We start from the raw sequence: 503,869 nt of genomic DNA, 5'->3' as shown, positions 1-503,869 counted from the left end.
TGGGCATTGTACTTTAGTGCCCATGATCTTGGCTGCTCCTGGCCTTGTACCGACTTGAAACTGCTCCATGTCCTTTGATCTGCAATTGTTAATGCAGCTCCAAAGTTTCTATTCCTATGAGTGACTTTTAATGGAAGCCTCGTCTGAGTCCTGTGTTAATCAAATGAAGAGTGGCGATAATTAAAAACATATATGATTCTAGACAAATATACTTGCACAACATACACACATCTTCACAATCAAATAAGTGCAAACATGGAGGGTGTGATCTAGTCATTGCTCTGCTGTAGACACTTGTGTCCTCCAGGGATTCTCACAAATCGACATGGTTTCCTTCGAAGCCTGAATCTGCAGCTGGATTGCTGACTTAGCCAAATTATGTGTAAAATCCCATGTAGGCAGACGCTGGTTCCCTGCTGGATTCACATCTGAAGTGAGTTGTATGCTTTGCTTCTTCTTGCAAAGATCTGAAAGAAGACATAGCAGAAGGACCAAAAAAAGGAAAAGGAATCCCTCTGTGTTACTTGTTAAGAACTTCTGCAAAAGTGGGTTCCCTTTCCACTTTGAATGCTTAGAATTGGCTGTTCCTGTTGAGGATTTGGGACTAGTGTAGCTTTTCCCAGACTTGATCCATCTAGATGTCTTGGACTATAACTCCTATCAATCTGCCCCAGCAAGTGTAAGAAATTTGTAGATGGGTTGCTGGCAGAGGATGCTCTGAATATTACAGAACAGGCAGTTGTGTGTCGAGACCCCACAGCCGTCCCCTCATTGAAAAATAAAACACCAGGACACAGATATCAGGTTAATGTTATTGGGCAATATTTTGGCCACAACTTTATTGATTACAGAATGTGAGCAGTATTGGCTTAGGCATTGAATGGACCCGACTATATCTGACTCCTGCCTGTTGCGCAGGGAGTCCGGTAAGGGTAAACCACCAGAAGGGGGAGCCCCATCGATGCAGACCAATTCGAGCTCCCCCAGGGGTTCCCATTGGGGTTGTGTCATGGCCCTAGCCCTGCCCCAGGCTTCGGACAAGATCCACACCCCTGGATTCCTTTAACAGAATACCCTTAAGGTTGGAGGGGCAGGTGATGGCCACACCTCCCCTCCCCCATCATAAGGTCCAACAATGCCTAACTGCAAAACCTTACAAAGTTGTGACGATTGCTACGAGGTAGGTGAAAACCAAATGTCCCATGCCAATTTTGCCAAGTGGAAAAATTCCTACCAGGCCCCTCGACTGAGGTCCATAGCAAGGCCAATGAAGGAAACCTGTAAAATAGGGAAGGAGGGTGGGATATTGAGGAAGTGAGCCAAGAAGAAGCCCTCCAGCTCATGCCTCTGTTTAAATTGGTCCCAGCCACGCCCACACCAGCCAGCGGATTGGCTGGCTGGCTGCCGACGTGGCCGGGATCTCCTGGGCAACGTGGGACTTCGCCCCCTGCCCCCGGAGGAGAGTGGGTGGCCACGTGGTCCACTGTAACTCCTCTCCATGGTCTTTTAAACTGAAGGGGGGGGTAATCTTTTTTTGTTACTATGTGATATATATTTGTGTTTTATATTGTAAACTGCCCTGTTATCCTCGGAGGAAAGGCAGTATAGAAATTTAATTAATTAATTAAAAAATTAATACTAATAAGAAAATAAAAGTATATATGTTGCAGGCTACATCAACGCTACAAAGTGTGGCATCATGCTTAGAGAGCCAACCCCTGATGCATACATATTAACAAACAATAGATACTTACATGTCTTGCACATTTATTCAAATTTCAACCAAGGCTATTTAGTTTAATTAATTCAGCAAAATGAATGAACTTGATCCAGTGCTGCCAGACTTGATCAAAGTCTGATAGTCATTTACACCTTCACTGCCCCCCTGCCTCCCACTCACCTCTTAGCACGACCCCTAGGTAATCCCATCATCCCCTAGGGGGCAGCATCGCCCACTTTGGGAGCCACCGCTCTAGAGCAAAACAAGGCTTGTAAGCATCAGACTCTGTTCATGCTGTCGTTTAATAAATATAAAAATGCACACAGTTTTTATTTTTTGCACACAAGACATGTACTGTAAGTATCTATTGTTGCATGCATACGTATGCATTTGAGAGCAAACTCTTCGTTTTCTCTTGCCTGAACGTATTTGTAAATATGCACATGGATTTCTTACCTGGCTCCATGTACCTGGTTTTATTTAGCGTTCTTTGGGAGCCAAGCACAGGCAGAGAAAAAAACATAAAGGTCATCATGTCTTGCAGACGAGTAGTCTGCCTCCCCCTGCCCCCCCTTACCTGTTTGCCTAGCTTTCTTTCTAGCCCTTTATATACATATATATTTACTCTCATGTCACTCTCTGGGTGTTCTTGTCAATCAAAGCCATCTACCTGGAAGGTTATTCAAACAAGAAACCATTTTAATATTCTGCATTAACTCGGTAATCAATGCTTGAAATGTGGAGCTCAGTAATAGTCTATAAACAGAGCAGGTAAATTTAGCTTGAAATAAAAATGATTTGGTGCTACTGGGTGCAATACAGCCCGCTTATTAAGCAAAGTTTATGGTAACAATTACCCGTTAATGTTTATGTCCATTTTAGCAACATTATACTAGTTCCCTTCTCTGTGGCGGAGGCAAAACTTAATATGCAGTGAACTATTACTCAGTTTAACATTCTGCTCCTTCGACTTCCTGTTGGATACGAATGGAAATTGATTTTCTGACACAAAGAGCTTCCTTTATGTATAAGGCACGTTTAAAATGAGCAAGTATCGCATTAGAATGTTGTCTGTTTTCCATCAATAACGCCTTATTTTCTTTGCAGTTGTGCCAAGACAGTCATCTTGCGGTGTTGTTGTATGTTCCTTGCTGACAGACGCTTGGAGCTGCCCAGGGCTGAGCCGGCTGGAGTCAGGGTTCCTTTGTTGATAAGACCCACCCTGTTCCTGTGATTATGATCTGCTTTAATTTTAAATTGTTGCAACGCGCCCTGGGACCTGCTGGTGAAAAGTGGGGCATACCCTCCAACATTTCTCCAATGAAAATAGGGACGCCCTATTCCATAATAACCACAATAATAATATTATTATTCAAAGCCCACCCATCCGACTGGGTTGCCCCAGCCACTCTGGGTGGCTTCCAACATATATAAAAACATAATAAAACATTAAACATTTTTTAAAAAATCCCTATACAGGGCTGCATTCAGATGTCTTCTAAAGGTTTTACGGTTACTTATCTACTTGTTTCGGGGGTTGCATAATTCCATATCCTCCAACATTTCTCCAATGAAAATAGGGTTGCCCTAAGGAAAAGCCGGACATTCCGGGGTTAAATCAGAAACTGGGATGGCTTCTGTAAATCTGGGACTGTCCCTGGAAAATAGGGACACTTGGAGGGTCTGGGGTTGTAATTTTGAATGAATGAACGAATGTATGAATGAATGGACGAATGAATGAATGAATTGATGAATGAAGGTTCAATTTTCCTTCTAACTGGACACCAGGAAATGGCAATATTAATAAACCAGTAAGAGAACATTTCAGTCTTCCCAGATACTTTGCCACTGATCTGAAGGAAGCTTTGCTTAGAATTTAAAATGGAAGCTCCAGTGTGAAACATTAGAATTGCAATTCATCAAGAAATTTAACTCAATTCACTTGGGTCTGAATTGTCTGTACTGATTGGCAGTGGCTAGGGATGAGAGGATATGCCAATTTTGGTTTCCCTCCATTTATCATTTTTGAATTGTAAGTTTGGTTCTTGACAATTCCACATTGGTTTGTGATTATTTTTTTTTTTAAAGTTCACATGAAAATGCAACAGAATTTCAGTGCTAACTTCTCTTAATATATACACTTTTGAAAAACAATTCCTCTAATATAAGCCATTTTTGTCTGTTAGTCTCACTAATATAAGCATTCATACGCACATTTTACCTCAGTAGATGCATTTTGTATATGTTACTTGGCTGAAGAACGCCATTGCAAAATTCAGAAATGTGCCCATTTTAAGGATGCTTGTGCTTCAGTTTGCATGTTGTTTCAGTATGTGCTATAGGTGAGAATGTGCACTCAGCTATAAATATGAACTGAATCCAATTTCTTCCCCTATCCCTAGCTGTGACTCACCAGTATTTCAGGCAAGGGACATTCGCAGTCCTACCTGGAGTTGCCAAAGATTGAACCTGGGACTGTCTGTATGCAAAGCTGGGGCTCTACCATTGAGTTATGTCCCCCCACAACCTTATGGGGCAAATCAGGCCCTTGAAGGTGGAGGCAGAAGCTTAGTGGTCTGGTCTACAGGGGGCCAAGGTCCTATAACTATTTCTGTAGCAGGGTCCCTGTCTTCAGTGTCCTAGAGCCAACCAAGGCAGCATTAAAGGTCACCAAGAAGAAGTCTCCCCACTCTTTGCACTGATGAGAGCCAATCAGAGTGAGAGGAGGCGAGTCAGTCATGGAGGATTGGCTCTTAGGGTCACCCTTGAAAAGGGACTCAGGAAGAACAACAACGAGGAATGGTTTTGTATGTGCCAAAGCTAAGCATATGGGAACACTTGGGAGACAAGGTGCTTCGGTTTCGAAAGAATGGCATGTAAATTCTGTTATTTGTAATGGAGCTTCAAGGAAAGCACCATTTAAGTCACTCCAGAAGAAGATATTGCAGCACTCTGAATCATCTGCCCAGGTACAGAAAATAGTAGATCTCGCTGGAAGGCAACAGATTGACGTCTGCACAGATCATTGCAGCATGTCCCCAATTATTAGTACAGTACTGCACAATCTTGGAAGGGGGTGTGGTTGTGAAGGGGTGTGGTTGTGACTATCATGAAAAGACTCTGCACTTTTGAATGGGCTACTGAACCACTGGGTGTGGGTGACTGGGACTGAGACCTCATTTGAGCTGAGAGGACCTCACCCATGGTGAGACCACCATTGTCTCTCATCCAAAAGAAGTCAGTGCTGGAATGGCCTGCTGTCCCAATGAAACAACAATTTATTCCATGTATTTGAGAGAGAACCCTGGCATTTAAAGAAAAGCAAAAATGGGTCCATTCCCTTGTGGGCCAGCCTGGACTGAAATCAAGCCCTGGGTCCACCTTTTGAGGCCACAACAAAACCTTAGTGCCACATTACGAAGGTGGGTGGCTCTCGCAACTCAGTATCTTGGCTTTTGCGGACAGGAGCAGTGTGGAGAGTTAGAATCCAGGGGTCACTTGTAGGTCAAGCTGCTTTGCTTAGATTAAATTACCTGCTCAGGGAGGAATACTTTAGCAGTTATACCTGATGGTGGCAGTAATTGTGCCTGAGATGGCACTACGACGGTTTGGCTCCGGCTGAGAACGAGGGTCTCCTGCTGTTTTGCCCCTTGCCACTATCTTCCTTCTGATCAAGGCACCAGCCTCCGGGGGATAGGAAGGAATCTTTCTTTTTTGTTATTTTTAATTGATAAGTGCAGTTGTTCCGCAGCAGAATGGGTCATCTGCCTGTGACCTCTCATTAAAATATACAGCAAAAGCTCTATTGTTGGGTTTCATTAATTAGAAAGCACTTGAGGAAGGAAAGGAGGGGACAACACAACCCCCCCTCCATTATAGCTAGTGATGTCTATACCAGAAAAGCAAGTGTGCTTGACAATTTCATCATTCAGAAACTGTTAGGGTAGCAGCTTACTCATTGCCCCCAAGAATGCATGGAACATGCATATGCCAATTTATCTACAGTTGCAAATTTGGAAATCATTGCTATAATTTAAATAAAAGCTGACCTTAGTGGAGAAAACTGAGCCCAGGTGGCCTGTTTGCCTGCTCAGTCTGCCACCCAGAACCTCATCTGCTCTATATATTGAAAGCAGTATCGTACCTCTCAAAGAATTATGAGAGCTGTGTTTCTGTTAAGGGTGCTGAGAGTTGTTCGGAGGTTCCTAGTCCCTTCACAGATCTACCTTTCCTTGGGATTGAACATTAAACCACTCTGAAAGCCATAGCTCTGTGAGTGGGGATTTGAACCATGCTCCAAGCCAACACTCTAAGCACTACACCACATTCACACGACATGTGCTTGGATTTCTGTGACCCATTCTGGAGGAATCCGACCCCTCCCATACACAACATCACTGATACAACTGGCCCACCCATCTCAGGCTGGTGACACACACACTGCTTGGGCCATACAATAAGTGGTACTTGGCCCCCAGACACCAGGTGAAAGCACATCAACCTCCTGAACCCTCAGGCTGTTCACCTGGCAACCAGAGCCTTCCGAAGCAACCTTTGGTCAGTCATCGTCTCGCAGCCTAAGCCAGATGTATGCCAAGCTTGAGCTCCTTGCAAGAAAGAGAAATGTGATCATGAAAACCATAACCCAAGTCCAGCATTCTGCTGTCCCATTAGCTACTCAAATGCCTTTGGGAAGCCCACAAACAGGGCATGAATGGAATAGCCCTCTTCCACTTGTGGTCCCCCACAACTGGTGTTCAGAGACCTCTGATACTGGAAACTATATATACCCATCATACAATTGTACAGTTGGAAGGAACCCCAAGGGCCATCTAGTCTAACCCTCTGAAATGCAGAAATTACAGCCTAGTAACCATTGATTGCCTCCTCATCTACGAATTTGTTTAATTCCCTTTGAAAGCAGTCCAACCTGGGAGCCATCACTGTATATCGTGGGAGCAAATTCCATATTTTAACTAAGTGCCATGTGAAGAAGCATTTCCCCCTTTGCCTGTCCTGAATCTCCCAACATTCAGATAAACTGGAGTCTTATTATTTTCCTGTATATCAGTTTTGTGCTGCTCTTCAAAAATAGCCCCTCCCTCAACACGTGGAAAGGCACCACCAGTTTATTGGCTTTCAAGGGGTTATTTATAAGCGCTCTCCATTGCATAGAACGAGAGGGGCTTTTACCGAGTGACAGTGACTTGATAGCTATGCAGAATGCGTTGCTCATTAAAACATTTTTTTAAAAAAATAATTTTAGAAATTCTCCATTTTGTAATTAATAGAAAGCTCTCTTTTCCTTCTCCTCTGATCTCCACGGAAGCAGGGAAACAGCGAAGAGACCTCAGGACCCAAATGAAGCCTGTAAAAAAGGCTGAAAACATCCAGCAACCTTAACGCCACAGCAGCCAGCTCTGGGTTTTCACGCTGCATTGCAAAGTGCACTGAACCTCTTTCAACTGTTGAATTTCTCGGGAGGGCTGCTCGAGCTGTACTGACACTTGGCTTCCCAGAAATAGATGCTCTGTCCTCAGCCACCACAATCGTGAATTGTGAAGTTGTTTGCATTTCTCCCTCCCTCTCCATCTGTTTAAGATGCTTTAACACATGGACCTGATAAAAGAGCAAGCTGGGTGTGGCTCCAGAGGACCAGGGCTCATGGAATCATAGAACTGTAGTGTTAGACGGGACCCTGAAGATCATCCAGCTCAACCCTCTGGAATGCAGGAACATACAGCTATCCTGAGTGCTTTTTCCCCTTAAAAAAATAAAATGGTTTTTGTGGGGGGTACTCTCATTTTGACTCAAGAAAAATCACCATTTTATAGTTCAAATTGGGAAAAATAAATACAGTAAACAGAGAAAAGTACAAAGATTCACAAAATGTTTTTTTGGGGGGATATGCGTACACCTGTGTCGCCCCAGAAAAAAAGCACTGGCTAGCCAACACTCTAACCAACTAAGCTATTCTTCAGAAAGGAAGGAAGGAAGGAAGGAAGGAAGGAAGGAAGGAAGGAAGGAAGGAAGGAAGAAAGAAAGAAAGAAAGAAAGATTTAATGAAAGACATCTAGTGTTCAAAATGCAACATATGGACTTTTCTCTTTCCGCCACTCCTTTTACCCTGTTTTTGCACCCTGGCCACCCACATGGAATTTGGTCAATGGCCACATGCAGCATTCTTCTTCTTCTTCTTCTTCTTCTTCTTCTTCTTCTTCTTCTTCTTCTTCTTCTTCTTCTTCTTCTTCTTCTTCTTCATACCCCACCCATCTGGCTGGGTTTCCCCAGCCACTCTGGGCAGCTCCCAACAGAATATTAAAAACACAATAAACATCAGACATTAAAAACTTCCATTAACAGGGCTGCCTTCAGATGTCTTCTAAAAGTCAGATAGTTATTTATTTCTTTGACATCTGATGGGAGGGCATTCCACAGGGCGGGTGCCACTACCGAGAAGGCCCTCTGCCTGGTTCCCTGTAACCTCACTTCTCGCAGTGAGGGAACTTATCTGCTCACTGCCTGCTCATCCCTTGCTGCCAGTAAACCCGGCTTGGAATGGAACAATTGGGAGCTACCTTTAATCTCTCAAAGGTTCCTTGGTAGCCACATCCTGATCTGCCCCACACTTCTTTTTGTCACTGAGAACCACTGTGGTGTAGTGGTTGGAGTGTTGGACTATGCACTCGGAGACCAGGGTTCAAATCCTCACTTGGCCATGAAGTTGATTGGGAGACCTTGGGCTAGTCGCTGCTTCTCAGCCTACCCTACCTCACAGTGTTGTTGTGAAGATGAGGAGAACCATGTATGCCCTTGAGCTCTTTGGAGTAAAATGTGGGCTGTAAATGTGATGAAATAACTAAATAAATGGTTAATTTATCAATATACCTCATTTCCCACAAGTAAAACTGTGCTCACGATGCACACAAAGTCTGCAAAATTACAATAATGTAGTAGCAATACATAGTAAGTCATATAATAGCGTGGCAAAATAAACTAAAATTAAAAGATGATCAGCAACGAACAGTATGTTTAACATGCATAAACATTTATGTCATATATATATATTAAGCAACTCGCTTCAGGCTGGAGGGTGGGGCAAGGCAAATGGGGGAAAATCTCCTCCTTGATGGCAAACACATCATATTTAGAGAGATGGAACTTGCAGATATATCAAAGCTTTCAATATTTGTGTGTGAGAGGGGAAGGGGGAGAGTAATGTTTTGAAGCAGACAGTGAGAAAATTGCCTTGTTGAGGTCAGAACCACCAGAGCCTCTGGCAAGCTGGCCTTGGATGGCAAGTGACAAAGTAGAGAGACAGGAAAAACTCTTAGTGGTAGCAAACAGCCAGATCTTGCTCTGTATATGATAAAGCAATTTGTCCATTGTAGGATTCACTATTGCTATAGGAGGACACTGATTCTGCAGAAAAAAGACAATCTCCATGTAAAATACTAATGTATTTAAAATATTTTAAAATGGAATCTCTCTCTCTCTCTCTCTGTCTCTCTCTCTCTCTCTGTGTGTGTGTGTGTATGTGTGTCTGTTTTAGATGAATCTGATGGCATTTCACATACTCTGGTGACCTGCAGCTTGCAAGGACTGGAGGATGGAAGCAGAGGAAAGCATCAGTATCAAACCTCGTTGAGAAAAAGGTCTGCCTTTCTCCTGCTCCTCGGGTACCTTCCTTAGACTGTCAGTTTGAAAAAAGCTCATATTTTCTTTTTCTTGGTTTGTTTGTTTTTTAAATATAATGTTCAGTCTTCACTCAAGAGACATGACAGGAACCAGTCGCTGTTCATTTGAAATGATTTTCATCTCCTGCATCCTGGAACGGACAGGAAAGCAGGTCTCAGAGGCAACTTCCACGTACCAGTCTGCTGTGCGTGTTTATCTGTGACAGACTTGAATCTTCAGGATGGTATTCTATCAAGTGACATTCCCAGTCATGGTGATGTGTGTCTAAAAATAGGTCATTGTCAGATAACTGGGAAGGGAAGCATGTGAAGTTAGAAACCAGGAAATGAGGAGGGAACCAGCAGAGTCTTATTCATGCTTGCCTTAAGGTCATTCTTAAGGGCCCCAAGCCGATGCAGCTTTACCTGGGAGTTAGACTGATTGAGTGGATTGGACCACATCTCTGAGTAAAGATTATTATGATTACTTTATGACTCACCCTAAAGTCCCAGGGCAGGTTGCAGCATTAAAGCTGCAGACAGTGCAGAATGCTGCAGCACAATTGCTGGCAGAAGTGGGGCCTTGGCATATAATGCCCCTGCTCAGAGATCTGTGCTGGTTGCCAGTTTGCTGCTGGGTCAAGTTCAAGGTGTTACTATTACCTATATAAAGTCTTGGGACCCACAAGATCACCTTACTCCACATGCGCTCACTTGACCACTTTGATTGGTGGATTTGGCACTTTTACAGGAGCCACATGATACCTGCACAGCATTTGTAAGAACCTGATTATTTGGTGTGGCAGCACCTACACTTTGGAACTCCCTGCCTATTGATATCAGGCAGGCGCCTACACTGTATCCTTTTTTGGCTCCTGCTGAAGATGCTCTTGTTCGGGCAAGCCTACCCAGATATTCAGAAAGTTGATGCGAGTTTTTGTTTGTTTGTCTATTGTGGCACTTTAACCTTTTCTACGTTTTAAATTATTGCTGTAAATTGTTCTTAGTGACAATTCTATTGCTTTACCTGTTTTGTAAACTGCTGTGAGGTTTCTCGTACAATCAAGCAGCTGCGGCAGGAAGGTAAATGGCATTTCCGTGTGCTCTGGTTTCTGTCATGGCGTTCCATTGTGTCAGAAGTGCTGGCCACATGACCTAGAAAGCTGTCTGTGGACAAATGCCAGCTCCCTCGGCCTGAAAGCGAGATGAGTGCCACAACCCCGGAGTCCTTAAAGGTAAAGGGACCCCTGACCATTAGGTCCAGTCGCGGACGACTCTGGGGTTGCGGTGCTCATCTCGCTTTACTGGCCACCTTACATGTGGCCAGCATGACTAAGCTGCTTCTGGCGTACCAGAGCAGCACGCGGAAACGCTGTTTACTTTCCCGCCGGAGCGGTACCTATTTATCTACCTGCACTTTTGACGTGCTTTCGAACTGCTAGGTTGGCAGGAGCTGGGACCGAGCAACGGGAGCTCACTCTGTCACGGGTATTCGAACCGCCAACCTTCCGATCGGCAAGTCCTAAGCTCAGTGGTTTAACCCACAGCGCCACCACCTTACATTTTATTAAATAACCAACAAAATGAAACAACTTTACAAACCATTGAAAACAACTTACAGTGATTAAAAGACACACCTCTAGTGTTAAAAGCCAGGTGTATAAAGAGTTGTGTCTTCAGAACCATCCGGAAGATGTATAATGAAGGTGCCAGATGCACTTTTGGGAAGGGAGTTCCACAGCTTAGGGGTCACCACAGAGGATGCTATGCATAGGATGACACTTTGCCGAGAGCGGGTCCTAAAAAGGACTACTGGAGATTAAGCCTCATTGAACAAAGGGGGAGGGATTCACTGGTCATTGATGGACATCCCATCCAAAGCAATGAGACTTTAGCAATGTATTTGGCAGAACATCAAACTTCACAAAAATAGGAGGAGATTTCCATGTCATAGTGTGCACATTTCTCTCCTAGTAGGCCTACTGTGGCTTACAGGATGCTGGGCTAGAGAGGTCTTTGGTCCAATCCAGCAAGATTTCTAATATTCTTAAGGAAGCTGTGACTAAGGGTTGTCTTCAAGACAGATAAGGAAAAGTATTTCTACATGCAGCACATAGTTCAAGCCATGGAACTGACTCCCGCAGAAGGCAGTGATGGCTACCAACTTGGCTGCCTTTAAAAGAGGACTGGACAAGTACACAGAGGATAAAGCTATTGATGGCTACTACCTGCAGTGTATATGCCCTGTCTCCAAGGTCGGATGCACTAATGCTGCCCAATGCCAGTTGCTGGAGACCACAGGAGGGCAGAGAACTCTTGGGCACAGGCCTTGTTTGCAGATTTCCCATTGAGGCATCTGGTTGGCCACTGTTAGCACAGGATGCTAGATGGGCCATTGGCCTGATCCAGCAGGTTCTTCTTCTGTTCTTATGCAATTAATCCCTACACAGAGTAAGCCCACTGAGATTAACACAAGTCACTGCCATTCACCTCAGTGGGTCTCCTCTGAGTAGGACTAGCACTGAATGCCACCCTAAGTCAGTCCACAAATAAACTTTTCTGGATTGGGTCTCTATGGTTTTAACCGCATCCCCGCTCATCTCATCCTCGTTTTACTGCCCAGAAACAGGTCAGGAGCAAATAAAATACCCCACACCTGGAAAGGGGCTTCAGCTCAAGAAAACAAACTCTCCCCCCTTTCTTGGTTTCATTTGAGGTATCAGAACAAAATATCCTCTTTCATAAAATACCACATTAGTTCCTTTCTTTGTTCCCTTGGATGAAGTTACAAAAACCCTCCTGCTTAACATTCTGTATTTGTGATTCTGCCGCCCTGCTGGACAGTTTCTCTGGCAGTAATGAAATTGGGCAGATTCCGGGGATGGCCTTTCAAGAAGTTTCCCCACTCATTTTCTCTCTCTCCAGATAATTGTTTAGCACAACCCTTTTTTTCTTCAGCTGGAAAACCTTCCCCTTCACAAATTGCTCTTGTGGTGTTTGGGGCGCTGTGTAAGGCTGGAACACAATGACGGCTGTTTTCAAGTACTTGCCAGCGCAAAGAGATATCAGGTGGAGTCAGAAGGATTGTACCCTTCCATTTACGAATGGGATATGCAGGCAAAAGCAAATGATCAAGGCTGAAAGAAAGGCAAAAAATAAAAGTGTGACATCTGGTGGAGAGAGATAATCAGTGGAGGACATCTTCAAGACCATTCTCTTGCAAACTTGGATGACTTTTCAAATTGGCACATGATCATCTGGCTCATTTGCATTTGTTTTCATACCTTTGAAAATAAGGAATGCGATTAGGTTGCCCTTTAAACCTTTTGCCTTCCCAGCCTATAATATGGTTTGTATTCACAGCAGATGTCGTGCTGCTTTTCAGAGCACCTTCGCAATGTTTCCCAAACTTCTGAAAGCTGACTCTTCTTATTTTCTGGGTTAAAGCGGGAGGCACGTTTGCGTCTTTCGCTTCCAAAAGGTTTGTTAGTTTGAGAGTGCGAAATAAGCACCCCACTTCACCACCTGTGAAGCCCATTTGCTGCCTTACAACAGCAGCAGTTTAAAGTCAGCTCCAGCATCAAGTATCCAAGTTGGTGTTTAGAAGCTTGGAGCGCAGTCTTTCCTCATTTACAGAACTGAAGGCAGCCTTCAGATCAAGAAAGGCAACACAGAAGCACAGAACATTTGACGACAAAATGATTCGAAAGAAAGCAATTATTTGTGATGCAGAAGCCCACACGAAATCCAACTTGTTCTTTTTATTGCTTTCAAGTCTTCTACTCGGTGTAGTAGGAATTCAGCACAATTTGTGATTATGTTACCCTTTGAGTAAAGGGGGAATAATTACAAGGATGGTTTCCATTTCCCGTCTTGTAAATAGGAATGGTGGCACTTCCATCCCCATCCTGTAGAATTTAAAAAAATAATCCCTGGAATCCACTAAGTGAGGCTGCCTTTATAAGTGTTAAGCCAGAATTCTGGCTTCATTAAGTGCCTTATCACAGCTTCGTGATCTCATTTTGTGAGACAGCTGGCCAGAAATCCAGGGCAACCAAATCTGAACTAATTTCCAAGAAGTGGAGTTGAAAAATTGGAGGGTGTTTTCTTTTTAAATGGTGAACTCAAGCTCTGGGCCAGGCATAGGCAAACTCGGCCCTCCAGATGTTTTGAGACTACAATTCCCACCATCCCTGACCACTGGTCCTGTTAGCTAGGGATCATGGGAGTTGTAGGCCAAAAAAAAACATCTCGAGGCCCAAGTTTGCCTATGCCTGCTTGGGCTCTTGATGTGTCTGATATGTAACTGGTTTTGTCTTTTACTCTGAGGATTATGATCCAATCCTGAAGAGTAGAAGATGGGGAACCTAAGGTGGTGGAACTGCATTGGCCAATCCCCTGTTGGGGTGCTGCTGGCAGAGAGGCAGTAAGAGCAGAGCACTTATTTTATTTACTATATCCCCTCTCATTTAGAACAGGTAGTTTCCATTGCAATGAGGAGAGCAGTGTTTCACATCGGGTCTCTCTGTTGGCCTTTGGAGAGGAAAATATGCTTCCTAGGGACTGGAGGATTGCAGGATTTGAAAGTTTTTGTGCTGCTATTTATTTGTTCCATTCTTGTATTTCAATATTGTACAGTGGTGCCCCGCAAGACGAATGCCTCGCAAGACGAAAAACCCGCTAGACGAAAGGGTTTTCCGTTTTTCGATGCGCTTCGCAAGACGAATTTCCCTATGGGCTTGCTTCGCAAAATGAAAAAGTCTTGTGAGTCTTGCGATTTTTTTTCCTTCCCCCTCTTTTTCTAAGCCGCTAAGCTGCTAATAGCCTTTTAGCCGCTAAGCCGCTAAGCCTTTAATAGCCGCTAAACCGCTAATAGTGCTAATCCTCTAAGCCGCTAATAGGGTTGCTTCGCAAGACGAAAAAACCGCTAGACGAAGAGACTCGCGGAATGGATTATTTTCGTCTTGAGAGGCACCACTGTATTCTATTCTTTCATTTCTTGCAATCCACCAGAGAACATGTTATGTGGCACATTACAGATGATTCTGATAGTAAAAACAACAACCACACCTGCATGTTCAATTTCACTCCAACTTATTTCTGAATTAATTGTTCCTTAGTCTTCCTTAGCTTCTTGTATCTCTGCTTCCTATCTATGAGGGTCTTTACTGCATCACCCAAATCAGTAAGACTGAATCCTGTGGCAGTTGTTTCAGCAAGGACTTTCCCATCCTTGGTCCATTTTGGTTCTTTATCAATAATCTTTTATAGGTCTATAGTGGATCACAAGGATGAGTTCAGCATTACAGTGGTACCTCGGGTTAAGTACTTAATTCATTCCGGAGGTCCGTTCTTAACCTGAAACTGTTCTTAACCTGAAGCACCACTTTAGCTAATGGGGCCTCCTGCTGCTGCCATGCCACCAGAGCCCGATTTCTGTTCTTATCCTGAAGCAAAGTTCTTAACCTGAAGCACTATTTCTGGGTTAGCGGAGTATGTAACCTGAAGCGTATATAACCTGAAGCATATGTAACCTGAGGTACCACTGTATTTATAATCTGCTGGAATGTGCCAGTAAAATTGACTGAAGTTGACATCAGTTGCTTAGATTATGAAGGCCGATTTGGAGGAGAAAACATATCTTCAGCATCTAATGCAAGTTTAACACTGTGTTTTTTTACCTTATTGACTCAGATTGCTCAGGGAGAGAGGGGATGTCTTCGCCCAGTGCCCATTACCTGATTGGTTTCCTCATGCAAAATTCCAATTAACTGAAGTGTTATCTGGGCATGTGCGATGACTGCCTGAACTGTACACACCTCAGATTAACTGTGCGATGCATTTTCAAATCGGATAGAAGCTGGTTTGAGGGAAAGCGCATGGAACAGGAGCATTTCTCAAGAAGCTACAGAGTAACAAGAATAAGCCTCCATTCTCTATCTAATCTTAAGGCCTAAGCCATTCTCACAAGAGCTAGGAGTAGAGATGTTTATTTCTTTATTTCAGTGACTGGATGCCTTTAAGTGACAATGAAGAAATGGACGTAAGTTAACCAGCCTCCATGCCAGCTCCTTAGCAATATCAGGAAAGGAAGCCTTGTTCTCCCTGACTGGAGATATTGAATCTAAAAATGAAAAAAAATTCCTCTTCTCCCTGAAAATCCAAGGAGGTACTTTTAACCTAACCATTTTCCTTCTATTGCTCACCCACTTCTTACAAGTACTGACAATGTATCTGCTGCCATCTTGTGGACTTTAGTGGCAAAGAAAGTCCAACATTTTATTAAGACACTGGCTCAGATACTGTTTCAACGGAAGTTAATTTTCTGACGTGCTCTGATTTGCAGAGATCTAGAGGACTGTAGGGCTGCACTAAATATTCACCCATTCACCCAGAGTTCTGCACTGGCTGCCCATTTGCTACTGGGCTTAGTATTTAAAGCCCGTAACAATTTGGGACTAGTTCATCTTATATACACCAACTTGACCACTTCAATCAATGTAATTAGCACTGCTATCAGTGCTGCTGAACACGATATTTTAGCGTAGTAGCAGCTACACTTTGCATCTACACTTTGGAACTCCCTGCCTATTGATGTCAGGCATGCGTCTTCACTGTACTCTTTTGGTGATGGCTAAAAACATTCTTGTTTCAACAAGCCAGTCCAGATGTTTAGAATGTTGGTGTAGGTTTTAACCTGTTTTTAGTCTACTGTTATTTTAATGTTTCGAAAGTTTTGAACTACTGTTAATTCTTTTGCATTGATAATTTTATTGTAAATATTTGTAAACTGCTTTGAGGGTTTTTCTTTACAATTGAGCAGTGTCTAAATCTTACGAAATAAGGAAATAATTTCTGGAAGCAATTAACACAGAAGTTCATGCTGAATGCAAACTGCATTTTGATAGATTTCTAGAAGCGGCTTTTACGTTGCGTGAAACGTGATACGAAAACTAACAGTTAGGGAAATGTTGGGGAAACAGAATAAACTGCTATGTGAAGGCAGCCTAAGTGTGATCGTCATCATTTTCTCACAAGCTCCTCCCAGGCCAAGATCTGGAGCCTCTTGGTCACACTGGCTCCTCATAGGCCTTATAGCAGTGGTTCTCAAACATGGGTCCTTAGCTGTTGTTGGACTACAACTCCCATCATCCCTGACCACTGTCCCTGCTAGCTGGGGATAATGGGAGTTGTAGTCCAACAAAAGCTGGGTTGGAACACCAGGTGGGCTTGGGGCTTGAAAGCTGAGCACAGGCCACGCCAGCCTTGCCTGACAGGCAGCACCCTATTTCTGTCAAACAAAGAAGGAAGCAAAAGAAGAGGTTCACCATAACCAAACACCTAGCGAGGCCTGTGTATATCTGGTGGGCTGCAGTTATCTTGATGGCTGAACAGCTGTGGTGGCACAAGCAGTGAGCATCACGACCTGTGTCTTTATCAGGAGGCCCACATCTCCCCTTCGAGACCCATTAATAGTTAAGTTGTTGAAGCGAAATGTTTCTTCAGGGATTCTGGAGAATAGTACCCAGGCCAGCTCATGAACCAATGGCCCTGTCAGAACGGGTGGTGCAATAAAATGTAACATTTCGAGTGTTTTGTGTGGTGTTTTATGAATGAAAATGTGCCACTGGATGCCACTATTGCTTCATGTTTAACACTAGAATGTCTTAATGCTCCTTCCTTCCTTAGAAATCTGCTTCCTTTTTTGATCCCTAATATCATAGTAAGGGATTTATTTGGTGTTTGGTAGGAGAGACCAATCCAGTCAGTTGTGGTGGAAGTGTGTATGGGATGACCTAAAATAATCTTCAGGTGGTTTATTTGCAAGCAACACTTCCCCAAGAGGGAAAATTCTGGCTTCGGAGCAAATCAAGCGCTTCTCTCTTCCAGGAACTGTGAAAGAGCAGTTGACGTAGTGATTTCTTTGCCTTCCCCTTGGAGCTGAGGTGGTTTGGGGGAAGCTTGGGCAAAGGGAAAAAGGAGGAAGAAAAGATGGGGCTGATATCATTGGTGGGGGTGAAATGAAATGGAGGAAGAGGAGGGATGGGGGTATGGCAAGTGGAGCAAGCAGGGGGCACCCCATAGATAGGCAAAATTGCATGCAAGTTATGTGTGAGCCCTAAGCTGTTGTTGGATTCCCTTTTGACTTGCTGTTTGAATGTTTTAATTTCTGTTTTATTTGAGTTGTCGGGTTCATGGTCTTCGTATTGATGTGCTCATTTGATGAATTGTTGTGTGCCGCCATGGGAACCTCCAGGTTGAAGGGCAGGATGTAAATAAAATGAATGACTGAATAAATAAATAAATAAATAAATAAATAAATAAAATGAGTAGCTGAGATTCCTGCAAAGCAGGGGATTGAGCTAGATGACCCCTGGGACCCCTTCCAGCGCTACAACTCTACGATTCTGTGATTCTCAAATTGGCACGAAAATTGCATGTGAATTTTTGTGAGGATTTTTTTTTTTAAAGTTCACAAATTGATGTGACAATGTGGTGAACCAAATATAAAGTGGGACAACGGAAATAAACCAAAATAGATTCACCCATCCCTAGAGAGGCAGCGTGGCATAGTGGTTAGACTGTTGGACTAGGACCTGGGAGACCAGGGTTCAAATTGCTGCCCAGCCACATAGCCCACAAGGTGACCTTGAGCCAGTCACTGCCTCTCAGCCACACAGGGTCATTGTGCAGATTCAATGAGTAGGGGAAGAACCACCTTGAGATTCCTCCAGGAAAAGGTGGGATATAAATGCAAGAAATAACAACAACTTACAGAGTGTCTTCTCCCCTGTCCACAGTCACCAGCATTTTTGATCTCTGAAATGGCCGCATCATATTGCGTGTTCCTATTACCCAACTCACCCCCTGTTGTTTTAATCTGGGGGATCTATGGCTGCTGCTGTCAGAAACACAGAGCAATCCAGGTGCTCTTTCAGGTGTTGACAGGGAGATGAAGAGACCGGAGGACAATAACAACCACACAGACGCACAAAAAGCTCTGCCTGGGAAGCTGCCGGAGAGCTGCGAGAGGCCCCTCAGACACAGCATGGACTCAGCCGGAAGGCTCTGGCACTGCCATGGAAACAGGGAGAAGACAAGAGCAGTATTTCCCTCAGGCAAGGAAGTCTAGTGGAGGATGTAGGAGGAAAAGCTTCAGCTGCTGGGGAAGGAATGGAGGGTTGGAATCGAGGCTCCCTGCTCTCCATTCACTTCTCTCACCTGCTTCTCCTGGTTATACTCTTCTCTCATGTTGCCTCTTCCTCCCCTTTTCTCTAAATTAAAATGTCACAAACACTGCCGCCTTTCCTCACGGGGATTCTCTCTATCCCCTTGATTGTTTGCGTTGCCCTATTCTGAACCTTTTCCCAATTTTACAATATCCTTTTTGAAGTGACCATAACTGGACACACCTTGTATCTCAAATCCCTTGGCTCCCGAACAAATCGGCTCCTGAACGATTGACACCTGGAAGTGAGTGTTTTGGTTTTTGCACGATTTTTGGAAGCTGAACATCCGGCGTGGCTTCCATGGCTTCTGATTGGCTGCAGGAGCTTCCTGCAGCCAATCACAAGCCGTGCTTTGATTTCCAAAAGTTTTGAAAGTTGAACAGACTTCTGGAACGGATTCTGTTCGACTTCCAAGGTATGACTGTATTCCAAATCACACTCCTTCTCCCTCTCAGTGACTCACACACCAGAGTGAGAGGTGAGTGAACAATATGCAGGCTGCAAATGGGGAGGCAGCCCAGGGAGCACTTGTCAGTGAAGCCCCTGCTGGAGGGTCGTCTTCAGGCAAAGATCCAATCCTGGTCTCCTTGCCACCAGCCCCACAAAGTGGAACATTCCTTTGGCTATGTTGTCCCCCCATCCTCTAGGATGGCCTCATCCATCTTAACCTTACATTAAATGCAACATTATTTTGATTGTATACGTTGCCATCTAACTTTGGGATGTTTTAAATTTTATTTTTATAACAACTCAAAATTTTTAAAACCTGCTATTTGTACATTGAAAACAGTTAAACGTTCTCCCCCTCCCATTATATTCATTACTTCTAATTTTTTCGCTGTTTCCCATTAACTTTTTTCATTCATAACTGGAAAAACTTCTGTTTACACTTTTGCCCCATCTCTGTAAGTGCATATTTAGAACATGTGTATAATTGCTTTGGAGCGGGCTCAACTCCACTTAGAAGTTTTTGTAAACTATTCTTATCTCTAAAAAGGGATTAAAAATGCACCGGTTCAAAACGCTTTAGGGAAGATTTTATTAAAGCTGAGCAAAGTAGGGGGCATTTCGCGAAAATATTCAGTAGAATAATAATAGAAAAAGGGCTCCCCTGTTGTTTCTTTTTCTCAGGGATCTTTGTGAAAGAGCTGGACACAAATGATTCTTCTGGGATCCTTTATTGGCTTGGATCATTTATGTGACCTTTGTGGACAACATTGTCCTCAATATACCCAAGCTCACTTTGCTTCTAATGGTATCTGGAAACAGTCAAATTATTCTGCCTGCACAGAAGCATGACATCATGGCATCCCATATATGATCCCTGATTAGCTGGGATGACTTCTGGAGGAATGAACCAGGTGGGGGAAAATTGGCTATGAACATGGGAGAACAGCCATAAAAAGGTAGAAATTAGGGGCCTGGGGGAGTTACACCTCAGCACCATGAAATCACTAATTTCAAGCAGAAACTTGCGCTGAATTTCTTTTGGCTAATCCCTAGTTTTCATGCGTTCAATGCAAGAGATCAAACTCAATTACAAATGGCTGCATCTTTGCAGAAGTCTATTAATAAAACCGACACATAAAGATTCCTCTTCCGGTGGCATTTTAATCAATCAACACTGACACTCCTGCATATCAATAATGGAAAAAAAGGCACAAGCTGAAAGCTGCGTCAACCTCCACATGTATCAGTCTTTGCTAACTTGGTGACCTCCAGATGATTTGGACTACAACTCCCATGAGCCTCAGCCGACATGTCTGATGGGAGCATGGGCATGCTGGCTGGGGCTGGTGGGAGTTGGAGTCAAAAAAATCTGGAGGTAATCAGGTTAGCAAAGGCTGGTCTGAAGGAAGACAGGAAATTGGGAAAGAGAAGAGGGGCTAAGTGCTTACTTGCTGGATGGCTGAATCAATGTGCATTTATCAGCAAGAGAAGGTCATATAGAACCTCAGGCTAGGTGGAAAAATTGAGCTGGGGGGTGGGGATTCTCTGAGCATCACTAGATTTGGGTCAGCAGACCTTAAAATAATTCCTTGGTAAAAACTTGTCAGTCCCAGTGGGTATGTTGGGATATTGAATGGTGGCAGAAAACAAATCCCATCACCACTGATTTAAGAAGGATATTGACAAGCTGGAATGTGTGCAGTAGAGGGTGACCAGGATGATAAAGGTTCTGGAAACAAAGCCTTATGCAGAACAGTTGAGGGATTTGGGTATGTTTAGCCTGGAGAAGAGAAGACTGAGAAATGATGTGATGGCCTCGGTCCAGTATATCTGAAGGAGTGTCTCCACCCCCATCGTTCTACCCAGACACTGAGGTCCAGCACCGAGGGCCTTCTGGCGGTTCCCTCACTGTGAGAAGCCAAGTTACAGGAAACCAGGCAGAGGGCCTTCTCGGTAGTGGCACCCTCCCTGTGGAATGCCCTCCCACCAGATATCAAAGAGAACAACAACTACCAGACTTTTAGAAGACATCTGAAGGCAGCCCTGTTTAGGGAAGCTTTTAATGTTTGATGTATTACAGTATTTTCATATTTTTTTGGAAGCCACCCAGAGTGGCTGGGGAAGCCCAGCCAGATGGGCGGGGTATAAATAATAAATAAAATGGCTATCTAAATAGCTAAAGGGTCTGTCCCATGGAAGATGGAGCAAGCTTGTTTTCTGCTGCTCCAGAGAGGAGAACCCAGAGCAATTGGTTCAAATGATAAGAAAGGAGATTCTGACTAAAGATTAGGAAGAACTGCCTGACAGTGAGAGCTGTTCAACAGTGGAGCAGAAGGTGGCCGACTCTCCTTCCTAGGAGGTTTTTGAACAGAGATTGGATGGCCATCTGTTGGGGGTTTTTTAAGCTGTGATTCCTGCATTGCAGTGGTTTGGACTAGATTAACCCTTGGGACCTTTTCCAACTCTACAGTTCTATGATTTTAAGAAGTGAGGCATGATATACATCTTCCCATTTTCAATTCATTTCATCTGAAGAGAACTCCTGGCTCATCATTGAAAGGAGTTCCCAAGACACTGCAATTAGGAGAGAGAGAACATCTAATGGGAAGGCTCAGAATGAACGTTTATCCTTTCCTTCGCTGCAATGCAAAATCAGAGATGAAAAGGAACATATAGAAAAATGCCGCAGAGCCCTAAATTCATTTTGTGACCTGTTTCTCCCCACCCCAAACGATTCTGCGAGGGACAGTAGTAGCACGATCCCTGCATTCTTGGCATCACGCTCAGAACCCTATTAAAAAGTCAGGCCCTCCAATCTGAAAGCACTGCCTGTCTCCAGCCACTTCATGATTAGCATTCATATTCTACAGGAATGTGCTGCTGGCAAGAGGTGAAAGGCATCTGGGGTGAAAAGAAATTAGTTTCATTATGCAGTAATTACAGGAAAAATTGTGATCGCTGACTTTAGTCGCCCTCTCCAGTTACTGCAGCGCTGCTGGTTAAAAAGATCTTGATCTATGCCGTTTGGCTAATGATCAACAGTTTTAGGAACGACATCTCCTGGCAGCGAGATCTTTGCATTATTCTCTCCTCCAGTTGCTGGGTCTTTCAAACTGTTGAGGACTAACACACCAAGGGCTTAGCCACACTTACCTGTCCTCCATGCTTTCCAGGCACATTCCATGCCTTAAAGCTCCATGTTAAAGAGTGAGTTTTGTGTGTGGAAAGCTCTGCAGCAAAAAGGGGGAAAAAGAGTGTTTGGACACAAAGCCTTAATGCAGCGGTTGGCAAAGTTTCTGTGGCTTGGGCCGGTTCACGGTGCTGCAGACTCCACAGTGGGCCAGAGTACGTGTGCACGAATGCATGCGCAAATGCTATTTCCAGTGCTCCTTCTGGTGCAGAGGAGGCATGCGCAGCTTCTCATTGGCTGCAGGAGCTTCCTGCAGCCAATGGGAAGCCGGCCAGTATCGCCGAAGGCGGTCCCTGCTCTGCTCCGCAACGGTTTTGCGCGGCGCACAGGAGCTGGCCAAGGGGGCAGCGGGGGGCCCCGAGGAGGCGGGGGTCCATGAGCCGGTTAAACAACCCCCATGGGCTGCTTGTGGCCCATGGGCCTTAGGTTGCCAATCCCTGCTTTAACGTGTGGAGCTGTGCCTCAGTAAGTCCTGGGTGTACATTATTCTTCACTGTGGAATATATCATGCCAGAAACAACTTAATGCTCATTTTAGTTTCCCTTGCATTCATGATAAATTGACCATCTCAAAATAAAAAAATTCCTTCCAGTAGCACCTTAAAGACCAACTAAGTTAGTTCTTGGTATGAGCTTTCGTGTGCATGCACACTTCTTCAGATACACACCTGTATCTGAAGAAGTGTGCATGCACACGAAAGCTCATACCAAGAACTAACTTAGTTGGTCTTTAAGGTGCTACTGGAAGGAATTTTTTTATTTTGACTATGGCAGACCAACACGGCTACCTATCTACTACTGACCATCTCAGAACAAGAACAAGGACAGGAAGCAGGGACCCAAATGTATTTTCACAGAGATAAAAAGGTGCTGTTGGAAAGGTATATTTTGAGATGAAAGGGCTGTTAAGGCAGCTTTCCAGAAAGCAAGGCCAGGTGCCAGTGGCAATAGAAATGATGAAAGCTCAGGGATTTTGATCAGGAAGTTCTCTTGACCATGTCAGTGGAGAATTTCTGTGCTGAACTGACAAGCAGATTTGCTCTGTGCAGCAGCCAGCTCAGTCTTCAGCAACCCTCTGGTACTTGGCAAAGGCTGAGGCAGATCCTTCCTTGCTCACCTTTGGAACCTTTTGCAACCAAGGGGATGCACAAAATGGTGGCAGAACCTGGCTGTCCTGGCAACAGCAGCCCCATTTGAAAGATCGGGGGAAGGAATGGTTTGTGTGAAACCCTCTTGTTTTTCTGCATGTACAAAATGGGAGTCAATAGGTTGCACCCTAGATTCCTCCCCCCTCCAGTGCGCTAATATTCAATTTATACAGGGCTAGAGATGGTGGTGAAATTTGATTCAGTTCTCATTTAAAAGTCGATATATCCAATTCTCACTTTCCAAAACAACGTGGGAACCGAGACACAACAATCGATTGAAATTTGCACTTATCGAAATTTTTCAATACGGTGTTTACACAATGTTTTGTGTAATGTTTACGCAATGTTTACACAAATGCATCTATTAGGGAGAAGCGTGCATAAAATGAATATATTAAGGAAAGTAATAGAATAGATTACTTGCAGAAACAAAACTGCATACAAAAATGCTTTTGTTTGGGGAAATTTGCACAAAAATGCTGATGAATTTTCATTAGGTTTTTTTTTTTAAAAAAAATGAGCAAATGTGTAGAATGGAATTTAAGTTGGGGAAAATGGGAAACAGAGATATCTGAAATTGCCAGATCCTTCATCCCTGTCTACTCCATGGAGGAGTATTCAAACGTCCAGGCCTTTCTGCTGCGCCAACCTGGAGCTGGCACAGCAAAAAGAGTAAGAGAAATCTCTTTCCACAAGTGTCAGCAATCAGCACAATATATTTAGTTTAAATTCATGCAATCCTAACTGAATCTCCTAAAGTAGGTAAAAAAAAATGGATAAAAACATATAACCACATGCATAAAACATCCTGTTTTATAAGACTATTGTGGCTACTGCTTCAGTAGAGGGTCCCTGCGCTCTTTTATGTTTCAAGTAACACAACTTTGGGATGTAGGAATCAGCGTCTGCATGAAAGCTTTTCCCATTAAAACAAATCCTCCACACTGTATATCTTCATGTTTCTTTGCTCCCCTGAGGGCCCAGCTCTGCAGGTTGCAGAGCTTCTCTCTCTTCCCAACATGAAGAGACTTGAAGGTACTCAGCACCTGGAAGGATCAGCCCAGTACTCAAATCACTACTCAAACACAACTTCCTTTCTTCAGTCCTGTTGCTGTTTTATTAGAGAACTTCTTTTCGTAACAACAACAAACGTCTTCTAAAGGGGTTCATTTCTCTTTCTCTTTCTCTGGATTGTTTGAGGAGCATTAAGAGAGCTCTGCTGGATTTTCAGCCTCGGTTGGGACTCAAACTGCTCCTGTAAATGGGCTTCAAAAAGAATTTGCTGTATTGACAGTTACAGCAAACCCTTCTGAATTTTGATGGATGGGCAGCTCTGCCCACCTGTCAAAGTTAGCATGTGTGTGTGTGTGGGGGGGGGAATAAGAAGCTAGGTCCCAGTTCCCAGCTCCTGCTGCAAAGTGATGGTGACAGATGCACATTTTTGAGGCCATCACCTAGAAGGCCCCCTCACAACACTCTCTCTCCCCAAATGTGAAAACATCAGAACCACCTGGAGGTCCTCTTCTACTGATCTTAATTCCTGGGCTGGTCTATAAGGAAGGAGATGCTCTTTCATATATTTGGAGCCCAGATTTTTTAAGAGCTTTCAATATCAATGTGAGCACTTTGAATTAGGACTGGAAGCTAATAGGCAACCAGTGCAGTTTCTTCAGTCCAGACGTCATATGCATTCTTGCATCCATCCCTGTCAAAATCTTGGCTACTGCATTCGGCAACAACAGCAGCTTCCAAACAGTTTCCAAGGGAAGCCCCATATAGAGGCCACTGCAGTAGTCTAAGATACAGGACAAAGCTCCACATTTTGGAAATCCCCCCAGGTGTCAATTCTGCCTTTGAAATCCAGGTAATGGATGTATGGCAGCTATAGCATGGGATACAGGAGTAAAGTCATCTTTGTCCAAGAGGGTCTAGAATTGGTCTAGAAGCATCTGGGACCTGGAAATAGGAACTCCTAAAAATGCATTATATTAGGGAAATGTCTTGCCAAAAATGTGTTTATTAGGCAAATTTGCATTAAAATGGTTTATCAGAAGATAGGTACACTAAAATGCTGGTGAATTTCTGTCAGGGGACTGTTTGTTTCTTAACTTGCAAACCGCTGCATAGATGTGGCAAACTGAACAGAAGATCGGAAAAATGAGAAACTGAGAGTAACCAAAATTGACAGATCCAGCCATCTGTAGTCATCTCGTGCTTTTGATTTAACCAGGGTGTTAGGTGGGTGTGCAACCCAGATGTGCTAAGAGGCTTTCGCCAAATCTCTTCCAGCTTTATAAGACAAAAGTGACACCTTGAACTGTGCTCTGAGGCTTGTAAGGGGGCAATAAACTGTTTGCAACCATTAAAAATAAAGGACCCTGATGGGCAGGAAGTGGAATCTAAATTTATTTGCTACTTTAAAGGCAACATTTGATATTCCCTGAGACTACATAGATTAAACTAAAGATTTATGTTAATGCCAAGGATTAAAAGAATTTTAATAGTGTGCATAAAGATGTAAATGTGCTGTGTTTCATTTTCTTGCAGATGAATGTGCCATAAGGGAGCTGTAGATGGAAGAGAATGTATTCATATCCTGCAAATTGTAACATCTGGCTTAATTTTGCACTCATGTGTTCATTAAATATTAGTTGCCTTCCATTCGTGCATCCTTGAAATCACACTTTAATATGGAAAGATTTCCCTTCACCCTCTGTATTCCCAGAAGGCAACTGAAAACAGCTCCATAAAGCAATTTTTTACTAACCATATTTTTGTAAAATCCTATTTCTCTGTCTTCTCAAAAAAGAGTATCACAAAACCACCCATATTTCTCATTCTGTATCTGTGTGATGCAAACAAACACCTACATTCTTGTTAGAACCTCCCCACCCCCAACCCCATGTGCGAAAGCCCTGCCATTGGATGTAGAAATATACCAAAGGGGGAAATAATAGATAAAATTATAATGGGATGGAGACAATTAAGGGGTGTATATATAACCAATTGCAAGCAGGGGTGGAATTATTTGAAAATGTCTGTATCAAGCTTATCCACAGATATTTTTTTCTAATTTTTGTCTTGCTCCTTCATCTCAATGAAAAGCGAACAAATTGTTTTACTGGTTCCATTAAAGATATGAACATTGATCACTGGTTAAAAAACTGAGCCTGGATAGCTCATTTGGTTAGGCTGTGATGCGGATAATACCAAGGTTGCAGGTTTGCTCCCCATATGGGACAGCTGCCTATTCCTGCATTGCAGAGGGTTGGACTAGATGATCCTCAGTGTCCCTTCCAACTCTACAATTCTATGATTCTATATGCATTATTACCGTATACATATAATATGATATGTATATACACATTTCCTATAGCAACCAGCACATAAACATAGTACTATATAAATACACTTAGGTATGGATACTTATCAAATTATGCTGCAGATAATATAGCACCACGTGGAATGTGACTCTTCCATATGTATATAATTTTCTGTATAATTTTGCATATAATTAGCCAGAGTTTTTTTATATATATAAAAAATGCACTTCACAACCCAACAATGCACTAGTGGCTTGGATATAGGTGAGTGCTTGATGCAAGAGGTGGTTTGGGGGACAAATCTTGATTGGATCAGAACCTCTAAATTCTGTGTGTAAACCCATTTAAATCTGATTTGTCTTTCTTCCCTAATTGTTAGCTATGTCCTATCTTACTTTCTTTTTGTATGCTGCGAGTATTCCATAGCTCTGCCTTGCATGTGCCATCAAGCTTTGCAGACTGAAGAATAAGTTGAAGGTGACAATTTTTCTTTATATTTATTAATTCCAAAATCATTTTTTAAAAACCCAACAACATGGATAGGAGTATTACTGCAAGGTTGATGATTCTTGAAAAACATAAGGGCACGTTGTGCTTCCAGAGTGTAGCAACGATTGTCCTGAATGTGGGAGTAAATTTAGGGTGGTTCTACATTAGAAACCTGTCTTGGTGTTATAACAGGTTAACGTCCCTGACTTTTGCCACAAAGAATCCTGGGAATTGTAGTCTGGGGTCCCTGCTGTCAACAGTCCCTATTTCCCACCCTCTCTGAACACATTTCCCAGGTTCCCCTGTGTGACCAGTGTAGGTACCTGTGGTGTAGATATGTCCTTAGCTTATTTGCCAATGAGTACAGTTTATTTGGAACTTATTTTACACAGACTTGCATATGGGGAACCACAACAGTAACTCCCAGTGCCTCTGCCACTGTCAATACAGATCTTCAAAAGGCTTTGAGTAGTTAAACATCAGATAATCCATGTAATAGAAATCGTAGCTACGTTGCCTTTGAGAAGGGGAGAGCTGTTTGAAATATTGCTGTGTAATTTGGGTGGTTGTTCTCTCTTCATCAGAATGCCTGTCTTTAAACCTAGGAAAAGTCAAATTTTGTGGCGCATTTATTAAATGCAAAAAGAAGTTAGCATCTTCCTCCATGGTTTCAAATTTACCAATAAAATCATAGTCTATCAAGCATGGGCTGCAGAGCCTGTTGACATGGTCCCAGTGAATATCCATGCCCACAGGCCGGTGGACATCAAGAAGATATTGAATGAACTCTTTAAAAGTTACCCCAGAACCTGTCCTCAGTGCCTCCTTCGTGGCATTGACGCGGTACCTTGAAATGATGGGTCTGCCAAAAACCGGGTGGTAGTAATTGTTGGGATGCTCAAACTTGTCTCGAAACGCCGAGACCAATTTTTCAAAAGGTTCACGGACAAAGAGCATCTTCGTGTAAGTGTTCAGCCTGTGGTTAATCCCTTTGCGATCAAACCCATCCAACCTTTTCAGATAATTCCCATAATGCACCGTGTTGTGTTGTATGACCTTGGTCGAGGAGGCCAGTCCATTGAGGACCATGAGTACCCTTTTCCAGTTGGAGCAACCGGCCTTGGGGACTTCGCAGTATAAAATTCGGTACTTATCTTCAACGAAGATCCTGGAAACGTGATAAGGGGTGATGATCCTTTTGTTGTTGCTCTTGTATTTCGAGCAAGTCTCTCTCATGATCTGCTTTCGCTCTCTTTGGGTCTTGTAGAGGCTTTTCCACTTGACGTCGTTCCTGTCCTCCGATTTCAAAATGGGCAGGTTGTGGAAGGAGCTGTTCACGGCTATCAGGATGGGGCTCTTTTTGATCACAAACCTCCTCCTCCGTTTATGAGTCCGGGCAGAATTAGCTCCTGCGCTTTTTTGGGAATGGTCTTTAATCACCACCAGGATGTTCTGCTTTCTGCTTGCACCTTCTTCCAGGGCAGCTCCATTGGGCACGGGGAGTAGCGAAGCCTTCTGGTTCGCGATTGGGAATTTGTCAGCAGCATACAGAGGCATTTTCCCGTCCTGATTGTTGCTGGATGTGCAGTCCTAATGGAAGAAAAGGCCCAAGAAATTACTAAATGAGAGAGCATTCATCACCACGGACAGCTTGCAGTGTTTAATGGCTCATGCTATTTGTACCGTTTTAGCTCAGCTTAACTATGGAAGGAAATGCATTGTCTTGCACGCAGCTTTGGTGCTGCAGTAATTATTTTTCACCTTTCTGCTTTTGAATGTATTCTTCTTAACTTAAGCATCACTTCTAGGGGCAAACCAGAAAGACTCAGCTAGGAAACAGTTTTGGGTTTTTTATTTTTTTAATTGTTTCTTACTATGTTAGATTCTCCTCCTAGTTTTATACTATAAACTGCTCTGTGATCCTCAGATGAAGGGCAGTATAGAAATTCAATAAATAAGTAAGTTTATGTGTGACCGCAAAAGGTTTTCCTCTAGAGGGTACCACCTGCTCACAGTTGTATCCCAAGGTATGCTTTGACACTGATTCAGTGCTGAAGTGGAAATACCGTACTTTTCTGTGTATATGATGCCCCCATGTATAAGGGGACTAAATTTAAAGAAAATGAGGGGAGATGGCCCAAAGTTGTTGAGCTTTTTTGGGGGGAATTGCACACACGCCATCACCCCAGCAGGGCCATTGCTGGGGGTTGGCAAAGTGGGCAACCGCTCCCCCCACAGCACTGCAGGCGGGAAGCTCCCTAGAGCATGGGCCTCCCACAGCTTCCTCCCTATAGCCCTATCCATGTATAGGACGACCCCAGTTTTTTGACATGATTTTTGAGTAAAAAATCCTCGTCTAATACACAGAAAAATACGGTAAATACTAGCAGTGTAGAACCACTTTGTATTGGGGCTGAATGATGAGATGAATGGGGTAATTTCATTCCTATCTATGTCAAACAGCAATGTCAATGAAGCACTCTGAGTCAGATGAGCACCCCCCTCCCAAGCCTCCCACTCTGTTTTTCTATACTTTCTTCTGTTTTGTACACCAGATTTCTATGTTTTTCTGTGTCTCTGTGTTTCTCTGCTCTCGGTCCATGGGCTTTGTGAGAAGTGAGGCTGTCTAAAATCTGCTGGTGGACCATCAAGGAGTGCTTGGTAATTTTTAAATTTTTGCTTTGTTCAAGCTGAGTAGCAGCAGATTTTTTAAATACTGTACAAAAAATCAACTGAAAAGCTTCCTTTAACTTGTAGATAAAAAACAACAACACCCACTGCTCTGCTTGCCAAAAAACCCAATCTAATTCCTTCAGAGCACTTCAGCCCCCACAGGCAGCATTCAGGACAGCCTCACCTTGAAGATGCAGTCTGGAGGATATCCGCTCCCAAACACAAGCAAGTACTGGGAAAGCCTAGCTGGATGATATGGTGCTGCTCCTATTTATTTCTAATTATAAGGTGAATTTGGGGTTTCCTGCTTGGATGAAGCTCCTTCAGTAAGACTAGAGAAACCTCACCATGATTTGGTGGCTCTTACCCAGGCATAGGCAAAGTCGACCCTCCAGATGTTTTGGGACTACAACTCCCATCATCCCTAGCTAACAGGACCAGTGGTCAGGGATGATGGGAGTTGTAGTCCCAAAACATCTGGAGGGCCGAGTTTGCCTATGCCTGCTTTTACCAGATGTGCCTGCTGCCATTCATTCTGTTCAATAAGGAGGGCTGCACTCAACTCAGTGGAAAGTGACTTTGTGCATGGAGAATATACCTCTTGTGTAACAAAATGGGAAGCCTTTGCATATGCGGAGCTCTAGACCATGACTCGGATATTCAAGTCACCCACACATAGAGTTGCCCAGACACCTTCACTGTGGGATAAGGGTGAAAGCTGGGCCACTAGGCTGAACTATTGCCTTCTGAAATCCTAGACATGCCTACTAAGACCAGTCGAGTTCTGTTGGGCTTACTCTCCTCAGCAATTTTGAAAGGAAAATTGAATAGCATTGCATACGAGAACTGTGCTTGTTCGTGTGCACAGTGAAGAGTTAGAAACTACTGCATGTGTTAAACCACTGTGCAGTTTTTACAGAGACAAGAAATTCAGATTTATTTGTCTCTTGATCATTCACGGAATCATATAATCGTTGAGTTGGAAGGGATCCCAAAGGACATCTAGGGCAACCCCCTGCAATGGAGGAACCACAATTAAATAATCCAAGACAAATGGTTTACAATTTTGACAGTAGGTTGAGCAGGGGAGTGTAAATGGATGAAGGACCTCTGCCCTCCTGCCCACCTTGCCAACAAGACCCAGCAGGGCTCTGAAAACAGGCTCAGCTCCCCTTGGTGGTTCCCCTTCCCCTTCAGGGTTGCAATTGCAGAGTGGTTTTCTTGTATTTTTGAAAGATTCTTTCCCCTTCAGTTGTATGGACTCAGTTGTTTTATGGAACTTGAAGGTCTGTGGCTATTTAATAAATGTGGACAACACAGCAGTAATGGGGTTATGTGTGTGTACAGCAGCTGTCAAGTCGATGGCAGTCATAGTCAAAACATCTGGAGGTTGGCAAGGGTTGGGGCATAGGATTGCAGGTTTACATGTGCAGTCTGGCCCCTCTCCTGTGCCTCATTTCATTTGATTTTTCTTGAATCGCTCACTCTGCCAGGGCTCCCATGCATTTCCAGTTTATTGCTCTAGAAAGATGTGAGCCATCTGTGCAGACGGGCTTTTAACCAAATTGACACCTACTGACACCATAAGCTGGTCATTATGCAGAGTTCAGGATCATTCAGGTTTGCAATATATCATGACTCTGCTTATAAACCCACCGCTAGCATGTCATGATCAGCAGATATCTGCAACTGAATTTCTCCCTGTGCCGGTAAAATCTGCGCAACGCTCCCATAAATGTCAAAGGGGTTTTTACAGGACAGCTCATGCTGTTGCAAATAACTAAGAGCCACTAGATGGAGCAATTTCACCAAGGTTTTTCATGCTGGCAATTCTAAAGGACTTAAAAGTGGGTTTTTATTAGTTCAGTTTGATACATAATGTGGATATGCAAAATGTTCCTAGGCAAAGTGCATCAGATTTATCCATCCTAACAAGCTACCAACAAAGCTGCATTGCACTGGCCTAACAAATCGAGAGAATTTAATAAGAACATCTGTATTCTGGGGAATTGTGATGCCTCCTGCCTTCTTCAATCTCTCTTCCTCCAATCATTCTGCCGTCTCTAAGGCCATTGCGCACATCTCCCAACACCCTGTAATTCAGATACGATTCAGATTATGCAGCTTCCCTAAAAACCTTTCAAAAGAGGCAACTTACTTTTTTGGGTTGCTGTGATCCCATGTTATATCTCAGACCTAAACAAAGAAAGAAAAGTATTATTACACGCAGGAACTTGCAACAAAATGTTTTCTCATGCCTAATCAGAGTGTGTGTGATCAGGATTCCAGATTGCCATTCCCTTACAGCAGGCGTATCCCTCTCTTCCTCCTGCAGCCCCACTTTTGATTTTATTTTTCAGCTGCCAGTCAACATTCTGTGGTTTCTGAGCATGCTCAGTCCTGTATTAGGCTACCCCCTTTTAAAAAATATATTTTATAAAATATATATTTTTGCACTTCCACAAACAGTGTGGGTTCCCTAAACACACTGGCACCTTCCTCTTGTTTCTCAGTCACCTCATTTTGCCTTCGATGAGAGTTCGCAGTTAGAGGGCATGATACACTCTGGAAGTGCCCACCCCATAACAGGCCCTTTAGGGTGGGTAACTGACAGGTGAAAAAGAAACCGGAGGTCCCAGCAATAACAAACACATCTAATTACAAAGAGACCCCAAGAAATGTACAACTTCTTTTTGCTGTGTCAGTGGGGTGTATCAATTCTTCCCCCTTCAAATTAAATTAAATTTTGAATTGTTATTATTATTGCTTCACAAATTTTCTATTTATTTATTTATATGTATGTGTGTGTGTGTGTGTATACACACATACATATAAATAAATAAATAAACAAACAAACACACACACAAATAAACACACACACACACACACACACACACACCTCACCCATCTGGCTGGGCTTCCCCAGCCACTCTGGGCGGCTTCCAACAAAAGATTAAAAATATATTAAAAAATGAGTCATTAAAAACTTCCCTAAATAGGCTGTGTGGACACCGTAACATGGCACTGAATCAAAACTCATTCACAGTTACGTCTATTAACTATTCTTGAATCTATATTTACAGATTGCTCCCTCATATAAAAGATCAAGGCAGTGTGCAAGAAAATACGCAAGGGCAATGAAATAATAAAATATCATAAAAACAATACAAATTAATCAAATGACAACTGGTTTATCCTGAAAAGCACAAAAGAGGTTTCTAAGACACATCTAAAAATGAGCTTCAAGCATGTCTGCTGAATCTCTGCTGGAAGAGTATTCCACAGCATGGGATCAGTGACCAGTTGTTTAGTGGCCATTTCAGCCCTGCAGAGTCCCTTCAGGACAGTCACTGCTACGCCCCCTCATAGCCACAGCCCCTTTTAAGAGTATGCAATAATAATGATAATTAGGGATGCACTGAAACAATCAGTGCAGATCTACATGTGCTGCCTTTCAGCTAGATCTACCATTTTCTGTGGAGGTACGCGGGGAAAGGTGCTCCAATATTTTCCTTCGGAGTGACTTGTGTTTTCCTTGAAGTTGCATTGTAAGTAATACAACTTGTGTGCGCTATTTTTGAAATGGAAGCCTCTTTTTGTTTCCAGTGTTCCTAAATGCTTCGCTTTGGCGCATACAGAACAATTCCTCAGCGCCTTCTTCAGAGTGACCCTAGGAGCCAATCCTCAGTGGCCAACTCGTCTCCTTTCACTCTGATTGGTTCAAATCAGTACAAAGGATGAAAGACTTCTCAGTGGATTCTGCAGGTCCAGGCCCCTCCCCCTCCCCGCCCTCTGTTGCATCCATATTGCTGCCAGCCAGTGGTGGAGCTTCATGCTCCGGCACCAGGGGGCGGAGAGCAGGTGAGGCAGGGCTGGTGCGCGTCCCAGGGGCAGGGCACGCTGCCCGCAGGAGTGTGGCCTGCATCCTGGGGGCATGGTGCGCCTCCTGCAGGGGCGTGGTGCGTGTCCTGGGGCTGTGGCATGCGTCCTGGGGGCGTGGAACGACGCCTGCAGGGGCGTGGTGCCCAGTGTGGGCGGTGGTGTAGCCACGATGACACCCCACCGGAATCACACTGCTGGGGGTGGTGTGTCCCCCCTGCACTCCTCTTCTTCCACCAGTGCTGCCAGCCCCCCCACTACTCTTAGCCCTGGGAGGAAAGCTTTTATTAGCACCAAAGGGAACCTTTTTTGGAGGTGGTGAGGGGGGACGACTAAAGGCACTGGGGGGACCTCTTTCCTGCCCTGCATGGCATGCTGCACCAACTCCCGAGGTTTCCAAATGCAAGAAAGCCCCTTGTTTTGCAAGCACATTTCTCACCCAGCCTCTTGTCATTTTGCAGCTCTTTGCAAACAGCATTTCCATCCTACCTGCACCTAATTATCCCAGAGTCTGGATCATCACCCAGGCCCATTCAAAGACACAAACTGGCCTGTATATAAATGGGATAATATTGTGCCAACAAATGTCTATCACGCAGTGGCAGCATCACACAAGGCAACGCTCCTCTACTTCTTCGGCTTCGCTGGCTGCTAGTCTATTAAAATGCAGGCACGGAGCGTGCTAACAAAGCCAAGATCCCTTATTTGTTGCTTGGAAGTGAATGCAGGAAGAGATAGAGAGAGATGGAGAGAATGTGTGACTTAAATTGCTTGAGGATTATGCAATCTGGCTGGCTTCTTTATGCATCTCTCTGGTAAGGATACGGCCACTTGTCACTGTCAGCGCTGCCTGAGCAAGCTTCAGTTTAATTAATGGGGCTTTGCAATCTCTAGACTTTTGACAAGGAGAACCGCGGGTCAACGCGCTGTTGCACAACAGCATGATAGCCTATTGATGGAAGAGCTAGGCTGCAGCTCAGTCCTATCAGACGTTTTTTAATTGGAGGCACTTTTCTTTGGTCTTGCTGCTGTGGGTGTGAAACCTGACCAGCGGCAGATCACACCTGTTACCCCTCCAAAGCCACATGAATCTGGATGACCCTAGGGTGTGGCTACAAATTGGGAGCTGCACCCAGTGTTACATTCCATGAGATAGATACCCTCAGATGGTACCACGCTTCTTTCTGATCTTATTTCCACTTCTTGCACCCCTCCACAACCACAGAGTCTGGAATTAAGCATCGTGACACATATGTGGCTCCCACGCAAAACAGCCGGTCTGCTTTGTGCGCTGGGTGTCAGTTGATGCCGTTATGCTGAGAGCCCCCCGGGAGGGAGGGACAAATCTGTCAATCTTCGTTTCTCTTGGTTTCTAATTTTTCGACTCTTTAAGTTCAGTCTGCCACGTTTCTGCATGAGTTTTTTTTTTTTTTGGGGGGGGGAGTCCTCACAAAAACCCAGCAGCATTTTAGTGTGCAGAAGTTTCTGGGAGTCAGAAACTCTGGCTATCTACTGAAAATTACCCACAGGTATACTACTACTACTATGTACTACTACTACTAAAGGTAAAGGTAAAGGTACCCCTGCCCGAACGGGCCAGTCTTGACAGACTCTGGGGTTTGTGCGCCCATCTCACATCTATTGGCCGGGGGCCAGCGCTGTCCGGAGACACTTCCGGGTCACGTGGCCAGCGTGACAAAGCTGCATCTGGCGAGCCAGCGCAGCACACGGAACGCCGTTTACCTTCCCGCTGGTAAGCGGTACCTATTTATCTACTTGCCCCCGGGGGTGCTTTCGAACTGCTAGGTTGGCAGGCGCTGGGACCGAGCAGCGGGAGCGCACCCCGCCGCGGGGATTCGAACCGCCGACCTTTCGATCGGCAAGCCCTAGGCGCTGAGGCTTTAGCCCACAGCGCCACCCGCGTCCCACTACTACTACTACTACTACTACTACTACTACTACTACTAATTTATTATTTATACCCTGCCCATCTGACTGGGTTTCCCCAGCCACTCTGGGAGGCTCCAAAACAGAATATTAAAAACAGGATAAAACATCAAACATTAAAAACTTCCCTAAATAGGGCTGCCTTCAGATCACTGGTGGAGGAAGAGGAGTGTGGGGGGAGCACACCGCCCCTGGCAGCGTGATCCCAGTAGGGTGCCATCACGGCTGCCCACTGCCCATGCTGGTGCCACGCCCCTGCAGGCGCCGTGCCCCGCCACCAGGATGCGCACCATGCCCCTGCAGGCGGTGTGCCCCACCCCAGGACATGTGCCCCGTCCCCGGAACACATGCCAGCCCTGCCCCCACCTGCTCTCCGCCCCCTGGTGGCAGAGCATGAAGCTCCGCCACTGCTTCAGATGTCTTCTAAAAGTCAGGTAGTTGTTTATTTACTTGACATCTGGTGGGAGGGTGTTTCACAGGGCAAGCGCCACTACCAAGAAGGCCCTCTGCCTGGTTCCCTGTAACCTGGCTTCTTGCAGTGAGGGAAATGCCAGAAGGCCCTCAGAGCTGGACCTCAGTGTCCAGGTAGAACGATGAGGGTGGAGACGCTCCTTCAGGTATACTCGGCCAAGGCTGTTTAGGGCTTTAAAGGCCAGCACCAACACTTTGAATTGTGCTTGGAAATGTACTGGGAGCCAGTGTAGTAGATGGTGCTCTACTTTTTGGCCACTCAGGTTTCTTGACAGCTTTTTTCAATAACAGCCTTGTTTGCCTGAAGACAGCCACCCATTCTGGAGTGGAAGGCATTCTGAGGCATTTGTTTTGAGGATGGGTGTCTCCATCCTTTACCATGGATGCCTTCAATGTGTTTATTCATTTGTTCCATTTCTAAAGTGACATCCATAAGTCAGGTTCCTGGGGTACCTTATAATATTACCATTTCAGCAATAATGATGCATATTAATAAAACAACCATTTAAATAATTGATACAAACACGGAATTTAAACAATCACCTTGTCAGAGCAAATGGGTAAGTTCCTTTGCAGCAGGTCTTTCCAGTTTTCATCAAAGATCTGGGCCAAAAAGTACATATTTTGGGCGGTGATGGAACCCCCCAGCAATGAAGCCATCACCCATACTTCCAAGGGGAAGGAATTCAATTAATGGCATGCTGCTTCAGGAAGGCTAAACCCATTGGTGGGACAATGAGATGGGCTTCCATTAGATGTCTCAGGAGATGCTTCCATCCCCAAGTCCCACAGTGGAGTCAGATTTATTTTCATCTTATTTTTATCTACCACAATCTCAAAGCATATTTCTTCCTCCAAAGAATCGCATTAATTTGTCCCTTACAGAGTACAATTCCCTGAACCATTAGCAAACTACAGTTCCCATCATTATTTAGGGTGGGGGGAGTGATGTGCTCTAAATGTGCTTTAAATGTAGGCTCTGTATGCGGCTACCCTCACAAAAGAAAGGCTTAACAGAATTAAAGTAAAACAAGGTGACATCAATAGAAGTTAACTTAAACTCAAATAGATTGCATTTCCCCCCTAGTTCTGAATTTCTCTAGCATATCACAGCATGCCCCTTCGAAAAAAGAAAGGCTGGCTTCTTTTAACAAACAGTCCCGCAGCTGGAAGGAAACTGTACTTGGTTGCTTAAAGGGAAAAAGAAAGCATTGTGGTTTTGTTTTTTTGTTTTTTTAAAATAACAATACCCTGAAGCTTTAAAATGTTGAAGGCCAGCATGATGCCACTGCCCCATTCCAGGTTTGAGGAATGTTTGAAGACTGTGGAAAGGTGGGAATGGTTTGGATAAGGTTGTAGTTATCGTGTGAGGTAAGGCATGGAGCAGGGGTGTGGCATATCAGGCTTCCCATGCCACTTGTTGGAGGAGGAAGCGAGAACACCTAACAGAGGCAGATTTTGGGCAGTGCGACCAGTTCTGCTGCACTGGGAGCCAACACCAGAGGGTGCTGCAGAGCTCTGCAACAAGAACTTAGTGAATTGAGTAAAATGGAAGGTGAGAGGTGGTGGTGGTGTGACCGAATTTTGACCACACACAGGTTACTTCAAAGACCAAAGTTTGCCACTGTTCCCAGAATCCCCCTGCGCCAGTGATGATCCTGAGCAGCTGCATCTGAATGCCAGCTTTCATCAGAGGAAAGGGAAAAAAGTGCTTTCTGCATCTCCTCCACCCTTCAGTGTCATTTCAAGTGGCCAGTGACATTTCCATGGAGAGGCTGTTTCACAATGTGTCTTTAAAATAATGATAAAAATGCCTCGGGAGAAACCGATGGAAGCCAGCTTCCACTGAACACGAGAACACCAGAAGAGCCTTCTGGATCAGGCCAGTGGTCCATCTAGACCAGATGCCATAAAGTGAAGCCTGCAAACAGAACTGGAGGACAAGGACACTTTCCCCTCCTGTGGCTTCCAGAAAGTGGTTCAGCTGCATTACTGCTTCCAGCCATGGCCCATCAATTTCAAGGGGTCTACTCTGAGTAAGTATTCTCTTTCCAGGGGCACAGACCCTGAAGCAGACACCAACTTCCTACGGCTTGGTGGGTGTCGCAGAACAGGTCTATAGTTACGGTCCTTTGCATGTCGCAATGGAACCCTTTTATTTTAAGATTCTGTGATGGGATTTTCCCGCCGCCCCCTAAGACATTTATGGTGACTGAGCCTGTGCACACATTACATTAACAGTGCAAGATGATCACAGATGAGGAGGCCTCTTATTTCCCTGTGCAGAAGCAGCAGCAGTGTTGAGGAAGGCCTGAAACACGTTTGCTGGCCCCAAAGAACTTCTTGTCCAGCAGATGTAATCTGCGGCTGTTTTCCTTTCAGAGCAAGTTATTAATGTTTGCTGTTTACTCAAGGCTTTTACAGCTTCCTTTTTTTGGTAATTCTCACAGAGGCTTTCCTTTTTATTGCATTCTTCCTGTGAGAAACGCTGCAGAGGATCTTTTTTCTTTCTTTAATAGAGTTTACTTAACATTTGAATTGGAATCTAGGAGCATTTTCTAGTGATGAAAAGTGGAGAGGGCAGGAATAATAATATTTAGGCTACAGTCCAAAGCATCCTTCTTGGGACCAAGCTCAATTGAGTGGATGGGACTAACCTCCCAGGAAATATTTTGTTAAGTTGCAACAGCGAGCACAGTGCAATAAGTCAAACCTTTTCAAACCCAAGATCTGGTTTCTTTTTTCTGAAACAGGGTACTCATTTCTTCTTCTTCTTTACTTATTCAGAAGTAATACTGAACCAAAATTACCATATTTTTCCATCTATAAGATGTCCCCATGTATAAGATGCCCCCTATTTTGGGGGACTCAGATTTAAGAAAATGGGGAGGGGAGATGTATCCGTGTATAAGACGCCCCCAAATTTTTGACATTATTTTTTAGGGGGAAAAACCTACGGCTTATACACGGAAAAATACGGTAAGTGCTTTGTGAATTAGCCTTCAGTTTATTCACCTCCAGCTCCCATTTCATGATTTGATGTCCTTCCAATTTATTGACAAACCACCATCTGCTATTGCAGCCAAACTGTGCAAGCTATGATTTCTACAAACCATAGTTTACCCACAAAGCAGGATTAGGTGTTGTCTGCAGGCTTGGTTTGCAGACAGATTATGGCTTCTGTTAAGCTTAGTTTTGTGGGTTGGTTGTAATAAGAAAATATAGTTTACTGCTAAACCAGAAGTGATGGAGGAAATGGGAGCATTTGCGGGGATGATGGAGGCAAAGAGCTGATGGGAGGGCACCAGTCCTTCTGGTCAGATCCACTGACAGGTGGTATGCTACAAAGGGCTTTCAACTGCACCAGCAAAGGGCATCAAATATGACTTAAGTGTTAGGCTCAGTGGCAAGCAGTGGCACATACGACCACAGGGGCAATGGAGAAGAAAGATCCTGCCAGCCCAGCCTCCTGGATGGAGGTCCTTCCCAAAGAAGGACTCTTTCATCCAGGGATAGCTAAACTAGGATCATCCAACTTTTGCTTAACTACAATTCACATCAGCCCCATCAACCTGTTTAAAACTGGTTACTGACTTCTCAAGGGTATCCCAGAGTGCTCTCACTGAGAAGATATACTTCTGTTGTAGACTGACCAACAATGTCTCTTTGGATAATCTTAAGATCATCTTGGTGTGTGCTGAGGGAAGCAGTGGTCCCAAGTTGCTTAGGGCCTTAGATTTCAACAGCAAAGCTCTGAAGCAGGCTCCATATCTGACAGGCAACCAGTGCAGTTGTTTCAGCAGTAAAGCAATGTGTGAGAAACTGGGCAGCCCCAGGGCTTCTAGCAGTTGCATATGAACTAGTTGCAGCTTCTAAACCAGATGCAAGAAGTAGTCCCTCATATAGTGCATTGCAACCATCTAAATGTAAGGTTACGAATGCATGGTCCACTGTGGTAAGACTAACTGGTTGCAGCTGGTGAACAAACTAAAGCTGGCAATGGGTGCTCCACTGATGTTGTTCTTAGCATTTCTTGGGGGGGGAAATCAGTTAAATTTCCCTTGCACTTAATTACACCCAATCATGCCATTAGGCATTCGACTCTGATTAGTAATCAGCATTATAATACTATTAACATAATTTATTTAATATTGTGTTTAAATGTTGTAACCCACCCTGGGACCCTAGGGTGAAGGGTGAGTAATTAATAATAATAGCAACAACAATCCTATTCATGGTGTGATCCTTGATTGGCTGGGCTCACCAATGTGATTAACAGGGGAAACAAAAGTTTCAGTCCCATCAAAATTGCTATTTTCTGCCTGAAAACAGAGCGTATTTCATACATGACACAAGTTAAAGATGGACTACTCAAAACATACATGGGCAAGTTTAATTAAAAGGCTTTGACAAGCTTCCTGGCAGATACCACAGCTTGTTTGTTTTTCTTGCTTACATTTTTAGGCATCCTAATGAGAGAGTGACATTTCCTAGACTTAATTGATATTTACTAAGAATTCTGCAATGAGAGCTGAAAAGCCAGTCTGAGGCTCTTCTGTCCCCCAGTCCCACCATGGCCCTATCTCTGGGAATATCACTAATTAGCATCATTAGCGTTCAAGCTCTGTCAGCACTTACCGTACTTGGGGTTTGTACTTAACACATTTCAGTTATTCTCCACTGTCACATTTGATATTTGCAGAAAGACAGCCTTCTGAGAAAGCATGACTCTAACAAGGCACTAGCCTTCCTTCGGGTTATTACTATTTTTATTACCCAACCGCCGGTCTTAACTGGAACCTGTGCAGAGCCTAGACTAGCTTGTGGAGGCACAGCTTGGAAGGGTGGGGAAGCAAATTCTCCCCTTTGGTCCTTCTTGGTACAGGCAGGCATAATGGGCAGAGTCATGAGCCTGGCTTCTTGCCAGGAAAGGAGCTGCACAGAGAAGCGAGTGTAAAAGCTACGTCTGCCACCACCTTTTGGTTCTGGGCATCCAATACCCCCTACTTTCTGTGGTCCAGCAGATACTCCTCAGCACGGCCTTCTGAGACCAGTTCTCCAAGAAGGATCGGAGCCACCATAACACTATGCTTCCCAGTCCCAAACCAGACAAAAGGATACAAGAAAAAGATCCAAAGGGTTGATGCTGTCAAAGTTGTTGAGAGCCCCAGGAGAACCAACAGGGTCAGACTCCCCACCTGCATGAATTCCCCAGCATAAGTCACCCACCAAACAGACCAAGGCTGTTTCTGTTTCAGACCTGGGTCTGCAGCAAGACTGGAAAGATTTAGTTATGTCTTTATATTACTTACTAGGGGAGCTCTGCCCCACTGCTTACTGCCCCATTGGCAGTATCCCGTCCTCATGGAGAGTGCTGAAAACCTCTCATGGGCCCCAGATGCTTGTGGTCTATACTAGGAGTCAGCTTGAAGGCAATGTTCCAGCAGAGTTTGGAGATATAGGGAGCAATGGTGGCATAAAGTCCTCCCTTTGCCCACTGGTGTACGAATGGAGGGGAGGCAGGGGAGCGCACCGCCCCAGGCACCATTTGGGGAAAGGATGGCATCACGGCCACCCCCCCGGGATGTGCACCGCATGCCGCGCCCTCCCGGGACGTACGCCGCACACCGTGCAATCCCGGACATGTACCACGCCCCTGCAGGCGATGTGCCACGCCCTTGCGCCGCTTGCCACGTCCCCAGATGATGTGGCACTCCCCTGGGACTCGTGCCAGCCACACCCCCGCCTGTTCTTTGCTCCGGGGGCTGCAGCATGTTGCCCCGCCACTGCCTTTGCCCTCTGGCAAGACTTCCTGGCTGCTGCAGGCTTTCCTTTTATCTGCTGGTTCCTAGTAGTAGCAGACAAGGAAGGGTTAATACTCCACCTGCTCTACAAACCACTCTCTCCTGAAGCTGCTCTGCACCAGTACTTTGGCTTATAGAAATGTGAGGTGCTATCTTACACCAGGTCAGACAATAATTTTTTTGCACATCTAGTGCAGCATCGCCTACTCTGACTGGCAGCACCTGCTCTCCGGTGCCTAAGCCTTTTGCAGGTGTTTGCTTGCATAGCTGAGTTGGCTGGTATTCTGCCATGGAGAAAGCGAGATGAGCCGGGTGGTGCGAGCCTCCCCTGAACGCCAAAGCTAGCTGGAATGCAAACTAGTCAGATGTCATTATTTTCCCAAACATCTGCTGGGGCCAAGAGGCACATCACCAGGCAGGCCTCCATCACCAAGGTGGCAGCTCCGAGGCCTCTTCCGGGAGGCATCCTCATCCTCCTGGCTGTCTTCCCCCTGCATTGGTGCCTCTGCTCTGCAAATGTCAGTCCCAAATTCTGGACTGACAAGTACCAAGCAGGTACTTGCCTCCAAGGCCCACTGCCATCCAGTTCACCTGCTGCAAGCAATCCATTTCAGGGGGATGCAACTGCCCATCAAAGTAGAGCCTAGACAGATGCAGAGATAAAGAAGGAGGCTGGGCCAGAGCTGTGAGATGAAGAGAGGCAGAATCCAGCCCTAGCTTCCTCAGCCAAGTGTGAAACATGCATCCTTTTTTGCCATTGCAAATGAGAATACTAGGGGGAATTCAAAGCTATCAGCCTTGGGTGTGTGATAGATTTTCCCCATTAAGACTCCTTCGGCTATGTAATCACAAGAATATTTTACATGCCTGTGCCCATCTGTTTGTGAATAAGTCCAGCTGAAAGCACCTGCCCCTTGCTTAAGCACCCGTGGGACTGTCACTCGCTAGGAAGAGAGAAATGGACCAGCTTTCCCCAACTTGGTGCCCTCCAGCGGTTTTGGACTATGACTCCTCATCAGCACCAGCCAGCACAGCATTTTCTCTAGAGCAACTGTATTCATACACCATGGTTTAGACCAGGGGTCAGCAAACTTTTTCAGCAGGGGGCCGGTCCACTGTCCCTCAGAACTTGTGGGGGGCCAGACTATATTTTGAAAAAAAATGAACGAATTCCTATGCCCCACAAATAATCCAGAGATGCATTTTAAATAAAAGGACACATTCTACTCATGTAAAAACACGCTGATTCCCGGACTGTCTGCGGGGCAGATTTAGAAGGCGATTGGGCCGGATACAGCCCCCGGGCCTTAGTTTGCCTACCCATAGTTTAGACAGTCACTCTCGGATTCTCCTTCTTTGAGGAAGGAGGTGTGAATTTGGAAGTCCTGGCCAGTTCAAAGGTTCCCTCTCTGACATGAAAACACTATGAATTCTCTACCTCTCACATAGGCAATATGGGAAAATGATAGGACCCATTTTAGAGAGAAAGAAAAGTGTGTCCCTCTCTCCACTACTTGTCACCAAGCGATTATTGATGGAAAAAATCTTGTCCATTCCAGCTCTGAGATACTCTATAAATGGCAAGCACACACACTCCCCCCAGTTACAACTTCACATCTGATTAAATAGGTTGTTGCAGATGAAAGCCTATGCCCATTTCACAGCCAAAAGCCTGTAAAATTTAGTCTCCAGGTGCCTGTGAAGGCTCCCCGCCCCTTCACATTATAGAAAAGTAACATGGCTTTCACATTTTATTATGTTGGTCAATGTATGGTAATTATGGTAATGGCTGTTTGTACTGCTCCTACCTGCAGAAGCTCTGTTCTTGCATGCTACTCCCGAACTCCATTCGCATTGCTACACTATATTACCAGTCAGACATTCTTCCTAGGCAGAGATCTTTCTTTAAAAGATGAAGCACTCCATTAGTCAAGTGTGTATTTTACACAAGGCAATTCAATATTGCTGCTTTTTAAAAATACCTCCTCATGGTATGCAATGGAATATTGATTAAACCTTAAGGCTGATTGTGGCAACGTGGTGCTCATGAGGCAACCACTTTTCAGTACCTACCTAATAATGTATGGTTGCAAACCTGGAGCCCAGCACTGAGGAAGAGAGACCTTGGTGTATCACAGCTCTGCTGCCCAGGTGTCTGTGGCAGGACATGGCGAGCATTTTTTGTTTTGTTTTAAAATACAAGTTTCCAAACCTCATTATAACCTTGTTTGAAATACGGATTTGCTCAGCTTGTAATGCCCTGGTGTGGTATGAATCAAGCAGTATTTTCTTTCAGAACACTCGTCTACTGCCTGGAATTTAAAACAATATCCTGCGCATACGTACAGAGTGTTTTTTAAATGCAACTCTACTTTTTGAGCAAGTCCTGGACACCGACTGCTGCTCAGTCAGAGCTCAGACTCTCTGAAGACTTACAAAATCTTCCGGAGGGAGGAGTTGTGTCTGAGCTATTTCTGAGAGACAATTAGTGCCTGGGATTTATTTAAAAATAGATGGTACAGGGCAGCCAGGATGACTTAGAATGCAGGGTGGGGCTCTCTCCCCTTCAAGTATTCTCCAGCGATCTACCTCCCTTTCAAGGGTTCTCCAGGGATGCCTCACTCCACCTAATGGTAAGGCCAGCCATGGCTGGAGAGTGAGGTTTGGTGGCCTGGAGGGCAAATTGGGTATTCTTCTAAGGCTCAGATTTTAATCCAAGTCGGAGAAGAATATGGGACTTGTAAAGCTCTCATTCTCCTTTTAGGTATGCATCACAAGCCCCCTAAGCTTGCAGCTCAGAGAAGTCAATCAACACCTATCTGTATCAGCTTTTCAACAATATCACTTTGCATCTCTGTCAAACTTTGCAGGAGGGAATCCCTCATGCAGAATGCTTGGCATCAGCAAGGCAGTGCTGGCTGTAGTTGATGGGAGCTGATGGTTGGCAGAGACTGTGCTAAGGTTTCTGGGTTTAATATAGTCAAATAGAGATTTGCTGAGTCTGTTCTCTCTTTGCCAGGAACAAGATGCCTGTTTCTTGTGTACACAAGGAGCTGTGTCTGGTCTACGATGCGTTTTCAGTAGCCACCCAATCCTTGGTGACTGTATTCTGTTCCAACTGTTTTCAATTTTCAGTTGTTGTAACCCAACTTGAGACCTGCTGGTAATAAATTTAATAATATGAATATGAATAATAATAATAGGAAAAAACTGGATATCCTCCTTCTATCAACCCTCAGCTTTTCCTTGATTAGGGTTACTTGCAATGTTGAGTACAAGCCAATAATCTCTTGCAGGGTGTGCTCACCATTTTCATTGGTTTGCGACGGTTGACTTAGCAGCCAGCTCAGAATTGATTGCATGCAGGGACAGTGTGGACGTTTCGGTTTTAAGAAAAAAGTAGAACTCTATCTTTGGCCCAAGTTGCAGAGTAAAATGGGTTGCTACCCTACTTTATGCTTTCTGATATACAGTAAAGGGTACACACAGGTTAATTTTGATGTTGTTAGAGGGATCAGAGTTCGACAGCGAGTCGAATTGTGATAGACTAACTTTCATGTTCTGTTCCCAACACATTTAATCTATAATGTTCCTTTACTTACAGTGCATCAATTAGGTTTATTGATAAATATTTTCCCTTGCATTTGCCAGTCAATACAGTCCACATCTTTGCGATGTACTCCCCTCCCCCATCGTTCTTTTTCTCTTTGACCCAACACAAGTTGTGGTCTTGTTACCTTGTGGTCAATATCACATTGAAAACAAATGTACCATGTTGCCTTGGCTTCAGCTGCTCTGGAATGCCTAACATACAGTGACAAGGAGAACACAAGAACATAAGATGACCCTGCTGGATCTGGCCACTGGCCCATATAGTCCGGCATCTAGTCTGGCCAACCAGATGCCTACAAGAAGGCTTAAGACAGCATTGCTGCCTCTGACCTTGGAGGCTGAACATAGTTATCATGGCTAGTAGCCACTGATAGCTACCATTCCTTCATGAATTTGTCCAGTTTTCTTTTAATGCCACCCAAGTTGGTGGAGACATGGGTTGGCTGCTCTGGAAGCAAACAAACCATATCAAAGCGAGAAAGGCAGGGCCTCAGGTAGCAGGACCCACAGGATCCACAAAGATGTCGGTCTTTCTTCCCCTCTTGTTCCTGATGTAGATCTTCACGCACCCCTTCTTCCCTGTTAGGGAGGGGGACACCATTTTGTGGTTCACCTCAGATGCAAAAATGTCTGCAGAAAGCGGTGAGTGAGGACTGTACAGTATTGGATCTGAGCATGATGCCTGAGCAAGCAATGACAACAGGAATAGATGGTGCAGGACTAGTCCCACCCCACAGAAGAAAGCATCTAAGTCCGAGCTGAACACACTTACAAGCTTCCCCATGACCAGGAACCAGCTTTGCTAACTGATTCTAAGCATGTTCAGCTGAATGCTTTTAATGGGGCACTTCAGAGCATCCTCTGCAAGGGAGGAAGGAGGGAGCTGAGCGGATCGTGCTGGTGCATGTGGGGATAAATGCGATGTTTCGGCACCTATTGAAGAAGGTTGCTTAAGCAGGATTTCCCAGCCACTTACTGAATATCAATTGTACAACCGTTGATGTGAAAGATAAAAGACAGGACAGATAAAATAAAGTCATTCTTCACTTAGTGCATAATTAAACTAGGGAACTCGCTCCCACAGGAGGCAGTGATGGACACCAGTGTGGATGGCTTTAAAGAGGATTGGGTAGAATCATGGAATATAAGGAGATCAACAGGTACTAGCATTGACGACTATGCTCTGCCTCTATAGTAAGGCAGCAATGCTTCTGAATACCAGTTGCTGGAAGTCACAGGAGGGGAGAGAGCTCTTGTTCTTGGGTCTGCTTGCGGGTTTCCCATGGAGGCATTTGGTTGGCCACTGTCAGAACAGGATGCTGGACTCGATGGGCCCCCTTTGGGCTGACCCAGCAGGCTCTCCTAATGTTCTTACATTAGAAGTGGTTTAATTGTTTTTAGCATTTGTAGAGATGGGTGTTGCTATTTTAGAACTTGCAATTTTGATATTTTTTCCTCATTTGTTTTAAACAACTAATCTTTATTATATTTATGATTATAACCTTTTTGTATACTGCTTCCATGGCTTCAGGATATAAAGCAGTCTGTAAAATAAATAAATGAGTGTTGGGGGCAGGATTTGACTCGGGGTGGAGAAGGTGTGGGGAATGTCTGGCCCTCCAAATGTTGTTATTATTATAGTAGTACCTTGGTTCTCGAAGTCCATTCGACTCCTGAAATGGTTCGAAAACCAAGGTGCAGCTTCCGATTGGCTGCAGGAGCTTCCTGCACTCAAGCAGAAGTTGTGTTGGATGTTCGGCTTCCGAAAAATGTTCGCAAACCAGAACACTTACTTCCAGGTTTGCAGTGTTTGGGAGCCGATTTGTTTGACAACTAAGCCGTTCGAGAACCAAGGCACCACTGTATATTTATTCATATCCCACTTTTACCCTAGACAGGGACTCAAGGAAGCTTATAGGTAAAGACAAAGAAAACAAACATAATTAAAGTGCAATTAAATGCTAATGGTCTGTCTGTCTATCTCTATCTATCTATCATCTATCTATCTATCTATCTATCTATCTATCAATCATCTATCTATCATCTATCTATCTATCTATCTATCTATCTATCTATCTATCTATCTATCTCTATCTATCTATCTATCTATCTATATCTATCTATCTATCTATCATCTATCTATCTATCTATCTATCTATCTATCTATCTATCTATCTATCATCTATCTATCTATATCTATCTATCATCTATCATCTATCATCTATCATCTATCATCTATCATCTATCATCATCTATGATAATCACAATGAAAACATGCTTGCTGCAGGGGCTGATGGGAGTTGTAGTTCAGCAACATCTCTGGAGGGCCAAAGCTTCCCCACTCCTGGAGTAATCTGTTATACCTGGGTAGAGAAGTTTCTGTAAAGCACTTTGAGGTGTTTTTTTTTAATGTAATCAAGCAGTATATGAAGCTTGTGAAATACATACATAAATAAAATTTCAGGAAATGCAAGGGAGATGTACACTGCTCACACGAAATATAAAATGGCATTAAAATGGGTGTGCAAAAAAGTGAATAAGTGTATTGCTCTGAATGTAAGAGTTATGAAACTCAGGACTCAGCTATACAGCTGCAAATAAAATGTTCTAAGTGTGTTATAAGTGCAATATACAATGCGACACTAGATGGTAAGCCTTATGGAAAATTCAATGTATTTTAAAAAACACTTTTAAAAAGCATTTTCAGAACGTTTTTTATATGTGTGTACATTTCACCCCACAGTCTTTCAGAAGAATATCTTGAAACCCCTTGTGTTAATCATTTATATAAATAATGTAAATAATTTAATTGCTGTCTTGTTTTAACGGAATTGTTTCACTACATATTTTAATTATGGATGTTTATATTTTAGCATTCTAAGGGGATTGCTGTAATGTGTATTTTAATTACGGATGTTTGCATATCAATGTTTGTTTCTTTGGTTTTATACCAAAGCCTAGCTTCTCTCTCCCTCTCTCTCTCTCCCCCCCCCTCTCTCTCATAGACCCAAATTCATAAAAATAACATCAAAGCAGTTTACCATAATGTGCTTCTACCTGGAATGCTATTATTTATGCATGGAGAACCTCCTGTTCCACGAGGAACATTGGAACTTTCTCTCTGCCACCTAAAGTTTTTACAGTGGTACCTCTGGTTACAAACTTAATTCGTTCTGGAGGTCCTTTCTTAACCTGAAACCATTCTTAACCTGAGGCGTGCTTTCACCTCCTGCTGCCACCGCGCCACCAGAGCATGGCTTCCGCTCACATCCTGAGGCAAAGTTCGCTACCAGGAAACCTACTTCTGGGTTGGCAGAGCTTGTTACCCAAAGCGTTCGTAAGAAGGACGGTACGTAACCCAAGATTCCACTGTATTATGAGATGAGTTACTTGTCTACACTGAATGAATCTGAACCTGTCTAGACTAGGCCTAATAAAGTTTTTATATGACTGTGTTGCTACATACAGGGCTATACTGGCTGAAGTCGATCTTTCTAAGAACATAAGAAGATCCTGTTAGATCAGGCCAACATTCTGTCCTCACAGTAGCCAACCACAGGCCTCTGAGAAACCCGAAAGCAGGACTCAAGCGTAACAGCATTCTCACCTCCTCTGGTTTCCAGCAACTGGTCGTCAGAGACATACTGCCTTCCACAGTGCACAATGGCATAGCTTTCATCATAGCTAGTAGCCACTGACAGCCTCCATGAATTTGTCTGGTCCTCTTTAAAAGCCATCCAAGTTGGTGGCCATCATTGCCTCTGGTGGGATCCAGTTCCATGACTATGCACTACTTGAAGACAGACTTTCTTTTATCTGTCCTGAATTTTGGGGGAGTTGGGGCACATGTGCAGTCATGTTCATTGCCAGTGCTATTTACCGGTAAATTGCTAGAAGAATAACTTGATTGTTGTTGGAAAGTACCATTCTAAACATGTGATACAGAGATAGTAAAACTGTGACCAACCTCTTTGTTAATGTATTTGCTAGTTCTCCTTGCATCTGAGTTATGGCAAATTCAAATATAGAAATTTAGTAGCAAAAAGATTTCAAATTTTCCTCATTTCCCCTACATTAAGAAGACGGTAATAACCACCCAGTTGACAGCAATGTGTTGGGCAAATGCCACATGGGTGAGCCTTGTAATGACTGTCAGGAACTTTAGACATGATTGCCAAGCTCTGCAAACGAAAAACTGGAAATCACCGAGGCAAAGCCTTGTTTATATGTGTCAGTATTCCTAGAAAGCTCCTGAAAGCTCCTGGAGAATGCCTTAAATATGAGGCCCCCACATACATCAAGATGTACAGGATTTGCATACAAGGAAGAAATAATTTGTCCCCTCCCCACCAATTTAAATTTAAATAGTTTGATCACAGGAAATGAGAAAGTGATTGTACAAAGCATGAATTTTCTTTGCAATTCTCCTAAGAGAACAATTCTTGTTCCTTCTTAACTGAAATCAAATGAGCATCTTTATTTTCCAAAACCAGCTTAGCTGTTAGCTTGGACTGATAGTTTATGACTTCTTCAGCTATATCTATGAAACAGGCACATTTCTTCTTTCCCCAACTGTGGTCTTGGGGAAAAGACTCCAAATCTTCTCTCTGCTTGGTAGAATACTTGGTTTTGGTGCCAGTTATTAGAACTTTTCTTGTTTAATGTTGCAGAGCAGCTTTCAAATCCAGCATAAAGTAAGTTTTCATAGACATAGAACTGGAATCAAAATGGAAAGAATTCTGCTTTCTGGGTAACATGAGGATGAGTGTTCCAAATGGAATATATTTCCCTCCCCATAAAATTCATTTATGAGGTATTTGTCATCTTTGCAGATTGATAAACTGCTTCACAGGGAAAGTTACCGAAGTGATGTACAATAAGATAAGAGAAGAAAAAAGATAAAATAGAAAAGATTTCAAATTTAGCAAACTAAAAGCAAGAAGAAGAAGAAGAAGAGGAGGAGGAGGAGTTTGGATTTGATATCCCACTTTATCACTTCCCTAAGGAGTCTCAAAGCGGCTAAAAATCTCCTTTCCCTTCCTCCCCCACAACAAACACTCTGTGAGGTGAGTGGGGCTGAGAGACTTCAGAGAAGTGTGATTGGCCCAAGGTCACCCAGCAGCTGCATGTGGAGGAGCGGAGATGCGAACCCGGTTCACCAGATTACGAGTCCACTGCTCTTAACAACTACACCACACTGGCTCAATAAAACTATTGTTTGCAGCAAAACAAAAATAATAATCTTGTAGCATCATAAAGACTAGCAAATTTGTTATGGCATGTTTGCAAAGACCACAGGCAGCTTCACCAAATGAAGGAAGTGTCAACTGGAAAGTGTGGCGTGGAGAAACTCTGAATGAGACGTTGCTTTAGCAATGAAGCAGCTCAGACTGGGAACTGATATGGATGCTGGAGGTCCATCCCTTGCCACCTGCTTCTATTTCTTACTCGTTACTCAGGCAATTCACAACTTAATGCACATTTAACTTGTGCACATTCAGCTTTATGAATTTGGCAAATTAAAAAATAAAATAAAAGTGGGCAAACAGGGGAGGGGCATCAAGGAAAAACCCACACATTTGGCAATCTCACCCGCCACTGAACCCAATGTGTTTTGACCATACATGATTTCGGCCTTATGCACTATCCCGAAACCGTAACCCCTGTGTAAATTGAGAGTTGCCTGTAATTTATTTCTATGCTGCCCTTTGCCCACAAAAGGCTCATGAGATAGTTTGAAGTCTGGACAGGGCTGAACCCTGACAGTACTGCTTTTATGAGTTTGGCCAGCTTGAACACTTATATATCTAGCTTGATGTCTCTTATTGACTGAATGGGTAATTCACCTGGAGAGTGAGTCTGAGCACAATGCTCTTGAAAGCCTCCAGAGACACAGAAATTCCTATGAATTTCCACTTGAAAAACGAGGAACTGTCATAAACCAAAATCAAGAGATTTGGCTATTCCTAGTTTCTGGGCTGTCTTCAAAAGCAGCTCCATGTCCAATGCATTGCTGTCATGCATCATTCCAGGCTCTGCGTGTTCCTTAGTTGTCACAAATCTATTTGACCTGGTTATCATGGCTATTCCCAAATATAAAGAAATGCCAGCTTTGTGTTGATTGATTGATGGTTCAGTTGAGGGGTTACAGGAGGGGGTAAATCCCACTGAGGCAGATCCTCAAAAGTGCCACAATTTAGTATAAGAAGAATTTTTCCCTAGACAACAGGCCCAGCCCTGGAAGCTGACCTAAGAGTTATGCAAAGAGTTCCTAGTTCTGTCTAAGTTGGCGAAGCAGGGGACTATGTTTGGTCCATGATCTCAACAGTGATGTCTCCTCTCTTGTGGTAGGACAAAGAAGGGAGGAGCTAGTGGATGTGAGGGCGATCTGGCTGTGACATCTGTCACCCCATTGATCGCCAGGGTTGATTCGGCTGATCTGGCTGGCTAGGCGGGTGTCCCCTTCCTCCCTCACCGCTCCATGTGCGTCCCTCCCGAAGCTGCGTGCTCGGTGGAAGAGGATGACCATCCCAGATAGAAGGAGTGTACCGTTCTTCGGTCAAGGGTATACGATAGCTGCGCTCCCCTGCTAGAACCTCCAAACAAGAAGGGAGGAGCTAGAAATGAGGTCAGCAGTCCTGAGCAGTCTAACTTCAGAAGGAAGGTCAGCACTGGTTAGGTCTAGGAAGCTTGGAGGTTCCACTCGCTATCCACCTTTCGCCCATGCAAACCCACTAGCCTTAATACAAGCTGAGCTGCATCCCAACACTTCCAACAGAAAAGGCAGCTCAGCAGCGGTGCTGTCCATAGGAAAAAACGACAACTGCCCCTCGCCCCCCCAGGCGGGATGAATTGCATTGAGTTTTGATCTGCGGTTACAGTCAACTTTTGGTAATGTGCTCAAATTACTTTAACGGCCTGCATCTGAAGGCGCCAAGTGGGTTTATGCTTTCACTTGTAGCCCATTATTTCTTTATTGATTTTTGCAGATCTACAGCTCTTTAAAATGTCATTAGGTGGATATAAAAAGGAAAATGCTGACGACAGCTCAGCTTACCCATACAGCCAACTATGAGCTTTTAAAATATATAAATAAAATAAAATTTTTGTATCGCAAGTACAGGGGGCTCGTCATTCTGCTGCATTCAGCAATCCCCACAAACCATACCAATTCCTCCAAGTTTAGAAGGCCTCCCTGGCCACAGACATACCTAGTGTTCAGGTACGTTATCTAAGCAATCTTCACAACAGTGCTGTAAGGAAGACCACTATTGTTGCTCTCTCTGCCTCAAGAGAGCTCTTACAGTACACAGGCTTGTTGGACTTACAGCAGAGGGGACCTGGGTTCAAATCCCTGCTTAGCCAGTAAGTTGACTGCGTGGCCTTGGCCAGTCATAGTCTTTCTGAATGACTTATATTGTTGTCGTGAGGGTAAAGTAGTGGAGGGAGTCTATGAGAGAAAGGCTGAGCTCCTTGATGGAATTGCAGGGTAAAAATGTAATGATGCTCAATTAAAAAAATAATAGTTCAGATGGCCTAGGCTTAGGCTGAGAGATAGGAGATTGGCTAAAGCTTCCTCATCAGCACATGGCTCATAGAGATGAATTTGGTTTGCATTAAAATGCAAGCTTACCTAATTCACACTTCCCAAAACCATACCTAAACCAAAATTCAGATATCATTCAAAGTTCTATGGCTTTCACAAACTAGTTTTGCAATGAAAAAAATGTGTACAGAGGTGTGTCTACTAGGGGAAAGTGCCCAGTATTGTGGAATACTCTATTATACCCCACAAGTATCCTGGGGAAAAATGGGATATCCTGTTTCCTCACATGAGAGCACCACAGCCATTTTGGGTGCTGTGATCTTGCACAGTTTTGTGCCGAGATCTCACCCCGAAAAAGTGCTCCTCTTCAAAAAAAGTGTATTGTGCAGTGCCATGCCAGTGTGGCCCTGAGAGAAAGCACAACTTCTGGGCTCTGTGATCTTGCGCTGGTCACATGACTCGTGCAGGAGCATGGGCAGGAAGACGTGTGTTCTGATTTTGGGACTCAATATGTTAGAAGGTATGCTCTGTCAATAGAGATTCAGCAGGCACCTTCTATTCCAACATTTAAATTCCTGCTGAAAACATTTATATTCTGTCAGGCTTATGCAGGCAGTTGAGAAGACCTTTCCATAATAGTTAGTCAATCTCTTATTTTAACTATTTAATATGGTTTCTACAGTATGGTTTCATGTACTATTGTTGTAATCCACGGTGATATTTTTAATGGATAGCGGTGTGGAAATATTTTTAAACTAACTAACTAACTAACTAACTAACTAACTGACTAACTAACTGACTAACTACAGTGGTACCTCGGTTTTTGAATGTAATCCATTCTGGAAGACTGTTCGAGTTCTAAAACATTTGAAAACCGAAAACTCAATAGCCGACAGCTAGGCCTCAGAGTCTTGCATTCAGGGGGAGCTGTGTGGCATGTTCAACTTCTGAGGCATGTTTGAAAACTGAAGCATTTACTTCTGGGTTTATGGCGTTCGAAAACCGAAATGTTTGTCAACGGAGATGTTTGAAAACTGAGGTACCACTGTAACTAATTATAACCAACTAAAATTTTATACCTCACCCTTCTTCCCAAAGGACCCCAGGGTGGCAAACATATCAATAGCAACATAATGAAAAACATTCCAAAAACAGAATACTAAGAATATGTTAAGAATACGTTAAAACTGCTCTCTCATCCAGTAATTTCAGGGTTGCCAAGAACAGTATCATCCAGGCATCAAATGACTAGGTAGGCAGGAATGTTTTTCAGATTCCTCCTGAAAGTCAATAATGAGTGAGACAGATGCATCTCACAGGTAGGTCTGCGGTAGATATTGGATTCAGTTCGCATTTATAGGTGAGCTTGCCTAATTACCACAGTCTGAAACAACATGCAAACAGAAGCACAGCCATCCTTTAAAACGTGCACGTCTCCAAACTTAGAAATAGTTCTCCAGCCAAGTAATGTGGACAAAAATGCACATTACTGTAACACACAAAATGCAGTATATTAGCAGAACTTGCTGGAACATGTATGTACATTTGGCAACATGGCAACTACAGCCACACCTCATATTACGTCCACTTCATGTTACATTCTTTCAGGTTACGTCCCGTGGCGACCCAGAAGTACCGGAAAGGGTTACTTCCGGGTTTTGCCATTCGCGCATGCATAGAAGTGCAAAATGACTTCATGCACATGTGCAGAAGCGGCGAACCACTACCCGCGTGTGCGCAGATGCGCTGCTGGAGGTTGCGTTCTTTTCATGTTGTGAACGGGCCTCTGGAATGGATCCCGTTCGCAACCAGAGGTACCACTGTATTAGGAAAAAAAGTGCTCTAAAAGACTATCATTATTTATTTATTTATTTATTAGTATTCTATAAAATTTATATTCTGCTCATATATATATATATATATATATATATATATATATATATATATATAAACAAATCTCAAAACAGTTTACAAATAGAATAAAACAATTAGATATCTCAGTAAAAAAAGTTAAATTAGCTATTTTAAACACTGAACAAATACTTAAAATCAATCATAAACCAAAAAGAGATTAAAGCACATATCTGGGTAAGCTTGCCTAAACAGAAACATTTTTAGCAGGCGCAGAAAAGAGTACAGTGAAAGTGCCTGCGTGGTGTCAATAGGCAGGGAGTTCCAAAGTATAGATGTTGCCACAGAAAAAGGTTGATTTCTTACAAGTGTGACATGAGAATTATGTGGCACCTACAACAGTGCCAGTTCTGCAAACTGAACCCTGGGGACATTTTTTGAATAAACAAATTGCAAACTGATGAGAAATTGAAATTGGCAGATCTGTTCATCCCTCCTTGTGTCTGAGATGAGATTTGAATGAGGCTCTTCCTGGCCTCCCATGATGCTCCACAAGCCAAGCGCAGGCCACCCACGGACACCAGATCAGCCCCTCCCCAAGCATTCAACTGTGGGTATGCAGATGGACACTCATAACAAGGACAAGTGGTGATGTAACTGGCGGTAGCAAAAAGCCTGCTCCTTTTCCTCACAGCCGTGAATTTTTATTTCCCCCAAGCGATCTCAATTTGATATCACTTTCCAATGCTGCAGACAAATCCTTAACCTTTTGGATGTACTCTTTTATAATCCCACATCGCCGGCGAGTCTAGGCAGTGACAAATTGCATTGTTAGACACAGTGGTTTCCTCTCCCTCTGATCTGGCCACCTCAGGTTGCCGGCTCGCTCTCTGCCTACGTAGGGGCAGGAGGCCTGATATTCACCACAGTTTGCTCTTGACAAATGCTATTATACTGTCCTCTAAAAAAGGGACAGTCATTGGTCTGTGGCAAGGAAAGAGCCATTCGGATCAGCAACACCAGAAGCTTAGCTGTTGAAAGTGATGGGGCAGAGGGGGTCTTGGGGTAATCTCAGAAGCATTAAAGCCGCCTTTGCCAACTTGGTGCCTTTCAGATGCTTTGGACTACAACTCCCATCAGCCCCAGCAAGCAGGTGTACAGCTTCTGCAAATCCGGGACTGTCCCTGAAAAATAGGGACACTTTGAGGGTCTGCTGCATCCATTTTGATGGATAAACGTGTTCATTTGGTCTAAAGCTGTGTTCATATTGTTCCTTCTTGACTGAACCCTGAGGGAAATTAGAGGGGATTACAAGAGCCACCATGAAACTGTCACAAGACTATCACCAGCTTAAGAGCTGATGAGGCAAACCGAGGGAGGAAGAGGGGTCTACGCACAAGCTATTAGCCCGAATAGCTGCCAACAAGCTTTTTGCTAATTGAGGTGCCCTTGTTCAAAGATGGCACAGACCTCAGAACACTGGATGCTTGAGGATGTACAACAGGGAAGGGCCTGTTGCCCTCAGTAAGGTAACTGCCCTCCTTCCCTACTTGTGAGTTTCCCAGAAGCATCAAGCTGGCCATTGTGAAAAGCAGGATGCTGGACAGCATGGACCTTTGGCCGTATCCATGCAGGGCCACACCAAGCCATTTCCCCATCTGAGGCAAAGGACAAGATGACACACCCACCCCATATATATTTTTGAAATGGAAAAATAAGGAAGTTGGTTTTTTTAATGCTACATTACAATACAGTGCTACCTCGGGTTAAGTACTTAATTCGTTCCAGAGGTCTACTCTTAACCTGAAACTGTTCTTAACCTGAAGCACCACTTTAGCTAATGGGGCTTCCTGCTGCTGCCATGCCGCCGGAGCACGATTTCTGTTCTCATCCTGCAGCAAAGTTCTTAACCTGAAGCACTATTTCTGGGTTAGTGGAGTCTGTAACCTGAAGCGTATGTAACCTGAGGTACCACTGTAAAACAAATCCAAAAAAGATGGCTTCCTCTATTCCGTGTACAGAAGCTGATTGAGATGACAATTGAATCTTACTTCAGTACTAGAAAATTGTTATCACAAGCAGACTGAGGGAGGGCAGACTGTGCAACACGTCTCTTCTAACAGAGGGGAATGGCCAGGAACTCAGCAGGAGGAGGAGTCAGGGGGCAGCTGTCATTGCCCCACCCCAAGCTTCTTCCACCTGAGGCGCTTGTCACAATATGCCTAATGCTAAGACTGGCCCTGACTCCAGTAGGGTTCTTGCTCCCACAAGATGGCCCCCAATCTGGTGTTGGGCAGCTTAGGAACCAACCCCCTTGGCAGGTTGCCAGGAATGGATAAGACAAGGAAAAGTCCTTACCATCTGCTTTTATCCAGTATTTACAGGGAGAGGCTTGGGAATGCAGCCCCATGGAATAATAGTGTTGTTCTGAGTAAATCTCCATCCCCCTTCTCTTCCACTTCTTCATTCATCAACAGCACCACCACACCTACGGCTGCTGCTTAGGGACATCTTTCTCCGATCCTGCTTGTGAGTTTCTCACAGGCCCCTGGATGTCCATGGTGAGAACAGGACGTTGGATCAGGTGAGCTTCCTTTTGCGTTCTGTTTAAGGTCTTCTGAAGTGGGGTGCAGAAGGACAACTTCTGCCGTTTGGGGTGAAACCTCCTGCAAAATGCTCCTCATCTATTTTGATTTAGGGATACCCCTGTGGCTAAAAACAATGCCAAGGCTGTCATCGATGAAGAAAAACAACTCTCTGAGGTCTAAGAAAGAGGTACGTTTACTATTCTTATTTTAAAAACTTAGAATCTATCCATTAAAAAAAAAAAGCAAACCCATTTATTCACATATCACAATGACTTGCGGCAGAGACTGTCTGCTATTTGTTAATTTATTTAGATTAGATGCCGGAATGAAAACCAAACAAACTGTCATCTTCAGACACACTCGGGCAATTAGAATGTTGCATGCATGATAGTTTTATAATTCAAATCAGAGAAACTTACTGAAGTCATAAATTAAGAAGCTCATTACATTCTCAATTGCGTTAATAGGAAAATTCAACTTACTGGTTTTTTAGTGAAGAATTTAATAATAAATCATTGAAAATGTGTCTTTGTCCCCCTCCACCCGTCGTCGTTTATTCTTAATGCTAAGATTGTTATGACATGTTTGCTACCTCTCTTTGTCATTTAAAAGAAAAGGAAACATTCAAACTACAATTAAAGGCAGAAATTTGAGTGTTGCCAAGGAGGAGCTGAATAATCAGCCTTTTTCACATAGTTTGGAGATTTGCTTCCCATGCAATTGGGATATTGGGGAACATAAGAACGTAAGAACATCTTGCCGAAGCAGGCCAGTGACCCATCTTGTCCAGCATCTTGCACTGGCCACCCAGATGCCACAGGGAAACTCTCAAGCATGATTTGAGTATGAATGCTCTCTCCTCCAGTTGCTGACAGGGTTGGTACTCAGAGATAGACTACCTCTGACAGTGGAGGCAGATCATGGCCATTGTCTGATCTGCTTTTAAAGCCATCCAAGTTGATGGTCATTGGTGCCTCCTGGAGGAGTGAGTTCTATAATTTAACTATGCACTGCTTGAATAATTACTTCATTTTGCATGTCCCACAGAAAACACATTTAACAATCATTTTTGTCCAAAGTTCAAAGTTTGGATTTGGCAGATCTGGAACACAAGAAGATGGAGTGGTTTTCACCAAGTCCCCCACTGAAGCTTCAGAACACCCACAATGCATTGCAACCATTTTATGATGCAGGTGGCACTGTGGGTTAAACCACAGAGCCTAGGACTTGCCAATCAGAAGGTCAGTGGTTCGAATCCCCGTGATGGGGTGAGCTCCCATTGATCGGTCCCTGCTCCTGCCAACCTAGCAGTTCGAAAGCACGTCAAAGTGCAAGTAGATAAATAGGTACTGCTCTGGCGGGAAGGTAAACGGTGTTTCCGTGCGCTGCTCTGGTTCGCCAGAAGCGGCTTAGTCATGCTGGCCACATGACCCGGAAGCTGTACGCCGGCTCCCTCGGCCAATAAAGCGAGATAAGTGCTGCAACCCCAGAGTCGGTCATGACTGGACCTAACTGTCAGGGGTCCCTTTACCTTTTTACATAACCTGCTGGCATCCTCTGTCTCACTCAATCCTATTTCTTGCCCAACCCTTTGTGTTTTTTTGATGGATTTCAGTTGCTAAAGTATTCTGGAGCCAAAGTCATAGGAGCCCTGTCCTGCTGGCCACTGAAATGGTCTCCTGTAGGGTTTATTGACTCCACTTTCTCTTACAGCTGAGCAGATCAATTGTATCCCCCATGTGCGGGTGAACTCTGGCTGGAAATTGCAGACGACTCCCCAAGATGAGGCTCCATTTTTAAGGTAAACTGATGCTTAAATTACGGAAGAAATAATTCTTAACCTTTTGCGGGAGGAAGATATTAAACAGAGGAGGTTGCAAGCCTTACAGCAGCAAGAGTTTAGCTTTAATTCAATTTGCTTCATTTCTTTGTGGTCTTTCTGAGACCACATAAATTAGACCTGTGAAACATGAATCCCAGTAATTAGGTACAAGGAAAGGCCCTTAACAAAAAGAAATGGGTCCAAAAGTCTGTCAATTCACAATTTACCACAGCCCAGTGCTTTTTTTTTCTTCTAAAAAAATGTTTAGGGATACTCTCATTTTGACTCAAGAAAATCACCATTTTATAGTTCAAATCGGGAAAAATAAATACAGTAAATGGACAAAAGTACAAAGATTCACGACTTCCGGGTTAGCGCGACCGATTAATGGCGGATTCCCTCTGAGCTCCGGAGGGAATCGGCTCCGTAGGATCGGGTCTTGCCGGTGCGGCGACGCAGGGACCCTTAAAAATCACAGGCGGGGAAGCCTGTGAACCTGGTGACTCGGCGGGCACCATTTGCGCCCCCCGACCTGTGAAGGAGCCTTTTTAAAGGCTTCGGAATGGGGGACGGGGTGAATGGCGCGGTGCTGTGAGTCGACTGCTTCTCCTACGGAGTGAAGCCGCATGCCATGGTCGGAGAGCGCTGACTTCTTCTTGTGAACAATTGGACTCTAAAGCAGCAACCCGTGAGTAATACGGAAATTGGACATTTAAAGAATTTTTGTTGTTGAATTAGGCACGATCGGGGAAGGCGTAAACGAAGTCAGTCTCCCCGTCTTATAAATAATCTAAAGCAAGGACTAACTAACTAAGGTCGAGAGGAATTTTCCCCTCTTGTTGGGCAAAAGATATTAATTCCACGATTTGGCATTTTAAGTAATCTCTATTGGAGGATAAGAGTTAATTTTTGGAGCTGAAGTGTCACCCCCCCCCCCGGACCCGGGAGTGATCCGCGAGAAAGCCTGTTGGAGAGATATTGAAGAGCTTGACAGCTGTCAAACTAGCTGTCAAGACGGAAAAAGCAATCTTTGTTTTCTGTCCCTGCTGGATATATTTGTTACAATTTGGTTACATCTTGTTGAAAATAAGGAAGAACCGATACAAACTAACTTGATTTTTGGATTTGAACTGGATGGAATACTAAGTAACCAAAATCCCTCTAGAGGGGGTTTTGGGATATTACAAGAATGGCTGAAGGAGTGAAAACTCAAGCTAAACTGGACAGAATTTTCTTTCTCTTGGGAAAGTTACAAGGCCAAATTGATGTTTTGGCTACTAATGTTGCAACCTTGGACTTAACAGTAAACAAGTGCATTGAATTTGATAAGGATTTGATCCAGGAAGTTCATGCAGCTGGAGAAGAGGAGAAAGTTAACTCTGAGAGTGTGGAGAAAGAGACATATGTTGCTTCTGAGGAAAGGGAAGGAGGAGATGTGGTGTTGCAGACGACAAAGGAGAGCCAGAGTCCTGACATGATGGCTACAAAGGAAAATAAGAATTGGATGATGGAAATTTGGTCCAAATTGGAGGCTGAAGAATGGAAAGATCTCTATATGTGGAGATCTGAAGATTCAAGGACTGTAAATTTGATCAAGGTGAAAGCTGGAGCTTTGGAGACATTTGGATTTGAAAGGAGTAAGAAACAAGATTTGGGCTCCACTTTTAAGTCTGGCAGTCTGGCTGGAGGAACCATTGTCCTTATTGGATTAGAGCATCTCCGAGATCTGGTGTTTAATATTAAGGACTATCAAGGTGCTGACCTTTAAAGCCCTAAACGGCCTCGGTCCAGTATACCTGAAGGAGCGTCCCCACCCCCATCATTCTGCCCGGATGCTGAGGTCCAGCGCCGAGGGCCTTCTGGCGGTTCCCTGATTGCGAGAAGCAAAGCTACAGGGAACCAGGCAGAGGGCCTTCTCGGTAGTGGCGCCCGCCCTGTGGAACGCCCTTCCAGCAGATGTCAAAGCGATAAACAACTACCTGACATTCAGAAGACATCTTAAGGCAGCCCTGTTCAGGGAAGTTTTTAACATGTGATATTTTACTGTATTTTTGGTTTTTATGGAAGCCGCCCAGAGTGGCTGGGGAGGCCCAGACAGATGGGCGGGGTATAAATAAATTATTATTATTATTATTATTATTATTATTATTATTATTATTATTATTATTATTATCAAAAAATCCGGCAGAGAGGAACTGAGAGACAATTAAGGGCCTCGGATGTGAGATCTCCAGGCTGATAGCAGACTAAGACTGTTGGACATTTGTTGGGGATCGAAATCGGGAAAGGGGATGGGGTGGGGTTTGGGGATCCAAAGGGTGTATAAATATAATCTGTCTTTTTCTTTAATTTGTTTTGATATTAGTATGAAAAGTGGGGAATTCGTGGAAAGGAATTTGGGTCGACTTTAGAAAAAAAGGATTTAAGAATGAGTTCTGAGGTATAAATCTTGAGGCATATAAGGTAAAATTGGTTTTTTTGTCAAAAATGAATCAAATATGAAAAGGTTAACTATTGTATTTTCTGTATCAGTATAGATATAGTGAAAAGGTTAAAAATTGGGGATAAGAACTTGTTGAATTTATAATCTAAATGGGAATATAAGAAGGGGATGTGTGGGGAAGTCAGGGAAAGATGTTAATAGAAAATAAGGATTTCAAATTGTATGTGTTTTTAATTTTTCTTTTTGTCTTTTCTTTTTTTGGTTTTTGATAATGGAAAACTTCTAATAAATATTTATATATAAAAAAGTACAAAGATTCACAAAATGTTTAGGGGTATGCGTACCTCTGTATTCCCCCAGGAAAAAAAGCACTGTCACAGCCCCTGTTTTCACCTGGTTTTCAGTGCAAAATTTCAAATTCAATATTGAGATCTGTTGAAATAATAACAGCGGAAAATTCCTAATTGGCCAAGCCTTATTTGCAATTCACAACTCCAAAATCTAGGAAGAGATCTGTATGCGGAGAATTTTGGAATGTTCTCTACAAACTGGTGGCATTTGGTTACGAAGCGGTTTGGGGGAGTTGCTGTAATATGCAGATACCGTGAACCTGGGGCTCACATTTGCATTAAGAACAGCTTTTAATTGGGTGCAGCTAGAAGATGGACAGTTATTGCAGATGGATACTCCAGTCTACAGGCAAGGTGCCATTTTAGAAAATGACAGCTTTAATCCCACAACCCAGGGCTACATCTCATTGCAATACAAAGTGCTCCGGATATCGTTTCTGTGCTGTCGTAAAATAATTGCTTCCAGACAAGCGGCTCCCCATCTACCTCAGTCCCCATTTCCTAAACTTCCTGTTTATTGTTTGGGGTGACTTTACATCTCATTATTATGTGCTGCAGGTGTGCTCGGGATGATTAAAGCCCAGAAGCTGGCTTTTCGCCCAGCCTAGGATTTAAGTGGTACTTGCTTAATTGCACACACTATTTCTGAGACTATAATAGCATCAACTCTCAAAGCATCTTCCTTCCCAAAGAAAATAAGCTGGATGTTGGTGAAAGTTCTCCAAGGAAAATGAGAGCTGCTTAATGCTGCCTTGCAGGGAAATTAGATCCTAGCTGAGTTCTAGGATTTCCCTTGTGGAAAACAATCACACCTCGTCTTGCCCATAACCCACGCGAATCAGGCAACGAGGGGTGATTGTTTTTGCTGTAAAGGATTAATGTAGTTGGATTTCTTTCTTTTTTCTTTTTTCTTTTTAAGTTATATTGAATTCTTCAGTATACAGTGAACACAATCTGTTCTAAAATGTAGCTCCCCCCCTTTTTAAAAAAGCTAATCAAGCATAGCAAATTTAGTTAGGAGGCATATGGAGTTGCAGAATGATCAAATTGCAATTATATTTTCTTAATATGCCAGCAATATTTAGCAATGATTCGAGGGTTAGGGTGGGGGAGTGGGCTGGGGACTTAAAATAAATACTGTTAGTATCCCAGTGATGTTCAAACAATTGTAGAGTTGGAAGGGAACCAAAGGGTCATGTAGTCCAGCTGCTGAAATGCAGGAATCCCAGCTAAAGAATTATTGACAGATGGCCAGCCAATCTCTGGCCAATCACAATGCCCAATCAGTTTTCTCTGATAGCCCACAAGCAGGACATGGGGGGCAACCACCTCCATCTCCAGGTAATGGTATCTTTAGTGGCACCCTGCCCCAGAACTTGGTAATAATAATAATAATAATAATAATAATAATAATTATTTATATCCTGCCCATCTGGCTGGGTTTTCCCAGACACTCTGGGTGGCTCCCAACAGAATATTAATAATAATAAAAAAGCGATAAAACGTCAAACATTAAAAACTTCCCTAAACAGGCCTGCCTTCAGATGTCTTCTAAATGTCAGGTAGTTGTTTATTTCTTTGACATCTGATGGGAGGGCATTCCACAGGGCAGGTGCCACTACCGAGAAGGCCCTCTGCCTAGTTCCCTGTAGCTTCACTTCTCACAGTGAGGAAACTGCCAAAAGACCCTTGGAGCTGGCATATAATGGACCAGTCTCTGTTTTGTACTTACAGCTATCTCTCTCCAGAATTTCTCAGTGAATCAGGTCCAGACCAAGTTTGTCCCCAGGTGCCACTGAAATAAATGTGGTTAATCATGACTAAATAAGTTTCACTGATTCTAGTAGGAGCCGTGTGTAATTCTCCTAGCCTGGATCCAACCTACAGTGGTACCTCGGGTTACATATGCTTCAGGTTACACACACTTCAGGTTACAGACTCCACTAACCCAGAAATAGTGCTTCAGGTTAAGAACTTTGCTTCAGGATGAGAACAGAAATTGTGCTCTGGCGGCGCGGCGGCAGCAGGAGGCCCCATTAGCTAAAGTGGTGCTTCAGGTTAAGAACAGTTTCAGGTTAAGTACTGACCTCCGGAACGAATTAAGTACTTAACCTGAGGTACCATTGTATTGTCTTCATGTGACCATTGGATAAGCTTCAAGTCTGCCTTGATAGAATTACAGATCTGTCATTATGAACTGACTGATATGAACTGAATTCTTAATGGTGTATGATACCACATATATAACAGCTTTGAGGAATTTTCTCCAGAACTGGTTTCAATAGAATAATGAAACCCATCAATACAGATATGCAACCACCATACATTAGAGGTTCATGCCTAGAATTATTTTCCCATTTGATGTCTACAGAAGATCAATACCCTGCAACTCCGTCAATATCCTGTAAATTTTTGATAATAATCCTTTTTGTGAAAGCACAGCCACGAATAATCTTTCAAAGTTAGTTAGTAAGTAAAACTTATTGCTGTGGGACTTCCGGGTTGGTGCGATCTGGAAATGGCGGATTCCCTCCGAGCTGCGGAGGGAATCGGCTCAACTGAGGACGGGTCTTGCCGCGCCGGCGACGCGGCGACCCTTAGAAACCGCAGGCGCTGAAGCCTGCGGACTGGAAGACTCGGTGGGCGCCTTAAGCGCCCCGACCCACGAAGAGCCTTTTTAAAGGCTGCGGAGAGGGTACGGAGGGTGGCGTGGTGCTGAGAGTCGATCGCTACCTCGGTTGAGCGGAGCCACGAGCCATGACTGGAGAGCGCTGACTTCCTTCCTTGAAATTCGGACTGAAAAAGAATAACCCGTGAGTAAGATGGAATTGGACTTTAAGAATATTTTCCTGTGAATCTGAGACGACCGGGGTGTGTGCTAAAAGGAAGTCCGCACCCCCCCTCTTGCAGACGATCTAAAGCAACAATAGAAGAACTAAGCTGGAGAGCCTACCCTTTGTGGGGTGAGTTAAAAAAGACATTAACTTCCAAGATTTGGCAAAAAGAAATTTTGAGCTGGAGTGAAAGAGTGGAATTTTAGAAGCTTCTTTTCTGTTGTATACAACCCCCCCTCCCGGGCCCAGGAGCGTCCTGTGTTTGAGCTTGTGGAAGAGGAATACGGAGTTTGACAGCTGTCAAAGCTGTCAAACGGACAGTTTAAAGTTGAAAAATTGTCATCTAAGATCCCTCTGGATTAAAATCAGTTATAATTGAACTAAAATTGTTGGAAACAAAGTAACAACAACAAGTCAGAGGATTATTGGAGAAAGATTATTAAGTAACCAGATTCCCTCTAGGGGGAACTCTGTGACATTACAATGGCTGTGGATGGAAAGTTACTAGTGGAAATTGAAAGAATGTTTCATTTGGTGGGAATCTTACAAGAGCAGAGTCTGGCTATGAATAAACAACTCATGACCTTGACCTCTGGAACAAGCAGCTCTGCTGAATGTATTGAGGACCTGAATGAGAAAGAATCTGCAGCTGAATCGGAAATGATAACTCAAGAAGTGGAGGAGACTAAACAAGGAAAAGAGAAAGCAAAGATGGAAAGTACCAACCAGAAGCTTACACCAGTGGAATATAAGCAAGGAGACTTTTGGATTACATTGACTACAAATCTGCGAAAGATGCAAAAGACGAAGGAGGAGGCCCCGGGAGTATATGGAATACAGGAACTCAAAATAAAGAAGAAATATGATTGGGGCCTCCACTCTGACTCTGAAGATGCATGGCCTGCGGAACTTTTGCAGCAGTTGTTTTCAAATGTCCTTGTGGGAAGAGAACCTGGTTTGATGGGGACAGAACTCCTTCGAGATTCGACGACCAGCATAAAGGACTACCAACAAGACCGGCGGAGAGGGACTGAAAGAGACTTGAAAGCCTCGGACGTGAGGAATCCAGGCTAAGAACTGTTATTTGGACATGTATTGGGGAAGGGACGAAAACCGGGGATGGGAGGGAGGGAAGAATAGAACTTTAAAAACACTCAGGACTTTTGGGTTTAGTTAATACGACTTTTATCTAAGACAAAATGGGAAATCGATGGAAGGGAATTTGAGTCCAACTTAGAAAAAACTTATATTTTTTTTTTATAAAAGAGGTAATATTAAGATGGTTAAGAGTAGAAATTTTAATTTGCTGACACAATTATGGGAATTGGGATGCATGAAGGGGGGTGGGGGGAAGTCAAGGAACAAGGTTAAGAAAGTAGGATTTTCTGAAATTATACATGTTATTGTCTTGTCCTTTCTGTGTGTGTTATGTTTTTATAAAAGGTGAAAAACCAATAAAAATTATTAAAAAAAACAAACTTATTGCTGTGACTTGCTGTTATAAGCAAACAGCGTATTAACCTGGGGGGCGGGCCTTGAAAGAGGATATATATACTCTCTCTCTCTCTGTGTGTGTGTGTGTGTATGTCAGCTTTTTAGATGTTGTATTTAGGACCAGCCAATGTTCAGATCCTTCTCCCCCAAATATTCACTACACATATTTAAAGAAAAGCAGGATAGAAGCAAAGTGGGTGTGCTAAGTGAGCAGTTGGGCATAAATGGAGAAAATGGGCTTCCAACAGCAAAGGTCAAAATGTTTGTCTGAATTTTGTGCTTGTTTCCTGTTCATATTCTGGAATTACTTGGGGTGATTGATTTGTTATTTCTGTTCCTGTGGGTGTGAAAAGAGAGGGCAAAAAACAAAACAAAACAAAACAAAACAAACAACAAAAAACAACAGTTGAAACGCACACACAAACACACTTCATTTTCAAGGAATGGATGGCTACAATGGCTATTGCGGATGTCTGAAAGAAAACAAAAAAATCCCAAAGCACCCCAATCCCCAAATATATAGAGGTGAAAAGCATACGAATCAGGATTCAGGGTGGGCCTCCAAAAGTTTGATAGCCAGGTCAGGTCTGGGATAGTTTGAAGAACAGGCTGGTTCTGCTTAAAAGTCAGGAAATGCATGCATTGGTGAAAATAAACCTTTGGCCCGTATTAAAGTGTGCTTTCTCTGTTCAAACAGCCGTAACATTTTAAGATCCTTGAATAGCCACCTTCTCTGTTCTAAACAATCCCTGGCCCAGAAGGCGATGTCATAACAGTTCCTTGGGGGGTGCCAGGATGCTCTTCCTCACTGTAACCGTTCCATCAGTCTGTGGCAGAGGAGGGAAGGAAAGGGATGCAGGGCCAATAAATCACTGGAACCGAGAGACCAGCCATTTGGGAAGTCGCCTGTCCTTGAACTTTTCCAGTTTAGATGAGCATAAGAAGAACTTGTAACTAAATAGGAATGGGCAAAACTGTCGATTTTATTTTTTCCAGTATTCGGTTCTCCACATTTGCACACCAGTTTATGATTTTTCATTTTTAAAAGTCCTCATGAAAATTAATCAGCAATTTAGTATGAATGTTTTTATATATCTATCATCTGCGGAGGGCCTTCTGGCGGTTCCCTCGCTGCGAGAAGTGAGGTTACAGGGAATCAGGCAGAGGGCCTTCTCGGTAGTGGCACCCGCCCTGTGGAACGCCCTCCCATCAGATGCCAAAGAGAAAAACAACTACCAGACTTTTAGAAGACATCTGAAGGCAGCCCTGTTTAGGGAAGCTTTTAATGGTTAATAGACTATTGTATTTCAATATTCTGTTGGAAGCCACCCAGAGTGGCTGGGGAAAGCCAGCCAGATGGGCGGGGCATTATTATTATTATTAATAATCATCATCATCATCTGTCTATCTATCTATCTATGCAATTTTTGCCCAACATGCTATTATTTGCATGCTATTTTTACTAACATATGCATTTTAATGCACAGTTTCCTTTGTATGTTCGCTCATGTACACGTTACTTAGCTGTATAACTGCATTGCAAAATGTGGAGATGTGCACATTTTTAAGGGTGGCTGTGTTTCAGTTTGCACATTGTTTTTCAAAGTGAGTGAATGCAAACAGATTTGATTTTCTTTCCCATCTATATTTTTACCTAAGCACTTGAACTTGAGTTTGCTTTCCCCCTCCTCCTTCCAAATATGATTTGCTTCATTACCCTTACGGAAGAAAATGCAGCTTTAACTCATTCCGCTGCCATTTATCCACACAGAGCTTGCTAACAAATAGCAACATGGACAACTGCCAGGCATTGTGGCTGGGGGATGCTTTGACACTCTCTCTGCAAATTTGTCACTTTTTTAAAAAAGTGACAGAGCCATCCCCATCAATGAAAGAGTTGGATGTTCACAGCATGGATTCCTCATTACATGATTTCTGCATGGAGGCAGCAACGTAATCACAGGCAAGGAAGCTGCTTTCTATGCATTGCACACTGTGCAAGTCGTCAGAGAGCCCGGACTATATGGATCAATTACTGAAGTTTGTGGGCACCGTTCGGCTGTCTCAAAGTGTGCCATAAAAGACTTCCACCATGGAAAAAAAAAATTAAGGCAATTTCCCCCAGAAGCCCCATACACATTTTGCTTTCTTCCCCCCTAGTGACTCAAGTATCTGACTTTTGAAAGGCCTGTGACAGTTTCATAAATGGCAAAAAGCCCCCTAGAATGTCATGACCTTCTTTTTAATTTCAAACTACGGCACAAGCCTCTGCTGCCTGCAATTAACAGGGAAAGGAAAACGGCACCTCAGAGATGGCACTTCAGTACTTGAATGCTGCTTCCATGCTCCCAATAGCAGGTGGGAAGAGAGAGAGAGAGAGAGAGAGAGAGAGAGAGAGAGAGAGAGAGAGAGAGAGAGAGAGAGAGATGGTTTGGTGCACCAAAGAGAGTAAGAATTTCCCCCAGACTTTTTTCCTGAGGAAAGGTGGATGCTTTAAGCCTTATAACAAGTTGCATGGAAAGTGTTCTTTCATTGCACCCCCTTTTCCCCATTTGGCGATTTTGGTGTGTGCATGATGCTTCCATCCGCCTGCCTCACATGCAACACACCTGGAAGCCTGTTTGAAACAACAGATGAAGAGGGACCTATATGGAAAGGCCACAGAGGACCATGTCTGCCCATCACCCTTGTTTCAGCTGGAGATTTAAAGGACCCATGCCTGGGGTAAGATGTGGTAGCCAGGGAAGGAGGTTTCTGTCCATTTTGGTGTTCTCAGTTCCTCATTTTTCCAGTCTTCTCTTCGGTTCACCCCATCTGCACATCAGTTAACTTTTAAAATCTAGTCCACATGAAAATCTGTATAGAACTTTGTGTGTATTTCACCCAATGGGAACACTTTTTCTATGAAGTTTCCCCTAATATTACCCCCTTTGCACATTATTTTCACTAATACAAGCATTTCCATGCATTCTTTCTTCTGTTAAAAACCTTTTTTGTACACCTGCTTTGCAACACAACACTCGGAGAAGTGCAAATTTGAAAGGATAGCTGCGCTTCCTTTCCCATGCATTGGAACTGGGGTTGTAAATTTGCTAGGCTCACATTCCAGGTACAGAGGCTGACAGGATGGGAAGGTGCATCTCACGTCAAGAATGGCAATGGCATAGCACCCTCTAGTGCACCTGAGGGATGCAAGCTAGTTTAGGTGGGACACAACAGGACTCTGATCTCTGATAGAGAAGAATGGCTGGGCTGGTTGCTGCCACCTCCCTCTGGCATCTGCCTCATTCTGCCTAATGGTAGGACCAGCACTGTCCATTTCCATGGCAGCACCCTGTTAAAGGATCTCACCCCACTGGCCCCACAAAATACCACTGTATTTCTGCACCAGGCTTTGCTCTCTATCCTGTTAAGTCTTAAGCTGTTATCTTGGGTTAGTTTATCTGCCCCATTTTATATACAATGATTTAACCTTTCCAATGATGTATTTTGCCTCTTGAAGTTACGATTATTTGCAATTGTTCCAAAGAGATATTTTGAATTCTAATGTTTATATTGTTGCTTATTTGACATATTGAGAGTCTCTTTGGGTACAATTCATTGGAAAAGCAGCAAACGAATGATGAAGTGGAAGCACTCAGAAACTTGGGAGGAAGTAATCATGTTCTCCTGGGTTTCAAGATACAGAGGCAAGGGAAATCAGGCCCACTTTCTGGTGGGGCTGGGTTGTGGTCTGGCCCCCTAGCGACTCCCCTCAGCGTCGAGGGTGGGACGGTGTCCCGCGTCACGCTGGGGGAGACCCTGGTCACGTCAGGATGCCAGGTAGCCAACCAGCTTGCCTGGGGGGCGTGGCCGGGGACAATTTAAGCCTCAGCACAACTCTGAGGCTTCCTCTTTTAGCCTCACGCCACGGATCTCCTGCCTTCCCTCCCTTTTTTCCAGGTTGCACCATTGGTCTTGCTATGGACTTTGGTTGGTCGCCATTGAGGGGCCTGGTAGGACTTTTTCCACTTGGCAAATTGGCACCAGCCACTTGGTTTTTGCCTACCTCGTAGCAATCACCACAACTTTGTAAGGTTTGGTGGTTAGGCATTGGAATAGCAATGTGTCGGGGAGGGGAGGGGAGGGGAGGCCATCACCTGCCCCTCCATACTTAAGGGTATTCTGCTAAAGGAATCCAGGGGTGTGGACCTTGTCTGAAGCCCGGGGAGGGGCTAGGGCCTTGCTGCGACCCCATCGGGAACCCAGGGGATGTTCAAGTCAATCCACATCGGCGGGGCTCCCCCTACTGGAGGTTTACCCTTACCAGACTTCCTGCAAGGCGGGCAGGAGTCAGATATAGTCTATTGATGCCAATGCCTAAGCCAATACCACTCACATTCTGTAACCAATAAAGTTGTGGCCTAAATTTTGCCCATTAACATTTAACCTAAATTTCTGTGTCCTTGTGCCTTTATTCTCCTGGGGGTGGCTTGGGGGCCTTGACATGCAAAACTGAGTGCAGTTGGACATGAACTCTGGACTTTAAGAAGGCTAATTTCGAAAAGCTGAAGTAGCTACTGGATGTGATCCCATGGTCAGAAATACTCAGTGAGAAGGGAGTCCAAGAAGGATGGGAGTTTATAAAAGGAGAAATATTGAAGGCCCAAACACAGACAATACCAACGAGAAAGAAAAGGGGGAGGCATCTGAGGAAATGGGTGTAGCTTCATAAAGAGGTTACAGAGGAACTGAGAGTTAAAGGCATGTATAAGAAAGGAAAGAAAGGGGAAATCACAAAGGAAGAATATACACAAATAGCTGACAGTTGCAGGTGGGGAGTTAGGCTGGCTAAAGCTCAGAAGGAGCTCAGGCTTGCAAGAGAGGTCAAAAATAATAAAAAGGTTTATTCGACTATGTCCAAAGTAAGAGAAAGAGCAAGCAAGTGGTAGCTCCCCTGTATGGGGAACAAGCAGAAATGCTATTGGGTGACAGGAATAAGGTGGAACTACTCAACATGTACTTTGCCTCTGTCTTCACCCAAAAGGAAAGTGATGCCCAACTTGGTGATAACAGAATAAATGATGTAAGGTGGGAGCTGCAGACTAAGATAGGAAAAGAGGTAGTAAGGGAACACCTAGCTACTTTAAATGGATTCAAATCTCCAGGGCCTGATGAGCTGCATCCAAGTGTATTAAAGGAGCTTGTGGATGTAATTTCAGAGCCTTTGTCTATTATCTTTGAGAATTCTTGGCGAACAGGTGAGGTCCCTACAGACTGGAGGTGCCCCCATCTTCAAAAAGGGGGAAAGGAAGACCTAGGTAACTACCGACCGGTGAGCTTGACATCGATACCAGGGAAGGTCCTAGAATAGATAATTCAACCGTCGGTCTGTGAGCATTTAGCAAATGATGCTGTGATTACTAAAACCCAGCATAGGTTTCTCAAAAATTAAGTCATGCCAGACCAATCTGATTTTTCCTTCTTCATGGAATTACAAACTTGGTGGATCAGGGAAATGTGGACATAGTGTATCTTGATTTCAGTAAGGCTTTTGACAAAGTCCGCCATGATATTCTTGTGAGGAAGCTGGTAAAATGTGGGTTGAACGAGGTTACTGTTAGGTGGATTCGGAAAAACTTTCTGACAGTAAGAACTGTTCAACAGTGGAACAGACTCCCACTAGAGGTGGTGGACTCTCCTGCTTTGGAGGTTTTTAAACAGAGGTTGGATGGCCGTCTGTCATGGATGCTTTAGCTGTGATTCCTGCATTGCACGGGGTTGGACTAGATGACCCTTGGTGTCCCTTCCAACTCTAAGATTCTGCGAATGGGTCTCTCTGCTCATCCATTCTGCACAAAGAGTGTATAGAATTTGTCCAAAAATACTAGCTTGAAATCCAGCGGTTGCTTACGTGCCTCGTGTCTAAGTCACAGCCCGGTTATTGATCTCCCCTCTTATGAGAAATTCAAGCTGTAGCTTTTGGCTCTTGCTGTCAGCTGCCCCGGAGAATGCAACAAGATACTTATTTGAAAATGGAAATAATGAATCCAAAAAGAGACTGAACTGACTTTGTTCTTTTCCCAGCTGTACCCTGTGGAGGTGTCTAGAGAAGGAAGTATTAAAGTTACTAAAAATAATTTCAGCGCCTGGTCGGTATTATCCTCTGGGACCACTGTAGTTTGCAGAGCTACACTGAGGCTTAACCAGGAAGGCCTGGTTTTTGCCTTCCATTTCCACAGAGCCAGACAAGCTAGCATTGAGGAAATAACCAGAATGAACATGACATACATCCTTTTAGGAAATATATTTGCTCCTCATAGATGGCAATGATAACCGTGACTTCATTTCAGAACTCAGTTTGGAGTGTGGATAAGGATGGCCAAATCTGCCAAGTTTAGTTGTTCTCTGCTTGTCAGCTTTCCAATGTAACGTTCAGTTTTCCCTATTTCTGCATCAGTTTGTGATTTAATCATTTATTTTTTTTAAAAAGAAATTTGCCTGACAATCTGCATCTGCATTTCCCCAGGTAGCCACCCACCTGAGCTGAGTTGGAAGAAGTAACCCAGAGAAATGCCTAAATCAGGCATAGACAAACGCCGGCCCTCCAGATGTTTGGGACTACAATTCCCATAATCCCTAGCTAACAGGAACAGTGGTCAGGGATGATGGGAATTGTAGTCCCAAACATCTGGAGGGCCGGAATTTGCCTATGCCTGGCCTAAATCATGGGGGTGGGGGGGGCCCACAGGAATCCTTTTGGCTGAATGGGTGGAGTAAAACACCAAACATTGAGAAGAAAAGTGCCTGTATATTTTGTTTAGACTCTGAGGGTATTTGAGACCCCTTCTTTCAACACACACACACACACACACACACACACACACACACACACACACCCCAAGCTACAGGAAGCCTCCATACTTTTTACTTCTGGGAGAGAAAACGTAAGAGGTAACATGATAGAAGTTTATAAAATTATGCATGGCATGGAGAAAATGGGTAGATAATTTTTTTTCTCTTCTTCCCATAACACGAAAACCTGTAAACATCCAATGAAGACTAAATATTGGAAGATTCAGGACAGATAAAATATTCAGGACAGATAAAATTCAGGACAGTTATTTTTCCATTTGCATTTCTGGCAATCAGTAGTAAAGAAAAAATACCCTCCTGCCACTTTTAAAGGGACAGTGTCACTGGTATAACCCACCTAGGTCAGGTTTCCCCATTCCATTTCTGGGTCATGAGTCAATCTAGTCATGTGTAGCTTTCTGAGCTATGATCATCCTCCATGTCTCCAATCCACTGCAGATTCCTTCCCTAGATGCTTCTCTCTTTCAAAATATCACCGCCTTCTTTTCCCCAGCAATATGCCTGACTGATGCCCTTGATTTAAGGCTCGTGTCACAGAGCAAAGAGGCATGCTTTCATGTGCCATTAATTCCTTATCACCTTTGCATTTATCTCCACTTTGGATATTGCTCCTTATTTGGTTCTGCTTGAACAAAAGATTCCTGGGACTTCTTCTGATTTGCAATATGGCATCAAGGGGGTTTCAGTTTGGAAATCTTCCTCTTCCAGACTGGGGGCAAATGGTGGTGGGGCTGCCATAATCACTCGACTTTGCTGCACATTCAGATAAAATAACTGGCATTCTTCACCTTGAATACAACACAAGTGATACCTTTGCCTTTAATTAGTGGAGGACATGGTTTATGCAGAGAATGGCAAATCGATCATTTGTTGTTCAGCAACACATTACAAATGAGAGAAGAAAGAGTGATGGCTGCCTACCCTCAACACCCCCATCATGAAAAGATCAAAGGCACAACAAAAGCTTGTATGCACCCCAAATTATCAAACCCAATCTTTGCTTGTGGCAAAATGACACAATAAGGTGGTTCTCAAACTTTCTAAGTTGCAGAGATCCCTTTCCACATTGATGTATCTGCTACAGAACCCCTGCAGCTTGCAGGGCATGCTGGGAAAAGTTCTGGAATGTACATGCTCTGTTCATAGAAGCGTCACAGTTATGCCTATTTAGCCTCAGCTGCTTCCTGTGCAGGTTCTGTATGCATTACAGTGGTACCTCAGGTTACATACGCTTCAGGTTACATACGCTTCAGGTTATGGACTCCGCTAACCCAGAAATAGTGCTTCAGGTTAAGAACTTTGCTTCAGGATGAGAACAGAAATCGTGCTTTGGCGGTACGGGGGCAGCAGGAGGCCCCATTAGCTAAAGTGGTACCTCAGGTTAAGAACAGTTTCAGGTGAAGAACGGACTTCCAGAACGAATTAAGTACTTAACCCGAGGTACCACTGTATAAGGAATGATCAGTAATGAAGACCAGCTGTCTTTCAACAGTATGTCCACCATTACTGATATTTTCATTGCAGAGTTCTCAAAGAACCCAGTGGTTCCTGGAATAGAATTTAAAGCCCATTGCTCTAATACAGAAAATGCCCCCACCAAATATGTATCCTAGGTTGCCACAATTACACCAGCCACCTACTTGAGGATGTTTAAAGTGGTGGTGCTGATGAAGGGGTAGAGATGCACCCTGCAACCCTATGCAATATCACAGGTGATTCAGATGCAAACTCATGTCATACGCAGTCATAAGGTTTAATCTGTTCTTGGTCTTCCTGCCTTCCACCCCAATTGGCACCAGTCACAACTGGATTTAAGGGAGTTCAAAATTCAACAAATTATGCACGGCATGGAGAAAGTGGATAGAAAAACCCCTCCCGCCCCCATAACATTAGAGGTCAGGCACATCCAATGAAGCTGAAAGTTAGAAGGTTCAGGACAGATTAAAGAAAGTCCTTCTTCAGGCAGTGCATAGTTAAATCAAGGAACTCACTCCTACAGGAGGCAATGATGGCCACCAACTTGGATGGCTTTAAAAGAGGGTTAGATAAACCCATGGAGGGTGAGGCTATCAGTGGCTACTAGCCATGATGACCTCGCTCTACCTCCACAGTTGAAGGCAGAAATGCTTCTGAATACCAGTTGCTGGAAACCACAGGCGTGGAGAGTGCTGTTATGCTCAGACCCTGTTTCTGGGCTTCCCATTCAGGCATCTGCTTGGCCACTGTGAGAACACAATGCTAGACTAGATGTACCACGGGCCTGATCCTGCAGGGCTCTTCTTACACCCTTCAACTCACAGAAGCCACAACTGTGCCTCTGACTGTCAGGGCCTCTCTGGGGCCTCAGGAAGAGGAGGTTCTTTCCCACCATCTGTTTCCTCAGACCCTTTTTACTGGAGAGGCTTTCTCCATGGCAAAGCACATTGCTGCCAGCTGTCCAGTGTTTGCAGAACTTCCCTTCATGTCTAAGACCAGCAGTTAGAAAAGACAATCCAAGTGAGTTTGACCAGAAAAAGGCAACAATGCTGGGAGATTTCAAAGTGGATGGAAGAGTGATCAACCACTGAGGGTGTCTCTCTTCACAAGGAGAGGGTTGGGTGTGTGGGTCAGCAGAGCTCCCCCACCTCCTCTCAGAAGGTACTTGCAGAAGAGACTGAAATAACATTCTGCAGCAGCTATCAGGTGATAATGGCTGGCAGTTACTGCAGGCTTGCCTTGGATCTGAACCACTGACCTGATAGATTAAAGGCCTCAAATCCCATTACAAGCTCCTGCTCCGGCAGGAGGATGAAGGGATCCTATCACCTTTGGAATTACTGACTGCAAAGAGCCGGTTCCGCTCCTCACACTTCTACTTGGGTTCAGTGATCAAGTTCACGATGGAAATGAATGAGTCAAGCTGAAAGGGGCGACTCGGCTGTTCCTAAATGTTTACTGCAGAGAAATGCCGCAAGAGTGCCACTCATTCCAATTAAGCTTAAACAGCTTGGCTCAAGGGAAGGAATGGCTAGTGGCACACAGCCTAGGGCTATTTCCCAAACCCAGCTCAGCCGTATAAGAAGAATTTCATCCATATCCAATACAGCAGTGGGCGGGGGGGGGGGGGAGACCTTTTTCAGTATTCCCTATTGCACAACTTTCCAGGGGCGACATGCCAGTGGTGGGAGGGGCCACAGGGGTGACTACAGGATGCTACAGTCAAGAGGCCTTGCTACATACAGGCCTCTCAAATACAGGGCCATTTCTTGTGAGTTCTTGGCTCTTCAGTCCAGAAGACAATGCTAGATTTGGATTTGGGATGGGCAAACCCGTCTTATTTCAGTTTCTCATTTTTCCAGTCTTAAATCCTGTACTCTGCATTTCCGCATCAGTTTGACTAAAAAAAATAAAAATCTCCTGGAAATTAATATACATGTTTGCATGCAATTTCCCCCAATATACATCTTTTTACAAACCCACCTTCCATAACATAATGCATTTTTATGAGTTTTTTTTAAAAAAAACACCAACATATGCACATATTCCTCAAATATTTGCATTTTTGTACACACTACTTGGCTGGAGAACCTATGCTGCAAAACTCAGAGAAGTATGGCTCTGCTTCAGTTTGTGTATTCTTTTGGAACGTGCGAATTAGGTAAGTTCCCATTTAAATGAAAGTTGAATCAGATTTATTCCCCATTCTTAATTTGGACCCAAATATCCATACTGCATGCTTTCCCTCCTTCCTTCTCCCCACCTCTGCCATGTTCAAACTAGCCTGCAGAATTTCGTTTAAGAATAAATGAACAAATGTTACGTCAAGCATTGAGAGGTCTTATTGGAGAGAACATTATATCTTCAAAGATAGAGCTCATATGTAGGTGCGGAACAATTGGTCTTTAGGATGAGTTTAAACAGCTAAAAACTTACATCCTCAAGCAGGGATAAAATGGAAAGCAACATTTATAGATGCATGGACCTTTTGGGGAGTCTGAATCACTTCTTGAGTACGTAGAAGAAAGTCTGAGCAAAATAATTTGCACACATACACACCAGCACATTTCAACCTCTATACTGCTTAAGAGCTGCCTTGGGAGTGTAGCCTGACAACATTCATTTTAGGTTGCCTGCTTTTATGTGAAATTGAGATGAGGACAAAGAATACTATTAGAAACTAATTTTTCCTAACTCTCTCATGAGGTTTTAATGTGGCCAGGTTTCTGCCTGCACACAAGAAAGTGTACTTCAGTCAATAAAAAAATGGTGTGAAAGTGAAAATCATCATCTGAGCAGCTCAGTAGATAGTGGGATGGTGAGCATGGACAGACTAATGCATTTTTTTTTCAGATGGCCGTGCTTAGCATGAATGTCTGTTTGTCACTGTTTAATGAAATCAGTGCACAAGATCACATACCTGTAGTGGTGTCAGCTTAATGAGCAAAACTTCCTGGAGTTGAACTCGGAGCCAAACATATGCCACATAGCACATAGTTAAACAGGAGACAGTGATGGGCACAAATTTGCAGCAGGGTTAGTGAGGGGTGTGATCTTGGTGTATGTGGCAAAAGGAGAGTCCTGTGGGCTGGATAGAGGTGTCTGGAGGGTCACATTTGGGCAAAGGTGAAAGTAGCAAGTGGTAGGGAGGGATTCAGAAGTTCACCTCTAGCTCGGAACAAAAACCGAACCAATTTTGGGACTTGGATAACTCATTTTGGTGGACTTTAATGACCTGCTGCAGTTTGTTTTTTTGCACCTGGTGCTGGCATTTCCAGTGTCAGCTGAACAGGTGAGACCCACACAATCTGCTGCTGTGGTTGCAAGAAATATCCTACAGGGTGGGATCACACCACAGAAAGCAGGCTTGGATCCTCATATCACCAAAAGGTTATGTTAATTTTTATTTTAATTTTTAAAAAAGAAATCTAGCCTTTTCCTCATCTTTAACTGCTCTGAATATATTAAGGGGTAAAGCATTCACATTACATGCGTGACTCCATCGTACCATGCTAATTGCTGGGGTATTGCCACTGAAATTGATGGAAAATGGCAGGAGCCCCAGTGAGTGATCTGAATATAAAATGAATCTTCCGGAACATTGGCCCTTAAAGTGTAGCTGAGCAATAAACAAATACATACACTAGAATCCTTTAGATGCAGGAGATAAATATAAACCTTATTTAATAGTTTCACAGGCGTTCCTAATGGCTTCTGCTGCAGCGGTAATGACTCAGAAAAATGGACAACGTTTGCATACTTCCATGCCCTCCCTGCATAACTCTTCTATGGTAACACTGAAAGGCAAACTGGCATAAAAGCTTTTAAAAGTCCATTGAGAGCAAAAAGGAGTCATTGTTAACATGATTAAAAACATGAATATTGTCTGGAAAGTATGATTAGGCAAGAAGGGACCCATCCATTTGGGCTCTCAGACAGGGAATGGTTTTCATGAGAGTGAAGTGTGGTTTGAGAGAAGTTACACTTCTGACAGAAGACTGACATATTTCTTTTGTCCAACAATTACTTCTGAAATAATGTAAAAACCTACAAAATCTGCTTAGTGCCATGGCTCTGGGGTGAAGCTCCCCACCTTCAGGGGATAAGGCTGGGGATTCAGAATGAAAGGGGGAATTTGCTGCAGATGTACATAACCAGTGAAACAATTGATTGATTAACTCCAGCTACAAAAAGCCAAAGATGATGACCATCTTTGCTGCAAGTCCATCAATACCTACCTACAGTCTCTTCGCGTGGAGTGTTGTTTAGCATTTTTTGTTGTGGTCAAGATTTAATTCTGGATATATTAATTTTGCTGTTGTTGATATTACTTTTTTGAATCTCTGTTTTTAAACCTCCTTATAACTTATATAAAGGGACGCAGGTGGTGCTGTGGGTTAAACCACAGAGCCTAGGGCTTGCTGATCAGAAGGTTGGTGGTTCGAATCCCTGCGACAGGGTGGGCTCCCGTTGCTCGATCCCTGCTCCTGCCAACCTAGCAGTTCAAAAGCACGTCAAAGTGCAAGTAGATAAATAGGTACCGCTCCGGCAGGAAGGTAAACAGTGTTTCTGTGCGCTGCTCTGGTTCACCAGAAGCGGCTTAGTCATGCTGCCCACATGACCCGGAAGCTGTACGCCGGCTCCCTCAGCCAATAAAGCGAGATGAGCGCCGCAACCCCAGAGTCGGCCATGACTGGACCTAATGGTCAGGGGTCCCTTTACCTTTACTTTATGACTTATATGGGGATTGTTTAATTTTGTTGTGTACATTCCGATATGTTTTTATTGGTTGGCTATGACTACTTTTGTCATATTTTTGTAATTACGTAAATCCATTTATGTAGTAAGCTACCTCGAGAATGGTTATAGCTATGGAAAAGTGGCACGATGAGGAGCATTTGTGCAAGAACCCTAACCCTTGCGTCAGTGCCTCTCCAGATCAAGGATGCAGTTCTGCCCTTCTCTATCTGACAGCACTGCAGCTCAGAAGCCCTAGTGGAACCACAGTCTCTTCTGCTCTGTGGGACTCAATAACTGCTAAAGCAGACTGGACTCCTTTGAATGAAGAGACTCCTGTCACCGAAGGCAGAGCTAGTAACTGAGATAGATCTGCAGCTCCCATTTAAGGCTCATTTGGAGGACGACTGGTGCTGAAGCAACATCAGGGATTTGCTTTCCATGGAGTCTCTCCAGCCTGAGCACTGCATGGAGCTGTCCATGGTACAAATGAAGTCTTGCTTCTGTACTGCTGAGACCATTGCTAAAAAGGGAACAATTTGCATCAGTGAAAGTGGGAGGGTTATTATTATTTAATTATTATTTATCGGATTCATGTGTCACCTCTGCAGGAAACTGTAGGCGACTTACAAAAATGTATAGAATCACAAATACCATAAATTTAAATGCACCACCGGATCTCAAAGCAGCCCAACCCCTCTGTTATAAACACAATACATAGAAGAAGATTGTTCCTGGCACAATAAAAGAAATATCAATCCTGATAGTACAGTGTAGGAGTTAGAATGCTGGACAAGGACTTGGGAGACAGGGACCTTGTACCTCTCAACCCCTAATTAACAGCACAGGGCCATTGTGAGGATAAAATGGGGGAGAACTATGTATGGCACCCTTGACATGCCTGGAGGTAAGGTGGAATATAAATGCACAAACAAACAAACAAACAAACAAACAAATAAATACAATCAGCTAAGAGGATTATATAATTCTAAAATCTTAAAAACTGTGATGAATAGTCTAGTCAGATGACTATATACAAACAATGAATTGTAATTCTGTGAGGGGGCTGGAGCAGGGGTCTCCTCAAAACTCTCAGCACCCAAAAAGAGCTACAGTTCCCATGATTCTTTGGGGAAGCTATGACAGTTCAAAGTGGTATGATACTGCTTTGAATGTATAGTGCAGATGAGCTCTGTATACATAGGATGAATTTGGGTGCCATCACTCCAGTTTTCAGTGTTTGTTGCCTTTTGCGGTGGTGGTGAGCACAACTTTACTTTAACAACTCTCACAACTGCCTGTGGTGACTGTGGACTTGGCAGAAGTAGGGGCTTCATAAAATCATAGAGCTGTAGAGCTGGAAGTGTCTGCAATGGTAATGGCCATCCAACCTCTGTTAAAAAACTTCCAGTGAAGGAGAGTCTGCTACCTATTGAGGTAGTCCGTTCCACTGTTGAACAGATCTTTCCACCAGAAAATTCTTCCTAATGTTAGTTGAAATCTTCCTTCTTTTGATTTGAATCCATTGGTCCTACTCCCTGGAACAGGAGAAAACAAGCTTACTCTTTCCTGCATATTCAGATATTTGAAGATGGCTATCACATCACCTTTCAGTCTTCATTTATCCAGGCTAAATATCCCACACTATCTCAACAATTCCTCATAAGGCTTGGCTTCTAGAATCTTCATGAAAAAACTACCTTATTTGCATTTCCCAACACAATACAGAAACTGGAATCTTTGGAATGTACATTTCTCCTAATTTTGTGACGCAGTTCTCTAACCATTAAAAAGGGTGCAAAATGCATAAACAGTATGAGGGCAAAGTGTGCATAAAATGCATATATGTGGAAATATATACAATGCCTTATATTAGGAGAAATTGCTTTGCAAAAAAGTGCATATCAGTCAAAACTACATAAAAATGTATATTAGGAGATATGTGAATTGAAATGCTGCTGAATATTCATGAGGAATTAAAAACATAATGATTTTAAACTGATGTGGACATGTGGAGAACTGAACTTCAGATCTGAAAAACGAGGAACTGAGAAAATTCAGAATGGTCAGATTCACCCATTCATGTCCGGAAGAGACTTCAGAGAAAGGGAAAAATCAGTTGTTTTGTAGGGGAAAGATCAAGAGAGTGGGGTGTCTGTGGTCTGGATACAGTCCTCCTTGTGGAATAGAGAGTTGATGCAACAGCTGCTGGTTTCTTAACAGGGCTGCACAAGATCTGCCCAGGTTTCTGTGAGCATGTCGAGTCAGGCACATGCTTGACACATCGCTGCAGTGTGCAGAAAACAACATTCTTGCCATTAAAAGCCAGATGGGTGGGAGGAAAAACAAAACCCACATGAAAGAAAGCAGCCAAAACAAACAGGTGATGGGGGCTGATTAATGCTGAAAGGGGAATGGTGGGATAATGGCGCTCAGCTCATTTGGAGCCTCTCAAAAGAAGCCCATTTTTCTACATCATGCGTGCATCTTCTTCCATTTGCAATACAATTTGTTATATTTTTTCATGGTTGTCTTGCTTATTATCCATGGTGCTTGCTTTGAAAGCAAAGAAATGTTTGGGGAGATAATTCAACACTCAGGATTTGTGCCATGTTGCTTAAATACATTGCGCTGCTGTTTCTGAGAATGTGGGAGGGATGACAGAGGATGGCTATCAAACCTTCAAACATGGAGAAAACCAGCCCAACAGAAATAAAGATTCTAGTCCAGTTTATCTCCCTGCTGGGATGCGAGGAGTTTGGAAATCGAAGTGAACAGCTTTTTCATGGGAAGGAGTGTTGGGCCAGGACCAGGGAGGTCCAGTCAATATCTCTTAGCCTAGCATACCTCACAGGGTTGCTGAGAAGAAAGAGGGAGGAACTATTTACATAGCTTTAAGCTTTCGGGTGGAAGGGAGGAGCAACAATGGAGTAAATAACTAAAAAACACTTCTAAATTGCCTGCCAAGTTACTGAGGGTTACACCTCATACACCTGGAGATAGGAAAAGCAAAAGCACTAACAGGACACCAGCCAAGAAAACAGGGCAAACAAGAAATACCCTTTCCCACCCAAATGTAACAGCCAATCAGCCTCTTTTCATGTGCACCCCTCCCCACACCCCCAAAATGCATCACAGAATCTCCTTACAGTTAAACCCCCTTTTCTGGCTGCTTCAAACCAGAGCGTGGCTTAGACTTAATCTATTAGGAGATATAATAGACAAATCTCCAAACGCTAAAGACATCGCTTCCAAACATCATTACAGATAACTTTATTATTATTCATGGCTTTGTAAATATGCCCATTAAAAGGCAGTTGGGGAATTTTGATTTGAAGTAAATACTGTAATTATTATTTTTTAATTCTTGCAGGTTTGCCCAATGAGCTGTCCACATTCTCCAGTTTTTCTTGCTAAGAAGCAACATGTGTGGTGGGCTGCAGTTAAAGGCACAGGAGTATTGCCAGTGCAAAGAGGTGGCAACCCTGGTGACCTCTTTGATGTCTGAAAGACGCAAGCCGGGGTGGGGGACCTTTTTCAGTTCAGTTCTCCAATGGACAACTTTCTCGGGGCCACAGGACTGTGGTGGGTGATGCAACAGGAGTGACTTTTTCCTAAATAAGTATGTTTTTAAAAATATGCATGTATTCATTTAACAACATTTTTATATTCCTTGGTTGTAAGTAGAGCCTCTAAGGAAGTGATCCTGTGGCCTGATCTGCCAGAATGAGCATCTTGGGGTGCAATGGATCTCCAGCTCAGCTGGCTGATTCCTGGCTCAGCTGAAGACATGCCAATGTCATAGAATCATAGAGTTGGAAGAGACCACAAGGGCCATCGAGTCCAACCCCCTGCCAAGTAACTTGCTTGTCCAGAATAAGCCCCCAAAGAAGGGGAATTCAGGGGACGTGGTGGGACTGGGGGGGGGGAAGGTTTGAGGGAAATTAGGCTGGATCCTAAGAGCATTTAGATCAGTCACGTGACCCAGCAACCCAACACTGAACACTGTTTTAAAGGCTTGTTTCCCGTCTGCCAGGCAGAGCAGTAGCAGCCACCACCCCGCTACCGTATCAGGCTTATTGTATTTTTTATCCAACCTTTTCCTCTAAGGAGCTAAAGGTGGCACACATGCTGTTTCCCCTCCTCATTTAATTCCCACAACCACTCTGCAAGGTAGGTTAGATTGGGAGGCAGTGACTGGCCCAAGGCCACCCAGTGAGCTTCAAGGCTGAGTCGCGATTTGAGCCCTAGTCTCCCAGGTCTCAGCCCAACACTCTCTAATCTAAACACTACACCCTGCTGGCTCTGGTTTGCATCTAGTGTAACTTTACACTGGCTTAATTCACAGCGGCGTGCTTTATGCCAGCTTCTTGTGCATTGAATTGCTCCCTAAGTGGTTTACCAAAAATAAAATAAAATAAAATTATATTGCAATGTACTCACGTACTCATATATGTTCTTTCTTTATAAAAAAGTCTTTAATGCCTTCGTTTTCTTTATAAGCTGCTTTTACATTTCTACAATATTGTACTTTTAGTTTCCTCAAAGTATAGCCATCTTTCATGCCGCTAGTATAACATGTTTAGCTGTAAGCTGTTAAATTAGCTACTGAGTATTGTTTTCCACAATGTTGTATGAATTGATTTTTTTTTGTATTTACTTATTGACGTTACGATTGTTTCTAATGTTCCTAACATGCTTTTCTTTTCGAACTGTTATTGCTCATCTACTATGTTGCAAGTTGTTTTGGGCACAATCTTGTGGGAAAGTGGGCTATGAATAAACAGATGATGATGATGACGAGGATGAATGTAATATGAATCAATTGGTGTGAGCTAGGAATGAAACTTTAGCATAAAAAAGAGCACCCAGCTTTCGAAAAAGAAGCAACACCAGCTTCCTCACAAAGCTTGGTATTCCCAACAATGCAAAACAAAACTGGCTGGAGGTACAAGTTCAGAACTCCCAGAAACTGTGCCTAGCCAGGCTGCTGAAAGATTGGAACACAACTGGTGGCAAGAGACCAGTAGTATAGTGGCAAATTTAGCAGGATCCTCTCCTGATCATCACAGACGCATCCCTCCTAGCCATACCCATTCACCTTATAATTACGCAATAAAAATCAGGAGTACATTGCAGTGATCAGTGCAAACCCCCATGTGTCGCCTTTCAGTTGATCTTATATTTTCTGTGCACAAACACGGGCAAATGGTATGCTCAAATATCTTCTTTCAGAGTTGGGTTGTGGTTGTGCTTTCCTTGAAATTCAACTGTACATCCAGAACTTGCACACTCTCCTCTTGAAAGTGAAGCACCTTGAGCTTCTAGTGTTCCCACATGCTTTCTCCAGAGTGACCCTAGGAGCCAGCTCTCACTGGCTGACTCACTCTGATTGGCTCCAATTAGAACAAAGAGTGAGATGATTTTTTTCTTAGTGGCTAAAAAAAGCTCCCCTTTCATGTTCATTGGGTGGTTCTAGGACATTGGAGAAATAGCAATGGGTCTTGGATTCCCTCCCACCGCCCAGGATGCTGGACCACTACACCTCTGTATAGAACTAATATCACTCTGTGAACAAGATAACAAAGCATGTGACTGAGAAACACATGAGCAAGTCATCCCATGATGGCTGGGGTGTGTGTGGTGGGGGGAGTGTATGAGCCTAGGCAACATCTCTGGGGCAAGATGTGTGTGTATGGGGGGGGGCTATGTATCCACCGGGAGCTGCATGACACATTTGATGCCATGGCCTCACTCTTCCTTCTCCTAGGCTGGCAGTCAAAGCCCCTGTTCCTGGCAGGGATGGGCAATTTTAGTTTCTCTCAGTTTCTCATTTTTCCCACCTGAAATTCACTTCCTCACATTTCTGCAGTCATTTGTGTGGATCTATTTTAATAAACAGTTATGTATGAAGTGTTGACTCCTATACACATATTTGCAAGCAATTTCCCCTATTATAACACATTTTTTGGTGTTATTTTCACTAATAGATGCATTTTCACTCACACTTTCCCCTAATATATGCATTTCTGTACATATCTGGTGATTGGATTACAAAATTCAGAGACAAATTTTGAAGGATGGCTGGGTTCATGTATTTGCTCAAGAAGTGCAAATTAGTTCATTTCTCATTAAAACATAAACAAAATCAAATTTCTTCCCCATCCCTAATCCCTGGTACCCTTGCCTAATCTCTGAAGATAAAGGACACAGCAAAGGGCCTCCACCTTGGAGAGGACAGACTTTCTCAACACCATTTAAAGCTCTCATTTGTGGAGGTTTTGGTTGCCACCATGGCTTTATGCTGTTAGCTGCTGGATGATAGGCAGAAACCCAACAGGTGTAACTATCAGCACTCCACCTGCTGATTTCCCTCCCCCCTCAACCCGCTGTTTGCCAATCAACAAATTTTAGTTGTAGCCTGCTGTGAAGTTGCAGGCAAGAAATGTTTAAAATAAATATATATCACACTGACTGAGCTGTTCTGCCCGGAGAGGGAGGGAGTGGAAATCCAAAGCGATGTGCCTATCTTGCTTCGCCTTCCACCGTGAAATTTTCAGCTCAAATCCTGAAAATTAGGAATTGCTTAGTAAATATTGTGTCAGCCTGGTTTCATGGAGAGTCATCTTTGCAGAGCTGTGTGTGTCTCTGTTTGTATGTCTGTGCCGCAACAGAGGGACACTGTGATATGAATGACTCTCCCATTCCCTTTGAAGCACACCCAGTCCCACAGCTGTCAGAACAATATGAAATGAATCTTGAAAGGAACACAGAGAAGGCGTCACAAACTCTCTTTTCTGTAAAATGTGACACTTTCCCTTCCAGGAGACTCCCTTCCAGCATGTTCAGTTCTCAGTCACTCATCTCACATTAAACAAGGGAAGCTTTTCCTGGAAGGAGAGTCTCACCCACTTAATTGCTGTGTGCCAGGCTGCCATTATAGCCACAGGAGCAGAGACAGAATTATTATATTTTTTTTGAGGGGGATTTATTCCAGCCCCCAACATGCAGAATCTGCTTTACTGGATCTGGAGCCAGCTGTGTTGGGGACTTTTTAGTTTCGAGAAAAGGTAACATGATACAAGTTTATAAAATTACGTGTGTCGGGATAAAGTGGACAGATAAAAGTTTTTCTCCCTTTCTCATAACACTAGAACGCATGGATATCCAATGAAGCTGAATGTTGGAAGATTCAGGACAGATAAAAGAAAGGACTTATTCATGCAGTGAATAATAATAATAATAATAATAATAATAATAATAATAATAATAATAATAATAATAATAATAATAATTTATTATTTATACCCTGCCCATCTGGCTGGCTTTCCCCAGCCACTCTGGGTGGCTTCCAACAAAGTATTAAAATACAGTGGTCTATTAAACATTAAATGCTTCCCTAAAAAGGGCTGCCTTCAAATGTCTTCTAAAAGTCTGGTAGTTGTTCTTCTCTTTGACATCTAATGGGAGGGCGTTCCACAGGGTGGGTGCCACTACCGAGAAGGCCCTCTGCCTGTTTCCCTGTAACTTGGCTTCACGCAGTGAGGGAACTGCCAGAAGGCCCTCGGCATTGGACCTCAGCGTCCGGGCAGAATGATGGAGGTGGAGAAGCTCCTTCAGGTATACTGGACCGAAGCCGTTTAGGGCTTTAAAGGTCAGCACCAACACTTTGAATTAAACAACGGAACTCAATTCCACAGGAGGAAGTGATGGTCATCAACCTAGATGCTTTAAAAGAAGGTTAAACAAATTTGTGGAGGAGAGAGCTATTGATGGCTATTTTCTACCATCACTGTTGGAGGCAGTAATGCTTCTGAATGGAAACCATGCTGCTGGAAACCACAGGAGCGGGGAGTGTGCTTGTTGTGCTCAAATCTTGTTTATGGGTTTCCCACAGGCATTTGGCAGGCCACTATGAGAACAGGACACTAGACTAGATGATCCATTGGCCTGATGCAGCAGACTCTGCTCATGTTCATGGGCCTGGGCCCCTGCTCATGCCTTCAGCTGACCACTGATCAGTTGCACATCAGGAGAGGTGCATTGCTACAGCAGCCATGGCCTGGCTGTGGAGCATTATTGCAGTCATGTTTCGCTAGATAGGCACATGAAGGGACTGAGGCTTACAGAACTTTCCTGTAAAATTTGATAGAGAGCTCTGTGAGAGCACTTCCTTTGTCTGCCTCAGCAGGAAGCTGTAACACTACAAACTTTATTCCTGCCAGGGCACTGCTCTCTCTTTAGCTTGCCTCTATGCTGCATGTGTGAGCTCTGAAGCTCAGACACCATTTCAAACTTAGATTTTGTACTTTTGTAACTTAGATAGTTTTAACCTACCTTCATTTTGCTACTGTAAGTAGCATACTACTTTTAATTCTTCACAATCCCCTCTCATGGATGGATTATGGGACATTCTCCATGAGGCCTGGTGAATGTGAATGTGCTAAGGGGCCAGCTGCTCAGTTTACACTGCATAATTCTACAACATTGTTGTTGTTTAGTCGTTTAGTCGTGTCCGACTCTTTGTGACCCCATGGACCAGAGCACGCCAGGCACTCCTGTCTTCCACTGCCTCCTGCAGTTTGGTCAAACTCATGCTGGTAGCTTGGAGAATACTGTCCAACCATCTCGTCCTCTGTCATCCCCTTCTCCTTGTGCCCTCCATCTTTCCCAACATCAGGGTCTTTTCCAGGGAGTCTTCTCTTCTCATGAGGTGGCCAAAGTATTGGAGCCTCCGCTTCACGATCTGTCCTTCCAGTGAGCACTCAGGGCTGATTTCCTTCAGAATGGATAGGTTTGATCTTCTTGCAGTCCATGGGACTCTCAAGAGTCTCCTCCAGCACCAGAATTCAAAAGCATCAATTCTTCGGCGATCAGCCTTCTTTATGGTCCAGCTCTCACTTCCATACATCACTACTGGGAAAACCATAGCTTTAACTATATGGACCTTTGTTGGCAAGGTGATGTCTCTATAACATTAATCGCAGCCTATCATTGTTCTGTAGACTGCTTTGTCTTTTAGGTGTGCTGCTCCTGGAGCTCTCTGGTTTTACCAGGGTTCAGTCCTGATGGTTGTAATTCCAGATGTGGCTCAGCAGCACTGACCTTATTCAACATACTCTTTGTGCACACAAGAGTAAACTGTGCTCCTAAAGAGCTCTGCTGCATGAATACTTAATGTTCTGTTTTATTTTCGGGAAAAGATACATCTAGCCACTTCTGGAGTTGGACAGTCAGCAGTTTGAAATGCATCTCTGCTCAGTGAATTATTAGATAACTATATCAAGTGTGCAGCTTGGTGCTACTACAGGGCAAAACAATATTGCATGTACTTTTCTTGTGTCCATTCCACCTGCTTAGACAATGAACAGGATCTTACTCTGAGGGTGAAAGAAGCTTGAATGAAACAAGGCCCAAGGCAGGGAAGACAGCTAGAAAGAACTTCCAGTGCCTTGTCTCTCTTGGATCTGTGGAAAAATTGAAGGAGTCTATGTTGAAAATATTTGGGTTGCAACCAGATAGTCATAATCAAATGGCTGTTGCAAACTTGCAGGCACATCCTAGTCTGCAAATCCACTACCAGGCAGAACGTTGCAACACAGCTCCTTCATACAGAGCTCGCAAGAGGCTGCAAATTCCTTACTCTACAGCAGGGGTGTCAAATCCAGGGCTAGTGGGCCAGATCCACCCCACAAGTCACTTCAGGTGAGTCACCAGCCCCCATACAAAATTTCAGCCCAGTCCTGCAATGGGGATGTGGTGTGTGTACTGTGGATATGCACACGTAGGTTTTTGTGTGGTGTGTATGCATGAGTGCGAGATGGTGTATAAACTGCTGAGTCTTTATAAGTCATCAGGAGGAGTCTGGAAGCTTGAAGTCTCTCAACAGCCCCACCCTTACTCACCTGCAGTCCATCCAACCCAGTTACCTTTTGGGTTACGCATGACGTGAGCAAGTAGTTAGCCTAGAAGAGAGCCAGTGTGGTGTAGTGGTTAAGAGCGGTAGTCACGTAATCTGGGAAACCGGGTTCGTGTCTCCGCTCCTCCACATGCAGCTGCTGGGTGACCTTGGGCCAGTCACACTTCTGTGAAGTCTCTCAGCCCCACTCACCTCACAGAGTGTTTGTTGTGGGGGAGGAAGGGAAAGGAGAATGTTAGCCGCTTTGAGACTCCTGAAGGGGAGTGAAAGGCGGGATATCAAATCCAAACTCTTCCAAACTCTTCTTCTCCACATACATGAATGGAAAGGTAGGATATGCACTTAGCCGACCAACATATAAATTATATATTGCAACATGTCAAGCTCTGCATCAAGTCAAAATATCCAGCTGCTTTTGGATTTGACAGAGATGGCCAGCTGTCAGCCTGCAGGCTGGATCTGTCCCCGGGGGAAGTTGTTCTGGCTGCTGGCAATCCAAGCAAATTTTATTCAAGGTGGGAGCGCAGAGTTTATAGATGGTTTTGCTTCTACAGAAAAGAATATTATTTTCAAAGCTGTAAGACAGTGAGATGTCCCACACATTTATTTTATTTTATTTTATTTTATAAGTGGTCTCTTGAAAAGCCAAAGGGCCCGTGTCCCATGACTGTGATGCTGACCAAAGAGCCAGAAAGGGATTGGCTATTCCTTCTATTTAGGAATGGACAAATCTATCACTACAGTTCCCCCAGTCTTAAATTCAGTTCTGCATATTTCCACAGTCGTTTGCAAAGATTTTTAGTGTAAATTTCTCCTAATGTACCAATTTTTGTATGCATTGGATACTAAAACACACATCTTTACAAGCAATTTCCCAAAATATAAAGCATATTAAATGATATTCCTAATAAATGTATTCTAATTTACCTTTAAAGAGATATTTTGACATCAAATTGCATTGGAAAAATTCAGATAAATGCACATTTCCATGGATATTTGTGCTTCACTTGGTGTATTGGGTCTAGAAGTGCAAATTATATTGCTTCTCATTAAAATGCAAACAGGATTAATTTCTCCTGCAGCCTACTCCCAGGTTACTGTCCAGTGCAGCTTTTCCCAACCTGGTGAGTTCTAGATGTTTTAGACCACAACTCCCATCATCCCTGACCATTGGCCATGCTGGCTGAGGCTGGTGGGAGTTGGAGTGGTGGTCCAAAATCTGGTGGGAAGCAGGTTGAAGAAGACTGGTCTGGGGAACAGTGTGGGCATCAAGGATGCAGAAGGTGAGTCCTTGGACATGAAACTCATGCAGACAAACCCATGTGCCTTCAAATGTGGCACATAGAGGAATTAGATGCAGCTGAGCTGTGCCTCTAATGCTGACCTGCTTGCTGCCTTCACTCCATTCTGAATGGTTCATCATCCTCAGCTGTCCTCTCTCAAGTGCCTAATAGACAAAGTAGAAACCATAACAAGGGGGGAGGTCAGAATAGTTGGGTGACAAGTCAATTCAGCGACAACCGAAGCCAGGAAAATCTATAAGGTGCTTCGGGTCATAAATACAGGCTCTGAAGGCAGACTTCTCTTTGAAGTGTGATGTCAAGGAGTATAATCTCCTTAAACATGTTGCCTTTGAAACACAGAATGAGCCTTCACATCCATTTTCCCTTCCTGTAATATGAACTGAGACATCAATGAAATGGCATTTCCCACCAAATCCTTTCTCTTTCTAGGCTACAAAAGCTATGACTATTGACTTCTTCTCTCAAGGAATTAAAAGCCACAAGTCCATGGCACAAATATGCATAAAACATACATATGCTAATTTAGATGAATAGAGGTTGCCCTGGAAGGAATGTGATTCTTTTTGTAAAAAGAAAGAAAGAATAGCATTAAAAAACAACAACGGAGGGAACAGTGCAAACTGCTCAGGGTCCCATAACAATGCCTGTGACTTTAAGGCAGGGGGTTTTTTTAGCCGGAGGGCCACAATCCCTCCTAGGCATCTTTATGAGGGCCACATGCCAGTGGTAGGAAGAGAGGAAGCCAAAAGTGAGCAGAATGTAGATTTTTAGCTTTGTAAAAAGGTAAAGGTAAAGGAACCCTGACAGTTAAATCCAGTTGCAGACGACTCTGGGGTTGCGGCACTCATCTCACTTTACAGGCCAAGGGAGCCGGCGTTTGTCCACAGACAGTTTTTCCAGGTCATGTGGCCAGCATGACTAAGCCACTTCTGGCGAAACAGAGCAGCGCACGGAAACGCTGTTTCCCTTCCCGCCAGACCGGTACCTATTTATCTACTTGCACTTTTTTGGGGGGGCGTGCTTTCAAACTGCTAGGTTGGCAGGAGCTGGGACCAAGCAATGGTAGCTCACCCTCCTAGTCAACCTTATGAGGGCCACATGCCAGTGGTAGGAAGAGAGGAAGGAAAAAGTGAGCAGAATGTAGATTTTTTACCTTTGCAGAGTAGGCCAATTTCTTTGCTCTCATACACCCTTCTTGTACCTCTGTCCAGCCAAGCCACAGGCATTATCAGAGTCCAAGGTCCCATTTCCAGTCAGGAAAAAACCCTCAAAGAGGCTGTACAGTAAGATCAGTGAGGAGGTGTGTCTTAGGAAGAATCCCAAGGGCCAGATAGAGATATTTAGCCCCTGGGTTTGAAGCTCTCCATCACTGCTTTAGGAGTTGGTCTGGGAGAGGGTAACTCACACTTCTTTGAGTCATATGCAAATTTATGTCATTTGCAAATCAAATCATACTCAACTTGAGGTGGAAGTTAATGTGGTTATTGGACATTGTGGAGATCTTCTCTACTGGAGGGCCATTGTCGTAGAACAAGGCTTGCTGAACTAGTTAAGAAATTGCTGAAATAGTTCCCCTAATTTCTGGGTGAATTCAGTTCATTTTGGGGTAGATTTCTATTTCCCCTTTGTGTTCATAAGCAGCAGGAGGCCTGGACACTTAGCTTTTCTTTTTCAAAGGTCAATTGAATCTCTGTAAAGAAAGTTAGAAGACAAAATGTGGACTCAACATTATAAAAAGCTTACTAGGCAGGTACAGATTTGCTTGGTCAATTACTGCTGCTAAACTATCAGAAGGAAGGAATGTGAAGATGCTTACTTTCTTCCAGCAGGAGCAGCTTGCAGTGAGAAGTACAGGCTGCCCATTCAGAAGCAGTATGAAGGGGCCCTGTGCACATACCAATGTGGACACATAGAGGGCCAGATTCAACTCACTAGTCCCATCAACAGAAGCCTGAGCAAGGACTTCTGCCAGAGCATTGGGGCTCCCCCCTGCTCCTCCTACCCCTCAAAATTGTCTCTGTCAGGAGTGCCATTGTCAGGAGTTGGGCTAGTAAGCATGACCAAATGGTCCTGTCGTGGATGCTTTCACTATGTAAGGGCGTCATTTAACCTACCCCTCATACTGTATGTATTTCCATGATATCCTTTAGCTACAACCCCTTAACCAACTCATATCGCCTGTTGTTTTATGTAAACCTCTATACATTTACTTCCTGCATGGAAAATAGAAATGGAAAACTTCCTGCCCTCCATCCTCATACTACAAAACCTCAAAAATCAAGATTAGCATGGGGAGACATTTACACAAAGCAAGCACATTTGTGCTGATTTATTTAATTTATTCTGAGAGCAAAAAAGTCACCCTCTTGATGAAATATGTTGGGCTTGGAGAATTTTCTGCACTTTAAAACAAAAAGAGAAATAATTAAGATGTGACTCTTGCATTGGATCCTATTGCAAACAATAAATCTTCACCACACTATAATCTTTGCTATAATGGTCTATTTAAGAGCAATGTTGTACTTCAACAGCAATAAAAAATGAGTTGCAAATTGTTTTAATTTTGCCTGCTTTAAAGAACTAAACAATGTTCACAAATATAGGGAAAGGCACCACGTCCATGTAAATGTGGCTTTATTTGCATAATATGACATTAGCGGAATATTTCCTCGTAGAATATTAAAGTGCTGAAATCCTGCAGCCAGAGAATTGGCTGCTTAATTTATACCAATGCAAATTTTTCAGATGCTCAGCCCCAAGAACAGCTCCTTGATTCTTGTTGCCACCTTATAATTAGCAGCAGGACTGCAGGCCACCCCGGGTGTCACCACTGAGAGGGGTGACAAAATGCCGGGCAGCACTCACCATGGAGCCTGCAGTGTGCCTGAGCCATGCGTCTCTCCTGGGAGAGACGCGGTGGCTTGGGAGCGCTGCCCAAACAGTCTGCCTGCTGCCTACTCTACCAGCTGTAGGGCAACTGAGTGGGAGGAGGCAGGCAGACTCCGGAGGCACCTATGGGTGGCTCGCCCCGCCCTGCTCTTGCCCCGCCCCTATGTCTGGGCAGAACGATGGGGGTGGAGATGCTCCTTCAGGTATACTGGGCCAAGACCATTTAGGGCTTTAAAGGTCAGCACCAACACTTTGAATTGTGCTCGGAAACGTACTGGGAGCCAATGTGGGTCTTTCAGGACTGGTGTTATATGGTCTCGGTGGCCACTCCCAGTCTAGCTGCCGCATTCTGGATTAGTTGTAGTTTCCAGGTCACCTTCAAAGGTAGCCCCACATAGAGTGTAATGCAGCAATCCAAGTGGGAGATAACTAAAGCATGCACCACTCTGGTGAGACAGTCTGCGGGCAGGTAGGGTCTCAACCTGCGTACCAGGTAGAGCTGGTAGACACCTGCCATGGAGACAGAATTGACCTGTGCCTCCATGGACAGCTGTGAGTCCAAAATGACTCCCAAGCTGCGCACCTGCTCCTTCAGGGGCACAGTTGCCCCATTCAGGACCAGGGAGTCCCCCATACCCACCTGCCGCCTGTACCCCCAAAACCATACTTCTATCTTGTCAGGATTCAGCCTCAGTTTGTTAGTTGCCACCCATGCACTTTGAGGCTGGCATCCTCGTCTGGGAGTCAGTCCCTAGGAGCACTGTGGGTCTTGCTTCCAAGTCAACCTGCCCAAGAGAGCCTGGCTGAAAATATGCTTGTGTGTGATCCTTGTGACTAGATCCTTGTCCTTCTGTGGCCTGCGTGGCCAATTCTAAGGCGGTTGTTTGGCACCAGGAAGTGACCATTATTCACTTTCTTAGCTTCCACCTCCTCCTCATTTACCCATTACATGTCCAAGTCAAGCTGGGGTCTAAGGGCTGTGGGAGCAGCTTCAGGTTGCATACGTATGAACTCCCTGGCTTCACTAAGTCAGTATTTAGAAGCATTGCTTCCTCCAGATGTGGAGGCAGAGCGCAGCCGTCATGGCTCATAGGTATCAACAGCCCTCTCCTCCAGGAATTTGTTTAATCTTCTTTTAAAGCCGCCACTGACACCTATGAGAGCGAGTACTGTAGTTTAACTTCCCTGCCACATATCTCTTTTCATTGCCTTCTTCCTTCCTTCACTTCAAGCCTTCTCCTCCATTGCACCCTCCTTTGAGCCCCTGGAGCTCTGGGCTTCCATTCTTTTGCTTACCACCACACAGCACCCTTTTTCAGCCTGCCCCACCAACCTCTCCTAGGAGGAACTTGGAGTTTTTGCCAAAACACATCTTTCAGTCTACCAAACACAACTCTACACGCACACACACACACACACACACCAGACTCTTAATCAGCCTACCCCAACCTGATGCCCTCCTGATGTTGTTCGAGCCCAACCCCCAGCCAGCGTGACCAGTGGTCAGGGATGATGGGAGCTGCATACCAACAATATCCAATTCCTATCCTAGCTTTAGAATCCAGTAGAACCCCCTTCATTCCATGTAATCTGGCATAAACATCTCACTTTGGCATCTCTGTGCCGCTTCCCTCTCCTGTACCAGAGTCTTCATTCCAGAGACAAATCTAGTTGACTGGCAGAACAAACTCTAGGTTCCAGCACATGGCCAGCTATCACCAGTTGCCTTTATTCTCCGGGGCAAATTCAGAGGCAGGCAGGTGATGGACTGACATCTAGAATAGTTGCATCAGGCATTTGACCTAGCTGGTAATTTTCAATTCCATCCCAGCCTTGTTGAGTTTAAACAAACTAGAGAGCCCTGCTTGTCTTCCCTTTTTATGTACGGATTCTGTTAAAATATATCCTTGGCAACTGTCCCCATTTTTCATGGTATGAAAAGGAAGCTGTTACAGTTTCCCAACCTCACTTTGTGCAATTTTGAAATGAAAAGATATTTTTCCCTGTCAAACTTCAAAAAGTCATCTCCCCCGCCTCTCCAGCTGTACCCCCCCAGCCAAAAAAACACACAAAATAAATCATCAAGTTGGGATTAAACAAGGCCAAGAAGTGAAGCATTTGTTTGTTTTATGAAGTCTGGGGAATTTTGATAATGAGCGCTTTAAAATATACGGTATGGAAGCCTTTCTAATTCAAGACAGATAAGAAATAATGGTTACATATTTCAACTTCAAAGACAAAAGTAACCTTTTATCACCTAATTTAACAGTCTCCCTTAGTAAAAATGTGTTCCAGGAATGGGGAATGTTTGTTAAATAATAAAACCCACTGCCTATGAATAGTCACGGTTTTTTTTAATTGCCATAATCAAAGTCCAAACACATTTCCATGCCAGCTTTAAATAGATCTGCCTAATGACAGCTCTTTCCTTAATGAGTATCAGAACAAAGGGAACGTATACATTTCTTTTTGTTTGACTTCCATCTGACAAAATATCTGGATTTACTTAATAGGAAGATGTGAGAAAATGGTACATCTGAGTGGCAAGGTTTGAAGTGGAGAATACTTTATGGTTAGAAAACAATTTATTTGGGGTTAGAATTAAGATAATAAGACATGGAGAGGAACTTCTTGATGCCAGAATGAGCAACGTTGAGCAGTTCCTGCAGTTAATACAGTACAATCACATCTTATGTGCAGAAGGTAAGGAGGCTACCACAGTGGCGATTCAAGTATACACACATTTTTGCATATAAACACAACCCCCAAAATGTAACCTCTGTGCTGTGACTGTGCCATATTTAAGACAGAAGCCTAAACTCCATGCCTTCACCTCTTAAGGCAGGGCTGGGGGACCTGGCCAGGCAGAGGTCCCCATTTTGGCCCACAAGTCCATTTCCCCCAAAGCATGACCATCTGCCCCATACCTGGCACCAGGTGATGTTAGGTATGGATACCAACATGGCTACAAAGGAACAATGGGGAGCCTGAAGTGAGCTCCTGATTGTTCCTTTGTTGGAGAAAAGTGTGCTCCCACTGCCCACTAGGTAAAAGGTAAAGGGATCCCTGACCATTAGGTCCAGTCGTGACCGATGGTTGCGGCGCTCATCTCACTTTATTGGCCGAGGGAGCCAGCGTACAGCTTCCAGGTCATGTGGCCAGCATGACTAAGCCACTTCTGGCGAACCAGAGCAGTGCACGGAAACACTGTTTACCTTCCTGCCGGAGCAGTACCTATTTATCTACTTGCACTTTGACATGCTTTCAAACTGCTAGGTTGGCAGGAGCAGGGACCAAGCAACAGGAGCTCACCCCGTCGCGGGGATTCGAACTGCCGACCTTCTGATCGGCAAGTCCTAGGTTCTGTGGTTTAACTCACAGTGCCACCCGCGTCCCACTACAAAGAGGTTATTAGCAGTGAAACCATTGCTAAAATGGATGCTTCCCCCTCCACTTTAGCAGTTTAAATTCAAACCACCAGGGCAATACGGGCTCCTCAGCTGATGGGCTGATGTAACTACATAACATGCCTCTGTTAAAGGAGGTATCTGGAGAAGGCCCTCTCTAGAACAGTGTTTCCCAACCACTGTTCTGCGGCACACTAGTGTGCCGCGAGATGTTGCCTGGTGTGCCGCGAGATGTTGCCTGGAGGGAGGCGGGCGAGTCGGGCGGCGAGAGGCGGGGCGGCGGCGGCGAGGAGAGGCCGCCCAGCGCGGGGCTCTCGCCGTCTGCCTGCCTGGCTGCCTGCGAGCTCGGCGGGCAGCGCCTCCGTCCGCAGCGCCCGCCTCGCGGCTCTCATTCCCTGCCCCTGCCAAAGCTCACCCAGCTAAGCCGCGCTCTCCATCCTGCCTCGCTTTGCTGCCTCCTCCCCCCCACCCCCAAAGCTTGGAGGTTCCCCGGCAAGGGGGAGGGAAAAAAATTGAAACTTACACTTTCGTGCGTCCCTCCCGGTGTGACGCTGCGCGCTGACGTCACGGGGCTGTAATGGTGGTGTGCCTCGAGATTTTTTTCATCAAACAAGTGTGCCTTTGCCCAAAAAAGGTTGGGAAACACTGCTCTAGAAGATCTTAAGACACCAGCAGGTTAGAATATAATGAGGTGCACTCTCACAAGTTCCAAGCTGCATTTTCATGCAAATGTCTCCTAATATACATTTTTGTATACCACGTTCCCTAATATAACACATATTTTTGTATGTTACTTTCACTAATACATGTGTTTCTATGTAAGCTTTCCCCTAGCATATGCATTTTTTGGGTAAACATTACTTGGCTGGAGAATTCCCTTGCAAAACCTGGAGAAATGTGAATTTCAATAGATGGCCGTGTTTGAAAGTTTCACATTTATTTAGTTATTAAAAGAGTATTTATAGACCACTATTTCATAAAGAATATGAAGGCAGCTTACAATAAAAATACAAAAATGTGGTAAAAACCATATTAAAAGGTTAAAAAAACAGACATCAATTAACCACCGTGGAAAGATGTATTCTTAATTGCCTGCAGAGACCTGGCAGAATAGAATAGTTTCCAGCAGGCATTTAAAAGTTAAAACAGAAGGTGCCTGCTGAATCTATGTTGGTAGAATACCCCACGAGACTGGGCTGGTGACTAAAAGCTCAATATCTTGTTGTATTTTAATATTTTGTCGGAAGCCTCCCAGAGTGGCTGGGGAAACCCAGCCAGATGGGTGGGGTATAAATAAATAAATAAATAAATAATAATAATAATAATAATAATAATAATAATTATTATTATTATTATTATTATTATTATTATTGTTCTCAAGTGAGCCTTGCCAGGTCAGGGAACAACCAACAATGCCCTGCAGATTATGACTGAGCTGGGATAAAGGGATTCAGGCAATGCCTGTGGTACCCTGGACCTAAGTTATTTCTGGACTTTGTAAATTAATATAAGGACCTTGAACCTGCCTCAGCAGTAAGTGGGCAGCCATTGCAGAAGGTTTAACAAGGGTGTTACATGTTCTTGGCCAGATGTCCCCATCAATAACCTGGTTGTCTCATCCTGTACCAACTGGAGCTTCTGAACCAGACCCAAGGGCAGCCTGACATAGAGCGAATTACAGTAACCCAGCCTTTAAATGTGAACTGAATTGAATTTCTCCCTCATCCTTAGCCGCAAGCCTCCCTGTATATCATTTGCGCTGCTATTTCCAGGCCGAACACAGTTCCCCTTGTGAGAGAAGATCAAGGCAAAACAGGATAGTTCTGCCTTCTCTCTGCCACCTGTTAATACTTCACCATCTTCCCTGAGGAGTGGCTACAGCCCTTTCTTGCTCTTCCTCTTGCTGAGATCATAGCCAAAGAAGCCCCTTTTGTGGCTTTTAACATCTCACACAGCTCATTCAGGTCTCTATACTGCATTACCCTCCATCATTACAGGTTCAGCCATCTCCATTGTGCTGCTCTTGGTTCTATGTCCTTCCTTCCATTTCAGCTCATCAGAGAACTCCCTGCACAACCACAGCAGCTTGTTCAAGTGTGTCCCATTTTCCCTTCTCAATGGGATATTTTCTGTTTGTGCCATGGGTATTTCAAAACCTGCCTTTCCACTCAAACTCTTTTCGCCTTCAAAACTTCCTATCCAGGTTTTTCCTCCCTGAGTTTTTGAAATCAATATTCTTAAAGTCTGGTGTATGTGTCTGTCTACACTCGGTTTTCACATCTCTTGCTACCACAAATTTGTTTCCCCTCAAGGGTACCCTCCACTTTCAACTTTACCAAAGAGTTCTTCTCTGTTGGTCAGGGTTAAGTTCAGGGTAACCAGACCTTTCTGGAAGGACAGATCGTGAAGCTGAGGCTCCAATACTTGGGCCACCTCATGAGAAGAGAAGACTCCCTGGAAAAGACCCTGATGTTGGGGAAGATTGAGGGCACAAGGAGAAGGGGACGACAGAGGACGAGATGGTTGGATAGTGTTCTCAAAGCTACCAGCATGAGTTTGACCAAACTGCGGGAGGTAGTGGAAGACAGGAGTGCCTGGCGTGCTCTGGTCCGTGGGGTCACGAAGAGAAACAATTTAAAATGGAAAGTCAGGCACCTGGATCCAGGAGAAAGAGGAGGAGGCTCAAAGTTATATGTGCACTCCCAACAGGCATGGAGTGAAAATCTACTCTCCAGCTTGTCCAAGGCCATAGACCAAACCAATTATAGTTTTATCAGGTTTCCCCACTCTGTTTTAGTAATTGATTATACTTTTACTGTTAAATCTCTACAACATTCAGAGAACCTGTGTGGCAGCTAATAAACATTGCTCATAAACAAAAAAATTACAAAAAATACATTCAACCCTTGGTTTAAATCAGGTGTATCTTTCCATGTGCAGAAACCTCTGACTTTTGCTTGGCTGGAATGTAACCTCCCATACAAAGGTAAGAATCATATTTGTTATTCCGCCCACTTTTGCCTCTGGCCCCGCCCACCACTGGCATAAAACCCAAGAAGGTTTTCCATAAGGCAGCATGGTCCTTAGAGCGAAAAAGATTCCCCACTCCTGGTTTAAATGGGCAGACCAAACTTCAGTGTGTTCTCCAGAGGGAACTCTTTTGCATGCACCAGAACTCCTGCACTTGAGCACAATTTCCTGACTGGGGCAAATGTTTCTGGAATGAACAATAAAGTATTTCAGCTTAATTTGGTGCTACGGAATGACACGAAAGCGTACATGTCTATATCCTTTTCAGCTCTCTGCCAACTCCTATTTAAGTTGTTTTAAAATGTGCTAGGAACAATGCGTTTTCAGAATTCCGCACGAGTCCTCTGCCTGGCCTTACAAATCCAGCCGATAACGGTCTCTGAATAATTAACAATTTCATCATATACTTTTAGATATTAAAAATGTGAAACATGATCATAGTTTCAGACTGCAGGATATTAATACCAAGGTTTTATTGAAAAAGTGATGTGTAATAGTTGTTAAATATAGACCTCTTTCGTCAAATGAGAATGTCCCTTCCCCCACATATTAAAATGATACCCTTGGCATGAAATTCCTTTCTCCATCATTAAAATCTACTTTAATTACAAAATGAAAGGGATAGTTTTCTATTTTGTCACCCGGCTTAGCCATTGACAAGAAAATAGCAGAGCGATTCCAGTAATTTAAGTCCTGCTGTGTTCAGTGGAACACATTACCAAGTCGCAGTGTACAGAATTGCAGCCTAAGAGCGGAATTATGTGCTTGATCTGGGAGCTGCAGTTAATGCAGAATGCTGCAGCATGATTGCTGACAGGAGCGAGACCCTGCTAGCATATAACACCTGTGCTCAGAGATCAGCACTGGTTGTTGTTTTGCTACCGGGCTATGCTCAGGAAGTTACTATTAGAAAATAAAAACCCTTAACAAGTTGGGACCAGTTCACCTACAATATTCTCTTACCCCAAATATGCCCATGTGGCCACTTCAAACTGTGGGACTGGCCCTGCTACAGGTGCCACACAATACCTGTTCCACATTTGTAAGAACTTGATCTTTTAGTGTGGCGGCACCTACACTTTGGAACTCCCTGCCTATTGATATCAGGCAGGCAGCTTCACTGTAGCCTTTTCGGCACCAGCTAAATATAAAAAAAGTTTACATAAGATGGTCCAGATGTTGAGAAAGCTGGTGCTAATCTGTTTTTGTTGTTGTTTAGTCGTTTAGTCATGTCCGACTCTTTGTGACCCCATGGACCAGAGCACGCCAGGCACTCCTGTCTTCCACTGCCTCCCGCAGTTTGGTCAAACTCATGCTGGTAGCTTCGAGAACACTATCCAACCATCTCGTCCTCTGTCGTCCCCTTCTTGTGCCCTCAATCTTTCCCAACATCAGGGTCTTTTCCAGGGAGTCTTCTCTTCTCATGAGGTGGCCAAAGTATTGGAGCCTCAGCTTCAGGATCTGTCCTTCCAATAAGCACTCAGGGCTGATTTCCTTAAGAATGGATAGGTTTGATCTTCTTGCAGTCCATGGGACTCTCAAGAGTCTCCTCCAGCACCAAAATTCAAAAGCATCAATTCTTTGGCGATCAGCCTTCTTTATGGTCCAGCTTTCACTTCCATACATCACTACTGGGAAAACCATAGCTTTTACTGTTTTTAGTTTATTGCTATTTTAACTTTTTGAGACTTAAATTATTGTTGTTAATTCCCCCCTTTTTTCTTTTTGGTAAACTGCTTTCAGGGTTGGTTTGTTTTAACAGTCAAGTGGTGTATAAATTTTGTGGGGGGGGGAACAAGTAATTGAATGCATGGTGTCTTATCAAGTGTATGCGTTACAAATTCACGTTTACTAAGATAAGGTAGATGAGAAGATGGAGTGTGGGTGCATGCAGGGGAGAATTAGCAGGTGGAAGGGGCTTTGGCATGTGAGAATCAGGCCAACCCTAACACTAGGCATTGTGAGGTAGCCACCTCAGAGGGCCAATCCTAGGAAACAGGTAGCAGATGAGCTGTGTGTGCCACATTGTGCCACCTTGGAGGACACAGTTTCAGTGCCATGGTTGAGGAAGCAATATCCCTGGTGCCCACACTAGTTGCAGAATGAAAGGGATCAAGTTCCTCCTCTGATAACAGCTACTTCCATCCAGTCACACAATTTGATGAGTCTCTATGTAGTTGCTAATAACATTTATTAACACCTGGGCAGTCCCAGCTCTGTATAATTAATTAATTGATCTGATGCTGATTTGAATGAGCTTGATAGACGAACCGTCACACTGATGGCAATGTTCAGAATGCACTTCAGTGGAAAGTCAAAAATATTTATTTATGGAAAATCGTAAGTCTCTGTTCTACAATCTGAAGGAGCAGCCCCACCAAAAGCCTACTGCAACCAAAGATTTATAATTTGGCATACAATTTGGACTGTTTGATTATATTATAATTTGGAATGTTTTAAATGTGGCTTTTATTGGCTTGTTAAAATGGGAAATTTATTAAATATTATTAAAAGCAAAACAAAAACAAAAGCCTACTGCAAATGTCGGGGACGCGGGTGGTGCTGTGGGTTAAACCACAGAGCCTAGGACTTGCCGATCAGAAGGTCGGCGGTTTGAATCCCCAAGACAGGGTGAGTTCCCGTTGCTCGGTCCCAGCTCCTGCCAACCTAGCAGTTCGAAAGCACATCAAAGTTCAAGTAGATAAATAGGTACCGCTCTGGCGGGAAGGTAAATGGCATTTCCATGCGCTGCTCTGGTTCACCAGAAGCGGCTCAGTCATGCTGGCCACATGACCCGGAAGCTGTATGCCAGCTCCCTCAGCCAATAAAGTGAGATGAGCGTCGCAACCCCAGAGTTGGTCACGACTGGACCTAATGGCCAGGGGTCCCTTTACCTTTACTGCAAATGTCAGGGATGAAAACCACTCCAGGACATATGAGCACCCCTGCTGGCCAAGCAGTGGTCAAGGCTGATCAAAGCATCTCATCTAAGTCTCAGTGGTGAATCTTTCCAGCAAGAGAAAGGAACAAAATGTGGAAATCTAAAGCCATTAGCAGGAAATACTTAGAAAGCCTTAGGAGAGGAAATGTAGCTGCAAGAAGCCTCACCACTGAAGGGGCTAAAAGCAGGAAATTTGAAGACAGAGGAGTATGAGTGGGGTGAACCTGCACGACAGGTTTTTAATGGAACACCAGAGCCCTAACAAATTTTGCTGGTGGTGCCATGAATGTTTAATGGTTTTTTTTGTTTTTGTTTAAATGCAAATGCAAATTTCAAATTAAACACTCTCCATATAAACCACCCTTCTGTACCTTTATGCCCAAAATACCCTCTTCCATCATAAGGTTGGAAGGTGATGTGGTTGAGAGAGATTGGCATATAAAAGACCTGCAGGTTGGTGCACGGGAGAGATTTGTTTAGGAATACTGCAAGTCAGATTCTGAGTGATTTAAAACAACCCTGCAGTATTGCCCAGGGGGTTGACACTCCTGTTGCACATTGGGAATACGAGAGGTGGGGAGAAGGAAAGTTACAGCAGCCCTGAAATGTGGGCTTCTGTTAATATTGAAAGTCAGATGTCAGGCTACAAGCAGTGGCAAAGCTGATGCTCCAGCACTGGGGGTGGAGAGCAGGCGGGGGCGTGGCACGTCACCTGCGGGGGCGTGGCATGTGTCCTGGGGGCGTGGCTCATGGCACGGCAGGGGTGGTGGTGTACGGTGCGTGTCCGGAGGGGGCGGCCATGATGGTACCCCGCTCCTCGATAGTGCCGGAGGCGGTATGCTCCCCCCCCCTCCGCCAGTGGCTGCAAGTGGTTTGAATGCTTTGTCAAAAATCCTCCATTCCTCTCAGTTTGCAGAAAAGGTCAGTCTTAAATTCCTCCCCATGGGCCAAATCAAGCAATCAGTTGCACACAGAAGTCTGACTGCACTGACATGCAGATTGGTTGAACTTTTAAGTGTAAACTTTTAAAAAATGTAAGCCTTAAAAAAAAAGCAGGCCTCAGACCACCTTGTGATAATAAAAGTAGTCTTTTTCTCTGTGTGTGCATTTGTTAGGTTTTAAAATGACAGATAACTACAGAACTGTAATGGATCGGACCCAGGAATTTGTACATGCCGAAGTGAGACAGACAGGACACAGAGTGACCAATCCATTCTTCCTTCCTATGAGGAGGTGAAGGATATTTGGAGTGACATTTTCAGTTTTAATGAGCCAAATGCTTGGGAATCCAGGACGCTTCCATTTTCACCTACACAAGACCTGTTGGAAATTATGACCTATTAATTTCAATGAGACTCCTGCAGGAGACTATCTTGAGGGAATCTGCCTGTGTATGGCTCACAACAATACAAAAAGGAAACGTTTTGCATCTCTGTGCACATATATATGCATATGCCACACACCCCTCCCCAATTTCTATTGGGCCCACCTGTTGTGAAGGGGGAAAAACAACAAACAGCCCTGCAATGTGTAACTGGATACATTATTAAAAGCACAAATTGAAATTTCCATGACATTCCTTTTCTCGCTCTCGGTTCCTCCCTCCTTCACCCACACGGCGCTAGATAATAATCTAGTTCCATAATGAAATTCATGCAGTTGGAACAACAAAGGAGCTACTAAAAGAAAAGAGAAGGTTGTCAGATGGCAAAGATTTGCATACTAATGAAGATTATGATGTTATTAATATTCGTGGTAGGGGAGGAGAGGCAATTCACAGTGCCAAATGACAGATCCTGATCCAACAAGGGAAAACAAGTTGGGGACGATCTACTTTTACATGGCAGCTGGATTTTCCTGCTCCTGGGGAGATGAGTCAATCCACTGTTTTGCAATCTATACTCTGTTTCAGGATTTGGGTGGGGTTGTATGGAGGTTAATAACTGGATACAACTCGACATGACACTGGATGTTTATAGGGGAGAACAAGTAGGAAAGCAACAAACACTAGGTCATATTTTTGGCTCAGTGGACTTCCACTGGGTGTGCACAGTGGTACCTCGGGTTACGTATGCTTCAGGTTACATACGCTTCAGATTACATACGCTTAAGGTTACATACGCTTCAGGTTACAGACTCCGCTAACCCAGAAATAGCACCTCGGGTTAAGAACTTTGCTTCAGGATGAGAACAGAATCGTGCGGTGGTGGCGCGGCACCAGCGGGAAGCCCCATTAGCTAAAGTGGTGCTTCAGGTTAAGAACAGTTTCAGGTTAAGAACGGACCTCCAGAATGAATTAAATACATAACCAGAGGTAACACTGTATGTCAAACTCTGACCCACAAGTGAGCTGTGGAGCTGGGGAAGTTCTGAAAAAGACCATGAAAACTGCTCCAGGGGTCGGAGGAGCTTGCATAAGAAGAAAGGTTGCAACATCCGGGGCTTTTTAGTTTAGAAGAAAAAAGGGAAGTGAGGATCAGTTAGAACTTGTGGACATCGAATGAAGCTGAATGTTGGAAAATTCAGGACAGATAAAAGAAAGTACTTCTTTTTGCAATACATATTTAAACTACAGAACTGGCTCCCACAGGAGGCAGTGATGGCCACCAAACTAGATGGCTTTAAAAGAGGATTACGTGAGTTCATGGAGAAGAGGGATAGCAGTGGCTACTGGCCTCCACTGTCGGCACTAGCACAGGCATCTGGTTGGCCACTATGAGAACAGGAGGCTGGACTAGATGGGCCTCCTTTGGCCTGATCCAGCAGGTCTTATGTTCTTATCTAGGTACATACAATTATGCTTTCAGACACCTCTTCAGATACGGTCAGCAAATTTGGCATGATGGTTCCTGAGATTGAGGAGCAGGTTCTTGTCTATGTTTGGATACAATTACATTGGACACCGTTTTGAATCAAGATAATGGACCAAACCATTCCAGACCATAGCGCTTTGGATACCTCTGAAGACATCACCACCAAATTTGGCATGACAGTTGTGGAGATCGAGGAGCAGGCCTTGGTCTATGTGTGGATACAGTCAGATGCCATTTTGAATCAAGATGGCAGACTGAAACTTTCCTAAGTGCACTGCTTTGGACAACTTTTAAGTTATCACAACTTTCATGACCCTTCAGGAGAAATCCTACTGAGAGAAGGACCTGATACTCTTCAAAGCAAATGCTACAGAGGAGCATATTGTCTGTGGGCAGAGAGAAAGAGCAGAGGGAGCTGGGGCCTTCAGGGGCAATGGTACCTCAACCTTCTCCACAAGACACAGAGGGCTCTGCCAGCCTTGAAGGTGCGGGCTGAGCTACCATCAAGTTTGGGAGAGTGCGAGCTCTGAAAGGTGAAGACTGGATGCCAGAGTGCCCATTGGGAATAAGGGGTACTCAGGAGTAAGCTGCTCCTCATGAGTGGACCAAACTCCCCAGGCAATCCAGAGGGTCTACAGCAGTGCTCTAGTGGGGTTCTGAAGGCATGGGGTTAAAAGTCTCCACTTCCTGTCATAGAGATGGTTCCTGAGAACGAGGAAGAAATTCTGGATGCCATTTTGAATCAAGATGGCAGACTGAACCTTTCAAAACTGCAATGATTTTAACCAAATTTGGTACACTTGTGTATTATACGTTACTCAACATTATTAGAATGAAAATACATAAGAACAATTCATTAATAAATGAGGGGGAAAGCCATTCATGTATCGCAATATATTTTGGTTTCTTGGAACTTCCAGCAATGCTGGAAGTACTTGCTGCTACTTAAGTTCTACAAAAGCTTAGACTGAGATGGTTATCTCCTCACTTGACACAACACAATAGCATTCCCATAGCAATATGTACAAGAATTGAATCCAGAGGGGTCCCCATGCATTGGATGATTGCAAAAGGTCACTTTAACAAAGAAAAAGCAAAGTTAAGTGCATCACACATCATTGCTATAGTCCTCTAGATGTGGGGGCGATGGGATATCTTTCCCACTGCCCAAGAGGCAAAAAGAGCTATGAACTCTCTTTGACTACATTATTGATGCATTTATTTTGAAGCTCTAAGTACATAAAGAAGTTAATCCATTGCATCAGAAGCCCCAAGAGGGCTGATGCATCTGAGTAGACGCTGAAGAAACCAAATGCCTATGAAGAGCTTGCCTAAAATGCAGAATCTTCATATATATTCTTACACATGTTGTTATGGGAATGCTTTTGTGTTGTTTCCTTTATTTTATTTTATAAAAATATTTACCCACCCTTTACCATAAAGTCCCAGGGCAGGTCACAATAATGGATATTCAATAGTAAAACAGTTACAGCCATTAAACCATGTGAAAATTATGAAAGATGGTCCCATATATGAAACAATTAACAACAATTCCCTATATAACAATAATTCCACATAGGAAAACACTTCCGGAACAGATGCTGACTGGGTGAAATACTACCACTTAAAAGGCTTGTTAGAAGAGAATGGTCTTCAATAGAGAAATCAACAAAGTTTGGCTCCAGGAATTAAAGATAATGAAGGTCAGCAGTTAAAGTTTGTAGCAAAGGGGTGGTGGCATTTTCTTGGCTCATATTTTGCTCTAACTACAAGTTGCACAAAAATGTTCTAACACGTGTAACTGCGGACTGCTAATAAAGCAAAATAACCGCTAGACAAGCTGATTGAGTCCTTGCGTCTGTACTCCAGTAACACCAGGGACCTAGAAGGTGCAGGGCTTGTCAATCCAACCCCTGCACAGTCTCATCAGGGCTGACCTTAAGGCAATTGGAGCAATTTGGCCAAATTGGGCCCCACATGCCGCTCCTAAGGGGCCCCCCGCAGCAGGGCAATCTAGATGGATTTTATTTATATCTAAGATTTTGCAGACTTTGGCTGTGAACTGGGGCCCTACCAAAATAAATAAATAAATAAATAAAGTTGCACCCCACTGCTTCAAATTGGGCCCCACTGGCTACTCCTAAATCTCATAGTTGCTGGGCCCGAGTTGCCCTGCACTTGCATGAAGTCTTGGGTTTACAATTTTAGGAGAGGGGAGACTGCGGCACTGGGGAGAGGGCAGGCTGGCGAGGCCCCCTAGATTTAGAGGCCTGAGTTGCCCCGCCCTCGCATGAAGTTTTGGGTTTGCAATTTTGGGAGAGGGGAGACTGCCCGCTGGGAAGAGGTCGGGCTGGCGAGGCCCCCTAGATTTAGAGGCCCTAGACTTCAGCCTACTTAGCCTATACATAAATCCGGCACTGGATCAAGGTGGCGGACACCCCTCTGCCACCGCCATTGCTGCAGCATCAATGTCCCGAACGTGTACTGTAGTATTTATTTATTTATTTAGCCAGCCCCCCCCCCCCGGCCGACCAGATTGGTCGACCCAAGGAGTGATGCAGCTGGGGACTCCCTAATGGCACGGGGGCTCGCCGCCACCACCCCCCCGTGCAGAGGGGAGAGCTTGTGACGAGCCTGCAAAAAGGAAATGGCGTTGGTGGGCAGGTGCTCGGGGGCTGCAGGAGATTGCTTTTTCAAAATTGCCTGGGGGCCCCCGGGATGGACTTTGGACATGCCTGGCATAGAGGAAGTCGACAGAGAAAAGTTTTACTCCCTTTCTCATAACACATAACATGGACATCCATTGAAGCTGAACGTTGGAAGTTTCAGGGCAGATAAAAGAAATAACATCTCCACACAGTGAATGGTTAAACTATGGAACTCACTGCCACAGGAGGCAGAGATGGCCACCATCCTGGATAGCTACAATGGAAGATTAGAGAAATTCATGGCGGGGAAGGCTTTCATTGGCTACTAGCCATAATGGCTATACTTTATCTCCATGTTCAGAGGCTGTGTGCTTCTGAACGCCAGCTGCTGGAAACTACAGGAGAAAGAACCATGTTCAGATCCCCACTCTGCTTTGAAACTCATTGGGTGACCTCAGGCCAGTCACAGCAGCGGTATTAACATACAGTATAGAGATGGATGGGTGGAAGAGGAAGTGGAATTGCACCTCTGGACTCCCTTCTGTGCATTCAGAGTCTGAGCACCTAAGCTCTCTCTCTCTGCAGTCTGGAAGCCTACAAAAGGGACTGTAGCACGAGGACTTCCGGGTTAGCGCCTCCGGCAATGGCAGATTTCCTCTGATCGGGAGGAATCCGCTCCGTGGAAATTAGGGTCTGGCCGCCACGGCGAAGGCGGAGACCCACTAAAAACCACAGGCGGGAGAAGCCTGTGGACGTGGGATTCGGCTGGCACCTTTGGCGCCTCCCCTACTCGCGGGGAAACCCAGTTTCGGGGATCCGGAGCGACGTGGGGTGAGCGGCGCGGTGCTTCAAATCGACTGCTTTTTTCACGGAGTGAAGCCGCATTGCTGTTACTGAAAAGCGCTGACTTTTTCCTGAGGACAATTGGACTTTAAACAACTACCCGTGAGTAGAACGGAAAATTGGATCTTTAAACATCTTAATTTGGCACCAAAACGGGAAGGTTTCAAACAGGAAGTCTGCCTTCCTCTTTTGTAAATAGATTGAAGTAAAGACGTTGCAAGCTAAAGTCTTGGAAAGCCTTTTGTAAAGGATTAAATCTCCATCGGTTAAAATTACTAAACCCCCTTGGAAGCAGGAGAAGAGGGGGTAAATTTTGGATCGCCTAAGCCTGCAGGAGAGAGAGTGAAGAAAGATAAATTACCACCGTTTTGAACCTGGGAACGGCCGCCAGTAAGATCGACGTTTTGGGAAAGTTCATTGACTGTGAATAAAACGTATGTTGACAGATAGTTAAATAAGAGGAATATATTGTTTCCATTGTTTCCTTTTGCACTTAAAAAGGAGCAAAAGTAACCGAAAATCGAAACTAACTTTGTTGCTGGATCTGCGTTTAAAAGGACAGATACAAATAGAAATTGTTTCCTCTAGAGGGAGCTTTTGAAACTGTTGCAGGAGTGGAGCTGGGGAATTTTCCAGCTGCAGAGATTAAAGACCGTGAGAATCAGAGATTGACCTTGGACAAGAATGTTGACAGAAGAAGCCTTAGTGATTGCATTTTGCAAGACAAGTGCTTTATTGGAACAGCTTCATGAGAAGACGGATGTGATGATTATTAAAATTGATAATTTGGGACAAAAAATGACTGATTTGGGACAAAAAGTGAATACCTATACAGAAACTACTCAGGAATCGATTCAGGAATCTGCTTTGACATGGCAAGCTGTGGAGAAGACGAGGGAGAAAGCTGTTGCTGAACCTCAAGTAGCACAAGTGGAGAGAGCCCCAGCCTTACAGAGGCAATTTGATGAATATAAGCTGTTGCCTTTTACGATTGAATTTAGAGAAAGCCAGATTTGGAGGGATGGAGTCCCGCTTGGATTGGAGAAGGAAAGTTGGATAGATCCCCTTATGCAGGGATGTTCTGGCTTTTGGGATCTGGATTTGGGTCAGGGGGAGATTGGAGTTGTGAGGGCTTTTAGCTTCGGAGGGATTTTGAAACACGCTCTGAAATATCTTTTGGACTTTAGTTCTGACTATGGAGAATGGGCTGACCTGTTGAGAAGGAATAAAGACATTGTTAGGTTGGAGCTTCCCCGAGATCTACTCCTCAGCGCCAAAGGAAGGAAATTAAGAACAAGATCAGCAGAAGATAAAGTAAAGTGCATGTATAAATATGAAGAAGATCTGCAGAAGGGACATGGAAAAGAGTTAAGAGCCTCAGACAGAAGATCACCAGGTTGATGGACCATATGGAATTGATAGAAAGGACTGACAGAATCCGAGACCAGGGAGAAGAGACAGTGGAAGAAGATTGGAAAAAAGTTAAAAATTTATTTAGAGAAAATTGTAAAATTAATGAGTGTTAGAAAAATGTTGGAATGAAATTATACGGCTTTAGTAGAAATGTTATAAGGAGTTAAGTATAAATAAGTTTTAGGGTTTTAATGGTAAGATAAGGTTAAAATAAATTAAGACAATTAAATGACAGAAAACAGTGAAAGATGGAAAGGATTTGCTGAAATGATTAATAACTAGAAGACAAAAAAGGGAGGTGTGAGGAGGTTGATGAAACAAGTTAACAAAAGACAAAGATATGGAAATATTGGATGTGTTTTTAATTGTTTTTGCTTTTGTTTTTGTTTTTGTTTTGATGTATTGTGTCTTTTGTTTTTTTATGTATTGTAATGTATTGATTTGTATTGTTTACTTTTTCTCTTTTTTTACTTCTTTCTGTAATCCTTAAACTTTTAATAAATATTATTTTAAAAAACAAAAACAAAAGGGACTGTGTCACATTGACCCTATGTGGGGAAATGGCAGTCAGCCACCCTCCTGCCTGCACAATTCTTATACCTCTCAGGATTGTGCTGACTGAATGGGCGGTTGCAGGGGGGGGGGAGGAAGAGGAACTTTATAAGCCACCCCTGCACTCTGTGAGGGAAGGGTAGGATAAAAATGCAAAAGCTAGCTAACTAATTGGCACTATGGTATCATTTGCAGAATAATAACAACATTAATACTAACATTTTTCTAAATTGCGAATGCAGTGGAAATGTATTTGTGGCTTTTGTCATGTTGGGAGAAGACTTTTTCTTGCATATTGTTTTCCTGATGAATTAGAGCCTGGCACATGAAAGCTGCCTTTTTTTTTCTTTTGCCTTTGCAGTAGCACTTACTTCTAATTTATCTCTTTTTCCTGCTTCTCCAGCAAACTGCAATTATTGTATGCTCCAGGAAGGGGAGGTGGACTTAAAAGCTCTCTGCTCAGTGAAGCAACAGAATTGTGTTTTCCTCCTCTGTCACCTTCACCCCATCTTACCAGACCTCCCCACTCCACATTCCAACTTTCAAAAGCAAAGCAATCCAGCTGCATCCTAACTGCTAGTCTCCGTTCAGCTAATGCATCATAGATGTCACCTCTGTCACCTGCCAAAATCACCTGATACCTGGAGTCAAATCCTAGGCCTGGGGTACATGCACATCTGTCTTCAAGGCAGCCGCACAGGTTTCCATTGGGGCTGACTGGGGCTCTTGACACCAGAATTAATGAAAAGTCGATGGAGCACTTAAGCCCCCCCCCCAACCCGTGAGCAGGATGGGCAGGAGTGTTCTCAAAGTCGACAGGGCAGCAAGCACCACACTACAAAATGAGTACAGAAGACCATTTTTTTCTGTCTTTGAAAGAATAATCTCCTCCTATGGAAAAAAAAATAAGATGAACCGTTTGGGATTGGAAGCTCTTGCAGGTTGCTCTCTTCATTGAAGAAAAGTCAACTGCCTGCAGTTTCCAGGCATCTGGAATTGGTCCTGGGCAGCTACCAATTTGCTCAAAGTTCACAGCCTCGCCATCACCTTGAGTGATGCTCAAATGATGTGACAAGTGTGCTCTCTTCTGTGGCAGAGCAGCTGTGTGTCTGTGTGTATGGAGAGAGAGGGGCAGATTAAAGGTGTCCTGACTGTGCAAGCCATTCAAACCAGCACGTCAGGTGGGAATATTTTTAGTAGATATTTTGTTACTGAGCTGCACTTTGCAAATGATGCAACAAACCCCCACACAAAAGCATTGTCTTTGATGTGCTTAAAACAAAATGAAACAAAAAGACCCTTGGAGAGAAGGCTGAAACAGCCCTTTCCAGATGTAGCCCCTCCATGTGTAAATGGGAAATGCTCTGATAAAAAGGGGCACTGCAATGAGGTCTGGAAAGGGTGGTTTCCCAAAGTGGTTTAACTGCCTGTTCCTCTTCACAGACAACTCTGGGAATCATCGCCCAATGAGGGGAGTAGGAGTCTCTTAAGAACTCTCAGTGCCCTATAACAATCTACACCTCCCAGGATTCTTTGGGGAAACATTCATAGTGTCATGATACTGCTTTAAATGCACTATGCAGATCGGGGGGCCGGGGGGCGGGGGCGGGGACAGTTTCACACAGAATGGACAGTGCAGGATTTCCACAGGGCAGGGAAGCATCTGTGTTTAGATAAGGGAAATTCAAGACTGGAAAACAGAAGAGAACAAGGCTTGGATTCATGGTTCACAAGGAACAACTGCTAAGCCACTGTGTCTTTGCCTAAAGGGCACAAGGGGCATTTCAGATATTCATAGCTGGGGGGCAAAAAGGTTTCAGCAGGAAGTTGGGTGAGATTTAGAGGGATACTCTGGTATAAATCAAAGAATCATTTTTCAAGAAGCACTGTTTGGCAACTAGATATTTTTAGCAGAAAATGTGACATGTATACTGAGTGCTATGCATGGAATGTGGAATAGATGTAGTGTGTTGTTGTTTTCTTTCTTTTTGACTTTTCATTGCAGTATGCTTGTGTCTTCTTGCGTGTCAGTTCCCCCCACCCGACTCCTTTGACATTACAGCAAATGCACCATAATGAATACAGAACTCTGAAGCACATTTTGAAAACACCTCTCATCAGTGGAATTTCAACTGTGCTACCTAGGCTGACAGGTTAATTGTTTTAGCAAGAGATTACCTGGCAGACTTCATTAACCAGTCTCAGAGAAGCACACCCGCAGTCTCTAATACTTTCTCTCTCCAGTTACAAACCTAGGGCAGCCTTCTCTAACCTGGTGCCCTCCAGCTGAGTCAGACTACAACTCCCATCAGCCAAAGAAGCTCAGCTATGCTGGCTGGGGCTGGTGGGAGTTGTAGTTCCAAACAAATGAAGGACATCACGTTAGGGAAGGCTGTTCTTCCAGTGTTTTAAATCGTGCCATATCTGGATTTTTCTGCAGTTCAGAAACAGGGTTCATTTATCCAGTCTAAACTAACAGAAATACTATTTGTGTTTCTTTATTCTGATTTAGGTATTTTTAAAAAAATGTTTGGGAAGGTGCATTGTCTGGAAACCTGAAGATGTGCTGCCAGTCCTTGTCATCATTACTAGGAGTTAGGAGAACCAGTGGTCTGACTCAGTATGGCAGGTTCCTAAGTTGTTTTGGAAATTGAAAGCTTTCAGGAAATACTTCCAGACACTCAATATTCTCATACCTAAGTATATGAATAATTTTAATTAAATTTAACTACCGTATTTTTCGCTCTATAACACGCACCCGACCATAACACGCACATAGTTTTTAGAGGAGGAAAACAAGAAAAAAAATATTCTAAATGAAACAGCGGATGTATGATTTTTGTGGTTCATGCTGTGGCCACAGACATGTGATCTGACGGTGAGTTTGGGGTAGCCCAATGCAAAAATCCTGAGGATCCATGTGGATCCATGCTTTGTAACCACGTTTTTGCACCACTGCGGCCCCAGGCAACAGTGGGTGCGTGATTTTTTTGATGCAAGCTGTAGCCATGGACATGCTATGTGATCTGATGGTGAATTTGGGGTGACCCAGTGCAAAAATCCTGAGGATCCATGTGGATCCGTGCTTTGTAACCACGTTTTAAGTGGGGAGGGAAGGAAAAGCACTCAAGGGACAAGGAACACGTGTGGGGTGGGTGGAGAAGGATGCTGTTAATAATGCAGAAGAGGGGTATAAGAGGAGAAGGCTCCTCTCCTCTCCCACTTTGCTCCTTTAAAGCAAGCAGGCTCTCTGTCCCTCTCTCCCCCCAACTCAGCAGCTCTTCTCCCGCTTTGCTGTTTCAAAGCAAGCCACGGAGGAGGGAAGGAAGGGGAACCATGGATCCTCTGCTCACGACTGCAGCAGATCCCCCCACCATCTGTAGGCATTCGCTCCATAACACGCACAGACATTTCCCCTTAGTTTCTAGGAGGAAAAAAGTGAGTGTTATGGTGCAAAAAATACAGTATAAGCTGTTAATTGCATCTGAGTTTACAAGTATGTAACCACATTCAGAGCTAACAAGGAGTGTTCACATGTTAGAGTCAATGGGTGATACTCAGCTAATGCCACACTCACACCATACATTAAAGCACTATGGTACCACTTTAAACAGTCATGGCTTCTCCCAAGACTCATGGGAAGTGTAGATTGTTACAGGTGCTAAGAGTTGTTCAGAGGCCCGTTCCCCTCACAGAGCTACAATTCCCAGAGTTTCTTGTGAAGAGGGATTGATTGTTAAAGCACTCTGAGAACTGTCACTCTAGGAGGGCAATAGGATGGAGGACTACCTGTATAGGCAAAGTGTGTGTTCTGGCTGATGTTGGAAGATGGAGAAACAGAGGCATGTTTTGCTCTGTGCTGGACCCAAAGCTAAGTCTGGAGCTTCAGTGATCAAGCTGGGATATAAGGCTTCAGGTGGTCTCTGAAATATAATGGATCTAAGTTGTTCCGAGCTTTGTAAATTAACACAAGGACCTCAAACCTGGCTCAGTGGTAGATGGGCAGCCAGTGCAGATATTTTAACAATGGTGTCACGTGTTCTTGGCCAGATGCCCCCACTGGCAAACTGGTCGCTACATTCTGCACCAGCTGAAGTTTCCGAACCAGGCCCAGTGGCATCCCCACACATAGCATATGCAGTAATCCAGCCTTGAGGTTACTAATGCATAGGCTACAGTGATCAAACTGATGAGGTTGGGATAATGGGTGGCACTGGAATATAAGACCCACCACATAAAGCCAGGGATGATGGAATCCAGCTGCCCAATCAGAATTCCATTGCATTGTCCTTCTTAGCAAGGTGTGCAGCAAAAGCACCCCTGGTTCAAGTTAGAGGTGCATGCGATTTTTTTTATCCTGACATTCATGTCCTGCTTTTCTTTAATAATGGACCCAAGACAGTGTGCATGTGGTTCATATGAGCTTCTAGCTAAACCTTAGGAAGAACTTTCTGATGGTAAGAGCTGTTCAACAGTGGAATGGACTAAACTGGAAGGTGGTGTGGACTGTCTTTCATCAGAGGTTTTTAAACAGAGGTTGGGTGACCATCAGTCAGGGATTCTTTAGCTGCATTGCAGGTAGGGTTGGACTAGATGACTTTTGGAGATACCTTCCAAGTCTACAATTCTATGACTCAGCTTCAGGAAGGACTCATGGGCATCTTCAGATCATATCATGTTCTAAATGTTTTTAATGACCCCAAAAGTGTGTCAGCCCTCAAGCTATCTAGCCAGCAATATTCCTTATCCACTGCTCAGGCTACTCCAAGCTTGGCCTGGTCCTTCATCCCCTCATAGAGATAAGAGTAACTGAACCACGGCCAAGATACCAGCACAGTCAAACAAACTTAACATCGGTTTGAAACAGAGAGACCATGACACATGCTAATAGCGAGAGCAACGAAAATAAATTGGTATGAGCTTCCAGCAATAACACATTTTAAAAATTCATTAAGCATTACTCAAAAGAACTTTATCTTTTTTTTTTTTTAAAAAAAGAGAGAAGCAGCTCCAGATACTGTGGAGAAATATTCAGACGCAAAGCCCATTTGGCATTAAATACACTATTTTGACCTTTAGCTTTTGAATGGCAAGAAGCGGGAGCATATCCATGGTAATGCTGCTGGAGTCTCATCAGCTTAACACACTCTCTCTTTCTCTCTCTTGCTCCCTCCCTCTCTCTCTCTCTCTCTCTCTCTCTGTGTGTGTGTGTGTGTGTGTGAAGACTGAGGACACCCTCTCAGGTCATCAGGCCTTGTCTATTACCTTTTGTGGTTTGGATCTTCCATGCAAAGGCCTTGAGTGGCCTCTCTTCAGGGCAACAAAGAAGGCACAGAAGATGTGATGGAGATGCCTTCAACACATCTTTGAGCATTGATCCATGTTCAAAGGCCAGCTCTCTCCTTTTCCCATCCTCCACTTGCAGCTAAAACTGGGAGTGCAACAGACAATTTTTACTTTCATTTACTGGTTAGAAGCTAATTACTGAGGAAGAGACGGGGAGGTGTGAAATTCTTGCTTTGCAAATATTCATTTGCTGCTCTTGTTTTCCCTGGATGATGTTTCAGCAACAGTTTCTTTTCTATGTTGCTGCTCTTTCCTGGGTTTGCCCCATTAATGATCCGACTCAAGGAGGGATCACATATTGACTGAGATGATGTCACAACCCTACATAACCAATCAGGCTTGGCTGTGTGATAAAACAAGACGCCAATTAAGGGTGAGGACATCAGAGGGCAATTTGATGCATCAAGTGAACATTTCTACTAGAAATGCCAAGAAATCACGGGAAGAGTCATTGGGATGGGATGAGCTTAATTAAAAGTGAATAATAATTCTCATCTGTCACATGAATGGAAACTTGTTAAAGTTGATTTTAACTAGAATTGAGCCAAAAAACATATGTTTAGCACCATTTCAACTGAAAATCAATTTCATTTTATGATGTGCCCTCAGAGTCTGGCTTTTAAAGTTTCAGGGAAATTTTTCTCCCTGAAACAAAGGACAAGATGATGCCCTCCCCATTCCATGTGTGGTAGCCAATCAGACTAGCAGTTGAATACTACTTGGTGGTGTCCTCTGCCATCACTGAGGGTAGCAGGCTAGTTTAGGGAGCACAGGGCAACCCTAATGGCACTGACCACCACTCCATGCATCTGCTGCATGAGGCAGCCGCCTCACTCTGCCTAATGGCAGGGCCGGCTCTGATGATGCAGTCCCTGTGCAAGGACACAGCTCAGAGAAGCCCCGAGCTTTGGGAGCAGGGGAATGGGGCAACCTCTGGGATTGTGCACCAAAATCCTATGCAGAGCTGCTTTGTAAGTCCTCCATGCTCTCCCTGATGATGCAACAGCAGACAGCTTTCGTTCCATCTATTTGGGAGTTTCTTGTTCTTATGAGATCAGGGATTGTGTAGCTCCTTCACTCCCCAAACTGTGTATTGTGGACCACCTCCAAAACTGTGCAAAAACCAGGAAGAGGGCCTTTGCACACCTCTTTGTGAGCTCTGGTCAGCATTCAGGACTTGGATGAAAAACAGAGAAACGGTGTTCAGGGAAAAACTCTCCATCACTGGACTTGAATGTTTCAAGAGAAAAATACAAGCTGACAAAAATATGGCTCTCATTTTATGTCCTGAACTGAAGGCTCTCAGAAATACTTTCTGAAAGTGCTCCCTCTTGGTATCCTGCAAAAGGACTGGCTTTATATGTTTTCAGGATGTTACAGTTTGTGTGTTTGCCATCTGGGGGGCCTTTCACAGGACATGTGGATGGCCACAGACTTGGATGGCTTTAAAAGAGGATTAGACAAATTCCTGGAGGGTAAGACCATCAATGGTTATTAGCCAGGATAGTTGTGTTCTGTCTCCACAGTTGGAGACAGGATCGCTTATGAATATCAGTTGATGAAACCTGTAGGGCAGGAGAGGGCTCTTGTGCATGGGTCCTGCTTGAAGGCTTCCCATGGGCATCTGGTTGGTCACTGTGAGAACAGGATGCTGGCTTAGATGGGGCCACTGGTCTGATCCAGCAGGCTCTTCTTATATTCTAATGTTCAGTTTATACATGCAATGAAGTCACCTTGCAATAAATATTCTTCTACCTCAAAAAGGTTAGCAGGTGTACATGTCATGCAAGACACACAGAGCGAATTTGGATATAACTATGCAAACTATGGCTAGCATGAATGCATGAGTGTGAAGGTTCTCAGAGACATCACAGCCACTGCACTCCTTCTCCAATGCTGCTGTAAGCTAAGCCTTGGTTTGACTGAGAGTTGTCCTTCAAACAAACCATGAGTTGTAAGCCCAAGAACAAACATTGGTTATAGCTCATGGTTTGTCTGGAGTGAGACAAACCACAAGCCCAGGTTTACAGGACATGCGAAGCCAAACTATGGCTGGATCTAGACACATCAAAAATGCAATTCACTTAAACGTGGTGTAAACTTCATAGAGGGAAATCCTGTTGGCGAAAGACAGAACTTCAGAGCGCCATCTGGTGTCACAGTGTTATAACTCATCTAAAGCACTTTTTCTTTGCTAATGTAGCTGAGTCCTATGTCTTAGCTCTCAGCAGCACAGCAGCAGAGGGACCAGAAGAGGACTGCAGCAAGCTGAACCTCCTCTCTGGCTTAGCACTACATGCAAACCAGCTCACAGTCACATACAAGTCTACCATGGCCCGTGCTGCTTGCCCTTCTTTTCCTCATGCTGACAATGCTAAATGGTTACATTCTAGGTTTGGTTATTGCCACCTTGGCATTTGCCCCTCTCAGATAATTGCGACTGTATAATCCCATATACTACCCTTCCCCAGTTTGTTGCCTTCCATCTGTTGGCTGGGGACTGGTGGTAGTTGTAGTCCAAAATATTTGGAGGGCACCAGGTTAGCGAAGGCTGCCTTGGTCATCTTGCCTTTCAGAGATCATCAAGAACCACATGCTCCCATTAGCCTCAAGCCAGATATTGCACAACCTGCTGCTGAACAGATGGAACAGTGTCTTATACCAGGAGGGTGACCTTTAATTCTTCCAAGAGGATCTAGCTGAACAGTAATTGCACTTGCAGTATAATCAGTGCAGAATTCCCAAGGCAGTTACTTTTAAAAGGGTTGATGTGTAAGCACTATTTTCAGGGTGTGTGCATGTGTTAAAGGTTTAATGCTGTGTAGTATTTGCTGCCTAACAAATAAACAAACAGAAACTCCCCGACTGATCAGTCTTATTGGAATTAAGTCTGGGTTGATTATCAAGCCGTCTGATCACATTTACCACCTCCAGAGAAGATGACGTTTGGGACAGAAGAACCATCATTTGTAATAAACAGCTGAACAATACATACTGAATACATGAATATTTTACATCCCCATTTGAGGATGCCTTGGTGCCTTATTAATATGAAAATGAAGACGATTCTGACCAAAGCACTGACCCAAGGGAAGTCTGTACAGTTTGCAAACACGATCCTGACATGGAACTCAGTGACAAACCACTCTGGAAGTGATTCCGGGGAACAAATATGCATGGCAATGACACCACCAAGGCCACAGATTCTGAGTTTGGGGAAAATGAAACAGAGCAGCTGGCCGCATCAGAGACAGCTTTCAGAGCCAAGATGACCTGCAAAATGACCTTTACTCTGAGCTACACAGATGTTCTTGCTAAACCTAAGAAGTTGAGACACCGTGCAGTTGTTTAATGAGCCGCCTAGAAGGGGCAAGCATGAAATTAGAGTTAAATGAGTTTGTTGTTCCTTAGATGTCTGTTGACTTGCTCTGCTACAGAGGTTTCCTGCTAATTTCAAGGGAGAAAAGCTTGAGACCAGATATCCATTTTGTCTGATCAAAGGCACAGAAGCAACTTGGGAAAGATGTCAGAGCCAATGTTCACTCTTCTGCAGAGACAGCTCTCTTGGAGAGAAGAGGAAACAAGCCCCTAGGTGGAAAGGTGTAGGTGGCTGGGGAATGGCGGGTGGGTAGAGAGATTCACAGGCATGCCTATGGCATGTCTTTTCCAGCACAGGGTCCTTGAGGTGAGTTGCTTGAGCTGGCCACGGAGCAGGCAGAAGCTCCTGCTCTGTCAATCAGCCATAGGCAGAAGGTTAAGCAGGTAATTCCTGAGGGATCAAGCTCCAGAATAAACTGACTTTCTCTAAACATCCTGTAGTAACATACAAAATAAGGACACTGTTATCCTCCGTGTGTTTCCATTCTCTGAATTTTGTGGTGGAGTTTTTAGCTCAAAAAGAAAAATGAGTATGTGGGTTTTATGATAAAATATGTTTAGAAATAAAAACAATCCATGCATTTAGATATGATTTTGCATGCTGGTTTTTTTTCATTTAGAAAATTTGCATATTATTGCAGCAACAGGGTGCAACAGACTTGTGAATGAAGACTTGTGGCTACAGAGCATCAGAGGATCTCTATATGTGTTTTCTTGCAAAAATAAACTTCCCATGAACCAAAAAGTGAAAGTGGGAAAAAGATATGTTTTTTATTATTTCCTGCCTTCCTCCAACAAACTTTTAATTCGTACTGCAAGCCCTTATTTTCCCTTCAAAGCGTTTCGATTGGAGATTTGCTAGAGCTCACATTGAAGACAGATACTGTCCATGGAGCCACTCAGAGGTCAAAGTACCTTCTTCAGTTACTGCAGTTTTTCCTTAGGAGGTTAGAGAATGTGTAACAGATTGTCAGATGAGATGGTTTCCTAGTCAATCTTTAGAGACCCTTCAGAGTACCTTCTTTTTTAGGGGGGGGGGGAGATATCTGAATGTTGTCGCTTCTCTATCATTTCCTGTGATTGTTAGATAGCAGGTTGCCATTTTTTTAGTAATTGGTTTTATTGAGGCTATGGGAAGAATTCAGTGTAGCGCTAAGCAGTTTGCGCCACCGGTGCAATTTCCCCTTTCCTCCCCCCTATTCACTTTTCTGGGGGGGTTCTCCCTTGTAGAAATCAAGGGCACACAGGGGGAGGCAGGGGAATCTAGCACTGAACTCATGTGTTTTATTTTATACTTTGTATCTGATTGGTCGGTTGACTATAATAAACACCTGACTGACATTACGCCTTGCAATAGACTAAAAAAATGTAGCTATAAGAATGACCTGTGAATCCATTTCACGGAGGCTTGTTGTGAGATAAAGGTCATGGTTAGCAGATGTACAACATGCCTCTCTCAACCATGCACTTCATTTGGGACACCTCAATAAAGGACAGACTAGTAAACATGATTAGTTTTTTTTAAGTCCTTCATAGACTGAACTTGCCCTTCCTAATAATGACAGATAATGGGTCTTCCTGCTCTTGACCTGCACATGAATTGCATGCCAGAGTAAAGTTTCTGCAGAGGGAGGGGCTTGCTGGGATATTCAAAAAATGAGATGTCAGTGACTTTTTTTGGGGGGGGGGGTTCAATACGAAGGGAAGTTGGTGAGGTACACCCTGGCCATGTGGGTAATTCTGCTGGAGAGCAAATCTGCCAATTTAAAATGACTGATTGCTTTTAGCTCCCATCCACTCACTCAAAGCTGTGAAGTCTTTCTGGTTTGGTTTTGAAGAATGCTCATTCTTTTCACTGGCTGCAGCAGGTAAGTATCCTAGAAGAAGCATGATTCAGTTCCTGAGAAGAGGGACTACACCTGAAATTTCTATCAAATTCTTCCCCTTCCCACTTTTAAAAAAGATTTCTGGGGGCAGGGGGTAGACATTGAAGTATCTAACACAAAAACCCACTGAATCTATTTGTCTGCAGTTTGACGGTTTTCTTACCTTTTGCATTTATGCAATTCTCAGACCAATTCGCTGCAAAACTGTGTGGGCCAGATCCCTAGCACAAAAGTCCCTGGTTTGGTTTATCTGTGGTTTGGCAAGCTCTATCCACTTTGGAGGGGCTACTAAAATTCAATCCACTTCTGTCAAAAAGAAAAATCTATATAGCCATTTTTTTTTTATTCCCCATAATAGTTAATGGGGAGAATTGAAGCTTCATTTTTCCTGAAGCTTATTTGGTTTCAGACTCCAAGCCAAACTGGGCATCCTCCAAAATGCCTGAGGGAAACCTGGAAGCAAGACCTGAACATTTTCCAGCAACCAATTTTCAGTAGCGTTATTGCTTCTCATTGTGGAAGCAGAGCATAGCCATCATGGCTAGTAGCCATAGATAGCCCTTTCCTCCATGAATTTGTCCAGTCCTCTTTTAAAGCCATCCAAGCTGGTGCCCATCACTTCCTCCTGTGGCAGTGAGTTCCATAGTTTCACTATGGGGTGTGAGAAGAAGTCCTTCTTTTTGTGTAATGCTGGTTGCCATGCTGATGGTAGAGTTGCCAAGACCACAGCTGAGGATGAAAGGATTAAATCCCTTCCACCCCACGCTTAGTATTTAATTTCAAATAACTCACAATGTGCTTGATTATGACACCATCAGTGCAATATGTAGCTGTATCCTTAGAGTAGATAGAAAGACAAACCAAAGTTCAAGTTCAAGGTAAGGTGATTCCAATTGTGACAGCGTGTGACGCCTTGAGGTTATAATGTTGGATTCAGAACAGCTGGGGAGGGCATTGCTTCCCATCTTCTTGAGCAATAAGTGGTTCCAATTTTCATAAACATAAGTCAAAACAAAAATGCAACACCTCCCTCTCACATGACCCCAGTAGCTGAGAAAATAGATGTGAAGCTTCAGTTCTACCAAGGGAGCAACTTGACATTTAAATCCAATTATCCCCTCTCCCCTCCCTGATGATGAAAATATATCAGCCAGGAGAAAGAGCCACTCGATAAATCTATCATATCCCTCAGATCCTTAAAAACTTTGCAACACAACTTCTGATATTTTACAGTCCTTCCTTTAATCCACATTTTTATGAAAGGAGAAAGCCAGCAGTGTTTAATAAATAATAGGAGATGACAAAAGGGAAGTCCATAAAAATCGAGCAGGACAAGTCTTCTAGGAACCGAGATCTTTCCCCCAGTTAAAATCGTTAAGTGGGATAAATGCCACACTCAGAAAAAGAGCTGTTCTCGGTAATGAATTAAACTGTCAATCACTCAGGGCACCCCTTCATATCATACTTTCCCCCCAAGCTCTCAAATTACCAGCTGAATTTCATTTATCAGCCTGCCCTATGTGGAACAGGATTAATTAAACTCATTCCAGTATTCCAGTAAAGCTTGATTTCGTACTGCACTAAGGAATAATTGACTCCAAATGAATTGGAAAGTGGGTAAGTAATTGTAGTTATTATTCTGATGTAAATATTAGCTCTCGTCTGACATTTCAAAAGATTTAGTGGCGGCACTTTAGTGATAACACAGATCATTACTTTGGCTCCAAAGGAGAGATGGCATGGGGAAAAGGGAAAGCTATTGCAATTAGTTTATGTACCTGAAACATACCTGTGTCATTTATTTCCATGTAGTTATATGGCCTGCAAAAACTTTCATTAACACCAGCTCATGATTTATAGCGATCAGTGGGTTGCATTAGCACCAGAGTAATGGATGGCGCACCTCTGGAAATATTTCAGCATTATAATGTTCTCTGGGAGAGCATCATAAATTATTCTACAGCTTTTCTTAATGCTGCCACCTGATGGATACTCCTCTGACTTCTAATTGTAATAGCTGTGTAACCAATAAAAATATTTGTCAAGATGGCAATTGGGGAATCAGCATCACTCGGATAAGGCACTGCTAACAAGATGGTTGTCTTGGCAAGCTAAGACTTCGGTGGCTAGATCAGCCTCTTCTCCAATCTGATGCCCTCTAGATATTTTGGATTACAACTCCTATCAGCCCCAGCCAGCACAGCTGGCTGATGAGAGTTGTAGACTAAAACATCTGGAAGACACCAGGATTAGGGGAGGCTGCAGTGAACCATCTACCAATCCCATCATTCTTCAAAACATAACTCTCCCATTCTTAAGAATTTGAAAAAATATGGATCTGAAATGCCAGTTTTGTGATTTCATATTTAGACATTTTTGTTGTTGCTGCTGGGTTGCCTCAGATCTGGTATATATTAAATGGAGTGCAGATGCTTTCTCCAAAAAGGATTTATACTGAGCCTTGTATTATTCATCAGCCGAATGCCCTGGTTGAGGTGCCCTTGGTTTTTCTGGGTTAGTTCACAGAATATGTCTAGACGCTGCTCTCCAACCTGTTATCTACAGATAGCGATTTGCTGTCATTCTTCTATGTGACGAGTGGAAAAGAGGTCTCACATGCATGTGAAACATATCCACTGGATTTTAAAGCATTTTCTCTTTTATTACAGACATCCGTCAATGGAAAATGCCCAATGGCTAGGGAAGGTTGAGGCAGCTTTGTGGAAACTCATCAGTACCTCCTCCCAGATTAGCTATTCTATTAATGACACAGCGAAGGTTAATCACATTCTTTTAAATTTTCATTGCATGAAGAAATAGGGGAGGTTCTTCAGACAGGGGTCAAAAGAAAATGTTTAATAATGTCTGGCAGGTGTCTCTCTTCAAAGCTTGCGTTTTGTGATCCCCTCCCTAGTGGCATCTCATTACGCAAATGGGCAAGGCTGCTGTCACCATATCTCATCAGGCTCACACTCCTAATGGTTTCTGAGTTAATGCAGGAGGAGGGAGGATAGAAGGTGGGCGGTGCGGCATTTGGCTTCTTTTTCTTAATTCTGCTACTGTCTTTGTGCTCCAAATGGCTAGAACGTTCTCATAAGAGCATAAGAAAAGCCCTGCTGGATCAGGCCAATGTTCCATCTACTCCAGCTTCCTGTCCTCACAGTGGCCAACCAGATACTACTCTCCCCTCCTGTGGTTTCCAGAAACTGGTATTTAGAACCTTTATTGCTTCCACCTGTGGCGGCAGAGTATAGATTATGACTAGCAGCCATCAATAGCTCTCTCCTCCACAGGAGGCAGGAGTGGATCCCAAGTTGGATGGCTTTAAAAGAGGATTAGATAAATTCATGGACGTGATCCAGTAGGCTCTTCTTACATGCTTATGGTTTTGCACTGCTGTTTTCTTTCTAAAAGAACAACAACAGCAACAACAGGTGGAGCTGTACTTCAACATGAGTGTCAGCAGTCCACCCCACTCTCTGCTTATTTTGAATTAATATGACCAACACCACCTCTTTCTGCCCCTCCAAAGCAAAGCAGTGTTAGATATTCTGTTTAACCTGGATGCAGTAGGGAGAGCCCCTTTTTTCCATGTCTCATGGCTTCATCCAACTTGCTGATTGTGCATATGGGCGACTGCTATAAATGAAGGGTGGAGGAGAATTTTGTTTGGTCCACAATTTAGAAGATGATTCTTGTGAAGTCTTAATGGCATTCTTTAGGGATACAAGTAGGCTAGCCTAATTGGCACCTCCTGGATGAATACAACAACCAGAAGGTACAGTGGTACCTCAGGTTAAGTACTTAATTCGTTCTTGAGGTCTGTTCTTAACCTGAAGCACCACTTTAGCTAATGGGGCTGCCTGCTGCCGCTGCGCCGCCAAAGCACGATTTCTATTCTCATCCTGAAGCAAAGTTCTTAACCTGAAGCACTATTTCTGGGTTAGCAGAGTCTGTAACCTGAAGTGTATGTAACCTGAAGTGTATGTAACCCAAGGTACCACTGTAGTTAGCTTTCAGATTTTATAGTTCTCTGAATTTTGTGATACAATCCTCACCTTAAATTAATGCTCCAAATGGGTGGGCTCTGCTTAGACACATGGGCTATAAGCTCTTAAATAGAAGTTAAAAAGCATGGTGAGGGGACAAGACTGACTCCTGGGGAACTCCACTAATTAGTTCCAAGCAATAACATTACTACCCAGTGAAACTGGCATTTGAGAGTAAGAATAGTTGAGAGGGGTGTTCCCAAGGCCATGGCGAAATGTCAAGCTCCCTTGTCATTTTTGCTGCTGGATCCTGGACAATGTTTATGTAATCTTGTCATATTATCATTATTATTACTGCTACTATTATTAATTTATACACTGCTTTATATTTTAAAGAAAAAAGTCTCAAAACATCAAATAAAACATTACTTAAGAAAGTCAAATATAAAGCATACATTCAAAGCAACATAATTAACAGGAAACTAAAACGTTATCTGAAAGATTTCAAAATAGAACATTACAAAGGAGGTCAACTACAGAATGCACATTTAACACAGCAAAGTTAACTGAAAATTATCCTAAACATTTCAAAAGAAAGTCAAATATAAAATGTACATTTAAAACAACATAATTAGCAAGAAAATAAAATATTACCATAAGCATAGAACATAACTCCTGCTGTTGCTACTAATCCTGCCAATGGCAGGCATACATGGCAGGCAGCAGCTGTGGAAGCTCAGGCTTGATATCCTGGGTCTGCACTAAGAGACAGCCAAGGTGGTCTCTGGCTTCTTCTTTTGTAGCTGGAGTCAATCAGAGTCCTGCCCTCTCAGGCCAGGTGGAAACTGGCCTTCAGAACAGGGAGCAGGTCTTCCAGGATTCACAGCCAAGATACTGTGTACCAAAATGTTGTTTTTCGTATGCTATTATATTTGCTATTTTGTTGTTTTGTTATGTTATAAATTGTTTTGCACTCTTTGGTTTTGAAATGTATTTCTGTTTACTTTGTTGTAAGCCGCTTTGAGCTTGACTTTTTTTTAAAATGGAAAAGTGACATACAAATAAAATGAATGAAGAATGAATAGAACCTTGTCATACTGGGCCTTCAACTTTCAACCCTTGCAGCTGATCCAGGAGGATATCGTGGTTAAAAATAAATAAATTGTGAGAGGCAAGGAGAACTAACAGAGTTGCATCCCTTCTCCCAACAAAGATATCGCCTCTCAGCTTCAACATCCTCATTAAGATTTAGTTGTCACTGGGGAAAAGCTTAGTATCTCACTACTTCACCACTTTTCCAGGGCCAGTGGCTGCATCAGCCAAGTGACCATGATGCAGTGGACAAGAGCATTGCTGAATGCTGCAGTGAGGAGATAGACATCCTTGTCAGTACACCTTTCAGCCAGTGTCAGCGACTGGGCTCAATAACTGGTTCTGCCCTGACTGGGCTAGGTGACTGGAGCTCTTTCAGAGACCTTCCAATCCTGGAAAACAGGTCCCAGTGCACTGGACCCACAACTGTGCATTGTGAGCACCAGACTCATGCAGAGTATAAATAACACGGAAGCTAGCTGTGAAGCATAACTCCTTTTATTTCTAATAGCTACTACAAAAGCAGAGACATCACCTTAAGAGTCCCATGGACTGCAAGAAGATCAAACCTTTCCATTCTTAAGGAAATCAGCCCTGAGTGCTCACTGGAAGGACAGATCGTGAAGCTGAGGTTCCAATACTTTGGCCACCTCATGAGAAGAGAAGACTCCCTGGAAAAGACCCTGATGTTGGGAAAGATGGAGGGCACAAGCAGAAGGGGACGACAGAGGATGAGATGGTTGGACAGTGTTCTTGAAGCTACCAGCATGAGTTTGACCAGACTTCGGGTGGCAGTGGAAGACAGGAGTGCCTGGTGTGCTCTGGTCCATGGGGTCACGCAGAGTCGGACACGACTAAACGACTAAACAACAACACTACAAACTAAAGAACTACTGGCTTGCATGAGTGTTACATCTCCCACTTAGCCATCTAGTCACTACATAGATAAGACTCTCTCCACAAGCAGAGTCAGGCAGTCAGTCAGGAGCGGAAGAAGAGAAGAGTAGTTTCCGCCCCCTCCTTTCCCAAAACATGAGATCAGGAGATTCTTGCAATGGGAGGGGGTGAAAATATCATGGGATGGGGATCCCATGGAGGATGTTCTTATCCAGGGGCTCTCCAACCCTTGGAGCCCACATTCCATACTCCCTGCCACAACACTGTTGAGGTTTAGATCCAGAACAGTTATCAACCACTGGACAAAAGTCAGATTGAAGTGGCTTCAGGAATGGGGTGAATCTAAGTTAAGAGTGTGATTGGCTGTGATTCCTGTGTTGCAGGCAGTTGGACTAGATGACTCTTTTGGCCCATTCCAACTCTACCATTCTGATTCAGAGGAGCAGCTGACACAAACCAAAATTGACAGATTTGTCCACCCTGAGTGAGAGCAAGGGTTGGTATTGCAAATCAGAAATCACTGGCAAAGCCTGTGATTTGGGCACTTCTGGGGGGGAGGGAACTGGGAGCAATTCTGGCTCATTTCTTCTCGCCTCACAACAACAACAACTGTGGAACAGTGCAAGAGAACAATCCCTGATGGATTATGCCCCTTTCCTGATAGATGGTGACCATTTCCAATATCACTATGCTGTGGGAACACAGGGAATAGTGGCTTAAAAATAAACGAATGTTTTGAACCTCAGGGAGTTCACGTCAAAGAAAAAAAAATGATAGGTTTTTATTCAGTGCTAAAGTCTATACTGCCTCAGGCCTTCTGGCTCCAGGCATTGAAATTCAACAGCAAATTAACATAAAGGAGACACAACAAACTTTGAAAGTGAGCGCTGTGTGATCCATTTCTTGCTATCGCGCCAACAAAGGGGAGAGAAGCCTGATGTAAGATATGGGATTCCCCAGATTTTAAAACTGTGAAGAGAAGAAAAGCTACACACAAAAGCATTTGTGGCTTTGACTGTGGCATCAATAGACATAAAAGAAATGATGGTTTGTTTTATCCTCTCTCTTTTTGCCACATTTCAAAATGCTTTAGATCTGGAATGCTTTAGTGTCTTCTTTGTGATGGTCTTAATTAAATCTAAAATACCAAAGAGCTGCAATGGCAAAGTCTGCTAATTTGGAAAAGATAATGCTATAGTTCCTGCGGAGAGTCTGTTTAGCAGTTTACATATTTCACAGTCTGAAAGTTGCCCTAAAGCCATCAGCAACTGGTTATTTCCTTCCCTCCTCACTTCTGAATATAAATTTGATTGTCAGTTGCCTGTAAAACTGTTGGCTGCTCCTGTTTAGGGGGACAGTGCTAGGGCAGGTTGGGCTGCAGGATTTGGTTAGGTTATTGTTTAAATATGAACTTACCTAATTTGTACTTCCCAAGCATATACATGAACAGAAACTCCACTATCTTTCAACATCCACATTTCACTAGATTTTGTAGCACAGTTTTTCAACCAAATATTAAAATGCATATGTTAGGGGAATGTGGGCACTGTTATTGTTGATTGTTGACATTCGTCTGTCTTAAGAGACAATGGAGTGTGCCTCTAGAGGTGAAGTCAAACCCCTGAATTAGCAGCACCAAATCTGAGAAGTGTGTATGGAAGTCCTGAGCTGCCCAGAGGCCCCCCCCCCAGCCTCTCTGATGTGGTTCAAAGGAAAGCAGAGCAATATGTTTGGCACTAGCTTGGCTGCAGGAGTTGCTGGAAGGAGATGTACATGGCACCATCCAACCGTCTTAGGGACTCCATTGTGGATTTGTGAAGGGTTTACCACTTATCCTTTTCTTCTCCTGAAGATATCCCGCAAGGTTTAGGACCAGAGTTTTCCTATTAGATGGGCTACCTTCCCAGGATGACAAACCCCATCTGTCCCTCACTTCTCTCTACAGCAGAGCTTTCCAAACTTGGTGACACACTTTTTAGACATGCATTATTTTGTGACACAGTAATTCAGTTTTACTAGCAAACTGGAGGTTAAACTAACCCCTTTCCAGCCCCAGGAGGAATGTGGGGAGTGTTTGCATAACACACCTACACACTGCAGCCAACACACTAACATGTTGCAACACACAGTTTGGAAAGCTCTGCTCTACAGCAAGTGCTGAAATCGCCTTCTAGATCCTTGGACCTGCTATTGGTCTCATCTGCTCAATCCACCAGAGCCTGTATTCACATGCAGGTGAAGTCCCTAACTCACTGTGGGTTTGAGACCCATTAGCAACCCACAGCTGATTTAGCCAGCCAGTCAAAGCCTTTCCTAGGGTGTAACAGCTGTTGCATGCTGACAGCTTCTAGGAGCCTCACATAAGAGCTGAGTGCAGGATGAAAACCAAAGGTGGACAAAATACCCCAGAAAGAGCATGATGTGTCCCCCACCAGAGGCACTGCCTGCCCCCTAATACCCCATACACCCCCAAACATGGGCACAGACGCATATATTTTGCAGCTCTTCTGTATACTCAACATATCTCAGTTTACACCACGATTTCCTTCCAAGTTAAAAAGAAAGATCACACAATGTTGCATTTGGTATAGTCACTCACCCTGAATATATTGTCACCTGTGCACTATAGGGATAAAGGGGAAATGTGACAAGACAAGAGAAGGACCAGGAGTCTCTTCACCCACAGAGTGGTCCTGACTACATTGTGGCTCCCCAGTTGGCATGACAGATGTACACCCCAGTGAATCAACAGTTGATTCAGATGGTTTTCTACTATCTATCCATGTTCTAGGCAACCTGCCAGTCTTACAATTTATACATGCATGGTCTTTATACATACATGTTTATTAATGTGTATGTTTATCCTTTTTTATAGAAAAGACAAAGGGGGACTCTTTCATGGGATGTTTTTCAACAGAGGTTGGATGGCCATCTGTCATGGATTCTTTAATTGTGATTCTTGCATTGAAGGGGGTTGGACTAAATGACTCTTGGGGTCCCTTCCAACTCTACACTTCTGTGATTCTATTATCTGCAGTGACTACAAAAATAAATTCAAAATGTCTGAGCCAATGGAAAGACAGTTGCAGGAAAGCACAGCTAGGAAGAGACATGGCCACCTATGGCCACATTTTGGGATGCTTTCTCACCAGCTGGTGAATATTGTAACATATGCTCTTGGGGGGAGGAATCTGTCCCCTTGCTTTAGTGTATTCACAAAATGCCATCTTGTATTTTCTAAGAACTGGGAGAACCAAGATAATTTGCCTTGGAAGTTGTGTAACATGTTGAATATGATCTTTAAACGGCTGCCTTTGATGGTGATCTCCTTCACCCAACAACTTTGAATTAAATGGGTTCTTTGGGATGGGGCAGGGAGAATTTTGTGATGCTGAGAAGTTAATTGGGTAGTTTGTCATATTGAACCGAATTGAATTCAATGGTACTAAGGATTGCTTCTTTTCAAAATGTGCAGGTGCCAAATTATTACAGAGCAGAGATCCCAGTTTCGTCTGATCCCAAGGAATGATGCCATGTTTTAATACCCTTTCTGTAACACCTTTTTTTGTAATGGAGTTGAGGAGACTCGTGGTCTTTATGCTTTACAAGAAGAGGTTTTTTTAAATATAAAAAAATCAGCACTCATATTTGAGTGCTTAGAAAGGTCGCAAGGTGACTCAGTGGCGTATCTGTGACTGCTGGCATCATTTATCTCAATTTGGTGAGGATTTTTCGGTCATGTAGTTCTGCATGGAACTCTCTTCCTGAATATCCATATGAGTGCTTTCCTTCTCCTTTCACATTCCTTCTCAAAATTCACATTTTCCCATGAGACTTAACCCCTTTGGCTCAAACAAGAAATTACAATGCATAACAGTCTCCCAATTTTTTTTTAAAATGAAAAGGTATCGTAAGGAGGCTGCAAATTTGATCAGAGGAGCAAGTCACTGAGGGGAAGAGGTACTTTACCCTTTCCATTCCTGCCATTGCTCGAACTCAAAGCAAATTTGGCCTTCCCAGTCTATTCTTTCAACCCATGTGGCTAGAAGAGAAAGTTTTTTTCCTCCCCTGTGGTTGGAAAACCAATTAGTAGAGCCCAATTTGGGGAAGGAGGAAAGGGTCAAGTCCACCTATACCTCACGTCAAATTTGCAGTCTCTTGAAGTTGCTTGTCATGTTTTCAGCGAAGGATTTCAATATCTGGAATGTTAGCAACTTGACCCTCAGCCATCATACCTAACTGTGATCATGTTTAAGTACAGGAAACTGTGCTTCCCAAATTCCTTGCCCTCTTCTCTCCTCCACCATCTCCCTCTGTAACCTTCTTTGTTCCTTGTTTTAAAATATGTGCTTATTAAATCATTCAAAACTTGGGGAAGACCCAGGTTCAGGTCTCTACTTGGCTCCAAGGACCCTGGGACAGTCTCTTATCCTAACCTAATGTCTAACCCAACACTACCTTATTGTGAGGATAAAATGAGAGGGGCCAAGTACATCACCTTGCGCTACAATGGATGAAAGGCTGGATAGAAATACATTAACGCAGACATTTGTGATGCTGGCTTTCCCCATGCCAAGAATGTGTGGCTGTACAGAATATAAGAGTTATGGGTGTGTATCAGCTCTATATAAATAATGACATACTTTGTTTGGAGAACATCAGTGCTCCACCTATGGTGTCCCACAGGCCACTACTGGCCATGTCATTTGGTCTCATATGATACTTCTCATGCTCTATGCACTGCCTAATCTTCTCACATGGAAAAAGCACCCTGAAAATCTTCACCGAGATCAGCTCCCTAGCAACAGAATTACTCCAGAACATCTACAAAGTGAATGATTAACAGCACCATCTTTTGACTTGGTAAATATGAAACTTCTAAGGGAAATGCAATTTATGGGCGAAAACAAATCACCCGTTCGTCTTGCAGGTTTGTATTCATCGCCACGCTTCAAGCAGCAATGGAGTTATAGGTGCATGTAAATTCTCTCAAGGAAGGGACAAGGTAGGAAGAATTGAAAATGCAACAGTGTAAACTCTGGCCTTGCTAAAAGAACCTTCTCCCCACCACCACCTCCACAGATTCTATAGACAAAGGAAAGTGGCCCCCAAACTTCTTTTTCCTATGGAAAAGATTGCTGAGAGTCTCGGCAGACCACTCCCCCCCCCGCCTGCTGTAGCAAATGTAAGGCTGTGTGCTGGATACTGCACACTTTTTAATTGTGTTTTTATTGCTCCCCCTTATATTGAATTTTATTTCATCATCATCATTATCAATTATTAAATCTATTAGTCACTTTTTTGCCACAGCAACTCAAAGCAACTTACCATATTTCAAGAAACCCCCCCCATACATATATTAAAACCAGGATAAAAACAAACATTCCACCCATGCAAAAAAGGCCATTGATTGTTAATAGCCAAAGACCTGATTAAAAGGGATATGTTCACCTGACATTGAAATTTGTATAGAATGTTATATCCTTTGCTTTACCCTTGCGATCCACCATCTTCCTTAAAGACATTTGCAAAGTTTAGAGGTGAATCACAATTTTATATATAAAGTGTGGCTCTTGTTCAGATGCCTTTGTTCTGTACAGATGAGACCAGCTGTGCCCCAACACTTCTAGTTTACTCCACAATTGTAGAGCCCCTGAATCTTTTGAGTTTCAAATGCCATGTAACTTACAGCTATCAGAATGTTATTAATTTTTTTAACAGGTAAAGAAAACACCATTAAAAAACACACCCAAAGCTAGTTAAATCAGGATATCATGCCCTATGTGAGATACTTAGCCTGTCCCAATACAATAAAAGAAAAATAGCTCAATATCAGAAATCGAACCAGCCAAAAAGTTTTATATGCTGTAGAAAACTCCCTGTTGTCTGACTTGGTCATATGTGTAATTAAGCAGTGCCATATTCTGATGTGAATTTGTCTGTGGTCCCCTGCTTTGTTCTCTTGCAATTTTTAGCATATTTGTAAGTTTTTTATTTAAAGCCATCTGCCACACCTTTTGGTCCCATGTTCCAAGAGTTGCCACTTCCAAAATCTGGCAATTGCCAACCTGGGCACTGCCAGTAATTATCCAATTAATGGTTCAAAATGAGCATTCAAGTTTTCACATTGAAATACATTCAATATTTTGAATGTTGTTCCCAAAATGGATCTCTCAGAATATATATATATTTTTAATGGAACCAAACAGGGAAAAATAGTTAGAATCTGACTGGCACTTTGCCACTGAAGAATCCCTACCAGTTTCCAGTCCCCGCTCATTCTAAGAGGCCTTATGCAGGAATCTTGCCTACTGCAATATACCCAATATTTTCTGATTTTGAATTCAAGTTATGCAGAAATGTTATTTCCCTCATTTGGTATTCATGTTGAACTGAACTGTTGACAGTGGAATGGTGAAAAGTTATTTGCTTACTCAAAGAGTGTCAGACACTGAAGGTAAAAGAAGTACCTCAGAGAGAGAAGGCAGCATAAATTATGGGTTGCATCAACTTTGCATAAAAGATATTAATGATGTATTTTTAAACACCATCTCTCTGGGCTGATCTTTCCTCCAACACTTCAGTCCCTAACCTAATAGAAGATGTAAGTCCTTGTATTTCTCCTTTTGACAGATGCCAGTGTTAGAAGCAGTATCTGTTTTTAAAGTCACTGTTGTTTGCAACTATTAAGCCACATTCAGAAGGAGAGCACACTGTATCCATTGTCATTTGACTTAAATGAATCCAGACACTGCCCTTGCAGAACATTTGTGGCTCTGCAGTTTGGTTGCTTGCAAAAATGGAAACAGAAACACACAAACACACACCCTAAAACCAATGAAATGGTCCAAATGTAATGTATGAAGTGGCTCTTGGAGCACATATATAAACCATCATAACAGCGGTGTCCCTTGCAACAGTCATGCATAATAAAATGTGATCAGTCACGTTTTCAAATGAATAGAATTGCTTCTGTGGCCACTAGGGAGCTGTCCATGGTCCTGAGGCTGGATTGCTTCAGAGCTGATGCTCTCTATATGTAAGCTGCTGCTCTGGTGCAACCCCATCCTATGCCATTTTCATGAGTCCCATGGAAACATCCTGAAGAGACTGGTCCGTCCAGGATAGTGAGTGGGAAGAGTTTGAGGAATTAGACCAGGGAGGGACCCAGCAGGCTGCACCTGGGCCCTGTGAGGAAACTGAGTTGTCTGAGGACTTAGTGGGTAGCAAGTTTGATCCTAGGGACTGCTGCTGGGCCAGTCAACAACATCCTGCCCAAACCCCTACTACACCTCCTGCCTTGGTGGACCATCCTTTTTGTCCACTCCTGCTAATGGGCCTCTCCTTCTTGCTGGTGAGCTCCTACCTACAGAGGAGGTGGTAGGTGGCAAGTCTAAATCTGATCTGGCACTGTCCCTTCCTCCATCACCTAGAGATGTTTGTGCCAATATGTAAACAAATGACTCAATAGAAGAATTTTCTTTTGCTTGTCCACTTTAAGGATGTGTCCTGCTTTCTGGGCTAAAGCATGCCTTCCTCCACCCCTTTATAACAGCAGTCCAAGGTGTGTGTTGACTGCTGGATCAACATCTTAGGTTGCTTAGCCATGCATCACACCTTTCATGCATATGATGCATGGCTTGCCCATGTACCAGACTGACTCAAGCATTAAAGCTTTGGGTAGAAAATGCAATCTGAGTTCAAGTTCCTTATCTAGTGGGAGCCAGGACAGCCATTCCTGCTTATGTGACGATATCCTGGAGAGTGGAGGAGGGGGTACAAGCTATTCCAAACTGCAAGGCTAGTGATGGTGGGAAGTTGTCAACAATAGCACAATCACACTGCGTAAAGAAAACAAGGAGGACAAGGAGGAGTCTGGTTTAATAGGGAAAGTGCTGCAGTGTGAGGCCACATGACCACAAAAAACCATTCATGTCTCCAAAGCAGCAATCCAAGGCTTGAGTAGGTGACTCACTGCTGATGTCCATGACTGAGCTAGAACACATGTTCCTGCCATGTGTACTTCTATGTTCCATATGGCATACAAAGATCCATCGGGTCTCCCAGCAATCCACAGTATCAACAGAGAGACTGAAACCTATGCAAGCAGTATATAAACATAAAAGGCCAGCAACACAAATGTTTTACAAACACATACAAAATCTTCAATAAAAATGAATGCCATGAATAACACCAGGATTTCTCAGGTTAATGCAACAAATTGCTTGTTTCTGATTCCTTTGTTGAAAATACGATATCAGATACCAGCTTAAAGCAATAATGAGGTCTCCTCCCCACAGGGGAGGATGAGTGCACCTCCTCAAACTTGTGACATTTTTTACAACATAGGTTGGGGAAACTCATGCCTACAATCCTCTAGACTTCTCTATCTGTCCCTTGGGACACTCCCCTAGCTGTTTTGGCTGGGAATGGTGGGCGATGTAGTCCAAAACATCTGGAAGGCACTAGCTTGAAGAAGGCTGGTTTATATTCTGGCCAATTCAAAACAAAATTGTCCATCTGCTCCTGATGGAAACAGAAGCCTCAGTAATGCTGCAGCAAGAGGAGACATCATCTCAGATATTTCAAAAATGATATAGATGATTAGTGTAACTATGACAAATGATACTGGCTTGCTTAGTGCTACTGTTTATGGCTGGTTTCCCACTTGCTTTAACTTTATTGAATTATGCATTGTAGATTCTTGTATTACTTATAATAACAAATCTTGACAATAAATAGAGTGATACTCCTTTGTGGTCCCTTTTCCTGAGCCCTGGATAGTATTGGAGCACACGAAGCTGCTTTCTACCAAGTGAGATGATTGGTCTATCTAGTCTAATTGTGTCTTCACTGTATGGCGGTGCCTCTCAGACCAACTGGAGATGGTACAGATTGAGCCAGAGACCTTCTGCATGCAAGGTATAAGCTAAAAACCAGACAGAAACACAAGTCAATGTTCGACATATCTGGAAGGGCTTGCCTAAACAAAAATGTGCTTAGCATTAAAATATATAACCTGGTAGGTTTGCTGGACTGAAAAAAAACACACCAATGCAATGTAACAATGTAATGAGGGTGCCTGCCAATCCCCAGCTCCAGCCTGCATACAGGGTTCCCTCTCCTCTTCGCACTTTCACTGCCCTCAGATAGGATGGAAATATTCAAGAGGTCATTTGCAACCAACTCTGTTGGGGTCCAGTCATCATCATCTTCTCCAATGCCATCATACTGCTACTCATCCTATCTCACCTGCTGCTGCTTATCAGCATCTAAATGGCAAATTGGCCCCTCTTTACTTGGAGCACCTGGAAGTTATCCCCAGCATCATCACCTCTCCTGTGTTTTTTGAACGCATTACTTTCAGTGTTCTGTTGGAGTTAATGTAACGGATGCTATAGCAAAGCTGATAACATCTTCCTCTTTGAATTGTCTACAAAGCTCCCAATGTAGGAGAGGACTAAAATATTCAGGAAATAAAAGTTTTGAAGCTATTCAAACGACTCTTGAGCTTAAAGCAAAGTGACAGGCTAAAAGCATTCAAGGCGGGGGACGCTTCTTCATTACAAGAGAAAGAAGAGAAAGCAGGAAGACTTTGAAAACAAATGCAAAGAAACCTGTTGGTTCCCCTCATGTATAATTGCAGATATCAAGCATTGTTTATAATGCAGTAATTCCCTTTCCAGACGTTGGTCTATGTCTGAATTTGATTGATCAAGATCTCAAATGACTCTGACAGAGATGACTGGAATATCTATCTATCTATATCATCTATCTATCATCTATCTATCTATCTATCTATCTACTATCTATATACTATCTATCTACTATCTATCTACTATCTATCTATCTCTATCTATCTATCTATCTATCTATCTATCTATCTATCTATCTATCATCTATCTATCATCTATCTATCTATCTATCTATCTATCTATCTATCTATCTATCTATCATCTATCTATCAATCAATCATCTATCTATCTATCTATCTATCTATCTATCTCTCTCTATCTATCTATCTATCATCTATCTATCTATCTATCTATCTATCATCTATCATCTATCTATCTATCATCTATCTATCTATCTATCTATCTATCTATCTATCATCTATCTATCTATCATCTATCTATCTATATCTATCTATCATCAACATCTCTCTTTCTCCCCCCCTCTCTCTTTCTCTCACTCACACACACACACATCTATCTATCTATCTATCTATCTATCTATCTATCTATCTATCTATCATCTGTCTATCTATCTACCCAGTGCTTTTTTTTCTAAAAAAAATTGTTTAGGGGTACTCTCATTTTGACTCAAGAAATCACCATTTTATAGTTCAAACTGGGAAAAAGAAATACAGTAAATGGACAAAAGTACAAAGATTCACAAAATGTTTAGGAGTATGCGTACCCCTGCAGCCCCCCGAAAAAAGCACACACTCTCTCATCTATCTATCTATCTATCTATCTATCTATCTATCTATCTATCTATCTATCTATCATCTATCTATCTATCATCTATCTATCTATCAATCATCTATCTATCTATCTATCATCTATCACAAAAACCTAGTAGTGCCTCTGAGTTCTGATCTGTCTTTTTCTTTCAACCTTCTTTCTTGGGGATGAGTTAATACAATTGGCTTTATTTATTTATTGCATTTGTACCCAGCTTTTTTTACTCCACAAGGTGGTGTATATGCTTCAGTTTCTCCTCATTTAATCCCCACAACAACCCTGTGAGGCAGGTTAGCTTGAGAGTTAGTGAGTGGCCCAAAGTCACCCAGTGAGCTTCCTGGCCAAGCGGTGATTTGAACCCTGGTCTCCTAGGTCCTGGCACTTTACCCACCACACCACACCGGCTCTCCTCTACAGCCATGTAGCTTTGAGCTGGAAACAGACAATAGCTTTTTAAGGAGCATTTATGGTAGTGGGTTCCAGGCTTCATATTCCATGGCACAAAGCAGGCATGAGCAGAAATACACAGTTCCTCTTCATGGTGAAATCATTCCCCTTCACCAAAACATTGCACTGGGCAGTGGAAGCTGAATTGCAGCTTTCCACAACCTGGTGCCTTCTAGATGTTTTGGACTTCAAATCCCATCAGTCCCAGCCAAATGAGATTGCACCTATTCCCCCCTAAACCTTCAGTCATTTAGGGGTCCTCTTTGCACAAAGCCCAATGGTATACCCCCAAACATATGTGCAAATGGGATTCTTGAATGCATGGAAGATGGCCATAAGACCACCCCATTCTAAACACCCTATTTCTCAATGACTGACTAGATGTGTATGGGAAGTCCACAAGGATTCCCAGCAAATGACATACAGTATATAGAGGCATGCTGCCTCTGACAGTGGAGGTAGAACCCAGCATCATGGATAGTAGCCACTAATAACCCTATCCTCTATGAATTTGTCTAATCTATTGCTAAAGCCCTCCAATTTGGTGGCCATCATTACATACAGGAATGGTTTAACTCATGTGTTGTGTAAAATATGCTGTGTGAACTGGATTTAACTTCTAAGAGGATGTCATCCTGATGTATCTTTTCACATTCAGTAATTGCTCCAATTCTGGCCACGTGGAAATTCACCCCTTGTCTTTGTCTATGACTTCCAAGCTTTTTCACTTCAGTTGTGTGGATGTTTAACAAAAACGAGGGCAGAAAACACAGCACACTAGTGATTTGAGAGCCCGGTGGGGAAACCTGACAAAAACCAGCCTGATTTTCAGATGCAAGTGAAGCATCTCTCTCTCATGATAATTGCATACTCCTTGTAACTGCGTTTTATGATTGTTGCTGACTGGGAAAGGGAACATTTGAGTTTCCTGGGCTAATCCCATTCCATGTGAAAAGATGCCCGACACAGCTTACAAGTCTGACTGCAAGAGAGGGAGTTGTAACAGTGAATTCTCAAAATACTTCCATGCTCAGGAGATTTCTGAGTCTAGATTAGATGGATGACATTTGTTTTCTGATTTTTTATTTTTTTTTAAGTGTGCATAGGGGAGGGATGTGATTCATTCCTAGTCACATTTTCTTATATGCACGCCTGTTGCTTAAGAATTGACTGGTTTGGTTTTTTTAAAAAAATATACTGAAGCTTGTAACTCATGCAGTTTAGGCTAGATCATGAGTAGGCAAACTAAGGCCCGGGGGCCGGATCCAGCCCAATCGCCTTCTAAATCCGGCCCGCGGACAGTCCAGGAATCAACGTGTTTTTACATGAGTTGAATGTGTTATTTTATTTAAAATGAATCTCTGGGTTATTCGTGGGGCCTGTCTGGTGTTTTTACATCAGTAGAATGTGTGATTTATTTAAAATGCATCTCTGGGTTATTTGTGGGGCATAGGAATTCACTCATTCCCCCCACCCCCGCAAAATATAGTGTGGCCCCCCCACAAGGTCTGAGGGACAGTGGACCAGCCCCCTGCTGAAAAGGTTTGCTGACCCCTGGGCTAGATTATAGCCCTGCCTTCTTCCTCTGTGCCGAATTTCTACTGTGGAGGAGTTTATTTCACAGAGAGGAACTTTCAAAAATATTATTCTCTTTCACCTTTAAGTCCTGCCCATTCTATGATGTTACTCCATTGTAGCGTGGCAGCTAAGATAACTCAGTTGTGAACAAGGAAGCCCCAGAGTCCAATCTTGCCTGAACCATACAACCAGTAGGGGACCCAGTGGCGGAGCTTCAGGGGGGGGGGCAGAGAGCAGGTGGGGGCGGGGCTGCCACGCGTCCCGGGGGTGTGGCGCATCACCCACAGAGGTGTGATGCATGTCCTGGGGGCATGGCACACTGCCTGCAGGGGTGTGGCGCTCAGTGTGGGTGGGGGGCAGCCGCGATGGCACCCCACCATCCATCTCCCCAGTCGGCACCCACACAATATGGAATAAGGATACTGTCTGGTCCTACAGGATTATTTACAAGGGTTAGATGGAGCATCCATGATCCACTTTCATCACTCTAAAGTGCTAATTATGAGCTGCCTATTTGGCCACAGGGCAAGATATCAATCTAGCAGAATAATATATGCTAATTATGATAGTGATTGTGCAAACTGAAAATTACAGGGCTGCAGCGTTTCCACAAGGAAGTGCATATCAGAGCTGATGCTGAAGCGCACCTCTAGGTGTCATGCCAGCAAGGACCATAGTTCAGTGGTAGAGCACCTGTCTTGCAAGCAGAAGGCCACAATTTCAGTCCCCAGCATCTCCAGATCAGGAACTGCTGCTGTAAGTCTTGGGTCTCTCCCCTGCCCCCACAAGACGGCTCTGGCAGTTAATTATTTCAGAGTTATTGGCACTTTAAAAAGCCCTGGTTGGAGCTACGCTAATTTCAGTCTTCCTCTGATGACACAGTTGCTGAAACTAAGCTCCGCCCCCTTTCCCCCAAGAGGAAAAATGCCACCTTCTTTTCTGGGTAGTTTTGCGCTTCTCGTTTAATCTCATGATTCTATGAGATCTGGGAGATTGTACTCTCACTAAATCTGTGTCTGCGTCGCTATCTGAGCTCTGCAGCTGTATTCCTGCTCTCTGTGTTTCTCCTTCCTCTGTGTGTAAAGGTAAAGGTACCCCTGACCGTTAGCTCCAGTCACGGACGACTCTGGGGTTGCGGCGTTCATCTCGCTCTATAGGCCAAGGGAGCCGGCGTTTGTCTGCAGACAGCTTCTGGGTCATGTGGCCAGCATGACTAAGCTGCGTCTGATGAATCAGAGCAGCACATGGAAACACCGTTTACCTTCCCGCCAGTGTGGTACCTATTTATCTACTTGCACTTTGATGTGCTTTCCAACTGCTAGGTGGGCAGGAGCTGGGACTGAACAACTGGAGCTCACCCCGTTATGGGGTTCGAACTGCCGACCTTCTGATCGGCAAGCCCTAGGCTCAGTGGTTTAGACCACAGTGCCACCTGCGTCCCGCGTACAAAGGTCCCCACTTCTCTTAGGAATTCTCTCTGTTCTTCCACTGTCTCTGTCTCTGTCCTGCGTGTCAGAGAGTCCCGTTCTCTGACAGCTGCCAGTTCAGTGTAGACAATGCTGAGCTAGATAGACCATGGTCTGATGGTACAAGACAGCTTCTTATGTTCCTATTCTACTTCATGAACATCCCTGAAATATTCCTGTCCCATATTTCTGTGAGAAGGTTTGACTGCTTTACTTTTTCCTCCTGAATTGCTTTGTTGGCCCAGGAGTGAGAGGCAAGAACGTCAGAAGAGCCCCTCTGGATCAGGACAAAGGTCCATGGAGTCCAGCACCCTGTTCTTGCTGTGGTCAACCAGATGCCCCTATGGGAAACCTGAAAGCTGGTCTGAGTACAGCACTCTCCCCAGCAACTGGTACTGATGCTGGAAGTAATATATAGCCATCAGGCATAGTAGCCATTTGATAACCTTCTCCTCCATGATATTGTCTAACCCTCTTTTAAAGCCACCCAAGTAGATGGTTCTCACCATGTCTTATGTAGCAACTTCCAGTTTAATTATGTGCTGTGTGAAGAAGTACTTCCTTTTGTCTGCCCTGAATCCTGCAACACTCAGCTTCCTTGGATGGTCCCAATTGTGGTATTACACAAAATGCAGAAAAACCTTCAGGTGCCATCCGAAAGGTGAGAGAGGGGGAGGTAACTGGTTGCATTGGAGGAGAACTTGACATCTTTCATCTAGGAGGAAGTCCCTCCAAATCGTCCTTCCACCTGAGGGATGCCTCACTGGCTTTGTGACACCAGCAGCCATTTTCCAACTCCCTCTTTCTTCTCAGGCCTACTTGCATGCTTGGTTATCATCACATTTCCTGTAATGAAATGGGCAAATATTGTTGTGGAACAGGCCTGAAAACAAATGATTGGGGGTCAATATGGACATTCAGGAGGGAGCAATAACCAGCACAGATGTTGCCTGGTTTAGAATGGACTGACAGTGCAGGATCAGAGGAACCAGGGACAGAGGCCAGGGATGGAAAGAGAGAGGATGCAGAGGCCAAGGGTAGAAAAGGCAGGGTAATACCAGCTTTGTGACCACATTACCACTCAGATTCCTGCACTTCGATGGACCAGGGACAATAATGAAATTTTACCACCTTATCCAGCATGCTCTGCTGCAAAAATACAATAAAACCCCTTCCTCTTTACTTTCTTCTGGTCTCAATTTTTTGCACATAGCACCTTCAGCTGGGAGAGTTTTCAGATGCTATGCTGACCACTCCTCCTGAATTTCAAACTGATTTTCATATCCTGCAGCATTCCTGGGCTTGCTTATTACCAAAATGTGCATTATCTGTCAGCGACCTAAAGTTACGGATGTGATTAACCACTCACTTACTTGGAGCAAGTGGAATCTTGATTCATTTAATTTAGAATAGCTAAAGCTGTTGACTGCTTGCCATCTGCTCTTTCTACCTGCTGGGGATGGAGATGCCATCACAGGTACCAAACAGCTTAGAAATTTCAGATAAAAATCTCTCCGGGTTCCTGCTTTGCATGTTGAGAGCCAGTTTGTTGGCTTTCAGAGTTGCTAGGGTCAGAATAATTCTCCATAAAACTATTTTTAGCCAGGCAGAGCCTCTGCAATTCCATATGCAACTATTGACAGACTCTGCAATAAAGAAGAGAAACAGGCAGTAGATATGGCATTAATATTTCAGTGTCTTTTATAGAACCATGGGGTTGGAGGGGCTCAAAGGCCATTTACTCAAAATCCTGCAGCAAGGTACAGCCATCCATCCGCCAGCTTTCTCATTCTCCCTGGCAGAACTAAATTGCACAATTTGGTTCACCACTACAGTGAACCTAGGAAAAGAAAAGAAAAGAAGGTCTCTGATATTTCAAACAATAGAAGCATTTCCCCTCACTCCACTCCACCCTTCGTTACTAAGTAATGTGCCTTGGGAAAGACACAGAAAACTTCTTATATCAAATCACACCCTTGGTCCATCTAGCTCAGTATGGTTACAAGTTTGAGGGTCAGTCTGGATGATGCCCTGAGTCACTTCCAGTTCTTGGGATCCTGTATCTATGCGGGTAGAATGTATGAGAGCCAGCTTGCAAAATCTGTCCCTTTGTCTAGGTAATGGTTTGGGCTGGTGATTAGCATAGCAAAAGAAGTTACACTGTGATGTAAAACAAATGGATGTGTCTCTCCTCCCTCACCTAGCTGATAGGTAGAACAATAGCCAGAGTTGCATATGTGAGCAGAGATGGAAGCAGGCTGGAGGCTGGGGACCCAGAGACATGCTTGCTCTGTGCTGGATCCAAAGTTGTGCCCGATGGAGAAGCAAGATCTGTTGGGTTGTTAATGCTGCGAGCCCCTCCATATTATGCTTAGGTTCTGTATATGTGCAAATAAAACAATATATCCTAAAGACACCATAGACACCTCACCCCACAATGACCCCAAACCACTGTTAAGCTACACATTAAGAAGTTCAAATCTCGCAAAGGAAGATATTGGCTTAACTTTTAGCAGGCACAAACATGGCGGTCTTTACTGCTTGACTGGATCACATTAATTTGGTTCTTCTTGTATCTTCAGCGTACCTATCAGGGGAATTTTTTTTGCTTGACACTAGCCTGCTCTGCCAATGGAAGCACTGAAGCAGAACTAACCAATGAAAAGGCAAAACAATGGACGCAGATAGTGCAGAGTATAAGACCATGAACATGCAGCCTTATTTCAGCTTCTCTCTCCCCTCATCTGGATCTGTTTAGTGCAGAAATTGGGAATATCATTCCCAATGATATTCTGTGTGTCCAGTGATGGATATTCAGTTCACGCCAATTCTGCAGTCTGCAAAGCAAGGGGTGGATATTTGAGTGTGCCTGTCTATATTTCAAAATGATTGGGATGAGGGCCAATCAACTGAAGCTAAGCTGACAATTCTGGGCATAAGGTAAAAAGTAAAGGACCCCTGGATGGTTAAGTCCAGTCAAAGGTGACTATGGGGTTGTGGCGCTCATCTCGCTTTCAGGCAGACAGCTTTCTGGGTCATGTCACCAGCATGACTAAACCACTTATGGCACAATGAAACACCATGATGGAAACCAGAGCGCACAGAAATGGCGTTTACCTTCCCGCCACAGTGGCACCTATTTATCTACTTGTGCTGGTGTGGTTTCGAACTGCTAGGTAGGCAGGAGCTGGGACAGAGCAATGGAAGCTCACCCCGTCATGGGTATTCAAACCACTGACCTTCCGATTGGCAAGCCCAAGAAGCTCAGTGATTCCAGGGCATACTGTTGGTGGATTATTGTTTGCCCAGGGAGGTGTATTTTCAACTTTTTCTGAATGGGGTTGCACTCTGAGACCCGGCTTTGTTTCTATGAAAGTCCAAGTGACCTCAGAAGAACAGAGGGCCTTCCAGCAGCAGAGACTATACACCAGCTTGCAGGCTTTCCAGCTGGATCTTATGATATGCATTTATACTATTCTGTTTAGTAAGTTCTGTGTTGCAAACTGCCCTGTAGTCTTTTGAAAAATGGTCATATATAAATCTTAAATACTGCTATTACTAATACGGTGTTGCTCAAGTGCTCCAACGGTTCAAGGCTATATTCAGCTTCTTCGTTTTTAGAAAGTTTGTTCAATGACAAGAGATACAAACTTTGCTTCTTGCGTTCTTTAAAAAAGTTGCTTCCAGCAGCAGCAGCAGCAGCATGTGGTAAAACATGCACCAACTTTTCCTTCTTTAACAGAGCTCAGCCTGTTGCAAAATACGTCTCTTTCTTGCCAAGTCTTGTCTGTTTGCTTGCAACAAATCCATCATTTTGATAACAGGATATAAAAGCAAGCCTTAAATAGAAACTGTCCTTACTTTAATCGGTAAAAATGCCTGGCAAGGAGATTCGGAGCTATCAACTGATTCATATTGCAGGTAAATTCTTGATAATTTCTAAAGCAAGCAAAAATAACTTTGGAGGGACAGAAGAGGAAGACCATTTGCAAACCTAGCTAAATCAAAACCTGGTATGCAGCACATTCTGATTAGAATGTAGAGGTGGCTGGAATCCTTGGCTGGATGTAGAAAAACATTCTGTTCCAGCACTTACCACCAGAGTTGGTTGCAACAGCCTTTGAAGTCAATCTGTTCATTCGCCTACACTGTATTTATTAGAAACAGCAAGTTAAAGCACTGGTGGCAACCAGCATCTAAATAAGTTCGAAATGAAGGTGAATTAGAAGGCACTGGTTATGGCTGAAGAGGATGTATGTTGTCCTTCCAACATCTCCCAAGAAATGCCAGTAGTTTAACTGAAACTATTTTTGCATCTTAGATCTCTTATATCCTCCCTAATGCTTTGATCAAGCAAGGGTCACCTTGGAATTTTTATAGGACAAAGTGGATGGGCTGCAATCTGAAGCTCAGTTGAAAGTCAAAAGTTGGAGCTCTTTCTATACACTGGGGGACACCAAGACCAGGCTCTCGAGCAAAAGGGACATGAAAGCACACGGAGGTCTACATGGATTCCTGCAATATATAGACCTTCCTCACACTTGCCATCACGATGGGCCTTTCACTGCAAAGATACTAATATGAGGCTGAAGTTTATTGTGATAATGTTTGTGATTGTGAGGTGCTTTGAGCACTTAGGAAAGGTATGACATAAACACAACCTTACTAAATCAGAATTATGAAGGGTACTAGATACAGTATTGATGAGTTTCCAGTGAATTAAATTGCTGGAGGTGCAACAGATGACTAATTTTTATATGTATCTGCTGTGTGTGAGATGGAAAGGGGTTCTCCCAGATATTGCCCCTAACTTTTCAAAAGCTTTACAACTAGGTGTAAAGGAATGTTATGCAGGAGCTCTATACTCAAATTCCAAAACTACATTGAAACTTAACTGTTATGACTGGACAAATGAATGAATGAAGTTAATGTGCAGTTTGCCAAATTCTGTTGCAATTAACCCATCATATACTCTCATCAATGGACTGTCACTTTGAAATCTTCTGAGGTCAAATGATGAATATCGAGTATTCTCAGAATATCTGCACGCCTAGAGAATATTTGAGGAATATTCAGAGAGGAAGATTCAGAGTTTTCATTTCCTTGGGGGCAATCTGCTTCAGCTCTAACCAAAAGCATCTGTAGAAAACTCTTTTGACAGTTAAAGAAGAGAAGCACAATGCAGAGAGACAGCCAATCACGTGACTACTTAATTCAGTTGAACGGGGAAATCTTGTGCCTCTCCCCCCAGTCCCTATATTTCCCCAGCCCCCTTTTCTTCTCTCACCTTCACTTCCAACCAACACAACAAACCCCTCCAAGCAAGTGTTTCTCCTTCTCCAGCTTCCAGTGGAAGCTGTCCATTAGAACAATTGGGGTACTGCACCACCAACCTTATTCTGCTCTCAGTCAGCCCCCACTTGCATACCTTCTGGCGACAGAGTGGCTGCCTGTCAGCTTCTTCCTCTGTAGTCTCAAGGTTGCCCTTGAATAACTCAGAAGGGGAGAGGATGGGGGACAAAACGAGAATGAGTTGACTTCACCTGTCACTGATTCTGGTTCCACCTGCTGCTTGGGTCTTCTTTCCTTCTTCCCTGCCAGTCTCAATGGGCACAAGCCACCACTGCCAGCCTCTCTGGTCTATTCGCCTCCTTTCCAGCAACTGGTAGTCGGAGATATAATGCAGTCTGTATGCCACACATATTTCCAACCAGTGCTTTTTCCCCCCTCTAAGAAAATGTTTAGAGGTACTCTCATTTTGACTCAAGAAAATCACAGTTCTACAGTTCAAATCAGAGAAAACAAATACTGTAAATGGACAAAAGTACAAAGATTCACAAATTGTTTAGGGGCACGCGTACCCCTGTGTCCCCTGTTAGAATTCCTGCTCCGTGATTGCAGTCATGGGATTGTTGTCTATCACATGACGGTGTATGTTTTGACTCCACGGTGTGGGAAGTGAAGGAGACAGGATGTTTGTTTTACTGTGTTCTGTGAAGTAGGACTATTGCCCTTTGTTCATTCTCTTTGCTATCTGATGCTAGAGAGAGAGGGAGCCATGTTGCAGTGCTCCGGGTGTGTTTATATGTAAATAAAGTAGATTAGTCAAAATGCTGAGTTGCTGAGGTCTGTTATGGAAACTGTGAACACTCTGCAGATCCCTAAGTGTGCTGATGTCTGTTGGCATCGGTCGCGGTGATGTTCAGGCAGAAGAAAGCTTTTGAAGCTCCCGAATGAACAACCAGGAGGGAGAGAACATGCCAGTCAGGCATGTGTCTCTGCCAGGGTCCTAATGGAGTGTAGGACGAGCTTCTGACATCCCCCCCCCCCCCCCGAAAATGCACTGTTTCCAACAACAAGAAAAGCTCCCATTTACAGTCCCAGCTGGAGGCTCCTCTTAATTAAACCCCTCCCACATTTGCAATTCCAACCACATGCAACATGTTATATGAGCCAATTACTTTCAAGTTTCTTTTCTGCTGTCCCTCCTTGCCCCCATATCACCATCCTTGTCTGGTCACCTCCCCCCAACATTGTCTTCAATATTTTCTCCAAGTTGGTGCCCCTGGTTACATGCAATGGAACTTCACAGTAAACACAAGTCACTCCAAATCATTTACCCACGTACGTGCACACAGAAAATAGTAGACTTAGCTGAAATGCAACACATGGAGATTGGCATTCATCAACCACAATCCATCCCTAAGTATAATTACTGTATAATTATAAGTTCATTGCATAATCTTAGAAAGTTGTATAAGGGGGTATGGCTGTGACTATCATGAAGAGACCCTGCACTTTTGAATTTGCCACAAAACTACTGGTTTTGGGGGAGCCTTGAAAACAACCTGGCTTGTTCACTATTCAATTTGGATCTGCTTGATCTGAGTCTGAAAGCAGTTTCCTGAGGTATTAAAGATTAACAATTTGGGCTGATTTTTTCTTTTAATGGATGGCTTTTGTGGCTGGTGGTGACCCCGTACTAGGCTGGCCTTTTTGTTTCTATATTTTCCACTCTAGGAACAGTAGGGGAGTCCAGCACCACTAAGTGAAAATTCCCTCTGTTCTTTTTTCTCTCGCCGTCCTTTCTCCTCCTGGCTCCTGCTGTCTGAAATTGCTTCGTGCCTATAACCAGGGCCTTTCAGCGGCTGTTTTCATGTCACTCGGCTTGATTTGCTGAGGATGTCAATTTTTATTTAAAATGACCCATATGGAACATGTGCAAAAGCAGCCACTTGGTGGGTTGCCCATAATGGAAAGTGACACTGTCAGAGTTAGTAAGTCATGTGAATTGACCTGACACCGAAAAAAACAATCGCAAGAAAAAATGCCTGTGAAAATCCATAGAAAAGAACCCTCAAGTGCTCTTTGGTAAATCAGAGGGTGGGGGAGTGATTCCAGTAATACAGGACGCAGAAAAACACTGGATAATCACAACAATCATAAGCTAAAGCCTATCGAAGATGGAGAACGGACTGCTTCTTGGTAGCCGAACAAAAATAGCAGGCCATTTTATTTACTTTCCATAAAATATCAGCACATTGCAGAGCCAGAAGGCATCTACAGCTAAGCATTCACTTTGTGTAAATGTGAGCATGTGCTTCGCTTACTAGTAACCTTTTTCTCCCAATGCCAGCTTTGAATTAATAGCCCACAGCTGGGCTTTACCTTTACTGTCCACATGAACCTGGAAGGGTTTGTTCAGGTAGCAGAACCAGCTCAAGCTTGTCATGGACATTATTGGAAACAAAGCAAAGTTCAGATCAGTGAGGGTTAGGGATTTTGTTTTTATTTGTTTGCCTGACTGTGATGCTCACTGAGCCCACTACCACTGAAAGTTCACCCAAAGCAACATTTAAAGCAAGCTTTGGGAGTCTTCTCCAGGTAAAACAACAGGAAGGAACCTCTGGCTCATGAGGCTAATTAGGTCTAGCGTAAACCCACAAGGCTATTTCCCCCCTATATAATTGCCAGGTGTGGGTCAGATGAAGATGCAACTCCTTGCCAAAAGTGGGGTGTGCAGGTGGCAGCACCTCTAAACCCTTGTGCATTTGCCTGAACAGTTTGATTTGAAATCATGCAGGCCAAGGAAAACACTTCCTCTGATGTCACCATGATGCCATGTGATTGGCAGGTGGAAAGCCCCACCCACTGGTCAAAATAGCCCACGGGGGCCCTTCATCAGGTCTATGAAGCAATGTAGAAGCTGACGCAGTGAGAAAATCATATTGACTGTTGACCTCTGAGCTTTAAAGCTGCATTGGGACTCAGGATAGATCCTGTCAGTGAATGACTGTAATCTGTTGAGAACTACACAGGTGAAGGCTTTCTCCACCGTACTCAGCAGGGAGATCCCATGGTCATAGTGCTCACCTTTGTTATTGTAGAGGGTCACAGTGCTGGAGTTGCACATGTCTTGTGGCATGAACCCTTATTCCCCACAGCTAATTGCTTGATACATCAAGTTGTGTAATTCTCCTTTCTTGCACTGGAGTTTGGGTTGGCAGGATTGACCTCAGTGGATTGCGCACCACCCAGGTGACCATAGTTGGCTTGGTGGGAAGGAAGTGGGTGACCTTCTTGGTAGAGGACGCATTGTGTCTTGTGTGTTGATTTCACTCTATGAATGAGGGTGAGAGACATGGGCTGCTTTTTCCTTGCCTCCTTTTATGTAGTCCCTTAAATGCTGATTTCTGCTGCTTCTTTCTCTAATATGCAAAATTGCCAGTGCTAGAAGCAGAAGAATGAAGTCATTCAGAACCACAGCAGAGAAGGGAAAGGATTCGAGTTGAAATAAGACTCCTGGGGACTCCGAAAGAAAACAGTGTGATTAATGTAGTCACAGCAACCTGCAAGAAGGAGTGAAAATCCCATGCTATGATAGGCAGATGACAGATTGTCTTCTAAAGTCTCTCGACGACACTGCCTATGAAAATACATTGGCACAGGATTGGCTTCCTGTAAAACATATATTGTTTCTTTGTTCAGTTGTTTTAGCTCCTTTGCAATGCAGTGCTTACTCAAGGCCATCCAGAAGGGATCACTCATTTGCATTTTCAAGGTTCACCTTCACCAGGAGTAGGGTTTCCTCTTTGGCAGGAACGAACAAATCTATTGATATCAGTTCCTCTCCATTTCTTGTTTTTCCAGCCTTAGATTCAGTTTGCTCCATTTGTGAATCAGTTTGCATTTTTTTAAAAAGTCATCACTGAAATTCATCAGCCTTTTAGTGCACATTTATCCTAATATATATGTTTCTGTATATGTTGAGGGGAATGTAAGATGAGTGCTTGATGTGCAAAATGATTGGCAATGTGCACATTCCCTGGGCCTCATGGAGAATATGCACATCATCTGGCCTTGAAGAGGGAAGTGTGCACATTTCCCAGTCAATGTACATAATCTCAAGCAGGTTTTGGACCATGTGTATAAATCAACTTAATGTTCTGCGTTCTACAGTCATTGTGCATAAGCTGCAACAGGACTTTGACTCACACGTACTGTATCATTGTCAGGATCCGGCTTCAGTTCATTGGCCTTATCTATCCTATCACTACCTCTAGACCCTAGCATGGCATCTGAACAGATGGTATCCTGATTCAGATGGAATGGAGAGATCAAACTGGGTATCGCCTGCATATTGATGCCCCCATGCTCCAAAACTCCAGACGGCTCTTCCCACTGGCTTCATATGGATGTTAAACAGCATGGGAGACAAGATCGAACCCTTAGGGACCCCATGGCATAAATGCTATTCACCCTAAGAGTAGTCTACAAATGCTATTCTCTGTTAACAGCCCTGCAGGTAGGAGTGGAACCACTGCAAAACATTGCCTTGAGCTCTACGTGGTCTTCCGTACCTGGAGCCATTCCAGAAAGATGGGACTGAAGACCACATAGAGCTCAAGGAGAAGCAACAAGGTAGTACTTCCCTTACCTCTCACCCAATAAAGATGATCTTTCAGGGTGACAAAGACTGTCTTGGTACCACACCCAGGCCTAAAGTCATGCCAAATGGGTCTAGAGAACCTGCTTCATCTAGGTACATCTAAACTTGGATGGCCATTGTGCTCTTGACCACTTTACCCCCCCAAAAGCATGTTGGCAACTGGGTGATAGCTATCCAACCATTCTAGATTTGGAGTGAGCATCTTTAGGAGGGGTTCCTTCAAAGTGGTGGGCATCACACCCTCCCACAGTGATGCATTGGACTATCCATAGCTACTAGCTCTGGTGACTTTGCCTCCATGGCTGGAGGCAGTAAATGCTTCTGAATACCAGTTGCTGGGAACTGCAGGCGGGGAGTGTGGTCTTGTGCTTGCGTCCAGCTTGCTGGTTTCCCATTGGGGCATCTGGTTGGTCACTGTGATAACAGGATGCTGAACTAGATGGTTCATTGGCCAGCAGGCTCTTCTTATCTTCCAGCCCCACCCACAGCTGCCATCCACCTCACCAGGCTTCTGAGGCTCAGCTGACAATCTGCCTGAGTTACATGCTGCCTTTCCAAGTCGTGTTCATCAAGGTCAGCAAGATTCAGTGGGTGGCTGCAATACTTTCTCGTGCTTCCAAAAGTTTTATTCCTTGCAATAGTGGGATGGCAGGAACCGTTAATTGCATTTTTAAGCTCCTTTGTTCCTCATAACATAACAGTTCCCCAAAGATAGATGCCTCTGAGCAGCATTTTCTTAACAGAATCATTTCCGCTATCTTATTCCCTTTGCAGTTTTTTCCCCTTTGCCCTTCCTGAAGCTCCTAACATTATTTCACTTTCATATCAACTTGTTTCTCAACTGACCCGGCGGAGATAAATGTCATCCAGTACAGAGGATACCCAAGACGGATATGAATTTTCATGACCCCTTTTCCCTTCAAATGGATGAGATTGACAGGAAAGCACTTTAGCAAGAGGGAACAGACTTAATTCCCCAAACAAAGGAAAGAGGCATTTGCATCTCTGACCACTTAAGAACACGTCTGGGTGAAAAGCAGGTCACCTTAAGGGGTGCACAGGCAGGAGATTATTACAATGGGCTTGCTAATGAAAATGAGATTGGGAGACGGGGCTTGAGCCCACCCCTCCAGCACAAATCTCATAATAATTAATGTAACGAACAAGGATTTCCATGTGGATTAAGCTGTTTCCATCCTCTGCAGTGTCCAGTCATCTCAGAGGTGCTGGGCGGATCATACTCTTTCATTTTGCTGCCATCTACCTGCCTGGTTCCTATTCATTTCAATTAGTGATGAGTTGGGCAAATGCTCCCCCAGGTGAGGACTTGCAAGTCACAGGATTCCAGGCACCTGGAATGCTAGTCCTGCAAGGCACCAAGTATCAAGAACGGGAAAGAAGAGAACATAAGAGCATGAGAAGCCTGCTGGATCAGATCAATGAACCATCTAGTCATGTGTCCTCTTCTCACAACGGCCAACCAGATGCCTGTGGAGATACCCACAAACAGGACTTGAGCACAATAGCGCTTTCCCCTTCTATGGTTCCAGCAATTGGTATTCAGAAGCATTGCTTCCTCCAACTGTGGAGGTAGACCATATCCATCATGGCTAGTAGCCACTGAAAGCCCTCTCCTCCATGAATTTGTCCAATCCTCTTTTAAAGCTTGTGGGAGTGAGTTCCATAGTGTAATGATGTAGTGAGTGAAGAAGTACTTTCTTTTGTCTGCTCTTATTCTCCCAATATTCAGCTTAATTGGGTGGCCAAAAGTTCTAGTGTTATCAGAGAGAAGTAGAGTGAGAAGGAGGAGGAGAGCTGCTCCCACCCTTGGCACATCTGCCGCAGAGGAGGAGAAGAGCAGCAGCAGCGAGGCGGCCACTGACACCACTTCTACCACCAAGTAAGTAGTTGGTTGGGAGATTAAAACCTGAGAATGGAAGAAGCGAGGGGGCATAAGAAAACAATTTTGAGTTGGTATTCCAATTTAGGGACCTTGCTAATTTCACCACTGATGCTGAAGGAGAAATTTAGGGATGTTTGAGGTTTTATTCTGTTTTAATATTCTGTTGGGAGCCACCCAGAGTGGTTAGGGAACCCAACCAGATGGGCGGGGTACAAATATATTATTTATTATTATTATTATTATTATTATTATTATTATTATTATTATTATTATTATTATTATTCACAATTCAACGTGTTGGTGCTGACCTTTAAAGCCCTAAACGGCCTCGGTCCAGTATATCTGAAGAAGCGTCTCCACCCCCATCATTCTACCCAGACACTGAGGTCCAACGCTGAGGGCCTTCTGGCAGTTCCTTCATTGCGAGAAGCCAAATTAAAGGGAACCAGTCAGAGGGCCTTCTTGGTAGTGGCACCCACCCTGTGGAACACCCTCCCACGAGATGTCAAAGAGAAGAACAACTGCCAGAGTGGCTGGGGAAGCCCAGTCAGATGGGTCAGATGGGTGGGGTGGGGTATAAATAATAAATTATCCATCATCATCATCGGTTTATACCATACCTTTCACACCAAGACAATCAATGGCCTGGAAAATAAGCCATATGAGGAATGACTGAGGGCGATGGGTATGCTTAGCCTGGAGAAGACAAGGCTGGAGAAGATGACGCAAGCTTGTTTTCTGCTGCTCCAAGGGATAGGACCAATGGATTCCAATGACGAGAAGGGCGATTCCAGCTAAACATTAGGAAGTAGTTTCTGATGGTCAGAGCTGTTTGACAGTAGAACGGACTGCTTTGGAAGGTGATAGACTCTCCTTTATTGGAGCATTTTCAACATGGATTGGATGCCAGGGCTTCTTTAGCTGTGATTCCTGCATCGCAGGGGGTTGAATTAGTTGAGCCTCAGGGTCCTTTCCAACTTCTATGATTCTTTTGCCAAACATTTCATTTCACTTCATTTCAGAGGTGGGAGGGGAGGAATTTCAGGTGGATGCTGCTCTTTCTACTCTGCTCTTCTTTTCTTTGTAAAGCTGCCAGTCAAGGGTATTTGCAAGACGTGACGGTGTATCTTAAATGGATCGCGCAGTGCCAGCTTGCATTAGGCCTCCTGCTCCACAACAGAATGTTAAGCATAACAAATTAGGAAGGTAGGAAACTTGCTAATAAACACAAATTGCATCAAGCTGCATCTGGTTTGCTTTATACACCTACAAAACGAGAGAGGGAATCGGGATGCCGTGTTTTGCTGTGTCTGTTGGAAAAGAAAGCAGGCCAAGACCAAATTCTCAAGGGGCAGGTAAGGAGAGGCTCAGCCATTGTCTTTATACAAAAATAGACAGTCATTAATACCATCTGTGACAACATGCATCACCGTCACATTGCCAGCCAGGTAGAAGGAGCAGAGCTTGCTCCTCTGGGAAACCAGTCACATGGTTCAGGGGCACAGAAGGCATCCTTTATTCACTTTGAAAGCAGCCTATTTATTCCAAGCCCCGGCAGGAACCATGTTTGCTGTATTGCTTATTAATAAACAGGGCTTGCTGCCAGAGCGGCGGAGGGTGATTACAATTGCGAGGGTTACCATTTAACAACCGTATCGGGAGAAAGGTGAGCTGCAGTCTGTGCACAACCTTTCCCATGGGAGGGGGGGAAGGGTCGTATCTCAGTGCTGAGCATCTGTCTTGCATGCAGAAGGCCCCAGGTTCAAAACCTGGCATCCACAGCTAGGGCTGGAAGAGACTGCTGTCTGAAAACTCCAGAGAGCCGCCACCACTCAGTGTACACTATGCTGAGCTTGATGGACCAAAGGATGGATGGATATAGATATATAGATGATAGATAGATAGATAGATAGATAGGGCATCATAGACCCACTTTTGCATCTATGAGGAATTGGAACAGGACAGAACTACACTTTTGTCCATCCCTCAGTATAAGACAGTTTCTTATAAGCAATGGTATCCACCTCCCTGCCTTTCCATGCGTATCCATGATCCAGATTCACAGGTGGGAATTTTTCAGGGGCTGGGGGAGGAATCCCAGCTCTCTTTCCATGTGCACTTGTGGCAAATTAGGGGCCCCTGCACATCCACGTCCCACCCCAATAACATATTCTTCAAGGCTAATAAGGGGAAGATAGAAACAAGGTCACTGGGACTGTTCAGACTTCAGAGCTGCACCTGATGATGCATCATTCATAATGCAAAGCGTGTTACCCTCGTATTATATCCCCTGTAAGCTTCACTTGCATTGTAAGGAAAATAAGCAGGTGGAACGTTGCAGAGGGGCATCGTAATGAGGGGAGCAAATCTCTTTGCCTGTTCCTCACAGGGCGGGGTGGTGGGGTGGTGGATGAGAGGACATATTTTGTCGCTGTCCAAACGAAAACATGGGAAGAAGCAAAGTCCTTGCTTATTGCCTCCCTCCTTGCTCATGATCTGCAAACGCAAGCTCTGGATTAAGAGGAGCAGTCTTGTTGCTACAAGGATTTTACAGCTCTAATACATGACACCCTTTCAGTCTTCCCTTTGCAGATGCTTGTTATCAGCAGCAACGCAGACGCGTCTGGTTTGGACTAATTATCCCTCAAACGCATGGAGGCTGTCTTATTATGATGCAAGACGGAATGAGGAACAAGGCGCGGGTGCCCTTTACTAGTCATCCCAAGACACCTGAGGACGGGTTATCCCTGGGGATGAAAGCTTGTGAGTGGCACCTTCTACACCTTTTGTCAGCAGCCCTTTGCCCTTTAATGGTTTCTGATCACAACTTCCACCAGTATAGACCAGCTTTTTCCAGCCCTTACTGCTGGATGAGGAACTTGAACTATGGACTCTGTTTCCATAGTTTAATGCATCAGGCAAATTGGTGTGCAGGCAAGGTCAGGTTATATGGAGCGGCAGGTACACAAGAGGTATAACTGCACAGCTAAGTGCAAGCCAAGATGTTGATCCAACAAGTGACACACACCTTGCACCTTCCTTTTGAAGAGTGGGGTGGACATAGCTCTTAGCATGAAGTATTGGGACTGGGCAAGCAAGTGGGCACTCATATAATAATAGAATTGTGGAGTTTATATATATTCTTATTAGAAATGACTTTGAGCCACTCTTCCTCTAGGCAGATGCCCCTGTTCAGTACAGAAGCATGTACAGAACACTTCGTAAATCCAATACACTTAAACAATAAAAGCATCATTCATAACATTGTAGACATATGGAGGCATATAAAAACATGCCAAGCAGACTGTCAAGCCAAATGCACTTTGGAAAGCATATTGTGAAAGCAAATACATTTAGAAATGTGTGTTTTGAGAGAAAACACATTTAAGATATATGCAATTCAAATGTGAGTTTTAATGCAGATTAGTGTGGGAATGAGATGGGAACCCTCCTGTGTAAACCAAGTGAATAGACTGATTGCATAGCTGGCCAAATGCTTAAATCAGCCACCTATATAGCAGAAGGCAGGCAGTGTGTTAGAAAACTGGCCTGGATGATGCAGCCCTTTTGTTGAAGCAATGTGTGGCCATGCCTAGTCTGTGTCCAAATGGGAGATGTCCTGTTTCAAAATTTCACACAGCAGTTTTTTCAACCTTTCAAGGGAGTGTGGGAGCAAAGCAAAGATTGCCTCAGAAAGCCAGGTGAAATTTCTCGATTATAAACATTCCCGGAAGATCTGCCTGGCTAGAAGCTGGTGTTAGAGAGCTCCCTGCCACTGGAAGCGAGCACGGGGCTGCCCCTAAATGCTTTTAGGATTCAAGGAAGACCCCTCATCGGCAACCTCTTTAAGCTACAAAAGGTAAATGTGAACGCACAAACACTTTGCGAGGTCCTGCAAAATTATGATATGTTGTTTTGCAAAGTTCTCTTGCTCCACAGAAAAGAGGTGGTGGGGCAAAAGGATTCTTATTTTGCAGGGAGTAAACATCTTCCCCAAAATGAAACCTAGCCCTCCTCTCTGTAGGCTGCCTTCAGTTCTTCAACGGAAGAATGGCAGGATAGAAATGAAGTAAACAAGCCAAAAGAAATGAACAGGTAATTCTTAGTATATCACTGTTCCCCCCACAACTGAATAGCCACAGATATTCCTCTTTCCTTCCTTTCCCCTTGTCATTTCACAAACAATGCCCCCCCGGATGTACCACCCCCCCTCCTTCATGCAATGCATCATCCACTTGGAAGATATGAAATTTACTCCTTACCATTGTATTTGTTTCATGTTTTTAATTACCCACTTCTCAGGGTGGACCCTCATGTTGTTTGCAAAAACAAATAAGGCCCGAAATAACAACAAAACAAAACACACACACAAATAACTAAGAACACCAGCAGCAGATAAAATAAAACAAACACCACCAAAATTCAACCACAAGATGTGAAGATGAGCATTTTGTTTGTTTTTAAAAGGGTGCAGGAAGAAAATGATGCAGGAAGAGGCAGATATCAGCGATTCTTTGACCTGATAGTACACCTTTGAGTGTCATGTGTGAAACAATAGGAGGGACTGTTGCCTTTCTGCCCTGCTTTTGCTCCTCCCAAAGGCATCTGAGTGGCCACTGTTCAACTCAGGATGCTCAATCTAATCCAGAAGTAGGCAACGCAGGGCCCTCCGGATGAATGTTGGACCACAGTTCCCATCATCCCTTTCCAGTTACATCTGGAGGATGCCACATTGTATGCCCCTTGATTTTATTCTGCTTTGAGAAACAGATTGTGTCATGCCTCAGTTTCCAGCAATACCCTTTTCCTGCCCTGTACCAATGAGATGGAACAAGCCTTGCCTGTCCAGTGCCCCCAACACCCAATATGCACTTTTAAAAGTCTGCCATTTGTACCTGGGCACCCTGCAGGAGGCAGCACCTGGGATTTCTATTCCTCCTGACCAGATGAGACATCCATTTATCCCTCGGCACTAGCGATTGCTACCTGCTTGCGCCAGGTATTGTCATGTGGGGCACAGGAGGGGTCCCACTCTTCCTCCCTGTTTATATAAATGAGTAACCGGTGAGCAAATGACAGGATGAGTTGCGCGATCACGGACTTGGTAAGCAGCAGTGTGGCGGTTGTCTTAGCAACCACCACATCCCACGGGTCCCCAGGCATCCCCTTCTCTAAGTTAACTCATGGATGCAGGGCCTCTCTGACATTCCATCTCCACATGGGCAAAAGACACACACCTGTGCATTAAGGAATAAAGAAGCATGAAACACAGAAGGCAGCCAGGCCGCTGCACATCTTATTATCTTCCATAAGGAGCTGTGTGCAATCCGAGATGAAATTGAAATGCTCTCGGGAGGAGGAGCACTTTTGAAACCATATGGAGCTTGCTCCGTCGAGCTCTGGGCTGCCACTGCAAAAGGAGGAAGGATTTTTGACCAGGTAAGAAGAATGAAAAAAGTTGAGCTCCAAGATTAATTATCTGCATATGGAACATTAAGTATCCAAATGGCATGACCTGTAGAGAAAGCAGAGGTATCAATAGGCTCAGGGGAACCCCAATATTTATTGTAAAAAAAGGGAGACCCTCACAAAACAATCTATTACAGGTGGAATGTGGCTCAAGCAATTTCCCCTAATATAACACATTTTTGTACAAATGAATAACTTCATTTTTATGCACACTTTCCCATAAACTATGCATTTTTGTAAACATTGGTTGGAGCATTGAATTGCAAAATTCAGATAAGTGTGCATTTTGTAGGATGGCTGTGTTTTGGTTTGCATATTGTTTTAGAAACCGCAAATTTGATAGATCCAGCTTTATGTATACTGAACTGAATTTATCTCCTGTCCCTATTCACTCTGACAGGAGCCCAGAGCAATCTTCCCAACTCCAGCTGAAACCACCTGTTTTTTTATTTGTTAAGTCATTTTTCTCACAGAGCGACCCAAAGCAACTTACATTAAAACCAGTTACAAACATTGGATAAAACTCTAAAAACACAGATGAAACAGATCAGGATCTACTAAAAGAGGCCACGAAACCACCCTTCAAACTAAGGTTTAATATCCCAAGTAAAGGAAAAAGTCATTGTCTGGTGCCTACAAGTAGGTAAAGTTGGCACCAGGCATGCCTCCCTGGGGGGAGCATTCTGCAAGTGGGGAACCTCCTCTGAAAATCCAAATCTTGGTTTGCTACCTTCCACCTCCCATGTAGGAGGCTCATGAAGAAGGGCATCAGATGATGATGATGAACACAGGGTCCAGGTTGGATCATGTCTGGAGAGGTGGTCCTTGGGGTCCTCAGCTGAATAAGGTCAAAACCAGCACTTTGAACTGAGCCCAGAAACTAACTGGTAGCCAGTGCAGTCATGCCAGAATTGGTGCTATATGTTTAGATCACCCTACTCCAGCCAACAATCTGGCCACCAAACCTGTATTGAACTCAGGCCATTGGTTCATCACTAGCAGACATTTCTCAGGCATCTCGGTTAGCCTCATTTTTTTAGCTGGAGAGATTCTGGAATTTGGATCGGACACCTTCTGTCTGGAGGCTGTGCACCCTCCCACTGGGCTTTCCCCACCCTCTGCAATAAGGTTCGCCAATATTGTAATGGCTCTTAACTGATCTATTATTAGACACAAAGCTAGGCAGAGTGTGTGTTTATGTTGTGTACAAAGGGAGAGCACACCAGTGGTATCACGCCATTTCTCTGTTTATTTTCCTGTAATTTGTAAATCATGTTGCAGCAACATCCTTCCAAATAACCACCCTCTTTGTGAGGGTGATTTGTATTTTCCAGCAAATCAAATGTTGAACAGCTACATGCAAAGATAATTCAGTTCTAATTTTGATCAAATTAGGCTGCTTTTAAAAGTGTTTTATGGGAAGCTCTCTCTGCTAAGCCAATTGAGCAAATTGCATAATTACTACGTTGTGCTAAAAATGTGGGTTTATACTAATTGTATTATAGATTCAGTTCTTTGGAGCCTTGCCACTGTACATGCTAGATTATGGCTCCCCCAGGAGCTGAATCACTTGGCACCTGATTGCACTCATTACTGCTGAACTTCAAAGCCGTAATGCAGCAAAAATTCAAATATTTAGCCTCAACATTCTATTTTGGGGAGGAAAGATAAAGTTTGCACATGAAATTTGTTCTGTCAACCATAAAGATGCATGTGCTGGGATGGGGGGAAGTGTTCCCACCATGGTTACAGCTAGGCCATTGTGCCCAATTCTTTTGATGGGGAACAAAGCAACCCTCCCCAAAATAATACCATTTTGTTTAACTGAATTAGATTTCCCTGTTCCTTCCCAATTTAAAGCCTTACCCCACAGAAGCAAGTCTCTGGCTCTTGATTTGTAGAGCCTCAATGGGAAGGAGTTCTACAGGTGTTGCTGGTGTTTCTGGGGTCCCACTCAGAGCCACAGTTTTTTTGGGTTCCCTTGCTGGATGAATCAGGCAAAGGACAGTGTCATTAAGAGGGCATGTTCCTGAGATATTTGGAATTGTAAAGGGACACCAAAATGTACTCCCTGATCTGTGGCAACTTTCAGTTGTTAGGAGATTTGGAGCTTATTCTAACCAGAGCATTTAATTATACTTGGGATGGCAGTGGTAATAGCCAACTGAGACAGTGTGGGGCTTGGGAAAGGGGTGGCAGAAAGAGATGTCATGCAATGGTGCTGCATGTGGTGCTGCAACTTTTGGCTCTGACTCTTGAACTCCACCTGGCTTGACATGCTTCACAAGGATTGTGGCTTCTGCTCAGCAGAGAGGGCTCCTCTTTTAAATTGTTCTTAATTTTTATCTGTGTTGTTTTAAATGAGACCATCTTGGTTGGCTGTGAGCCCTGGAAGACCTCCACCCTGCCTTGCTGACTTTCCCCCATCTGGCCTGGGAGAGTGGAGTGCTGACTGACTCCAGCTACAAAAGCTGAGGCTGTTAAACAAATTCTTGGGCTGGAGTATTGTTTATGGGGGGGGGAGTTGAGAGAGCTTGTTGCTGTTATTATATTATTGTTGTATCTTTAGATTTAGATCTTATGATTTATGTGGAAATTGTTTCCATTTGGTTGTGTACTTTTTGATGCATTTTATTTATTTATTATGGCTTCTGTTATGTTTGTAATTATGTAAATCTTGTCATGTTGTAAGCCGCCTTGTGCATAGTTTCAGCTCTGGAAAGGCGGCATACAAATAAGATGATGATGGTGCTGGTGGTCAGCTTATCTATGGGTAAAAGATACTTCATTGAAAAAAATACCCCCCCCCCTAAAATAAACAAACTTTGGTTGTGTTTGCAACTGATTCTGTTGACCATTGGTCAGATGGAGGGGTATTTCATCATCCTTCACCCTTCTCTTCTTCAACAGTTCTAAACTCTCTCCAGACAACTGCTTTGCTCTGTCTTCATTGATTTATTGCATTCCTATCCCACCTTGCCTCCAAGGGGTTCAAGGTGGGCTTCATGGTTTTCCTCCTCCCCATTTATTTTCCTACAACCAAACTGTGAGGTAGATCAGGGTGAGAGATGCAGTGTCCCAAGGTCACCCAGTCAGCTTGATGGCTGAGTGAGGATTTGAACCCTGGTCTCCTAGGTCTTGGGTCCAACTAATACACTACACTTCCTTTCTGCATGCTCCTGGCCCATTGCTCTGTCCCAGGCTAGTGGGGCAGCCAGAGTCTAGCTCTCATTGTCTCAGCAATGAACCCAACACATCTCTTCCTGCTGGTTCTGGAAGCTGGGAGAGGAAATGGACGGAGACTTGAATTAGCTCAGGTGGTCATTAATTCTAATGCCCGTGCCCTGTAAAGCATTAAGATGAGTGTGTATCATGTGGAAGAGAGTTTTATTTCCATACGGACAACCCCCACCTCCAAAAAACGTATTTTCTACCTCTCTTCACTACAGCATTCAAAGCAGACCCCCATAATGCTGGATGTTCCACAGGTGCTGCCATAAACTGCTGCTCTTGAAATGAATCTTCAGCAAAGAACTCAACAGAAAAAAATGGATGCGATATAATGAGTGAACTGTGCCAGATACAAGCCATAAAACTTTTTTTGCATCCTGGACATACATAACTTTTCCAACCAATCACTTCCACACAGTAAAATGTTCACAGATATGCCCTCTCCAGCTCATAAATTACATGCTGCATTTTTGGAGTGATGGATTTTGAAAAGCAGGAGGAGGAGGAGGAGAGAATAGTAAGCAACAATCCTTAAAAAAAAAACCAGAACAAAAACTTACTGGTGAGCATTTCCAGTTGGCAGTCCCCCAAAATGCAGAAAATGTACCACATAAATAGACATGAATGTTTAAATCTTAAACCCCTGCACAATTATTGGGTATATGTATATTTGCACAGCAGTGACCACAATGCTTCTGCAGTGGTACATACAACATTCTTAACTCTAGCAGGGATGGTCATGCTATCCTGACCTAAGGGCCACATTCACCCTCAGCCAAACATCTCAGGGGTCACATACAAACAGTTACAGCAGTGTGGGTTGGGGTGTACACAGACACAATGTTGGCAGGCACTCACATGTGCACACCCCTCCTCATAGAATCTTAGAGTTGGAAGGCACCTCAAGAGTCATCTAGTCCAACCCCCTGCAATGCAGAAATCTCAGCTAAAGCATCCATGACAGATGGCCACCCAACCTCTGTTTAAACACCTTCAGGGAAGGAGAGTCCACCACCTCTTGTAGGAGTCTGTTTCACTGCCAAACAGCTCTTACTGTCAGAAAGCTTTTCCGAATGTTTAGTCATAATTCCTTTCCTGCAACTTGAAGCCATTGGTTCGAGCCCTACCCTCCACAGCAGGAGAAAACAAGCATGCTCTCTCTTCCATGTGACAGCCTTTAATATATTTGAAGATGGCTATCATATCTCCTCTCAGTCTCCTCTTTTCCAGGCTAAATGTACGCAGCTCCTTCAAGTGCTCATCATAAGGTTTAGTTTCCAGACCCTTGATCATCTTGGTTGCCCTCCTCTGCACACGTTCCAGCTTGTCAACATCCTTCTTAAACTATGGTGCCCAGAATTGGACACAGTATTTCAGGTGTGGTCTGGCCAAAGCAGAATAGAGTGGTGCTATTACTTTCCATTGATCTGGACACTATACTTCGGTTGATGCAGCCTAGGATGGATAGCGTTAGCTTGGTTTTTTTTGCTGCTGCATCTCACTGTTGACTCATGTTAAGCTTGTGGTCCACCAAGACCCCCTAGATCCTTTTCAGATGTACTGCTAGTAAGTCAGAAGCCCCCCATCCTATATTTGTGCGCCTGTTTCTTCCTGCCTACACACAAAACCTTACATTTGTCCCTATTGAAATTCATTTTGTTAGCTTGCGCCCAGTTCTCCAATCTGTTAAGTTTATTTTGAATTCTGATTCTGTCTTCTGTGGCATTAGCAACCCCTCCCAGTTTGGTGTCATCTGCAAATTTGATGAGCATCCCCTAAATTCCTTCATCCAAGTCGTTTATAAAGACGTTACTGCCCTCTCTCCACTCATCAAACTACCAATCTGTTCTATTTTATTTTCTGACTTTTTTTTTTTGCCATGACCACCCAATTTGGCAAAGGTCTTGGGGGAATCAGAAAAAAAAGATGTGGGTTTCTTTTTTAAGGGGGAGTGGCAAATCAGACTGCCTAGCTGTAGCTTATGCAATTGGAACATTTTTAAAGCTACCTTTCCCCCTGTATTTAATCACACTAATTTTTGTATTTCTGTTTGTTTCCGTTGAGACTCACCTCTCATACCCAGCTGCTTAAGTCCCCTCCTGGTTATTTTACATGCTAAACCCTTTAAAATGAGTTTTGTTAATGAGATTATATCCTTAATTAGCCCACATCCTCCTTAAATAGATTGCAGTTCACCCACCACCCCAGCAAAGCTACATAGAGCTGCATTTGTTGGGTTTTGGATGCGATGCAGATTTTGTGCCGTTTCATAGCCACTTGACATGTTTTAAAGAGATCAAGCCGCTTGATGCAATATGGGATCATTTCATGGATTTGATTTCTGGGACTGGTGGTGGGCAGAGAACAATTCAGAAATCCAAGCATGCTCTTTCCGAATTCACCTTCACCTCCTTTCTCGGTGTTATGGGTTGGGCTGGATTAATCTGTTTATTTAGGTTTATCTATTTCTCATTTTTCCACATTTCCACATTTCCATATCAGTTTACGATAAAACAGTTTTTTAATGTCCTCATTCAAATTCTTCAGAATGTTAGGGTGAATTTCTCCTAATATATCTATTTTTCTCTGCAACTTTTCATAATATACACCTTTTTTGGCAAAGCAATTTCCCCTAAAATAATGCATTTTTTTGTTATTTTCACTAGTGCATTTTTATACAAACTCTACATTAATATATGGATTTTTGTACACATTACCTAACTGGAGAACTGCATTGCAAAAATCAGAGATGTGCAAATTTCAAAGGATGGTTGCATTGGGTCTGCATATTGTTTTGAAAAGTCTGAATTGGGTAAGTTGGGTAAGTTTGCCTTTAAGTGTGACTTGAATTGCATTTCTCCTCCACCCCTAGTTACAGGCAGGCCTTCTGAAAAGCCATTTTCCTAGCAACTCCAATAGCAGTTCTGTCTTACACACACACACACACCACACGTCTTCTTTCAAACTCTTGCTTTGATGAGCTTTTCCAAATATTGGATAATTTCTGCAACATATAATATTCACAGTTGCAGTCATCACAACCATCCATCAGTTCTACATCAGAACATACCACTTAAAAACAAAACTAATGAGCCTTGCTGCACTAATCCTAAAAGTTCTTCCTCAGCAAAAAACACATGAGTCAACGTCACAGAACTCAGGAGAAGAGTGAGCCACCCAGGCTATGGAACAGACCATTCAGCCCAAGTGTCAAACTAGTCACAATGACAAGAACTCTGTTGATGCATTTACTTGCTTATCTGAAACACAGATAAAGCAGGGTGAGTGACAGTCTAACTGTAACACCCAAAAGGAAACATGGAGTTACAGGACTTGTTAAGGTGTGGTTTTTTGCTGAGATAATCCTTTTCTAGAGTTCAGTGACTTGGAGCTAACCATGGTCCTGATTTGGGACCTGTCTTGACAAAGCCTGTACTGAAACTTTGCCTCCCCTGACTTGTAAGACCTCAACCCTGCTGTCTTTGGGCTGACCTCATTGACCAGACCTAACTTGCTATAATAGGACCTGTCTTGACCTACATTGCCATAGCCTTACAACACAAAGGGTCTGGAAACCAAGCCTTGTAAGGAATGGTTGAGGAGGTTGGGTATGTTTAGTGTGGAGAAGAAAGGGATGAGAGGTGATACTATAGCCATCTTCAAATATTTAAAGGGCTTTCACATGGAAGAGAGAGCATGCTTGTTTTCTGCTGCTACAGAGAGTAGGACTCGAACCTATGAATTCAAGTTACAACAAAGTTTGTTGTTTGTTACAACAAACATTAGGAAGAACTTCCTAACGGTAAGAGTACTTTGACAGTGGAACAGAATCCTTTGAAAGTGGTGGACTCTTCTTCATTGAAGGTTTCTCACAGAGGCTGAATGGGCATCTGCCATAGAATTTTTAGCTGTGCTTCCTGCATTCCATTGGGTTGGACTAGACATATTTGGCTGGATCTGACTTCCATCTATTTCTGCATGACTTGGCCTGCCTCTTCCCTTGCAGACCCCATGCCCTAATAAAAACAACATAATATCTAGTTTGGCTCAATAGCATTCTCTCCTCCTGTAGTTTCCAGCAATTGGTATTCAGAAGCATTACTGACTCCAGCTCTGGAGGCAGAGCACAAGCATCAGGGCTAGTGGCCTTCAGTAGCCATCTCCTCCATGAATTTGTCTAATCTTCTTTTTAAAGCCATCTAGGTTGGAACCCAATCCAGTCCCCTGTCCTCACAGATGCCTGTGTGAAATCCTGAAGCAGGGCATGAGCACAAAAAGACACTTGTGATGGTGGTTTAACAATCAATCCTTCTTCACAGGAACTCTGGGAATTGTGGCTCTGTGAGGGGAATGGGAAGCTGCCTCCTCTCAGCACTCATAACAAGCTTCAGCTCCCAGATTTCTTTGGGGGGAGGCCATGTCTGTTTATAAAGCAGCATTGTAGCACTTTAAATGTATGGTGTGACTGTGGCCTTCCTCTCCTCAGGCTCCCCTCAGTCTCCCAAGCCCAGTGTGTTATGTGCCAAAGTCTGCTGCCTCTTCTTCTGACAATGACACGCTGCCAGCATCTCAATGGGCTCATTCCAGCAATCCTGGCCCCGGATCCGATCGTGTCTGCCAAAAAACAGTGGTGCAGAAGTGCCCCTTATTCCCTCCTTGCCCTTTTGCTTCTGCCCAAAGATGGAGTGTTCCTGTCGAGCGAGTCAGGATCCAGAAAGATGTGGCTAAGTAGAGCCCCATAACTCCTGCTCCTGGCTTTAATGAGCAGCCCAAGAGCCAAAGGGAAATCTCCTGAGGATGTTCTCATGGAAAATGTATCCCCCTCCTAAAAATTTATTGCTATGGTAACTGCGCTATGCTTGGGTAGCATTTTTCTTTTTTAAAAAAATAATCCTAAATGGGAGTGAATAATTTAAGATTATGTATAACCTATAGCAATGTGACTGGTACAGAATCGTATTTCCTTGTTTATAGCCTGATGGCAAATAAAACAGACTCTCTTTCTCTCTTTTAACTGCTGCAACAGAAATGGTAGGAGCCAGATTTTTTCCCAAACAAAGTGGACCAACCCTTTTTCTTACTGATGCCAATATAAAGGGCTTATTTTGAGAGACAACTGATGGAGATTTGGCCAGATTCTTCTTTGAGTCTCTGGTCTCAGTTAGGGGATATGTCATGCCACAGTAGGGAAGGCAGTTCATGCCCAGACGGCCCCTCTTATGCGGGGCCCTTCTGTGCATGTTCATGCAAATGTATCCTAATACAGTGGTACCTCGGGTTACATACGCTTCAGGTTACAGACTCCACTAACCCAGAAATATTATCTTGGGTTAAGAACTTTGCTTCAGGATGAGAACAGAAATCGTGCTCTGGTGGCGCAGCAGCAGCAGGAGGCCCCATTAGCTAAAGTGGTGCTTCAGGTTAAGAAGAGTTTCAGGTTAAGAACGGACCTCTGGAATGAATTAAGTACTTAACCCGAGGTACCACTGTAAACATGTTTGTATACAATTTTTTCCTAATAGAAAACATTTTTGTTTGCTACTTCCACTAATATGTAGTGTGTGTGTATTTGTAATAAAATTGGAAACGGGAGAACCATTGGGGGAAAAATCTGTATTTTATGAAAAGTGTGTGCAAAAAGAATGCAAAATTCATACAATTTACATGCTGATTTTTGGGGGGAATTCCATTGGAGATTGGAACCACCAGGGGCACAATGGGTCAGTGCATTGGGAATGTTAATCAAAAGGTTGGTGGTTTGAGCCTACCCACAGACAGCTGTTGGCAGGATTCCTGCATTTCAGGGGATTGGGCTAGATGATCCTCAGGGTCTTTTTCAACTCTGCAATTCTATGATTCTTTGAACAAAAAATGGGACAGTAAGAAGCTAGGATTGAGTGCCTGTGGAACAGACACAGAATAGACTTGGCCTGTTCTGTCCACTCCTACCTGAGAGTTGGGTTACCATGTGACATATTTAAAATCACCTAAAAAGAAACACAGGTGCTACACAATTGCTCTGGTAAGCGACTCTACCCAAGCTAGACCAATCACCCCCCTCTCAATTTCCAAGCTCCCAAAATCACTAACTCCTCTTTTTTGGGGGGAGGGGGGAGAATGAAAGCTGTGACCTGTTTCATAGGCCAATCCTGAAGCTGGGAGCACAAATTATAACCCTGCTAGAAAATAAATGTAATTGCTTGCCAGCTATTAAATATGTCAATACTAAACAGAATTATATGTCTACTCCATATGTTATCCAACACAGAAAATATCTGGTAAATATTGCATAATTATTTGAGTTCTGAGATAATAGATAGTATTCAATGCTGGTCCTACTTAGAGTAGAGCCATTAAAATTAATGGACATGAATCGCTTTAGGTTCATTACTTCCAATGGGCCTTGTTGTGTTACAATAATATGTCGACTCTGGCTACTACAGGGAAAATAACTCACAAATTACATATTTCTAAGGGTACAGGACACCCAGTTCATTTCTATGTCATTTGTGGGATTTCATTTCCTATGTGTCAAGTTCAGGTACACAAAACTCTCTCCCCCCACCCCCAGAATTGCAAAATTTGGCTTTCATGATGTGTTACACTGGTCTTACTTTTCTGCATTATCTGCCTTCTATTTATATGCAAACTCTGTACTGCTCTTGTTTTGTAACTTTTATTATACTTTTGTTTGTTTGTAAATTTGATTTAACATTAATAAAAAAAAACCTTTATTTAAAACATTTCAGTGGGTCTGCTCTGTGCAGGACATAGTTGAATACAACCCAAGATCTGGAGCTACACTCACAAATGATAATTGGGGGATGGGGGAGGTAGGAGAGAAATGGGGTGGGTGCAATTTGTTTCAGTTCCATCTATCCAAATATTAGTTGATGAATGAGGCCATGCTGAAGAGGAGGATTTCTGATGCAACATCTCTCTTCTGTTTAGGATTAGCTGGAAAACAAGATGAGCTTATCTGTGGAATTCTGAGCACTGCATGCACAATGATTAGCTGTCCATCATATGACTCAATTAATTCTGGAACACCCTTTCCTCTATTCCTCTTGAACCAAAGCCTCAGATCTTATCGATCTGCTTAGCATTTTGAGATCCACAAATATTGAGGCTTAGAGGAGGGTTTCCAAATGGCAGGTGCCAAATTCAAAGAGCTGTTATATCAATGCAAGAGAGTGAAACTTTCTCCAGTAACAGATGATGCATGTAGAGCTGGGCTGGTAATTAGGCCCTGTGGTGCAGGGGGAAGAGGCCAAAAGGTCTGGTAGGGAGAGGGTGGGGGTCCTATTTTTAGCACATGCCAGCTATCTCATTCAGTGTGGCTTTGATTCTGGAAACAAAAAAACCTGACAAGCTTAACTTCTGGCATTTTGAATTGGAACAGAAATTAAAACACCAACAAAACTGAAATTGTACTTGAGGGCCACAATTGTACCTCGTTTGCCTTCAACCCCCTTCAGATTCTCCTTCCATTATTCTCAGGAGTGTAGTGGCAAATTTAGAAGTGCGAGGTCCCTGTGTGATAGCTACGGCAACATTGCCTTCTAAGAGGAGGAAATGCCTTATCAAAGAAGACATCAAAAGAGGGCACAAATTTCCATAAAATCTGCATATGCAAATATACATGTATAGATGCAAATTAGAAGTAATTTCTATTATCAGTGGTGTCCAAACTTTTTTCCAAAGAGGGCCAGATTTGATGAAGTGAAGGGCCGTGAGGGCCGACCAAAGTTGTTAACCTTTTCTTAGGATTGAAGTTGTTGAGCTTTTTTATTATTATTATTTTACCCCAGGATATAAACTGCCACAGGGGCCAGATTAAACTAACCAGTGGGCCAGATTAGGCCCCTGAAACAGACGTTGGACATGCCTGGTTTAAATAGAAGTGTGGTACATCTCACTGTAGTGGGGCAGATGGTGAGCAGGGGAACCCGGGTGCCTGCTCAATCGGCTGTCCAGGTGCTGGTTGTTGGTAGACATCTTTAGGCCCTCTCCTGCTCTCCCTTCTTGGGGCACCTAACCTTTACAAGGGCCTTGGGTGAGTCAACACTTCACCAAGTGGTTGGTCCTATCACTGCCCTTTCAATAGAGAGCCACATGGCCACCACTTTCCTGCTTCTGCCCAATGACCTGGTATCTTTAGAATTCTGCATTGGGAATGCACCCCTCCTCTCCTGAATAAGGAAACAATAAGGCTACTAGCTCAACAGCAGAAATATTGGGAATGGGGAGGGGAGAGAGAGATGCACAAAGCCTTGCAAACAGACACACACACACACACACACACACACACACACACACACACAGTCTCTTCCTTTGAATATGAAGAAATGAGAGGAAGATGCATTTGATGTATGGATTCGAGGCAGGAGCTCATTTATAATGTTCTCTCTTTTCATGCAAAGTTTTTCACAAGCCACACATCAAAGGGGGGAAAAACCAGGGAGGCAGGGACAGAACTGTTCTAAAGCCTCCTTGTTATCTTCCATGCAGAATGACTTCTCTTCACCCTTCTTTGCGCAACTGATGTTCATAATCTTCTTTAATAACTCACACTAATGTTCAAATTATTAAAACACTGGCCAAAGAGTGTGCTTGTGCTTCTGTTCTTTTTAAACATCTCTAACAGCAGCTCGAGAGACAATAAACGCATTACTTAGAGAAAGCAGCATCTTTGAGAGCACCGAGCTAATGAGTCAGATAAACATGTATTCCCGTATGCTGCTGAATAACATCATGAACCAGGTTGCAGGCAAGAATGCCAACCAATCTCTACATATTTTCACTTTCCAAAGGGGCAGCCATTTCACATCACATACAGAAAAGAGCCTTTGGGCTAAGGCAGAGCTTAACATTCTCCAATAAGACCTTTTTGGCCCAAATAGGGTGTGTGTTTGTTAAACCACCTGAAACTGGGGGATGATTTTGGTGTGTGGAATATTTAAAGAGCTTCATGGGCACGGGAGTGGCTTTTATGGCAGCTGTGAGCATTTGACAACTTTAATATATGTAACATGAACTGTAGAACTTTTGATCCCTTGAGGAATTCATGATGCACCTTGCATATTATGCATGCCCTTTTCTTGTATTCTCCCCCTTTTCAGTTTTCACATATTGTACTGTATTGTTGTTGTTTTTATAAATAGATTTTTAAAGACATCCTTCTGCTCATCACAAGTTTTCTCACTAGGCTCCAAACAATAAAGCGATCCTGTGTTTGTCTGGACCTGGATAGCAATCACATCCAACTTGTTGACCTTGGTTTTTTTTCATGAGCAAGGTTCTCTGCAGCTGGCTGAGAAACTTGGCAGGTTATGAATTGAGAAATCTACAGGTGAGTGAGTTAATTAGCCTCATGGCAACTGCTGATATTGGGAAGCTGCCAAACGAGTTTTGTCTCTGTCTGGTTTAGGTGCAGCTTCGAAATGAACAATCACCTATGCAACGCAATACTGTATGTCTGAGGATCCCCAACTGCTTGGTCTTTTGCCTGAATATGCAGCATCTTCACCAATGGATGTTTTATTTCTTCCACGTGAAAACAAGCAAAAGGAGCTTCTCTATGGGTGTTCAAGATGGGTAACAAGGGGGATCTATGGGAGTTTGGGAGTGAAGCAGGCAATTCTGGTCATTTTTTTGGTGAAACACCCTTAGGCAGCCTGTATCACCTGAAATTTAGCAAGGCACACCCACAATTCTGACACACTTCCATCATAATTGGTGGGAATGTAAAGTTACTGAGGATTCAAGGATCCAAGTGAAAGAGAGAGAAAGATTCAGGTGCTGATGGGAGAGTTATGGAAATTATTTCTTCTAAAAGTTTTACTGACTACTTTGGGAAGGTCAGTTAAGAAAACAGTTAACAACATCAGTTCTGAGTTTGAGCGCATTTATTTCTTTATACATACATAGCCCATCTGACTGGGTTGCCCCAGCTATTTAGATCTTAATAACTAAATAGTGGAAAAGCCATAGAAACCTTTCAAGAGAGAAATGTTGTGAGATGTTTGGTCTTTCCCTATAAAGGGAAAGACACTCATCATGCTTAACAGACAGCGGGAGAAGTTTGGGACATATTGGATATTAGATACCCAAGGGAAAATGTAAGACGGTAGTGCTGATTTGATAGACGTTAATTCTAACATAGGATAACTTGCTGTCTTCTGCAGACTTAAATTACAAAGCAATATTTTGTATTTCAATAGTAGAAGCACTGTTTCCTTTTTTTTATATATAAATGTTATTCTTTTGGTTTTTCAAAAGAAAACAGTGGCACTGTTTTCGGGTGACTCAGGGGAATTTAGAAAAGCAGACCCTTTCCCTTGCTTTTTGCATGCATATGGAAGCAAGTAGCAATTTGAGGAGGGAGAGTAATTATCACTTGAGAACTTCTGGGTTGAATTAAACTGGGAGGGAATTAAAGGGGGAAAGGGGGTTGGGGTTCAGAAGGAACTCTTTTTTCTTTTTAGTAAGTTTGTGGGATCCATACAACAGCTATCCATCTCTTTTATTTTACCTTGTTTCCGCTGCTGCTACCATTTCCACACACACACACCAAAGCATCATTCCAATGAGGCTTTGCAGATGGTAGAATGAGAGATGTCAGTGTTGGAGTTTGGTAAATATATTGCTGTGGTGTGCAAAAAGAAATGGTTTGGAAAGGCTGCTGGCTGAAGAGATAAAGATAACTTAAGGTTTGCAAGTGATTAACTTAAGGTTAAGTGATAATGATAGTTTAAGGTTTACAAAATCATTCTAAGTCTAGGTTTCACATGTGGCCAAGATGGAGCCAAGAAGTTAACAGTAGCCCATGCTAGCTCATCCTACCTGGACTTGGAGAAGAAGCAGGAAGGAAATAAAGTCTTAAAGGAAATAATCTCCTTTACCAACAAGTAGCGTATTTTTTGCTCTATAGGACGCACCAGACCATAGGACACACCTTGTTTTAGAGGGGGAGAACAAGAAAAAAAATTCTCCCCCTCTCTGCTCAGCACCCCTTCAGTGAAGCGGCAGGAGAAACGGAGCCCCTTCCATTTCTCCTCCTGCTAGGCTGAAGGGGTGCTGTGCAGCTCTCCCTCTCTGCTGAAGCCAGGAGAGTCTTGCTCTCCCGGCTTCAGCAAAAGGAACCCAAAGCCTGCAGAGTGCAGCGGGAACTCGTGCTGTGCTCCGAAGGCTTCAGGCGGCTATCCCTGAAGCCTGGAGAGCGAGAGGGGTTGGTGCGCACCGACCCCTCTCACTCTCCAGGCTTCAGCGAAAGCAACGCGAAGCCTCCCTCTGTGCATCGGAGGCTTCACGTTGCTATCGCTGAAGCCAAGGAGTCTACATTCGCTCCATAGGACGCACACACATTTCCCCTTAATTTTTGGAGGGGAAAAGGTGCGTCCTATAGAGTGAAAAATACAGTACTTAATAAAAGAGAAGGAATCAGAGAGGAGCAAGAACAGATTGCCTCTCCATCTATCACCCACTCCCTCCCTGCTTGTGCAGGCAGCTTATTGCAAGCATTGTTGCTTTACTCCCAACATTTACTTAAGCATAGGGGAAATATATTTTTTTCTGTTTTCAAATGCAAATTAAGTTCAAATTAAAATTTGTTAATGCAGACCTACCTAATTCACACTTCCTGAACCAATACACAAACTGAAACACAGCTATCCATTGAAATTCACACTTGCCAAGTGTTAAAGACTCAAGAAACCATAACCGTGGTGGGAAAAGTTATATTTATTCAAATGTAACAGCACAGAGGATCTGCAAACAACCAAACAAAAGTAATTAGATGAATTGAAACATAGTCCATGTAGGAAAGTTCCCTAAGGTGGAAGATATTGGATCCCTTCCCACTCCGGGGCATGTTTACAGGCTCCACCTGTGGCCCCACAAAAAAGGATTAGAAGGAATTATTCCTCCTTGCTATGAGCACCTTGGATTTGTGAACCTGAAAAGTGGGTTGGTGTTCACTCCAATGAGCCTGCCAAGTCTAAAGGTGGACCCCAAAGGACCCAATACCAAGCAATGTAGGGTGACAAAGCGGGCCCTTAATGCAATAATGTCTCAGCCATTGACCCCAACAGATATTAACTTGTCTTTCTTGCCCAGATTGAAAGCCAATTTGAACCAATAAAATATGCCACTCCAAGAACAGGACTCCCAGCAGGGTGGATTGGGCAGAAAGGAGGAGTCTCAAGACCAATCAGAGGCTCCCCACAAACTTCCTGCTCAGTCCCCAGACTAGCAACTAGAAAAGCCCACACTGCATAACGAGGAAAGGTGCTTCAGAGAGAAGGCTGGAGAGTTTGAGGCTTTCTTACATGGGTCCTTGAAAGTCAGTGATGCCGGAGAGCAGTTTAAAGTGTAGATGCACACTCTGGATTGCAGTGTTTCAGTCACACACAGCATCACCCTTGTGCCCCTCTTTCCTTTTTTTTAATAATATTTTTATTGCTTTTTTCCAGGTACAGATGTAAAGTCAGATATAAAACGAAATAACAGAAAAAGAAAAAGAAAAAGAAGAATAAAAGAAATCCATCTTTCCAACACATTTTTTCATGACCAACCGGACTTCCCCACGTCTCCCTCACCCTGCATTCTTTACAATAAAAACATCAGCAAATTGATACCTTGTTTCATGTGTTATTTGTACTTTCAGATAATTATATTTTGGGTTTAAAATACTTATTATTAATTTACTTTTGCCCTAAAATAAGTATAATGTTATTTTAAACTTTAGTCCTTTCATAATTATAACTTAGTTTCCAATATCCCAAATCTTATTGCAGAAGCTAAATTTTCCAAATCATGCAAATTCTTAACATTCATATAACTTATAATGTTTTTGTAAATAGTCCTTAAATTTTCCCCAGTCCTCCTCCATTGTCTCTTCTCCCAAGTCTCGGATTCTGCCAGTCATTTCAGCCAATTCCATATAGTCCATCAATTGCGTCTGCCATTCTTCCAGTGTGGGCAAATCTTGTGTTTTCCAGTGCTTTGCGATGAGTATTCTTGCTGCTGTTGTGCCCCTCTTTCCAAAGCCCCTTCTTGACACCAGCTTGAGCTTGTGAAAGTCTTTAAATGTTGCTGACAGAGAAAACAAACGCCACTGTCACATTTGGAAAGTCGAAGCCGAAAAGTGTCTCATTTGTTGAGCGATTCATTTCGATTTTCATCTTGCTGCTGTCAGGCAGGATACATGGAGAACAGCAGTTGGGGATTATCTAGGGACCAAAGCAAGCTTCTGCTGCTGCCTGACTTGACAGTTCTTCCGTGAACAAGATTCATGCTCACAAAATAAGTGGGGGAGGATGAGGAGGGACAAGCTGCTTTTTAACCCTTCCTTGGACTCCCTAGACCTAGAGAGCACAGCGCTACACGTCATCTTGCAAAGAGGGGAAAAATACGACGGGACATGCAGTGGCATCTCAATAAGAGGATCTGCATCTTCACAGACTGGAGAAAATCTAATGTGTAATTCACCGCAAATCATAGAACCTGCTACTAAATGTTGAGGATGTTTTTATTCTAGTTGCTGAATTGTTTCATTAGTTTGGTGCTGAACATAAGAACCTAAGAACAGCTCTGCTGGATCAGCCAAAGGGGACCTATCTAGTTCAGCATCCTGTTTTCACAGTGGCCAAACAGCTTCCTTTGGTAAACATGAAGAAAGGAACAGAGCACAAGGGCATTCTCCATGTTGTTGGGACTTTGGTTAAAAGAAAAACATGTATTCCTGGATGCCTAAAATCCAAGTTTGGGGCAAAGATTTTAAAATATGCAGCAAAGCAAAGGGTGGAAATAAATATAGGCTGTTAGACCTTTAAAACACCCCCTTCTAAGTTGCTTCCAAAGTTCCCCACTTCCCTTAGCACAGAAAGAGACCACACACTTTGTAAGCTGAAAATGGTTTTCTTAGAAACTCTTCAAAGGTGAGATTCATGGGCATTTCCATACAGCAGTCAGAAAAACACAGGCAGTAAAACTTAGGTTCCAAAATGAGAAATGTTTCTAAATTATTTGTATAGAAACAGAGATGGCTTAAGCTATACAGTCTGGATATGTAATTGTTTTTAAATGTTTTGGGGTGTTCTTAAACATTTCATTAATTTTCTTGCTTTGTTGTTTGTCCCCTTGGGTCCCACTTGGAGGAAGGTAGGGTGGGATTGACATTTAATTAAGTAATTAAGTAACAATACAGAGACAATGGGAATGAGACGAGAAGCCAGCGTTCAGAAAGCGTCATGCATCCAAGAGGCAGAGAGGAGGCCAAGCCATAACAGCTATCACCAATCCCTTCCAGAAAATATATTCCTTTGTAATAAAGGGATTCTCACACCTTACTGAAACCCGACAACGGATATCGTTTCTATGGATTACTCCCCAACAGAGAGCAAGCGCAGTAGGCAATGATGATGTAAATATGTTGTTGTTGTTGTTAGCAAGTTCCCATTCCAGCTTGTGGGAGAAATGAGGAGCTAAATAGAGAGCAGGTTGAGAAGGACACTTTCCCCAGCCTGATGATGTTCGGTTTCACAGTAGCAGTTCTTATGTTACTTTAATAACAGAGGAGGCTGAAACCTGCTGAATGGATTGGGGTGGGAAGGGCTTGACTGGGCATGTAACTAGAGGGGCTGCAAACATTACCCACAGAAAAACACAAAACACAAGAATATAAGCTGCTGAAAAAAGTGAGAATCTAGAGGAGAAGGGGGCAGGCGTAAGAATAGATTCCAAGCTGGCATTGCATCAAACTACGAGTCAATATTCAGAGGGGTTTTCCAGTCTGTTTACTGCTTTGGAGAAGCCACAAAAGAAATGGACATTAAAAAATAAGCATCAAGTGAAATGATTTAATAAAAAAGTAAAGATAAACTACAGAGGATTTTTCTTTTTAAATACCCACCTTTCCACTCATTTGGACAACATGGTTCTTGAGTAGAACATGTGGTGAGCAACATGTAATGCCACAGACCAATGGACTATCTTGTCTACAAGGGCTGTGCAGGCAGATCCCCCTTGATCCACCCTGCAGCCTTGACCTGTGGCCCTCAGATCAGGGCATATTGCGCTGTGTCCACCCCAGGGGCCAGCTTCCTCACCCTGATCCGTTGCTGAAACAATTTGGGGGCAGGGCTAAAGGTCTTTAAAATGATTTTTAAACCCTTATGAAAGATTGAGGTCACAGTACCACACAGGATCAGATCCTCTTGCTTAAGAGATGTTAAGCAGGGGGGCCTGATCCTGCAAATCATAATTGGGATTCTGCATAAGCATAGAAAGAGAGCCTTCTTGAGTGCAGGAGGCTCTCCCACTGCAAAGGTTTATGCCGCAACTCATGGAAATCTACAAATAAGGTGACACACATAGCCAGCCCATCCCTGCTCTCCTTTACCTGAGATTAAACATGTGGGGTGAAAGACTATTTCAAGGGGGCCAAAGAATGAACTGTTTTCACAAACTTCTGGAGCTGAAATGGTAGCTTGATCAGTGGGCAGACATACTTCTCACAGCCTTGAAAGCTTTGTTGAATCAATTAGAAGTTTGGGGAGCTTGGGGAGAGGTGGGAGGAGGAAATCCCTCCAGTTTTAGAGCAGAATGCCATTCATTGAGTAATCGCTCACTAAGGGAATGACTGACATGTTTTATCTCCACTGTTACGTTTCACGTGCAGCAGACCTGTCAGTGATCAGAGCTAAAAAGATACAAGAAGAAAAATAACTGTGTTGCTTTCAGATGCGATAAGAGATGTGCAAAATGGCCTAGAAGTAATTGTGCAAGACTGAGCAACGAGATACTTGTCAGTTTCAAGTGTTGGGCGGCATATAATTTCCTGGCCCCCTTGTGTGAATATTAGGGCAAAAGAGAGTGGTTGCCTACTTCTAAAACAATGACATCTAAGGTAAGAGTAGCAAACATAGTGGCCCACTAGATGTTGTTGGACCCCAACTCCCATCAGCCCCAGCCAACAAGGTCAATGCTCAGGGATGATTGGAGGTGTAGTAAAGCCAGCATCTGAAGGGTACGAGATGCTGGTGTGTTTTAAGAACATGAGTCAGACCCAAAGACATTGTTAAAGCAAGAATAAAGGAAGTATTTACATTCTGTTTCCAATTTCTGGGCATTTTGGCACATTGAAGTCACACTTTCAAAGGTGGTTATGTATTTTAATAAAATCAACTTGGAGAAGTAACATCATGTGAGGTAAGTGTCAAACTGTCTCTGTAATATCCCACTTTGACTCCCCTAAGGATGACCGAGGAAGTCAGTATCTGTGAATGATGGCTATCAGCAAGAGGATATATTAATTATATTTGATCCTCTATGGACTCATGTGAGGGGTTTAGCTTGTGCCTGTTTTGGAAACACAGGGCTCGCACATAAAGAGCCTCAGTAGCAGAGTTTAAATCTGACAGGCAGATTTGGTAACGCATAGGAATAGGGTTTAAAACCATCTTTTTATTATGTTCCAGCTCCTTAAGGCAGCTGGCTCCCTCACCCCTTTTTCAATACAGTGGTACCTCGCAAGACGAATGCCTCGCAAGACAAAAAACTCGCTAGACGAAAGGTTTTTCCATTTTTGAGTTGCCTCGCAAGACGAATTTCCCTATGGGCTTGCTTCGCAAGACGAAAACGTCTCGCGACTTTGTTTCCTTTTTCTTAAAACCGTTAAAACAAAGGGTGCTTAGCTTGAACAGCTGCAGTTGCGACTTGACTTCGAGGAGCAACTGTTAGCACGTGGTTTTATAGCCTTTTCTCAGACTTTGCTCACTTTTGAAGCTTTTCCAAAACTTTTCCAGAACTTCTCTTGCATCCATTTGGTAAGTTAAACTTTTAAAACTTTTTGGGGGGGTTTTGGATTTTGGGTTGGGGTGTTTGGGATTCAAGGACTTGGTGTTGTGGGGGGGTTTGCGATAATCTGGGAGCTTGTGGGGCTTTTTTGGGAATTTTTATGATTTTCTGTGACCATTGGGCCAGTTTGTTTTTTTTCAAAAAAAATTTCCTGAGTTTGAATTTCTGAGTACTGGCTGGCTGGGGGAACAGTTGGAGAGGTTTCTGCAGGAATCTGGGAGCTTGTGGGGCTGTTTTGGGAATTTTTATGATTTTCTGTGACCATTGGGCCAGTTTGTTTTTTTTCAAAAAAATTTTCCTGAGTTTGAATTTCTGAGTGCTGGCTGGCTGGGGGAACAGTTGGAGAGGTTTCTGCAGGAATCTGGGAGCTTGTGGGGCTGTTTTGGGAATTTTTATGATTTTCTGTGACCATTGGGCCAGTTTGTTTTTTTTCAAATTTTTTTTCCTGAGTTTGAATTTCTGAGTGCTGGCTGGCTGGGGGAACAGTTGGAGAGGTTTCTGCAGGAATCTGGGACCATTGAGCCATGTTGTTATTTTTTGAATTTTTTTTTGTCTGGGTGGGGGATCAGTTGGGGAGGGGTTTGCAGCAGTTGGGGAGGGGCTGGGGGAGCAGTTGGGGAGGGGTTTGCAATTTCTGTGTGGTGGGTGGGTGGTTGTCTGTGGGAACAGTTGAGGTTTTTGAAGGCATTGGTGATTTTTGAAGCTTTTCCAAAACTTATTTTGCAGCCATTTGTGGTTTCTGAAGACTTCGGTGATTGATTGTTGAAGCTTTTCCAGAACTTCTCTTGCATCCATTTGGTAAGTTAAACTTTTAAAAAAAATTTGGGGGGTTTTGGATTTTGGATTTTGGGTTGGGGTTTTTGGGATTCAAGGACTTGGTTCTGGGTTTTAATTTCTGTGTGGTGGGTGGCTGGGTGATTTTGAATTTTTTGGATTTGAAGCACATCACTGATTTTTCCCCCTCTTTCTGAGTTTACGAAAGTAAGAGCTGTGCTGCCATGGGACCCAAGAAGACTGCTGCTGCGGTGGCCGGCGAGAGGAAGAAGGAGAAGGTGACGCTGGAAATGAAGAAGGAGATCATCCGGAAGCACGACGGCGGAATGCGTGTGACGGACATCGCCAGGGAGTACGGGAGGAATCCATCAACCATCGGGACCATCCTGAAGATGAGGGAGAAGATCCTGGCGACTGATGCAGCCAAGGGAGTCACCAGGATCGTGAAGAACCGCCCAGCTGTTCTGGAGGAGGTCGAGAAGTTGCTGCTCATCTGGATAGAAGAGAAGCAGCGTGCAGGGGACACAGTGTCTGAGGCCGTCATTTGTGAGAAGGCCAAGGCCTTGCATGCTGACCTCATCCGGGAACAGCCAGGAACCTCAGGCGAGCCAGAAGTCTTCAAGGCAAGCAGAGGTTGGTTTGAACGGTTCAAGACAAGATCTGGCATCCACAGCATGGTCAGGCATGGAGAGGCTGCCAGTTCTGATGTTCCTGCGGCTGAAGACTTTGCAGCGGAGTTCCTGGAGGTTGTGAAGACGGAGGGCTACGTTCCACAGCAGGTCTTCAACTGCGACGAGACCGGGCTGTTTTGGAAGAGGATGCCCAAAAGGACTTTCATCACACAGGAGGAGGCCAAGTTGCCTGGCCACAAGCCCATGAAGGACCGTCTGACCCTGCTCTTCTGTGCCAACGCAAGCGGCGACCTGAAGATCAAGCCCCTGCTGGTGTACCACTCGGAGAACCCACGGGCCTTCAAGAGACACAAGATCGACAAGGAGCGGCTGAGTGTCATGTGGCGATCCAACAGCAAGGCTTGGGTCACACGTGTGCTGTTTGTGGACTGGGTCAATCTTGCTTTTGGCCCTGCTGTCAAGCAGTACCTGCTGGACAACGACCTGCCGCTGAAGGCTTTGCTTCTGATGGACAATGCTCCTGCCCATCCTAAAGGCCTCGAGGTGGACTTGTTGGAGGAGTTCAGCTTCATCAACATCATGTTCCTGCCGCCTAACACCACGCCACTGCTCCAGCCGATGGATCAGCAGGTCATCGCCAATTTCAAAAAACTCTACACCAAGGAGCTTTTCAGGCGATGCTTCGAGGTGACTGACTGCACCACCATCACCCTGCGGGAATTCTGGAAGGACCACTTCGACATCGTCACCTGCTTGAAGATGATCACCACGGCCTGGAACGGGATCAGCCAGAGAAATTTGAATTGCGCTTGGCGCAGCCTGTGGCCGGACTGTGTGGCACTAAGTGACTCTGATGCACCAGAGTCAACAGTGGTGCAGGACATTGTTGCCTTGGGGAGGACCATGGGCCTGGAGGTCACGGAGGAGGACGTCTGCGAGCTGGTGGAGGAGCACGACGACGAGCTGACCACCGTGGAGCTGGTCGAACTGCAGGCAGAGGCTGCACAGGAGCAGGCCTCACTGGAAGAGAAGGAAGCAACTGAGGAACGGCTGTCCTCCGAAAAACTGAGGGACATTTGCCTGAAGTGGAAGGAGGTGCAGACTTTTGCAGAGCAGCACCACCCTGAGAAGCACGTGGCCCATGACGTTGGGAACCTTTTTTATACGAGGGTCATGTCGCCTTTCAGGGAGGTGCTGAAAAGGCGGATGAAGCAGCAGACTATGGACAGGTTCTTGAGCAAGAAGCAAAGAGTGGAAGAGGAGCCTTCTTCGAGTGGTCCCCCAGAGTCTTAGAAAATGTATTGTACACTTTGTTGATTTTTAAATGTTTTTCTGTCATGTTTATAAAGTTAATTTATTTTCCCTTCAATTTTTGAACTGCTCTTTACAGTATGTGTGACTTTGAAGAGCAGTTAATAAACTCTTGTTGTACCAAATTTGGCTTTGTTTGGACTTTTTTTGACCATAGGAATGCATTAATTGATTTTCAATGCATTCCTATGGGATTTCGTGATTCGCAAGACGAAAAATTCGCTAGACGACAAAACTTGCGGAACGAATTAATTTCGTCTTGCGGGGCACCACTGTATAACAGACAACAGACTGCAAGATACATAAGTTTAAATTTCTTTCCTTATAGCTACTAGGTCTCAGGCTTGCATTTTCCTTAGGAGCAATGATAAAACGCAAGTAAGTGTTCTGGAAAAGTACAGTGGTACCTCGGGTTAAGAACTTAATTTGTTCCGGAGGTCTGTTCTTAACCTGAAACTGTTCTTAATCTGAAGCACCACTTTAGCTAATGGGGCCTCCCACTGCTGCTGCGCCACTGCTGTGTGATTTCTGTTCTCATCCTGAAGCAAAGTTCTTAACCCGAGGTACTATTTCTGGGTTAGCGGAGTCTGTAACCTGAAGTGTATGTAACCTGAAGTATATGTAACCTGAGGTACTACTGTACAGTAATGCAGCCTCTGATACATATATGAGGCGCAAAGCTAAGTTAAGACATGCCTAACTCCATCCCAAGGAGGGGGGGGGGCAAGGAACAGGAAACAAGTCCCACTCCCTCCCTCCTTGGAGAAGAGGGGTTGTGACATCACAGAGTCTACTCCAATAATTTAGAACTCTGCGGTCCTTACCTCCTTCACATACTAACTTGCATTGTTAGGTTTGACTGCAAATCTCCTACAATGAAGTCCAACACAGAATGACCATATCCTGCCACCTTTGGATTGACAGAACTTAGTTACGGGTGACTCTCACATTTCCAAATATTCCAGTACAATTCTCAACTAAAAAAAGTTATCAAAATGTAAATTTGGCTATGGCTGTGGTGTATGGAGCTCTTCTCCCTGACCTCCACCTCCCAAGAATTAAAGGGAATGAATGGTTATGCACAAAATTGAAAGCAACACAGTGGATCACCCCTGAGACATTTGCTAAAACTTCTACTCCTTTCTAGGATTAATGCATAGGTTGCATTAGACTCCTGCCCTCTTTCAGTGTCTAGGAATCTGCCCAGATGAGAGGCTCTGGAGGTGTAGACAATTCAGCCCCATCTGCACTATACATTTAAAGCTCTGTGGTACCTTTGCACAGTCATGACTCCCCCGTCCAAAGAATTCTAGGAATGCTGAGAGTTGTTAAGAGACCCCTATTCCCCTCACAGAGCTACAATTCCCAGAGTTCTCTGTGAAGAACTCTGTTAAACCACTCTGGGAATTGTAGCTCTGCGCGGGGAAGACAAAATATACATTTAAAGAAAAAATATGCATTTTAAGACATCTCTAAATGCAAATTTCCAAGTATGATTTCCATGGATCGGGCCAGCGGCCCATCTAGTCCAGCAGATGCCTTTGGGAAGCCCACAAACAGGGCATGAGGGCAACAGGAACTCTCCCCTCCTGTAGCTTCCAGTAGTTAATATTCAGACACATTATTGCCTCCAGACCAACACTGGAGGCAGGGCATAGCCATTATGGCTAGTAGCCATCAATAGCCTTCTCCTCCATAAATTTCTTGTTTTAAAGCCATCTAATTGGTGGCAATTATTTCCTCCTGTGGAAGCGAGTTCCATAGTTTAACTAGGCTCTGTGTGATTGATTATAAAGCATTAAACGGTCAGTTTTGCAATGGTCACTTGGAGATTCCGCCTTTGGTTCATCATCATAATCTTCCTCAGGTTTGCATATGAAAGGCTCAAGCCCCTTTGCTGGAGATGGAAGGGTTTAAAATATGTTGACAAGTGGTACTATTATTATTTGCTGTTAAGAAGAAAAGTAGCCCCTGAAAACCCTTTTAAAATACCACACTCCATGCCATCCAAGACCTAATCTTCAGTTGTGGCCATTTCGTAAATGCATCAGATGAAGAAAGAATATTGTGAATGTAACAGAAACTCACCTCATTTGTGGAGAAGGAAACACTATTACCTCTGCATCTAGATTTCACAAATATTCATGAATCAACACTTTGCAAATCTGGGATCTGAGAGATGAATGAAAGATGGGCCACAGCTGCGTCAATCATAGAGTTCCATAAACTCCAGAGAGGTGGCAATGATATTAAAAAATCAATTTCAATTAAAATCAAAAGGCGACTTTCCAGCAGTCCACTTTGTGTACACGCAGAAAATCCAAAATTGGATTTACTAATATATTTTATTTCTTTTAGGGAAAAAAAACAACAAACCACTTTCTGCCAATGCATAAGTCAGTCCAAATAATGTATTCGGACAGGTAAGTAAATTGCATACCCAGAAAGAAAACAACACAAAGACCTTTTCTGGCATTGCAGCAGGTTTGCCTGGCATATACCTGAGTGGGGAAGGCAGACAATGCTACATGATAATGGGCCTGTTTCTGACATTGTGGGATGTGTGTGCCCTTCCGATAGGGCTGTCTGTTGTCCCAGTGGTCATTGATTGATTGATTGATTGATTCTTGCAATTTATTCTACAAAATAGCTGAATGGGCCCAGTTCATTTTCTTGCCTAATATAAACCCGGTACTTTCTCATTTTTCAAACAAAACAACACCCCCACCCAAAATCCCTCGCCTCTCAGCCAATTCCCCCAGCAAACATACTGTGCTTGAAAAGGAAGCCTTGCAGGTCTCAATGCCCTGAAGCCTAATTCTCTGCTATCTCCAGGTAGGGCAGGAAATGCTCCCTGCTTGGAACCCTGGAGAGCCATGGCTGACAGTCAGCTGAGCTAGACGCAACAACAATCTGACACTGTATAGAGCAGCTTTCTGGGTTCCTAAGATGCTCCTCCAAGATACCTGCAGTTATTATCATAAGTAGCTGCATTAATATTAATATGTTTTTAAATCACTGCACAATTACTTGGGGCAAATTTATGCTTGATTGATTAAACCCAGCAAATGCTAATTATTTGTGAATTTCACTTTATTTTCTAGTGTTATTGTGACGGTTTTGCATAGGTTTCAGCTGCTGAGGATAGTATGTTGTTGTTGTTGCTGTTGCTGTGGTTGTTGTTGTCGTCATCGTCATCATCAACAACCCTTGAATAGCTTATTTGGTCACTGGGGTGGGAGGAGAAATTTTAAATAATAAAACAAGAGCACAGACACAACTCAACTCAACATGGAGCACAATCTGCCAATAAGTTCTTTACTGGTGGAAAGTAGTTCATTTGGGAAAATTCGGCACTGCCACACCAACCCACTAGCTGGAAAATCAATAAAATAAACCACAAAAACTCAACTGGAAGAGGCGTGTCCCTGAATTTGAAGTGTTGTTGATGTCCTTTGAAGTTCTAAGCAGCTTGGGAGCAGGTTATCTAACTGCCTGCTTCCATAGCAAGCGTGCTTTTATTTTATTTATTTATCACATTATATTCCACCTTCTTCTTCAAGGAGCTCAAAGTGGTTGCGTGTTTCTCCCCCTCATTTAATCCCCACAACAACCCTGTGAGGTAGGTTGGGCTGAAAGACAATGGCTTCTCCCAGGTGAGCTTTGTGGCTGAGTTGGGATTTGAACCCTGGTCTCTCCCTGGTCCTATTCAGAAACTTTAACCGCTTACACCATCAGGCCAACCCTGTCTCCTACTCTGCCACTCTTATCTCCAGGCAAAGCCCACCACCTGAGGCAGCCTTTTCTCACTGTGCCTCCGCCGCAACTGCCGTCCCCCCACCCTCCCCACCCCACAAGCTCATAAAGTAGTGAGTGCATAACACACCATGGCCTGCAGCTTGTCAGACCAGTGTTTTCATGTTAGCATTCATTAGAAGGCTCGGTCAAGCAGTCCACGGCTTTATTAATTGATTATCCCATAGCGGCAGTTCATTTTCCGGAATTGCTGCCAGCCTGAGATGGAGCGGGGCAGCCAGGACAATGACAAAGGGAAGAGACAGACAAACCCTGAGCTTATTGAGTAACTGCTATAATGACAGACCAGCACGTCCAGGGCTTAATCAATGCCTCCAAGACTCAGCAGAGTTGCTAAAGCCTTTTATTTCTCCTTGGTGCATTTATGAATTGTTAATACTGTCAATGCATGTGAGAGCCTGTTGTTTGGTTAAGGGGCAACTGGAGAGATGTCGCCATTTTTTTCTGACAAGTTCTGTGCCTTCAGCACTGATCTAAAGAGGTTCAGCATAAAGCATGGAGAGGCAGCACAAGGGAAAGCTGCACCTGTTGAACCTTTACCTTCCCTCTGTCCTGCATGCAGAGCCAGAAAACATGGCAACAGTACATTCAGTTTATTTGATTCTAACATAATTTCAGACTATACAGTTCTGGGAAATTAATGTTGCTCTGTAATCATTTTGCCAAGATCTTTTATCCTGATTCTCAGGTGTGCTTCGTGGTTCTGCCATGTTACACGATTCCTGCTCCTAAGTCTTCTTGTGCACTTGAGAGCCAGTCTGGTGTGGTGGTTAAGAGCGATAGACTCGTAATCTGGTGAACCGGGTTCGCGTCCTCGCTCCTCCACATGCAGCTGCTGGGTGACCTTGGGCCAGTCACACTTCTTTGAAGTCTCTCAGCCCCACTCACCTCACAGAGTGTTTGTTGTGGGGGAGGAAGGGAAAGGAGAATGTTAGCCGCTTTGAGACTCCTTTGGGTAGTGATAAAGCAGGATATCAAATCCAAACTCTTCTCTTCTTCAAGACCCAGTATTTAAAAGTTAGAATGTTTTGAGCAGACAAAACCAGACAAAGTGAATTACAGAATCCATCCTGTAATAATTAAATGTGTACTGGGGACGCTGTGAACACCTCGTAGGCTTGAGCCTCCCATTGCTTCAAACCCTTTGTAGAACTCTCTCATTCATCAAACAGCTGAGCCTGGGCATCTGTCTCCAACAGGGGGTGCCAAAGCGAGCCAGGTGGCTGGCATCTCCTCTGAAGAACAGCCTGGCCGGGCTAGCATTTTGCTTCTCTGGGGGAGGAAGAGGCTGGGATGCAGTTGATAAGCAGTTCCAAGGCATCTTCCCCACCAGATTGTGGTCAGCTTGGAGATGACTGGGGAACACCACCTGCAGTCTCCTAGCAACCACAACACCATCCTCTTCCAGATCAGCCAAAGCATGCTCAGCTGGGGCTCAACATGAAGCATCAAGTGAGTTGCAGAGAGACAGAAGGGGGAGGCAACCTGGTGTGAGTTGCTTTGGGGCCGGGGAAGAACCAGTAAGCCACCAACCTGTAGATGCTGCCAGATATCAAGCATCAAATATAAAATAACCGAAAGAATAAATGCCACCAGAGGCCTGTTCTAGATATAAAATACGCAGCAACTGTTCAGAAAAATAAGCAACTAAATCCATTGGTGGCGGGATAGTACTGAACTTCGATGGTGCATGACCTCTGACTTGGGTAGCAGTGAATTATGGGGATGGGCACATACTGTTAGCCATGGACCAGGCAAGGTGCCAATGAGCAATCAAATATGCATAGGAAGAGGAGACGGTCCCCAAAGAGCACAAAAACCACACCCCATGTAAGTGGAAAATAGTGAGTGTTACAGAAGAAAACAATACATTACAACTATAGTACATTAAAATACATGTGAAATAGACTCATATTGTAGTAAAAAACCAACCACCCCACTATTCTAAAATGTAATAGCAGAAGACTCCTCACTATTGTAGATAGGTACACACTACATGTGAGTAGCTTTACATCCAATCTGCACTCCACATTTTTGAGGACTTTCATCCACTTGCTTATGTTTATGCTGCCCCTGCTCTTACTGCTCGTCAGCCCTGCCAATCCCACATGCCCAGGCCTCCACATCTCATCACAGTTCCTTCCAGATCCTCACAGCTCCTCTGCGTCCCTCTATCCTTGCTTTATTCAAACCTATGCTGTTGTTTAAAACCACCCTTTTAAAACCAGCCTTCTCCTTTACTCCCCCCCCAACTTCAAACAAATCCAGGATTGTGATGAGGTGCTTCAGATCCTCCAATGGGGGCTGTGTGATGACAGCCTTACATTTAGCTATATATAGGAAGAAATTCACCACATATACAATCATTCACACAAACTTCCGTACATGGGTACAGACTCCTTGTGTCTGAACGCAGCGCAGCATGTGAACAGCCCTGATCTGATTCTAGTTCAGATGTGTTTAAAGGTATCATCGCTGTAATATATTATCCTGCACTGTAAGGGCATGGAGGCAATAGCTTAGATTACCAGCACTGCACCACGATGATGCGCTTACTTATTTATAAAAGCAATTTCTATCCCTCCCTTCATCAAAATATGATCACAGCACGACTTACAACAAAATACATTTTAAACAATAAAACTGCTAAAATAAGCAAAATGCAGCAATTAGAATACTTAATAGAGCAGGCCAAGTGCCATCTATTCACGGATACAGTCTTAAATCCAGGCCTCCATTCCCAAAATGCTTGGGTGGACGGGAACATTTTCAGCCAGTAACAAAAGATGGACAATGTCAGCACCACCTGTTCCTCTGTGGGGAGGGAGTTCCACAGCCAAGGTGCAACTTTAATTCTGGTTTTAAACAGGTTTTGCAAGTGTTTGAAGCATTACAAAAACCAGGAAAAAATCTTTTAACAGAGAGGATGCTGAGATGAGTGGACACAGCCCAGACAATACAGCCTTTATTGTATGACATGTAATATTAGAGGCAGGGAAAGTCACCTCCCTCATCCCTCAGGACCAACAGTTTAGAAGAAATTATAATCACAGAAATAAGGTGGGACCTAAAAACATACCTCTCAAGTGTCAAAAGCTAGGGCAAAGAGGTGCTTCTGCAGCATTCCCTGGAAGCTGTATAATGAAGGTGCAAGATACACCTCTGTATGGAGGGAGTTCTGGGCCACCACTGAGAAGACCATCTCCTGGGTCACCACCCCTTGAGCTTCTGAGGGTAGTGAAACCACATCGAGGGCCCCCTGCTAAGCTTACAATATGTGGGTTGGAGTGTAACCATTTCCATTCTGCCACCATCCTGATATAATAATATAATCAGAGAATTGTAAAGTTGGAAGGGATCCCAAGGGTCATCTGGTCCAATCCCCTGCAATGCAGGAATCCCAGCTAAAGAGTCCCTGACAAATGGCCATCCATCCTCTGTTTATAAACCTCCAGGGAAAGAGACTCCATCACCTTATGAGGTGGTCCATTCCAACGTCAAACAGCTCTTACTGTCAAAAAGTTCTTTCTGGTGTTTTGTCGGAATCTCCCTTCTAGTTGTTTGAATCCATTGCTGGAACAATGCAGAAGACCTCTCCTTTCCTGCTGACATTTGTGTTCATTTTCATATACAGGAATGGTGTTTAATTGCTTTTTCACATGTAATAAACATACTTTTTGTACCCTTTTTGGTTACAGAACTGCATTGTAAAATTTGGAGAAGTGTGAATTTCAAGGGAGCACTGTGTTTCAGTTAGCACATTGTTTTGGAACGCGTGACTTAGGTGGATTTGCCTCTTAATGCAAACTGAATTAAATTCCACCCCACCCCCACCCCTACCCCCCGCCCACAGTTCTGATTAAAGTTCCAGAACGGTTTCTTTCTTTATGTGATCATCATTTGTAACCTGCCATGTCCAGGGAGCTCAGAGATATAAAAAATGCTGAAGTCACTACTGTTTTGCTATCATTACTGTGTTAATTTTCTCACGATGCTTCTAAATATAGTATAAATAGGGCAAGGAAGGGGACCCTTACCCCCCCATATATCTGCACTTTTCAAAAAATATCACTCTTAAGAGGCATCTCAATATGTTTTCAAAATGACGATGTTGTTAAAATAAATCTTCCATTAAAAAGCCCACAAACCCTCACATATTATTGCTGCTGCAGTAACTATCTTCTTATGCTTGAATTGCTCTTGTATCACCCCAGGGGTGACTAGTAAATTTTGGACCAATTTTGTTCATTGGATTCTGACTACTATACAATAGCCTTGTTAATATGGACCTTTCGATCTAAAGCTAGCTCTCTCTCGCTCTCTCTCCTGCACCCCTATACACTGTGCCTTCCCTGCTGGCTCTCCCCTCAAGGTTTTTTAACCCATTCCTGGGCTGGATAGCACTTAAGACAGAGGAGTGTCTCTATCAGTGTCACATTAGAGCCATCTTCTGCTCACCACACCAGGCAGCACAGCAGTTTGCTGGGAAGTTTCCACTTCTCTAGAAAAAAGGAAAGAAGTCAGGCCATCGGTGGGATGGGTGGTTCTGTTTGTTTCTTGGCTCTGGCGAGCTCATGCATGAAGAACCCAGCCTGCTCTTAGACAGAGGTTCCAACTTGCGCAGAAGATTGGGGTGCCATGACATATGCGTGATGTCAGGATGTTGGGAGGAGCCAGGGGCGGAGCCAAACACAGTGGCAGTGGGGCTTCAATGGCAGGCAGCTCCTCCTCTCTCACTCTTGGCCTCCTCCTCCCGCTGCCACTGGTTGGGGACTGCTTCCCCCATCTTTCCCTTATGCGGCAGGAGGAGCCAGTCACTGAAGCCACATCATGCCGTGCCCCGCTCGGCTCCAGGATGAGTCTCCTCTTCCTTCTCTTGCTACTGCCACTGGCTGGGGGCTGCTTCCTCCCCTTCTCCTCCATGACAGCAGGAGGAGCCGGCCACTGGATCCATGCCTGGCCTCCTCCACCCCCTGGTCATTCTGAACATTGGGGGGAGCAGCCCCCAAAGAAATTACTGGAGGGGGGCAAAAGAGCTGGGCCCCTAAGAGTTGGTGCCTATGGGTGCAGAGTCCTACCCTCTGCTCTCTCTCTCTTAGGCCACATTCCCACCATGCATTCAATGTGCTACAATAACACCTTAAACAATCATGGCTTCCCACCCCCATCATCCCTGTACATCTCATTCACTCAGACAATGGCTCTGTCGAGTGGGAAAGGTCTGCAGGGGGCTTATATTAAAGTTCATTAAAATATGAGTACATCTGTCCCTGAAATGAGGGAGCCTTATAAATCACTGTGGGTCCAGGCTTCCACATGTGTCCTTAACCCAGGGCCATCCCAGTACTTTTTGCCACTTAAGGCAAACAAAAAAAGGCAAGCCCCCCTTCTCTTCCACAGCCCCCTGTCACTGCCACTGCCACAGATCCCACCCCTATGGCAGGGGAGTAAAAAGGCCAGAGAGGAGCAGGATCATGCTCCTTGGAGGCTGGATCTGCTGCCTGAGGCAACGTGCCTCATGGGAAGCCCTGTCTTACCCCACGCCCACTTTGATTGTTCACATGTTGAGGCAAACACAGTTGTGGTGGTCTGCCAGTTCAGACCTCACACCAAACTTTAATTGAGCTTCCTTAACCATGGTTTGGTGTGATGTCTGAACCTGAAGGTGCTTGTGGGTGGGAATGTTATTGCTGATGTGTACACAACCATCTCACTTTCAACTCCAGCTAGTAGGTTTTTGTCTTGTTTTAAAATCCTGTCCAGCCTGTCTGACCAGAGGCAACAGTTGGAGACAAGAAATATGGATGTTGGGAAGTGATCCTTCTCTTCAGTCACTCCTCAACCAGGCAGAGGGCCTTCTCAGTGGTGGTGCCCACTGTGTGAAATGCTCTCCCATCAGATGTCAAGGAAATAAACAACTATCTGACTTTTAGAAGACATCTGAAGGCAGCCCTGTTTAGGGAAGTTTTTAATGTTTGATGTTTTATCGTGTTTTTAATATTCTGTTGGGAGCCGCCCAGAGTGGCTGGGGAAACCCAGCCAGATGGGCGGGGTATAATAATAATAATAATAATAATAATAATCATCATCATCATCATCATCATCATCTTTCTTAAAAGCCTATGTCCAACCTGGGAGGGAAATGAACTACATTTACAAATTTCCTTTCCAAGGTTGGAACATCATTGTTTCCAGAAGTGAGCAGGACTGCATGCTCCTGAGAACCAGAGCACTCTATTCATTTCAAGTGGGCTTGTATGTAAACCTCGTTAACAAGTTACACTGCAGTGGCATCTGATGCATGTGTGAGGAAAAGGGTTGATTGTGTACATGTAGGGTTTATTGAACAGTTCTTCCCTTTGAATTTTCTTCTGAAATGCAGTGATGGCAGCTTATGCTTCAGATCGTGTTTAGGGGTGCCTGCAGTTATACCAGATAGCTGGGGAGAGAAGCTTTGCAGGATCGCCGCAAGGCTTGTCCTGGACTGCTGCAGAGCTAGGAGAGCTTGCTGTTGAACAACACCATCATGAAATGAACAGGTACCCTGCTACCTACAAAATGCCATTCTTGAAAACACTGAGCAATGCTTTGCTGCAGCCAACTCTTAGGTGGCCAGTTGGTTTCAGATGTGGGCAGCCCCTACCCACTGCAACTGTTGAGAATTCTGCAGAGCCACTGAAAAGGGCCACAGGCACATGTCTCTTGCGGGAATCCACTGGCATCTGTTCACTCTGTTCTCCATGCAATCTCTCTGCAATATCAGGGTTCAAGATACACTCTAGGAAAGCTGGATAAATTCATTCAGTCTGCATTCTTGAGTGAACCAACTTAATTTGCCAGGCCCGGGCTTAAATATAAATTGGAATGCAACTATCCATCAGATCATGCATGTCACTGAATTTTGCAAAACAGTTTGGGTTCCAAAAATGCATCAAAGTGCACATTTTGTGGGGAGGATGTATATACAACAGCGTGTATTTTATGGGAAGAATGGGTATAAAATGTATACAATATAAACGCTTGTTTTCTTGCCTTAAAAAATAAATAAATCTACAAAACACAGAACGGAGCTGTGATTGAGTGAAGATGAAATGGACACGGAATAGAAATGAGCAAATCCATCCATCCCCTAAACACCTCTGCAAGCACCATGCATTATATTCCTCAGTCTTTGTTACTCTATAATGAATGTTTTTGTGAATTTTTGTTTTTCACGAAGAAAAATGTTTTTTTAAAATAAAACACACACATCCATAGAGATTAGATTTGCCAGACACATTAAAATATGTTTAAAAGAAAACTAAATCAATGACTAAAACCGGGAGGAAAAACCCGCACCTAATTAAATTAGGCTACAGAAGCCTAATAGTTGCAATCCCCAAATTAATGTTAACAGACCGTGGGCCCAGAAAACTGTATTGCTAAAAGTTCCCACGGGTGATGAAATGATGACAGTAGGAGGAGAAGTGGAACCAATGCAAATTTCAACACAGCCAACCTCAATCTTAGCAGGCAATAAATGTCCCCAGCAATATAATGATCCAATTACTTTCTATAGCGTGTGAATCTTGGAGACACAAAACAGTTTTAATGCCTGCGACATTCTTCCTCCTCTAGTTTGGAACCCACAGATCCTATTATATATTCAGTATATTTCAATTGTGCTCCTGTCGCTTGCACTCCGAAGGCGCTCGGCTTCACTTCTTAATTGAGGCCCAGTGGAAATAAAGGGCATCATCACCATTATTATTAATATTTATCATTTTCTGTAAGAATGCTAATGTGCAAAGGGAGTTTATAATCTGTATCGTATTCATGCCTGCGATGTCGCTGGGAGCGAGGGCTAGGGGAAAGAACCTGACTCCCATTTAACATGTGGAAAACATGTGGTAAGGGGTGATGATGCGGCAATGCCTAGGGTCATTCCTTGTGGTTGGAGTCACTATGTCTCTGGATCCCAGTTGCTGGAAACCAAAGGAGGGGAAAGTGCTCTTGTCCTTGGGTCCCACTTGTATGATGCCCGTCTGTTTGGCCACTGTGAGAACAGAATGTGAAGCTGGATGGGCCCCCTTTGGCCTGCCTGATCCAGCAAGTTCTTATGTTCTCATGGAGGCCAGAGGCAGCATGCTTCTGAGTATCGGTTGCTGGAGACCACAGGCAGGGACAGTGCTCTCATGCTGAGGTCCTGCTTGTGGATTTCTTACTGGCTTCTCGTTGGCCACTGTGGGAATAGGATGCTGGACTAGATGGGCCACCAGCCTGACCCAGAAGGCCTCTTCTGATGTTCCTCCTGCATGCAGGTTATTTGCAGGGTCCACCAAGTGTCATTGCCTCTTCTAACAGGGTAAGAACTTCAATTGCAGCCATGATTTGTTAGGGCACTGGAGCAATTATTTTAAGGGTAGGAGGATAATTCAAGTTATAGGTAAAAATGGGAAATGGGATGTGAACCAGCCAAGATTCTCTGAATGCAGATGTGCAGACTATCCTTGAGATCCATCTGTCCATGTGCTTAGAGTGGATTGAATAAATAGGGGCCACACTAGTGATCCCTGTCATATTAAGGGCAAGATGTTGGGAGTCAATGAGCCATATTAAGAGGGCTTTTAGAACACACACAAAAAAACACAGAAGCCCACAAACCAACTACGCCTGGGACAAAATTCCTTCTTGAGTTAAAATATGTATACTGATCAAGCAGCTTATTCCATTTGTGTTTTGCAAACATCTGGCAAGCTGAAGCATGCCCCCCCATCAATTAAAACTGGAAATACATATTCAGTCTTAAACGTTAAAAGGCTTGTTTTTAGAGGGTCATAGAAAGAGTCCTTGCCCTCCAAGGAGGCAGCCACCTGCATTTCTGCATGATTTGGGTATGCATTCAGTGCACTGACCTATGCAGAGATGCGACTGACTGTCTCTTCTAGGTAACTCTTGTATATGTACATTTAGAAATGGTATAATCCAATTCCAGTGAAGCAGAGATAGGCAGAAGTACCTATCCCAGTACAGGATGCTTAGAAGGAGTCAAGACCAGAGCACTGAGTTAGGCAGAGAAGCAAGGCACAGGCTTTTCCTCCATATTCGATTCGTAAGAAGCGAAGTATCTCTCACAAGATAATGACAGTTCTCTTGCAGCTAACAAGTGTGCCCTGGTACATAGCCTGTAAATGACAGCAGTTGGCAGTATACCATTTATGAGTGTGGGATTGCATAATCAAGTGCCACTATTTGCACATATGTGTGCATGCACACACACAGTGTGCAAGGGAGAAGAGTTCTAACCTTGCTCTCTCTTTGAAATGCTAGTCTTCCAAGTCCAGGAATTCCCACCCCTTGGAGAACCATTTAACTGTCCCAAGTGGTAAAAACTAAGTCATATTTTTATTGCTTCATTTCCACATGTGCAACCCGGGCACAGCTTCGTACCCTGATATGTGGCACTTTCACATGCACTGGAGAAGGAGGAGAGGAGAAGGAACACCGTGTGCTGAGAACAAGATGTTTCCTGTCCCCAAAAGCCACAACTGAGGCATTAAGAGGGGAAATAGATTATCCCAATCTATGGAAATATTCCCCTCCACTGTGAAGTGAGCTTTTCATTGTTTATTCGGGAAGGATAACAGCATCTGAAGCTCTTGTGCATCTGAAGCACGCTTATCTTCTGAAGGGAAATCAGTCACACGGTTTCCTTCTTCCATGAAATTATAGAATTTATGCAGGAGAAAACCAAGCCGAATTTTGCTCTTTCTCCCATCTCTGACTTCAAAGCTTGAATCACACTTGATTTACTCCTCACATTAGTCATGGCACTGCCAATATCCCACCACATTTGAAGTACGAAGAAAAGAGGAGAAACAGCGATGGGCTCAAAATTTAATTATACCGGCCCGATCCTGATCTATACAACATACACTTTTGTCTCAGCTGTAATCTAAGATCCAGCCAATACCTTCTTTAGGACTCCTGCTTCCAAGAACTCCTAGAGGGTCAAAAAGCTGGGAATGCAATTAAAACACAAGCTGGTAATGCTCAAGACACTGTTTGCTCTTTCTGGTTGGTTTCTGTCTGTATTAAATTAGCCACTCAGACATTGAACATGTACCCAATATTTCATTGAATGCCAGGAGTTGGATGCTCCCATGGAAATAACTCTTTGTGAGTGAGGGCAGTGGTGGCTGATGTAGGTGCCTTTTCACATGGATGGGGTGGCCAATGGGACCAAAATGGCATGTCCCACTTTGTCCTATCTCTTTTTCAGAAGTATATGGTGTGTGCCCCCCAGTAAGGGCCTTTTCAGTGGTGGCTCCTCAAATGTGGGACTCTGTCCCTAGTGAGGTGCATCTGGCCCGACCTCTGAGGTGCATTTGGCGTGTTTTGGGTGGCTTTATCAGCAGGTATTTGAAGGAGAGACCTGATTGTTGTTGTTCTTGCTGCTGCTGCTTGTAGTTTTTAGTGGCGAGTTATGTGTTTTTGTGTGATTTTATGGATTTTTATCTACTTGTTTGTAGTAAACAGCCCTGTGGCTTGTGCAAAGGTGGGTATCTAATCTATTATCTGAATTAATTCAGGGTGCAGAATGTAGACAGATGAATTGCACATATTCCTGTGACAGGTGCCCCAGGTCCACACTTATATTCTGTCATGCTGCCCTGAAGTGTTAAAACACTTGCGGGAACTATCCTTAGAGCCACTTCACACAGAGTGGTTTATTAGGTGAGAAAATGGAGTGAAATGTCCATTTCATAAAGTGTATAGTAGGGATGGATCTGTCAATTTCTAGACCATGACATTTTATCTGTAAGTCTGCCCATACATCATCCACCATACATTGGAAATGCATCAATCTGCATTTAAAAATATACAGAACTGCCCACAATTTAACTTTATTTTTAAAGTTATTTCACAAAATATACATTTTTGCATGCATTTTATCCTAAAATACGCATTTTTTTAAAGCTGAGAACTATTGCGAAGTCAGGGAAATGTGAAAAATGAAATATAACTGTGCTCCTTTTTCTGAACCAGGTTTGTCCTCAATAGATGTAGCCATCCTTCAAAATTTGCCCTTATCTGAATTTTACAATTCCGTTTCTCTAATGCAAATTGCTGCAGATTTGAGAACTGAATTTAAGATTGGGAAAATGAGGCACTAGGAGATCCTGCCACCCCTAGTTTCCATCAAGAAAAGAAATCCAACTCCATCTTACATATGCGCAAAGGTCTCTCTCCCAGTGTTAATTATGTAACTCCTAGAGATTGCCTCCTGTTTACAAGGTAATAACCATATCCCGAACAAAATAAATTGAAGCCATCAAACAAGCTTAACTAGCTAATTAGATTTTTTAAAAAGCTGTTGATTAAGAACCTGAGCATGAACATACACAAAGGTTACCTCGGTGGATATGGGTACTTTACTTATTTGGGGCTGTCCCCTGACAAATTGTTGTGCTGAAGCAACAGCTCCATTAAACGGTACATTTTCATGTACATAGAATCATAGAACCACAGAATTGTAGAGTTGGAAGGGACCCTGAGGATCATCTAGTCCAACCCCATCAGCCCCAACTAGCACAGCCATAAAACAAGATATATTGGAAATAATTTACTGGTAACAAGGGCCAGGGGTAAGCCAATGCCCCCTGATCCATTCTTTATTGTTCCTCTGGTGGTCTTGGCTCTGAATTCAACTCTTACTCCATTTCAGTTTAACTCAAATTAATTCTGGAACCAGAGCATACACAACTTTGCTATAGCTCTTGCTTCACTCAGTTCACTTGCATCTTTCTCCACCCACCCCAACCAGCCCCCAGCAGCTCTTTACCCATCTGTGTATGCACATGGCCTCAGGTTAAAAGAAGTCTCTTCTTGAATTTAACTGATGCAGCAGTGTTGAATAAATTCAAAGATTCTCCTCAAGCAGAGGTGGGGAAGCTATCTGTTGGGGATCTCCTGCACTGAGCATTAGATGGCCTACAACCCTATAATTGGGGAAGGGCCATGGCTCAGTGGTAGAGCATCTGCTTTGCATGCAGAAAACCACAGGTTCAATCCACAGCATCTCTAGGTAGGGCTGGGAGCGACTCCTGCCTGAAACCCTGGAGAGATGCTGCCAATCAGCATAGACAATAGTGTACTAGATGGGCTAGTGGGCCTGACTAAGGCCACATTCACATCATAACCAGGTGTTTCTAGGCTTTTCAATGATGTTTCAAACACACATGATTCCGCTTAAATGCGCGGGGCCTTGGAATGTAACCCCCATGGCAATTGGAAGTTGCCTATACAGTGGTACCTCAGGTTACAAACACTTCGGGTTACAGACTCCGCTAACCCGGAAGTAGTACCTCGGGTTAAGAACTTTACCTCAGGATGAGAACAGAAATCATGCGGTGGCGGCGTGGCGGCAGCAGGAGGCCCCATTAGCTAAAGTGGTACCTCAGGTTACGAATAGTTTCAGATTAAGAACGGATCTCCAGAACAAATTAAGTTTGTAACCTGAGGTACCAGTGTATTAGTTTCATCACATTTCCTGCCTCCTACATCCATACTATCCCCTCATCCAGTGAAGGGGTCTTGTCCAGCATTTTAGACGGAAAAGGGGAAATGCCCCACAGGTCTCTTGACTACCAGTATGAAAGGGCGAGGAAGGCAGGTGCTTTTTTTGAGGCGGATGTTTCCTTTAAGCCTCTAAGTCAAGACTGTTGATCTTTCTTGACACATCACAGCACTCTTGTTTCTCTTCTCTGTGATATCTTGCCTAGTGCCCGATCAGAAATAGAGCTGCCTGACAGCATGCTGCTTTTGATTTTGCCAGGAACAACAAAGAGGTGTCAGCCTCTGAAGGTTTTAAAAATAGAATTGTCTGAAGAAAACAAACACCTCTTTAACAAATCTCTGTCGAAAAGACAAAGGGCACTGTCAGGGAAAGGAGAAAAATGTGCAGGGAAGCCTCAAATGAAACTTACGCCAGGCCTTTCAACAACAGCGCTTCAGCTGACTACTGGCATAAAATACTGCAGAAAGGAGCACTGTTAGACCAGGGCCTCATTCACACCATACATTTAAAGTGCTACAATGCTACTCTAAGTCATGGCTTCCCGCAATGAATTCTGGGAGCTGTGGTTTCTTACAGGTGCTGAGAGCTGTCTGGTGACTCCTATCTCCCCCTCAGAGAGTTGCAATTTCCACAGTGGTTTAAGAATCAATCCCTCTTCACCTGGAACTCCGGGAATTGTAGCTCTGTGAGGGGAAGCGGGGCCCTCCAATATATATTATTGTGTACAAATGCTGCCACTTTCAGCATTCATAAGCAGTGAAACTACAAGGATGCCCCTCAAGTTGTTTTTTTTAAAGGTAGGTGGGCAATCTCTCCAAAAAGACAAATTCCTAGTCACTATAAGTTCAATACAGTATTGTATGTGTTCCAGTATCATGACCCCAGTACAGAGCAGCAGCTAAGATGCTGGCACACAAGACGGGGAAACAACAGCTGAATGCTGAACACCAATGCTGAGCTGATCAGCAAGGATCACTTTGAGCCAGAGACCTCCAAACTGGAAAACCAGGAGACAGTACCACATTGAACCAGATTTCTCTGAGGAAGCAGACCTCTTTGCACTGGGGGTCTCTTGCTCCCCGTGGGCTGCACATCCAACTTGCAAGTGATTGAGATGTGATGGGATGCTAAGCTCCATGCCAGAGGACTATGACTTGAAGACTTCCCTCTTTTCAGGAAGGAGGCAGAGCCTTGAAAGGGTAATCCCACCCATCAATAAAAGGCCTAAGTTTGATTTCCATTCAAGCAAACCATGTGATAGGAGCTGTTCAAGGCCCTGTAAGCCTGGCATCCAGGTGTAAGCCTGACATCCAGATGCTGCCTGACATCCATCTTCTAAGCCACTCTCAGACATCTGTTGTGTCTGCCAGTCAACTCTCAACTGTGGTCAGGGCAGAACATCTAAGGCACACTCTTAAGTTTTCTCCAGGCAACAGTGAGACCCAGAAGGTCTGGTCAGTGCCCCAAATGCAGCAGACTCTTCAACAGAGTCTTCACCAATGTGGAGGTAGTCTAACTGATGAGGCCAAGGTTCCCTAAATAAGTTTTTAAAACCCTGGACTAAGTGTTTGCTGTTAAACTGCCATCTGAATGCCCAGAACTATTTGCATTGTATCTGCTTGTGATGGATCTGCATACTCACTCCTGGGACACTGTTAATCCTGCAGATTTTCATTTGTGCTTGAAGAATAATCACGTGACCTACCCAAAACTTGCCTTATGTTGCTGTTTCACAAACATAAGATTTGTGTATAAAAAAGTGATTGCTTTCTTATTGTATCTTAGAACATTCTGGATAGTGTCACTCGCATTGTTGGCATTAGCGCCGGCACATGATGTTACCTTTATTTTTGATAGCTTAAAAGGGTACAAGCTTTCTTCTAAACTGCATATAGCTTTCCCATTTATCCTCAATTGCTTTGTCAATGTTTTTTCTTCTTCTTTTTTTAAGTTCCTTGTAAAGATAACAAGCTGTGCATTGTAGAGTGGGAGAGCATTATGGAGATGAGCAGTTATCGCCGAGTTGTGTACACCACTCTGTAATTTGTACCTAACATGATGTGTGCATGTGTTTGGAATAAGTAATTGCAAGGAATCACAGAGTGGTGCTGATGCAGATCTCGATGCTCAAGCAGCTCTGATAAGCTGAGAGGAGCAAAATGCAAGGGAGCCGATCTCTGGTCACCTGGCTCAGTACAATCTCCCTGCCCTGTTTCTCCCTCTCTCTCATAGGCAGACCAAACTAGGCTGATTGATCAGACATAGGATGAAGGACATTACATTCTAAAAGTGGCCCCCACAGATCGTGTACCCACAGAGGGAGTACAGATTTACAGCTGACATTCAGGATGGACTCTACTGTTAGACAGACTGAGTCCTCTGCCTCAGGTGGCAGAAGCTGGGGGTGGCAGCAGCAGCCTCCCTACCCTTCCCGCTAAGTCGCTCAGTTAACCTGCTGTATACCTCCTTAGGCAGCCTTCTGCCCTCAGGTACAGTGGAGAATGTTGTCCCCTCATCAGTGTTGAAGGAAGATTCAACTGACAGTTCTGGTGGATGCTGTGCACATAATGGGAAGGGGCACCGTCTGGTCCTTGACTTCAGGCAGCATAATACCTGGGCCAGGTCTGCTTGCAGCGTTCACCTGAATGCAGTGAGCTTCTGTCACAGGAAGGAGGCCTCTCAGCTCTATACCAGAGAGCCAGTGTGGTGTAGTGGTTAAGAGCGGTAGTCATGTAATCTGGGGAACCGGGTTCGTGTCTCCGCTCCTCCACATGCAGCTGCTGGGTGACCTTGGGCTAGTCACACTTCTCTGAAGTCTCTCAGCCCCACTCACCTCACAGAGTGTTTGTTGTGGGGGAGGAAGGGAAAAGGAGATTGTTAGCTGCTTTGAAACTCCTGAAGGGGAGTGAAAGGCGGGATATCAAATCCAAACTACTACTACTACTACTACTACTATTCTTCTTCTTCTTCTTCTTCTTCTTCTTCTTCTTCTTCTTCTTCTTCTTCTTCTTCTTCTTCTTCTTCTTCTTCTTCTTCTTCTTCCAGTTGCCAGCAATTGCATCTGGGCAGAGAGCACTCTTGTGCTCATGTCTAGCTTGAGGCATCTCGTTAACCATTGTGAGAACAGGATGCTGGACTAGGTGGTCCATTGGCCTGATCCAGCAGACTCGTGTTATGTTCTTATGCTCACTGTTTGTTTCATAAAAATTTATATGGCTACACACTTTGAGGATAAAGTCATCGGACTTCTGGATGACCTGTTACTGCAGTTGCAGATGATGTAACCAATGTCAGAGTCGGTGATGTATTGTGGGATCAGTTTCAGCAGATGCAGTCAGCTGATGTGGACACAGTGCTGGAGGCTACATGCCCAACCACCTGCTCCCCTGCTCCCTGTCCCTCCTGGCTAGCAGTAGGGGGTTGGCTGGTTGGTTCCAGAGCATGATTAATGCTTCATTGCATGAGAGTGGTCCCTGCTTGCATTAAGTGGTGGCACTGCCAGTTCTAAAGCAGCTGGCCCTGGACGCCTTGGACTGCAATAACTATTGACTAGTCACAAATACTCCCTTTAGGGTGATGGTGGTGGAGAAAGTTGTAGTGGGGCTGCTGCAGGCATCCTTAATTTACATGGATTATTTAATTCCACTCCAATGTGCGTTCAGGCCTGGCCATGAGTTGCCACTGAATGGAAGAATGTTTTTAACTGCAACTGTTTTTAGAATGTTTTAACTGGTTTAGAATGTTTCCTTTTTCAGCTCTGTGTCTGCCACTCTGGGCTCCTTGCGGGCAGAAGGGAGAGTGGGATATAAAGTCAATCAAGAGTCCTCTCTAATCAACTTTTTAAATGGTAATTCAGATTCCATCCCCCCCAAGGTGTTCCTCTCATAATCTCTTACAGTACAGTGGTGCCTCGCAAGACGAAATTAATTCGTTCCGCAAGTTTTTTCTTCTTGAGAGTTTTTCGTCTTGCGATGCACGGTTTCCCATAGGAATGCATTGAAAATCAATTAATGCGTTCCTAGGGAAACCGACTTCAGACCAGGTCCGGGGACAGTCTGTCCCCCGACCTCTTCTGAAGGCTGGGGGGGACAAGGGCTTTTCTTCCCACCCCCAGCATTTTAAAAAACCCGGGACAGCGGAGGGCTTCTCCGCTGTCCGGGGCGATCTTAAAATGCTGGCGGGCGGCATTTTAAAATCGCCCCGGGACAGCGGAGGACTTCTCCGCTGTCCGGGGCGATTTAAAAGCCCCTGGGAAGGCAGGCAGGGGGGACAAAGACTTTTGCCCCCCGCCAGCCTTCAGAAGAGGTCCTGGACCTCTTCTGAAGGCTGGCGGGGGCGAAAGTCTTTGCTCCCCCCCGCCTGCCTTCAAAAGCTGTCCGGCCAAGGCTTCACGGACCTCTCCGCAAGCAGCGGCAGCGCTGCCGCTGCTGGCGGAGAGTTGCCGGCATGCCGAAACCTGCGCGCACTGACATCAGCGCGCCCAGGCTTCGCGGACCTCTCCGCCAGCAGCGGCAGCGCTGCCGCTGCTGGCAGACAGTTGCCGGCATGCCGAAGCCTGCGCGCGCTGACATCAGCGCGCCCAGGCTTCGCGGACCTCTCCGCCAGCAGCGGCAGCGCTGCCGCTGCTGGCGGACAGTTGCCGGCATGCCGAAGCCTGCGCGCGCTGACATCAGCGCGCCCAGGCTTCGCGGATCTCTCCTGCCTTCAAAAGCCGTCCGGGATAGCGGGAAGCGCTTCCCTGCTATCCCGGACTGCTTTTAAAATGCTGGCGCTGGGGAGCAAAGCCTTTCGGCCCCCGCCAGCCTTCCTGGACCTCTTCTGAAGGCCGGAGGGGGGGGGAAAGGCTTTGCTCCCCACCGCTACCATTTAAAAGAGGTCCCCGGAGATTTCCCTATGGGCTTTCGTCTTGCGAAGCAAGCCCATAGGGAAATTCGTTTTGCGAAGCGCCTCCAAAACGGAAAACCCTTTCGTCTAGCGGGTTTTCCGTCTTGCGAGGCGTTCGTCTTGCGGGGTACCACTGTACAGTATTCTGTACAAAGCCAGTGAGTTGGGGGTGGGATGAGACAGGACAGCGCACAGTTGCTGATAACAAAATTCAACCTCCATGGATTTTAAAACACCTCTTAAGTTATTGATTCATAAACAGGCAACCAAAAGAAAAATGAACACACACAAATCTGAGACTGGGCAGAGATAGGCACCTGAACCTAGATTTATATTCTTTAGACATGTATCAAGATTATACTTGACATTTAAGGGTTTTAACCTTCTGACCTGAGGCTGACCTAAAGCCAGAAGTTTTCATCTGGCTTACTTTGAAAGGCTTACACAGGTTGCTGGAGATTTTTGATGGGTAAACAAAGTGTGGTATCCATTCCAATCCAAGGTTGTTTTATGTTGTGTAGAAATTGCATCAAGTGGGCACACTCATATCGTTCTGTTTTGCAAAAGCTGATATCCTAGCTAGAGATAAGCCCTATTTGTGCACTGCTCATGTGCAGAGCACACAAAATTTTAAAACAGAGTGGGCCCACACTCCTCATCCCACCCCTGGCATCATCAGATCACTGTGCTAGCTCCACACACTGAGCATGGCTGCTTGCAAGGGGACTCATATGTGCAAACAACTGCACAGGGGTTCTGAATTATGGTTCAGTCAACATTGGATGTGTACATTTCCTGCTCAAAGTATTTGCTAATCATTGTTATTTGAGTTTATTGTTTGCTTCCTGCAAGCTCACAGATATATCATTTTAATATGTATCTTGAAAGCTGACTCAGTACTTCAAAAAACCAAAATGCAGGCTGATGCTGGGAACATGGAAAGCTGTGCATTTTTCCTGCATTGTAACTTTATGGATAAAGCTGACAAAGCCTTGGCTGCAATATCTGACCAAGAGAAGGGCCTGCCATAAAGATCTCAAAATGTGGGCAGGTTTGTATGAGGGAATACAGTCTTCCAGATAGCTTGGACTTCAGCTACTTATGGCTTTATAGGTGATAACCAGCATTTTGAATCATGCCCAGAAACAGACTGCTAACCGTTGGGGCTGTTATAGCAAGGGAGTTGCATGATCCCTATAACCAGCCAACAATCTGTATACTATTTTCAACATGATAAGCATTTTTCTGCATACTTTGCCTAATGTGCACATTCTCTTGCACAGCTTCTTGGCCAAGAAATGCATCATAAGATTTGGAAATTGAGTTTCAACAGAGAGCTGAATTTCAGTTTACATGTTGTTTTAGGAAGCACCTGGTAGGCTCACATCAAAATGCAAACCCAGCTGAGTTTGGAACTTGATCCCTGCTGAGACCCGAGACAGACGAGAGTCTCAATAAATCTTTAAAAAGTGAGACAAAGTTTCTGGCTGACCACTTTTTCATTATTTGCATCAACTCTTCACTTTCCTTTAGCGGGGCTTTGACTTGTTCAGATTGCTCTAAGCACAGCAGTCATGTCAGGTCTGTGTGCTAAAGGGGTCAGTCCTGGCTGGCAAAGGAGAGGTGTTGATTGATTCATTATAAATTCCCCCTGTTTATAATGGGATAGTCATTATTCTGAGAGATTTCACTGCTGAGTGCAATAATCATGACCAGTCCAGAGTGCTAGCTGGTTTCGTGACACCTGGATGAGAACAGTGCAGGCAATTACCAAGTATTATGCTATAAATGTAAAATCTTTGGGCACCAAACCTCCCATGGTGCAGAAGATGTCCTTATATAAATACCTTGTTAGGAGATGTGCAAACTGCAACATTTAATACCCCTAATAGAACAAGTTTTCCACCTTACCTGAAAACTATTTTGCAGAAGTTCCTATCCATGTCCTTACCATTATTTTTGAAACAGAATGAGCAACACAGAAGGCAATAGCTCTCTAATGCATGAACGAATAAACAGCCCATTCTACCAAATGTTTACAAAGGAGAATATGGGTTTAACCCTAAGGATTTACAGTGTGCATTCAATGGGATTAACTATAGAACAATTTCTGTGATGGATTTTCACATGATTTGTTCCAGAAAACACTGGAAGAAAAATATGCACTCCGAAGCTAAAGCTTCCATGTTGTCCTGGCAGGGATGGGTGAATGTGTCTATTTCCAGGTTCTCCCACTTTACCAACACACCTGGGGAAAAATTCACACACCAGCAATTTGGGGAAAGGATGTATCTATTGAAATATAATGAAACCCATAAGCAAATTAACCAAATCAAAATAACGGAGGGTTAAATTCCCTTATGAGTCATGGGCAGATTGACTGGCTTCACCTGTGATGTTAGAAGAAAGGATTGGCAGGAACCCTTCCTCCTTGCTCCAAACACCCTGGAAATCTGGTCTTGGCATGCACTGTGGCATCACTGTTTTAGCATTCACCGCAGAACGCATGTCAAGCATAAGGGCACCCCGATGACAAAAGGTGACAAGAGGGCCCTTAACCCAACACTGCCTCATTTGATTACTCCCTAACTCTTACACTGACTTCCCATACTAACCACCAACTGAACCAATTGAACAATGCCACTCCAAACAAGACTCCCAGCAGTAGGAAGTAGGCAAAAAAGAAGAGGCCAAGGCCAACTGAAGGGACTCCTGCCAAGATTCCTGCTTAGCCCTTGAACAGGCAATGAACAGAGCATCTACTGCATTGGGGAGGGTGCAGCAAAGAGAAAACTGCAACGTTTAGGGTGTGGAGTTGGCTTAGAAGGCAAGCTCCTCTCCCCTCTCTGATTGGCAGCAGACGGCACCTGATGAAAAGGCCCCAAGCCCGTGTCAAACCAAGTACAGTGGTGCCCCGCAAGACGAAATTAATTCGTTCCGCAATTTTTGTCGTCTAGCGAATTTTTCGTCTTGCGAATCACGAAATCCCATAGGAATGCATTGAAAATCAATTAATGCGTTCCTATGGTCAAAAAAAGTCGAAACAAAGCCAAATTTGGTACAACAACAGTTTATTAACTGCTCTTTAAAGTCACACATACTGTAAAGAGCAGTTCAAAAATTGAAGGGAAAATAAATTAACTTTATAAACAAAACATGTCTTTGTTTTTAGACAAAGGAAACAAAGCCGCGAGACGTTTTCGTCTTGCGAAGCAAGCCCATAGGAAAATTTCGTCTTGCGAGGCAAATCGAAAACGGAAAAACCTTTCGTCTAGCGAGTTTTTTGTCTTGCGAGGCATTCGTCTTGCGAGGTACCACTGTAAGTCTTTTTCTTGGAGGAACACAGATGTGGAAAATCCCATTCCCACACTAATGGGATGCGGAATGCATTCTTATTCCACTCTACAATCTATGTTTAAAGATAAAGGTAAAGGGACCCCTGACAGTTATGTCCAGTCGTGAATGACTCTGGGGTTGCGGTGTGCATCTCACTTTATAGGCTGAGGGAGCCAGAGTTTGTCCACTTCCGCAGACAGTTTTTCCGGGTCATGTGGCCAGCATGACTAAGTCCCCTTCTGGCGAATCAGAGCAGCACACGGAAACGCCATTTACCTTCCCGCCGGAGCGGTACCTATTTATCTACTTGCACTGGGTGCTTTCAAACTGCTAGGTTGGCAGCAGCTGGGACTGAACAATGGGAACTCACCCCGTCGCAGGGTCTTGCCACAATTCCTCATCAGTTCACAATTTTTTTTTTTAAAAAGAAGTCATTACAAAAATCTGCCAGCATTTTACCCCCACATTTCTGCTAATATGCACATTATTGTATTGTAGACAATGTTACCCAATATGCCCATTTTTTGCAAGGATTCTCCTCTGATGATATGATGCATTTTTGAATGTTACTCCCAGTAATATATAATATTCCCAGAATTGTGTGTGAGTGGGTGGGTGGGTGTGGGTGTACATGTACACAAACACATTTCTCTACACATTGTTTGGAACTGAATCAGAACATTTGGAGAAGGGCAAATTTTGAAGATTCACTGTGTTTCAGTTTGTGAAACATTACAGGAAGGTCAAATTTGTTTGGTAAATTTCTCCCCCCAACTTTAGACTATTTGCCTTAGAAAACAGGTATTAACCTGAATGCAGCATTCCTTAGCCCTGCAAGTAGGTTGCATGGACAAATGTTTGCTCCTGACTCCTCTTATTCTTCTGCCTCTCTCCCTCAACGTTAGAGGGAAATCTGCCTGCACATTCACCTATTGATCTCTCTCCACCCCAGAGACCTCTTTGTCACTTCATTGCCTCCCCACCCTGACTTTGCTTAATTGCCCTTTCATTGCTCCTTAGAAAAGAGGTTTTTTTTAAAAACTGTCCAGCCTTAGACAACTTTTTAGACATTTCCCACCACTTAGCCAATGTCTAATTTGCTGCATGCAAATTTGGCATACGTATACATATACATATAGGCATAGGCATAGACACTGAGCCTGATCCCCAAATGCATGGAATACCTGAGTAGTAACGAAAGGTGGAGGTGCATTATACTGAAGGCAGTCAATAATGAATGAAGTCCATGAAGCATTTTCTTTTTATTACTTTGTACATTGATGTCCCACCTTTCTTCCAAGAAGCTTGAGTTGGTATAGATATATTCCCCCTTTCCCTTGTTTTAAACTTTCACAACAATATTGTGAGGTAGGTTAGGCTGAGAGTTAGCAACAGTGGCTCAAGGCCACCCAGTGAGTCATGGCTGAATGTCAATCTGAGTGTCAGGGACTGTGCTGAGGAGGACCGCAGTGAGACGGAATGGTGGGAGCCTCCCCCTCCCCCTGTTCCTGATCAGGATCCTGAATCTTCCCAGGAACAGGAGGACAGTATAGATTTGGAACAGTGGTTTGCAGAGGGACATAGTTCAGAAGGCAGAAGCTGGGAAGTACTGGTTGGGGAACAGCTAAGAAGAGGAGAAATGTGAGGGAGTTAACTGACTAACTGTCACTTGAAAGTGTCCATCCGCTCAGCCCAAGGTCACGAAGAGCAGATAAGGTGGCAGCACAGAAAGCACAGTGGTTGCGAGATCAGGTTACAAGACGCGGGAGTGATGTGGGTGACTAGGGAGAAAGTGGGTGGGACCTTTAATTGGGAGCAGCTTCATTCCTAGAAATGAATTCTTTGTTCTCTCGCTGTGATCATTAAAGTTTCTAACTGGTAAGAGGCTCCTTTTGTTCTGCTTATCTTCTGCCAAAGCAGGGAAGGAAGCCAATTCCCTGAAGCTTGACACTGAGCTAGAGTCTCCAACACACTAACCACTGCATGACATTGTCCCTACAGGTCTTCTGAAGCCATATGAAACCACCATGCTGCTAAAGCTAAGCAGGTCAGGGTCTGCTCAGTAATGTAGATAGAGGACTGCCTGGGAACCACCAGCATACCACCTTGGGTTTCATGATGGAAGAAAGTGGGATTTGAACCTAAGGAAATATAATAAATAAAGTATGGGGGAAATAAGGAAAAGGGAAGGAAAGTTTCTTTTTTTTTTTTAAGGAAAGGCACCACTGAAGATACAGGCTTAAACCCCCAGTTTTAAATTTAAGAACAGACACTTAATATAGTTATGCATTGGACTGAAGGACTCCCAATGCAGGTAGGAGAATTTACAGAAATCTGGCTGCATTCACATAACAATTTAATCCATTTCCCTAAGGTTTACCAAACGGCTAATTTCAAAATTGTATTTGAGCTTTCACAAGATGTAAAAGACAGTTCTGGAAAACTAATGGAATCTAGCTTACATTGAGCATTCATTTTTGTGTAATTTGATTCCAGAAAAAAATACATTTGCAGCCCCCTTAATCTGGAAAATTGCGGGGTGGTAAAGCCACATGCAGTTCTTTCCTACTGTTTTCATGGGAGAATCAATGGAGGACCAGAAGCAGACCTATGTGGGAAGAACGAGAGAGTAGCAATGTTCTACAGTGACATTTGGTGTTGCTTTGCATTACACCCATGCAACATGCCAGTATATCGGTCAAAAAGACCCACCATTCCATAATGCAACAGGTGTTGCAGTGTGAAAGGAACATCAGCAAAGTGCTTGCATTATCACCAGGAAAACTGACACAATATTCCCCACGTCTGAATGCCCCCTCCATCACAATGTTGCTACTTTCTCACTCCCTTCACTTCCATTACGATCTCATATATACCAGTATCAAAACTAATTTCTAGAAAAGCACTGGAAAGGCTGTCTTACCTCGTTTCATGTTGAAAAGCACCTCCTACCCCCCGCTGCTCCTCTCTCATGTCCTCAACTACAAAGATATGTACATAGGTTTGGTACAGCACTTCTCATTGAAGCCATTTTCCTCCTTCCTCACCTCATAGTCCTTCACCTCATTTGCCAACACAACCACTTAACCTGTTGGCGTTCCCCAAGATTTTGCTGATAATTTCACAGCACTGTATCTAAACTAATAACATCGTGGGCACCTGTGAACAAGACCACAGCCCCTTTGATTCAGCAACGGGGTGGAGAAAGAAGCCAAGAGCCTTCATGGCCAAGGAAGAACAGCAGCCACTGGCAGGAAAGGACAGCTGGGGTTCTCAAACATTCCACTCAATGGCTGCACAGTCTGTGCATGCAATGGCTGAGCTGTACAAATCAACAAGTACAGACCCTTTCACACAAACACTTGCACGTGCGTAGAAACAGCTCGCACCTCTGTAAGTGTAACATGTGAGCAAGCCCAGAAAAGCAGGACAGAAGGATACAAATATTCAGAAGGAAAGGTGGGAGTGGGATGTGGCAGCCTTTTTAGCTCCCTCCAATATATTGCTTCCGAAGCAAATGCTGGAAATGCAGAGCATTCAGAGCAGCCCTATAAATTTTCATTCCACCATTCTTTTGTAATAACATTCCTACAAGTATCTGCTCTCGGTGAAGCTACTACGCTTGTCATAGCCAACAAAATACGTTCCACAGTTAATGCAGACATTCACAAAATCTGTTTTGTTCTTTGCAAAGTGCTGTCCATCAAAAACTGTTCCTGTTAAGAGTGAATGTCAGGTACCAAAGTCTAAGTATCAGGATGTTTGTCAACTACCAGAAAAGGGGGCGGGCTGAGGCTCTAAGTACAACCACCACCATTCTGGGGAATATCTATCTATCTATATAGTAAGCCTTCGTTTCCAACAGATAAATGTAATCAAGGTTTATATGCTCAGAGAAGCCAACAGGATGGGATTGTTTCACTTGAAAGATCAGAAGAAAATTGTAACTAATGTTGTGGAAAATTACTTTGATATTGCTTTCTCAGTACAGGATTACAATTAGGTTGCAGTGTGAAGCACGGGGAAAGGATAAATGAATGGTAACAAATCAACACAAACAGCTACTGTCAGGAGCACTTTGCTGACGGAAAGTAATGTAAGCATTACTTAAAGTTTTATGACTCTCGTTTTATTCTGGCTTAAGTAGTACATCAAGGGTTTTGTATCGTGGTTGCTCGGGCTAAAAACAATAAAGAACACTTTCTAGAGCAGACAGAGAATGTGAAGGAAGCAGACCATCTTTTATTAACCTTGTTTTATAAGCTACACTATCCCAAATTAAACTGGACTGAATGCATTAACAATGAGCAATGACTCTCTCCTCCAGAGTATAATTCTGCTCTACTTTTGAGGAGGTGGGATGCATGGAGAACGAGGACGCATCTAGTTTTGAGGCAGCTGTTCAGGTGCAATCCGGAAGTGGTGCAAATCTGTTCAGCTACGAAGGAGGAATAGAAGGGGATAACTGGGTCTCTTCATACATATCAACCTCCATTAAACCGATATCACTTGATGGAGAACAATTGTGTGCTTTGGTAGTGCATAAGTGGCAGATCACACTGTTTGTAGTGAGAACCAGGCTGTGTTGAATTTTTCTGTTTTCATTTTTATACTGAGCAAGGGGCTGCGGACCCTGCTCGTTCCATTCAGCAACCCTGCCTACCTACCAACCCCACTGCCAACCAACTTTCCCCCATGCCTGAGCAACCCCCTCCCTTGACATCTCACCCACCTTCTTGCAAATCCCCTCACCACTTGCCCACCCCTTCCTTCGCAGCTCACTCCAATTCCCAATCCCTTTTAAAGAGGGGGGAAGCACTTCAGACAGTGCTTTTCTGATGTGCCTTCTCCCTCCATGAAAACTCGCTGCAGGCATATTTAACTGGGAGAGGGGGGAGAGAAACCTTCCTTCACTTGACAATATGAACATTTCCAACAGACAAATACAGACCTCTTGGCCACTATGAACATTTCTCACCAAGGAGAATGATTTTGTCCAAACAAACAATTCAGGTGGTGGGGGGGAACATGAGAAGATAATATGTTAAAACCAAAGTCTAACCTGGTGTTTGCTGATGAACAATTTCTTCTGGATCCTGCAGGTGGATGAAGACAACCAGCCCAGCTGCTCCAAACAGCAGGATGAAGGAGAACATGCAGGTCAGCTTCATCATTGACGTCCTCAAATCAATCCAGTTTGGGACCAGGGAAAGAAGAAAATGTGCTCCGTCTCCAAAGCAGAGATTAGGGTCATTATCTCAGCTGCCTTTCCATTCCAAGGCCACCTGTGGGTTGGGAGGGCAGGAGAAGAGAAGCATACACTCACTAAGACTCTGAATCTCTCCTAGCGCCATACCCAAAACCTGTCCTCCAATTTCCCCAATTATTCCTTTCCCTGTTAGAAAAGTTTTCATTCTCATGCTGCTTTATTTTTTCTTTATAATTCTGGTGGCTGTAGGGTTGAGTTTGCTTATTTATTTAAACAGTTTACAGCCTGTCCTTCATTGAGACAAATACCGTTTTGTTGCAAGGTTGTACTTTCCTTTTAGTTAAACATTTTTCAAACGTGATGTTGTAGCCCTTGGGCTGAATCAGATTCCCCAGCCCCAGTTTAGACAAAACTAATAAATATTGCATATGCATCTCTAGGCATAGGAAGTTCATATCTGTTCATTGTTGTCCTAGCAGAGGGACAGGATCAGGACTCTCACCTTGCTGAGAATTGCCAATTTGGGAGTGGAAGCTGATTGCACCCTTTTAGGAACAGGCAACCATAGTCCGCTCCAGAACTTCATGAACTCTTGGGCCCTCGCCATCCTGGTTCCATTGTGTCCCTGGCTATGGGTGGGTGGATGGATAAAGTACAACAAAGTGCTTTTACTTAGGACAGCCAGCCTCTAAACATGAGGAGGTCAGAGGGAGGAGCACCTGGGCAAAACCTGCTACTCATAGGCAACACATCTCAGTTATAATATATAAGAGGACAGACAGGGAGGAGGATCGGAAGTGGGTCTGCTCAAAAGTCTTCCAGACCCAGCTGTTAATAGAATCATAGAACTGTAAAATTCTATGACTCCCAAGGGTAATTTAGCCGTACTCCCTGCAATGCAAGAATCACAGCTATTGCCTAACTAACCCCACTCACCTCTACTAATGCTGGCCATGGAAGCAACCAGTGACATTTTGGAGTTCGGGAGTGGGAATCCCAAGGCTTGTTTTAAACAGCAATAAAAAGGGACAACCCAGCTGCAGGAGGAATTTACAGCTTTTTTGTACTCAATATTATACTCATAAGAAAATAAAGTATCTACATTTATTGCTCTTGTTTGTCCACATTAAACAAGAATGCACTATTCATTTGGGGGCATAGTTCAGGATAAATGTTATCAGAATGTTATTTCATCGTCTGTTGTCTGCGTTTAATGGAAATTAAACTTGCAGTAGTAGCTTCCAGGGTTTGAGGGTTGAGTTTGCATTTATTATACGAAAATAAGAATGGCACATATTGGGACATTTCCATGCTTGAAAAACCTTTTGGGCATAAACAAATACTAGAACCATTCTAGGGCATATCTGAATTGCAAATGTTTCCAAAACTGTTCTTGGAATTATGAGAGTTTGTTTCCAGAGTCCCCAAATTATGGTTAAGGTGGGTCACTGAGGCCTGCAGTTGTCGCTTTCAAACTGTGTTCTGGGGAGTCCTGAGTTAGTCTGGACTCTCAGCAACATTCTTCAGTTGAGAAGAGAAGTGAAATGGCAAATTCAGAAGTGCAGGATCCCTTTATGATGGTTACAGCCATGCCTGCTCACAGCCACACTCTTCCCAACATTATACAACTTTTTAAGATTTTGCAATAATCTTTTAATTATATAATAATTAGAGATGCATTACAATGGTCAGTACAGCTCTCTAGGTTTTGCATCTCAGCTAGATCTACTATTTTCTGTGCACTTCGATGGGCAAAGGATTTGGAGTGGTACACTACCTTTTTGTGTGTGTAACTTGTGTTTTCTGTGAAATTCTATTGTACATAACAGAACGTGCACCCCATTCTCTTGAAACCAAAGTGCCTTGTGTTTTCAGTGTTCCTAAGGGCTTAGCAGTGGTGTCAAACTGAGACCAAGTAAGCCTGCCCAGTGACCTAGGTGAACAGATGGTGTACTACAAAAAATGCCTCTGACTATTCCATGTAATATTTGTGTTAAGCAGTTGTAGTAGGCAAGAGGGTCATGCACACCTTTTGCCCCCAAGCTTACATAATCCGTAGATGTCACAACTAAAAGTAATAAAGATTATTGTGGCACCAAAATCTGCAATCTATGATGTGAAAAAATAATTGTTCATGTTGCACCCTTTCATGGTCTCCCCATCAAAACACATTGATATGCTTAGCAGAGGAGCCAGGAGCCAGCATCCCTGCCCCTAATCACCATAAGAGCATAAGAAGAATATCCTGCTGGATCAGGCCAGTGGCTCATCTAATCCAACATCCTGTTCTCTCAGTGGTCAGCCAGATTCCGGTGGAAAGAACACAAGCAGGACCGGAGCTCAACAGTTTTCTTCACAACGGCATTCAAAGGCACATTGCCTCCAACAGCAGAGGCAGAGGATGAGCATTGTGGTTAGCAGCTACTGACAGCCTTAATCTCCGTGAATGTGCCTAAAAGGTAAAGGTACCCCTGCCTGTACGGGCCAGTCTTGACAGACTCTAGGGTTGTGCGCCCATCTCACTTAAGAGGCCGGGGGCCAGCGCTGTCCGCAGACACTTCCGGGTCACGTGGCCAGCGTGACAAAGCCGCATCTGGCGAGCCAGCACAGCACACGGAAATGCCGTTTACCTTCCCGCCAGTAAGTGGTCCCTATTTATCTACTTGCACCCAGAGGTGCTTTCGAACTGCTAGGTTGGCAGGCGCTGGGACCGAGCAACGGGAGCGCACCCCGCCGCAGGGATTCGAACCGCCGACCTTTCGATCGGCAACCCCTAGGCGCTGAGGCTTTTACCTAATGTGTCCCCTAATGTGCCTAATCCTCTTTTAATGCCATCCAAGTTTGGCACTGCAACTTCCTGAAGCAACTTTGCCCCACCCAGAGCAAATAATTACACTGATTCGTGGACTGCAATCTTAGTCCCGGGACTTTGTTGCACAACTCTTTCCTAAATTTAAACATGTGCACAACATGTATAGAAGAGGGTTGAGGCAGCTAAAGTGTAGCCCTGTCAATATAAAGCATAGTTCAAAGCATTCTCAATCCCATCCTTTGGAAAGGAACAGCAGATCATTTGTTCGAGGAGATTCACTGCTGGCTCATCCTCTTCCAAGTGGACCTGCAATCTTCAAAGTACTGCAACCAACTACAAAGGAAGGCAGGTCTCAAATTGTGACACCCCCTGGGACAGAGGAAGGGGTGTGTGGTGGTGGTGGGTCACCACTGAGGGGGGTGACAAAATGCCGGGCGGCACTCATCGTGCGTCTCTCCTGGGAGTGACACAGTGGCTTGGGCACCTGCAGGCTCCGCGCTGCCCCAAACGGTCTGCCAGCCACCTCCCCCCTCACCTGTAGGGTGGCTGAGTGGAAGGAGGCAGACAGACTCCTCCAAGGCCCTGCAGAGTATCCTGCCCCAGTTTGCCCCACTCTGCAGGTGGCTGGCCCTGCCCCTGGGCACAGGACACACATGCGCCTGTAAGCATTAAACACCCATTTGCAGATAGTAAACTCAGTCCTTTACAGCAGAATGCGGCAGAAGCAACTGTGGTTTGAATGGTAACATCAAAGGTTTTATTTATAAAGCAAATAACAAAACAACAAGACAACTCTCACATCCATCTTCTTCAGCAGAGGAGCAGAGAGAGAGAGAGAGAGAGAGGAGACATTTAAATAGTTCCCATACTCATACATCAATTAAGTAATTAGAGGCAACCTGCAACATTATGCAATGTGAGAATGAGACATTACAATACTAACAGTGCTGCCGCAGGTGCCCGATCGGCTTGCTCCACCGCTGGACACCTCCCCCAAAACCCCTGTCCCCTTGCACTATTCTCAGGAAAATACAGATGAGGAGGAAACATAGGCTGCTCCAAGCAGATATAACCCTATATCCTATCGGATATATTCCTATATTCCTTTGCACTATGTTATCCTACTTCAAGAGAGGAAGTGGGGTGTGCACAGAGGGAAGGCAACAGCTTTCCTAAGCTTCAAGAAAGCAATACGACAGGCACCAGTAGGAAAAGTACAATTCCTTGCATTATTTTAGCAACTTTCATACCCAAATGCATCAAGGCTGCTTTCACCCAATACTAGTCCTCTTAATCTTTAAAGTCATGGTGAGTAATTTGCCTGTCACTGAAACAGCACAAACACTCTCTCCCTAATGACTGAGAGCTCCATCTGTTTTGTCAAGGTGATTTTCAATTCGCATGCATTATTCTGAGATGAGCTATCCCCCGCTAATCTTCATTTGAGCTGTTAACGTGAAACCTCCAATTAAAAAGAGCTCTGGAAAACACACTCTGCCTTTCACACATCAGCCACCCACGAGTTAATAAGGAACAGAGACAGTGACTGGCAGTCTGAAGCACAAGTACTTGTACACGTTTAGCACTCGCTTCTTCCTGCTTGAGTAACATTCAGTGGAATAACTGTGCATATGTTACAGACAGACCGTCAGATATATAGCCAGTGTAGCATAGTGGTTAGAGTGCTGAACTAGGTCTTGGGAGACCAGGGTTCAAATCCCCACTCAGCCCTGAAGTTTACTGGGTGACCTTGCAAGTCAATCACTGCCTCTTAACCTAACCTCCCTCACAGGGTTGTTGTGGGGATGAAATGAGGAGAGGAAGAACCATCCATGCCACACTGAGCTCCTTGGAGAAAAAAGTGAGCTAATACAGTGGTACCTCAGGTTGCAAACACCTCAGGTTACAAACATTTTGGGTTACAGACTCCGCTAACCCGGAAGTAATACCTCAGGTTAAGAACTTTACCTCAGGATGAGAACAGAAATTGCGTGCTGGCAGCACAGCGGCAGCGGGAGGCCCCATTAGCGAAAACGTGCCTCAGGTTAAGAACGGTTTCAGGTTAAGAACGGACCTCTGGAACAAATTAAGTTTGTAACCAGAGGTACCACTGTAAAGGTAATAAAGAAATAATAAAAGAAATAGATATGGCAATGCCCCTACCAAACCATAATACTAAGGTCTCTAAAGCATGAAGCAAATGTTAAATGTATACAAGTACACAGTATATTATATCATATATGAAGCCACATCAAATTCTCTTCTTGGGGGCTGGGCTATTGGCTGCAATTGTCTTTGTGAAAAGAGCTGCATTTTGGAATCCTCCTTATGGACCAACCCACCTACTTTTGCATATATATTTTTGTCAACAGTAGTTGTACACCACTCCCCACAAAAGACGATTAGAATCTAACAAGGCCTAGAAAGGATTACAATCTTTGGAGGCCGTTTTCACGCCACACGGCCACTGAAACGGAAAACAAGCCCAAGCCCTAGCCTTTACACTTCCTAATTCTGGATTTCAACAGGGTATAACTGAGACTAACTGTCTTCCGATTGGGTCCGCCTTTGTCTTTGCCCTTTCACAAGCCAACCAGCAACATCCCTTGAAAGCAGAGCAGGGGTGTCATTGTGTGTGTGGGGGGGGGAGGAACTTGCCCCCCCCAGCACATCGTGCAGTGCCAGTACCCTCAGTCACGGGGGCAAGCTGGCATGCCTGAAACAGAGTGTGGGGAAATAGCCCCAGATATAAAACTTCTGAAGTTTGAAGCACTAGCAAAAGTTGCTGAATCTTAACCTTTGAAGTACCCATTCTCCTCATGCATTTTCAAGCAAAGGCTCATCTCTGTAAAGAATTTTTCCATAATTGCAAATTGAAAAATCCCCATCTGAAAACTCTAATGCAATTTCTGTTGTCAGGGACGTGAAAGGTCTCACTCCCCTTGGTACTCCAGAGTTAACCTTTGCTAATGTGTGCATAACCTTCTGCCTTCATATGCAGCTGAAGGTTTGGCAGACCCTCACAGGCTGGCGCTGCAGAAATATTATTTGTATGAAGCTCTTGAGTTCCACTTTGCAGATCTTAATAAAATAGTTACTGACCTTTTTAGCTCATGTATAATTAAAGCAGGGCCTAACATTTTGCAAATAAATAAAAGATAACAATTTTCTTCTACAGATCAATGGCATCTTCTGTAATATTTTTTTATAGAAACATTTGAAAGTTAAATTATGGTGCCTTTAAGTATAATAAGAGGATTTATTGTGCTGGCAACCGCTGGCTGGTCTTTGCACATTTTTCAGTTGTATACTGCACTCTAAAAATGCAAAACAATTATTAATATTGATCGAGACTAAAACAATATTGGATCTCAATACATCCCTACTTCTTTTATGAATTACTTTGCATTGCCAAGGTGATTATGATGAAAGACTTGTTGCACACTCAATTTCTTTTCAGCAAAAAACCTGGTGGGGAGCTGCTGCTTATGGCTGTACTGATAATAAGAAGCCCATAGAATTATTATTTTTTAAACATACACACATTTTTTAAAGCTCTGAGATGAGACATTTATCTCAGAAACTCCAGCTGGTGCAAAATGTAGCGACCAGATTATTAACTGTGGTTCCACTTATATCTCATAACCCTTGTTTTCAAACAGATGCACTGATTTGAAAGTCCCATACAACTCAGACCCCAAATACCTGAAAGATCTCCTCCTTCCCTACAGACCTTCTTGGGTGCTGAGATTGGCAGAGGAGGCCCTCTTGGTAGTTCATTTACCCTCAGACTCTCTCTCTCTCTCTCTCTCTCTCTCTCTCTCTCTCTCTCTCTCTCTGTGTGTGTGTGTGTAAATCAAACCTCAAAAATCTTAAACCTCAATAATTTCAAAATCTCCAAGAAAGAGCAAGTAAAAATCTGAGGAGCATTCAGGGCACAAAGACTTCCAGAAGTAAGACAGCTTTGACCAGGTATCTGAAACTCAGAAGGGACCGGGCATGTACATTGGGGTAAATGCCAAACCAGTGGGGCCGAGGTGAACTTGTCCAGTGTTGATGTAGCAAGGAGGAAGAACTCCTTCCAATCTTTACTGCAGGGCACTTTCATCACCTCATGAGTTGGGAAGGAGATGATTCCCCTCTAAGTGGGGAACTTTCCTGCTTGGACTTTGGTTGGTTTGGTTGCATTGGAACAAATTGGGTTCATGGATTTTATCTGCAGATCCTCAATATCCCCTTAATGTTATATATAGTAAATATAACCCTTTCCCCCAACTTAAAGCACCGTCTCAAGTCTTCCTTGGGGTGGGTGTGATCACAAAAGGTCATGGCATTTTGGTTTGGGTATAGTTTCAGTAAGTGCATATTAGGTAGGCTCACATTAAAATGTGAATTGAACTGAATTCCCGCCCCCCCATCACTATGCACAATGTGTTACTGCTCTTCCAAGCACACAGCAACTCTGCAAGTTCCCTCTACCCAGCACACACTACATCTGGTTGCCAGTTGTTTCCTAGGCTGCCTGAGGCTCTGGTCCTGCTTCTCATGGGAGTTGTCTGTGCTGCTCAGTCCTAATGGCAAGTTGCATGAGAGTTTCAGCTACTAGTGCATGTCTCCACCAAGAGTGTACACAGATATGGGGAATATTGCACTAGTTTTCCTGATTATTATGCAAACGCTTCTTTCCTATTTTCTAACATCATTTTCACACTGCAGTACCGGTTGTGCTACGGAACCATGACTATTTGAATGATAAGTAAATAAATTTAGTAAGTAAATAAATTTGCTGTCACAGAACATAGGAAGCTGGCTTGTGCAGATTCAGACCTTTGGTTCATCTAGCTCAGTATTGTCTACAGGGACTGGAAGTGGCTCTCCAAGGTTTCATGCAACATTATTGTGCTGTGAGGGGCTTCTGATTCGACTGCTCACTTGGCACCAACCAAAATCTGAATGTAAGCTGAGCTCACGTGACTTTATTGTGCTTACATCACATACGCTGGAAAGTTCCCAGGAGAGGCTAAATTTAAGCCTTTCAGTGCATTATTCTATAATTAACAAGTGATCTACAGCCATAGGTTATTTTTAAAATCAGTGCAGCAGTCTCAGTTCTTCCCACCACTCAGATCAAACTTCTGCTTCCCATGAATCATAGGACGGTGACTGCTGCTGGCTTCGGTAATAGGGAATTTAAAATTATTTCAGCTGCACTCTGTTGCTGATTGTGCTCAGTCAAAAGGAGTGAGAGACATACACTGCTCAAAAAAAAAAAAAAAAAAAAAAAAGACTGACCCTACCATTAGGGAGAGTGAGACAGATGCTGATTTGGGGTGCCATGAGCAGTTAGCTATTTAATTTATTGCTATTGCATTTTCTCAGCTCAGGAGAGGCACTTGTGGGATTTTCTGTCTCAGATGCCAAAGCAACTTGGCTGGCCTTGGAAACCTTGATGTGTTTAGGGGGAGAGGTTGCAAGTGTCATTTTCTGCTCAGAAAAATGCCTGAGGTCAGCCCTGGACAAAAAATTATGTTAGAATTAACTGCAATCCCATCCTTCCTGGCAATTGTTCAAGGACTGATGTAAAAGTTTCAGGAAGCTGACTTGGATACTCTATAAAGTCCAAGGTAGCCTGAGGAAAGTCTGGGGCAGAGCACAGTGTGTGTCATTTGGAGGGAAAATGTTTGAACCCCAACTATGACCCCTGAGGCTTACAGCAGAATATACTGTCCTGAGACCCCTGGGTATAGGGAGGCATATAAATTTAATAATAATGATAAAAAGAAGAAACCTGCTGGATCAAACCAAGAGGTGTGGTTTTACCACACTGCGCACACAAGATTTTTGTACCATTGTCAGTGGCGTAGCATGGGTTGTCAGCACCCGGGGCAAGGCAAGAAATTTGCGCCCCTGCCAGGTAGGGGCAGAGAGCTGCGAGTGCGAGCGAGCGCCCGGTGCGGCCGGCCCCCCTGCACCCCCCACGCTACGCCACTGACCATTGTATTGCTTACTGCTAGGGACGCGGGTGGCGCTGTGGGTAAAACCTCAGCGCCTAGGACTTGCCGATCGCATGGACGGCGGTTCGAATCCCCGCTGTGGGGTGCGCTCCCACTGCTCGGTCCCAGCGCCTGCCAACCTAGCAGTTCGAAAGCACCCCCGGATGCAAGTAGATAAATAGGGACCGCTTACCAGCTAGCCACATGACCCGGAAGAATCTGCAGACAGCGCTGGCTCCCGGCCTCTAGAGTGAGATGAGCGCACAACCCTAGACTCTGTCAAGACTGGCCCGTACGGGCAGGGGTACCTTTACCTTTTTTATTACTTACTACAGCATGGATAAACATAAGAATATGATATTTCATAGAATTGCAGAGTTGGAAGGGACTGTGAGGGTCATCTAGTCCAACCCCTGCAATGCAGGAATCTTTGAAGAGGTTTTGTAAATAAAAGCCATTTAAACTTACTAAATTATGTGGTCTGTTCACTGCTAGGGAAGGAGAGTGGGGGAAAGCACTGGACGTGTTTTTAAATGGGGTATTTTAAAAGGGTCTAACAATCTGTATTTCCCATGTTTCACCATGCCACTGGCTCTTGTGCCTTTTTAAATTTCTGCTGGCACTCTCTTACTGGAAAGAGCATTATTTAGCCCCATGTTTCTGGATATAGGTATCCAACACATTCTTTTCAAACTACCAAATGGGGGTTAATTGGAACTAATATCTATAGTATCTAATTCCCCCTGCAGAAGCAGCCTAGAATAGCATTAGCTTTTTTTTTTGGCTGCTGCATCACAGTGTTGACTCATGTTAAGGTTCTGGTCTACTAAGACACCTGGATACATTTCACATGTACTATCGCCAAGCCAGGTGTCCCTCATCTTATAATTGTACACCTGATTATTCCCACCTAAGGATAGAACCTTACATGTGCCCCTACTGAAATTCATTTTGTTAGTTTTGACCCAGTTCTCCCCCCCCCCCCCAAAGAAGGGGATCTCAAAAATGATGTTGCAGAGCTGGGAAAAGGTTCAAAAAAGGGCAACTAAGATATCCAAGGGGAAGGAGAGACAAGGCCATGTTCAACCACCACAGTCAGCGGCAGGGAATCACAGGTGGAGAGTGCGCTGTTGTGCTTCTGTCCAGCTTGCAGGCTTCCTGCAAGTATCTGGTCGGTCACTGCAAGAGCAGGATGCTGGACTAGATAGGCCATTTGCCTGATCCAGTAGGTTTAAGTTCTTATGACCTGACTTGGAGCTTTCAGCATTTCTCTGCTCCCCGGGGCTCTGCCCTGCAGAAGAATCCAGTCACACCCTCAATGCCTGCTCCTGTAGGAAGCTTGTCTACTCCACTCATCTGTCAGTTTTCTCCGTTTATCAGCCTTTGGTAATGCATTGTGAAGTGGACCAACCTGGATATCCAGCAGTTGGGCATTGTGAGTTGCTGCACATTGTTTAATACCACAAATCAGAGATGCTATTAAAGGAACTCCTGTGGCTGCAGATAGCAGTGTGCCAGCTGAGTACCCCTTTTCAGAGGGTAACAATGACTGGAGTCAGGCATGCACCCTGGGGTGGAAATTACAGCTTTATCCTGAAGATAGCTTCCTGCATACATCAGGGAGTGGCTGGAGAATCGTGCTGAGATTCCACCACATAACTAGGTATAATATTCCTACTGAGCACAGCAGGTAGGTAAGGGTGTGTGTGTGTTTTGCTTTTGAATCTGACCCTCTATTTATCCATCTTTGCAACTGTGCTTGAAAACCTTTCCCTGAGTGTGATCTTCAAAAGGCATTTATATGTAGCTGATATACAGAGAACCCTTGCACACCCACCACGCAGCATAGACAAGGGTTGAAATGACTCGTTCAGGAATAAACTGCAGTGACCCCTCTTGCATACGAAGCATTGTCACATAGAAAGGGAAGAGAGAAAGAGAGCGAGGTGGAAGGCATCATACCCCCAATTTCCAAACAGGAGGCTTTCTCAATGGAGAGTTCAGAGCAAACCAGGATGTTATGCATTCAGAAGATCAACACATTAGATTGCATCCACAAAACCACAGTAAACTAATATACCTAAAAAGGTGGTGGACTCTCCTCCACGGGAGGTTTTAAACACAGGTTGGATGGCCATCTATCAGGAATTCTTTAGTTGTGATTTAGTCTGTTGGGACCCTTTCCAACTCTACAGTTCTATGACCTTATAGCCCCAGGGCTAATAATAATAATAATAATAATAATAATAATAATAATAATAATAATTTATTTATACCCCATGCATCTGGCTGGGCTTCCCCAACCACTCTGGGCAGCTTCCAACAAAATATTAAAATAAAGTAATACATCAAACATTAAAAGCTTCCCTAAACAGGGCTGCCTTCAGATGTCTTCTAAAAGTCTGGTAGTTGTTGTTCTTTTTGACATCTGGTGGGAGGGTGTTCCACAGGGCGGGTGCAACTACCAAGAAGGCCCTCTGCCTGGTTCCCTGTAACTTGGCTTCTCGCAGTGAGGGAACTGCCAGAAGTCCCTTGGCGCTAGACCTCAGTGTCCGGGTAGAACGATGGGGGTGGAGACGCTCCTTCAGATATACTGGACCAAAGATGAAGGTCCACTAGGCTTGTGTGTTGAGCACTCTGCTTTATGGAAGTGAGTCATAGGCAACTTACACCCACCATGAGCTTCCATATACACTGTGTCAGAAAGGTTTTGGGCATCACATGGCAGGACAGAGTCTCAAACAAATATATGCTCTCCCAAGCCCATATTCCCAGCATGTCTGCACTTCTGTCTCAGTGATTTCTACATTAGCTTGGCCGTGCACACAGAATGGAAGATGGCAGGATCCCCAAGGATGTGCTCTACGGGGAGCTGGCTTCAGGCACTAGGCATGTTGGCAGACCGGCTCTGCATTACAAAGATGTCTGCAAATGTGACATAAAGGCTGACAATATTAACCCCATCATGTGGGAACGCCTTACAGATTATCACAGTGCCTGAAGACAGATAGTAAGGGCATGTATGCACAGCAGTGACCACAGGAAGAATGACTGCTGGGAGGAGTACAGAGAGAAGAAATGCCACGATGCACCTGTAGCAGCAAAACCGGACACCTTCATCTGCCCCAACTCCAATAAAACTTGTCTCTCCTGTATCAGTCTCTGCACCTGCTGCACACACCTGAATTCTCCAATGGTTTGACTTTATCCCAAAAGGCACACTCTTCCATTGCCTCCTGAGATAAACAGGAACCACCCTTGCTCATAATTTTGTATATCAGCGATGGCTAAGCCTCAGCCTGGGGCGAGGGGTCGGGTGGGTCAGATCCTTCCCCATCACCATTTTTTCCCCTACCTCCTCAAGACCTTGCCAATAGAAGAAGAAGAGGAGTTTGGATTTGATATCTCGCTTTATCACTACCCAAAGGAGTCTCAAAGCGGCTAACATTCTCCTTTCCCTTCCTCCCCCACAACAAACACTCTGTGAGTTGAGTGAGGCTGAGAGACTTCAAAGAAGTGTGACTAGCCCAAGGTCACCCAGCAGCTGCATGTGGAGGAGCGGGGATGCGAACCCGGTTCACCAGATTATAAATCCACCGTTCTTAACCACTACACCACACTGGCTCTCAACACCACACTGGCTCTCAATAGTGGCAGAAAGGAAGGGTAGGCATGGCACTGGGGTGTGTGGAGAGGTTTAAACTTCCCTTCATCATCAGATGGACCATTGGGTGAACAGGAAGGGGTAGCATTAAACAGAACGTAGAATAAAAAGAAAATCCTGAAAGAAACACAAAATGCAATATCTTGATTGGAACCAAACAAAAATGACAGCATGGTGGGGGAAAAAGTGAACAGCCCCTTGTTTCTCCCAATCCAGTCCGGATCCTGATGTGGATTGGAGGGTCCTATGCTGTCCATTTACTCTTAAAGAGTATTTCTAATTGTGTGAATGGGGTGATGTCAGGGTTGGCCCTTAGTTAAGTTAGAAAGGACCCTTCTGTAAACAAACAAAATATTAGATTGTCAGAACTCATGTTTCTTCTGAATACAAGATAAGAAGAAAAACACTGCCGTTTCTATATCAACAACGTTGGAGATTGATTACATATGGTGCTTTTCTGAGCATCACTTATTGGTCAGTTCGTCATCAGTATTCCCTTCGGAGCAGCCTCGTAGAGTTCCCCGATACTTATATTAAATGGAAAACTTAGCCGTCTCTTGGATGACAACGCCCAAAGGCCTTCGTGAGATTTGGTGTCTCGATTTCCCACCCCCACTCCTTTCCTTTCTCTTTGTCCTTTTGATATCCTTGGTGCTTCTTTCATGAGTCCTTGGGGATTTGAAACTAATTTCCCTACCGTCATTAGTGAGAAACTTTATCCTTCATTAAAACCAAGCAGAGGGGTAGAAAAAGAGTGTGGCATTTTCACACCCTTTTTAACTTGATGAAGTGATATGCAAATAATCCTGCATGCAGAAGCAGCAATAGTTAGGCATTTGGGGTTGTTTTTTAAAAAAACCCACCTTCCTCATTAAAAAGCAAGCAATTATGCTAAGAACAGAAAGAGGCAAAGAGTTCTCCTTCCCTGCCCGGTGCTAAAATTCCCCACATCCTGCAGATGTTTAATTGTCACCCAGGAGGAAAGAGCAGATTTAATTAATGGTGGAGGACAAAGAAAAGAAGGTGAGCTGAACACTCACTTTACAGCCAGGCGCTCAAGGAGCCGTGTGACTCTGCATCCCATTGCTAAGCCCACTATATGCAGAGTCACAGCCACATGCAAATCCCAGGAAACTGAGCAAACAGCAACTCAACTTCACAGACTTCTAGCTACACAGTTAGAATGGCAGTCAGAGGAGAACTAGAGGAGGACAAACAGGTCATGTTCCACCATGCCCTTTCTTCCAAGGAAGACCTGCAGCTGGAAGATTGCCACACATGGAGCCACTGGTGGGTGCAGATGTGCACTGCAATATTCATCTGCCCACCCAATCCCCCTTGAACTGGATGGCTGCATCTTCTGATGTGCCAGGTGGACAGGCACATGCAATGCACAATTAAGGATGGACCAATCTGTCCATTTGGTTTCTCTCCCTCTCTCTTCTTCATTTCCCCAGCCTTTAGTTCACCCCATTTTTGCATCTGTTTAGAGGGTGTTGCTTAAAAAAAGAAAGAAAACAAAACCCTCAACACAAAAAAATCAGACCCATTTTTATGCACATTTTTAAAGGGGGGAATATTTGCCATTTTGTTTGATATTTTTGAAATAATTTCCCCCACAATGCCATTATTAGAATCACCAAGATACACACTTTTTGTGCACATTTTTTTGGTTGGAAACCTGAATTGCAAAAGTCAGAGAAAGCATAGTTGAACTTTGGTTTACCTTTTTTTATTGGGGGGGGGGAGGCATGAATTTGTTAGGTTCACGTTCAAATACAGACATAACAAATCCCACCCTCCAATTCCTACTGCATTGTATGCAATAAAGCTGCAATGAAGCATGCACAGTTCTATTGGGCTTAGAATAGCTTTCTTTTTTCATTTTAAAAAGGCTGTGAATATTAGAACACAGAGCCAGGCCAATGGATCAGGCCAATTGCCCATCTAGCTTAGAATCCTGTTCTCAGTCGCCAACCAGATGTCTATGTGAAATACACAAGCAGTATTTGTTCACAAGAACATTCTACCCTCCTGTGACTTCCAGCAACTGGTATTCAGAAGCATTATTGTCTCCAACTGTGGAAGCAGTGAAAAGCCATTGTGGCTAGTAGCCATCCACACCCTTCTCCTCCATGAATTTGCAAATCTTCTCTTAAAGCCATCTAAGTTGGTGGCCATCACTGCCTCTTGTGGTGCTGAGTTCCATAGCGTAACAATGTTCCGCGTGAAGCAGCATTTCCTTTTATCTGTCCTGAATCTTCCAACATCCAGTTTCATTGGATGTTCATGAGTTCTAGTGTTATAAGGAGAAAGAAAACCCTTTCCCCTATCCACTTTCTCCATGCCATGCAGAACAAATGCAGCACGTCATCTGGATCATGGCTGTTGAAGGCCATTTTTTTTCCTGATTTACTCTATGCCACATCCCTTAGCCACTTCTGTTTTGATTGTTTTCTGGGGCTGTGAGCCAGCTTTACCAGAGACAGGCAGATGGAGCCTTACCTGACACAAGGGTCAAGTGCCACTGATGAGCTGGTCACTGCAATACCATGCTGAAGGGCAGGGCCAGGAGCTTCCTTCTCTGGCGAATTCACAATGGAACAGAGGGCAGGACTTGGATCGCACAGCCAGAATCCTTTGGGTGAGCTACATCATGGACTGTGCAGGCCTCTGAAAGACTTCTACAGGCATAAAGGGGAACAGCGATGTAAAGATCCAGCCCTGTAACTGGCAGACAGTAGGAAGACCCTGGATTGGCCAGGCCTGGAATTAAGTGCAGGAGACTGTCTGCTTTTCTGTTTGTTTTTTACCTCACCTGGTCAAAGCAGAGTTGCATACTCTGCCTGCTTCAACTTCTGACCTCAAAGCTCCTGAGCTGGAGAACTTGTGCTTTGCTTCCTCACAGCTGGATACTGTTTGGATCTTAGACTGCAAACTTGCCCTTTGGAATTTGCTAGCTGTTGATACTCTGCTGTGGTAAGCTCCAGCAAATGGGAGACCCTCCTGAGAAGTGTCACCTAGTCCTATAACACCAGGAAAATGTGGGGTATCTTGGGCAGAAGGCTACTGTGAGGAGTGAGGATTGCATCCTTGGCCCTCCCTTCCTTGGGTCACATTCACACCATACATTTAAACGACTCTTGCACCACTTTAACAGTCATGGAGAATCCTGGGAACTGTAGCTTGTTAAGGGTGCTGACCTCGTAGAGCCAGTCTTCCCAGCACCCTAAACAAACCAACGCTCCCAGAAGTTTCCATGACTGTTCAAGGGGCATCACTGCTTTAAATGCTTGGTGCAGATGTGATCTTAGTCATTTCTCAAACTGCCTCTGCAAGAGAGCAAAGTGTGAGGAAAATATCATGTAGGCTTTCTGGTCCCTGCCTAGCAGAAGCTGTCAAGCCCCTCCTGTTCCCTGACAGTTGCAGAGGATGGGGAGGAAGCCCTGAAGGAAAATTCAGCCACAACTTGCCAATGAAACGATCTGGAAACTGTCATCACTATAAATGCGCAATGAGGACAGCAGCACCTATCCTGGAGCATACAGTATAGACAAAACTAGCAAATAGAATTATCGGCTTTTGAAGAGTGTGAATTTTTGTCCACAATCCAAAATAAACCAACCATGAGCCCCGAGATACCAGTTTTTATATTTCATTAATGAGTCTCCCAGAAGTGCAAGAATAGTGGAGGAAAGATTTCATGCAAGGGGAAAAAATTGAGCTTTTAGTTTTGAACACTTGTATTTTACTGATTAATCAATTACCTTATTTTTAAAAATGCAAACGCACATATATATTAATAATACCTCAATAATAGTGCCTTTCTGAGACACTAAGGTGTAAGATAGTAAGGTACTTTCTGAGAAAGTAAGGTGTAAGATAACTTGCCATTTACAGAGCCATTGGACTCATCATACATCATGACAAACCACAATTAGAGAAGCTTAACCATGGTTTGTATGGTCTCTGGACTGGCAAACCACAGCTGTGACCCTTACCTAAAGTCCAGAGGCTGCTGTGCTACAGGGAAAGGAGTGAACTGAGAAGATGGGAAACAAAAGCAGAAAAGCAGCTGGTTCACCATTGTTCAGTTGTGAAAACCATCATTCGATGTGCTTTCTGAACAGAACCATGGACAAGAAAGGAAAGCCATATTGAATATGGCTCCTTATTATTGCAATGCACCAGAACTTCAGGTATAAAAGGTGAAGCTCTCAACGCATGGGCCCAACCAGCTGAATTTAGCTCATAATTATTTAAATTGGTAGCCACTAATTAAGCAACTGAAGGGCACAATCTTGCAGTGTGTGGGTGGTAGGGAGGCATCTGTAGCTGTCCAGATGTTGCTGGACAACACCCATAATCCTTGACTATTTTCCACGCTGACGGGGCTAATGAAAGTTGGAGTCCAACAACATCTGGAGGGGTACAGATGTCCCTCAACATCTGAGATGACAGATGCTCCCTCCCTCTAAATTCTCCTGCACAAGCCCCATTCTCCTGCACAGCTCTCACTCAAGTTTTAGTTAATTAAAATACTAATTAATTAGCACCTTTAGTTCTATGGAGGAAAAACCCCAACTTCCTCTTCATCTCACCTTCTTGCAACACATAGATTTGTTTTGCTGTTGGAAGGGCCAAAGTTCATTGGTGTATTTTCATATACCTTTCATACATAGCGACCCTTAAAAACAGGCAAACCTTTATAAAAGAGCTGCCTGACGAAGATATAATGATGCTGCCCTCCAGGGCAGAGAGACCTTGTCATTAGGAAAGAGCCTGCCAATCTCTGTGCTCTGAGCAAATACCACCGGCTGAACAAGATGGAAAGGATGACCTCTCAGTCGGGGAAATAGCATCCCATTCCAATTGAGGGCCACCAAATTATTCTTCCTTGAATGTGACAGCAATGAGAGCTCACCGCAGCAGTGGCACCTGCAACAGCAGAGCTGAAGGAAGTGCCTCCCCGCCCCCTGGACTAAAAACAAAAACAAAACACACTTAACATTCTCTCCTGTGAATTTTGACATCATTTATTCTCCATATATGAATTAAATGGTTGGCTCAAATCAATATGTAAAATTTGCCAAGGGGACCCTTGGGAACTGTCCAGGGTCCTGACCAGTTTAGTGATTTGAAAGAAGCTTTGTTTAATGATTCCACTTTGTTTAATGCTTCCACTTTGTGAGTCCAGGGAACCAGCAGAACAGAATACCAGGTCAAAACTGCAATGGCAGAAGCTACAACTGGCAGAATCCACTTGTTGGTTCTAAACCTAGCAACTACTTCCTCAAATCAGCTTGCTGCAACGGGAGGTTTTCATACGCTATCCCTCACCCTCCATGGCAAACAGCCCTTCCTGCTTTATCACTATGCCAAATCCTGCCCTCAAAAGTCCAGGTAAGCTTCATATTGTGTGCCCAATTGCAATAATGCTAAACTTTGGTCCCCCAGATCATGCTGAACTGCAACTCCCATCATTGCTGACCATTGGTCACATCAGCTGGTGCTGATGGGAGCTGGAGTTCAGCAATATCTATAGGGCGTAAAGATGTAGGTAATGTCAGACATTAGTCTGTTGACTCCTGGCTTGCTCTCACTTGCCTCCAGTCCCCCTCCCCACTTCTTGGTATCTTTATTAGGAAAAGACTCCAGAGTCAGTCCACTGGAAATCTTTACAAAATAGGCAGAGGTAAGGTAAAGGGCAGCATCTAAAATGCAGATGGTTTGCAGAGCAACAAAGCTTCGATTTCTGAGCCCTCCTGTTCCAGCCACTTCATCTCCGCTCGGCTTTCTGCAAAGCACCTCTGATTCATTTCAGATCCGAAACAATTCCACAGCCATGCCAAGTTCCTTAACTCACATCTCTCTGGGCAGAAAAGGTAAGAAAATAGTTACGATGTTAGCATGCAGTGCACTAGATAGCTTTCCTGCACAATTGCCATTGAAATAAATGGGATCTGCGCACCTCTTGCAGAACTTCATTCATATCAGTGGGGACTGTCCTGGAAAACCTTCTGATGGATGGCGTCCTTGGTGTGAACTGACAGGAGAGGGGGCAGAGAGAAGCATGTTACATCTTTATGACACTGTTCTTAAGGGGTTCATAATAATAGGATCAAGCAGAGCCCATAATATATTCTTAAGAAGAGACCTAATAAAAATTTATACCCTGAGCTGACCTACAAAAGTATGTGTAGATATATATATATAAGTGTGTGTGTGTGTGTGTGTGTGTGTGTGTGTGTGTATGAGAGATACAATCAGCCCAAGCCGCAAATCCTTGCATGCTTGCATCCCCAATGTATTTACAATACAACTGGCAGCATCACAGAGAAAAGGGCTTTATGTGGTTGTAAAGATGCACACAGATTGTTTTGGGCACTGGGGCTAGAGGGAAAGTGCACAATTCATTTCCAGGATCATCATCTCCTCTACAGGAAATGAGCAGTACATACGGATGTTTCTTTAATTCATCTTGTCCTTCTCCTGTCTCAGGGAACTGGGTGTCGTTTCAAGAGTCAGTCAGTATTCATTACACTGGAAACAAATTGAGAAATTTCTATAAACTTTGAGGAAAGAGACACTTGGAGCTTCCATGCCTGACAGAATATGTTGGAAATATCCCAAGAGTCCAAGGAAATGGAATTGCATTTTTAAAAAATCTCTCTAGGTGAACCACATTTGTATTCAAGCACATTTTTTGTGTGTTCTGAAAAAAATTATCTTGATCCTAAGAGGTATGAGGAAAAGACACGGCCATTATTTCCCAAACATCTGAAAGATGATGTATTCTCTCTCTCTCTCTCTCTCTCTCTCTCTCTCTCTCTCTCTCTCTCTCCCTCCCTCCCTCCCTCCCCCTCCCCCCTCCCCCCCATGCACTCACATTGCACAAACATTCAATGAAGCTGAATGTTGAAAGAATCAGGACAGATACAAGAAAGGACTTATTCACACAGTGCAGACTTAAACTATAGAACTTGCTCCTACAGGAGGCAGTAATGGCTACCAATGTGGATGGCTTTAGAAGAGGATGAGACAAATTCATTGGGGGGGGTGACTATTGATGGCTACTAGCCAGGGTGGCTGTGCTCTACTTCCACACTTGGAGGCAGCGGTTTCTACCCTGGTTTCTGAATGCCAGGGTAGAATGCTCTGGGGCTCGAATCCTGCTTGCGGTTTGCAGGCATCTGGTTGGCCACTGTGAGAGCAGGTTGCTGGACTACATGGACCATAGGCCTGATCCAGCAGACTCTTCTTATGTTCTTAAACACTAAGAGATACTGGAGAAACACTTCCTTCTTATACCTGAAAGGCTTACAGAGAACAGCCCTTCAAGGACTTAGCCCCACGAGTTTCATCATGAGTCATGTAACTCATGAATGTAAGTAGCCTTGCTGAATCAGGCCCATTGATGATAATCATGATGATTTAGATTTATATAAACTTCATCCGAGGATCACAAGGTGGTTTGCGGTATAAAAATACGTAAAATAACAAAATAATACCACCACCCCCAGTTTTAAAGGCATAGGCCTGGTTATTGAGAACAGTAGCTTATAAGTAACTCTCAGGCAGCAGCTTATAAATGCCAATGAGAAAACAGCTAACAATCTGAAGTGAATGGCACAAAATGTAAAAAGGAAGGGAAGGGAAGGGGAAAGAAGAAAACCTAGGCACTATTTCTTAGTTGCAATCAAATTGTTAAATGACTTTAACTCCCAAACCAGGCTAAAATAGTTATTAAAAGATTATATCAGAATTAATTCCTTTTTCAACTTACACTTCTTAAAAGGGAGAGTTCTGTTATTATTTTTCTTACAGCTTTCCCCTTTTTCACAATGCGAATACTCTCTTCCCTCAGGTGTCTGTCTGTCTGTCTGTCTGTCTGTCTGTCTGTCTGTCTGTCTCTCTCCCCCTGTCATGATAGCTCATAGACACCCTCCTCCTGCGTACGCTAAATGTTTGGAATAATTTCTCACCCTCTGCCAGCCCATTTCTTCCTTCGTCTCCTGGGCATGACCAGAATATGCCAAGGCAATTTGGCATTTTTCATTTTGCCTCTTGGGAAGGCTGAACGTGAGGCCAGCTGGAGATTTTTTTATTAAGTTGAGAGATGTGAAGCGTATGTCAAAAAGCTTTCAAATAAATCCTGTATGTTCTGAAGCGGATCAAAAGGCTTCAGTGTCTGATATGACATGGGGTAGGATTAAATTTGGACTGTACATTTTTCAGGTGTGGGGATTAGGGAAACCAATAATGGCAAACTGTGGAGGCTGGCCGGCCTTGTGTGATTGTTGTATTTACACCATTAGCCCTGCGTCTGGAAAAGACCCAACCCAGAGTCGCAGGCAGACATGTAAAAATTTAGGTTAATGGATTTCTACATGGTGCTAGCTTCCTGGGTTTTTTTTTTGGGGGGGGGAGGCTTGGAAAAAGAATTCAGTTTTATTTGACACTTATTTCTATTCATAAAAACATTTCTATGCTGCCATATCATGACATATCAGGGCAATGTGCAACCTTTAAACATGATCCTGAAGCAGATATGGCTCTGGCTGGTGTCAGTGGCATAGCGTGGGTTGTCAGCACCCGGGGCAAGGCAAGTAATTTGCACCCCCTAACCTGTGGATTTTAGCACTGCGAGTGTGAGCGCCCCCCCAGATGTTACACCCGGTGCGGCCAGCCCCCCCTGCACCCCCCACGCTATGCCACTGGCTGGTGTACCAGATGTCTATAAAAGGCACTCCTAGAAACAGAGGTCATTTCAGCCTCTAATGACAAAGATGTATCAAGGAGTTACCTTAAGCTACCTACCCGATCCTTGAGAAGGAGTGCAACCTCAACCAGAACAGGTGGCCGGCCTATCTTCCAGACACAGGAACCAGCTACCCAGAGAGCCTCCGTCTTCCCAGGGTTCAAACTCAGTTTATTGATCCTTGCCCATAGCACCCCTACCATAGCTGTCAATTTTCCCTTTTCTTGCGAGGAATCCTATTCGGAATAAGGGAATTTCCCTTTAAAAAAGGGAAACGTTGACAGCTATGACCCCTACATCAAGGCACTGATCCAAAGCTTGTACAGCCTCTCCTGATTCAGATGAAACAGCTGTATGCGATGGCACTGTTCTTCCACTGTGATCACTTCAAATGGCTTCATATAGATGTTATATAACATGGGGGACAAATTAGTGCTCTGCAAAACCTCATAGGGCCAAGGGGTCAAACAGTACTCCCCCAAAGATACTCTCTGGACTTAGCCATGCCACTGGAACCATTCTAGAATAGTGCTACTGGAACCACTCAATGGAACCACTGGGATACTGCTTCCAATACCCATCCCATTCAGGAGAGGATATAATGGTCAATGGTATCAAAGGCTGCTGAGAGATAGGCAGGGTCACACTCCCAGTGTTCCCTCTCCCAATGTAGGAGGAGAGGTCACCAAGGATGGTCATCCATCAGTGCGAACAAGGGGGATTCTTTTTATATATATATATAAATATTTATTAGGATTTTACAAATTATATCAGTACACACAAACACAAACAGAAATAAAATAAAAAAGAAAGAACAAGTATAGTTTCAATACCTTATTTTCATAAAACTTATTTCACCGACCTCCTCATACCTCCCCTTTCTGCATTCCCATTTCAAAAATTTAGTTCAGCAAATCCTCACCCTTAATTTTATCTAATTATCATCCTTACTTTCCTTTCACTTAATCTTTACAGCTGTACTCCATTTGATTTTAAAAACCACATCATTCTAAAATTCATAAATTTTACAATATTTCTTAAGATAATTCTTAAATTTCTTCCAATCTTCTTCCGCCATCTCTTTTCCCTGGTCTCGGATTCTGCCAGTCATTTCAGCCAGTCCCATATAGTCTATCACCTTCATCTGCCATTCTTCCAAGGTGGGTAGATCCTGTGTCTTCCAATACTTTGCGATGAGTATTCTTGCTGCTGTTGTAGCATACATAAAAAATATTCTGTCTTTCTTTTGCACCGATTGGCCGACAATGCCCAGGAGAAAGGCCTCTGGTTTCTTAGGGAAGGTATATTTAAATACCTTTTTCATTTCATTATATACAAGGGGGATTCAGTCCAGAAACTAGGCCCAAACCCAGATTGAACTGGATCCAGATATTATGTGTCATCCAGAAACACAGGCAGTTGCTCTGCCATCACCCTCTCCTCCACCTTCCCCCCAAAAGGTTATTTTAATGTAAGTCTAACTAATTTTTACTTCCTAAAACCAAAACCCAGCTTTCCTCCCAAAGCTTCTGTACTCTGAATGTTGCAAAGCAGTTCTCTGACCAGAAAATGTGTATACTGGGGCAAGTGTACATATAATTCTTAAATTAGCAAAAGTAACATACAAAAACTTTCGCTGTTAGGGAACATAGGCCAAGTTGCACAGAAAGCTTATTTATTTCACAAAATTTGTATGCCGCATGATTGCAGGAAAGCGGTAAATGTGTCTTGCTGAGAGAAAGGCACACTTAAAAAATGCTGGTGAATTTCTGTGAGGACTTTTTTTTTTTTTTAAAGCAAACTGAAGTTGGAATATGAACTGAATAGAAGCTTGGAAAAACAAGAAAGCAAGGAAAAGCAAAATTGGCAGTTTTCTCCACCCCTGTCTCAGACAAAGTAGCTTCCATGGTTGCCCTTTAACCTGGAACAAGCAAGACATGAAAATCGTGAATTGGTTCACACTGCCTGTGGCCTTTTTAGGTGCCCTGCAAACTAAAACTGAGAAGGGTTGCGCTATTGGGGAGGAGGACCCTTTGCTTGAAGTGGGGGTATGTGTGTGAATCTGACCTTGCCACCCTATAGAAACTGGTTCTGTTTTTAAGCAACTCTGAAGTAAAAAAGAAAAGAACTGAAAGGAAAAAAGCCAATATACTGCAAGGATCCAAGTAAGTCCAGCTTTCTAAGAGCAAAGGCCTACCATCTAGTTCAGCATTCTGCTTTGACAGTGGCTAGTCACATACTCATATGGCACAGAAGGGGAACTAATAATAATAATAATAATAATAATAATAATAATAATAATAATTTATGTATACCCCTCCCATCTGGATGGGTTTCCCCAGCCACTCTGGGTGGCTTCCAACAAAAAATTAAAATACAGTAATTAATCAAATATTAAAAGCTTCCCTAAACAGGGCTGCCTTCAGATGTCTTCTAAAAGTCCGATAGTTGTTTATTTCTTTGACATCTGATGGGAGGGCATTCCACAGGGCGGGTGCCACTACCAAGAAGGCCCTCTGCTTGGTTTCCTGTAACTTGTAACTGTAACTTGTCTTCTCACAATGAGGGAACCGCCAGAAGGCCCTTGGTGCTGGACCTCAGTATCCGGGCAGAACGATGGGGGTGGAGATGCTCCTTCAGGTATACTGGACTGAGGCCATTTTCAGTCCAATGGTTCTTTGTGAGCATCCTTCCAGGAATCACACACCAGTGGTGCATGGCTCCAGAGGCAAAAGTGGGCATAAGTTTGATTCAGTTCACATACAAAGCTCAATCTATCAGATTTGTGAAATAATACACACATCCATCCTCTGAAATCTGCACTTATCTGAATGTTGTGGTGCTGTTCTCTAGCCAAACACTACAGTATTTACAAAAATGCTTATATTAGGAGAAAGTGTACCTAAGAATGCATTTATTGGTGAAAACAATGTGCAAAAAATTGTCCTGTTAGGGAAAACAATTTGCAAAACCGTATATATCAGTTAAGCTGAATTAAAAATGTGCTCCCTGGGAGAAAGTCGTACTGAAATTCTGAAGAATTCTCATGAGGATTATTTTTTTTAAAGAAACCAACAGATTGTTGCAGAAATGCAGAGAACTGCATTTAAGATTGGAAGAACGAGAAATAGAGAGGACCAAAATGGACAGCTCCTTCCATCCTCTAGGCTAAGCAAGGGATGTGCCTTTGTACAACGTGCTTCATTTCAGCCACACAAAAGGATAAGGTTTCTGCATAGAAAGACACACAGAAATAGCTGTCCGCATCCTCCCTCAGGCCTGAATTATCACAGTTCCAGCACTAAAGATGGGCACAGAGCAGGGCTGATGAGGGGTGTGGACTGAGGGCCACACAGAAAAGCCTGGAGGACCACATATTTGACCTGTGGTCCTGGCTTTCCTCACCCTGTCCCAAAAGAAACCCACAAGCAAAACATGAAGGGCAATAGCAGGACCCCCAGCAACAAGCATTCACAGCATACCAACTCTGAAACTGGGATTCGGTTATACCCATTATGACTAGTGACATTATGACAAATTTGTCTCATCCTCATTTAAAGCCATCCAAATGGTTCTTGTGGTAGCAAATGTCACAGTTTAAACTATGCAGTGTGTGAATAAGTGATTCCTTTTGCCTAACCAGAATCACTGGATGACTCTGGGATTCTAGGACTGGCGTGAGGGGATAGTTCCTTATTCACTTTCTCTACACCATGTATAATTTCATAGTCTTCACTCACCATTTTTCTAAAATGTCTGCACTCCCCCCCCCCTAGGTATGATGTGCCTATAACAAATAGCCAGTTGTGGGGAGTGAGTTTTCATTGGGAAAATGGAAGGCAGAAAGGTTTAAACTCCGTTGCTCTGTTCTGTGAGCCAGATCCATTTATAAGTGGGACAAAAACTTACAGCTAGGCATGGATGAACCTATTCATTTCAGGAAGGATGAATCTGTCAATTTCAGTTTCTTTCAGTTTCTCATATTCCCACTCTTAAGTCTGTCCCATTTCTACATCAATTGGAAAGCTTTTTTGAAAACAGAGTTTGCTTTAAAATGTGTGTGTATTTTATGGGCATTTGCCTAATAAATGCTTTTTTTGCAAGCATAGAATGCATTTTTCTGCTTTATTTTTTTTTAACTAATATAGCCACTCTTACATGCACTTTTCACTACACACGGTTTTGCAATCTTACAGAATTCAGAGAAGTGGGGATGTGAAAGGAAAGCTGTGTTTCAGTTTGTATATTGGTTCAGGAAATGCAAATTCTCTAAGTTTGTATTAAAATGGCAACTGGATGAGTTTTCCTCCTTCTCTACTCAGGAGATCCAGTCACAGAACTCCCCAGTCACATCCAGTTTGGCCCCAAGAGCACCGAGTCATTCAGAAAAGAATGGCACAGCACAAATGGTCTGTTCTCCAGCAACTGTAATCAAAAACTGCTCTTTAAATTTATTTCCCTGTGAATACGTTGTAAAAATGTCTCATCTCAGGATGCAGGAACAGCTGCCAACCACATTTTCTAACCTTGCCACAAAATTAGAGTGTTCTCTTTCTCTACCCCCTCCCCCCACCAGTGATATCACGTCTCATCTCAGATATATTTGAATAGTTGCATAAACACATCACAGTTTAAGCCTGAATCCCAACTTGGGAGAAAGGTGGTATATAAATGCATTAAACACATGAATGAATGAATAATACGCAAGATAAGAACATAGTAAGACCCTGCTGAATCAGGCCAGTGGCCCATCTGGTCTAGCAACCTGTTCTAAGAGTGGCCAACCAGAGGGCTGTGGGAAATTCACAAGCAGGACCTGAGAGCAGGATCACTCTTCCCTCCTGTGGTATCCCCAGTGGCGTAGCGTGGGGGGTGCAGGGGGGGCCGGCCGCACCGGGCGCAACATCTGGGGGTTAGGGTTAAAGGTAAAGGTAAAGGTACCCCTGCCCGTTACGGGCCAGTCTTGACAGACTCTGGGGTTTGTGCGCCCATCTCACTCTATAGGCCGTGGGCCAGCGCTGTCCAGAGACACTTCCGGGTCACGTGGCCAGCGTGACAAAGCTGCATCTGGCGAGCCAGCGCAGCACACGGAACGCTGTTTACCTTCCCGCTGGTAAGCGGTACCTATTTATCTACTTGCACCCAGGGGTGCTTTCGAACTGCTAGGTTGGCAGGCGCTGGGACCGAGCAGCGGGAGCGCACCCCGCCGCGGGGATTCGGGGGTTAGGGTTAGGGGGCACAAATTACTTGCCTTGCCCCGGGTGCTGACAACCCACGCTACGCCACTGGGTATCCCCATCCACTTTCTCTATGCCATGCTCACCTTTTCCCTAAACCGAAAACTCCAACCCTTGATCATTTTGGTTTCCCTCTTCTGAACCTTTTCCATGCTACAGTATCATTTTCAAAGTGGGGTGAACAGAGCTATTGTATTGCAAATGTGGTCACACCATAGATTTGTAAATGCCAAGCTCTTGTCAGACAGCCTCCTTTCCCACCCCTACCGATGCCTCAGCATGACAATAGCCCACCTACAAGGCAAGAAAGAGGGGAACCAGCCTCACACAAAGGCATATGGGCTGCAGCAGAGGAGATATGGGAACCCAGTGTGGCTGCATTGGTCCAGGCTGAAAGACTAGCACTTTTTGACCCCTTTGCTCCTTGAACCCCAGCTGGTCATTAGATGAATTTGTACCTAAAGAAACCTAACCTGAGACTGCATACATGATATTCTGCATTCAATGCATGTTGAGATCTTGGTTTTCCTACCTAGTCCACACATAACCTGGGTCTCTTGCATATTTTATGCCCTTGATAAGCTCTTTTTCATGAGCTAATTTCATTCCGGAAATAAAAGCTGAACGGAAATTGATTCTGCATTATGCCCCCATGTGAAAATGGATGGAAGTGGCCAGAGCAATAGGGGTTGTGTCCACATTGTGAGGGGGTAAATATCAAGACTGCAATTGCCACTTCCTTCTTCATTCATCTGTGACATGTTTTCCTGAACTCCTGTCCTACCTGGATGCAAGTCAGTATGGCAAGTTCAAAGTCTGAGGGTTGATCCACACAAGCAAAGTCCAAAGGTCAGGAAACAATCTTCAGGGTCAATTTAAGTAGCAAAGTCCAGCAGTCAGGATACAGTCCAGAGTCAAACCCAAAGCACATTCCCATGGAGGTCCAAGTCAAGGCCCATCAATGTGGTTAATTGAGCAGACACAGCCCCTTAGCTCTGCTACCCTTTTATACTTTTCATGCTGATTGCAGCATCTGGGCTTGATGAGGCAGGTGATCCTCACCTGTCCTGAGCCTACTCCAGCTGAGGAATCACACACCTCCTCCCAGAGGCTTTCAGATGTGTATCAAGGAACCACACCTACCTTTGTGGACCTAGAATCCATCCATAGTGAGAGCAGCATATTAAGGATGAGTTTGCATGATTCTGCACTGAGAAAAACTACTTCCTTGTTCTGCAAATGGGTAAGCATCAAGGCTGGCCCAGGATGTTTTGCCACTTGAGTGGGGGGGGGGATGCCACCCTCCTCCTCTTTCTCTTCTGCAGCCCCCTGACACTACCTCTTCCTCCACTGCTCCGCCCAGCTTGTGCCATCATCTCCTCCACAGTCCTCCTGCTGCCACAGCCTCCTCCTCCACAGACCCTGTCTGCCCTGATGGCAGCAGGAGACTTAAAAGAGGCCAGAGAGGAACAGCTGGTGGCCACAACTGCTGCTTAAGGTCACCCCACCTCATTGGTGGCCTGGCCCCAGTAAGCTTCTACACACATTCAGTATTTGCTTATCTCATCCTCCCTCCAGATTCACTTTCCTTTTGTGTCATGTCTTTTCAGATTGTAAACCTGAGGGAAGGACCCCACCCTACTCCAGTGATTTGAAGGCCATTCTCAGAGCCTTTTAGGGCTGAAGAAAGAGAGTGGCAAGCTCAGCCCCTCCAGAAGCTGTAAGACATGGGTTGGCAAACTAAGGTCCGCGGGGCAGATCAGGCCCAATAGCCCTCTGGATCCGGCCCGCAGACAGTCCTGGAATCACCGCTTGGATCAACACGATTATTTGGGCTGCGCCATTTTATTTTATTTTTTGCTTTTTTCGGGCGCAATCCCCCCCCCCACACACTGCAGCGGCACCTCCTCCCTCCCGGCTTTCCCCCGCCCTGCGGAGGAAGGGATCTGGGCTTTGATTGGTGCCAGCCAATCTGAAGTCTTCATGCCCATGCGCTGAGGCATGGCCCAGACTTAACACCCGCCGGCCGGCCTCTCTGTCCATGGCCATGCTGTGGGCATCATGATGGGCATGTCACGGGGCTTCGGTTGGAGCCTGGTGCGCCTGCTGGCCCCATGCCTGGCACCTGGGAAAGCTGGCCTGGAAAGGAGAGGCGCCACCACCACCGCCCGTTCCCAACTGCAGGCAGAGCGGCGGAGGAGGCAGGAAAGCAGGGGGAGGGGAGGGGCTGGGAGAGAGGGGGAAGAGAAGCCCCCCTCTGCCAATCGTGCAGTCTGGCCCACCAAAGGGTCTGGGGGGTGGTGAACCGGCCCCCTCCTTAAAATGTTTGCTGACCCCTGCTGTAAGAGACCGCACCGTTACCGTTGCACCCACCCACACCCTATCCCTGTGAGCGTAGTTGCAGGGACAGTCCCAAGACATTATGCTGTCCAAATGGCTGTGCCACATGATCTGAGAGGAGTACCCAAAAATCCTCTGCAATGTTGTTGGAGCTCCTGGGGCACACCACTTGGGAAGTCACATGGCATCACTGGTGCCTTTGAAAATATTTCCTTCCCCCAAATGACTGCATGGGCAAAGAGGCCATCCCTCAGAGGAGGAGACTCTCAAACTGCAAATGTTCCTCTCCCAGGATGCAAGGGCATAAATCATTGGTAATTCCGAGCGTCCTGTCTCTTATTGATTTCTTTCTTGAACCGAGCCAGATGGGTTCAGATATGAGCATGATCTAATATTCCTCTTAGCTTGATTTATAGATTTCTTTGTGAATTACCTGACCACAAATGAGTCGCGTTACTTCTCGTGTGCCTGTCAAATTATAGAAAAATATTCTTGTTGACCTTTAAACTTGGGGGAGGGGGGGAGAGGAGAAGACTGAGCCATAAACATTTTGCTGCATGCCTTGCTGCAATCTGAGCTTCTTACCCTGTCAATTATGTGTGTGTGTGTGATTATGGAACAGGTTTAGTAATTTGCGCTGTGTATTTAATGATTTCATTTTGCTGGGAAACACGGAGGAAATGTAAAGAGTGCGGAACAAGCTGGAGGAACAATTTGGCACAACTCAACCCTTAATTTGCACGCAGGCACGGAGTACAGAATTGTTGGGGGGGGGTTGCATCCCTGTGTGCTAAGGAAGAAAAACACAGTCCAGAAAAGGGGCTGGAATGCAGGGAACAGACAGATTAAAACATCTAAACGACTTCAGTTTCAGAAGGCATGGATCCTGCCAAGGCCATGGGATGGATCATGAAGCAGTGGCTGACCTCATTCCCCTCTTGTGCAAAGAACGTAGAATTAAAGAGATTGGAATGCAAAGTAGCAATGGAACTATGGAACTCACTCCCACAAGAGGCAATGATAGCCACCACCTAAATGGCTTTAAAAGAGGATTAGACAAATTCATGGAGGAGGAGAGGGCTATTGGTGGCTGTTAGCCATGATGGATATGCTCTGCTTCCACTTTTGGAGGCAGTAATGTTTCTGAATAACAGTTGCTAGAAACCTGATTGGGCGAGGAATGCTGTTGCACTTGGGTTCTGCTTCCCATTGGGGCGTCTGGTCAGCCACTCTAAGAACAGGGTGTCTTCTGATGTGAGGAGATGAGACATGCTCCCCACCGAAGACATTTAGGGATGGATTTTTTATTTATATATTTTTTGCTACGTCACCTCCTCATGTCTTCACACTCATAAGCCCTTGCCATTCCATTTCTGTATGAATCTGCAATGTATTTATTTGTTTATATATATATATAAGCCACACACCCAACTTGCATTTCAATATTACATTAATATGTATTTTTTTAAAAAAATACTTTCTCTCAAAATATAAATTTCTAACCATATTTTCTCTCAGTATAAGAGTGTTTTCAGCCAAGAATGGTGTTGGAACATTTGGAAAGAGTGAAATCTGATAAATGAGTTCTGATCCACACAAAAACTTAGGATGTCACTTTGTATTAGAATCCACAGAAATCAATTTCCTCCGTCATCCCTAGTGACATTAGGCCTCATCCAAATTGCTGTTTTCCAGGCAGATCAGTTACCTGTGGCTGTTACTTACTCAAATAACCTTCTACACCCACTGGTCAAGGGAGTGTGGGGAAGTCCAATGCCATACTTTATTTCTCCATTCTTTCAGATCTGTGACAAACTTAAATACTACCCATAGAATTTTTTTGGTGGTGGTGAGGTGGTGGTGGGAGTAAAACAATGAAAGCTGGGAGCAGACTAATTTTTCACACACAAAAAAAATAAATTGAAAATAATAGTGCCTGTATGTGTTTCATCATATCTCAGGTTCTACAAATGCTAGAAACTTACTCTTTATTACAAAATGAAAACTGAAGGTCTATAGATTATAGTTCACCCAAGATACTATCATCTGGATCTAAAGAAGCACAAACTATTACTATGTGTGCAAACAAATACAAAAACTTTAAATGCTTGTATATTTAAGGCCAGCTCTCCACAGACCATGGTGCCAGATGTAAGCACTGTTTAGTTATGGGAGGGTAAGGCTATTGATAGCTACTAGATGCAGTGGCTATGCTCTGTCCCCACAGTCAGGGGAAGTAATGTTTATTAATATCAGTTGTTTGAAACTGTGTGTGAGTTCCCCACAGACATCTGGCTAGCCACTGTGAGAACAGGATGCTGGACTAGATGGACCTTTGGCCTGATCCAGTATCCAGCCTCTTCTTCTGTTCTTATGAAATTTCAAAGGAGGGGCGTGAAAAGCAGTTTGCCATTTGGCTCAGAGGTCTGCTGTTTAAAAAGGAAAAGTCAAACATTCCACTGGGCACAGCCAAGCTGTTCAATGTAATATTAATAAAATCAACACAACATTAACAAATTACTCTATGCACGAGTGCATTTGATACTCAGGAATTTTTTTTCCTCCCAGGTGTAAAATATGAAGCAGCTTGTTGATATTAAAGAACTGGGAGAGAAAGAGGGAAATATGTGAAAGAGATGTTTGGAAATGGAAGACCCACCAACTAGATTAAAGGAATACACTTCCATGACCTTCTAATCAATAATCAATACATCATTAGCACAAACATCGAAGAGGGATTATGAGGCAGGTCCACTTTGCCACCCTAGACTGGATCCTTTCTCCTTCCACCAGTCTCTTTTCAATAGCCACAATTTATACTCTGCCTCCGAATATGAATCAAGTACCAGGAAGACAGGCAAGACTTGCCTTGAAATGATTCCTAGAGTCAGGTAGGTTAGCAGAGTTATTATGGGATGAATAAAAACACTGAATGCTCAGTGGGGAGGTCTTTCGTATCACAGTCTTTAGTATGTGTCTAGTACTCCAGTGACTGTCTATTACTATTACCATTATTATTACCGTATTTCATCTCTACAAGAAGATGTCTCCAAGTGACTTACGAATCCATAAAATACAAAAGGGCTTGGCAATCATTTAAAAATTAAATACATAGCGAAAACACAATAGAAAAGAATTCCATGGGTGCTCATCGAGCAAGAAGTATAAAAAGGACAAATCCTATCCCACTCTACTAAAAAATGAATGCTATGAATCAAGCCAGAAACTGTACCAAAGCATGATCCATGTTTGCAACCAAAAGCATGGGGAATGAATATGGTTTTAGCCTGTCATATGAAATCTGATACTGATGGCGCCAGGTATGTTTCCCCGGGTGCAGCATTCCACAAATGGAATCCACCTAAAGAATCCCTGACAGATAGCCATCCAACCTGTTTCAAAACCTCCACTGAAGGGACTCCATTCCACTGTTGAACAGCTCTTACCCTCAGTAAGTTCTTCCTCGTGTTTAGATGGAATCTCCTTTCTTGCCACGTGAATCCATGTGAGTCCTACCCTCTGGAGCAGCAGAAAACAAGCTTGCTCCATCTTTCATGTGACAGCCCTTCAGATATTTAAGATGGCTATCATGTCACCTCTTCTGTCTCCTCTGCTCCAGGCTAAACGTCTCTAACTCCCTCAACCCTTCCTCTTAGAGTCTAGTTTCCAGTCCCTTGGTCATCTTGGTTGCCCTCCAGCTCATTTGCACCAGTTTGTCTGTATGCTTCTTGTGTGTGTTGTATGTGAGGGGCATTTATGTATGGGTGTGGGTGCATAAATACCAGGGAGAATGAGTGTGCATGTGTTGGCCTTGTGCATCACAGCTGCGTGAACTTCAAATGGCCAGCAAACTGTAAATGTGTTCCTTAGTCTCAAAAAGATTTGTCAGCGTACCTGGTAGGTTCTCCATGAAGCTGAGAATTAGGTAACCATAACCATGTCCTAGGAGATGCCTCCTTCTCCCATGAACATTGACTGGAACAAATGGGTACCAGTTTGGATAAACTATCAGGGTTCCCAGTTGCATGAAGGACTGAACCACATTGAGGCAAAAGTACTTAGAATCAGCCCAAGATCTTACACTAGATAGGTGGAACCAGTTATTAAAAATCACCAGGATCTTTTAAAAAACAAATAACAAATAACATTAAAAATAGCAATAAATAACAATTAAAAGAAGAAGAATCGCCAGGCTCTGTGGTGCAGCATCCTTCTTTTATCCAGCAAAACTGTCATTCTCAAGACAACCATCATCACAAGTCCGGCAAATCTGGACTTACACTTGATGGTTAAATGATAACTTCACACTCTGCTTCACACAGGAAAGATTTTCATGCTTTTTTTCTTAATCTGGAAGCTGACGTTCAACCCACAGACAACTGCACTTATTATTCATGCCTAGGACTCTTTCCCGCCCCCCACCCCGTTCTCTTTTTAAGCTGTTCTTTTAAGCTGTTCTTGTTTTGTATCTATTGGAAACTTAAAATATAAATATCCCCCCCCCAAAAAAACCTACTTAGAATCCACCTTCAGATTTTCCCAATCCAAGAGATCAGGGATGGGGGCAGACAGGGAAAGCTGTTTCAGTCATGGGGATGCCAAATTGTGATGCACATCACTTGGTAAGGAATCTGTACAATATTCCAGAAAATGTCAAATACCAGGATAACTTTTACATATTCAGATGAATGATTCACTTTTCTGTAAGCTGCTCAGGAATATTGAAACAGATCTTGGTGTGCCTATGTTTCCATACCAAATGTCAGGCTTCTGGCAAATCAGTATCTTATTTGAATACTACCAAATATTAAGGACCCCTAGCCTAAATTCAGAGTACATTGCAGACCATGTGACAGTATTGCGAAATCAGAATGCTTAAGCCATCGACTGCAAAAACCCAAAATGGAACAGGGGCAGGGGAGGTGAAAAGCTGCGGATACTTTCCCAGCTGGGTAAAAGACAGGGTGCCCAGATCTTGGATCCTGTCCAGCTCTGTAAACACATGGCCCCCTACCCCTGGTTGCTAGGCAACCACTTCATTCTCCATCCTCTAACAAAAACCTCCACTTTGCACCTCAAGCAAGACGAGTGGCAGCCAGAGAGGAGCATCAGGTGGGGCAGGAAGAGGAAGGTGGAACGTGCTTGCATATAAAAAGTGTGATGAGACTGGTGAAACACTGAATACCTTTATTTTAAAGATTGGAAGGGGGGGAAATGCCTTCATAAGAATACGTTAAGAATACCTTTTTTCCCCTCCTCTGCTGCAAGGTTTTTGTTTTTAAGTGTGAATATGGTTAATGCAGCTTTCCCAGCGAGCAGGGATAGCTTACATGGTGCCCTCCCATGTACACAACTCCCATAAGCCACAGCCTTATGAGACTACAGTGAAGGTGCCTGCCTGATGTCAATAGGCAGGGAGTTCCAGTGTGGTGTAGTGGTTAAGAGCGGTAGCCTCGTAATCTGGGGAACCGGGTTTGTGTCTCCGCTCCTCCACATACAGCTGCTGGGTGACCTTGGGCCAGTCACACTTCTCTGAAGTCTCTCAGCCCCACTCACCTCACAGAGCATTTGTTGTGGGGGAGGAAGGGAAAGGAGAATGTTAGCCGCTTTGAGACTCCTTCGGGTAGTGATAAAGCGGGATATCAAATCCAAACTCTTCTTCTTCATCTTCCAAAGTGCTGCCACACTTTTGTGATATTTGGGTTGTTCCACTGGGTCTACAAGCTCTTCTGGGGGCATGAATGACTCTCTCTCTCTCTCTCTCTCTCTCTCTCTCTCTCTCTCACACACACACACACACACACACACACACACACACACACAGAGTCAACTAAATGGTGGGACTGTTTTGTCTAGAAAAGCTTCATATCTGGGCCCACCCAATGGCAGAGTTTGGGGGGAGGCCCTCAAGCAGCATTCCACAGATGTATGACACACAAAAGCCCATTGAACTGTATCTTCCAAAAACATCCAGGCTTTTCAAGGGTGAAAAAGCAGCAGATGGAGCCCTCTTTCCTGTTGAGGACATTTGCTATCTCTGTAGGACAACTGACTAATGTTTTGGGAACTTGGATTCCAGAACCTGTTTGGATGCAACATCCCTCCCCCTCCGCCCCTCCGCCCCAGCACAACATCCCTTGCTATCCTTAGAAATGAAGTGGAATCCAGCCAACTCCACGGCAGAATCCCATTGCCTGCTGGACAGCTGCACAGGAAGCCCAGAGCACACTGCCTGGCATATCAACGGTAAATAACAATTCACTCATATTCCTCAGGGTCCCCGAGAGCAACAATCCAGTTGGCTTGAACACATGTGGGTATAACTTGGGGGATCCTGTTGCTACCTTTGGGAGCCCGCAGGTCCCCACCACACAGCCGATGCGACAAAATCAGCCAATCTCAGCCACTCTGCCGCTGGCGTCTTCCCAAAATCCTTCTCTATCTGAAGTGAGGTGGAGCAGGATTATGCAGATAGTGCCAAGTACAAGTGCTTTGCCACACTGAATCAAACCGCAGTTTTCCTAAACAACAGTGGGATGGCCTCTATTCCTAGAACAGGTCCTGCAAGCCACCTTCCTTCCTCTGACCCCCTTATTCCAAGACTTGAGCAATGTTTAATACTATGATACCAAGAAATCTAGGGAGGATATTCAGATCACATTTCTAATGAGCAGTGCTTTTTTCACAGCCAGAGCATGCTGCAGCACAGTTTCGGCACCTCTCAGGCAGCGGCAGAGCATATGCCTGTGCTGCCCAGGGTGGGCGTGCTCCCAAGGGGGGCGTGGTGCAGAGGGTGCCCTCCCAGGTGTGGGATAGCCGCTCCGGTGCCAGAGCAGCTTGCGTGCCCTGCAGCCAGGGGCAGAACAAGCTGCCCACAGGGGCAGAGCAAGCTGACCATGGCGGACATTTGGTGTGCTACTCACCTGCGACTCCCAAGCCTCCCCCAAGCTGTCAAAATGAAGGGGGGAAGGCGGGAGTGCCACTGGCAAAGTGGCACAGCTCCTCCCCTTACCCTGACGTCTCGGGGTAGGCTTGGGAGTCGCAGGTGGGTGGCACACCAGATGTCACCTCCCTCAGTGAGGGCACCCAGGGTGGTCTACCCCCCTTCCTATGCCCCTGCTCTCTGGTGGGTGCCATTGTGGGCCGCTGCCCCTCCCACCCACTTCTTGCCTTGAGGTATTTCTGAGGAGCCCAAAACAAACGAGTAAAAACAGAAGGTGGCCAGTGTATACCAGTCTACACTTTCCTTTAGATCTGACTCCACCTAGCTCCTAGCCATTCCTAGCCATGATTGGTCAAGCTATGGGGTGGGGCCAATTTGTATTTCCATTTCTTCAATGCATTAGCCAGGCCTCTACCATTGTACTCATGCGCATTTGCATGAGGGCCCTTCCAAGCTGCAATAAATAAAAGCAGCAGACATCTGATTTGATGCATGAAGACTGGGAAGAACTCAAATACCAGTTCATGCCCTCTTGAGGTACTGCATGAGTCACTTTGCTTCATCTCACTGTATGGCAGGTAGTAGTGGATGGTGGGGTGGAGTGGCAGCACTCACCTGACCTCTGGCCACCAACATGCAGAGAATGAGAAGTCATGATGGTGTGTGTGTGGTGCAAACACACCAGTGGCTACAGCAGATGGTGGGTTTGCCCCCACACTGACCTGTGGCACTGGCTTTCCCCCTCTCTGTCCTGGTATGCAGCAATGACACGAGCGACCAGAGGTCAGGTGAGCACAACTGCCCTGCCCCACTGCCTGCTACCGATGGGAGCTTTGTTTGCCATAACGAGCAGAAAAATAGACAAACAGAAGAGTGGGGAGAAAAATACAGGGTTGGACTACTGGCTGCTGAAGTCACAACTACACTTTACTGTGCAGTGAGCTAGTTTTTCAATGCTGCTGTTCCCAGGGGATGGAGCACTGGTGGATATTTTCCAGGTGAGGGGTCACAAGCGACCCCCAAATAATTACTTTCCTTGCCCTCTTTGCTTTCCGACAACTGTCCTACCAGCAATGGCTGCTGTGCAATCTAGGAGAAAGAGCTGAACAGGTGTGATCATCACTCACACACTTTTGCCCCACCGGGACATAGTTTTTGAACCATTTTCACCAGCCTGGTGTCCTCTAGATCTTTTGGGTTACAACCTCCAACAACCCATGCCAGTTCATTTAATTTTACAGTCTAGTCTGGAGTTTCAAAGAGGTCATGTTGACTTCAGTTCTCCAGCAGACCCACAGCTTACAGTGCCAGGTAAATAAATAAGACAAATAATACAGTGTGATTTATCAATCCCCCCCCCCCCCGAAACCTCTTCATTCATTTCTGGCAAATTTAGCCACAGCAGTTGATGGGAGGTCAAAATTATAGCTCCATTGTAGCATTTTCAATAGGAAAATGCTGCAGCCGGGTATAATTTAAATGCTCTTTTACAGAAGCGTTTCATAATTCAGAGATAGGTTGTAATTTTTTGTCACTTAACCACCACGCTTCATTATTTCATTACCTGACATAAGACTTGTCGGACTGTGAGAGAAAAAAAATGAATAATTCTCCAGTCTTGTTCTCGGTTCTTGTAGCTTGAGGAGTTTGCTGTTTATTTAACAGGGGATGTCATCATATTAGTTGCAGGCTGCCTAATCAAGAGGGGATTCTCTGCTGAAATTTTCATCAAAGAATGCGAACAAGAACCGTGTGGGAGCTCACAGAAAAGCCTAGACGGTGCTGTGGTGCCAAGGTCGCTGCCAGAACCAGCGAGGAGAGCTATAAATTGCCAAGGACTGGATGGCAGCCAAGCCCTGGGGAAGGCACACTTAGCATATTCAGGGAACGGCAGGATGAAACCTTAACTCACTTTTGGATGGAATTTGAATGGAATCTGTTACAGGTGCATCTGGATTGAAATATCGTTCACAGTTTCCTCTTGACAGGCTTCGGAATTGTACTAGGGTAGGGGGGAGGAGGGTGACACTTTTAGGGGCTTGGCCCATCGTCTTGGGGAAGGGGAAACAGGACCTTCAAAGAGGAGGCCTGCCCTCTTTAAAGTCGGACACACAGACACCTTACTCTATCCTTCATCACCATCATCATTTATTTGAATGGCACATTTCCATACTTAAAATCATGCCCAAGGCAGCTTACAACATGAAAGAATTTACATAATTACAAGCAGTGTTTTTTTTCCGGGGGTGCACAGGGGTACGCATATCTTGTGAGTCTTTGTATCTTTGTCCATTTACTGTATTTATTTTTCCCGATTTGAACTATAAAATGGTGATTTTCTTGAGTCAAAATTAAAGTACCCCTAAACATTATTTTTATTTTAAAAAAGCACTGATTACAAGAATATAACAAAAGTCAGGTAAAGGTAAAGGGACCCCTGACCATTAGGTCCAGTCGTGACCTACTCTGGGGTTGTGGTGCTCATCTCACTTTATTGGCCAAGTACAGCTTGGTACAGCTTCCAGGTCATGCGGCCAGCATGACTAAGCCGCTTCTGGTGAAGCAGAGCGGCACACGAAAACGCCGTTCACCTTCCCGCCGGAGCGGTACCTATTTATCTACTTCCACTTTGACGTGCTTTCGAACTGCTAGGTTGGCAGGAGCAGGGACCGAGCAACGGGAGCTCACCCCGTCACGGGGATTCGAACCGCCAACCTTCTGATCGGTAAGTCCTAGGCTCTGTGGTTTAACCCACAGCGCCACCTGCGTCCCATAACAAAAGTAGTCCTAAGCAATAAAGAAAAATGTATCAAAACTACACAGCAAAATTAAATGACCCCCACACAAAACATAGGATGTAGAAAGAAAGGTGCAGAAAAATAATATTGAAAACAGCAAACTTAACACCTTCAAAATTAAACACTGACTACCCTACAAAAATCTCAGGTATTCTTCATTCGCTGCTTGCATCCTTTACTCTCTCTGCCTTGTCAGACTCATGCCAAATCCATCCCCTGTCCAGGATTGCAATCTATCCACAATCTGCGCCTCCCCTCTTGCTCTTCCCCTTATTCTGGGGGTCTTCTCTTGCGACAAACCCCCAGACTTAGTTCTAAAGGAATCTTCCATCTTGAGCAACCAAGTCAATATTGCTTTGCTCCCTGGAACCCAAGCAGCTGTGTTATGAAAAAGTCTTTTGTTTTCTTTCCCAGCACCTGGCCAAATGAAAAGGAAAAAAGTATAATTACACTTCTAAATCCCAGCACAAAGAAGGGACTCACAGCAACATCTTGGCTCTGGTGGGGCCTCGAGGCGCAAATGCTTTTATTGGCCTGGATTCCACCTTCCCATTTCTCCCTTTTTGTTGTGTCAAATTATTGTCCTTTCCTAAATTAATTATTTTATCACTCGTGGGAAATGGCAGATCCTCAGCACATCAGCCTGCTGCTTCTTGCCAAAGGAAAGAAAGACCGGAGTGCACCTGCTTCCAAGCAAAGTTCCAACCACCAAGTCCCTCTTATACCACTTGTGGGGTCCTGCCAATGGGGTGTATCAGCTTGGACTTAAGGGATCTGAGTTCGAAGTCCTGTGCAGTGATGAAGCTAAGTGGGTGAACTTGGGCTAATAAGAATCTTTTTGCTTAGTCACTCTATCCCCAACATTAACATAAGAACAGGGCCGGATCTAGGTCTGATGAGGCCCTAAGCTACTGAAGGTAATGGGGCCCTTTATATATCCAGCTGTCCTTTGTCATCAACAAATTGCTGCTGTTTTTTGTGTTGAATATATGCCATGCAACCAGTCCATGCAGAATGTAGGCATCCTATATATAGAAATGAGCAAACCAGTGATATTTTAGGGAGCAGGTTAGCAGGTGGGGCCCATTACTTACATCATAGGAGCCTACACAACACAAAACACTGCTGCTGTATGTAGGTTTTATTTTCTCTGTTTTTTATCTTATATTTTGGAAATGTACATCCAGGTATTTTTTTCTTTATTTTTTTTGTGGCCCCCCAAGAGAGTGGGGCCCTAAGCTATAGTTTGTTTAGCTTATACATAAATCTGGCACTGCATAAGAACGTAAGAAGAGTTGGTGGCTGGATCAAGTCCACCTAGGCCAGTATCCTGTACTCACAGTGGCCGAGCAGATGCCCATGGGAAACCTGTGAGCAGGATTCAATCACAAGAGCACTCTCCCCTCTTATGGCTTCCAGAAAGTGGTGTTCAAAATTAACCCATTCCTCTTGGATGGTGCCAGGTGTCGGGGGAAACCCAAGCCACCTTCACCTAAGGCATCTTATTTCAGAGACATTTTGAAATCTCTCTTATGAAGCCACACAGTACTTTAGAACATTATCGTTCAACATAGAAACTGATGGCTGTCAGGTTGGCAACTATCATGTATCATCTATTTGACCATAGAAGGGATTTTCTTCTCTTCAGTATATGTGTCCTTTGCAAAAGTGTGTTCTGTTGGCAAATGTTTATTTATCTGTTTGGGGGATGAATAGCCTGCCAACATGGTTCACAAGAGCCCTCAGGGCATCTCATAGCAAATAATCTCTTCTTTTTCAAAATCTGTGTCATGCTGGGGTGTTAGGGGTTACATTGAAGGAAAATGGCTACATAGATTTGTAAATCTGATCTTTTGTTCCACTCAGACCCCACCGTCCCTCCCTGCCTGAGGGGGCAGCATGTGGCAGTCAAGGGGTGATCTTTGTTTCAGCCTTCTAAAATAATCTCCAGTTAGCTTCACAAGCACATTCCGGCAAGAATAGAACGGTGCCTGTTTGGAAGGTTAAGAAGGTTCTTCAGTCTTTGAGCTAGCTAGCTAGATTTCATGAAGTCCACGATCATACAATCATAGAATTGTAGAATTGGAAGGAACCCCAAGAGTCATCTAGTCCAATCCCCCACAATAGTGCTCCTCAGCAAGAAAAAGAGGGGTACTTTGATTCAACTCAGTTTATTCCATTTCCCTAACTTAATTTCCATATTATAGTTAACCTTTCACATGATTTAAAAGCAAATTCCAGAAATGTAGTGGAATATAGTGCAAGTTTAGTGCTATATATGTGTTACTCGCTTAGAGGAAAACATCTGCTTGACCCCATGAAAAATACTGCATATCTTGCCAAACCACTTATTGATTTTTCTGCCTGTTGTAGCAATCGCATAGTATTTTTTAAAATTCTGTTGTATTGCATTAAAGTTTGAATTCCATAAAATACAAGATAAAAAATAAATGAAGCAATACAAATACAATTAAAAATCAATATGAATTTCCTATACACAACAAATACAGATACTCAGGAACCCCCTCTCCGTGGTACAACGTGATCTTTGCATTCCCTAATGGTCTTTAACTACTCTACCTACCTGATTTATGTCTTTTCCAAGTATTACTGCACTGCTCTTTTTGGTATTTGTATTTCTATTATTTTTGTTGTACAAGTTAACTTGCAACATGTGCATTTAATATGTGTGATTTCAGCTTTATGCAGTTGAAGGCTGGCTGGTTGAAATCACACAAATTAAATGCAAGGAAAGCGGAGAGCTTAAAAGCAGGGTTCTTCCAACACAGAAAGGGCTTTTAAACTCTCATAAGATAGAAAGGACTGACAGAACCCGAGACCAGGAAGAAGAGACGGTGGATGAAGATTGGCAGAAAGTTTAAAAATTCATTTAGAGAAATATTGCAAAATTAATGACTGTTAGGAAAATCTTGGAATGAAACTATTAGGCTTTAGTAGAAATGTTATAAGGAGTTATGTATAAATAAGTTTTTTAAGTTCTAGGGTTTTTTATGGTAAGATAAGGCTAAAATAAATTAAGACAACTAAAGGACAGAATACAGTGAAAGATGGAAAGGATTTGCTGAGATAATTAATAATTAGAATACAGAATAGGGAGGTGTGAGGAGGTCGAGAAAACAAGTTAATGAAGATAAGGGTATGGGAATATTGGATTTGTTTTTAAATTTTTTTTTTGTTCTTGTTTTTGATTTTGGTGTATTGTATGTTTGGTACTTTTTATTTTCTTTTTATTGATTAATCTCTTTTTTCTTTGTTTTTCCTTCTTCTCTTTTTTTCTGTAACTTTAAATTCCCAATAAATATCATTTTTTAAAAAAACAACTCTCATAAGAGCCTCCCAGAGCCCAGTTAGCAAGACAGAGAGTTTGGGCAGGTGGGTTAGACCTGTTTGGCACTCTGACTTCAGAAGATAAGATTGCTCGTGTGGAGGCTATTCCAAGGGGTCTGAATACAGGCATACCTTGGATCCCGAACGCCGCAAACCCGGAAGTGAGTGTTATTCTTTGGAACCCAAATATCCAATGGGGCTTCCGATTGGCTGCAGGAGCTTCCTGCAGCCAATCAGAAGCTGCGCTTGGGTTTCCAAACGTTTTGGAAGTTGAAAGGACTTCTGGAACGAATTACGTTCGACTTCCAAGGTACGACTGCATACATTTTTGCATAAATGCACCATCCCTGGAATGTCACCTATATTGCTTTGTTTGACCTCCCTCAATAAAAATTATACTGGGGGGACTATATGAATACCGAATGCAATGGATGTGCCACCTCCCATCTTTAACTGCAAATCCGCAGACCCTCTAAATGAAGATCATAGTCCACAAACCACAGTTTGATAACACCTGCCCCCTGCCTCTATATATTTGTCAGTAGACTAACCCAGCAGGGCCAAGAATTGGCTGGGATGCAGCAGATCCTCTTCTCATTAGGCTCTTCCCTTTATTTCTGTGGCACCGAATGTTGGCATAAGGCCAGTTATTGATTTGTCCAGAGGCAGAAGCAGCAGAAGTGATGGCGGAGGGTGAATGGGGTCCTATGACAAGAAGGGATGCAGCAGTTATCTGATGCTCCCTTCTCTCACATTTGTGTTTCGGGAGGACTCCTATGCCAAGGCAGCCTCCGCCAATCTGCTGCCCTTTTGAAAATGAGCTGGAAGGCAACAGGATGGTGAAGGATGCTATAATGAATATATGTTTCCCATGGGTGTAGGGAAGAAGGAAAAACAGGCCCTGTTGATGATTGTAATCTTTGTGCCTTCTTTGTAGTAAAGGAAATTAAATAATTCTAATTTGACAGACCTTTGTAATTCTGCTTCTTCATATTATTCCTCCAGCATCTCTTAGCTTAGTCAGTGAATGTAGTTTTATATCAACAGAATCCTGTAGATATGACACCTTTTTCCTGCTTCCTTCTAATGCAGCTGTGTGTCAGAATTGCAGTTTGTTTGACCTGCTCCATATTATCGTATACACTTTATTCCCCCATCCCATTCCTACATTAATCTGCCATTTAAAGCAACAACCGCACAGAAAACAACATTTAAATATTTATCTCCAACTGCATATTCTTTCCAAGTACACATTTCTAAAGGTATCTTTTTCTCAACAATGTTTACTTTAAAATGCATTTACTGCATTTGAATTGTGTCACAATGTTTGCACAACTGCAAAATTTGGTGGGACGGCCGAGTGCCGGTTTGCACACAAGTCCAAAATGTTGTTTCCAATGTTAGTGCTACACAGAGTAGACCCATTGAAATCAACAGGTTCCTGGAAAATGCTGGAATCCTGCTTGTCGGTTTCCCACAGGCATCTGGTTGGCCAATGTGAGAATAATAACAATAATAATAATTTATTATTTATACCCCGCCCATCTGGCTGGGCTTCCCCAGCCACTCTGGGCAGCTTTCAAAAAAATATTAAAATACTGTAATACATCATACATTAAACAGAACAGAAGGCCGGACTAGATGGGCCATTAGCCTGACCCTGTAGGTTCTTCTTAAATTCTTAATGGCCATGGCTAACTTAGGTCTATTCATATTCCATGGGTCTACTCTGAGTAAAATGACCCAAAGGGGCGGATGAGGTCCATTTGCATCAGAATGGGCAAAGATCAAAATTCTTAAGTATCGTTATGGCAAGTTTTATAGCCTCTATGAGAACTAGGCCTGAGATAACCATTTCAATTGAAGTGTTGTGAAAGCTGTAGTGCAGTTATCAATTTGGCATATTTAATGGCCCTTTTGGCTATAAACCTTGTCAGAAAACTGGCTGGTTCATATCATTTTGACACAAGCTTGGCTTGAGGCACCCATCCAGGGCATCAAATTATCACTGATCTGAAAAATGGCGCTGAAAGGTTTGTTAAATATGCCAAGTTCTCAGATCAATCCAGGGCTTTTCTTTTTATATACATGTAGACAAGCCTCCCAGACAGTTTTTTCTTGGGACTTGCCAGAAATCCAATCAGATGTGTTAATTTCTCGAAAAGTGGTGGGAAGGAGGAGCTGGGCAGAGGGGCAGAGGGAGAGTGAAGTGCAGTCCATCCCAGCTTCAGGAATAATAATAATAATAATAATAATAATAATAATAATAATAATAATAATAATAATAATAATATATTTATACCCCGCCACTCTGGGCGGCTTCCAACAAAATATTAAAAGACAATAGTGATGGTCCATCATTTCTGGAGCTTAAAGCTCTTGCTCAAATTGCAATACTTGAACAGAAAGATGGGACACATCTCCAAGAAATTGATCTAGAGTAACGGAAAATCCTTATTTTACCTTTTTGTAGAGCAACCTTCAAAAATACTCCCCCTCTCCCCCGAGTGGCTTTCAATATAAATAAAATGAAATTTGTAATAAATGTATGTATATATATATACAACCCATTATATGATACCAACTTCCTGAAGAATAGCATGGAGGCAGAGGACCCAATTCCTACTTGGGAACGTAGGAAGCTGACTCCTACTGAGTCAAACTCTTGGTCCATTTAGCTCAGAACTGCCTCTACATTAAACCAGCAGCAGCTCTCCGGGGTTTCAGACAGGAGTTTCCCAGCTCTACCTGGAGACACCGGGGATTGAACCTGGGACCTTCTGCATGCAAAACAGATGCTCTGCCACTGAGCTATGGTCTTCCGCTCCACAGAATGATGGCAGGAAGCCTTCTCACCCTGATGCTTCTCTTCCTCCCTTCCACTGACCATCAGCTGGTGGGGACTCCTGGAGTGCGGTTTATATGTACCTTTAACCCCAGCTACGATTTGGGCTTTCACATCTTCAGCATGGCTGTGCTGCCTGGCGGCTGGTGGGAACTGTAGTCCAAAACAACTGGAGGGAGCAGGCTGGGAATTGCTGCCCTAAAGTACATAGCCAGGGTTATCATTGCCCCAGGAGGCAAATCCTGCAGCAGACCCGCCGTGCAACCTTACACATTCCCTCTCAATGGGCTCCCCTTGCCCAAACCTTTGCTGATGCTGGAAAAATCAGCTTGACTGGAATATACTTCTCTGTGTATGTGTCTCTGCTCATCCGAAGGCAGACAGAAAATGCCAGTTCCTCCCGGTGACTAATGCTCGCACATTTATTATTCCACTCAATTAGAACAGCACTAATCACTTGGTGGTGTTTCATCCCTTAACGCCTGTTCGGCAGGAGGTGTGAAATCCTCTGTTTGGGCCATGACTAATCTGCAGAATCTGCCATCTTGAGCCTTGGTTTGCCTGATGCCCGCTTTGAACAGCGTCGTGTCACTAGCTGAACAGGACAAAAAAAGGGGAACGTGCCCTTTGTTCCTTGCAGGATGAAGGAGGCGCAGGGCCGTCCTGTCCGTGAGGCAGGAGACACGCGAGATTGCTGAGAAGCCTGCAGACAATCCTGCAGGGCTCTCGTGATCTTATGGGGCTCTTGTAAGAACTCACTGTAAGCCAGAAGCTTCAGCTGTGTGACTCCAGTAAGCAAGGCTTTGGTGGGGGCACAAGAGGGGCTGTTGACGTACAGCAGGCAATATGTGGTGGCAGATTAATAACAATAATAAAAATAAATTTTATTTATACCTCGCCCTCCCTGGCCAAGGTCGGGCTCAGCAAATATATAATACATTAAATGCACAAAATCAAACAATTGATTAAAACACAGCTCAAAATCACAGTCAAATCAAAATAAAATTAAGTGGCCAACCCACGAATCACAGCCATGAAGGTAGGAATATTAAATATTTGCAGGCCCGGTCACCTGTGCTGGTCCCATATGGGCCGATAGAAAGGGCCACTTACATACAGGGTTTCATGGAAAGAAGGGGGTCAGACTGGGCCCAGACCAAAGGCCTGGCAGAACAGCTCTGCCTTGCAGGCCCTGCGGAAAGATGTCAAATCCCGCAGGGCCCTGGTCTCTTGTGACAGAGTGTTCCACGAGGCCGGTGCCAGCTTCCCATTCCACCTCTGGTGGTGAAACAGGACAGGGCACCCCTCTGTACATTTTGGAGAAGGGACGTAGCTCTGCGGTAGAGCATTGGATATTGTAGGGTTGGAAAACTCGCCCATGAAGAAATGCTGCAGTGTTTGGGACCTTTTGGTTTAGAGAAAATGTAAAAGGTGATGTAAGTTTCTAAGATTGTGCATGGCATGGAGGAAACGGACAGAGAGAAGTTTTTCTCCCTCTCTCATAATGCTAGAATTTGGGAACTATCCAATGAGGCTGAATGCTGAAAGATTCAGGTCAGAGAAAAGGAAGTCCTTCTTCATGCAGCGCTGAGTTAGACTTCTTGCGTTGGGCTTTGCTCTTGTACATTCCATAGAACCAGAGATGGACAAATCATCATAAATCTGTTCCATCCCATTTCCACATTAATCTTTGGTTTTTGGTTGGGTTTTTTTTTAAAAAAATCCTTTTGAATATGCCTCAGACTTTGTATTTTAAAACACATTTCTGCTAAAAATGTGCAGTTCCAAACATATTTTATCTCGAAATATGGACTTGCAAATGTATTTCTGATGCACCCTTTACAGGTGAAAACTATACCATAATGTTACTGCTCTGCCACTACTAAGGTAGGGGCAGGCTTGCTGCATCAGCCTACAAAGGTCTGAGTGTCCCACATGCAGGCAGACACCATGCAGAGTTTGCTGTCGCAATTCTGGCTCCACAAGCTGCCCCTGGCTTCTGCCTCTTCATCTGATGGCATGGCATCTTGCCCACCCATTTCCTTTGTGATATGGAGCTACCTGGTCACTCTTTTGTCCCAGTGCCACCTCTGTTCATCCCAAAAACTTTGGTTCCTGTGGACGTAAAAATGGATGGCTGTCATTGCACAGCCTCCATTGGAGGATTTGTACTGTCTCATCATGACCTTTGGTTTGCATGAAGTCCTGAATGGGAGCACAAGAGAAAGAAGGTTTTTAAATGGTGGTTTTAAACAATAGCAGATGTTTGAATAAAGCAGAGATGGAGAGACACAGAGCACAATTGAGACTATCAGGAGGGCTGAAGGAGCTGTGAGGAAATGGGGGGTTGAAGAATTTGTGAGGAGATGAAGAGTTAGGGTGTAGTGGCTGGTAATGGGGGGGGGCAGCTTGACAAGTAATGCGAGTGGGGGCATCTGCCCCGAGTCAATAATAATAATAATAATAATAATAATAATAATAATAATAATAATTTATTATTTATACCCCGCCCATCTGGCTGGGTTTCCCCAGCCACTCTGGGCGGCTTCCAAAAGAATATCAAAATACTATGATACATCAAACATTAAAAGCTTCCCTAAACAGGGCTGCCTTCAGATGTCTCCATAAAATACACAGTTTATTTGTGTAAAATTCATACATGTGCATGATGAATTCAGAACTGGGTTGGGCAGATGCGCCAGATCCTTATCTTCGTACCCCCTTGCAGGTTGTCCACCTATCAATCACCAGGTGGAACTATGCAAGGGACTTTGCAGGCACCACCAGCTGATCAGTGGGGCTTGCAAAACATGTTCTGTCCACACCTCGGCTTTACCACACCTGATGCCATATATGACATGACAGGCAGGGTATGGGTTGTTTTTTAAAAAGTTTTGTAAACAAGATAATGGCTCAGCAAGGACCCATGAAGCCATTTCTCTTGGGTGGTGCTAGATCAGGCATTCCCAAACTCGGCCCCCCCAGCTGTTTTGGGAATACAACTCCCATCATCCCTAGCTAACAGGACCAGTGGTCAGGGATGATGGGAACTGTAGCCCCAGAACAGCTGGAAGGCCGAGTTTGGGGATGCCTGTGCTAGAAGATTCTAAAGCTTGACCACCTGCTGCAATATGGTCCCTGGAGTCCCTGGACTATTGATCTGGAGGACAACATACTGAATGGCAATGCTGGCCATCCCTGAGATGATCACATGTACGGCAATCCTGCAATGAGTGTTTCATTGAATGAAACGACACGCAGGATCCCTCCCAGCTTTACGATGCTATAAAAATGAGGCGCAGACCAGAGTGCCTTGTGCTGTGTTTCCCTTTGTAGATCCTCTTCCTAGCTTCCCTCTTTGGCGTCTCCCCCTCTTTCCTGCCCTGGTTTTTCTTCACGTTTCATTCTCCTCCACAGCTAATTTAATCTTGACATTTCTGGAGCTCAAGGAAATAAATAAGATGCAGCTCACATTTCGAATTGACTGAGGATAGCTGGGTGAATCCCGCGCTGTAATTACACCCAGTGACACTCCTAAAAGAAAATGTTTTGGGGGAAGTGGAGAAGTGGCTCTTGAGATCTTCCCATCACACCCTCAGAAGGTCTGAAGGCAGGGGAGATGTTTTTCAACATTTTGGGGGCTGCCAAAACAACCCCCCTCTTTTAAAATGATTTTCCCACCGCCTTGTAAAAATGTTTATCCGTTCCTTTGCTTTTCTCTCACTTGCTCTGTTGCTCACTCTCAGCTGCCTTCACTTGTCCTCAATGACATCATCACACAGCCAAATCTGATTGGATATATAGCATTGTAATGCCACCCCATTTACTGTGTGGTCTCTGACTGGTTAGGATCACACCTGTGACCACCAAAGGCAAGCCTACACAAGGTGAATCAGAGGGCCGTCCCACTGAGCTTAATGGGGCTTCCTCCCAGGTAAATGTGCAAAGGAAACAGGATGGAGGAGTAGCCAGGAAAAAAGGATGGAGGAGTAGCCAGGGGTGAAATCACACCAAAGTATCAGCAGCAGCAAGGACAAACAATGGAGCTTAATGGGATTAAAGGAAAGTCAATATTCACACAGTGTTCACTGGTGGAAATGTCTTTTGATGTCTTATATTCCATGTTAAGAGCAAATGGGTTGTAGTTCAATGGAAGAGAACCCACTTTGAAAGCAAAAGGTTCCAAGTTCAATCCCCAGTAGGGCTGGAACAGTCTCCCTGCTTGAAATTCTGGAGAGATGCCTCCAGCCAAGATAGACAAGACCAAACTAGAGGGACCCCAATGCTCTGACGCAGTATAAAACTGTCAGGAGTTCAGCCTACACTCGAATAGGACCCTGGCAGAGACACGTGCTCAACTGGCATGTTCTCTCCCTCCTGGTCAATCGTTCGGGAACTTCAAAAGCTTTCTTCAGCCCGAACATCACAGCGACCGATGCCAACAGACGTCGGCACACTTGGGGATCCGCAGAGTTTGTGCAGTTGCAAAACAGACCTCAGCAACTCAGCATTTTGGCTAAGCTACTTTTATTTACATATAAACACACACGGAGCACTGCAACATGGCTCCCTCTCTCTCTAGCATCAGACAGCAAAGAGAAAAGAACAAAGGACAATAGTCCCACTTCATGGACAAATGTCCTGTCTTCATCACTTCCCACTCTGTGGAGTCAAAACATATCACGTCGTGTGAAAGACAAAAACCACGTGACTGCAATCATAGATCAGGAATTCTAACAAAAAGACCTTCCCATGTTCTTTATTCAGACCCATGAGGCCTAGAATCTTTTATATTTTTAGTTTGAAAGACTGCAGCCCAGGAACAGAGCGCCTACTTTGTGTGTAGAATAAGGTTATCAGGCGTCCGTCCCCGGATTTACAAATCAGTCCCCTGACAAAATCCATCTGTTTAGTAGGAAGTTGAAAAGTTTCCCTGGATTCATTGAAAAAAAATCTGGTAACCTTAGTGTTGAAGGTCTCAGGTTCCATTTCTAGCACCTCCATATTGGGCAGGGCATATCTCCATCTGCAATCCTGGGCAGCCTTTTCCAGTCAGCGTGCTAACACTAGAACTCGTGGGCATCCAACAAAGCTGAACGTTGGAAGATTCGGGACAGACAGAAGAAAGGACTTCTTGATGTAGCACATAGTTAGACTGTGGAACTCACTCCCACAGGAGGCAGTGATGGCCAACCACTTGGGTGGCTTCAAAAACAGATTGGACAAATTCATGGAGGAGAATAAGGCTATCGATGGCTACTAGCCATGATGGTCATGCTCTGCCTCCACAGTCGAATGCAGTAGGGCTTCTGAATACCCGTTGCTGGAGACCAGAGGAGGAGAGAATGCTTGCAGGTTTCCCACAGGCATCTGGTTGGCCACTGGGAGAGCAGGATCATAGAATCATAGAATCATAGAGTTGGAATAGACCACAAGGGCCATCGAGTCCAACCCCCTGCCAAGCAGGAAACACCATCAGAGCACTCCTGACATATGGTTGTCAAGCCTCTGCTTAAAGACCTCCAAAGTAGGAGACTCCACCACACTCCTTGGCAGCAAATTCCACTGTCGAACAGCTCTTACTGTCAGGAAGTTCTTCCTAATGTTTAGGTGGAATCTTCTTTCTTGTAGTTTGGATCCATTGCTCCGTGTCCGCTTCTCTGGAGCAGCAGAAAACAACCTTTCTCCCTCCTCTATATCAGTGTTTCCCAACCGGTGTTCCGCGGCACACTAGTGTGCCGCGGAATGTTGCCTTGTGTTCCGTGGGAGGGAGGCGGGCGAGTCGGGCGGCGAGAGGCGGGGCGGCGGCGGCGAGCACAAGCGGGGCGGTGAGCGAGCTCCCTTCCACATCCCATCGCCGCTCGCTTCGGCCGGCCTACTGGAGGAAGGCGCGAAAACCTCGCGCATGCGCAGGCCTTCCGCCTACGACAGCCCAGTAGGCCGGCCGAAGCGAGCGGCGATGGGATGTGGGAGGGAGCTCGCTCGCCGCCCCGCGTCTGCTCGCCGCCCGACTCGCCCGCCTCCCTCCCACGGCACACCAGCCTACCTCCGTGGGAGGGAGGCGGGTGAGTCGGGCGGCAAGAGGCGGGGCGGCGGCGGCGAGGAGAGGCCGCCCAGCGCGGGGCTCTCGCCGTCTGCCTGCCTGGCTGCCTGCGAGCTCGGCGGGCAGCGCTTCCGTCCACAGCGCCCGCCTCGCGGCTCTCATTCCCTGCCCCTGCCAAAGCTCACCCAGCCAAGCCGCGCTCTCCTTCCTGCCTCGCTTTGCTGCCTCCTCCCCCCCCCACCCCCAAAGCTTGGAGGTTCCCTGGCAGGAAGGAGGGAACTTAATCCTCTCCAAGGGCTGCGGAAAACAGACATGCAAATGGGGGCTTGCCAGCTCTTCAAGCACCGCCGGCTTTCTTCGGGAATTACCGCCCGCCGAGCCCGGTAACGCTGACAGGCCGAGCCGCGGGGCTTGGCAGCGCAGCCGGCAGAGTGTGGGAAAGGGCGGCCGCCACGCGCCGGGCAAGGCGAGACTCGACGGGGAGGACACCGGCAGCAGCGCCCCCCCCCCAGAAACCCGCTCCGGGCAGGTAATTCACAGAGAGTGGACAGAAGGAAGCCTTAAAGGGCTTCAGCCTCCCAGAGTGGCGGGGAATAATAATAATAATAATAATAATAATAATAATAATAATAATAATAATAATAATAATAATAGTCAGGTGGTGTTTTTCTAGGTGAGAGGGTGGGGACTGTAATAACAAAAAAATCAGCTGTATATCAACCGCTGTTTTTCAATGAGGAATTGCAAATAAGGAAGATCAAAAGGAGAATGTTTTTTTGGGGGGGACTCTCTTCCTCTTCCTCTTCCTCCTCCTCTCATTCTTGCTCCTCTTCCTGGCAAAAGGGCTGCTGAGACCCCTTCTCTCTTGGGTGCCGGTGGGTGCTGTGACGTTGACGCTGCTGTGGCAAGTGCCTTTACTTAGCAGAGTGCATTCCCCTTTACACAGGAGGGGAGGGAAAATAATTGAAACTTACACTTTCGTGCGTCCCTCCTGGCGCGACGCTGCACGCTGACGTCACGGGGCTGTAATGGTGGTGTGCCTCGAGATTTTTTTCATCAAACAAGTGTGCCTTTGCCCAAAAAAGGTTGGGAAACACTGCTCTATATGACATCCTTTTATATATTTGAACATGGCTATCATATCACCCCTTAACCTCCTCTTCTCCAGGCTAAACATGCCCAGCTCCCTTAGCCGTTCCTCATAAGGCATCGTTCCCAGGCCTTTGACCATTTTGGTTGCCCTCCTCTGGACACATTCCAGTTTGTCAGTGTCCTTCTTGAACTGTGGTGCCCAGAACTGGACACAGTACTCCAGGTGAGGTCTGACCAGAGCAGAATACAGTGGCACTATTACTTCCCTTGATCTAGATGCTATACTCCTATTGATGCAGCCCAGAATTGCATTGGCTTTTTTAGCTGCCGCATCACACTGTTGGCTCATGTCAAGTTTGTGGTCAACCAAGACTCCTAGATCCTTTTCACATGTACTGCTCTCAAGCCAGGTGTCCCCCATCTTGTATTTGTGCCTCTCATTTTTTTTTGCCCAAGTGCAATACTTTACATTTCTCCCTGTTAAAGTTCATCTTGTTTGTTTTGGCCCAGTTCTCTAATTTGTCAAGGTCGTTTTGAAGTGTGATCCTGTCCTCTGGGGTGTTAGCCACCCCTCCCAGTTTGGTGTCATCTGCAAATTTGATCAGGATGCCCTTGAGTCCATCATCCAAGTCGTTGATAAAGATGTTGAATAAGACTGGGCCCAAGACAGAACCCTGTGGCAGCCCACTAGTCACTCTTCTCCAGGATGAAGAGGAACCATTGATGAGCACCCTGTTGGAATAGATGTTGGAATAGATGCACCATTGGGCTAAGCCTGCAGGGCTTTACTTATCATCTTACACTATGTAAAACCAATGTTCTGCCTGGATACCAGGCAGTTTTCTATGTCAGCCTCATTCAAATGACTAATTATGACCCCGAAGCAAAAACTATAGACTATCTCATGGGGGTACCCTTGCACCCAGGTAATCAACAAATTGTGGTGGGATTCAGCAGCTTCAGGCCTGGCCAGATTAGCCTTCCCTGCGCAAAAGACAGTTCTAAGGCAAAGCCAGCTTACTACATGCTGTTTTCTCACCAGATAGCTAAGAAGGTGTTTTTACAGAGCCTTCCTGCTTATGACCAAGGCAAGCATAAAAAGGAGGCTAGCCATTGATTTGGGGGTGTTAATTGTGAGATGGAAAAGGCTGGCTGTGTCTTCACCTCTTGACAAAGAAAACCCCAGGTCAGTCTTTCAAAGCTGATTTCCAGCAATGCTCTGATGTTCTTTACGGAACAGCTTCTTGGGTTTCTTAAAGGAGTTGCATAAGGCTTTAGACAGTATATTCTGATGATATGGGCTGAACAATGACGCATTCTGGCAAATGTGGGGCTACAACAACAGAGCACCCCTGGATCTCCTCTTCCTCCCTTCCTTGTGTCATCTAGCCTCCCCCAACTTGGGTCACATCTGCACCATGCACTTAAAGCACTATAGTAATTCTACTTTAACAGTCATCACTTTCTCAAAAGTGATGTAGCTTCTTAAAGATGCTGAGAGTTATTAGGAGACCTCCTATTCTCTTGCAGTTCCCAGATTTCTCTTGGAAGAGGGAGTGATTATAATTATTAAACCACTCTGGAAATTGTTTGTTAAACCACCCTGAGACCAAGATGATCAAGCGTCTGGAAACTAAGCCTAATGAGGAACGGTTGAGGGAGGTGGGTATGTTTAGCCCACAGAAGAGAAGACTGAGAAGTGATATGCCAGCCATCTTCACATTTCTAAAGGGCTGTCACATGGAAGAAGGAGCAAGCTTGTTTTCTGCTTCTGCGAAAGAATAGGACCCGGACAAAGGGATTCAAAATACAAGAAAGGAGATTCTGACTGAACATTAGGTAGAGCTTTTAGAGGGTAAGAACTGTTCAACAGCGGAATGGACTACTTCAGAAGGTGGTGGACTCTCCTTTGCTGGAGGTTTTTTAATCAAAAGTTGTCAGGGATTCTTTAGCTGTGATTCCTGAATTGCACTGGGTTGAACTTGATGGCCCTTGGAGTCCCTTTGAACTCTTTAATCCTAGGATTCTAAGGAGTCTTTATTATTTCTTGGATAAACAGCTGGCCACCTTGTAAGTTGCTTTCAATATTTGCTTTGAGGGCAGCAGAGGCAGGATTCAACCCTCATGCCCTCATTTTGGGATCCTAAAGTGGGACGATTATTGGTTTGTTTTTGTTTCTATTTTTATTATGTGTTTTATTATTATTATTTTGTAATTTTATGTTATGAACTGCCCTGAGATCTATGGCTATATGGTGGTATACATATTTATTATTATTATTAACAACAACAACAACAACAACAACAACAACAACAACAACAATAATAACTTCCACCACTTTCCAAAGGCCAAGGAACTTGCCCCTCCTTGCTCCAACAAGAAGGCAAAATCAGAATTCACCATTTCACTTTATGGCCCTGGCAATGTATAAATAAATCATCCATATGAGCTGATTGATGCCCACCCGTAAATAATTAAGCTTCGACCTTATGTTATGGTGCTGTCTAAATTCTTACAGAGCTTGTGGGAACTAAGGCGTACTAAATTTTCACATGTCAGAGAGACAAGACAAAGGACGAGCTGCCAATATTCATTTATACATACATTGTAATAAGTTTGATTTTACTTATCTTATTGGATTACTATCGATTAGGCATCTCTGCATAAGGGATCCAGGAAGGTTAATTGTTCCAAGCATTCCCCAATTCGATTTCTTTCTTGAAACAGCTGTTAAATCTTGTGTTTGGTTTCTAGGCCTCAAACATTTACTGTATGTATTCTGCTTTGAATAACTGCCTAATTTTCTTTTTTTAAAAGCACTTTGCTAGGAAAGAGAGACCCAGTCTGTCTCAGGCTCACAGTGACATTCTCCTCTCCTGGGCGAGGTAGCAGGTGTCAGCCAAAGTTTAATTTGGAAACCCATGAATTCCAAAGAGCTTATTCTCCAGCACAGAGAGCTTTTCAAGGCCTTCTCCTGGAATAAAGAGCAAATCCCACAGACATGAAGGGAATTGATGAGAAGGTGGTTGTCGAACAAAATGAGATCCTTTCATCAAATGGCAGCGCCACCAATAAATAACAAGGATTTGGCCAGGACTGTTCTAATTTAGGAGAGCTTTGCTTAGGTCAGTGATTCCCCCGGCTGCGTGCTAGCGAGTGCATACTCTAGCGTGGCATGAGAGAATGGCCGGTGTGCCATGAGAAATCAAGAGATTAAATAATTAAATGGTCCCGCGAGCCCAGAGCACCACACGCACACCCGAACTGGCACACTGCCTCTTTGAACAAAGACCCAATTCTGGCTTGGATTCCTTCCAGCCAGCCTTCTCCCAGGGCAGGCAGCCCTGCTAAAATCTTTGTGGTTATATCATTCAGTTGGCCCTGTTGCAAAGACCCGGCTGATTGAGTACCTGCCCTTAGCATACCTTCCAACATTTCTCCTGTGAAAATAGGGGTGTCCTATTATTATTATTATTATTAATAATAATAATAATAATAATAATAATACCCCACCCACCTGACTGGGTTGCCCCAGCCACTCTGGGTGGATTCCAGCATATATAGAAACATATTAACAAATTAAACATTAAAAAACCTCCCTATACAGGGCTGCCTTCAGAAGGCTTGGGGGTCAGAGAACTCCATTTCCACTAACATATCTCCAATACAAATAGGGATGTCTTAACACACCATCCAATATTTCCCTGATGAAAATAGGAATGTCCTATGGAAAAGTGGGTCATTCCGGGATCAAAACAGAAACTGGATTCTGTAAATCTGGGACTGTCCCTGGAAAATAGGGACACTTGGCGGGTCTGCCGTAGAGGAGGCTGCCCATTGTGTCTGACTGAATCACAGCAAACAGTTAAAGCAAAGCCTTGGCCCTGCAACAATGGGCTCCTCTCCCCCCCCCATTTTTTTATTATTCAAAGCAGGTAGGAAAGCTCTCAGAAGTTCGGGAAACTGTTAAACAAAAATTTACTGTGCATCTAGTCAATAGTCTCTTTCACCCTGACAGAGGAAGTCAGTGCGACTCTATTGTTTCAAAGCAAACTAAAAAGAGAAAGTGTATCCAAAAGCCCCTGAAATCCCACCCACCCCATAATGCAGGGTTCCATACTGAGGCGCCACCTTCTTAATAGAATTGGGGGTGGGGGAGTTGCAATGCCATGTGATGTCATTACGTCATGCGTATGATGTCATGCAATGCCCTCACATTGTGTGCACAATGCCGCGAGGACAGTGTCGTAGCGTGGGGGGTGTAGGGGGGCCGGCCGCACCGGGCGCAACATCTGGGGGTTAGGGTTAGGGGGCGCAAATCCACGGGTTAGGGGGCGCAAATTACTTGCCTTGCCCCAGGTGCTGGCAACCCACGCTACGCCACTGCGTGAGGAGGCAGGGGCAGAGCCTGAATATTGAGGGGGCTCAGCCCCCTCAGAAAACACATTGCCCCTGGGAACTGCCTCACCGTTTTCCATATTTATAATTGTTCAAAAGTAATTAAACTCCAATAGGATTAAAACATAATAAAAGCATATTTATTAAGATACAAATAATAAAAAGAGCACAGCACTATTAAAAGTCCTTTGCTAGACCCGTGTTACTTATACCTGCCCTTTAAATAAGGTTTCCTATTGGGGTATGCCTTTAAGGTGGCATTAAAGGAAAGCAGAGAGAAGCTTTCGTATGGCAACCCTCTGACCCCATCTGGCTCTTTCAGTAGGACACTTTAAAAGTAGCCATGTAGTGGATGGGAGGAACGGAGTGTGGAATGCCATGGGATGTAGAATGGCAGCTGGGAAAGGAAAATAGAATTTGGGGCAAGGGAAAGAGTGGCTGGCCGCAAGTGCCTTGCAGGAGGGGGGGTTGCACTGCAACGTCCCATTGAAGATCCCACCCATCACTTCCCTGATAATCCAAATGCCACACATTTCAAACTAATCCATCACCACCATCTATCACAAAGAAGAGGAGTTCTATCCAAAGATGCTACGGAACAGGAAAAGCCAACCAGGGCGGGCCCAGGACGTTTTGCCACTTGAGGTGAAACAGAAAATAGCACCCACCCCTCCCCCCTACATCTCCTCTGGCTGAGGTGACTGGAAGTGGCCTGAGGAAGGCCTGGTTTGCTGAATGTGGTGAGGGAGAAAAAAGGAAGGCAGAGAAGAACAGGCGACAGTGGCCAGAAGAGGAAGAGGTGGCAGCAGCAGCAATGGCAAGCAGCACAGACTTCTATTGTTCCTCTCAGCTGTCCCCAGCCTGAGGTAGTTACCTCACCAAGCCTCATGGGTGTAGCCAAAGTGCCTCCTCCACCCAGTGGAGTGCTGGCCACCCCAGGTGTCATTACTGAGGGGGGTGGCAGAATATTTATTTATTTATTTATTTATTTATTTATTTATTTATTTATTTATTTATTTATACCCCGCCCATCTGGCTGAGTTTCCCCAGCCACCCTGGCAAAAATATGTGTGCGTGTTTTATTTGAAAATGGGCTCATGACACTTTTTTTAAAAAAATAACTCCTGCAACCCCCGCACCCCCCCTTCCTATGCCTTTGGTAGCTAGGTGATGTGGGGGGCATTGGGCACCACACCACAGGGCCTGCAGCATACCTGAGCCATGTGTCTGTCCTGAGCAGGAGGCGGTGGGTGGACTACCTGCAAGCTCCACACTGCTTTTTCCAGCAGTGAGTCTGACCACCACCTCAGCTGCCCTACAAGTGAGGGGGAGGCTGTGGAGAGGCTCCATGCAACCTTGGCTCGCCCCACCCCCATGGGCAGCTCGCCCCGCTGCCGGCTGCTGGATGCGAGCGCCACACCGAGCACCCAAGCGGCTAGCTACGCTGCTGTCTCCACCTCCTGACGCTGCTGAACTACAGCTCCCATCATCCTCCCTGACAATGGGTTGTGCTGGTTGTACTCTAACAGCATATGCAGAGGGCTACATTGGTTGTCCCTGCTAGAGAAAAAGAGTACAGTGGTACCTCAGGTTACAGACGCTTCAGGTTACAGATGCTTCAGGTTACTGACTCTGCTAACCCAGAAATATTACCTCAGGTTAAGAACTTTGCTTCAGGATGAGAACAGAAATCGTGTGGCGGTGGCATGGTGGCAGCGGGAGGCCCCATTAGCTAAAGTGGTGTCTCAGGTTAAGAATAGTTTCAGGTTAAGAATGGACCTCCAGAACGAATTAAGTTCTTAACCTGAGGTACCACTGTAGTAGTTTTTACATATAGAAAACTTGACAGTGTTTGAGTGAAGATGTTTTTAGGATGAAAGGAAGGAAATGTCTGAGACAGAGCCACATTATTTGAACCACACTGGGCTTTCTAACAAATAAATACATTTTGCACCATCCTTTGGACACGACTGCTCTTGTTTTTGATGCCGAATCAGTGCAGCGCTCTCATCTCAGGTTGCAACAAAGCTATGCCTCTGCTGTATTATCTGTGTCATGCACAAGCACTGTTCACGCTGGATAAAAGACAGGAGAGATGTCAAATGTACATAGTAGAATTCATTGGCATGACAAAATGAACAAACGAGACATAAATACGAGGGACCCATGTAAACATGCAACTAGGGGAGATTAGATAAGACAGACTCCACATGACTCAAGCTAGGAAACTCTTCGGAGATGTTCAACTAACCCTAAGTATCAATTACAGAATCTCTCCACCAAGACACTTGAGGAACAAGTGCCATCCTAGTTTTTTGATATCTGCTCAGTTTGCCCACTATCCATCTTCATCCCTGGATATCTCTAGGGAGAAAAACATCATGTTGATGAAATCAGCGCACCCTGATAGTAAATGATTGGATTTTTTTCTTTAATGAAATACAACAATATTTTTTATTCAAAACTGTGTGTGTGTGTACCTTGACTCATGGAAATGAGTCAAAGCAAGTTACAGATACAATAGAAATGCTAAAACCAATTACAATAAACACGATCAATAAAAGCCTCTAAAAACCCCACAGATCTAAAAAACAAAACTGATGTAACTTCATGCATCAGATGCAAGTGTACAAAGGGTAACACTGCAGTAATGCTCCCTTTTATGAGGCGAGCCTTTTCCATACACTTGAGCTGCCCCTCTGCATATTGAACATAGAGCTGAGGCAGGCTTCCCTGAGGGGTAGGCAAACATGTCCATTAGGGCATCTCATTTTCTGTCTTCAGTTCAGTTTGCCCTATTTCTGCATCTATTTGTTATATTCGTTTTAAGCCTTCATGAAAATTCACCAGCATTTTAGGATTTGTCCGTTTTGATTCTTTCCATTTTTCATTCTTTCCCCCAATCTTAAATTCAGTTCTCCACATTTTGCAGCAATTTGCAATTAAATCATCAGCATCTCATGAAGATTTGTCAGGATTTAAGTGTGGATTTTTCCTAATATAAACAGACGGGTGTATGTAATTTTGTCTAATGCACACATTTTTGCAATGATTTCCTCCCGTAATCCACTGCCCACTATATGTTATTTTTTCACTAATTCATGCATTTTTGGTGCATACTTTTCACTACAATACACATTTGGGGAGGGCTGCAGAACTGCACTGTGAAGTTTAGAGGAGTGTGAGTTTCAAAGGATGGCTGCATTTTGTATTTATTATTTCTGGAAGAGTGAATTAAGTAGGACTCTAACTTTTTGCCCATTCTTGCCTTACATGTGGTCACCAAACAAACAGAAGAACACCCCAAATAAAAGCGCTCAGGTTCCACTCACAAGAAATGCTGTGGTTAGGGCCAGCCTAGCCATCTTTTAGGGCGAAGGCTGCAATGGGTGAGGGCATGGTGAGATAGCTGAAGGCAAGGACAGGAGTCTGAATGATGCAGCAAGACTGTTTAAGTATGGGCTTTATGGGATGCGGGGGGGGGGGGATATTTCAGCTATACTCCAAGCTGCTAAGTTTATTGACGCAACAATGCTTGTTGCACCAACACCATGCCCTAACTTGTCAGTCTATCACAGCCTTCCTCAACCTGGTGTCCTCCAGCTGTTTTGGACTGAACGCCAGTCCAGGACCCAGAAGACTAGGGGTTGAACACCCACTCAGCCATGAAGCTCACTGGATGACTTTGAGCTAGTCACTCACTCTCAGCCTAACCTACCTCACAGGGTTGTTGTGGGGTTTAAGTGGGGAGGGCAAAAATTGTGTGTGCCGCCTTGAGTTCCTGGGAGGAAAAGGAGGGATATAGATGCAATTAAATAAATAAATACATTGCAACTCTCATCCGCTCCAGCAGCACACCCGGGCTGGATGCCCTGTACATTTTGCTCCACAATACCTTTCATAAATGTATCCAGATCATATAAAAAATTCTTACACTACTTTGTTCTCAAAAGAGACGATTTATGTGCTTTGAGCTTCCAGTGGTGAGATACATTCCTGAAATCAGCCTGCTGAACTCTCCTCTAGTTAGCCAGTAGAAAGCCAGCTCCTTATGAAATGCACACACAAAATTTTTTGGAGTGCGGAGGCATCAAAAGGAGGGAACACAATAACCCTTTCCCCACCTCATCTCTTTTCCAAGTCTACATGCAGACCAAACACATTGTTTGCACCCAAAGCAGAGAGGTGGGGGAAAGGGTTTGAGCAACCCTCTCCTCAACACTTTGCTCTAAATTGCGCCATCCTAAAGCAACTTTTCTTAGAGGGAAAAAGGGAAGAAAGGTCAGCTGGGATTCAGGGACATGTATTTGCAAATAATGTGTATTGATTTAGGCCCATATTTTTCGTGGTTGGGAAATCTATCTGTAGGTTAGGAGAGGCTGCAGTCTGCAAATACACATTGTATATAGCCAGGCACTACGTTACAGCCGCATCTGTTCCAATTCTACAGACAGAGACTCTCACCTAAGGGATCTACAGCAAACCTTCTCAGAACTAAAATACCCAGCAGATGAAGTTAGACAACAGATCAACAGAGCCAGACTGATACCCAGAGAGAACTTGCTGCAAGACAGACCCAAAAAAGAAAATAACAGAACACCTCTAGTCATCACATACAGCTCCCAAGTTAAAACAGTACAACGCATCATCAGAGATCTACAACCTCTCCTGGACAATGACAGTTCTCTTTCTCAAGCTCTGGGAGGAAGACCTTTCATTGCCTACAGACAGCCACCCAATCTTAAACAACTCCTAACCCACAATAATACTACAACCAGACTTAACACAGACACTGGCACCAGAGCCTGCAATAAACCCAGATGCCAACTTTGCTGCCACATACACCCGGACAACACCATTACTGGCCCCAACAACATCACACATACCATCTCGGGACTATTTAATTGCTCATCGTCTAACATTGTGTATGCCATCAAATGCCAACAGTGTCCTTCAGCTCTCTATATTGGACAAACAGGCCAAACCTTACGCCAAAGAATAAACGGACATAAATCTGACATCAAGAATCACAGAACAGAGAAACCAGTAGGAGAACACTTCAATCTCCCAGGACATTCTATACAAGATCTCAAAGTAGCTGTTTTACTACAAAGGAATTTCAGAAATAGACTGGAAAGAGAAGCTGCTGAATTACAACTCATTACCAAACTTAAAACCATGAAAAGACCTGGACTGAACAAAGACATTGGATTCTTATCTCACTATACATAACTAAACCATTTCTCACCTTCCCACCCCTTGCCTTTTCCTGTAAGACCTATTACAGTCGTTAAGAGTCGTCAAGAGGCTCTCTCAGCTATCTGCCTATCTCCCATTCCCACCACCCTTCTGAGTAACACCCCTCCCCACCTTCTCACTATATAGAAGGATCTGGCAACTTCTGTTTCAGTGTATCTGAAGAAGTGTGCATGCACACGAAAGCTCATACCAAGAACTAACTTAGTTGGTCTTTAAGGTGCTACTGGAAGGAATTTTTTTATTTTGACATTCAGGGAAGTTACTTTAAAAGGAAGGATAAAGTCAGGTGAGGCTCCCCACCCCCACCCCAAATTCTCCCGTGCCAGCCCTATGGAAATGAGTGAAATCTATGCAAGAGCACTGTGCCCATCTCCCATTCATTTCCCTGGGTTTGGTGGAGAAACAGCACCCATCCAGTTGTGCCCTGACCCCTTAAAAGTTCTGACATACCCCTTTTGCAAAAAGCATCTTACAGGAACCCAGATATTTTGAATCCTTGCATTGATGCACACTGTGAATTTCAAAAGGCTGACAGTTGCAATGGAATGTCTTATTCAGAATGGTTACAGGCTAGGAATGAAAAGCTCAGCCATGGAGATGGCACGTGTGCTGGGATACAGCTGGGTTTACTTCTAAGTAAATGCCGCTAGGATCCAGCGGTTAGCTGGCAGGTCCTATATATGCAAAGTAGCCAAGAGGCTGAGGGATGAATCGGGAAGAGCGCATGCTTCAAATCTTTACCCTCCATCAAGAATTCACTAGTTCAGTCTTCCACAACTTCCAGATGCCTGGAATTGCAACTTCCAGTTAACAGGGCAATGCTGCCTGGGGGCTGGCGGGAGTTGTGGTTTCAAACATCTGGAGAGCACCAACTTGGGAAGAGACTACAATGGGTGGCCTTGGGACAAGCCACCCTCATCTGCAGCATGGGGCTAATAACATTGACCTACCTAACAGGATTGTTGTAAGGATGACAAGACCACAGTCGCTGTACATTCTAAAGTGCAGTACATAAATGCCATTACTTTGTCACATTTTTATCGCTCCTAATAAACTTTTGCCCCCATCTTTTCAACCCTTTCCACAACGAAGCAAAATAGCTACCTGTAATTATTATACAGGTGCCAAGTATTCTGATGATTGGACATAAGCACTTTTGAGGAAACCCTCCAAAATGTGTGTACTGGGGAGCATCAGAGTGCATTGCGTCCTCCGTTTAGTGGGTGGGAATGAATTTCTACCCCATGAGAAAACACTCCGGAATGGGAGCCTTCCCCTCAGATCCTGGATATTCGTCCAAGGCCTGGATAATAATATTTCCTGGAGACATCAAGGAACATCCCCATTTTACAGATTTTCGGGTTGCCGAACATCAGCTCCTCCTCACCACAGACTCGGGCACACGGCAGGCATGGATCGGACCCTTCTGAGCTAAAGGCTCGTTACATCTCGAGATAAAGCGATCACCAACATTTATGGTCGCAAAGTCCCTGAGCATGCGTAGATGGCATTCTGACCTTCCCAGCTCCCGTTGCAAACTTTCTTTTCAAACAAATTCCTTGCCCCGTCCAGCTCCTTTCAACGCTTGGTGCAACCTGCCCCCACCCCGCACAGAACTTACGACAGAAATGCATGTGGGAAACACACACCTCCCGGCCCGGAGCCCCCCCCCCTCCGGCACACACACAAACAAGCAAGGCGCCCAAGCGCAAAAACCGTCTTGCGCGCACTTCGCGCGGTTCTGCCTTCCAGCAAAAAAAAAAAAAAAGTTGCGCGAGAGAGCCGCGGGGCAGCCCTGGAAGCTCAAGCGTTAGCTGCAGAAACTTCTCTCCCCCCCCCCGCCCCGAGCCAGGAAGCCCCTGAGGGCAGGGAAGAAATAAGAAGAGGGAGAGGGCAGTGGCGTAGCGTGGGGGGGGTGCAGGGGGGGGGGCAGCCGCACCGGGCGCAACATCTGGGGTTAGGGTTAGGGGGCGCAAATCCACGGGTTAGGGGGCGCAAATCCACGGGCTAGGGGGCGCAAATTACTTGCCTTGCCCCGGGTGCTGACAACCCACGCTACGCCACTGGGAGAGGGTAAAGAGGAATCAAGCCTCTGGACTCCTACAGAGTTGCTCCCCCCACACCAAATCCCGGAGCGATCCCGGCGTCAGGTGGCGCGACTCGCTCCTAAGCATGAGACCCGTTACCTCTCCTTTCCCGGCTGGATCTTACGTGTGGTTCACGCGGGAGTAAAACCCACGGGGCTCGTAACGCAACCTGCTGAATTCAAAAGGGCTTGCTCCCAAGTAAGTGGGTACCGGCTCGCAGCCTTATCCTTTTCAAGAGAGAGAGAGAGAGAGAGAGAGAGAGAGAGAGAGAGAGAGAGAGAGGCATCCCTCGTATAGGCAGAGGATCGGGCTTGCGCGTCTGCCTGCCCGCCCGACTGCGCGCTTCCCGGAACCAAGCTCCGCGACACTCCGCAGGACTTGCCCTGAAGTCCGCGTGCGCCTCCATGCACCCAAAGCCCCGCGACCCGGACCTGCCACTGACCTGAGCTGTGCGCCTCCGCTGTTCGCGCAAGCCCCGCGCTCAACCGCGCATCTCCGGCGAGCGCCCGGACGTCTTCGAGGAGCGGCAGCAACAACCTGGTCTGGCTCCGTCGGGCAGCGCGTTGCTTTCCTTCCTCCTCCTCCTCCTTGCCCGGCCTCCGGGCGCTCAGCGAGTGGGGAAACTCCGCGGGAGACCCGGGCGCGCATGGAACGGAGCGGAGCCCGAGCTGGGTTGGGCTGCCCGCCGTCCCTCCCTTCCTCGGCGCCGCCGCCGCCTCCTTTGCGCCCGCCCCGTCTCCTCCTCCTGCTCTTGCTCCTTCTCCGCGGCTCCCGGCGAAGTGATGCTCCCCCCCGCCTGCAGGGCAGAACCGAGGCGAGGCTTCCTCCTCCCCCCTCTCCTCTTCGTCTCCGCCATAGCAACATGGTAGGAAAGCTGCCCACCCACCCCCCGCACCCAGAGGGAGGGAGGGAAAAGATAGGGCTGACGCTGAGACCCACCTCCCCGCAAAAAAAATACAAGCCCCTGCTTTTGGGATGCGGCTCTGTGTCCTCCGGGGCCCAGGATGGCTAAGATGGTGCAGCACCGCGCCTGGAAAGCGACTTCCTTGCCTGCCTTCTTCATGCAAATCTGACGAAGGCAAGTCTGCACTCCCCACCCCGCTGCCCGACCGCCACCGCGCCCCTCCGAGGAGCAGGTGCGGAGAAATCCGCCGCGCAACGCGCCCCTCCGACGAACAGGGCACGCGGGGCAGCAGGCTTGTTCCCTGCGGGGAGAACCTCGGACAGCGCCCTGCTTGGGGGCGGGGAGCGGCGGGGAGAGATAGACGCAGCATTTCCCCTCCTCTTCTAAAGTTTTGCACACACAAGAAGACGCTTGCACACACACTAGGTCTCGCTCAACCCAAAGTTGCCAAGAACTTAACTAGATGTTAGAAAGGGGCGTTAATTCCGGGGAGGGGGGCTGGGAGAAGTTAATATGCAGGCAAAGTTTGTCCTCTGAGTCCGTGTGACTCTCTCTATAAAGAGGCTTCAGCTAGGCAGGTGCAAAGGAAACATCTGCCTGTATCCAGAAAGAGAGAGGGATTAACATACGGAGTGATGTGCAGATTCTATCTGTACGTCTACATTCAGTGTTTAGAGTGAAGCATCGCACTCTCCAACGCACTGGCTACAGCAGGATCTAATGAATTTTGATCAAAAGAGGGAGGCTTGCTTATTACAAAAAAGATATTAACAGGGCTTGAATTGTTTTTATGTATTATGTGCCAGGGAAATTAACTTTGATCAAAGCGGGGTGGTTGTTTATTAAGAAAAAATACATTTAAAATATGTATATATGTGTGTGTGTTTGTGTGTGTGTGTGTGTGTGTGTGTGTGTGTACACTGTAGTGTAGTCCCCACCCCCATCTCCCCTGTGACACAGTATATAAGAAACTACTGAATTATTAATTCCCCATAGAGGAAATTAATTTTGATGGGAGGTGGTATCATTTATATGTTGCTGGTTTTGTTTGTGTTCTGTTCTTAAAAAAAATAAAAATCTGTAGCCTTGCTTGCCTGGCTCACCGCTCGGTTTCCGAATAAAATAACCCAGAATGCATTGATGGAAGAAACATTTTAAAATCCCAAGGAAGGCAATCCCAGGTGGATTTGCAGTTTGTTTCTGGTTACCTGGGCAGAAAAATATGTCTTTGCTGGGAGCAGAAAAACCTCAGCAAATGGGCTGTGCTTTATTCCAGACATAACTCTCCTCGCAATACCACCTCCCAGTTTAACGGTTAACTAAATTTTGATTTATTGTTATGAAACCAAATAAGGCCGGATCTGTCCCTCGAGGGGGGGGGGCGTGTTGGTGAGTAAGAGCCCAAAGGGCGGAGGCAAGACTAGCTGCCTTGAAAAGAAAAGGCAAAGGCAGCAGAAACAAAAGGAAGAGGCCAGATTTGTGGGGCTGAGAGAGAGATGGAAGGAGGCAAGTTGGAGGAAGCAAATCGAGAATGGGCAGCTCCTGTTGACAGACTTTCTTCTCCCTTTTACAGAAAAGCAACTTCGTTTTCCAGGCATTCAACTCACCAGCAGTGTAACTACATCGGATGCAGCCTTATACAGAGTCAGCCAGTATTGTCTGTACGGACTGGCAGCAGCTCTCCAAGCTTTCAGACAAGGGGCACTCCCAGTTGGAGATGCCAGGGACAGGACTTGGGTTCTTCTTCATGCACAGCAGATGCTCTACCACTGAGCTGCAGCCTTTCCCATAATAGGAACACAGCAGGCAAACCCACAGACCTACAGACAAACAGGGAAGGGCTGGCTGTGCACTGCCCTGGTCCTGGCTTGGACCGCTCTCCCTGGGAACAAGTGTGTGTGTTTGCACTACAACAGTTGCTTGACCTGTGTGATATCTGCCTGCAGGAGTTTGAGCTGCTTGTAGTGCGTCTTCTTGTTTATTGTTGTCTGAGTGAATGCAGCTGGGTTGGGATGTGTGGTCCAAGGCCTGGCTTACTATAACAGCCCCCAAGTGGACACCCCCAAAGGGCTTTTTCATTGGGGTAGTATGGTTGCAGCGGAGCCCTGTGGGTTGTGAAATAATAATGACAGCAGCTACTTCTGACCATGAACAGAGCAACTTTCTCTCACCACCACTGAGTGGCCCCTGCTAGCCCCAAAATTATGGGGACTAAGGGCAGGATCCAAGGTCACGTGGGATGCCCCTCACTGCAAATGAATAACCACGGACCTAGGCAGCAATGAAGGTGGAAGCAGCTGCTTTAGGTGCCAGGTATAGGGTGGCATTTAGTGGGTAAGAATGGGCAGCATACAGAGATTACCCATCTGTGGGTTCCCAAATTCCACTGGATCGTGACCCCTTTAGCATGTGCAGGGAGAGGGATGGAGATGCTGATCACGAACCCTGTCTGACAAATTTTCATCTGGCAGCCTATGAAGTTCTGAAATGATTTCTCTTCCCACCTCCCTGCCCCGCCCCACCATCCTGCACTCAGTGAAGCTGATTGTTAGAAGATCCAGGACAGATGGACCAAAGTACTTTTCCACACAGTCCTGTTCCAAAATTCACTCCCCCAATATTGCGTCAATGGCCACCAACTTGGATGACTTTAAAAGGGGCTCAGACACATTCACGTAGGAGGCAGAGGAGGAGGGGACTCTCCATTGCTACTAGCCACTACAGCTGTGCTGTACTTCCACTGTTAGAGGCAATATGCCTCTGAATAATGCCAGTTAGTGGAGAACATGTCGCTGTGCTCTGGTCCTGCTTGTGGGCTTCCCTGAAGGGGCATCAGGTTGGCCACTGTGAGAACAGGATGCTGGACTAGATGAACCTTTAGCCTGACCTAACAGGGCTCTCCTTATGTTCTTATGTAATGTCACTGGCAGATCATGTAAAGAAGAAGAAGAAAAAGCAGCCTCCTTGCCTTAACTTCAACGTTGCATAGTCCTGATATTTCCATATCCAATGCAGGTTGCATTGGGCTGGGACAGGTAGCAATGGAGAATTATAACCCAGTAGATAAGATGCACAGGCAAGTCTGTTCACACCAGAAGCATCATTTTGCAGTCCTCAATGCTACAGCATTACAGTGGTACCTCGGGTTAGAGACGCTTCAGGTTACAGATTCCACTAACCCAGAAATAGTACCTTGGGTTAAGAACTTTGCTTCAGGATGAGAACAGAAATCACATGGCAGCAGCATGGTGGCAGCGGGAGGCCCCATTAGCTAAAGTGGTACCTCAAGTTAAGAACAGAATGAATTAAGTTCTTAACCCGAGGTACCACTGTATAGGAATCTCACTGAGTCAGACCTTTGGAGCACCTGCCTCCATATTGTCCACTGACTGGCAGCAGCTCTCCAGGGTTTCAATCTGGGGATGTTCCCACCCGACCTGGAGATGCTGGGGGGTGAACCTGTACCTTCTGCGTGCAAAGCAGATGCTCTACCAAGGAGCTACAGCCCATCTCCTTTGCATTCAACATGGCCTTGATGAAACAACAGACCTGTCACTTAACTGGTCTGTGGGTTATGGAGGGTCCTATCAGTTTTTTCTGCAGGAGCTGCTTTAAGAAAACATGCCATAAAGTAAATAAGTTTGTTTAAAGGAGACTTTGATTCATGTCTCATCTTTAATACAAGGCCTCACACAGTGAAATATGCCTTGTAGGATCAGTTCAGCTAGGTGCACATGGGCTGATTGCAATCGGGATGCCAAATAAATGGATTATCTCTATCCTGCAGTGCATGTTACCGACAAAACCTGAGGTCACTCTATGCAACTGAACAGGTGCATCAAATACATGTGGGCTAGGTGTTTTGGTCCCTCTGCTCAGCCTGTGTGGCAGAAAGTGAACGTGGGGTTCCATATGTGCCCACCCACATTTAACTTTGCCACTGCAAATCTGCTGAGAGTGGCATGGTCCGTGTGGCAGGGCATGCATGCTGAAGCAATCACATGACCTCTTTCTGTCACACACCCATTGGATGCCTCAACCAGCCAACATTGTGCAACATGGCTACATGAAGTGCCCACCAGCTTCTCCCACTGGAGCTGGGTCCCTGGCCTGTCATCCTTGCAGAAGCTGGCCCTGGTGCCACATTCTGCAGCTTCTGCAAGTCAGGGGTCCCAGCAAAGGGATCTAACAGGAGCTGGCTGGTACCCAGGGTGCAGCTGCAATGAACTTGCTCTCCTGCACCATCCTTAGAATCTTGTTTGCCACTATAGATGGCAGGTACCTGCTGGGAACATATTGAACAGTAAAATATCTTCATTAGATTGCAGTATGCAACATATTAATAATCTGCAATATATTTTCAAGCAGAAGGTCCCAGTTTCAATCCCCAAGGGTATTTCCAGGAAGGGTTGGAACAGACTCCCTGCCTAAAATTCTGGAGAGCCACTGTCAGTCACTGTAGACCATGGGTAGGCAAACTAAGGCCCAGGGACTGGATCCGGCCCAATCACTTTCTAAATCCGGCCTGCGGATGGTCCGGGAATCAGTCTGTTTTTATATGAGTAGAATGTGTCCTTTTATTTAAAATACATCTCTGGGTTATTTGTGGGGCCTGCCTGGTGTTTTGACATGAGTAGAATGTGTGCTTTTATTTGAAATGCATCCCTAGGTTATTTGTGGAGCATAGGAATTCATTCGTTTTTATTTTTATTTTTCAGAATATAGTCTGCTCCCCCACAAGGTCTGAGGGACAGTGGACCGGCCCCCTGCTGAAAAAGTTTACTGACCCCTGCTGTAGACAGTAGTCAGCCAGGTGAATAAATGGTCTGACAAAGGTATAAGGCAGCTTCCTATATCCCTATTGATTTGATAGAAAATGGCATTTATGTGGCATGTGTGTATGCACTGATCATATTTTTCATTTATCACTCTGCTCAAATGTACTTCAGTGTAGTCTCCAAATTTTAAAAATATTATCAATCCATGCAAAATCCAGTTAAAAACACTTCTAAAGCCACTATCACCCTGACATTTGTTTGTTTGTTAGCCTTGTATCATCCCCTTTTGTCAAGGAGCTTAGAGTGGCATTTTTAGCCTAACCACCAGCCAACCAGCCAGGGTAGGCCACAACATAGCAGTGATGGCCATAGGAAGCTCCTTTATGAATATTCAGACCATTGGTCCATCCTGTAGCAGCTTTCAGAGTTGCATCAGTCTCCTGGTTTCCTTTATTTATCCCCCCCCAAGCTTGATTTCCCCCCCTTCTTCCTCTTTGCCATTTTTAGTCTTGCTTCCACTGTTGCCAGACCCAGCGGTAATTGTAGATCGATCACTACTTTGCTTCCTGATGACTTTCCCATCGTTCCACCACTGCTGTGTTTGCATTTGCTTCCATAAGGGATGCAGAAGAGAGTCTCCTTTAGGAGGAACTGAGAGCAGGGTGAGGTGGGATACAGGGACAGACAAACCAAAGGAGAACAGAATTATTATCAGATCACGTAATAAAACTGGCTGCTGTCCATAATCCTTTTAGTCTCATCTGGCCCTATCAAAACCAATGGGACTTGCTTGGATTTAAGTGGACATTTTAATGCACGCACACCCAGTGCAAATCTTTTGTGGAGACAGGCGGAAGAATTATGCCATCATAACTTTGCAAAAGGACCACCGGGGAAATAAAAGAATGGTACGCTTGTCTGTCTCCCCTTGCAGAATTGGGGTGGAGGGGGATTTACATTGGGGGCCTCCTGGATCACTTAGTCCTCATTTTCAAAGCAATCCTTTGGGGATGCACATCAGCAAAGCAAAAACTATGCAAGATTCTAATCATGGGTTTCTGGTTTTGACTCAAAATAGGGAGAATGCCCTGAATCAGCCCCCTCCTGCCACCACTGGATTCCGCAGGAGCAGCACTGCCTCCAAGGCAGCCCTCACCAGTGATTCAGCTTCAGCCAGGACTGGTGGTAGTCTGAAATATCTGAAGGGCACCAGGTTGGTGGAGGCTGATCCACAGAGAGGGCCTGGAAGCCTCAACATGTGCATAGGTGATCCACAAATGTGTTGCATCATTGAAACTGTGCTCAGAAGTCTTCTACGAGTTTCTGAGTACATCAAGTCCTCCTTTCTGCCCTTGATCTATAGCAACAGCTTTCATCTGAATGGGTGGACCTTTTTTGTTTTTTTTAAGAAATCCATTCCTGGCATGGTGAGCTGTTCTCCTGTTTCTCAGCGGGAGCTCTGCGTTGCTTTAGCAAAAAGTAAAAATGCATCTGAACTTCACACAAGGCAACTTTCAGGGCCGGCTCGAGATATTTTGATGCCTGAGGCAAAGGGCAAGATGGTGCCCCTTACCATTCCACATACAGAAGCCAACTGAGCTATGGCGGTTGAATCTGACTGTAGGCACAGTGGAAGGATTGCAACCTACAGGAGAAGCCACCTAAGCATACATAGCACTGCCCTCCTGCAGAGGCAATGTGCCTCTGAATACCAGTTGATGGTAATAATAGAATCATAGACTTGGAAGGTACCCCATATGGTCCATCCCCTTGCAGTGCAGGAACTCCAGCTAAAGAATCCTTGTCAGATGGCCATCCAAACTCTGTTTAAAAACGCCTCCGAATCTCCTACTTAGTCCACACTACCTGAGGGTGGATGGGGGGGGGCAGACGATGTGTTGAAGGAAGAGGGGTGCTACCACCCCTAGTTGCCTGCTGATTGGTCCAGTGGATTGAAGGAAGCCTTTCTCATCCCCTCTCTTTTGGTGGAGGTCCTTCAAGACTTCTTCCTCTAAAGGGTGGTGGTGGGGATTTCTCCCATCATAGGGACAGGAATGGCACTGACCCAAGGTGGTTACCTACATATTACAGTCAACATAAAAGGGTCTGCCAGCACAAGAATGGGGAGCCTGTGGCCCTCCAGATGTTGTTGGACTACAGTCCCCATCCTATCTGAGACCATTGGGCATGATGACAGGGGCTGATGCAAGTTGGAATTCATCAGCATCTGAACAGCCACAGGTGTCCCATGCGTATGCAAGGATTAGGAAATACTGAGAGACAAAATCATTAAAATGATTTTTCCCTCTGTAAGGGCCAGGAAGATGCTATTTGGTGGTGACATCCATATTCTTGGGGCAGTTTTTTTCTTCGTGCATGGTACAAGTAAAACTAACCATAACCTCTTTTTTAGGAGTGGTGGAGCACATAGTGCCTCGCTTCATCACCTTCACCCACCACATCAGAAACCCACCAATAGCAGATAAGTGTGGCTCTTTATTCTAATTGGGGGAAAGACAAAAACCTGGTTGGCTCTTCATTAAATTAATAAATATTAAAATACCCGTCCATCTGACGTAACGCTTAATAAAACATTAGGCACTCAGAAATGCACAGAAAAGGGATAATATGTCAAAACAAAATCTGAAACCCGAGAACGCAGTGATGGAACAGAAAAGGCTTGGATTCCTCTGGATCTGATAACTAAGCTTGAAATATTGATAGGACGCAACCTCCTGCCCACTCCTATTTAATGCAGGGAAAATGCTCAGACAGAAACTGAGGAGTGGAATGTAATCATTAGTCTCAAGGGCTTCTGTAGCATCCTGCATCTCCTTTTAAGCAGACAGAATTTCATTTAATTCCCTCCTGCTCTTCTGATCCTGCTCATGTTAAAAGTTGCCATTTGGAGCCTCATCTGTGTAATGTTCCCACAAAGAAAGATTTGAAGAAGGGGGTGGGAAACCCTGCAAGGACTTCATCCATCAAGACCAAAACTTAAGAACATATATCCCAGTTTTTGAAGAATTAGGCCCTATGAGAGGTGCTATGAGAGGTGCTTGGTAGCCACCCTTAGGCAGGCAACAAAGTTCTGTAACAACTGGCCATGGCTCTGGGGTCAGAGGTGGCTGGTTCAGCTGCACTAGGCACTGCAGGGGAGCCACAACAATGCTGTAGAACAGAGCACAAGAGGAAGAGGCGTGCTGAATTTTAGCATCACATAGGACGCCACTGAAATTGGAGAGCCCAAAGTTCACCACCGCTGGGGTCCAAGTTGGAACAGCTGTGGCCAAGCAGCTGAGAGAGCCAGTGGTCCATGGGAAGGTGCCACAGGTCCATCTAGCTCAGCATCAACATCTACACCAGCCTCCACTAACCTGCTACTCTCCAGATTTCTGGACTCCCATCACCCATGAAGCCCAGTCAGTGCAGGAGTCCCAGATGGCCTTCTCTGGTGCAGCCACACAGTGCTGACTTCGCTGTCACCTAGTGTAAAGGTGTCTCCCCTTCGCATTAACACCCCGGCACAGTCAGCTTGATATTTACTGTCTTTATCACATATGTACAAGAAACAGCTACAGTTCAGGATTATGCGTCTGAACCCATTGAATCAGATTCGGGGAGTGGCTTCCTTCGATTCCCGCACCAACAAAGTAGGCGTGGGAATCACGCGAGATGTCTTTGACCCTTATGTTTCATTTCCTTCCTTGTCTGTGCTGATTTGAAAGCCCCCTCCCTTCCAGAGTCTGAGCTCCCTTCCTGAGCCTCTGGGCAGTTGAAGGGCTCTGCAGCATCCCTGAGCCCTTCCTCCTCCTGGCTAATTTCTGCCCTCTCTTCCGCTTCCTCTGTCTCTGGGCGGTTGAAGAGCTCCACAGCATCCCCGATCCCCTGCTCCGCCTCTTCTGTCACTTGTTCCTCCAAATTCTCCCTGACACCTAGTCCACAAGAAGAGCTCTGCTGGGTCAGGCCAACAGCCCATCTAGTCCAACATTGTGTTCTCACAGTGGCCAACCAGATGCCCCAAAAGGAGACCCACAAGCTACAGCAGAAGCAGACAATAGTCTGAAGGGAGCTGAAGGTGTAAAGGTAAAGGTAAAGGGACCCCTGACCATTAGGTCCAGTTGTGGCTGACTCTGGGGTTGCGGTGCTCATCTCGCTTTATTGGCTGAGGGAGCCGGCGTATGGCTTCCAGGTCATGTGGCCAGCATGACTAAGCTGCTTCTGGCAAACCAGAAAATGCCATTTATCTTCCCGCCGGAGCAGTACCTATTTACCTACTTGCACTTTGACGTGCTTTTGAACTGCTAGGTTGGCAGGAGCAGGGACTGAGCAATGGGAGCTCACCTCATTGCGGGGATTTGAACCACCAACCTTCTGATTGGCAAGTCCTAGGATCTGTGGTTTAACCCACAGCACTACCCGCGTCCCCAAGCTGAAGGTGTAGTAGATGGAATAACCTTTTTGTCAATGGGGCATTGACCCATTCGGGCAATGACCCATGACCCTTGGATTCCCTTCCAACCCTACAATTCTTTGATTCTAGGACCACTGCCCTAAATTGCATTTTCCACTTTCAGAACATAAAATGCAATACATCTAACTTTGTTAGCAGCTAGCACCTACAATCATACTTCTGATGAAGTTAGCAAGTAAACTTTTCAAACAATAATTTCCAAATATACCCAGCATTAGAGATGGAGCTGCAAGCTTTGCACCCTGAGGAACCTAAACATATTTTTGCCAGTTGGCTGGTGGGGGAAAAATAAAATAAAATCTGAAAAGGGAAACAAAGGGAAAGGTTAATGGGCTTAGAAATAACAGGTTCTTACAAAGCCAGATAGAGAATAAACTCCACATGCCAGGAGGTGGGGGGAGGGGAGCTTAGAAGTAAATAGACATTGCCCACCTGAAGTCCTGTGCCCATTTCTGGACACCACACCATAGGAAGGATATTGACTGGATTGTGTCCAAAGGAGTGCAACAAAGATTGAGGAAAGATTGTTAGAGCTGGGTGTTCTCAGCCTGGACACAGCTGTTTTTGCATCTGTCTTTGACTAGCAAGATACAAGGCACATCCCTCTGCATGGGCTAACTTTCTCAGGGGAAACTGAGGCAAATCCTGGTGATGAGTAATGAAGTTCTAGGGCTTAGAAACAAAATAAGAACCAACAAATTGCAGGGTTCAGGTGGTATCCACCTGAGAGTTCTTAAAGATCTCAAATGTGAAATTGCTGGTCTAGTACCAAAAAGATGCAACTTTTCCCTAAGATCAGCCTATGTACTTAAGGACTGTAAAGTGGTCAATGTAACACCAGTTATTAAAAGAGGGATCCAGAGGGGCACTTGGGAACTACGTCAATTAGTTTAATGTCTGGATAGCTTTAAAAGAAGATTAGACAATTTTACGGAAGATAAGGCTCTCCCACTAGCCAGAGCTGCATCATATCCCAGTGTAAGTTTTTATCCTCCTCTCCTTGCTGATGTAGATCTTTACTTACCCCTTTTTCCTGGTGAAAAGGTGCTATTTTGCTGTTCACCTCTGGTGCCAAACTGCCTTGAGCTGGCCCTCCTACTCTCCATGATGGCTATGTTTCACCTCTGCTATTGGAACAAGTATGCCTCTGAATGCCTGTCAATGAAAAACACAAGTGTGGAGAAGGCTACTGAGCTCTGGTCCTTCTTTCAGGCTTCCTGTAGACATTAGGATGGTCACTGTTAGAACAGGATGATGGACCACATAAATGGGACACTGGCCTGATTCTTCTTATGTTCTCTAATGCTATGGTTCTATTACAAATGGGAAAATAGACTATATTTCACAACACACTCACACATACACACACCCGATGTGTGACACATGTAGAAAGAAATGAATCATGTTGGCGCTGCTATTCATCTTCCCTGGATTGTCAAACTGTTTCACTCAGCCACAAAAATAAATGCCAGTTTGGTTTGCTTATTCCCCTGAGTCTGACTAAAAGAAGGCAGGGAAGAAAGATGTTATCTCTCTGTGCTGCAGGAGTTCAGACTATGAATTCCCATACTTTGGAAAGCCTTGCCCCATTACAAGATGAACCTTGGAGTCACACACACATCCTGTGATGTAAAGGATGCTGCAGTTGCAGTTCCTACATGGAACACAAGGCTGGAATAGTTGACTTCCATGGTCCTTCCCACGTCTGTGATTCTGCAGTGATGGAGGAGCAGATTGCCTAGTCCTATGCAATCCATGTCACTTTGTGTTCATCTCCAGGAACCCTTTATAATATGTGAAAGAAGTCTGATGACACAAATAGCCTCTGTTACAGGCATTTGGTATGTCACTTCCACCTTCCTCTTTCCTTGGAATATTCAGGTTACAAGGACGGTTGGAAGGTAAAGGACCTGGTGTTTTTCTCCCCCACATCTCTACATTATTATATCAGCAGTTCTGTGTCACTCATAATAATCTGACAGGAAGAAACATAATGAAATGCGAAGGGTGTGCAAGGTAAAAATAAAAAAGTGCCTTTCAGCAGCATCTCAGACACAGACCATTAATGGCCATTTGTAGCAGAAACCTTCTCAATAAGGGGAGAAGAGCTGTTGTTTTGGCCTGAACTGGCCGTGTTTCTGTCCTAAGCACTAGAGCAGCTTTCCGTAACATGGTGCCTGTTCTGCTCTTCTGGCACTTGGAGCTCACAGGGGAAGTGGAAGCAAGAAACAGGTCAAGCAGGTCAAGTCTAGTGAGACGAGAAGGTCGAGGTAAGTTTTTCTAAGCAGGTCAGGACCCTGGACAGCTCCCCATGGCCCTGTTGGCTGAGCTTTGAAAAGAGTTGTCTGAGCAAAGAGCTAAGGCTGAGGTCACCAGTGGAGTGACCTTGGATGCAATGGCACCCTTGAGAATCCTGAAGCATCCGACACACACACACACACACACACACACACACACACACACACTCCCCGTTATCATGAGGTGGCCCCCCCACTTCAAAATAACAGAGCAAAAGGAGGAAGTTCAAAGAGTGACACTCTTTAGAATCATAGAATTTTAAAGTTGGAAGGGACTATGAGGGTCATCTAGTCCAGGGGTGGCCAACTCCCAAGAGACTGCGATCTACTCACAGAGTTAAAAACTGGCAGTGATCTACCCCCTTTTGGGGGGTACAGGTCAAAGTTGTTGAGTTTTACCTTAAGTCCTGCCACCTGGAAGCATTGGAGTACTATCCGTAATCTGGCGGCAAAGTCCTCTCTCAACGATGCGGTGATCAGCACATCGTTGAAAAACGGCGTGACTCCGGGGATGCCTTTAAGTCCATTAGGCTCTGAAATAACCCTGGGGCCACGCTAACTCCAAACTGTAGGCGTTTGACCCTGAAAGCACCCTGAGTCACAATTGTCTGGGCGTCTGCAGTGGCCTCGTCAACGGTTAGCTGCTGATAAGCTTGTGCTAAATCCAGCTTCCTGAAGATCTTGGCTCCATTGGGGGATCCATTGTATTTTTTTTTATATAAATTTTTTATTGATTTTACAAAAAAAATTTAAACAGTACAAACAAATAAAAAGACAAACAAACATGCATAGTTTCATAACCTTTTTTTCATATCCCTTGCTTCTCGGACTCCCCCATACCTCCCCTTCGTGCATCCCAATGTCCAAAATTATTTCAGCAACTTCTATCTAGATTTTGTCAAACATACGTCTTACTAATTTTTCCTTCAACTTAGTCTTATGTCGCTGTAATCTCTTTTTTTCTTCTCGAAACCTCGACATTTTAACATTCATCCATTTTATAATAGTTCTTAAGATAGATTTTAAATTTCTTCCAGTCTTCTTCTGCTGTCTCTTTCCCCTGATCACGGATTCTGCCAGTCAACTCAGCTAGTGTCATATAGTCCATCACTTTCATCTGCCATTCTTCCAGAGTGGGTAGATCTTGTGTCTTCCAATACTTTGTGATGAGTATTCTTGCTGCTGTCGTAGCATACATAAAGAAAGTTCTGTCTTTCTTTGGCACCAATTGGCCGACAATGCCCAAGAGAAAGGCCTCTGGTTTCTTAGTAAAGGTACATTTAAGTACCTTTTTCATTTCATTATATATCATCTCCATTGGGGGATCCATTGTACAGGCCCAGGGTTCCATCGAAGACTGATGGAAACTCTTGGCAGATCGATTCAAAATCTGCCCCTGGGTAAATCTGATTAAGTCCTGAAATACCTAAGCCTAACGACCTGAACCATGCTACACCTAGAAGGCTAGTGAATGGGCCTTCAGTTATGATGAGGTTCAAATTCTTGTGTATTTCTTAAACTGGACCTTGAAGGTGCCCATCCCCTTTAGCTGGATTCTTTTTCTCTGGAAGTCCCACAGCACTACAGGGGCTGGGCGAAGAGGAGGACTGCAGTTAGGGCAAAGCTTTTTCAGAGTCTTAGCAGATATTATGGAGTAGAATAAGCCAGTATCCAGCTCCATAGTGCATGGGGTTCCCTCTATCTTGAGTTGTACCCTAAGCTTATTGGACCCCGGGGATGGAAGTTGAAGTACCCTGGCTGGAGAGGTGGACTGTAACTTATTCTCTATGTAGGCCTCGTGGACACATTGCTTGGGGCATGCTACCGAGGTCTTGGGGCGGCAGACTCAACCAATGTGCCCAGTCTTCCCACAGCGGCGACATGTGGCATCCCAAAACCTGCATGTCCAACGCTCGTGGTTTTCTCCGCAGCTGGCGCAGGTCCCTCAAGGTGTGTCAGATGACCACTGGTTCGACAATGCGCTCATAGCTTGGGAGTGGTAGTATCGGTCGGATCAGTCCAAAGCTCAGTGGACATCCTCATTGTGGGAATCTATGGAAGATGACCGGTCTCGCTGGATGCAGTGAGTTCTCCTTTCGGTATGTGGGCTGTGGGCCGCCTCGTGGGCATTATCCTTCTAAAGGCCATGGCCATATTCATTGCTTCCATCATTGTGATATCATCTTTTGCCAGCAGATTGCGGCGGAGACGGCCGTCTCACATATCACTGATGAACCTTTCGAGAAGTTGCTCCTCGATGTCAGCAAATTGGCAATACGTTGCAATTGCCCGGAGCGCTGTGATGTATTCACTCGCTGACTCTTGCACTTGTTGCTCTCTGTGCGCAAAGTTGGAGCGGCGGTGGTTCCTAGTTGGCTGAGGCGTGAGGTGTCTTGTCATAGCCTGTGTCAGCCTCTATATCCTTGGGTGCCATCAGACCTTCCAGTAGAGTGATGGTGGAACTTCCCAGCACCATCAGTAGCACATCCACCTTGTCTGCCTCCCTAGTGAAGCCTTGTAGTCGGACGTAGCTCCTTATTCGGCAGAGCCACTGTGGCCATTCTGCAGGATGGCTCATATTGAAGTACGGTGGTGGCCGACTATGACTGGTAGCCATCCTTGGACCCAGAGCAGTCGTTTGTGCAATTGTGGGTGGTTGTGAAGACGCTGAGACTATTTGCTGAGTCCAGTGTGGCAGTGAGGTTGCGCTTACTGCGAGGCGGCAGGTGGTGCTGCTGCGGTGCGGTCTTGGGCCTCTGGCAGCCAGCAGAAGCTCATCGATCCCACCTTCATCACCAATGTTAAATGTTCAGAAAAAGTCAGAAGCCCAAGGCAGTATAAGTTCCTGAACTACCGGTATGCAGTCAAACCAGGACCCTAAACCAGAACCAAATTGTCATGTCACATTGTACTTTTATTACAAACCATAGTTTGCACAAAGCAGCACTCGGTGCATTCAGACAACAAGGGCAGCTATCCTTTGCTTCAAATTCAATCTGGAAGCTTGGAGCATATGAACCAGAGATTCATCACAAGAACATCCTCATAAAACAAACCACCATTCATTATTACATCTGAATTCAGCCACTGTGCTTCAGTTTAAATTCACCAAATGATGTTGCTTTTGCTATTTCCCTCCATACTGCTCATGTGCCTAGTAAAGTGTCTTTCCCCTCCAAAGGGCAGCTCTATTCAGCTCAGCCACCCTATCCTTATGTCAGCACCAACTTTGCTCAATGGCATACTTTTAAAGGAACACAGGAGCAGGAAGAACCAAAGAGTCGCTCTGTCCAGTTTCCTCTACCAAAGGTGAGCAAGACTCTTTGATCAACTGAGATACAGTGCTAGATAGATGCTCCTGGTTTTGGAACAATGACATTTGTCTTTTAGTATAACAAAACAAAACAAACAAACAAAAAACCCTTATGGAACTGAACTGAATGTCTCACCCATTTTGCAGTTTAGTGCACACACACTGAAATAAAGGCTGAACTGATCTTCCCTGCTACCCAGGTTTCCTGAAAATATTCCCCCTTTAAAAAAAGTGGAGGTCAGTTCTCTGATACTTTGGGAAGTGGGAGGGGATTTATCTGAAATGTTCAGAAGAGGGTTGCCACTTACTTTACTGTGTCTGGAGAGAGCTTTGCACAGCTGTGGGCAGCAGGGGGCCTTGTTTAAAAGTTTAAAAGCAAAAAGCAAATGGAAAACCCCAGGGTTCTCCCCCCCCCCCAAAAAAGGTAAAGTAAGCAAGCAACCCACTTCCAAAAGTTCAAGAGGGGATATTCCTGCCTCTGTGTGATCTGCCACTGCCACTCACCCAACCAATGGTTGAAAAGGAAGTGTTTGAAATGTTCGGCGCAGCTGAAGATTGTCTTTCCAGTCTGAATAATCATTTCTACTGTGGAACTGCATTGAATCCCCATGAATAAGATGCCAGGTCATGTCACCTCTTCCTTTCTTTTTCTCTAAACTAAAAAGTCCCAAATAATGTAACCTTTCCTCATGCTGGCTGTCTTTTTGTGAACATTTCCCAACTCTACAATAGTTTTTTTTTAAGTTAAGCAATCGCCCGTGCCAGTGAAGGAGGCACTGGGGCTGAGCACCACCATTGAACCAGAAACAAGATGCCAGAGACCTCCAAGAACGAGAAGCTAGACTTTGGTAATATGGTGCCCTGAGCGAGGGCACAGTTTGCACCCTCTTGCCATATTTCATATTTTCACAATAATTCCTTTTGGTATAGTTGTTTTTATGGACCTTCTTATTAGGTACTCATCTAAATATAGGTTGTTTTGTTGTTGTTGTTTTGCACTGGAATGCCTATATTAGTGAAAATGACATACACAATATTAGGGAATATTGCTTTGCAAAAATATGTATATTAGACAAAATTGCATACAGATGTGTATATTAGGAGAAATTTGCACTAAAATCCTGATGAATCTGAATGGCACACTAGATACATGGATAGACAGACAGACAGATATATAGACAAACTAACCTGGAAATGTGGAGAATTGAAATGAAGGTGGGGGGAATGGGAAACAGAGAAACCAAAAACTGACCAGTTCACCCAGGAAAGGAGTGGGTCAGGACCTCTCACCAAATTTCAGGATGCCTCTTTATGTCAGCCTGGATAGCTCAGTTGGTTAGAGCATGGTGCTGATAATGCCAAGGCTGCAAGTTCGATCCCTGCATGGGACAGCTGCATATTAATGCATTGCAAGGAGTTGGACTAGATGATCCTCAGGGTCCCTTCCAACCCTACGATTCTATGAATCTATGATTCTTGGCTTTGCTTCCCATGTGAGGCTCCAAAAACAGTATATGCTAAGCATTGGACAGGTCACAGTATAGGGCTGTGAGATGCATTCAGCTTGGTGCATCACAAATTGTGGGGGCCTGATCTTTAGCACCCACTGCTAGTGAACACGAAGTGACAAAAGGGTGGTCTGCCATGCTTGAGGTCACTGAACCTCAAGCTCTGGAACAAGCAGAGATGTGTTGCTGCCCATGTCATCTCTCTCAATGCCGCCATCCACTCTCAGAGTGCAGGCCTTTTGCACTGATAACACCATTGCATCAAATATTGATAGCAACCGCATTTCAATAAGAACAGAAGTCTCTGATTCATAGAGAGAGAAATGCCTGCACAGTCACCTTTCACAGACTTGCCAGAACAAAATGAACTGATTTATTTTTTTTAATGTCATAGAAGTCTGTTCTCTCTGGGAAAACTGTATTTCATTAGAGAATATCATTCTTCTGAATGGAAATCAGCACACCAAGAAGAGGCAGGCAACAGATTGTAGGGATTGCAAGGGGGTGGGGGGATCATTTTAATTAATCTCAGCCAAGCAAGTCAATGGGAGATGTGTTTCTTTCCCTCTCCACCCACCCCACACATCATATTCTTCCATGATTCTTCACATATCCCATGGTTCCTGTGCTTTGTGTGTGCAAGATGGCAAAGACTTGCACTCTCAGTTGCTCCATCCCCACCAGAAGCTTCCATATTTCCTTTCATAGGAACAGGAAAGATGCAAGAAGGAAAGTAACCACAGAGTGTTTTTAAAAAAACACCAAAAATCAATAAGTATTAGATATCTGGAAATGCCTTTCCCTGGAAATAATATTGCACAGAGGGAGTACAGTTTTAAAGATTCTCTTACATCTGTGGAATCATTCCATTTCATCTCTGCATGCTGGTTTCACAAGTAGTGGGGAAATGTCAGGCTCTGGGCATGAAAACAAAATTCTTTGGCAGGGGGCAGAATACTGGCTGCCTCGTGAGAGGGTGGATCTTACTTACTTTTACTTACTTGTTTTCTATACCACTCTTCATCTGACGATCACAAGGAAGTTTATAAAACAACCTCACCACTATCACCAGATCAAAAGACCGTAGATAGTTTCATTAGCCAAAGGATCAATATGGAGAACAGGCTCTCACATCTGTCTACAGGACATTTGGCTCTTCAGCTAGTGATTTCATCTTCTGCTCACACGGCCTGCCTAGAAGAACAAGGGTGCTTCCAATAGGTTGCTGTCCATGGTACAGGAAAGTTTCTCTGTTTGATGAAACGTATGCACCTGCACAAGGCTTGACAGATGTTGCCTTCTAGTAATCCTTGCAACAAGCCTGTGATGTAAGTAGGTTAGCATTATGATTGCCATACTACAGGCGAGAGGCAGAGAGAGTGGTTGTCTCTGGCTACCTAGTGAATACATTAGCGTAGACTCTTTTGAACAAGTGACTGCAGTCTTTTAGTCTCTTTCCCAGCTGTTGCCACTATGGTGCCTTCCAGATGTTGCTGGACTTGTAGCTTCCACCCATCCCAGCCAGCATGGCCAGTGGTCAGAGATAAGGGGGGTTGTACTCCTTGGAGAATGGATTAGATGTTTCTAATAAAAGGGAAAAAAAACCCTGTGAAGAATAAATCGAGTCTTCCTGACTTTGCCTGATTAGCAGCTGGACCACCTGCCTGTTTGGTGCCAGGTTGATGTGTGAAGCATCCTGAAAATGAACAACACCCCAAAATTTCACAAATGAAGAGACCCTTAACCTTCCCATTTTTATTCATTTATTTGATGCCAGGACTCCAAAGACCCATTTTTAAAAAATGTAACAATAACAATAATGTGTTGTTGTTGCTGTTGTTGTTATTTCTACTCCACACTTTATTTCACTGAGCATTCAGAGCTACTTAGGAGGGAGAAAAACAAAAACAAAAATTAGAATGGAACACACAATATCAAAAAAAAAAACCCCCACAGATTAAAGCCATCAAAAACAACAGAGGAATAGTAAATTAGCATATGCAAATTTGATGCAAATAGGTGCCCCCCTTTTGGGAGGATGGTACATTCCCCCCTTTTTTTATCAATGTGTGATCTCAGCTGCCATAGCGTTATAATGTTGTTTTTTAAAAAAAATAAAAATCTTTCTTTTTTCCTTGCAATAGTTCTTTAACTTAATAAATGTTTCTCTGTCATCTTTTGCTGCTGCTCTGGATGTTTTTCTGGTATGTCTAATTTAAACAGATACTGCATTGTTGACTGCTGGCGGGGGGGGGTCATCCTGGTGCCCCATTTGAGAGAATGCACAAATCTCAGCACAAACCAACAAGCACATCTGCACTTCCTGCTCCTGAGGTCCAGAGTTCAGCTTCCTTGAGAAGATGCCAGAGAGAGGGAGAGGGAGAGTCAGGTGGATCTCTCCCTCCCCATGTCCTCTTTAGCAACTTATATTTCTTACAGTCATCAAAAAATCACAGTGAAATATAAATCTGGCCACATGAGGTCACCTTACGGGAAAAGAAAAACTACAACAGGAGCAGGATGGGTACATCGCACCACACAATCTTGCAAAATGTGATTGTGCAAGGTTTTAATCAGAAACAATTTAAATGTGGCATCTGGAGGTGTGTCTGTGTGGATTTTTTTTTGTTTCAATTATTGCCTTCCCTTGCAAAGCTTTGTCTGGTGCACAAAGGCAGTCTAGCCCTACTCTGCTGCTCTCCTCACCTTTGCAAGTGCCTGATGCATGACAGATCTTGCAAAGGGGGATTCTGGAGACCTGATTTGCTCTTTTGCTGCATCCCACCCTTCTTACACCCGTACTTCCCTCTCCTGCTATCTGTTTAGAGACAGAGCCTAGATGCAAGGACAGATTACTATTATTATTATTATTCTTAAAAAATCTTTTTATTTATTTAATGAAGACCATATACTTCATTGACATATAAGAAGAAAAGAAAAAAATACAATTGAATGAAAATTAAACACACATACAAATTACGATCGTTTCATTCACCACCCCTAGGAAGAAGAAGAAGAAGAAGAAGAAGAAGAAGAAGAAGAAGAAGAAGAAGAAGAAGAAGAAGAAGAAGAAGAAGAAGTAGTAGTAGTAGTAGTAGTAGTAGTAGTAGTGCTGGGGTAGTAACATTTTCAAAGAATATTTGTTTTATTTATAAATATCAGGGTATTGTTCTCAAGGTCTTGTGATATTGTTGCACACCACCCCAATCTCCCAGCAGTGTAAGATTCCAGGGGTTCAATGCACTTACCCAGGGTCTATGTTTCCTTTTGGAAATGAGGCACAGTGGAGACTGTGGTGTCTTCATGATATATGGTTTACAGTGGTACCTCGGGTTACAAACACCTTGGGTTACAGACTCCGCTAACACAGAAGTAGTACCTTGGGATGAGAACAGAAATTGTGTGGTGGTGGTGCGGTGGCAGTGGGAGGCCCCATTAGCTAAAGTAGTACCTCAGGTTAAAAATGGCTTCAGGTTAAGAACAGACCTCTAAAACAAATTAATTTCGTAATCAGAGGTACCACTGTATTTACACATATATACAACTTGAGCCTACAATGGAGGTGCTCACAGCATTAACATCCCAAGAGGGTTTTGTTTCTTTCATAGTTTGGGATTCAAACAGAAATCAACCACTATGCTCTGACTCTCTCTCCAGCTTGCTGCCTTTACTAGCCTGCAACCTTTCCCCCTCTAGGTCACATCACAGTCCCCCAAAACTCTACTTCAAACTCTGGCTTTGTCTTCTAACTAACTCTGAGTTGAGGGTGGTCCCACCCAACTGCTGTCTGACACATAACCCATTCTCCTTGGTTTTCTTAATGGCCCATCACCTTTCCTTTGTTTTCTTAATGGCTCATCTCCCAGGCAATCTCCTGAACATGATAAGCTGAGTCCAGAGGTTAGGAGTCTGGCAAACTGGTTAACTCTTGATTAACTTCTAACATCTACTGAACCCAAGAATTTAGGGGAAGCTGGCACCCAAAAACTCATAATATTATTCTCACACAGACTTGAAGTTACTAAGAATTCCCAATAATAGCATATTTCACTGGAAGCATTTAAACATTTTTATTACCATTAACGTATAAAATAATGTTTTGCCTCTTATTTGAAGACAAATCTTTTTTTGTCCTCTAATATACCTTATTTTTTACTTAATTTTTTGGTGATAGCTATGGACCAGATTTGAATACACCATAAATCCTTCCTTAATCTCTTTAAATATTTACATTTTCTTGTGATAACCACCTTGGTGGCTAATATATATATATATAATATATAGAATCAATTCTTTATCCAAAGCAAGGGCAGATTAGATTAGATTATTATAATGAATTGTCAATTGGGTCTATTTATTCATTTATTGTCTTCCATATTGCTAGCATCCAATATAAATTCCACTGAAAGGTTTTTGGGCTTCAGCAGTCAGAATTGAGCCAAAAGGCTGACAGCTGGGGGGCTGTATCATTTTGGGACTACAAGAGAATTCCTCATCACCCTCTGGGGATGTTAAATAAATAGATAATCTACTTTGCATTTCCCAAAACAATATGTGAACTGAAATGCAGCTGTGTTTTAAAACCCATACTTCTCTGAATTTTGCAGTGGAGTTCTTCAATTAGCAAATGTGAACAAAAATGTGTGTATATTAATGAAAATAGCAGGGAAAATAGCACACATTATATTAGGGGCAATTTATACACAAATGATGTGCATATTTGGGGAGAAACTGCCTATAAAAGTGTATTAATATGCACTAAAGCTGATAAGTTTCCCAGAGACCTTTTTACTTTTTAAATACAAATTGATGGAGAAATGTGGTGAGCAGATTTGAAAAATGAGAAATTGTGACTAACATTTGCAGGTGCACCCATCCCTAGCTGACAAATGGCTGAGATAATGCACTAGATCCAAAGTAATAGGCAACCAACAGGGCAATCCTAAGCATGTCTACTCAGAAGCAAGCACCACGGAGTCCAATGGGACTTACCCCCAGAAATGTGTCCTTAGGATTGCAGACTACGGCTGCAGAACTTTGGAGATGAGGGTGAGGGAGGTGGGACTTATGTTTCTCAAACAGCAATTCCCATGTGTAGTGCCCAAATGTAGGAATGGGACACTATGGGCTTTGTCATGGAATGTCCCAGATAAGGAAGACCTTGATAGGGCCTTTTTGGTAGTGGCGCCCACCCTGTGGAATGCCCTCCCATCAAATGTCAAGGAGATAAACAATTATACAACTTTCAGAAGACATCTGAATGCAGCCCTATATAAGGAAGTTTTTAATGTTCGATGTTTTATTATGCTGTTATTATATTTAATATAATATGCTCTGGAAGCAGCCCAAAGTGGCTGTGGCAGCCCAGTCAGATGGACGGGGTACAAATAATTGAATTATTGTTATTAGCAAGAGAAACACTTACACACACACATGCTTCTAGCCTCTAGACAGCTGTCCACAGGTCTGGGCCCTATGGAACAGTTGCAGTAACTGGGGGAGGGGCTCCCCCTCCTCTGGCTTATATACCCTCCTCTAGGAGGGTATATAATATACCCTCTAGGAGGATATATAGAAGCCCCTCCTGGTTCTAGGATACAGTGGGATAGGAGAAGATGCGGGATCTACTAACCCGTCGCTCACTGGTGGGACAGTCTCTCCTTCCATGGCCACATCCTGTGTGCCTTCCTCGGCCTTGGACTCCCCTGACTCTCCCTCCCCCCTTGCAGCTTGCGTGACAGCCCACAAATCAATGCCCCCTCTCCTGGGTCTCTCCTCTGGTCCCCTGGCTCTGCCACACACTCTTCAGAGCCCTGCTAGTCCCTAACAACCTTGCTCCTCCACCACAGAAAGCTCCTCAAAGAAGGCCTAAAGTAGCTTGTTGGATCCTGTCCAGCATCTTTTATATTTAGAGGGCTGTGTTTTCTGGCTCCCTCCTGTATCCCAAGGTTCTTAGCAGCCTGGATGGAGCTTTGCTATGTGTTAATTGATGCCTCCCACACTGGGTGACACTTCACTTTTAAATATTAATTACAATTTATTAGCTGCTATCTCTTCATTACTCTTATTAGCCCCTCTGAAACTGAAGCTTTTGGAGAAGCCCGGGGCCTGAATAAACAGGTCTTCTGGAGGGGGACACTTTCTCTCTCTCTCCTCTTGAAAGAGTAATAAGCATGCAAATCAGGGCAGGACTCTGAGGCAAGAGTCCAGGTCTCCATTCAGCAACACGAGGGCCACCAAATGCAGCAAGGTTGGAGGACCACATTTTGAAGCATCATCATAGAGTTGGAAGATGCCTCAGGGATTATCTGGCCCAACCCCTTTCTAAAGCATTGTGGGTAATACACATGATCATCTGTGGAGATTACATCTGTACTTTGGTTGATGAATGCCTTGTGAGTTGAACTTTTTGGCTCCCGAACGCTGCAAACCCGGAAGGGAATGGTCCAGTTTGCGAATGTTCTTTAGAACCTGGATGTCCGATGCATCTTCCACAGCTTCTGATTCGGAAGCTGTGCCTTGGTTTCTGAATGTTTTGGAAGTCGAATGGACTTCTGGAATGGATCCCTTTTGACTTCCAAGGTACGATTGTACTCAGTCCCAGAGTGGTTTTACACTCAATCCTTCTTCACAGGCAACTCTAGAAATTGCAGCTTTCTGGGGGGAATACGGGCCTTCTAAGAATTCTCAGCACCCTTAGCAAACTACAGCTTCCAGAATTCTTTGTGGAAAGCCATAAGTGCTATCATAGCACTGGTGTGGATATGACCACAGAGTCAGAGGCTGCAGCTAAGGACCTGAGCTACATTCATGGTGGTTGTTCTGAGAGTTCTGCTGGAGATGGGGAGACCACAGAGTCTGAAGCTGATAGTCTACAGAACAGCCCCCATTAGGACCTGGGCTTCTGGAACCACAAGAAGACCCTCCTGGGCATCTTCTCATGAGCCAGAGCAACCCCATGCCTCCCACAGCAACTCACTGGCCCAGAAGCACTGCTTCACTGGCCCAGCAAACTCTCACACTGTCAGAGTAGTCATGGCTTGCCCTAAGGGGCTTGGGAGGCCAGCGATCCTGAGGCATCCAGTGCTAGCTGCTCTGCCTAGCATTTTGGGGTGTGTGTTTTTCCCTTCATTTTAGAGCAAAAACAGGAAGACAGTATATCTGGAGGCATGACAAACTCAATCTCCTGGTTGTGTTACCTGCCTGCCCGTGTCTCACTTGGCAACTTAACTGCTCAGACTCATCAAGACTGCAAGCTGAGCAATTGCAGGCTGGCTTGCCATGATCAAGCCAACTTCAAAGGACCATTTGGGAGACAGATGAGAATGAGGTCTCGGCACCAGAACTCTAAAATGTGTTGGGCTCAATTATCTCCCCCCACAAAAAGGCGACCATTGTCTGATTCCTGGGCACGGAGACAAAGAATCAGATAAAATGATTTCACCCATTGCAGGATTTCTGTCTCTCTTGCTCCACATTTCATTTGCTTGCCATTGTCTTCTTTCAGATGTGGCTCAGCCCTGATTTATTTATGTATTTAATGTTTGAATGCCTTTAAAGGCTGCTCTTAACATTCAGGCCTTTGTCCTCTTTCCTGGCAGCTGATTAGAAGCCAATAGATTCATGGCTGCTCAGCTGATCTTCCATCCAGCTGGTGTCTCTGAACATCTTTCTAATCCACCACCCTGATATTTGAGTAGACTCTATTGAAGGTCTGCTTTATTCTGTTCACTTTTTAATCTCCCACCCACCCATACCAATGAAGAATAGGTAACCGGATGTGCCAGGAGCCCTTGTTAGGAACTGGATTATCTCTAATGAATGTGTTTCAGAGAGATGGGACAGTGGTGGTGGCAGACAGCTCATTAGAAAGTCTGTAGAGGGCAAAAATGCTAGTTGGGTGCTTGTTTCAAGATCACAGGAGTCAGGAGCAGAACCCTGACCAGCAGTGCTGATACAACTTTGCTCTCAAAGCTTCTCCTTCTCCTGTTTTCTCTGGGTTAGTCTTTTGAAACATTGGCACATTTGCCAGCTGTGGTTGATTTCAGGATGTAACCATTTATCAGCATGTGAAAGGGAGCAAGCTGCTTTGGTTGAATCAGGCCAGTCGCCCTGTTTCCTAAGCATTGCCTACAACCAGCCTTCCCCAAATTGGTGCTTTGCAGGTGTTTTGAACTACAGCTCCAACCAGGATGGCCACTCTATTCATTTACATCATTTAAATATATATATATATATAAACCACTTTAGACTTTTTGAAAAATCTCTAAACAAGCAACGTCATTAAAACAAAAATATAGGTTGAAACCAACAAAGCATAAAAACATATGAAAATAAATTCAGTCGTACCCTGGTTCTCGAACATAATCCATTCCGGAAGTCCATTCAACTTCTGAAATGTTCGAAAACCAAGGCGCTGCTTCCAATTGGCTGCAGGAGCTTCCTGCACTCAAGCGTAAGCTGCGTCGGATGTCCTGCTTCCAAAAAACGTTTGAAAACTGGAACAATTGCTTCCAGGTTTTTGGCGTTCAGGACCCAAAACGTACGAGTACCAAGGGGTTTGAGAACCAAGGTACAACTGTAAAGCAGGAATCCAGGGAATTCAAGCACAAAAAAACAGGGTATGAGTTTATGGGGTAGCAGCAGCAACCCTCTGGGATTTCAGAGAGGAGTCTTTTCTGACTGTACCTATGGAGAGTAGTCCTTCCCATGGCACATAGTAAAACTGTGGAACTCACTCCTACAGGAGGCTTTAAAAGATAATGAGACAAATTCATGGAGGAGGAGAGGGCTACTGATGGCTACTAACCACAATGGCTATGCTGTGCTTCCATGGTTGGAGGCAGCAATGCCTCAGAATACCAGTTGATGGAAACCACAGGATAGGGAAGGTCTCTTGAGCTCAAATCCTACTCGCGGGATTCCCATTGAGGCATCTGGTTGGCCACTGTGAGAACAGGATGCTGGACTAAATGAGCTCCCCGGGGCATGATCCAGCAGTTTCTGCTTATGTTTATATTGAAATTTGGATCTGTGGGATGCAAAGCAGGTCCTGTATCCCTGAGGCACAGCCCCTCCCCATCACCAACTATTTGTGGGTCTTTTGTCCATCTCTCTCATGCATCATATGATCACATCAATTCCTTTTCATGAATGCTGCCTCTCAGTTGACCAGCCCCTTTCCTCCATGGCTCTGAACCAGTGGAGTCTTACAATTGGCCTGGGGCCACACCCAAAAAGACATTTGGGTGCCATTATATGAGCCACACACTGTGAGGCTCTTTGCGGCAGCATCCTGCTAGCTGCCTCTCTTCCCAGACCTGCTTTCCACCCATTAGCCATTATGCAGTAAGCTGTTGAGATGAGGAAAAAAAGAAAAATTCTCTGCAGAAAATGCAGCATGCCAAACCTTTGCCTTTTGTCAAGCTGCCAAAGACAGCATCTTAATGTGCCTACAAACCTGTAAGCATTTCACTGCTTATTCGAAAGTTCTGTGCACATATATTCTCCGCTCCATCTCTTGCCATACATTCTTGTTCTCCTTGTTGTTGGTATTGTTAGCAAAATGTCCGGCATCACAAAATGTGTTGTGTATGTGTGTTTTATTGCAAACTTGTATTTCCCATTTCCCGCTTGAGAATCAATACAGCTAACAGCCTGTTCTGGCCATTAATACCAGCATAGGGGTTCATTTTGACTTTGGCTCTATCTGCATGATACATTTAAAGCAGCATCCTATTTGTTTAAGCAGGCCTTTACAATATAAAATTTTCTTTAATCAGTATTTCTTGATATTTCTTAATTTTGGGGGTGATTTTAAAATTATTATTTTGTATGGATATTTTGTTGATTTTCTCTTGTGTACTCTGCCTTGCTGTATGTTCATGGAATGTTAATGTTCATAAACAACACATTAAACAGTCATGGTTTCCACCATAGAATCCTGGGAGCTGTAGTCTGCTAAGGGTACTGAGAGGTGCTAGGAGACCTAAACTTCCCTCACAGTGCTACAGTTAGCAGAGTAGTTTAATAGCCAATCCCTCTTCCCATGGAACTCTGGAAGTGGTAGTTCAAGAGGGGAATAGGATGTCTCCTAACAACTCTCACCACTCTTAACAAACTACAGTTCCCAGCATTCCTTGGGGGAAATGATGACTTTTTAAAGTGCTTTAAATGTATAGTGCAGATAGGTCCTTTGTTGCTGCTGTAGTTATTCTTTTTATTATATTTTTCCTGTTTTATTGTGAACTGCCTTGAGATATTTTTATGAAAGATGCTATAAAATTATTTAAAATAAAGAAATATAAAAAGTTAATAGGACACAAGATCAAAAGTAGAGTTCAATCAGAACCTGGTGCCATCCAGATGTTGCCAGATGCTTCCAGCTCCTATCAGCCTCCAGGAAGCATGGCAGCCGATGTTAGTATTTCATGCATCCAATGCTGCAGATGTGATTGGTGTGATTCACATGCCTGTCTGGGAGACCATGGGAACGGAAGACGGCCTTATCTCTCTTCCATTGTGGGTACTGTTGGACTGTACTTTTGCTTTTCTCTCCCGGAACTGATGAGAGATAACGCCATAATTCTTTGTCTGTACATAGTGTGTAAATAAATGTGTAGATTAGCTCTATGAAGTCTCATGCTTCTTGCTGTGTAATGCTTGAAGATTAGTGTGCATATACCATCTGGTATATGACGCTGACTGCACTGGAGAAGAAGGAAAATGCCTTTTCCAGAGCTGCGCATACCAGAGGATGCTCGGACAGCAGGGGCTGCAGGAGCACCAAGGGCATTTTTCCAACAGCCAATGGCCCGGGATTATGGGTTTTGTAGTCCAGAAACACCTGGAGGGCCAAAGGTTTCCACCCCTGATTTAAAGTTCAAAGCCACAGAAGAAGATGTACAGACCAATAAGGAAAACACAAATGAACAAAATTAAAAAGCAATACACAAGTGGCAACAGATATAAATATTCATTAAAGCAAATCCTGGGTAGACAACAAGCAGGGTCAACCTATATAGTGATACCTCAGGTTACCTACGCTTCAGGTTACAGACTCCGCTAACCCAGAAATAGTGCTTCAGGTTAAGAACTTTGCTTCAGAACAGAAATTGTGCTCCGGCGGCGTGGCAGCAGTGGGAGGCCCCATTAGCTAAAGTGGTGCTTCAGGTTAAGAACAGTTTCAGATTAAGTACAGACCTCCGGAAGGAATTAAATACTTAATCTGAGGTACCACTGTAATCCCAATCACTTCCCACTGCAGTGAGAAGCCGACTTCAAAAAAATTATTTATAGCATTTATATTTCACCTCTCCTTCAAGAAGCTCAAGGTGGCGTACATGGTTTCCCCCTCCTCATTTAATCCCCACAACAACCCTGTGAGGGAGGTTAATAATAATAATAATAATAATAATAATAATAATAATAATAATTTTTATTTATACCCTGCTCATCTGGCTGGGTTTCCCCAGCCACTCCGGGTGGCTTCCAACAAAATATTAAAATGTCTGTTAAACATTAAAAGCTTCCCTAAACAGGGCTGCCTTCAGATGTCTTCTAAAAGTCTGGTAGTTGTTGTTCTCTTTGACATCTGGTGGGAGGGCATTCCACAGGGCGGGTGCCACTACTGAGAAGGCCCTCTGCCTGGTTCCCTGTAACTTGGCTTCTTGCAGCTAGGGAACCGCCAGAAGGCCCTCAGCACTGGACCTCTGTGTCCGGGCAGAACGATGTGGGTGGAGACACTCCTTCAGGATGGGTTAAGATGAGAAGCAGCGACTGGCCCCTAAGGTCACCCAGTGAGCTTCATGGCTGAGTGGGGCTTTGAACCCTGGTCTCCCAGGTCCTCGTCTGAATCTCAAACCACGATGCAACACTTGCCCTGGTTGTCCGTGGGGCCTGGTAGGAATTTTTCCATTTGGCATTTTTCCATTTTGAGAAACTAAAAAACAAAGTGCGAGATTGGCTTCATTATTATCAGATAATGGAGGCATATAATTCGGACAAGAAAATTGGTTTCCAGGTGGAAAAATCAAAATTAGAAACAGAACTGTTAGAACCCAAAACTAAGATTTTGTCAAAGATGTATAACTTGCTGTTGAAATGGAATACTCAGGATGAAACGGTGAAATCTGCTATGATTAAATGGGCACAAGATGTTGGACATAACATAATGATGGCTGACTGGGAACAGTTATGGACCACAGGTATGAAGTTTACGGCATGTAATGCCTTAAGAGAGAATATTATGAAAATGGTATACAGGTGGTACATGACCCCAGTCAAGCTTGCAAAAATCTATCATCTGCCCGATAATAAATGTTGGAAATGTAAAGAATCTGAAGGTACATTCTTTCACCTTTGGTGGACGTGCCCAAGGATTAAGGCTCTCTGGGAGATGATATATAATGAATTGAAAAAGGTATTTAAATATACCTTATTGAAGAAACCAGAGGCCTTTCTCCTAGGCATAGTTGGCCAATTGGTGCCAAAGAAAGACAGAACTTTTTTTATGTATGCCACAACAGCAGCAAGAATACTCATTGCAAAGTATTGGAAGACACAAGATCCACCCACCCTGGAAGAATGGCAGATGAAGGTGATGGACTATATGGAACTGGCGGAAATGACTGGCAGAATCCGAGACCAGGGAGAAGAGTCGGTGGAAGAAGATTGGAAGAAATTTAAAGACTATCTACAGAAATATTGTAAAATTAATGAATGTTAGAATGATGTTGGATAGAAATTAAGTGGTTTTCAGCTGTAATACTATAAGGGAATATGAAAAATGGATTATTAATCGGTAAAAATTTAACGTTACAATATTTTAAGATTAAAGACTAGGATAAACAAAGAGGGTAAGGATTTGCTGAACCAACAAACTGAACTGGAATACAAAAAAAGGAGGCGTGAGGAGGTCTGGGAAATAAGCTAATGGAAAATAAGTAATGGAAAGAATGAGTTGTTTTTAACCATTTTTATTTTGTATTTTCTTATTTTTTTATTTTCACTTTGTAATACTTTGAAAATCTTAATAAATATCTTATTTTAAAAAAGGAATTTTTCCATTTGGCATTAGGCTTTTTGGTTTTTTCGCCTACCTCGTAGCAATCGTCACAACTTTCGTGGTATTGGTTGGTAGGTTAGGCATTGGAATAATGTGTTGTGGTGTCGAAGAGCTAGGTGTGGCCATCGCCTGCGCCTTCAATTTTTGGGTATTCCGTTAAAGGAATCCGGCGGTTGTGTATTCTGTCCGATGCCTGCTTGGCGGGAGGCCATGGCACGACCCTCGGTGACATCAGGGGAGAGCTTATAGTTGGATTAGCATCAACAGGCTCCATCTACTGGTGAATAACCCCCCTTTGTTTTTTAGACTCACACCTCTCCGAGTGGGTGGAGTCAGCTGACGTAATCCAATGCCTAAGCCAATACCTTTTCACTTGCTGTAATCAATAAAGTTGTGGCCTTTTCTTGCCCATTAACCTTATATCACGTGTCCTTGTGTTTCATTCCACTGCGCGGGGTTCAGGTCCTCGAACCACAACTCTCAAGCAGGCTCCCTGAGTGATTTGGAAACTCAGTTTGAGGACCCCACAAAGACTGGAGGTTCCCTGCTGCCAACAGCTACCTTCTAATTTGTGGAGATCGATGGGATGGAGTCAGCATATTCAACCCATGCTCTCCCCACTCCCATGTGCTGTTTCCTGATTGCTCTAATACCTGAATGGAGCTAATCCGTCTTTATGTATGTGCTGCATTGCAGGTTCTTCAACCATGGCCTGATCTGCCCATGCTGAAAATGATTTCATGCACGACCCTTTCCAAAATGATTATTTTTAACGTTATGGGGGGGTTGTTGCTATGGTTCCCCCCCTCCCCAAACTCTGCATATTAGAACCCTCTGCCGCTTATTGCAGCAGTTGACAGGAGACCCGCAGCACAATCCACTTTTATTGAATCTGGAAAGGTCAGCTGTGTTGTGCGTCTCCATGGAGAAAATAATAAATTAAACATACATAGGATCTGCTTTGGGGATAGTTGGCCAGTAAGTGGAGAAGAACAGAAAGGAAGATTGGGGGGGGGAGGGATGGGGAGGTAGGATTCTTAAACCAAGTTCCGTACTTGTAAAAATTTAAAGTTGTTTGCTTATTTATTTCAAATATTTTTATATCACTTTGCCCGGACTCAAGGGTTTGCATAAATATGTGATGAAAAAATAAAACTATAAAGCAGTAAGTGACAATAAACAGCAAAAAAAATTACAAACCCCCAGAATGCAACAAATTCAGCAGCTCTTCCTAATTGTCAATTTCCAAACTCCATCCCAGATATAAATGGTCTTGCAGCCATTTTCATTCTGTAAATCTTTTTTTTTTTCATATTTTGAATTATGAATGCTGTTGAAAGGGTGGGATGTTTAGAAAAAGAGCAAGGTCTGCATTTGATAAATGGCTATGCAACATAGTGTATTTAAATATTCACTATCTGGATCTGAGATGAGGAGCGATTGAGAGAGTTGAGTATGTTTAGCCTGGAGAAGAGAAGACTGAGAGATGATATGATAACCACCTTCAAATATCACATGATAAATCGAGCAGGCTTGTTTTCTGCTGCTCCAGAGAGGAGGACCCAAACCAGTGGATTCAGATGACAGGAATGGAGATTCCAGCTAAACAGCAGGAAGAACTTTCTGACTATAAGAGCTGTTGGACAGTGGAATAGACTCCATCAGAAGGTGGCAGTCTCCTTCACTGGATGTTTTTCAACAGAGGTTGGATGGCCATCTGCCAGAGTTTCTTGAGCTATGATTCCTGTATTACAGGAGGGTTGGACTAGATGATTCTTGGGATCCCTTCCAACTCTACAATTGTATGATTCTATGAAAAATGCAGCGCAATCCTATGTAAGCCCCACTGAGTTCAACATGAGTTCAACATTGAGTTCAACACTGAGTTCAACATGCTCCCAGGTGACTGCAGCCAGGCCAAAGCAATCCTATACCCTGGAACCTGCTGGCCCTGAGCTCCACCACTGGTGTGACTGTGGCAGCTCCACCAAATTCAAGTCTCTATTGTTTTGCATTGAGCCTAGTTCTTGCTCTCCTCTTGTGTACAGCAGATGGGAAGTAACTTGTGCTTGCCCCAATCCTGGTGTAATTATGCGCCTGCAGTGTGGGGCTGGCAGTGGGTTTAAGATCTGGCATGGGTGGACACATCCATTTGCTGTAGCTCAATGATAGGGCATCTGCTTTGCATACAGAAGGTCCCTGATCCAGTCCTCAACATTTCCTGGTGGAACTGGGAGAGATTCCCTGTCTGAAACTCTGGAGAGCTGCTGCCAGTCAGTGTTGACTGAGCCAGAAGAACTCCTGGTCTGACTCAGTATAGAAAATAGTTTCTTGTGACATACCCTTTTGGGGGGCTACTCCACAAATATAACAAAATGTGTCTCAAAATAATAAAGCCACATCATACCTAAATGGCATAGTCTGGTGGTCTGACTCATTCAATCACACCTGACATTACTGTGGGAAGCAGATTGCAAGATTTGGGTAGGATAGGGTTTTATTATTATGTTGACTCACTTTGCTATATGTTTGTATGTTGCTTTATTTTAATCCGGCCCACTGTCAAGGAGCTGTCAGTGAGCCAGGTCAACCACAGGACAGGCACGCACATGGAAGGCACGGAATGCAGTTAGCTCTTTCTTAACAGAAAATAACAACACAGTGGAGTCCTCTGGTTCGCCTTAATCCAGCTGAGACGTTGCTGAAACTGACCACTGGCTCCGCCATTCCCCCTCTAGCCTTTCACTCTAGATTTCTCCCAAGCAAGTGAAGGCTGCAACAAGGGGGCAAGCTCCTCCTCTGGGTCTGTCTGGCCCATTGCTCAGCAACATGCACAACTCTCCTCAAGTGGGGTGTCAGAAGAGGAGGTGAGCCAGCAGGACTGGGACTGTCCGGTTGCTGTGTTAGCATTAGTGTTGGTTAGCAGGGCCAACCTCTGACTCCTTTCTATCTGAGTCTGTGCTCACACTGTGACTCTCAGCCTCTAACCCTGTCCTGGAAGGCCCTCCTTCTCCTGACTCCCCTTAATCACACAAATCCCCTTCTCCCAGCACCTCCCAGCTCATCCATTCTGCAGACTGCTCTTCTGTATCCCACCACCAGGATACAGTATCTAAGTCATCGTCATCTGTGCCATCTGTGGGGGGGGGGGGCTCTTGGGCGGGCAGCTCCCACCGCTCTTCCTCATCCAGCCAGTCCCTGAGATTGGTTGCTATGTGGGGAAGGATATACATTTTAATAAATATAGAAATTTCAATTTGCAAAGCAAAGAAATTAATCATTTTCATGCTTCGGAAAGCCAGTTCTGAAGGCTGCCATTTTGCCATACTCTGGCACCAATGAAGGATGGGAACATGTGGACACAGAGGCAGGCTTCCATGAACACGTGCCTATCTGGATGGGGAATCAGGCATGCAAAGTGGTGCTGCACATGCTGTTCCTCAGCCTGATCTGGCACTGGAGGTTTTGTAGACACAGCACTTTGTATTGGGTGGCTCAAAATAGAGGTAAAGCATGATTTGCCTAAATATGAAAAGGGACTTCCTGAAAATTAGAGCTGCGGCAGCAGGACAGACTTCCTTATGAACAGGAAAGCAGAGAGACTTCCCCAAATTCACTGCATCCTGTTTACATTTCAATTTCTGATTTCTTAATATATTTTGCAATGTTACTATTGGAAAATGATCTATCCTATGCACAAGAACACTCTCTCTGCCTGTTGGGTTCCAGCATACTACCTTCAATTCTACCTCCAATTAAGAGGCATATTGCATCCAATTCTGGAAATAGATTGTAGACATCATGACTTGTGTGTAGCCTTATCCTTCATGAATAGGCTTCGGGAAGTCTTTGGAAGAAAATATTGGTGGTCCATGATCTAGCTTTTGCAATGATCACTCAACTAGTATAAATGAAACACAATATAAAGTTCTCAGTAGGTCCTACATTGCCTCACATGTCTTCTTCTTTCCAAAGTAAAAGTCAGTTTTATTGGAAAGGGTGTGGCTGGATTTCTTTGTAATTTAATATTTGCTAACAACAAGCAGTGGAGAAGTGTTGGAACCTGGCTGCTGATTTTTACAGCCAGGTATTTATGCACATTAGACTACAGCTAATTTCTACACCTTTTTCATAATTTTGAACCTAATGGCCGGGATCCCTAAATAAAGACCTTCTTAAGCATAGTGTATAAAGGGACAAAGCTGTGTAAAGCTTGTAATTGGAAGTCTCCATGACAACCATCTAAACAATATCCAATGCAACCAGCTAACAGCAGCTATCTATGATTATGTGCAAACCAGGGCCCATCCATGCCTTGGCTTAAAGTGGATTTTTTGCCACTTGTGTTCCCATTGATTCATCTGTGTCTGGGATCTTTTCACTATGTTCTGCTGCTGTGGGGAATTTTCCTTGTGAAAATCCGAAATTGCCTGGTGCACAGAAAATCCAAAGACAGATTTGCTCCACTTCATGAACCAGTTTTCAAACTGTTTATGGACGGGTTTCTCAAGATTTCCAAGGGATCTGTGGGATCTCCTCCCACATCTTCCTTGTGTTTCCATGCCCTCCTGCTAAAGGCCATTAGAGATTCTGGTGGTGGAACAAGCCATTTCTGGCTGGCTGCAGGAATTCCCACCATTTTCAAAAAAGACCCTATTTTAGAAATACGTTCTGAAAACCATGACTTTCAAGAAAGCACAACACCATTATACTATTGCACTGTTATACCGCCATTGGATATTTTACTTCTGGCAGGGGGTTTTCCATTGATTTCCCAGATATATATGTTTATTTCCTTCTTTTTGCTTTGAGCTCGTTCAACTGTTTTATTGATGTTGAAATTTGGCCCATGAGGCCATTTCCCCCAAATCACACCCACCTACTACACATTTGAGATTTCATGTGACATCAGGTAGAGTTGTGGTTGTCAATGCACAAGTGGGAGCCAGTGTGCCCCTGTTTGTGCATTGGGCAGAGAAAGCAGGCTTTGACTCTACTGTTGATGGGCTACAGAGCCAAAGTCTGCTGAATCCTGAGCTTTTTAACTTGCTCATATCTAGAGTTAGGTGTGAGCAATGAGGTGGTCAAGTTTGCTGAGGATACTAACAGACCCTACAAGTGTCCCTATTTTCCAGGGATGTCCCTGATTTAGAGAAGCCATTCCAGTTTCTGATTTGATCTCGGAATGTCCCATTTTTCCTTAGGGGGGGGGGCTATTGGGTTGTTGTTTTTATTTTTATTAGGTATTATGTGGTCTTATATCTTGATTTTATTTTGTGAACTGCCCTGAGACCCCCAGGAAAATAATCTGTTCCGCGAGTCTCTTCGTCTAGCGGTTTTTTCGTCTTGCGAAGCAACCCGATTAGCGGCTTAGCGGATTAGCGCTATTAGCGGTTTAGCGGTTTAGCGGCTATTAAAGGCTTAGCGGCTTAGCAGATAAAAGGCTATTAGCGGCTTAGCGGCTTAGAAAAGGGGGGGAGTGAAAAAAATCGCAAGACTCGCAAGACGTTTTCGTCTTGCGAAGCAAGCCCATAGGGAAATTCGTCTTGCGAAGCGCATCGAAAAACGGAAAACCCTTTTGTCTAGCGGGTTTTTCGTCTTGCGAGGCATTCGTCTTGCGGGGCACCACTGTATATAAATTCAATAAATAAAAATATTTTCATTGGAGAAATGTTGGAGGGTATGGAGTTATCCAACCCCTGAGCCATCCTGTATAGGGAAGTTTTTAAATGTTTAATGTTTTATTATGTTTTTAAATATATGTTTGAAGCTGCCCAGAGTGGCTGGGGCCACCCAGTCTGATGGGTGGGGTATAAATAGTAAAATTATCATTATGGAATGGGACATCCCTATTTTCATCATAGAAATTTTGGAGGGTATGTACTAAAATGTTCCGGGTTGTTAAAACAAAAAGAGGTTGCAGAGAGCTTCAAAAGGATCTCTGAAAATGGTAAATGCAATTCAGTGTAAACAAAAATAAAGTGATGCACGTCGGGGGTGGGTGGGAATCTAAATTCCACATATACGCTCGTTGGGTCTGAAATAGCAGTGTCTGACCAGGAACGAGACCTTACCGTCACAGCAGCTAACTCAATGGAGATGTCGACCCAGTGTGCAGTGATGGTGAAAAAGGCAAATTGCATGCTAGGGAACATTAGGAAAGGAATTAAAAATAAAACTGCAGATATCATAATGCCATTATACAAATCAATGATGCGACCGCATTGGAATGCTGTGTGCAGTTTTGGTCCCCCTCCCCTCCAAAAGGTTACTGTAGAGTTGGAAAAGGTACCAATAAGGGCAAGCAAAGTGATCAGGGGGTGGAGGGACTCCTTTGAGTAAAGGTTGCAGCATTTGGGACTTCTTACTTTAGAGAAAAAGTCTCCACCCCCATCATTCTGCCCGGACACTGAGGTCCAGCGCCGAGGGCCTTCTGGCGGTTCCCTCACTGCAAGAAGCCAATTTACAGGGAACCAGGCAAGGGGCCTTCTTGGTAGTGGCGCCCACCCTGTGGAACACCCTCCCACCAGATGTCAAGGAAATAAACAACTATCTGACGTTTAAAAGATATCTGGAGGCAGCCCTGTTTAGGGAAGTTTTTAATGACTGATGTTTTAATAAAAAAATTCCTTCCTGTAGCACCTTAAAGACCAACTAAGTTAGTTCTTGGTATAAGCTTTCGTGTGCATGCACACTTCTTCAGATACACACATGTGTATCTGAAGAAGTGTGCATGCACACGAAAGCTTATACCAAGAACTAACTTAGTTGGTCTTTAAGGTGCTACAGGAAGGAATTTTTTTATTTTGACTATGGCAGACCAACACGGCTACCCATCTGTAACTGATGTTTTAATGCATTTTTAATCTCTTGTTGGAAGCTGCCCAGAGTGGCTGGGGAAACCCAACCAGAAGGGTGGGGTATAAATATTATTATTATTATTATTACTACTACTACTACTACTAGGTAGAAGTTAGGTAGAAGTTTATATAATTATGCAGAGCACAGACAAAGCAGATAGACAAAAGTTATTTTCCCTCTCTCATAACACTGTGGATTTCCCTCTCACAGGAGTCAGTGGTGGTCTCCAGACTTTAAAAGAATATTGGATGAATTCATAGAAGATAAGGCTGTCAATGGCTCTGTGCCATGATGGCTATGTGCTGCCTCCATGGTTGCTGCCTCTGCATACCAGTTGCTGAAAGCCACAGGAGGGGACACTTCTTGCAATCTGGTCCTGTTTGCACAGGCATTTAGTTGGCCACCATGAGAACAGGATGCTGGCCTAGATGTGCCGTTGGCCTGATTCAGAAGGGTTTTCTTCTGTTCTTATGGATCAAACGGGTGTTGGAATTCCCCATGGAGAACCAATGCCTGGGCTGTGTGTGGTGCTTTGAAGTCCTGACATTGGGACTCCAAAGCACCAAACCACCTGACATCATTGTGATGGCAGCTGAGTGACACGTAGGTAGTCCTGCCCACTTTACAAATTGGTCCATGGGGTGTTAGGGTTCCCCGCCCTTGGTCTATACTGATTGTCAGCAACTTTCCAGGGTTTCAGAAAGAGGTCTCCCCCAAGCTCTACATGGAGATGTTGGGGAACGAACCGGAACCTTCTTTGTGCAAAGCAGCTGTTCTGCCACTGAGCTACGGCTCTTCCCTAACAGGTCGCGCATTCAGCTGCTCACTGCCCCATGCTGAGCAATTGAGTCAAACTGATCAATTTAGTGGTGCCCTCCAGATGTTTGGGAACTGCAGTCCAAAATACCTGGAGGGAGGGCACTAGCTTTGGTGGAGGCTGCCACACATAATGATAAGTAAGGAGGGAAAGCCTGCCATGTTTCATGGCCGGAGTGGGCACTGCAAACTCCCACATTTGATTACAGTGAACTGCCTTTTTAAAAAAACAAAAGAGCTCTTGCATTGATAAGATTGACATTTGCAAATGAATCGAGAAACCACGTGAACAATTGGTTGCTATGTCTGCCTCATCATAATCTCCAAGGACATTCAGTCTTCTTGTCACAGTCTTGATCTCTGAGGTTTGGCTTCCTATAAAAATTCATGGCCATCTGTGAACTAACAAGAAAGAATGGGGACCCAAAGGAAAGGGGTAGAGGCAACATCAGAGCTTAAACCTTTCTCTGCACAAATGCCAGCTATTTGTTCCCTTGCCCCCACTTGGTGCATGGTCATTATTTGAACATGAAGTTGTGTGTGTGTGTGTGTGTGTGTGTGTGTGCAATGTCACTACTGGTTCAAAATGGGGTGGAGCAAGAAGCAACACTCAATTGCAGTGGCAGAATCAAACCACCTTTTTTCTCAGGCGTCACATTCACACCTGACATTTAAAACGCTGCGAGAGTTGTTAGGAGACACTTATCCCCCTCACAGAGTTACATTTCCCAGAGTTCCCTGTGAACAATGAATAATCGCTAAAACACACTTGAAATTGAGCACTCAGAGGAGAATAGGGGTGTCTCCTAACAACTCTCAGCCCCCTTAACAAACCACAGCTCCCAGAATTCTTTGGGGGAATCTATGACAAGTTTAAAGTGATATGATACTGTTTTTATGGTGTGCATTTGGTCTGCATGTGTATGGTAGTGGGCTTCTATGTGTGTGTACCCTTATGGAATGAGGAAGAGAGGGGGGAGAGAGAGAGTTCTCTGGGCTAAAAATATCCACCCAGCAACCAAGAATGCATGTGCTCATCCTCAGTTGGTGTAATAAATTGCAGAATGAAGACTCAGAGATAACTGATTAAGGCCACCCACCCACCATCCATTTAAAGCACCATGATACCACTTTAAACAGTCGCAGTGGTACTATAATGCTTTAAATGTACGGTGTGGATGTGGTCTTGATGTCCCACCATTTGGTGGTGTGTGCCTTTGCATCCCTTAACTATGTCCCTCTCCCCTCTTGCCATCTTCATCATGGGTGAAGGAGATTCCAGCCATTTTGCTCTAGTTGATGCTTTTGAGGTTTCCGAGCTCTGCAGATTACAACAACCTTCCAGAGCATATAGAAGGTGCAGATTCATGTAACAATTAAGCAGTCACCGAGTCCTACCAGATGAAGTGCTCATAATACCCCAGTTTCTGGAAATCGCAGCTTCAATTTTTTAGGGCAGCCCATCTTTGCCCTTCTAATACCACCTTTGGTGTAACGCAAACCATTATGGTTCCATCTTCAAATTATTATTTGCTCACCACCTTGGGAAACAAAGACAAGTCTCCAAGGTGAATGTGGTTAATAAAGCAATTTTAAAGTAGCTCAGCGTATATCTGCTTGCACAGGGTCACCGTGTCCTGTTGATATTTAAACAGCAGACTCCAATTTCCTGGCCTGTCCCACAGTCTCTCCTGCTATTGTTTTTCTTTCCCAATTTCTGCAAATGTTTAGTAGCAAGTCGCTTCCAAGGCTGCAATCCCATGCAGTTACTCGGAAGCAGGGCTGTTAAGATCAGTCAGTTTAGGTTCCCTCGGTTTCTCATTTTTTCAGTTGCAAATGCAGTTCCCTAAATCTCCACAGTAATTTGCAAATTCTCTCTCTTTTTTGAAATCCTCGCGAAAATTATTCATTATCATGGAAATGTAGAGTTGGAAGGGACTACGAGGGTCATCTTGGCCAACCCCCTTGCAATGCAGAAACCTTTGTGTCCAGCGTGGGGCTCACACCCACGACCCTGAGATTAATAGTTTCATGCTCTACCAGCTGAACTATCCCAAGCATTTCAGTCCAAATTTCTCATAATAAACACATTTTTGTATGTAGTGTTGACTAGCACACACATTTTTGCAAAGCAATTTCCACTAATACAATGGGTTACTGTATGCTATTTTTCACTGTGTTGGTTTATGCACTCTTTCCGCTAATATATGCTTTTCTGTAAACATCGTTGGGCTGAACAAGAGCATTGCAAAATTCAGATAAGTGTGAATTTCAAAGGATGGCTGTGTTTTGGTTCTCATACTGTTTCAGAAAGTGCAAATTCAATACATATGAACTGAAATGAATTTCTCCCCCTATCCATAGTCAGAACCCAGGCTGGTCACAGTGGGAGCCGCTGGTTGGAAACTCACCCAGAATAACTGTTGTCTCAGTTGCTTGCTGAAACCGTATGAAAAATGATTAGATGCTCCTCAGGGTCACCTCCAACTCTACAGTTCTATGATTCTGTGGCAGATCTGGACCTCCTGTTAACCCCACCCCCTCTGAGGGGCCACCTGCTTCTTGAAGGCCCACAGCCTGCTTCTGCAGCTGCTGGCTCCTATGGAGTCAATGTGGTGAGAACTGCATGGGAATCAGGTAAAGGCCTGAAGAGAGTGCTGGGTTGGAGGGGGAGGTGATCAGGTCCCCTCAGGAGATGTCTCCTCCCCTCCAGACACTTTCTCCGAGCCAGACTGAGAACATGTCCAACAGCATGCTCCAGACCTCTACAGGACACACCAGTCCTTGTTGATATATTCAGAATTCTGCAAAAATAAGGGGGGGTGTAATCAGAAGGCATTATGCAAATCAAGTCAATGCATGTGTGTTTGCATAATATGTTTGGAGCATAGACATCTGATTTTTGGCACAAAGCACAACCAGCCTTGCCAACATGCATTTCCCTTTGAAACTAAATGAAAACACTCTTTTTTTTTTAAAGGGCATTAATATGCATATGATAGAGCATGATGAGAATGTATCTGGGTCGTCGAGTGAGAGGCTCAGCAGATCAGCTTCTTCCTCTTTTCCCAGCTTGTACACTGTTGTTGGAGGTGTTAATTTCTTTAACAAGTGTCTTCCACACGCACACGTTCAGTTTTCCTTCCCAAAGGGATATTTGCATATTCATAGCTAAGGGAGTATCCCCCCTCCCAAAAAACAACAACAGCAACAGCGGGTTTCCAAAAAGTTATTGCAAAACTTTTAGTGGAAGAGGAAACAGTGACCTGTTACATAAGAACTTGCATAATTAAGATGGATTCAAAATTAATCTCTTGAGCAATGTAAGCTGGCACCTTACAGTAGTAAGGCAGTGACACCAGAGGTTACTAGGTGCGTGCGCCACTCCCAATATATTCCTTGTATCTGTAAATATGGGTTTTTAAAAACCCCAAATCCATTCTGTTTCTGATTCACTCTGTGTTCTCTCTGCTTTGACCTCTGCTTCAGGTTCAGAAAAACATCAGAAGAAATTGCGGAACCACGCCAGTTCTTGTCCTCTTCTGACAGTGGCCAACCAGCATACCCTCCAAATGTCCCAATCTTCTAAGGATAGTCCCAGAATTACAAAAGCTATCCCAGCTTCTGATTTGATCCCAGAATGCCCCTATTTCTCCTGCCAATGCTGCCGCTGCCAAGCTCAGGGAGGAGGAGGAGGCAGTGCTTGTCCTAAGCAACGTTGGCAGCAAAGGAGCATCCTGTTGCCTCTCCATGGCTCTCCATGGCCACTGTTGTTGGCCTCCTCCCTTGGGAAGTTTGTAGTGGCTGTTGCAGAATGGGCGAGGAGGACGAGAGGCTGCTGCTGCAGAGGCCCAGCCCAATTCATGTTGGTAGCTTTGAGAACACTGTCCAATCATCTTGTCCTCTGTCATCCCCTTCTCCTTGTGCCCTCAATATGCAGTTGTAAGTATTACCATTAGGACACATGGAAGGGCTGGGGGGAAGTCAGGAGATTCAGAGTAACCTCAATATGTTATCCTGATTTGTTTTTTTGTTGTATGTTTGTATTTTTAAAAATCAAATAATAATAATAATAATAATAATCTTGACCTTTTCTAAAATATATTGGTGTGTGTTTTTCTTTTTGTAAATCTATCAAAGAATAAAATAAAATAGGGATTAAGTGGTTTTCTCAGGACAGTGTAGGACATGTTTGCCAGGTCCCATGGGAAAAGTGTTTGTGGCACTTCCCTTCTTCTGAGAGGAAATGTTATGCAGTGGTGGTGGACACAAAAATGGAGTTTCTGCCCTCCAGTATCATGCTGCTGCCTCCTGTGGCGAAATCAGCATCTGCTGCCCTTGGCAGCAGCTTCACTCTGCCTAATGACAGGGCCGGTCCTGCTGGGATGAGAGTAAGCCAGGCTGGTTCCTGGCAGAGAGCCCTTTTCAAATGCTCACAGTTTGGCTGATTCTAAAGTTTGATTGGGGAGTAATGAAATTCTATTGCCGGGCAATGAGAGACTTCTCAGAGATCAGTTAAGCCTTGCCTAAAGCGTTCGGTGCATATTCAATGTGATGGTCTCTGAGATTGTGTGATTGCTACTCTTCCAGCCCCCTCCCACACTCAATAGGGCCAGGAATTATGGGCTGGCAGATGCATTAACTCTTTCATAGGCACGAAGAGCTAAAACAAATTCTCTCCCAAAGGCTCTGCCTAAATACCAGCCTTTAGGAAACACTTGGACCTATCTATCTGCCAAGATCATCCCTGCCACATCTGTCATGTCATCTCCATGCAGAGGACTCAGGAACACATTTAAGGACTCTGGTCACCCAAGGCTCTGTGGCACCTCACCATTACCTGCTGTGAATGAAGGATGCTCCCTCAAACACAGCCCAAGCAATCCTCTGCAAGATGTACATTGTGGAGGGGAAATTAGCAGTAGAGGTGGAGCTGCCTTTTAGAGAGATTTGTCCACCATATCTCACCTTGCCATTAAAGGAACAGTGATAAACTTCTGAAGAGCCATGATACAATGTCTCTGGGGCAATTTGTATAATCTCTTCCCCTCTTCTTACTCTGGCAACCTAGAAGGACCCTAAAAAGGTAAAGGTAAAGGACCCCTGACAGTTAAGTCCAGTCGTGAATGACTCTGGGGTTGCGGTGCTCATCTCGCTTTACTGGCCGAGGGAGCCGACATTTGTCTGCAGACAGTTTTTCCGGGTTATGTGGCCAGCATGCCTAAGCCGCTTTTGGCGAAACCAGAGCAGCGCACACAAATACTGTTTATCTTCCCGCCAGAGCGGTACCTATTTATCTACTTGCACTTTGACGTGCTTTCAAACTGCTAGGTTGGCAGGAGCTGGGACCGAGCAACGGGAGCTCACCCCATCGCGGGGATTTGAACCACAGACCTTCCAAGCGGCAAGCCCTAGGCTCAGTGGTTTAGACCACAGCGCCACCCGCATCCCAGGAGGATCCTAAGGTAAGCCAAATTTGATGAGTGGGCAATTTGCTACAGCTGCATCATTGCAGCTTCATCAGCTCTAAAACACCCAGAGAACCAATAGGTACCATCATGGTCCGACTTAGAGAATGGCTGGACTCTTCCGGGGAAGACATCTCATTGGGGTACTGAGTTACTGCTCTGCCAGCTTCCAACCTGCATGCGCCCAACATTTCAGGACAGTTAGCATTCTGCTTCTGTAACTTGGCTGAGGGGACCAAGGTATTGACATGAGAGTGACATAAAATTGATTACAATCTACTCCAACTTAATTAGCCAATAAGTCAGATTTAGTTAAAATACTGCACAGAACCTAGAAGTGTGGCCAAATAAACATATAAAATGTTGGTTTTCTAACTTCTAACCCTATCCCTAGCTGTTAAAACTGGCAAGTGGGTTGTATCTTACATAGCACTATAAGACCCATAGTGTCAGATAGTAGGTTAGAAATAAATCGTTTTCTTTCTGCCTCCCTTGTAGAAGATGCACTGAAACTCCTCTATGAAGAATATTTACAGTGTTTGGGACTTTTTAGTTTGGAGAAAAGTTCAGTAACTATTTTTCACGACCAACCAAGACTTCACAAAATAGTAAGCAAGCTGTTCCATCCACTATAACTCTTAATCAGGCTAGACTGATGATGTTGAGAAGTCTCTAGCTCGGTATTGAAGCTACTGTACAATGTATTTTCTGGTCAAAAATTCATTTTGTTTGTAGACTCTTAGAAGGGGTGTGGCTATGAGAGTCCTCTTGAAGAGCACTCACATTTCAAAATTCATGCCTAGCACCACTGCCTTTGCAAGGTTAACTTCTTGAAATATGCAGCATGTCACACTGAGTGCCTCCTTGTCCTACATTTATCGCTGCAGCTGGGATAGGGTGGGAACCTAGTGTGCTTTTCATAATGTCATGCATTTGTCACTAGAGGTTGAAGTGTCATCTGCAGCTAGGAGTGCCTTTTACCAGCTTGGTCTGGTTTGCCAACTATGGCTGTTCCTGGCTAGGGATAGCCTGACCACTGTAGTCCATGCATTGCTAACCTCGATTACTGAAATGTGCTCTGTGTGTGGCTGCCCTTGGGTCTAGTCTGGAAGCTCCAGCTGGTGCAAAATGCAGTAACTGGATGGTTGATGGCCTGGGGAGAAATGTTACAGGCAGAGCTGGACCAAGAGTCTACTGCTTCAAGTCTACCCACTAACTCACACCTGTCCCCTCTGAGTTCTTACTCTTGGTGTTTAATGTTTTCATATTCCTGCACTAGAGGCACTTTAGTGTTAGCTACCGACATTATCTCCTACATCTTTCAAAGATTTACACTTGGCTGCTAATATGTGTCAGACACTCACAGCCCCTATCTCAATCTTCCCGACTCCCATTTACTGTAGCTAATCCATGTAATAGTTGGAATAATTCCCCCCTCCGTGTCACTTTCCATTGTGTCTTGACACCTGCCTACCAAGACAGCTACACACATTATTCTTCCGTGCAGCATCCCAATGCAACTTCTGCCTCATAGCAGTTGCACTATTGACTGTCAAATGCTACTTTTAACTGGTTGCAAAGTGTTGGCAAAGTGGGCAATGTTGTTCTAGGGCACGCCCACCCATGTCTCAGTGATACAGACCGGACTGACCTCCTCGTCCACACGCAGATCAGGGCTGAGGGAGGTCTTATTCAGAGCTGACCTAGCATCAGCCAGAGACCCATGGAGTGGCTGATAGAGCAATCACAATTCACCAGGTAGAAGGAGGGGCTGGCATACGGCACTGTCACTAACTGCCTGCCCACACATTTTAAGAAACATCTCCTGCTATTTCTACTGGACCTGCACGTTAAGATCCGTGTTGAGACCCCACTGGGGATGCCCCCAATTGATATGGCTCACAGGGTAGTGACTTGAAGCTAAGCTTTGTTGTGACAGTGCTCCAGCTGTGGGATGCCCTCTCCAAGGAAGTGAGTTCACTCTCTGCGTTGATGACATTTAGATGCAAACTGAAGCTGCTATTGTAAGGAAATGCATTTGTGATGCTGTATTAAAGCCTACAGGAGGAAGGGCAGGAAAGAAATAATGAATGGTAATAATAATAATTCAAAATGTGAAGTGTGAATGCTTTAGTCTCGTTGGCATCCCTTGATTGTCCCTGACACCTTCCAAAATGGAAACAAGACCCCATAAGCTGTCAGCTACCAAATGCTAATTATAGTCATCGAATGCTGACAGGAGGAAACGCCACTGGCTTTCAAAGTGTTTCCTGAGGAATCAGCATGTCATGGAATGTAAGGATTGCAACATGCTAAATTTGAGATAATTTCTAAGTCTGTAGTTGAGATCCTTCGTTTTGCGTAGGGTCCTGCCATATTGAAACCAGGGCTTGGCCTTGGTTTTAAAGCAGTTCATGTCACTGTATCTATTTCATCAGCCAAGTCATACGATTAGTAGCCATTGATGGCCTTCTCCTCCATGAATTTGTCTAATCCTCTTTTAAAGCCATCCAAATGGATGGCCGTCACTGCCTCCTGTGGAAATGACTTCTATTGTTTAACTGCCTTTCTTTTATCTGCCTTGAATCTTCCAGGGTTCAGTTTCACTGAATGTCCACAAGTTCTAGTGTTATGAGGGAGAAACACGTTTATCAGCTTTCTCCATGCCATGCTATGCATAATTACACTTCTATCATATCTTGACTTTCCTCTAAAGTCCCAAATACGGCAACCTTTCCTTATATATTTTTTCCTCCATTCCCTTCCTTTCTGCACATTGTGTTGGAGTAACTCAACACGAGAAGGGATTAATTTCCTTCACGAGCATAAATCGCAGGTATAAAGTCAACCAAGCCAGTTGCTATAGCCGGCATAGGCAAACTCGGCCCTCCAGATGTTTTGGGACTACAACTCCCATCATCCCTGACCACTGGTCCTGTTAGCTAGGGATGATGGGAGTTATGGTCTCAAAACATCTGGAGGGCCAGGTTTGCCTATGCCTGTGCTATAGTAATGGCCCAGTGCCCCTACTATATCTGTGATTAATATATGTCAGTTCTGTGTGTCAGTCTGTGAGTCTGCTGTTTGTCTGTTGGTTAGTTGGTTAACCAGTCGGTGTTATTTATTCAGTGTTATGTCTTGAATTCATGGACTTTTTTAAAGCAACAGAGATACTTTGTACCTGTATATCTGTATATATCTGTATCTGCAAAAGCCTACAAGCTGTATATATCTATGTCTAGAATTGTTTTACTGATAACTATCTTCTGCTACTGTAAATGATCTGAACCTTTCTCGGCTTCTGTGTGGTGAGTGGAACTGAGAGCAACTTCCACTGCGTGGGTATCTCACCTGCAGTTCCCAACAGATGCAACATATATACCAAACTCCAACAGGTAAAACACACAATTGGCATGTGTCAGGAGTCCAGGTTCCCAGCTTGATAACACAGTAAGCGTAGGTAATTAAAAAGGAGGATTTATTGCAAAAACAAACAGATAGCTCTGGACGGCTCTGACAAAGCCTCCATGTGCTGGTCCCGGGGGTAAGGTACCGAGAGTGTAGCAGAGTCCACACGAAGCGGGGCGAGGTCCGATGCAGAGAGCCGGGCGGGGAACAGGAACGCTGGAACAGAAGGCCGAGCAGGCGACAGGAACACCGGATGGTCGGGAACAGGAGGCCAAGCAGGGAACAGGAGTACTGGATAGTCAGGAACAGGTAGCCGAGCAGGGAACAGGAGTACCGGATAGTCAGGAACAGGAGGCCGAGCAGGGATCAAGAACACAGGAAGGTCCGAAGCCAACAACGACGTTGCTCCCGCAACCTGGGGCCGGGATGACTGGGCTTTTATCCTCTTCTAAGGTCAGGGGCGGTCCCGACCCCCAGGAGCCCCGCCTACTCTGGCCTTAAGGCGAGCACTCCTCCTGGGGGCAACTAGTTCCCTTCACCTCTCTGCCCTAAGCCTCTGCAGATCAGGAGAGGCCGAAGGGTTACTGGGCCCTGGAGGAGGCTCACCTGTGGCCACTGAGTCATCAGGCCCCTCTGGGGCCAGGAGGACTTCACCTGGGGCCAGCTCCTGCTGCACTGCCACAGGTGCAGGCTCTTCAGCCTCTAGGCCTTGCCCCAGTTCAGCCGGCCCTGGAGGCGGGGACTCCTGTGCAGGCTGGGATTCCTCTGTTTCATCCTCCGAATCGGAATCCCAGGCCATCACACTCCAGCACTATTACTTGAGATGACCCTTCTGAAGACTGTTTCCGATGTCGACAGAATATATTGAACTTTCACTCCTTACATCTCTTGTTTTGCTTCCTATCGAGCAACCCTCGCATTCTTCGACTCCTCGGACTGATTGGATTAGCTCCCATCTCTTCTTGCTCTGACGAACTGTCTCCTTTCCTATTCGCACCTGTCTGAACTTCCTGAAAGCTTTCGCTGGGTTCCAGCCTGTTCTCTGTCATTTCCTCTGCAACTGGCATTCCAAGGGGCAGGGGAGTTGCACTGTGCACTGAGCGCTGTTCAGCCTGTGTCAGATCTAACTCTCTCTGTTGTGCAGCAGGCTGTGAAGTTACACTAGGAGCTGGCTCATTCCTGACAGCATGCAGAAGCTCCTGGTTTCAATCCCCAATGACATCTCCAGATAGGGCTGGGAGAGCCCCCTGCCTGAAACCTAGGGAGATGTTGCCATTCATTGCAGAGGATACTGAGCGAGATGGACCAGTGGTCTGACTTGGCTATAAGGCAGTTTCTGATGCTGCCCTGTAGTGTGTGAAGGGCAATAGGGAAGGGCAGAGTGATGCAATAGAGGAGGTGCAGATATTGCACTCTTTTACCACCACCACCACTCATCATGTGAGGGGCATAGAACCCAAAGAAGGCTACAGTCACTAAGCAAGCAAGAACAGTGGAGTCTCATTAATGTGACTCATGGAAAACTTGCACACTTCATAGGAAAACTTAGTAAATGGTATAATAAACTGTCAAAGTGTGCAGAGGTGTTTCTCCTGCTATTTGACAGTGGTGCAGAGGTGCAGAATAATTTCACAAAGACATGCAGACCACGGTTATCTCCACTGGCTTCCTCCACCAACTCACTTGGGCTCATTCTGATGTGCAGCACGCAAAAAAGAAAATTTTTGATCACTTACATTTTCAGCCTGGATGCCATAAATTGTTTAGATATGTTTGCATTAAAATGTCTCTATTTTATCTACTGTTTTGCCAGCCTTCAACGAGACACATGTCATTTGTATTGCATTTTATTCCCAAAAGTGTCTGGTTTAATTTATGCCCTTGGCAGATCTTTCGAAAGCAGACAGTTTGCTTAAAATATAAAAAACTCACATTCTCTCTCACACACATACACATATTCTATTTTTTATATATATAAACCTTTATCTGCACTGCAATTTGGTGTAACTGGCTTCTTCTAGCCATGCCTATTTTTTTCCTCATTCATTTGCTTTTTTGCTTAATTCTTAGTGGAGAACTGTAAAAGCTTGTCCTGATGAACTGATGGCTCATTATTAAGGAAAATAGCTTTTCAGAATTCATTTGTATGTTTTGCTGCTGCATTTCAGGCAGTTCTAGAGAATGCTTGTCTTCCTCTCTAATTTAAAGCCAGACTGTGACTCTTACTTGTCCTGGCTGAATGCAGCAATGGTGACTGACAGCCTCGCCTCACTTTCCCTTCCATTTCAACATCCATGCTGAATACATATGATCAATCATCACAATGGGCAGATCTGAGGGGGCAGGTGCATATTGAACGGACCCCCACAGCACATGGAGACATCTTCCATCCTCCTGTAAGGTCCTTGCCACTGTGGGCCATGCCAAGTTGATTCCAATAATACACTGGCAGCCAAATTTTGCATGCAACCTCCTGACCTCACATTACTGAATAATGTGAGCAGGATCATGACCAATCTGCAAACTCACAGGAGTCCCTCTTCTATGAAGCAACAAAATTCCAACAGACTGACCTTCCATCCTTTGATCAACTTTGGCTTGCATTCTGCTGGAATGCTGGATTGGGCTACACCTCCTCCAGTTTTTACTGTCATGTCCCGAAATATCTGGTTTTCACTCTTCTTTTAATCAATGCATCCTGAGCTATGTTCATTCCAAAACCTTAGCATTATGGAAGTGCCAAAACCATTTGGAAGGGGTATTTCTAGCCACCTGGAGAGAGATTTGCAAACATCTCCAGCTCTTTCCTTGTATGTTTACTTGCTATGTGAGAGATGGGGGCGAGGTCTGTGCCTGCTGGCCCCCATCGCCCAATGCCAATGTACTCAGCCCCTTGACCTCTGCATATTTAGAAGAAGGTCTTAACAGTCAGCTTAGTCACTCATTTTCATTTTGTATGCTGCTTTTACACACACACACACGATGCTCTGAGCAGCTACTGCAAAGAAACAGGGACACACTTCAAACAAACACTACAAAAGCAATTTCACAATAACATAGCAGAGGGAAAATTTAATAAGATACAAGGAACCACAATTTCAGCACTATAAATATAACAAGATTACTTAAGCAACATGCAGCATCCAATAGCAAAAAATAACAGGGAGCTTCACAGCTTCACCTTAGTCCTAGAAACACCTGTCCCATGATGTTGCTCACATCCTGCAGCAGCTTCTTACAAGGCTTCCAAGGGCAAAGTCAACACATGTAGAGCCCTCCAGAGGTTGACTCCACCATGTGATGACTAACCCCACAGCCAAATTCCCCCCTTCACTCCTTCCATCAAACATGCAGAGGATGGAAGTGGATCAAGACAATGTATTGGCACACATCCCTATTCCCTTCTCTGTGGATCCATCAAGTGTCTGCAGGGACACTCAGGGAAAGGGCTTCTCATTCAGACTCCTTTTGTAAATCAGGACTGGGGAACCGGCAGCCCTCCGGATATTGTTGGGACTCCAAACCCTCTTGACCCCAGCCAGCATTGGGCAACGGGGTGGTGATGGGCATGGTGATCCGACAACACCTGGAGGGCCACAGGTTCCCCACCCTTTAATCAACAACGAGCCCTCAACTATATGTGTGCTAAATTTCAGTTTTAGGGGTTTACCAGGAAATAAGCATTTGGAGCTCCAATTTTAACCCTATATTTTGAAGATGAGGTGTATGAACATCACGTTATCATATTTATTCCAGTGACTAGGGTGGTTTGGGCCAACCTTAACCAACCCAGCACCCTCCAGATGCCTTGAACTACAACTCCCATCAGCATGATGCTGGGGCTGATGGGAATTGTAGTCCAAAACATCTGGAGGGCACCAGGTTGGCAAAGGACTCCTTTTCTAGGTTAAATAAATAATAGTCCCCCCCCAAAAAAAAAGAATCCTACTGAGAAACATTGTCTGCAGCCCTACAAGGGAGTTAAGCTTTATTCAACAAAGGAGTTGTTGTTTCAGAGTAAGTACACATATGATTGTGTTACTGGTCATTATTGTGTCATCAGGGGCTTCTGGGCTTTATGGGGTATAGATTGTAAACTGTTGCATCGTTGTTTAGCCGCTCTGTGAATAATATTCTTGAAATGATATATAGTTTCAGAGAACTACATCCTTGACCCTAAAAACCCTGTGATCCAATGCTTGAATAAAGGACAGCTGTTGTGAAATCTCCAACAGCTCACAATGTATTTCTGTGTGTTAATTATAAATGTTTGCTGTGTGTGCTCATGCTGTGAGCTTCTTTTGTGAAATATGAGTGAAATACGGAATGTGGAAGTCATGAGCTGGAAGGGACCTCACATTCATCCAGCTGCAAGGGGAACATATTGGCTTCAGTTATCCTCACCACCATCAGATGCCCAAGTCCATCACCCAGTCTCCTCTTCAAATCTTCAGGAAAAGTGATTCCGTAACTTTGATGGCTCCCCTGCTGATGCCCTACCTCAGGCCTGTCTGACTTGTGAGCTTTCAGGTGAAATTCATCCCAGGATGGCTCTCTAAGGTGTGAGATAAACCTCCCCCATTTGCTTTCTTTCACTCAGCAAGGCAAAAGGTATGAGTCTCTTAAGAGCCCCACTGGCTGCAGTCAGGGCCGGCCCAAGACAGCCTGAGGCAGAGGAGCAAAGCGTGCCTAATCTCCACTCCACCAAGTGTTGTGAACTGAATGCAGAATCCAGAGCTAGGGGAGAGGGGTTCGAGATCTGCCAGGTGCCTTGAAGTGGTATACTGTACATAACATGGCCTAACTGGATGGGAACACAAGAGGCCAGTACTCAAAACATTACCAATGTTTCCCCTGTCTGGGCTCAGAGTCCAGTATCTCAGACCCACAGACAAGAGTGCCATCAAAACTGGCCAATTAGTATATCAAAGTAGGCATATATATATATTTGAGCTCAAAGCCATAGCAATTAATTATAGGGTTATCTTAAGTGCCAAGGTGACATATGTACAACTTCCAGAGCAGTTCACCTTTGGCACGACGCACCAGGCTGCAGAATCCCAAAGCTGGACCCATTATTTTGGCAAGTACCTCTTCATTGAAGCAAAAATGCACTGGGTGGAATTCATTGTAGCACCAAGGAGATATGTCTGTTAGGGTGCTCATTTCTGCTGGCCTGACAGAACCATCTTCCCTCTCCTCCCCACCCCCTTATCTTCTGGGGGTTCTCTCAGCCCTCCAGAGCAGATTTGGGAGAGGTGCAGGGGGGTATGTCGGGGGGAGCTGGGGGAAGCCCCTTTGCACTAGTGGGAGTCATTGTGCTGACTTCCACTCATGGAATTAATGGAGAAGGTTGGTGAACCAGCAGAGCAGTTGGATATCTTGCAAACAAGTCCACTCTGGTTGCTACACAGAATCTGGAAGAGAAAGACAGGCAGATAGAGAGAGAAATGCTGTGGCAGTGATGAAGAAACCATTCTTCTCCACTAACTTTTCATCTGCAAAGTATAAACAGAGAAGTTATTCTGGGCAGTAGATGGCTGAGTCATCCCAGGAACACTGGTTAATTTCCTGCCTATTTTGCAGAGACATTTGACTTCCTTCAAAGGTTCTGGTTTTGCTACAAAGCCTGAGGCATGGAAAGCTCCATCTTTTTGTGTGACACACAGACATAGAAACAAGGGATCTATCTAGACTATCAAGAGTGAACTAGGGGAAAATGGGTCCTGCTGGCTGAGATTCATAAGGACAGATGGAGGAAAGCCTCCGATCTGTGGTGGTTTGAACCCTGGTTAAAGAAGACACACCACAGACATATCTGCCAAGTGCCTCGGAAAAAAAGAGGCACCCCATTTTTCTCCACAAGATCACGGCGGCCATTTTGGCTGCCATGATCTCATGTTCTCTCGTGCTGCACTCTTGCCCTGGAAAAGCGCTTTTGGGGGCCGGGAACATGTATTGGAATATGCGCATCTTGGTTTGGGATATGAAAAAGTTGGGCAGTATGCACAGTGTTATTTCTCCAGACTGTAACCCTCAGCCACAGACACTCAAACTATTACACTGGGGCTATTCAAGGGGCTTTGCAGGCACTGCCAGTTAGATGATTGGTGATGTCTGCAAAGCTCCCTTTTCCCCCAAAGCCCCACCTTTACCAGACTCATCACATATGGTGCCAGGTGAAGGGCAGGTGGTGTGGCTTGAACAAAATTGCCTCATACATGCCAAAGTGGGAGCCTAGTTATGCTTGCAAGCTGGAATTTCACCACCCCCACTTTTGCTTTTTCCTCTCTATACTGTATTTACACTAAACTGTCTTCACACAGTCTGCACTGGAGTGCTTGTTGTGCTGCATCACAATCTTGGATTTGTATGAAGTCAGGGCAGACTAGGGGAGCAAAAGAGAAGGCAGGTTTAAAACAATTGGAGTGTTTGAGTGGGTTGGGAAGGGGAGACACTGAGGGTTTTATTCAAGGTTTCAACAAGGCGAAATAGCAGAGAAGGTACAACATGTTGTTGTTGTTGTTTAGTCATTTAGTCGTGTCCGACTCTTCGTGACCCCATGGACCAGAGCACACCAGGCACTCCTGTCTTCCACTGCCTCCTGTAGTTTGGTCAAATTCATGCTGGTAGCTTCGAGAACACTGCCCAACCATCTCGTCCTCTGTCGTCCCCTTCTCCTTGTGCCCTCAATCTTTCCCAACATCAGGGTCTTTTCCAGGGAGTCTTCTCTTCTCATGAGGTGGCCAAAGTATTGGAGCCCAGCTTCAGGATCTGTCCTTCCAGTGAGCATACAACACGTTAGCTAACATCAAAAAGCTAACACAGGTACAAGTGAGCCTTTCCCAAATCCCCTTGCATCTTTGCAGCTGTCATCCTGGCTTGGATCCCTGATGTCATTCTTGAACTCTTAGTCATGCCTTTGGCAATGTGTACTGTAGATGGATCTGAATCATTGTAAGCCTCAAAGAAAGCTGTTTTTCTTACACATAAGAACCTCTGTTGCGCTTTGGGATGACAACCAGGACAGTCTCTCTCTGTCTCAGAACTGCATCCAGAGAAGCTGGGGGCAGAGCATGTGAATTTAGCTTCTCATGATTCCCCCAAAGCACCACCGTGTCCCCCAGGCCCAGTGCTGGGGTACAGCATTGGAGTTGTATGACACAACTCTGCTCTGTGTGGGTGCTGGAAGCCTTGTGCCACATCACATGCCCTCCTCCTGCTGCTAGACAACAATTGCACAGGTAGGATTGGATTGCTAGATTTGTAGCTCCATGGGCTTCCACAACAACTCACACTTTTGCCCTTTCCTCGCTATGAGGACCAGGCACCTTCTTTGTCTCATTGGATGAGTCTTGTGAGCTGCAATGATTTATTTATAGGACAAATGGAAAGTCACTTTAGCAGATGGGACTGACTATGCAGAGTGACATGGCAAGGTTATCCTTTGTGCTGAAGCCCCAGATGCTTTGTCATCCAGCATTTGAAATATCTTTCCATTGTGTGGATATTCTATGCTGCTACTCTCCCCGTGTGCGCTTACATAAAGAACAACTCCATCCAAATTTCTGTGTAGTTTGTTGTCATGGGCACTTAAACGTATTCAAGAGCACAATTATGGGGGAGCAAACACTTAAAAATCTGAGATATGCAGATGGGCAAAGCCCACTCAAGGGCTGTGTTCTACAGCACAATTCTTTATAGTGACACGAATGAGAAACTGTCTTATTCTACCATCACCTGAACCAGATTTGTCTCCTTTGATTGAGAGCAGCTTCCCAGGATCTCTTGCAACTCTGGTATCTAAGATATTTGATCGGAGAATGAATCTTCATCCTTCCGCATGAAAAGCAATGCTATTTTTTCTAGAAAAAGAGGTGACAGAACTCGCCATGAATACTCACCTTGTTCTTTTATAATGGCAATGGCGCCCACCTGAGAGGTGCAGAAACTGAGTTTTGGCAAGTTCCAGCTGAATAAAAGCCCCATTTACTGCTCAAATAAGGGCAGAATGACACACTAGGAGACAAACATAAGGTCCCCAAGCTCACATGAAGGTGGGAACATGGGGGACACAAGTGGGGCATTTCCCTCTGTTCCACAGATTCCTATCTTCCTTTTTAAACAGGGAGTAAGGGCTCATCCACACTTTCATTTGTCCTGTGCCTAGAAAGCACAGGTCCAAGCAGTTTTCTCCTTACCCAGGGAAAACCCACAAGCTTTAATTCAAAACAAATGGTAATCTGTGGAAAACCCAGTTGCCGTTTGCTCCGACGGAGCGCTAAAGAGCAGTTTCCCCAGGGGGAAAGCAACAGGTCAAGAGGAAGCACTGGTAAGTCCTAGGTTTCTAGCATTTGCAGAACTTGAGACACGAGGCAAAATGCACAGGCACTTTTCTTCACATTTTTATAGGACCTGACTATCTCAGTAACCACCTCCCCCTATAGGAACCCACTTGGGCATGTGGCTCCATTTCAGAGGCCCTGCTGTCACAGGTGTGGTAGCTGAGCACTAGCAACGGGGCCTTGATAGCTGTGGCACCCACAACCTCCCAAAGGGATTTGGCCAGGCCCCATTGCCACTCATTTCCCTGCAAATAGCAAAGTCATTTCCATGGATTTTGCTTGCAACAAGGGATTGTTTGCTGCTGCTTTTACAACTTCCACCGAAGTCCTTCCTTAGGTCACCAGCTATGATTTTACCGTTGTCTTATTGAGTTCACACCACAGTGATTATTTTTAGAGAAAGGTGTGTTATACGTGCAGGAAAGGAATGTTCACATTGCCTCAGCCAATGCAGACCTGGGGACATATGCATATCAAGAGAGAACTTACTTTCTTGCTAAATAAATGCTGCTAATATGTTCTCTTCCCTGTTTGCAGGAACCCAAAGGAAGATTAGGAGCACCAGAACTGCCTGCGTATAAAACAAATTGAGGGATATTTTCTGTCACATCGCCAGTCCCTGCGGTGTGCAGAGAGGGATTGCATGCTGCTTGCAATGCAAAGCAATTTAAGGGTCAGGATGAAGCCGAATTCCTAAACTCTGGAATCTGGAAACAAGCTCTCAGAAAAGTTGATCAATCACAAGCTGAGTCAACCTTCTCTTTCAAGAAACTTCCACCTTTAAGTGGCTCATGTTGGCCCCAGCCATCCCCAGTCTTCTCTGTTGCCAAGCCTGCTGCTCTCCTTCTTCCCCAAGCTTAAATTTCAAGGAGGGAGGAATGTATGTTGATTTACAAGCTCCTAGTGTGATGCAATGGTTAGAGCGTTGGACTAGGACCTGAGAGACCAGAATTTGAATCCCCACTTGGCCATGAAGCTAACTGGATGACCTTGGGCCAGTCACCATCTCTCATCCTAACCTACCTCACAGGGTTGCTGTGAGGATGAAACAGGGAGGAGGAGAACCATGTACACCACTTTAAGCTCCTTGGAGTTAAAGGTGGTGTATATAAATAAACAACTTTATAATAAACAACTTGGGACTTGGTTACTTGAGGGAGTGCCTTCCGTATCCAGATCTACAAATCAGATGTGCCCAGTCATCCCATCGCCTCCACTCCTATCATTCTATATTCATGAAGAGTGGTAAAGAAATGTTTTAAAACAAATAATCAATCCCCCCCCCCCCGTTTCGGATGCAAAAGTAGCTTGGCTGGCTCTGGGTACACTCAACCTTGACTTGACATAGCAGACAGGCAGGATGGGGAAAGGGGTAGTGTTATTTGCTTTTCTGCCTCTGGCAGCAAAAGGCATTGGGCTGGTCTTGCTGGGATCCCACAAAGAATGCAATCTGTGTGTGCAGAGCCTGGTATTCTGCTGGTTGACAATATATGTAAGCAATGAACAAGGCCCGCCAGTTTCTTCTGGTGATATTGAAAGTCTTCCCCATCCATTTGATTGGCTTAGTAATTACCTCATCACAGCACCTTTCGAAAGACACTGCAGAGATGGCAATACAAATTGGACCAGGCACAGAGCAAGGATGCAGAGGGTGCTTTCCCATTTACATTAGTCTGGATAAGATAATGCATGAGTCAATTATGTTCAGCGTGCATATTCCCTGCCTTACTTACCTTCTGCTCTTTGCAAAAATATGAAGTCAATCTTCCGAGATTCCAGCTTGTATTCCGTTGTGCAAATGGTATCTCTGAAGTTCTTATTAAAGCAATGAAATAGTCTTGATATTTTCATAGAAAAGGGAAGCAAGTGGCAGCATTAGGGAACAAGTGCATAGAACATTATTACCGTTGTTCCTGCTGTCCAGCTTTTGATGTGGAAAAAAAGGAAACAGAGGCAAGAAAAATATAACAGAACAAATGACACAGACAAACCAATAAGATGCTGAAGTACATACCTGCCCACAAATCAAAATGTAGCAGCTAACCACCCACATATCTCCACAACCATTCCACCTACAAAAGGAACGCACCTGTTCCTAAATTAAATAATCACCACCTCCAAGACCTCCGCTCTCCACAGGCCCTTTGCAAAATGCAGTCTTGCCATCCCTTAGGCCCACAGTAGCAAACCTTTTGAGGTCTGGGGGAACATTTAGAATTCTGAAAAAGCGCCGAGGGCACCAGTCACAAGATAACTACTGCCAGGGGTGTGGCCTAACACAAAATGGCTGCTGCCTCCAGAAGAGAAAAAGAAAAGAGATGGGAACATAACATGGTACAAATATGAAAAACTGATTGTTGTTGTTAACAAACAGCAGCTTGTTTAGCAGTTGAGGACTTGAAAACAAAATGCTGGCAACAATGCAATGTTCATTTGTTTGCTGTGTAAGCCCAGAAGCAGCACATATGCACCAGAGTGCTCTCCCCGTTCATGATTCCCACCTTTGGTACCAGAGATGACATATAGTCATCCACACTAATAGCCATTGAATGGCCTCAGCCTCCATGAATTTGTCTAATGACCTTTTGAAACCCTCCAAACTGGTGACCATCACTGCAAAAGTTTGCAACCTTTAAAACAGCCCCCCCCACCCCCGTAAATGTGGTTCCTGGTTCCTGCTTGGAAACTCTTTTGCTCTCCCCCCCCCCCCCAATGGAGGTAATCTCTGATTCAGATTCCATTTGTGTGTGTTATTTCTTGCTCGGTCAACTCTTCAGCAAAAGCATTTTCACTTTTGTGAGGGAGCAGAGACAGGTCTCAATTAAGGAGGAAATATTTTGATTGCTGCTGTGTTACTGCTTTCGGCGAACATGCACAGCATAATCACCGCTAAAGATAGGAACAGTCTTGGAGAAACCATGACTTGTGGAAGAGTTTATGGTTTAATGAGAATAACCTTTTTTTGTAAAAGTCATTTGGGTTGTAGTGTCACATAGCCGTTCCAGCATGCATTTCGATTTACTGGAGGAAAAGGGCAATGTCTACTAAGGCTGTGTGTTGGCCTTGTGTGTACCCCAAATAATGAAGCAGATTGTGCCTGCAGTTTGCAACCAGTTCTGGTGGAAAATATAAAAGTCAGAGTGGGGTGGGTTTTTTCATTAAAATAACTAAATGTTAAAAGGTTCCCTGCATGGATCTGCCTGAACTTTGACAGGTTCAATCCACTCTGGTGGGGCTCCTTTGCATGTTTCAAGACTTGCCCAAAGGGGGGCATTCTAGAATATGATCACTCTGTTTGTCTTTCAACTCTAAGGGGATTATTTATTTCTATATTTACTGTGTTTATATCCCACCTGTCCTCAAAGGAGGTGTATATGTTTCTTGCCCTCTCCAGATTATGCTCACAATAATCCTGTGAAGTAGATTAGGCTGAGAGACTGTAACTGGCCCCAGGTCCCTTAATGAACATCATGGAGAGTTGAGATTTGAAGCCTGGTTCCCCAAATCTGACACTCTAACCGCTATACAACATTGTCTTTCTTAAGTTCATTGAGACTTAAGAAAGTGGGTTTTCACCAGAATTTCTGCCATTTTCTTTAATGGGATGGGATTTTTATTTATTCATGAAACTTTCTGCCTTGCTCAGACTTGCTCCAGCATAATAATAATAATAATAATAATAATAATAATAATAATAATAATAATAATAATAATAATAATAATTTATTATTTATACCCCGCCCATCTGGCTGGGTTTCCCCAGCCACTCTGGGCGGTTCCAAAAGAATATTAAAATACTGTGATACATCAAACATTAAAAGCTTCCCTAAACAGGGCTGCTTTCAGGTGTCTTCTAAAAGTCTGGTAGTTGTTGTTCTCTTTGACATCTGGTGGGAGGGTGTTCCACAGGGAAGGCGCCATTACCGAGAAGGCCCTCTGCCTGGTTCCCTGTAACTTGGCTTCTCGCAGTGAGGGAACTGCCAGAAGGCCCTCGGCGCTGGACCTCAGTGTCCGGGTAGAACGATGGAGGTGGAGACGCTCCTTCAGGTATACTGGACCGAGACCGTTTAGGGCTTTAAAGGTCAGCACCAACACTTTGAATTGTGCTTGGAAACGTACTGGGAGCCAATGTAGGTCTTTCAAGACCGGTGTTATATGGTCTCGGCGGCCGGTCCCAGTCACCAGTCTGGCTGCTGCATTCTGGATTAGTTGTAGTTCACCTTCAAAGGCAGCCCCACGTAGAGCGCATTGCAGTAGTCCAAGCGGGAGATAACCAGAGCATGCACCACTCTGGTGAGGCAGTCCACGGGCAGATAGGGTCTCAGCCTACGTACCAGATGGAGCTGGTACACAGCTGCCCTGGACACGGATTTAACCTGTGCCTCCATGGACAGCTGTGAGTCCAAAATGACTCCCAGGCTGCGCACCTGGTCCTTCAGGGGCACAGTTACCCCATTCAGGACCAGGGAATCCTCCACACCTGCCCGCCTCCTGTCCCCCAGAAACAGTACTTCTGTCTTGTCAGGATTCAATCTCAATCTGTTTGCCGCCATCCATCCTCCAACCGCCTCCAGACACTCACACAGGACTGTCACCGCCTTCACTGGTTCTGATTTGAAAGAGAGGTAAAGCTGGGTATCATCCGCATACTGCTGAACACCCAGCCCAAACCCCCTGATGATCTCTCCCAGCGGCTGCATGTAGATGTTGAAAAGCATGGGGGAGAGGACAGAACCCTGAGGCACCCCACAAGTGAGAGCCCAGGGGTCTGAACACTCATCCCCCACCACCACTTTCTGAACACGGCCCAGGAGGAAGGAGCGGAACCACTGTATGACAGTGCCCCCAGCTCCCAGCCCCTCAAGACGGTCCAGAAGGATGTTATGGTCGATGGTATCAAACGCCGCTGAAAGATCCAGCAGAACTAGGAAACAGCTCTCACCTTTGTCCCTAGCCCGCCAGAGATCATCAACCAGTGCAACCAAGGCAGTTTCAGTCCCGTGATGAGGCCTGAATCCCAACTGGAAGGGATCCAAATGGTCTGCTTCTTCCAGGCATGCCTGGAGTTGTTCAGCAACCACTCGCTCAATCACCTTGCCCAAGAATGGAAGATTTGAGACTGGGCGGTAGTTGGCCATCGTGGCCGCATCTAAAGATGGTTTTTTAAGAAGCAGTTTAATAACCGCCTCTTTCAGCGGGTCTGGGAAGGCTCCCTCATGGAGGGAAGCATTCACCACCCCACGAAGCCCATCGCCCAGCCCTTTCCGGATAGCTTTTATAAGCCAGGATGGGCAAGGATCAAGGAGACAGGTGGTTGGTTTCACTCGTCCAAGCAGCCTGTCCACATCCTCGGAGGTAACAGATTGGAATTGATCCCACGCAATTTGACTAGACAGGACTCTAGCACTCTCCCGCCCCGGCCCTGCTCCTACGGTGGCATCTACCTCTTCCTGAAACTGAGCGACTTTATCTGCAAAAAACTTTGCAAAATCATTGCAGGAGATCATGTGGCCTGTACTGGGCTCCGATGTAGCAGGTGGTTCCGCTAAATTGCGGACCACCTGAAAAAGTCTCCTGCTGCTGTTTTCTGCAGATGTAATAGAGGCGGTGAAGAAAGCCTTCTTCGCCGTCGCTACCGCCACGTGGTAGGCTCAACATTGAGCTCTAACCTGTGTCCGGTCAGCTTCAGAATGGGTCATCTGCCACCGGCGCTCTAGCCATCTCAACGATTGTTTCATTGCCCTCAGATCCGTGGAAAACCACGGGGCTGTCTGGGCTCCATGCAATTGGAGAGGGCGCTTCGGAGCCAAACAGTCAATAGCCCTGGTTAACTCCACATTCCAGCGGGCCACCAGGGAATCAGCTGAAAGGCCATCAACATGGGATAAAGCATCCCCTACCACTCTGGAAACCATTTGGATCCATTAAGTGGCGGGGGCGGACCATCCGAATCGGTCCCACCTCCCTGCAGAGGGGAAGGGTCGCGGAGAAGTCAAGTTGCACCAGGAAGTGGTCTGACCATGGCACTTCTTTCGTTCGCTTTTACTTAGTGTCAGAACACCAACATCCATGGAGGTAAACACCAGGTCCAAGGCATGTCCGCGGCTATGGGTTGGGCCAAACTTATTCAGGGACAGCCCCATGGAGGCCATGCTTTCCACGAAGTCCCGAGCGGCCCCTTGTAAGGTCGTGTCGGCATGGATATTAAAATCCCCTAGGACAACCAAACTAGGTGTCTCCAGGAGAACATCCGCCACGACCTGAAGCAGCTCGGGCAGGGAATCCTTGGTGTAGCAGGGAGGTCAGTACACCAAAAGGAATCCTGTACTGCCCCTATTGCCCAACTTCCAGAACATGCACTCAGAGAACTGGGTCTTCCCAATAGGACGCCTGGTGCAAACTAATGACTTCCTAAAAATCACTGCAACCCCCCCTCCCCGCCCACAAGGCCTGGGTTGCTGTGCGTAAGAGAAACCTGGTGGACAAGCAGCGGCAAGAACAGGCCCATCTGCTTCATCCAACCAAGTCTCTGTTACACATGCCAGGTCAAATCCTCCATCCATGATCAAGTCATGGATGGCAGTGGTCTTATGAATCATTGACCTGGCATTGCACAGCAGCACCTTCAGGTTATGTGGGTATCCCTTGCTTATTCTAGTATCCGTCCGGTCAGGACCAGACCCAGAGGCAGGGATAGTCCTCAGACAACAACTCAACCTGCCTCCTCTGTAATGACATGGTCTGGTCTTAGCGTAACTCCTCCTCCTACCTGTGATCACTGAGATCGGTTGTCCCAGCGCATCCCCCTCTGTGGAACATACCCCAGCCATTTTGTTGGCTGGGACCCACTCCCCGGCAGCCCTGACCCTTCCCCTTAAGAACAAAATAAGACCTTAAAACAATAAAAACAAAAACAAAAAAACCCAGAAAACAAAAAACAATACAAATGAAAAACTATAAAAATTACAAATCCATTAAAATCAAACAAATTCCCAACTAAACATCCATCCCACCCCCATCCTCGTCCCCGCATATACAAAAAAAATAAAAGGAAAAGGAACATTTTAAAACATTTTAAAAAGAACTCTGCGCCCCTCCGGATCCCCCTGGGCCGCAGCAGCAGTGACAGCAACCGTCCCTGTGAGGCCTGTCAGGCCCTGCCCTGGGCCAGGTGATGAGTGGCAGGAAGGAGCAGGGCCCTCAGACACTCACACAGGAGAGTCCTCCTGGGCAGCAGCGCGCAGCAGTCCTTATGAGGCTTCAGGCCCCGCCCCGGGCCAAGTGGTGAGTGGCAGGAAGGAGCAGGGCTCTCAGGCACTCACACAGGAGAGTCCTCCTGGGCAGCAGAGCGCAGCAGTCCTTATGAGGCTTCAGGCCCCGCCCCGGGCCAGATGGTGAGTGGCAGGAAGGAGCAGGGCCCTCAGACACTCACACAGGAGAGTCCTTTAGAGAAAATTATGCCCTCTGCACATGCTAGAGATACATGCTCACCCTCAAGTTCACTCCAGCCTTCTTCCACTAACACTCACCTTGGGAATACTTTCCTGCAACACACACAACTCTTCAGAGTGTCCATGACACCCAGCCAACGGCCTTCAGCAAAATTGCCAGTGTGTTTATCTTTATTTACCATACCCTTTAGCAATCTGATCTTGTTTGAATTTTTCATTTCTGAATGCATGCTGGCGAACCGGCACGATATCCCCATTGTGATTCTCATTCATCTTCCCCGGGAAGAATTGCTGCCACAGCTTTTCATATAATAGCTATTCCTTCTGTTGCTTCCCAGCTCTGAGACTTTAAAGTCTTCATTTATCTGCAATTGCCAACTATTAGTCCCAGAGCATAATAATCAATCTAACACCTCCAGACTGTAAGAGATGGGGGTTGATTTGCTGTAATTTGATCTCATCTGCAAATTTTGAAATGTGGCTTTCAAAGCTGGTATCATTTGTAACTGTTTCATATATACATGTGGCAACCAAGAAATGCAGTTCAAAAGTTCACACATCTAGTTCATAAACACCTGGCAGGGTCCCCTGAGCCGTTTCCCTTGAAAAAAGCTGTACTTTTCTGCTCTTTGTTTTTTAAAATATGGAACCTTTAGTTCAGGTGCAGCAGATTATTGCTACGTTGCTGTTGCCGTGGTCTGCTCTTAAATATTGGCTTACAAGGCAGTGGCGTAGTGTGGGTTGTCAGCACCCAGGGCAAGGCAAGTAATTTGCGCCCCCTCTGCCCTAGGGGCAGAGAGCTGCGAGTGCGAGCACCCCCCAGATGTTGCACCCGGTGTGGCCGGGGCCCCCCCACCCCCCCACGCTACGCCACTGTTACAAGGGCAGCTGGATACCTTCCTCAAATTCCATTCTTTGCTGGTTGTTCTTTGTTTTCTTAAGTAACTTAAGTCTATTCGTTTCAGCAGGTCTACTTTGAGTATGATTTGGCTGGCTAATGAAAACAAATCCAATGCTAAAATGCTAAGACAGACTGAATTGACAGCTAGCAATAAAGAGAAATACCATTAACAACTTGATAAGATTTTTTAAAAAGTGTATTTAATCTGTTGCCTCATATGTCTTCAACTAGTAGGTCAGGATAAGTGTGTCACAAGGCCACACCACATGGGTATCAGCAAAGCTGTTTCCACCATGTTGGATTTCAGCTTTGGCTAACCAGACCTACAGAGCACTGCATGCATGTCTGAACTAAGACACATTCTTCTGATGAAACGTTCACATAGAATCATAGAATCATGAAACTGGAATGGTCCCAACAATGACCTGTTCCAGTCCCCTGCAATGCAGGGCTCACAGCTGAAGAATCCCTGATGCCCCCCCCCACCTCTTTTTTAAAACTTCCAGTAAAGGAGAGTCCACCACCTTCCGAGGTTGTTGATTTCACTGTTGAAGGGCTCTTACCATCAGAAAGTTCTTCATAGTGTTTAGTTGGAATCTCTTTTCTTGTCATTTGTCTCAGGTCTTACCATCTGGAGCAGCAGAAAAGAAGCCTGCTCCACCTTCCATGTGATGGACATTGAAGGTGGCTACAGTATCACTGCTCAGTCTTCTCTTCTCCAGGCTAAATATCTCCTACTCACTCAACTGTTCCTCATAAGGTTTGGTTGCCCTCTCCTGCCCACATTCCAGCTTGTTAACATCCTTCTTCAACTGTGGTGCCCAGAACTGGACACAGGATTTCAGGTGGGGTCTGACCCAGGCAGAATAGAGCAGGACTATTACTTCCCTTGACCTGGACACTAGACTTCTGTTGATGCACAAGTGGTGCAATGTGGCAGGGAAAAGGCACAAGCCATTTTTTTTAAAAAAAATAAGATACATATTTCTGGCCAAACACATGCTCATGCCTTTCTCTTGCCATATTGCAGCACTGGTTTTCATTTAGTAGCAATGCTGAGATAACACTATACATATTGCTCAGTGAATTGCCATTAGGCTGTGCCCTGTTAGCACTATTATAAATCAAAAGTGAAAACATGAAAGTGAGTCCCATGTTGCAGCTTGGGAGTAAGAGGTGGCTCTCAGGTCTGGACCAGTTGAAGAAAACTGATCTAAATACATTGGAGGGGACATGTCTGCAGACAATTAAGGGTAGGGGATTCCAGTTTATACAAGGTGTGGGAAACATGGACAATTTTTCTCCCTCTAATATCACTAGAACTCAGGGGCATCCAATAAAGCTGAATGCTGGAAGATTAGAGGAGCTCGGGGAATTGCAGCTGGATATCCCTTGAGAGGGTCCTAGTAGGATGGTGGGGGTGTGAATTAGATACCCCAATACATGCCTGAGTTTGGGGAGGAGGGCAATAGGTTAGGGAGTGGAGAGATGGATCCAGGGGAGGGACTAAACCAGTTGGCTGAGAAGAGTTCCACCCCTGTGACATCAGCCATCCCTGATCAGATACCTTCTGCCTAGCTATATATGGTGGCAAATATATGGCAGTGTTGGCCATCAACTTAGAAGGCTTTAAAAGAGGATTAGACAAATTTGTGGAGGAGAAGACTATCAGTGACTTCTAGCCATGATGGCTATGCTGTGACTCCACTGTCAGAGACCATATGCCTCTGAATACCAGGTGCTGGAAACCACAGGAGGGAAGAATGCTCTTGCATTTTGGGTCCTGCTTGTGGGTTTCCCATATTAGGCATCTGGTTGCCCATAGTGAGAACAGGGTGCTGCACTAGATGAGTCCCCCTTTGGTTTGATCCAGCAGACTCTTCTTATGTTCATGAAATTACTGGTGCTATATTGCCTGTGCACCATTACCCCAACAAAACGGGTAATGGGGGTGAAATCCGTGGTGATCTTGCTGGGTCAAGCATGCACAATGACAAGGGTTCAGGGCAGCCAGTTTTGCCACTGCCGGTGTTTATAGTCAGGGGCTGGCGGTGCTGGTGGGCTTTCTCTGCCTTATCCATACCCACCTGCTGAGTCCTTATGGATCTTGCATGTTCCATAATCTCCTGCCTGTTCTAATTGCCTGCTGGACCACACCAGCTCCTTTGGGTCCCTTGTTGTTTGTTGGCACCCACTTCAAAGAGACAGCTTTTATCAAGGAAAGCCAGGCCACAGAAGTAAGCATGTCTTCTGCAAATAAACAAATTCACTCTTTTGGGCAAGGGGGAATGGCATGGAATGGTGCCAGAGAGCAGTTCAAGGGATGCTCCTGCTCACACAAAAGTAAACAAACTGCACTTGTCAAAGCTCAAAGTGGGGGAATGGCACCTGGCAGGCATTGCCATATTTGAAAGGGTAGGGGACAGATGGACAACCTTCTCTGAATTATTTTAAATCAACGTGTGCGACAGATGCCACATGAAATGGAAGATGCTTTGGAATGGCACACACAGAGTGAAAAAGTGAAATTTGAAATTGCAAATGTTGTCTCAGGTTCCCTTCCAAATCTTTCCCCACCCTAATCAAATTAATCCTCTCAACAGGCCTCCACCATGCTGCTCTCCTAGCATCCAAAGCTGGCACAGAACTGATGGCAGGTTATTGGGGGGCGGGGGGGGGGGAGATGATGAGGCTGGGATCAGCTGCCTCTCCCAACTTGGATGCCAGGATTTTTAAGAGGATTTTGAAGCAGTGGGAAAAGCCTTTTCCAAAGTAGAGACTTCCCACATTTTACAAAGTGTTGATGCAGACAAGGAAATTTAGCCAGTTAATTAACAACAAACAAACAAACAAACAGCAGCACAAGACAGTCACCAAGTAGGTTCCCATACTTCTGCATTTTAAAGAAATTCAGAGGCAGTTCAGAGGAGATGCAGGAAATGTGTGCCCAGCCTCTCCAACTTAGGTTGTTGTTGTTTGCCTGTGGTGGGTTGAACATTTGATCAGAGCAAGAGGTGGGGTTGATTAACCCTTTCTGCACTGACTGATTTCTCGGTCAAAATTAGTCCCTCTTTTCCACCTGCAGAGAAAAATAGATGAGGTCCTCATATGTTTTCCCTTGTATGCAAGAAAGACTTAGGGAGTGGCCCTTTCCATCAGGAAGCCAGCTGGCGGGGAAATTGGCTCCACCTTCCACAGTTCTGAGAGTGGTCGATCACCATTTTGTGATCAGTGGTCACAGCAATTTACAACTGTCCCAAGTGGGCCCTGGGTGTAATAAGTTTGGGAACCTCTGATTCAGACATTGAAGATTGCCTGAAAATGAATCTGGTGCTTACCTATGAAGCTCTATGAGTCTTGGGGCTCCAGTTATCTAAAGGAACACCTGTCCCAATATTGGTCATTTGGTGAAGGTCTCCTTCTGGTATATCCACCAGCATAGGTGAGAAGTTTGGCAACCAGAGCAAGGGCATTTATGACACTTGATCCTGGGGTGTGGTTTGAAGCCACACAAAGTCACCACCTGGACTCAACAGGTGTCTTGAGTCCTTTGGCACCAATTGGGACAGACTGAGGATGGCAGGACCTGCCAGATGAGGAGGATCTCAAGGCTGGGGTGGAGACATCTCAAGCAGTGAAGAGGGTGCTTAAGGGTGTCACAGTAAGGAAGAGGGAGCCTCCAGGCTCCCAACCTGTCTCCAGTGAGAGAAGCTCCAGCAGTAGTCAAGGATGCAGCTGGAAAACTGAAGAAGAGGTGGAAGGAGAGTCAGAGGCCTGGATTCAGGTCTCTTCACCAAGGATGTGCCACTATGTGCAGTGCCACAAACAGGTCCCCCCGTAAGAGCACTTGCTTGTTACCAGTCTTCTCACTTGGGAGGAGAACTGTGCAAGTGACTGGTCCTGCTCCACTCTTTAAAAGTAGAGCAGGAGGGGTGTGTCAAACATTGGGACAATGTCTTTGCCAATGCCTCACCATACATCCTAGAACGCAGGTTGTAGACTTCTGAACCATGCACCATGTATCTTGAGTGGATGCTGAGAGCATGTGCAGATTTCTTAGATAATGCTTTAAGGTTTCCTTGAGTCAAGAGTCCAGGTACTGCATCCAAGGGATGGAGCCAGGGCCTCAATGGGTTAACCCCTGGGATTACACCCTGGGTTTCATGGTGGAAGAAATAGGGTGTGTGATTGTAATAAAATTAAGCAAACTCCTGAGCCAAGAGAGTGCATCTACTTTGCTGTTGTTCAGGTACTAGGAAAGCACTTCTAAAAACAATTCTCAAGTGTTTTTAGTTATGTTTAATGACGTATATTTTATTACATTTTGTTGAGTTTCCACACTCTGCTGTTTTAGCGTTTAAGTTTATAGCTTTGTGGTGTTGTTCCTCTGGTTCTGAATGTGCCGCACATTGCTTTCCTGATGCTTGAATTATTTTAAACAGTGCTGTAATCAATTGAGGAAAAGCAGTAATAAGGGGGAAAGAAAATATACAATAAATAAATAAAAATAAAAGATTGACTTGATCAGGACCAACATGGGGCCATTGCATAAACCCAGTCCCATGACCTTTTCACTCCCCACTTTGCAACAGAGACCCGCTCAGTTTTTCCTCCATCTGCCCTTCCCCACACTGCAATTTCCATGGTTTAGCTTGGGGAACGGTAAGTTATCTAAGGAAATTTGCTAAGGGGGGGGGGGGAATCGAATTTTCCGATCCAGAAGGATTTCTGTTAGTCACAGCACCTCGTACCAGATGTTGTACACCGTCCTCTCTGATGCCTTGCAGGCTGCCTCCTCGCATTACCGTTTGTCTCAAGGGACAATTGCAGAGAGATACAGGGAGGCATAATTGCTTTGGACCAAGGTGGAATGGCTGCTCTGGTCAGGAAAATATAAAATATGATTAGACCGTCTTATGGGCAGTTGCTTGCCACTTTGTTTCTAAATTGAAGTCGGGAGGCAGCTGGGTTAAAATTTTTCCCATCAGATGAAAAGGGGATTAGGTGCTCAAGTTACATTAATGAGAAGTTGTGTTCTAATATGTGGCAGTCAGGAGCTGAGAAATGTGCCCCTCGCATTCATCAAGGGCCAGGAGCATCCATGGCTTATGGCGAGGCTCAGATGCATTAGAGGGGCTCACATATTGTAGCAATCAAGGATCCATGGCAACCAGGCTCTCACTTCATTGTCGTACACTGGGGTGGGGAGGGGAGGAACAATGGGAGATAAGGAGAGCAGAAGGCTTGCTTCAGTCACCGGGCTGCTGTTTGTACTTGGTCCCATAATTATCCTGTCTTCATTTGGCTTGCTGCCATGAGGACCAGCTTGGTTTTGGAATGGTGGCCTAGAACTCTGTTAAAAATCCCTCCTGCCTGGTTGGCTGGCCACATTGATCTTCTCTTCCTGAAGATTTTGGGAGCATCAGAGGTCTTCCTCCTCACCTGTCTCTGCACTGAGGGCAAAGACAAATATGACAAGGGCAATGGGTAGACATTCCACACATGCCCTGCTGGCAGGTTGCAGGAACCCCAATCTCTCAGACATGAGGGGTGCCTACCCTTTCCCAGAATTCAAGGTCAACAGAGACTGTGCTGTCTTCAGGATATATGGTATTCTTTACACATATATATAACCTGAGCACAGGATGAGCATTAACACCCCAGAGATCTTGCTTCCCCATTTGGGTTCTATGGAAGCTCCAACCATAGCTCTCACTTGCCTGGACAGAGGACAGAAAGGGGGGGGGTGTTAGTGCGTGTAGAAACTAGCCCACTGGGCAAAGGTAAGACTTGTATTTGTTGCTCTCCCTACTTTTCTCTCTGGCCCTGCTGATCCTTGGCCTGTGGCCCCTGGAAAGTTGCCCAGAATACTATATACAAAGCTTTGGAGATCACTGATGGCAACTGACCATCAAAATCAAGCTGGCTCAGTACAGCCAGCTTATGTAGAGGAAGCAGACTTTTGAAGCTTTGAACTCTCACCCATAGAAAAAGCCAGTTCAGCTTCTGAAGAAATTATGGGAAATCGTTGAAGGGTCCCTTTCTACTTCAAGGATATAGTGTATTATAATTTATATACAATTGATTTCCTAAAGCTACCCAGTGGTGCCAGGGAAACATCAGTATAGTCTCCGCAATAGATAATACTCTTTGTACAAAAATTCCAAGCAACTTTGGGAAATAATTTACGAAGCACTCTCCTCTTGAGAGGATCCCTCCTCCTGTGCAGTAAAATATAAATAGAAAGAGTTTCAATAAGAAGAAAAATAAGCATTCATAATAAACAATCAATGCGGTGAGGAGCTGTCTTGGGTGCTCAAATCTTGGATGGAGTGGGCATTTCGATTTTTGAAACTGAAACCAGACTCATCCGGGTGAGTAATAAGACAATGGTAACACTGCTTTATATCCCTTGTCATTTATAATAATTTAGGCTTTGGGGAAAGCGTGGTCATATTTCACGATCCCAACAATCAATGCAGTAGAATACATTTAGTGTAAAATTGCTTCATGATTAAGAGGCCAAAGGCAACCGCTTTTGTTCAATCAGTTTGGATGAAAAAGCTTTTTCCTCCCCCATTTTAAATTAAAAGGCTTGACTTGTGGCCACTTGACCAGCTAGATGTAGGACATGTCTCGGTCCTTCAGCAATCGTTTATTTCTTTTTTTGATAGCATATTAATATGTGTGCCTTTGCAAAAGTGCCCAAGATTGGAATGTATGACTCTGCTAAACGTGGGTCAAGTTGAAGATTGAGGAGCGATTGAAAATCCAAGTGTGCTCTTCCAGGTCCACAACAGGCCAGCTTGTGCTTGCTAATCATAGGTGGCTGGTTTCCAGTCTTTCATGTCCCATAATTACAACTTTGAGCTAGAGATGGACCAGAGCAATGATCTATGCAGAGACACAGGCACCACTTTTGTGCCTTTGCCTTCAATTTAAATCAAATCTTACCTGATGCAGAGGTGATGCAGGATTCCCTGCTCCCAGTGGAAGCTGACTGGAAGGGGGCAAGGTCAAACCAGTGACATGCAGAGAGGCTGTAGGCAGCCTCCTCCTCCTCTGAGGGCGGATAATAAATTGGGCCTACAGGAGCACACTATCCATCCCCTTGCAGCAAACCTGTGTTCTCTTGCACAAGCTCGAGAACTACAGTTAAAAGGATGACTGGTGAAAAAGGGTTTCCCTGACTTGGAAAAAGTGGTATGTAAATATATTAAGTTGCTTTACCATCCCTTGTATTTTCTATTTGCTCTGATTTATACAGTCCTTTTAGGACTTTAAAAAATTAATTTCCCCGCTTGATTGCCAAGCAGCCTCAGAGCTGACAGGACATGAATAACTGTTTAATCTTTGTATGACATTCTCTGGACCTCTTTGCTCCTTAATTGTACAGATGCTGTTCCTCATCACCTGCGGCCTATTCAGAGGAAGCATCTGCCTTGATCTAAGAACTTTGTTGTCAATTACTGGGGGACTCTTGCCAAGGAGAGATTCCTGCCAAATGATTTCTGAGCCTTGAGATGAACAATTGCAAATACTTACTGGATCCAGCCTTGCATGATGCATACATGCCTAGAATTGCTTTATCTGGAGCATTCAACATGCAAATAAGGGATCTCATCCTTAACTGCTACCACAATCAATGGCATTTATATGTGCATAACTCTGTGCAGGTTTTACCCGTTGCTGGAAATTGTAGGAGGGGAGAGTGCTCTTGTTCTCAGGTCCTGCTTGTGGGTTTCCCATTGGGCATTTGGTTGTTGGCCTCTGAAAGAACAGGATGGATGGATGCTAGACTAGATGAGCCCCTGGCCTGATTCAGCAGGGTTCTTCTCCTGTGCTTGTGTTCTCTGCACAAATGGGCATCTCCAGCTAACTTTGCACCTTTGATAACTGGAGGTGGCATTTACTTGGAGAACCACACTCTGGGCATTAACATGACTATTACCGTATTTTTCGCCCCATAAGACGCACCGGCCCATAAGACGCACCTAGATTTTTTGGGGGGAAATAAAGGGGGAAAAAATTATTTTCCCCCCAGGTGCGCTGCGCTACACCAGGAGCTTGGGGCGTGCGGAGCTCAGCGCGCCCCAAGCTTCTGCGTGCCGGCAAGGTCTCCGCTAGCGTGGGAGGGCCGGGCGCCTCTCCCAGGGCTAGCGGACCGCTGCGCTAATCCAGAAGCTTGGGGCGTGCTGAGCTCAGCGCGCCCCAAGCTTCTGCGTGCGCGCAAGCAGTCCGCTAGTCTTGGGAGAGCCGCGGGGCTCTCCCAGGGCTAGTGGATCGTTGCGCTACACCAGGAGCTTGGGGCGTGCTGAGCTCAGCGCGCCCCAAGCTTCTAGGTGCGCGCAAGCATTCCGCTGCCGCCCCAAGCCTCGCGCACCCGGTGGGACCTCCTGCCGGGTGCGCGAGGCTTGCAGACACTCGCCCGAAGCAGGGGGAGCCCTCCCGAGGGCTCCCCGTGCTTCGGGCGACAGGCTGCCGCCCCAAGCCTCGCGCACCCGGTGGGACCTCCTGCCGGGCGTGCGAGGCTTGCAGGCATTCGCCCCATAAGACGCACCCCGATTTCCCCTTCATTTTTGGAGGGGGAAAAGTGCGTCTTATGGGGCGAAAAATACGGTAATTCATGGCAGTATTTGGAGAGTTGCTCCTCATGCTATTTATTTTATTTTTACAAAAATAATATTTTTTTGATACGCCACCAACTCACATAAAATATCACGGCAGAGTACAATAATATATACAAGGGCAATGAAAGATAAAATATCATAAAAACAACACAGAATAATCATAAAACCGAATGGCTCCTATTAGAAAGGCTGACTAGGCTTGTTGGCATAAAAAGGTCTATCAGAGATGTTGGGAAATCAGCAAGCGGCAATGCCTTCCAAATCTCTGGTGAGCAGTATTCTACAGCATGGGATCGGGGACAAATGGTGCTCATACACACTGTCCTTTAATGTGCACCTCCATTAATTCTCCATTGCTCATTTGATGTTCTCCTCTAAATCCCTGCCTTCACACACGTTCCCATCCCTCAGTCTGGATTTTCTCATGCCCTCTCCTTTTCAGAACATCCTTAGTGTGAGACAATCCAGACCAAGGGAAGGGGAAAGTGTGGGATGCGGGTGATTTGGAGAATATCTGGTGCATAATGAAGAATGAATAGGGGTACAGGAAGCTCACTGTCAGCCTGGATAGCTCAGTGAGTTAGACTGTGATGCAAAGAATGCCAATGTTGCAGGGCTGCATATTCCTTGTATTGCTGGGTGTTGGACTACATGGTCCTCAAGGTCCCTTCCAACTCTACAACTCTATGATTCTATGATTAAGCAACAATATAGATGAACCCACAAAGCCCAACTTCTAGTTGAAGACAGGGGGGACTCGGTAGGTAACATGAGAGAGAATTATCAGCACTCCTCTGGATTATCTCAGTGACTGAGCTGGGAAATAAGGGCTCAGGTGGTCCGTAAAGTATCATGGATCCAGGTTGTTTGGGGCTTTGTATATTAACACAAGAGCCTTGAAGTTGGCCCAGTAGCATATGGGCAGCAAGGGCAGATGTTATAGCAGAGGTATCACATACTCTCGCCCATTTGTCCCCATCAGCTGTCTAGCCTCTGCATTCTGCACCAGCTGGAGCAGCCACCCCCTCAGTGCATTGCCACAGTCTAGTGTTGAGAATTACGTACCCAAGACCAGACCCTTGTAACTGCATTAATTAATGAGCAACAAATATTTACTTATTCATTCATTCACTTATCTCCCTCCGCACCGTTTTTAATTAAATCCGCTCTTCACTCATACATATGAATTGTTGAAAGGTACAATACGAAAAGAATCCTGCAATCAACCTGATTGTTAAAATATGACCACAGCAATTAAATGTGTGCCTATAATGAGCAATCAGGCACAGGATCAGCCTGCGTTATACATTGAGCTGGCTGGGGCTGATGTGAGTTGCAGACCAAAACATCTGGAAGACACCAGGTTAGCAAAAGGCTCTTATAGACGAATCTGCGTACAGGGGGGAGGTTCAAAAGGTATCCACATGGTGCTCAGAGAACAATCTTCACCGGTGTTGGACTTTTGGAGGAAGTGAGGGGAACTAGCCCCGTTGTATATCATGGGGGGGCTGTGTGGAGAGAGTCTCCTCCTTTAAATTCCTGGGAGTCTATCTTAGTGAAGACCTTACTTGGAAGGTCAATACAGCCCAGGTGGTTAGGAAGGCCCAACAGAGACTTCATTTCCTTAGGGTCTTGCGAAAGAACAATGTTAGACAGCAACTGATGATTTCCTTCTATCGGTCCATGATAGAAAGTATTCTCTCATACTGTATTACGGTGTGGTACGCTGGTTTGACAGCCATGGACAGAAAGTCCCTACAGAGGGTGGTGAAGACAGCACATGATATCGTGGGCTGCCCCCTGAGTCTGCTAGATGTTATCGCAGGAGACTGTTGCCTCAGAAGAGCGAGGAATGTTCTCAGGGATGACTCACACCCTGGCCAGCATCTTTTTAATCTCCTGCCCTCGGGCAGGAGATATAGAAGCATGATAAGCCACACCAACAGGTTAAAGAACAGTTTCTACCTGTGGGCCATGAGGCTGCTGAGTGGAAGACAGCAACATTGCATTGCTGATGTTTGGGGTTGGTGGTCGTATGACAGCACACAGAGTGTAACAAGGACTGAGAGATTGGGGTGGGGGTGGGGTGGGGCTCGTTTAATCTCACTGTAAACAAGTGGTACAGTGACAATAAAGTATTTCTATTTCTATTATGCACAATACAATATAAGCCTAATGCCATGCGAGAAAATGCCCAGGCCAGGTGCCACAAGCCATCGAAAGAAGAGAAGCAGCAAAGAAACACAACATTTGGATTTAAAGTGGGTGTGTTGGGAACAGCAAGTGCTTTGTTTCTGGCTGATGTCGGTGAATCGGAAAATAGATTAACTTTTGCTTAACCAGCAAGACATAAAAGGGAAAAGCAGTTCTGTAAATTTGGCAGAGATTAAACCACTTCCTTGTACAAGCTCAGCAAACCACAGCTACTGTTGTTGCTGTCTCTTGGGCAGATAATAGATGGACTTTTAAATAAAAAACCCCACATTTTCTTTATAAGGTTACTTTTAAATGGGTATCTCTCCCTTTATGTTGCTGACACAATATTTTTTGAAGTACTCTTTGTTTGTTTGTTTGTTTGATGGTGCAGCAGCTATAACTACTAAGACCTTTCTTTGGCCAGGGAGAGCCCAAGACGCTTTGCTACCCAAGTGGCATGCTGCTCAGGGCCCCAGATCTGCTGGCCCCCCAGCTGTCTCGAGCCTGACGCCTGAGGTGACTGCCTCATTGAGCCTCATGGGCAGGTTGGCTCTGCCTGGGACTGCTGGTTAAATCCAGACCCTCCAAGTGTCCCTATTTTCCAGGGACAGTCCCGGGTTTACAGAAGCCGTCCCATTTCTGATTTGATCCCAGAATGTCCCGCTTTTCCTTAGGACGTCCCTATTTTCATTGGAGAGATGTTGGAGGGTATGGAGTTATGTGACCCCTGAGCCAAGTAGATAAGTAACCATACAACCTTTAGAAGACATCTTAAGGGAACCCTGTAGTGGGAAGGTTTTTTAATGCTTAATGTTTTGTTATATTTTTATATATGTTGGAAGCAGTCCAGATCTGGAATGGGATACAGTGTGTGTGCAGGTAGTAATACTCTCCACCAACAAGCTGTTTTCCTCTGAACTTCCCTCGCCTACACAAGCTGCAGTTTGTCCTAATTGGAAAAACATGCAGGTCTCTCCAGATAATAACTGCTACTGAGTGTGTTTGAGTTGCAGTTATTCTTAGACAAATAACCAGATGTTGCAAGGGTGTAAACATTCAGTTGAATTATTTTTACTTCTCTTTTGATCTAAAAAGCAGGAACTGTGCGGGATCAATTTGCTACTCATACCAGAACATGCTCAAACTGCCCTTGTTCACTAACTGCTACTGAGTGTGTTTGAGTTGCAGTTATTCTTAGACAAATAACCAGATGTTGCAAGGGTGTAAACATTCAGTTGAATTATTTTTACTTCTCTTTTGATCTAAAAAGCAGGAACTGTGCGGGATCAATTTGCTACTCATACCAGAACATGCTCAAACTGCCCTTGTTCACTAACTGCTACTGAGTGTGTTTGAGTTGCAGTTATTCTTAGACAAATAACCAGATGTTGCAAGGGTGTAAACATTCAGTTGAATTATTTTTACTTCTCTTTTGATCTAAAAAGCAGGAACTGTGCGGGATCAATTTGCTCCTCATACCAGAACATGCTCAAACTGCCCTTGTTCACTATGACAGTGCTGATTTTCTGATACTCGTCTAGTACCAAAACACTGTCCTGAATCACCCCCAGTTGCCTTTTTGGGGAAGAAGTTGGGTGGGCGAGGGAGATGCTTTTTAAATAATTTCCTCCACACAGGCACCTGACCAACTCCTGTGCCTCAAGATCTGCCTAGGGGTCAAATGCGGATTTCCATTTCTCTCTCTCCAGCCCATGGGGCTCTCACTAGGCTACACATCCTCCTCAGCACCAGGACACACCTGTCACCAACTCTACTTTGCACTCTCTTGTTTTTTTCCTGGCAGAGAAGAGGCTAGATAGGGGTGTGTGAGTGTAGACACCAGCCTACTGCACTAAGGTAGAATTTGCATTTGTTCCATCCTATTTTGTTTCTGTCCCTTCTTGCCACTGGTATGTGGCCTTCAGAGGGTTACCTAGAAGGGAATATGGCCCTTAGGCCAAAGAGTTCACCACCCCTGCTCTGCGCTGAGTGGCAGACCCTCTCAACTAACACTTCCAGTGATGATGCACCCTGTTTCTATGGAAATATGTCTGCTGCTCTTGTAATATTCTGTAGTGATTCCCATTGAAATGAGACTCACCCTAGTTCAGGGAATAGCAAGCAATTGCAAGTTTTACAGGGACAGGAATAATTTGCTTCAGTAAGAGTTTAAGGAACTGCTTTTACAGTGCATTGAGCTGTTGGTTCATTTAGCTAAATACTATGCTGACTGACAATGGCCTTCCAAAATTTCAGGCAGCATTTCCCACGAGTCTTACCTGGAGATCCTAGGGATTGAACCTGGACCTTTCTTGCCTGCAAAACAAATGTGACATTTTGTTTCTGTTGTGCAACTGTATATATTTACAGATTGAGGAGAATGCAGCATATATATCTTGACAAAGTGACCTCCAGCCCAGCAAATCTTTTCTGGTGTTATTTTTTTAAAACAACAACAACAGCATATATTTATTTATTTTTTAAGAATACAGCTGTAAAAAGTCAATAGGATGTACAGTGGTACCTCGGGTTAAATATGCTTCAGGTTACATACGCTTCAGGTTACAGACTCCGCTAACCCAGAAATAGTGCTTCAGGTTAAGAACTTTGCTTCAGGATGAGAACAGAAATCGTACTCCAGCGGCGCAGCAGCAGCAGGAGGCCCAATTGGCTAAAGTGGTGCTTCAGGTTAAGAACAGTTTCAGGTTAAGAACGGACCTCCGGAACGAATTAAGTACTTAACCTGAGGTACCACTGTACAGATAAACAAAAGAAAACTGAGAAAACTGTAACCATGACTGTGACTGAGTGAAGTACATACGTTGTTTACATTACCTTCTTCATCTTCAGTATTAAGAAATAATTATGGTGCAATGGCAGGTGACAATTTATATCAGAAAGAAATCTGCTGTGGGGTTACCTCACTCATTCTCAAAGCGGCTGACAACACAGAAAGCAGGGATGCATCTCAAAATCAACCATCACAAGAACAATTTTTTAAATAACATAACGAAACAGCAACATAATAGCAAATGTAACAACATTTAAAAACCACAAAATTTCAGCACTATAAATATAACATCACACCTCCTGGCCATTGCAAAAATGACAAGGAAGCGTGACAGTTCCCCCTTGGTTGAACAGGAAATTCTTAGCCTCAGGGTCGTGGGTTTGAGCCCCACGTTGGGCAAAAGATTCCTGCATTGCAGAGGGTCAGACTAGATGACCCTCGTGGTCCCTTTCAGCTCTACAGTTCTATGAGCTAGAAACACCCCACCCATCATCGTATTTGGTACTGAGAACAGGTTGTGGGCAGGCTAAAAGCCGTGGCAAGCAGTGGCACCTGGGCCGTTTCTCTCCTCCCCAGAGAAGAGCCAGCCAATTTGCTCCAGAGGGGCTAGAAACATAAAGAGGACGCAGCGCCCCCTCCCCGTTGGCCAAAGAGTTCCCCGTCGCCAGGAGCAACCAAACCCCACCCTTTGCCCCGCCCCTTCCTGGTTTCCCTTTTTTTAGTGGCTGACAAGGGCAGCGGCGGTCACATGACAGACCGAGTCCGACGAAGCAACATGGCTGCGTCCGAGGGGTAAGAAAGAGGCGCTGCTCCTGCTGCTGTTGCTTGGCAGGCTGCGGAGCAAAGCAGGCAGGCAGCACCGACGGCTGGCCGGAGGCAGAGGGTGGCTGGCTGGCTTGCAAGATTCCTTGCAGGAGCTGGAGGGAGGAATAAGCAGCACTCTCTTTGCCTCTTGCGGGAGATTCCTTCTTTGAAATGCTGCTGCGAAGCATTCACACGTGTTCCAGATTCCCTCCGGTTTACGCCCCCTCTGCGACCTCTCCTACGAGTTAGTGGGAATGGGGTGTCTCCTGACGTGCACGTCGCCCGTGGCTGCGGGTGCACGGGCAGCCAATGCCACGGGTCCCTTGGCTTTCTCTATTCTCCTCTCCCCATCTCTCTATCCATATAGGCAGCAAGCGTGGCTTAATGAGCTTTAGGCTGTGTATATGCCATACGTTTAAAGCACACAGACCCAGAACCTTGGGAAATGTAGTTTGACCCTTGGAGAGTTGCCGTTTCTGCCACCCTTAATCCTGGGTTGTGGGAGAATTCGCTTTAAATGTGTGCTTTCAGCTGTGAAAGCCATTGTGAAGTTTATAGTATTCTATGCAATGCTCTTGTTCTGTTCCCTTTTCCATCTGTTTATAACCTTACTATGGGCAGCTTTGTACTGACGTTTCATTGCTTTCACTTCAGAAGTTATTATGGATAATGCACAGGAATGTCAAAAGGGGTGGAGGGGAGCCAAAGGTCAGTGCTGTTTTGTGTGCAAAAGGTCCTAGGTTCAATGCCCTGCATCTCCAGGTGTGGTTGGGAAAGATCCCTGCCTAAAAGTCTTGGAGAGCTGTTGCTAGTTCCTTATGAGGATATGTGGGTGTCCTTATTTTGATGTTAACAGTTTGAACTGGACTTTAGTACAGTACTTCTTTTCAGATTCAATATTTGTATCAATGGGCATAATCTGCAGTTGTTTTTATTTCTTGGGGAGACGTTGGGTGTGGCTTTTCCAAGTATTTGTGTGTGAGAGAGAGTTCTTTTTTGTTTTAACCACCACTCCCAGGCCTAAAAATACGATGTGTGGCTGTCCCAAACAGTAAATGTTGCTAAATGTGTTTGCGTTCCAGCTATTCTGTAGCAGCAACAAGATCTCTAGGTAAAATTCAGTGGTAGAAATTTGCATGCAGAAAATACCATGTTCAATCCCTAGCATCTCCAGGTAGGGCTGAGAGAGATATTGTCTGAAATCCTGGAGCTCCATAACTGGCCAGTGTAGATAGTACAGAGCTAAATGGACTAATGGTCTGACTCTGAATAAAGGATCTTCCTATGTTCTTGTTCTAGGGCAGGTTTTTTTAAGGTACTCTCAGCCGGAATTGATTTGGGTGATTAAGCAAGTCCAATGTACAGTAGGAAGAGAAGATTGTAACAAAGAGAAACTCACATAGTGATCCATGGGATAAAAACTGGTCTCCGCATGTGAGGTGCAGTGTATTCCATATAGCTGTGTAATAGGGATGCATTTTAAAATTAAGGGATCTGCCCGGCCATGGTTTCTGCCAGGCTTGTCTTTGGCCAAGTTTGGCACACCCATTGCCCTTTCTGCTGTACAGTGGTGCCTCGCAAGACGAAAATAATCCGTTCCGCGAGTCTCTTCGTCTAGCGGTTTTTTCGTCTTGCGAAGCAACCCTATTAGCAGATTAGCGCTATTAGCGGTTTAGCGGATTAGCGGCTATTAAAGGCTTAGCGGCTAAAAGGCTATTAGTGGCTTAGCGGCTTAGAAAAAGGGGGGGGAGCGAAAAAAAATCGGAACACTCGCAAGACGTTTTCGTCTTGCGAAGCAAGCCCATAGGGAAATTCGTCTTGCGAAGCAGCTCAAAAACGGGAAACCCTTTCATCTAGCGGGTTTTCCGTCTTGCGAGAGCCAGTGTGGTGTAGTGGTTAAGAGTGGTAGTCTCGTAATCTGGGGAACCGGGTTCGCGTCTCTGCTCCTCCACATGCAGCTGCTGGGTGACCTTGGGCTAGTCACACTTCTTTGAAGTCTCTCAGCCCCACTCACCTCACAGAGTGTTTGTTGTGGGGGAGGAAGGGAAAGGAGAATGTTAGCCGCTTTGAGACTCCTTAAAGGGAGTGAAAGGCGGGATATCAAATCCAAACTCTTCTTCTGCAAGATTCCTCCTGACCCATCGACTAAAGCAGGGGTGGACTCACAGCTCCAGTCAGCCCCAGAGTCCAAGAACATCTGTAGGACCACAGGTTATCCATCCCTGCCTTGAAGGGAGATATTGGTGACCTAATGCAGCACCTCTTGATTCTAGTATTGGCTCTCTTGTGTTTCCCAGTACATCCCAGTGTATAAGCACAACTAACAATGTCCTTCTAGGCTCAGGTGGAACAGCTTTCCCCAATGTGGTGCCCTCCATGTTTCAGATTGCAACTCCCATCAGCAGTCAGCATGTCTGTGCTAGTTGGGCCTGATAGGAATTAAAGTCCAAAATATCTGGAGGGCATCAGGTTGGGGAAGGCTGAGGGAGAGTAAGGCATATGCAGGCATATCTCTTGGGCTGTGAGTGATTTTTGAATTGCAGCAACACAGTGTTTCTGTGTAAACAATTGCTTTCTGCTTCCATTTAATTTCCCCCATTTAATAAAAAAATTGGTTGCTTTCCTACCCCAAACATTTTTTCAAAGCAACTGTTGGACGCTCAAAATCCTATTAAAAATCAGTCGTGCTTTCTTTGTGCTTCATCGCGGGTGCCACAGATCTATTCATTACTGTTGTAATGTTAAACCTCATACTGTAAAAAATGACCTCGTCAGTCTTAAGGCTTTTGATTAAGCGAATCGTAAGTTTTGTCCATACAAAACTTGGATTCTTGATAAAGACGATCAAAGTCCTGACCTTGTTATTTTTCAGTAGGTTTGCAAAGTATGTCACTAGAGGAGCACATTAAGTTCACATTGTGGGATTTGCGAAGTGTTTTGCAAAGAGACTTGAGAGAGCTGAATATATCTTTGACAAAAGAGCTTGCTGCCTCCTACTGTGCCCCACAGATCTTGGGGAAGCTTGGAGGAAACTTTAACTGTGTTTAATATGCTCATCCATTCATTGTATAGTATGAATGAGTGTATTAAACATTTCCTTTTTTCCATTGCAATTGCAGTGGCATGAAAAGAAGGACTTGCTTTGGTGTGATCATGACTTTGTTAAAGTTTAAGCATTCCTCTTGGCATTAATATAGCACCTCCTGAATTGACAAAGTACTGCACATAATGATCTTAACCCATAAGAGAGGTCAGAATCTTCCTGTTGAGGATGTGGGTGGGAAAAAGGTCAAGGAGTGAGATTGCACACAGCTTTGTGTGTGTTTATTTATTTCATAAAATTTGTGCACTGCTTGATTGTAAAAAACAACCGCAAAGTGGTTTACAAAAAAATGTACTAACTACCTAGTTCCCGTTTCCCATGTACCATGAAATCTGTGTTTTTTACCCAAGGATGGAGCACCCCTCCCTCCCCCCCCCAAAAAAAAGAGAGGAAAGGGGATTTTTCTCTTTTTAAAAAAAATGATATTTATTACTTTTTCAACATTTTCAACACAACACTACAAACAAAAAAGAAAAGAGAAAAAACAATACAAATACAATACAAAAACACTACATGGACTAACAAAACAAAGCAAAAACCAACAAAAACAATTTAAAAGCACCTCAAACATTTTCAATATCTTATATTTCATTCACTTGTTTCCAGCGACCTCCTCACACCTCCCTTTTTGTATTCCACTTCTATTAATTGTTTCAGCAATTCCTTTCCATCTTACTCTGTTTTCTATCCTATAATTATCTTAACACATTCTTGCCTTTTTGTCCTTTAATTTTCTATTAATCTATTTATACTTAATTCCTTATGACATTTCTACTAAAGCCATATAACTTCATTCCAACATTTTTCTAACATTCCTTAATTTTACAATATTTCTATTAATAGTCTTTAAACTTTTTCCAATCTTCTTCCACCGACTCTTCTCCCTGGTCTCGGATCTTGCCAGTCATTTCCGCCAATTCCATATAGTCCATCAACTTCGTCTGCCATTGTCCAACACTTCAGTGTTTTCAAGAAGCAGCCATTCTCTCAACCAGCAAAAAGCAGATGGTGGGAAGGGGATTTTTCTCAAGGTGTTAGAAACATAGTTTATTGAAGGCTCAACATATTTCAGAAAATTCACAATTCAGTGATACATTTTAAGGAATCCCAGTCCCAAAACAAATGAAAGGAAAAATGGGGGGGGGGAATAAGGATGATACGTTTTTGTATAATATGTTTTGTTTTAATTTTGAATATATATATTTTTTAAATAAAGGTAAAATAGTTCCTTATTGCCTTGACAACTGCTGGGGTAGCTCAACAAGGCTGTTGAGTTCAGACATAATGCAAAACCTTAGTTAAATCAAGCCATGGTTTGTAAGCCAACAAGAAACCATGGTTGCACATAATGATTATTCTGCTGGGCTGGGATTGGACATTCAGACTAACCACAGTTTAGTGTCATGTGCAAATCCAGGTTGTTGTAAGAATATGGTTGGGGTGTGAGGTTTCAGGAGCTGCATTGTTTCACGGATGCATTGCACAACCTGCATGTCTTTCTGGCTTACTTCTTGTGCTTTTCCTGTTCTCCTGGCTTACAGTCATAACTGTGAAAGGAGATGTAACTTCCAGACAAAGAGAGATCCCCCCTCCACTGTTTAGATCTACTTGGCAGACCAATGAGGCACTTCCAGCCCAATTTTTCACTTCCCACCCTTAGAAATACACTTGCCAATTTTTCCTAATGCCCTTGTTCCTGTGACTTTCTCAGCAGACCAACACAGAGAAAATAAGGAGAGGAATATTTTCTTGCCTCCCTATTTTTCATAGGCTTAATCTACACAAAGCTTAAGATCATGCTGGTCTTAAAGGCGAAAGGTCAGGGCTAGGGTTTTTTTTGGTGTGAAGTTGCTTATTTGCTTCAGGCAGTTGCTGTATCTTTCCGCTGCTGTTTGTTCCCAAGGAGGGTTGGCTGAAATCCTCTTCAAAGTGGAGCCCTCTTCTTCTATCCCTTTACATTTTTATCTTGCCTTTCCTCTGAAATGTTCACAGCTGCAGTTGTAACTGGGGTGAGGGTAGGGGATGGGAGCCCCTTTTGATGTTGCTGGACTCCTGCTCCCAGCACACCCGGCAGCCAGCATGCCCAGTGGTCCAGGGGGTTGATGGGAGCTGTAGTTCATCATTGCTCTCTGTCTCCAACTTGCGCTGCCTTTGGTGGATAACAGAGTTCGCTTTCCAAGGACTAGGTCAGGTGGTGTTGTTTCTCTTGCATTGCTAATGCAAATCTCCCTTCTTTTCATAAGCTGGTTTACCCATTTGGGGATGAGGGAGAATGGCACATTCAGACTCTTAAATTCAACACAAGATTTGAGAGAAATGATGTGAGAGGCCAGCCCCAATGGATTTGCTTGGTCGTCTTTCTGCTGTTGTGTAGCGAAGCCTTGTTCTTGGGGAAGGTTGAATAAAATTTGCCTTCTCTTTTGGTGATTTAAAATCTGTTACTTCACTGAACTTTCCCATGTTGCAATTCATGTATTTCCTGAACAAGAATGCATGCTCTAAACATAACAAAAATGTAATTATGCTGAATCTCTAAACAAGTTAGGAACACCATCTGAAGCCTGTGGTCATGCAGCCTGCTCCAGAATTATATCTGCTTGGAGACTAGAGGCAGATACATTTATGGTCCTTTCTAGACACTGGCCAAGGTACTAAATAGAATTACTTCCTTGGAGAGTCACTGATGGAAGAGCTGCCACTTCCAAAACCCTTTTGGGCTCACATTGGCCAGGGCAGATGGTGGGGAGGTGGCTTTTTATATTCTCTGCCAACCCCTTCTCTTCTCTGGTTCTACTATCTTACCATTGGGAGGGAGGCATATCCAACTCCATGGCTGGCATAACCCACCTCTCCAGTAAGGATTGCTTGCTTAAACGCAAGCCCTGTGTATGCTTCTTTCTGCATTGCAGGGGGTTGGATTAGATGACCCTTTGAGTACCTTCCAACTCTACATTTCTCTGATTTGAAAGTAACCTCCAGCAAAGGTACTGGAGGACTTCAGTGTAAAACATGCGCAGAGGGCCGAGCCCTTTCTAGGAGCTCATGATTACATGGCAATTTATTTAAAAGGCAACAGTGTTTACCTTGGGGGGGGGGCAAGCACCCGAGAGGTAAAAAGTCTATGCCTTTTTAGATGGCCGTGAGAGCTATTTTTTGCTTTCAAACTGAACACGCTGCAGAGTTCTGGGAGTGGGGAGGGTGTGAGAAAATAAAAGATTACTCAGCTGGGCTCAGCGGGTTTCTGTGGTGAACCACAGGGTGGCAATTCCTAGGCAGACTTGCTAATCCTTGAACATATATAAGTTGATTCCATTTGATAAGTTCCTGGGCTTCTTAGGGCAACAAAACTCTGGTATCTTTGCTGCAGTGGGTGGACAGGCTCAACCATGATCCTTGGTCTAGTAGCAAGCAACAATAAGCATATATATGACTTACCATATTTTTCCATGTATAACACGCCCCAATGTATAAGACAACCCCTATTTTTGGGGACACAAAACTGAGGAAATGGGGGGAAATTGCCGCGTGTTGTTCAGCTTTTTTGGGGGGGATTGCCCAGACTTGTTCAGTTTTTTTTTTTGGGGGGGGTGTATTCACGAAGCCAGCAATCGTCAGCCCACTTGCCACCAGCAGCCAACAATCACACGCCCTATTGTCGCAGCAGCCAATCACCAGGAGACATTGTTGCAGCCACCAATCACCCGCCCAAACGCCGATGACAATCTCCTGCTCGCGGCAGCCACCAATCCCCCGTCCCATCTCAGAACTATCTGTGTATAAGACGACACCAATTTTTTAGCACTTTCTTTTAATTAAGAAACCTAGTCGTACACAGAAAAATATGGTAACTGTGGCATTTATCAAGTTTTATCATGATTAACTTCAAAAGTCAGAGATTTTCCCCATTTCTGCTCCCGTAAATAGAAATGTATCCTTTAACTCAGGGGTCAGCAACCTTTTTCAGCTGTGGGCTGGTCCACCGTCCCTCAGAGCATGTGGTGGGCCGGACTATATTTTGAAGGAAAAAATGAACAAATTCCTATGCCCCATAAATAACCCAGAGATGCATTTTAAATAAAAGCACACATTCTACTCATGTAAAAACACTGATTCCCAGACCATCCAGATTGAGAAGGCAATTGGGCCAGATCCGGCCCACGGACCTTAGGTTGCCTACCCCTGCTTTAACTCCATTGCCGAGATCAGAGGGAACACTCTGTCTCCAAAACCCCATGTATTCCCTACTCCAACAAGCCACAGTTTATTGGAGCAGCAGCAGTGTTATGTCTGAATTGGGTCAAATGTGTGTGTTATGGCCTTGTAACTTCTTAAAAATTCTGTAAGACATAAGTGGTTCTCCGCCTCCCAACATGCTTGAACTCTGACTAGGTTGACTTTTATTATAAAGAGAAATGATAGAATTGTAGAGTTTGTATGGAATCCCTCAAGGGTCATTAGTCCAACCCCTCTTCAATGCAGAAATCACAGCTAAAGAATTCCCAACAGATTCTGAAACTGCTACGCCTGCATTATAGGGCTTGGACCAGATGATCCTCAGTGTCCTTCCCAACTCTACAGATGTACTATATAGAAATAGTAGAGTTTGTCTCCCCTGCTACTTAGTGGTTTATATGCAACCAGTCCTGGCAAGACGGTCACTGTCTGGCTCTCCCAGGGATTCTACAGGGGCGACTCTTGCCAGATGACATTTCATTGCTCAACCATGCTTGCCTTAACAAGTCATAAATAGATGTGGTTGCCACCTAATCATGGGAAGGGCAGGAAGGTGATAGAACAGGATCTTTGCTTTCTTAGATGAATTCTTGAGAATTTGCCTTAGGTTTGGGATGGGCAGCTGGAACGGAATCTGTCTACCCCTCCTCTCCCTCCACGGCCCCTTGATCTTGAGAACCTCCTCTGCAACCACAGTCCCTTCTATGTTAACGTGAGCAAAAACCCTTCCCAGTGTGGATGGCGAGGGGTGTTGGCGGTGCACTTCCCTGGTTATGTAATACAGCCATTCACTCCGCAGAAGCTGAGGCAGGGTGGGAAGGTGGCAATGTGTGGACCTTGCTTGCTTGGAGGATAGGCTTTGCAAGGGCTTTCCTTGCTGTCCACACCAGGGGGGAAAGAGATGCCACAGAGTCCTTTGGCTTGAATCCCGGGACAAGTAAGAACCAACGTTGCTGGCCTTTTAGCAAAAATAAGCTGCTAACCAGGGCTTTAGAACAGGGCAGGGGCTAACCTTCTTACAGTCTGAGGGCCAAATTAGGAGTCAGCCACCCTTCCGAGGGCCACACACTAACAGTGGGTGTGGTGAACACACGTGCATGTGTGTATACAGGTGTTTACATTCACCACAGTCACTCAACACTCATGCAGACACAGCACTCTCTGTCTGTGTCTCACTCACACAAACGCAGTCGCACACACAGCTCTCCCTCATGCGCACACCATTTTTGCGCACTGAAGAAGTTTGACCTTTGGCTTTCGTGAATTGTCTCCAGGTGTTACAGATTAAAAGTTCCTTTATGCTGCGTTGGCTGCAGGAATTGTGCATTTTGGACTTTTGATCCTGAAACCGCGCTGAAGTTTGCTCTTTGCCGGCTACGAAGCAAAGGTTACCTTCTTTTGCACGTTTTCTGTTTTCTGAGAAAGCCATATAATAATTAATACATGAGGGAACATTTCACTGAGCACGCTCAGGTTAATGCAGGTTGATAGAAAATATATATCTACATCTTAGCAACAGCTGAGCATAGTAACAGCTTGTGGCTGAAGGCATAACCACTAAGTTTGTTCCTTATTTTCTACTCTTGAGTTGCTGGAGGGGCCCATTCCATGTAGCTCAGCTGAAATAAGTTGAACCTGAGAATGTGAGATGTTTGTTGGCTGGTGCTAAAGTTGATCATTACTGATCTCTCGGTGGGAGTAGGACCGTGTGGACAATTGGGAGTTTGCTTTCATGGATCCATCCTTTACTCCTCCACCAAGTGGGCGTAATGCTTATTCTCCAGAGGCCTGCTCCAGGCGTGCACACAGCCAACAGCTAGCAAAAGCAGAATACATTATGCAGAAATGAATGTGCAAACTTGATTTTTGCCTCTGGGAAGACAATGGAACAAAAGCACAGAAATAAGGTTCCAGATGTCGAGGGCAGCATCTGTGTAGCACAATCCGCCCGTCAATAAGTGAAGAGGCGATGAGATGGAATGGAATTGTAAGTGCAGCTCAAGTCAGATGTAGTTCCGGTACGTAGAATCATCGAGTTGTAGAGTTGAAAGAGACCCAAGGAGTCCTCTAGTCCAGCTCCCTGCCATGCAGGAATGTGTGTGTCACCTTCTGGTGTGAGTCCCTTTGAGATGCTTACAGGCCACGTAGTTAATCTAACGTATTGATTTAAATAGAGCCACTGGTGGCAATTCAAGCCCAGGATGAGATTTTGCCATCTGGGTATAAGGCCAACTTGGGAATTGAAATGACTGTGGTGGGAACTGGGCAGGGCACATGCATTCCTGTTGACTTTCTTGGTGGCTTCCAGTGTCATGGTATCTTTCTGGAGTGACTGGCCAGTGTGGGGCTTGGACACCCTGTTTTGCCATGGACTGTTCTATCTGGTTGGTCGATCGCTGACGGTGGTGCAAGATGGGTGGAGAGCCTACTGGGTCCTGCTAAGGTTTCATCTCCTTCGCTGTGCTGCTTGACATCTGCTGGGGGAGGTCATCAAGGGTTTTGGTATTGGGTGCCATCAGAGTGCTGATGACTCCCGACTGGAATTGTAGTCCAAAACACCTGGAAGGCCCCAGCTTAGGGGAGGGCTGCTCTTGTTGCAAAAGCTAATGTTTCCTTCCTCTTTCCAGGCCGTCTTTTTGGCTGGGGAACGAAACCTTGAAGGTTCCAGCAGCGCTCTTTGCCCTGAACAGAACTCGCTTGTGCGAGCGGCTGAGATCAAACAAGGATGTGCCAAAGAAATCCATTGTCCTCCTGCAAGGCGGGGAGCAGACCAACAGATACTGCACTGACACAGGCGTTCTGTTTCGCCAGGTAAGATTTAGCATGAACAAACAACAGACTTATCTCTTTTAGCTCAGATCTCAGCCCCTTTTATTAGTTGCTGGCTACTGTCCACCAGTGGAAAAACACACACATCGCATACCTATAAGTTGTTGTTGTTGTTGTTGCTGCTGCTGTTGATTTATATCTATCTATCTATCTATCTATCTATCTCACCTTTTCCCCAGTCTGGGACTCAAGCTGGCTTACCCAAATAAAATAGAAAAAGCTAAAAACCTAGGAAGGGCAATCATGAAAATGTAATTAGACTTGAATAGAATTAAAATTTAAAAGATCAAGTAAAAACACAGACAACAATAATAAAAACATCATAGCACCAGGCCTTTCTTCAAAAACAGTCAGTTCCCAAAGGCTCTGCCTCAGGTCCTGCTTAGGGGTTCCCCATAGGGGCATCTGGGTGGCCACCTTAAGTGAGAACAGGATGCTGAACTATATGGGCCATTGGCCTGATCCAGCAGGCTCTCCTTATGTTCTTACATTCTTGATAGTTATCTTTCCTGAAACACTGGTGTGCTTGGAGTCAGCTAGTGGGCTTCTGATTTCCTTTCTCCCTCCACCCTTTTGAACTGTGCATTGGTTAATACAGCAAATGCTTGATCAGTCCAGGCCTTCTTCTGCAGTGTTTACCAAGAATTATTTCACATGGCTCTTACTGTCCTGCATCAGTTAATTCAATGCATAATTCAATGCTACAGAATCACTGTCCCGTGTGGGCTGGCTCATGGTGGGCTCTTTCCCCTCTGCCTCCACCGATTCCCTTTCCAGGAGCTTTTGACCACCCAGCTTGGATATATCCATGTCTCTGAGAGTCCTTGATATATCACCACCCTCCCCCTAGGGACTTGCTCTATAGCTGCTTCCTGTCTTTGTCTTAACCCACAAAAAAAGACCAGAGAGCTTGCAGAATCTCTTGCCCCAGCATGCTTGTTCTTGTTAACCTATTTCCCCTGGTCTCTTCTAACACAGTGCAAGTGAGATTTCTCAGCCTCTTAGAGGTGGGGATGAGGTTGTAGTTCAGTTTTGCTCTCAGTTTAATCTCTGCTGATGTGTTCCAGGATGGTTATCTGTTTTACAGTCATGTAGGCAGGGTTGATTGAGGCACAAAATGGGCAAAGGTTGTGCCTCTTATGGACCGTTGTTAAACTTAAGTAATTTGTGCAGTTCATGTTTCCTTCTCAGTGGGGTGCAGTTAGGCACGTATTCAAGGTAGCTGACGGAAAGCCAGATATAATCAACTTGCTCAGAGGTTTAGTGTGGGCATTTGGTCAGACAGGATGCCATGTTTCAACTTATCATTGGTCTTGGGGCTTGATTAAGTATGAGACTGTAATCCTCTCATCAGCCAATAGGTGTTGCCTGAGGAGTCAGGATTTAGGATTTAGCAGCAATACCCTTAAAGATCCACAATTTTAAACTTGTCCCTTAAGCTGCCAGTCAGCTTCCACTGCAATCAGTAGAAAGGGGACTCCTGCTTTATGTATTCTTGAAGACCCTCTTCAGTTGATGGGAGTCTTATGGTGGGGCAAGAAAGAGAATGGAGAGTTTGCCCTGCCCATAGAAATAGGTAGTTGCAATTTGATCCTCCAAAAATCAATTCTGTTAGTGTAGTTGGTGCTGGTAGAGTGCAGCGCTCACAGTTAGAAGGAAGGAAGATGTAGAATTCTCAGACTGTCAGTGTACAGCCAAAGGGTTCCTATTATGGAAGGACAGATGAGCAGGGCAGCCTTCCCCTAATGTGGTACCCTCCAGGCTGCTTGGGCTCCACCTCCCGCCATACTCAGTTAGCACAGCCAATCAATCTCTGGGGCTGATATGAGTTGCAGGACATCTGGAGGGCATCCATCCTGATGTGCAGTTAATTGTGTGGGCATGTTTAAGTGGGGTTGCTCCACTTTGGAGAGGCCAAGCTGGTGCAGACAGGAACTGAGCAGGATCACAGAGATTTCTCCCATATTTTGCTGCTAAGAAAATCTGTGTATTATGAACACCTGTATTTTATTATGTATTTCTTATTATAATTGTATTTATACAACTGTTTTGATCTTTATATTGTCTAGGTATCCTATTACGTGCTGGCATTTGCGTGTGATGTTGTAAACCTCCCTGTGGTTTTCACTATATATAAATAATCATAGGGTTGATTTTGGGACGGGTATTTACTGAGACCTTCTGTGAACATTGAAGGACGTACTCACAGGCACTCCTTCCTGGGAGTGTCACATTAGTGAACCCTTGCTCTTGTTACTTCTCTGTCCTCTCCAATGGGATCAGAGTTCCATTGAAACACTACACTTCTGAATAAATGTCTTGAAGTTCAGGGTGCTCAGCATTTTAATTTTTGTTAGTTCCTCCCACTTTTTTTGGCAAGTATATCCATGTAATCAGGTTGCCTTTTTAGAAGTGGCGATAGAGGTGATTTGGAGGGTGTTTTGCATTATGTTCAAAACCTTTCAACCTGGTGGGTCCCTTTGCCACAGGTAGTGCTAATCTGTATTGACCTTGACATCTTTCCAAATACCCTTTAAAAAAAAAAGGCAAGAGCGGAGAACTGGCATAATGGAATGCTTTTAAATTCCTTGGTTCTAGGAATCCTACTTCCACTGGACTTTTGGAGTGACTGAGGCAGACTGCTACGGAGCAGTTGAGGTTGACAGTGGAAACTCCATCCTCTTCATCCCGAGACTCCCTGACAGCTATGCAGTTTGGATGGGAAAGTAAGATCTCTTCCTTCTTTCTTCCTTCCTTCCTTCATCTGGGGAGAGACCAAAGAAAGATTTGAACATAAGATTCATTTCCATCTGGCAATAAAAGCAGTTGTCTACCTCACACATGTCAGATCAAGTTGTTGTCCGGTGGATCCCACCAAGGCCAGTGGGCAAGGCCTCCAAGCAGGGGCAGACCTTGCTTGCCTCGTCACTTTATTCCAAATTTTAAAAGGCGCATAAAGCTTCTTTAGAAATGAGTGGCAGAAGCAACCTTTTCCTGAAGGGTCTGTGGTTGTTTGCTGCATTATTATTTCTATGCAGGCAGCAACGGGTAGAATAAGTTTTTTTTGATGAAACATTAAACTGTGAGATGAACGCTAATGGTTTTTTATTAACTGTATTTATTATTTTTATTAGTTTGCAAAAATGTCTACACCGCGAACATTAAAAATATATATAATTGTGGAGCAACATTAAAATCAGCAGTAAAATTACATACCATCAACGTCATCGTTAATCATTAGTCTGCCAGTTTGAAAGGTACATTCTTTTTTATTTTCAAAAACACACCAGGATTTTTCTATTATGTATCTGTTAGTGTCAACTTTGGAGTTTCCTTTTATTGATATTTATTAAATTGGTATTCCGACCTTCATCCAAAGATCACAGGGCGATTCACATTTCCCCTCCTCTACTGCCAGCTTTGGCTGCCTTTCTAAGGCATGAGAGGGTAGGGCAAACGGTGATCTTAAATCACTGAGTGGTGAAGGTTGGTGGTTTTTGTTCATTATCTAGGATTGTTAAAACCTGTGCAGAATAAATGGGTTATTTATTAAGTCAGTAGTGCTGGAGTGAATGGAGTGCTAGGGGAGGGGTAAAACCTCTGGTGGGGGACATGTCATGTTCCTTCTGGGGCAGTTTGTCCACTTTTGTTCCCCACCCTGCACTCCACTCTCACCTGTAGCTCCTAGAAGTTGTCAGCATACAACAGTGGCCACACCCCAGGAACAGCTTCTACAGGCCAGCTAAACCAGGTGAGGATAGCCGATGGGTCTTCAGTGAGTTGAGGACTTCCTCTTCGTGCAAAGACACAGGCTCTGGCAGATTGAGCGGACAAGACCAATAGTGACTCCAGTGGTCCAGAAGGCAGTTCCTGCATGTGCTGTAGAAGGAAGTGAGGGGCAGGCAGGATTCATCAGCCTGGGAAGGTAGTCCACCTAGGAGAAGGGAAACTGATCCTAAACCTCCACTGCCTTGTGGCTATCTTCATTCATGAGAAAGGCTTGAGCAAACCCAGAGGAACAATCTGTTTGTGGGGCATCTTAGGGAGAAGAATAGGCTAAGGAATAAACCCAGCACAAATCCGGTCCCTAAGATGGTTGGATGGCTCATTGTACTCCTCCTTCCAGCAACTTCTGCAGCCAAGCTGGAGCCAAATGTATTGCTCTGCTTTCCTTTGGACCACATCAGCATGGCTGAGAGGGGGTCTTGTCATCTGGGCAGCGCAGGACCTCCATACACATTGTCTAGGCTTGCGCCCCAGGGAGGTCACTTCATTGCTGCTTACCTGGTGAATAGACTTCACCCCTGAAGGCGCACTCCTTTGCCTCTCCAGACAGATAGATGCCAGCAAGGGCTAACTGCAGAGAGACCCTGAGACGTCTTTTCTTTCCTAAATGTGGTCTGCAGGCTGACCTCTCTTTCTCCTCTCCCTCACCTACGCTTGTCAGCCTCCTTGTTTATGTCCACCCCCAAATTCTTGTCTTTCTCTTTGCTTCCTTAGAGAAACTATCAATAGCTCTTTGGGAGCTTGGACTCACATCAGTAGTAATGCATTCTCTCTGCATCATAATTATATGTACACTGTGCCTAACAAGTCACAATTTTTTGGCCTCTGCACTGTTTTTGGAATCTGGGATTGTTTCTAATTTAATACTTTCTCTACCTCTCTTGGCTTGGATAGCTTCTAACTGGAGCAATTACTCTTCTTTAAACACTAATTCCAGCCCAAAGATACGTCTGCAGCCATTCCTGCATGGCAAAGTGTTTCGGAGCAACCATATGGCCAGGGAGGGTTTCTGTCTCTGCATGGAGAGCGTGATTGTCTTGGCACTATCTTGGCTCCAAGATTGCTTTGTGGTTGCCTTTGTTGTAAGAAGGCCCGCCTATGTTAGCAGAGAACCTACCTCTCCTCTGAATCCCACTTCTGCCTTTTGTCTTCTCCAAGCTTGAGTGTTGGAGAAATTTCTGGCACGAAAGATTTTGAATAGGAATCTAAGCTGTACTTCTCCAGATGGTGCTTCATGCTAGGGGCGGATTGACTAGCCTTGGTCTGTTTTGGACTGGCACTCAGTCGCAGTATTTTGTTTTGCTACTTATTTAGTTTGTTTGATGTGGAATACCAGCCTGTCTCTAGGTGCCTTACAACAAATTTGAAAGCAAAACCTTAAAAGTGCAGGCAAAAGCAATTAATGATTGTAATAAAACAAAAATCAGCACCATCTACAAATTGGACAACTTCAGAGGCTAGCCTCATCTGCCCCCCTTCTTACTTACAACCAGTTCAGGGACTGATCCTGCTTGTCTGCCTCCTCCTTAGTTTCAATGTTGCTCTTCTAGAGCTTACCAGGGAAGAGGATGAGCACTAAACTAGAATGAGATGGCTCTGGCGCCACCTACTGTTGGTCTCCCTGACTTCTGCCCTACCAGTTTCAATGGGAATTAGCCACCACAGGAAAATAATTTTTATATTAGTTGCAACTTGGGGGGAAAAGAGAGGTCCCAAACATGCAGACAATAGCATCCTTCTCATTGTATTTCATCAACTGCCTGAGATAACAGGATGGTTTCAACCTGATGCCGAAAAGAGAGTTCTCTTCCATCCAGTCCAAAATTCACAAAATGCAATTGTGTGCCACTTTAAGGATATGGCATATAGAGAACCCATCCAGCTGGACTTGGGCCAATTGCATTCACTGTCAAGATGCTTCTGGGCTCAATTTATGCTTAGAAATTAATTGGAGGCCTTGCCCCTAGGGCCAGTCCCAGATGCAAGGCTACAAGATGAACCCCTGGAAGCAGTACCGCTCCAGCCTGAGGATGTCACATTGCCAGCCTGTGACTTGGAGAACTCCATAGTAGAAGCCCTAATACTCCTGAATCTTTACATTGATTGCCTTGGTTGTTGAATGAAGTTCCCCCTGAGATCATGAAGGTTGGAAGAGCGCTGTGGCTGGATCAGGTCAAAGGCCCAACTAGTCCTGCATCCTGTTCTCTCACTGGCCATGTAGATCCTTTGGGAAAGCCACAAGCAAGACCTCATTGTAATAGTAGTCTCCTGTTTCCCAGCAGCTGATGTTTAGAGGCATTGTGCCCCTGATCCCGGAGGTAATATGTAGCCATCATGGCTAGGTTGTTTGGTAACTCTCCTCTCCTATTGTCCTTTTGGAGAGGATGATACACACACACACACACACACACACACACACACACATACATACATACACACATATACATACCACTATGTGAAAAGGCCAGCTAACAAGTGATTTTAATAAATAGTTGTGGGCAAGGGAAGTTCCCTCTTGGGGAAGCTTTTTTGCCATAATTGACCATCTCATTGAATGGCCGATGGTGACAAACTTCTGTGGAACCCTCCAGGGCACAGCGTGAAAAAAACCACTGGTGTAGTGGATGCATTCCAGAGCACTGGATCTCATCAATCTTCCACCCACACTTTAAATATTTCTTTCCCTCCCTCCCCCCACCCCATCTCTCTCACACACTGCTCTGAAGAAGCACACAACAGTAAAAACCCAAAATAGGCATAATATTTGAAGAAAACCATAATAGAACTTTATGCAAGACCGAAATGATAGCCTACAGTTAAAAATCTGCAGTAGAAAGGAAACATCACCCTTGCAGTTGCCTTCATAAAGATGATGGCTTTCTGTTGGTTAAATAAAACATATGGAGTAATAATGATGCTATAACACTTAGAAATCTTCACAGCAACACCTTAAAATGTATTTATTCCCACCTTGTATTGAAGAGACAGCAGTAGAGAGGGGTTGACACAGGAAGTGGACACCTCCTCTTGGCTGTGTACTTGGCGTCCTGTGTCTAGGGATCACGGCAACATTTCTCGGGTCTTCATTGCAATGAAACCTTAGAAATTTGTGCTTCAAATTTTGCAGTGCTACTCTTCAATCAAAAAATATGAGTATTGGGGGGGGGAAATGTATACAAAAATAAAAATGTGTTCACATTTTTGGGGGGCTGTAAAAAATAAATAAATACAAACTGGGGTGAACTTTAGATGGAAAAAATTAGAAACTGAAATGGACATTCTCTGAACAAATCTGTATCAGACTGTAGGCGTCTACATGGGAGTCACATCACTAGTTCCGTGTTTTGCCCAGGGTGTGTACATTTGTCTACATGTAAAGCCCTTTCACACTGACAGTGATGTGACCCCCCCCCCAGGTAATGTTTGCATCAACAAATCATGGTTTGCATCTAGCCACTGAAACCAAGTTTAGAAACCCTACTAAACCGACAGGCCAAAGTTATGGCTCTTTCTCCACCTCCAGAGTCTGCTATGCTGCGGAGGTGGGAGCATGTGAAGGCGGTGAAAGCGGAGAGGATGAAAAATGAAAAGCAGTCAAGCAGCCCCAACCCAAACAGGGTTGTACTCTGGGAAGTTCAAACCAGGATTTGGATTCTAAACTGCAGCCTGGTTCGCACAGCATGGCAAGCCCAACTAGGACTTAGCAAGACCACCTTTAGAACTTGTGGTCATCTGGTGAAGCTGATTGTTGGCAGATTCAGGGCAGATAAAATAAAGGACGTCTTCATGCAGCACATAGTGAAAGTATGGAACGTGCTCCTGCAGGAAGCATTGATGGCCACCAACTTGGATGGCTTTAAGAGAGGATTGGACAAATTCATGGAAGAGTGGGTTCATAGAATCATAGAATCATAGAGTTGGAATAGACCACAAGGGCCATTGCGTCCAACCCCCTGCCAAGCAGGAAACACCATCAGAGCACTCCTGACATATGGTTGTCAAGCCTCTGCTTAAAGACCTCCAAAGAAGGAGACTCCACCACACTCCTTGGCAGCAAATTCCACTGTCGAACAGCTCTTACTGTTACTATGCTTACTATGCTGTACTCCCACCAATGGAGGCATCAATACTGTAGAATACTGCTTGCTGGAAACAACAGGAGGGGATTGTGCTCTTGTGCCACCAATGGAGGCATCAATACTGTAGAATACTGCTTGCTGGAAACAACAGGAGGGGATTGTGCTCTTGTGCCACCAATGGAGGCATCAATACTGTAGAATACTGCTTGCCGGAAACAACAGGAGGGGATTGTGCTCTTGTGCTCAGGTCCTGCTTGCAGGTTTCCCACAGGCATCTGGTTGGTCACTGCAAGAACATACTGCTGGATTAAGTGGGCTCCCTTTGGCATAATCCAGCAGGCTCTTCTTGTTGACATGAACATGTGGCCTCCCAGATAGGAGCCCAAGCCTTCATTGATCCTTCTTGGTCCTTTTTGCTCCCACACAGTGCCAAGCTAAGATTTGGCTTAGTGTTCTGTCCCAACCTGGGCTTGTGATTAAACTCGCTCCTCAAACATGCCTACATTTGGACGATATGCTAAGACAAACCTTGGCTTAGCTTAGCATGGCACAGGAGCAAAGAGGTCTGTGGTGGCTCTCAGTTTCTTTCCAGGAGTCAGGATGTCTGTTCAGTTCAGGTAAGCCATGGTTTGGCTTACTGTGTAGTATGAACCAGGCCAGTGGCTAGCATAAGCCATGGTTTGTGACCTAATACCTGAGTTGAGCCATGGCCACTGTACCCTGCCACAGGAAGTCTTGTCTCAGTGAAAGAGCTCCATAACAAGAATTCCTCATGACTTTTGACTCCTTGTTTATTTTGATACAGTGTGTTTTTAAGATTTTAAAGCCTTCCTTCAAGTTGTTTTAACACCCACTTAACGGATGCCTTTATGTACAATTCCTTAACAAATCAGACGCCATAAAAACTCCCATCTTGCTGTAGACTTTTATGCAGATCGGTCTGGCTGTTCAAATGTTGCTTCACGGACAGCAGGGGTGTTAATCTTCTCTTTCTGTTGCTGCACTCAGTTGCTCTCAAAAAGCAGTGATCTGTATTAAAATAGAACTTGCTTACAGATGGACACAGTGCTAGATTACAAATTTGATTATGAATATTGTAATTATCTTCTCCTCGCCAGCTGCAATACATTTCCCCCATGAAGATAATTTTGTCTCTGTGCCAGTGGGCTTCTGGGAGGCTAATGCAATATAAAATAATTATTGAAATAATAATACCTGGGAAAGGGGCATATAATGTGAGTTGTGCTGAGAGAGGAAAGTGCAATGTAGAAATTGAAGGGAAACACAAACCTCACCCTGTTAAGGTGTGTGTGTGTTTCAGTTAATGCATCCTGCCACCTTGATTCAGAAATTGGTGCTGATACTGAAATATGTAGCAAGCTTTCCCAGTAAATTCTGTGGGGTGACCTGGCCTATGTACGCATATGGGTACCTCCTCCGCATGGTGATTTCTTTGGGGACTTAACATCAGAATGATAGAATGATAGAATTGTAGAGTTGGAAGGGACCTCATGGGTCATCTAGTCCAACCTCCTGCAATGCAGGAATCACAGCTAAAGCATCTCTGACAGATGGCCACCCAACCTCTATTTAAAAGCCTCCCAGGAAGGGGAGTCCACAACCTCCCAAGGGACACCATTCCACTGTCAAATGGCTCTTACTGTCAGAAAGTCCTTCTTAATGTTAAGTTGGAATCACCTTTCTTGACTTTTGAATCCACTGATTTGGGTCCACCCCTCTGGAGCAGCTGAAAACAAGATTGCTCTGTCTTCCATTTGATAGCCCATCATACGTTTGAAGATGTATTCATACTTCTTCAAGATGTCTTCTCTTCTCCAGGCTGAACATACTCAACTCCATTCTTAAGGCTTGGTTTCTAGACCTTTGATCATCTTGATCACACTCTGCACACCTTCCAGCTTATCAATAGCCTTACACTGTGGTGCCCAGAACACCAGTGTTTTGTGCATGAGTTTAAAACTTGGGTGCTCTACCTCCCTTTTCTCCTTTGATTCAGCTACAAGGAAAGCTCAACAACTTTGGTCAATACAATGGGTAGACCACTGCCAGTTTGTTGGGTTTTTTTAATAGTGGGAGTAGATCACAGTCTCTTGGAAGTTGGACATGCCTGAAATATAAGAAGAAAAACTTCCAAGCTCCTTTTCCAGCTGTGTTGGAGGGAGGAAGCAATGAGTTCAGGCCTGTTGACATAATGGTAAACCATAGTTTACTGTTGCTTCTGGACAATAGTGTGTCACTAGTGGAAATGAATAAGGCAACTGGAATGGGTTGCTGGATTGGAGCACTTGTCTTCTATTACTTGAGTTTGCTGTCACTAACACCAATCTCTTGGAAATTAGGTGGATTATAAATGTGAATCCCTGATGTTAAGGTTTAAGCCAGATCCCTACATCTGGTGCTTGTAGGCTTCCGTTTTGTTGATTAATGTTGCACCTGCCATTTACCTTGCCTTAATTATAACTGACAGAATGAGTTGGTGTATTGATTAAAGTGATTTTCTGAAGCAAAACGTACTGTAAAGCAGCTGGTCTGTGTGCCACATATGGCAAAACAATGTAATTGCTTTACAGGGGGATATCATTGGCCTGGAATGTCCTGGTGTGAATGAATATTGGCATCCAACCTTACACCTGTCATGAAAAGGGAAGGAAAAGAGAATAGAGAGGGAGGCCTTCCAGGCCAGCTCTCAGAAGTCTCCCCCCCCCCCAAGAAAAAAATGTGCTTCTGAAATACTGTAAATTTTTGGCTCACATTTATTCTTGGGTTAAGCATTGAACAAGTGAACAGGAGATGTGGCAACAGCTCAGCACCAATCTCACTCTTGATGATGATATTATTACATCCATTTGTAGCCCACTTAATATCTGAAAGGCCTTGAAACAGTTTGCAATACAATAAATGTTATGAGACTATGTCAAATGAGTCACATAGCAAAATACATAGGCGATACCCATGTTCCTAAACATAATATCGAAATAAATAAAATCGGAGAGCCCTGCAAGGCAGTTTCGTGGAACCTTGGTTCTCGAACGACTTAGTTGACAAACAAATCAGCTCCCGAATGCTGAAAACCTGGAATTAAGCCTTCTGGTTTTTGAATGTTTTTTTGGAAGCCGAACGTCCAATGCGGTTGTTGGCTATTGTTTCCTGGGTGCCTGTGCCAATAGGAAGCCAAGCCTTGGTTTTCAAACATTTGGGGAGTCAAATGGACTTATGGAACGGATTACGTTCGAGAACCAAGGTTCCACTGTACAGTGTAAAATTTCAGTCAACACACATGCATGCTATCACTCTCTCAATCTCACACACCACTCCTTTCATGCAACCAACTGCAACCATTCAGTGTACCACAGACATTACTGCCAACCACTCATAACGTAAAGCATTCATGCTGTTACAACTTGCATACCAAGGGCCACTGCCAAGCATACCCATGTCAGGTGCACTCCTAATCTTTGAAGCACTGATGAGTTCATCCCCCACCCACCCACCCTGAACAATATGATACTTCTTTCTCATCAGTCAACTGAGAGGGGCCCAGATCCAGAGCAAGCTCTCATCCTGGTTGTTGGAACTCAGTATTGAGTTTGGACTGCCCAAGAGGTTGATTCTCTCTTTTACCAAAGCATATCTGTTCTTGCTCCTTAGCTTCCAGGGGGTCATACTAGTTGGCCCTTGGGGGGGGGTGTTCCTTCCAGTTCTTTGTTTCTGTGGAAAAGATACTGAGAAGAACGGTGAGGAAACAAGAAAAACGAAGGTGCCTCGGTAAGAATGGCAGAATGAGGAACCATGCTCTCTGTCTCTCCGCCCCCCCTTTCCCACAATGACTTTTAAATATGTTTAGTTTTAAGTGCCACCGTTGGAGAGGAGAGACGCTGGCTGAAGGATATTTGGTTGGGATGGCAGGGGAGAACAGTCGGCTGCCAAGACTCCCTCCTTTCGCTGTTCTTGGCTCATGCTTTCGTGACATTCTGCGATGCGGCACATTATACTCGTAATCAGGTTTCGGCTGTGCCACTAAGCCTTGCATTCCTTTTTGGGGGAGCTGTGTGGGGCACAGGTGTGCCATCTGCGCTCACATATAAAAGCACTAAGCTCTCTCTCTCTGAAGCAACACATTTCATTCTGGTGGAACCCCAGCAGCCTCCCATCTTTGTGCAGCAGCCTAAGCGATCCATTTTTGACCGTGACTAGATGGGGCGACCCAAATAAGCTTTTTATTGGGCTATTGCAGCCAACAGGCACCACTTAGAGCTTTTCACTGAAGAGCCGTTGGCTGCCTATTTTTGCAAATGGAGGTGCATCTTCAACGTGAGAAATGACTCGTGGAACAACACAATTTAGTGGGGGCGTCATTCTGCAGATCTTCTCTCTCTCTCTCCCCCCCCCCCACTCTGGGGATTTTTTTTATAAAAGTTGCATTGCTCTACATAACAGAGGTTGTTTTTAAATATTTGGCACTGTCAGAAACATCTGTTAGTGCCTCCTAAAGTCTCCCGCGTTGCGCGTGCTGGATAGGTTTGACACCCTCTTGTTTAGTTAACACTTTGCCATCTGTGCATCTGATGTTAGTGTAACGAGGAGCGAGTGTGTTGGCGAGCATCTTGACAGCTTTTAAACGTCCCTTTCGTCTTGCTCCAATTTTTCATGCCTCGTTGATGGCTTCCAGCTTGGCGCGGCGAATTACCATAACCTTCCCTTACCTTTGCGTTCAAGCTTCTTCCTTGTACATTTTCACTCATGAAAAATTAGGATGTTGATGAGCTGCTCCTAGTGTCTGTGGATTGCTCCCCACCCCGTGTGTGTGTGTGTTGTGTGTGCAAGAAAGATGCTTGCTGTGTGAGGAAATATATCTAAAGAAAATTAGATGAGAGCTATGAGGCTGTGGTGCATAGTTGTTCACTCTCATCAATCAAAATGTTGACTGGAAAGAGGCCCCCCCCCAATTTCTTAATAGGGTGGCAGATTTTTTTCATGTTTTGAAAATTATTTTTAATACGCTTAATACAGGGTTTTTTTTAAAAAAAAGAGGCTACTTTTTAAATTTTCCACCTTTCTTCTAAGGAGTTCAAGGGAGTACTTCACCTTCTCCTCCCAAAAGCCCTGTCAGTTCCAATAGGCTGAGACACAGTGACTAGGGACTCTGGTGGCTGAGGGGAATTGCACTCTGATCTCCCAGGACATCATCCAAAACTTGAGCCACCACTCAAGGAAGCACCAAGATACCTTCTTTCCTGTATAAGAGAGGAAGATGCCACTCAGATGATCCCTCCTGTGGCCCATGCCCACGCAGGCTTAAACAGGTTGCCCCCCCTTTTTTTTTTGCTATAAAGAACTATTTTTCTCATACACAGATCCAATCCATTTTGCCTTGAGATTTTAAAAATCAGATCCCCGTGCTAGGTGTTATTATTTTTAACAGTGATGGGCTTAGGGCAACATCTGGAGGGCCACCAGTGGCCCAGCCCTGTTGCAAAACATGTACCTTGTAGCCCAGAATACAATGTAAGCAAATTCCCACCATAATCGATATCCATAGCTCTTTCCGGACATAGATGGACATCCGGGTTTCCAAAGCTTCCAAAGCAGCCTCTGTGAGAGGTGGGGGAGCAGCAGGCTGGACTTGCTCTGTCATGTAGCATTTTCCAAATGAGCCTGCAAAAGTTCTACACCCACCTCCCATATGTACCCATGCTTAATAATTCGTGTCCAAGGAACCAACGCTTGTCAGATGCTTCTGCCAGTTTCCTTTGGTGCAAACAAGTGACTTCCTAGTGTTGTTTCTGGAAGGTTCAATGTGTGCATGTTCACACCAGTTAGTATGGAGGGGAGCAGTGGTGCGGGAGCTGTGCTCATGTGGTGCCACAACGCATTTGCAGCAGCAGACTTACAGCAGGAGTGGGGAATTTGGGCGAGCAAGCCAGCTCCTTTCTCCCCCACACCCCATGGGCCTAGTTTGATAAGTTCATTTGCAAGCCAAAATGGATTCAATTTGCATATGAGAAAAGTAGTTCTATAGCGGGGGGGGGGGGAGGCAGAATGTTTAGATGACACATGTCACAGCTGCAGGATCAATCCCTGTTAATCACCTGACATCATAATTCTTGTATAGTTTGAAATCCACCCATGTGGGCAAAAGTGCTGCTGTTTCCAAGCTCTAACCATCGGCTGGCCTGGCATCCAGAGTTTTGCAAGTTGCAGGGATCAGCTGATCTGTGCTTGCAAAGCATTATTGCAAGTGCCACTCATCATCTGGTCAGTGATACCCGCAAAGCTTCCTGCAGCCCATTTCATAGATGATGTTTGGGTGGGCATGAATTGGCCCGAATGGGGGGGGGGAGGATGAGATTCCCCACTGTTGGTATATGGTTTGTTCCATGGGTTACCTTATCCCTATTGGATAGGAATTGGCCAGAAGAATACTTAAGGAATGTAATGTGGATGTTAAACACTGATATCATCTAGGTTTCGCCTCGAATAATAATAATAATAATAATAATAATAATAATAATAATAATAATAATAATTTATTTGTACCCCGCCCATCTGGCTGGGTTTCCCCAGCCACTCTGGGCGGCTTCCACAGAAACCAAAAAACACTAAAATATCATACATTAAAAGCTTCCCTGAATAGGGCCGCCTTAAGATGTCTTCTGAATGTCAGGTAGTTGTCCATCACCTTGACATCCAATGGGAGGGCATTCCACAGGGCGGGCGCCACCACCGAAAAGGCCCTCTGCCTGGTTCCCTGTAGCTTCGCTTCTCGTAATGAGGGAACCGCCAGAAGGCCCTCGGCGCTGGACCTCAGTGTCCGGGCAGAACGATGGGGGTGGAGACGCTCCTTCAGGTATACTGGGCCGAAGCCATTTAGGGCTTTAAAGGTCAACACCAGCACTTTGAATTGTGCTCGGAAACGTACTGGGAGCCAATGTAGGTCTTTCAAGACCGGTGTTATGTGGTCTCGGCGGCCGCCCCCAGTCACCAGTCTAGCTGCCGCATTCTGGATTAGCTGTAGTTTCCGAGTCACCTTCAAAGGTAGCCCCACGTAGAGCGCATTGCAGTAGTCCAAGCGGGAGATAACTAGAGCATGCACCACTCTGGCCAGACAGTCCGCGGGCAGGTAGGGTCTCAGCCTGCGTACCAGGTGGAGTTGGTAGACAGCTGCCCTGGATACAGAATTGACCTGCGCCTCCATGGACAGCTGTGAGTCCAAAATGACTCCCAGGCTACGCACCTGGTCCTTCAGGGGCACAGTTACCCTATTCAGGACCAGGGAGTCCTCCACACCAGCCCGCCCCCTGTCCCCCAAAAACAGTACTTCTGTCTTGTCAGGATTCAACTTCAATCCATTAGCCGCCATCCATCCTCCAACCGCCTCCAGGCACTCACATAGGACCTTCACCGCCTTCACTGGTTCTGATTTGAAAGAAAGGTAGAGCTGGGTATCATCTGCATATTGATGGACACCCAGTCCAAACCCCCTGATGATCTCTCCCAGCGGCTTCATATAGATGTTAAAAAGCATGGGGGAGAGGACGGAACCCTGAGGCACCCCACAAGTGAGGGCCCAAGGGTCTGAACACTCATCCCCCACCACCACTTTCTGAACACGGCCCAGGAGGAAGGAGCGAAACCACTGCATAACAGTGCCCCCAGCTCCCAACCCCTCTAGACGGTCCAGAAGGATGTTATGGTCGATTGTATCAAAGGCCGCTGAGAGATCCAGCAGAACTAGGAAACAACTCTCACCTTTGTCCCTAGCTCGCCGGAGATCATCAACCAGTGCGACCAAGGCAGTTTCAGTCCCATGATGAGGCCTGAACCCTGATTGGAAGGGATCCAAATGGTCCGCATCCTCCAGGCGTGCCTGGAGTTGTTCAGCAACCACACGCTCAACCACCTTGCCCAAGAATGGAAGATTTGAGACTGGGCGATAGTTGGCCATACTGGCCGGGTCTAAAGATGGTTTTTTAAGAAGCGGTTTAATGACCGCCTCTTAACATGCTAATCGACAGAGCGCCTCAACCCTGTAAACCAGCCAGCTATCTTTACATGCTCTCTGTTCAAAGACATCACAGAGCCTTTACTTTGGGGTGCTCAAATGTTCTATAATCAGCAGTTCTGGAGATCCACTATGGTCAACTTATATAGTGGTTAAGAACTTAATTTGTTCTGGAGGTCCGTTCTTAACCTGAAACTGTTCTTAACCTGAGGTACCACTTTAGCTAATGGGGCCTCCCGCTGCTGCCGCGCCACCACCGCACGATTTCTGTTCTCTTTCTGAAGCAAAGTTCTTAACCCGAGGTACTATTTCTGGGTTAGCGGAGTCTGTAACCTGAAGCGTCGGTAACCTGAAGCGTATGTAACCCGAGGTACCACTGTATATCGCTGTGAATCTGGAGAAGTAGAATCAATAACTCACCTCCTTATGTATTGTTCTTTTTTATTATATTATTGTATTATACCTCAGATTTTTATTGAACCAGTTATACAGAAAGCCTCAGGATGATCAGATGCATTTTATTCTTTCCTACTCTTTTCAGATCAGAATGCACAAAACATTGTGTCGCCGCCTGTAAAACTCTGCAGGGACTAATTTTAGCAAACTTGGAGTTTTGTTTTCTGTGTATGTTGTTTTGTGCAGTAAGATGTAGTTATTAGTACTGTATAATGTTGTTGTTATGGTTCTCTGTTTTGTTTTGTCCAGTGTTTTATATAGTTATACAAAGTTATGCAAAGTTTCTTTTTGAATATTGGTCATTGGCAATAATAGATTGTTGTACCATTGGCCAAATGCCTAGAAATAGATGCTAGTGTGGGAGTGGAGAACTGCCAAGGGGTCCATTTTTGCCTGCAAGGCCATTTCCCCAAAACATCACCCACCTTGTCAATCAGCCAATGCTGCTGAGTGAGGTCAACTGATGAGCGATCCATTTTTCTTTGGCCGCATTCCACTGGCATACAGCCAGAGTGGCACAATTTAACCCTTGCTCATCAGCTGATGAGTAGGCGTTAAATCCTGCTCACATCCCTGAAGTCTCAAGAGTTCAGTCCTCCTGGGTCCTGGTTTGCCAGCATATTTCCTGTGGGGAATGTGCTGGAGAAGCAGGCTGTTCCCCACACCCCTGTGGGGTCAGCTTTGACAGCTTATCAATCACCTGATGCCAAATGATTGGCAGGTGGTTTTCCCCTGATCACCTGTAACAGTTGACCCATGCGGTGAGGTGGGACATAAAGATCTGGGCTTCCAGACCAGAAAAGTTCCTCACCCCTGCTCCAGTGTGCACCCCTAAACAACATAATCTTGCCCTTTTTATTAAAAACTGACAACCTTCGCGGAACTTTGTCTGTTCAGCATCAACAATTCTGAACAGGAATCTTTATACTTTGGGGGGGGCGGGTTATTGCAAAAACTTTCTCTTGTACATCCCACCAATTCTTTTCCATCAGCATTAATTGTGTTTTAACAAATGCTATGGTTGCCCGGCCGCCCCCGCCCTCCAGTTCTTGAAACACTTGTATTGCAGGGCTTTTGCATAGTAAGTAAATGGGACAAAGGATGCATCACCAGTTTTAATTGTCTGTAGCCGCTGAATGTCTTTAGTCCCACTCTATGACATTTTAATGCTACTTTTAGGACAGTTGCTGACTTCAAAAGCTATCTCTGCTCATTGCATTTAAGATGTGCTAGGTGTATGACAACGTATATTTTTCTCCAGCCAAAGGGATTCAAGATTATAAGTGACGGCTGTAATTTGGCCTTATTACATATTCATTAAAAACATGCAGGTGGTCAGACTGCTTGAAAGGCTTCTGTTTTCAGCCTGCATGACGGGTCGTTAATTTTGTCTCTCTCTTTTCTGAGCAGTGCATTAGTGGACTCTTTGGTTTGCTGTAATGAAAATCTTATCTGCACCTCTTTTTGCTACACTCCTATATTCAGTTCAGTTTTTACATGGAGGGCCTTCATTGGGCTGTTGGTCACTCTTGCAAAACAGGGCTTCTCTAAAATGTTCTGTATTCTAAGCAAAATGGCGGCAACCCTCCTTTTTCCTGTGCTGCTGTACAACACTTGTTGCATTTAAATTTACTTATTGATTTTTTTGGGGGGAAACTGCAGTAGTCAGCAACTAGATATAAATTTGCTACAACTGCACAGGATTGCAGATTGTGAAAGTGGGTTAAAATCAGTTTCCTTGAGAACTTGACTTCCCTTTTTTTAAAAAAGCAAGTTTCTGGCCCTCTGCCTCTGGAGATGCACTTGAAAAATATACAGTGGTACCCCGCAAGACGAATGCCTCGCAAGACGGAAAACCCGCAAGACGAAAGGGTTTTCTGTTTTGGAGGCGCTTCGCAAGACGAATTTCCCTATGGGCTTGCATTGCAAGACGAAAGCCCATAGGGAAATGCTGGCGGTCGGGAGCAAAGACTTTCGCCCCCAGCCGGCCTTCAGAAGAGGACCTCTTCTGAAGGCCGGCGGGGGGCAAAAGTCTTTGCTCCCCCCGCCTGCCTTCCCCCCCCCCGCCTGCCCCGGGCGATCTTAAAATGCTGGCGGGCGGGAGCGAAGCGTTCGCTGCCGACCCCCAGCATTTTAAAATCTCCAAGGGACAGCAGAGAAGTCTCTGTCCCGGGGAGATTTTAAAATGCTGGGGGTCGGGAGCGAAGCGTTAGCTGCCAACCCCCAGCATTTTAAAATCTCCCCCTGTCCCGGGGAGATTTTAAAATGCTGGGGGTCGGGAGCGAAGCGTTAGCTGCCGACCCCCAGCATTTTAAAATCTCCCCCTGTCCCGGGGAGATTTTAAAATGCTGGGGGTCGGGAGCGAAGCGTTAGCTGCCGACCCCCAGCATTTTAAAATCTCCCCATGTCCCGGGAAGGTTTTAAAATGCTGGGGGTCGGCAGCGCTTCGCTGCCGACCCCCAGCATTTTAAAACACTGCTCCGAAGGGGGGGCGGGGACACCTGCCCCAGCCGCCCCACTTCGGAAAGCTGTTCCGAAGTGGGGAGGGGGGGCGGGGACACCTGCCCCAGCCGCCCCACTTCGGAAAGCTGTTCCGAAGTGGGGAGGGGGGGCGGGGACACCTGCCCCAGCCGCCCCACTTCGGAAAGCTGTTCCGAAGTGGGGAGGGGGGGCGGGGACACCTGCCCCAGCCGCCCCACTTCGGAAAGCTGTTCCGAAGTGGGGAGGGGGGGCGGGGACACCTGCCCCCGCCGCCCCACTTCGGAAAGCTGTTCCGAAGTGGGGAGGGGGGGCGGGGACACCTGCCCCAGCCGCCCCACTTCGGAAAGCTGTTCCGAAGTGGGGAGGGGGGGCGGGGACACCTGCCCCCGCCGCCCCACTTCGGAAAGCTGTTCCGAAGTGGGGAGGGGGGGCGGGGACACCTGCCCCCGCCGCCCCACTTCGGAAAGCTGTTCCGAAGTAGGGAGGGGGGGCGGGGACACCTGCCCCCGCCGCCCCACTTCGGAAAGCTGTTCCGAAGTGGGGAGGGGGGGCGGGGACACCTGCCCCCGCCGCCCCACTTCGGAAAGCTGTTCCAAAGTGGGGAGGGGGGTGGGGACACCTGCCCCAGCCGCCCCACTTCGGAAAGCTGTTCCGAAGTGGGGCGGGGGGCAGGAACACCTTCTGAAGGCGGGCAGGGGGCGAAAGTCTTTGTCCCCCCTGCCTGCCTTCCCAGGGGCTTTTAAATCGCCCCGGACAGCGGAGAAGTCCTCCGCTGTCCCAGGGTTTTTTAAAATGCTGGGGGTGGGAAGAAAAGCCCTTGTCCCCCCCCAGCCTTCAGAAGAGGTCCGGGGGCAGACTGTCCCCGGACCTGGTCCGAAGGCGGTTTCCCTAGGAACACATTAATTGATTTTCAATGCATTCCTATGGGAAACCGTGCATCGCAAGACGAAAAAACCGCAAGACGAAGAGACTTGCGGAACGAATTAATTTCGTCTTGCGAGGCACCACTGTACATGGAAATGCAGGCTGGAATTTCAGGAACCAGAGAGGTGGTCTGAAGCAAGAATGCTCTGCCCTTCATGGCTTCTTGCCCAGCTGCAAGGCTAGCAAAACTAGAATAAATTATGCAAAACCTCTAAAAACCCTGCAGGATAAATTGTACAAAAATCGCGCGTGTGCAAACTGTCCTGTTTGCATAATGTGTCTGTGCAGACTTCACTTGTTCCAGGATATGGATTTCCTGGATGCTGGGCCTTAAACACAGAGATGTGCTTAGTCCCCCTTGTATTGTTCGGCTGCCTTTTCTCCTTTCCTTTTAGAATCATGGAGCTGGAAGAGACTATGGTAAGGTTACCAGACGTCCCCGTTTCCGGGGGACAGTCGCCAGATTTACAAATCAGTCCCCTGACAAAATCCATCTGTTTAGTTGGAAGTTGAAAAGTATCCCTGGATTCACCGAAAAAAAATCTGATTACCTTAGACTATGGGGGTCATCTTTGCCAATCCCCTGTGCCCTGTGCAGACTCTGCAATGCAGGGTGTAACTGTAGCATCACCATCCCACCTCTGCTTAAATGCCACCAGTAAAGGAGAGCCCACCACCTCCCAGTGCAATCTACCTGCTCGACTGTCAAAACTGCTGTTATCCTTAGGAGGTTTCTACTGCTGTTTACACTGCTACCCTACAATTTCCACCCATTAGTTCTTTCATCACCATAATGACTGGCGCCACCCAGCAGGCTCCAGGGCTGGTGACAACCATTTAGATTTCAGAATTAAAAACAGTTAAAACAAATTGCAGTCGCCAGAAGAAGGTGGGTCCTGAAAGACACACAACTCGCGGGTCTAAGGCGAGAGTAAAGGGATGTGTCTCCAGCACTCAGCGCTGCACATTGAAGGTGCAAAACACACCCCTGTGGGGAGCTCCACAACTCAGGGGCTGCCACAGAGAATGCCCTGAGGCCAGTGGAGCAACCAACAAGGCCCCCTCTGCCCATCTTAGCACACAAGAGGGTCTGTCGGGAAATGGGCAGCCTCTTGGATCTTCTCAGTCTCCCATATGGAGTAACAGGGAACCTTTTTGGCATCTGCAATCATTTCTCCCATGAATTTAACCAGCTGGCCTTCTCAGTGATTCCCTGTTGCCCAAGTGAAGTGGCTAATCTCCTGGCTGATCTGCTCTGTGCATCCCAAAGAGCAAGTGTCTGTGCAATGCTGAAGGGTGGGTTTGATTAAAGGCTATTGGTGCCATAAAGGAAACAAGTGTGGATAATGACCTGCTTTCTCTTTTAATGTTTCTTGTAACGGTGCTTATGTTAAGCAGCTTTTATAGCTGCCTTTTTAAAACAGGTTGCTCCCCTATCATACTTGGTTGACAAGATGACATTTAAATGACTTTTACAAAATAATAATTGGCATTTGAAAAGAACCCATTTGCTCTTCAACTTTTTACGCTCGCCCTTTTAAAAAAAGAAAACAACATAGCTCATAATGCTGGGATGGGGGTAGGGAGTTGGGTGTATTATTACAATTAGGTTGTGTGTGTCAGAATGAAGACACCTGGATGCAATTTTCCTCACTTCCTCAGTTTTGGGTAGCTATTCCTCTTCAGATGTCTTTCCAGTCTGCAATGCTCGCCCTTCTGCCACACGACACGAGGCAGAAGCTGACCTGGAGGGCTTTGGCAATGGTATTTGTATATGTTTGAAATTCAGGAATATGTCAGACCTTTGGCCCGTCTACTGCATTACTGTCAACACTGACTGGCAGTAGCTCTCCCTGAGTCTCCCACCTTTCTTACTGTCTGTATACTGTGAGCTCTACAACTACAACAACTCTGTCCTGTGACTAAAATGAGACTTGGTGGCTTCAATACCAAGCCAGACTTTTTCTTCTTCCTTCACCGATCTTTTGAAACTAAAAAGTTTGCTCAGAACAAGCTTTTACTACGTTGGCGTTGGACCCTTGCTATGTTGTCACGTATTCTGAAACATGCCTCGCCACTATGCTGGACACCCTGGGGTGGCAAGGGCACCTTTCTTCATATGTGATGAGGATGCAAAAAACTTGCATTTTGTTGGCAGTTTATTTTCATGGACCTGTCTCCAATAGCCAACCAGTTGCTGATCTTGGACCCAGTATTAGCTTTCCTGGCCACTGTAAGCGACTCACATCCCTTAAATCCCACCCTTGTTCACAAAGAGTTGCTTGCTCTTCTGCTGGTTGCAGCCAGACTCGAAATTGTCAGACATTGGAAGGCTGCATGGGGTCTCTCTTAGGGGTGAATGGGAGGGCATGGGGCATTGCCTTACCTGAGCATCTAACCCGTCACTGGAGGGTTCCAAAATGAGAGCATTTTGATGTTGTATGGCTTCTGTTAATATGCTTTATCAAGAACAATAGAATTCTGCATCAACCCCCAATGGCACATACCTCTATGTGCCAAGGCTTGCTTTCTTCCAAATTGTAACTCCTGCTTCCAAAACTTTGTTTTGCAGAATCTTATTGTTATTTCTGAAAACTCAATACACACTTTTTTAAAGCTCCATTTTGGGACATTTTGGTTGGTCCTAATAAATACCATGCCTAACCATGGAATTTAGAAAAATGTGGTAACTTAAGACTTTGTTCAAATGTGGATGCCCAGTGTTAATGATCCCTTGAAAAGTGTCCTGTGCGTCTTACCCCTATTTAGATGCTGTTTCTTAAAAATGGGGTTTAGGGTCCTAGGAACGCCTGTACCATATGATAATATACCAAATTGCTGTTGTTGACTAGGCAATATATATATATATATTGTAGCCCAAAACTGGTGGTGATGTGTAATTGCTCTTTGGGTTTTTGTATCTGTAGCATTCATTGTCCTTCATTTTCTTCCTTTGTGCATTGAATCTGTCTTGTAAAAAGAAAAGGGGGTATAGTAACATAAAGCTGATAATAATATATCAAGCTGTTCTCTTACTTGCAAAATAACCAGTTGTCTCTTTGCATTCTGAAGGATCCAGCCTCCTGAATACTTCAGGCAGAAGTATGCTGTCAATGAAGTTCGGTATACAGATGAGGTGAGTGTTTTGCCTTTGCCAAGATCTTGTGAAGCTTTTTTGAGAGGCAAAAATATTGGGTAAATAAGTATTAGCCTTTCCAGTTTGAAGAGAAGCAGTTGGAAAGTGGTCTTTGTTGTAGTCACTGTCTGGGATCCCACTAACTACTTGAGGCAAGTGTGTTACAATATATATTTTTTAATCTCTCCCCCTTTCACCCACAAACCCGCCTTGCTATTTCCCTACTTGCTTTTGAAAGATTTCTCTTTTATGGAAATGCTTTGCTTTGCTGCATGAGAGGTTTGCAGTTTGTGCAAAGAGATACCCCAAACTCTCTTGGTGCACAGGACTGGTTGGGAAGGGGCAGTGTACCTCTGTGGTAGATCATCTGTTTTTTATATACAGAGTATCCCCAAGTTCAATCCTAAATGGGATCTCCAGGTCAGGCTGGAAGAGACTTTGCCTGAAACCCTGGACAGCTGCTGCCTATCAGGGTTTCTTAAACTTGGGTCTCTAGCTGTTTTTGAACAGCTAGTTCCCATCATCCCTGGCCAGTGGTCCTGCTAGCTAGGGATGATAGGAGTTGTAGTCCAAAAGCAAACTTGGGAGACCCTGGTGTAGATAATGGTGGCTTGGGTGGACCAATAACCTGACTTCAGTGTAAGGCAGCTTCCTTTATTCCATGGGGCTCTGGTTTCTGAGAGTCTGTGTAGGTACCCTTATCACCACCACCTACTTTTTTGGGGTTGAGCACTAGTACCCATTGGATGTGGTGTTCACATGGGCTCAACAAACACGTCTTGACACCAGTGTTTTATTGATACTTTTCATGCCGTTTCCCCCCTGAAGCTGCCTTAAACAGAGTCAGACCTCTTGGAGTATCTGAGCTCAGTGCTGTCCGCACCAACCTTTGCCAACCTCCAGACATATTGGGCTACAACTCCCATTTGCTCTAAACGCTGGCTCAGAATATCTGGAGCAAGGCTGACAGAGCCTAATATTTATTAAATTTGTATACCGCTCTTCATCTGTAGATCTCAGAGTGGTTCGCAGCAAAAGCTGTCGTACTGTTAATTGACTCTCCCGGGTTTCTGGCAGGGGTCTTTTCCCCAGCCCTAGGTGGATATGCCAAGTCTCGAACCTGTAACCTTCAGCCTGCAAAGCACTGAGCTCTGCCCTGAGCTATGGCCCTAAGCGATCACATGGGGCAGAGCCATAGCTCAGTGGTAGCACATCTGTCTTGCAAGATGTTCAATCCCTGGCATCTCCAGGTAGGGTTGAGAGAGACTGCTGCCTGAAACCCTGGAGAGCTGCTGCCAGTCAGTGTAGACAATACTGAGCTAAATGGACGAGTGGTCAGTATTAGGCAGCTTCCTATGTGTTCCTATGAAGCTGCTTTTGATGGCAATAGTGCAAGCTTGTTGTGGCAAAGAGTCTGTGAACCAGTAAGCCTCAGTTCAGTTGTTGCGTCTTGATGTGAACTTTCCTTGGGCAACCTCTTTGGCCTGAAAAAGGAAGATTGTAAAATACCTGTGTGCACATGACATGCTTTGAGCACTTTCCTAAAGCCCTATAAAGATGTTTATTAATATCATATACTGTATCTGCCCTTTTCTATCTAGCCAGGCAATTGCTGTGTTCTCCTTATGCCCCCTTCGTGTGTTCTGGGTTCTTCCTACCTACGTTTTGTCTGTGATCGTTGTGGGGCACAGACTGAGATTTCAAAACAAACAATTTCTCTCGCTCTTCAGGGCCCTAACCCTGGTGTGTACCATTCTATTAAAAAAACCATATTTGGGGGGCTGGCATTTGAAACGCAGTTTGATTCTTGAGATGAGTATCCCTCTGAAATAGCATTGCGCTAATCTATTCATTCCCTCTGCTGCAGCTACTGAGGAGGTTTGCTGCTTGACATATCTGGATTGGAATCGTGGTTTCTTGTTATCAGGCTTCATGTGTCGAATACAGAAGTGCTAGTTAAGGGCTTCTTATCTGCAAGAGTGGATGACAAGTGATTCCCGGCCAGAAATTTGTGCCTTGTTGCTTAGTATCAGCTATATTGACAATTTGTCAGAGTGTCATCAGCAAACGCTGTGCTTACCCTGATTCCGTGCTTAAACTGTTGTGTGGGACCAGGCTAGGGGTGGGTGGAATTAAAGAGATGCGGCTTTCCTTTATGCTTTGGAAATCCAGTGGCTGTCGCCAGAGCTGCAGAAATACTTTCTGGGGGATCTGCTGCCGTGAAGTCCTTTAAACGTGTTTCCGTTCCACAGATACTGAAATAGCTTTCCATCTCTGATACAGCCTCTACATAGGAATCTAGGAAGCTGCTTTACAGTGAGTCTGACCATTGGTCAATCTAGCTCAGAATTGTCTACACTGACTGGCAGCGGCTCTCCAAGATTTCAGGCAGGGAGTCTGTCCCAACACTACCTGGAGATGCTGCCGGGATTTGAACCCGGGGCCTTCTGCTAGCAAGGCAGACACTCTTTTGCAGAGCTATGGCCCTGCCTCTAGTCTTCAGGCTTGCCTTGCTGAGATCCTCCAGATTTATTGACTTTTAAAAATGGGCTCTGAAGACCTGCCAGTCTAGTTAGAAAGGCTTTTGATGCTTAATGTTCATAATGGATTCCCCAGCCCCTTTTTTTGTTGAATTAGGAGTTTGTGTTACACTGCGTTAATGGTTAGTGAACGTTGAATGGTTTGTGTTTGCTTTGCGTCTTGTGTACGTATAATTATGTGGAGGGAAATGTCCTTTGTCTTTTTTAATAACAACTTTGCTGTGAGTGGCTTTGAGCTCAGCTTTGTTGGAAAAGTAGCACACAAATAATTTCATTGGGCCTTTTCTTAACTGCAGCCATTGGTTGGACATGTGTATGTGTATGTATCTGCTGTTCCTGGTGTGCTGTTTCTTTTGCTGACTGTTTGTTTTTAGAATTGTATATAAGTGTGGGGTTTTTTCTTTTTATCCTATACACCACCTTGCGTATGCCTGTGGTATAAAAAAGGGCAGGATATAAACCACAAAATAAATATGCAGTGCCTTCCTATCCATTGACCTATCTGTTGAGATGCTAAGAAATGTTTATGAACATTCCATCTCCTTAGAAAGTTAAAAGGAAAACAGAAAATGGTCGTCCCAGGAATTTGATGGGATCGGTTGCTGAAAGAGTATAATCATGACAGCAGGTGACTAGATGGAATGTGGGAATGGTCTGCAGAAGTAGTGTGAGTGTGAATAGGGCACAGTAGGTGGCTGGGCATGGATAGTAGAGCTCTTGCAAGTTGGCACCATTGTGAAGCTTCCTTAGTGGCCAATGCTGGTGAGCGATCAACTGACCACAATGATTCTTCTTACTTTGCAGATTTCCAGTGTTCTGGCTTCAAAGAACCCTTCAGTTCTTCTTACTCTGGTAAGTGACATCTTGTGCTCTTAGAAAGTATTGACTTTGGAGAAACTTACTTGCAGACTAGAGCAGCCTTTCTCAACTTGGGGCCCTCACCTACTGTTGGGCTCCCAAACTCCCATCAGACTCTGCAAGAATTGTTGTCCACTAACATCTGGGGATCTTACTAAATGCGATAATCTAGTCTTCTGTAATAGAAGGAGGGTTGTTGCTGTTTTCAAATAAAAGTGTGTTAATTTTATTATTATTGAGGCACTCTTAAGAGACACAATCCATAAAGAAAATGGGGGAGAGAAGAGGACAACAGCCATGGCTGGGTACCAGCCAACCTCACCTGTAGCCAGATGGAAATGGCTCCTAATGGCCATTTCTGGCCTGTGTGTTAACAGGTTTGGGAACATTATTCAGTGGTAGTTATTGCTCACTGTCAGGCTTGATTTTAGGAGAAGCTCAGGCTGTTGGGTAAGTCTGGAGGAAGGGGAGTTTCCCAAGTTAACCTGCTTTGACTGGGAGCCAGGTTCAAATTCCATGGAACTTAATGAGGGCAGTCTCACAACCTTCAAAGGGTGGTGATGATGGCTGAGAATTGTATGCAATCCAGGAATGGAAAGCCCTTTGTACCCTGTGCTTTTTGAACATATGAAAACCACTGTCTCCTGGGTGTTCTGGAAGAGTGACCAAGATATAAGGTTGCTTAATTTACATGGCCTCTTCCCACATCTTTGGTTTCCAACCTTTCTTACATCTGGGAAATCAATATGGCCTGTACTTGGTTCCTAGTCACTAATCAAGACATAGGCTTAGGTACCCTTCAGCACATGCCCTGTGTGATCAGAATAACTTACCATAGCCTACCTACAACCCTTTGGGTGGTTTGAGCTTCAGGCAACTTCCCACTTGCACGTGATCAGCACATGCGCTCACTTTGACATGCATGCCATTTTCGGTGCCAAAAGGGGATGGGCTAGGGGGATGGGAGTTGTAGTCAGAACATCTGAAGGGTCTCTTCTTTGGGAAGGCTGCCTTACAGAGTAGGATGCCTCTTTTGTAATTTTAAGACTGAAGCAACTTTCTTTTGTTGATAGTCATAATTCAAATACTTTTGCCTTTCTTCTCCAGAGAGGAGTTAACACTGACAGCGGAAGTGTTACCAGGGAAGCTTCGTTTGAAGGAATCAGCCAGTAAGTTACCTTGTGGGTTTGTGTGTCAAACAAATTGTTAACCAGCTAATGATTTGAACACCGTATAACCAGTGGGGGAAATGATCAGGTGTCCATTAAAAGATGGCCTGATGTAAGGACTGTAAGCCTGTCATGGCGGCTTGATTATATGAACAATGATGTATTTTATTCTGGCTTTATATACTGTGAGTGGTATTCAACCAACATTTACTCAGAGTAGAGTAGCCCACTGAAATGAACATGTCTAAAGAGTCTACTCTGTGTAAAAGTAGTTGAACATTGTGTTTTATATACATACATATATATATATATATATATATATATATATATATATATATACACACACATATACTTATTTTTTTTATTTGTGTTTTATATACATTGTATTTGCATTTGAAAAGTGATTTGTTGTACATCTTTTAAGTTGTTGCATAGGCACCTGACCACAAGAAATACATGTTTGACCTGACAATATGTCCCAGGATAGTAGTTAGCCAGTTATGTGAAACACTGTAGTAGACTAAATAGGCTTCGGCCTATGGCTGAATCCAGTCCTGGGTTTTTTTTATGACCCCCACCTAGGCTCCTCCCAGGCAGTAATGTGGACTTTGGCCTCAATAAGTTTAGGCCCCCCTGCACGGCAACATTATCAAGTATTATGCTCACATCATGCATAAGAACATAAGAAGAGCCTTCTGCATCCGGCCAATAGCCTATCTAGTCCAGCATCCTGTTCTCCTAGTGGCCAACCAGATGCCTGTGGGAAAACCCCCAAACAAGGCCTGAGCATGAGATTGCTCTCCCCTCCTGTGGTTCCCAGCAACTGGTGTTCAGAAGCATTTACAGCCTCGGACTGTGGAGGCAGCGCATACAAAACAACACCATCACGGACGGCAGGGCAGAAACTTGTTAATTTTAAAACTAAAGCTGGGACAAACATCTGAACTTTTCGAAAGCTTGTTCTCAAAAAGCTTATAAGTGTGTAACCTTTGCAATTCTGGGCATGAAGTCTGCCTACGGGAGGAACTTCCTGGAGTTTTGGCAGCTTTGATGCACTATTTTGACACACCCAGAATTCCATATTCTGTGGGTCATTCTGGAGATGATGGTGGTAGCTTCCATTTCCATGTGCTACCTGCCATTCTTCCCTCCTGCCCAAGCGCCTCTTGGAAGAGTGTGACTTTGCCCTTTGATCTTTAGCTTATTGAAAAGAGACTTCCAGCTGTCCGCCGCCTTCCTCTCCATGGGTTTGCAGGGCAGAAAAAACTGATCTTCTCACTGCTGTTTGACAGCTGTAGATCACTTGTGTCAGGAGCGGGATACCCACTGGTGTAGTACTGAGCGCCCTGCTGCTTTTTGCATGACAGAATTGATGCCCTTAATCGCTTGTTAGAGTGCTTCTCTCCTCTCTTCTCGCCGCCCCACTTTATATCTCCCAGTCTTGGCATTGGCCTCTCAACAGACTGTCAGCTTTGTCATTTAAGGCATATAATTCCTTTGACTGCCTTGGAGAGAGTTGACACGGAGTACTTTGCAACTAATGAAGCTACAAGGGAGGAAGCTTAGAATCCGCTCTCAACTTTTGCTGCTGAGAGGAAACTTGTTGCTTTGTCCGCTGTGCAAAAGCGCTGTGCTCCTGCACTGTCATTTTTTATGTAAAGAAAGAAAGAAAAGGAAATAGATGCACTGATCTGCATTTTTTTAAAAGAAGCAAAGAGTTTTTTCTATCCCCCTTATTCCTCTTTTATTTAAAGCACTTCCCAAGGCTTTTTGTGAAATGTGAAGGGCAATGAATATTAGAAACATAGAATTGTAGAGTCAGAAGGCACCCAAGGGGGCATCTAGTCTGACCCCCTGCAATGCAGGAATCACAGATAAGGATGCCATCCTTGTTTGCTGAAGGCAGCCAAAAATACAAATTGGTGTAACTATTCTCATGTGGTGTTAGGGTGAATAACATCACTTTCCATTCTTCTACTCCCAAATTCATAGTTAAAAATACTATTCAGTGTTTTGTTCGGTGGGCTTCAATTCAACCTTCTGCAACCTGTGGAAATTTTGTACCTTAACTCCCATCAGCCCAAGACAGCACAGCCAAGTGAAGCTGGGGCTGATGGGAGTTGTAGTCCAAAGCATCTGGAGGGCACTAAGTTAGCGAAGGCAGCTTTTGTGTTTTTCCTTCTTGGGCTCCCTCTCAGGTGAGGGATTTGTCTCGGATTATTTATTTGACTTTTTGCAAGGAGCCTAGGCTTTGGGCAATTTGGTTCTTGTGGCTGCAGTGCCCAGTCCCACTAAAAAGAACAGGATGTGTTCTTCTCTGTTCCTTGTTCCTTCTTAAGGGGATTGAGGGAAGCGGTAGACAGAGTGCCCCTTCCTAGTTCTGCAAAAGACCTATTTTGGCTTTTGCAAAAGTTTTATTTCAACATTGGTCTCAGCAGATCCTTTTTGACTACAACTGACATGGCCGTCCCCATTTTATTTTTTCATCCTACCCTGCGAAGCCTTGCCCTCTTCCACCCTTGCCATGTCTCAGTACTTTTCTCAAGAGCTGAACTTCATTCTCTGCTTTCCAGGCTCTCACTCTCTGTCTTCTGTCGAAATCTGTCTCTTCTTGCGCTGCTTGCTATCCTGCGGTTCCCTTTTTCAGCCTCTGGTTGAACAGCTTTTGGATTGCTGGTGGTCTTTGACCTTTCATTCTTTTCTGCGTGAGGGTAAGTTGCCGTGTGTGCACGCACACAGCAAGGCTCAGGCCAGGCACACAAAGGCAGAGGGAAGGAAGAGAGACACAGGCATCTGCATGCATGCACATTCTCTCTCTCACTCACATCCACACGTGCTTCCTCTCTCGCACGCAACGCTTCTAAATGCCAGTTCCTGGAAACGGCAGTAGGAGAGAGTGCACATGCAGCTGCAGGGTGACCTTGGCCTAGTCGCACTTCTTTGAAGTCTCTCAGTCCCACTCACCTCACAGAGTGTTTGTTGTGGGGGAGGAAGGGAAAGGAGAATGTTAGCCACTTTGAGACTCCTTCGGGTAGTGATAAAGCAGGAGATCAAATCCAAACTCCTCTTCTTCTCTTGTGCTTGAATCCTGCTTGCAGATTTCCCACAGTTATCTTGTGGGCTGCTGTGAGAACAGGATTCTGGACTAGGCGGCCCACTGACCTGATCCAGCAGGGTCTTCATATGTTCTTATGGGGGAGAAGGTGGCTATCTGAATCTGGCCAGTGTGTCATAAGTAAGGAGGTTTCTTCTGTCTTGTGGGTTTCGTAAATTCAGAACAGTGATCCCTGGTCACAGGAGAAGAGCCAGAGATAGTAGGTCTTCCCCCCTTTGGTGTACTGTGAGGATTTTTCTCCAACCTGCACTGTCACCTGAACAATGCCAAGCTGTTCCCTTGAACAGGACAGCCAGATAGCTGTGAGGTCATCACTGTTTTCCCTTTTCCCAGCTTTCAGTTGGGATGCTCTCACAATGATCTCTTAAATGTTCAATTCTCTGGTATTGATCTTGATGCCAGAATTACACCCTGCTATCCTGTGTGCAGCTCACCTGCCTGTATCTCCTGGTTTCCTTCGTCTCTCATTAAGATCATGGTGGGACGCTCCAACTCAAAATGGAATCCAGGCTTTTGTTCACTGAACTTCATAGACTCAATGTACCATTTTGTTCATCAATGGGTTTTGTACTAGGTTGCCTTTATGCTTAACTAGCTTTTGCATCCTCTCCCCCCCCCCCTTTTCTTTTGTGCTGAAGCATGGCAGGAATAATAGTCCCTAAACCTACCTACTGGAAAGGAAAGTGTTTCATTCGTGTTCAAAGCAGGCAAATCTCATTAGCCGAGCTGCTTTTTTCCTCCTGGTGCCTGACTGAGTTCTGTAGAGGGCCTGAATTGTGTGGCTTGCTGGCTTCATTTTCTCATGCGGTGAGGTGTTGAGATGGAACACAGGCTAAAACAGAACACCTTGCAGCAGAGGTGTTGAGCAGCGAGGCTGGAAAAATCCCACTTGCATCCAGAAATTGGATGCTGGCTCCTAAGAATGTGAAATATCTGTTCAGAACTTTGCAGAGCTTGAATTCAAGCATGCAATGGAATCTTAGAAACTGTAATACTGTACATTTCTCCAGTCCATTTTGGTGGAGGGAGGGAAAGCCTTGAATTTTGAATGCCACCACAGAAAGCCCTAGGTTGCTACATCTCCTGGCAAAGTGGCCACTATCTCTCTTGTGGGTGCTTATTCATCACCTTTATTTCTCTTTCTCTCTCCCTCTTGCTTTGCTGTATGAAAATATATGAATACATCTTCATTTCACCTGAAATCACGGCTGCCCGCTTTCGCTCTAACTTCCTTTCCCCCTTTATCTCAGAGGCCGCCAATGGGGTGCCTTGGGCACCAATATGCCATCCAGTAGCTCCTATGGGGCCCATGAAAAGTCTCAATAAATATTACCTCAGAAATCCACAACGCACTAAAGACTGTTTGCTCCTTCTGCTCTGTTCCTGTTTGCACTGACTTGGGCTCTCCTTCATTTAACAGCCCCCTTTAAGCATGCTCACATTTCATTGGATGCCAGAGTTGGACACCCACCCAGTGTCTAGAGTTTCAAGCTAATTTTTGTTATCTCTCTCGTTTTTAGATTTGTGGTTAACAACGCAGTTCTTCATCCGGAAATTGCTGAATGGTATGTTGTCTTTTCACATTTGTTTTCCAAAGCTTGCCCCAACATTTTGTGTGAGACCATGGCTGCAATCACAGAGCATTTTATCCCATTCCCCTGACATTTCCCTAACTGTTAATTTTTGCATTACATTTGAGCTTCCACACGACGTAAAAGTCACATCTGGATATCTGGTGGAATGGAGTGGAAGTTCTGCACTCATTTCCAGGTTATTTGATTTCATGAGAAAAATCAGTTTGCAACCACATCAGCCCAGAAAATTGTGGGAGTAAAGTCACAAAAAAGGACTTCCGGGTTGGCGCCATCGGTAATGGCGGATTCCCTCTGACTGAGGGACCAGCTCCGCGGGATCGGGTCTGCACCGCTGCGGCGAAGCGGGGACCCTTCAAAAATCACAGGCGGGTGAAGCCTGTGAACGTGGGACTCGGCGGGCACCTTTCGCGCCCCCCCAAATTTGCGAAGGAACCCATTTACGGGCTCCGGAGCGAAACGGGGCGAGCGGCGCGGTGCTGAGAGTCGACTGCTTCTTCCGCGGAGTGAAGCCGCACAGCTGTTATCGGAGAGCGCTGACTTTTTCCTGGGACAATTTGGTTACAAAAGCAACTACCCGTGAGTAGGATAAAATTGGACTTAAAGGGAGAAAAATAATTAATTCGGCACCGAAGCAGGGAGGCATAAACAGGAAGTCCGCCTTCCATTTCTTGTAAACAGATCAAAGCAAAGAGACTGTAAGCTAAAACTTTGAAAGACGCTTGAAAAAGGACTCAAATCCTAACGTCAGATAAGCGATCTCCCCTCCGGATTGCAGGAGAGGAGGGGGGAAAGGCTTGAACTGCATTTTTCTGCAAAAAAAAAAGAGAGGAAAAGAAGCTAAAATCCACTGCTTAGAACCTGGGAACGGACTGCCTAGGGACAATAGGAATGCCGTACTGTGAAAAGCACTACTGGTAAATAGAGTACTGTTGACAGCTAACTCTGCAAGAGAGATACAGTGTTTCTGGACTTCTCCTGGTTTTAAAGTAACTGGAGATCAAGTGCAATTGAAACTGTCGTCTTTTTGTGAATTGGGGGATTTAAAAAGGTTATTTTCTCTTTAAAGTTACAAGTTTTGACTGTTACTGTGTCCCCCTAGAGGAGGTTTGACATTGTTACAATAACAACTGGGCCAGGGGAATTTTCCACTTCATAACAAATCCTAGCCGTGGGACTGACCTTGGATTCTAACTAGAGTATTATGGCAGATGGAAGAGAAAAGTTGGGGTGGAGGAGCAATGTTGTCTATGTTGGTCATTGTCATGCCACACCACACCCACTGGTGTGAATGAAATTTAGTGTGTCGTGTCAGCATATCAGTGAAAAAGCCACAGTTCCATAACACGACAAGGGCTGTTGTGTGAAAGGGGTGCTAGAAAAAGGAGCAGAAGCACTCGCATGATAACCAGGAAAACTAATGCAGTAAATCCTATGTCTGGGATGTGGCTTAGCGTGTTGTCCAAATCTGGGCTTGGGGTTTGCCCCACTCCAGAGAAGCTGTGAGCTGCAAACAAGGTTTGTCCTTCAGTTTACAGCTCGGGGTTTGTCTGGATTAAGACAAACCACAAGCCTGGGTTCAGATGAGACCGAGAACACCCTCTTCCTGGGTTGCTGTGTGCCAAATTTCTGATGCCTGGGCCACTGTCAAGGCACAGCCTATGGTGAAGGCCCTTCTACAGCCCCCAACTGGACTGCAGCCATGACATAATACCACAAGGAAGAAAAGGATCTGAATGCCACTGAAATAATTCTTGCAAAATTCTTTAGTGTTAGCGGTTGTGTAGGTTCAAATACAAATACATTAATTATGATACTATTGCAGAGACTACCCAAAGAAGAATTAATTGAATGTCTGGCAGAATGGGTAATGTTATATAAATGTCAGGCAATTATTGCCTCCTTTTGGGATTCATTTTAAAAGCATTAATTCTAATGCATTCCGTAGGCAAATTTATGGATGTTCTCTTTAATTACACTTGAATGTCAATGGTGCCTGACATTAGCAGGAGCGAAACCGAGAAGAACCCAAGTCCTAAAGTGTGTTGCGCCACAGCCATGTTTCTTAATTTTAAAACTCGTTTTCAATAAGGTGGATGTTATGACTCTTCTGCACTGTGGGGGGTTATAAAAGCCCTCTTGTTGAAAATGGAGATGCCACGAGCCAGTTTAGTTAGGCCTGGAGGAGGAATGAGATTGGCTTTGTCAACCTGGGATCCTCCAGGTGTGTTTGAAAGCAGCTCCCATCATCTCCAGCCAGGACATCCCCCTCTTCTCAGGTGGAACATATATGTCCATAAGCTTAAGAGAATCTGTGAGGGCTTAGATTGAGGGTGGGGAGTGTGTATGCCTATTCCACCCCTCAGCCATCTCATATTGCCCTGGCAGGTCTGAAGGGTGTTTGAATTACTGCAGTGCTCTCTGTGTGGGGCTCTCCTTGCGTTTGGTTCAGAGGCTGCAGCTGGTGGAGAACCTGGCGGCTAAGTTTCTTGTAGGGGAAAACAACCCCCAGCATATAAAACTTTGCTTGTGGGATTTGCACTGCCTGTCAGTTTGCTACTAGCCCAAGGTTCCCAGTGATGAGGAGACTTGAAGCCACATTCAGCTGAATTACAGGCCTTCCTGCTCAAAATGGGATGGTTGGGAATGGAGCAAGCCGCTTCTGGCAGGTGCAGGGGATGGAGGGAGGGGGTCCTGCAGATGCCTCCTCCCCAGTTATGCCTTTACACATTCATTTCAACCCATCTGTATGGTGGAATTATACTTTTTTTATATCTTGCCTTTTCCCCTGTCCAGGACTCAAGGCGGCTTGCACAGATAAAACAGAACAAGCTAAAAACATAGAAAAGACAACCATTAAAATGTACTAAAGCACTAATAGAATTAACATAATCTAAGAAGATCCATTAAAAACACAGACTATAACAATAAAAGCATCACAGAACCTGCTGTTCCCTCGGAAACAGGAGTAGTAGTATTTATTTCTTTAAAAGTGTTTATAATTCTGTCAAAGGTTCCTGGGTGAAACCATGCACATTCCAAACCAAGAATTAAACAATCGTATTGAAACAGCGTAAAGCGAAATGCAACATTCAGTTACAAGTCAAAGCAGCAGCGACAAAGGAAATTCAGGTGTCCAGTATGCCTTGCTGTTACTTGTAAACCTTCGAAATGATTTGTTTTGAGTCAACTGACCAGTAACACAGAGGAGAAAATAACAGCCTTGGTAAAACTGATTATGACTGTTGGCTTGGAAACGGTCTCATGACAGGATTGACTATACTTCCTCTAACCCCCTGGTAATAACTACATTGATGAACACTTCCACCTCAATATATATGATTGCAGGGGCAACATCTGCCTGCAAAGGAAACTCTAGCAAATCTGCCACCGAAAGCTTTGTAGTTAAAATGTGCCAATAAAATCTCTCTTCTGTCTTTAGGTTTTTATAAAATATTTAAGTGAGGCATGAGATGATTAAAGGCAGGCCAAGCCAGAACCTGTAACCAAGGGATATTCATTGGCGAACATGATTTATTTATGGCCCACCAGGCACAAATAAAATAAAAAATGTTACAGGATATAAAATGTGTAAGATCATAATAGGAAAAAAATAAAAGAAGCAATCAGATTTCTTAAGTGGGATTGCTATATTTAGGAATTTTGTTGCGAGCTTTGCAATTTGAAAAATTGGAGCCCTCTGTTAAAATGACCAATGGAGATTTTGAAGAGTAGCCAGCCAAATAGTGTACAATGGGATGCAGAGAGAGTTTCTTTAGCTCCCCTGGTATAAACCGCACTTAAAAAGTGCGTGTAAAGCTAGCACCTGTTATTTGCAGGGACGTATTATATCTGCTCCCTAAAAGATCTGAGAATAAGGTCTGCCAAGGAGAAAGTTTTTAGAAAGAGGCAGCCAGTTCCAAATAAGGCATCCTATCCTTAAGGTTGGGACATGGGAAACCTGGCAACCAGGGAGACCACAGGACACCTAGCCCAAAAACTGGATCATGTAAGTTCTGCAAGTCTGCATCTCTGCATTCCCTGTTTCACTAGAAATGCAAGGGTAGTAAATGGAAATGCATGCAGTTGTTGTGGACATTTTTGCATCCTTCCATTCCCCCCTCCCCCCCGCCCAAAGTAGGGATTGATAAGAAAGAGGGATGGAGAAATGGGCAGTGTTATTTATATATGTATGTATATATGTATGTGTTAGATTTATATCTTGCCCTTCCTCCCACAGGAGCCCAGGGCAGCAAACACATAAAAGATAAAGCATCTAAAAGCTGTTCTAATACAGATGGAGGCTGGGAAAGATATTTACTTAAAAGGCTTGTTGGAAACCTTTTAACGTTGCATCGAGTGTTTCCATTTTTGCACATTTTGGAGGAGAAGAGGGAGGATGTTATGAGTTCTTGTTTTTGTTTCGTTTGGCCAGCTCTCCCCCATGTATTCTTTGTTCAGGTACCAAGGATCGTTACTTCTTGATTTTGCAGGACAGCTACCCTGGCTCAGGTGGGCTTGAGACTCTATACTTGCTCTGGTCTTTTGTGTGATGCTTTATTTAGACCAGATCAGCTGGCTGCTAAGTCAAGTTTGGGCTGATCTTTTCCTCTCACAGAATGTACTTATGGGCCTGTTTGGTTCTGATTTTCTTGTGGCACTCTCCTGCTGATTTCAACATGGTTGGGGCTTTGTTTGTAGTTCTTGTATTGTCTAAATCAGGGAGTTTTTATGCTAGTTCTTTTGCATTGTTAGTGGATAACCTGTTTCAAAATGGTCTAGTAAACTAAAGCAATCAGAGCTAAGCTGGGATGTAATGGACATCTTTGGATGCATGAATGCTCTGCTAGCACCATGGTCACAGATTCGAAATGTGTGTGTGTGTAAGAGAGAGAGAGAGAGAGAGAGAGAGAGAGAGAGAGATGGGGGGGGGCAGACAGTGCCAGAAAGTTTGATGCAGTACTGTAATGATAGGTGGTACCCACATTGGCTACCCTGTAGAAGAGCATCCTTTCCTTACAGAAGATTCTCCAGATGTTGTTGGGCTCCACCTCCCAGTCAACATGGCCAATCGTCTGTGCTGATGGGAGTCCAACAGCATGTGGAGGGCACACATTTTGGAAGGCTGCAGTTCAGACTCTGTTAAAACATTCAACTCAGATTAGGGTACCATAAGAACGCTGGTATGTTCAAAATGGCAGAATCCATTTCCATATGAGGAAAGGTTTGCAGCATTTTGGACTTTATAAAATTATACATGGCACGGAGGAAGTGGATAGAGAAAAGACTTGCTGTCTTTTTCATGATGCTAGAACTCTTCATATATTTCTCTTAATATACAGACATTTTCCTCAAAGAATTTCTGCATTCTATTTTACTAATATATGCATTTGAAACTGGAAGTGAGTGATGGCCACCAACTTGGATGGCTTTAATATAGAGCATTGGGCAAATTTCTGGGGGATAAGGCTTTTTTCTACCTCCACAGTTGGAGGCAGAAATGCTTCTGAATACCAGCTGCAAGAAAACATAAGAAGGGAGAATTGCTGTTGTGTTCAGGTCCTGCTTGCACGTTTCCCACAGGTCTCTGCTTGGCCACTGTGAGAACAGGGTGCTGAGCTAGATGGGCCACTGGCCTGATCCAGCAGGCTCTTACATTCTTTATCTTGGGTGCTATTTAAGGCAAGGTGACTTTAAAAGTAGCTGCTCCAAACTTTGGTGAAAGAACTGCTTGTGCCTTCTAGGGAAGGAATGAAATGTTCTTGTTAGCCCCAAAGCACCTCTCTAGTGTAGAGACGGTCTTTGTGTGTCTGCAGGATTTATGGCTTTGAACTTGCCTCCCTCTGGTCAAGAGACATGCTCCGAACAGTGACCCATATGCCAGCACAGGAAGCATGTCTCTCGGAATCAACTTCTGATGTCCTGGTTACTGAAAATGGGAGATGCAATTTCAAGTCTCATCATGGGAGGTGATCAGATTAAGGCTCTGCTTGCCTGCTCCTTAAAAAAGGAAGGGCAAGTTTTGGTGAGCACAACACTTGTCCTGCATGCAGAATGTCCCAGGTTCATCTCCAATAAGAACTGGGAAAGACTCCAGTCGGAAAAGCTGGGAAATCCTCTGCCAGCCATGGTTTCACTGTGCATGTCAGTTGATACAAACCATGGTTTTGTGATCAAACAGGTTTGCAAACCTGGATCTTGAGCAGCCTTCCCCCACCCTGGCACTCTCCAGATGCTTTGGACTGAAACCCCCCTCAGCCCCTCTCAGCATTGACTGCTCAGAACAACTGGAGGGCTTCCAGTTCATAAAGGCTGACCTAGCCAAGCAGAGGCCGCCACCAAACAGCATTTTGGGTGGCCACCAGGAGAGTTCATGGCAGTGGTGTGATCTGTGCTAGGCCTCCTTGATCCCAAGCACCATTTCCTTGGCTTTTATGCTGCACCCCAGCTCCTGCCTGAAGACGTGCAAGCTTTCGATTTTTGCTAAACTCTTCATCCAGGGGTTCATAAATTTAATACAGCTCTGAGCCAAAACAGTGTGCGGGGATATTTTCTCTCCCCACTCCCCCGCCCGCCTTCTCCGTCTGCTACCTTTGCGAAACAAGCTTCAGCAACCCAAAGGACTTCATAGCTTTAGGCAAGGATTCATTCATATTCTGCTACTGTGCCTCGGACTCCCATTTCTATAACTTGAGAAATGGCAGGAAGCTGCCATGTTGTGAGCCTGTGACTTGTGCTTGGTAAAGAGTGCAGGGTTGGCTAAATAAAACATGCATATCTTCATAGGACTGTCTAGCCCCACAATTGTGTACCCTGTGCAGTAAATGCAGGCAGAGGGATTGCCTATTCATGGCAGGTCGAGGCAAAGCAAGGTCAGTAAAGCATGTCTGGCCTGGGACAATATGTTTTGCTGCTTGTCTGTCCTGAATCTCCAACTTGCAGCTTCAGTGGATGCTCATGAGTTCTAGTGTTAGGAGAATGGGGAGGGGAGCTTTTTTCTGTCAACTTTCTCAGGGTGTCTAATGGGGGTGGGCCTGGTAGATGTGAACAGGAAGGTCTAGAATAAACCAACCTGCTTTGCACTTTACAGAGTGAGGGAATTCTGTGCACCGTTAAGTATGCCTTGAAAGCAGCCAGCTGTCTCTGACTTGACATGGGAGACAGTATAGAAGTGTTATTAACAAATAAATAGATAGCATCTTGTGAAAGGTTTTTTACTTCCCAGGACTAAAGTTTTTCAAGCTTGAAATGTGTTTGAGCTCTTCAATACAATTCCGTTAGTTCATTATCTGGCTCCTTCGTGCTTAACTTATACTGACACTGTAAGCTGAACTAGACACAGCATGGGGGATCCATGGTCATTTTTGATTTGATTATTTAATTTCTAACCTCTTGATATATTAAAAATATCTCTAAGTGGTGTACAGAAAACTGAAGCAACAACAGACAACTTAAACAAAATATTACAAAAATGCACAGGTACATGTAAAAAATGTCACATTAATACAAAATTACTAATATATATCAATCAATATTCGTTCATTTTCTTTCCTTCCTCCCTCTCAGCCCCAAGGTCCAACAAACTCTCAGCTCATCCACAAAAGTCTCACAATGAGAAGAGAGTTTCTGGAAACAGTGAACAGCTCCTTCGTCTAACTTGTGTCTGACCCTGTCTTGCCTGGCCGGTTTTAAAAACCAGACTGAAGTAGAATTCCCACAGTGTACCGATGTGATAAATTTACAAATCAAGAGTATAAACTCAGGATTTATTCACACTCAGAGCCCAATGATTCTGTTAAATGGTCCTGAGAAAGTGCTTCAGGTTTCTCTGAAATAATTTTAACAATGGCAGGCACTAGCCTGACTGGTCTCCTGCCTTCAGCCATGGCCAAGTCCACTGACCAGCCTTCCTCAGCCTGGTGCCTTCCAGGTGTTTTGGCCTGCATCTCCCATCAGTTTAAGCCAGCTGGGCTTTGCTGTCCTGCTGGCTGGCTGATGGGAGTTGTAGTTCAAAACATCTGGAAGGCATCAGGTTGGGGAAGGCTGCCCTAGATCTTCTCCTTCCTGTCCACATACTCTAGTTGCTTGCACCCCACTTACGATCTAGGGGCTGCAGTTAGGGTGATCAAACTCTTATACCAACCTTGCAGGTGCTTTTTCAGCTCATCCTACTTTGAGTAAATTGAATGCCACACATACCTTTTATTTCCTGATGTCCTTTATTTGCTGCAATCTCGTAATAGCCTCTTGCTTTTGAAACGCATCTGGTCGGCGGCAGGTTTGCCAATTAGGTTACCTGGTTATTCTTTGTGCTCTCAACTTAATCACTGCTGAGCTGTAGGGGGAATTACTAACCTGATTCTCCTCTTCTCCTTTCCTTTTGAAGCCGTGTGATTAAGACGGACATGGAGTTGGAAGTCCTGCGCTATACCAATAAAATTTCCAGTGAAGCTCATAAAGAGGTAATGGATCTCTTACAGATAATAATTTTTTCTGCTCTTTGTGTAACGGTGGCTTTTCAGAAAATGTTCCCAGCTACTTGAATTGCTTAGTAATAAACTAATGGAAGAGCTGGGACAGAATTAGGAGGATAATGTTCCTTCTAATAGAATCCTAATAATACACATTGCTTTGCCCTTGAACTTGCTGTTGATGCCCAGGGAACAAAATGTCTTCACTTATCATGCTGGAACACATAGGAACATAAGGGCCCTGTTGGATCAGGCCAGTAGCCTCTCTTGTCCAGCAGCCTGTTCTTACAGTGTGCAGTCAAATGCCTGTAGGGAACCTGCAAGCAAGACATGAGCACAGCAACAATCTGCCTACCTGCAATTCCCAGCAACTGGTATTCCGAGGTGTATTGCCTCTGACAGTAGAAAGAGAACATAGCCATTATGGTTAGTGGCCATTGGTTGTCTTACCCTCCATAAATTTGTCCAACACTATTTTAAAGCCAGCAGAGTTGGTGGCCATCACTGCCTCCTGTGGGAGTGAGTTCCATAGGTTAACTCTGTGCAGCATGAAGAAGTCTTTTATCTGTCCTGAATCTTACAATATTCAGCTTCATGGGGTGACCACGAGTTCTAGTGTTATGACAGAGGGTTAAATATATATACAGTGGTACCTTGGTTCTCGAACTCAATCCGTTCTGGAAGTCCGTCCGACTTCCAAAACGTTCGCAAACCAAGACGCGGCTTCTGACTGGCCACAGAAACAATGCCAACAGCCAAAACAGACGTTGGGCTTCCAAAAAATGTTTGCAAACCGGAACACTTACTTCCAAGTTGCGGCGTTCAGGAGCTGAATTGTTCGGGAGCCAAGGTACCACTGTATATATATTGCCACTTTCTCCATGTGATTCATAATTTTATAAACCATGATACCTCTTTAGTTTAGAGAAAAGGCAAGTAAAAGTCCAAAAATCTGCAGCCTTTCCTCAAAGGAGATTTGCTGCATCCCCTTGATCATTATGGTCCTTTCTTCTCAAGAGAAGACCTGGTAGGCTCAGGCTTACTCAACATGCTGTAAATGTGCTCCTGTGTTCCGCAGAAGCCTTCAGCACATTTCCTAAGGCATTTGGGTGGCCTTCTCACATGGAGGGGTAGGTTCACATATTCAGATCATCAGACATTTATTACCCTAAGGTGGGGGGGGGGGACATGGGTAGGGAAGCGCTGTGGGGATGTGCATTCAGCTCCACCCTGGGGACAGAATTTTTTGGATCCAGGATGTGATCATCACACACTTATAGTACATTCATGTTCTTTGCTATGTCCAGGAGGTGCAATTTAAGTGCATTATACATCAAATCGTGGTAGCTCCCAGGATAACCACAAAATTGTCAAGTGTTTAAGGTTCTTGTGATCCAAATTTCTTAGGGTGTGTCCTATGTTTGTGACAACAGGTAATGAAGGCCGTCAAAATAGGCATGAAGGAATATGAGCTGGAGAGGTGAGTACCTTTTCAACATGACAAAACTATGGAAAAGCATCTCTGTTAGCAGGAAATGCCCCCAGATAACTCTGAGCGACACTGATTTAATGGCAATTGCACGTGCTCATTTCGAGGCTGGGGCTAGACATATTTTTCTTATATAGAAGGCATTTCCCACATTTCCTCCGTGCTATTAGATGGCAATTGCTTTTAGGTATGGTTTTAAAGCAGTATAATTCTCTTTGCAGACTTTTATGTAATTTACAGAAACTATACCTAATAGCCATTATTATTGCTTGATAGCATCCAATAAAGCAGCTTTTATGTGTGTGAATATCACAGCTATGCCTCCTACGTACATGAGTGTTTATGGGGGCCATAAAATGTCCTGGAGTGTTTGGTGAAATGTCTCTGCTACAGCTGGAGCAAATATTGGTGGTTTTGTTTATGCATTTTGATTTCCGTTTGTTTGTGTTGCTTTCCCTAATGAGTCTTTAGATTCCTCCATCCCTTCCTTTGCCCATATGGCTTTGCATCCTGAGAGAAGCATGTGTGCAGTAGTGAATGTCCAGCCAGGCTTCAGGGTGATTGGTGTTTGAACTTCCTCTTTGCTACATTCTCATCATAGAATCATAGACTATTTACTCCTAATGCTCCGTCATTTACACGTGGCTCCAACTGGTAGATCTTGGGACTCTACTATAAAGCAAAGTGGATCTGATTAGCATGAAGTTTGCCCACCTCTGCTGCTCTCTGTGGGATTGGCGCCAACCACTTGGGTCTAACACTATACCTTCCAGATACTGAATTCAGTACTAGTATTTTAGGGTCATTTCGTAATAGATGTCCAGTCGTTTCTGAAATAAGATTTCAAATAGTAGTCCAATATATTTGCATTACCAACCAGCTGCAGAACACATTTATCCTGTGTTGTTGAATATACCCTATTAAGTCTACCTGGGGTCAAATACTGTTGATATTGAATCTTATTTTATAACTCCTTTTATATATTTGGTGGTGGTAATTTAACCCAAATCCATTTCCGCTCTTCCGTAGTCCACTCCTCTTATAGATCTCTGGCCCATTTCCTCATAAATGTTCCAACTTTATTATCCAATTTTATAATTATGGAATAAATGCTACCAATTAAGCCTCTTTTACCACACTGGTGTTAATAGGGTTTCATATGCATGCAGTGTCTTTCCTTAAAACTCCATGTTTTCTTATTAAGCAAACTAAGGCATCTCCTTTTATTTTACTTTTTATATAATTCTGCAAGAAGATGTCCTTGTATGAATGGTGTTACAGAACTGCTGGGGGGGTGTCCCCCTAAACACAAAAAATAATGAATGCTAGGATTTCGGGTTATGTTTGATATGAAGAAAGAATATAAGCTGCAAAGGAATTCCGGGGCTGCCTTATGCAAGCCAGTCTGGCTGGCTGAGGGAAGAGCAGAGCTGTTAGCATTACAATAGAGAGCCATTGAGGGTCGTCAACAACTCCTTGCTCCAAGTGTGACCAGAGACTGGAAATTTGGAAGTTTTTCAGGGTAACTGCTCTGGGGGAGGACAAGGGGCTTCTGGGAAGAAGAAGAAGAGGGGAGATCTATCCGGGGCAGAGGAAGGAGGGGTACAGTGGTGGTGGACCGCCCCAGGTGTCTTCGCTGAGGGGGGTGACATTTGGCAGTCGCAGGCGGGTGGCACGCTGAATGTCTACCATCGGCGGCTCGCTCTGCCCCTGTGGACGGCTTGCTCCGCCCCTTCCTGCAGGGCGCGGGCGCTGTTCCATGCACCTGAGCAGCTATCCCGCGCCTGGGAGGGCACCCTCCATGCCCCGCCCCTCTCAGTAGTGTGCCCTGCCCTTCTCGGGAGTGCACCTGCCCTGGGCAGCACGGGCATATGCTCCGCCACTGGATCCATCTTGGTGTGGGAGAAGAAAGGACTGCCTGCAATGCTTTGGGCCATTATCTTAAGATCTGGACCCCCTCCATGCAGACTGAGGGTGTAAATAGGCAAATAGATCCTATTTCTTAAAGCACAACAGCCTCCACTGTGTCTTCTATTCTCCGAAGGGACACAGACCCTGTGTGGGTGCCTGAGATCCCATGCACTCTTGCCACGGCTTGGCAGAGAGAGGGACCGGCGGTGGGCTTTTGTAACAATATATTCTCACACTGGGACTTTTCTTAAAGCGCTCTGTGTTAATGGGGGATCTCCACAAGATGTTGCAGGTGTGCAGATCTTCAGGGTTCCAGCCAGCCAGGTGTCTCGTGCTCCAGGATAGCTGTCCCATTTTTCTTTTCCAAATGACATTCAGCATTCTGTGTTTACTGAGCATGCTCAGTACACGTGTGGCTGTGGGTTGGATTTTGCCTCCATCCTCCCTTCTTGTACATCTGTGAACCTTGGGGTTCCGCCAAGGATGCTGACTGATACCTCCCCTATTTTTCTCTGTGGCCCCTACAAAGCCATTGGCTGTCACCACCTGAGTTCACTTTTAGAAGTTTCATCAATGTTATTTAAGCATCAGTTTGATCCCTTGCAGCTAAACGTAGCCTCTTTGTTTTGAAGGGAGATTAAATTTGCCTGGCATTCACATTTGTCATTAGGCTCCTTCTATTCTAATCTCACTTTCCCCATCATGCCATAAAATATGTTGCCTTTTTAATGAGGTAATTAACACTTGATTCATAATTTCAATCAAGTGGCATTGGCATAGGAGTCGGTGTCGCATTAAAATGAATTAAAATGTCCCATTGGGGCATTTTTTAGTATCATCAAGTGTACTTGACATGTGTTTGGCTGTGCAAGGCAAAATGGGTCAGTTTGATGCGCATCCCATGACATATTTGCTTTCGGTGTGTTGGAGAAGAAAGATGGGGAGGATGGTGCAGAACCAACATTTGGTTAAATGGGCCTCAGTCGCTTTTTCTTTAAGTAGAAAGAGAAATGCAATATTTAGGGTAGGTGGATTATCATTGCAAAGCCTCTTGGAAGCTACTGTTGCATTCTTTTAAAGCTCCAAATGGCTCTTGCCAACCTTGTAAAGATTAGTACTGAAAACTTTAAAGCAGCATCAACAGAAGCTGAGAATATGACTTCCTTGTAAGTTGCTTGTGACGTTTCCTTCTTTGCTTGTGGGAACATGGAATAGCTTGGGAAATCCACTGGAGATAATTATGGGACAGAAAACCTGCATGGTCCTGGATGATACAGATGCTGATCTAATCCACTGTAATGCAGGAGTCACTGCTAAAGAATCCCTGACAGGTGGCTATCCAACCCCTGTTGAAAAATATCCAATGAACGAGTAGCTATCGGGCCTTTGGTGTTGTGGCGTCAATCCCTTGGAATTCCCTCTGCTTGAAAATTAGGCAGTCCTCATCTCTGTTTTCTTTTGGGTGCCTACTGAAGACTTTCCTCTTTCAACGGGCCTTTTCAGTAGAGACCTTTCCCAGTCTGCTCCTTTGGGAGAAGGGGAGGGATATAAATATAAGAAATAATAACTAATAAAGGAAGGGTGCTCTCAACACTGGCTCACGGGTTCAGGTCATGTGCTCATTTCCTGAGTCCTTCAGATTAGCTCAGGAAATCAAATTTATCTCCAGGTATTTTGGGGAAACAAATTAGTTCATTTCCGGGGTGTTCTGAGAAGACCCAGGAGAATCCAACCATCTCTGCCTGTGACACAGCTGAATCCAGGAAGAGCCTCATCCTCCTTATTGCAGTCTCCACAAAACTCAATTTGGGAAGAGGCTGACGATATTCTGCCTAGTAAAGTTGCCATAAATAATGTCAGATCAATAGAGTGGAGGAATATCATAAGGCTTAACTGTGCGTGCATCCAGCCTTCGTGCCTTTTACAGCTTTTTATTACTACTATTATCCCCCTTTAATAAAAGGTTTGTTTGACTCTTAAGGGACGGCAAATTGTTTTTGTGTAAAGGCAGATGCTGCGCAAGGCTGTGGCTTCCACCCAGCGATGCTTGGCTACATATTGGGGTACTTTCACACTAGCCAGACATCTGAAACTTCATGATGGTAGTCCAAGAGAGCTGGTGCTCGGGAGGGACAGGCTGGCTGGAGGAGCCTTGTGTGTGGAGCTGGAGGATTTTCTGTGACCACCAAGTGCCCCTGAAGCCTTTTGAGGAATCTGTGAGATCAGTGACCAAGACTGCGTCAATTCCTTCTTGATGGAAGCCAGCACAGAGCTGGCAAAGTCCGCTTGTTAAGGCAGAGCATTGGGATGTTGGAGTTCCCCGGCTCCATTTATTCTGCTGTATTGGAGTAGATTTCCCATGGATTTGGGCATGTGCTAGAGATTATGTTCTCTGGGGTCCAATGCACAAAGTAAGCTCCTCTCTCCTTTTGCATCTTGTTTTGGATCAAGGCCCTCCTTCACTGAGGAATGTGAGCGATGTTCAGTAGCCCCCAACAGATGCAAGCCCCTTTGGAGATACCTTGGGGAATCTCCTCTCTGATTCATAAAACACAACTCTGTCCATTGTACCTGTGGCCTTCCCAAAGTGTCCAGTGTTTATCCTTCTTTGTTGCTGTTTCATTTGCCTGGTCTGACTTCCTGTAATGCTCCAGGGTCATGGAAGCACCACCAGCTCCTCGGAAAGGCAGGTGGGAAATCTCCCTTCGTTCCTGAGTGTATTATTCATATCCCAATCTGTGTCTGGAAAGCCCTCTCTCTTCCACACTCTCTCTCTCTCTTTTTAATCTTCCAACAGTTTCCCCTCTCTACCATCCCTTCCCAGAATTTAATTCCTTTGGGTCCATCCGTCCCCTCTTTTCTCGCCTTAATCTGATTCCAGGGCAGCCATCTATCCCAGCCTTTTGAAAATCAATAGTGTAAGTGGGATAAAAGAATTCCGAAGCCAGAAGGACTTAGTTGTGACTTACTTAGAGTGGCAGTGATGTTAATGCAGAGCCCCACTAACACCGCCGCCCTTCTTTAGCTTTTGATATTTGTTGCATGGCTCAGTCCCCCGCCCCACTGGCTGCATCTTCACTGCTGGAGAGGTCAGATTTGGCTCTTTATTCGGTATTCAGTTCATTGTCCTCTCCCTGATTTCTGAAGCAGGGCTTAGGCTATCAGATGAGTCTCTGTCATATCTGTCAGTGTTAAATTTCCGTATCTGTGGAGCTCTCACGGATTACGGCTCACACCTTTTCATTTATCCCTTTTTTCAAGGGCACAAAAATAAAATGAAGATTGTGCACATCCAAGAGTGAATAGCTGAAGCCAATCTCTTTCCCCCCACCTTCCTGATTATGTTCTGGATTTATGACTTCCTATCTCATAGCAGATATTGCTATTTAAGTTATTCAAATATTTATTTCCATGTTTTAAGCTAGAGGGCAAAAAAATCCATCTTTGGGATAGTCTTCTGATTTTCAAATGCTATGAATCCCAGTCAAAATCAGAAATAACCTTTTCATATTCAGAAGTGAATGGGAGGGGGCAGAAATAGACTCTTTGTTTTTTGCTATAGTGAGCAGCAAGGGACATTCTTTTTATAATAGTTCCTGATGTGGCCAAAGATGTCCCATTGTACCTTTGCAGGGACGATGTGTGTTGAGTTGGGATTTAATTTGTAATCACCATTCTGGGGAAAATTAGAGATTTAAATATGGCTGTGGTCTTAAATGGCTAGTCCTTCTATTTTCCCCACTTCAATTTCGAAATGGGTTCCATGCATGATTTCCATCTAGGAGACTGAAAGTGGCTTATAGATAAGTTCAAAGTGGCTGACAGCAATGATAGGCAAAAATGATCAACACGCCATCAAAACAATGTAAGAACTAATGTGGTGGGAGGTGCAGTCTTCCGAAAAGGCTGGATCTAGTCCTTTATCTTCCTCCTTTTTTGCCGTCTGTGTTTCTTCATGCTGACAATGCCAGCTTGGATATTTGACTATGCTACCACTCAGTGGATTTGTAACTGGCTGACTGACCGAACCCAAAGGGTGCTCATCAATGGTTCCTCTTCATCCTGGAGAAGAGTGACTAGTGGAGTGCCACAGGGTTCTGTCTTGGGCCCGGTCTTATTCAACGTCTTTATCAACGACTTGGATGATGGACTCAAGGGCATCCTGATCAAATTTGCAGATGACACCAAACTGGGAGGGGTGGCTAACACCCCAGAGGACAGGATCACACTTCAAAACGACCTTGACAGATTAGAGAACTGGGCCAAAACAAACAAGATGAACTTTAACAGGGAGAAATGTAAAGTATTGCACTTGGGCAAAAAAACGAGAGGCACAAATACAAGATGGGTGACACCTGGCTTGAGAGCAGTACATGTGAAAAGGATCTAGGAGTCTTGGTTGACCACAAACTTGACATGAGCCAACAGTGTGACGCGGCAGCTAAAAAGCCAATGCAATTCTGGGCTGCATCAATAGGAGTATAGCATCTAGATCAAGGGAAGTAATAGTGCCACTGTATTCTGCTCTGGTCAGACCTCACCTGGAGTACTGTGTCCAGTTCTGGGTACCACAGTTCAAGAAGGACACTGACAAACTGGAACGTGTCCAGAGGAGGGCAACCAAAATGGTCAAAGGCCTGGAAACGATGCCTTATGAGGAACGGCTAAGGGAGCTGGGCATGTTTAGCCTGGAGAAGAGGAGGTTAAGGGGTGATATGATAGCCATGTTCAAATATATAAAAGGATGTCATATAGAGGAGGGAGAAAGGTTGTTTTCTGCTGCTCCAGAGAAGCAGAAGCGGAGCAATGGATCCAAACTACAAGAAAGAAGATTCCACCTAAACATTAGGAAGAACTTCCTGACAGTAAGAGCTGTTTGACAGTGGAATTTGCTGCCAAGGAGTGTGGTGGAGTCTCCTACTTTGGAGGTCTTTAAGCAGAGGCTTGACAACCATGTGTCAGGAGTGCTCTGATGGTGTTTCCTGCTTGGCAGGGGGTTGGACTCGATGGCCCTTGTGGTCTATTCCAACTCTATGATTCTATTCTATGATTTCCTGATTGCCCCAAGTTTTAGTTTTGATAACATGTAGCTTAGCTGATCAATGACTCTGGGAATCCATGCTACTAAACGGTAGATTCTTTATGCACAAGAAGGATATACTTATTTCCTGCCACTCTGTACCCTTAATCTGTTGATGGGAGAAAGTTTCAGATGCACTTTTCACAACCCCTCCACTTTCTAAGTGCCTTTCCCCTTCTTCTGGGGCTGCTGAAACCTCCCTCACCCTCCAGTTCTCGGCATTCTCCTCTGAGGCAGAGAAGTGAAAATTTATTTTCAAGGGCGTCACTGGTGGGAGCCTTCTGATATCCCCCTTTGCCTCAAAGATTTCAGGAAAGGTGCAAGTTGACTTTGTGTCCCCTGCCATTTGTGCAAGAAAGCGAACTTCACAAAACTGGTGGGGGGGGGCCAGAAGCAGGATATAGACAATAAACGTCTGGCTTCCCATTCCTCCACCTGAACTCTGACATTCCGACTATGCAAGAAAGAGAGAGCTAAGCCTTTCATATAAACCGAGTTGAAGAAGAGGCCTTTATACAGAATGTGAATATTCTATGTTACTGCTTATTGGGAAAACAAAATCCTTTTGAAAAGCAAGAACAACAATGGAGGAAATGAAAAAGAAAATGTTTTATTTATTTACATCTTTCCTCCATGGAGCGCAAGGCAGTGTAAGTGGCTTCTCTCCCCCCCCCCCATCTCCCAATTTTATCCATGCAAACAACCCTGTGAGTTTGGTTAGGTCACCCAGTGAGCTTTGTGGCTGTTTTCATAGGCCTTTTGAGTATCATTGTCTCAGGAATGCTGGAAGTGGGTGGACTTTTCTTTTGTAATCTTGCAATTACTTTGTGAAACGCCTTAGATCCCCCCCCCATTTTTGGGTTGTAACAACAACAACAACAACAACAACAACAACAACAACAACAACAACAACAACTTACCGTATTTATGCGAATCTAATGCACCATCAAATCTAATGCACACCCTAATTTTTGCAAAGTAATTTGGCCAAAAAAGGTGAGCATTACAGTTGAGTAAATATGGCATACCCCACCCATTGACTGGGTTGCTCCATGTTCCCAGGTTACTTATAAGCTGCTGGGATTCTACAACAGCTGCCGCTGGAGCCACCTTCACTGCCACCTCCATTGCCCTGTTTTGTGTGTGTGATAGCATACAGAGTTTTTAAAGAGGGAAGCATCTTTGATATTCCATGCTGGAACTATTCTCTCCGTGCTTGCTTAGGATGTTCCAGAGGTTGCCAGCAGCACAAGGCTCTCTGAACTTCAGCCGAGAACATATTGATTTTAGTTTGAAATGGCTGCCTTGCCTCTTAGCCCACCTGGGGGGTGTCGTGGTGGCTTACAAGCCCAACGAACAGATAAAACGCCATGCCCAAATGGTTAAAGCCAATCTTAAAAATAAACAAGTGCAGCCAGCAGAACCTAAAGGAATTCCCGCTGCCTTTTTATATCCTCCAATATTGCCTTTTCTTCACCTCGGGGAAATCGGGCTCAGCTAATGCATTAATTGGAAATGGTAAACTTGAACTTGGAGTGCATTGCAATACTAATGATATAATAATAATTTTCTATTGCATACCCCACCGACTCTGCGCATCCCACAGAATCGGCATCGTAGCCCTTGAGGCTGTATTTGTGTCCTGCCCTCCAGGCACTGAGCTGCAACTAGTTCAGGTTTTCCCATTCACTTTTTCCTCCACTTTTCCTTGGTCAGTACATGAAATTGCAACATACAGTAAACATTAGGATGAACCTTCTGACAGTAAGAACTGTGAGTCAGTTGGAACAACCTACCTCAGAAGGTGATGGACTCTCCTTCCTTGGAAGGTTTTAGACAGAGGTTGGATGGCCATCTGGTGGTGAGTCTTTAGTTGGAGTTCCTGCACCGTGTGGGCTTGGACTAGATGACCCTTGGGGTCCCTTCCAACTCCACAGTTCTATATTTATAGGCCTGATTTTGTTTTACTAACAAAAATGAATTTTGCAGCTGAGTGGCTCTTCTCTGTCTTGGGAAAGACAACCAACTGTGTAGCCTTCTCGCTGGCGGTGTGTTCTTTTCCACCTCCTGTCCCTTCAGACAGGTGAAAGCCAAGATGTGCCCCGGATGAGCCTTCGTTGACATTGCGCTCTACCTGCTCAGCAGCTGGGGAATTCAACAGTTTCCACACGTCGACCTCCTTCTTCCCGCGACCACAGATGCTGCATAATTGAGCTCTGTGGGCACGAATGCCGACAGCTCCCGAGTGGGATGTCTAGAATATTAATTTTGTCCATTAATAACAAGCTGTCAGATGTTGCAACCTTAACTTCAAATCTTTCCTGGAAAGTGATAAAAGAAACTGGAGCAAGGTTCCTTTTCTCACTAACTGACCTTTCCCTTCTCCTAAAAACTTGTGGTCTGTACGTTTTATCTGGAAACCCCATCAACATTTTCCTTTGACCCTTTTAACTGTAGCTTTGAATTATCCATATAAGTCATTCTAGCCTTGCCATTCACCAAGTATAGTGGTGTGAACACATATGTTCCATGGCAAGGCGATGGCTTCATAAGCCACAAATGGATACCACAGCAAAATATTACAAGCTGGAATGTCCTTCTTCAGGGTGCCAGCCAGTCAGAAATGACCACCTCCAAAATTCTCCATACTGTGATGACAAGAACCTGCTGGCTCCCAGAGAGGAATTGCTTTCAGCTGCTTTGCTTCTCCCTGGTCCTATTTTGTCCAGGGAACATTCTAAGTTACCTCCTCACTAACCATGAGTTAACAACTGTAGTATGGCTTACCATGCTGTGCAAACCAGGTCCATCTATATGACAGTTGCCTAAAAGGAGTTAAATAATAATAATAATAATAATAATAATAATAATAATAATAATAATAATAATAATAATTTATTTATACCTCGCCCATCTGACTGGGTTTCCCCAACCACTCTGGGCAGCTTCCAGCAGAATATTAAAATACAATGATTCATCAAATATTAAAAGTTTCCCTAAACAGGGCTGCCTTCAGATGTCTTTTCAACATCAGATAGTTGTTTATTTCTTTGACATCTGATGGGAGGGCGTTCCACAGTGCGGGTGCCACTACCGAGAAGGCCCTCTGCCTGGTTCCCTGTAACTTCGCTTCTTGCAAGTGAGGGAACCGCCAGAAGGCCCTCAGAGCTGGACCCCAGTGTCCGGGCTGAACCGTGCGGGTGAAGATGCTCCTTCAGGTATTTAGGGGAGTAGGGTGTGACATGCTGTGGGGAATTCAAATGCCCCCCTCCTTCATGTATGTGTCTTATCCTCTTTCAAAGCTATCCAGGCTGTTGGCCATGACTGACTCCTGTGGGAGCGAGTCCCATAGTTCAACTCTGCACTGCTTTTATGTGTCCTGAATCTTCCACCAAAGCTGTTAAAGGGGGCAGAAGATTATATATTCAGTCTGGAGTAGAGACTTAGAATGTGACCCTTCAACCACTACCCCCCCCCCACTAATTTCGGTAGGATATGGTTTATAGAAGAGCTCCAGTGGGGTGGAGGGAATGAGCCGAGCTTGGAGGGCCTGTGCCTGGCGACTGCAGTTTCGTCGTCTTTGTCTTCTGCGTGGCATAAGTCTCTGTGTTAAACTTCTGAGTTTACTAATAAGCGTAACTAATGAAATTTCAGGTAATTAATTATTTCTCGGGGCAAAGCCCTCCCCTTTTGTGCCTCCAAGCTCTGCATGACAAGAATGAAAATTAGTTCCACTTTATTCTTTTTAAAAAATAGTTGAATTAAAAATCCATTTCTTTTCATTCTGTTCTCCCTTCCCTGGAATAGACAGACTTCCCTCTCGCTTGTGGGGACAGCTGTTCCAAGCTACTGAAGTAGCACTTTTTCCTTCAGCTGTGCACACGAGGGCAAACCTTAATTATGCTGCAAGCTGAAGTTCAGGTTTTACTGAAAATCTCCGTCAAGACTCTGTTGCAGTCAAGTGCAAAAAAGCCCCCCTTTGACCTGTGGATTGGTCCCTGTGGGAGCAATTATTCTTTTCGGTGAGGTTCTTATTTTTTCCTTCATTCTTTCTTCCCCCTTTTTTTTAAACACTGAATATTATAAATGTCAGGAACAAATTTTAACCCAGTATCTCTAACAGTCTGTTTCCATACCTGCTGGCACGAATACCAATTTTAATCCTTGCATGTACAAGTGATTTGTGATTAAGCTGGTTCTATTTTTTATTTTTATTCCTTATATCTGTCTATATTTCCATATCTCTCTCTATCTACCTTCACTAGTGGGGAGAGCCCAGCACTATCCAGCAATTTCTAGAAACCAAAAAGGTGTCATGATTTTTAAATGGATAGTGTAATATTTGTGTCTAGACCCATCACAGCAAAAATCAGGGGAAGTCATTCCAAAGTCACATTTTGTTCTGCCATCTTGATTCAAGATGGCGCCCGGCATCCAAACGTCAATGAAGACCGCTGCCTCCATCTCAGGAACCCTTGTGCCGAATGTAGTGAGATCTCAAGAAGTGGCTGAACCTATGCTGAGAAATAGTCAAAGTCATGCCAAAATCACATTTCAGTATGCCAGTTTGAATAAAAATGGCACCCAGCTTGCAAACAGAAGCACAGTCTGCCACCCACATTGGGATCCCTCATGCCAAGTTCAGCAAAGATACCTCAAGAGGCAGATGAACCTAGGTCAAAAAAAAAAAGATGAAGTCACTCCGAAGTCACATTCTGAACTGCCCTCTTGATTCAAAATGGTTCCCGGCATATAAACGTCAATGAAGACTGCCACCTCACCTCAGGAATCCTTGTGCCAATTTTTGGCAGTGATATCTCAGGAGGTATCTGAATACACGAACAAACAAATGGAAAACAATTTTCCAAAATATATGATGTACACACACACACACCCTCTGCCTTGTCCCATTCTCTGCTGAAGAACATGTGAGCAGCCAAAGGGTTCTGCCTCATCCACTTAGGCAGTCTTGGTTTGAAGAGCTTTGCTGTCCCTCAGGGACATCTGGAACACCTGGTCCTAGAAGGCATTTAAAGGTTGATTGGGTCACCAGCAATGAGTTGACTTCAAAGGAGGAAACACCAAAGAGGGTAAACTCCTTGGAATTCATGCTATGGCATTGCATCTTTCATCCCCCATGCTTTTTAACACCTGTAGTTAACATTTGGGACGAGGCGCCATCAATATGCAGAGGAGGCCCAGTTCTTTCTCCTTTTCATTAAACTGAAGTTGAAATGGTGGATGTGCTAAATTGGTGACTAGACGAGGGCCAACATTTAAAGCTCAAACCAGAGAAGAGCCAGTGGTTCATCTGCCTGAGGAAGCACTGCTCATCCTGTGCTTGACAGGGTTGCTCTCCCAATAAAGGAACAGGTTTGCGGGTGCTCCTTGATTTATATTGGTATTGTGAGTGCCTTTTACCAGCTTGGGCAGATATGCCAGGTGCAAACCTACCTGGACAGAGGCATCCTGGTCTTGGTTATCTATGCTCTGCTAACCTCCAGGGTAGGCTACTGTAATTCACACTATATGGGGCTGACCTTGTAGACTGTTCAGAAACTGCAGTTCATGCAGAATGTGGATACCCAACTGGGCATTAAGGTGTTATGTCTTTTCTAAGAGATTCCCAGTCTGAGCTGGTGTTGACATATAGAGCCCTCCACACCTTAGGACCAGGGGACTTGAAGGCCTTCTTGTCTATGTACACCCCTACATGTACCCTGAAATCTTCAGTGGAGACCTTTCTTTGTGTGGTGAGGCAAGGGACAGGGCCTTCTCACTGGGGTGCCCCAGTTCTGGAAAGCTCTTCCTAGAACAGTGAGGCAGGGCCTGGCTACTGTTACTGTCCTAGCCAGATACCATTTTATTTTCCCCAAGCTTGTTAGATATATTTCTAATCCTGCTGACTGTTTTATGTTGCTTTTATATTTTTTGTGGCTTTTATCTTACTAAATATTTTCTGTATGTGCATTTAAATTGGTCGATTTATTTGCTTTATGAAGCACTCTGGGAATATATTTGAAGGGCAGTATAAAAACGCTTGTAAATGAATTGGTCTTTAACGCATGCCAGTAGGGTTCTGCAGCCTCTGGGCTGCCCCTGAGCAAGCATAGTTGTGCGCTCTGCTGTGTAGGGCAAAGATTTGCACGCATGACATGTGGGCAGGGAGGTCGGAGTAGCAATGTGGGCTGATATCCTAGCCACAGTGCCAGGAAAACAATTTAAGTACATAAGAATAGCCTGCTGGATCAGGAAAACAGCCCATCTAGTCCAGCATCTTGTTCTCACAGTGGCCAACTAGATGCCTGTAGGAAGACCGAAAGCAAGACCCAAGCCTTCTCCCCTCTCGTGGTTTCCAGCCACTGCTGTTCAGAAGCATTGCTGGCTCCAACTGTGGAGGTAGAGCATAGCCATCATGGCTAGTAGTCATCAATAGCACCCCCACTCCATGAATTTGTCTAAATCGTCTTCTAAGGCCGTCCAAGTTGGTGGCCATCCCTGCCTCCTGGGGGAGAGAGATCTGCAATTTGACTATGCACTGTGTGAAGTCCGTTCCTTTATCTGTCCTGAATCTTCCAATATTCAGCTTCTTTAGTGAGTTGTATTGTTTATGATCGAGGGAGTAAAACACTTCTCGGTCCACTTTCTCCATGCCATGCATAGTTTTATAAGAAGCTTCTATCATGTCATCTCTTGCTTGCCACTTTCAAACTATAAAGTCCCAAACTCTGCAACATTTCCTCATAGGACAGTTGCTCCATCCCCCTGATCGCTTCGGTTGCTCTTTTCTGACCCTTATCCAAGTCTACCATATTCTTTTGGAGGGAAGGTGACCAGAACTGTACTCGGTACTCCACATGTGGTACTTCCAGATTTAATGCTGAATACATTACTTCTGGTAAATTAGTCACCATAGCCACTAGAGGGTTGTGAAAAATTGTGCCTTGGGCTTTTTAGACTCTTCTACCCATGTACTGAAGGGACGCGGGTGGCGCTGTGGGTTAAACCACAGAGCCTAGGACTTGCTGATCAAACGGTCTGCGGTTCGAATCCCCGTGACGGGGTGAGCTCCCGTTGCTCGGTCCCTGCTCCTGCCAACCTAGCAGTTCAAAAGCACGTCAAAGTGCAAGTAGATAAATAGGTACCGCTCTGGCGGGAAGGTAAACAGCGTTTCCGTGCGCTGCTCTGGTTCGCCAGAAGTGACTTAGTCATGCTGGCCACATGACCCGGAAGCTGTACGCCGGCTTCCTTGGCCAGTAAAGTGAGATGAGCACCGCAACCCCAGAGTTGGCCACGACTGCACCTAATGGTCAGGGGTCCCTTTACCTTTACCTTTACCTTTACCCAGGTACTATCTGAAACCCAATGGGTGTATTGGTTGTCAAATGTGAGATATATTGCCATTCTTTTCCACTCTCCAGCCCCACTTTTACATGCAGTATTAGACCTTCATGGGACCTGCCAGCGTGCACAGACCAATGACCTCCAACTCAGGTGACTCTATGTCGACTGTTACCTTCTTTTTCTCTCCCGGTACGGCTTGAGGAATCCCTAGTGGATTTCTCTTCCATTTGTGTGTCTTCGTGTTGTTCCTTGAGATGATCGTACATTTCCTACATTTTAACAAAACTCAATAAAGGTCATTGCGATCCCTTGAGGGGGCTCTGGGTGTGTGTGGGTGTGGGTGTGTGATGCTGTTATGGCAGAGCTTCAAATAACTCTCCCTCTGTTTCTCTTCATTGTGGCACTGTCACGTTGACCTACATCTCTCTGTCCTCTTAGATTGTAGCAGGGAATAGAAAGCCACCTGTTTGCATTAGCGGGCCGATGACAATGCCGGCTGTGGTAGTAAAGAAATCTCTTCTGAATCTGACAGGTTCTTGAGAGAAAAGCTCCTTTTGTAGAGGTTGGGTTTGATCCAATTCAGTTGCGCTGCCGAGTGAACTTCCTTGCTTGGTTCACGATCAACGTCTTAATTTTCTCTCACGCACGCTTCATCTTACAGCTTTTCTCAAACAAAAGATAAGCTGTTTCAGATGGAACTGAGCCTGTTGGCCTTGTAAAAAAAATTTTTTTTAAAGAAATGTGTGGAAGATTAAAGGGAGGAGGGCTACTCTTTGCTTTCATTCTCGGTAGCAGCAGACAAAGCACTTTGTCTTCTACAAGAGATAGGTGGAGTAAAACACTTAGGGCAAGTCATGGAGCATTCACTCTCCAGGGCAACCTTGAAAGCCTTCCCTGAATTTGGAGGTCAGTGCTATCTCCAGCATTTATTACTATTTTGTATTATTTTATTGTCAAACCAAGTTTCTTTCGTATGGCTTTGGAAATGGAACCGGGGGAGGGGATCACCCAGCTTTCTCTGTCACCATTATAACAATTTGCCCGTGATGACTATGTACTACCGCCACTGTCAGTGGAAGTATATTTCTGAATGCCAGTTGCTGGGAAACAGAGGGAGATGCTGTTATGCTCCGGTCCTGCTTGCGGGCTTTTCTTCCTGGCTTCTAGTTGGCCACTGTGAGGACGGGATGCTGGACTGAGTGAGTCCACCCATCTGCAGGGCTCTTTTTATGTTGTCAATTGGCATTTTAAATTTCATTTTGCAAAAGAGGCTGCGCTGTTACTAAATCACATTCTCCATTCCCAAATTGTGCCATTCATTGATAGCTCAGTTGGTTAGAGCGTGGTGCTGCTGACACCAAGGTTGCAGGTTCGATCCCCATATGGAACAGTTGCATATTCCTGCATTTCTGGGGGTTGGACTAGATGATCCTCAGGGTCCCTTCCAACTCTACACTTCTATGATTCTATCCCTTGCCCTCCCTTCTCCAAAATATCAAAACCTTTTTGCCTCCTGACATTGTTGGGCTCCTTTCATTACCATATTGCAATTAGAGGTTGCTTGAGGATCTTAGTCTTTAAAGTGCCGTAAAAATTGACCTGATCTCTAGATCCTAACCTAGTGATCTATTGGATTTTGTACTTCTTGAATTTTACATAGCGGTTAAACAAAAACCGTATCAGAATACCTTTAAAGCTTGCGCATTATCAAAGAAAATGTAACGAGTCCTGCAGCTCTGCTGGAGTCGGGATCAGTTTGGCAGGCCCCAACACAGGAGGAGGAGGAGGAAGAAATGGGGTGAGGGGCAGAATAGTGGGAAATAGGGTTTGGGGGGCAGGGGCTTTCCCTCGTGTGCCTCAACTTCAGCAACTTTGGGAGCAGGGAAACCAGCTCTTCCTCTCTACCTCCCAGCAGAGCAGAGTCTCACTGGATGCTGAGGAGGCTGAGGGCAGGGGGAAGATAACTTAGGAGGAGGAGGAAGCTGAACGGAAGGGGGCAGAACTAATTGTCATCTCACAGATGGGAGCAGAGCCACCCACCCCAGAGGAATGCATGTTTGCAATCCCAACATGTTCACCATGCCTTGTCTTTTTAAAAGCTTGGTGGGTGTGGTGTGGAAGCTGTTGGGACATCTTAGTTGCTTCCACCCAGTCCCAAACATCTTTCCCGAATCCTGAACTTCCGAATCATATCTCCTGTATTCTATGTCTTTTGCCAAACCTGCACCATTACTTGTCCGAATCGGGATCCCTTTCCTATGTACCCGTAAGATCCTCTGTCTACATGTGTTGAAGTGCGAGGCAGGGCAGGGAAGAAGTATTTAAATAGATGCTGCAAACACCCTTTTTCTCGGAACTTATTTAAATGCAAATCTCATGCAGATGTATTGGCAAAACTGACACGGTACAGAAACTGATTGATTGGCATTTGCGCATCTCTTGTTGAAATGTTGGGATATATACATGCTTTTGTGTGAGGAATTGGTTTAATGGGTGCTGGTGTGACAGACGCCCTGTAGGCATATATGACAAGGCATGTGAGGGAGCTTGCAGGGCTGGCTCTGCTCCCTGAATAACATGTGCTGACAGTTCCATCCCAGATTTGTGATTAGCAGAGTCTGAAGGGGGCGGGTTCATTGTGTGAAACACTCCAGCCCAGGGATGGAAACCCTGATTGGTGATGGTTCCCATCCCTTTCTACAGTGAAGTGACTGCCTTCAGGTTCTGCCAACTGCACAGCCAGGTGGGCAGGGGGAGTTAGCCGGACAGTAATGCTTCTGAACACCAACTACTGGAAACTGCGCATGGTGGGGAGGGGCGAGAGCACTTGTACTCAGGTCCTGCTTGTGGGTTTCCCACAGAGGCATCTGGTTGGCTACTGTGAGAACAAGATGCTGGACTAGGTGGGTCATTGGCCTGATCCAGCAGGCTCCTCTTATGTTCCTAGCTCACCCCACACACACCCCCAAAAAAAATTCCTATGGGCATCTTTGTGTGTTCTGCGGTGGATGCTTGAAAAGCGCTGCCTGCATCATTCTTCAACTCTCTTCTATCTTAATTAGCAGTATGGAAGACCGATGATGCTGCATTGTCCCTGTTTTCTCCCTATGATTTTTAGCTTTTATGAGATGATTTGAGCTCAAAATGTGACACTGTGAAGTTGCTTGTGAGTTTTTTTTGTTGGGCGGAGGGAGGTTGTGCTGTTTCGGATTTTACTGGAGTATTATTTGTATTTTTCTCCTTCCTATAATTATAATTTTCTCCTTATTGTGAATGGCACTGGGAATCATGCCGTTAAAAACTTTAATTAATTGAAGACACGGATGCCTCCCTAAAATAAGGGCACACCTGATTCTCCTACGCCTGCATTTGCCATCCTAGTGCCCTCTATGTATCGGGTGTAAGAGTCAGTGTAGGAGCAGGACCATTTCGCTTCATACAGGCATCTCAATTCTCTTATTCTTCTTTAAAAGAACCGTATTGTGCCACTGGTTCCGATTTCCTTCCATTGATAAATCCAGGCTGACGCATCACAATAACTCCCTATTGCTCTCCAAAAATCACACACACACAAACACACGTATATTATTACCCTGCATTTCATGCTGGGATCAAGTAGCAGCTTCCCCCACCTTGTTGTTGTTGTTGTTTTTAACTCTGGGGTTGTGTCAAGCTGGTTTTACATATTTTCTCTCTCATTTGAACCTGGAACAGTTCCCAGGTTGATTAATTGTCTTTTTTGGCAGTGCCCACTCCCCACCCCCCACCCCAGTTATTATTACTATTTCAAATGGGCTGAAGATGTAAATTCATCTGGCTTTAGGAGCTAGAAAGAAAATGAGCCTTAGCTGTTGTGCTACGTCGCGTGTGCCTGAAGACATTGCTGGTGGCTTTTGAGATCAAGCGGCAGTGAAATAGCTTCTCTGCAGAGAACCGGAGAAATTCTTAAGCCGATAATGAGGAGTGACTTCCTTTTGATTTTCAGCGCTGGCTTTACAATCTGTCTGTCTGCTTTTGAAGAGAACTGATTCCTCCCAGGGGAACGGGGATGGCTCCCCAATTAGCTGTTGCGCTCTGCTGAGGTGGTGTCTTGGATTTAAGGGCTGGGTTTTGAAAGTGAGCAATAGGTCCTGCTGATGTAGAGCTTGAGAGCCTTGGTGCCTCAGATGCAAGTTCAGCTGGAGACGATTGAAATGCTTGTATCATACATGCTAGTGTTTGCTGGATGGAGGACGTTCATAAAGACTGCATATTTGCTCCACATGGTGGGGAGAGAGCACGCAAGCAAATAGAGGAAACGAGATTTTGCCTTTTGCTCAGTCAGAATACGGAGTCTCCAACTGGACGCTCTGAGCATATCCTCCCAATTTGCCTAGCACATTATTTATACTGACCAGACAATCCAACATGATGCACACATGCTTTGGCTTTCTGGTGTGTGGCCCTGTGGCTGAGTAGTTATCTGCTTTTCCCATTCTATTCAGATTAACACCAATGCTCACAGAGCTGTGTTCATTCAGGAATAATCTCACAGTTGCAGAAGGACAGGTGTTCAGTGTTCTTTCAGTGACTTGAGAACATCCGCGTATGTATAATTATTGAAGAACATCTTTCTCGCTCTTATAGTCTGAAAGTGTGTGGATGGTGAAATCTCCAAAGCCAGACAGCTAACAAGTAAGACTTCTGGAGCTTCAGCTCTGTGTTGTAGCACTTTGGCCCAAACGATGATTGGCAGAAGAAGCAAACTAAATGTGCAAAATGATTGCATTATGGAAATGTGCTTTAATGTGGTTGCAGAATTTCAGAGGTTGCAGAACTCAGCATTTCTACATGCAGAAAGTTTTCAGCACAGAGAATGCCCAACCCTCCTTCTTTGCTCAGGCTGCTTTGAATTGTCGTCTGCTTATCTCAAGGCGTTCATATTCTAGTTTGGACCCCTTTCTTCTTGGAACACAGGAAGATGCTACAACATCCCCTAGTTAAAGTCCTGCTGGTAGGAAGAGCCTGATCTCCAAGCCTCCCTTCTGACAATCGTTGCCTCTCTCTGGATATAATACAGTCATACCTTGGGTTAGATATTCTTCAGGTTGAGCGTTTTCAAGTTACGCTCCACGACGACCCAGAAGTAATGGAACACGTTACTTCTGGGTTTCGCCGCTCGTGCATGTGCAGACGCTCAAAATGATGTCATGCTTGGAAGCGACGAAACGCGACCCGTGCACGCGCAGACACACAGTCGCGTGTTACGTTCTACTCAGGTTGCGAACGGGGCTCCAGAACAGATCCCATTCACATCCGGAGGTACCACTGTATAAGCCCTGATTATCAATTTATATTAGAGATTGCCCAGCAACATGCTGGGTGGCCAATGAATGAACCATGGGATGGGCTGAAGCTACCTTGAGATATTACACCACCGTGTCAAATGCAGCCACCACTCCATGCCCCTGTGGGGCTGAGAGCCGCAGCAGTGATCTGCCCCTCCCCCATCTCTCTTTTTGCCCAGCATCTTGTCAATACGGTTCTAAGGGAAATCCCTAAAGCAGGGTTTCCCAAACTTGGGTCTCCAGCTGTTTTTGGACTGTGACTTCCATCATCCCTAGCTTAGAGACCCAAGTTTGGGAAACCCTGCCCTGAAGCTTCACAGATTCACCAGAAAGCACAGTCCTGGATGCTGGGAAAGGTAAAACTATGGCTGCAAAGGGATTGAACATGTGCACTACCAATTGTTCCTTTGCAGCTGAGGCTTAACCTTTTGAATGTGGTTTTGATGTGGTGCCTTTCCCTGTGGAGTTGCTTTCATCAGGGATCAGGAGCTCCCCAGCATATCCTCTCCCTGATGAAAGCAGCTTGTCAGGTTAGGTTGCTAAATTTGAATAGCCTCAAAGGTAAAGCTGCAGCTGCCACAAGGGAGCATTGGCAGCTCAAATCGGGTGCTATTTGCAGCTGCAGCTTTCCCTGTCCCACACCTGACTTCATAGGGCAGGCATAGGCAAACTTGGCCCTCCAGATGTTTTGGGACTACAACTCCCATCATCCCTAGCTAATAGGACCAGCGGTCAGGGATGATGGGAATTGTAGTCCCAAAACATCTGGAGGGCCGAGTTTGCCTATGCCTATCATAGAGCACCAGATGATGGGCAGATGGGTGTGGCTTTGGGCCACTGGTCCTCCACTGCTGTTTTCATGTGTTGTGTAAACGAGTTTGCCCTGTCTTGCCTCAGCTGCTCAGTGAGCTTCACGGCTGAGTGGGGGTTTGAACCCTGGTCTCACTATCCGCTGCAAAACACTGGCACTCTGGTCAGCATCCGTAAAAGATGACCCCCAAATCACAATACAGCGGGTCAGAGGAATAGGCAACCGTCTCGCTTTGTGGCGTATAAAACTGTTCTATAGCTGAAAGCTACTTCATGTTCCATATAAGAGGGCTGGATGGTGCAATCTGTACCTTTAGTTGTCGTCATCCATGGGAAATGATTGCCAGTTTTTGTCTAAAGAGCACTTGTTCAGGAGTAAGCATCCACAGAGTAAGTGGGCCATTTTTGTCAAGCATTGTTCTTAAGCGATTGGTTTTTCAGTAACGTGTACATGATATCTTCAGTTTTCCAGTCCAAAGAAATAGGTTTTTCAGTAAATAGCTGAAGAGGTGTTTAACAGACTCTCTCTCTCTCACACACACACACACACACAAACACACACACACAAACACAAACACGCACTCACTCTAGCCTGTCCTTGCTTTTCATATGAGTCATTGGCCCTCTCAAATCCTTTGCAATGCCTCAAACATTATTTTTCCTTGCATTTTTATTTTTTTATTTTTTATTTTGCATTCATGTGCTGCAATAATTAATTATGCTTGAGGTAGAACTGATTTTGTTGTGGGCAACAAAGGGGTTCTGTATGTACTGAGTGAATTTGTGTGAATATCATGAATGCTGAAGAGGTGGCATTTGCATAATGCATCTTTATTCTCGCAAGCAGACTTTTGTGAGAGAGCCTTTGACTGTGTTTCTGTGGCTTCTTCTGTCCTTCCCTCTCTGATTTTCTATCCAAGGAAAATGCTGGGGTTTTGTTAGTTTCCAGGATCCCCGTCATTATTTTGCAATTTGGAATATTTCATTCATGGGCTATAAAGCCTTGAAATGCTGGGTGTTCTGATGTTTACTCTGTTAATAGCCAATTCAGATCCCTAAAGTGAAAATAATGTTCAGAATATTAGAGTGTTTACGTGGAGAAAGCAATGATGGAACATCTTTGTTACCAGGAAAAATGCACAAGAATCAACTTCTTTCTTTTCCCCTCCCTGGGCGATAGTGCCTTTATATAGAGAGAGGGGGGAATGTTAGATGATTTAGAAATAGCTAGATGGTGGCAAGGCACAAACTTTGGCAGGGGTAATATATAAACCTTATGTGTTCAGGGGAACAGCTTTGCAAAATAAGTCAGCAACTTACTAGTCTGCAGACATTTTTACTAAACTTCCCTGCCCCACCCTTGCCTGTGTTTTAAAGAAAGCTCCCTCTTTTCTTTTCAAACCTGGAATGGCAAATGTAATAAGGACCATCCGACTAGAAAAAGGCCAGTAAATTTTCTGCATGCATTTGGAAGAGGCTCCTTGGAAGAGCCAAGAAACGTGTAATGGCATCAGGATGTGGGGCAAGTGTTAACATGCCGAGGGGGAGAGGGCAGCTTGCCATGGGTGCCTTGGAGGGCCTACCCCTTTTTCGTAATACCTATTGCCTTTGGATATTCCTCCGATTTGCCCGAGCAAATGCCACAAGTGACTAGGGCTGAGATGATCTTCTCATCTTGGAGTCTCTGAATGTCAAATAAGTGCAGAGACAGAATGAACACTAAGCCAGGGAGTTCGCAATGCAGGTGAGCTTGGATCATGGATTTGTAAAATTAAGGTTGCAGTCTTAACCCAGATGATGTGGGATTCGCTTCCTACTTCTTTTTTAATCAAGGAAGCATTTAAAGATTAGCTGTGAGTCCTACGGAGGTCAGGCAATATCTTGCAACTTCACATAATAAAAAGGGCAGTCATTGCTTTATTACATTTTATTAAACTTTATATCCTGCCAGTCAGACCAAACAAGGCTCTCAATACAGTTTATCCAAAGTTCTACCTGGGGTTCGGGGCTCTGTGTGTTGTTTCGAAACGTAGCAAGCCAGTCCTGTTGCACATTTTGGGCACCTCCTGCTCATCTGCCTCAGTGGGGCTCTAGATTTCTGCCCCAGTATCCTGCTCCGATGGTGCCACGGGTGTTTGCAGCTTTCAGCTGTTTGAATAGAAAGGATAGTTATCCCTTTTGTGTGCACATCTGAATCCTTCATGAAGGGAATTCAGCTCCCGTATTCAACTGAAAGTTTGTGAATTTAGGCAGTTTTGCAGAAATTCGCTTGATTGGTACATCTTCAACTCAAACCCAACCTCTCCTGACTTAACCCCTTGGAGTCCTCACCCCTAAGCTTCTGTGGGCAATCTTGTTTGTAATCATCCATGCCAATTCCTCTCTCCAACCCTGCTCTACTTTCATGTGATGCATCATGACTTGCTATTTATTACTTTCCCTCCGGCAGGCTTTATCTGTTCTTTGGGTTCTCTAATGTGAGAGGGGATACCTCAGGCCTAGGGGCCAACCAAATGCAGCTGCCCTTGGGACTCCTTCCAGGCCACCTCCCCACCACCACCAGCCCTGCTTTGAGTGTTTTTGACTGGCTGGGATGTGTCCTTGAATTCTGATAATGCCTCTTGCTTGCTTGCTTGCTTTCTTGCTTTCTTGCTTGCTTGCTTGCCTGGATGGGTGGTATGTTTAGGAACTAGCTTACTGTACAAAGGTAAAAAAAAAACCAACCCAAACCCTCTGGCTTCACCCATCACTGGCATGTGCCCCTTGCCAGGTTGGCCAGAAGGGAATGTGTCCCGCAGGTTGAAAAAGATTCCCCAATCCTTCTATAATGTGCATTGATATGACAGGTATTAAATTCTTCAAAGCTTGTTCCTAGTATAAATGCTATTTTGTAGTCAGTTATAGCAAAGTGAGAAAGTTGGTAAGGGAGAAAGAGACTACAGGATGTTGCACATTAATATACATTGTGGATTTTAGCATTTTGTTTGTTTGTGACCTCTTATGGTTGTTGTTTTTTTAATCCGTTGCAGTCTCTAATCACTCCTTTTCAGAGTGTCTTGCTAGTGATTATATTGCGAATAGCAAAATTGACCTATTTCTCCCTGTGCAAAGCTATATGTCTGTGTTACATATGCATTTAGCAAAATATGTCATTTTGCAGCGAACAGTCTTGTGATTGTGCCTAACCAGTTGTGACAGCAAAAGAAGCTCGCCTTCAGAATTGAATTTTTAAAAGTTATTGGAAGGTCTCTGCTAGTTTTCACGTAATCTAGTCTAAATCAAGGACGGCAACGCCACCCCCACCCCCCGGTTGTTGCCGTGGTACTGTAGCAGCTATTAATAATGGCCATTCTATACAGTTGCTGACTGAAAATCCATTTGCACTCTTTGCATCTAATCAGGGAGATCAAAGCTAGGGCTGAGCCAAAGAGCCAGAGGGTTGGGGGAGATTTTTATGAATGCATTTGCGGCAGTAGCAACAATCCCTTTTGCCCCTTTTGAGAATTGCATTGAAAGATGGTGTCTGCCAATACAGAATGAGGGCAGCAGTGGATCAATCTGGCTATGATCATCCCACATAACCAGTCCAGGAAGCATTGTCTTCACTCTGCACTGACTTTCTTCAGTGGCGTTGGCATATTGTGGTGTCGCTGGTTAAGGCGCATAATCCCTGAATGTCTGGAATCGGTATAGAAAGGGTGATCATCCCAAGTAGGAAAAGGAAAATGGGAATCAGCAGAAGGAACACAATGGCACCCCTCTTCCTATCCACCACCAAAACTGTTGCATGTCACATTAAGGAAAATATTTCAAAAACCCCTTGGGGAGGATTTTTCCTCTGTATTATCTCAGCATGGAGGATTCCCATCTATTGCTATCCTACTAACACTACCACCAATTGTGCAGTTGTTTTGCTTTGTTTTAAAAAAACCTCTACTGTTATTTACTTATTTATTGCCCAACCCTTTCCACCATCTATTTATATTACCAGTCGGTCATAAAGCTCAGTCCCCCCACCAGAAGCCTGTAATTTCAGCATGCAGAAAATGCTTTTCAAAGTGAACAAAGCAAAGCAAAAGGTATGTTATTTTGAAATATCAATTTAATAAAACAAGTAGTTGTGCTAGCTTTAAAGGATACTTTAAATTAGGCTGCTATTGATTTAAATCAGGATGTTTACTAGACCAGGCGGCTGGCTTTCAAAAGGGCAGTTTTGAGAGGTTCAGTTCCTCCCTCTATCCAAAACCAATTGCTGATTACTCTGTGACCCTCCATCCTAGTTTATTCTCGCCAAGGCCAAACAAGGAGTCCTATACATGAAGCCATCCAGTTCTCCACTTGCCTCTGGAGGCACTTGGGCTTCTATTCAGGACCCCTGCTGAAGCTCTCCCTCTGGTCCAGCATTTCACAGCTGCTTCAGGAATACAACACAACTATATACAGTATTCAAAACCTATTGCCCAGGTACCTAAGCCATTCCGCCAACCCAAGAGCTGAGGACTCTACATGAAATCTTTGAGCTGCCTGCTTGCCATTAGAGACACCCAGGCTTCTATTCAGGACCCTTGCCAAAGCTTTCTCTCTGGTCCAGCAGTTCCATCGCTCTCTCGGGAACTCCCCACTGAGTTTTGGCTTGCAAGGTCTCACCAAGGCTATCTCCTGGGAGTTCTTCTCTTCACCACAGTTGCTCTTCTCTAGCTAGGGATTTCAGTTCTTTGGCTTTTTTTTACTTCACAATCCCCAAAGCCTCTTAAAGTCACATTGTCCCACCCCTAGCCGAACGACAATTCGCCAAAGCTGTCACCTACGCATTACGGCTGTCCAAACTGTACATGCTGTGTACTTCCGTGTAGTTGACCGCGGCTTCGGTTTTCAAATTAGATGGAAGCTGGTTTGAGGGAAAATGCATCAAACAGAAGCTGCAGGATAAAGATGGAATGTGGCTAATAGCTTCATTGTTCTCTGTTTCAAACACCAGCAGTGGGAGCACACTGGAGCCAAAGTATATGGTGGTGTGTGCATAATCTGGTCTGGGCTAGTTTCCCCCTTCTCTCCCTTCCCTGGGAAGCTATAGGTCAGCCTTCCCCACAGGTGGTACCCTCCAGATGATTGGGGCTCTCACTCCCATCATTCCCCTGTGTGTTGGCTGTGCTGGCTTCAACTGATAGAATGAGCCCATCAACATTTGGAGGAAGGCTGGCTGGGTTAGCAGAATGTGCAAACTAATCATTGTTGCTTTTTCCCCCACCCCGAAATTCTGTTTTCCTAATTTTGTTTCCGTAACTTCTCAGGGACAAATTGCCACTTGAGCTATTGCACAGGAAACTCGATTAGCAAACATTATAATTACTGTTTACTTAAAATAGACAGTGTGATGTTAAGCTCATTTTAAAATATTAATTATAATATTTTTCTCTGAACACGAAGATATGCAATTCTGATCAGATCATAAGATCTAGTCAGGGTAAGTGGATTTTCCTAGCTGGTGTGACAGGCATTTATAAATATGTATATTCACATCTCCTGGCAGTCTTTGTGTAACTCTTTGGCTTGATGAAAGAACATATTTATTTTTAATTATTCAGAATCCAAACAAACTTAATGCATGTAAAGAATGCTTAAAACTACATCCATTGGGTTGAGTGGGGAAGTAGAGAAGTTATATGCAAACCCACCCCCCACCCTCAACTGTTGGAAACTCTGTGGGACAGTTTCTGATAAGAATATATAGGGCACTGAACAAAAATCCTACTGACTGTCTTTCAACTGTCTTTTCTGCTTTCTGTTCCTGGCTAAACTCTCTCAGCATTCTGAGAACAAACATTCTTATTACATAGAATTCAGGCCTGTAGTACTATTTTACTTTCCATATCAGCAAGTAAAACTTTTGAAATTTATTTTAAGTATTAGGAACTACAGCAAATAACCTTTAAGTAGCTTGAAAGCCATGCCTTCTGATTTGCAAGTCTGAGGTGGCTCTGTGCATATCTAGATCTAGTTAGCTCTTGCTGACTGAATATATTATCCCAGCAACTAAGAAATTTGTTAGAAATCTAAGAACCCCAACAGCAACACCCAAGTTTGTAGCATGTTTAGACACTAGCAGTGAGGCTTACTTCTGAATAGGCAACCTGCATAAGATTTCATGGACAATTATGTTGGGATAGTCATACAAAAAGAAAATTGAGAGATTGCGTTTTTCATTTGGACCTGTTGCATTGTAAGGTTCATAGGTGTACTTGAAAAATACGTTGGAAATCATCACTCATATGTCTCTCCCCCCCCCCCCCCCGCAAATGATCTGAGTAGTTAGCTAGGTATCCATGTGGGTTCCAGTCAAAACTGCTATAGAAGAAAGTGCTAAAATCAGAAAGCCAATAGTTCTAACTCCCATAATGATGTACTTGTTTGCTTCTGTTGTACATTCATTGGCTTTGAGTTTGGGCTAAGTGTTCAAAGATGAATTGCGTATTCAGGCCGTCCAGATGTCATTCTGAGCTGCCTGGTGTTAATGACTGATTGCATCTTTTCCATCGCCAAACTTTTTCCCTATGATGCATGAGCTCTCCGTAGGTGATGGTCTTAATGGCTGACAGCTCCCTCGGCCTGTCTGTGAGCTCTCCAGAGTCATCCGTCTTGGGTCTGGCTTTCCAAAGAGTAATTCCATTGTATTGAAGCACCAAGTGTTTGAGATTCAGAAGACTATAAAATTGATTCTTCCATAAAGAGGTAATTTGTGGCAAATGGTGTAATCCTCTGGGCAGCCTTTCACTCATTCTGTATGTCCAGGGCTCCTAAGATGTAGGCAGAGAGAGATTGGAGGACCTCGCAGGCCAGTTGTGTTCTTGAAGTGCTTTATTTTCTCCCACTCCTGGAACAGTAATTTATTATTTACACAAAAGTGCACAACTCCTTTCTCTTACCTAAAGGTAGCAATGAAATAGATCCTCACAACACCCAATACCTATTGGCCACATTGCTCTGCCTTCCCAAACTCCCCATGAATTGGCAGAAGGGAGACTCTTTTTCCATTTTATCCATTTAACAAAATTTGTATGTGTCTTAATCGTAAAAAACCTCTAACATTTTGACGTGAAATATACATTATAGCTGCTGCATTTGAAGGTTGGACTTCTGGGGAAAGGGAAGGAGGATAGATAAAAGAAAGTACTTCTTCATACAGTGCATAGTTGAACATGCTCCCATAGGAGGCAGCCACAGTCATGATGGCTGTGTTCTGCCACCATAGCTGGTGGCAGCGATGCTTCTGAGTATCTGCTGCTGGAGGCCACGGGAGACTGGTCTTGTGCTTGGTTCCTGCTTGAGGGTTTCCCACAGGCATCTGGTTGGCCACGGTGAGAACAGCATGCTGGACTAGATGGGCCCCTAGCCCGATTCAACAGACTGTTCTTTATGTTTTTAAGGACAAGGTGGCAAGTTCTTCCTGGGAGAGACAAAAGCAGAGTGAGGGAGAATAGGGAGATGAGATGTGGGTGGACGGACATGTGTTTGTGTAAGATGGAAACAGAGAGTAGTTTGGCTCCGTCCTCTTCCCTTCCTAGCCTCATCCACCTTTACTCATAGCCCTCCAAGGGAATCCATCCCTCAATGGGGAAAAGGTTACCCACTGCTAAACACCATAGTTGAAGGTATATCCTTAAGTGAGTTGAAGGATATCTGCTTTTCTTCATGACCGGAGAGAACTGGGAGGTGACATTCTTAGTGACATCAGAGCTAGCTGGACCCTGCAATGGTCTTGTTGGTGTTATGTCCCTTCTAGATTGGTCCTCTTCTCCCATGATACACTAAACCTTGACAGGATGTGGATGGTTGTCTCCTTTTCAAATGATGGAAACATCTCTCCATTAGAATTTGCTACTTTCTTTTTTGGAAACGTTGACGCCCAAATGATCAAACTGCAGATAAGGGGACACCCTTTTCAGGCTGAACATGAAGACACTGTCCTGAAAACATACTCGTTGGAGCTGCTCAATGGATGCTTTTCGGTACTTTAGAACGATACTGAAGGACAAAATAGGTCTCGTTTGAACACTGTATGTGTCTATTTTTAGGTATTTGTTTAAAATACATGTCAGCACAGAGAAGCCCCCAGTGTTTCCAGAACATCTCCTATGGTCTTGTTGGGGATGAAGGCCTGATTAGGATATGTGGCAGATACCTTAATATAGAGACTTCTTTGGTCTGGCGGTGCAACATCAACTTTGAAAACTGGAAGAGTCCAGAGTGGTTTAAACAGCCATAGATAGCCAACTCTTCTGTACTGGTGATGGAAGCTTTCTTCTTTCTTTTTCCCCAAATGCATTGAAACAACTGATGGATAGTAAGGCAACCTACGAAAATCTCTTCTGACACTTTATCAAGTACAGTGCAAGGGATGACTCGTACAATTTTATGCTATAGGCATACAAGTTCCAGTTTCATCCTGTCAAGCCTCAAATCACTGATTGCAGTAAAATCTTGACACTGGAACTGCAGTGTACTATAAGTAACTATGCTGGTGCTGGCAGCATTTGGAAATACATTTAATAACTATAATTTATCAAGTGTGTTGGGCTGTCCCAGGAAACCAAAAATACCCATAGTAGTAACGTATAATATTTAAAGGATGGATTATACATGAGCAGAACTGTGCGGGCCCTTGTGTTCATGCATTTGGAAATGTGCATTGTGGTGAGAAAATAAAACAAAAACAAAAAGGGAGTCTTAAAAGAGGGCCTTTTGTCCAGATTCTTTTTTTTAAAAAAAATACAGATCCCTTATGTTTAGTACCAGCTCTCTTGGAAATTCTGGCTGTCTCTGGTATTTGTGGGGTTTTTTAGTATTCAACTGTTTTGTTGTATTGATTTTATCTGTGCTATTTTAATGAATGGTGGTCTATGAATGTTTTAATAAACAAATGAGGTTGAGCCACAAGTTCGAACTGGGAAGAAAATAAAAATTTGACATGCTTAAATTGTATACTTTACTTTCAAATTCACCATCAACCTTGATATAGGCTTAGATGATTGCTTAAGGGTGTCATTTGCAAAAACTGTGCAATTAGTGCAATTAATCACTGGAAATTAGAGTAGTTTCATATTTGAAATTTTCACTCAGAAATACCAACCTTTTATTACACTTAACCAAATATGTATATAAAAATCCTACTTACAGTTCAGTGTTTTGAACTGATGGCTGAAAGCAGACCTCGCCTGTCTCCCAAAAATTCCTTGATTGCATCCCACCCTTCTTTCAAGGCACTATGTGGGGGATAATTTTCTCTTTTCCTCCATGCACAACAACCCTACGAAGTAGGTCATTCAATGAACTCCATTCCTGAACAGATATGCAAACCCTTTCTGTCTCATCCACACTGTACAGTGGTGCCCCGCAAGACGAATGCCTCGCAAGACGAATTTCCCTATGGGCTTGCTTCGCAAGACGAAAACGTCTTGCGAGTGTTCCGATTTTTTTCCGCTTTCCCCCCCTTTTTCTAAGCTGCTAAGCCGCTAATAGCCTTTTAGCCGCTAAGCCTTTAACAGCCGCTAATCCGCTAAACCGCTAATAGCGCTAATCCGCTAAGCTAATAATAATAATAATAATAATAATAATAATAATAATAATAATAATAATAATAGGGTTGCTTCGCAAGATGAAAAAACCGCTAGACGAAGAGACTCGCGGAATGGATTATTTTCGTCTTGCGAGGCACCACTGTATATCTTAAGCTCTGTAGCACTTGCTTCTTAACTGTTCCTCTCACCTCAGAAGGCCCATTTCTGTCCCCACTTCACTATGCAACTTTTTCTGCCCTCATAATCTGAGAATCCCATATCTCCACTCTTGTCGAGAATGACATTATAAAATTATTATTAGGACTGTGCTCATGAAATGCTGATTTTTGATTGTGACCCAGAGGTTGCAGAGGGACCATGTTGGCCTGGGATTTATAGTGAGAATGTGAAATTAAACCAGTATAATTTCCTGCAGGAAAAATACCATCTATATAGTCTATTAATGCTGACTTCTGAATCTGAATATATTAGAAGCAATTACACAGTGGATAGCTCTGCGCATTATTAATTTGATTGAAAGGTTTTAAACACAGTGCATTACTCACTTGAAATCCCTAGCAGCCTATTGTCTGTCTTTACATAATTCCTAGTGGCCCAAACCTATCCAAACAGGAGAAAAGGAGATGTAAAATTAATGTATGGTTATTACTGAAATTACCTCATAAATTAGTTAAGTCCCCCATCAAGGTTAAAATGAACATTATTACTCTGGGAAGAAGGAAAAAAGAAGTCTCAGAGGCTTCCATTCTGGGCATTACTTTTATTGGGAAAGAGTTCTGTTTTGGAAACTGAATGGATAAGTTAAATATTCCATCAATAATTCTGATAGTGGCAGAGATGACAGAATGGGGGGAGAAGCAGAGAAGTGTTTTGTTCCATCGGACAGATGGTGCAGCGCCAGATTATACTTTTGTTTCTCCACATTGTATTGCCATCTCATTGATGCCTCTCATAGCTCCTTCGTTCATCTTGTTTTATTTAGAGCACTTTCGCCCCACTCTTTAGCCGAAAAGATTCCCAGAGCAGCTGTAAGTCAGTCCCTGCCTGCAGGCTTGCAGTCTAAAAGACACAACACAAAAGTAAAAGAGGAGTTAGAGGGGAAAGCAAAGTTGAGGGCGGGGTGGGGGGGACGTTTGATAATGGGCAGCTGGGATGGAGGCAGCCCAGGTAGCCTGGTGCAACAGCTGCCTCCAGGTGACAGGTGAGGGATGTGCAAAGGCTGTCAATGGAACAGCCCTGCTCACCTTTTCTCTCTCTTGCACTCCATCTTCTTCCACTTTCCATTTCTCTCTCTTTCCCAATGTTGAAGGAGTCCAGGGATCACCAGTGTTTTGAGGACTAGCGGGTACATTCGGAGTTTTGAGAAAGTCCTGCGAGCACCATCAGTCACTAAATGTCAGCTCTGGGGTGTGTGATATAAATGCCTGCTGTGGGGTGGATATAACACAAAATGGTGGCATGTCTGAAAAAACAGAAAAGGTGACAAGAGCTCCAAATGGGTGGGCATGCTTCCTCCAGTCTTGTTTATTTTTGAGGGGATATTTACTGAGACCTTTTTGCAGGAACCATAGGAGGTACTGCTGGGCTCCAAGTTGGCAATCCTTGAAACAGTCTTTAAGATGGTGGTGGTGGTAAGGATTTATGTGAGTGGTGGTGGGAAGTTGGTTCCTGCGCTCTTAATGTTCTTAATACATTTTGTAAAAATACAGTACAGCCAGAAGCTACAAATCATACACAGCCTTTAAGGAAACAAGGGCAAAAGCCTGCAAGAATAATTCAGTTTTATTGTGTGTACGCTGCCTACAGGCCAATTACCCAAAGTCTATAGAGTTAACCAGAGTAACATGCATGCATCAGATAACTTGCCATTGACACAGACTGATGTGAAATATATACAGTATAAATCTTACGCTGTCAGTTTGCTATGCATTTTAATATGTGCATCCGGAAGTTTTAGCTCTCCCCCCGCCCTGTGCCAGAATAAAAATGTCTTCACTAGTCAGCGAAAGATAGGCAGAGGAAGGAGGGAGGGAGGGGAACCTGACTTCATGGGGTACATGACTTTGTTGGGGCAGCCAGTGGAAAAACCCTGGGTAGTATCCAACTAAGACAGTACTAAGAACAGGCCTATTGAAATGGGCATGGCTAACTTGGGCCTCTTCATTTCAATGGGTGTGCTCCAACATAGCTGGATATGCCACTCTGTCACCGTGGGACATGCCTCCACCCTGGGTGGGACATCCCACTGATCTTAACAAATGGGCAAGTTGGTACATATACATGCAACCTCGAAACATTCTGGGGATGCCCATTTCCTAGGTGCTGTTAGAAACTGGGTGCTGGACTCGATGAAGCCCTGGTCTGATCTGGCATATTTCCCTGCCCCACAGTGCAATGTCAGTGAATAGGAAAAGGTTGTACCCATTCCTGTTTGGCATTTTACTCAAGACAGGTGCCCAGACAGGCTCAGTCCTTAAGCAGCGGACTTCTGGGGTCCCCTGATTTTGGGATAACCCTAACCGTAAAGACAATGGTGATGTGGCACTTCCCCACAGTGTTCACCTCAGCGTGGGACTGTCACATGGCATGAATACGCATCATATTATGTGCAGGAGGTCAAAAGAGAGAGAGATTTATGTCTGGGGAATTCTGCTTGGCAAACTAAACTGCCCCCTCCAAACTGTTTTGAACCGGGGCTGCACCTTGCGAAAAAAAGGTTTGCACTTTCTGCCCTTTTCCCCTAGCCTAATGCAGACATCAATATTTCCCAGTCTCCCGGGTGTGGTTTAGAAAGTGGGCATACCACATGGCTCATGCAAGGCTACATGCTCTTTCATGCTCCCCTGTCTCCTGTGCATGCACACACTCCCAAATCTGCTCCTTTTGCATCATTCGTGATGCATTAGAGATGGACCTGTAGCTAGAGGCACCTCCTTTGCATGCATCTCCATGCAGGGCTGGGAAAGATCGCTGTCTGAAACCATGGAGCGCTGCTTCCGGACTGCATAACAGGGGTAGCCAATGTGGTGCCATCCAGATGGTGTTGGACTACAGCTCCCATCAGCCCCAGAAGCGTGGCCAGTGGTCAAATATGATGGGAGTTGTAGTCCAACAGTGGCTACCTATGGAATAGATAGTACTGAGCTAGATAGGCCAGGCGTCTTTGAGGTTGTTGTTTTTTCTACAATCAAGTGGCATATGAATCTTTATGAAATAAATACATAAATGTCTGACTTGGGACAAGGCAGCTTCCTATCTGCACTGAACCTAGCCGTGGTTAATTTTAAACCAGGGCTTAAAATCAGGATTTCAAGCAGGTTTGCAAACTGTTCCTCCACGTGGATCTCATAGTTTAACTATGTGCTGCATGAAGAAAAGTTATTTTGTATTTCCTGCATTTTCCAACATTCAGCTCCAATGAATGGCTCTGGGTTCTAGTGCTGTAAGAGAATGGCTTGCTTTGAGAAGCAGCTTGGATTGAGGATTAAGTATCTTTTATCCATTGCAGCGGGCAAAGCTGACAAGATTCACTGCATTCATCTGTATCAGTGCATATGGGTATTAAAATGCCTTTATTTGGATCACACCCCAAAAGGAATGACTAGTGATTCATAAAGAGAGAGTATGTATTATGCTACAACTATTAAGGCATGTTTTATGTGTAACAGTAATTAAAATATAATTGAAATCACTATTTCTTCTAATTATTGGCTTAACATACTGCTTATTTAAAGAATGGGTGCCTATAAATGTCTCCTTTTTATATATATCCACGAATGGGTTCCTGGCAGCATCATAATTAAAAGAGGGATTAGTTAACATACAATTTAATCATTCTGTCATCAAAGGATTTAGACCTCATTAATTACACGTTAATAAATAGTTATGAATAAACAAAAAAAACAGTATAAAATATGCCAATTGAGATCCAAAATTACAGTATTTAAAAACTAATAATGAAGCAGAGCTGTGGGTCTTAAGACCTTTTGGTGTGGTCTCACTCTTATTTCATATTATTTCATATTATTTCAATTGCGTGTGAAATTGTGGCATTGTGCTAGTATTTGTGGTTCTGTGTCATTGCTATATAACAAGCAGAAACCTATGGAAAAAATGTCTTGCAGGGGTAGGGGAAGGGACTCAGATGAATCACGTCCTCAGAGAGCCGATTCTGCCTCGCAACTTAAAGGATCATAGGTCTTCTTCCTCCAAAGTAGATTTCTGACTCTCCCGGTGATCGTTTAAGCCACAGTTAGCCAACATGGTTCTCCTCTTCATTTAATCCTCACAACAACCCTGTGAAGTAGGTTAGGCTGAGAGACAGTGACTGGCCCAAAGTCACCCAGAGAGCAGCTACATGGCTAAGTAGAGATTCGAACCCTCATCTCCCAGGTCTTAGTCTGACACACTCACCATTATGAAACCTGTAAGCTACCCCTGCTTAAACCAAGACAGGGCATTCTTCCTTGCAGTTTATTATTAGCTGTGCATTTGGAGGGTACGTCCAAGACCAATTTCCACCCACAGTTTCCTTTTGGTACCCGGATAAATGACGTCAAGTAGCAAGGATGCCAGCTTACCTTCTGCTTAAATGCCAACCTGTTTTCTACTGTCTTCTGCTCATATTCCGTGCCAGTATGTAGACAATGCACTTGTTTACTCACCTATCTGTGATTTTTTTGCGGGGAAGCGATGCCCCCTAAACCCACCTTTTCATGCAAGCCAACAAGGTGACCATTATATTTGGAGACACACTCCTGCTGTGGCTCATTTTAGCACCCCGCACATTGGCAGACAGTACGCCCACTTTACTAAACACTCTAGTTTGGAATATACCCACCTGGATGGATGAGAGAATGTCACTGCGGCCTTTGGCAACTTAAGTGACCTCCAGCTGTTTTGGACTACAGCCCCCATCAGCCAAAACACATGGAAGGAACCAAGTTGGCAAGGGCTGAGCTGATGGAAGGATCCATCAAGTGATGCTATCTGTGGTATTGGGGGATCTTGCTGTTTGACTAGGGAAGATGATTTACAATCCTCTTACACAATTAAAATGCCAATTATGCCTCACCCACCTCTCCCCTCTCTTAAGCTTAAACGATCTGTTGGTTTTGTTGTCCGTAAATCACCCTTGATAGATGTCCCTGGGATGTGTTTTGTTTTCCTTTTAATTTATTAACTCCAAGCTGCCATTCTTCCCCCACCCCCCTGTGGCACCTGTCCGTTTTCCAATTAAGCTTTGTCTCTCAGAGAATGTCTCTCCAGTTTCTGTGTGTTTTGTAGAAAAGAAGGGGAAATTGCATTGGTTTCTACTACTTGGGTTTATGTACCATCCCTGCTTTAACTACAGTTTCCCTATAATTGCTGACCATCTTTCACGTAGGTACAGTACAGACATAAAATTGTGGATGGGACATTGGCTAAGCTGTGGTTTGTAGTTTGTGGTTTGTCTCCCAGCCACTCAGGCCTCCTTGGCTTGGGGATTTCTTGGGCTGGTCAAACAAACCATGGTTAAGCAAGGCTGTTGGGTTTGGACATAATGCCAAACCATAGTTAAAGCACGCCATGGTTTACAAGCTAACAAGAAACCATGGTTAGTCTGCTTGGCTGGGTCCAAAAGTTAAGAAAAACCACATAGGCAAAACCAACTATGGCTTAGTGTGACTCATGAATTGGGCCATGCAGAACATGTGGCTGAGTCCTGCATTTCTCCCCCTCATATTTTTTTGTCTTATGTGTAAATCCCCCCTCTTCCTCTTTTAGAGCTGACTTAAAACTGCATCCAGCTTATTCTAGCCGTTGTTGGATTCATGATCAAGCTTGTAGTTGAGGTTGGGCACTGTCATGTAAGCCCTGGGTATATCAGAACAGTGGCTGCTGTTAACACCAGTGCAGGACCAAATGCTGTAATGTGAGCCCTCCTGGAATGTGGAAATTGCATGTCTGAGGGGTGCTTACTGGGATGAGTGTGCTGACTTCATGTTCCGCAAGTTGGAGAGTAACTGTGTGACATGAGGAGCCAACCTCTGCTCTTGCGAGCTCCCTCACTGCTCCCCAGTTTTCCATGGTTTGACATCACAGAAGTGCAAGAGATTTCTCTGCTCCAGGCAGTTGCATTTCAACTCCCAGAGGGTGGTGGTGATGGAGGTGAACAGCCAGCAGGCTCATCAGCCCTACGCTTCTATAACACCCGAATAAAGGCCATGGTGACCTCCGAGGGTGTAAGAGGGACAGGATTTTCACATGAGGTGGGAGAACGACCATCAAACAAATATTCAGACCATCCAAGGACATTAGATTTCCACTGGGCCACAAAGGAGGGTGCTTATAAGTGTGCTGTTCAGAAGCAAATACATTAAGTCTCCCCATCATACTATGGCTATCATAGCTCGTGTCTTCAGAGCTGGTTCACCATGAGAATACCAGGAAAAATCATTCAGATTTTAATATTTTTAAGTTCAAGGTTGCCAAATGTTCCTTGTACTGTAAGATGCCCTTAATTTTAACATGCTTCTAAAATACATCAGAACATCCTTTGTGGCGCCTCGCACTTTTGAAGCATTGCACTGTCGACCCAAATGCTTGTTAAGAGCTTAACTTGTTGACACGCTTGCTCCAAATTGATCTCTAGAGTTTTCTTAAGATCTGGGCTCTAAATTTAGCTAGCTGTTTCCATTTGTAGCACATTATCCGAGCCAGGCAACTCACCATGATAACTTCTTTTGATTTATTGTTATTATTACTATTATTTTTGGAATACGTATCTCCGGTAGACTTATGAAATGCTTTCATTTTCCTAACTCCTGCCTCTTCCAAGGAAATGATTAGGAATCGTAGGGAGAGCCTGTATAAATAACTCCTTTTAAGTTAATCAGTATAACCTTCCAGTACTAAGGGATGTCACCCTCAGCACACATTGGCTATTGATCAGATATAGCCAGGGTGAACTTTTCTTCCTTTGTGTTGCTAAGGAGACATGTCGGAAGCACTACTACTTTTTAATTATGGATGTTATTAATATTAATAAGGTATCTAGTAGCTTCCGGTTCCTGTTTTCATGCTAATGGCGTTTCCATTTTCTTTTCATTCCTATTGCAGAGTTTTGTTGATTAATGATATCTTAGCAGTGCTCCTTTTGGACCCGGCTGTTCATGGCTGTGATCCTGTAACAGAAAGTTTATCTAGAAGCACAGCATGCTTTGCCTATAACATCCTGGGCAGATGCCTGTCAGGTTTCCCCAAAAAACGTTTGTGAGGTTCAGCAACCTGTGAAATGTGGCACATTCATCTCCTTGATATGTGCATAATAGTGTTGGGACTGTCCATCCTAATGTCTCATTAAGCAGTTAGATATATCTAACCGGGTGTGTAGCTAAAGCAATATCTTAAATGTCCGTCTAATAGCTTGCATTTGTCGCAGCAGCTGCCAAAGGCTTGCGAACGTCTCTGAAATCTGAATGGGTTCCATTATCACTCCTTGTTAATGAAATGATTTTAATATTACAACAAATGAGGTCTTCCCCCCCCTCCCCCCAATCCTTTCAGTATTAAAAGGGAATTGGATTGTAATTAGAGTATATTTCACCAAGACTGAAAGGGGCTCTAATATGTGCTTGACTCTTAAAGCAGTTAATCCTATATTAATTGTACTTTGGGTGCATCTGTCCTTGCCTGATGGCAGAGCATCCATCATGTCCTAAGGGATGCTGCAGCTCTTGGGAAGGCGGAAGAGCTCCTCCTGCAGGATCCCTTTATCGTCATGTGAAGAGACGGGCCGTTCTTTGCTTCAGGAAGTCTTTTGAGAGAGATGTTGCTTCCTGCAACGGACTCCTGCAACTTCCCCTTTCCTCCCACTCTCACCTGTGGTCAAAGAAACTTCCAGGGTTTGGGAACAAAAAGATGGAGAAGGAGGGAGCTTCTTACTTTACAAAGCAAAGCAACAACCTGGGGGTGGGGGGAACGGTCAGCTTTTGGTCATCTCTTGAATTGTTACAGTGGTACCTCGGGTTACATACACTTCAGGTTACATACGCTTCAGGTTACAGACTCCGCTAACCCAGAAATAGTGCTTCAGGTTAAGAACTTTGCTTCAGGATGAGAACAAAAATTGTGCTCTGGCGGCGCGGCGGCAGTGGGAGGCCCCATTAGCTAAAGTGGTGCTTCAGGTTAAGAGCAGTTTCAGGTTAAGAACGGACCTCCAGAACGAATTAAGTACTTAACCCGAGGTACCACTGTAATTGTTTAGCTCCAGTGGCAGGTAAACTTTGAAAATTAGGGGGTGGGTTTGCTCCCGCTGGAGCTTAAATAGACTTTCTTTGCAATTCTTCTTCTAGTTCTTTCTCTACCATTTTCTTCAGGGACAAAGCGAGCTCAAAATGGAGATGGGATGGTGGGTTGATGTCTGAGCCAAGAACAAATAAGTCCTGCTTCTTTAAATGTTGCATTGTTCATTGCTTTTTTTGTTTGGTCCTCAACAATTGATTAACTTCTGTCTCCTTTGTTTTGCAGCCTGTTTCAGCACTACTGCTACAAACGCGGCGGCATGCGACACACTTCCTATACCTGCATCTGTGGCAGGTAAGCCGCCCCAGTCTTCATTTTCCATTTCCCATTGAGTTGTATCAGTATCACTATCAAGCTCAAGTCACTTCAGAAAGACATTTAGAAGCATTCAATAAAATCTGCTTTATTTAACCACAGATATTTTAGGAATAAAGCCCCATGGCTAAACTGGTATGCATCTTGAGGGTGAAGTGAGGCCCATAGCATCGAATGTGGGTCTACTTGGTGGATGCATTTGATTTGGCTTCGACTGTGCACACACATAACCATGGTTTAGTTCAACAAGCAATGTGTCATCTCACAGGCAAGCAAACAAGCCATGGCTTTTTATTTTTATTTTTGCCTATGGTTTCCAGCAACTGTTACTCAGTGGCATAATGCCTCTGACAGTGGAGTCAGCATAGCCATTGTGGCTATGAATTTGCCTAATCCTCTAGGTCAGTGGGCATCGCTGCCTCCTGTGGAGATGAGTTCCATAGATTAACCATGTATATTGCATAGAGAACTCTCTTTTATCAGTCTTGAATCTTCCAGTGTTCATCTTCATTGGATGTTCCCAAGTTATAGCATTATGAGACAGGGAGAAAAACATTTCTCTACTCACGTATAATTTCATAAACTTCTATCATGTTGCCTCTTATTCACCTTTTCTCTAAACTAAAAAGCCCCAAATGCTGCAATCTTTCCTCATGGGGGAGGTGATTCATCCCCTTGGCCATTTTGGTTGCTGTTTGCCTGCAGACCATCCTTACTCTAATTTAACAAAGTTCACTTCGCTGAAAGGGGTCAGGTGCTAACAGGACACACGAAATGATACTTCCCCACAACCTCTTTCTCCTCACTTTGACTGCTTTCCCTCTCTCTTGCATGCAAAGGTGTGGGAGAGGCCCCTTTTGGACAAAGCCTATTCTCTCTCCGAGTCACACTTGAAGTGGTTTGTTCTGCTTCATGGTGCCTTAATGTTCACTGTAGGATTTTCCTCCTGCAGTAAGCCTATTTGTTACAGCTTCATCTTGCCCACTAATGTCGCGTTTTTCACTCTTTCTCTCAGAGTTCACAGCTCTGCTGATGTTGCTTCTTCCTTGCTAATATTTAATCAGAAGCATGAACCTGACCTTTTGAAAAAGAGACTGTGGGGTGGCGAAGGGGTGGGCGGGGGGGGGGAGAACACTTCAGGTTAGAAGCCATGTCCAGATAAGAGATGCCTCTGGATAAGTGAAATTTGCTCTGCATGGCTTTCGCCCTTTTACTCTAAAACTTCTGGCTGTGTTCCCATGTTGTTGTTATTTTCTGCTTGTGGAATGCTCTCCCCAGGGAGGTTCATCTGGCGCCTTCGTTACATATCTTTAGGCGCCAGGCAAAAAATTCCTCTTCTCCCAGGCTTATTAAACAATCTGTGGCCTTTTAATCTGTGAGGATATCATGGGTGGGGGTTGCTTCCACATTGCTAACTGGCTATACCTGGTGGATGTGGAAGGCCATATCAATTGGAGGGCCATAGCTGTGAACTTTCAGATTTGAAAATAAGGGATCAGCAGCCTCACCTGTCCCAGGGACAGTCTACGGGATGTCTAACAATCTGGGATAGCAGCGGGAAGCAGCGGGAAACGGCGCTGGAATAAGGGAATTTCCCACAAAAAAAGGGGAGGTTGACAGCTATGTGGAGGGCACCAGGTTGGGGTTGGCTGACTGTGCATCTTGGCTCTTGACAGGCCACCTTTTTCATAGTTTTCCTGGCAAAAAGCTCAGCGGAACTCCGCAGTGTCATCATTAAACCGCCAAGTTGGTTCAATAAAAATAACGTCTTGCTGATCAATAGTTCTGGAAAGAAGGAAATGGAAGTTCGATATGATTTTCAGAAGACTCTTTAACAGCCCAGCAGAATAAAGAGACATGCATGGATGGTTGAATGGTGCCATCAGTACTTAAGTTCCTTCACACATATTTAATCGGTGATTAATTGATTAACTTATTATATATATATGAAAAGCGTCCTCTTAGTGTAGATAAGTGACGGGCAGGTTCTCCCCACTCCACCCAGCTCGCATTGGATTTGCTGGTGCTAAAATAAGCCAAGTTATTACATTTGAGGAATATATTAGGGAGTCAAGTGGGCTCCACATAGGGGGAGTGGGCACTCTAGGGCGATCGTATCAATGACCCGAGCCATTCAAATGTCCCAGAGGTCAGCCAGGCTTTGACAGGAGCACTGGTAATATCAGCCAGAGAGTCTCCCAGAGTCTCCTGGAAACTCATTGAAGCCATCAGCCTTTCAGGGGAGACCATGTTAATAGGTCCTCCACCTCTGCCGAGGAGGAAAGGTGCTGAAAGCCTAAATCTCAACAGGAAGCAATCTGACCACGACAATATCCCCCTCGTTCAGAGCACACTCTTCCTGCCCAGTTGAGAAAACAAGGTCCAGTGATGACCTATTGGGACAGCCCCATGGTTGTCATGGCAGCCATGAAGTCCTGAGCCAACCCAGAACCAGTCACCTAGGCAGGGATGTTGAATTCCCCATAACCAGCAGCCTGGGAGTCCTCAACACCACCTCACGAGACCAGCTCAGGCAGGGAGACTGTGAGGCAGGCAGTAAATCAGCAGAATCCCTAATCTGTCCTGTTTGCCCTAGTGCCAGAAACACACACTCCAGATCTCCCCACTACCAAATGGACAGAGAGCTGGTAGAGAGAGCATTTCTATAGACCACAAGCCAATAATCATCACTTTGTAGTAAGACTATCTGGGTTCCATTTGTTGGTCTTAATCCCAGGCAGTGGAGGGAAAGCCAGGCTTTCATGTCATTGGTCCAGAGTTCTTTAGGTCTTTAGTCCAACAATTGTAGTTTAACATTCACTTGGAGGACTACAGGTAACACAGGTAACACCACCACCACCTGGCTGTCCACCTTTAGAGTGCAGGTCTTATCCTCAGACTCTCTGTTTGCGAGACTGTGCATCTCTATCTATAGATCTTTACAAAATTGCCCTTTTGCATCTGAGGTTTTTGCAATTGCCTTTAGAATACCATACCTTTTTAACCGTCAAGAAAATCGTGCAGGGGGGGGAGAGAGCACAGAGTGCCCAAAGGACAGTTGAGTAAAAACAAAGATAATTTATTTTTTTCTTTTCGCGCTGATGTAATCAGTTCGAAAATATTTGATATTGTGATAATTGTGCAATTAAAATTCTCGCTGAACTGCATTACAGCCCTGCTTTGTATGCAGCCAGGCGGGATCGCCAGCCGTCCATTCCATTTACACCACTCTCCCCCTGGAAATCTGCTTGTAATGCAAGCTGACATTTTTAATTTTCTCTTCATTTCCTAATCCTTGATTAGTAATTGTCTTAAGTGATGTTCACACCAGGGCAAAAAGCATGAGCATTAGTGCAGCAAGCAGCACATCAGTATTATAACCCAGAGGTCATTAGAAAACTAGTGTGGTGTAGTGGTTAGAGTGTTGGACTATGACTTGGGAGACCTGGGTTCAAATCCCCACACAGCCATGAATCTTACCTTCAGTTAGTCACTCCTAAGATCCCTCAAAGGGTGATGGTGAGGATACAAATAGAGAGGGAGACAATAATGTCCAGCACCATGAGTTTCTTGGAGAAAAAGTAGGATGTAATTCAATAATAAATATAATTAATTTGATCCTCACATGGGGCAATAAAATTAATTTGCTCCTATATACAATGATCAAGAAGGGTTTTTTGCCAGGGTGAGGCTGATCCACAGCTGACTCCTGCCATTGAGACAGAGAGAGAGTGCTTTTTTTCTGGGAGGATGCAGGGGTACACATACCCCTAAACATTTTGTGAATCTTTGTACTTTGGTCCATTTACTGTATTTCTTTTTCCCGATTTGAACTATAAAATGGTGATTTTCTGGAGTCAAAATGAGAGTACCCATAAACATTTTTTTAGAAAAAAAGCACTGTATATAGATATATACAGATATAGATGTATATGAAAGAAAGGTGGATCTTCACACAAGATGAAGATCAGCATTTTGTTTGAATAATAATAATTATTATTTTATTATTTGTACCCCGCCCATCTAACTGGGTTGCTCCAGGCACTCTGGGTGGGTTACAACATATATAAAATATATAAAAATACAATGCAGTGGTACCTTGGGTTACATACGCTTCAGGTTACATACGCTAACCCAGAAATAGTGCTTCAGGTTAAGAACTTTGCTTCAGGATGAGAACAGAAATCGGGCTCCGGTGGCACAGCGGCAGCAGGAGGCCCCATTAGCTAAAGTGGTGCTTCAGGTTAAGAACTGTTTCAGGTTAAGTACGGACCTCCAGAACGAATTAAGTGCTGGTACTTAACCCGAGGTACCACTGTAAAGCACTACACAGCCAGGGTTGTCAAACAAGCTGCACATCATCTCACATACAAGCAGAACAAACCACGGTGCTTGTTCCTCCTGAGCTTGGTTTGTTTCCCACCTGTTCTTGTGTTGTCCCTGTAGCCTGGGGATGCACAGGCCGTGGTTAAGCAAGCAATAGCACCAAAGCATCATCATAGCAATCCATAGTTTGTGAGTCAAGAGCAGGCGTGGGCAAACTCAGTCCTCCGGATGTTTTGGGACTACAACTCCCATCATCCCTAGCTAACAGGACTAGTGGTCAGGGATGGTGGGAGTTATAGTCCCAAAACATCTCGAGGGCTGAGTTTGCCTATGCCTGGTCAAGAACTTCACACCAGTTTTTGTTTCCAGAAAAGAAACGCTGGTTAGTTTGCTGGATTGGCTTTGGACAGTCAAACAAACCACACTTTTACCAAACAAACCATGGCTTGGCCTGTGTTATGTTTGAACCAAACCAGTGTGCCACAGTTGGATTTAGAGAGATGACCTGGCCAAGCATTAGGGTCTTAACCAGCAATGCAATTATTATGTCCTTAAGGTTTAGTCTTGCTCATGATTTACCGTATTTTTCATCCTATAGGGCGCACCAGGCCCATAGGACGCACCTTGTCTTGGGGGGGGGGGAATGAATTAAAAAAAATTATTACCCTCCCCAGCCGCAGCTGCCGCCCCAAGCCTTGCGCACACCTGCCCGAAGCACGGGGCGCCCTCTGGAGGGCTCCCAGCGCTTTGGGCTGCAGGCTGCTGCCCCAAGCCTCGCACGCCCGGCAGGACCTCCCGCCGGGCGCGCAAGGCTTGCGGACACCAGCCCGAAGCATGGGGCGCCTTCTGGGCTGCAGGCTGCTGCCCGCAAGCCTTGTGAGCCCACGAGAACTCCCACGGGCTTGCAAGGTTTGCGGATAGCTTCCTGAAGCCTGGAGAGCGAGAGTGGTCAGTACGCACCGATGCTTCTCGCTCTCCAGGCTTCAGCGAAAGCCTGCATTCGCCCCATAGGACGCACACACATTTCCCCTTCATTTTTGGAGGGGGGAAAGTGCGTCCTATGGGGCGAAAAATACGGTAATTGTAAACATACTTAATTTATTTTGCTACTTAGAGGTTTCTCCCTCCCTGTACCAAGAACACAGGGTGGGTTGCAATTATTTCTTACCTTAGTCTTGCTTCTACCTTGCTTGCTTCTGCAAAACTGAGGTTGCTTTCACGAGCAAGGCATTCTTTTTGAATTCCATGCATCTCCAAGGTAACATCACTGGCCCCCGCTTTGTGATCTTTCACCAAAGAATATTTTTCACTCTCCTCATCCCCCCTCCCATCTCACTTTAATTTGTGAGAGGTCTCTCCGGCAAGAGGAGAGCCCTGAACTTTCATACTAAGTAATAACTCATACCAGCTCAGGAACGTGAGTGTGTCGGCTCATTTCAAATTATAAATCCAGATAGGTAGAGATGTGATTTGCATTAATTATTTGTGGGGTTTTTTGTTTGTTTTTGCATTAGACCCACCACAACAAAATGATTCAAAAGATCAAATCAGGCATATTAGCGAGAGAATTACATTCGCTGTGTTAATTGCAAAAACTCCCTAAGAGAGAGTGATGCATCCAGGATCTCCAAATGAGCTTCCTGGTTCTCCTGCAGCCAAGTCCTGTATCACTCACCTGCTTTGCATGCAAAAGGTCCAATCCCCAGCTTCTTTGGGAAAGACCCCCCCCCCAGCCTTAAACTTTGAGAAATTCCTTCTGATCAGGGTAGACAGTACTGAGCTTCATGCTGACTCAATATAAGGCAGTTTCCTGTGTTTCCTGTGACACTCAAGCTTTGTTTTGTGTACTTTCTAAATTATTTAAATATTTGTAAATTTGCCATATAACTCACGCCTAGGGAAAGTCCTGATCATATCGTATTCAGTAAGAAGTAATTATTATCCTTTTTAATAAATAAGTTGCATTTTAAAACTCAATAAGTAGATGCTAAAGGTCAGTTGCAGTACTTTAAATGAACTCTAAAAGAGATGAGCAGGACTCTCACACACAAAAAGAAAATAATTCAATCTATGCCTCTAGTTCAGACTGTTGTTTCTGTACTGCCTTACTAGTGTATATTTGTTAGCATGCTTTATTTAAAAATACATTTCTACCTCTCTCCATCAAAAAGATGTCAAGGTGACACACAACGTACATGTATGAGCATAAAACAGAACATTGAACCAAATGCCATTTCATTTATTTTCTTTCTAGGATTTATATCCTGCCCCTCCTCACCAGTGGTCTCAGGGCAGGTCTCAACTGCTGGATTCACAAAGCTGAGCCCTCATTTATATAGGTTTGCAAGGGGTGTGTCAGTGTTGGGTCAGTTCTCCAAGCTTTGAGTAATTGGATCATTCTGTCTATCCTTGGATTAACTGTGTGCATTGCCTGCGGTTCTTCGAGCCAGCTATTTGCATACATATCGCACCAATCTGAATATTAAAGCCATTGGGAAGAATCCTACTTTCTCTGGTTCTTCCACAAATGGAAGCCGAGAGAGTAGGCACAGGGGACAATTGATTCCAAAGGCCTGGTGGAAGAGGAAAGACAGACAAAGTAGACTCCAGCCCGGATCTCAGAAAGGGAGAATGTTTGCAACCAGGGTGCCATTCCTTAAAAGGACAAGTGTGTGTGTGTGTGTGTAAAACAATTAAATTAATCAAACAGCAAATTTTAAAATACTTTTTAAAAACTCCAGCAGCCTGTACAACAAAGCTTTCAATTAAAAGCCCATGCATGGGGGTGTTGGGGTGGGTGCACAGTTTGAGCCAACAAATTCTTTTGAATGACTGAAGAGGACTCATCTCTTACCCCTCTAAATTGCAACTTCTCTTTTTTCAGCATATGCAAACTAAGTATTGTTTCTGGCTGTTTTAGTCTGTGATAACTACCCAGAGCTAACATCTTCATATAAATCTATGCCTGAAAGTTGGAAGGGGGGTGATGCAATGTTTTCTCAATCCCACATCTTTCGTGGCTCATTCTCTCATTTTGCACACAATCTAATCACTTTGAAGTAGCAGACGCATTTTGTCGTGAGCTTTCAAGAGCCAGCACCCACTCCTTCAAATCAGCTGGTGAAGCTGAATTTGGCCCACAAAACCTTCATGCCGCACGGTTTGCATGCGATTCTTCTGAAGTGCCAGAGGGTCCTCTCTTCTGCCGGAATAGAACCACCCCTCTGGGTTTTGTCCAAATTGCTGAAGTTTTCCTCCTGAACCGAGTAGCAAATTGGATTCTAGGTACAAAAGGTTTGACCTAACGGCTGAGGTTGAGAGGCCAGATGGGCTCTGTGAGAGATCTTGAGGTGTGCGGTTTGGAGCTTTGAATGAGGTTTTTTTCATTATTTGAGCATTTCTTTAAAAGGACAGAGAGCTTATAGCTGAGAATAGCAACAAGAAAATCTGCAGAGCCGAGTGAGTTTTGTTCCTTCCTTTTAACTTAACGTTTGGACCTCAAGGAATATCAATAGACGGAGTAAAAAGAGCCGGAACCAAAACTAGGTCACTGAGTGGATCACAGGAACCTTCAGAAGTGAGGGGCAAACACCCATGTCCCTCTTCCTGCCTTCCGTCTGATTCAGCACTTTTGCATGGGTTGTAAGAACAAAAGTACTTTTCTGACTCCTTTGGTCAAAGCTAGCCTTTTTGTGTGCTCCACAAAAAAGGTAAAGAGACCAAATATGACAATGTATTTGACTTGTACTACTGCTGGTGACACTTTGTGCTGCAAAGAGAATTCCCAACACAGCAGGAAACACTCCCTCTCTCCCTCTCTCTCATTTCTTAGGCGGTTCTGTTTTTCATTTCCCCTCCCCCTTCACCTCAAATTTAACCCCATTTTCAAAGCAAGAAAAAAGCACCCAGGGAGCAGGCCTATGCATAAGAAACTGGTGTAAGGCAGTCAGTGCCGGATTTACGTATAAGCTAAACAAGCTATAGCTTAGGGCCCCACTCTCTTGGGGGGGAAACTGAATGCACATTTCCAAAATATAAGATAAAACCAATAAAATGGCTTTAGATACCTATTAGGTCCATAAATTACCATATAGCATGGGTAGGCAAACTAAGGCCCGGGGGCTGGATCCAGCCCAATCGACTTCCAAATCCGGCCCGAGGACAGTTCCGGAATCAGCGTGTTTTTACATGAGTAGAATGTGTGCTTTATTTAAAATGCATCTCTGGGTTATTTGTGGGGCATAGGAATTCGTTCATATATATTTTTTCAAAATATAGTCCAGCCCCCCACAAGGTCTGAGGGACAGTGGACTGGCCCCCTGCTCAAAAGGTTTGGTGACCCCTGCCATATAGCATATATTCAACACAAAAAGCAGGGACAATTTGTTGTTGACAAAGGACAGCTGGACATATAAAGGGCCCCATTACCTTCAGTAGCTAAGGGCCCCATCAAACCTAAATCCGGCCCTGAAGGCATGGCAGTGTAAGTTGAGCCAGCATCAAACCAAACGTCTCCCTTCTGCCCCAGCCAGAACAGGATGGGGAAGACTGAGCTACTCTGTGTGCAGAAATGCTTGCCTGCTTGTTAACGTGTGCAGATTTTCTCCCCCATACACTGGATTATGTTTCCTTTCTCTGTGTTTAAGACTACTGATTCATATATATGTCATTATTTTTGCTGTTTCAGTGGGCATAATAGCTCAGTTCTGCACTACGGACATGCCGGCGCGCCAAATGAGAAAACCATTGAAGATGGAGACTTGTGGTGAGTAAAAGATTCCTCTGTGATAGAACTATGTCTACCATGCTTAATAATAATAATAATAATGATGATGATGATGATGATGATGATGATGATGATGCCTGTCCTGGCACCAAAGAGTCCAGTTACCTAATTCTTTTTCCTTCTACTTCTTTTTTATTTTTAATTTAATAAAGGACATACACTTCAATAACATACAAGAACAAAGAAAGAAATTGGGGTGGTGAGGTCATCTTAATTATTTCTTAAGCCAAATTGGTAAAGAACCTGGATTCTCAGCAATCTACAAGCTTAGGGGTGGGGCAGAGACTCTCTTAGTATTCAACCTCCTTTGTATTTGTTTTACTTTTTTCTATCTGCCCCCACCCCCACCTGTAGCCAGGTAGTTATTTATTATTATTCATGCCACTTTGTATTTTCAAAAAAAATAATCTCAAAGCGGTTTACTGTCTACGTTAGAACATCAAATAAAATAATCCAGAATAAAACATCACCGAAGAAAGTCAGGTATAAAGTATACATTCCAAGCAACATAATTAACAGGAGACTAAAATATTATCTTAAAGGTTAAATAAAACTTTTTGAGAGATGTCAACTACAGAGTGCACATTTGACACAGCAAAGTTAACAAAATAATACATTAAACATTTTGAAAGAAGACATTACTAAAGGAAGACAAATGTAAAATGCACATTTAACACAGCATAATTAAGAAGAGGGTAAGATATTATCCTAATAATAGAACGTATCTGCTGCTGTTGCTGCCAGTCCTGCCAATGGTGGTTCATGGCAGGCAGTGGCTATGGAAGCTCAGGCTTGATGACCTGGGTCTACGATAGGAGACAGCCAGGAGGGTCTCTGGCTTCTTCTGCAGCCTCAGTTTTTGTAGCTGGAGTCAGGGCTCTGTCCTCCCAGACCAGATGGGTAAAAGCCTGCAAGGCAGGGAGCAGGTTTTCCAGGACTCACAGCCAAGATGGCTTAGACAACAAAAACACAATAAACCCCCAGTTTTGGAACTGTTTAGTATTTAAACCCAAAGCCAGTATTTTAAAATAAAGTAGCAGCGTAATTGTTAGTTATTGGACCATTTTCTTTGGGCAGAAGGCTGGGCAGAAGATGGATTCTGTTCATATGTGGATTTGCAGTGGATGCTTGGAAATTTCTAGCTAGAGGATTGATTCATTTTTGGTCCAGATCTCAGTAGTGATTGGAGGATGTGCTTGCCACATTTTCTTAAATCAAATGAGCATGAGTCCAGGTTTGGTTTCTGATCTCTAGTCTGTTTGTTTGAGGTTGAATTGCATGTTGACTTCCATCACTGTTGGCCCAAGACGATTTGCTGACTGAAGCAGAGCACCAAATGCCCTCGCACATGCACATACATGGGCCAACACTTTAAAAAAACACCTAACTGCACCATTCAGACATTAGTTGCTGGTTTCATCTACCCTTCCTCCCCACCCCACCCCGCCAGCCAGATGTTTTCACCTGGCTGCAGAGCCAGCCCTCACTTCTATGAAGTCTCCTTTCTCTACTGATGCAGCTCCGAAATCTAACTCAGCTGCATGCAAAAGATTTCCAGTTCTCCTTACATTTCCAAGTTGCTTCTCAGAATACTAACTTCTATGTTTGTGTGTTAAGACTCTCATTTAATAGTTGCTTTGCTTGGAAGGCTAGTTTGTTAGTCCAGATAGCTGTATCTCCCAGCAGTAATCATGTCATTTGCACATCTGCACCCGTAAAGCTGTAACAAAGTTAGTGTCTGCTGAATATACCTTGTTTGGAATTTTGCTCAGCCTTTTTGTTGTATAGTTCAGGGGAGCCCTCTGTCGGAAAACCCCAAGAAGTGCTGGCTTGCACACAATCTCGGCGTAATGTAAAGCCACGCTTCCCTGGTAAAGTCCAAGGGGAAAGAATTGTGTGCTGGCTGACCAAATGAACGTTCCCCAGTTGTCATCGAGATCACCCACTGCATATTTCTGTGACGTATTACTCGGATCTCTGCCTTTCTGCCCTCCCCAGAAATCATTTCTCTCTCTTGCACTGTCGTAAGTGGGACATGCTGTGCCCATTGCAAAAATTTTGTCCCTGTTTCCATGCACAGAACTTCTAAGAGCCTAGCAAAAAAAAAAAAAAGGCAATGGGCGGGAGAACTGCGATACAAAAGGAGTCACGTAGGAGCCTTGTACTCTTTCTGATCCTCTTTGAACATCGCGTTCCTCAGGCACGCTACATAGATGTACCTGGCGCCGTTGTAAGAACCCCCGAAGCAAAATCTTGTTGCTTTTTGAAATATGAGTTGCAGAGCTCCTTGTTTGCGTGGGGGGGTTTTTTTGGTCTTCCTTTCTAAAAGAGACTGCCCCCATATACCTCGGGTTGCAGTATGCCAGAGGAATCTGTAAGGTTGAGTTTGATCCTTCTGTTCCCTCTCACCAGTGTGCAGGCTGTATTTCTGAACAGAGTCACAAGATAGATCTCTTTCCGCCAGCACAAATGCCACCCACCTGCTTTGCTTTACAAGGCTCCCCAGTACCATATATTCCTCCAAAACGAACTCTCCACAACACTGAGAGAAGAGGGTGTGGCAGCTCTATCTGCCTGATTCCACCAAAGAAGTCCAGTGGCCAGGGAAGGTGAGGATGCAGCCGTAGGCCAGGTAATTCAAGGGACCAGCCAGTTTCACTGAGTCTTAGGAAGCACTAGCGGGAGGAGAGAGAGGGAGTAAACGATTTCACTAACCGCAGATGAAATAAGGGCTTCTTTCTCTCCCTCCCCCCCACCCCACCCTTTTTTTTGCACAGTGCAAAATGCCGAGTGAGATGAAAAGCTGGATTGCCCAAAGGGAAGGAGAGCAGCTCCTTTTTTCAGATGTTGCTTCTTTGCCTTTTTTTATCAGATGTTGTTCATTCTTTTGATAAATACCTTGTAGATAAAATCCAACATTGTGTTAGCTAAACTTGGCAGGTTTTCTAGCCCCAAGCAGATAATCTTGAAATAATAATAACTGTATATACAGGCGTACCTTAGAGATATAACAGGTTCACTTCCAGACCCCTGCAAGAAAGCTAATACACCAATAAAGCGAGTTGCACATTTTATCTTTATTTTGCTTTCCTAGTATGTATAAAAGTTAGGTCTACACCATATAGGGGCAGGAGGGGGAAATCCCAGCTCCAGCCCATGCCAGCTCCACTCCTGTGGTCAGAAAGGGGGGTGAGTGGCAGCAGGGGGCTTCCTTTCTCTGGAAGTGGCTGGGCTGCCCGTAGCTGCACTCAGGTCCTCATAAAGAGCAGTACACCACATTTTCCCACTTAAGTGGGGTGTCTTTTAATGGACATGAGTGTTTCCCCAGGCATAGTTACTCCACCATAGATCATCAGTGGTCATGTGTATGCTGGTGATTCAAAGGGGTTTACAGGTGATCATATCCTGGCCAGTGGGTATCACTTGTGAATAGGATCCCTCTGCAGTCAGATTCAATTGCCACTTGCTAAACTCCAGAAGGTTTTTTAATAACTATAGAACCTTTCCCTTTTCAAAAGTGGTTGCTTCTGCTGCAAAGGAAATGTCCTTTTGGTCCATTGTTTCGGGCATGGTCACACATGGTTCCTAAGCACATTGAGGAACAGAAAAGACATATTACTGGCAGATCTTGAGACATGCACACCATACGTTCAGGGGAACGGTTTGAAAATATTTGGTGCTAGGATCTGTTTGTCCAGATGGTGGCGACGTTGCATTAAAAAGTGAGAATGTCATTTTCGTCATTTACCGTAATAGGATCTTAGGTGTTCTCTCCCGCCTTCCGCAAAACTGCCTCAGATGATGTTCAGACATTGTATATGAAGCATCAGCTAGGTATATTTGCTCACGTTAAAAGCCTTTTTAAAAAGGCGTAGTTCTGGTTTAAATCATTGTACTCACTGCTTGGTTTTGCATTTTCCTGGGAGATTTTGAAGGTTCTTCTTGCTTACTTCCAAGCAGCCTTGCAAAATAATAAAATAATAGTAATAGTAATAATACTAGAAAGATCACCTCCCCTCTTATAGACCCAGTTGATCACAGCACTCTGCAGGCAACATCTTATTGGGAGGTCCATTCTGCGCAATGTAGGAGTCAAGCCTTTGCTGTAGTGGCCCAACTCTCTTCAATTCCTTCCCCATGAATATTAGACAGGCACCCTCTCTGTTGCCTTCCCAACTTCCTCTTTCAACAATCCTTTTAAATTGAGATCTTTATCCCATTTTGCATCTGTATTCATAGCTGTCAAGTGTCCCTTATTTGAAGGGACAGTCCCTTATTCAAGTGCCATGTCCCACTGCTGTCCCTTATTGATGGATGTCCCTTAAATGTCCCTTAAATGATGTCCCTTAAATTTCAAAGGAAGCAGCTCCTCTCCCTCCCTCCCTGCCGGCCAGGGAGGAGGGAGGCTCCAACTGTGCTGCTTGGCTGTGTTGCTCACCCAATAAGAAGTCTAAGAACGACTGGGGGGGTGGAGCTTGCATGCCTTGTGTGTGGCTAGTTAATGCAAGCTGAGGGGGGTTTTGAATGCTGGACGCCATTTTGTTGCACGTGCTGCTGCAAACTTTGCAGTGCAAAGCTAGGCCAGGGAGCCATCTTAAGTTGACACTGCATAGGCCTTGTGGTGGTTGTGATTCAGATTCTATTCAGTTGAACCTCTGGTTACAAAGTTGGTTGGACAGTGTTCTTGAAGCTACCAGCATGAGTTTGACCAGACTGCAGGAGGACAGGAAGACTGGAGTGCCTGGAACAGGTGAGGCTGCAGGTCCCTTATTTTGGCTGCTGGTCCCTTATTTTTAAGGCTGCTGGTCCCTTATTTTCAAATCTATAAGTTGACAGCTATGTCTGTATTGCAACTCTTTGCAATACATTTTTATTGTTTTATCACTTATTGTTTGCCACCCTGGGCTCTTTTGAAGGGAAGATCAGGATATAAGCATAATAAATAAATAAATAAATAAAATAAAATACATACATACATATTTTTTTACTCCCACCTTTCTGTTGCAAAAGACATCAGAGGCAGCTAATAGTAACCGTAGTTGTGATACAAAGCAGTTAGCTTTCAATTACATAAAAAGATACCTGTAGATTCTGGTTGTATTGATTAAAATTTCTCTGCCTGTCGATTTTTCATGCCTGCGAAATTTCAAATTGATAAGGAAAAACATAAAAATGTGCTCAATAAACTGGATAAAAATCCGATTTTCTGCTTCTACCAGATTAGCCTCATTCCATTAGGAATTTAAGCTCTTCTTACCTCAAGCAAAGGTTACACATTACACATTTAAAGTGCAAAGGTTTCCATTTTAATATCTCGTACTCCCATTTCTAAAGTATCCTTTCAGTCTTTATTTTCCTGTTTCTGTCAAGCCGTTTTTGTTACGCGGCTCAGAGGATCTTGCAAACTGATTGTGCAGAACACTTTAAAATTCATTAAATGGTTTGCTAAAACTGAAAAATTATATGTATATTCAGGGCTTTTTAAAGGGGGGGGGATTCTCTTCTTCACCTGCTCACCCTCCGCTGCCACCCAGCCACACCAATCGCCTCTGGAGCACACCCTCGAGCAATGTGCCACTGTGCCATGACTATGGGGGTGCCAGAACTCACCAAATAGGTGGCGAAACTCAATTCCAGTGAGTTCCAGCCGGGGGTGAGGGAGCCCTGAGTAAAACCCTGAGTCCATGCAGTCTGTTAGATTGTCGCCAAAAAGAGAGGAAACTTTTAAGTCATGGGTAGGCAAACTAATGCCCAGGGGTCAGATCCGGCCCAGTCGCCTTCTAAATCTGGCCCATGGGCGGTCCGGGAACCAGCATGATTTTACAGGAGTAGAATGTGTCCTTTTATTTAAAATGCATCTCTGGGTTATTTGTGGGGCCTGCCTGGTGTTTTTACATGAGTACAATGTGTGCTTTTATTTAAAATGCATCTCTGGGTTATTTGTGGGGCATAGGAATTCGTTCATTATTATTTTTTTCCAAATATAGTCTGCCCCCCCCCATGGTCTGAGGGACAGTGGACTGGCCCCCTGCTGAAAAAGTTTGCTGACCCCTGTTTTAAATTCTTGGGTTGTTTGGTTTGCAAAGACGAAAGATAGATAAGCCTTCTGCAGCCTGCAGATGCAGGTGTTGGACAACTCATCTGTCCCAGCCAGCATGGCCAGTGGTCAGGAATGATGGGAACTGTAGTCCAACAAGATCTGGAGGGTACCACATTTGAGACAGGACAAAGAAAGAATTTTCCTCCCGTGAGCCTTTGGTTGTCTTCCTTTTGAATACAAATGGTAGTGTGCTGCTGTTACACAGACACCCTACCTTTTTCTCCAAGGAGCTCAAGGGGGTGTACATAGTTCCTCCCCACAGCTTATTTAACTCCTCCCCCCAACAACCCTGTGATGTAGGTTAGGCTGAGAGGCAGTCACTTGCCCAAGGCCACTCAGTGAGCTTCATGGCAGAGTGGGGGATTTGAACCCTAGTCTCTCCCAGGTCCTTGTCTGGTACTTTAATCACGACACCGTGCTGGTGGCTCTCTTGGAAAAGGGCTGGGATAGTTCCATTCAGGTGCACAGAATACATGAACTGGCGCACTATAGAGAATGAGATAGAATTTAAGCCCCCACATGTTCACTCAAATGCCTGAAGAGGTGTAGGCTGCCACTTATTTGCATTGGCCACTTGCCATTGCAGTTTCAGTTTCAGCACAAACTACAAATATGTATAAACACAACAAAGCAAGAAGAAACTTCCAAACTACATTAAAACACCTACTATTGTAATTTGTGCGCTATCCAGTTAAAATTGCCACACTTAATTAAAATTTATTACAATTTAACATCCAGAGTGTCACTTCGGCCCTTATTTTAATGGCAGCTGCTTATAAAAGTTGCGGTCTTTGCTGTCACTGACGTGTCTTGATCTGCAAAGAGAAAAGGGCATCTGAGTTCTCTGTATCCATATATGAAAATTCAGTCACTCACAAGAAATTTGCCAAGTCTTTCTAGTTAATAGTGCCATCTTGTGATGAAAGATGCAGAGACACCTTCCATTAAAAACACACAATTTGTTTCTAAAGTGAATTTCTGTCACACTTTCTTTGCTAGCAAAAATAAAATAAAATCAACTTATCTCCTTTTCCTCCACCTTTTGAATTTCCATCTGTTTAAAATAGCAAATGCTTCAGCAAATTCCTCTCTTCTGTTATCTGTTAATTAGAGGGCCATTTAAAAAACCCTTGTAGAATGATATTTGTCTGTTCCCTGAATTGGAAAAAAGCTAATTATCTCATACTCGTAAGATACTATTTAAAGCACCCTTTGCCAAGCTGGTGCCTTCCAGATGTTTTGTGTGACACTTCCCAATAACCCTCTGCAGCCCGATGTTGTCCAAAACATCTGGAGGGCACCAGCCTGGCAAAGGGCTGATCTAAAGGCATTTAAATCAAAACAGCCATTGACTTAGGTCGCTTGAGTAGATAGCAGTGAGATACTGTCTGTTGTACAGCTGCCAGCTGGAAGAAAAACCCTAGACATGCCCCTGGGTTGCAGAGAGAGGGTGGTCCTGGCTGATGTGTGGGTTGCCAGGAAAGTTTTAAGTAGTGCTGCACATGCCCTGCAACTAGAAGAGTACTTCATTCAGAACATCAGAAGAGCCTGCAGGATCAGGCCCATGGCACATCTAGTCCAGCATCCTGTTCTCACAGTGGCCAACCAGATGCCTCAATGGGAGACCTGATCAGAAATCCCTCTCCCCTCCTGCGGCTTTCAGCAACTGGCCTTCAGAAGCATTGCTACCTCCAATTGTGGAGCTGTCATGGCTATTAGCCATCTAGTAGCCTTTTCCTCCAGGAATTTATCCAATCCTCTTTTAAGGCCATCCAAGTTGGTGGCCCTCACGGCCTCCTGTGGAAGTGAGTTCCATAGTTTAACAATGCACTGCAGGAAGGAAGTACTTTCTTTTATCTTTCCCGAATTTCCCCACATCTCAGCTTTGTTGGATGCCCGCCAGTTCTAGTATTAGGAGAGAGGGAGAAAAAATAAACCTCTGTCCTGTTGACTCTTCCTGGCCTTGCTAAAGTGGTACCTCGGGTTACAGGTGCTTCAGGTTACAGGCGCTTCAGGTTACAGACTCCGCTAACCCAGAAATAGTACCTCGGGTTAAGAACCTTGCTTCAAGATGAGAACAGCGGCGCAGTAGCAGCAGGAGGCCCCATTAGCTAAAGTGGTGCTTCAGGTTAAGAACAGTTTCAGGTTAAGAATGGACCTCCGGAACGAATTAAGTTCTTAACCCGAGGTACCACTGCACTAAAATGTTCTCTACCCGCTTTGTCCATGCCAGGCATAATTTTACAGTGGTACCCCGCAAGACGAACGCCTCGGAAGACGAAAAACTCGCTAGACGAAGGAGTTTTTCGTTTTCTTAGCCGCTTCGCAAGACGCATTTCCCTATGGGCTTGCTTCGCAAAACGAAGCTTGCCCCGCAAGCTCCGGGGATAGTGGGGAAGCGCAGCGCACGCCTTCCCCTCTGTCCCCGGAGATTGCGGGGCAGGCAACAGGGAAAAGCAATCTTCTCCCCGCCGCCCCTTCCTTTAAACAGGCCCGGGGTCAGAGGGGAAGGCGCGCGGCGCTTCCCCTCTGTCCCTGGACGGTCTCCATAGGAACACATTGATTGATTTTCAATGCATTCCTATGGGAAACCGTGCTTCGCAAGATGAAAAACTCACAAGAAGAAAAAACTTGCGGAACGAATTAATTTCATCTTGCGAGGCACCACTGTATAAACTTCTAGCGCAGTTCCCTGGGGTGGCTCTCGTGTGGATGAAAGGGAAAAGGCAGATTGCCGAGCAACATCACGACTGCCTCCCGAGACCTTGGAGAGGGGCTGTGAGTCAGAGTACAGCACAGGGTGCTCTGATGGCCTGACTCAGCCTTCAGCATTGCATGTCTCCCTGGGCCAGTAAAACAGCTTCCCAGAGCTTTGCCTACTTCCCCGGTATTAAAAATTAACTACCAGTGGCCTTGGAGCAGCAAAAGAATGCAGACAGGGAACAGAATTTTGACTGTGCCTGCAGGGCCTGATTCTGTAAACTAACCAGAGGACAGTCAAAGAGCCCCCAGCCCCCCCCCTCTCTCTCTCTCTCTCACACACACACACACACACACAGAGTCTGTTCCATTTCCATTCCAGTGGTCATTGTAAGAACTACTGCTTAACTTTAGGAACTTTAGGTGCTAGAGTTAGCTTATTTTCTTCTCCCTACCCATCTATTTTTCCTTTTGTGTCATGACTTTTCCCCTCTGGGAACCATTTCTGCTGATTAGTAGGGTAAAAGAATACTGCAGCTGTGTGAGTCAGTGCAGTTAGTTGCTTGACATTGGTGACTTGAATGTATGAAATCCAGACAAAAATGTGATATTGTCTCACCTTTCCCCTGGATCTAGTTTTTGGAGTCATAAGAACTAGAAGGTCGTCTAATTCAACCCACTCACAACCCACTGTAACTGCATCACCGATAAGTGATCATCCACCCTCTGTTCAAAAACCAAGGAGAGTCTATCAGTTTCCAAATGAGAACAGCTCTTGGAAGTCCTTCCTAATTTCAGTTCTTGTGGTTTAAAAATACTGGTTCTGGCCCTACATTTTGGTGAAGCAGATACAGTGGTACCTCTGGTTAAGTACTTAATTCGTTCCGGAGGTCCGTACTTAACCTGAAACTATTCTTAACCTGAAGCACCACTTTAGCTAATGGGGCCTCCTGCTTCTGCCGTGCCGCCGGAGCACGATTTCTGTTCTCATCCTGAAGCAAAGTTCTTAACCTGAAGCACTATTTCTGGGTTAGCGAAGTCTGTAACCTGAAGCGTATGTAACCTGAAGGGTATGTAACCCGAGGTACCACTGTAATAAATTTGTTCCATCAGGGAACATGAGGAAAGGTTGCAAAGTGGCTGGGGAAAAGTTTTCCTCCCTCTTTCATAACATGGGAACTCAGGGAACATGAAAGCTGAATGCTAGAAGATTTGGGACAAATAAAGGAAAGCCCTTCTTCATGAAGCGCATAGTTAACCTGCGGAACTCCCTTCCACAGGAGGCTGTGATGGCTACCAGCCTGGATGGCTTCAAAAGAGGATTCTCTTTTAAAACACAGATTCCTAGAGGAGGCGGCTTTCAATGGCTGCTAGTCATAATGGCTAAGCCCCTAAGCAGTGGGAGGCAGCAATGCTTCTGAGTGCCAGCTGCTGCAAAGTGAAGACGGGAAGGGGGCCCTTGGGCTCAGGTCCTGCTTGCCAGTTTCCCAGAGGGATCTGGTTGGGCACTATAAGAACAGGATGCTGGACCAGATGGGCCACTGGCCTGATCCAGCAGGCTCTTCTTATGTCCTTATGTTCCTTCGTGTTCTGGCACTCTCTCAGGCTTCCCTCTCTCTGTCAGAGATGGTGGCAGCTGGAAGGCTGTAGGGCCTGGCAGTCCAGGCTCGGCCTTGCCTGACCCCACCTGTTCCTCCACATGGTTCCCTCGAGGGAGCTCCAGATCCTCCTCCGACCAGGACTCTTGCAGCAGAGGCTTGGCATCACCAGCTGTGTCTCTGCCAGAGTTTGGTAACGTGGGTGTGCCTTCTCACTGGAAGGAGCAGGCAGCAAGACAGCCGCCTCTGAGAGCAGGAAACCTCTCTGTGCCTCTGCACTGGGAGCAACTGCAGAGGCCGTGCCCAGAGTGATCTACCCCCAGCGGAGTCTGACTGAAGTGAAGCAGGTTCAGAACCGTCTCGTGCAGAGATGCAGCAGTCAGACTCCTCCCATCATGCGTCCTTTGGCTTTGTAGGCACTTGTAATTACAGTGGTACCTCGGGTTAAGAATTTAATTCGTTCCAGAGGTCCGTTTTTAACGTGAAACTGTTCTTAACCTGAGGTACCACTTTAGCTAAAGGGGCCTCCTGCTGCCGCCGCACTGCTGCTGCGCAATTTCTGTTCTCATCCTGAAGCAAAGTTCTTAACCAGAGGTACTATTTCTGGGTTAGCGGAGTCTGTAACCTGAAGTGTCTGTAACCCGAGGTACCACTGTACTTCCCAGTTCAGGAGTGGCTGATTCTGGGGGGGGGGGGGTGGCTGACAGTCAGCACCCAAGGAGCTAGAACCATAGAAGCACTGAAATGTAATTGGAAGGGACTAAAAGGGACAAGTAGTCCAACCCACTCCAGTGCAGGAAACACAGCTGCCTTCCTCACATCAGCCAGGCCTCTCAGGGGTTGACTGTAAGCTGTTGGAAAGCTGGCTCATACTAAGGTGCTTGTGTTAAAAAGCCAGTACAGTGGTGCCCCGCAAGACGAATGCCTCGCAAGACGGAAAACTAGCTAGACGAAAGAGTTTTCCGTTTTGGAGGTGCTTCGCAAAACGAATCTCCTATGGGCTTGCTTTGCAAGATGAAAATGTCTTGCGAGTTCCTGCGGGGTTTTTTTCCTCTCCCCCCCCCTTTTCTAAGCCGCTTATCAGCTGATCCGATAAGTTGATAAGCCGCTAATAGCGCTAATCCTCTAATCCGTCAATGGGCTTGCTTCGCAAGACGAAAAAACCGCTAGACGAAGAGAATCACGGAACGGATTCTTTTCGTCTTGCGAGGCACCACTGTATAACTTCCCCAACTGGCAGGAAGTATCCTTGGCTTGTGAGGGCTGCATCCCCCAGCACCTGGGTCACACTTTGGACCGTCTGTGGGAAAGGTGGGCCATTGCGAGTCCAGTCTTGACATGGCCCCAAGAGCCTGGGCCATGTGGATCCTTCCTTAGCTGGCAAAGTTAAGCAACAGCATTGAAGTCGTCCTCTGCGGGCAAGGAGAGCTTGTGCACTGTTTTAAGAAAATGCAATCAGTTTCTCCATGTGCTGTCCGATGCCAGCTGCCTTACTCACTGAGACAAAACGGGAGGCACACTGACCTTTCCTGTACATGTGGTGGGTGTGACGCTATTTACAGTAAAAGTCCATACTCCAAAGGCTGGCTTTTGCCCTGCTTCTTTTAATCGCCACTTGTTTGAACAGCACACTGGGAACGATGTGTCCCCACCTGGTGCTGGGAGTCAGGCACGAGAGACCCAGGGAGGAAGGAGGATGGGCCTGGCCGGTCCTGGGAGTCTTAAGAAATCTGCTTGATACAAGATCACCAGCTGGCCTCATAGAATCATAGAGCCGTAGAGTTGGATGGGATCCCCAAGGGTCATCTATCCCAACCCCCTGCAATGCAGGAATCACAGCTCAAGGATCCCTGGCAGATGGCCATCCAGCCTCTGCTTGGATATAGGCAGTTCACCACCTTCTCAGGGAGTCCATTCCACTGTTGGAACAGCTCTCCTCCTATGAGAGGAGAAGAGAATAAGTCACTGTTCTCGTCTGAAGTCACCAATAGCCCTGCTGTTGTTCAAACAAATTTAGCTCCTGACGTATAATAGGAAGGGAACCCTGTTTCCATTTCAGTCTGGATTTAAGAGACTCTAAGCCAGGCATAGGCAAACTCTAGCCCTCCAGATGTTTGGGCCTACAATTCCCATCATCCCTGACCACTGGTCCTGTTAGCTAGGGATGATGGGAATTGTAGTCCCAAATATCTGGAGGGCCGGAGTTTGCCTATGCCTGCTCTGAGCTGTCAACAGAGTCCACCTGAGCCATCCTCCCAAAGGCCGGTGTTGTTGGGGGCCTGTAATAGTGGATATGGGGACAGAGCTGGCATCCGGGTGCATTGCAGGGTCTGCTACGGGGAATATGGGAAACCGTGTAATGCTGAATCCAACGGCTGGTCCATGTAGCTCAGTATTGTCTACACTGACTGGCAGCAACTTTCTGGGATTTCAAATGGGGGTCATTCCCATCTGTTCCTGAAGATGCTGGGAATTGAACCTGTGACCTTCTGGATGTAAAGCAGATTCTCTGCCACTGAGCTGCATTCAGACCTTTCCTGTCATCGGCCCAGCCCTTTGTTTTATGTTGCTGTTAGGAATCAGCTTGTCTGTTGTCTGTCTTCCTTCGATTTCTGCAGCGGGTTCCTCCAAGCCTTGAATCCAGGTCCAAGTTGAGCTTCGGGGGGAGGGAGTCTTCCTGTCCTTAATGCCCTTTTCTCCCAAGTGCTAAACTTCTTTCTTCCCTACAGCCTCTTTGACATGGGAGGCGAGTACTATTGCTATGGCTCAGACATCACCTGCACGTTTCCAGCAAATGGGAAGTTCACCCCTGACCAGCGGGCGATCTACGAAGCCGTGCTGAAGTCAAACCGGGCTGTGCTAAGCGCTGTCAAGCCAGGTAAGAACAAGGGGGGTGGGGAATACATCAACAGAACAGAAGGAGCCTCTGTGGAGGTCGCCCTGCCAGAGGCTGCTGTGCATATACCCTAGACTCACTGGGGGTGATGGGCTGCCCCCTTTGTGCCACTGCTAGCAGACAGACACGCCCCTCTGCATATCCCCTGCCTTCCATTAATCAGGAATCTTTTCACCTCTTCACCGTTTAAAATCTGCAGCAGATTTGCTTAGCTCTGCTGGGACTGAGTGATACACGAAGTCACACCTTCCCCCAAAGAATTATGGGAGCTGTAGTTTGTTAAGGGTGCTGAGAATTGTTAGGAGACCCTTATTCCCCTCCCCAGATCTACATTCCCAGAATGGTTTAACAGTAATAGAATTGGAGAATTGTAGAGTTGGAAGGGACCCAAGAGTCCACCACAGGCTTTCTCAAACTCAGCCCTCCAGATGTTTTTGGCCTACAACTCCCATGATCCCTAGCTAGCAGGACCAGTGATCAGGGATGATGGGAATTGTAGTTTCGAAACAGCTGGAGGGCCGAGGTTGAGGAAGCCTGGTCCACCGCCTTCCAAGGCAGTCGGTTCCAGTGTCGAACAGCTCTTGCTTCCAGAAAGTTCTTTCTGATGTCTAGTGTGAAACTCCTTTCCTTTAACTTGAATCCATTGATTTGGATCCTGCCCTCTGGAGCAGCAGAGAACAAGCTTGCTCCATCTTCCAGGTGAGAACCCCTTAGATATTTTAAGATGGCTCTCATGTCTCCTTTCAGTCTCCTCTTTTCCAGGCCAAACATACCCAGCTCCCTCCCTAGCATCAATTGCTCTTCCTAGGGAACTCTGGGGAATAGTAGCTCTGGGGAGCGGAATAACAACTCCTAACAACTCTCAGCACCTTTTACAAACTACAGTTCCCAGGATTCTTTGGGGGATGCCAAGTATTGTAGCACTTTAAATGTCCGGTGTGGGTGTGGCATGGAATGGCACCAATAATGACTGTTATTTAATTTTAATTACCGTATTTTTCGCTCTATAACACACACCCGACCATAACACGCACGTAGTTTTTAGAGGAGGAAAATCTGTAGGCATGCCACCCGTAGGCATTCCCTCCATAACACGCACAGACATTTCCCCTTACTTTTTAGGAGGAAAAAAGTGAGAGTTATGGTGCAAAAAATACGGTATTTTTAAAAAAATAAAAAGAGGGCCTTTTTGACATTCCACCTAGAGGTCAGCCTGAGGAACCCTGGTCTGTGGTAAAGGATTCTGAGACATATTTTTACCTCTGCTATTGGAGGCAGTATGCCTCTTAATGCCGGTTGGTGGGAATGGCAAGTTGAGAGAGGATCCTTGCAGTCGGATCCTGCTTGCAGGCTTCCTATAGGGGGCATCTGGTCTGCTGCTATCAGAACAGGATGCTGGACTAGATAGGCCATTGGCCCGATCCACCAAGGCAGTTCTCTGTGATCTTATTCCAGGTTATACAGGCCAGGCCTGCTGGGGCCTCCTTGTGGCTCTTCAACAGCCTTTACCCCACCTGGTTCCCTCCAGATGTCTTGGACTACAACTGCCATCAGCTAAGCCAGCCACATGGGAGTTGTAGTGATCTTCCAGCTACTCTGCTAGCCTTTATTTAATTAATTTTTTTAAATCTGATGAGCAGGATAAAAATGTGTTAAATAAATTAGGAATGAAGTACTTGGCGGAAGGTGGGTTTGTATCTCGTCCTTGCTTTTCCCCACCCATATGTACCAATTTTTAATGAACATTATAATCCCATTCTTCTTGCTTTGCGGTTTCCTATTGTATCAAACCAGATCTCCCGGTAAGAGAGCATTGACACCCCTTCTCCCCCCCACACACACTCCGCCCACGTTCCAATTAAAAGCTATTTTGTCTCTCAAACGCCTCCTGAGGAAAGGAGCAAGCAGAGCCAACTTGGCAACAGGTCGCCTCTCCCTATCTCTCCTCCATTTATTTATAGCCTCGTGTGCCCCAAAGTCCCAGCTGAACTGACATGGCACTTGGACACTCGCTGGGCAAAAGGCGGCTGTTGCGCTGATGGATGCTGTTTGCTTCCACAAAGTATGAAAAAATGTGAAAGGGCTTCCAAATATGCTCAGATGTCGTTGCTGTTTTTCCACCCAGCCAGCATTTTATTTATTTTTAAATTTTTAAATTATGTTACTGGCAGCTGCGCATCTAGAGAAACAGATTGTCAAAAAGAGTTTCATGGCCAGGTTTGCGCATGATGCTCAGTGCATCGCCTGGAAGCAGTACATTGGATGGGGTGGTGGTGGTAGGGAATTCCCACCTTTCCCTCTCCAGCCCCAGTTCCAATTAGAATTGTGATTCCTCCTTCCATGTGCTGATAATAGGACCGGACAAATGTGCTTCTGAATGCTTTTGTGCTCGATTACTGCTTGCTAGTTTCCCATTGAGGCATCCAGTTGGCTGCTGTGAGAACAGGAGGCTGGACTAGATGGGCCATTGGCGTGGGGATACTGAGAGGCCTGGAAGGCCTGGGGTTCCTCATCCCTATCCTGGTGGTTTGTACTGCATGAATCAGGTCTGTTAGTCTCCTCAACGCTGCTGTTAAGTGGGGTGAGGGGTCTCCAAGTCTTTGGGATGAGACAGCCTCCTCTGTTTGCTTGCCTTCAGAACCCTTTAGGTGTTTCTTTGTTTATAGCATTTTTTATCTCCCTCTTTAGCAGAAAAAGAACATTTACAAATTGTTTGTGAGAAGGCAGTCCCTGCTCTTGGGCTTACAATATGAAAGACACAGCACAAAAGGGGACAGGAAGGTTTAGGAGGGAGGAGGAAAGCAAGTAAACTCTGCACTATTTCGTAGCGCAGAGTTGCTGGCCAGCTGGATTGGACGGATTCCAAGGAGACGAGGAGTCAGACGTTGCAGAGTTGATGGAGAGGCTCTGCTGGCCTTTCTCTCTCTTCCTGTACTCTGACAGAAAGGATGACAGCTGAGGGAGGAGCCTTCTGGAGTTGGTATTTTAGCAGAGTCAGCGGCAGGGCCCCTGCAGTACCACCTCACTCCTTCTCCTGCAGCCTGAAAGTCATGTTGAAATCTGCCTTCACTGTGCTAGCCCTCTGTAATGCTGAATGGCTTCTGATGTCGTAATCTCTTTGCTAACTAATCCATATTCCTGTGTCAAGCGCAGTTACCTTGTTTGCCCAAGGCTACGGTCAACGTTGTGGCAGTCAAGCAGTCCTTGTTAAAGCCGCAGAGAGAGAGAGGGAGAGCTGAGTGGGGAGACCCTAGAAGGTGTGTCATGTCCAGGCCCATCACGTTTCCATCGATGCTCAGGAAGAAGCAGAGGAACCATAGTGAGCCATGCTCATTGGGTGAGAAGGTCATCTATTGGTTCACTGACCTACATCGCACCGTATCTCATTTGGCAGTGAATTAAGAATGAAGCAGACGCCTCATCAGCAGATTTCCCCTTTGGACAGACGTCTCATGCGACAGCGGTCCAAAGTCCAAGGGTTCTCCAATCAGACTATGTAAACCTGGCCCTCGAATGGCTGACAGCTGGCTGGCTGGCTAGCTGATGAACCTCCCAGTATTGGGGAGCAGGTTGCATTTTCCAAGGTTCCAGGTGGGTCGGGGGGGGTGGATCTATTAGCAGCCCAGTGGAGAGCAGTTCACTAAAACCCGGGGAGCATTTCACCAATGTTAGACAGTGTGGTGTAGTGGTTCGAGCAGCTTTTGCCAGCACACCTTAACCTGAAAAACGTGTGTAGTATGGAGACTAAGGATTTGCCTCTGCTGCCTCTGACCATCTCAGGTGCCCTATGCAAAGTGGGGAATTGGGGGGGGGGGCAGCAAACGCCTGACCACACCACCCTCTGGAGCCTGTTCTTTTTCCAAGGAGTATCTGCAGATGATTCCTTTAGTCATCGGGAATGCAGGCAGTTAAGAAGATTTTTCCTTGTGAGAGTATCCTGTGCCTTGGGAGAGGGGGATTAGTCTTATAAGGGGCCTAAAATTGCTTCTCTGATTAAAGCTGAATATTCCTGAGTTGCATGCAAAAATAATGAAGAGTTTTCTCTGACTTTAGGACCCTGAACCTTTTAATTTAGAGGGGTGGATGGATTTGGTGGGAAGGATGAAAAATCTGACATCTCTCAGAGCATAATATATTAATGCGTCTCTGAGCACCTCCTTAATGAAAATGGGTAGCCAGTAAAGGGAAAGGAGATGTGCAACTTCTGCAAAGTCTTTTTGGCCTCAGCCTAACTTTTAATGTGCCATCAGGGCCTCTCATGTAAAAAGCTGATGTTAATTAGACCCTCTTCTGAATTCTTCTCAAGTTCTGGTCTGCAAAGTTTTTTATTTTTTTGGGGGGTGGGGGGAGGCTCTCAAGGAACTCTTCTTTTCCAGGGTGATGCCAGCTCCAGTCACTGGGATTCTTTGATCATACTTTCAATTTCAGCACCAAAGTGCAACTTCATTTTGTCAAGATCAAAGCAAACTGAGCCAGACTTGGGCCAGCTTCCTCATTTCTTAGCATTGTGTGATATATGGGAGCTTAATGAGATCCCAAAGAAAACCTTCCTCTGATTTCCACACTTTTAGCCAAATTATTAGTACATGTGAAAAGGATGAAGGGGTGTTAGTAGACCACAACCTTAGCATGAGTCAAGAGTGTGATGCAGCAGCAAAAAAAAGTTACTGCAGTTCTAGGCTGCATCAATGGAACTCTAGTGTCCAGTTCAAGGGAAATGATAGTGCCACTCTATTCTGCCTTGGTCAGGCCAGACCTGGAATCTTGTGTCCATTTCTGGGCACTACAATTTAAGAAGGATATTGACAAGCTGGAACATGTGCAAAGGAGGGCGACCAAGATGATAAAGGGTCTGGAAACCAAGCCTTATGAGGAACAGTCAAGGGAATTTGGGTATGTTTAGCCTGGTAAAGAGGAGACTGGAGGTTTTTAAACAGAGGTTGGGCTGTCAAATGTTATTTAGCTATGATTCCTGCATTGCCCGGGGTTGAACTAAATGACCCTTAGGTGCATCCCAACTCTACAAGTCTATGATTCTGCAATTTCCAAAGGTATGTGGGTGAGGGGCCTCGGCCTCTCTGCATAATAGGAGTAGACTGAGCCTCCCATCTCAGATGAAGTCATTGCCCCACAGTCTTCATTCTCAGGTGCTCCCTTTATATATATAAAAAAAGTATTGATTCCAAAATAGCTAACATCCTAGAAACCTTCCATACGGACACCTACCTACTGTTTTCAGTAAGTTTTATTGTGTCTGTGTAATGGGTTTTTTGTTGCATTTATTTATTCATTTGATAAAACTATTTATATATTGCTATTCTTAAAAAAAATCAGAGCAGTTTACAACAGCTGTACATTAAACTAAACAACAAAACAAATATAAAAATGTGAAAATCAGAAACCAGCTAACTTTAAACAGTTTAAAGGACTACCTTGGAAGACGCTGAACTCTCCTTCCTTTGAGGTTTTAAAACAGAGGTTGGGTGGCCATCTGTCAAGGATTCTTTAGCTGCTATTCCTCCCATTGCTGGGGGTTGGACTACATGACCCTTGGTGGTCCCTTCCAGCTCTGTGATTCTTTGGGTGTTGAACCGCTGCGTTGCCCACACCACACACCAAAAAAAAGGATAATCTGTTACTGGCCTTTATTCCAGAGAGGTAGGACAAGGGTAATTTTTTATTGGTGCTGAGCTAGGGGAGTGTTCCTCCCTTCTGATTATTTTCAGCACATTGTGTGTGTGCTTCCTTTTTAAAAAAGTTAACATAATTCAGACAAGATATACCCCCATCCCCCAAGGCTTTCTCCCCCACTGAAGGGGGTAAAGCAAATGTAAACTGGGAGGGCCTCTTGGATGCAAAAACTGCTGACTCGTACACGAGTGTGCCAAATCCGAACAAGGAAAGCGTTAGCTGCTAAACCTTCACCCCAGTTACCTTAGTTTGGCAAACGGTCCTGTTGGGAGTGACTCAACGCCCCGTAGTGGGGGGGGGGGAGGGAGCAGCGTGACGGCAGCCAGTGCAAAAGATGCACTGCAAAACTGTGCAGTGCCCGCCACCAAGGGAGCAATGTGCTCTGTGTCACTGCAGCTCATTTAAAAGTAGTCAACCAGCAGATTTCGGAGTGCCTTTGTCGGATAAGTATCACGGTTCTTGAGGTTTTGGTTAAATGGTCAGTTGGCCAAATGAAGTTTGCTCTGGGTAGGGGGAAGGGTGAGAGGGGCTTCAGTCAGAGGGAAAGTGATGGGCAGCCAGCCAGAACTGCAGGTATTCCAAGCTGCTCACTGCAGAGAAAGGAAGCTTACAGGTGTGGACATTTTGTTACACATCTGTACTGCATGCCAGTCAAAAGTCTTCCTGTCACCTGGCAGGATGATGTTCTGGGGTGAAAGATCTCACCCCAGGGGCATTTGGGGGAATCTGAATGGCCTCAGGGAGATGGAGAGCAAACAGGGAGGGATGGAACCCATTCGTGTTGATAGCCTTTGCCAACCTGGTAAACTCCAGATATTCTGGACTAACTATAGCTCCCATCAGCCTCAGCTGGCATCGCTGTGCTCCCATTAGCCCCAGCATGATGCATAGAGCTATGCTGGCTGGGGCTGAAGGGAGTTGCAATCCAAAACATTTGAAGGGCTCCACATTGGGAATAGCTGGCATGGACATTCACAAAACAGGCTGTGTTGGTTCAAATGACTTGAGAGGAAAGAAGTGAGTGAGTCGGTGATCTATTTGAATCTTAAATAAGAAGATCAGTCTTCCAAATACAATATAAAACACATAACAAAAGTGATGGTAGCTTTGTGGATTTTGGGTGTTTATGGGTCGGGGTTGGGTAGGGAGATGTGTCCTGTGGGGTAGTGAGAATTCAGGTGGAGGGGAAAAATTGTTCTCCACAAGACTGGGCTGGGCTGGGCAAGCAGGAAGGCCTGTTGGCTTGAGAGAGGATGTGAGATTTCTGTGCTCCCTCACACGAGGGGTTGGCAGAGTTGTGGAGGTGAGAGTGGGTGAGGGAAAGACTTCATTAAATTGTGAACTCTCTGGGGAAATTAGCAGGAAGATGGACACAGAGAAAAACTCAGAGGAATAAGTCACATGCTGGTGGCATTAATTCACTTAGTCATCTGATTTAGAGCCAGTGTGGTGTAGTGGTTAAGAGCGGTAGTCTCGTAATCTGGGGAACCGGGTTCGCGTCTCCGCTCCTCCACATGCAGCTGCTGGGTGACCTTGGGCCAGTCACACTTCTTTGAAGTCTCTCAGCCCCACTCACCTCACAGAGTGTTTGTTGTGGAGGAGGAAGGGAAAGGAGAATGTTAGCCGCTTTGAGACTCCTTCAGGTAGTGATAAAGCGGGATATCAAATCCAAACTCTTCTTCTTCTTCTTCTTCTTCTTCTTCTTCTTCTTCTTCTTCTTCTTCTTCTTCTTCTTCTTTGACTGAAAGGAATGTCTCTGGCGCAAGTGCTCCTAGTGAGCTTTAGGGTTAAGTTTATGCCCTGATCTCCCAATCCCAAGTCCAATGCAGAATTGGATCCATCCTTTCCAAGTGATGTGTGAGGCACATTAACACCCCACGAAGACTGTGAAGGTGCTGTTGTGTTAATTAGCTGTTCGTGTCGGACATGTTAAAGCATTAGTGAGGAACCCTTGGCCCTCTTGGGACCCCAATTCCCATCAGCCCCAGCCAGCAGGGATGATAGGAGTTGTAGGTCAGCAACATCTGGAGGGCCAAAGATCCCCCCCACACCTTTGCTCTAAAAGCAAAGGCGTCTAGTATCTCTTTTACTTTAAAGGAAAAAATGTTGTATGTCTTTATTTCCCGTTTTTCTTTTGTTTGTTTGCTGAGTAACATTTCTTTATTCTATAAAGCATCATTTGTATTAAAATGAAAACTCTGGCATTGGGTGGGTGCACGTCTGCTGCTGTGTTCCCCCGCCCTGATTTTCTATTTAAAAGAGGGGGATAAGCATCTAAATAATAGTTAATGGCAGCCATTTTTCTCTGCTCCCCTCAAGGAGTCTCCTGGCCTGACATGCACCGTCTGGCCGACCGAATCCATCTGGAAGAGCTCACAAAAATTGGCATCCTCCGAGGCAACGTTGATGACATGGTGAAGGTTCATCTGGGCGCGTTATTTATGCCCCACGGGCTTGGACACCTCCTTGGGATCGACGTGCATGATGTGGGAGGCTACCCAGAGGTCAGTATCGGAGCGTCTCCAAGGGTGCCAGTTAAATCACCAGGATTGCAAAAGGGAGTCAAAAGATCTGGAAACAATCAAGTCGGCATGCCTCTGTCCCCCTTCTTCCACGTGTCCCGCCACCTCCAAACAGCTGTCTGTGTTTACTTGTTTATGCAAACATGCATAGTGCGTTGCCAGCCCATTATCAGGTTTTAAAATCCTATCGTAGAAGCCACAAACTAAAACATAAGCAACAGCCACAAATTAATTGCAGAACCTGCCAGAAGGCAACCCCCAAGCAAGGCAGGAAAGTCAGATCGCTATTTCTCCAGGGATGGAGAATAGTCTTTCAGCTCAAGAGCCACATACCACCTTCTGGGAAGCCTCCCCAGAGCCAGAGGCAGAAGTGGACAGAGCAACGAATGTCAATTCTGCCTTTGTACAGTAAGCTAGTTTCTACACAATGTATACCCTGCTCTGTCCTCCACCCAGGCAAGCAAGAGCTCAAGGACGCAACCAGGCAAAAAAGCACACAGGGACGGTGCAAATGGGTGCAGGAGATGCTCCAAAGATCCGGTGGAGAGGCCTGGAGGGCCACCCTCAAGGGCCTGTGGTTTTTACGACCCCTGTTCTGAAGCCTTGCTGGGAAAGGTCATATTCTTGCAAGTGTTTTGAAGAGGGAGAGTCAGCCAGATGGGCTTCCCAGAGGAGGAATTCCCAAAGACGTAACCACCTGCTTCCACGTACCAAGGTGTATGTGAGATTGCAGACTTAGAGCTAAAGAAGCAGCCTTTTCCATGCCCCTTCCTAGGTACTCTCTTCAAGGGTTTTGCCAGTTGCCGACCCAAGAGAACCTGGTTGTGTTTGCTTTTGTGTTCCAAGCATCTTCAAGTTTATTTTTCAGATTAAAAAAGGCTGGTGGCCCAGGGGTCCAGCCGCTAATTTAATCCTTTCCGGATCATGGACTTCATTAATCCACGAGATTAGGCACTCTTAGCTCTTCAATGTATTCCTGGGTGGGATGGGGCTGGGAGCCCAAGGGGCAGCGAGGAAATTAGACATGCTCCTTCTCATTCTCGCTGGGCATTTCCCACCACCTCTGTTCATCCGAACAGTGCAGGCTTCGGGTGTGTGGGTGTCAAACAGTCGCAGCTAGTTTTTCTTCCTGTTAAATGTTAGGAACGTTTTAAGTGGAAAAAGAAATTCTATTCTGCCGGTAAAGAAATGAGAGAAGCACGACAGACTGTGTCTGAACACAATGGTCCAATTTAACCATATCAGGGTGAATGTGTCTTTATTTCATTTATAACCCACCTTTTCCTCCCAAGTTGCTCAGGGTGGAGTAAATAGTTCTCCGTTCCCTGTTTCATCCTCACAACAACCCTGTGAGGGAGGTTAGGCTAAGAGGCAGCAACTGGCCCAAGGTCACCCAATGAGCTTCATGGCTGAGTCGGGATTCAAACCCTGCTGTCCCAGGTTCTGGTCGAACACTCTAACCATTATGCCACACTTTTCCAGGGTGTGGAACGCATTGACCTTCCGGGGCTGCGGAGCCTGCGAACTGCCCGTCTCCTTGTCCAAGGCATGGTGCTGACGGTGGAGCCTGGCATCTACTTCATCGACCACCTCTTGGACCAGGCCCTGGCTGACCCTGCCCAGGCTTGCTTCATCAATAACGACGTTCTGTCGCGCTTTCGGGGTTTTGGAGGGGTGAGTCACTTGCGTTTAGCGTCTCTTAGGGCAGAGATCTCTGCCACTGGGTGTCTTGCCTCGCGTGGAGAGAGAACTTGCAGCCTTAGGTACTGTGCAAAGCTTACAGGAGTCCTTCAAGCTAATCCTTCGGCTTCTGTTGCACCCACATCAAAGACAGGGAACCTGAGACAGAAAGTGGGTTTTCAAAAATGTGTGTCTGAGATGCGATTTGAACCAGGGGTGTCTGGATTCATAGCTCAGCTTCTTAGCCGCTGGGCTTTGCTGGGCATCTGAATGGATCAGTTACTCAGTATGTTTTCCTCCTGACACAAGCAACTGTTGTAGCAGAATCTCTCATTCCTAGGCCTGCCTTAGCAGGAGATTTCAACATCACGGGCACCAGTTTCATGGATAAAGTGCCTTTGGCCCATTGTGTCCCAAATAGCAGAGTTTCTTGTGCAATTAAGGTTCAAAGTAAATTTTACTTTAATTGCATGGTTAGCAACCATGGGAGGGGAGTGAAAAAAGAAAACACATCAGTATGGGGGGGGGATCATCCAGACCACAGCTCATCCCTGCCTCAGTGGCAATCCTGGGGAGGGGGAATGTGGGAGCCTCCCCCACAACCAGTTAGCCACCCCTTCCTTCACCTTAGGTTACAGGGTCAGCCAAAGGAGACCCTCCACTGTGAAAATATACATGCAGGGAGGCCCACGTGGAGATGGATGAACTTTCAAGTTGCCCATGATCCTAAGCAATGAAGGACTTTAAAGGGTATTATGACTGGTACTTGGAACTGGACCCATTTTCTGAAGGAATTCAGCAATTTCTGCCAAACTGGGAAACATCCAAGAGTTGGTACTCAATTATATTCAGAATGGAAGATCCCTTTCCTCATTTTGTGCAGCCTTGATACTACCTGGGAGCAGAATGTAGCGTTGCAGGAATGGGGTGGACCTGCAATAAATGAGCCCACAGAGAAGGAAAGTGTTCCCCCTGCCTGAATCCCCCCCCCCCCAATGATTTCACCCCATCAAAGGGAATGGGGAGTTCAGGCCCCTTTGCTGAAGCTGAGTTCTTCTTGCTACCTTTATACAGCGTTGCTCCCTTGTTCCCTTAACAGCCAGCTCTCTGAGTCACTCGGTCCTGGCTTTGGCCTCAGCGCTTTGTAAGCCCTGTGTGCAGAGCATACAATCTTATCAAGCCGTGTGGGACTTTACCTTCTGCTGCTGGATTCTCTCCCCCCGCTGGGTTGGAGAGGTCATCTTTGCTTTGCACTGTTCTTTCTTTATCAGCGCATGCAGGCCAGCCAGGATCCGAGGGCCTGACACCCTCCTCTCTTTTTTAAATGCAACTTTTGACGTACCAGCTAATTCTGCAGCGTCAGCCTGAAGGGTGAGAGGCCTGGTGTGAAGGCATGGAGGAAGAGGTGGGGGCTTGCTGTGGGGCATGGGAGGCTGGGAGGAGGGCTGGCCCAAGGATATTGAATGAGCGGCTCCACCTCTATCATTCTGCCCGGACACTGAGGTCCAGTGCCAAGGGCCTTCTGGTGGTTCCCTCACTGCGAGAAGCCAAGTTACAGGGAACCAGGCAGAGGGCCTTCTCGGTAGTGGTGCCCTCCCTGTGGAACACCCTCCCACCAGATGTCAAAGAGAAAAACAACTACCAGGCTTTTAGAAGACATCTGAAGGCAGCCCTGTTTAGGGAAGCTTTTAATGTTTAATAGGTTATTGTATTTTAGTGTTCTGTTGGAAGCCGCCCAGAGTGGCTGGGGAAACCCAGCCAGATGGGCGGGGTATAAATAAATTATTATTATTATTATTATTATTATTATTATTATTATTATTATATATTTATTGGTGCTCCAAGAAGCCATGTTGCAGCGGGAGAGGTCAAGGAGCCCCCAGCAGGCTGTGAGCCTGGAACACCGGAGGTGCACCTCTTGGGCTGCGCATAGCTGCATCACTGCGGTTGATAGGAGTGAGTGTGGCTTGATTGCATCTTCCACAGCTTTAACTTGAGCAGCTGAAGGCCGCCTGGTTGAAATTGCATGCAGGGTTTCCCCAGCAGGAAACCTCTCTTACTTGCTTAACAGGCAAGGTCCTCTTGGCACACTAGCTCTGGAAGAGTAAGGATGCTCACATAGGGACAGTTCCAAGGGTTTGAGCATGCACATTTTTGTGTGTATGCATAACCCTTGGAACCGAAGGCCTATGTAAGATGTGATTGTACTGTAATCTCTGGCTTCTCCCTGAAGCTGCTTAGGTCATTGGGCTCGTGAGCAGAGGCAGCCAGGAGTTGTTTGAGGGATGTGCCTTAAAAATAAGAGGCAAGATACCTAACAGAACTATATAACCCATGACAGGGCCTGTAACCTGTGCCTTTATAGTTTTCTTGGGGATTCACTTGTGTTAAAATGCTTGCAATAAATTGCAGTTAAGAGTTTAATTTAAAAAAAAGTCAGCCCCACCAACTCTTGCTTCTACGTAAATTTCTACAATTTTGAAACTGCATTTGTGCGATTTTGCAGGTGTAAGACATTTTTCACAGGTGCAAATCTGTCCACAGTGCATGTTTTCTAAGAGGATTGCAGTCAACCCCAAGTTTTGTGTCTGCTGGCTATCATTTCTTCCATGGGACATAGCAGTTTACATCAGCCAAAACAGTCCTATTAAATATGGCTACTTTTGTGGCTTGCCTGTTGCCATTGTGCTATCAGAAGAAGCAAGCCTTGAGAAATTGCCTTCTCTTTGGGGCAATGAATATGTCTCTTTCAGGAAGGTTTTGAGCAGGAAACGTAGAGGAAACCAGACAGCTGTCACCCTCCTGGGTGTGAATTCTGGAAAGTTTATTTAATTCAGTTCTGTAATACACTTAAATTAATGTCAAATAAAGAAGATAATTTGGCAAATACCTCTTTGAATGCTTTAATGGGGCTCGATGACTCGCTCTGTTTGAACAAATGGATTATTTTGCAAGCAGGAGGACAAATGTTAAACTAGCATTATTTTTAGATTAAAATGCCCAGAGGTCAGAAACAATTAAAGCGCTTGTATGGTGGGAGTCACTGGGTTTTGTGTTCCTTTGGATTTGACACCTTGCTAAAATTGCTTTTATTGCAGCTTGGAGACTTACCTTTCTTTCTGATAAGATAAGGGATAATGACTTGAGTCTGCATATTTAACTGGCAGAGAAGATTAGAACAGAACAGAAAATGGTCCGGCCTTTTCATGCGCACCCAGTGAAAATGGGAAAGGTTTCAAAGTTCTTGGTAACACTATCAGCTGTAAGGCATCCGCTGTCATGGTTCATTTTTTAAAAAAGAGAGAGACAGTCAGAGAGCATTAAATTGGTGAACAGAGCTTCACAAATCTGCAGTGAAGCAGAGCAAGATGAAGATCTGGATTCTTGAGTAACGGTCTGCAAAGAGGGAGTGTGCTGGATCTGGCTGGGGGGTGGGAGATGGTGTGAGGAGGATGTGCCCATGTTGAGCAGTTTATGGAGGCGAAGTGGGAGGGGTCCTCTGTCCTACGTAGGTTTTGCCAGAGCCGCAGCAAGTCTTCCCACATTCGGCTGTCAGGGGTTTTGTTCAGCGTTGCACCTCCATGCCAGCACATTAGATAAGCCATGCTGCCACATACCCCTTTCCTCCCTGCCTGATGTGAGAGGCACAAAATGCTTGTGCCATGACCCGTTTGGAAGAAACAGGTGCACAAGTGAGAGGGAGCAAAGGACTGTGAGCTGACATATCCAATTGATTTCATTGTGGCAGCTGGAAGGACTGAATACGGCTCTCTCTCCCCAGATGATCAACAGTATTGAACTACCTGAGAAGGGGGCATAGGCTCCAGTTCCTCAATGTGGGCTCTTACCTTGGAATGAAAAGCATATCCAGAATGTTACATGCATTTTCTGGTGCCTTAGAAAGGGAAGGGGAAGGGGAATCTATAGCTCTGTAGTTGTTTTGAGCTCCCAAAGTCATCCTCTCCAATTGGGTGGGCCTCATGCAAGCCAGGCCATTGCTCCCTTCTTCCTGAGTGCTCAACCAGATGCTTTCCCCCCCCCCCCAGGTACGAATTGAGGACGACATTGCCGTGACAGCTAATGGGATGGAGCTGCTGACCTGCGTCCCCCGGACTGTGGAGGAGATTGAATCATTTATGGCTGAAGCTCATGGGGTCGCCAAGTCCTTTGCTTCCGCCTCCGTGTAACCGCTAGGATATTGGTTCCCCTCTTGCTGGCACAGTAACATCTAAGGAAATGTGTCCAGTTTTGCAGGTGCTCCAGTGGGATAAAGCAGCCACTTTATGGCAAAGGGAAAAGCCCTTCATCACGTGCCAGATGAAAAAATATTGTAAGCAACAATGCCTTAAGCTGATCATAGCCTTAGCCTAACCGTTTCTTGCTTCTCTGCAAGCAGTCCAACCCTACTGATTCAAATAATCTTTTTGAATGATGGACATAGCCCCTGTTTGGGAGATTTTGTAAACTTAAAGCTAATTTTTAAACAGATGACAAATTTCTCTTCTGATTTAAGGCAGATATAGTGGTATCTCTGGATGCGAACGGGATCCGTCCTGGAGCCCCGTTCGCATCCTGAAATGAACACAACCCACGTCTGCACATTTGCAAGTCGCCTCTTCCGCACATGTGTGACGTCATTTTGAGCGTCTGCGCATGCGCGAGCAGCAAAACCCGGAAGTAACGTGCTCTGTTACTTCTGGGTCACCGCGGAGCACAACCCAAAGCGACTTCAACCCAAGGTATGACTGTATTGGCCTAATATAATGTACTATTGGCCTAATAAATGCAGAAATAAAAACTTTGCCTTAAAACCACTACTTCCATTTCTTTCTCTGGAATTCTCTTTCCAGTACTGTGGAAGGCTGGGCTGCCAACTATTTTTTTCCCAGTTATTCCTCTTAAGATCAATATTTGCTGTTCTGGGGCAAGTTAATTACACCATCTGTGGTCCCCTAACACTGAACACATTGGAGCTAATATAGACCTATCGACAGCAACCTTTGTAGGCCTCTTCTTTGGAGGGTCCAAGGTGGGCCTTTCAAATTTTGAAATTTTTGAGTCTTTAAATTTTGGGGAACACTTCCTCTGGTAACTCAGGAAATTATGCCAATGGGGAAAGGACTTCCTCTCACACACACCCCAAAAAAGGCTAGCCCTTCATGGTTAGCAGGAAGCAAGACTTAAGCAGAGGTCATCTCCAAGTTACTGGCACCAATATCCACCTCCAAAAAACACATCTTTTCCTCTCCTTAGCTAAGGAAGTGTGTAGCCCTGCACTCATTACTGCAACAGGGAATTGCAGGTAGAAAACCACTTTATCTCCCAAATTGCTGTCCCACCCCTCATCCTACAAGAGAAAAAGAGCAGGACATCAGTTAGGGATGTAGGAACATGCCTCATTTTTGGTTCTGCTGCAGTTGGTCTATTTTGCACAAGTTTCTTCAGCTTTTCCTCCACTGATGCAGAAATATACAGTATTTCACAGTGCACAACAGACATACATATTTCAGCCATCAACAGATGTTTACACATCCATTACCTTCCCAGTGTGTTCCCTTTCAAAGTTAAATTAATTTCCAGAGGGGTAGCCCTGCTGGACTTTAGTAGCAAAAGCAGAGTCTTGTCACAGCTTAATGATAAAGTTAATGAAGTGGCAGCTAACCCATTGCAAGCCACCCATGGCAGCAAGTCTCACCATGTGTACTCTACTCAGAAGTTGTCCTGCTGAATTTAATGAGGCTTACTCCCAGGTACATGAAGTCATGAGTGCAGCCTCTAGCTAGCCTGATTTCACAGTTCAGCATGAACTTACGTCATTCTGTTCCATCAGCCCAAGCATCAGCGAGGGAGAGTTTAGCACCCTGTCAACACTTTGGTTTATAGGAATTACTCCTTCACTCAGTTGTAATGTTATTTAATCACACAGGTGTCCTTTTTATTGCAGCATTTTATTTCATAAACAGATATTTGATTCAGAATATGGTTATATGTATATGTCTCCTGAAATATAATGCTTAAGATAATTTATCTTCCCATATACATAAAAATGTAAAGACGTCAATACGCATCCCCTATTGGAGGATATGTAGTGCCCCATTACAATCCTGGATTGGCATGAAGGGAGGAGAGGAAAGAGAAGGCAGGTTGCAAGACCTCAAAGGAAAATTGTAGTTTTAAACTACAATTTTTAAGCAGAAATTTGAATAAAGCAGGGATGGGGTAAAAACAGGGAGAAAGTGGTGATTATTATTTTTTTAATGGCAGAGGAGTGGGTAGGGAGAGTGGCAGATTAAAGCAAGGTTAGAGTACAGCTAGAGGGGTGTTAGGAAAGGCTTTTTGGTGTTAGCTTCTGTACATGGGGAAGTTGACAAAAGCAGAGGAAGGAAACTTGGAATCAAGGTGAAAACGGTACAAAGCAAGGCTACAGAAGACAAGGGGCATCTGAAAATTTGGTGCAAGGTGAAAAGCATGTTTAGTAGTTGTATGGGCTGGGAAGGGGAAGCTCTGGGGTGGGGTTAGTGTGGAGTGTGGCACAACCCTTAGTAATAAGCTAAGCAACAACTTGCTCACAGCCACCCAATCAGCTTCCTAGCCAAACAGGACTCCAAAATGCAGCATTCTGTCCATTTTACACTACACTGGCTTCCAAAGTGAGAGCTCCTTTCTATGTCATGTATATGTGAAGAAAAAGATGAGGCATGGACCTGCTCTGTTTGCTTCTAGACAGATATTGTGTTCTCCTAGCTTTTGATCTTGTAAGTAGCGGCTCATGCATACTGAACAAGATTTCTAGTAAGACCAAGAAAGTAATCTGCTAACCTGCCCCCCTCCCTGCTCCATCAAGCACAGAATCTTCCCCACCAGCTACTTTACTTGGCCTTCTGTGACTAGCCCTTTCAAGAGAAATTTCCACAAGTACACACGAGCATGATTTTGTAAAGTTTTTTTTTAATTATTCTTGTCTATCATCACGGAGTTCTTGACTCAGTCTTTCTAAATACATGTACAACACAATGACTGCAAAAGAAGGGGAGGTATGAAAGTATTTTTTGCTAATCCAATATGCAAACATACTATGAATGAAAATAGTTGAGGGAAAATAAATTAAAGGTTATATCAACTTCCCTGCTCTTTTTAATGTGTTAAGTTTCCTATACACCACAAAGATAAAATAAGGGGGCTTATCACCAGCACTGGAAAAGTATATATAAAAAACTAAGGTTCTCCACCCACCCACCCTCAAAGGAATGCCAATAAGCAAGGAATTAATTTTGTGGACCCTGTTACAAGGCTTGTTTTTTGAAAAAGTCCTGGCTGCAGAATAACCAACTAATTTGGGTCACAGGGCAGTGAACAGCCAGGTCAACTACAGTGGTACCCCGCAAGACGAACGCCTCGCAAGACGGAAAACCCGCTAGACGAAAGGGTTTTCCGTTTTGGAGGCGCTTCGCAAAACGAATTTCCCTATGGGCTTGCTTCGCAAGACGACAGCCCATAGGGAAATCTCCGGGACAGCGGGGAAGCGCAGCGCGTCTTCCCCACTGTCCTCGGACCTCCTCCCGCCGCCGGACATCGGAACGAAGCTCCGATGTCCGGCGGGGGGGGGGGAACGTCTCCTCCCTCCAACGGACATCGGAACGAAGCTCCGATGTCCGGCGGGGGGGGGGAACGTCTCCTCCCTCCAACGGACATCGGAACGAAGCTCCGATGTCCGGCGGGGGGGGGGGACGTCTCCTCCCTCCAACGGACATCGGAACGAAGCTCCGATGTCCGGCGGGGGGGGAACGTCTCCTCCCTCCAACGGACATCGGAACGAAGCTCCGATGTCCGGCGGGGGGGGAACGTCTCCTCCCTCCAACGGACATCGGAACGAAGCTCCGATGTCCGGCGGGGGGGGAAACGTCTCCTCCCGCCGCCGGACATCGGAACGAAGCTCCAATGCCGGGCGGGGGGGGGAACGCCTCCTCCCGCAGCCCGGCATCGGATGGCTGTCCTGAAGACTTGGGGTGGGAGGAGGGTTTTCCTTCCCACCGCCAACATTCAGAATGCTGTTCTGAATGTTGGCGGTGGGGAGGAAAAACCCTCCTCCCACGCAAGCCCCGGGAACAGAGGAGAAGCGCTGCGCGCCTTCCCCTCTGTTCCCGTACCTGTCCTGAAGGCTTGCGGTGCGGAGAAAAGCCCTTCTCCGCACCGCCAGCCTGGCAAGCGGTTTCCCTAGGAACGCATTAATTGATTTTCAATGCATTCCTATGGGAAACCGTGCTTCGCAAGACGAAAAACTCGCAAGAAGAAAGAACTTGCGGAACGAATTAATTTCGTCTTGCGAGGCACCACTGTAACCTTGTATCAAAGGCCAGTGCTTCATGTTTCTTTCAGCCCCAGTTAATTAGTATGAAGCTCCCTTGCATCTTGACAGCAGTGCAGTTCGAGTATTAGGATGTAGAAGTCCCTGGATAAAGGAGGTCAGGGGGTTTGAAATGCCCATCTCATTTAGTTTTTGAATGGCCCTCCTTCTGCACAACCCTTTATCACAAACCAGTCTCCTGCACTTACCATTCATTGCCATTTGCCACAAAAGGGGCTGCGAGCCACAATACTTGTCAGGTCCCAAGCTCCTACATTGTCATCAGCTGCAAACCTCAGACAGGGCAATCCATATTTAAATATACACCATTTCCATGTGAAGTCATTCCCTTCTACACACAGTGATGGGAACTGAAAAGAGTGATCTTGAAATCCACTCCTAAGGCTGACAGAACTCTTCAAGCCCACTGGCACTACCAGCTACCTTGGCCTCGTCAATGCTGACAACTGCTCTGGTCCTCTCAGCCAAAGACTTATATGGAGGGACAAGATTTCTCACAATGCCAGAAAGGCTGACACTGTCAGGGCGTTGTAGGCGATTAAAATGGTGATCAGCTTGCAGCTAGGCAATGCTACTTCACTCCCACTGTTGGTGGCAATGTTAGGGAGAGGCTTGGACCTGCATTCAGATCACAGACTAATAATGCCTGACAAGCCTACAAAATGTGGTCGTCATCTGAGCCTTAGCAAGCCTTACTGTTTCTGAGGCACTGTTACTGAACATAACCCATAAGACTATGGGAGCTGTATCCAGCAAGGCTTTATGCTACATGTTTGAAACATCCCACCCTGACAATCAAAAACAGGTTGCTTCACAGTGAACCTCACACCACAAAAAATAAGCAATGAAGAAATAAATATGCTTTAAACCAGCTTTTGCACCAATCATTTTAAAATAGTCAATTTCTACACTTGGTATTTGATTGTTTCAGTGACCCTGCTGAAAAAAACCTGTGTTGATTTAATCACAAATCACAACTTAATAACAGTTGTAAATCTCTATGATTCTGCATATCAACACTCTTTAGATTGTCCATACTTCAGATTATGACTGTTAAGGGTCGTAGCAGGCACCACCTCAGAAAGAGGCTTCCTTCCTGCAAAAGTGGAGTGCAGGAGAGGGGATGACCCTTATGTGTCACCTGCCATTCAAACAAGATTTCTGAAAGTTGTTATACTAAAAACATTTAAGAACTGCAGCCCAATTAATCAGCACAATTTAAACCACTCAGAATACATTAAACAACTAATCATTTAATTATAGTTGCCAAAGTACTGCGGGCCAATGTTTACTGATGTAAATTTTTGGGGTGTTTGTTCATTTTTATCATTTCATTTAGTCAAAAATGCCAGAGCAGAAAATACATTAACACGTAATGAAAAACAAATACTTAGTAATAAACAGTTTGCAGTTTACTTGAAACAACCTTTCAGTGTTAAGCCTACTATTTAGAAAAACAGAACAAGCCACAAAATGACAGATGTTACAAAGTTTAGAGAAGTTTCTCTGCTGCTGCACCTGGCTTGTGTAAGGAGGGCTGTGTCCATACTGTTCTGCCCATGAGCTGAGAAAGGGCACCTATTGTCCAGAGCCATCTGAATTTGTGGCAGTGCTTTCTGTGCCAAGAGGTTGCACACTGTCTGTGAAGTTGTGAGCGTGTTCAAGAAACAAGTCTTTGAGTACACTCAGTTCCTTTGTCAGGAGCTTGATTTTAGCCTCCAAGCGTTCATTCTCCTCTTTGAGCTGGTTGACCCTCTGCAGAGTATCCTGGGCCTTCTGCTTGCTTTTCAAACGACTCTTTTTCACCGCCATGTTGTTGCGCTCCCTGCGCTGGCGGTACTCATCACTGTTTCTATCAATTGTGGAATTCTTCTTGCCCTGCTTACTGGGAGGCGTAGCTTTGCCTCCACCTCCAGGACTAATAGGCACCAACTGAGGAACCTGCTGCAACCCACTCGCTTGTGCTTGGGTGTAAATGACACTTACTCCGTTGCTTTCTGCAGTTGTGTTCTGCTGTGATGTCTTGCTCATTTGGACAGGCTCTTCTTTAAACCCACAGTATGATTTATTAGAGAAAGTAAGGTGTTCTATATTGCCAGGATGTTTCTTAAATCTTCACGTGGATCAATCACACGTTAAACCTAGAATGAAAAAGAAAGTGTTGGGAAATTTCCAATGGCACACCCATAGAATTGCCTTTGTCATCTGCATTAGAAGACTGCATAGAAAAAACACATAGGGGATTCTTCATGCAAATAAGTTGCATCCTTTCCCAACTCCAGTATGCCAATCACCAACTATGAGCCAACCTCAATGCCTTGATCTTGATTTTGATTTTTTTTACAAAAATCAACTTAGGGATATGTGATGTCCCCTGGAACCCTTTATCATCAAATTTCACCTTAAATGAAGCAAATTGGGGGTTATTCCTCATTAAAAAAAAACCCCCAAACCAGTTCAAATGGAAACAAAAACAGATCTGATAAAAAATAAATAAAGAATGAGTTTTCTGAAGTGGGTCCTGAACAGCCCCGTTTCTTGTGTAGGAAAGTTGCACAGACTACACTCTCTACCAAAAATCTTCAACTTTGTTAGACTTGTGACCCAAGTTCAACATGCAGTAGCTCAAGAACTTTAATGTTTCTCAAATACATGCCACTGTTTGAACTGTAAGCCAGTTGTGAATTCCAATGCACATCCTGTAGACCAGTGTTATAAAAAAAATTCCGGCATTACAGGCAAAACTGCCAGCCACGCTACTTTGGCGACTAGCTTAGATGTCTTTAAAAGGAGATCTGACAGAGGCTAAGCCTATCAATGGCTACTAGACTAGGTGCTTCAAAGGCACTGTGTTTTTGAATACTAATTGCTAGGGGTTAAGAATGCAGAAGGGCTACTGTCCTGCTTCCCAGAACCAAGATGCTGAACTAGATGGACTTGTAGCCTGATCCAGCCGGACAACTCTTCTACGGAATGTGGTTGTGCAAGTGTGACAGACAATGATGGTGTGTTGTATTTTTAAAATTCTTCAGTCTGAGCACTCCTGCACTATGCCACACAAAGGTGTCAAATAATCGTGGAGCCTTTTAAAAACAGAACACAGTCCAGGATGATAACAACCTTCCAGCACAGCAAGTGTTCTACTATTTTAAGTTATTTAAATTATTTGAAAACCTAAGTCTCCCTGATTTATTTAAAACAACAACAGGGAATCAAATAGTAAAAAAAAGTCCCCATCTTCTGTACCTTGTACAGGAATATTGTACATGCAGGGCCCGCTATCTGAATGCTCGCTTTCTGAAAATTCACTTATCCACACATAAAGAATTACACCCAAACTTTGCTATACATTTTGCAGATTCACATATCCAAACAGCCAACTTTCTTGTTTATTTGTGCTTTGCTGGTCAGCAGCAGTCATGGAAAGAGGGAGTGAAAAGATATTGGACCTATCCCACATTAGAAATATTTCCATAACAAATAATGGAAATTGTGGACTTCTTAATGCAAACATTCGCCTAACTAATGATTCCCAGGGAATGCATTGTGTTCGGTAAGCCAGATCTGCTTGTATTTGGTGTGCTGTGTACTCAGCAGCAAAAGTTGCATTACAGAGGGAAGGAGTGTCCAATACTACAGCCTACAAAAGATAACAGCAGTACAGGGATACTATAGTCTTTACTCCGAATGTATTTCGAGACCAGGGTTCTGTACTCACTTTTCAGATATTGCAACAAATATTGTTTTGCACAGCCCTATTGGACATCTCTCTCCTTTTCCAATACTTTAGAATTCTTAATTTAACAGATCACTATTACTATTCATATTCATCTATGTATGTATGTGTCGGCACACATACACAAACAATTAGATGTCCATCAAGTAACTAATTTAGCAGAAAAAGCAAAAAATGCTGTGCAATCCATCAAACACTTGGATGAGAGTACTATTTTGCTCAATGAACCTTACTTCTGAATAGATATACAGAAGATTATGTTGCAAGACAGTCTTGAAGTCTTTGGATATTAGCAAATTTGCATTTGAATTATTCTGCTTTAAGGGCATAGGTTGATGTTCTTGACAGGCATGCAGATGTATGTATATGTACACAATGAAGAATATGGTGTTACTACGGACTGGTAGTTTCAGAATTACAGTTGCCAAAACATGTCTGGACTCTGGAATAAATGCAGTTTTTATTTCTATGCCTTTTGCTGAGGGCCTTTACAGCTATTTGACTTGCCTTATTGCCTCACCCTTAGGCAACCTCCCGGCAACATGCCTGGATGTATTGAGCTATCATAAAGACATCCCTAGTGGACAAATGTCTAGCCAGGTCTTAAAAGCTTCCAATTTCACAACCCTGTCTTGGCAACTGGTCTTACTGTCTAACATTTGCTCTACATTTGCTGTACTTTTAGACACACTTTGCTCAAATCTTTCCAGGTTGAAATGAATACAGGAGTCATGCAAACAAGTATATTTACTCACTTGTAAGTGAGTACAGAGGCTTTTCTTTTCTATCTCCATAATGTCTCCATATATACCTAGAGCAGCTCCTGGACCACCACTTCCCAGGGGCTATTATGAAAAGGATAGCAGGGGCTCGTCTGTTCAGCGCTATGCTGCTAAGGGATTCATAATGCTTTGGCAATGTAATAGCCAAGAAGGCCCCCATCCTCCTCCCAACCATGGACTATTCTCACACTAATGTGTGGATTCTCACAGCCATTCTGCTAATCCAGGTTTGGGCAAAAGTCCAGGGCTCATGACACTCACCAGAGGGCAAGAACATGCCCTCAGTGGCAAGTGAAAGTCACAAAGCCTGTGCATCATGAAAGCTTAAAGTACCGTATTTTTCGCCCCATAAGACGCACCTTTTCCCCCTCCAAAAATGAAGGGGAAATCGGGGTGCGTCTTATGGGGCGAATGCCTGCAAGCCTCGCGCGCCCGGCAGGAGGTCCCACCGGGTGCGCGAGGCTTGGGGCGGCAGCCTGTCGCCCGAAGCACGGGGAGCCCTCGGGAGGGCTCCCCCTGCTTCGGGCGAGTATCTGCAAGCCTCGCGCGCCCGGCAGGAGGTCCCACCGGGTGCGCGAGGCTTGGGGCGGCAGCCTGTCGCCCGAAGCACGGGGAGCCCTCGGGAGGGCTCCCCCTGCTTCGGGCGAGTATCTGCAAGCCTCGCGCACCCGGCAGGAGGTCCCACCGGGTGCGCGAGGCTTGGGGCGGCAGCCTGTCGCCCGACGCACGGGGAGCCCTCGGGAGGGCTCCCCCTGCTTCGGGCGAGTGTCTGCAAGCCTCGCGCACCTGGCAGGAGGTCCCACCGGGTGCGCGAGGCTTGGGGCGGCAGCCTGTCGCCCGAAGCACGGGGAGCCCTCGGGAGGGCTCCCCCTGCTTCGGGCGGGTGTCTGCAAGCCTCGCGCACCCGGCAGGAGGTCCCACCGGGTGTGCGAGGCTTGGGGCGGCAGCCTGTCGCCCGAAGCACGGGGAGCCCTCGGGAGGGCTCCCCCTGCTTCGGGCGAGTGTCTGCAAGCCTCGCGCACCCGGCAGGAGGTCCCACCGGGTGCGTGAGGCTTGGGGCGGCAGCGGACTGCTTGTGCGCACCTAGAAGCTTGGGGTGCGCTGAGCTCAGCACGCCCCAAGCTCCTGGTGTAGCGCAGCGATCCGCTAGCCCTGGGAGAGCCCCGCGGCTCTCCCAAGGCTAGCGGACTGCTTGCGCGCCTAGAAGCTTGGGGCGCGCTGAGCTCAGCACGCCCCAAGCTTCTAGGTGCGCGCAAGCAGTCCGCTGCCGCCCCAAGCCTCGCGCACCCGGTGGGACCTCCTGCCGGGTGCGCGAGGCTTGGGGCGGCAGCGGACTGCTTGCGCGCACCTAGAAGCTTGGGGCGCGCTGAGCTCAGCATGCCCCAAGCTCCTGGTGTAGCGCAGCGATCCGCTAGCCCTGGGAGAGCCCCGCGGCTCTCCCAAGGCTAGCGGACTGCTTGCGCGCACCTAGAAGCTTGGGGCGTGCTGAGCTCAGCACGCCCCAAGCTCCTGGTGTAGCGCAGCGCACCTGGGGGGGAAATAAATTTTTTTTCCTTTATTTCCCCCCCAAAAATCTAGGTGCGTCTTATGGGCCGGTGCGTCTTATGGGGCGAAAAATACGGTACACAAATTTATATTCCAAGCAATGTAGGGACAGCTGCATATGTGATTCACAAGTGCAGATAAGCCAACAATGAACTTTTTATTTTCAAAATTCTGCCTAATGTTTGGATTTTACGTATGTTTAATGCTTGAACCTTTAATTATTATGAACTACCATACTGAAATGTGCACTTTCATAACAGGAGGTAAGCAAGGAATTACATCCCTAAATATATAGATTCATGGAATTGTAGAATTGCAAGGGACCCCAAGAATCATCTAGTCCAACCCCCCTGCAATGCAAGAATCACAACTTAACATGACATATGGCCATCCAACAATGCTTTAAAACCTCCAAGGAAAGAGAGTCCACTACCATCCAAGGGAATCTTTTCCACTGTCAAGCAGCTCTTACTGTCAGAAAATCCTTCGTAATATTCAGTATCTCATCCAAATATTGCAATTTCTAATTATTTCTCTCTAATACATAGAATGAATTACCGTATTTTTTGCTCTATAAGACTCACTTTTTCCCTCCTAAAAAGTAAGGGGAAATGTGTGTGCGTCTTATGGAGCGAATGCAGGCTGTGCAGCTATCACAGAAGCCAGAACAGCAAGAGGGATTGCTGGTTTCACTGTGCAGCGATCCGTCTTGCTGTTCTGGCTTCTGAGATTCAGATATATTTTTTCTTGTTTTCCTCCTCCAAAAACTAGGCGCGTCTTGTGGTCTGGTGCATCTTATAGAGCAAAATATACGGTATTTGCATCCTGGGCTGCCAAACGCCCTTATTACATTCACTCTTTGCCTCTTAGCCAAACATGGCTCTATAAAACACATAGTAAATACAACAATCTGCTTCAATAACACACTTAATTCATAAAAGCTGTCCTTAAAAAAGGAAATAAAAAGAAAGGACCTGACTCGCTTTCTAAATGCAATGAGTGAGGTAGCCGGCCAAATCTTTTTTTGGGAAGGTGTCACACAGAGAGGTTGCCATTGCAAAAGGCCCACAACTTCCACTGGCTCCAGTCTAGAATCTCTCAATGTAGCGCATGCCCAGCCCTTCAATCATAGCCCTTCCAGAAGCCTAGAAAGTGTTTTCTTCTTTTCAGATACACTGCTTTGAGCAGGGGCCCTAGACCTTGGGAGATAAAATTAACCTCCATTTTTTGTATTAAAAAAAAAACCACCCATGTGATGCCAGAGCAGGATACATTCATAAAATGTAAAAGCAAAATCTACAGCAAGTCAAAAGAGATAAAAACAGCCAGTCAGCTACAGCACAAATATCCAAAACTTGTCCAGGTAATTAAATCTCAAAAAGGCCTGCAGGAAATTGTAAGTTTTCAAATGGCATGCAAACATTTTCCCATTATTCTGTTATACATTTGATATTTTTATTCAGTGCACAGGGATGCTATAATTAATCTGTAATATAGGGATAAAATATTGGAAACCTAGAGAAATTTGGCTACAGAGGAATCTAGCCAAAGCAAATTAAACATAGGAATATCAATGCCAAAAGCATATAACCCTTTGAAGGCTTAACATACCAACACCGAGGCTGAAAACCTACGCACACCTACCTAGGAGTTCAAAGGCTCTACTACTGAGTAGACATGCATAGAACTGCACTGTAAGGCAACAACCTAAAAAACACAAGCAAGGAGTGACCAACTCCCAAAATAATTTGTCAGGATGGACAAACAGCAGAGCCTCTTTCCTTCAGTTTAAGTGAAGAAACCTCTTGGGTATAAAGTTTAATGACAGAGCCAAGATGTTTAAGTACATCAGCAAGAGGCAATACCTGCCATCACCCGATACCCAAAGCCAGATAAGGTATTTTCAGAATAGAACACTGAGCCGCATTTGCCTTGCTGCAATTGTAAAGAAAAGAGTAGGATGCACCCAAAAGGTGTGGTCATATTATGTTGGAAGTTTTCCCCACAGCACTGTCCCCATGGAAACCGAAGGCTGAACAGAGTAATGAGGAAGACACATAAAAAGAGATGCCCTTTCTTTCTTGTAAAATGAATGCTGCTGTGAGGAGTTCTGGACCTTACACTCTGGAAAAAGCTCTTCAAGAGCATGATCCAAATACACAGAGGCAGATTTCCAGCTACCTTGTTAACTCACAATTGCAACACTTGCTTCCTCTTGCTCAAATTAGCCTCTTAGAAAGGTATAAGCAGGCACAACCATTTGTTACAAGGAAGTAGCCAAGGCAGATTTCAAGTTCATTTCCTTATTACAGCAACATTATTTTTAAAAATCCAACTTATACTTCAATGGTGTGTCGTTTACAGTTTATTTTAGCATACTTTTCAGACCAAGCTGCTACAGTTTTTTGTTTGAAAAATTAAAGAAAATACTGAAGTTAAAGATGGGAAGAAGGGAGGCGGGGAGAGACAGAATCAGAAAAACTGAATAAAGCAGAAATGCTGAGTGTCTTAAACCACCTTCTAATGAGAAAACCCCCTGGGATGGCCACACAAGAGGATAAAGCAATTTTCTGATATTGTCTGCAAGAAAAACATACTAGCATAACTGGTCCTACATCAGTATCATAAGAACAGATTTAAGATAAACATTTACACCAATTTAAAAGAAAAGGTATGCAAGCAGTTATAGTAAGCCTGCTTTTGCCACTCAGCACGGTAGTCTTAATAGTGTACTGAAGCATCAGATAATGCAGACGTAGCTATTTCTTTTACCAAGTCTGTAGAGTGTAGGCTATGCACTGGACATAAGGTTTGCAAGTGATCCAGGTAGTTTTCACGGAGGGGAATATGCTCTGGATACTAGTTTGATGGGCACCTTTCAAATGACTGTGGCCCAAGAAGTCCACCAATAACACAACAAATGTTACAGAAATACACAATAAAACCATCAATACAAATAAATATATACAGAAAGCCATTCCTTTTCCTTCTTACACATCTCTCCACTCAACACTTCTCAGTCTCCTGCCTCTTAATCAGGACTCCAGCCATCCACCCTATCTCTCAATAGCTATGGTTGCCGCAGTTATCTACAGTGATGATGTTGTGAGGGTGATGAAGAACAGCATATGGCACTTGAGATAAACTGTGCATGCTGAAGATAGGAAGTGAGCTAATTCCCAGCAAATGACACAAGTGCAGTAGAAGTCCTGAGCCTCAGGTTTGCCACAGAGCATCCCATGCCTACTGCCACCTTTTGTTTTATTCTTATTGAAGTCTAGTAACAGAAAAGAGGGGTATACATTTTTTGAAACAATCAAAACATAATAAAATGCAAGAAAGAGAAATATCCACAGCAGCAGATGATCTCAAGTCATCCTTCCCACAAAAAACATGTTTTCCCCAAGATAGCAGGACATATATAATGGGGCCAGCCAGACCTGTTTCCCTGGGGTATCACACCCTGTCATACTCAGCTACTTCACTCTAGTTGGCAGGAGAATATTGAGAAATAATAATATTGATTAGGATACATGGCAGAAAGGATATGGGAGTCAGGTAAAGGTGCCTCTCTTGCTCCTTTAGCATCTATACCTGTTGCTAAAAGCTCCATCCCACCAACCCTAGCTGGCTAATACCATGGCTGCCTCACTGGAACAGGGCTCTCCATTTTTTTTTTGTGAGAACTGAATATTGCTCTCTAAGCCCTTAAACAGCACCAATACTAACGAAAGAGGGAAGCCATACCATGTATCCCGAGTGGCAGATCTTAATACATTTAAAAGTACATTGCAGGATTTCACAGAGGTTTCCAAAAGTGTAAGACCTGAGTCACATACAGGGAAAAGTCACAACTTCCCTCAGAATCTATAGGACTTGTATGCACAACATGGATTTTATTTTATAGAGCAGACTTCCCCAGGCTGGTGCTCTCCAGATGTCCTGGATTACAACTTCCATCATCCCCAGCTAGCACTGCCATGCTGGCTGGAGCTAATGAAATCGTAATCCAAAATGTCTGGAGGATATCAGGTTGGGGACAGTATTTTAGCAATGCATTAGGTTGGGCATAGGATTTTAGCAATGCAAGTTATTTCAAAGATGACTGGCTGCAGACTCCCTGGCAGAAAAAGCAGCTAGTTTTGAAACCAAGAATGTTATAATAATCCTAGAATACATGCCAAAATTTAATTTTTTTTTTACGTTTCCCCTAACTTGGGCAACAGTTTTCACTTTTGACTTCATCTAACCACAGATAGGAGCCCTAGCCTCAATGCTCAGTGTCCTTACATGTTGAACAACTCTTTATCAACATGACAATTACCATTTCCTGAAAGTCCTGAGCGCACAGAGGAGGTGCATAGGCTGACCTACGAACAGCAAAGCCCAGACTTGTGCCGATGTGTACGGAAACTGAAACGTGGAGAAGAGAGAATTGTGGGAAACACTTGTGATCACTCTTCTGTTAAGTTCGCCCTGAGCTGGATTTGTTTCTTGTGGGTTTAAAAAAAAAGGAGAAGGCTCGCCTCAACACAAGTAGGGGCAAGGAACGAGCGGCCCAAACCAGCTGCATTCGGAATCAAATGTCCTGGGAGCTTCTCTAAAAAAACAGAACAGGTTATTAAGGGAAGCCTGCAGCTTTGCAGCTCAGAGCCTGGAAAGAAGGTGCAGCCTAAGAAAGACCCTTTAGGCAGGCTAAGAAGGGTGGACTCAGGCACTCTCTCGCTCTCTCTCCCGCTCCCTCCCTCCCCTGGGGGATTTCCCATGTGCCAAGACATGACCTCATCTCAGCAGGGACGAAGGCAGAGTTGCTCGAAGGTTGCATCATACTTCAGAGAGAGAGAGACGCGCTCCAGACACGCGCTCCTCGGCACGGCCGGCGGGTCCCCCTCCGTGGGGAAGCCACGCGCCTCTCGCCCCGGCTATGGGGCACAGATGCTCCTACCTTAGAGTCCCCCCTAACCCTCCAGCCCCGCTCCCCACTCCCTCCTGCCCCATACAGAAAAACATGGGGAACTCTCCCCCCTCCACACCACGAACCCCCCCCCCTCTTTACCCCACATCACTATTACCACCACCATCCCACACACACCACCTCACACGTTTCTGGGCCTTCGCGAGCCACCGTGATAACTCCCTGCTCTGCGGTGAAGTAAATATACACATATAAACAAACAAACACATTCCTTGGGAGGGGGAGCTCTCACCCCTCTAGCCGCGTTTGGCACCGCCCCCAATCTGCCCCATAGGCGCCTCCCCAACCCCTTTTCCGTCCCGTTTATAAATCCCCACAACAAGTGGGGGGGAGGGTGATAGAAGCCTTCCTGGGGGGAGGGGGGCCCTCTCGCGTCTCCTTCTTCCCGCCATGCCTGCCCCCCATGCCCCCTTTTCCTCCTGCCCCATAGGGAAGGAAGACGTTCTCCCCGGCCCCGCCCAGTCTCGTGCCGTACCTGGCCCAGGTATCGATCCGGGGGGCTGCGCGGGGAGGGGGGGAGGCGCGAGCCCGGCCAGGCCCGACTCGCTTTTTCTCTTTCTCTCTCTCGATTCTTTCCAAACGCGGGGAGGGGGGGCAAGAGAGGGAGAGAGGCGATTGCGAAACCCGACCCAACCAATCAGGCTTCGGGCTACCTCAGAGTTGAAGCGGCCCCTTTCATCGGATTGGCAGCTACCATGACCAATAGGAGATCGCGTTCCCAGGAACTGCCATCCCCAGACGTCAATCCGAAACCTTGGTGCTTGGAGTGGCAGGTTCTGAAGCCAATCATATACATTGCCTCGTGTGTTTTTTTCTTGTGTAAAAGAAGTAGGCGGGATGGTTGAAGGTGTTCGGAATTCTTTTACGTTTTTTTTATCCTTTCCTGTACCCAACACCCCTTCAAAGGCAACTTTTGAAGTAACTTTCAATCTAAAAGTGTTCCTGGATGTATCCTATAGGCCCTCAGTCGTACTTCCTAATGGGGCCTAACTATTGGCGTTAGGATGTCTAGATTCAGGTAGAACAATCTAGAGTTCGCGGTGGACTGACGAGATGGCCAAGTTTGCTGATGGTGGTTAAACAAGGATGGTTAAGACAAAAAGGGGTTGCGAAGAGCTCAAAAGCAACTCTCCAAGCTGGCTGAACGGACAGAAAAATAGCAAATGCAATTCAATGTAAAAAATAAATAAATTGCATAAACTGATGCACATTTGGGGCAAAAAAAAAACCATAATTTCACATATACTGTTCGCTCATGGGCCTGACCAGGAATGATACCTTGGGGTTGTAATGGATACATTGATTAAGATGGTGATCCAGCGTGTGGCAGCACTGCCTTAGTACTGGACTAAGAACTGGGAAACCAGGGTTCAAATTCCCACTCAGACATGAAGCTCAGAGGATGTCCTTCTGCCAGTTACTGCCTCTCAACCTAATGTATCACATTGGGATGCTATGGAGAGTAAATGAGGGAGAACCATGTACGCCACCTTCTTGAGCTCCTTGGGGGGAAACTGTGAGATTACATGTTGTTACGGTAAAATCTGGGTGCGTGAGGGCACAGCCACCCAGCTCGTCGGACAAAGTCCGCGGGTCCTAGCGGAGAAGAAAGGAGCTCAGCCGGACACAGGAGCAAAATACGAAGATCCGAGTTTATTGCGCAACAGGTTCAAAGTGGCATTGAACCCCGAGTGTGGGGTGACATAGACTTTTAAAAGTTCCCTCCACAACCCAGAATACAGTGCAGGAAACGTCATGAATACATTTTACACGTCATGAATAGATTATGGAAGGGGTGGGATTACATTCATTAACATTTCAGATGAGGGAGGGGGGATATGCGGAGGAAGAAATATACATAGATAAACATTTATTGAGTACCGGTGGTGGCAAGACAATGGGTCAGAGATATGCATCGTCTGCCACTTAATATTGCCTAGAGGAAGGGTTTGGCGAAACGATCTGACAGGATTAGGAAGTTCCTGTGTACGTGACCCGCCGCTTTGGGGATTATGGAAGTAGGGACAGCATCATGGAGTCCATGGGGAACTGAGTTGAATGACACCGAAACCAAGAAAATCGGAACTACGGCTGATTTTATATTAATTTTCAAAGATTCCTATTGTCTCTACCCATTCCGTACTGCAGGGAGAAAGCAGAGGCAGGACGGATACATTGTAACAAGGTCTTGACAAGCGGATACAGAATGGATACAATGTAACGAGGATTTTGACAGTTTTACGAGGTCCCTGGTTTCGGATCCATTGTTCTCACAGTGGGGGGCCGTCAGCAGCTTGTCAGGAGTGAAATGAGGCGTGCAGGAGCTCGCTGAGCCAGCTTCTGCAGTATGAATGCATGGCTGTGATTGGCTAAGGCGCGGCCATAGGAATAAGCGGAGAAGAGAAACACTCGGTCTACTCGTTCTAAGTATGGAGCGCAGATAGGCATAGGAAAAGATGGGGAATATATCTATTTCGAGCTTATTTCGCTCGGGAAAGGGTCTGGGAAAAGTGTGGTGCTTATGCAACGGTGAAGGGGTCTTGAGGGTGGGTGTGTAGTGGCACCCTCGAGGTCATCGCCTCGGGCAGTTAAGAGGAAAGGGGGAACAGGCACCCCCCCCCTTCGGTCCGTATCAGTCCCCCATTCGGAGATAGATTTGCATTAAAGTTCTGTAAGAACTTGCAAATCCTTTCTCCGCACCATTGGAGCACTAAATTTCGGTGATCTCATATTCCCCTTCCCCCAAATGCCTCATTTGTACGTAGTCTGGGAAAGTGGGAGCATGTCGGGAGCGGGAATAGGCTCGAAGAGGAAAGGAGTTAGGAGGGGCAGAATGACGGAGGAGAGAGCAGCAAGGGGTAATACAATGCATAGTACAACACAGGACGGAGACACAAAGAAAAACAGTTAAAATGATGAGCAACACGACTTTCAATAACTGTCTGAGCCATCCCAGCTTGGGCAACCATCCCCATAAGTCCAAATCGGATAGCCCCTCATGCTGGATGTCGTGGAGCTTCCCCGCTAGTTCATGAATGTTATTTAAATGTCCAGTTATATTTAAAGTCTGGTCAGTCACATACGTGCAGCACTCTGTGCCTATTAATGCGCAGGTGCCTCCTTGACTGGACAAGAGGAAGTCTGTCGCGATTCTCGTTTGCAGGCTCAATTGTCTTACCTCGGATAGTTCCGACATTAGGGAGTCTGTGATCTGGGTTGCCTCTTGCATGAATTTAAGGAGGATATCGGTGAGTCGGAGAATATCCACGTGGTTTGAACCGGCACCGTAGGCGGGGAAAAGCGCTCGGCCCACGGTCTCTCCATTCGCAGCGGCGTCTGACAGGTCTGACAGCTCTTTCTGTTCCCTCTTGTTTCTTTGTCTTCCGGGGGGTAGGTGTGGAACTATCCTAATTCCAGGAACAATGTAGCCGACGAAGCAGGATCCGGACATGTGTGGGCTCACCCATGTGTACGCGCGATGTCCGCATACCCAGAATAAGCCGCTGAGGTAAGACTCCATTCTGCCTGAAGCAAAGGTTTGCAGCAGCATGGAGTCCGTGACTTGGGGCTTCCAGTCAGAGGGGTGTCTCACGACAGCGGCCCAGGCAGTGGTGAGGTTAGGAAAAGTCCGGGGACCTCTAGCGTTGGTGATGGTGACTAGTCCAGTTGGTAGGATTTCTAGAGTGGAGGTACACGTACTGGACCCAATGAAAGTTCCTTCTCCGGAGAAGCGGCGGCAAAGGGGTCCCTTTGTAGGGCCTGTGAGGTAGAGGTACTGATGCGTCAAGTTGAGTGCGGTTAAATTCCAGGACGTAACGTTTCCAGAGCGAAATTGTTCCAAAGTCACTGGTACTGGGACAAGTGGGAGGCTCTGCTGGAGGTGACTGGGTGCGTGGGCACAGATCCAGCAGTCTGGGTAGGGTGCTTCTTTCGCCACCTGGCTGAGAAGTCTAATGTAGGAATTTTGCTCCCAGGAAGAAAGGAGGTCCTCTCCCGGGAGCGCAGAGTCTGTGCCGAATTGCCTAGGTGCTGTACCGACTGGATGGAGTGGGTCGGTGGTATTTAATAGTTGCCGGTCTCTGGCGATTCCGCCGCACCTCAGGGGTCCAGCGTGATCCCAGGAGGGGGGGCGTGAAGGGTGTATGGGATGGTGCCAACCTTCTAGATATTCGGCCCCTTTCCAATCCCGGGTGACCCCAAGGTTCCATAAACAGCAGAACCGCCGCAGGCAGAGACCTTGGAGTTGAGGTTTCCGGGTCTCTGGGGTGGAGAGGAGACACTGGAACCCGAAAATCAAGTTTCCAGAGGGGTGACTGGAGTCCGTGTAAGCGTGGGAGGCCCCTCCTATCTCGACTTCGGTCCAGTTTGGGCTTTGCGTGATCTCCCCACCTTTGTATAGGAGATAAGTCCCGTTATGGCAAGTCAGGCGGTAGGAAGAATGGTCCAGAGTGAGGGCAGCAGACCCAATGCGGCGTAGGTCCTTGTTTCGGATGAAAAGTTCCCAGTATTCGTCATCGGTGAGTCGGGGTACTAGAGAATGGCGCAGTAGGGTCCGAGACTCAGGAAGGCAGAAATCAAAGTCCCCCATTCGGTCAGGGTTAGACCTTCCCCCTGTCTCGACCTCGTGATAATCCAAGAAGTGATAGTCAGTTTGTAATCCTGTACAGTGGTTTGATGAGGCAGACGTGGTTCTGAAGAAGGTGGCGAGGAGAAGGGCGGTGCGGGCAAAACCCATGGCAGGTGTGCGTGTAGGGAGAGAGGTAGTTCGGAAGTTGTGAACTGTCAAAATGCGGTTGTCAACGGAACTGTCAGATGAGGCAGGATGGAGCGGTGACGTAGAGAGCTGTCAAACGGAGCTGTCAGATGAGGCAGGATGGAGCGGTGACGTAGAGAGCTGTCAAACGGAGCTGTCAGATGAGGCAGGATGGAGCGGTGACGTAGAGAGCTGTCAAACGGAGCTGTCAGATGAGGCAGGATGGAGCGGTGACGTAGAGAGCTGTCAAACGGAGCTGTCAGATGAACTGTCAAGCGCGTTTGAGACGTAATTTGAGAGCGTCGGTGTCAGAGACGATCTCGGATGTCCAGTTGGATGTCGTGGCGACTGGTCCGGTCTGTTGAGCCCGATCTTGGCCCCGATCTGCTGGTCCGGTCTGTTGAGCCCGATCTTGGCCCCGATCTGCTGGTCCGGTCTGTTGAGCCCGATCTTGGCCCCGATCTGCTGGTCCGGTCTGTTGAGCCCGATCTTGGCCCCGATCTGCTGGTCCGGTCTGTTCCTCGTCGTCGTCGATGTACGAGGTTGGTGGTGTGGGAGGGGTCGAGAAAGTGAAGTCCTCGCCGGGGTTTTCTTCCGTCTGTTGAGGGGGTGGCGCGGGCTTACACCTGGTGTGATGGATCCACGAATTCTTCTCCCCTACTTTTACAGCGGTTGGTGATGTCAAGAGGATTTGGTAGGGGCCCTCCCAGGCGGGTTGAAGGGGTTCCTTTTGATAAACTTTGATGAGGATCCAGTCGCCGGGATCGAAGGAGTGGGCTTGCACGTCGATGGGCAGGTTCTGTCCTTCGATGGCCGCGTACTGGTGGAGGCGCTGTAGCTGTGTCTGGAGCTGAATGACATAGTTAGTAAGTTCTGCTTCCCCTAGTTCGAGCTCCGAAAGGGGAAATAGAGTATTATAGACGGGAGGGGGTCTCCCAAATAGGAGTTCGTATGGAGACAGTCTCAAGGGTCCGGTAGGGGCACTTCGTATATTGTGGAGAACCAATGGGAGAGCATTTGTCCACTTTAGTCCAGTTAGTCTACAGAGTTTGCCAAGTTGTATTTTAATTTCTTGGTTCATGCGCTCTACTTGGCCCGAAGATTGTGGGTGATAGGGTGTATGAAGATCCCATTTTATTCGTAGAGCCTTTGCGACTAATTGTACTATTTGAGCCGTGAAATGGGTTCCCCTGTCACTGTCTAGTCGGCGGGGAACCCCAAATCGGGGAATGATGTCCTGTAGGAGGGCTCTGGCTACTACAGAGGCAGTTGGTTTCCTACAGGGAAATCCTTCTACCCAGGAAGAGAGTTTGTCTATTATGATGAGGGCATGTTTGAAGCCTTGGCAGGGTGGCAGATCGATAAAATCTAGTTGTAGGCTTTCGAAAGGGACGAATGCCCATAGTCTGGCCCCTGGGGGTGCTCTGGGTTGTCGTTTGGGGTTGTAGGAACTACAGGTAATACAGTTCTTTGATGCTGTTGTGGCCGCGACTGCCAAGCCTGGTGCGTACCAGGATCTCTTAACATGTTCTATCAGTCTCCCTTTTCCCCAATGCGTTTGTTGATGGAGAACCCTCACCAATTTTGAAACCCATGTTTTCGGAAGGACGGGTCTGCCATCAGGGAGGACCCAAACATCATTTTGTTGGACTGCACCCACTGAGCGCCAGAGAGTCTTTTCTTCTTCGGGGGCTTCTTTGTAAATCTGTGTGGGATCTACATTAAGTGGGATCTGTAGGGCTTGAAACTCTGATTCCTGGTTGGGGGGGCGGAGTGCGGCTGTCTGAGCCGCGTTATCGGCTCGTCTGTTGCCTCTCGAAACTGGGTCTCTGCCTCGGGTATGTGCTTTACAATGAACGACTGCGATCGCATCGGGCATGTGGATAGCGGTCAGTAGCCTCTCCACTAGGGCAGCGTGTGAAATTTTAGAGCCTGCAGCTGTTAAGAAGCCCCTTTGTAGCCATATTTGACCAGTGGTGTGGACTAATCCGAAACAATATTTGCTATCCGTGTAGATGGTGGCCCGCTTGCCCTCACTGAGTTCGCAGGCGCGTATGAGCGCTATCAATTCTGCAGCTTGGGCGCTATATTGTGGGTTGATCGGGTTGGATTCTAAGACTTCAAAGTCCGTAACCACAGCATATCCCGTCTTCCTCTCCCCTTCTATAACCCTGGAGCTGCCGTCTGTGTAGAGTACAAGGTCCAGGTTTTCCAAGGGTAGGTGATCTAGGTCTTCCCTGGGTTTCTCGGCTTGACGGACTATTGTGGCACAGTCGTGGTGTGGGGTCCCATCGTCGGGGAGGGGTAGAAGGGTGGCTGGGTTAAGGGAGTTGACTCTTTTTATGGTGACGTTTGATGGGGTTAGGAGAAGGGCTTCATACTTGTTTAGTCGGGAGTTTGAAAAGTGATGACAGCCTCGTAGAGTTAGGAGGGTGGAGACGGAGTGGGGAACATGAACAATGATTTCATGCCCCAAGACTGTTTCCTGAGCTTTTTCGAGGAGGGTTGCCGCGGCGGCTATAGCTCGCAGGCAGCTTACTGCCCCCTTTGCTGTATTGTCCAATTGTAGGCTGTAATATGCCACAGGTCTTTCTTTATCCCGGAAAGGTTGAGTCAGTACCCCTGAGGCTACCCCCATTTGCTCATGGATAAACAAGTTGAAGGGAATTCTGTAGTCGGGTAAGCCTAGCGCAGGGGCTGACCTTAGTTCCCGTTTCAATCGTTCAAAGGATTTGTATGCTTCTTCTTCCCAAATTAAGGTGTCGGGGTGGTCTTGGCGGGTCATGGCAGACAGCGGTTTCGTTATTTCGCTGTAGCCTGCGATCCAGGCTCTACAGAAGCCTGCCATTCCTAGGAATCCTCGTAGTTGTCGCTTGGTTTTGGGAAGGGGGATTTTTGTAACGGCTTCTATTCTATCTGTTGCTAAGCTTCGGGTGCCCACTCCTAGGATGTGGCCAAGGTACTTCACTTCCTGCTTACAATATTGTAGCTTTTTTGGTGACACTTT

The 503,869-nt window shown here is 44.8% G+C and overlaps 3 protein-coding genes and 4 long non-coding RNA genes across 8 annotated transcripts; 3 read left to right on the top strand and 4 right to left on the bottom strand.

The window, feature by feature from the left end:
• Positions 1-26,334: 26,334 nt before the first annotated feature.
• On the bottom strand, positions 26,335-276,699 carry CHST8 (carbohydrate sulfotransferase 8). Its single transcript, XM_081203390.1, has 4 exons — positions 275,907-276,699; positions 211,698-211,920; positions 32,057-32,094; positions 26,335-28,815 (listed from the first exon to the last, which is right to left on the bottom strand). Exons 2-4 carry the CDS (start codon positions 211,807-211,809, stop codon positions 27,667-27,669), a joined length of 1,299 nt encoding a protein of 432 aa, XP_081059516.1. The 5' UTR covers positions 211,810-211,920; positions 275,907-276,699; the 3' UTR covers positions 26,335-27,666.
• On the top strand, positions 37,904-57,535 carry LOC308592142. Its single transcript, XR_014010395.1, has 3 exons — positions 37,904-38,231; positions 48,617-48,960; positions 57,486-57,535. It is a non-coding gene; the product is annotated as an uncharacterized lncRNA (long non-coding RNA).
• Positions 57,569-68,366, top strand: LOC308592137. Its single transcript, XR_014010389.1, has 4 exons — positions 57,569-57,592; positions 57,707-57,783; positions 59,310-59,397; positions 68,311-68,366. It is a non-coding gene; the product is annotated as an uncharacterized lncRNA (long non-coding RNA).
• A 75,650-nt stretch (positions 276,700-352,349) lies between the features above and the next one.
• Positions 352,350-353,325, bottom strand: LOC308591566. The gene is made up of 3 exons (XR_014010191.1): positions 353,158-353,325; positions 352,649-352,820; positions 352,350-352,404 (listed from the first exon to the last, which is right to left on the bottom strand). It is a non-coding gene; the product is annotated as an uncharacterized lncRNA (long non-coding RNA).
• Positions 353,326-353,396: 71 nt separating this feature from the next.
• PEPD (peptidase D) lies at positions 353,397-481,520 on the top strand. Its single transcript, XM_081203384.1, has 15 exons — positions 353,397-353,463; positions 363,439-363,622; positions 366,239-366,366; positions 386,462-386,525; positions 389,870-389,917; positions 391,031-391,092; positions 395,728-395,772; positions 404,186-404,261; positions 405,704-405,750; positions 444,318-444,386; positions 453,421-453,498; positions 466,647-466,795; positions 474,824-475,008; positions 476,509-476,700; positions 480,753-481,520. The coding sequence occupies exons 1-15, from the start codon at positions 353,420-353,422 to the stop codon at positions 480,891-480,893; spliced, it is 1,512 nt and encodes a 503-aa protein (XP_081059510.1). The 5' UTR covers positions 353,397-353,419; the 3' UTR covers positions 480,894-481,520.
• Positions 453,511-473,885, bottom strand: LOC308592136. The gene is made up of 3 exons (XR_014010388.1): positions 472,246-473,885; positions 458,374-460,434; positions 453,511-457,758 (listed from the first exon to the last, which is right to left on the bottom strand). It is a non-coding gene; the product is annotated as an uncharacterized lncRNA (long non-coding RNA).
• Positions 481,521-486,304: 4,784 nt separating the features above from the next.
• On the bottom strand, positions 486,305-496,705 carry CEBPG (CCAAT enhancer binding protein gamma). 2 transcript variants are annotated; one of them, XM_081203403.1, is made up of 2 exons: positions 496,585-496,705; positions 486,305-487,212 (listed from the first exon to the last, which is right to left on the bottom strand). In XM_081203403.1, exon 2 carries the CDS (start codon positions 487,100-487,102, stop codon positions 486,650-486,652), a length of 453 nt encoding a protein of 150 aa, XP_081059529.1. In that variant the 5' UTR covers positions 487,103-487,212; positions 496,585-496,705; the 3' UTR covers positions 486,305-486,649. The 2 variants fall into 2 exon arrangements, with proteins under 2 accessions (XP_081059529.1, XP_081059530.1); XM_081203404.1 differs by lacking the exon at positions 496,585-496,705 and adding an exon at positions 495,459-495,816.
• Between the last annotated feature and the right edge of the window lie 7,164 nt (positions 496,706-503,869).

This window comes from Podarcis bocagei, assembly GCF_964188305.1.
Source record: "Podarcis bocagei genome assembly, chromosome: 7".
Classification (NCBI taxonomy): domain Eukaryota; kingdom Metazoa; phylum Chordata; class Lepidosauria; order Squamata; family Lacertidae; genus Podarcis; species Podarcis bocagei.
This window is presented reverse-complemented; position numbering and strand designations above follow the sequence as displayed.

What these genes read in the sequence shown, in the direction of transcription:
- CHST8 (XM_081203390.1), bottom strand. Translation starts at nt 211,809, where the DNA reads ATGATGAAGCTGACCTGCATGTTCTCCTTCATCCTGCTGTTTGGAGCA. An exon ending in TGTTCATCAGCAAACACCAG is followed by an intron (nt 32,095 to 211,697) that starts GTTAGACTTTGG and finishes TTCTTTGTTTAG; the next exon opens with GTCTGAGATATAACATGGGA. An exon ending in GATCACAGCAACCCAAAAAA is followed by an intron (nt 28,816 to 32,056) that starts GTAAGTTGCCTC and finishes TTCTTCCATTAG; the next exon opens with GACTGCACATCCAGCAACAA.
- PEPD (XM_081203384.1), top strand. Translation starts at nt 353,420, where the DNA reads ATGACAGACCGAGTCCGACGAAGCAACATGGCTGCGTCCGAGGG. An exon ending in TCGTTTGAAGGAATCAGCCA is followed by an intron (nt 391,093 to 395,727) that starts GTAAGTTACCTT and finishes TCTCGTTTTTAG; the next exon opens with ATTTGTGGTTAACAACGCAG. An exon ending in CATCCGGAAATTGCTGAATG is followed by an intron (nt 395,773 to 404,185) that starts GTATGTTGTCTT and finishes TTCCTTTTGAAG; the next exon opens with CCGTGTGATTAAGACGGACA.
- CEBPG (XM_081203403.1), bottom strand. Translation starts at nt 487,102, where the DNA reads ATGAGCAAGACATCACAGCAGAACACAACTGCAGAAAGCAACGGAGTA.